The sequence below is a fragment of the Sminthopsis crassicaudata genome, chromosome 2, assembly GCF_048593235.1.
Source record: "Sminthopsis crassicaudata isolate SCR6 chromosome 2, ASM4859323v1, whole genome shotgun sequence".
Classification (NCBI taxonomy): Eukaryota; Metazoa; Chordata; class Mammalia; order Dasyuromorphia; family Dasyuridae; genus Sminthopsis; species Sminthopsis crassicaudata.
Window position 1 is genome coordinate 350,193,786 of NC_133618.1, and position 551,659 is coordinate 350,745,444.

The following is a 551,659-nucleotide window of genomic DNA, read 5'->3' on the forward strand; positions in this document are numbered from 1 at the left end:
CTCTGGGCTTCCCTGTGGGATTGGTTAGCTGTAACATTTTCCTTGGAATTTTGGCTCCAAAGTCATCATGGCTTGAACTACCAGTCAAATGGAGAGCCACACCTGTGTCTGTAACTGAGGACAAACAAAACCAAACAAACAATGCAAAATACTCTAGACATGGGATAAAGGAAGGAAGGAAGGAAGAAAGGAAGGGAGGGAAGGGGGGAGAAAGGGAGAGAAGGAATCAGGGAGGCAGGAAGTGAAAGAAAGGAAATAGGGAGAAAGGGAGGGAGTGAAGAAGGAAGAAAGAAAGGGAGAGAGGGAGGAAGTAAGAAAACAAAGAGGGAAGAAAGGGAGGTAGAGAGGAAGGGAAGAAGAAAGGAAAGAAGAAAGGGAGGGAGGGAGGAAGCTCTTTTTTCCCTTTCCCCTCACCAATCCAGTTCATGGCACCAATACTGTAAATGAACTGTGATCTTTACCCATTGTAAAGCATAGAGCCACAGGAAAGAAAGAAATTTTCCCAGTATGGCAGTTCTTGTTGTTGTTGTAGTTTTTTTTTCCTGAGGCTGGGGTTAAGTGACTTGCCCAGGGTCACACAGCTAGAAAGTGTTAAGTGTCTGAAACCAGATTTGAACTCAGGTCCTCCTGAAATTCAAGGCTGGTGCTCTATCCACTGCACCACCTAGCTGCCTCGTTGTTGTTGTTTTTAAAGAAAACTTGTAAACTTTGCATTCTAGAATATCCCTCTATAAGTTCTGCTCTGTCTCCCACTGGTGAGTTGGAGCATCTATTTTGTAGAGAAACCTGAGTTATACAGCCATTCAAAATACTGAGACTAGTCCTATCCACAAGTTGGAGGAGTACAAGATGGGAGGATAACTGTTCCCAGAAATAGTAGGACTATAACCATATTACATGTAGTTGAGGAAACTGAGGCAAACAAAGGATTTGTCCAGGATCACACAGCTAGTAAGTTTCTGTAGCCAGGTTTGACCTCAAGTCTTCTTGACTCCAGGCCCAGTACTTTATCTGTCTATTATGCCACTGAATTGCCTTGAGCCACTTAGTGCCTTGCCATAAGTAAGAGGGGAAATGTAAAATTTACATATACTTTAAAAAAATCCCATCAACTCAAACCTCAATAAATTGTATTTAGGAGATTGATAATCTTATAGGTAATATTATTTTCTGCCTTGCTTTGCATATAGAAATGGCCTTTTTCTTAATGATTGACAAGATAATAATTTAAAAGTGTTTAATAAAAACTTCCATTAATGTTAAGTTTAGGTGATAGCGAGCAATAGTTTTATCTGTTTTAATACTTTAGTTTCAGTACAGTTAATTTGTAAAATTCTCAAGATTATTTGGGGATAGAAGCTTCTTCTGTAGAATTCTGGCAACAGAAACAACTTTTCCAAAGTATTTGGTTGATTCTAAATTATTTCAACTTTTATAATACAGTTTCTACATATTTCCTTCCAAAATCCTCATCAATCCTTAAGTCCAGGCTCTTTAAGCTCCTTTTGCTCATTTTTTGGTAGCAATGATATGATCTTGAATTGTTGTTATAAATTCCTCCATTTCTATTAAAAAACAAAACAAAACAAAACAAAAAAACACAAACCAACAACCAACAACCCTTAGTCATTTATCCAACACATTTGTTGATTCATAAGTGTTCTTAAATTAATGTAGGAGTCACTCAGGAAAGGCCTTTTGATTCCATTCTTTGACTTTAGCTCCCTGAAAATAAAACATTTTTTTGTGACAATTGACAAATCCAGTGACATATACCTACTATTTGCTTTTAATATTACTCTATGTGGTGTTATTTCAAATATTTTTGGGAATTTTTAAGCTATTTATTATGTTCTTTGAAAAATATCTCTCAATTCTTTATTGATGATGTGACAATCCTTCCATTTGTACCTCAGGGTGATAGATTATGTTTCATTTGTTTGGATATTTTAAAAATCAGTTTAATCCATTTTATTATTCCAAAGTATAAATTGAGAATTGTATTACCTAGTTGTTAATTGCTCTAAATGTGTTCTTTCTATTGAACTATGACATTATAATGTAATAGATGAATAAAAAAAGAATTTACTAATGTGCCAGACTGTGCTGAGTGGAGGCTACAAATACAAGAAAACAAGAAGATTCCAACAATCAAGTAATTTACACTCAAATGGGGAAGACAACACATAAAAGTGAGCTAGAAACACTGGGGAGGGAACAGGGCAAAGAACAGGAACTGGGGAGGAACAGAAGCACTGGGCAGGGCTGCTGGCAAGGACTGACTCGGACTAAACACTTGGGCAGGTGGTAAATGAAACAAACAATTTCCTTTTGGTGAAGTTTTCAAGTCTTCATTCTGTAGTGACTGTCTCTCTGCATAATTATTCTTCTGATTTCACTTGGAGAGATTGGGTTATAAGACATGAAAGAATTAACCAACAGAATCATATATAATAAGGTCTTGATTGTATTGTCCTGATGATATATCTTTTAGCCATTATAGATGAAGGAGTTAACTGTGTGCATAATAGATGTGGTTAAAGGACTTAATGATATGAAAGTATAATTATTAAAGCAATGGTTGAAAGGTGAATGAAGTGTTCCCTTAATGATCTGGGGAAGAAACAAAACAGTTTTACAGAAGGAAGAGACACACTAGGAAATTTGGAAAATTGTGATGAGCTCTGTGATATCAGCAGCAAAAATCACAGTTTATTTATTTTGTTCCTTGTAGTTCAGCATGGTGGCTTGAATCAAAATAGTGATTCATCTAATCATTCTGTGAGTTTGCCTAACTCACACATCACAAATTACATTTTCAGTCTCCTTATCAGGCAAATAAGGAAATTAAACATAAACAGCTATGGTGCTGCTGAGTAACATGGCCAGGTACACAGCCACCCAAAGCCTTATTAACAGACCATTTCCCACTGTGCTTAATAAGGTTGAGCAGCTTCAAAGGAAACCAGCTTTACCATTTTAAGATCAGAAAATTGGGTAATGTAAATTATTAGCAGAGAGGATGTCTCTTTTAGATACTCAGTATGTGTGATTATGGTTAGAAATCAACTGCTCTTTTGTTGCAGAAAGTGGCAGGGGCAGGGAGAAGGAAAGAAGGAGGTTGCTTTTCAGCTATAGTAATTATTGATATGTAAGGATTATTGTATGGATTCAAATAATTTTTAATTAGAATTATTGTTATGTCTACAACTGTGTGGGTACCCAAGGAATTGATGGCATTCCTATTAATTTCTGTTACCTGGAATTTCCTCTCTCTCTTTTTTTTTTTAAAAATAAAATAGGGCCTCAAGTAGTACATAGTAGATCCCTGGTGGGGGGGAGATTGCCTTGGGCCACTAAAATATCTCCCTATATGACTTTATGAGAAATAATAAACAGTTATTTCCCATAGAGGATTAAAACTGGAAGTTTGGATCCAGAAGTAGTCCAGAGAAGGGGAGCAGGGTTGTTCCTGAAACCAAATGAAACAGGTATAACTGGACAAAATCAATTATAGTTTAAAAAAAAAAACTGAAAGTAGGGCAAAAGGTCATAAATTACCTAGAGTGTGCATGCTTAGTTGCTTCATAAATATTAACTTTTTTCCCCTAGAAGGAGCTAAGGTAAAACTCATTTTAATGGTCATACAATGTATGTAGTGGGAGGGGGGACTCCAGTCACTGGGGAAATGGGGGAGGGATAACAGTGGAGGTTAAGAATAAAAGATTATGCTCTTGCTCCTGAAAACTGTTAGCTCATTTTGAGTTTTCACATAGGACTATATTAAAAGTTTAAACTGTTTCACTCATCCTGAGGTTGTTCATTTACTTTTTCCAACAACTCTAGTTTTCTTATTTCTAGACTATGGAAATAGTCAAACTGTGCTCATATCTATGTCTAGTTGTAGGCTGAGTTCTGATTGAATTGAAAACTCAGGGTTTCATTTAATGCATGAATCCAAAGGGTAAGGTAAATAGCTAGAACACTCTTCATGTATGAACAATATTAGTCTAAGGTGAGAAATGGAGGGACATTTATTTGATTTTCATAGTTATGAAAATTAAATTGGAGAAATGAAACTAAAATTAAAAAACTGAAACCCACAAGAACATCAAAGAATAATCAAGATAAAGCTTATCTTCCACCCTAAAAGTATAAGAATGTAAGCATCTTGGGGGCAGGGACTGGGTTTTGTAATCAGGGGTGGTGACCTTGTTGTGCCACAGTTCCCTTTTAGTGTCTTGACTCAATTTCCCTAATTGTCCTGCCTCAGTTTCCCTAATTGTTCTACCTCACTTTCCCTGAATTATTCTGCCTTAATTTTCCTGGTTTACAACCCCCTTCCTGATCATTGGGGCTGATATAATTTAGGGCTAGTTACTCTAAGGTTATAAATTGTAAATGTGTAAACTCAAGATAAAGGGGGTTCAGACTTCCTGACTCCTAACTCCTTCTAAGTCATCAAGAATTTATGGTCCTACCTGTCACCCTGTCAGAACTGGATTGATGGTCCCTGCCTGGAGATTCCCAATCACCAGAGTTTGGACTCCAACTCCTCCTGCCTTTGTTTAGCTACCTGAGCTTAGAGCTATAAATATGTCATTGAGAACTCACATTAGCTGCTGGATGCTTTGGACATTAGCCCCTGGGTTAATGCCCCCAGCACAATCTCTCCCTCTTAGAAAACCAAATAAAATATTAAAAACTCTCTAATGTCTATCTTGCCTCAGTTTTCCAGTATTACAACTTGAGATTTGAAATCAATCTTTTATTGTTTGCTCCTAGCCCTCTACTATTATCTTCTCCTTTCTAGAATGTAAGTTTTTTGGGACAGGGACAGACCATGTAAGGGAGTGGAGATTCAGGTTGTATAACTTCTGTAACATTCAATTACTGGGGAACCAGGGGAGGGACTTGTACTCTTGTATTTTAGGATAAGAAATAAAAGGCTATCTTTTGGAGTTTCAAAGGTGATGAGAGTTAGGGAAGGGGGAACCCCTTTTGGATTGGCGCAAGGATAGTCCCCTGATGGAGTGCAGAGTCCCCTGTAAATGAATTTACAGGCCTGAAAACCTAGATTGATAAAAAAGGTTTATTGTAGGGGTTTAGAAGTAAAGTTTAGTTAGTAAAGTTGAGAGTAGAGATAAAAGGGCACGGATTAGGTTTGGTGGGCAGAAACCTGTGGCATGACCGACATAAGGATGCCATGTTTAGGACTTCTGCAAACGTGGACTTTTTTATAATGGGCCTCTTAGTAATCTTGAAGGTAGGTGGAGTCCCAGGCTCCTGGTGGGCTTTCAGCCAGGGTCAGCATTAAATGGAATTCAATGGGTGGGGGTTGGGAAAACTCAAGTTAGCTCAGATCTGGTGGGGGCTGGGGAAAGCCCAGTGACCAGGATTTGTAAATCAAAGGTCAGCTATGGGGGTTGGGGAATCAGAAAGGGATCTTAAAGGGACCTCAACCCCCATCAAAGGTATGTCTACTATTAACATAGCACCCATTTTTTCAAGAAGGCAAAATAAATTGTTCCTACATTCATCAGTGAGTCAGTGGAGTTCTTAGTAAGATATTTTGTATCTTACAGCAGGTAGTGACTTCTGTAGTTTATTGTAAACTGGCCCCCACTTCCTTGCCATTAAGACTGGAGCTATAACAAGGGGAGAGACACCATAAGGCAAGCAAAGTTCCTAGAGAACTTGCTTCCATAAGGCAGGCAATTCCCAATGAACTAGCCATTGTGACAATAAATGGGGCTCAGTTTCTAATGAAACTGAGGGGAAGGGAGGAGGAATTATGCCATTCATTGCCAGGCTAAATTCCTAAAAAAGGCTATCCATTGTAGTAGCTTAGTAAATGGGCTAATCTTAAAAGAATTTAGCAAAGAAGTGGGATACCAATAAGTTGTTTTTATAGGAGAAAAAGAATTGACATCATAGCTTAGCCTTCTGATTGGAGATAGTAACTATGGGGTCACTATAATGTTATTTATGCAAAGAATTTACAAAGAATTCAGCCTGGGCCTGATGTAATAAAGAATAACAAAAGGCCTACTTAAGAAGAAAAGGTTTGTCTTTTCTTAAACTTAAAAGACTTAATTTCTGCTTGAATTGCAAACTCAGGGTTTCTTTTAGTGCATGAATCCAAAGGGTAAGGTAAATAGCTAGATCACTATACATATATGAACAATATTAGTCTATTGTGAGAAATGGATGGGCATTTAAAAAATTTTCATAGTCATGAAAATTAAACATAGTTATGAAATGAAACTAAAATTAGAAAAGTGAACCCCACAAGGACATCAAAGAATAATAAAAAATGAAGGTTATCTTCCACTTAAGGACAGGATAATCCTGACAGTGTTCCTCCAGCTTGCATGAGAAAGTTGCTTGGCTTGCTGATAGTTTACAGTAAATTCAAGAAAGGTCCATTTTGATGAGGTCTAGATAAGGTATACTAAATAAAATTAGGATTAATTGAGGTCTAGTGGCAGGTTTTGGGTACAGGATGTCAAATGGAGCTCCCCTGCTCAAGAATCCTTTTGGATTCGGCGCAAGGATACAGATTTAAATGAGTTCTAATGGTGGGGCAAGAGTCCCCTGTAAAGGAATTTACAGGTCTGAAAACATAGATTGATAAAAAAAAAGGTTTATTGTGGGGTTTGGAAGTAAGGTTAAAGTCAGGTTAGTAAAAAGTATTAGATAGAGGAAGAAATACACAAAAAGTGGCAGACAGAGAGTCTGTGATGCAAAGCATGGTGCTTGCATGTTTCAACCCTTTGCCAAGAGATGATTCCAGCATGGCTCTTTTATTTGCTTGAAGGGGCCTATGGGTAGAGTCCCAGGCTGATTCCTCAAGGGCCAGAACTCACCAGGTGGGGATTGGGAAACCTGAGCAGATCATTGGAATGGGGGCTGGCTATAGCCCAAATTAGCTCAATCTGGATTTCTCCCCCTGGAATACAAAAGGGTAGTTTTGACCAGATCTTGTAAAATCAAAGGTCAGTCCCAAAGGGGGGTTGGAAATCAGAAAGGAATCTTAAAGGAGGCTACGCCTGCATCACATTTCAACTAGCCTCTACTTAGGGGAAAGAGATAATGCCCTTCCCTCTATCCCATCTAAATTCTGGGTTGTGAGCAGGGACATGATCTTTTGCTGGAGATCTTATTTACCTCATCATTAGGAAAGAAAAATAGATAACACTCTCATTTGACTCAACATTTGAAAAATCACTCTCCTTTGCCCCACTCTCAGCTATCTGGGAAGCAGAACTTCCAGAACCCCAGAAAAAATAATGAATTATAAGCACAAGGTAATTAAGACATAGGTATTATCTTAGAATAGTCTGACCCCAGCCCTTGGGCCCTGGTAACTCTAGTATAGTGTGTGTGCTTTTTTTTTTTTTTTTTTTGAAAACTCTGTTGGGGATTTTGCAGTTTAAAGACAAACCTGGAAAAATTGAGAGGTTCAGAGATTATTACTCTATTTGTCAGAATGGAATAGTAATAGGAGAATTTTTTGCCTCAGAGAGGATGATCAATCACAGAGAAGTGAAGCCCAACTCCCAGTCAGTAGATAAAGACAGATCTGGAGGAAATTGTTTGGAGTTGGGGAGAAATGGAATATACTGATTTAGTTAATTGATTCATGTCTTGAAGTTTTTAAGTATAAACTCAATGGGAAAGTATAACAGTATAAATTTTTATTTATTTATTTATTTATTTTTATTTTTTATTCATTTTTCCAAATTATCCCCTCCCTCCCTCCACTTCCTCCCCCCGATGGCAGGTAATCCCATACATTTTACATGTGTTACAATATAACCTAGATACAATATATGTGTGTAAATACCATTTTCTTGTTGCACATTAATTATTAGCTTCTGAAGGTATAAGTAACCTGGGTAGATAGACAGTAGTGCTAACAATTTACATTCGCTTCCCAGTGTTCCTTCTCTGGGTATAGTTATTTCTGTCCATCATTGATCAACTGGAAGTGAGTTGGATCTTCATTATGTTGAAGATTTCCACTTCCATCAGAATACATCCTCATACAGCATTGAAGTGTACAGCGATCTTCTGGTTCTGCTCATTTCACTCAGCATCAGTTGATGTAAGTCTCTCCAAGCCTCTCTGTATTCCTCCTGCTGGTCATTTCTTACAGAGCAATAATATTCCATAACCTTCATATACCATAATTTACCCAACCATTCTCCAATTGATGGACATCCATTCATCTTCCAGTTTCTAGCCACTACAAAATGGGCTGCCACAAACATTTTGGCACATACAGGTCCCTTTCCACTCTTTAGTATTTCTTTGGGATATAATCCCAATAACAGCAATGCTGGGTCAAAGGGTATGCACAGTTTGATAACTTTTTGGGCATAATTCCAGATTACTCTCCAGAATGGCTGGATTCTTTCACAACTCCACCAACAATGTATCAGTGTCCCAGTTTTCCCACATCCCCTCCAACATTCATCATTATTTGTTCCTGTCATCTTAGCCAATCTGACAGGTGTGTAGTGGTATCTCAGAGTTGTCTTAATTTGCATTTCTCTGATCAGTAGTGATTTGGAACACTCTTTCATATGAGTGGAAATAATTTCAATTTCATCATCTGAGAATTGTCTAACAGTACTTATAAATTAACTGCATATTTAAATTTTTCTGTCACTGTATGTTTCTGGGTAATATGTGTTTTGAGGACCATGTTCTGGTATAGAACAAATAGTCTATGTAACCTTATTCTACATTGTAGATTGCATAATATACTTCCCCATTTTTTTTTTGCGGGGGGGAAGCTCTAGACATGAATCAAGTCTAAACTTACTCTGGATTGGGGGTGGATATAAAAAACCGAGGAGTGGGAGAAAGAAGAGTCCAACAGGTTTCCAGCCTGAAATTTGTATATGATGGAGTAAGAATCATTAAGAAATTCAATGAGAAAATACAATAAGTGTAAGGGTTGGTCACATACAGTGCAAACAGGAAGTAAACAGGCATTGTTGCCTGAGACCTCCTGTGGTTTCTATGAATAAACAGGGACCACCTTGTGGGTGGGACCTTTGGTCACATTGAGATTACGTGATTAATGGGAGGCATTTCCTTCTCTGATTGGCTGTGCATGTGCTCTCATAGACCCTATTTAAGCTGTGGGGATGAGAAAGCAGACCTCTTTGACTGGGAGTTCATGGAGAGTTCATTAGAAGTCAGCAGGAGGTCAGCTAAGGCAGGATGTGAACATATGAATAAAGATCTTGAGCTTGCACTTGATTGTTCTTGAGCACTTTATTGTGCATCTAAACCATTGTTCTATGAAATGATGGCCGGAGATCTCTGAAGACTTCAGAGAGAGGTAAGCTTAGTAAAATTGGTTTAAGCACTGAAAAAGACCAGAGATTTCTCTGAGGGCCTGGAATTAGGAGGGACTGGCAATAGTGAATACAGAGTGGGCTTTAACAAGGGTATTCACAAAAGTAGTGAATGCCTTCTGGGCATTCACAAATAAGTAATTTCTGTCACTCTGAAACATTACAAAAAAAGGTAAACCAGTAGTTTATGGCCAACAGAAAAGGCAGCATCAATGAAGACAAATAAGCCTGCAATGTCTTGGCTTTACCAGAACTGCATATGTCAGAAATATAGCCTGTAAGACTCTCTGTTTAGTAAAGCAAAGGATAGAGGACTCTCTTGAGAAATGCCCAGGGTACTTGCAAACCCACAGAGGGAGGCCCTGGGAAAAAGTCACAAGAAATCTGTTATGGTGATGACTAGGACAAAGATGGTCTGGATCAATATTTATATATCTCAGGCCTAGCACCTCAACATAAGACATTTTTGAAAGCCCAAAATATCCAACATTCTCATCCTCAAAAATTCAGATGCCCTAATTCTGGCAAGTGGAGTCCAAGGGACCCATGGCAAGATTTTTTTTAAAATTAATTTTATAATTATAACATTTTTTGACAGTACATATGTATAGGTAATTTTTTTACATTATCCCTTGTACTCCTTCTGTTCCGAATTTTTCCTCTCCTTCCCTCCACCCCCTCCCCAGATGGTAGGCATTCCCACACATATTAAATGTTATAGTATATCCTAGATACAATATATATGTGCAGAACCGAATTTTGTTGTTGTTGTTGTTGTTGCAAAGGAAGAATTGGATTCAGAAGGTAAAAATAACCTGAGGAGTAAAACAAAAAAAATGCTGACAGTTTACACTCATTTCCCAGTGTTCCTTCTCTGGGTGTAGCTGATTCTGTCCATCATTGATCAATCACAATTGGATTAGCTCTTCTCTATGTTGAAGATATCCACTTCCATCAGAATACATCCTCATATAGTATTGTTGTTGAAGTGTATAATGATCTCCTAGTTCTGCTCACTTCACTCAGCATCAGTTCATGTAAGTCTCTCCAAGCCTCTCTGTATTCCTCCTGCTGGTCATTTCTTACAGAACAATAATATTCCATAACCTTCATATACCATAATTTACCCAACCATTCTCCAATTGATGGGCATCCATTCATCTTCCAGTTTCTAGCTACAACAAAAAGAGCTGCCACAAACATTTTGGCACATACAGGTCCCTTTCTCTTCTTTAGTATTTCCTTGGGATATAAGCCCAGTAGTAGCACTGATGGATCAAAGGGTATGCACAGTTTGATAACTTTTTGGGCATAATTCCAGATTGCTCTCCAGAATGGTTGGATTCTTTCACAACTCCACCAACAATGCATCAGTGTCCCAGTTTTCCCACAGCCCCTCCAACATTCATCATTATTTTTTCCTGTCATCTCAGCCAATCTGACAGGTGTGTAGTAGTATATCAGAGTTGTCTTAATTTGCATTTCTCTGATCAATAGTGATTTGGAACACTCTCATATGAGTGGAAATAGTTTCAATTTCATCATCTGAAAATTGTCTGTTCATATCCTTTGACCATTTATCAATTGGAGAATGGCTTGATTTCTTATAAATTAGAGTCAATTCTCTGTATATTTTGGAGATGAGACCTTTATCAGAACCTTTAACTGTAAAAATATTTTCCCAATTTGTTACTTCCCTTTTAATCTTCTTTGCATTAGTTTTGTTTGTACAAAAGCTTCTTAATTTGATATAATCAAAATTTTCTATTTTGTGACCAATAATGATCTCTAGTTCTCCTTTGGTCACAAATTCCTTCCTCCTCCACAAATCTGAGAGGTAAACTATCCTATGTTCTTCTAATTTATTTATGATCTTGTTCTTTATGCCTAAATCATGGACCCATTTTGATCTTATCTTAGTATGTAGTGTTAAGTGTTGGTCCATAGACCCATGGCAAGATTAAGCAGGATTAATCACTTCCATCCAAAAGTATAGTGGGGTAAGAGCTTGGTCCTAGGAAAAAAAGTCCCAATTTAGAATCTTAAAATGGAGAACTAAGTATAACAAATAACATTTACCAATATCAGGCAGCTAAGTGGTACAAAAGAATACTGGTCTTGAAGTCAGTAAAATTTGAATTTAAGTTCTACTTAAGACACTTACTAACTATATGAGTCCACACAAGTTACTTCACTTCTCTATGCCTGTTTCCTCATTTACAAAATGGTACTATTAATAGAACCATTCTTTCAGTGTTGTGAGTATCTGACATATGTAAAGCTCTTTACATAAGTGCTAGATATTATAATTAGAAGGAGTAACTCTATGGCAATTGCAGGCAGAGGCAAATTAAAAATATATCTAAAACAAATGAAGCAAGAAATTTTGAAAAATCGAATAAAAGCTATGGAGGAAAGAACTGGAAGAAAAATAAATAACTTAGAACACAAAATGATAAATCTTACCCAAAGTAAGTTATTCCTTATTTCCTAAGGGAAAGCAAAAATCAATGACTCACTAAGACAACAAGAAATGTTAGAAAATCAAAAGATTAAAAAAATAAAATGAAGAGATATGATACTACACTGCAAGAAGTCAGAAACAAAATTCCTAGATGAGAAAGTAAAAATAGGAAAAAATAAGCCATTGATTACTTCCTGAAAGAAACTCCAAAAAGAAAGGTCACAGAAATAGCTACAATCCAAATCTAGGGGTCCCATGTCAAAGTAAAAAATACTACAAACATCCAGGAAGCAGTTCAAAAACCAAGGAATCACTGGTAGGATCCCACAAGATACACTAAAATAAGAGGAAGTCTTGGAATATAATAAACCCCAAAAGAAAATAATAAAGGTTCATAACCCACAGTAACTTTTTTTTATGAGTAGAAATTTATTTCTCACACAAAAATGTTTATAATTCTTGGTATAATGAAAAACGTCACACAATAATTTATTGTAAAGGAACAATTGTGCAAAAAACCCAGAACACTTGTTCTTTGAACAGAAAACTTTTGAGAGAAAAGCATCACAATTTAATGAGAACACTGGAATTTTGCTATAGTCTAAATCACTTGATAGAGAACTACAGATTTTTCTCCTACCAGTAAAAACTTCACTAATAATGCAAAGTAGAAGAGAATTTGTGTTGAGAGAATATACATACATCCAATCCAAAATCGAAAAGTCAAGGCAAATATAACCCTTTTATTTCTCTTTGGTTGGAATGAGATGATTAAGACTTGAGTTCTCAATTCTTATGGATAACATAAACCTTGTAGGGTAGATTTAGGAATATGCCTACACTAGGAATATTGTATCTTTCTCTAAGGAAAAACTTGTATGAACCAATGGGAATAAAAATGAAATTATATTCATTGTGCTAAACAGCACTGGATAGTGTTGACAAAGATTTCTGATTTTGAATCCTAATGTACCTGTGTAAAATGGGGCAAATCATTCAGTGTCTCTGGAACTTGTTTCCTTACTGGTAAAATGATAAGATAGTATCTAAGATTCACTGGAGTCTTAGATTCTAGAGTCAGTTCTATTTCTTGCTCTGTAAACAAGAATAATTTAACCTGAAAAGCTAAGTATAATTCTACAAGGAAATGACTTTTAGTTAAATAATAGATATTTAATAAATGTTTTATCTATTTGAATGTAATAAAATTCTTGAACTGAAAAAATAGTGGTTAACTTGGTGTTAAAGTAGTATACCTGATCAGGAGCATACTAGTCAATATTTAACAACAGCTTCCGCCCCCCCAAATGTAAATGCAACACTTAAGTTGAGTCTACATTATTAATATTTGCTCAATAACTTTCTAAAGTCTAGACAATTAAAAAACCCCTAAAAAATCCAGTCCTGGTTTGTAATATTTGCTGTTTCTCAAGGTGTAAATGCTTACACTGAGAATTCAACAATTGGCCCTTGTGAATGATTAAAACTAGCTCTGGTATAAGCCTATATCTGATGCAGAGTAAAGCAAGCAGAATCAGGAATGCAATACCAACAGCATTGTAAAGAAAACTACATGCTTAAAGTATTATTCAAGCTCTTAAATTCTTTCTTATCTTTTCTGATCCATTGTTCTACCCTCCTCCAGCTTATGAAAGCGTTTATCCCATTTAGGATCACAGGTAATAATGTTAATTATATACTATGTTCAGTCATTTCAGAATTGTCTAACTCTTCCCTGTTTGGAGTTTTCTTGGCAAAGGTAATGGAGTATTTTATTATTTCCTTCACTAGTTCATTTTATAGATGAGAAAATAGAGGCAAAAAGGGTTAAGTGACTTGCCCAAGTCATGAAGAGAAGACTAAATTTGAACCTAATAAAATCAGTCTTCCTGACTTCAGGCCTAGCACCTTCTTGCTGCTCATTTCCATCTATTATATCTTCTTATATTTTTTCTTCCCTTTTTTACTTGCCCCCTCTTTGCAAAGAATAGAACAAAGAAATAGAAGGAATCAAAATGCCTTATTTCTCTTTACTTTTGTAAAAGTCCTAACTTCTTTTCCTTTCTTTTAAAATTCCTATATATCATTAAATTTCTTTCTTTTTAAAATTTAAAAGAAATAAATTTCTTTCTTTTTAAATTATTATATATTATTAATTAAATAATATAATGTGGGGCAGCTAGATGGCACAGTGGGTAGAGCACCAGCCTTGAATTCAGGAGGACCCAGTTCAAATCTGGTCTCAGACACTTAACACTTCCTAGTTGTGTGACCCTGGGTAAGTCACTTAACCCCAGCCTCAGAAAAAAAAATAATATAATGTAATAATATAATACATCATTATATCCTCCAAAATGTAATTTTTAAAAAACTATTTGCTCCTTTATTTTGTCCTTCATCTTAAACTCTACTCCTTTCTCCCTGACCTCTCTTATTTTCTGAGTTTAATGTAATTTGTGTGTGCATGTATATATACACATATATAGGCATATATTCAATTTTCCTTTATGTATTTCAGATAAGAGTTTGGTTCATGAGATGCCAATTCTCTAGAAGTCCCCTCTTCCATATTTGTATAATTCCTCTTACAAACTTCAATAATGAGAAATTTTAAATTCCTCCCTCTTTTTCCTCATTTCTTCCCAAGTATATTCCTACCTTCAATTCCCTTTTATTTCCTCTCTTAAAATCAACAAAGCAGAAAAATATTGTAGGCAGTTCCTGGGCTTTTGTTTTTGCTTTTGCTTTTGGTTTGTTACTCAGCTTCCTTCTGACAATGTAATTCTGAAGCGAAACTACTTTTAATCACCTAATGCAAGTATTTCATCATCATTTAGCTAGTTCCATTTGACTTCTGAATTTGCACTTCAAAGTTTCTATTAGTTTTGGTCTTAACATAAGGAATGCATTTTTAAAAAACCTTTTGAGGTTTATACTAAGTTTTGCAGGGTTGTTTTATAGAACTATTCTTTGAATATCAGATTTTAATTTATTATCCTATTTTATAGGATATTATCTTATTTTATTATCCTATTTTTATCTCCTGATAGGTCTTATGTGGTCTGACTGATTCCTTAAAAAGTTTTTTTTAATCTAGTATTTTATCAAATGCAATCTATTGGATTCTTTCTATTTCCATTTTGTCCTCTGGTTCTAATAGCAGTTTTCTTATTATTTTTTGAAATACAGTATCCAGGTTTTTTATTTTGTCATGGTTTTTAAGGAGTCCAATAATTGATAAATTTTCTTTCCTAAACTTTCTTTTCTAAGTCTTCTTTTTAATAAGATACATTTAACCCACATTTAATATTTAACCCAGCCTCCCAAATTTTGAGTTTGTACTCTATTGCTGGAGAAACTGAGCAAGATAGAGATTAAGAACAATTTAATAATTTATTTAAAAGGGAGAGATTTACTGGGACCAAATGGATCCATGGTTTGGTCCCAGGGCTGAATGAGACTATTGTCTCAAAGAATCCAGCAGTAAATATCTGAAACAAGATTCTTTTATAGGGTAACAAGAACAATAACATAATCCAGGAGGTACTTGGATGGGGATGACCTAATGGGGGGGAGGAATCTAGGATGAGGATAATATAATGGAGGCAGGCATAATGGAGGGAGGTACTGGAGAGGCTTCTGATATTCTAAAATGATGTCTAAAATGGATAAAGACCTTTAATCCATCAAACATTAAAAGGGAATGATTATAGCCTAAAGTCTAAGATAAAAGACCTTTATCCTAACATTAAGAGGGAATGGTAGAGTAACTGAATAGGACAATTAGGGAAACTGGGTCAGGACATTAAGAGAACTGTGGCACAACAGTACTAACATTTTTTGTTGTTTCTTGGACTCATGGAATTCTGTTTGCTCCATTGCATTTCCTTCTCAGGTATAAACTGGCCCATCTCCTATTGTGGGTCCCAGTGCTATGAGAAGTACATAAATATGCCCTGTCATGCTGAATGACCAACCAAGGTCAGTTCTGTGTATTGCTTCTGTACTGACAAACTAGTGCTGGGATGTGACTTCATACCCTTTTACCAGAACTCACTCTAGCTTTGTCCTTTGCCCTCCTGTAATGTCCTTGTTTGGAATGCCATTTGGTTTCAAAGATTTGTTTACTAATTTCTGACTTCCCTTTCCAATAGCCCACAAAACTTCAATGTCCTTGATTGAGCACATTGTCCTTGGTGCAAACCTGCAGGTTTCAGAGATTATGCTGATTTTCCTAGTGTTATGCCTCGTCTTGTCTCCACTGACTTTTTATTATTATCATTAATATTGTTATTATTTTTTGGAGTTCTTGAGTGGTTGGAGGAGTTTATTGCTGTTTCTCTTTCTTAATCATTGTTTTATCTGGGGTTCTTTTTTGACATTTGCTGGGAGAGGAGGGATATGTGTGAGAGACTTGAGCTCAGCTATAACCTTTCACATTGACATCTTGAGTAAATGTAGACTCTTTAACATTTTGGTTGGCCTCTAACTGAAACATGCTTTGAGTTTTGTTTACTTTAATATTTCTTTCTGTCATCCTCAAATGGGCAGTAGCCCCAAAAGATTCACAGAATTCTGAAATTAACCATATTGTTACTTCAGAAATAGGGAACTGAACACAAAATTTTAATATATTTTCTGTTCCTCAGAATTCAATAGATTTAAAGAAAGTAAAAATGCCATAGACAAGAGAATTAAATATAAATACTAGGAGGCTCTGGAATGTATTAGGAATTTTAAATTGCATTTTTACTGTAGCTTTTACTCTTAAATTAATTCTGTTAAAACTAATTTTCAGACTTCAATCAGATGACAAAAGAAAGTGTATAAGATAATGAATTGCATTGGTAATAAAGAAAACTACAGTGGCAAAAGTGGGTTTGGAAATGTGAATGTACTAAATTATTTGGAGATTACACTTGGCTTTCTATAGAAAATCTTTGAGAGCTATGTCCATAGTACTGTGAAGGGAATTTCCTCCAACTCACTTGTTACAAAGTGACCTTTTGGAACTGAGAGTATATAGTGGAGTGGAATTAAAGAAATTATCCAGGGAATGTTAGCTAGACAGCTTAAAAAGGACAATCAACTTTTGGGAAAATTCTGAGACAGCAGATTAACTATGGAAGTATATTACCATTTAGGAATCAACATTCTGTCCCTTTTCAGAGTTATAGTCTACCATGTGTATGTGGATTTTGTAGGTAAAATGAAAACTGTTTTGCTGCTTATGTTTCAATTTAAATCTTATATTTTCAATTTGCATTATACCTTAATGCAAAAAGTATACTTAACTTCTAAGATTAAGAACTCAGATTCATAGAATCCAAGAATTGGAAGGATCAGAGTCCATCTAATTCTATTAGGGTTGAACCTAAAAAATATATTGGGGTTTTGGGTCAGTGTTGTGAGATGTTTCAAAAGAATTTGTAGGTTTAGATCATCTCCAAATGAAAAGGAAAAGATTTTATTACTATGCTATTATTATGCTGGGCTAAGTTCCAAAAAGGAGTTTTTTCAATTAACCATGGGAAAGATGAGGGCTAAGTTTCCTAGGGGAGAGTTTAATTCACTATTAACAAGAAGGAAGATGCCACATCAAAATTTAAAAATATATATATTTTTTACTTTAACATGCTTTTTTTTTTTTTTTTTTAAATTTTGAGTTCCAAATTCTTTCCCTCCTTTAAGTACCTCCCTCTTCCCTTGACAAGGCAAGCTATATCATATAAATTATATATGGAAGTTGTGACCTCCCAGGTAATCATACCTGCCTGGGTGATGTAATCACACCTGCCTACTCTTTGCATAATTTACTTCTAAGCTGTATTTTCCCAGGCATTCTGGCCAGCTCAATCTGCACTTGGTTTGCAGTAATTTGTGTCATTCTGATCTGGCACAAATCAGGTCTGTTCATTGGCAGCAGAAACTGAGAAACTTTGGGAGTAATGAGATGTTATGATAATAGAATTTGCAGAAATGATAAGCCACCTGTCCAGATAGGAGGAGAGACAGTTTGTCTGAGAATGCTGAAGTTTCTTCTTGAACTTAACTTTCACATAGTCTCTTCATACACTAATTTATCTATTTTTTGTTTTCATTTGTGTTTTCTTAGCAACATTGTGGTTAGAAAGCATTTAAGGGTACAATTAATGATAATAAAGCTCTCTACTTTATTCTTTGTTACTACTTCACTTTGGAAGAACACTGGTGTCTGTCTTTCTCTCACTTTTCATGGTTTCTTGAGAGACAGAAAAACTGGTCTGATTTCTGGCATTTTCACGGGTTATGCATGCCACAGAAGTCAGTCAAAACATTTCCAAATTGGCCATGTTACAAAAAAAAAAAAAAAAAAAAAAAAAAAAAAAAAAGAAAAGAAAACTAGTGAAAAAAATCTGCACTTAAAAGTTCATTAATTCTGTTTCTGGAGATATATGACACTTTAAAAATTTTTTTTAAATTTTTTTATTTTATTTAGAATTTTTTTCCCACAGTATATATGCATGAGTAATTTTTTTTATAATATTATCCCTTGTATTCATTTTTCCAAATTATCCCCCCCTCCCCTCCACACCCTCCCCCCAATGACAGGCAATCCCATACATTTTACATGTTACAATATAACCCAGATACAATATATGTGTGTAAATACCATTTTCTTGTTGCACATTAAGTATTAGATTCCGAAGGTATAAGTAACCTGGGTAGATAGACAGTAGTGCTAACAATTTACATTCGCTTCCGGTGTTCCTTCTCTGGGTGTTATTTCTGTCCATCATTGATCAACTGGAAGTGAGTTGGCTCTTCTTTATGTTGAAGATTTCCACTTCCATCAGAATACATCCTCATACAGTATTGTTGTTGAAGTGTATAGTGATCTGCTCATTTCACTCAGCATCAGTTGATTTAAGTCTCTCCAGGCCTCTCTATATTCCTCCTGCTGGTCATTTCTTACAGAGCAATAATATTCCATAACCTTCATATACCACAATTTACCCAACCATTCTCCAATTGATGGACATCCATTCAACTTCCAGTTTCTAGCTACAACAAAAAGAGCTGCCACAAACATTTTGGCACATACAGGTCCCTTTTCACTCTTTAGTATTTTTTTGGAATATAATCCCAATAACAGCAATGCTAGGTCAAAAGGTACAGTTTGACAACTTTTTGGGCATAGTTCCAGATTGCTCTCCAGAATGACTGGATTCTTTCACAACTCCACCAACAATGTATCAGTGTCCCAGTTTTCCCACATCCCCTCCAACATTCATCATTATTTGTTCCTGTCATCTTAGCCAATCTGACAGGTGTGTAGTGGTATCTCAGAGTTGTCTTAATTTGCATTTCTCTGATCAGTAGTGATTTGGAACACTCTTTCATATGAGTGGAAATAGTTTCAATTTCATCATTTGAGAATTGTCTGTTCATATCCCTTGACCATTTATCAATTGGAGAATGGTTTGGTTTCCTATAAATCAGGGTCAGTTCTCTATATATTTTGGAAATGAGACCTTTGTCAGAACCTTTACTTTTAAAAATATTTTCCCAATTTGTTACTTCCCTTCTAATCTTGTTTGCATTAGTATTGTTTGTACGGAAACTTTTTAGTTTGATGTAATCAAAATCTTCTATTTTGTGATCAATAATGATCTCTAATTCTCCTCTGGTTATAAATTCCTTCCTCCTCCACAGATCTGAGAGGTAGACTATTCTCTGTTCCTCTAATCTATTTATGATCTCATTCTTTATGCCTAAATCATGGACCCATTTTGATCTTATCTTGGTATATGGTGTTAAGTGTGGATCCATATCTAATTTCTGCCATACTAATTTCCAGTTTTCCCAACAGTTTCTTCCGAATAATGAATTTTTGTCCCTAATGTTGGTATCTTTGGGTTTGTCAAAGATTAGATTGCTATAGATGTACCCTTTTTTGTCCTTTGTATCTAATCTGTTCCACTGATCTACCGTTCTATTTCTTAGCCAGTACCAAATGGTTTTGGTGACTGCTGCTATGTAATATAGCTTTAGATCAGGTACACTTAGACCACCTTCCTCTGTCTTTTTTTTCATTAGTTCCCTTGCAATTCTCGACCTTTTATTCTTCCATATGAATTTTGTTGTTATTTTTTCTAGGTCATTAAAATAGTTTCTTGGGAGTCTGATTGGTATAGCACTAAATAAATAGATTAGTTTGGGGAGTATTGTCATCTTTATTATATTCGCTCGGCCTGTCCAAGAGCACTGAATGTCTTTCCAATTATTTAAATCTGACTTTATTTTTCTGGCAAGTGTTTTGTAATTTTTCTCATATAATTCCTGACTATTCTTTGGTAGATGGATTCCCAAATACTTTATACTCTCAACATTTGTTTGGAATGGAATTTCTCTTTGTATCTCTTGCTGTTGCATTTTGTTGGTGATATATAAAAATGCTGAGGATTTATGTGGATTTATTTTGTATCCTGCCACTTTGCTAAAATTCTGAATTATTTCTAATAGCTTTTTAGCAGAGTCTTTGGGGTTCTCTAAGTATACCATCATGTCATCTGCAAAGAGTGATAGTTTGATTTCCTCATTTCCTACTCTAATTCCTTGAATCTCTTTCTCGGCTCTTATTGCCGAGGCTAGTGTTTAGTAAGCTATTGAATAGTAATGGTGATAGTGGGCAACCTTGTTTCACTCCTGATCTTACTTGGAAAGGTTGCAGTTTATTTCTATTGCATATTATGCTTACTGACGGTCGTAAATATATGCTCCTGATTATTCTAAGGAATAGTCCATTTATTCCTATACTCTCAAGAGTTTTTAGTAGGAATGGATGTTGGATTTTGTCAAATGCTTTTTCTGCATCTATTGAGATGATCATATGGTTTTTATTAATTTGATTATTAATATGGTCAATTATACTAATAGTTTTCCTAATATTAAACCAGCCCTGCATTCCTGGTATAAATCCTACTTGATCATAGTGTATTATCCTGGGGATGATTTTCTGAAGTCTTTTTGCTAATATCTTATTTAAGATTTTAGCATCAATATTCATTAAGGAAATTGGTCTATAATTTTCTTTCTCAGTTTTCGATCTACCTGGTTTAGGTATCAGTACCATGTCTGTGTCATAAAAGGAGTTTGGTAGGATTCCTTCATCCCCTATTTTTTCAAATAGTTTATATAGCATTGGGGCTAATTGTTCTTTAAATGTTTGGTAGAATTCACATGTAAATCCATCTGGTCCTGGGGACTTTTTCTTAGGAAGTTGGTTAATAGCTTGGTCTATTTCTTTTTCTGAAGTGGGACTATTTAAGCAATTTATCTCCTCTGTTAATCTAGGAAGCCTATATTTTTGGAGGAAGTCATCCATTTCACTTAAGTTATCAAATTTATTGGCATAAAGTTGGGCAAAGTAACTCATTATTTCTCTAATTTCCTCTTCATTGGTGGAAAGATCCCCCTTTTAATTTGTAAGACTAACAATTTGATTTTCTTCTTTCTTTTTTCTGATCAGATTTACCAAAGATTTATCTATTTTATTGGCTTTTTCATAAAACCAACTCTTGGTTTTATTTATTAATTCAATAGTTTTTTTACTTTCAATATTATTGATTTCTCCTTTTAATTTTTGTATTTCAAGTTTAATTTTTGGTTGGGGGTTTTTAATTTGGTCTTTTTCTAGCTTTTTAAGTTGCAGGCCCAATTCGTTAATCTTCTCTTTCTCTATTTTCTTCAAATAAGCCTCTAAAGATATAAAATTTCCCCTTATTACCGCTTTAGCTGCATCCCACAGATTTTGGTATGATGTCTCATCATTGTCATTATCTTGGGTGAAATTATTGTTTCTATAATTTGCTCTTTCACCCAGTCATTCTTTAAGATGAGATTATTCAGTTTCCAATTACTTTTTGGTCTATTTACCCCTAACTTCTTACTGAATGTAGCTTTTATTGCATTGTGATCTGAGAAGAAGGCATTTATTATTTCTGCCTTCCTACATTTAATTTTGAGATCTTTATGTCCTAATATATGGTCAATTTTTGTATAGGATCCATGAACCGCTGAGAAGAAAGTATATTCCTTTCTATTGCCATTCAGTTTTCTCCAAAGGTCTATCATACCTAGTTTTTCTAATGTTCTATTTACTTTTTAAATTTCTTTCTTATTTGTTTTGTGGTTTGATTTGTCTAAATCTGAGAGTGCAAGGTTGAGATCTCCCACTATTATAGTTTTACTATCTATTTCTTCTTGCAATTCTCTTTAACTTTTCTTTTAGAAAGTTAGATGCACTTGGTGCATATATATTTAGTATTGATATGGCTTCATTATTTATGCTACCTTTCAGCAGGATATAGTTTCCTTCCTTATCTCTTTTAATTAGATCAACTTCTGCTTTTGCTTGATCTGAGATAAGGATAGCTACCCTTGCTTTTTTGGCTTTACCTGAAGCATAATAGATTCTGCTCCAACCTTTTACCTTTACTCTGTATGTATCTCACTGCTTTAAGTGTGTTTCCTGTAAACAACATATTGTAGGGTTCTGACTTTTGATCCAGTCTGCAATCCGTCTCCATTTGATGGGAGCGTTCATCCCATTCACATTTACAGTTAAAATTACTAATTCCGTATTTCCTGCCATCATATTATCCCCATATTATGCTTTTTCCCTTGACCCCCCTGAACCCCTTCCCCGATATTTAATTTATAGACCCCACTTGTGACGCACAGCCCTCCCTTTTTTTTTAGTATCCCTCTCTCCTCCCTCCAAGTCCCTTCCCTTATTCTCCTTTTCCTTTTCCCTTTTCCTCTCCCCCCTTTTAATGAGGTGAGAGAGAATTCTCTGAAAAACAAATATGTCAATTATTTACTCTTTGAGCCTCTTCTGATGAGAGTAAGATTCACACAATGTTTTTCCCCCTCTCTAAATTCCCCCAAATATGATTTATTTTCTATGCTTCTTCCTGGGATGTAGTTTCCCTCTTTTTATCACTCCTTCCCCTTTTTCTGATACTACCCCCTTCCCTTTACTACACCCCCCCTTTTTTATATCAGTAAAATCAAATTATCCATGCATACTTTCTATATATCCACAACAGAGATACAGTTCTCAAGGGTTCTGTGTACCTTTTTCTGTTTCTCTTCAGTCTTGTGGATGTAGATCAAATTTTTTGTTTAAGTCTGTTTTTTTTTTTTTCTTAGAAACATATGGAATTCCTCTATTTCATTGAATGACCATCTTCTTCCATGGAAAAAAATGCTAAAGTTAGCTTGGTAGTTCATTCTTGGTTGCAGTCCTTGATCTTTTGCCTTTCGGAATATCAGGTTCCAGGCCCTTCGATCTTTTAATGTGGAGGAAGCCAGATCTCAAGTGACCCTTATTGTGGCACCTTGGTATTTAAATTGTTTTTTTCTAGCTGCTTGCAAGATTTTCTCCTTTGTGTGGTAATTCTGCAGCTTAGCCACAATATTCCGTGGTGTTCTTTTTTTAGGGTCTATTTCAGAAGGAGTTCGATGAATTCTTTCAACGCCTATTTTCCCTTCTGTTCTATTATCTCTGGACAGTTCTCTTTGATGATTTCCTGTAAAATAGAATCTAGGCTCTTTTTTTGGTCATAGTTTTCGGGAAGTCCAATGATCCTCAGATTATCTCTCCTAGATCTATTTTCCAGGTCTATAGATTTTCCCAGTAAATATTTGATGTTATTCTCCAGCTTTTCATTTTTTTTGTTTTGTTTGACTGATTCTTGGGTTCTCAATGAATCATTCATTTCTATTTGTTCCATCCTGAATTTTAAGGAGTTATTTTCTTCATTCACAGTTTTTAGTTCTTTTTGTATATGCCCAATTTCGTTTTTAAATGAATTATTTTGCTCTATTGAATTTTTTTCCATTTCCCTAAAATTTTTTTTAAGAGAATTATTTTCTTTTTCCAATTCAGAAATCCTACTTTCTTGAGATTTTTTTTATCTTTTCCAATTCAGAAATCCTACTTTCCTGTGATTTTTTAACCTTTTCTAATTCACAAATTTTGTTTCCCTGAATCTCCTGTGAATTCTTTATTTTTTCCAACTCCAATTTCATAGCTTCTCTTTCCTTTCCCCATTTTTCTTCAAACTCTCTTAATTTTTTAATAGTCTCTTCTAGGAGAGAGTTATGTGATGGGGGTCAGGAATCATTCCCCTTTAGGCTGTTATCTGCTGACTCTCTGCTGTTAACTTCCTTGGGGTTAGATACCTGCTCTTTCTCTGTGTAGAAGGAATCAATGGTTCTTCTTTGCTTTTTACTCATATTTAAAAAATCTTTTGGGGTCTGTCCCTGGGGTAGGAAATTATTTATTTATTTTTTTACCAACTTCCTCCCAGACTGGATGGATGCAGTGGCCCCTGCGCCTGAGCTAAGAGAGAGCTCTGGGAGAGAGTTCCCCACCCCCTCCCTGGAAGTGCCTCAGAGGTGATTAGCACTTCTGTGCCTTGAGGGCGCTGTGTGTCCTGGCAACTTCCCTGAGGTTTAAGACTGAACAGTAAAGGCGACACAAAGCCCAGCCAATGCGTTCTGTGGGGCGTGGATGTCAGCAGCTGATGTGAAAAGCTCCTGTGCTCAAAGTGGAAGTGTCTGCCCAGAAACCGCAGTCCCTATTTCAAAGATTCCGCTTCCCTGGGACTTCCAGAGCTGAGTTCCACAGCCTCCAGCCAAGCAAGGCACTATGTGTTACCTTGGGCAGTGTCCGCCTGCTTTTCAATCTCTTAACTACCCCCAGGTGAAAGCCCGGACAGCCTAAGTTGGCCACACCCACAGTGCTGAGATCTGTTGAGTCACTTCCAGATTGGGGTGATTCTAGTATCTGGCTTTATATTTTAAAGTGGCTCGATTTCTCCTCTGAACTGCTGTTTTATAAGCAGAGAAGAGCTAATAGCCTGTGCCAGATTCTTCTATCTCAGTGGCTTCTCTTATCCCAGAGCCCTCCCCAGCACCCAACCGTCTGTGCTGGCCTCTTTTTTTCCTCCCCTGGGAACCAACCTTTTCTGTTGAAACTCCAGATTCTCTTCAGCTGGTAAGTCGTGCTTCCAGTTCTTGTGGTTTCTCTCAGTCCAGCGCTATTTTTGAGGCTGATTTAACTAATTGGTAGTGAGGGAAGAAGGGAGAGCTCACAGGATCGCATGTATCTTCTCTGCCATCTTGGCTCCGCCCCCCTGTATATGACACTTTTTAAGGATTCTTCTGGAATTTCTGGATCTTTGTTTTGATCAGAATAAGCTAAGTCTTTCATAGTCGGTTATCCTTACAATATTACTGTTTCTGTGTGCAATGTTTTCCTGTTTCTGCTAATTCCACTTAGTGGCATATTAGGTGAGTCTTCTATTTATATGAACCATTCTTCTCATCATTTCTTGCAAAATAGCATTCCATCACAGTCATATAGCACAACTTGTTTAGCCATTCCCCAGTTGATTCTTATCTTTTTGATTTCCAATTCTTTGCCATCATATAAAGAACCATTATATATAAAGAGAATTATTTTGAGGGATATTATAATCCTACTCTACTCTAGTTTGGTTCAACCACATCTGAGACATGACAAATTATACAACATCTGGAACAGAGTTGGGGAACAGTTGGCCTGTGGACTTTTATCAATTGGTAAGACAACTGTAGGCTCTGATGAACTGAAAGCTAGTTATAACAACCTCCCCCTTCTTGAATTGTAATGTCTGGGCTAGCTTTCTGGAGGTCCTCCAGATGGGCCTTGGTCTCAGCAGTATAGTCATCCTAAGGATAGTCAGGAATAGAGTCTAAAGTCTTTATTCTCATAATCTGTCTTCTTCACAGTCTATGTCTATCACAGTCTAACCCAGTCTTGATCTTAGTGAAGGAGTGCAGGAGGCAGGAGAGCCACTAAGAGGATGGTCAAAGATGGAATGTCTCATTTCCAGTCCTCTCAGCCCTCATTACAGCATACTGAATATATGTGAACTGGAGAACCATCATCTCATCAATTCCACTGAGTTAACACCTTGTTGTAAGTATCCTTGTTCCAAGTATTCTTCTCCAGAGTTCCGGCCTTCTACATTCAACTATTTAAGTTGATAATTTTGTATGACCCATGAATGATGTTATAAATATCCAAGTGGCCTTGAGCAGAAAAAAAGGTTTCCCATTCCTGATCTAGAAGAAAGCAGCAAGGACAATGAGGAATAGAAAACCTGTGCCATGTGTTAGTCAAAGAAATTGAGAATTAGTAAGAAGCAATTAGTTTCTGGGAAAAAACTCTACACAAGCCAGTTGAATACCTAATTAGTTGACAACCCTAGGATTGTTTAGTGATGGCAGCTGAGGTTACACACAGAGAGGTTTTAGAAGTTCAATACTCTGATATGATCAATCAGCCAAAAAGCCCAATCCGATAGGAAAAAAGGATTACAATTGGGGAGAATACAGGTTTTTTAACCCAACAGAAAGGCAGTGTCCAGTGTGAACAGCTCCAATATAATCTCCAGGTGATGTGGAGAGATCTAGAAAGTGGTGAATGGAAGGGACCAGATAGGTTAACTGCTTTGGGGGAGAGGGTTTGCTTGTATCTGTACAGATGGAGAAGGAATCAGATGGATGCCAATGAACCCTATTCACCTTGTCTATTTCAGAGACAGAAAAAAAAGAAAAACCTTGAAACAAAGGAGAAAACTCAAAAACATTTTTTAAAAAAATATCCTTAGCACTTAATACTTAGCATCATGGTAGACACATAAAAGGCACTTAAATGGTTATTGACCCTAATTCTATTTGGCATAGTTGGAGTGTATTAGAAGAATGTGCAAAGTAATGGAGGGCTTGGGTTGTTGAGATGATTAATTGGACTCCTATTTTATTCTGATTAATTGGACTCCTATTTTATTCTAATCAGTATTAATCAATTTGATGTAATTCCATAGAGGTAGTGATTATAATTCTGTATATTAGGCCCCAGGGTTGTGAAGGTCAGATTGTAAATTCACTTGCTTAATCATAGAAAGCTAACTAGAATATTCTATCTCTCCTTTTTGGTTTTCTTGGTTATGGTGACCAAGCCTAGTGTGGCAGAGGTGATTTAATGCCATGAATGTACCCCAATTATTATTATTATTATTTTTTTTGCTCTTCCATATCTCATCATCCTTCTATTGCTTAACACATGGAAATGGCCATGAACACTTGACCAAAAGTGACTCTGTTTGCTAGCCTTTGGGCTGCCTTCCTACTAGCCATATACAAGCTTTGATATCTGTCTATCAGTCTAGTCTATGTATCTGCTCATCATCTTGGTAGAGTCTCCTGAAAGGTTAAAATAGATTTTTCAAGGTCTGCTCATTGTCAACCAGTGGGATTCTGTATTTTGTGTAATCTCTCCTGGAGGATTAGAGATAAAATCTATCAACTAATCAGACTCTATAGTTTACTGGGTCTCTTCTGTATCATTGCGACATAAAAATTTAAAAACTAAGGCCCCAAAAAGAATGGGGCATCTCAGATCATAAGGTGGTATTTCATTTCATTTAGAAGGGGCCATGGATCCTTTAATAGAGCTCTGCTTCACTTTCTTTAATTTTAAAAAAGATTTTCCTTATTTTTAATTTATGGAATAGTACAATAAAAAAGATGATTGTGCATGAAATTGCAAATCTTCTATGCACAACTTGTTATTCCTTTCAAATAAACAATTATAATGCCCACCCATTTCTTTTTTTTCCTTTTTATTCCTTCCCTCGCCTTCTCAGATGATCACTATCAGACACAAATATATATATAATTTTTCTATACAGATGGTATCTTTTTTCATATGTCTATTATAGTCAATTTGGATATTTATAATAACCATAGTAACTTAGTCACTCAAAGTAATTCTTAAAAAAATATTGTCTTTAATATATACACTATTCTCTTGGTTCTGCTCATTTCATTCTTCATTATTTTAGTCTTTCCATGCTTTTCTAAAATCATTGCACTCATGATTTAGAGCATTGTGCTATTTCATCACAATCATATTCCACTTTTTGTTCAGCTATTCCCCAATTGATGGGCATCCTTGTAATTTCCAATTCTTTGCTACCATAAAGAGAGCTATTTTAAACATTTTAGAACATATAGGTTCTTTTCCTTTTTTCTAATCACTTTTGGAAATTGTTTCTTATGTTGTAGGCTGGACAATTTTGGACCCCACAGTGCATTTCATGATCCTCACTTTTCTCTGAATTATAAAGGAAGGCTGAAAATGTATACACTAAGAATTTGGTATAGAATTATATTAAACTCAAAAAGGAAACAAGTAAAGATAGGAAAAGGGAAAAGGAAAGCTTAAGGGATAGGATAGATCCTGTAAGGAGGGGCTGGGTGATGATGTAATAATACTTACATTCCAAAGAGAGGGAAGAAGTGTCTCTTCAGAATCTTAATATCTTCAAAGGTTATTGAAGAAGTGACATAATAAAAACAGAAGATTTGAGAGGACATAGATTCTCTAATGGTTTGAAATGGGAAAAGAGAAGAGAGGATAAAAGGAATACATTATTGTAGAAAGGAAGAAGAAGAGGGTAGAACTTCTTATCGTCTCATAACTGGGGTATGTGAGAAAAAGAATATATAACAGAGAGAAAGGGGTAAGTAAGGAAAGAAAGCAGATGAGTCTTATTCTTCTGTAAGGAAGACTGAACATAGTTTTGGGGTTGAAATCCATCAAACTCAATAGGGAAATAAGAATATCAAGAGGGAGGAAAATATCAGGGAGTGGCTAGCCATAAGCAAAACAAACTTCTGAATACTAAAAGGGAATTAAGTGAGGAGGAAAGAAGAAAATTAGAATCTAAGAGTTATTTCTTTCAATAAAGAAAAGGCTAAGCAAATTATGACATAAAGATGTAATGGGATATTATTATACCATGAGAAATTGCCAAAGAGAATTTCAGAGACTATTGGATAATATGAACAGAGTAAAGTGAGCAGAATCAGGTAAGCAATTTACTAACAAGGACAACATTGTAGAGAAAAACAATTTTGAATAGCTTGTGAACTTTGATCAATGCAATGACTATCCATGTAGTCATTGTATCCATGTATCCAAAGTACCTGTGATGAATTCATTGTACAGAGAAATATATGTTTTTAGATATAGACATCTATGGATTTGTTTTAATTGACTATGCTTATTTGTTAAAAATAGATGTTTTTGGGGAGTGGGATAGGGTGAGAGTAAGAGTTTTGTTTTTAATTCAGTATAGGGCATTGGAGGAATATTGAACTGATGTACAACAGGGCATTGAAATGCTTTAAAATATGAACTCATTATTTCCCCCCAAAACTATTCCTTATTCCTAAATTCCTTATGAATATTAAGGATACCACCATCTTCCCAATCCCCTAGGCTTATGACTTTAAGTTGACTTTACTCTCACTATTACCCACCAATAGTCAACTTGTTGCTAAGGCCTATTGAAATTACTTTCATAACACCTCTCATATACACCCTTTTTCTCCTTTGACATTGATACTATTCTGTTATAGACCTTCATCCTATGGCTAGACTATTCCAGTTAGTCCTCTGCTATAAATCTATTCCTATTCCCATTTATTCTCTCCTCAGCTGTCAAAATGACCTTCTTAAATAAAAAGATCTGACCATGTAACCACCACCTCATCCCTATCCTCTCAACACACACACAATAAATTCCAATCATGCCTTCTCACCTCTAGGATCAAATACAAAGTCATTTGGCATTCAAAGCCCTTCATAACCTGCTGCTGCTACTTTCCAATCTTCTCACATACTTTCCCACAAATTCTATGTTTCAGTGACTCTGGTCTCCTTGTTATTACTCCAAAAATCCACTATGTCTTTTTTTTTTTTTTTTTAAATTTATAAAGCTTTTTGTTTTCAAAACTCATGCAAAGATCGTTTTCAACATTTAGCCTTGCAAAATCTTGTATTCCAAAATATTTTTTCTCCCTCCCTTTTCCTTACCTTTTCCCCTAGACAATAAATAATCCAATATATGTTAAACATGTGCCATTCTTCTATACATATTTCCCCATTTATCATGCTTCACAAGAGAAATCAGATCACAAAAGGAAAAAATGAGAAAGACAACAAAATGCAAGGGAACAACAAAAAAGTGAACTCAGTTCCTAGAGTTCTTTCTCTGGGTGCCAATGGCTCTCTTCATCACAAGACCATTGGAACTGGCCTGAATCACCTCACTGTTGAAAAAAACCACATCCAGTAGAACTGATCATCACATAATATTCTTGTTGCTGTGTGCAATGCTCTCTTGGTTCTACTCACTTCATTTAGCTTCAGTTCATGTAATCTCTCCAGGCCTTTCTGAAATTATCCTGCTGATCATTTCTGTTTTTTTTTTTTTCTTAGTGAATTTATTTTTATTTTTTATTTTTTTATTTTTGCTGAGGCAATTGGGGTTAAGTGACTTGCCTAGGATCACACAGCTAGGAAGTGTTAAGTGTCTGAGGCCACATTTGAACTCAGGTGCTCCTGACTTCAGGGCTGGTGCTCTATCCACTGTGCCACCTAGCTGCCTCCATCACTAGAGATTTTCAAGCCAAGACTGGATGATTATCAGTCTATTTTAGGGGAATACTTTCTCTTTTTAAAAGCTGAGCTTGGACTGGCTAGCCTCTGGATTATCTTATGTGTGGATCAGTGACTCTTACTGAAATTAAAATCAGTCTCTTAAAAAAAAAAAAAAAAAAGCAAAAAGGGATTTATTAAGATCTTGAGAGAAAGGACAACTCCTAAGAGACAAGGTGTCAGTAGAGGAGCAAAGCACAAACTGCAAAACACAAGATTATAAAGATCAGATGACTCCCCCTTTCCCCCCTTGCATCTTGACTTTTTCTCTGTGGGAGAGAGATTGTCTGGAGGGGAGTTCAGGCTCACACCCTAAACATAGAAATCTATCCCCAAAACAATAATTAATATTCTTATTTTAATAAACTCTTAAATTTTTCCTAGAGAATTGTTATACAAGCAGATATCAGTGGAAGAGAGAATCTGATACCTGAATTTCTAAAGCTATCATCACCTTTAAAAGAAGTATTTAAATGCTAATTAAGAGGTGATGGGAATCAGGAGGGGAAATGTTTGTCCAAGGCAATTGGACACCTGCAGCTTTTAGCTATAAAAACTTGTTACTGCAAAGTCTCAATTAGGGCATAGTTTCAAGGCCATATTCCCATTAGGGGTCTTCACTCAGTGTGTCCCTTACATCTTATAACTGAAAATTTCTGAAAATTAGATTCAATAATTTTGAAGGAACTGGCAAGGAGGGAGGGTCTGCTAAACTTCATTTTGATGTAAATTGTGTCCTTTGAGGAGGCCCTGAAACTATGTCCCCTTTAATCTGTGAAAGAAGGGTGATTCCAGGTCTCAAGCTATCCCCTGGGAAAAGCACATCTTTCCCAGACTACACCCTTTCCAAGTTAAGTGGTCTCATTCAATTGGAGACCTCGCCCAGGGACATAATCACTACCCTCTATTGGAATGCCTTAAACAGCTCCCAGTGGTTCAAACTCTCAGTTAAGTGATCTCATTCAATTGGAGATCTTGGTCTGATAGTCCTTTAATGAGTGGCTCAAACTGCCCCCCCCACCCCCTGCAACCTCCAGCCCAAAGTGTACCCAGTATAACCTATAACAATATAACCTATTTTTGCCCACTGCTGAAGATGTTTTCTCCTCAGTCTAACCCACCTTTACTATATAGACTCCCTGTCCACTAAGAAGACTGAGTTCCTAGTAAGTTGACTTCTTAGGGGAAATAAGATTCCTTTTGCCACAGATTTTGGGTTTGCGAATTCTTTTGCATAGGACCTGCCTCTCTGACCAGAAGGTATCTCCAACTCCAATTGTTGCACCTCATCATTTTCATGCTTTAAATAGTCTTTGTACAAAATAAAACAAAATTAAATAATTTCCAACTTAATCACAAACTTTTTTTCCTGTTTAGTTAAAAGCAGAAAATAATGCCATCAAATCAACCTAATGACCTAAAAATTTCATTTAGTTTAAAGGACAAAGAGATCTGCTAAATACTACATTGTCATGGCAATTTCTTTATTCACTTTATTTTTTTAAAAATTCTAACAACCTCTAATTTTGAGAATTTCTAGGTACAATAATTGGTTTATTTCACCAATTAATACATCTATTTATATTTTTTAAAGTTTTAAATAAATATTTTGTTTCAGGTTCATTTTAAGTATTCTCAAAATTTTAAAATCTTTTGAATTTAAATGTATACATTTTTAAAAGTTCTGGCTCATACACACCAGGTTCAATCCTGGGAACCTATCAAACAGAAGTTTTTATTTTGGGTTCATTTCTGCCAGCTGGATTTTACTCTGGAAATAATATTAGTCATGATTATGACTTAAGAGTATATAAGAAAAATCTACCAACATTTATTTAGTGGCTATTGTCAAGTACTCTGCTAGGTGCTAATGATAAAAATGTTGAGATAATAGGCATATGTTGTGGTATGTCTTCAAAAGTATTCAGGCTCAGACTATTTGCAACCTAAGCAAAGATATTTATTTGGACATTTGTTTGGAGTAACACAACCAGTGTACTCTCCTCTTTCAGAGAGGCAGCCATGTTGGAGGATGGCTCATTTATAAGACAGGAGGGCTTCTGATTGTCTGATGGAAAGATGGCAAGCCACAAGACAAAAAGACAATTCAATGCACATACAATTTCCCAGGGAGCATCTGGCAAGCCACTACTGCAGAAGAAAAAGGACTCTAGATGCATGGGTATGGAGTGAAAATTGGTTATGAGCACATATTTTGGGAAAGTTCCATCTTGGGTGCTATGGCCAACATTCTGTTTAAGCTGTATATCCATTGGTCAACTAACTTTTCTTTGGAGAGTGAATGTTTATCACTCTCAGCAGAAAGCTTCTGCTTATATCATTATTTTCCCCTTAAAAAATAGGAACCCAAATCCATTGGGGTAAGAAGGGAAGGTCATTTCTTCTGTAATTACTTAAGCTGATAAGGGTTGTAGAGATGTCCTGCTTCAGTGGGTCCTTCCCTTAGGAAGGGAGATGATTTAAATAAAGCTTATGCAGAGTCCAAGGGAAATTCCAATGGGCATAGACTATGGACCTAGAGAATATAAACCTAGCGAGCAGATCCAAGAACATGGACCAAATATCAACAGCAATAAGACAATGAGGAAAGGGGTTAGGAGTGGTGACAAGAGGGTTTAAAACCCAGGAACTCCAGCTCAGTGATCTAGAGGCTGCAAACTTCATCCAGCCATTGGTCCTTATCCAGGGTGTTAATGACATGGTATCTAGATTTTAGTCAGACATTGCTTCCATTGAGCTGCTGACTATTGACTCTGTTTCTCTGAAAGCATCCATGCAAGGATGGTCCAAAGACACAGTAAACCTAAGAATGAAACTTTACAAAGAATATTTAGGGTCCAAAGTCTCACTAATTGCAGTAGGTTTGGGCATAATTATTATCAATATAAAATTATTATTATAATAAATTGGTTTATAAATGAAAATTTAGTAGCCTTCTAAAACCACAGAAAAAGATTTTTGTAATTTTTTAAACAAATATTTCTTCCTAAAATATTTCCCCCTTTTAAAAAAACAAACAACTTTGAAAATTTATCCTAATTATAAAAGGAATACTTACTAAACATTTACAAAACAAATTAGTTGGGGATCTCGAAAATGACAGATATCTTTCTTTTTCAACCTTAAAGCAAAAATAAATCTTTAAAATTGGAATTTATCAAAACTAATTGGTATTTAATATCTTTAAATAACATAAATCCAAGTACTCTAACAAGACAAATTCCTATTCATTACAAAATTCCTAGTTACCACCTTCCTTTAGTTGAAAGTGTTTATCAAAAGTTTTTATAAGCCAAAAAAAAAAAAATGTAACCAATTAAATTAGCTTTATTACAATAACAAGGTTTAGAGATTTTGCAAGGGTGAATGTTGAAAACTATATGCATATGTTTTAAAAATAAAAAGCTTAAAAAAATTTTTAAAAAATGGAATAACACCCCTCCAAAAAAAAAATCCAATAATAAGATATGCTTTTTCTTCCCTTTCTCTTTAAACATATCACTAGAAATCAAGAAAAATATATTCTAGAATCCCACTTAGATAATGACTGTAATAGTTCACTTAAAGCTCTAGGAAAAAAAAAAAAAGCTCCAAATTAACATATATCCCTCTTTAAAGGTATTTTGTGCTCATCCCTTAAAACAAAATTAATCCTCAATAGTGAACTTTGTTAAGGGTTGCTTTTCAAGATGTATATCATACATATGCATATATAAATATACATATCCTCCACAATTGATGATACATAACCTTAAATGAAACCCACCCTACATTATAAATAGGTTTGAAAATTTCATTTCCATTTTGTGTTCTATTTATTCAGCAGGAATTCAATAACACAGAAAACTCTTGTTTAAGACTGATAGGAATTTATGACTGAATGGTTCTAAGAATCCTTATAGGTTTACAAAGGAGATTTTCTTTATGTGGTACTAGTTGTCCTTTTTAAATACCTATGTAAATACTTGATTAAAACAATTACTCCAAATAGTTAACCATCTCATACTCATAATTTTACCAAATTACACAATATAAAAATTTAGAAATATTTATAATTTAATTTCTTTAGTATTATATTTTACACAAAGGTTATTTATTCCAAGTATTATGGGATTCACTATTTTCAGTTAATCTATTGTTGAAGATTCTAAAATGACATTATATATTAGGAGAAGCTTGAAACACATGTTGTCTTCCATTTTGATTCCTTCTAACCCTCTATAACTATTGATTTTTAAATCAAGCCATACAGTTTTCATTCTCAATGTTTCTTTTTAAAACAAAGTCAAACTTCCTCACATCCCCTATTATGAGGGGAAGAAATGGCACAGCATGTCTCTGACTGATAGACACACCAAGGGGAAAAAATGGGACCAAAAGTGGCTCCATCCATCCCCTCCTGGAAGAACAGACAGGCTGGGAAACACTACTACCAGGATACAGAAAGAATCCAGATTTCTCAGTTAGGGTATCAGACACTTAGTCAGACCATTGTGACAGGCAAACCGTGAACCTTCAGGGACATTATACCAAACTACAACATCCGTTGAGGATGCCGAAATATTAATTAAGGAACTGGGATTACAGGACTGGAGGAGAGGGTCAGAAAGACTCATGGAAGCAGTCATAACACAGCTTCCTATGCCTTGGAGATTCCCGAGGGTGATTGTAAGTTGTTCCCAGGAATAGGTAGATTGAGAAGTGGTCCTGGGAACTGAGTCTGCCAAGGAAATTCCAACAAATAAGGGGATTCAGAGTTAAAGCAGAGCTAACAATCATGGTCCAGCTGGGGATTTGTGGAGTTCAAATATAGTGCATTACTGGCAGTAAATAGCGAATGGAGTGGGGACCAAAGGATTTAGGGGAGGCTATCAATTAGAACTGATGGGTCAAGAAGGGTAGGGGGATTTTGGACCAGGGCAAGGTCTGGTGCTGCCGAGGATGGCATTGGCTGAATAGGATCAAGCAGGACTGATGTGCTAGGAGAGACTAGTAGGGCAGTCAGAGGTTCCATGGGGCCCTTTTCGGGGGGGAGGGTGGATCTCTACATTGAATTAGGAGGTTGTGGCTGAATTGAAAACTGTTACCTGCCCAGGATCAAAGGGTTAACCTTCGGGACCTCTCCCACTTCTGGTGGGACAGTTGCTGGATAATTAGGATGATGTGGGGGGTTCTGCAGGTTGGTCTGGGTCTGCTGATCAAAGGTTTGAATGGTCAACTTAAAGGAGTTGTCCCCTGGGAGTGGGCACCACCTGGCATCAAGGCACTGGAGAATCTATGGGGGAATCTAAAGTAGAAGCAGGGAGTCAGGGTGGGATCTACTGTCATAGAGGTTCTAAACCTGAATAGTAGGTGGTAGAAAGAGACCTCTCTCCAGGTCATTTCCCATGTGGGCTTTGGGGTGTGTGGGTTTCCTGAAGCCTTTGAAAGCAGAGAGAGGAGGAGGAGAACTAAGGAAAGTCCCATGGTATGGCACTGAAATTACAGTTCTGGAGAAAGGGGGAAGAGCCCTTAGGGAATGATGTTGCCTCTATACAGACAAATAGGGCAATCGCAAACAATATAACAAAGCAGTGAATACAAGGATTAATCCTCCCAGGATTTTCCCACCCATGGTCTTTCAAAGATTTAGGGGAAATCAAGGACCAGAGGAGCTGATCAGTCTCAGTTTCAGGGGATCTTCACAAATTTTTGCTTTCCATTCAGTGGTAACTGCTGGCTTCAGTCTGCAGTAGTGAATCCAGGTGGGGATGGACTCAACCTTTACAGTGGTAGGCATGGTGAGGATCACAATATGAGGTCCTTTCCACCTGAATTCTAGGCTGGAGGTAGAAAATTTCTTTAGCAGAACTGCATCACCAGTCTGGAATGGATGAGCAGTCTCAGTAATAGGGACAGGAAGAACCTCTCAACTAGGTGTGATATGTCTTTCTGGGTTTTCTGCAGGGCCTATAGAAACTTGATAAGGGAAGAGTTAGAGACTTCAGCAATTAAGTCTTCTCTAACCAAGTATAGAATAGGTGGTGATCTCCCAAACAAAATTTCAAAGGGAGAAAAACCTAATCTGTTGGGGATGTATCTACTTCTAAGTAATGCTAATGGTAGCAGTGAGACCCAGGAGTCTTGGGTCTTTAAGATAAGCTTTGTAAGGAACTCCTTAAGTATTCTATTCATTCTTTCCACTTGCCCAGAGCTCTGCAATCTATATGCACAATGAAGTTTCCACTTTATTTCCAGTGCCTTGCTAATGCCTTATGATATTTTTGCAACAAAGACAGAGGCCATTATCAGACCCTATGGCTACTGGAAGATCAAAGCAGGGCATTAATTCATTTAATATCTTTTTGACCACTGTGAGAGCCATTTCATTTTGTGTGGGGAAAGCCTCTGTCCACTCTGAGAAGGTATCTACAAAAACTAACAGGTATTTGTACCCAGTTGTTGATGGCTGTATCTTAGTATAATCTACTTCCCTCCCTCCCCTGAGATATTTCCCTTAAGCCAGATTCCCATATGAGTCTCTTTAATTCTTTTTATATTTACTCTGGTGCATGTGTTACATCTATAAATATAACTTCTGATCAATTGGCTGACATCCTTTATGCAATTATCTGCTCAATAACTGATGCATTTTCTTTTCACCCAAATGAATGAAATCATGCAAGTCCTTCATCAGCATTCTGCTTAATGCTTTTGGAATAAAAAATTTTGTCCTGTATGTACCACCAGGGACCCTACCTCTTTCCTCTGTTCTGAGAAGCAAAGTAATCTTCTGAAGGTGTAATGTCCGGGCTAGCTCTCTGGAGCATCTCAGGATCAACCCAAATCCTTGGTCTTAGTGGAGGAGTGAAGGAGGCAGGATGGCCACCATGAGGCTAGTCAAAGATGGAGTCTGAAGTCTGGAATCTGGAGTCTGGCATCTTCTCTTGGTGCACAAGAGTCCTCTGAGAGAGTCCTCTGTGTCTGTAGCTGAGAGCAACTTCTGTGTCTGGGGCTAAGAGAATTTTTGATGTGCCTCAGTATGATTATGTCACTACAACACACTGAGCATGCTCCCATTACATCACTATCATATTAAGTATATGTTTAGAGAACCATTATTCACACTGAGTAGGTACTTAGCTATAAGCACCATGCTGTCCTTAATTCAAGTACACCTTTTCAGAGTTATGACCCTCTACATTTCCCCCTTTCTTTTGTTTTAGAATACAGGCGGTCACAACCTGCCTGGCTTCTCAGGAATGGAGATGAGAACACCAAAGGGAAATGGGGAATCAAATCAGATATTTTTAAGCAGTTTTCCCCTGGGCTGAAGGTATGCATAAATCCAGCAGCATGGGAGATATTACACAAGCACATAGTAATAATTTGGGAAGAAGAAGGATATATAAATAATAATCACACATACACCTCCTTCAGCAGCCAAGAGATAGTCCAAAACCAATCTATTGTCCATCACTTCACATGTCAGGGAATCCAATAATTCCTGCAGATTTTGAAGTCCTGTAATAGTAGTGGTAGCCAGATTTGAGAACAGAGCCCAAATAAGAGACCTTGAGAAGGCAGAGCTGAGCCTTCTTAGCAGATACCCTGTAATCTGTAACAATTTTACCAGTAGCACCTTGTGTAAGGATAGATTTTGGAGATAGTGGACCTAGAGGTTTTGTTAGAGCAGAGTGAGTGGCTCCAGTATCACCCAGAAACGTGACATGCTGATCCCCAATTTGTAAACATACCCTAGGTCCTCCAGGGTTTAGAGAAAGAGAAAGAGAACCAGGTCCTTCTCAGTCTGCCCCCTCAAGAGAAAGGACATTCTTGGGTCAATTCTGGACTGGACATTCTTTTTCCAATAGTCCATTTCCTTGCAATAGGTACACTGCTCTGAGCCTAATGACTGCTGTGTATGGGGGTGCCAGGCAGAACCTTTAGAGAAGTTGTTTGATTCTCTCATGGCTGCCATGACTGCTTTGGTGTACTGTTTACCTGCTTCCTTAGCTGGTATATCTTGGGTATTAAAAACTTTCAGAGCTATCTCAACTAGTTGAGATGTATTCATGTCCTCAAATCCTTCCTGCTTCTGTAGCTTCCTATGTATATCTGGGGCAAACTGATTAATAAATGCAATATTCACAGATTTATATGCATCAGGGGATTCTTCCAGACCTTGAACAATTTCAGAAAGCTTTGTCATGTTAATAGCCTTCCTGAGCCCACCATTTCCCTTAGAGGCAGAACAGGTTTTGGCTGGACAGATCCCAAAGCATTGTATGAAACTTGCCTGTGGTACAAGAAGGCAAGACAGACAGAGGAGATGAAGGGAAAAGCAGAGTGGGAAACAGTATGAGAAACAGGAGAGGCATGAGGCAATGGGGCAGGAGCCAGTACTTCCATGCTGCCTTTATGAAGTCCCTGTGTGCAGAGAGGAGGAGAAAAAGAGATTGGGAAGTGGAAGGGAGTGACATCTCCTGACAAAGGAGATGGTGCTTTCAGCATTTTTCAAATGAGACTCAAAAGGTTTGAGTCCTTCAGGTGACAATTGAAGTGGAGGTGTGGAGTTCCAGGCAATTAGTGGATACAGACTTGAACCCAGATACGTGGGCAGGGAGAGGGGGAGGATTATCTAAGGGATTTTCAGAAGAGTCCTGTAGGACTTTCTTCTCAGGTTTTGCTTGAGCAACCAGCAATCTACAACCTTTTTTGTCTGTCCTCCTGGACTGCATGACCAAAATGCAAATGCCATTTTTCATGGTCACAGCCCTCAGCTAGGAAGGGGTGGGAGTAGAACATAACTTGCAGCCAGATATCAATATAGGGATATTGATCTGGATGGCCAGGTTCATCAGTAACTATCTGGTGCAATGCTTGTGCTAGCTTTGTCTCTATCATATGTGCCTTCTGGTGGCCATCCCACCTCAAAGGAAGACCATTACTTTTGGCAAACAGTTTTAGTTTATCCTTTTTCCATATTATTCCATAATCATGATGTTTAAATGTTTCAGAGAAATGATTAAGAAGATAATCAAGTGGGGTTCCTGCCTTTGAAGCAGAATTTCCTATGATAAAGTGGCTGAGTTGACAGATAGCCTTATACCACTAGTGGAGAATTTCTAATATCTTTGAACACTGCTTTTTTTCTGACAGAATAGCCAAACCTTTTCTGTCCCTTAATGACCAATTGCCAAATTTCCCAATCACAATTCTTAAAATATAACAGAGCTCTTTAATCAACAAAACAGGTATACAAGTCACAAACATAGACTGTACAATTACAACATTTAGCAAGATATTTAACACATACATACTAGGGGTACTCGGGAAACCTCAGGTATGCCCCTGAGGGAAGTTTTACTCTTCCCTCCCAGAAATACAGACAGAACCTTTTAAACAGGCTTCCAAAATCCAGTTTGGTATGTTTTTCTCCCTTCACTGAGAATGCCCAGAGGTAACCAGATCCAGAACCAGATGATGCCAGAGCATCCAGCCAGATTTATTGTCCAAATAATATTCAAACCAGATATATCTTAAAAGATTCTCAAAACAGAGTATCATCCAGCGTCCTGTTTGTTAAGTCCAAGCTAGCTCCCTGGAGGCCTCAAGATCAGCTAGAGTCAGGATAAGTAAAAGTCCTTGGTCTTTAGGGGGAGAAGTTAAAGCAGCAGGCAAACTGCCAGGAGTTTTGCCAAAGATCTCTTCTTGATTCTAGAGTCCAGAACCTTCATCTTTCTCCTCCTCCTCCTGCCACCAAGTGAGTCTCTGGCCTCTGTCACCCCACCCTCTAATCCTTGCCAATCATTATCTTAACCCCAAACATTGAGCCGGCACCAATGGTGAGAAGGGCCATTTTTCTAAACGTATACTAATAGAGTCATTGTCTTATATTGCATAGATAATAAGCCTTAAATGTTTGGTTGTCTGATTCAAGCATACCTTTTAAGAGTTTCAGTCCTTTACACCTGTTGATACTCTACCCAGAAATTAATGCCCATTGGCATCTTATTTTTCTGAGAATCCAGATGCTAGCAAACAGACAGAACAAGTAAACAGATCAAATTGTGTCCTAAGACACCCAGACTTACTCTCTTGTAGCCAAAATGGAGGTATTCATGATGAGCCTTGTTGCAGCTGAAGACTGCTGTCCTTCGTGGGAATTCTGGAACAAATTAGGGCTAACCTCTCCAACAAAGAGCCTAGACCTCAGTCGCTCCAAGGCTCTAGGCAGAGACCCAAAGGTCTCTAATCTTTAATCCTGCTCTCAATTCTGATATCTTGTGGGGAGCCTCCAAAATATAATGCTGGAGAAACTGAGGCAAGATAGAGATTAGAAAGTTTTAATATCTTATTTATTGGAGAGATTAATTGACTGGATCAGACTCGCAAATCAAAGTATCCAGTATCAAATGTGAGATTCCAGAACTTCTTTATAGGACTTTAGTGGTAAGGGAGAACAAAGACAGAAAGGGGGGGGGGAGGCAGAATGAGCACTGGATATTCTGATAAGTTGGGAAGGTTTGGAGCCATGATGTCTAAAATAGAAGATCTTCTCCTTATCTGAGGTTAAACATTTATAATTTATAACCTTGAAGTAGGGTTAGCCCCAAGTTATAGCAGTCCTAATAGTCCGAGGTGGGCATGGGGTTTGCAACGAGGGGGACTAAGGCAGAACAATTCAAGGAAATTCAAGGAAAATTCTGGATGAGGTAGAACAATTAGGGAAACTGAGGTAGAACAATCAAAGGAAACTGACATTTACATTTACATTTAACATTACAAGACACAGAACTTTATTTTATGCAGTTTTAAATACCTGATGTCTGATATAATGGGGGGAGATTGGGTGGCCGAGACAGTTCTCAAGATTTAAACTTAATCTACAACTTTAACACTGAGATTTAATGAAAAATTAATCTAACTTTGGAGTAACAAAAAACCTGTTAGTATTCCCTCATGAACCTTTACTATCTTCAGGTCTAGATTTTTATCAGTTTAAAGCTGCAAGTTAAAGCCTTATCACAGAAAACAAAACAAAACAAAACTTCACTAATTCTACTAATTCCTTCCTGGGAGTTTCATGCAGTTTTTTTTTTTTTTTTTTTTTTTTAAGGTCCTGGAGGCCAGTTTTTTGTTTTTGTTTTGTTTTTTCCCCCTAATTCTGCAAAAGAAATCCTCATGCAAAATTCCATAGCATGGAAGGGGATTATTTCATTATGCCATAAACCCAGGAAAACCTTAAGCCACTCATCTTCCCACATAGCATCCTGTAGGGAGGAGAGGAGACACAAGATTTTCAAACTGAGTGTCCCCCATCTAGAGAGAACTTGTTGAGTGCTAGTGATGAGGTCCTGAGTAACTAGGTGGGCTTGGCAGAAAAAGCCTGAAGTACTGATAACATTACTCCCTGAGACAAGCACTAATGGGAATCAGTTGAACCTTGTAGTCTCACTCTCTTACCTTACCTTACCTTACCTTACCTTACCTTACCTTACCTTACCTTACCTTACCTTACCTTCCAGTCAGAAATTCAAGTTAGGTCAGGCCTTTAAGGTTAAATTTCTTCTATAAATCTGTCCATGGACTATGTCATCTTTGCCTTTTGGGTTAAGCCTCCTATGGCACTCTGCCTCATGGTGTCTTTCTTCTCCCCTTCCCCCTGCCTCATGGTATCTTTTTCCTTACTAAATTCCTCCATGAATTTAGCCTGTCAGTTAAGGGCATACTGTCACCTTATGAAATATACTCTTTCTCCTGGTTAATTGTGAATTCCACCGATGAAAATTGTCTTTTCTGTTACTTGTTAAAACCTCTTTGGTGTCTAACCATATGCTCAACTTTTATTTCATATTTACCATTCCTGATGTCTAGTGTATCTCTTCATTTTGTCTGTAACCGCTTCTCATAAGTAAGTCGACCTTTTGCCAAAGAGAATGGTCATTGAGAATTCTTCACATGACTGCACCCCAACAGCTGATGCCTGAATTTATCTCAATATTTGGTGCCATACCTCAAACTCATCATTTTGAACTAGGAATTGAACATATCATTTAGTGCTGAAATTGTTCTCCTAAAACACATCACTAGGATTCAGAAAACTTCTTGCTACCTTTTCCAATTGACTACTAAAGTGTGCCTGCTGCAAGGCTTATCTTGAGTTGGAGAGTATCAAAATCAAAAGAGTTTTCCTGTTTGGGTCAACAAAATGTTGAGGTAACTTGCATGTGTTTCAGTGTCATCTTCAAAATAATTCAGGCTCAGACAGTCTCTAATGCAAAGGTGTTTATTTGGGTATTTGGGATAAGGGACTCACTGGATCTCCTTCAGGGAGGCAGCAGCCCAGCCGGAATGGAGAATTGTTCTTCATAGGGTAGGAGGGCTTTTGATCAATTAGTGGAAAGGTGGCAAGTCACAAGCTTGAAAGACAAGAGAATTCAGTGAGAATGAGTATGAAGTGAAGATTGGTTATATGCAGATGTCATTTTGGGGAAAGTCCCTACTATCATTCTATGACCAATATCCTGTTTAAGTTACATACCTATTGGTCAGCTTGCTTCCCCGGAGAACTGTATGTTTATCACTAACAGCCAAAAACCTCTGCTTATCTCATCACAAAGATTTAAAAATAAAATAATTCCTGCCCTCATAGAGCTTACATTTTATTAGGTGGAGAGAAAAATGCCCAAAGACAATAAAGAAAATAATTACCAAGTAATTAAACTTATAACAGAGAAGCAGAGCACCAGCTATTGGAGGGATTATGGAAGGTTTTTTACAGAAATTAGTACTTAAATTTGGTGTCAAAGGAAATAAGAGATTCTATGAAGTGTAAATGAAGACAGAGTCCAAAGTGAAAAGGATGGAGAGAAAACCAGTTTGTCATTTTTGTGTTGTACAAAAAGGGGAATAGTGTGTAATGTGGCTAGAAGGATAGATTGGAGTCAAGTTTTGAAGACCTTCAAAAGCTAAACAATATAAACAAGTATACTTCACTGAAATATACACCAACAAAGTATGATACACTTTTAAGTTTAATTACTAACATTTCCCCATCACTTTAAGGCATCAACAAATCAATAAGCACATCTCTACATATCAAAGCATTTATTGACTTGCAGAAAATGTAGAAAATACAAAAGTCTCTTAGGAGCCCATAAATAGATATCCCCATTTTTCCTCCTTCCTCCCCCTCCAAAAAACCCCCAACAACACTGAAGGGATTCGTAGACCATAAGCAAATAAAGAAAACACATAAACCATTCAATAATTCTGTTTAAAAATAATTGACCTCAGAGTTGCCAGGGGGCAATGTCCTCACATTCCACAGAATACATAGCTTTTCTTTTGGATCCTACAAAGTCTTATCACAAACTCATAAAGTCACCTATCATTTGGATTCTCCTTATAGGCAAATATACTTTGGAATTGTAAAATAGACAAATCACCTTTCTATCAAATCTTTGTAAAAATAATTTAACTTGTGTGGATGGGAGGTATAGAGGGGAAAAGATTTTTTATTTCTACATTTCATGACTTCAGTGATTATTATTCTTCTACCTTCAGAGTCCTCATGGAAAAATCCTTTTCTTTCTCCAAAAAGCATGTTTGAGAATTTCCTTTCTCTAGAAAACCTGATCATTGAATTTTTAAACATGAAATCATTCTCAAAACAACTCCTAAGGCTAATGCAGCCAAAGAAATATATTTGCTCTGACATATAATAATATGGATAATATAATAATATAATATAATAATATATACATATTATTATATATACATATAATATATATAATATACATATACATACATACATAATACATATAATAATTGGAGGAGCTGAATCATACTAATCTTGAAAGTTTTTCTATAAATAAAACCATAAGAAGATACAACTAAGTAATGGCTCAGAAAATACTCTTTGGAGAGGCAATGAAAGGATTTGATTTGCAGTGATTTTGTATTATTTTATTTTACAGTATATATGGCCATGTACTAAAACCACCAGGAAATAATTGCTGTTTATATGCCAACATACATATATATATATGAAATGAGAAAAGCCAAGGACTTAAAGAATATAATCTATTTGCCTCTAAATCATGAATACAGAAGGAATATATTAAGTAGGTTCTAAACATGATGAACACACAATAACAGAATGAAAGATGAAGAGATTTTATTTTAAGAAACAGGGAAAACTTTTTTATTCAAGTGAGAGTTATCTCTGAATCTGATGTCTGTTTACAGTCAGACCATGGTCACATAGCTAGTAACTATCTGAATTTTTTTTTTTTACCTTATTTTTAAAATTAATTTTTTAATTATAACACTTTTTTTTTGACAGTACATATGCATGGGTATTTTTTACAATATTATCCCTTGCACTCACTTCTGTTCCAAATTTTCCCCTCCTTCCCTCCACCCCCTCCCCTAGATGGCAGGCAGTCCCATACATGTTAAATGTGTTATAGGATATCCTAGATACAATATATGTGTGCAGAACCAAATTTCTTGTTCCTCAGGAAGAATTGAATTCAGAAGTTAAAAATAACCTGGGAAGAAAAACAAAAATACAGTTTACACTCATTTCCCAGTGTTCCTTCTCTGGGTATAGTTGATTCTGTCCATCATTGATCAATTGGAACTGAACTGGTTCTTCTCTTTGTCAAGGATATCCACTTCCATCAGAATATATCCTCTTACAGTATTTTTATTGAAGTATATAATGATCTCCTGGTTCTGCTCATTTCACTCAGCATCAATTCATGTAAGTCTCTCCAAGCCTCTCTGTATTCATCCTGCTGGCCATTTCTTACAGAACATTCTTCCATAACCTTCATATACTATAATTTACCCAACCATTCTCCAATTGATGGGCATCCATTCATTTTCCAATTTCTAGCCTCTACAAAAAGGACTGCCAGAAACATTTTGGCACATACAGGTCCCTTTCCCTTCTTTAGTATTTCTTTGGGATATAAGCCCAGTAGCAGCACTGCTGGATCAAAGGGTATGCACAGTTTGATAACTTTTGGGGCATAATTCCGGATTGCTCTCCAGAATGGTTGGATTCTTTCACAACTCCACCAACAGTGCATCAGTGTCCCAGTTTTCCCACATTCCCTCCAACATTCATCATTATTTTTTCCTGTCATCTTGGCCAATCTGGAACTGCCTGAATTTTAAAAAGCAATTTTCAAGACTTGAGAACATTTTCAACAATGAGAAAAAGGTGTGAGAATTTTGATGCCCCTACTCAATTTAATCAGTGTATTTACTTAGTTTATTGTGATTTAATGTGATTATATTAGTAAGTTATGACAGAATTGTTAGATTTAGTTAAGACTGTTAAATTTGTATAGGTTGTTGTATAGTTAGAATTAATTATGTATTATTATATTATTCATATTTGGGTTAGGGTATAGATTTATACTTAGGTCTATATTAACTTGTATTAGAGGTAGGTTATGGGTATTAGTATCACCCATTCACTTCCAACTCCTTCTACAAGTGTCCTATGAGAGCTGTGCTTGAAATTTTACAATTTTGTCCTAGAATATTGCAAGCAGGTGGAAAACTCTTCTGAACTGGACTGTGGATGCCTGAGAATGCTGCTGACAAAGTAGTAATGATTGATACATTTTTCTTGATCAAATATGGGAGTTCCTTCTTTTAGTCAAATGTATGAGTTTCTCACTTTTAGACCTAACCAATCATAAATTATATTGTCTTATTCTATTTTTAGTGATCTTTCAATTTCTATAAAAAGAACCTGAGTTCAAGTAGAGTGATCCTTGACCATGAGGAAGTCTTGGATCCAATTGCTTAAGGAACGCTGGTTTCCTAATGGCCTATAATAAAGAGAGTAAATAAAGTGATTGAAACTTGAATTATTTAAAGTCTGTAAAAATCAGAATTAGGAAATAATAAAAGAACTGAATTTAACACCAACAATAAAGTTAAGCCATGTTAACTGCTACAATAAGGAGATTAAAAGAGCCTAGAAAGTATCTTATATTTGATGACTTTACCAAATGGAAATGCTAAATAGGGTAACACCAGAACAGAATGTAAACTCAAACATAAAAGAATAAAGATGGATGATTATGAGCAGTATCCTCTCAAAAGGCAAAGCATCTCAAAAGAATTAAAAAATCAAAATGAAAGGATGATTATCTTTTTTTTTATTATTATAGCTTTTTATTTACAAGACATATGCATGGGTAATTTTTCAGCATTGACAATAGCAAAACTTTTTGTTCTAACTTTTCCCCTCCTTCCTCCCACCCCTCCCCCCAGATGGCAAGTTGACCAATACATGTTAAATATGTTAAAATATAAATTAAATACAATATATGTATACATATGACTGCTATCTTAAGGTTCGAATACCAAAAGCTCAGTACAAGAAAACAGAATTCACAACAGGATGGTAATGCAAGCTGTCTTTATTGAAAGGAAGCCCTTTGACCCAGCAATACCATTACTAGGTCTATTTCTAAAGATGATTAGGGGGAAAAGCAAAAGAACCTTTATGTTCTAAAATGTTTGCATAGTTTTAATTGAAGTTGCAAAGAAGTGAAATTGTAGAGATGTCCATCAAATTGGGGAATGACTGAACAAGTTGTGAAATATGATTGTGATGGAATATAACTTGCTCTAAGAAATGATGAGCTCAATAATTTTAGAAAACCATGGAAAGAACTGTATAAAATTACAAAGAGAAAATGAGCAGAACTAAGAGAACATTGCATATGGTAATAGTAATACTTTAAGAATGACTTTGAATAAGTTATTTTGATTATTATCGATATCCAAATTAAGTATAAAGGACAGATGAAGAAAAAAACCTATTTGTATCCAAAGAAAGAACTGATAAATGTGTGTATAGAATAAATTTACATCTACATATGCCTATATGTGTGTATATATATATTGTATATAATTTATTTATACACACCCATTTATGTCTAATGGTGGCCATCTCTAGGGTAGGAAGGGGAAGGAAGACAAAAGGTAAAAAGAAATTTACATAACTGTTGAATATTTGAAAGTGATGAGGTAACATGATGAGGTAAATACCTAATAATGAGGTATATACCTCAATAGGATTAACTGAGGTCTAGTGGCAGGATTGGGGTACAGGGAGTCACATGGAGCTCCCCTGCAACCCCTTAGGATTTGGCGCAAGGATACAAAGTTAAATCAGGTCTAGTGGCGGGGAGAGTCCCCTGTAAATGAATTTACAGGCCGAAAACCTAGATGGGTAAAAAGATGTTTATTGCCAGGTTTGGAAGCAAGGTTAAGGACTGGTTAGTAAAAGGCATTAGATAGAGGAAGATATACGCCGAAAGCAGCGGGACAGAGAGTTTCTGATGCAAGCATCTTGGCTGGCATCTTTCAACTCTCTGACCAAAGATGATTCTAGCTTTGCTGCTTGAATCTGCTTGAAGAAGTAATGGGCAGAGCTCAGGTTGATTCCTGGAAGGCCAGATTTTTTGGTGGGCTTTTCAGATAAGGAAGAAACTGTTTTGGGGAAACCTGAGCAGATAGTTGGGGGTTGGGTTATCCAAACCAGCTCAGATCTGGTGGTGGGGCTGGGTACAAGCCCAAACTGGTTCAAATATGGATCTTTTCCCCTAGGAATACAAAAGGGTGCTTTTGACCAGATCTAGTCCCAAAGGTATATCAGACAAGGAATCTTAAAGGTGGCTACGCCCGCATCAAAAGGAATAGCAAATTGTACATAGTAGATTTAGTAGCATTGCAATGAAACTATGTGCAATTACCTTTTTATTATGTTATAGAAATGCTTTAGTCCATAAATTAAAAATTAAATTTAAAAATGTGATCATGAAATGAAGCTTTCAGGAAGAATGATGCAATTAAGTCAGGCCCTCTAAGCCCTTAGGTAGAATTGGGCATTCTGCTTAGCCCCAGAGAGATTAGAGCATGATTTCCCCAAATTGTAAAAATAGTAGAGTCAGACAGATTTTTATAAACAAGTTATCTAGATCTAGCAAGACTGAGGAGCCTGGACCTAGGGTACTGATTAATAAGGGAAGGAAAAATTCTTGGAGATTTGGCACCTAGTAGATATTTAAAATCATAATGGGCAAGAAAGGGAGTTTTGGGACCATTTACTACTGGTTTAATTTTGACAGTGACTCAGTTTGCCTGTCAGGGGCTTGAGAGCTTCTGGGGGCTTTTTCCTTTAGCAGATTAGGGAGGTTATTGTATTTTTTATAACTATGATCAGGAAAAATGGAAGAGGTTTTCAAAAGTCATTTTAATCAATAAAGATAATGAAACTACAACACTTGTCCAGTCCTCAGAGTTAATTCTTACCTGTAATGAATTAGTATCAATTCCTAGGTCTCTGTTTACCTTTGTATAGTAAAAGCTTCTATAGTATTCCTCTATATGCTAGTTCTTGATTTTAGATAAAATTTCAATAATTAAAGAAAGACCTATTTATTCCTATATTTGTTAATGATTTTAGCATTAACTCTACAATTTCTCAGTTTTGCCTGAGTTTTTTTTCTCCTCAGTTTTGACTCTTCTCTGATTAAATATCAAAGTGGTAGGATCCCTCCTTTGCCTTTTTTTCAAATAATTTTTTAATATTTTATTGTTTCTTTAAGAGAAATTCATCAAAATTCTTTGTAACTTGACCTCTTTCTACCTTTCAAGTCTCTCCAACATATTCTGTAATTCAATGACACTGGCCTCTTAGCTGTTTTTTGCACAAGGCACTCCATTTTCCTCAGCTGGGAATTTCAATAGCTACCCCTTATGCTTGGATTTCTCTCCCTATTCATTTCTATTTCTATTTTAGCGTTCTAGGTTTTCTCCAATCTCAGCTAAAATCCCACTACTTACAATAAATCTTTCCCCATTCCCCTTAATACTAGTACACTTCCTGAAATTATCTCCAATTTATTCTTTCTATAGACAAGGTTGCTTGCAAGTTGTTTTTCTTTGTATTCCCTGAGGTCCTTTATATTCCCAGTACTTAGCACACAATAGCTGCTTAATAGATATTACCAAACTTTACTTATAGTGGAGAGTTCAATGCTATATGTTCTGTCTTTGTTCTTGAGCTTCTTTGATTTGTTTTTTATGTTTTTTCTGTGGTGTGCATAGTGAGAGTTATGCTGTGTGTCTCATTGTTCCCACTTCTACTTGTAAATCATTATTGGGGAAGGTTCTTTTGAAGGATGCTTTCTGTTAATCTTTCTGCACTTTTTCTATATTACCTGCTACTTGTCATGTACCATGTATCAAATATCACATACAATCAAGGGGAAGAGCTGAGATGCAACACTCTAGTCCTTTTTGCTCATGTGGTCCTATCCAAATTGTCTTTATCTCATTTTGAAACTTGGCAACAAAATCTGGCTCCATTTTGAATCCCCTTGCTGATCTCTGAGTTCATCAATATATGGCTACCTTGAGGTGTTTCAATAAATTTAAATTTTTTTTCTCCTGAACAAAGAATTTTCCTTTTAATAGGTAAAATAAAGAATATTCCAATATATAAAAAAATACCTATATTGAGTGCCTCTGTAAGAATTGGGAACTCTGTTACATCATTTGGAGCTACCTGGATATGAATTTAATGCCTAAGCTCTCTCTATATGTAACCAAATATTTATATAAGTATATATAAATATTTGGTTACATATATAAATACAAATATACATATATTTATATATAACTTCAGAGTAAAATTCTAGGTTGAAGGTAGAATCAAAAAGAGAAATACCTATTGGGATTATGCTTTTAAAATTTAATCTGGTCTGGGTGAGTTGAGGGTAGTTGAGGGTACATGGTTTGTGGATTATAAGTGTCAGACTCAAACTATCCTATATTTCCTCTTTTTCACAGTCAAATTCCTAGAAAAAGTTTTCCTCTATTGTTGCTTCCACTTTCTTTTTAATCTCTGAATGCTAATCTCAATACTTAATTGAAACTGCTTTCTCCAAATCATCATTGGAGCCAAAGATCTTTATATATATATATATATAGGAGTGAAAGTGGCCAATGATAGGCATGATCTTCAGGACTTGGCAGGGTATTATCAGTGATATGATAAAAGGGGTAGGAATTCAAGAGAGGAGGATAGTGAAAAGTTGAATTGGTTCACCAAAGGCTCAAGAAGGGGAAAAAGAAAAAAGGTGCCAGTACAGAAGGAATTAAGGGGCAAAGGGATTAGAGGACACAATGTGGAATAATAGGATTTGGTTAGGAAAAGCATGAGAAGTCACTAAGTTATTGTCAGAGAAGGAGATCTTACTTCTTGAATGTAAAGGTGATACATTTGTGAGTGATGGTAAGATCAGGGGTAGATCATCATTGTAAGCAGCTCAGATGGGTAAAGAAATAGCTCATAGGAAGTGAGTTGATTTAAGAACTAAGTGGCTAAGATATTTTGGGGAAGAGTCAATATGTATGTTGAAGTCTCTTAGCTTGAAAGCAGTAATTGTGGAAGAGAAAAAAAATTGTTAGTGATGTACTATTATTAAGGAACAGGAATTACCAGGAGTGTTGTAGAAAACAGTTACCAGAATTTTAATTGGGGTGATAGAGATGAGTTATATGAAACTCAAAGGTGTTAGGATTACTAAGTGAGAACTCAGGTTTTCTGGACAATTACAAGGTGAGAACTCAGGTTGACTTGATAGAGGGGGCAAGCTCATTGGCTGGGGTGGTTCTTCCCAGAAGCCCTTGCATTATCCCACGCCCATTCTCTGGGAGGATAAAAAGAGACAGCACTGGGCGCAGAGAGAGATCGGCCTGGAGAAGGATAAGAGCTGGAGGAGATTCAGAGCCAGGATTCAAGAGAAGACTCTGAATTGCATCAGGCTTGACGGGGCTCTCTGCAGGAAGGGAAGTCACTTCTAAGGACAAGAGTTAACAGCAACTGCCTGGAGACAACGGTTCACTACAGGAAGAAGAATCTGTCTGAAAGATTTGAGTAGACACAGCAGATCTCTTCCCAGAGAGCGATCCGGCAGCTTCTGGAGACGACAGCTCGCTACATTTGGCGCCCAACGTGGGGCAAGGACTTTTGCTTATCCTGACAAGAGGAGCTAGACCAGACCTTAGCAATTTGGCGCCCGAACAGGGACAGACACAAAGGTGAAGAAATTACTGAATGATGGAGGTACAGAGGGAACCTGGAAGTGGAATGAGGAGCAAGTAGTATTCCAACTCCCTATTCTCAAACAATAAGCTAAGGAATTTTAGGATACAAATTGTTTCTCTTTTGGTTCTTCTCATACAACATGCAATCTTCCACTATTGTGTCTTTTCACAAGCTCTCACCTGGAATGCATTCCCTCCTCACTTTCATTTCTTAGAATTCCTAATTTCCTTCAGAGATTAGTTCATGTTGCTCTTCTAGGTAAAGTTATTCCTGATCCCCTGGGTACTAATACCTCCTATCCTTCAAACATTTTATCTTGTATTTACTTTGTACATATTTTATTTTGTATATTTTTGTGTATATCTGTTGCTTACTGCTAGAATGGTACAGTGGATAGAATGCTAAATGTGGAGTCAAGAAGACCTGAATTGAAGTTTAATCTAAAGACACTTGTGATATGACTGGGAAAATCTGTGTTTCATCTGAGACAGCTAGATGGCTCAATAAATAGAGTATCAGGTTTGGAGTAAGGAGGACTGATCAAAATCTGATGTTAGATAATAACTGGTTATGCAACTCTGGACAAGTAATTCTGTCTCTGTTCATCTTCCCTGAAAGAAAAAAATTCCATGTGCATAGCAGAACATGAGAGGACTCAAAATATAAAGCAATAAATTTCCATTTCAAGAGAGCCTATATAATCAAGATTGCATAGTATTTACAGCCATCTTTTCTTTGCTTCCTTGTAGATTTTTTGTTCTCTGCTATCCTTTTTTTTACATTATTCCTTCTTTTTCTGTACCCTTTAAGGCTACAAATTAAGCATGGATATACACACACATGAACATACATATGCATGTAAATACACATGTGTACGTGTAAATCTATAATCATACACATATTCATATGCTTAGATGTAACACTGTACTATGCTTATTTCTACCATCCTGTTTCTCTGAAGATTAGCATCTTCATAAATCCAAGTCTTTCCATATATTTCTAAATTCACCTCCTCTAAATCCAGCCTCATCATTCCTTATACCATGGGCAATACTCCAACTTTATGTTTAGTTATTATAGTCTAAAACAATATTAATATAGGTGACTGTAGTTTCTTTTCTTTTAGCATTATCTTTGTCTGAGATTATGATTTTTTCCCTGCTTTTTTTTTACACAATAAATTCTATTCCTGAACTTTGTGTGTATCTTTCATTTTTGTAACATTTTCTTAAAGCAACACATTATTAAATTCAAAATTAGAATTTATGTTTCTATTTTATGGGTGGATGCATCCAATTCACATTTTAAGCTATAACTTGTTTTTCTCTCCTTCCTGTTTTCCTTAATATTCCTATCTCTCCTGATTCTTCTACTTCTACCCCACAATTAACTACCCCACTTCCAAGAATCCATCCTTTTTCTCCTACACCCTATCCATTTGTTTCTATTTGAATTTAGAATTCAGAAGACTTATGCCCTTCTAAATATATGAACATCTCCTCTCTATTCCTTTCCTGTTTACTATACTTTTCTCTAATCCCTTCATCCTGTTCTGTCACCCTTCTTTCTTTATAAAATTTGAAGACTTTTTATTCCCTTCTAAATGTATATGTTTTTTTCTCTTTAACCCAAATCTGATGTGGGTGGGGTTTCCTCTAAAAAATACCTCCCTTATCCTTTCTCCCCTTCTCATTGCCTTACCCTCTTAATTTCTTTCTGAATTTAGAAAACTTTTATAATACATGCATACATATATGTATATATATGATATCTACATAAAATTAATATGTTGTCACCTTCTCTGATTCATTCCCAAATGAGAGCAGGATTACCAGCTTTCCTTCCCCATCTAATTCCTCTTGTAGCTCAGTTTTATAGCCTAATTACTTTTTATCATTCCCTATATGGTTTTACTTTTTAGAATCACATCCTACTCAGTAATATTGAAATCTTTCAAACTACCCAATTACTAATGACAATCTTAGACATGGTTTGCATGTCTACATATAAAAAGTAAGCAATTTGTTTATTAAATCTTTTGTAAGTAAATCTTTAATTTTTACCTTATATTTATCTTGCATCTTCTATATCAAAATTTCTATAAGTTCAGATCTTTTTGCAACAAAATCCTGAAATTCTAGTAATTCTTTGAATATCTTTTTTTTTTTTTTTTTGGTTCAAGCTGGGCATGAAATTTTTGGCCTCAACTCCACCTTTTTTGTTCTATGATATATAGTATTCCAAAATCCATGGTTATATAATATAGTCTTATGCTATAGCTGCTGCTAGATTTTATACGATTCTAACTGGCTCTGCCATATTTGAATTGTTTTTTTTCCTTGTTGCTTATACTATTTTCTCCTTAATCTGGAGGTTTCAGAATTTAGTTATGATATTCCTATAGGTTTTCCTCCTCGGTTCTCTTCCAGACGGTTATTGGTGGATTTTTTCCCCATTTTTTCCCTCTTATTCAAAAACTTCAGGATAATTTTATTTCTTGCATTTTTGTATTTTTTTAATTGTAGCTTTTAGTTCTATTATGTTTGCTCTTATAATTTCTTATGGGATACTTCACATTATCTTCTTTTTTTTTCTTCCTTATATTTTGTTATTACTTGGTCTCATAACTTTGCTGGTTTCCCCTTGCCCAATTTCCAATTTTTAAGAACTTGTAAATTCTGGATCTCCTTTCCCAGTTGGTTGATTTTTCATTGTTTTTCCTGGATTTAAAAAAATACTGTTTCCTCCTCCCCTCAATCTCTTATTTGGTTCTTTGTGACAATTTGACATTCTTTGGAGATAGGAAAAGCTTTTTAGAAATTTCAGTATCCTCCTCTGACAACAAATCGTAGTATCTCTTATTTTCAAAAGAAACTATGATTGGTTTCTTTCACCTTTTCCTGTTCATTTCTACTAGCTGTGTAACTCTGGGCAAGTTACTTAATGCTGTTTGTCTCAATTCCTCATCTTTAAAGTTGAGGAAGTAAATGGCAAACCATTCCAGTATCTTTGCCAAGAATGCAAAAAGGCTCACAAAGAGTCAGACATGACTAGTCAACTAAATAATTATGTCTTAACTGCCAAATTGGAATAATTGGACATCCCACAGGATTGCTGTGAAGATATGTGTAAAATGTTTTGCCAGCCTTAAAATGTTATATAAATGCTAATTATTGTTTTACCAGGCTATTGGTTTTTTTCTCTTTGTATCCAAATTAATGATTGTGTGCTTAATTATAAGTGTATGTTGAATAAACTTGGTCATGGTAGTAATAGAGTTTCAAGTAGACTATGAGCTTCTTGAAAGCAGGGTATATATTTTACTTTTCTTTGTATCACCTGTGCTTCAATATCTGACAGAATAGGTTAGTTCAATATCTGGCCTAGAGTGGTCCTTCAATAAATGTTTATTGACTCACTAGAGACAAAAAAGTTGTAGCAAGATCTTGAAAGATATTCTTAAAAGTTGGTTTTAAGACTGAGAAGGATGAAGAGAGTAGACTTTTTTTATTTAGAGAGTGGTTTCAAAGATCTTAGAGAGTGGTTTCAAAGATCTCAGGATATCTCTACCATTAAGCCTATCTTTTTTTTTTTTTTTAAATATCAATATCCTTTTGATGACTCTCTGAGTCAAAGAACAACATAATCAACAAATCAAGAGTTGTAGGTGACTAAAGAGGGATCATGGAGAGCTGCATGGTGTCCATATAGCAGGGATAGCTCATCCATACTCATACATCAAAAATGGCCATGGAAGCATCTGCAAGAAAATAATAATTGGCAACAGAACCATGTATAGAGGGACAATCTGTTCAAAGATACCCAAAGGAAAGTCATTAGCATCATATTCAGAGATATTATGGGCAAAAAAAGACAAGGATCTTGCAGGATGAGAAGTCATTGTGTTTAGCATTGATTGAAGGTACACTGACATCATAGATTTATAAAAATATCTGAAGCTAGGGCTTATAATGAGGTCATGGGAATTTTTGCCCTGGCCCAAATGCACATAACTAAGCACAACAAATGAACAAAGCTAAGATTAAAAATGGACACATTAAGCTGAACTCTCTTGGAAACTGAAAAACAACTCAGAAAAATATTAAAAAAATTTATTTCCTTACTTTGGTTTGGATTTTCTTAGCTTCTGAATTTAATTTTTAAAATCCACGGAGTATATTGAATTCAAATATGCATACTAAGTCAGATATAGACACAAATCTGCTTTTTAAAAGGTACAAGGCTTTGTAAGAGAGCCAAAAAAAATTCTCAGTTAAAAAACTAACAAACTATTCCAAATACATTTAAATGAAATAGATTCCATAGAGAAAACTCAAACACTGAAGCTCTGCTGTTTATACCACATAAAAACTAACACTTGTGACTAATAGTTCCATGAGCAAATGTGGTAAATGTGTTAGTACAGGTCTTAGTGGAGCTGAAAAACCACTTGCCCCAAAGAATCCTCAATAGTCAATTACTAATAGGTATAAATACAGAATCCTAATGAGTTTACTTCAGTATTCCCTGTGTCTTTTGGATTTGTGACACATGCATAAACTGAGACAGAAAGGAGGATAGGGAGTATGCTTTCTCTCTTTTCCACTAGGGCCATTATTAAAATCCACCCACACAATAAATCATGTCTTAAAAAACACTACCTTGGTAAAAAAAATTTATGATGTGGAATGGAAATCCAAGACCCTCTACAAGTCAGGAGTCAGGAAAGTATCTTCCTAAGTTTAAATCTGACCAAAAAATACTAGGTGTGTGATTCCAGAAAGTCACTTAACTCTTGTTTATCTGAGTTTCCAAATCTGTAAAATGAGCTGGAAGGCAGTATCTTTGCCAAGAAGATTCCAAATGGGGTCACGAAAAGTGATTAAAAAATGACTGAACAACAAAGGCATCAAAATGTGTTGAAAAAAGGGTTGTCTTGAAAGAAAACCTGTATTTAAGTCCCACTTTTCCACTAGGGTAGCTTTATAATCTAAGGTGTCTCTCTACTCTTCTTTCCTGATAAAAAGATGAGGGGTTTTGTAATAAGTGATTTTCTATAGTCTTTTCTATGACATTTTGATCTTGTATTGGGTTAGGAAACAAAGGCCCGAACTCTTAAGTCTCTTATTTAGTCATTTTATTACCTTCCATCCTCATCCTTTTCTTTCCTCTACATTGATATTTTTTTGGCTACATGAAGGTGACATTAGGGGAAATGTTTTGGACTGGTTTCCTAGCTTTTGGTATTTATATCATCTCTAATCATCCCTCAGATGTGTTATATGGTCACTACTGAGGATATGTATGGTCACTACTGAGAATATGCTGAAGTGACAGAGTTCCTGGAGGTGTCAAAGTATCCACTGAATTCTTGTCTCCCAAGAGAGTGCCCTTAAAGTGGGTCTGAAATAAAATGACAATGCATATTCACTCCATGGTTTTGTGAATTAAGGTTCTTTTTTGTATAAGAGTAGTTGCATGGTTTGACAATAGTAGGAATTGAACTTGGGAAGTGGCAGGGCTTAGGACTTAGGTCAGTTTTCTTGGAAACATGATGCTTGGGATGGGATGGAAATATCCAGAATGTCAGGTGAAAGCAGAAAAAACTTATGCTATTATACAGCTATTTAACTATCCATTTAGTGCCAGGATATGGGACTTGAGTTACATCACATTGGTTTAATGTGAAATCATGTTTATTACCATTGGGCATCCATGGGGAACATAAATTTGCAAGTCAGATATTCTCAGAGAACTCAGATTCCTAAATAATTAGGAAGGCTTTACAGATAACCTTTGCTGATTTACTTAGAAGACTCCAAACCAGAAATGGAATGGAGTGGGTATATAAATATAATCTGTGACCCAAGAGTATCTGTTTTCATTTATCCATTTTGTATTATCCCTGAGTCTTTCTTCCATACCATGGATAACTGAGAGTTTATTGAATCCAGCAGGCATGAGTGAACCCCACTGAAGAAATATGGCATAGTGGAAAGTGTGCTGCATTTGGAGTCAGGAGACAATTTCAAATTCTGGATTGGACACTTACTGTATGACTCCAAGTGAGACCTTGCATCCCCTTGAGTCTCAATATTCTCATCTGCAAAATAAGGATAATATTTGAGTTATCTATCTCAAAGGATTATTGCAAATGTATAAATTTTCAAGGGGTCTAAAAATGAAAACTTATTAAAAGCTTTTTTACTTTTACTTTTCTGCTTTCACTTTTTGGACTCAAACCCTCCTATACCAAATATAAATTAGCCATCATTCTCTAAAGAATAGTACTTAATCTCCCTTCTATTATATTTACAAACTTAACTTTAGGTATAATTTTGTCTCAGAAATTGAACCTTCCCCAAGCCAATGCTGTTACTGGTGGGTTATGGAAGGATCTGCAGTTTTGGCTTTTAAATTAAGCAAAGGTTTTCATTCCATTTATTCTACGATCAATAAAAGCCATCTTCCAGAAGCATGGAAAGTTCCTTAAGGAACAAGGTGGAAGTAACTTTTCAAAGATCATATTTTAGAAACTTGCCAATAAGCTGCAAATAGTCACTCAATCTCTTCATCTCTAAAATGGAGATAATGACCTATCTTCTAGAGCTGTTGTGAGGTCCAAATAAATATACACTTTAAAGGACTATAAAATATGCTATTATTAATAATTACATTTACATAGCATGTGTTAGGGCCTAAGTGTTTTTCTACCACCACCATCATTATTTCTCTTTCCCTCTAACAGGCAGCATTGAATAGTGGGACAATGAATTTGAAAGTTAGGAAGATCTGTGTTGGATCTAACATCTTTCCCAACCTGAAATCTGTGATCATGCGATTTCTAATTAATCATATTTTGAAAAAAAAAAGAAGAAAAAGTCAGACGCACTGCAGTGTTACCAAACCTTGTATTAATCATCTCCCTTCACTTTCAATATATGAAATATAGCCATGATTTCTTAATTACATGGGAGGAAATGAATAATACATTTTAGCAAGTTTAAACCACAAGGATGTTTTCACTGGTAACATTTGAAAATTGTATACTTGCAAAGTAGGGCATCTCCAAATATTAGTATTTCTGTATATCAGTAAAATTTTTACATGTAACAAACATGCTATTTCCATATATGACCAAAAATTAAAAATGTGCATTGTTGGCAACATAAACTAGACAAAAATATCCTTTTATGCACTAATTTTATACAGAAAAAGAGGACTAAATGCATGCAGGTCCAATATCGCTTGCTCACATGGGGCATGCAACAACAAAAAAGGCAAAGTTTTTTTAAGTCAGCTTATATAATGCATAAATACAAAAGGATTATATATTAATAAGGGAGGAAGTATTCTGTTTAACATTAATAACATTCCTAATTTCTTCCTATTCCTCCCAGAGGAATACACATTCACCTTTAAGTAAAGATAAAGGAATTACAAAAAATAAAACATTTTGCAAACTCTGATGATTTGTATAAAATCAACATTAGTGTTATTATAACTGTATGTGCAAATTATATTTCTGCAGGATCTATTATCAGGCACATTTAGAAAGTCTAAAGTTGTATCTTTCTGTACCCCAAACTAGGGCTGACTGCAGATATTTCTGAAGGAGAGACAAACTTGAGTTCTGCTCACTCTTGTGTTCTTTTCTCTCCTCTTTTCAGTTTTCCAACCCAGCCCAGCCTAGTCCAGCAGCAAGCATGTCATACTCCTAGGTTTGAATCTCTATATTTGTCTGGGCTAGAGGGGATGCTCTCAAGTTTGTAGTTCATAATGGAGAGGAGAAACAAATCCTGTAAGTGTAAGCCGACTGAGGGATAGAGAGGCTTGTGGTGGGTGGAAAGGGTTGCTGGATGGGCTTAGTAAAAGGTACAAAAGATTTTGAATGAAAAGCAAATTTTCTTCAATGTTTCTTCAAAAAGTGAGGGAGGTGGGAATGGGGATAGGGAAGGTGGGAAGTGGGAAACGGAGTGGTGGTTGTCAGTTGTAGCCCTATTTCTTGATACCAATCAGACACAAGGATTTGATGGCTTCTTTCTTGTCCCATAAGCCATCACTTTGTAGACCTCATAGGGTCTACTTAGCTTGCCAGCCATCATTTTAAGAAGTGGAACTCAAAGCATGTGAAAACATAATCAGCAGCAATGTTTCATGTTGTATATGTGTGTCTCTTCCTTTTAGTAATGGTAAGAAACCACTATGAATAAAAAGCACCAATAAAACATCATACATAAGAATAAGAATATTGTAGCAGTACACTACTGTATATGGAGTAGCGTGCAGAGATGCTAAGAATACATTGCTTAAATCAGAACAAGAACAAGAACAAATATATATGTGTATATATATATATATATATATATATATATACATATATATATATATATATATATATATATAGTGAAATAGTCATTATTCTGATTTTAAAAAATCATCTTATATTTGCTTATTATAAAACAGTTGCATTTGGAGTAAATGGGTAAATACAAAAAAAGGCACTGCCGCTTTATTACTAAATATCTGACTTCACAGCATTATGCATGCAACTGTTTTTTTTTTTTTTTTTTTTTTTTTTTTTTTTAATAAATAGATTTCTTTTGCTTTAGGATTTTTAAAAAAATTGAGTTCTATCTATACCTGCAGTCAATACAGGCCCCACATACAGCAGGGATAGTCTTCTAAAATTTAACAGAAACCCTGTTTTTTTTTTTTTTTTTTTTCTTAAATTAAAACACTAAAAAGCAAAACACAACTAAATTAACCTATACATAGTCAATGAAAAATAAGCTTTAAAAAATTACTGATGTAGTTATTAATGACAGAAATTATGGTTACCAGCCACAGCAAGGTAGCAAATAACACATTCAAAAGTATAAAGGAACAAATAGAAATTCCAATTAGCAAATACTTTTGTGTTATTTTTCTTTCAAAGACTTCATACTAACGCAATTGTGTTCACTATTTCTTTTCCAAGCTGCAAGTTTTATGTAGCTAGAATTCCTTAGGATGCAACTCGTTTTTTATGTAAAAATACTATAATTTCTTACGTTCCTTGCTATACTTTCTTAGCATTGAATAAACTTTCCCAAACTCTCCTTGCCTTTCTCATTATTTTCACTATATATCCAAATCACTTATCTAATGAATTAACTTTAATGCCATATCTCCTTGAACCTTCCTCTTTTTGGCTATGTATTCATACCAAGATTTATACAGTTCAGCTTCCTAGTACAGACCTAAACTTCTGTTTGGTTTCTTTTAATGCACTTTTCACAGCACCAAACTGTCTTTCTTTCCCTTAAGAAAAGGTACCATTCTTTATGATACCATCACTATGTAATGGCATCTTTGACCTCCTTCTTCTCTGTGTGTGGAAAGACTAACCAGAAAATCCCTGATTTAAACCTTGCTACAGGTATCCATATCCATTATAATCATAAGTTTTTCTCTCCTTTATTTATATCCTCCCTTCCTTGACCTCTCTGCGTCCACTCCTACTTTCAACAGCACCACAAAAACTGGGGACGTTGTGCTTGTTAAGTGTGGAAATGGGAAGCACAGGCAACTTTTCCCCTTAAGGCCTTTTTTGAATGTTGATGGACAGACTGTCCCCATTTGTACTCTTCATTCAGCAGTGAACTTATGCCATTCCCCAAAGACTCAGGGTCCTTTTCCCCCAGTGATTTGAGTGAAGGGATTACTATTTATAGGGTTCATGCCCCATAACTCAAACTATATTCTTTCATCCTAAAGCAATGCCCATTGCATCCTAAAGCAATGCCCCTTGTCATGTATACATGGCATATCCACAGGGAAAATACAAATTCCATCTTTTTTTACTTTCCTCCATAGATGAATATGTGTGCGAACACCTTTGAGTGTCAGATTTTTCTTCTTTAAGCTAATTGTCTTTAAAGAGAAGGTGGAGTGGTGATGATGGTGGTAAGGATAAGGAGTAAATGACAGAAGATAAGATTGATCAGATGGGGCTGAGTGAGTGGAGGAGGAAGATATTCTGGAGTAGAAGCAGATCCATGACAGTAAGCATACAGCATTTTTTAGAAATCACCTTGTGAAATGAGAGAGAAGCCATAACACTGATCACATGACATTCTCCTCTTTGCATCATCCACACTGTCACCCCTTCAAACAACATCCCCAGCCTTCTCATCAACCTGTGCTCCAAAGTTTAAAAAAATCAAAACCAAAAAATCCATCAGTTCTACATGCCAGTGTCCATCTTTCCTAGAAGCAGAGCTTGGCAGCCATTTATAAAAATGCAAACCTGCTGCTGTTTTAAAATGAACAGATCCCACATCATCACTTAAAACAAAAATCCTTTACAATACTATGAGAGGCCCTAACTGACATCTTAATTTGTTATTATGTAAACAATACACAAATTGAAGTTATCTAAAATTTAGTTGAAGCTGTGAGATGCCACCTTGCTTTGGTCACATGCATCTTGACTGATTTTTGAAGCCAGGCTCTCTTCTCTACTGGGGCTCACTGGGACCAAGGTTTTCTGTTTCCCGATAATGTATTTCTTTTATATCTTTCTTGCTGTTGGAACTATTTATTATTTCATCTGGGAAATCCCTCACCAGATCCATCTTTCCTCCCCTATGCTCCCTCCTCCTCCATGCTCCTCCCATCAACCCATTCTACTCTCTCTTCTACTCTTGATGTAATAAATGACAAAATAACCAATCCCGGGTCTAATGATATGTTTACAAGGACGACCTACGCTCTCACAAAATCAAAATGGGAGAGGGACCAGGAAAAAAAAAGGTTGCAAAGTATCTCAGAGGATCCTGTGCAAGTCTGAAGATGGCTGACACTGGACCCGCAGCAGTCGATTTCACGGCCAGCGCGGTCACTAACTCCTTCAGTTTCTAGATAGTGGAGGTTCGATCAACCCCATCTGAAAAAAAAAAAACACACAAAAAAACCACAACAGGAAAAAGTGAAGTAAGCACCAGGCACACACAGCCAAATATTTTATTGGCCACTATGTGATCTTGTGAATGGCAGCAATTGTTTTTAGGATACATCCTTTGACTTGGCATGTTATCCATGGAATTTTTAAAATTTCTAATTTCGGAGAAATATTATGGCTAGGATAACTTGAAACTATCTGGAATTTTATCTTTATATTTATTTTTTAAGAGGTAGAGGCAATAAGTACAAATGCCTTCTTCTCTCTGAGATTATCTTCAAATCATCCTGTACAGATCTTATTTTGTACACAGCTGTTTGCATCTTGTCTCCCCCATTAGAATGTGAGCTCCTTGAGGACACAGACTATTTTTAATTTTTGTGTCCCCTGAGCTTAGCCTTACCTTAGCACTATGCCTGTTAAAAAGTAAACATTTAATAAATTGTTTACTTGATTAGTCTATGAAGCCTTCTGCTCTCTATATAATAGAGGGGGTTCAGAGATAAAGTGAGGATGACACAAATTTTGGGGTGACTGCATATTCTGGACCATGAGGAAGAAAGGTAACAGGATCCTGAGTTTGCTCTGGAATATTTCTGACATGCTAATGTAAAAATTTTCAGATGAGGCATTTTGAGAAGGGAAAGCAGATGACCTATAAGATAATAGAAGTACCTTAGATACATAATATTTCTTTATTTCTTGAAGGAACTGCATCTTAAGACCTTACTCAATAGGCCAGTAGAAGATCAAAGGGATAAACTGCAATTGTCATTGAGTTCCTAGCATAGCATAAGATTGTAATGGAAATTAAAAAAATTTTCTTTTATTCAATTTCATTATACCATTCCTCCTGGAACATTTTGGTTAGCTGAAGCTTATTTCCTTTAAATATTAACCTCATCTAAAGTTTTTACCTCTATAACTTATGCATTGTAGTAATTTTTTAATGACAGCAGTGACCTATCACAAAAACTCAAAGAAAAGATATTTCTTCCATACTAAGATCTAGAGCTAGAAAGGATTCTCAAGGGTTATCTAGTCTAATTATCTCATTTTCTGGATGAGAAAATGGAAGTTTAGAAAGGTAAAGTGCCTAAAATCACACAGGTCCTCTGATTACAAATTGTTAGTCTTTCTACTCTTTAGTCTTATCTTTACCTTGAATCTGGTCAGGGGTATTGTGAAGCTCAAATGAGATAAATGCCAGATATTATTAGGTTACAGTCACTAGACCTCCAACCTTATGATGACTACATTCTTTGAACCTTCTTTCTACTGTACTCCTCCTTAGCTCTAGCAATGTTTATAGAGAAATAAAGGAATGTGCTGGTAAATATTTAACAATCAGTCTGCAGTGGAAGAAGGGGAATGTATGAACACATACTTCTAAGTTTAATTTGCATTATTAATACCTAAGTCTAGAAAATCAACAATAATATATATATATATATACTCTTGATTTGTAGTGATTATTGATTTTTGAGATGTAAATGCTCATATTGAATTATTTATCAAAATATCATTCACTCTCTTGAGTGAGCAAGTTAGAGGTGGTTTCTGACTTGAATTCCATTGTTATTGATAGACTTTATTAATTATATTTAGAGTAGAGTTTTTTAACTTTCTCATTCTTCATGGGGCAGAGCTTCAAGGTAATACTTACTGGCCTTATCTCTATAAGATATCTCTATAAGACCAAAGGTAGGAATAAACTCTTCCTCTTGCTTTCTGAATAATATCAAACAAGAGCAGCAGCTGTATATTAGAGACTTGAGTTTACAGTCATTCATTCACAAACCACTTCTTAGTCTGGTAAGAAAATCTTTTGTTTCTATTCTATAGGTAAGCCTAAATTCTGAAAGTAAAAGAAACTGTAGGTTTCCAGGAACCCTAGAAAATTCTCTACAAATGGTCCACAGCATTCATGGGACATTGGGAGAGTAGTAAAGGGAAAGCCCCAGAATAATTCCTGAATCCCAATTTTAACAATTTATATTTTCCATCTCCATAAACCACGAATAGAAATGCTCATCAGCAGGCAAATGGTCAAGAGATAACCAGCAGGAACAAGGGAGAATGGGAAGAATTGTAGCAAAAAGAGAAGGAAGGGACCTGGATTATCCACAAACTGGTTAATCAGCTCCAGAATAATCAAGAGTTGACTATAAGGGTCTTCATATATGATAAATGAACTTCAAATTTTCATAATGATAGTTTGTCTGGCCTTGGATAATGATACCCTAGCAATAGAGAAGCTGAATTTAGGTCTTTCTTTAACACTTAATAGAACACCTAATAATAACTGTTTCTTAATCACAAGGAACAATAACAGCATAGCCTATGAAATGTGTCGGGACTGCTTCTCCCCCCATAGCCTTCACTTCCCTTTCCTGATGACTCTTGACTTGGAAAAAGTGAAAAGGACGAGAAGGAGGAAGAGGAAGGAAACAAGAAAAGATAAGATAAATTGGGATTATAAAGTAAAGAGGAAATGGGTTTAAATTGGCAGCTGAAGGGTATTGTTAGCTACATGGAGGAACTTCCTAACAACCTTAGCAACTAGGATGAATTAATGGTTGTTGAGAACTCTAAAATGATACCATATCAATTTTTGGTATAGGTGAGGGAAATTCTTGGCTAAGTTAAATGAGCTGTTCCCATCTATTTTCTCTCCATCAAAACTGAAATCAGTCCTTCTGGAATAATCTCCAGCAAGGCAAGGGCATTATTACCTCAAAGGAGGGGGCATAGCCCAAAGAAAAACTGATCATGGTAAGAAGGTAAACAATTCTTCTTTCCTAAGGCTGTCCTCAATTGAATTTATCTGAGCTTAGACCATTTTTTCACATGACTTCTCATGAGGAGGGTTTACCAAGCAAAAGAAAAATTACTAACAATAACTAACATTTATTTAGCATGTTAAGATTTGTAAAATGGTTATCTCATTTGATCCTTACAAGAACCTGTAGTTATTATTTTTATCCCCATTATACAGATGAGGAAAGTGTGACTAAAAGAGGTTAAATGACTAATTTTAAAGAGTAGCAAAAATACTAGTTCAAAATAGTTTGCTCTAAGTGTTTAATCAAACATCTTTTTCTTCCTAAAGAAAATGACATAGCTAATGATGATAATGCTGACAAAAATGCAAACAAAATGCCAATTTTCCAAGCTATAAATATAATGTTGTAAGGAAAGATCACTCCTCCTTACTGACACTCAGATTCATATAGGAAATCATCAAAATCTGAATAAGAACTTAAGCCTTGCTTTTGGTTTAGGGAACTCCTGCCTTCAAGTGTTCCCCCTCCCATTAGCAAATGCTCCCCCACATGTTGAGCTTGAGACAGTATTAAGAAATTCAGCTTGCTTTAAACAACAATAATTTAAAGAAAAACCTACCAGGTTCTTAACCCATGTTGCCTCAATATGAACTAGGGACAAAGATGTTGTGGACCCAATTCTTGCCCTGCTCTTCAGAATCATGTTGTCCCCATTATTTCCCAAGGAAGCTCTTGGCTCAGAACCAGCTCTCTGGGGGACATGAAGTCAGGATGGAGAATGAGTGTCCTACTTTAGGCACCAAGGGAAAAACAGTGACTATTATTGTCTCCAAGTCTCAGTAGCTGAGATGTCTACAGAAAAGACTCCTTAGGTCAAGCTATGTGGTCCATGGGTCAAATCCAAGCTGCTACCTGTTTTTGCATAGCCTTGTAAGCTGAGTGATTTTTACATTTTAAAAGTCATTTTAATACAAACTTTATTTTAAAATATAAAAAAAAATATTTTTAGCGTATAGGCTATACAAAAACAGGCAATGAGTCTGATTTGGCCCATGGGTCAAAGTTGACTAATCTGGATTGTCTGGATATGTCTGCCATCTTCCTGCCAAGAATCGAGAACTAGAGTGAGTCTTTAATATTAGGGCCTCTTGGCAGCCAATTATTGGACATGATGGGGGGAAAAATGCACCCAATGATAGTGTATTAAAGTATAAGGAAAGATGATGGCAGAAAAGAACATCTGCTTTTGCTAGCTCCACCAACCTTCTCCTTGGGAAGAAGCTATTGAGTCTGTGCTCTTGATCCATGACAACACTGACACAGCTAATTCAACCCATTTATTAAGAGGAGGTGGATGGAGGAAATGTCTACTAAGGTAGCTGTAATAGTACAGCATATGAGGTCTGACAAGTAGATGTTGGAAAGACACAGTTCATTTTGTTAACTTTATTTATGGGCTAAAGTTCTGCATATCACTCCCACTACATTGCTGACTTCAGTTACTGAAAAATGTTAATGTGTTGCCCAAATAGAAATTTCCTTGTCAAGGATTAGAAAACCCAATTAGGCTGAAGCTTCCAGATCCACCTGAGTAATTTAGAATTTTTCAGATGTAAGACCAGTAAGTTTGTTAGGATGTTTCTTTCCATTATTCACCATTACTAGTGAAGGTCTGGCTATATTAGGCCAAATTAGGCCTGGAATAAAAGAATTTCACAATAATACCTCTCTCTTTTTTTCCTTCCCTTTCTGGCTACTCTAGACATTAGAATGATTTAAATTTAAAATGGATTTGGTGATCCTGATTTGAGCTGCTAGGGAGAAAGGCAATTTAGTTCTCTCAGCAATTAACTCATTTTCCAATAAAGAAAGAAGCTAAGGAACATTCCATTGGGGTGATATAATTCATTCAAACAAATTGAGTCCCTTCTTCCCTCCCAACACCCTCCTCTTCCCACCCTCCTTCAGGCAACTATAGCATATTTGTGACCAGAGGGTTGTCAAGTGCATTCATTCCCTAGGTTACCAGTGGATAAAGAAAGAAACTCACCCCCAAGGGCATGTTCAGTCATACTGAGGCACAAGGATTCTAGCCTGTTGTTGATGTCAGGTTCTGTCACTGGAACCTGGAACTCTGTAAAGGGCAAAGGGGTTATACATTGGTGATGAGTAATCTAATCGTCTAAACTTATATCATGAAAAATTTTGCTTAGCCACATGGGAGATTTTCCAGTGAAATCTTGGTGTGTATTCTCAGGGAAATGTCAACTGGGTGTTTTCAGCTAAGCAGAGAACTTATATTTCTTTGTCATTTAAGTATGCTCAAACACATTCTATTATGCACAGAAAGGTCACCTCAGGTCACCACATAATCTGCTCACAACAGACACAGTAACTGCTCCCTAGGACTTACCTCAAAAATGGCCTTTTTATAGGACAAGCAGGGAATGGGAATGAAGAAATTTCAATTTCAGAAAACTCCAAGGATACATATGAAGAGCTTCAGGCCAATTAGGTTGTCACAACACTCATTTCTATAGCATTGTAAAGTTCACAAAGTACTTTCTATTCAACAACCCTGAGAGGTAACTAATTAGCACAAGTATTATAGCCCCTGTTTTATAGTGAGAAAACTTAAGATCAGAGAAATAATCCAATTTTAGTCCTAGTATTTTGACTTAACTTCAGCATTCTTACCTTTTTCACCACAAGATCAAGGATAAATGTCTCACCTGTTATGGTAGGATGGTCCATTAAGATAAATGATAAAACACTGTCAATCTGAGTAAGATTAACTAAGAGTGTTTATTTTAGAAAATATAATATTCAGGAACTTTAACAACAAACCAACTGACCAGAAAGGGAAGGTTTGCTCAACAGAATGGGATTAAGACAAGGACTATATGCCCAAAGTACCTGCTTTTTAAAAAATTATAGCTTTTTATTTAAAAAACATATACATGGGTAATTTTTCAACACTGACCCTTGCAAAACCTTCTGTTCTAACTTTTCTCCCCTTTTCCCCCCCAACCCCTTCCCATAGATGGCAGGTAGTCCAATACATGTTAAATATGTTAAAAGTATATGTTAAATACAATATGTGTATACATATTTATATATGAAAGAAAAACTGGATTTAGAAAGAAGGTAAAAATAAACTGAGAAGGAAAAAAAAATGCCAGCAGACAATAACAGGAGGAGTGAAAATGCTATGTTGTGGTCCACACTCATATTCCATAGTTCTTTTGCTGGGTGTAGCTGGTTCTCTTCATTACCGAACGAATGGAACTGATTTGGATCATCTCATTGATGGAAAGAGCCACATCCATTAGAATTGATCATCATATATTATTGTTGTTGAAGTATATAATGATCTCCTGGTTCTGCTCATTTCACTCAGCATCAATTCATGTAAGTCTCTCCAGGACTCTTTGAAATCTCCTGCTAGTCATTTCTTACAGAACAATAATATTCCATAACATTTATATACCACAGTTTATTCAACCATTCTTCAATTGATGGGCATTCATCCATATTTTTGCACATATGAGTCCCTTTTCATTCTTTAAGATCTCTTTGGGATATAAGCCCAATAGTAACACTGCTGAATCAAAGGGTATGCACAGTTTGATAACTTTTTGAGCATAGTTCCAAATTGCTCTCCAATTGTTTGCAATTCCACTAACAATGTATTAGAGTCCCAGTCCTAAGTATCTGCTTTTGAGGCAGCTAGGTGGCGCAGTGGATAGAGCACCAGCCTTGAATTCAGGAGGACCCCAGTTCAAAGCTGGTCTCAGATACTTAACACTTCCTAGCTGTGTGACCCTGGGCAAGTCACTTAACCCCAGCCTCAGGGAAAAAAAAATAAAGTTAGCTTTAAAACCAGAATGTAAGGCCTACCCCAGACCTTGTTAGTTTTTCTTCCTTTTGAACTCTGTTACCCTTTTTCATTTAACTTAAGTCATGTTGCCTGTTATTGATAATTTTCTTTTCATGTCATTTCCCAATTTGATTGTAAATTTCAAAAGAAGAGGCATCAAACTTCATTGATACCATTGTCTATAGTTCCCATCCATAGTGCTCTGCAGGGGAAAAGCATCTTTTATTTTTTTGTTATGGGCCAGAACTCTGAAACAAGGATTCTTACATGGTGTTAAGTCAATGGAATTGATGAGACAATGGTTATCTAGTTTAGCATGGTGATTAATATTTCTCTAGGTTCAGTATGATTGATTTAATCTTACAACAAATAATTGGTGTCCTAGTGATATAATGATTGGTTTATACTCAGTGTAGAGCATATAACCTGCGACAAACTCAGCCTGAGTCAGAGCCAGAGACAGACCCAGAAGGACTCAGAGAAAGACTCAGAAGGGACCCAGAGAAACATTCATTCCATCTTCGATCAGGTTCTTGGTGGCTCTCCTGGAGGATCGAGAGGCTCAGAGACAGAGACAGAGAAGACAAGAGGATTGGAAGCAGGAGCTTAAGCTCTCAGAGCCAAGGAGAGCCAATTTCATTCATCCCATCTCACACCACCTTGGTGGCAGGGCTTTCCTCCTTAACTTCACTGAAACCAAGAGTCCGGAAGGCCTTTAAGAAAGCTAGCCGAGGCCCCAGGCAAGGAAACTAGACTGTGAAGGAGAAAATAAAGAATTTGGACTTTAACATCTGGTTATTCTTGTGGTGATTATTCAACTAAAACGAAGGCTGCTCCCAAAACCTCCAAAAAACCAAACAAGAACATTACAATTTTTCTTTCTATCCCTAGCACTTAACATCTGGAGCAGGTATCTAGTAAGTGTTAATAAAGGCTCAATGACAATATAAAGAATAATAATTTGGAAATAGTTAAGAATTAGGATCAATGCACGCGTGAATTATAACTCTAATGGACTTGATGAAAAGGTGACAGATTCAAGATGCAGAATGAGACATGGGATTTTTGGACATGACAAATATGTGCATTTGTTTTGCTTGACTAGACATATTTATTACAAGACGGAAAATAAATGCTTATTGATTGATAATAAGCATCATTAAGTCTTTGGGGCATGGTGATACACACCGGTAATTCCTATTACTAGGGAGACTGAGCCTAGTGAATTTCTTGAGTTTGGGAGTTTTTGAGCTGCAGTGGGATAAGTTGATTGGGTTTCTGGTATTAAAATTGAGAGATGGGGAGAGAAAAGGAGAACCTGTCTAAAGTAAGACATGTCCTACCCTGTGGCCTAATTTACTTCCTTGTTTTATTTTTCTTTCATTATCCATTGTAGGACTTCCTCTTCCATTTTTTTTTTTTTAAAGTAAGACATGTCCTATCCTGTGGCCTAATTTACTTCCTTGCTTTATTTTCCTTTCATTATCCATTGTAAGACTTCCTCTTCTGTGTTTTTTTTGTTTTTTGTTTTTTTTTTTAAGATGCCACCCTATCTTACCTAGGCTGAAAGAACAATGAGCCCAATCCCATTCTGATTGGCACAGGAGTTTTGACCTGTCCTAATTTCTGACTAGGACCAGTTCTCCCCTTCTTAGGCAACCTAGTTCTTCCTAGTACCTAGGATTACAGATGTGTAAAACCACATCCATTTACCCTAATTTCCCCTCCACCCCTGCATCCCTTTTAGATATTTCTACTACTACTTTGTACTGCCACCACAGACCACACAGGGACAGATCAATAAAGTAAAATACTGAGATGTAAAATGTTATTTCTTGTTAAAATTCAATTTTAAGATCTGTCTGGAAAGAAGGATTAAGTAGTATCTAAAATGAGGATTTAAAAATATATATATATGCCAGTCATTCATGCAATCTTTATCTTCAACTACCATAAATTAAAGAATCAAAGGTATCTAAACTGAGGTACTATAATTTAATAATAACTACTCTTTATGTAGTACTATGCAAATTTTACAAAGTGTTTCCATATGTTTTGTTGATTTGCTCCTTACAATAATTCTGCAATATAAATGCTATTTTTTTCCCATTTTTCAGATTAGGAAACTGAGGCAGACAGAGATTGAGCAGCTTGTCTAGAGTCACATAACTAGCAATCTGAGGTAAAATTTGAAACTCAAGTTTCCAGTCGGCACTCTATTCACTATTACCTCTATAGTTAAAGTTAGCTAAAGCAAAGTTCAACCACAGTAGGCATATTTTAAAAATTCTGAGGCCATTTTCTTAAACTGATTCCTAACATAAATGGAACTAGAAGAGAGTACTGTTGCTAATATCTATAACTAAATTATCAGAATGTTTCTGAGGAAGCCTTGGGGCCAAGACAAGATATAGTATATCAAAAAGTTTATTCAGAGATAAGCTTAGGAAGAGATACATTCTCTTTTGGCTATTAAGACCAGTAAAACCAAAGAGAGGGGATTTTCAAGGAAAAATTAGGGTGATAAAATGGAGATTTAGTTAACTGGAAAGGACTTTGGCTAAAGAGTCAAGGAGCTTGGACTTCAAGCCCTGACTTATACCATTTTGGGTATAGGTCTTTCAGTCTTTCATGTTTATCTTGACTCCTGCTTTTTAAGAAGAGCATTTTTGCATTGTGGTCCATCCATGTAAAAAATCATAAATTAGAAGTCCTACAGGGCATGAAATCTATGAAACAGAAACACACAATTTTATATATAGCTCTTTGACAAATATGAAAAAAACTAGCAATTATAGCCATCCATATGTAAAATTTAGTTTATTCTCCAGATACCTCCTTTAAACAAACATTATGGAGAGATTTGGATAAATAAAGATGTTTGACATTTGGAGAGAAATGTTTCAGCTGCAAGATTTCTTGCCAACACATTGTAAATGCCATTTTTCAAGCCTGGTGTTGTGTGTTCAAAAAAAGAAGACGGGAAATTGCAGAGCTGTGCTTTTTCCAAAACCAACCAAATCCTATTGTGTTGCTCTTTTAGGTTGTAAGATGGATCTATTCACCCCTTTCCTTCCCCCCTCCCCCTAGTATTTAAATGATCAGAAAGAGGTGATTAATCATAACAACCCCCTCTTCAACTCACTCTGAGAAGCATGAAGTTTCAGTAGAAGTCCATATGTCAAAGCTTCAGTTTCCTACTATTTTGGGCTTTTTAACTGTCTGTTTGATAAAAGCAAAGCCACAACCTCTCATTGCTTTATACAAAGCAGAAAGCAGAATATCACACAACATCCATAACAGGCTGGAAACTCTTGGCTGTGGTTTCTTTGATGTGTGGGGTTCTTAATGAATGAAAGTCATTAAGGAACAGGCCTGAACTACTCCATCCCTTCAATCTGACCATTGGGTTCAACACTGTAGGATGCTATATATAAATGATACCTCATTTAGACTGGGCCTTCACATTTGCTTACAGACTACAGAGGCTTATCAAGAAAATATGATGAGTGAGGGAAGCAATCAATCAATAAATACTTATTAAAACTGCTGTATACCAGATTGTAAGGAAGTGAATAGAAAGTTTATTTTTAAGTTAGGAAGACTAGAGTTCCAGCCCTGCCTCTGACACATTAGTTAGCTGTGTATTTACTAGCTATGCAACCCTGTCTCTGTTGATCTCAATTTCTTCATCTGTAAAATGAACTAGAGAAGGAAATGGCAAACTATTCCAGTACCTTTGCCAAGAAAATGCCAAATTGAGTCATGAAGACTCAAGACATGACTGAAAAATGAATGAACAAAAACAATAACCAATACTGTCCTGTTTTGCCTGTGCCTTCCCTATGAACTTTGCCTTTACTCTTTTGTGAATTTTAAAAACTTTTTAGGAAGGCTCTTTTCTTTTTTATGTTACTATCACTACCCCTTCATAACTCTCATTCCCTCAAAAGCAAAATCCCCCAGTTTGGCGCCCCACGTTGGGGCCAAATGCTGGAACTCTGTCTTCCCAGAAATCAGCCGGAGTCAGGATCACCAAAAGTCTTTATTCTTGGTCTCTTGAGGTCGCCATCAGGGGATTAGATCTAGTAATCTCCACACCACCTTCCTCTTTCAACCTTCTAGAGAGAATGCCTCAATTTCCTCCTCCTACTCCCCCCCACCCCTGTCACTTCCCCCTCTTTGTCCCACCAATCAAGTCAGCACAGAACAGCTGGGGAGGGTCAACCTTCAAATAAGTTAATAGAGAACCATCCAATTGGCAATTAGTCTTATGTGCTCCATTATCCAAGTGCATTTGCTCAGTTCTAGCCCTTTACACCCCAGTAGCAAATAATTTTATTTAAGCAAAACAAAGTAATTAATTTGGCTGTGCCTGAAAATGTATGTTTCATTTTGAACTTTCAGTCCACTTCTCTGCTAATAGATTACAAAAATAATAGATTACAAAAAGCAGGATTCAAGTTTCTGTAGTCATGATTCGTCTTCACATTGATCAGAATTCCTAAATCTTTCAAAGTTCTTTTTTCTTTACAATGCTATAGTTGTATAGATTGTTCTATTTGTTGTGCTTATATCACTCATTGTCTAACCCCAGGTTTGTTTCTGTCCCTGATTTCATTTCTACTCCAATTCTATTTCTAATCCTTACCCCAATTCCATTTTCTAATTCAGTTTTTAACCCTATTTCCATTTTTAGTCTTAATCTCTAATTCATAGAAGCAAGGGTATATGCTAGTAAATGTTTAACAACTGGCTCTCTAGAATAACGTGATACACTTTTTAAGCTTAATCTACATTATTTACATTTTCTCCATCACTTTTAAGCCTAGGACAATCACCCAAAAGAATAAAGCACACCACCTCCAATTATTATTTTCCTTATTCATCATTGTAATACCATGGGCCTCAAAGAGGTTTTAATTTGTATTTCTCTTATTATTACAGAGTTGGAACATTTTTTCCAATGCTTGTTTTCCAATAGCTTTTTTTTTTTTTCCATTAAGACATTATTATTCATAATATTGAACATTTATCTTTGGGGGAATGGCTATGGTTTTTTTATTTTTGTATACCTTGTACCTCTTGGCAATTTGACTTTATCAGAAAAAATTTTTCAGTTTTATTTCTCCTCTAGTCACAGCTGCATTAATTTTGTTTGTTCAAAATCTTTTTAACTTCATGCAATCAAAAATGCCCATTTTATGTCCTGTGATCCTTTCTGTTCCTTGTTTGATTGGTGACACTTCCCTTAACCACAGCTGTGAGAGGTATTTCCATCTCTTGCTTCTGTAATTAATAGATCCTTTAGAAGACCAAGCTTTGAATCAAGCTCTATCATTTACTCTTTGTAACCAGCCCCCCCCAATTATATTAGAAGTTCCCTGAGGTTCCTTCTAGCTCTTAATCCTGTGATTACTTCCTGTTCTTTTTAGTTTATAGTATCAGATTTACTAATATGAAGAATTAAGCTGAGAAGATTGGTGAATCTACTCTACTCTTAACCACAGATCTTGTTGTTTTATGAACTCTTTAGTTAAGTTCCCAAGGGCAGTTTAGATTGTATCAGCAGGAAAGTGCATTTTATAAAATAAATAACAATTCTTCAATTTTAAAGCTAATTTTCCAGAGGGGAGAACACATCTTGTATTTTTTAATGAATATAACTATTCTCTGTCTGGCACTAAACTTTTTTGGGCACAAGATATAGCCTTAGTTGTGGATTTATTAGACCTAATATGATTTGGTCCTTTGAGTAGGCCAAGTTTATATTCCATACTCATCTTAACATCTGGAGAGAAGCAAAATCCTAGGTTCCTCCTTTAGTTAGCTTGAGGAAAAGAAGCTTTCCATGCAGAACAAGCCTAAAAATAAGCCTCCAAATTGCCTCCAAGGGGTTAGTGAACTCAATGAAGGCTCAGGAAGGAACCTCGTTATGGTAACATATAAGAAAGGGGCAAGTTCTAGCCTGTTTTTTCTACAGTCCTTTGAGATGGCCAAACTCTTCTGTAATCTCATCTATATTTTTAGTTTGCAGGATCAAAATGTCCCAACCAAATCAATTACTCTTAGTCTGCTAGTAGTTCCCACATAGTTTTAAGATGGTTACATTAAAGAGATTTTTTTTAGGAGGTGAAAATCAATCCCCCAGTTCTGGAATTTTTGTTATTTCAACATTTAAAAACATTTCTATTTGAAAGTATGAACTCTATTTTTGGAGATATGGAATGCTAAAGCCAAAGAATAGTGAATCAAATGGAAAAATTAGAGCTATGGGGGAGAAAACAAGCCTGATCTCTAGATTATCCTTTTTTCTTGGCCATTCTTTGGTCAATCCCTAAGCTATTGTTATAGGCCCTAGTTTAATTATGGATTATTGTTGTCATAGTTACTAGGCTAAATTACAAGTAAGAAATAATATGACTCCCCATTAAGATGAAGATGTGAAAAATACTAGAATAGCCCACCTATCTCTCTACTCTGAAAATGTAAAGGCACAGAAAAATAATAAAGAAGACCAAAGAAAGGGCAGTGAGTTGCTCCAATAAATCCAAGATTGTAGAGGGAAAAAAAAAGAGGACTAGAAGCCTGAGAGTGCTCAGAAGGGAGGCAGAAGCCAGCAAAATCTCAAGTAAATAGGCCCAAAAGGCAACGGGACTTTGATCTTGACCTAATCCGAGAAGCAGAGACATCATTATGCAAGAAGACAGGACAGAAATTGTATCAGCATCTCAGTGAATTGTAGGAGGCTTGGGACCTACTATCTTTGCCACAATGTAACCTAGTATTTGAGCAGTCAGGTGGCCTGAGACTAACACATGGTGACTGATAACAAATGTTGCAGAAGTCAGTGAGGATTAGAATTGAAAAAAGGTAGTATTTTTTTTCATGCATTTTTAAATAGCTTTTTTATTGACAGAACATATGCATGAGTAATTTTTCAACATTGTGCCTTGCAATCACTTCTGTTCCAACTTTTCCCTTCCTTCCCTCTACTCTTTCCCCTAGATGGCAGGCAGTTTCATACTTGTTCAACATGTTAAAGTATATCTTAAATTCAACATATGTGTAATACAGTTCTCTTGTGGCACAAGAAAAATCGGATTTAGAAAGGTAAAAATAACCTGGGGGAAAAAACAAAAATGCAAGCAGTCCACATTCATTTCCCAGTGTTCTTTCTCTGGATGTAGCTGGTTCTGTTCATCACTGATCAATTGGAACTGAATTGGATCTTCTCATTGCTGAAGATATCTGGTAGTATTCTCTTTTCAAGGAATCTTCTGACATGGCAGGCAGTATTTTGTCCTACTGTACTTTTGAATGTACAAGTGTTCTTTGTCAGAAATCATGGATTAGTCATATCACTAAGACTCTTGATAATGTCATGAAACGCTGTGAATTATAGGTGATCATTCTAGACCAAATTCCATACCCTAATTTTATAATAGTATTTTCCCCCAATTTTACATGATTTTCAAAATTTATGAATTTACTAATATCTCCAACAAACTCAAAGAGGCAAAGGAAGAAGTTCATATAGTTAGTACCTTAAGATAGTTAATACCTTATCAAAAAACCCACAGCATCATAGGAATCAAGCTGTACTTGAAAAGTCTCTTCAATACACCTAACAAGGAATATATTCCCTCTACGATATTCCTGACAAGCTTCTGTCCTGCTGGTGGGGAATTGAGAGTATGAATCAGCTTTAAATAGATTATATCAGGGGTCCTCAAACTACAGCCTGTGGGCCAGATGCAGCCACTGAGGATGTTTATGCTGCCTGCTGGGTTATGGCAAAATCAGGCTGGAAGTGACATTGGACCTAAACTCGTGTTAGCAACGCACACTTCTGGCACTGTGCTGAGGCTGCGGAGACAGAGTGTAAGGCGATACTGAGGTGAGATGAGTTCCCAAGCCGGGGTGTATGGTGTGGGGAAGGGAGAGAGATGCAGAAGACAAAGAACTGACGGCCTGCAGCCTTGTAAAGTAACAGTAGCCACCACAATAGACAGGCGCAGGGATGTACAATGCATGCTGCACATGTCACAGCCGCTGCAGGGGGAATATATGGGTTGTGTCTGGTGCATGGATATAGTAACAGTTAGTACTACAAGTCCCAGCTTGATTCTATCATTGTCATTATGCTGTAATGACAATGTAATGGCTTCCTCTCTAGCACATGTTGCGGTACTGATTACTATTGTCGCCCAGAGTGAGGCTTCTGGTACCAGGCTGTAGCCCTGTATCCATAGTGCCCTCATGTCTGGCTGTTGTGGTCATCAGTTTTATCATTGTGTGTATGTTCTGTAGTTTCATAAAGAGATGGAATATTGCTAACATATGTCATCATCTTATAATCACTGGAGGTCTAACCTTAGTGCCTCCGCACTTATTCTGAGTATGAGGGGGTACAGAGTTGGTATACTGCTTCATGCCCCTCCAGATTCTTAAGGCCCCCATACACTTGTGCAGCTTCAAGTCACATGATGACCTCCCCCCCAGAAGCCCCAATATCCTATTTGTCACTGAAGCTCATTCTGCACATACAATATATCATGCAGTTATATACATATATGCAGTCTTGCCTGCAATTATGATAAATTACAAGGGCAGCACGTATGATCATGCAGCACTAGATCATGAGAATTGATCCCAGGATTCAGAGGAAGCCAGGGCATTTGGGAGGGCCGCCTAAGTGGTGACTTGTGTGCAGTGAAAGTTTGAAACGGGAGAGAGAGTGCAAGAAACTGAGGCATCACAGCGCAGAGGCAGCTTGGAGGATGTTGGGCATTGCAGTCTGTATGTCTCTGTGTGGGCAAAGTTATTGCTGGTATATTGTTTTTGTAGCACTATATATACATATATATATATATATATACATATATATATATGTATATGTATTTTACTAATAGAAATTTGGAATCCTTTAGAAATAATGATGTCAAGAAAAAGAAAAATTGGCTTGGTGTGTATTATTTTCAAAGAACAGTGGACTTATAATTACTTTTTCATACAGTACAAGGAAAGAGCTGTATGTCTGATATGCCAGAATATAGTGTCTGTGTTCAAAGAATATAATTTGTATCGACACTATGAAACTCAACCTAAATATAAATATGATTGTTGGTTGGAGAAGTGAGAAAAGATAAAATATGAAAACTGAAAAATACATTGACAACTCAGCAAAATATTTTTGTGAGGCAGAAACAGCTAAATATTTCATCACTGTGAGCAAGTTTTCAAGTTGCCAAGCTAATAGTATGCACTGGCAGACCATTCGTGAAGGGAGAATTTGTTAAAGAATGCCTTCTTTCTGTTGCCAAAGAGATGTGTCCAGAGAAGGCCAATTTATTTAGTACAGTGAGTCTTTCAACATCTACAATTACACGGAGGATTGAAGAAATGGGAGACAATCTGCATCAGCATTTGCAAAACTCCACAAAAAAAATTCATATTTTTCCTTGGCACTTGATGAAAGCAATGATATTTGTGAATCTGCAAAACTTCTAATTTTTATCCGTGGGACGAATGATTATTTTGAAGTCATAGAAGAGCTTGCTGTACTACAAAGCATCAAAAGAACAACTAGAGGAGAGGATATCTATGAAAAGATTTGCCAAACTATGAATGTTTGGAGCTAGACTAAGCTAAACTAGCCAGCGTAACAACTGATGGTGCCCCTAGCATGGTGGGGTCTAAGAAAGGAGTAATTGCTCGCATTAACCAAGAGATGGACAAACATAACCATTCTCATCCAATAGCCATACACTGCTGTGCTGTGTAGTAAATCACTGAAGTGGGACTCTGTTATGAAAATTGTGGTATCTTGTGTTAACTTCATTAGAGCTAATGCAATAAATCACAGACAATTTCAGGAATTTATGTCTGAGTTAAATGTTGAGTATGAAGATGTTTTGTATCACACAGAAGTCTGTTGGCTGAGTCGAGGGAGAGTTTTGAAACATTTCTATGACTTACTTCCACAGATTACAACTTTTCTGCTTTCAAAAAACAAAGAAGTACCAGAGTTCAATGATGCAGAATGGAAATGGCACCTTGCCTTATTGACAGGTGTAACAAAGCTACTCAACAATTTCAATATGCAACTTCAAGGAAAGGAGAAGCTCATTTGTGATATGCAATCACATGTCAAAGCATTTGAAGTAAAATTAGGCCTCATCAAACAAGTGAAGGAGGAAAACATCTGCCCTCTCCCCACAACTCAAACAAAACATGTGTGGATTCATTGGAAAAATTGCAAAAGGCGTCCCAATTTAGATTTAAAGAGCTTCATCTCCATGAACAGGACATACAGCTTTTCCGTAACCCATTTTCTATTGACATTGAAAATGTGGATACAATTTACCAAATGGAACTGGCTAAACTGCAAAATTGTGACTCTCTGAAAGACACATTCAAGTCAAGCAGCCTTCATAATTTCTATGCATCTCTTCCCCTCTGAGACATATCCTCATCTCAGGAACCATACACTCAAAATGGCAACCATCTTTGGCAGCACTTATGTCTATGAACAGACTTTTTCTAGAATGAAACATTTGAAATCTCCAACCAGATCAAGACTAATGGATGCACACTTGCATCAGTTGTTACAACTAGCAGTGACAAATATGGAACCAGACATTGACCATCTCATTAGCCAAAAGCAGGCCCATAGTTCCCATTGAAATACTGGTAAGTTTGTTGATTTAACTTTACTTCATTTAAAATATTGTATTTGTTCCAGTTTTGTTTCTTCACTTCAAAATAAGATATATGTGGTATGCATAGGAATTTGTTCATAGTTTTTCTTTTTACTATAATCCAGCCCTCCAACAGTCTGAGGGACAGTGAACTGGCAACCTATTTAAAAAGTTTGAGGACCACTGGATTATATCATGCTAACAGTGTTTGAAACTGTACAAAAGCTTTTGAGTATAATTTTTTATAAATAGAGACGCACTCTGGAGATCTATCCCTCATCCATTCTTCCTGATGTGTTTCTGAGAATGTTGTTTTGATGAAGGAGGGAGAAAGAAGTATAGTCTTCAGCACATAGCATAGGGTTTGTTGAAGGCAGCAAGGTGCTGTGGGTAGAGCAATAAACCTAGAGCTACAAAGCTGTGGGTTCAAATCTAGCCTCAGATTCTTATTATCTATATGGCCCTGGATATATCATTTAACCTCTGTGTCCCTCAGTCTCCACATTTCTAAAATAGGGATAATAATAATACCTACCTCCCAGGGTTGTTGAATGTAAAATGCCTATAGTAGGTGTCACATATATATTTTACATTTTACATTATTACATTTGATGGAAAGAAGATATGAATACTTCTCATTTTTGCCTGCCTCCTGAGTTCTTTTGAACATGGGTCTATGATTAAACAACACCTACTTACCTTCCTACCCAAAACATTAGTGGGATCATAGCTCTTTCCATATCAGATAATGTACCTTCCAAGTTCTATGTGAATAATCAATGCTGAAGAATATGAGAAGAAATCTTTAAATCTCTCCTACTAAGAAAGTGTACAAGAATGAATGTGTACAACAAAAGAATTCACTAATTAAAAAATATACTTAGAACTTCTAACTCTTAGTATCTGTTGATTAAACTGTGCTGCAGAGGCAACAATGATATTTTTCTCTCATCACCGGAATTTTCATTCATTTTAATAGCAGCCTTACAATAGTTCAATTAATGAAGATGAAAAAACAAAAAGAGAAGTCTGGTAAAGCTGGAAAAAATGGAAATAGGATTTTGATCAGAATACTGGTAAGCTGGGATGTATAACAACAGTTATACTGAAAATATTTTTCAAGGAATGATTAAGATTAGTCTAAGGGGGCAATTAGGAAGTGAAGTAGATATAGAGCACTACCCTTAGAGTCAGTAGGACCTGAGTTCAAATCCAGCTTCATACATTCAACATTTACTAATTGTATGATCCTGGGCAAGTCATTTAACTCTAATTACCTCATGGTATCTTCCAGACACACACTCCCACCCCACATCCCCCACCAAAAACAAAACAAAACAAAACAAACCCACAACAAAAAAACCAACCAACCCAACAAACAATAAAGATTAGACTCAGAAGGCATATAAATTATATTCCATTCATGCAGATAGGCAGCTTAGTACTTTTTAATATTTTCATCAATAATCTGAATAATAGAACATAACATATATTCAGCAAATCCTCAGGTTGACACCTGATAAACTTCAAGCTGAAAATTTGAGGAGAGTGTTGTTTATAGCGGAAAATGTTATTACCTTGAACATTCTACATGTTCCTGATACTACCTGCTACTCCTAACCCCATTCTCTTACATGGTTTTCAAAGCCTAGTACAAATACTCCTTCTTCCATGAAACCTTTCTGATTCTGCCAGACAGCAGCCATCTCTTATTAAATTGCACAGCATTTTGTAATTGCTTACTATATCTTTATTATAATTAATTGTATGATATCTTCAATACTAGATTGTAAACCACTTGGGAACAAAGATCATTTAGCTCTACTTAATATAGTAGGTATCATAGGTATGATGTAAGATAATGCTGGAATTGGGAGTCAAGAGGGATCTTAAAATCTATCTTGGACAATTGCCTGTGTAATCATGAGCAATGGCACTCTGAGGTTCAGTCTCCTCTACTGTAAAATAGAGTGATCTATGCAAAGATTAAATTTCTCTGTATTAAGTACTGAATGATCTATAAATGTCTTAATTTATTTGAGTTCTAGAACTAAACTATCAGGGGAATGGCTTGAGTCAGGTCCATTTCACCATTAACTGGTATCAGTGAAAAAATGAAAGAAAATGGCTTTATGGCTTTTTGGTTGAATTGTCCTTCCACAATTAGAGAAATTAGAAAGATACAAGGCTCCTCTAGTGGTATACGGAATATTTTCTCAATGGAACAAAGAAAAGGCCTCAATTGATACAAATAATTCCTCTATGAATGCTAGAGAAGGATTATAGGGAGGGTAATAGAATGTTCCAATTTCCTGGTTATTATTAATTGCCATAGAGAATCGGAGTTGCTAGCATAAGAAAGCTTCAAGTAAATTGGCTCAGCAATTCAATAGCCAGAGACAGAACTTTAAGAAATGAAAACAAGGGGAAAGTTCCTAGATTTGATGATGGAGGGTAGAGAGGAAGTATAGCTTGTGACCCAGAGATTTACCAGAAAATATCTTGAATTCCATGTTATTTAAGATCTAAAAGAACTGAGGATAAGATTTAAGCATTAGTGGCAATAATGGTAATAAAGTTTCTAATTTTTTCAATTACTACTCCTTATCATGATTTCTTCCATAAGAGGAGCAGAAGATGGATAGACTTTTGCCAGACTTTTCCATTAAGGATCCTGGAGGAGGTGGGTACTGGACAAACTGCAAGAAAAGTTTAAGTAGCAACCTAATGATTTTCTAGAGCAATTGAGTGCTTCATCTAATGGAGCTAATGCAAAATTCCTTTGCTCAGCAGAGTTTCATAGACTTTGGGAACTCTTGGAAGACTTACTTTTGCAGAACTAGTTAAATAGATATTCTTTGTCCCTTTTGAATTAGTTAAGCTAGAGACTTGTGTATACCTGACCCTATAAAAAATGAATTCCTTTTGCAGCTGGTTCCCTAATAGAAGGTCTGCAGGAGAGGGAATGACGTTTCTAAATTGGGTTTCACAGATTGGATTTATGTATCCTTTCTTACCACATACAACCTGACATACCCTCTGACTAACCTGTGTTTGAGACAATTAGATTCCACTTTCTGAGTAGAGCTTCATCCATATGGAATCAAGCTTTAGTTATTAGTTTCCCCTAGTGATAGCCACATAAATTAGTGCTTGTCAATTGCCAAATTTTGGGACATCTGGAAAGAGGTGACTTGGACAAATATTGCCATCATTATGAACAAGTCTTTATTCGAAATCACCTAGGAAGGAGGTCAGAATAAACTTTATTTAGCCTTTCTCCAGGGTTACTTTCAACCTCCCTCTCACTTAAACATATAGCCACATTTTGGGGGGCAGATACCCAAAAGAGTCTTCCTTTCCTAAAAGCATAGCACTACATAGAAAATAAGGGTGATTAAGATCTGATGCTAGACCATGAAGGACGAAGGACAAAGGACAAGAAATCAATTTTCAGGAAATCAAGGAGCTAGCCTTCTCAGTCAAGTTTTGGGGAATATAATGTAGGAAGAACCAAGATGATTCAAAACACCATCCAAGTAAGTCATATCTGACATTCACTTTCCCGCAGGGAAAAAAGGGGAGATTATCACAGGGATTTATTTGATGTTTGTGTTTTAGAGAATCTAGATTCCCCAAATGAATATATTGATGGGATTTACCAAAACTCTTGCAATTTCACTTCTAGAGAGTAAGCACTCTCCCCTCCTGGAACTATATGACTCTGTGGGGCTCATGTTTTTGGAGATTTCTGAATATAAATAGCAGGTTTTCTCAGGCACTAATGATGTAAACTGTGTCCCCTTTAATCTTTGGGGGGAATAGTCATAAAGGAATCTTTGGGGGGAAGGATGATCTTGGGGACTCAAGCCTTTCTGGCCATCCATAAGAGACTCCCAGATAAGTAATCTCTTTCAATTGGAAATCTCAGCCTGGGGCATGGTCAACTCCTCTATTGAGTTGAAGTCCATTAGGTCATTTCAGGGCCAGGGCAAACCCGATAAAACCCAAGGTCTGCCAATTCCTAATTGGTTCTTCTCAGTGTAAACTTCTAAAATCTTTGCAAAAAATCTTAACAGGAGTTTGCCTGCTAAGAAACCTGTCATCTTAGTGTATTAAAACCCACTTTTTCCACAAACTTTGAGCCTGTATTCATTGGGGTTTGTAAATTCTTTTGCAAAGCCTGCACAATTGGCCAGGGAATCCCATTGTTGTCAGAGGATCTTTGAACCCTCATTTCTCACACTTCAACACTTAACATCTAAATAACCATTAGACTTTGGGAACCTTATGACAAAGACTCCTCTTTTTGGAAAAGATTCTCAATCATCCATTTCCCACTTTTGAAAAGCAGATACTTAATTTTTGCTATTTTGTAAATTACTATTAGTAGTTACTGAAGGATATTGTAGAGTCATAAAACACTCTTTGCATAGTTGCCTATTATGACTGTTAGAGTAGAAGAGGTTTCTGTTAGAAGAGGTTTCTATTGTTAAACAGAAATGATATATTCAAAATTGTAATTCAAAATTGTTCCTTTAGGTGTTAAGTCTTCTTCACAAATAGATTATGCCTCTGCCAGACACTGTCTTCCAGCCTGAAACTCAACCTGTTCAGCTAGTCCAAAGGATACTACATTACTTGATTTAATGACAGTTTTACCCACTGAGACAAAGACAACTAAATTTTTAGCAATCACTACTCAAGGTGTAGTATAAGAATCTGTTCTTTTTATAATGTTGTAGGTTAGTGCTGAAAGAAGTAAAAAGTACCTTTGCATTAAGAAAAGATAATTAAATCAGGTTGTAAAGGATGTAAGATATTGCTTCTCTCATAGGTGAATAACTTGGTGCTTTAAAGAAAACAACTTTAGTTCAACAAAATCTGCTAAAATCTTCATATAAAAGAAAATTTTCATATAAGTTTTGAGTAGTTTTATTATAAAGGAGACAAAATGAACTATTGCATAAAAACAAAGGATTTTGTTACTAAAGTTGTATGGTGGTGGTCCTTTTTATTGGAACAGTGTGATGGTTTAAAGGGGCATGAAAAGAATTTTTTATTTATTAAAAAAATGACAAACATTATATTATAGAGAAACAATTGTGCAAACAAAGCTGGGGTCTATTGTAATCTCTCAGGATCACTTGTATTTAACTGCGTAAAAAGGTACAATTAACAAAACAAAAAACTAAAAAATCCCAAAAACCTGTTTGGATGTTAAGGTTTTGATGCGGGCTGTGGCCTCTTTAAGATTCCTTTCTGATTCCCAACCCCCATGGCTGACCTTTGATTTACAAGTACTGGTCAAAAGCACCCTTTTGAATTCCAAAGGGAGATATCCGGATCTGAGCTAACTTGGGTTGTACCAGTCCCCATTCTAATGATCTGCTCAGGTTTCCCAACCCCCACCCAGCAAATTCTAGCTCTCATTGAAACCGAGGAACCAATCTGGGACTCCACCCATCAGCCTTTTTAACCAAATAAAAGAGCCAAGCTGGAATCACCTTTTTGCAGAGGGTCAAAACATGCTAGCAACATGCTTTGCATCACAGACTCTCTGTCCACCGCAACTTCTGGTGTATTTCTCTCTTTATCTAACTCCTTTTACTAACCAGACTTTAACCTTACTTCCAAACCCTACAAAAAACCTTTTTTTTTTTATCAATCTAGGTTTTTGGGCCTATAAAATTCCTTTACAAGGGACTCTTGCGCCACTATTAGAACTCATTTAACTCTGTATCCTTGCACTGAAGCCATAGGGATTGCAGGGGAGCTCCATTTGACTTCCTGTACCTCGAACCTGCCACTAATTAACCCTAATTTCATTTAGGTATCCCTTATCTAGAGCTTATCAGTTTGATTAAATAAGAATGGTTAAATTTCACAGGGCTGATTCTCTAAAGTTTAATATCACAAGTAAATACCAGGATCTTCATTTCCCTGAGATTACAGTTGTTCAGTAAAGGTCCTAAAGCTGTATAAATAGTTGCAGGTCCTTTAGAACAATGATGTCAAACTCAAATTAAAAAGGAGTCACAAAATCACACATAAGGATTCCTGGAGCCTGCATATTAATTAGAAAACCATATATTAACATCATCTATGCACTTTTACTTATTTTATCAAACATTTCCCAATTATGTTTTAATCTAGTTTGACATGAAGGCAGCATGTTTGACACCATTGATCCAGAGCTTTTTTATCTAGAGATAGAATGTAGTAGGTTCAATATCTACCAGATTTTGAATCCTATACCCATCCCTATTTGCTAGCAATTCTCATTAGTTTTCTTCCTGGAAAGACAAACAAGACTTAATTGGCTCAGGCACTAAGATATATCCCATAGTTGCTTGTGACAGAATTTCTTGGTAGTTTCATATCATGCTGCATTTGTTTCCTGGTCACCTAAGCCCATGTGGAATTTGGGATCTTCAGATTTGGTGAATATCTGAAGTCTGGATGAGTAAATATATGCTACTGAACAAAGTCTTTTTTATTTGGGGAAGACTAGAGTCACATTTATCTAAGTAAGCACAAGTGCTTACATGCTATGCTAAGTAAACCTCCTTTTGTAACTGTTGAATAATCTACAAGTGTCTCATTTCATTCCAATATTAGATCTAAAATAGCACAGGAATAGGCTAAGTCAAGGCCCAAAACATGACAATCCTGATTGAATTTCAGTTTATTATGGTTGATTTTAATTTTGTTCAGTTTATTCTTCTCAATGCTCTAGACTGTCAAGGACCTTTTGGATCACTATATTGTTATTCAATGTGATAGTTATTCCTCCTAGCTTTGTGTAATCTGTACATTTTACAAGTGAGCCATATTTCCTTTGATCTGAGACATTGATAAAAATGTTAAACAGTACAGGGCCAACCACAGATCCCTGTAGGACACCACTACAAACCTCTTGCCACTTTGACATTTAACTATTAACAACTGTTCTTTGAGTCTAAACATCTGAATGACACTTTTGAATCTAATTATATTCACATCTAATCCATACTTCTCCATATTCTCTGCATGTATAGAATGAAATATTTTAATAAAACCTTGCTTAAATCTAGGCAAACTATATGTGAGACATTCCTCTCATCATCTAGTTTAGAAATCTTGTTTAAAAAATGACATTTGTCTAGTATGATCTATTCTTGATGAAGCCATAGTGGGTCTCTGTCATCACTCCTTCTCTTTTTATATGCTCACCAACCATTTTTTTCATTAGATAGGTGAATTTTAGCTTTTAACTAAATAGAATTTGAATATTTTTAAGCAGAGATAGTGAAATTATATAATGAAAAATGCAGATTTAGTAAGAGCTGTCTGGCAGTATTATACACAGTAAATTGGAGGACGTGATGGAGGCAGCAGTGAGTAGATTACTGCCATGATCCAGGGATGAGATAATAGAAGCCTAAGCAAGGCTGATATTAGTGGGAATGGAAAGGAAAACAAATGTGAAATCAAAATATCTAATCTACAATTCTCTTCTTCATCAAAGGCTAGTTTGGAAAATAATAAATAAATCTCTAAATGTCTATTTGAACCTTTTAGATATTTTCTTTATCGGGGAAAGGTTTTTAAAATTATAAGCTTGTAGGGTCTACTGGGGGTCACTCAGTCAATTTCTATGTCCAGAATTATGATTAAATCATACAAGACACTCAGTTTCCACAGCTGTCTCTCTGGGTGTATATGGATCTCTTCATTACTGAACAATTGGAACTGGTTTGAATCATTTCATTGTTGAAAAGATCCATGTCCCATGTCCATCAGAATTGGTCATTGTATAATTTTGTTGTTGCCATGTATCTCCTAGTTCTGCTTATTTCACTTAGGATCAGTTCATGTAAGTCTCCCCAGGTCTCTATGAAATCATCCTGTTAGTTGTTTCTTACAGAATAATATTCCATTACATTCATATATACCCAGAGAGAGGACTGTGGGAACTAAGTATGGACCACAAAATAGCATTTTCATTCTTTCTATTGATGTTTGCTTGCATTTTGTTTTCTTTCTCAGGTTTTTTTTCCCCCTCTTGATCCGTTTTTTCTTGTGCAGCAAGATAACTGTATAAATAAATAAACATATATATATATATATATATATATATATATATATATATATATATATATATACACATATATTGGATTTAACATACATTCTAACATATTTAACATGTATTGGACTATTACATGTATTGGACTATTTGCCATCTGGGGAAGGAGTGGGGAGGAGGGAAAAATTCGGAACAAAGTTTTGCAAGGGTCATTGTTGAAAAATTACTCATCTATATGTTTTGTAAATAAAAAGCTTTAATAAAATTTTAAAAAATCATACAAGACAGAAGAGAATCTGAACTATTTTAAAGGTATTCTGGGATAAGGAGACCTTAAATCTTTTTACCTACCTATTTTACAATTTAATACCATTCTTTTGGGAAATTCTCATGTGCATCTGTAAACTCTTGATAGTGGATTACTCTGATGGTGACCCCACTGGAAATCAAAAATAGCTTTTCACTGTCCTGACTGATAATCCTTAATATTCTCAAAGGCATTTTAACCCAGACTTCTTTTCTTCAGGTAACCCTTCAGTATTAATTAATCAAAATTAATTCAGTATTCAGTATTAATCAATTAATCAAAAACCCTTCAGTATTAATTAATCTTCAGTATTTTTTCCTAAAATTTTATCAAATTCTCCTCTTCTACTTATGAAGTTTAAATTCATTAAGAGAGATCGGTTTTGAATATAACAAAATGACTATTTCATAGTTTTATTATTTGATATTCGATTTCCCTCTCTGCTTCTATGTTCCATTGGATAAGGTTGTGGAAGATAAGAAAAGCCTTGAATTGAGTGAAAAGGAAATTGTGAAGGTGATTTGGAGACACTTGAACCAAGTTCAGTAGCTGAATTAGGGAGAACTTTGGAAAATTTAAATGAAAATAATCTCTAGTTCTATATATTAATTTAGATTCTACTTTTGGGTTGAAAGGGGAGTAGGAAACAGAACAATTAAGTAGATTAATGTTATTAGTAAGTAGAACCTAAAAAAGTGAGATTCAAGAAGGATAAGATAAAAGTAACAGGTAAGACAGACAAGGTTAAGTAAAAAAAAGGTAAGTGGACCAATCAATTATTGTTATTGTTCCATTGTGTCCAATGCTCTGGGGTTTCTTGGCAATAGTTTGTCATCTTCTCTAGCTCATTTTACAGATGAGGAAACTGGGACAAACAGGGTTAAGTAATTTGCCCAGGGTCAGACTGCTAATAAGTGTCTGAGGCTTGATTTAAATTCAGCAAGATGAGTTTTCTTGACATCAGGCCTAACATTCAATCCATTGCCAATTAGAGAGTTAAGGAAAATAAAAAGGTGAATTAACAAGGGAGTAGATTGGTTAAATAGATAGGTTGATGGAAGTCTGAAAGGGAGATCAATATTGGTTGATTTTGTTACTGATAATAGAAACAACAACAATAAGAACAACAACAATGACATTTATAGTCTGTAAAGGGCTTTTAAATAGCTTTTAAAATTTGTAATAGTTTGTTTAGTTTGTAAAGGGCTTTATAAATATCTTCCTTAATCCTCACAACCACCACCCAAGTGGTAGTTGCTATTATAACTCCTATTTTATACAGATGAGGAAAGGGTGGACAGAGGTTTAAGTGAATTAACCACAGTAACAATAAGTATCTGAACTAGCTCTGAATTCAAGATCATCTTGATCTCCATTATCCAGAGGTCTATTCACTATGTCACCTAGCTGTCTTGACTAAGAAAGTTGAGTTAAATTGCCAAGTTATTAAATGATACTCAAGAGTAAAAGAGATTAAAAAAAAACATGGCTGAAAAACTCAAACATTGTATATGGAGAGTACAATGACTTGTACTGAATGTGCAATATTTGTATTCCTGCCACAGCTACGTCACTGCTATATTCAAAGTATTGCCTCAGAGGCTTTAATTTATTATTATTATTTTTTAATGGGAGGGAGGATGAATCAAGATAGAAGAGATTTGACCCTTGTCAGTGTGTTGGAGAGTAGGAGAAGAGAAAGGGAAGAGAAAAGACAGCTATATAATTAGTGATAAAAATAGATTTGATGCTCTTCCTGAAAGGCAATAGGGGTTGGGATAAAGGGAAAGAGTCCTGGATGTTATGAGCAGAAGGAAGTTGATTATTTTTCCAAAGAATATTGTTTAGCTGCAGAAGTCATCAACTCATTAGAGGAATATGAAAAGAATAGTAGTAGCTGGGTCATTCTCACTCTGAAATAATGAGACTGCTATTTGTTGACCTGATAAATAAAGAGGTTTGTTTGTTTTCTTGAGACAAGTATCTAGTAAAGAGGTCTGTTTGTCATCTTGAGACAGTGTCTAAAATATAACGGAATATCTCCCAATACCATCAATACCATATAAAAATCAATGACAGCTATCCACTTCTAATGATTATCATGGATTAGAGAAAAAAGCTGAAGGCAATCTGTCTTTAAATATATTTAAGGATCTCAAATAGAGGGCAGTGGTGAGCTATTTTTTTCCAATGAGATAAAAATGAAAGGATTTGGTATAGGCCAAAGAATTTAGGGTTAAAAGCAGAACTTCCTAACAAAGGGGTGATGGAAATAGTGAAATGTGTAATCCAAGTAAGTTTAAAGAATCCTCATCCAGGGATATTTTTAATTACAGTTTCCGTTCTCTGATGAGATGATTTACTCACAAGTTTCCTTGAAAACATGATGGTGACTTCTGGTAGGCTCTATAAATCTATAATTTTAGAAACTTCCCAATAAAAGATATATTTAAAAGGATTCAAATAGAAGTTTGCAGTTTATTTTTTCAAATAAGTTCTTTGTGAAGGGGGAAGACCAAGAGGAGTTTAGAATCAATCAAGATTTTATATCTTAGTCAGCCCAGGAACAGGTGCTTGCTAAGGTTTAGGAATTGAAAGAATGACAAAAACAGTTTTTGCACTTGATAAATTTATATTTTAATAGGGAAAACTATATAAAGAAAAACATACTCATATAAGATATACACAGGAAAAGGCTGTTGAAGCTGGAGGGACCAGGAAAGGCCTGCAAAAAATAGCAGTTGAAATTAGTTTTGAAAGAAGCCAGAGTTTCTGAGAGAGAGATGAAGGAGGAAAGAATTCCAGGCATGGGAAACAGTCAATGCAAAGCAAAGTGTCTTGTGTGAGGAACAGCAAATTGGCAAGTGTGACTGGATCTTAAGAGTTTGTGAATGGAAAATCTACTATAAGAAGACTTGGAAAGATATAAAGGGGGAAAATTTTAAATGACAGCGTTTCTGTAGAAAGTGGCAAAACTGTGAAGGGCTTTAATTAAATAACAAATGGAGTTTCTATTTGATCCTACAAATCATAGGAAGTCAATGGAATTTAAGAAGAGGGAGGAGGCAGATGAAAGTTGGTGATATAGGACTGGATTTAAGGATCATGGCTGGATAAATAGATGTGGGTCTCTGTTTAGAGATAATAACTGAGTCAACAGGAGGATGATGAGATCATCAAGCAAGAAAGTATAGAAAAAAAAAAGATCAGGGATCAAAGATAGAATCTTAGGGGCATACCCAAGATTAGTGAACATAATATGGATACTGAGGCAAAGGATCCTGAGGAGAAATTAATCAGACATATTTGAATAAGGCTGAACTAAGAGGATTTAGAGTCACAAAAGCCTAGAAGAGAATATCTAGGAGATGATCAACAATGTCATATGCTTGAGATGTGAAAAGTGGAGAATTGGAACAACTATTAGACTTGGCATTGCAGAGATCATTGATAACATTGAAGAGAGCAGTTTTAATTGAATGACAAAGTTGCAGAAGGCTTGAAAAGATTGAGAAGAAAAGAAGTAGAAGAGAAGTAGAAACATCAAGTAGAGGTGGCTTTTTCAAGGTTAGCTGAGAAAAACAGGAGCAATTATGGGACAATAGACAAATAGAATCAAATCAGGATTTTTAAAGCATAGGACAGATCTGAGTGTATTTGTAGGCAGCAGTGAAGAAGCCAATAGAGAAAGAGATTGAAGATTAGAGAGAATGGAGATGACAATGGTGGCAATCTGTTAGAGAAGACAGGAGGGGAGGGTATCAGGGACACATATAAAGAAATTGGCTACTTTTCATTAAAGTCTGTAGGGAAGAAGGAGATAGTTGGAGAATATTCTGAGGGATCTGAGATGAGAAGAGGGAGCAGTTCAGGCCTATATCGTTACATGCTTGGACTACTATACTATAGCATACTATATATGTATACACACATACCACTGACAGATTTTCCTAAATCAGTATTTTCATTATGTAACTATCATATCCCTGTTCTGTTTGGCAAAATGATAAAGTTGAAGCAATTTATTAAATTTCTATACTATGCTAAACACTTTACAAATATTATCTCATTTGATCTTCACAACTCTATTATCATTATATATATTTCGCTGAGGCAATTGGGGTTAAGTGACTTGCCCAGGGTCACAAAACTAGGAAATGTTAAGTATCTGAGACCAGATTTGAACTCAGGTCCTCCTGACCAGAGCTGGTGCTCTATCCACTGTGCCACCTAGCTTGTCCCTATTATCACTATTTTACAGTTGAAGAAACCAAGACAGAGAGATATGAAATGACTTGACCAAGGTATTACATAGCTAGTGAGGCTGGACTTTTTTTTCCTGATTTCAGGGTGCAAAGCTTTTATTCACTGGGCCACCTTGTTGCCTCTAAGTATTCCACAATTTGACTGAAGATTTTTCTTCTGCTATTTTTTAAAATGGCTTTTTATTTATTAGATATATGCATGGGTAATTTTACAGCATTGACAATTGCCAAACCTTTTGTTCCAATTTTTCCCCTCCCTTCCCTCCACCCTCTCCCTCAGATGGCAGGTTGACCAATACATGTTAAATATGCTAAAGTATAAATTAAATATAATATATGTACAAAAAGAATCAGACTTTGAAATAGCATACAATTAGCCTGTGAAGGAAATAAAAAATGTAGGCGGATAAAAATAAAGGAATTGGGAATTTTATAGAGTGGTTCATAGTCATCAACCAGAGTTCTTTCACTGGGTGTAGCTGGTTCAAATCATTACTGCTTTATTCGAACTGGTTTGGTTCATCTCATTGTTGAAGATGGCCAAGTCCATCAGAATTGATTATCATATAGTATTGTTGTTGAAGAATATAATGATCTCCTACTCCTTCTGCTATGTTCTTACCAAAAAACTATATCCCAACCAGACTGATATATTCATTCTTTCTTTTGAATAAAAAAATCATTCTATCACTACTCACATTATCCTCTAAAATTGGAATTCTTCTCCTCTCTTGCCTATTGGAATTCTACCCATTCTTCAAAATCCAGATCCCTATTTTTTCACCTGCTTCTTAGAGACTTATCTGTCTATTTTAACACACATCTTCATCCAGAGTCCTGTAACATTGGCCATAACTATCTTATGTCTTTTTGGTAGTTAGTAATATGTTACTATCCATTACATTATCTTAGCACTGCTATCATATCATGATTGTGATATATACATTGTTTCCTCAGTGATGACTTTGGTTAAATCACTTCAGTAATCTAACTAGTATCAAAAACCATCTTGGTCAGATTTTAACAGATGCCAGCGTATGTATCTCCCTGGATCCTAGCTAGCCAGCCAGTCCTTATTCATGTTGACAATGTGGTTTAAATATGGAAAGGCTTTCATAAACACACAAGAATGTGTTTGATAGTCAAGGCTAAGCACTTTTAGGCCAGGGTTACCAAGGCAGCTATTTTAATTTACTGTACTCTGCATCAATTAGCATGAGGGAGAAAAATGTCTTACCTTGCTGTTGGAACATCAACATGGTCTGAGGGGATGAGTGAACAGGCAGGGAACGAGTCCTTTGGACAGAGCTGTGAGTTCGACTAGGCATGCTATTGCTGCCCCCAGGGTTGGCAAACCAAAGATTCTAGGAGGAAAAAGGGATATATACATGTGTGCATCTACCCTTACAACAAGCAGATTCTAGGCAGACAGAAACACACACACACACAAATGCTAGAGTTCAGGAAGGAAGCAAATGTTACTAAAATATCCATCTCTGCTAAATACTGGGATATATTTCTAGGTTTATCTATGGTATCTTCGAAGCCTGCTTATAGCCAGAGCTTGTCTTGGTACATGGAGGGGTTTATAACTTTCATTTGCTTCATTTTTGGCTTCTCTAAACTTCTCTGTGAGACATGGCTTTATTAGGGATTCTTTTTGACTCCTTTCTATTCTTTTTTGCTCTCCTGTTTTCTAAGCAATTCAGGAAATACAGAGAATTTGTGTGGCAGAGAATTATCTCTATTTCTGGGTTTGGTTTTGAAACATTTTGCCTTTTTTTTTTTTTTTAACTAAAGCAGCCAGAAAATCGAATCAGAGGGAAAAAAATAACTGTTCCACACACTAAGCTGGCATGTTTAAAATTACTTGGATTTCCTTAGCAATGGATTCTCTTTGAATGAAGAAAGTCTAGAAAGTGATGTTTGGTGCATCTACTGTCTCTTTTTTTTTGGTGATTCAACTTAGATTCACTGTCTTCAGTACATTCTGCTTATTTTAAATGCCTCCAATTGGACTTGACAAATGAAAACAGAGTATCTCTACCTAAGTTCCCTTTAGTATGCCTTTATTATCTCCGATGTATAGACAACCAATTGGACAAATTTTTTAAGTATTAATGCACCGTTCACTTCCCTCTCTGGTTCCATTTCTCTCTTTCCCCCAACAAATTGAAAGGATTAAGGAAAAATTGTGGATTTGTGGAGCAGTGGTAGAATAAAAGAGAGCCTCTGAGTACATACACACACATACACACACACACACACACACACACACACACACACACACACACACAACCCCTTTCTCCTATAACATGTGTGCTGAAAAGCTTTGAAATCTTCCCATGCATTATTCTGTTGATGCCAAGGGTACCTTTTTTTTTTTTTTGTTAAAAGGCCTACTTATTCAAAACGTACTCCATAGTGAGGAAAATATATTCAGTTCCACCTAAAAGATTAGAACATAACCTTTAGGCAGCAGTGTAACTGGTAAATGCTTAACAACTGGTTCTCCAGGGGGGAAAAATGTAAACATGATACACTTTTAAATTTAATTTGCATTACTGCTATTCTCTCAATAATTTCTTAAACTTGGGTAATCAATAAAATAAAAATTAAGCCCTAATTTCTGGGGTATAAATGCTTACACTGAAAATTCAAAGATGAGCTAGCTCTAGCATACCCAATACGAAAAGGCAAAAGAAGAGAGATGAGTTTTCACCTCTTCTTAAAGACTCTGCTCTCAAAAGTGGGAGTTCCCTAGGTAAGGCTATTTTTACAAAGCAATCTGGATAAATTCTCCAGATTTCTCCAGGGACAGGTCCATTGTTGTTCACACTTTCTGCAGAAATACAAAAAAAGGCAGGCTATTCCACAGGTCACCAGTAAAATATTCAGTTGCTCTTTGGACTTATGGGAACATCTAGAGCTTTATTAAGGGGCTCTGTAGCTTCTCTGTTTTTGAACTTGGTAAGCTCTCTCCCCGCCCCGCCCTACCCCCCAGAGAAAGGGTAAAACAGAAAAGCTGAGAAAGCCTGAAGGGAAACAAACCTGTCTTCCTTGTTTTAGGATGGTAGGGTTGGTTGCCGAACTACGCTGAGTAGAGCTGATGAACCCACTGGTACCTAAGAGGCCAAGTCGGGCTGAAGGGAGATTCCTTGAAGGGATCTGGTACTGGCGAGGGTTCCGCCTGCCCATGCCACCACCTACAGAGCCTGCTGTTGGTAGGGAGTTTGATTGTCCAAAACCTCGACTGTCACAAAATGGAAGGAAAACCAGAAGAACATGAGACATTTCAAGATCTCTTTTTTGCAGTTTCTATTTTTCCCTCTCCTTCCTATCTTCCCCCAGTGAAAACCAATATCAAGCAGTTGTTATATTCTCTTAATCTTGAGAACACTGGGAGGGTTTTCTGTGCAGAAATCAGTTTAACCTCTAGACATCCTGACAAACCAAATAATCCAGATTTATGTTAGTATGTAATTAGGGAGACTCTGGCCTTCTGGTTTTCATAATTTCTCTGCTTTTATAGTTTGAATAACTCATTCTCTTGCTGGTGAACATATATGGATTCTATGTGGTTACATAACAGTGAGCAGTATTTTAGGAATCAGCACATTCTTTCCAAGAAGTGTCAGCTTTTATATTCAATACTGTTTAAATCAAAATACTTTACCCCAGATAGCCACAAAATGGAACACATTTACTTTCTTTAGTTATCTATTCAAGAACATACCATTTCTGAAGAAACAACTTGAGTAAGCTTTGAGACAGTTTGTCGAGACAGTTTTTAACAAGTTGGAAGTGAAAGGGATTGCGACACTGTAATTTGCTAAGAATGGGTTGGAGAAGGAAGGGAAAAGGAGAATCTAAATTATCAATATAATATATGCCTTAGGATATTTCTCTAATCCCCAGAATTTATTTTTCCTCAGGGAGGGGCAGGAGAAGGAAGCATTAACAGTGTCCTGAAATTGATAAATCAAATTTGTTACCATTCATTTCTGGGCTTAGTTGTTTCCCTTTCTAAGGTGTTTGTGATCAAGAAAAAGGTTCAAAAACAACTCTTATATATGTTCTCTTCTTTTCACTTAAAATCACTATCCTGGTACAGGATTTCATCAGTTCACATCTAAACTATTGCAAAATATCTTCGTTGGTCTCTCTGATTCATGTCTTTTCCCCACACTCTAGTACATCTTCTACTTAATTGCCAAAGTGCTCTTTCTAAACTATACCACCATTCAATAAACCTCAGTGACTCCCCATTATATCCAGGATTAAATATAGATCCTTTGGGTTTTTAAAGCCATTGCTTTACTTTTGAAGTCTTTTTATATTATGCTCCTCTCTCTAAGAACTCTAAAACCCAACGACAGTGACTTCTGTGCTATTCCTCATAAATGAAAGAAATGCTCTTTGCTTCTTTACTATATTTGTATCTCCTGGGTTCCTCATGTTCCTTTTCTTTCAAGTTGAGTCTTCTGGTTGTGTGACCCTGGGCAAGTCACTTGACCCCAATTGCCTCAGCAAAAACAAAAAACAAAAAACAAAAAAAAACGACAGTTCAAATCCACGTACTGGAAGACATCTTTCCCATTTCCTCCCTCCTACTCTTCACTGGATGAGAACCCAGTGCTTTCCTTTTGAGATTTCCTTTAGTTTGTGATCTATATATATACATATACACACACATACAAATTATACTACATACAATATGTATGTATACGTGTGTGTGTGTGTGTGTGTGTGTGTGTGTGTGTGTGTGTGTGTGTATAAACTAATTTGGATGTTGTTCCTCTCTATTCTAATCCACCAATTAGAAAGTGAGTTCCCTGAACAGGGACTGATTTTGCCTTTTTCTGTATTTCCAGCACTGAGTATAGAATCTGGCACACAGTATATGCTTAAATCCTGATTGACTGACTCAAATCACACTCAGAAGCTCATGTAAGAGAGTGAGAAGGAAGAATCTTTCTAGTCTTTCTGGATTGCTTAGTTTTTCTCTTCCTTTTTATTTATGAAAATCCTGTCAGCTACAGACAGGTTGAATTAAAAATAATAAATTATATAAAATAGGGATGACAAGGTTTAGGTTGACACTCAACTTAGCAAATGTATGCATGCACTTCACCATTGTGATTACCTTCTTCATCTGAAGATGCTCTACAGTTTAGCAATACCCTTTATTTGTACAAACAGGAGCAAAAAGGCAGAGGATTTAAGATTTACTATCACTGACAATTGAGCTGATCATTATTATTATAGGACACTTGATTCCTAAAGAGAAAGGAAATGAGGGAAGAAAAAGAAACAGAAACAAGTTTCCTCCTCCGTTGTTCCTCTTTTGCATCTCTTATAACTCTAAAGATAGCTAATTGGTTTCATTGTCAAAATTAGTGAGATTAAATATCCTAAGATTATTAATAAGAAGCCATTAATATGAAATCTGGAGTACTCAGGGAGAGGCTGGAATAAAATTTACCTTTTCAGTATCTATAAAAAGAGTCATATTTTTAAAGAAAATTAATAGAGGGAGGAAAGATTTACAGGGGAAATGTTTGAGAAAAATTTCAATTATTTAGCAGCATTCTACTTATGAGAACTGGAAGAAACCTCTAAGACCATCTAGTCCAACTTGTATGTATAGGCTCCCCCAAAGCAGTCATTGACTTTCCCTTTCTGGTTAGAAAGCCTTCAGTAAGGGAAAAGCCATTATCTCCTGAGGCAGGTATTCCCTACATTGCGCCAGGTATATCTGAAACTTCCACCCTCTAATTCTGTCTTCTAAGGTTAAGCAGAAAAAGCCTAAGTATTCTTTCACTTTACAGCCTTTCAAATCTTCAGATATCCCAACTTTTTAAATCCGTTTTCGTATAGCATGAATTTAAGCCACTTCACCATTGTGATTACCTTCTTCATCTGAAGATGTTTAGCAATGCCCTTTATTTGTACAAACAGGAGCAGTTAATTTTTGATATTTATTTGATATTTATTAACACATATTTAATTTTTAAATTAAATTAAAATTTGATATTTATTAACACATTAATTTTAAAATTAAATTAAAATTTGATATTTATTAACACATATTTAATGTGTAAAATCAGGTTTGATGATCAGTATATGTTTTCTCCCCCCCCAAGTAGCACTTGATTCTCAATGATTCAAGAACATCACGAATAGTCTTACATTCATCATTTCTGAAGTTCCTATGAATGAGCTTCAAAAGGCAGTATTTATCAAATTGAACCAAATGCAATCAAAATTTGTTGAAGAAATTGTAATAAAATTTCTACATTTTTTAGTGTTTTATATGAAACTTTAAAAAATTAAACTACGGTAATACTTTTGAGTAAGATAATAGTTTTTGATAGGGAGGAGCAGAACCTATTAATAAAAGGGTCAATGGCTTGCCTCCTTTTATGCCAAAGACCCCAATTTGTTTTTATAAGCAAAAAACAAAGGACAGAACAAAAATCAGATGATTATTTATAGAATTGGCAACATCAAAGGGTTAGGGAATCATAACTGGCTGTGTTGAAGAAAGTGGGTATAGAAGATTTATGAGGTGGAGATCATTTCTCTCTATCTCCAAGGAATGCTATCTTCAATGAATGCTTTTGCGAATTTTATGGGTCCCAGCTGCACCCTGAGGTCACTAATAGAGAACCAAACTGGACAAATTGAACAGGTAGACAAACTGGAGCCCGGGGAATTAGATAAGATCAGATTTTAAACTACTAAAGATGGGAGAAGGTCAGATAGTCAGTTAGTTACATAACATACAAATCTTGCAGGAAATTCTGAGATAACATTTTATGACAGTATTGATAACATAGTATTTCTTTAACTAATAGTGATTATGAGAAAGTTTAAGTCTTCAGAGAGAGAAGAGACTGAACTTTTGTACATCTGGGTTTCTTCCCTCAGAGACAGAGAAGAGGCTTTAGGTTTGTTACATAGAATATAGATTGTGGCTATAGTTTAAAATCACTTACAATGTAAAATCAAATATAAAATATAAGATATTATTTACTTCTATTAAGTAATTACTTCTATTATTAGCTTAGTTCTGTTAAAATTACTATGAACTGAAAATAATAAGAAATTCTTTAATTAGCTAAGTTTTTCCCCCCTAATTCAGATTGCTATTTCTTCCCTCCAATTAATACAAAGTAGTTAGATTTTCACTATTGAAATAGATGTACTGTATATGTCAATGCAAAAGATTACACTATCATTAACAAGATATATCTGAATACATATATGCAAATATATAAAAAGTTTTAGACCTTTTAGATAGAAGTATTAATATTGATCTATATATGTTTTCTATATAAAGTAGGATTCTTATTGATCTTGATGCTTACATTATCTTTCTTGTTGTCCCACCAATTTATCTTCAACAAATGGAGAGGGGTGTTGACATATTGAAAGCTCAATAAGTCAAAAGCAAGACTTTTTTTGGCAAGCAAAAACTAATTTAATCTTGTGTCTGCATTAAGAAAGACATAGTGTCCAAAAAGAGGAAGATGACAGGACTCTAAAAATTGCTTTAACAACAATACTATATGATGATCAATTCTGATGGATGTGGCCATTTTCTTTTCTTTTTTTTAATATTTTATTTATAAATTTTTTGACAGTAATTTTTTAATAACATTATCCCTTGTATTCATTTTTCCAAATTATCCCCTCCCTCCCTCTACTCCCTTCCCTTGATGACAGGCAATCCCATACATTTTACATGTGTTACAATATAACCTAGATACAATATATGTGTGTAAATCCCATTTTCTTGTTGCACATTAAGTATTAGATTCCAAATGTATAAGTAACCTGGGTAGATAGACAGTAGTGCTAACAATTTACATTCACTTCCCAGTGTTCCTTCTCTGGGTGTAGTTGATTCTGTCCATCATTGATCAACTGGAAGTGAGTTGGATCTTCTTTATGTTGAAGATATGGATGTGGCCATTTTCAACAATGAAATGAACCAAATCAGTTCCAATAGAGCAGTAATGAACTGAACCAGCTACACCCAGCAAAAGAACTCTGGGAGATGACTATGAACCACTTAGAATTCTTAATCCCTCTATTTTTGTTCGCCTGCATTTTGGATTTCTTTCATAGGCTAATTGTACAGTATTTCAAAGTTTGATTCTTTTTGTACAGCAAAACAACTGTTTGGACATGTATACATATATTGTATTTAATTTATACTTTAACATATTTAACATATATTGGTAAACCTGCCATGGGGGGGGGGGAAGGAGGGCAAAAATTAGAACAAAAGGTTTGGCAATTGTCAATGTTGTAAAATTATCCATGCATATATCTGGTAAATAAAGACTATTATAAAAAAATTGCTTCCTTCATCATGAGACTTCTTTCTGGAAAAATAACAGGATTTAATTCCAATAAAATGGATCATATTGATGTTCCAAAAGTGCAAATGTCAACACTTCATTTTGGAAAAACCAGTCTAATCGTCATTTTTTTCTTTTACGAACTTAAAATAGTTTTATTCAAATCAGTAAAGCCTCAAATCTATGCTCTTTAAAAGTCAATAATAACTAGCATTTATATGCAGCATTTTAAGATCTGTAAAATCTTTTGATATGTTCTCTCACTTCATGAACAAGCATTTATTAAACACTTAATATGAGCCAAATAGTGTTCTAAGTGTTAGAGATACAAAGTAAAAATAATCCCTACTCTTAAGAAAAGTATCCAAGAATCAAGTAGAAATGTTCTCTTTGGAAACTTTCTTGCTGAATGTCAAAAAGCTAGTTCACCTTTTAGCATCTTGACAGAGATTCTTTTTCCCCATATTGATTCTAAACCTGTTGTTTATCACTTGTTTATCACCTTGGTCCCAAGCATGGTTCTAGTAATGTTGGCAATTTGGAATGTCACATTTTAGGAAGAAGAATGACAAACTTGGAAGTATCCAGGAGCATCCAAACAGGATAGTGAGAGTTCTGCAGTCCAAGCAACATGAGAATAAGTTGGAGGAAATGGGAAGGTTTAGTTTGAAGAAAAGAACACTAAGATAGGTCATAATAGACATCTTTGAATATCTGAAGTGCTGTCATGAAGAAGACAGATTAATCTTGACTTCAGACATCACAATTAGGAATGATGGGTAGAGATGACAATAAGTCAGATTTAGGCTTGATGTAATAGTTCAATTACAGAAGGATTTATTAACCAACTACTATTTGCCAAGCATAGTGCCAGGAATTAGGGATTCTAAACAATACTTTCCTTTGAGGAATTTATGTTCTACTAGAATATAAGGAACAAATGTTTAACACTTATAGCTGGCCAAATTGGAATAAACTCTGCCTTGGGATCTATTTGGTTTTTTCCAAATAGAAATCTTCAGATGAATGCTGAATAAATACTTGTTGAAAATATTATTGGAGGAATTTCTATTATTACAGGCAGAGGTTGGACTAAGGGAATTCTGAACAACTTTTTTTTTTCCTGTGACTTTAGTAATCGTAGAAAATTTCAAGTTAATTTCCTGATTTCCCCATAATTCATTTTCACAAAGCAATTGGATAGCAAATCCAAATCTCTATAAATCTAGAAGCTATAAAGCACAATGAGATTTATTCTCCACCTTTTCCCAATATGTAGACATATCAAGAATGATATGTCTACAGTTTTAGAATTCCGATTAGTCCAAAATAGAATAGTAATGTATGTTTAATTCAGGCATCTACTATAATTAGCTTGTCTGCAGCAAAAAGTAAAAAAAACAAAAACAAAAAAACCTCAAATCTTCAGGCTGTTGGCTGAACAGCAATACTTGCCTCTCACTCACCTGCACATATTTAAGTGTTTTTCAAATATTAATTAAATATAGAAAATCTTGTTCAGGATATGATTTTGAGCACAAAGGACCTAATTCGTATTTTCCTCAGGGAGTCCTCTCAATAATTTCCCCTCTACAACCCCACCCATTTAATGACTATTTTAGAACTGGCCACAAGGTACCTGCTATGAACAATATGTGATATTCAAACATATTACTGTATTCAGAGCCCAAAGTAGGTAAATGAATCACTAGGTAATTAACATGCATCATAATGAAATCCCAACATACTTTCTTTGCTGTCGATATCCTGATATGTCTAGAAGGGTTTTCCGAGGGAAAGACCGAAAGAGCTTCTGCACCTGCTGTTTCCATGACAACAATCTTTTTTTCTGTGTCTCTGTAAATGCCTGCAAAAGCAAATAGGACTTTTCATGGGTAATACAGCTTGGAAAGAGAGGGAAAAAAACAAGCAATTAAATCTAGAAAAACATTGAAGTCTGGTCAGCTTGGCTTAAAAAAAAAAAAAAAAAGCACCTCCCTCCAAAAAATCCCATGTTTTTAATTGAACATAAATATACTAATTAGACTATCTTATTTTGGCAACCACTTGTAACAAAATTCAGAAGATACTTGGTAGGCTATATTATTTGAAGCCTGATAAAAATTCATATTCTTTTAAAATCTTTTTAAAAATTACACCATCTGCTCCAAATCATTATTGATCAGAGAAATGCAAATTAAGACAACTCTGAGATACTACTCCACACCCCTCAGATTGGCTAAGATGACAGGAAAAGATAATGATGAATGTTGAAGGGGGTGTGGGAAAACTGGGATACTGATACATCGTTGGTGGAGTTGTGAACGGATCCAACCATTCTGGAGAGCAATTTGGAACTATGCTCAAAAAGTTATCAAACTGTGCATACCCTTTGACCCAGCAGTGTTGCTACTGGACTTATATCCCAAAGAGATCTTAAAGAAGGGAAAGGGACCTGTATGTGCAAGAGTGTTTGTGGCAGCCCTCTTTGTGGTGGCCAGAAACTGGAAACTACGTAGATGTCCATCAATTGGAGATTGGCTGAATAAATTGTGGCATGTGAATATTATGGAATATTATTATTCTGTAAGAAATGACCAGCAGGATGATTTCAGAGAGGCCTGGAGAGACTTACATCAACTGATGCTGAGTGAAATGAGCAGGACCAGGAGATCATTACACACTTCAATAACAATAATATATACTGATCAATGGTGACGGATGTGACTCTCTTCAACAATGAGATGGTTCAAACCAGTTCCAACTGTTCACTAATGCAGAGAATCAGCTACACCCAGAGAGAGAACTATGGGAAATGAGTGTGGAACACAACATAGTATTTTCCACTCTTTCTGTTGTTTACTTACATTTTTGTTTTCCCTCAAAAGGTTTTTTTTTTTTAACTTTCTTACTAAATCTGATTTTTCTTGTTCAGCAAGATAATTGTGTATCTATCTATCTATCTATATTGTATTTAACATATACTTTAACATATTTAACATGTATTGGACTACCTGCCTTCTAGGGAAGGGAGTGCAAGAAGGAGGGGAAAAGTTGGAATAGAAGGTTTTACAAGGGTCAATGTTGAAAAATTACCCATGCATATGTTTTGTAAATAAAAAGCTTTAATAATAAAAAAATTACACATCATCAATATTTGCCTTCCCCACCTGTATTCTAGTTATTAAATAGGAATGAATTGCAAAATTGATTTGTAATACTCAGGCTTTAGTGGATTTCCTGAATCTTCAGAATTGGTGGAAATTCTTTAACTTCTTCAAATATCAGTGTGCTACAATAATATGAATAACCTTCATATCATTTAACATATTCAATACATTTAAAGAATTTTTTACAAATATCTACCCAGGGGATATCTAGGTGGCATAGTGGATAGAGCACCAGTCTTGGAGTCAGGAGGACCTGAGTTCAAATTTGACCTCAGACAGTTAACACTTTCTAGCTATGTGATCCTGATCCTGCACAAGTCACTTAACCCTAATTGCCTTAGCAAAAAAAAAAAAAAAAAAAAAAAAAAAAAAGGCAAAAACAACAACAAAAATCTACCAGGATAGGAGACCTCTCTCTTCCTCTTTTTTCTCTCCCTTCCCCTTCTCTTTTTCCTTCTCTTTCTCCCTTTGCTCCCTCCCTCTCTCTCTTTCTCCCTTTCCCTCTTCCTCTGTCTCTCTTTATCCAGATATATACTTAATTTTTTTTTTTCTTTCCTTCCTCCTTTTCATTCACCTGAAATAAATGGTCCTACATAAAGGCAGGTCAATAGATTTGATTCTCTCTTTAAAAGGTTTTTTTTTTTCCTATTACATTCATTTAAAAAATTGAGTTCCAAATTGTCTTACTCCTCCCCCTTTCCCTCTTTCTCTGAGGAAGCATCCAATCTGATATAGCCTAAATATGCATGCAAATGCAAATGCAAAACATTTCCACATTAGCCATGTTGTGAAAGAACACACAACCCTCTCCCCCCAAAAAAACCCCAAATCTCAGAAAAGTAAATAAAGCATGTTTCAATCTGCATTTGATAGCATTTTTCATTATTAAATACTCTGGCAATGTCTCGGCTCATTGTGTTGAATAATCAAGTCATTCACATTATATAGTATTATCATATAGTATTGTTATTGCTATGTACATGTTTTCCTGGTTCTGTTTACTTCATTTTTAATCTGTTCACGTAAGTCTTTCCAGGTTCTTCTGAGACCATTCTGCTTGTCATTTCTTCTAGCACAATAGTATACTCTCAATCACAAGCCACAACTTGTTCTCCAATAGATGGACATTCCCTTGATTTTCAATTCTTTGCTCCCACAAAAAAAGAGCTGCTATAAATATTTTTCTAAATATAAGTCCTTTTCCCTTTTCTTTGATCTCTTTGGGATATTATTAGTATTAGTAGTAAAGCTGGGTCAAAGGATTTGCAGTTTTATAGCCCTTTGGTCATAGTTCCAGATTGCTCACCAGAATAATTGGATCAGTTTACAATTCCACCAATAGTGGATTGAAACAGCCAGAGTATCACATTTTTTCCCACATCCCCTTTAGCACTTATCATATTTCCCTTTTCTGTCAGAGTAGCAAATCTGATAGGTGTGAAATGGTACCTTAGAGTTATTTTAATTTGCATTTTTCTCATTGATAGTGATTAGAACATTTTTTACATGTAACTTTTTAGCTTTAATCCCTCCTTCTGAAAACTACCTGTTCATATCCTTTAACCATTTATTGGTTGGGGACAATTGGGGAACAGACTCATAGAAATTATAGGTTTTAATGAGTCTTTTCATTAGTGTATATTTTAGGCTACACAAATTTTAATGCTTTATAGGATTTCATATCCTGATACTTCTCTGTGACATCTATGTGACCCTGTGGTCTTAAGGGATATAACAGCAGAGCATAGGTACCTTTAAGTTTTCCTATTTTTAGAGGCTTCAAGCATAAACCTGATGTCAGACTGACTCTGTTGTCTAAGGACCAATAGTAAAAACGTCCATATCAACAATAGGTAAACCTTGAGATGACGAATTTTTTGATTATGACAAGCCATGAAACAAAGATATTTAAGTGAACCCCAATGCAATACATTTCTTCCTTTTTCCATATTGACAGGGACAGAAAGTCCTTTGACTTTTGTCTTTTTAATCCAGTGACCAAAGAATATACTCTGATAAAAAAAAAAAAAAAGAAAAATTGACATTGTTACAGTAAAACTAGACAATAAAAGGATATTGAATCTCTTTGGAAAAATAAACAAAGGAACAGATAGAGCTGGTTTAACCATTTAATCAAAGTCAAAAATATCATTTAATATTTCATTTTGTAGAGTTCAATGATCATTTAAAAAACTACTATGAAAATAATTATAGTTTATATGTTAACATCTGCTACAAAGGATAAAAAAGGAGAGAAATACTATGAACATCTTAATCAGCTCTTCCCAACCAAGTCAATATATATTTTGACATACAGTAACTTCAATCTGAAAATAGAAATGTAAAAAGATGGTGGTTTAAAAATGTCTTGGGCTTGAAAAACAGGAAGTCAAAGGTTTGTAGACTATTAGAAATCTCAATAGCTATATGTCATGAACACATTTTTCCTAAAAAGAATCTGAAGGCATTGAGCAATTATCACAGAAATGAAGTTGACTGTAATGGGAAGGGACAGGAAATAACTGGTTACTGATGTGAGAAACAGATCTCAATCAGTTGTCTGTGATCAAACAGGTTAGATCAAAAATTGACAACATTATGTTAAAAGATATGTTATGTTAAAATTTTTGATATTATGTTATGATAAAGATAAGGAGATACCATGGATAGCTGCAACAGATTCAATTTGTCTTACTTATTCAAACAAATTGTTAATGAGACTGGGAAATTAAAAAAAAAAAAAAAAGACAAAAGGTTCTCACCTTAATTAACACCATTCCTGCACAAGTTTAATACATATAAAAAAGTTCTCACAAGGAGGCCAACAGAGCATAGAAACTGACTTAGCTAGCAAAATTTAGCCTCTCTGCCAAGTAGAGAGAGATGGAAGCTAGAGGGCAATAACAGAATAGAATATTGTCAGTAAAATCAACTTTTAAAACAGTAAAACACAGTGGAAGCAAAAACAAATCTATAAACAGAGGTTGTGCCAAGAAGCCCAAATGATTCATATCCACCAAAGAATATTCATATATGAAACTGGCAGGAGCATTTGAAACATATAAAATTGAACAAATTTATCAATGTAATGATTTATTTCATTAACATTTCAATAACATAATGTTATTAACACTAACATTTATTTCATTTTTCCAGCAAAAAAGGAGTTGCCATATTTGGACCTAACAGCTTAGTTTTCAATATGCAATACAAAGAAATAGAAATGGATTTTATTAAGTTAGGAAAAATTACTGGATCAGACAATGTACACTGAGGAAATCTCTGCTTGTGAGGCAATATGGTCTTGAAAGCATTGATATCTTTAGATTAAAGTAAAATAGCAAAAGATGGGGAAAAAAACCAGGCAATATCAAGCTCCCAAAAGGTGTCTAGGAAAATATTAACAACTACTAAGATATGCCTACTTTATCTTTACAAAATCTTTATAAGAATTTTCTACATACATATTGAGGGTATCCTGGATGAAAATATATGATGATGAGCAAATTTTCACAAATAGTATCTGACAGCAAATTATATTTTTACAGCACCACAATTGACTAAAAAGTACAGAGAATTCAAGGTCCCAATTTGTTGCTTGTGGATTATTTTTAAAATATTTGACTATGTAGAACAAAATTGAACCTTAAAGGTTATCTTCCAATAAAAAGGTTATCATGCATATATTTAAGACCATAATAAATACCTTGATAAATGCTACCCCAGAGATAATTTTGTTCCATGATTATTACTATCAAGTGATGCATGAAACAAGATGTTTCTCTTTGCCAAAATATGCATGCTATCATAGAAGATGTCTTTTGCAGGATTTAAGAGAAAAATTCTCTGCACCTGATAAGGTGCTCCAGGTATTCTTCTTGCAAATGATATTATACTAGTAACAAGCTAGTATGTATCATCAAGCAACAAAAACATTACAGAAGCCTTGTTAATGACATCCATGATTATTCAAAAGAGATCAGCCTAATATGATGTCATACCAGAAAAACTAAATAGATGAAAAAAGCCAGCTATGAAGACTCAGATGTGAATTTAGATGGCTAATCCATTGAGTTAGTATATGAGCATAAATAAATGGAGTAGGCACCATTAAATAGACAAGAAATTAGACCCAGAATTGAATATGAAAAATAGAAGGGATTGATTGTATTTAGAAAACTTTGTGATGCTTTTAATTGCTTCCTGGTACAAGTAAGTCATCTTTTCAATATATAATAATATAATATAATAATTTGCATCCTTGGTCTTATTTGCATTAGTCTTCCTGGACTAATTCTAATTCTAAATTAGAAAACTTAATTTCAAAGAATGATATTGATTCCATGAAACTAAGAGCCCTATCTTGTTTATAGTGATTAAACTAAGAGTGACAATGACTTTGATTCAATTAAGAGAGGTATTTAGTCACTTCTGACCAGATTAAAATAAAGAAGAGAGTAATTGATTTTAGAAAGATAATTTCTCTAAAGAGGCAATAATTTAATATGACTATAATTCTCTCCCATTAAATTTTTTAAAAACCCTTTTGAGTTAAACTATGCATCTTTGTTTTTACTTTATTGTGGAATTTTGTCTCATTTTAGCATGACTATAAAAGGAAACTAGTAACCATTTGGTTTAGAGTGAGTATTTGGTTGAGCAGAGACATATCTGAACCTCTTTCCAAGTAGAAATGTTTATAATCTTAATTGTCTTTGACAGATTTAGAATAAAATGCATAGCGTAAATTTTTCTCTTGTGTTGTATGCACTTTCATCTATGTTTATCTTTTGATAAATCTTCATTTTTGAATCTCCACTTTGAATCACTAGTTAAGTGATTTACCCGGGATCTTGGAAGCAAGAATAATAACTAATTTTCTAGAGAGCAGGGGGGATCTATGTAAATAAGTGCTCAAATGGCTAGAGTTTTTTATCCCATTAACTTTAGAAAATTTCTCTATAGAAAACCTAAAATGAGAGAATTCAGAGAGACAAGACTTGAATCCAAGTTTTCCTGATTCAGGCCAGTTCTCTATCCATACTGCCATGGCTTCTTCAAATTGATTCATATGAATTTTTACTCTTAAAAAGTCAATATTATTACAAGCCACTTTTCATTTCTATATACATGATAATCAAATGTCACTGAAGATGATCACTAACCACAGAAAGTATCTAATGTATAATTGATAAGGCTGGGGTGGGGGGAGGTTTTAAAAGAAATTGCTTTTAAAGTTTTGGTGAACAATATAACTTCACAAGTACATTGAAAATATGTTCTCTTTTATGTTTTATCTTGGCCCTAATCATTTTGTTCAATTAGTAAGTATCCAACTAAAATGCCAACAGAAATGTGAGGCAGCAATTATTATCCATATTTAACTAGTAAAGAAAGTGAGTAGCACAGTCTTTCCTTCTCAAGATCTCCTTTATTTGTTCATTAATTGCTTCACTTATGCCCACAGGGTCATATTAGGAGATGTGCAAAATATTGAGAGCCATATCTTGCACATCTTCTAATTGAACATCTTCCTAAAGAGAACCGTAATTCCAAAATTCTTGCTCTCAGGGAAGTACAGTAGGGAATTAGAAATAGTATTCATTCATTCAAACATTTATTGAATATTTCTATGATTGGGCCACAGGATACAAAGATTAATAAGAAAGGGTTCCCTATCCTTAAAAAGATTATAATCGATATCTTTTATTGCCTTATTACTCTTTGGATTCCTAATAAATGTCAAGGAACAACTGATTCCTTTTAATGGTTATAAAGATGAATTCATTAGCATTATTTGTACATTATTATTTTTTTCCCCCTGTGGCAATTAGGTTAACCCAGGGTCACACAGCTAGGATGTGTTAAGTATCTGAGATAAGATTTGAACTCAAGTCCTCCTGAATTCAGGGCTGATGCTCTATTTACTGCACCAACTAGTTGCTCCTCGTTACTCCGTTTTCTAGTCATAGAAAAATCTGAGCCAAATAAATAACTTAGAGGGCTTACAAATGAGTATAATATAAAACAAGACTAATCCTAAGTATCTCAACTTTGCCTTTTTATATATTTTAATATTGCATTACATAAGACAATTCATTTAACTTTTTTCTGTTTTGAGTTTTTTCTATAAATTGAGGGAAGCTGGACTAGAAGAGTTCTAAGGTCCCTTTTAGCTGCAAATCTAGAGCAAAATATCTGATTTTCCTGATAATAAAGGAACTATTCACAATTTAAAGGAGCATTAAAAATAGCCCCAAAGATGTCATTTCAAACAAACATTTCCCAAGATAACAAGTAGTATTCAATAAAAAATAGTTATTTCTTCACAAAATGAATAATTGATTTATCTAACACCCATAACACATTAGATTTGCTATGTAACCAACCCAGGGGTACATATAGTGAGCTACTAAGGATGCATCTCCTCAATATTACAAGTCATATTACTATAAAATAGGAGCTAGAATCAGTGCTCTAGGGCATTGGCTTTCCATAGTTATTTTTATCTCCATATAGGCCTTTGCACTGACCTATAGAAGCAACTCAGCATTAGCTATCACTTTACTCTGGCTTCTAACAGCTTTGGGTTTGGAGGGGGCCATGATTATTTTCTTATATACTTAAAATGAGTCTCTAGACTCACAGTGAGGAAGGGACAACATTCATCATGTAAAGGTAATGACCTCAAATACACTGGCAATGTTTCATCACAGACATCTCCAGAAACCCACCCTTCTAAAGCTGTCACTAGAACTCAGGTCAGACCAACACTATTAATATCATATTTGGAGAAATAAGCATGTTTTCAAGACAGAAGAGTAAGATTGTTTCTGAAGTTGGTATAGTTGCATTAATGCTTAACAAGGGGAAAAAAGTCCCCATGGAATAAAAATCATGAGACAAGAAGCATTTAGTAGTTGGAGAATAATGTCCTAGAACAATGAGATATTTGGGCACCAGAGGCAATAGAAATAGAAACTTTTGTCTCACACTCCTTTCTCTCACACTATACCTTTTCATTGCTTTGTGGGATTCAGTACCCATAATCCCTAGGGAAGAAGGTAAAAGTTTCAACTTGGTCAACAACCTTCCTCTTCTCCAGTTAAAGTGAGAGTCCTGAAGGAATTCTGTTTAGCCTTCAGTTAAAATGATCAACATGGAGACTTCAAAAGAGAATGTGTGTTTGGTAGGTATGGAATAACTTGGGACTGTGGAAAATTATTCAAACACATTCCTCTTTCTTGAACTGAAATAATAATTAATAAACCTGTTAAAGAACATTTCCCTCTTTTTTTTTTTTTAATTTCCCTCTTTTTAAAGTGGAGACAGGGCTCCTCCTCAAGCTTCCTGTCCATGAGTTACCCCTCTGCAATCAGAATGTGTCCATTAGCATTAACACTTGACAAGTAAAAGCAAACTGAGAGAAACTTGATCTTTGTATTCCTGTCTTTTATATGCCACAAAAGTGGTCAATGAGAAAAATGAAAGAAAAGAAACAGAGAGAACACCCTGATACCATGAATGAGGCCAACATTTATGGGCTGGCATGTGAAACAAACATCATGAAGCCTGGATAACTTTTAAAAAATATAAGTGACTAGATTGATGTGCCATGTAAGCTCTGAGCACTTGAAAGTAGATGGAAAAGTTTTGTATATTCTAATTTGCTGTAGGCTCAATTTTTATGAGTAGATACAGTGGGGAAGGAAAGCTCTGCTTACTTTCCCCAATATCATATTCCATCTCCTCCATCCCTCTCTCATGACTGGAAAGCCCTTTTTTTTCTTTACTTCCATTTCACAGAAGCCTTAGCTTGCTTCAAAAGCTCAGCTCAACTCTTCCATAGGACAGTTCTCCCTGTTTCTACTGACCCTACACTCTGCCTGCCAACTTATTTTGTAGCCAATTTTCATTAAAATTTTTTTTTGTTTATACTATTCTCCCACAGTGGAATATAAATACCTTGAGGACAAATGTAATTTTACTTTTACCTTTCCATCCATCCTGCCTAACACAAAGTGCTTAACAAATACTTCTTGAATGAAGGATTGAATCTTCTTTTGGAGGCTTAAAAGATCTACCTACCATGTCTTAATCTTGAATTAACTTTCTCCACTTGTAAGCTTCTTGAGAGTACCCTTTTTAACTTCCTTTCTTTATAGACAAGAACATATTTACATATACGTGTATAAAATTTACACATACATGTATAAAAAACCCTCAAAATCGCAGTGTTCAAAAGGGCACACAAAGTTAAGAAAAGAAAAATCCAAAGGGAAGATGGAAACTATCATAAATGACTTTTTTTTTTCTCTCTTGCTCTCTTTAGTTGTATTGAAAGTACTTTTCTCTAAAGAGACCATTAAAGAAAAAAAGTTCATTATAAAAAATTTTCTTGGGGTAGTTTAATATTTTAAAAAGCCACAAATATAAGTTATTAATGTAATTAGTTGATCAGGTGTTTGACAAATTCTAGGTGAAATAATAATCTGGACAAATAACTAGTTTTTTAGGCTGTGAAGGGGAAAAAATAGGAAAAATGGAGAAGATGTCATGAATGAAGTTGAAATAAAAAAGCTAGAATTAAAAATCAAAACAATTATTTTTTTACTTTAAGGAAGAAAGCAATGGGGGCTTCAAGAGTGGCAAAAGATTCTCCCTGGGGATTTAGTAGGGAATTTAAATCTTTGACCATAAACCACAGCTGCAGTGCCTAATGGACAGCTGGTGAAAGCATGAAGGAGAAAAAGGGTGTGAGAGAGAGTAGGGAGAGAGCTGGAATTCTGCAATTTATATCTTCTTTCACATAACCCAAGGTTCTCAGCTGTCAAAGAGTTGACACATCCTACTGACATGCCATTTTATGGCTTTTCATTGTACATAGTCTTTTGGGACTTTATAATCTCACTTTATGCCTACATCATAGAAAAACCCTACAAATATGATTTATGGAAGGTAATTTTGAAAGCTCAGAATTTATACAGTAACCTTTATGGAAAGATTTTGAGAAGTTTTGGAAACCTCAATCTATCCTTGCACATATGGCCTTCTACCATTCTTCCATCTATATAGTCAGATATAAAACATCTATATTGTATATGTATTGCATAGATTTAGGACCTTTTTCTTCTCCATAAAGTACGATTCTTCATATATTGTGCTAATAGGCATATCCTCAATATATCCCAGTAAATTCTAAGTCGAAACACAGAAATACGCCATAATGTATAAGATCTGTTCACACATATGGATGAACACTCTTTCTTTCTGTCTATCTCTATGTCTTGATTCTTTCTCTCTCAGATTCCATGAGCCAAGAGATAAAATTATTGTATTCTAAAATAAAACAATATTGAAAATATTAAGGGCCAGCTTGGGTTCTATGTTAACCATCCTCTACTTCATTGCTTAGGGAATTTTTCACAGAGTCAAGCATTCATTCTTAAGTTTTTTGATTTTATATTAATCCTTGGATACTTCAAAAAACATGTTGAATTTTTAGTTGGTCATAGTCTTATTCTGAGGGAAAGAATATTAACTTTACACAATGTTGAATCATTTTAAAATCAATATATATGAGTGTCTCAAAATGCTTGCCACTACTTACCTCATGAATTAGACACTTGTCTATGAGTTGTAAATAGGAACTTATATTTTCCTCATCAGGTCTAGAGACCAGGAGCTGTGTACACACTGCAAAGGGAAGGAAGAATTTAGAAAACTAAACATTTTTCTGAAATATATATGTTTTGCCAACCAAAAGAGAAGATGAAGTGGGAGAGGTATATGTATGATTGTTATCTTTATGGAATTTTTATGTGAGCTTATTGAGACATAAAAAAAAGGACCTGCATTCTTCTATTCGGTCGAGTTCAAATGAACTGTCACTGGAGGAGTACTTGTTAAGAAAGCAACCCTTCTAAATTAATCCCAGTTATACTGCTCTATTTTAAGGCCTTTGCTTATTGACCAGGAGTTGAGAAACATGATAGCTGTCCGTAATGCACCTAATTTTTATCTTTGAAATGAACTAACAATCCTTTCCTACTGAAAGAAAAAATTCCTTTCTTTAGTTTAGTCATTTTTATGAATGAAGTACCTGAATTTTGCAAAATCTATTTAATAGAACTTTATTTTTCAAGTTATAGGGACTTGAACATGATATATATCTTTCTTAAAAATGAAATATGTGGACATATACATATCTATATTCCTATTAAATTAATACTTTCTATTTTATAGTGGACATTTTCACATTGACTAATATATTGGATGAACATTTATCTATTCACACAACTTAAAACTATTGCTCACTTACATAACAGTAGGTTAATAATGTATTCAGAATGCAAAGTCAGTAAAAGTAAAAATGAAGATTCCCCTTGTTTTACTAGTTTAACTTCTCTCTGTTCAACTCAATTCAATAATTCGATAATAATTAAGTATTTAGAATGTGCCAGACACTAGGAATACAAAGAAAAAATGAATGCCCCCTTAAGAATGCTTACATTGAATTTTAACTATTTCAAAGTCCGATTCTTTTTGTACAGCAAAATAACTGTTTGGACATGTATACGTATATTGTATTTAACTTATACTTTTAACTATTTAACATATATTGGTCAACCTGCCATCTGGGGGAGAGGGTGGGGAGAAGGAGGGAAAAAGTTGGAACAAAAGGTTTTGCAATTGTCAATGCTGAAAAATTACCCATACATATATCTTGTAAATAAAAAGCTATTAAAAAAAAAAAAAAAAAAAAAAAAAAAAGAATGGCTTACATTGGAACAGAAGTGATTGCAAGCGACAATGTTGAAAAATTACCCATGCATATGTTCTGTCAATAAAAGCTATATATAAAAAATAATGGCTTACACATTCTATTTGCAGAGGGAGAGGGGATATAAAAATTAAACATATAATTAAGTAGAATTTGAAGAGGATGAGATTACTAATAAAAAAGGGGATCAGATTGTAAAAGAAGGGGAAACTGAATTGAGCCTTGAAGGAAATATACACATATATACACATACATATATACATATGTGTGTATAAGGACATGCAACTCAGAGATCTAATGTTGGCATAGTTGGCAAAATAGTACCAAGAGAGATCATTCACTACCAAACAGTACTGTGAAGCTCTGCCTAACACTTCTAGATGTTCAAAGTTATTCCTCACTCCCTGGACAACTTCCATAGCTTTGTCTTGCCATGGCAGGCTTGCCTTTTCCTCTACCCTCTTTAGTTCTGGACTCATATTCAAATTATCTAAGCCATATTCCTGAGCATAGTGTGCCCTAATCTCTCTGGCTCTACTCACCATCTCTATTACTTTCTGGACTTAAGTGCCCTTCTCTGTCCCCTACTCTCCCATGTTAAGTAGTTTTCCTCTCACATTAGAATGTAAGTTCCTTGAGGGCAGATAGTCTTTACTTTTGGACTTTTATCATCAGTTCTTGATGCATTGATAAATGAACTTGATAAATGCTATTTTACTCACTCATTCATGCTTTCATTCATTCATTTATTCATTCACACTGTTCTCTATGTGCCTTTTAAAATAGCCAGAAACAAAAACTCCTTGTATTCCTAAAAAGACAAGGTCTGCTTTGAATTTACATAAAAAGTATTTGGCGTCCAAGTTGTAGGAAGACTTTGGGTTCAGTAAACATATAAGGTAATTTCCTCTAATGTGGGCTCATTATTAATGAAAATCCCTTCTAACTCAAACTCAACTAAGCCATTTTCCCTGCCTGGGCAGGATCACTTTTAAAATACACAGTGGGAAATTTGGGCATAGAATAAAAAAACAAAAACAAATCCATAAGTTGTGAGGAAATAGATAATTTTTCTTAATGATATCATCATGGGGCTGGTTTCATACACAGAGCTCTGTCTTTGAAATCATTCTATAAATGTCAAGTTTGTTTAAGAAACATTAAGGACCATTAGTAGGGGGTATAGCTATACTTTCTCTTGAACTGAATTCTTTGTCTACTCCAAGTTCTTGTTCTAGTCATCATATTTCATATTCTCTATCTGTCTCTCTCCTTCCTCCACATTTCTTTTTTCAGTATCTGTGTGTATTTTTCTCCTCTTCCCCAACTCTCTCCTCTGTTTCTATTGTTCTACACCTCCTTCCTCTTCCTCTCAGGGTTTTATCCATTCTTGCCTACAAAAATAATCCCTGTTTCCTTGACCCTAAAAGCAGATAGAAAAAAATAAACAGATCAACAACAATAACAAAAACTTCTATCCTTGATCCTCCTTAGACCTACCCTCCTCCTGTTCCAACTACCAAAAACAAAACAAAACAAAACAAAAAAAGGCAAAAAACCCAAACTTGTCTAAAGCTATCATCTGGTTAATCTTTCCTTTTGTCAAACTTCTAGAAAGAGTGTTGACTACCTCCGCTTTCTCACCACCAGTCATTTTTCAATTCTTTTCCATCTTGCTTTTGCCATATCATTCTACTTAAAGTTCTTTCTCTAAAGTCTCAAAACTTTAAAATTTAGAGATCTTTGTTAATTTGTTAATCCTCTGCTTCAATTAAAAGCAGGCGAAAAGGGGGAAAAAGAACAGAGAGGAGAAAAATGTGGAGCTTAGTGATTCAATTTTCCACCATCATAAAATAATTTCTTTTTAAAGAAGCGATTTTAAAGAAAAAATGCCTAGAGTAGTCTCTCAGCATTTAAGAGAGAAATCCAAACACTCAATTCCTCTCTTCTTCTTATCCCGCTAATACAAGACTCTTCTTTTACCAACTTCATGTAGCCAAAAGAACTGCCAGAATAAAGGAGCATACCTTTCTAGGGGAATGAAAGTGTATTTAGGCTATAAGCAGGAAGTGCCTAATATCCTTTCTATTTTTAACTAACTTCTGACCTTATGCTGACCATAGAGAGAAAGAAGATCCTAGAGGGATAGAGTCACCCACTGAGGATTTTGTTTGTTTCTTAAATTATCCCTCTCGGAATCTCACACCTGAACTTGTTCCATGTAAGGTACACAAAAGAATACACATCCTTTTTCTGAAGAAGTGAGCAATTATCTCTCTCTATGAAGATAGAGAAAGAGGGTGGTGCAGAAAGAGAGAGAAAGATAAAGAAGACATTGGAAGCAAAGAGATATCACATTTCACCTTTTCCCATGACTCTTGTGAACTGTCCGGGGAGATCACCTTCGGGCAGAGGTGCCCCTGCAGATTCTCCCTCACAGCCACTCATATGGTGCTGCTGAATTCCACCTCCTGCTGCAGAGTCCTTACACTCAAGGGCTTGGTTATCAGAACCAATCAGAGTAGGTTGATGATGAGGCTCTGACTCTTGGCTGTGTTCCTCTGTGTTAGAGCTCTGAGAGCAATATGCTTTTATTGGAGTAAGGATCATCTGGTGCAATTCTTGCAGAGGGACACGCAGGTTGCCCCCTTCTAAGATGTCCTGAAAATTTAAAGATAAAAGACAATAGTTAATAACATGAGTTATATAATCTCTATTTGACCCATTTCAGTTTTCTGGTAGAGAGGGAAACTGAAGGTATATGAATTGGAGCTATAATGAAGGAAAAGATACCCAAGAAGATGTTCATAGGAGAAAAAAATCCAAGAAATGGAGTCAATAATAAAACTTTTGGCCTCAGATGTCTCCTCCTAAATATCCAAATCTCAAGCTCTAAACTAGAGGAATTAAACAAAGGGAAACTAAAAATCTTGATGTGATTTGGTCCTATTTTGTTGGTCTTAAAGAGAGAGAAACAAAGAAAAAGAGAGGGGAAAAAGTGAGTATAGGAAAATGAGGTTGGGGAAAGAAAAACAAGAAAAAATTGGGAAGATGGGAAAAAAGTTTAGTATTTCCTAAAATTAGGATACATAAGAACAATGACATACAATATGGATGCTTACAGAGAGGGATCTTATGAAACTCACCCTTACTAGAATCAGGCAAAGCAGAGTTAAATATGTATTCAACTAAAGACAGAAATAGAGATTATGAAAATCAAAGAAAACTAAAAATAAAACCCCCTCAAAGAATAAGATTAGAAGGGATTTTTTGAGGGGAGATTAATAAAATAAACAAACCATTCACTAATTCCATTTTTAAAAGATTATAATAAATGAAAAAATAGAATCAAAGTAAACAAATAAAGAGAAAATTGTTAGAAACTATTTTTCCCAATCTATGCTAACAAACCTGGATTTAAGTGTATGAATATTTACAAAAATACAAAATATTCTGATTGGTAAAGCAAAAAATAATTTAATCTCAAAGAAATTGAGCAAGTCATAAATTATTTTCCAGAAGAAAAGCACTCAGAAGCAAATGGATTTACAGGTAAATTCTATCAAAGAATAATTAATGTCAATATTTTATAAAGTGTTTATAAAAATAATGAAGGTATTCTATCATCTAACTCTTATGAGATAATCATGATCCTAATGACCAAATCAGGGAGAAGTAAAGAAGTAAAACAGGAAAATAAAACTTTAAAGTAATATCTTTTGAATATTAAAAAAATACCAAATAAAATATTTACAAAAAGACTACAGCAACACATTGAAAAGATTATATCATAACCAGGTTGGATTATTATATATACATCATAACCAGGATGGATTTGTGCCAGGAATTGAAGGTTAGTTCAATTTTGAGAAAATTACTTTATATACCCCTATTTTTGTCTGCCTGAATTTTTTATTTCCTCCACAAGCTAATTGAACATTATTTCAAAGTCCGGTTCTTTTTGTACAGCAAAATAACTGTTTGCACATGTATACATATATTGTATTTAACTTATACTTTAACATATGTAACATGTATTGGTCAACCTGCCATCATCTGGGGGAGGGGGAGGGGGAAGAACGGGAAAAATTGGAACAAAAGGCTTGGCAATTGTCAATGCTGAAACCCATGCATATATCTTTTAAATAAAAAGTATAATAATAAAAAAAAAGAAAATTACTTTGTAGAACATAATATAGTACATAGTATGGACCATACTAATAAAAAAAATCAATAGATCTAGAAAAGACTTTTGGTAAAAAAAAAAAAAAAAGCCTACTTATGTGTTTTTACATTTGAAAGCATAGGCTAAATGGATCTTTATGTAATATAGTAAACAATATGTATTTAAAACAAAGAATGAGCATCATATATAATAGAAAAATGATGGAGGCTTTTCTAATAACATCATTGGTGAAACAAAGATGTTCATTATTGTTACTATTATTCAATATACTAATGTAATAAAAATACTGCCTAAATTAGTTTACTTAATGCCATAAAAATCAAACTAACAAAGTATTACTTTACAGAATTAGACAAAATAATAACAAAACTCACCTGGAGAAACAAAAAGTCAAGACTTTTAGGAAAAAAAAGAAAAAAGTACAAATGAAAGAGTTTAGCAGCATTTTATTTCAAACTATATGGCAAAGGAATAATCATTAAAACTCTTTCATATAGATTTAAAAAATGGAAACATTACTCAGATTAGATAAACAGGAGTTAAAGGTAACTTGCCATAGTAGTTGCCATAGGTTCAATAAACCAAGAAAATCTGGCATCATTGTAACAAATACTGAAGGAAAAGAAAAAGAACTATGTAAAGATTTAGGACACAGTGAGATCACTGATGATATTTTTTTGATGATATCCTTTTTAAAAAAGGATATGTACAAGATATGGAAACGTTGACAGATTAACAGGATAGTTATGTAAATTATATGACAGATTTGGGGAATTAAGGGATCTTATTCAGGGATGGAATACACCTTCATAAGAGGTAAAACTTAACAAATTTAAAAGGATTTTAAACTAAAAAGAAGGGGAAGGGGGTTAAATCTGCTTACATATATCAACCAAATTAGTAACTACTGACATTAAAGTAGGTATCACAGATATTTATGTAGGCAGAAACCTGCATACATATACCAAACAAGCTAGATATCACTGAGATAATTCTCCCTCATTGAGAATAACTACATTGGAGGAATAACATTAGTTGAATACAAAACTCAAAGAATCGTAGAAATAAAACCCGTGGCCTCCAATAAAGACTTTTTTTTTTCCCTCCTGAGGCTAGGGTTAAGTGACTTGCCCAGGGTCACACAGCTAGGAAGTATTAAGTGTTTGAGACCAGATATTTGAACTCGGGTCCTCCTGAATTCAAGGCTGGTGCTCTATCCACTGCGCCACCTAGCTGCCCCTCCAATAAAGACTTAATGTAAGGAAAAACTTCCTAATTTATATAAAAGTAGAAGGAATTCCTTACGGAGATAATTAAGGTCTTCAATCAATCTCTAGATGAATGATAACAGGTAGAACTTCATTAACAAATGGAAAAATGAAGCTCAAATCAAGCAAAAAAAAAACACATATGAATTCTTTTGTATACTATTTAGGATGACATTATTAATAATATCTAATATCTATTATCATACCTTGAGATTTTCCATTTCTATTACTTGAAATATTTCCTATTTCAACTAATAGGAGGATGAAGGGGAGAAGAAAAAAATATGTTTCAATTGTTCTCAAAGGAATCATTTTATTCCCTTAAGTATGATAGTAATTGTACACCTTTTTCAGCAAACTTCTTGGTCAAGGAATTAGAAAGCAACATGTTCAGTTTTTAGACTATTCATAATTTGTAATTCTCAAGTTTCTTTGTAGCAGCATTCATTATAACTACAATAAAATATGACTAATGTATAATAATGGCAATTTTTGAAGATAGATTAAAAAAATGTTTAGTTTTGAAGATAGATTTAAAAAAAAAAACTTTAGTTCTGTAAAAACTTGTGAATAATTCACAGATATTTTTCCCCTGGCCTAAACCTTCTGATTCCTTTGGAGATTCTTTCCATGACTGTAGACCAAGAGATAAACTATCAGTAAGCTATTTCTATTACAAATACTCATAGAGCCTCCCACTGCTTTTAATCTTTTCCCAAAAACACATTTCAATGAAATCTTAAACACATGAAGATAAAAATTATAAGAAACATAATAAGAAATGTTTATTAAATTGCTTTAAAACTACCTTTTTCCTTATGGAAACGTAATAACATTTTCTGAATTTACTCAATTAATCTATCAACATAAATTTATTAAGTGCTTATTACATGCTAAGTAGTTAGGTATCAGGTATATAAAGAAAAAACAATGAACCAAGCCCTACTCTTAAGAAACTTTATAGTCTCTTTTTCTTTTGTGAGGCAATTGGGGTTTAAATGAATTGCCCTTGGTGAAACATCTAATAAATGTTTAAGTGTCCGAGTCTGGATTTGAACTCTTGACTATCCACTGCTTCATCATGCCTGTAAGGAGTTTATGTTCTAACAGAGGAGATCATATGTATATGCATATGAGTATATTCAGAATAAATATAAATACAAGGAAGTAAAATTTAAAATAGGGAAGGCATTAGAAAGAAGGTTTCATTCTTATCAAAAATGGTTATTCTGCCTGGTCTTGAAGAAATTGAGGGATTTTAAGAAGTAAAGATGATAAAGGAGTACATTCTAGTCCTAAGGCACAAATGTACAAAAGGAAAACAGAGAAAAGGTACATTTGGCTAGACTAAAGAAAGTCAAAAGGGGACTAATGTTTTTGTTTGTTTTTTAAAACTTTTTATTTACAAAACATATGCATGGGTAATTTTTCCAACATTGACCTTTGCAAAATCTTTTGTTCTAATTTTTCCCTCCTTCCCCCCACCCCCTTCCCTAGCTGGCAGGTAGAGTCCAATACATGTTAAATGTTAAAATAGATGTTAGATACAATATATACATAAATATTTATACAATTTATCTTGCTGCACAAGAAAATTCAGATCAAGAAGGAAGAAAAAGAAAAACTGAGAAAAAACAAAATGCAAGCAAATAATAGAGTAAGAATGCTATATTATGTTCTACATTCTGCTTCCATAGTTCTCTCTCTGGGTGTAGATGGCTTTCTTCATCACTGAACAAGTAGAACTGGTTGAATCATTTCATTGTTGAAGAGAGCCATGTCCATCAGAATTGATCATCATATAGTTTTGTTGTTGCCATGTATTGTGATCTCCTGGTTCTGCTCATTTCACTTAACATTAGTTCATGTAGTTCTCTCCAGACCTCTCTGAAATCATCCTGCTGGTCATTTCTTATAGAAAAATAATATTCCACAGCATTCATATACCATAATTTATTCAGTCACTCTCCAATTGATGGGCATCCACTCAGTTTCCAGTTTCTTGCCACTACAAAGAGGGCTGCCACAAACATTTTTGCACATGTGCATCCCTTTCCCTCCTTTAAGATCTCTTTGGGATATAATCCCAAACACTGCTGGATCAAAAGGTATTGCAGTTTGATAACTTTTTGAGCCTAGTTCCAAACTGCTTTCCAGAATGGCTGGATCCAGGTTCACCAACAATGTATCAGTATCCCATTTTCCCACAATCCCCTCCAACATTGTTCATTATTGTTTCCTGTCATCTTAGCCAATCTGACAGATGTGTAGTGGTATCTCAGAGTTGATTTAATTTGCACTTCTCTGATCAATAGTGATTTGGAGTACCTTTTCATGTTACTGCAAATAGTTTCAGTTTCTTCACCTGAAAATTGTTTGTTTATATCCTTTATCAACTGGAGAATGGCTTGAACTATTATAAATGTGAGTCAATTCTCTATATATTTTAGAAATGAGGCCTTTATCAGATCCTTTGGATGTAAAAATGTTTTCCCAGTTTATTGTTTCCCTTCTAATCTTGTCTGCTTTAGTTTTGTTTGTACAAAACTTTTTTAACTTAATATATTCAAAATAATCTATTTTATGATCAATAATGATGTCTAATTCTTTTTTGGTCACAAATTTCTTCATCCTCCACAGGTCTAAGAGGTAAACGATCCTATGTTCTTCTAATTTGTTTATAATATCCTTCTTTATGTCTAGATCATGAACCCATTTCGACCTTATCTTGGTATATGGTGTTAGAGGTGTGGGTCTATGCCTACTTTCTGCCATATTAGTTTCCAATTTTCCCAGCAGTTTTTGTTAAATAATTCTTTTAGAATACTAGATTGCTATAGTCATTGACTATTTTGTTGTGTGAACTGATCAACTAGTCTATTTCTTAGCCAGTACCAAATGGTTTTGAGGACTGCTGCTTTATAATATAGTTTTAGATCCAGTACAGCTAGGCCACTTTCAAAATTCTTTTGAAATTCTTGACCTTTTGTTCTTCCAGATGAATTTTGTTATTTTTTCTAGCTCAGTAAAATAATTTCTTGGAAGTTTGATTGATATAACACTAAATAAGTAATTTAGTTTTAGGTAGTATTGTCATCGGGACTAATGTTTAGTAAGTTTGAAAAGATAGGCTGTGATCAAGTTGCAAAAAAGGATTTAAAATAACAAAAAGAAGAAATTATATTTTATTTTAAAATCAAAAGGGAGCTAAAGTTTATTTAGAGGGGGAATTATCTCATACATACTGAAGAAAAATCACTTTGAAAGCGGAATAGGAGGATGTAATGGAGAGCAAATATATGATACCCTCATACTCAAATTAGTGGCTTTGGTCCCCAAAGAGGCAGTTACTATTTTAAAGCTCTACTCTCAACACTATCACTCATAAGTCCTTACACCAAGGTGGTTTCCATTAATACTCAGATAAAAATTTAGTAAGGGCATTTGCCAAGCTGGTACACTAAAAGCAGTACCTAAAAAATATCCCTTCATTAATCTGAAGAACATTCTCCCACAAACACGCAAAAATAGAGCATATAAACATATAGAGTACAATGTTAGTGAGGCAAACATTTAAAGATTATACATAATTAGGACAACTAACAACTCCAGAATTACAAGATCTCTTTTCTCCTAGTCAAGTCCTTACTAGTCACCTAAGTTCCTACTTCTCTCTAGGTACAACTTCTCTCCTGGATAGGTGGTTCAACTGGATTCCCCAAGGGTCTGCTTCTCTCTGCAATTTAACTATTTATTTCCAGGGTTAACTCTCTTTATTCCATAGACAACTGTCTTCCCAGCTGCCAGAAATACACTTATGTAATGGAGGAAGCTGATTCTTTCTTCAAGTTACTATCTCTATGGTATTCGTGTCTGTTTGGTATGTATATGGATCTCCATTCTCTGGTAGATGCAGTGGTTGAGTTAAGCTATACCTTAAAATGATTTAGCTGATTTGGTTGAGGGAAGAAATGTTGTGCCACAGTTCTCTTTTAATATCCTGACCCAGTTTCCCTAATTGTCCTATTCAGTTACTCTGCCTCAGGTTATAACCATTCCCTCTTAATGTTAGGATAAAGGTCTTATATTTAGCCCTTAAGCTATAGTCATTCCTTCTTAATGTTTGATGGGATAAAGGTTTTTATCCATTTTAGACACATCATTAAAATATCAGGAGCCTCTCCAGTACCTCCTTCCATTATGCCTGCCCTCCATTATGTCATCCTCTTCCTAGGTTCCTCCCCCCCATTAGGTCATCCCCATCCAGGTACCTCCCCTATTATGTCATTATTCTTGTTATCCTATAAAATAATCTTTTTGTCGGACATTCAGGGCTAGATTCTCTGAGACTATAGTCTCCTTCAGCCCTGGGACCAAACCATGGATCCATGGGTCCCAGTAAATCTCTCCATTTTAAATAAATTATTAAATTGTTCTCTAATCTCTATTTTGCTCAGTTTCTCTGGCATTACATTTTGGAGCTTCCCAACTAGATATTAGAAAATGAGCAGGATTAGAGATAAGAGACTTTCTGGCCTCTGCCTTGGGCCTCAGGGTGGCTGTGGATCTGAATTCTTGGCCTTGAAAGGCTGGGCCACCCTGGATTTTTTTTTTTCCAGAGCTGCTAGGAAAGAGCAGTTTCCAGCCATAACAGCCTGATGGTAGACACCCCTATTTTGGCCACAGGAGAATAAGTCAGGCTGGGTACCTGTTGGGGTGCCATCTGGTTTAAGTCTTAAGACCTATTCTGTTCTGTATGCTAGCATCTGGATTCCCAGAATTATGAAATGCTGATAGGCATAAATTCTGGGATAGGGTTCTTTTGCACACAAGGGACCCTACCTAGATGTCTAAAACACACATCTGTGTGCCAGTTGGCACAACTCTGGGCATTCCAGAGTATAAATCCGGGTGTCTTTTTTAAGACACCATCTGGCAAAAAAAAAAAAAAAAAAAAAAAAAGGGCTCCATTTAGATTATGGGAGGGAAGACTCTGAGCCTACAACTTTCCTCAGGGCTATTCTTTCCAAATAGCTCCTGGTCTGTGTTAAATGTTTTGACCGTGTAGTCTATGTGTGTTCTGTGTTCTGTGTGATTTGTTTGTTTTGTTAATTTAAGAGCTCTGTTAAGTTTAAGAACAATGATCAATATTGCAACTGTACTTAGTATAATTCTGAACTCCAGCTGGAAAAAACATTTGATTAGGAATTTTAGGATGATTCTAAATTTGGGAAATAATTTTACTAGTTTGCCTTTGCATGCCAGATTAATTCTGAGTATCTTGGGCAGTTTTAAAATTGTGGGAAATAATGTTACTGTTGCCTATACTGGCTAGATTTAGTTATCTTTAAGGATAAGATCTTAAAAGAACAATAGCTTGTTAAAGAAGTTCTGTTAACTTTCCTGAAAGGGGTCATGTGCCTCTAATTAGGTAAAATATGTAGCAAAAAGGATCTGACTTTTCTGAAGATTCCAACTCTGGCCAAGTTGGAGCTTAGGAAAAGTCCGTTGGGAATAATGATCATGTGGGGCCAGAGGGAGAGAAAAGAAAAACTATGCTGTTTCATTATTTGAAATATGATAGGAAAAACAGTTTTATATTATTGGGAATTTAAAGCTGTATTTAGTTTGGTTCAGAGTTTGTTACCTATATTACAGCACTGTTTAGTTATGCTTTAAGTGCTGGACATGTGGGTTTTATGGATCTTCCCCCTCTCCCACCCTCTACCCCCCACCCCCATCCCAGTGCTTTCTGCTACTTTAAAGGTTGAGTGAAGCAGGGATTTTTTGTCTTCAAAGGTGAAGACTTAAACTCTACCTCTCCCCGCTCCCCCCCCCCCCACTACTTCAAGTAGGTATGGAGCATCTACTTAGCCTGGAGTGAAGTTTAATTCTAATTCCCTCCCCCCCTGCCTCTTTGGAGGTAGAATGGGGTAAAGGCAGCCACATAGAATCTTTTCCTCCCCCTTCCTTCTAAACTGTTTCAGAGGTTTTCTAATAAGTTGTAGCTACATGGTTCTTGGCTAAAAGTAGCAAACTGATAAATATAATATAATGTAATATATATGATATATATCATATAAATATAAGGTTATGGTAAATATCAGTTTAGAATTTATCTGAAACTTTGGTTAATGGGATTTTTTATTGGAGGTTAAATTTCTTGGGTTTGTAGTTAATATGTCACTGCATTTTTTTCCTCCTGTAACTGATTTCTCTAATCAGAGCAATGGTCAATAGGAAACTGTTAATGCAATTCAATTATGTCATACCTTGCTGTTTCCAATCTGGTTATATGTTATACCTGGTTATCTGTAATCATTATATCCTAAATACTTGAGCAAATAAGTATTTAGTCTGGTCATCTAACAGTTATTAGATATTGTGTCTGGATATTCAAGGTTTTTTTTTTTTTTTTTTAAGATTTATAACTAATGAGAGGCCACATCTTGTAGCAGTCCTTGTGGACTAGTCTTTCTATCTCAGACTGTTCCAACTTTTCTTTGTTAGATTTGTTTTTGCTTCTAAATTTGGTCAAATCATAGATGTATTGACTTGCTTCTGGGATCTCGGTTGAGCTTTGATTGTTGGCACTACACATTACACTCGTCCCTCCCTCCCTGGACTGAGCATCTCTGCCCATCTTCAGCAGATGAGTAAACCATTGTCCCTGATCCTGATGTAATTTGTAATGATATGAGGGACTGGGAAAATGGTTGAATTATTGTTAAAATTTTAATTGTATTACTGTGTTTGAGACTTGGGATGGAAATTGTTAAACTTGTGCAACTATTGCTGTTATGTTTGAGGGATCTGTAATCTGTTATGTATATGTATATGTATAGGAATTTTGATTCACTCTTAGGATTTATATGTGGAATGGTTATTTGATAACAACTTTCTGTAAGAAAAAAGGGAAGAAGACATAGGAAATTGGGGAAGCTGGTATATTTTCTTAGGCACTTCTGCCCTTTTTTTTTTTTTAACTCCTTGCTTAAATGCTGGACTGATTTGCTGGTTATTCTTTAACTTTGGAATTCTTTATTCTGTTGAATTGGCCTGGCAGACTCAGTTTTTGGGATTATTTTTTAGAAACAACCAGAAATCAGACACTTGTCCTGGGACTGGCAGTCTCTCTGGTTGATTTCTCCACTCCTGTTACGCCAAGTCCTTAATTAGAATTTCAGCATACTTAAAAGGACCTTGCAGTTTGGTGTCAGGCCTCTAAAAGTTTGGGATTTTCCTGCCTTGGTCTAACTGCATAATCTGCTCAGAAGTTAATCTGATCCTTTCTGCAGCCCTGCCTGTTCCTCTGGACAGGGACAGATGGAGCTACTCCAAGTCTCACTCTTCTCCCCTGGAGTGGGTTGCTCCTTTGAATGGGCAGCATGACTGTCTTGAGCCCTGTTGCTCTGTAACCAGAGTTATGCAGAAATTACCCTAGACCTAACTTACAGTGAGGGCTAAGACCTTCTAGAGGAAGGTAATCCAATGATTTGAATAGCTAGAAGAGAGAGTGGAATGTTGTGCCACAGTTCTCTTTTAATGTCCTGACCCAGTTTCCCTAATTGTCCTATTCAGTTACTCTGCCTCAGGTAATAACCATTCCATCTTTTTTTTTTTTTTTTTAATTAATTTTATAGTTATAAATTTTTTTTTGCCAGTATGTATGTGTAACGAGCTGTCGTCTCTAGAAGGTGCCGGATCGCTCTCTGGGAAGAGATATGCTGTGTCTACTCAAATCTTTCAGACAGATTCTTCTTCCTGTAGTGAACCGTTGTCTCCAGGCAGTTGCTGTTAACTCTTGTCCTTAGAAGTGACTTCCCTTCCTGCAGAGAGCCCCGTCAGGCCTGATGTAATGCAGAGACCCTCTTCTTGAATCCTGGCTCTGAATCTCCTCCAGCTCTTATCCTTCTCCAGGCCGATCTGCTCTCTGCGCCCAGTGCTGTCTCTTTTTATCCTCCCAGAGAATGGGCGTGGGATAATGCAAGGGCTTCTGGGAAGAACCACCCCAGCCAATGAGCTTGCCCCCTCTATCAAGTCAACCTGAGTTCTCACCTTGTAATTGTCCAGAAAACCTGAATTCTCACCTTGTCACCATCCAGACAACCTCAGTTCTCACCTAGTAATCCCAACATGTATGAATGAGTAATTTTTTTTTATAACATTATCCCTTGTATTCATTTTTCCAAAATTTCCCCTCCCTCCCTCTATTCCCTCCCCTAGATGACAGGCAATCCCATACATTTTACATGTGTTACAGTATAACCTAGATACAATATATGTGTGTAAATCCAATTTTCTTGTTGCACCTAACCATTCCCTCTTAATGTTAGGATAAAGGTCTTATATCTTAGACCTTAGGCTATAGTCATTCCCTCTTAATGTTTGATAGGATAAAGGTCTTTATCCATTTTGGACATCATTAGAATATCAGGAGCCTCTCCAGTACCTCCCATTATGTCATCCTAGATGCCTCCCCCATTAGGTCATCCCCATCCAGGTACTTCCCCCATTATGTCATAGCTCTTGTTACCCTATAAAAGAATCTTGTTATTGACATTTAGGGCTGGGTTCTTTGAGACTACAGTTCTCTTTCAGCCCTGGTACCAAACCATGGAACCATTTGGTCTCAATAAATCTCTCCCACTTAATAAATTATTAAATACTCTCTAATCTCTATCTTGCTCAATTTCTCTGGTATTATAGTAGAAACAACCAGTTATCACTTAGCTCAGGAACAGCACTAGACTGATGAATTTGAGAAAAAGACTTCAACTAAAACAAAGACCCAATCAGGCAGTCTCCTTTTTCTAACCCAGGTACCTCAAAGACTTCATCCTTGGGACCAAACCATGGATCCATTGGTCCCAATAAATCTCTTCATTTTAAATAAATTATTAAATTGTTCTCTAATCTCTATCTTGCTCAGTTTCTCTGGCATTACAGAAAAAATAAATCTCCTCTTTCCTAATCAAGAATGGTTCACTCACAGGGTTCCAGGTTCTTTCTTCACTTCTGACTACAGACTTGCATTAACCTAAAACTGATTCACAAGTTGTCTTTTAAGGTTCTTCAGAGGATGTGGCCATCTTCCAGGTGATTGTGGGGTTGTCCCTTTGGATTCACTCAGAGAAGATGCACTCTTTTAAAGGCATCACTATTGACAATCCACATAAAAAGTAATAAGCAACTTCTTTATGGAATTAGTAACAATAATAAGGCAAATTAAATAGAAACATAAGTAGATAAAAATATTAAGAAATACTCTAAACTTAAAGAGGTAGTTAGAATAATAAACCTGGAGTCAGGAAAACCTGAGTTCAAACGCAGCCTCAGTTTCCTCAATGTAGAAAATGATTTGGAAAAGGAAATGGCAAACTATTCTAGCCAAGAAGCCCCCCAGCCAATAGTCATGAAAAGTTGGACCAACTGAAAAAATGGCTAAACAATAAAACTGAAAGGAAAAGCTGGCAAAATAGTTACTATCAAAAGCTGTCGGGCACAGGATACAAAAGATCTGAAAATGATCAAAGAATAAAATAGATACACAAGAATTCCAACCAAATTTATGTGAATGGTTAGTGTTTGATCAGTCTTTAGAATCAGGAAAGTATTCACTATTTATATTCACTATTTAATAAATGTACTTGGTAAAATATTGTTGCTTCTGCACCTTCAGTTTCTTTTACAATGAATGGAGAAAGAAGCACTTCAATGCAATAAGCCATTGTAGATGATTTGTATAGAGGTTGAATTTGAGATTGGCAACATTTGAGAGGATAGCATTTTGTAGTATCAGATACAGGGATAGAATCTACTTTGGGGATGAAAGATAAGGATCAAAGATAACTAAGGAGGATTATAAAAAGATTAAGGAAGAAAATCTGAAGAGGCAGATTCAAAAAGAAAGTAGACTCTATTATGAGGTAAAGAAGAGAAGGCAAGTGGAATAATTAGAGGATTAAACAGGAAAAATTGTAAAGCAGATGAATACAAGAATAAAAGGGAAGTAGGTGTAGTGGTAGAGTGTAATGAAAAGAATATAAGTAGGATCCACAAGTTAATAATAGATGCAAGTATTTGTATAACCCTTTAAGATTTGCAAAGCACTTTTTACAACTTTTATTTTATCCTTATAATAAAATCATGCAGGCACTTATTATTACCCCCATTTTAAAACAGGAGGAAACTTAAGCTGAATGAGATTTAAGTGGCTTGCCCATAGTCACACAGTTAAGTGTCTGAGGCTGGATTTGAATTCAAGTCTTCTCACTCTAGGTCTTACAGTTTTCTCCATTGTACTACCTACCAGCTTTTATACCTATTTATAAGCTATTTAATTATCACTATTAATTCATATTTTTAACTAATTAAGTAATAACTTGTGAAAAAGTGACAATTGGCTGTAAATTTTAAACAAATAGTTAGATTTAAAGATTTAAAGAGAATAGAGAAAATTATGTATTTAAGTGAGAAAATTCTATGCAACTAAAAATAATATTAAAAGAAAAAAAATAGGGGCAGCTAGTGGCCCAGTGGATAGAGAACCAGCCTTGAATTCAGGAAGACCAGAGTTCAAATCTGGTCTCAGACACTTAATCCTAGCTGTGTGACCCTGGGCAAGTCACTTAAACCCCAGCCTCAGGAAAAAAAAAAAAAAAAAGAAAAAAGAAATATATGGGGGAAATATGGCAAATTTGACTAATGAAAACTTGACATCTAAAATATATACAGAACTTTAAAAAACTTTATTGTTAATCCCAGGTTTAATTTGAATAAATGGTAAACAAAACAAAACAAAACAAAACACAATTTGTTGCCATTCAGTTGTTCCAATTGTGCCTGACTCTTTGTGACCGCATTTGGGATTTTCTTGACAAAGATATGAAGTGGTATACCATTTCCTTCTCTAACTCATGGTCCAGATAAGAAACTGAGGCAGAGTTACTCCCTTGCCAAGGGTTACCCAGCTAATAAGTATTTGAGGCCTGATTTGAACTTAGAAAGATGAGTCTTCCTGACTCCAGGTTCATGTGCAAGTATTTGCTTCTTTACCTTTTGCTGGTGAATTGTTTTAATTTTGTCTTACTCTTTGTGACCCCCCCATTTGGGGTTTTCTTGGCAAATCAATATTGTAATGGCTTGCCATTTCCTTCTCCGGCTCATTTCACAGAAGGAGAATTGAGTCAAACAGGGTTAAGTGACTTGCTCAAGGTCACATAAGCTAAGAAATGTGTGCAGACATATTTGAACTCAGAGCAACCTATCTCCAGGGTCAGTGCTCTATTCGTTGCATCCCAGCTGTCAGAAATGGTAATATCACAAACATTTTTCAAAGGATTATAAAGGTAGAGCTGTAAAGGACTTATAGATATCATGTCCAGTGTCCCCCTCACTTTACAGATGAAGAAACTGAGGCATAGAGAGGTTTAAGGATTTACCGAGGATTGACTAGAATATCTAAAATGGGATTTGAATATAGTTCTGATTCCAATTGCCACAGCAAAAAAAAAAAAAAAAATTATCCCCGATGAAATTAATTTTCCTGTTTGGAAAGGAAGTGAAGATAGAAATCAAGTATATTTCATTTTCTAGATCTACCTGCCATTTGAATAATGATAAATTAACTTATAATTATTCTTTGATAAAATGACCTGTTTTGGAAGGATATGTGAATATCTCTCATGAGCAGAATATAAATTTCCCAGGAACATTAATAAATTATTTTTGAATAAAATAGTAAAAGATAAAGATAAGTATACAACTATCAATTTTCCAAAATCAAGAGCACATTTTCAAATATTCCATTAAATAGTGAACTTTTAGTTAATAAGGCATATTTTATATGTAGGAAGAAGAGAGAGCAAGAGGAAAAAATGAATTTGGGATACCTATGAAATAGAAGAACTGATTTTGCAATACTTTAATTTTCTGAATCTGGTTAAGATTAGAATTAGAACTGTCAATAATATTCTCAATAGTCTATCTAAGGATTTTTTCTTTGGTGACTTTTTCCTTTGTAAAGGTGGAAATACATCACTTACCCTTTCTAAAGACTTTAGCAGATTCTGTCTCTCCTTGAGCTTCTGGATGCTGATGACAATTTTGTGTCTTGCGCCTTTGGTAACATTCTAAAATCAAAAAGCACCAATATTTATCATTTTTTTTAAAAAAAATCATCTTGCAAAGAAATACATCAGAGTAGTCAGAAAAACCAGGAGAATCACTAATCTAGGAATCTCACAAATTATTTAAGTCCTTTCTTCTTTATACTTAAATGGTCATATGCCCATGATTTTTACTCCACTTTACTCAGTAATCCAATTCTAATGTTAGTCTCTTTATAGTAAGAAAACTTTTCTGTGTGCCTATCTTAAATCTTTCTGCTATAAAACCTCTCTCTCTCCTCATGCCCCTCTTTTAAATGAATCCTTTAATACAGATAAAAAATTAGCTAATCACCATTTTGTCGATAATAGTTTTTCACATACTTGAAATATTGCAAATCATAATATCTGCTTCTCCACAATATTTAATTGCATGTGTTCTAAACTTTCCTGACAGTTCTTAGCTAATCCATAAAAAAACACAGAATATGTTTCTGTGTATATTCCAAAAGGTTTTTTTTTTTTGTTTGTTTCTTTTATAATGGAAGTTGTAATTGAAAAGATTTTTAAAAATCTAAATTTTAGATATTAGTGTCAAGATATGCCCAATATTCAACAACCAAGTCAATTTGGTCCTATGTTTGAAGTTCAGTTTTCTCAATATCATAGCAATGGCTAACCAAAGAATCATTCAACATAGATTTGCTGAAAGCCCTTGCTATGTGTAAATCATTAGAAAGTTCATTTCCTAATCTCATCTCTAATATGAATTTCCTATGACTAACTAAATTCAATGCCAAAGAAGCCCATTTTGAAGAAGAAAAGGGCAGAGATATCTCTTTGACTTGGAAAAAGAAGACATTATCAAAAAATAAGTCTGCGTTCTGAGATAAATCATGGGATACCATGTTTTTGATCTATACCAAAGAGTGTTTTAGCAGAATTAAAATATTCTTAGAAGTTTTTACCAAGTTCTTGCCTTTCTTTCTGTGTTTAACAAGTTATAACCCGAGGCACCTCTCCTGCCCCAACCAATTTTGACCCAGACAAAATAAAATTGTTCTTAGAAATGGTCCTCTTGTCAATTCTAATATTCCATTGAGCAATCCAGCATTCAAAAAAAGGTGGATGAAATTAGTGTGAACTAGGGTTAGAGTTGGATTCATTATTCTGGCAGAATTTGACTGAGTTCAACATTTGTCTAAATTCAATCAAGCCTTAAGAAATCAGTTGAGGGCACTGAAAATAGAAGTTAAAGCTAGCAATTAAAATTGGCTGGGAGGTGCATCAGGAACATGAAATCAGGGACACTAAAAATATTTTTAATATCGCCTCCTCTTCCTGCAAGGAAAATATCATTAGCCCATTTTCTGCTCATTAGTTCATCAAAATCATTGTTCAGAAGAAACTGAAGTAAATTCACAACATGCAAACAGAATTTTAACCAAGGAGAAACAAAGACCACAGCCAAATCTATTTACACAAGCACAGCATGAAAGGAAATAAACATATTCTGATAGACTCTGTTGGCTTGCCTCTGGCAGGGTTATTTTGAAAAGATGATTTTTAAGGAAAAGGAAAGAAGTTGGTTCCTAAGAAAAATGTAGAAGGCTAATAAAAATGAGAAAAGAACAGTTAAAATATATGTTAAATCCAATATATGTATACATATTTAACAGTTATCTTGCTGCACAAGAAAAATCAGACCTAGAAAGAGAAAAAAAAATCTGAGAAGGAAAACAAAAATGCAAGCAAACAATAACAGAAAAGAGTGAAAATGCTGTGTGTTGTGGTCCACACTCAGTTCCCATAGTCCTTTCTCTGGGTGTAGATAGTTTTGTTCATTACTGGAGAATTGGAACTGATTTGAATCAACTCATTGTTGAAGAGAGCCCCAATCATCAGAATTGATCATCATATATAGTCTTCTTGTTGCTGTGTATAATGATCTTCTGGTTTTGCTCATTTTACTTAGCATCAATTCATGTTTAAGTCTCTCCAGGATTCTCTGAAATCATCCTGTTGGTCCTTTCTTATAGAACAATCATATTCCATAAAACATTCATAAACCATAATTTATTCAGCCATTCTCTAATTGATGGACATCCATTCAGTTTTCAGTTTCTAGCCACTACAAAAAGGGCTGCCACAAACATTTTTACACATGTGCATCCCTTTCCCTCCTTTTGCGATCTCTTTGGGATATAAGCTCAGTAGAAACACTGCTGGGTCAAAGGGTATTTATTGCACAGTTTGATAACTTTTTGAGCATAGTTCCAAATTGCTCTCCAGAATGGCTGGATGTATTTGCAGTTCCACCAACAATGTATCAGTGTCCTTGTTTTCCCACAACCCCTCCAACATTCTGCATTACCTTTCCCTGTCATTCTAGCCAATCTGACAGGTGTGTAGTGGTATCTCAGAATTGTCTTAATTTGCATTTCTCTGATTATTAATGATTTGGAGCATCTTTTCATATGACTAGAAATAGTTTCAGTTTTTTTCATCTGAAAATTGTCTATTCATGTCCTTTGACCATTTATCAACTGGAGAATGGCTTGAATTCTTATAAATTTGAGTCAATTCTTTACATATTTTAGAAATGAGGTCTTTATGGGATCCTTTGGATGTAAAAATGTTTTCCCAGTTTATTGTTTCCCTTCTAATCTTGTCTGCATTAGTGATGCTTGTACAAAAGCTTTTCAATGTGATATAATCAAAATTATCTATTTTGTGATCAATAATGATCTCTAGTTCTTCTTTGGTCACAAATTCCTTCCTCCTTTACAGATCTGAGAGATAAACTATCCCATGTTCTTCTAATTTGTTTATATCATTCTTTATGTCTAGATCATGAACCCATATGGTGGTAAGATACTTAGATGGTATATAGTGTTAGGTGTGGGTCTATACCTATATTAGTTTCCAATTTTACCAGCAGTTTTTGTCAAATACTAGATAGTTATACTTATTTATTTTGTCCTGTGAACCTAACCTATTCCACTGATTAACTAATCTATTTCTTAGCCAGTACCAAATGGTTTTGATGACTGCTGCTTTATAATATAGTTTTAGATCTGGTATAGCTAGTCCACCTTCATTTGATTTTTTTCATTATTTCCCTTGAAATTCTTGACCTTTTGTTCTTCCAAATGAATTTTGTTGTTATTTTTTCTAGGTCAATAAAATGAAAAACTGGTTTAATTAAAACACAGTAAACTCTACAAACCAAAAGACAAGGCCGGATGTGATTTTAGAAATGACTTGTGAGTAGGCCAGGCCTTTCATGTGGGAAATGAGTTGCTTCAAACAGGATTTACTCAGGATCACAATGCCATGCCCTAACTTGGTCCTCTGTCTTAGAGAAAGCTAAAAGGGATTTAGCTATAAGGTAGAAACCCACCTGAGCCTCTAGCTGACATTCTGTGAGAGCCATCATTTCTTCATAGGTCATCTGGGAGAAAAGTGCAGCATATTTGTGAAGGCGGAGACTTTTTAACCAGGCAGGAACATCTATAGGATCAGAGATAAGGGAGTAACAAAGGGGAGAAAAGAAGATTAAAAAAATGGGAAGAGAGATGTGAAGAAAAGAATGAAAGAAGAAAAAGGTAAGTAAGAAAGAAAAATTCCTGTTATTACATGTTTTATGTGCAATCTGAGATTCATTTCCTTTTTAGATTTCCTGGGGGTATTGCTCAGTAATACAACACAGATGTTTATCTCTAAGTCCATAGGTCCCAAGTTGGTATTAGGCTTATGATGGAAAAACACAATTTGTCATTCTCAAAAAGAAGGTTTCCCAATTCACATAGCTCTGGCTAGCTCAAACATACAATATGATATAATTTTACACCTGAAGAAAATAAAAGTAGACCCCATGAGGCCAAATAGTCAGCAGGTGACCTTTCTGGTTTAATACCATTTCTTGCATATTAACTCATGGCATAACTAATAGAATTATACTGCTTAGCTGTGAAGCCAGTTAAATGGTTCCTTAGCTAGTGTTTTAGAAAAAGAGCTATAGTCTACCAGAAATTTGGGGAGAATTATTCCTCTACAACCTAGTTGAAGAATAGACATTTTTGAACAGAGCACTATGGAACTACTACATACCCAAAGTTTAATGCTAGCACAGAGTAGGGGTTTAATATAAGTTTATTGATTGATAGATGGACATACAAAGACTGAAAACCTTAATGCTTCAGCTTTCTTGGATAGTTCTAATGTAGGCCTGAGACATGTATGTTCATTTTGACTGTAAAACTTCTTGAAAATGAAATTTCTACTGTGATAGAGATTGCTTCTAATTTGGAAGAGAGTTTAATAAATCCTTATTGACTAATTGATCCTTAATGTGATGCTACTGTTGTGCCACAGTTCTCTTTTAATGTCCTGACTCAGTTTCCCTAATTGTCCTAGTTACTTTGCCTCAGGTTATAACTATTCCCTCTTAATGTTAGGATAAAGGTCTTATATCTTAGATCTTAGGTTATAGTTATTCCTTCTTAATGTTTGATGGGATAAAGGTATTTATCCATTTTAGACATCATTAGAATATCAAGAGCCTCTCATGCTATTATAGGTGCCTCCCCCCATTAGGTCATCCCCATCCAGGTATCTCTTCCATTATTGTCATTGTTCTTGTTACCCTATAGAAAAAGTCTTGCATTTTGGCATTCAGGGCTGGATTCTTTGAGAAGATTCATTCGGCCTTGGGACCAATCATGGATCCATTTGGTCCCAGTAAATCACTCCATTTAATAAATTCTGTATTGAATACTCTCTATCTTTCTTAGTTTCTCTGACATTACACAACAAAAACAAGAACCACAATAATTACCCCCAGGAACTTCCTTTTAAAATCTGTTAAACTCTTTTGGAGAGAAAACCATACCAAAACAAAAAATCCCTATTTTCCTAGAGAAGTTGATCTTTTTTTGAAGGGGTATGTCTTTGATTGGGTGCCTGAACAATGTCTACTACACAATTGTGCAATTTTAACAGGGCTATTTTATATTAACTGAACCATGGGGCACTTAAAGGGTTTTAATTAACATAGTTGTTACAGTTCAAACTTGTTAAGTAACCCAAGAATTTCTTTATTCTGTGCGCAAGAGATAACTGTTATGCCACAGTTCTCTCTTATTGTCCTGACTCAAGTTGCCCTAAATTGTCCTGCCTCAGTTTCTAATTGTTCTGGTAAATCCTGCAACACCACCTCTCCCTCCCAATCATGATGACCCACATAAGGAGAAAGACCTTCTGTCTTAGGCATCAGGACCCCAGCTCTTTCCTACTTATCAGAATGCCTCTCCCCATTCTGTAATCCCAATTTATCAGATGTTCCTCATGACTCCCCTCATCCTGTCAGAACCAGATTGATAGTCTCTTTCTGCTCTCAGTGCTTTGACTCCACCCCATCTCTGTCTACCCCGGCATCTAAACCACTGGTATATATATGTCATTGAGAACTCACTTTGGTTGCTGGATTCTAAGAGAGGATAGTCTTATTCAGCCCTGGGACCAAACCAGGATCCATTTGGCCCCAGTAAATCTCTCCATTTAATAAATTCTGTATCGAATGATCTCTAATCTCTATCTTGCTCAGTTTCTCCTGCATTACATTTTGGAGCTCCCCAGCAAGAGATTAGAAAATGAGCAGGATTAGAGATAAGAGATTTTGGATCTCTGCCTTGGGCATCAAGGGTGGCTGTGGATCTGAATTTTTTGGCCTAGAGAGGCCCTCCTCTCCTCCAGGAAAGAGAGCAGTTTCCAGCTACAACAACCTGATGGTAGACACCCCCATTTTGACCACAGGAGAGTATGTCTGTTGGGGTACCTTTTGGGGTACCATCTGGTACCTGTTCTGTCTGTATAAGACCTGTTCTGTATGCTAGCATTTGGATTACCAGAATTACAAAATGCTGACAAGCATAAATTCTGAGAATAGGGTCTTCTGGACACAGGGTACCCTGCCCTAGTATCAAAGACACATCTGTGTGCCAGTGAGTTATTCTTTCCAGATAAGCCCCTGGTCTGTGTTAAATGCTTTGACTGCTGCTCAGTCTATGTGTGCTCTATGTTCTGTGTGATTCATTTCTTTTGTTAATTGTGTGCCCCTGATCTGTGTTAAATGTTTTGACTGCTGCACAGTCTATCTGTGCTCTGTGTTCTGTGTGATTTGTTTGTCTGTTTTGTTCATTTTAAGAGCTTTGTTAAATTTAAGAACAATGATCAAATTTGAGAATTGGTTATTTCAATACTGAACTCCAGTTAAGAGAAAACATTTGATTAGAAATTTTAGGATGATTCTAAATTTGGGAAATAATTTTATGATTGCCTTTGCATGCCGGATTTGTTCTGAGTATTTTGGGCAGTTTTAAATTGTGGGAAATAATATTATTGTCGCCTATGCTGGCTAGATTTAATTATCTTTAAGGATAAGATCTTAAAAGAACAATAGCCTGTTAAAGTGAAGTTCTGTTAACTTGCCTAAAAGGGGTTATATGCCTCTAATTAGGTAAAGTATGTAGCAAAAAGGATCTGACTTCTGAAGGCTCCAACTCTGGCCAAGTTGGAGCTTAGGAGAGTCCATTGGGAATAATGGCCACATGGGGCCAGAGGGAGAGAAAGAAAAACTATTCTGTTTCATTATTTGAAATATAATAGGAGAAGCAGTTTTATATTATTGGGAATTTAAAGCTGTATTTTGGTTCAGAGTTTACCTATATTATCACATTGTAAGTTATGCTTTAAGTGCTGGACATGTGGGTTTTATGGAATCTTCCCCTTCCTCCTCTCCCTTCCCCCCACTGCTTTCTGCTACTTTAAAGGTTAGGTAGGGTAGGGATTTTTTGTCTTCAAAGGTGAAGATTTAAACTCACCTCCCCCACCCCACCCCCACTGCTCTCTGCTACTTCAGGTATATAGATGCTCTATACCAAGAGTGAAGTTTAGTTCTAATTCCCTCCCCCTGCCTCTTTGGAGGTGGAATGGGGTAAGAGCAGCCACATAGAATCTTTTCCTCCCCCCTCCCTCTAAACTGTTCCAGAGGTTTTCTAACAAGTTGTAGTTACATGGTTCTTGGCTAAAAGTAGCAAACTGATAAATATAATATAATATAATATGATATATAATATCATATAAGTATAAGGTTATGGTAAATATCAGTTTAGGATTTAACTGAAATTTTGGTTAATGAGATTTGTTATTGGAGGTTAAATTTCTTGGGTTTGTAGTTAATATGTCACTGCATTTTTCCTCCTGTAACTGATTTCTATAAATGGTCAATAGGAAACTGTTAATGCAATTCAATTATGTCATACCTTGCTGTTTCCAATCTGGTTATATGTTATACCTGGTTATCTGTAATCATTATATCCTAAATACTTGAGCAAATAAGTATTTTGTCTGGTCATCTAACAGTTATTAGATATTGTGTCTGGATATTCAAGGTTTTTTTTTTAAGATTTATAACTAATGAGAGGCCACATCTTGTAGCAGTCCTTGTGGAATAGTCTTTCTATTTCAGACTGTTCTAACTTTTCTTTGTTAGATTTGTTTTTGCTTCTAGATTTGGTCAAATTACAGATGTATTGACTTGCTTCTGGGATCTCGGTTGAGCTTTGATTGTTGGCACTACACATTACACCCAACCCCGCCCGCCTCCCTGGACTGAGTATCTCTGCCAATCTTCAGCAGAAAACAGTTTTTGAGAAAACCATTATCCCTGCTCCTGATGGAATTTGGAATGATATGGGAGACTGGGAAAATGGTTGAATTATTAAAATTTTAATTGTATTACTGTGTTTGAGACTTGGGATGGAAATTGTTAAACCTGTGTAATCATTGCTGTTATGTTTGAGGGATTTGTAGTCTGTTATGTATATGTATAGGAATTTTGATTCACTCTTAGGATTTATATATGGAATGGTTATTTGATAACTTTCTGTAAGAAAAAAAGGGAAGACATAGGAAATTGGGGAAGCTGGCATATTTTCTTAGGCACTTCTGCCCTACCTCCTCTCTTAATAGTTCAGATTTAATTTGAAGTCCTTTAAACAGTCCTTTTCATTTTTTTACTCCTTGCTTAAATTTACTGGACTGATTTGCTGGTTATGCTTTAACTTTGGAATCCCTTATTGTGTTGGAATTGCCCTGGCAGACTCAGTTTTTGGGATTATTTTTTAGAAACAACCAGAAATCTCCTGGGACTGGCAGTCTCTCTGATCTGTTTCTCCACTCCTGTTACCCTAGGTCCTTAATTAGTATTTTCAGCATACTTAAAAGAACCTTACAGTTTTCTTGTCAGGCCTCTAAAAGTCTGGGGTTTTCCTGCCTTGGTCTAACTGCATAATCTGCTCAGAAGTTAATCTGATCCTTTCTGAGTCCTGTCTATTCCTCTAGGCAGAGACAGGTGGAGCTACTCCAAATCCTCACCCTTCTCCCCTGGAGTGGGTTGCCTCTCTGAATGGGCAGCATGACTATATCTTGAGCCCTGTTGCTCTGTAAGCAGAGGCTGAATCAAATGCACAAATGACCACAGACCTAACTCACAGTGAACTGTCCATATGCTCCCCATGACATGATTGCAATGAGGAGCTTTTGTATTGCTGATTAACTCTGGGGTTATCAGGTAGAGACTTGTCCTCGCCATAAGTACTTGCATTGTTCTACCTTTATTTTGGTTTTTATTTGATCTATTTACTTCATATAGGGTTGGTCAAAATTATGTGCTAAGACCTCTAGAGGAAGGTAATTCAAAGATTTGAATAGTTAGAAGAGAGAGAGTGTGGAATGTTGTGCCATAATTCTCTTTTAATGTCCTGACCCAGTTTCCCTAATTGTCCTATTCAGCTACTCTGCCTTAGGTTATAACCATTCCCACTTAATGTTTGATAGGACAAAGGTCTTATACCTTAGACCTTAGGCTATACTTATTTCCTCTTAATGTTTGATGGGATAAAGGTCTTTATCTATTTTAGACATCATTAGAATATCAGGAGCCTCTCTCCAGTACCTCCCCCCATTATGCCTGCCTTTATTATGTCATCCTCATACTGGGTTCTTCCCCCTATTAGGTCATCCCCATGCAGGTACCTCCCCCATTATGTCAATGTTCTTATTAACCTATAAAAAAAATCTTGTTATAGGACATTCAGTGCTGCATTCTTTGAGATGATAGTCTAGTTCAGCCCTGGGACCAACCATGGATCCATTTGGTCCCATTAAATCTCTCCATTTAATAAATTCTGTATTGAATGATCTCTAATTTCTATCAGTTTATAGGAGGATGATGTCAAGAAGTTTTGAGCTAAAGACCAAGACAAGGGAAGGAAAAAGTCAACCCATATAGGACCAAATTAATGGTAAATTAAAGGAAATTTAGACAAAATGAGGAGGAAAAAGATCTAGCAAGAAGCTAATAGGAATGGAATAACAATATCCTTAAGAATTCTATAATCTTTTTTTTCAGCTGCCCAAAAGAAAAATAACATGAAGTTCTTTCCAATTTCATTGGCTTGGGCTAAATCCCTCCCTTCCAAATTATTATTTGTTTATATTTATGCTATATATACACTTACATTGATACATACTATTTACTCCTGATTGAATGTAAGTTCATTGCAAATAAGAATTATATCCTTTTTTTTGGAGGGGTATCCTTACCATACTCCAAGGTTTAGTAGAGAGCCTGGCACATTGTAGGCATTTAATGAATGACTGATTGATTGAAATATATTTTGATTGAAAAAAATACTTTGACATTACCGTTAGTCTGTTATGCCTCAGAAATGTAGAGAGCTGCTTAGGAAATATAACTGAAAGTCTTCAGGGGCATATTCTATCACTTTGGAAAGAACTATGGATATGGAATTTTATCAGTATACAAGAAACTTTAGTGTAAAAAGTCCCTTCAGTATTGCAGATTGGCAAATAATTTGTAAGTTATAGCATAGTTCTAAACTAAGCATCCATGAACTTAAAAAAACTTTGATAATTGTAATTCAATATATTTGGGTTTCCATAGTAGCCTTAATAAGTAGTATCTTATTTTATGCATTTACTAACATTAGCTAAGTAGCAAAGCAGACAGAGTTCTAGGTCTTGACTCAGGAAGATATTAATTCAAATCCAATCTCAGATGCTTACTAGGTATGTGACTTTGGACAAGTCACCTAACCATGTTTGCCTCAGTTTTCTCATTTGTAAAATGCTGGAGAAGGCTTTGGCAAACCACTTTAATATCTTTGCAAAGAAAACCCTAAGGGTTAAGATTGAAACAACTGAACAAAACCAACAAAAGCCCTTGACTGACTGCTAGAGGTCCATGACAGAGAAAAGGTTAAGAACCCCCAATTTATAGTCATAGAGAGTTGTCCAGAGCACTAAGAAATTAAATAATCTTTCCATAGAAGATAAAAACTCAATTGGACAATTACAAAGAGATATAAAAAAAGTGAGTGAAGAAAATACATCATTGAAAATTAGACTGGAGCAAGTAGAAATGAATGACTCAAGGAGAAACCAAGAGGGAGTCAAGCAAAACCAGAGAAATGAAACAATTGAAAAGACAGTCAAGTACCTTACCAGAAAGACAACAGACCTGGAAAACAGATCCAGGAGAGACAATTTGAGAATAATCGGACTCCCTGAAAAATGGGAGGAAAAAAAGAGCTTGGACACCATTTTCGAGGAAATTATCAAAGAGAACTGCCCAGACATTCTGGAAACAGAGGGTAAAATAGACATTGAAAAAATTCATCGATCACCTATTGAAAGGGACCCTAAAATCAAAACGCCAAGAAATATAGTGGCCAAGTTCAAGAACCATCAGACAAAGGAAAAGATATTGGAAGCTGCTAGAAAAAAACAATTCAGATATGGAGGATCCACAATAAGGATAACCCAGGATCTAGCAGTGTCCACATTAAAAGAACGCAGGGCCTGGAACATGATATTCCGAAAGGCTAAGGAACTTGGTATGCAGCCAAGAATAACTTACCCAGCAAGAATGAGCATCGTTTTCCAGGGAAGAAGATGGACATTTAACGAAATAAATGAATTCCATCTATTTTTGATGAAAAAACCAGACCTACATAAAAGGTTTGATCTTCAAAAACAGAACTCAAGAGATTTCTAAAAAGGTAAAAAGAAATCTTGAGAACTATACTTCTGTCAAAAAAAATATGTAAAGAACATATGTACAATTTGTCTTAGAAACTAGAGGTGGAAAAGAGATTATATCATAAAAAAGTGTAAAGTGGTGGTGAAGAGGCAAAGGTAACCTATTATATCTGAGAGAAAGAAAGGAGGGAGATGAACATAGTGTGTATCAATAGACATATTCGATTTATGGTGAAACTTCTTCCACTTCACTGAAAAGTGAAAGGGAAGGAGTAAGCTAAGGGGAAGGGAATACAGAAATTGTGAAGAAAAGGGGTAAAATAAGGGGAGGACCTTTAAGGTGGGGGAGGGATACTAAAAAGGGAGGGCTGTGAAAAGCAAGTGGTGTTCACCAGTTTAATACTGGATAGGAGGGTAAAAGGGAAGGAAAGGGGAAAATCATAAGCAGGGGTTAATAGGATGGCAAGCAATATAGAATTAGTCCTTCTAACCATAAATGTGAATGGGGCAAACTGCCTCATAAAGAGGAAGCAGTTAGCAGACTGGATTAAAAGTCAGAATCCTACTATATGTTGTTTACAGGAAACACACCTGAAACAGGATGAGAAATTCAAACTAAAAGTAAAAGGGTGGAGCAGAATCTATTATGCTTCAGGCAAAACCAAAAAAGCAGGAGTAGCCATCCTCATCTCAGATCAAGCAAAAACAAAAAATGATCTAATTAAAAGAGATAAGGAAGGGCATTATATCCTGCTAAAGGGAAGCATCAATAGTGAAGCAGTATCAATATTAAACATGTATGCACCAAGTGGTGCAGCATCTAAATTCTTAAAAGAGAAATTAAGAGAGCTGCAAGAGGAAATAGATAGCAAAACTATAATAGCGGGAGATCTCAACCTTGCACTCTCAGAATTAGATAAATCAAACCACAAAATAAATAAGAAAGAAGTCAAAGAGGTAAATAGAATACTAGAAAAGTTTGATATGATAGATCTTTGGCGAAAGCTAAATGGAGACAGAAAGGAATATAATTTCTTCTCAGCAGTTCATGGAACCTATACAAAAATTGATCATATACTAGGGCATAAAAACCTCAAAATCAAATGCAGTAAGGCAGAAATAGTAAATGCATCCTTTTCAGACCATATCATCAATCAAAATAACATTTAATAAAAAGCCAGGGGAAAATAGACCAAAAAATAATTGGAAACTAAATAATCTTATACTAAAGAATGATTGGGTAAAACAGCAAATCATAGACATAATTAATAACTTCACCCAAGAAAATGACAATAATGAGACATCATACCAAAATGTGTGGGATACAGCCAAAGCAGTAATAAGGGGAAGTTTTATATCTCTACAGGCCTACTTGCATAAAATAGAGAAAGAGAGGGCCAACGAATTGGGCTTACAACTAAAATTGCTAGAAAAGGAACAAATTAAAAACCCCCAGACAAACACAAAACTTGAAATTCAAAAAATAAAAGGTGAGATTAATAAAATTGAAAGTAAAAAAACTATTGAATTAATTAATAAAACTAAGAGTTGGTTTTATGAAAAAACCAACAAAATAGACAAACCCTTAGTAAACCTGATTAAAAAAAGGAAAGAGAAAAAGCAAATTGATAGTCTTGAAAATGAAAAGGGTGAACTCACCACTAATGAAGAGGAAATTAGAACAATAGTTAGGAGCTACTTTGCTCAACTTTATTGCTTATAAATTCGATAACTTAAATGAAATGGAAGAATACCTTCAAAAATATAGCTTGCCCAGATTAACAGAGGAAGAAGTAAGTAGTCTAAATAGTCCCATCTCAGAAAAAGAAATAGACCAAGCTATTAACCAACTTCCTAAGAAAAAGTCCCCACGACCAGATGGATTTACAGGTGAATTCTACCAAACATTTAAAGAACAACTAACTCCAATGCTATGTAAACTGTTTGAAAAAATAGGGATTGAAGGAGTCCTACCAAATTCCTTCTATGACACAGACATGGTACTGATACCTAAACCAGGTAGATCGAAAACTGAGAAAGAAAACTATAGACCAATTTCCTTAATGAATATTGATGCTAAAATCTTAAATAAGATATTAGCAAATAGACTTCAGAAAATCATCCCCAGGATAATACACTATGACCAAGTGGGATTTATACCAGGAATGCAGGGCTGGTTTAATATTAGGAAAACTATTAGTATAATTGACCATATTAATAATCAAATTAATAAAAACCATATGATCATTTCAATAGATGCAGAAAAGGCATTTGATAAAATCCAACATCCATTCCTACTAAAAACGCTTGAGAGTATAGGAATAAATGGACTATTCCTTAAAATAATAAGGAGCATATATTTAAAACCTTCAGTAAACATCATATGTAATGGTGATAAACTAGAACCTTTTCCTGTAAGATCAGGAGTAAAACAAGGTTGCCCACTATCACCATTACTATTCAATATAGTACTAGAAACTCTAGCCTTGGCAATAAGAGCCGAGAAAGAGATCCAAGGAATTAGAGTAGGAAATGAAGAAATCAAATTGTCACTTTTCGCAGATGACATGATGGTATACTTAGAGAACCCCAAAGACTCTGCTAAAAAGCTATTAGAAATAATTCAGAATTTTAGCAAAGTCGCAGGATACAAAATAAATCCACATAAATCCTCAGGATTTTTATACATTACCAATACAATCCAACAGCAAGAGATACAAAGAGAAATTCCATTCAAAATAACAGTCGATAGTATCAAATATTTGGGAATATATCTACCAAAGGAGAGTCAGGAATTATATGATCAAAATTACAAAACACTTGCCACAAAAATAAAGTCAGATTTAAATAATTGGAAAGACATTCAGTGTTCTTGGATAGGCCGAGCGAATATAATAAAGATGACAATACTCCCCAAACTAATCTATTTATTTAGTGCTATACCAATCAGACTCCCAAGAAACTATTTTAATGACCTAGAAAAAATAACAACAAAATTCATATGGAAGAATAAAAGGTCGAGAATTGCAAGGGAACTAATGAAAAAAAAGTCAGAGGAAGGTGGTCTAAGTGTACCTGATTTAAAGCTATATTATAAAGCAACAGTCACCAAAACCATTTGGTATTGGCTAAGAAATAGACTAGTTGATCAGTGGCATAGGTTAGGTTCACAGGGCAAGATAGTGAATAAAAATAGCAATCTAATCTTTGACAAACCCAAAGATCCCAAATTTTGGGATAAGAATTCATTATTTGACAAAAACTGCTGGGAAAACTGGAAATTAGTATGGCAGAAACTAGGCATGGACCCACATTTAACACCACATACTAAGATTAGATCAAAATGGGTCCAAGATTTAGGCATAAAGAACGAAATCATAAATAAATTGGAGGAACTTGGGATGGTTTACCTCTCAGACTTGTGGAGGAGGAAGGAGTTTGTGTCCAAGGGAGAACTAGAGACCATTATTGATCACAAAATAGAACATTTTGATTACACCAAATTAAAAAGTTTCTGCACAAACAAAACTAATGCAAACAAGATTAGAAGGAAAGTAACAAATTGGGAAAAAATTTTTACAGTTAAAGGTTCTGATAAAGGCCTCATCTCCAAAATATACAGAGAATTGACTTTAATTTATAAGAAATCAAGCCATTCTCCAATTGATAAATGGTCAAAGGATATGAACAGACAATTTTCAGATGATGAAATTAAAACTATTTCCACTCATATGAAAGAGTGTTCCAAATCACTATTGATCAGAGAAATGCAAATTAAGACAACTCTGAGGTATCATTACACACCTGTCAGATTGGCTAAGATGACAGGAACAAATAACGATGAATGTTGGAGGGGCTGTGGGAAAACTGGGACACTGATGCATTGTTGGTGGAGTTGTGAAAGAATCCAACCATTCTGGAGAGCAATCTGGAATTATGCCCAAAAAGTTATCAAAATGTGCATACCCTTTGACCCAGCCATACTACTACTGGGCTTATACCCCAAGGAACTACTAAAGACTGCCAAAATGTTTGTGGCAGCCCTTTTCATAGTGGCTAGAAGCTGAAAGATGAATGGATGTCCATCAATTGGAGAATGGTTGGGTAAACTATGGTATATGAATGTTATGGAATATTATTGTTCTATAAGAAATGACCAACAGGAGAAATACAGAGAGGCTTGGAGAGACTTACATCAACTGATGCTGAGTGAAACGAGCAGAACCAGAAGATCATTATACACTTCAACAATGATACTGTATGAGGATGTATGCTGATGGAAGTGGATTTCTTCAACATAGAGAAGAGCTAATCCAATTCCAATTGATTAATGATGGACAGAACCAGCTACATCCAGAAAAGGAACACTGGGAAATGAATGTAAACTGTTATTTTTACCTTCTGAATCCAATTCTTCCTGTGCAACAAAAAATTCGGTTCTACACACATATATTGTATCTAGAATATACTGTAATATATTTAACATATATAAGACTGCTTGCCATCTGGGGGAGGGGGTTGGGGGGAGGAAGGGAAAAAATCTGAATAGAAGTAAGTGCAAGGGATAATGTTGTAAAACATTACCCATGCATATGTACTGTCAAAAAAAATGTTATAATTATAAAAGAAAATAAAAATTAAAAAAAAAAAAAAAAGAAAAAGAAAAAAAAAAAGAAATTAAATAATCTACCCAGTTACAACTTAGCTCACATATATTGGAGACAGTGCATAACTTCAAAGATGATTCTTTTTGAGCCACATTATGCTGCCTCCACAGTTTACCCTTTATAGAAAGAAATACAGGGTTGTCCTTTGGATAAGCAAAACTTGTTCAGTCTTGATGAAATGTTTATCTAGGAGGACTAAATGTGCACAGATAATTTAAATTCTTGCTTGCAGGTTTAGTGGGGTGTGATATTCTTTCACTTAATTCCATAAAGCAACGCTTTTATAAGCCATGAATAACCTCCATGTAACCTGTATTACTGTGCATTAAGCATTAAGGCACTTCAGCCTTATGAATAAAGGGTAAAAGTATCATGATCTTTTGGATTCTCTAGATTATCTAAGTTCAGAATTTTCAACTTGTTTTGGAATCCAACCCTGAGCACACCAGAATGTGTGTCTATAAGAAATATCTTGGTAATTGGTAAGAAAGAAAATTAAGCAAATTTACCAAATGCTTAGGTCTCTCTCCTCTTTTCTCCCCAATTGTAATCTCTTTCTTCCACCTGATTACTTTTTGCTGATTGATCACATCAGAGTCCTGAACTTCTAAAGGTGTAATCTCAGCTGTCTTTTGTTTGATATCTTGGAGCTGGGCTCCGCCTCTCATTTTTTTGGGTCAGTCTACATTCTGAGGCCCAGTGGAAACCTTGGTTGCATATTGGACATAGGGTTTTAAGTCTTCTCTCACCCTGTCCTCTCACTTTATCTCTATATCTACATTGGGCTTTCAGATGTCCAATTTTTCCACACTGAAAGCATTGACGAATCTCTCTAGAAGTCCCTTGTCTTCCCATGTTCATCATAGTCTGGGTATAAAAGCACTTGTGCCCACTGTGGCATAGCATCTTATGATCTCTTCTAAAGGAGTATCTTTGTGTAGTCCCCATATAATTCTTCTGCAAACCTCATTACCATTTTCCTTAGCCAGTTGTCTGATCATTATTCTTGTAGCTGCATTTTCTCCAATAGTTCTTGTGACAGCTGTTTGCAAATGTCCCCTCTCTATCTTTCCCTGGGAGGGAACCCCAAGCTTTTATAGCAGCAGCAGCAATTTACTCATATGCTGCTATGGGGTAATTAAGCTGTGCTAAATTGTCTGCATACTGACCTTCACCTGCTAGTTGGTCAAAGGTGATTTGTATGTTAACTCCAGTTTGCTTATTCCAAATATTCCTAAAGCCACAACAAGTTTTGTCCAGGTTCTAAACATGTCCTTGCTATGAATTTCCAGTCACTAGGCGTTTAAAATTTTATAAGCCAAATTCTCTAGTAACATCTTAACATAAGATGATGTAGCCCCATAAAGAATGCAACTCTTTTTTAAATCCTTAATTTTTTCAAGATTAAAAGAAGTGTTTCTTCTCCTTTATTGACCTAAAGAGTCAAGCTCTTTAATCACAGGGTATGCATTTATTAAATCAGATATATCCTGTCTTTTTTTTTTAGCCTTAACCAGTGCCTTTTGTAATCTTGTCATAGGCTGCTTCATAGGTGGTGCTGTGTGTTACTGCCTCTCCCACTCCTCTCCTCCCTCTACCCATGAAGGGTTAATTGAGGTAGGTCAGGGGATGGGGAGTGCCCTAATTTTTTCTGCTGTGAAGCACCACACTCAAAATTGTACTTAACTCCATTCTTATCTGATTCTTCATCCTTTTCACCTAGTTTATCTGGATCCTTCCCCTCTTGCTCTTTCTTCTTTTTTTCTTATTCTAATGCTTATATAATTTCTTAAAGCCAGTTGTATTAAGTTATATGAATAAAGTATTTCTTTGGAAATTGAGCCAGGTCTATCATCATTGTAGTATTCACATAGTTGCTCTCCTACTAATTTCCATTCATCTGGATCCAATTCTTTTTCCTTAGAGAACCAAGGAGATGTGTACTGTACTGTTTCTAAAAGTTCAATGATCTCTCCCAAGCTACAATTAAACCTTGATTTTTTATCAGTATGATCAAGCTTATCCTTTCGATGGAGAAATCTCCTTTCTAAACATTTGTCCCGTTTTAACTAGAATACTACTTTAGCCCTTTATAAAGTTTCCTTCTTGTATTCACCCTAATTTCTGGGTCAGAGATGAAGGTTCTTGGTCCCATATTCAGATGCCAAAACGTAATATTCTTCTTGGTTCTGTTTCCCTGGGGTTTCTGGGAGCAGCCTTCCTTTCAGTCAGAATAATCACCACAAGTACAGCCAGGTGTTAAAAGTCCAAATCCTTCATTATCTCTTTAAAAGTCTTGTTTCCTCCTGTCCTGGGGCCTGGTTAGCTTAGAGGCCTTTCTTTCTCCTTGGTTCCGACAGTTTGAGCTCCTGCAGCCAGTCCTTTATCTTCTCTGGTTTTGCCTCTAGCTTCCTGAATCTCTTCTTATCCAAAGGTTTGTGCTTCAGGCTCCAGCCACCACAAAGGTGGACAATGGAATGAATCTGTCTCAGCTTCTGAGAGCTTCTAGTACACTTGTCTTTTCTGGCCTTGAGAACTTTTTCCTTTCCTATACTCTACAGAGTATAAATCAATCATATCACTAGGAAACCATTATTTGTTGTAGAATTAAATAAATGCTAGATTTAACCGTTGTCTCAATTCTACTTAGTACCTTGTTTCAAGTTCTGGCCCATAACACTTGATTATATATTTTCTTCAATTAGTCTGCTAATGAAATTTTTCAAATACCCTAGTTCAAATCTTTCATGTAAGTTTGTAAGAGTATGAGAAACAGAGAGGCAGTCATTTATTCCATAATGTGTTAGTTTGTAAGACCATTTTCCCAATGTGGTAAAAACAAAACAAAACAAAAGCAAAAACAAGAAAAAAAAATTGAAGCACACACACACACACACACACACACACACACACAAAAAAAAGTGCCTGGATTTCCTAGGCTATTTAAGTCAATTATTGAATTAGGGGAAAAAAAAAAATTCTCCCTCCCTAATATGTACAAAAATAAAATTTAACAAACCGTATAGGGTGTTTGAGGACACTCAGTAGCTTTATACTTTGAACATTTATGTGTTGCTTTCATGTGCATTGTCCAAATAAAGTGCTATCCATAACATTCATTTAATTCTTATAGCAAAAGAATCAGTTGAATTTTGGTTATTGTCCTTCATTTTTGAAGAGGATTCAAAGGATCAAAGTATCAAGAGGATCATTATGTTAGAATCTAGTTTCAGTGTGTCCAACTGTGGCTGATCAGACCAATATGAGCTCAAAATAATAAAGTTTTTTGTCCATTTTTATAAGATCAGTAGTCCAGTGCAGGGTGATTAACTATCTCCTTACATAAAAATCAAATAGTGGCTTAATTAATTAATATTCCTTTATTACTTGGCATTCTATTACTTTAAATTACATTGTTATTGCCTATCTTCCTCAGGTAGGTCTGTGTTTTACAAGTTCAAAGTCGTTCTAAGTGCAGACTCATATTTTCTCAGATATGACTTCAAGATATGGAAGGCAATAGTTATTGTAATAGTCTGATTTTTCAAAACCACTTAATGCTTCACAAATAATCAAGCTGAGCTCATTAGCTCAGTACCTGGTACTCAAGTTATTCATGATTCAGTTGAAAAGATAATCATATCACTAATTAAGGCACTATGGTACCCAATGGTACTTTAGACTTACAGATATACCTGAGCTGCAGTAGAATGTAATAATCTCCTTAAAGACAGAAAATGTTTTTTGACTTGTATTAGCATTCTCAGTGCTATACACAGTTAACCCTTAATAAATGTTTGTAGTCTTAGATTGGAGTGGATTGCTAGTTTGCAGGAAAACGTGTTATGATTCCTTAAGATTATCTAATAGGAAAAGAAGCACTATTTCTCTACATGACATAATGATCCTTTAGCTTTTTATGCTTAATGTCCTTAAAAGGCCAACATCTCAAGACCATTTTCAAACAACAGAAAAAACTAAAAAGATCTTCCACATCATACAGGAAGTGTATGGTAGTGTTGTGCCACAGTTCTCTTTTAGTGTCCTAACCCAGTTTCCCTACTTGTCCTATTCAGTTACTCTGCCTCAGGTTATAACCATTCCCTCTTAATGTTTGATAGGATAAAGATCTTATATCTTAGACCTCAGGCTATAACCATTTCCTCTTAATGTTTGATAGGATAAAGGTCTTATATCTTAGACCTCAGGCTATAATCATTCCCTCTTAATGTTTGATGGGATGAAGGTCTTTATCCATTTTAGACATCATTAGAATATCAGGAGCTCTCCAGTACCCCCCATTATGTCATCCTAGGTGCCTTCCCCCATTAGGTCCTCCCCATCCAGGTACTTCCCCCATCAAGTCATTGTTCTTGTTACCCTATAAAAGAATCTTGTTATTGACATTTAGGGCTAGGTTCTTTGAGACTACAGTTCTCTTTCAGCCCTGGGACCAAACCATTTGGTCTCAGTAAATCTCTCCCACTTAATAAATTATTAAATACTCTCTAATCTCTATCTTGCTCAGTTTCTCTGTTATTATAGTAGAAACAACCAGCTATCACTTAGCTCAGGAACAGCACTAGACTGGATGACATTTGAGAAAAAGACTTCAGCTAAAACAAAGACCCAATCAGGATAATCTTACACATCATAGCTTCATGTCCTCTGCTTTCATAGCACCTCAATGCAGGGTTCACAGATATTATTTTCAATTGTAATTACAGAACTAGGAAAACTATCATTCCACTAAAATTTAGGGGAATAGTCTGAATAATTCTTATATGTGTTGCCTTATCTGATTTGATTGTGAGTTCCTCGAGAAGAGCATAACTGTCTCATTTATTTCTATGTTCAGTACTTTGCACAGTACTTGGCAGATGGGAAGCTCTCAATAACTGCTTTTTCACCCATCCACTCTTACTGGTACTTTTTATGAGCTCTGACTATTAATACATTGCTCCTCAAATTATTCTTTGCATCTGTTAAGCACTTTTCCCCAAGAATTTCTAGATATGTAAGCAGTTCCATAGCTATAGATGTAAGTTGCACATATTTCCTTTGAGGATATGAACAGACAATTTTCAGATGATGAAATTAAAACTATTTCCATTCATATGAAAGCATGTTCCAAATCACTATTGATCAGAGAAATGCAAATTAAGACAACTCTGAGATACCACCACCTACCTGTCAGATTGGCTAAGATGACAAAAACAAATAATGATGAATGTTGGAGGGGCTGTGGGAAAACTGGGACACTGATGCATTGTTGGTGGAGTTGTGAAAGAATCCAACCATTCTGGAGAGCAATCTGGAATTATGCCCAAAAAGTTATCAAAGTGTGCATACCCTTTGATCCAGCATTGGTGCTATTGGGCTTATATCCCAAGGAAATACTAAAGAAGGGAAAGGGACCTGTATGTGCCAAAATGTTTGTGGCAGTCCTTTTTGTAGTGGCTAGAAACTGGAAAATGAATGGATGTCCATCAATTGGAGAATGGTTGGGTAAATTATGGTATATGAATGTTATGGAATATTATTGTTTTGTAAGAAATGACCAACAGGATGAAAACAGAGAGGGTTGGAGAGACTTACATCAAACTGATGCTGAGTGAAATGAGCAGAACCAGGAGATCATTATACACTTCAACAATGATACTGTATGAGGATGTATTCTGATGGAAGTGGATATCTTCAACATAGAGAAGAGCTAATCCAATTCCAATTGATCAATGATGGACAGAATCAGCTACACCCAGAAAAAGGAACACTGGGAAATGAGTGTAAACTGTGAGCATTTTTTTTGTTTGTTTTTCTTCCAGATTATTTTTACCTTCCAAATAAAATTCTTCCTTTGCAACAACAACAACAACAAAAAATTCGGTTCTGCACATATATATTGTACCTAGGATATACTATAAGATATTTAATATGTATGGGAATGCCTGCCATCTAGGGGAGGGGTGGAGGAAAGGAGGGGAAAAATTCGGAACAGAAGGGAGTACAAGGGATAATGTTGTAAAAAAAAAAAAAATTACCTATGCATATGTACTGTCAAAAAAAATGTTATAATTATAAAATTAATAAAAAAAAATTTCCTTTGAACTGCTCATTTGAAATTTGGAAATCCTATTCTTTGCCTGTTCCTCTAACTTCACTTTTATTTCTAGCCATGCTACCCTCACTACCACAGAATCCCTTGTCTTCTTATTCTATTTCCACTTGTGCTACCACAGAATCCCTTGTCCTCTTATTCTATTTCCACTTGTCCTTTGCCAATCCAAATACTTGATTACTCCCTACCATCTGCCTCCTTCATGCTTACTACTCACATGTTACTGATTGGAGCTGCAGGAGGTCACACAGGGATCACTTCAAATTCATGTGATCAAGTATAAAAACATGAATGTAAAGGTAATGGTATTACTTCATAAAAAATAATAAAGGGACTAAGATTTAGAGAGCTCTGAAAAGACTTGTATAAACAGATACAAAGTGAAATGAATAAATTAGGAAACTTTTTATATAAGAACACAAAACTGAAAAGGAAAAGAACTTCAAACATTTAAAATCTAATCAATAAAAAAAAATCAATCAGATCTCTGAAAGACTGACAAAGAAACTTTTCTATCAGTCTTTTGTGAATAGGTGATACACTAAAATCAATCAGATCTCTGAAAGACTGACAAAGAAACTTTTCTATCAGTCTTTTGTGAATAGGTGATACAACAATATGCTTTAATTATACATAATTACTACTGGGGAAATTTTTTATCTGGGGGGGAGAATTTGAAGGGAATAATGGGGGTAGTGATAATGATGTAAATAAAAGAAAAGAAAGGAAAGTAGCATCACTGAGTAATTTAAATAACAGATGAAAGGAAGTTTAGAATAGAAAAGCCAGGGAAGATTGGTGGTAGCACTTTAAATTCACACATAAATAGCTATGTATAATGGAGTCATGATTTTTTTTCTGACCATTGTGTGGGGAACTGTTCCTGTTCATTGAAGATTTTCGAAATAGATTTATGCTTATGTAGCTTCAACTTTTCCTCATATTAGAGCAAGATAATTTTTTAATTTCCATCCTGAATTATTCATGCCCCACCCTCCCAGGAGCAGTTTGAAACTTCAAGTCATTCACACCTATCCTTTCTCCCACTACATCTCTCAATTGAAGATCGAATCTTTCACTTTAATGAGAAAATTGAGACCATTCTTTTAATCTTAAAATACTTGACATCCTCCTTCCTCTTTCTTCTCCTTTATTCCAATGTCTGATAATGAAGTGTGCTGTATTCCTGCCAAGATCTTGATCACATCTCTGTGTCCAGGCGACTACCCTCTCTCTCAATTATCCCTTCTTTCTCTCCAGACTCCAAATTCTACTGGTTTTTTCCTGATTGCCTTCAACTCCAATCTACCCCCCCTTAAATTAGCAAACAAACAATCACCACCAAAAAAAAAAAAAAAAAAATACCTCCTTGTCACTTCCTCGAGCTTTTAGCTTACCTTTCTTTTCTTAGCCAAATCCAGCTGTTTATAATCTTTGCAGCTATTTCCTCTACTCTCATTTAGTTCTCAATCCTTTGTTTTCTACCTTCTGACCTCATCAATCAACTGAGAATTCTTTTTTCAAGATTACCTGCAGTCTTTTAATTGACTGTTTCTTAGTCTCTCATCTTTCTGGGCCTCTTGCTGCTTTTTAAATTGATGCCCGCCATCTCCTCTTATTTGGTTTTGATGTTCTCACTTGGCTCTATTCATACTGTTCAGATTCCTTTGTTGGATGATCAATCACTTTTACATGTAAATGTATCCTAAAGCTCTGTCCTGGGCTCTTTTCCCTGCTTTCATTCTCTTTTTTGGTGACTTTAGCAACAAACATAGGTTTAATTACTATTTCTATGCAGATAACTCATAGATATATACATGTATATATCCCAAACCCAGTTAAGCCTCAGAGCTTACACTCCACCCACCACTCAAGGTGGTCCTCAGGATGGTCTTTTTGTTGTGCCACAGTTCTCTTTTAATGTCTTGACCCAGTTTCCCTAATTGTCCTACCTCAGTTACTCTGCCCCAAGACCTCAGGCTATAATCATTCCCTCTTAATGTATGATAGGATAAAGGTCTTTAACCATTTTAGACATCATTAGAATATCAGAAGCCTCTCCCATTAGGTACTTTCCCCCATTAGGTCATCCCCAACTAGGTGCCTCCCCCATGAGGTCATCTCCATCTCAGACTTTCCCCATTATGTCATCCTTCTTGTTACCCTATACAAGGATCTTGTATCCAACATTTGCTGCTGGATTCTTGGAGACAATAGTCTCATTCAGCCCTGGGACCAAACCATGGATCCATTTGGTCCCAGTAAATCTCTCCCTTTCAAATAAAATATTAAAAACTCTCTAATCTATATCTTGCCTCAGTTTCTCCTGAATTATAATATTTATATATGTGCATGTTGACTCCCTAATATAAAAGAATCTCCTGGGGTTTTTTTTGTCTTTGAAGTCACAGTGCTTAGCACACAGTAAAAGCTTAAATGATTTTTGACTGGTTGATTCTGCTAAATGTCTGTGAAAAAAGTGATTGATTAGTAAATGTTGGAATATTTGTATATGCTGCACAGAAGGCTATCAATTGTATCTTGAGAGCTATATCATACTTAATATTTTTGCCAAAGACACTTAATGATATGTTCATGTTCTAAAATAGATGCATACAGAAGAGTTTATAGGGTACTTTGGATAAAAGAGGACCATAGAGGGAAAAAGGAAGCACCAATGCAATGCAACTCATTATTATGAACAATAGAAGTAATTTTTTTTCTAACTTATCAACACTTAGCACACTATAATATTATAGTATCTTTCTAAAGCATATGTTCTGAAGAATGTGTTTATCTGGTAGGTCCTATCATGCCAACTATATACATAAGGCATGTGGTTAAGTCTGGAAGCCAATGATTGAAAGGATACATTAACCTGTCTCTCTTCTGGTTGCTGCTGCCTTGGCTGTAGCGGTCTATGCAGCCTTTGCAGAGAATACATGGCCACATTTCACAGTTCTTTAAGGATGGGATGGAAGCTTGTTGTCACTACTGAGACCTTGGGAGGCCCTCCTCTCTGACTAACTCTGCTCTCCTTTTAGACTTTTAACTATAAATAAAGTGAGGTAATCTCTTCAAGTGGGTTCTTATTTTTTCACTCACCTTTCATACCACTACCTTCTTCTTGGAATGTGTTACGAGCAGTAGTCTGATCTTCTAAGTGTTCACTCCCACCACTTCCTGAAGAGGCTACACTGCTTTGTGGAGACAGGGGGGCATGATCGGATGGGATGCACTGGGGTCCTCTAGCTCGTAAATCCTCATGAGACATCCATCCATGTCCTAGAGGCTGGTTTGGCACATTCATGGGTGGGGTAAGGGATACAGATCGTTTCAAAGGGCTGTGATGTGCCTGGCCTGAGAGAACTGGAAAAAAGAAATAAAATGAAACAGGTTATTCCCCCCCCTTTAGTCCTGGGTTGCAGAAGAACCCCCATAACAATTAACCATGGTGGACAAAACTAATTACAATGGTGTTGCTGCTGCAAATAGACAAAATCCTAGTCTGGCTATTTCTTTGGGGGGAAAAAGATTGAGTGCTTCCAGTAGCCTTTGATTTTTTATTTTAATGTATACCTATACCCATATGTGACATTCAATCTTAATCTTCAGATGTTTTGATTTTTAAGCCATCAAATTAAGATTCTTAGAACAGGGCCATAATAACTTGAAAAATAGCCATCTGCCCATAATGAGTAAGATGTGCCAGGAAATTCTAAAAGACAGTTGATATAATTTATAACATTAGTGTAATATATGTCTTAAAAGGAGGTCAGCTGTTAAACTGCTTTTTTTCTCTCTAAATCTAGACAGTATTAAAAGAAAATTGAACTTTTTGTTTGTTTGGTTGGTTTTTTTGGGAGCCACAGGGACCTGTCAATGGGCAGTGCAGACCGAATAGGTGTCTATATTGCTGAATTACTATAACTAGTATGAAATAAATGGATTAGAAACTGGTAGCTGTGAAAAAAACTGATTTTTGTCTTCTGTTCCAGCAAGTTAATGCCAAACAGACTGAAAACATTTCCAGATAACAAGAGTACTATTCAGAACCCAGGGGCAAACCTTTACTAAATCCAAATGATCCTTACCACCATATATTATTTATCCTATGTGCACTGTATGGCACCTGTTTATTCCTCCTTTTTTTTTTTTTTTTTGAGAAAACTAGTAAAAAAGCAATGAAACTCATGCATTTTTAGTTTATGTCACTAAAATCACTCTTTAAGAATTTGGTTTTGCTGGGGATACAGTTTTCAAATATAAGACTATTCACAAAATTCTTTTTAACACTTTTCTTAGAGGCAAAGTTTATTTTAATTGCTGTTATTATTTAATTTAATTTAAATGCCATATGCATTTTTTTCCACATGCATTTTAATACTTTTTTTTTTTCAGTGAAACCATTCAGTTCCATCTTACTCTTTCCCCATAAACTCTGATGCATTAAATCTATTTGTTTCTTTACTTATTACTTGAGGCAAATGGGATTAAATGACTCAGGGTCACACAGCTAAGAAGTGTTAAGTGTTTGAGGACACATTTGAACTCAGGTCTTCCTGACTTCAGTGCTGATGCTCTATCCACTGCACTACCTAGCTGCCCCTATTAAATTTATTTTTGACATTATTTCTTCTGCATTTGGAAAACAAAAAAGTGAAAATCTAAATTTATTTGACTCTTTTTATTAACTTGCTCTTACTAATATTGTAGCATTCATATGTCCATCCATTTACTCAAAAAAAAAAAAAAAAAAAAACCCCAATCCAAAACTATTTGGATATTTCTAAATGTCCAAGAAAAATGTTTATAGGATGTATTGGCAGCAGTGCGGTGGTTAATGTTAAAAATCAGTTGGCATTAATTAGGCTTCAATTCTCAGAACATATTGCATGTGATAGCAGGAATTAATATACTTCTTACTGTTATTGTTTCTATCCATATAGTTTCTGGCTGAAAGGCAGCATTGTACAGTCTATTGGTTACATAGGCACCTAAAAGAATAGGGTATTGAACTACAAGACACAAGTTTAAGTCCTGCCTCAGACATTTTACATGTCTGAGTGGATCACTGGCAAATCACTTAACTTTGTTCTCAGCCTCAGTTTTCTCATCTGCAAAATAGAAATATGCACCTACATTGTGGGTTGTTGTGGGAATCAAATGTGAAAATGAAATATAAATTAATTTGCAAACTTCAAAATGCTCTCTATAAGTCCCAGCTATAATCATTGGTATTATTATTATGTGTACTTCCAGAAGAATATACTTTCTTAAGGTGGAGAAAGTTAGGTGCCTTAGAATTTGAAACTGACAGAGAATTTTATGATTTTACAATTTCTTATTTTGGGCAAATACAATCAGAGACTAAAATTACATGGGTTTCAAGATAAAAGAGTATGTTAGAGATGGAAGTGGAGTGGGGATGAGAACACAGGAATAGGGAACTAACTATTTTACTGAAGTATACTCTTCAATTTCCACTAAATATCCTAGTTACAAGACTATCAGGAATGACTTTCCTAGAAATGGCATTATTGCCTGGTTCAATCAGAATTACCAAGAGAAAAATGGAAAAAAAAATGGTAGCAGAGGGAAAAAGAAAAAAAAGGATAGCAAAGTTAGAGAAGCAAGTACATCGAAAACCAAGAAACTTAAAAGATCTATTTCTTGTATATGGTAGGTAGAATTGGGCAATAAGCATTAAAATTCCAGAAATCCCAACTTTGTTTTTGTTTCTACTCTTTACCTATTGTTGCTATAAATATTTTTGATCATTTAAAAAATGTTCCTAATGGATATTAGTAGCGTATGACAACCATAATGTAGAAGTCAGTCTATTTGAGCAAGCTCCTTTATAAGCTACACCTCCTTGTGTAGCTTATAAAAGCAGAACATCAAATAAACAGTAATGAAGGCTCTGGGAAGAATGGCTGTGGAAGCTAACTAACCATCCTAGTCCATAATACCACATGGTGGTCATATTCTGCCATTTTTGAATGCCAAGGACATATTGAGTGTTTGGCTACAAACCAGGAGTAGAGAAAATTCAATTTTTCTTCTAGCTAAAACTGCCTCAATTCCCACCTGACCACATTAGTGCATTTTACATTAGTGCTATGTAACTCGGTAGATTATTTAATTTCTTAGTGCCTGGACAACACTCTATTACTATAAATTAGAGGTTCTTAACCTTTCACTTATGTGAAGTAACTAATGATGATGGATAAGTTACTTAATATAGAAGTAGGTATTACAGAGAGATAAATGAAAAGGAAACCACATTTTTTCTCAAATTAGAAAGTAGAAATAAAGAATTCCTAGCTATTTATAGCTAGTATTGAGGTTGGGTAATGGAGACCCCAAAAGTTTGGATCCCACACCAGTGTCATAAGATGTCTCAAAAGTCTTATTGTAATAATTGTAATGCAAAGTGAGCTTGAAGCTCTAAGTTCTAAGCAGAGTAACAGAAGCAAAGAAATAAATTTATCCAGCTTTCAATCATAGATATGCTAATTCTATGGCTCTTAGGTAGGAAGGAGTGTTCTCTAGAATTTGGTTCTCTTGACCAGATTATTACTGACAAGATTATCAGTCAGCAGTGAATTGAGGAGTGGTCTATTTACTATTATCTCAGAAGTTTGGTCTGTGGGAGTTTCCTGAGGCCAGAAGCTATCAGACTAAGAAGTAGTCAGAATCAAAATAGATTGGGTATGGGAGTTTCCTGAGGCAGAAAATCTAAAATCACTGACTTATTGTCGAAACAGGAGCCCCCATTAAAATCAGGGGACCACAAAGTCATATTATATAACCAGGACACCCACTAGCCTAAAAAGTCCTTTCCAACCTTTTCCTTAAATTTAAAATTTAGACTAAATCAAGAAAATGGAAAGAAATGTGAAGGTTTAGAGAGAGAATTTCAAAAAACAAAATCCAAATGCAGATATTCTAAAATTTTTTGAAAAATTATTCATTTTTGTCTACTTTGTTAGAGATATTTCAGCATAAACTATTATAATTATGAAATTATCCAACGTCAGAGAAACCTGCTAGTTCTGAAGTGGTGTGAGTTATATACTTGACTGCCAAGATTATTTTGAACCCTTATCTTGAGACCCCTAATGATGGGGGTTGAGGTCTCTTTGAGAAACCCCCACCCCATGGCTGACCTTTGATTTACAAATCCTGGTCATCGGGCCTATCCCAGCCCCCACCAGATCTGAGCCAACTTGGGACACCACTCACAAACCCCTTTAAGTATAAAAGAGCCAAACTGGAGCTCTCTCTTTGTAGGAGCCCTTCCCTCCCAAACATGGTATCCTTTCTGCCATGTAAGGGTTCCTTTTTGCCCAGCGACCACCTCTGGCCCTGGTGTCTTTCTACCTTTGCCCTTACTTCTGAACCCCTACAATCAACCTTTTTTTTTTTTTTTTTTTTTTTTTTATCAATCTAGGTTTTCAGGCCTGTAAATTCCTTTTACAGGGGACTCTGCACCGTTATGGGACTATCCTTGCGCTGACCCAAAAGGGGTTCCCCCTTCCCTAACTCTCAGCACTAATACTTGTTGAAACAAAATGTATACTTAACATATATTGATATTCTCCCTCTTAATATTTTCCCCTCATTTTTATCAAATTTATCCAGTAATATGATTTTTATAAAAAGTTCACTTGAATAAACATTCCCAACTGACATCTCCCAGTGGAATATAGATATATTTGGATTCTCTTTTTGAAACTAAAGAAAAGTTATTTCAACCTAAATCAATAAATAATTTAAAATTCAGGTTTGGTTTTCAAGAGCAATTTTAAGGCACTTTTTTGTTTTGGAAACTTGTGGGATGATTTCTCATTTGTAGTGCCCATCTTAAGAAATATTTTTCTCTCCTTCCTACTTTGAGGTCACAAACATACAAAATAAACACAAAACATAAATTTCCATGGTAGGAATTGCATATTTATGCTTTTCTTTCCAATGAGTGCTAAGATTTTTTTTTAAATGTATACTTCCTTCTATAGTAACTAATATTTTTAAACAGCTTGAAGTATTTTCTTGTTCTTTGTCATGTTGTACAACGGAACATTTAAAAGTTCTGTCTCTAGTACCTAACAACACCCCTGAAAAACTTTTCAGAAATCCATTTTCATGCCCTTGCTCCCTTCTCAACAAAAAGGAATTTGCATTCTTGTGAATGACAATACACTTTTGCAGTGGTCATTACTGGAATTGGTTCTTTTCTTTAAAAAAAAGAAAAAAAAAAAAGGCAGCTAAAAGTGATGAGGGTTGGGGTCCCTTTAAGATTCCTAATTGCCCAACCCATGACTGACCCTGATTCATAAATCCTAGTTAAAGGTACCCTTTGAATATCCGGGCCCAGCCCCCCCACTCTCAGCTCAGCTTCCCCCAGCCCTCACCTGATCTGGGCTAACTGAAAAGCCCGCCAGAACTGGGTACCGCCCATCATCTTCTAGGTATAAAAGAAACAAGCTGGAATGCCCTCATTGCAGGAGCCCTTCCAGCCAACACATGGTATCCTTCCTGCCATGTAGGGGTCCCTGCCTGCCAACGGCCACCTTTGGCCCTGGCGTCTTTCTAACTGAGCTTTACATCCAAATTCCTACAATAAACCTTTTATTTATCAATCTAGGTTTTCAGGCCTGTAAATTCATTTTACAGGGGACACTGAGCCTCATGGGATCTATGCACCAACAAATGGGGTTTTCCCCCTTTCCTTTCCCTCATTAAAAGTATGTTGTTAGCCCTATAAATATAGAGCTTTAATTGTCTCTTTCCATACTAACACTGTAATCAAGAGAAGGCAATCATTACCTCTTCTGGTAAGCCCTAAGTAGAGAGAACAATAGAGCTCCCTGACAAAATAAGTCTTACCAACATAAGCTATTGTCACCATTCTTTCCAGCTAAATCTACACCACAAAGTTGCAGTCTTTCTATGATGGGCTTCCTTAGATAGGTATTTTAATTTCCTATCATACATACTTAGGAAAAGTAATAATTTTATATCCTAGAGGACTGACATAAGGTCTCTTTTATAAAGTCTCTTATGAGAGAATTAAAACTTGGACTACTCTGTGTTTAAAACATCAGTAGTTTTTCATTACAAAACACCTTTCTTCAGCTGGATGCCATAGTTAATTACATCCTATGGAATTTTAATATTGGGTGCAACTTCTGAAATAATTTTCATTTCTAGGATGTAGAAGTGCTTAACTAGGGGATTGCTGATAAATCTTTAACAACTGACTTTTTGGAAGAAAGTCTAAAAATATCCATGGCAAACTCTTAAGTATAATTTACATTAATATTTTCTCCATCACTTTCTTAATTCTAGGCAACCCACAAAACAATGCTACATTTGTAGCATTTGCTAGTTTTTGAGGTATAGCTGTTTACACTGAAAATTTTAATAATCAGCTCTTGATATACAGTTTGAACTAGCTCCAGAATACCCCTGCATGACGACACATAAGTAGAAAGTTGACCTGACTCCTCAGATGAAATTAGGATTTCGAAAGTTGTCAAAGGTAAAATTTATCCTCCAAATCAAGACAATTTTAGGTTTCTATTTTTTTTTTTTTAATCCCTATGAGCTTTGGAAAGTGAATAAACTTTTAGTGCCATTAATTCCCTGTGTCAATACTGGAATTTGATACCTTCCCAGTGTTATATGAATGTAAAATGCACTAATTTATTGGTTATTTAGAGAAAAAAAAAATCATTCCTACAGAATAAAACTTAGATGTTTTAAAAAAAATCACAATCCCATTCATACATTAAGATCATCCAAGATTAGTTGGAAGATATAGTAATAAGAATAACCCAGACCCTGTGATAATAAACATTAGGCAAAGCATAAAACAGGGAAGTGTATTCCTTCGAAAGATTTTCACCATTGTGACAGATTGTAGATCCTGTTCAGAGTTGAGATGAAAGAGGGATTCTTTGTAAATGGTGAGGTCCTTAAGAAATTTCTATTTGCATATGACCTTGTGCTATTGATTTTACCCAACTCATCACAGAAGAGCCTCTTTGAAGAGACCAATCAAAAACCCTGTTTGTCCTTCCATAGAAGACAAAAGAAATGGAAGAATATACACTGATCAGATTTCAATACACATTTGGAAGAATGCCTGGTAGACCTTGTCCAACAGTTATACACACATATGCATATGAGTGTGTACAGAATAAGTGGGAGAGAGAGAGTGATTTGGTACAATTACAAAACTCCTTTGTTGATTTCAAGTTTCCAACAAAAAGTAAAGACTTACTTTTTTCAATACTAACTTTCTCTTAGAGAAATGCCACTGAATCATGTAATGCTAGTGCCTTCAAAAGATTCAATGAATAGCACATTCCTTAAAGGGCAAGGCAGAAGTGTATGCATGATAGACGTGAGCAGACTGCAACATATATCCAGTGAGGAGCTGTGAAGAACAGGTGTCATGTGGCCAAAAGTAGGAATGACAAGAATGTTCTACTTGGCACTCTTTATGAATGTCAACAACAAATGTGAAAGGTCCCCAAAATGGTGAACGTTCTCTGGGAAACTATTGGGAGGACATAAACAAAAATGAGTAGGCATGAAGAGGCTGTGACTTGCATTGTAGAGTTCCCAAATTGATAAGAAAACTTAATCATTTGAATATTTGAACTATAAAAACAGCGTGACCATGTTCTAAATGGTTTTATACAATTATGTCTTTAAAATTTTTGTCTCTTCCTGCCTATTTTTCATTGCTGCTACTGAGGTTTGGCACAATTCTCTAGTTTTGTATTCCTATTGGAATAAATTAAGATGGGCTTTAGGGAAAGTAAAGAAAAAGGGAATAAACTTTATCTAATGACAATTACATGGAATTCTTATGTCTTTTTAGGTTGCTTTCAATACTTGGTAAGAACTGGCACATAAAAGGAACCATATTAAGTACTGTAGGGAATACAAAGAGGATTAAAACAGATCTTGCTATCAAAAAATTTACAGTGAAGTAATTCAAATTTCTGGACTGTTTTATCTGACTTCCACTTATGTGAAGGAATTAGTTTTAATTTTTTTATTGTTATTGTTCAATCATATCTGAGTTTTTCTTGGCAAAGATACTGAAGGGGTTTTCCATTTCCTTATCTAGCTCATTTTACATATGCAGAAACTGAGGCAAACAGCATTAAGTGACTTGCTTAGGGTCATAGCTAATAGCTATCTGGGGCCAAATTTGAATTTAGGAAGAGGTGTTTTCTTGACTATGCCCAGTACTATATCCAGCAATGCATCTTCTTTTAAATTACTCCTAATTCCCACCTTTTATATCAATCAAGTTACAAATTTATCTTAAACTTGAGGGTTTTTGCCTTGTTTTTCTCTTCATTGATCACCACCTTCTTTTTACTAAAAATGATTAGCTTATCTAATATTTTTGTTGCTGTTGCCCTAAATGAGTGTCTTCCTTCTTAATTAAAATGTCATTTTATATATTTAATAACATTTCATCAGTTTATAAAATGTCTAGATCATCAGTTGTTGGGAATTGCTTAAAGTCCTTAATACAACTTAAGGGAGATCTAACAGTTTAACTGTCATTCTAGAGACTGTTAAGAGTTGATGGCTAAAGAGAGAAGTAAGACTTCCAAATAAAATTATTTTATCTCAACTTATGGAGAAGCATTCATTATATAGAATATTCCTTAAGAAATCAATCAATAAATTTATATAGTAATAATTACATGAAATTCTGTTATCTTTTTACATTGTTTTCAACATTAAGAATCTGGATATAAAAGGAACCATAATAATTACATGAAATTCTGATATCTTTTTCCATTGTTTTCAACATTAAGAACCTGGACATAAAAGGAATCATGCTAAACACTGTGGGGAATATAAAGAAATAAAACAAAGACTTTGCCATCAAGTAATTTGCATAAATTTATAAATCATACAAAATTTATGATCAATCCTAAATATTAATACACTGTTTCAGGACTTCAAGAACTCCTTGATTTTATTTGTAACCTCATTTTTACTTTCATATTGGTAATTGTGCACATTCATAGCTAAGTGAAAAAAAAAATGATGTGATACATGCAAGTTTGTGGAGTGGCTGATATCCTCCTAATAGACAGTTCACTGATCTTGTTCACCCTGTTCCCCTTGCAGTTGCTGCTTATTTTCATGACTTGCATTTTAAACCAAGTTTTATGTTGCATGTATGCCCCCCCAAAACATAGTACAAACCCTTAGAACTTTGAAGCTTTGTGCCAGAATGTGGCACAGAATTATGGGCCACAAATCAGAAAATTGAGGATTTATTATATTTGCAAAAGGACATAGAAGGTCACAGAATTGAGAAAAAATGTTTTGCAAGTTTCCAATTTTATTTTGTGTATTGAATTTTATGGGTTATTTCATGGTTACTGTTTTAAGAAAATTTCATATTATCAGAATTAATATTTTGTTATTAAAATTGCCTGCCAACAAGTGTATTTTCAGCAATTTTTATAAATAGGTTAGTTTTTGGTGGTTGTGAGAATCAAATCCTTCTATTTCTCATAGGTACAATATATAAATATTCACATTTTAAAATTTTTGTGCTAAGAACAATCTCCACCTATCAAATAACTTAAAGAATGGCTATATTAAGCACTTACTATGTGACAGGCATTATAAAAGTTAAGAGATTGGAAAGTTTTAACTGTTAACTTTGGAGACTTACATGCTATGGCTGTGGAGAAATGGAAAAGACAGAAGTAATTAATTTCCTATTAGGACTGAGTTTATATTGTAAATAAATAAATTGTAAAAAAATATAAGGGATTTCCAAGAGATTTTTGGCTGCTATCTAGAGATGCTTACTGGTGGGATTATGTTTTAGAAATGAAAAGTCAATGTAGAGGGAGTAAGATGTAGAAGTGATAGAAGTGACTATGGTCAGTGGAAGGTATTCAAGGTATGAAAAACAGTCCTACCATATGTCAATAGTATGCTGATAAAGCTTTTAGCAAGAAAAGGAAACATTACCCCAATGCGGTCATCCTCCATTACATGGATGATATTTTGGCTGGTCATCCACAACATGAGGATTTGGAGGAGATGTTACAAATGAGAGAAAGATAATTAAAACACTTAGGCACTTAGGTTTGATAATATCATCAGAAAAAATTCAAAGACAAGCCCTTTTAGTTATTTGGGTTTCAGCCAGAGGGTGTATATCAAAAACCACCTGAATTCTGGAGGTATACACATTAAATCAGGTCCAAAAATTGACTGGGGACATTCACCTGAGCTGATATACCAATACTCTAATATTTCCTTTACATAAAATGCTATAGGGCTATCCTTGGTTTAGATTCCAGCAGCATTTGGACTCCTGAAGCCTTTGACAACATAAAGCAGCTAACTCAAATAACAGCAAAAGCAAGCTTCAGTACACTTCAGAGAACTTCAGAAGAGTACTTCCAAAAAAAAAAAAAAAAAGATTACATGGCTCTGTTATTTTAGTGCCTGTACAACCCATAGAAGTTATACATCTAAACAGTGACATTTATGAAATTTATCTGCAAGACAAAAATGTTATTAGAACCATTAGAACCCAGACAGCTGAAATAGCAAGGAAAACACTGTTTAGAATTATCCAATTAACAGGAGAAATAGGAATTATATGGATTAACATAGACAAGAATAGGTTAGATTACTTAATAGATACTCAGGAAACCTGGACCATTTTGTTAGGGTTAGGAGAAGTAAGAACAGGAAAAATCCTCACCCAGTTGCCATTCTATGAACAGTAGCAATGGATATTTCCCACAAAAATAAAACCACATCTACTTAAAAACCCTAATGTGTTTACTGATGCCACCAAGCAAAATAAAGTGGCCATATATTCCTCACAATTGGGCATCTCTAATTCTAATTGGGCATCTAATAATCTCTAATCATAATACCTTATGCCTCTGCACAGCAAAATGAGTTGTTTGTCATTATACAAAAGCATTGAAAATAGACAAACCTGTCATTTCAGATAGCTGGGGTGATTCAGAGAATAGAGACAGCATATATAAAAGCTCAAACAGGACCTATCTTCTCATTGTTTTGGAAGGTCCAAGAGGTGATTTTAATGAGGGACCATCCTTTTTATATAATAATGCACAACTGCTCTCATATGGATGGGCTGGGATCTATATTTGAAGGGAACAAAATAGTAGATGGTCTACTTACACAATGTATTCTTCTCCGCCCTCTAGAACAAGCAATAAAAGCTTATGAACATTTGCATCTGTCTGTCAGATCTCTCCAAAGATTGTATGGGGTGTCCCGGCAAGAAGCAGCAAGCATAGTAAAAAGATATATAGCTTGTGTACCATATTCTCAAAGACCTGTAGGGCTGGGGACTAACCCCAGAGGTGACCAAATGATATATGGCAAATGGATGTTACACATATGGGAAAAACATGCATTCATGTTACGGTTCATATTTATTCAGGCTTTGTATCTGCATCTTCTCAACGAGGGGAAGCTGCTTCATATAAAATAAATCACTTATTTCACTGTTTTTGCCTCAATGGTATCCCACATACAATCAAAAACTAATAATGGACCCTCATATACCTCAAAAATATTAGAACAGTTCTTATACAAATTTTCTCTATACATCATATTTTGGGGATTTCTTACAACCCTACAGGACTAATCAGACCCTCAAGAGATTTATCAAAAAACAAAAAGAGGGAGATAGGGGTAGGTCACTCAGAAAGATATAGATAAAGCCATGTACACAATAAATTACTTAACATTTGAGTCAAATGAAGTCCAGCTATGAAATATTCTTTGGTGAACATAGAGAATCACTCAAAGATAATACCCCATCTTCATTAAGAAGGTCCCCAAGAATGAGACCATGGTAATGAAAAGGAGTCCTGAAGGATGAGAGGGACCCTATAGGGTTCTAATGTGGGGGCCAGGATATGCTTATATCTCTACAGGAGAAAACCTTCAGCAGTGGATTCCCACCAGACATCTCAAAATTGCCCATAAAGCGGAAGAGGAAAAGAAGGAAGAAGAGGTGACTATCTAAAAGGAAGAGAAGACGTGCCCCCAAGGCCACTAGTACATTATATCTATATCTATATCTATATGGATTTATATTACATACAATCAGGATTGGCAACAGAGGCCAAAAGGTGGGCTATCATGATAGACCCACCATGGCCTAGGATTGTCTCATGAGGGAATATATATGGATGTAGAAATGCATCCCAAATAAATCACCTTGAGAAATACAATGGAACTATGGCAAAAGTAAAGTACAACTTTGCAGGACTTGGGCTTCCTTTGTGCTAGTCATGAAGGAATAGTGCCTATTGTCCACAAGTGAAGAATATGTCTTTACAAATGCTAATTTTAGATATGGGGTTATCATGTGACACACAAACTGGGCATGCTAGGGACGCCCTGTCATAGCGGCATCCTCATTCATCCATACAGGAGGGTTGCAGTGGTGTGTCTACATAAAGGGGTCATCACATTGGCCCCTCGTATCTTTGTGCCCATATTTGTTTTATGATTGCCAAATTGTACATTACAATCATGGCATGAGGCTAAAAGGATGACTTATGACAATCTCCCAGTACCTGTTTGGGTACCTTAGAAAGGCAATGCCTGGAAAGGTTTATGGAAAGCACAAGCCTCCACTGGGACACATTCTTATTAATTTTTTTTAATTTAAAATTTTTTATTAATTTATAATTATAACATTTTTTGACAGTACATATGCATAGGTAATTTTTTACAACATTATCCCTTGTACTCCCTTCTGTTCCAAATTTTTCCCCTCCTTCCTTCTACCCCCTCCCCTAGATGGCAGGCATTGCCATACATATTAAATATGTTATAGTATATCCTAGGTACAATATATATGTGCAGAACCGATTTTTTTTTTTTTTTTTTTTTTTTTTTTTTTTTTTTTTTTTGTTGTTGTTGCAAAGGAAGAATTGGATTCAGAAAGTAAAAATAACCTGGGGAGAAAACAAAAAACGCTAACACTTTACACTCATTTCCATGGGACACATTCTTGTCACTCAAGAATTGGACCGCCAATTTGGCACATAGTAAAACATCTTGGACCCGGTTCTTGGACAAATGGCATGAGAATTGATTACCAGTTCTATACTAAAGCTTGTCTGAGAGAGAAATAAGCCTTCATGGGAGGAGACCTCTGTTACCAAACATACATTAGATTTTTACAATGTTACTTGTTGGAATTGTACAATCAGTAATTGCTTGGATACTGAATGGATACTGAAATTGAAAATCAGACTGTATTTGTGGTCACTGAAGCTCATGTATCAATATTTTCTGTTAAAAAGTGAAAAATGTTATCATATTAAGACTGATGTATGTTCAATACCATAATAGAAAAAGAGATGTATCAGCTATGTCATAGGTATCACTATGTTGGCTTCACTTATAGTTTCATCAGTTTCTCTTGCAATGTCCATATCTAATGTACATAATAGTATAGTACAAGCTAACTAGCTAGGAGTGTCTCAGTGGGTTTTGCCCTACAAGTTAAGATAGATGAACAATTGTATCAGATGATCTCAATTACAAAGTGACTACAGATATACAAAGGTTTGTGTAACCCTTTTGCTGTATAATCATACAGGACAAGATTATGATTGGGACAGTATTGAGAGGCATTTGAATGGTTTATTTCTCAATAATACAATTAAAGGTGGCATAGAAAGTTTATATAAATTAGCATCTGATACAGAGAAAGCTCATGAAGATTTGAATCCAGATAAAAGTGCTGAAAAAAATCATACATTGGTTTGTTAATATCTCTCCATGATGGTTAAAATTAGAATCATGGATTGCCCTGTGTGTTGTTATGTTGTTATTGCTTTGTTGTTGCCTGTAATAGTAGGATGCTTTTATAGATCTCTCTTCACCATCCTTTCAGAGATTACAACTCAAGAAAGGACTTTTTAGCTAAAAGATAAAAGGGAGCTATGGAACTCTACTGAGAGGGAGTACTGAGGCCACCTTGACCTTTGGTGCACAATAAGTTTTCTGCCACATTGCAGAAATGCCCTTGTTGAGCAAGGAGCCATGATTTGTGGTCATGGGAATGAGTGTGAGCTAACATATCTACCACAAAATATGGGAAATATATCTTGAAGGAAAACATTGTGAATATAATATTAGGATAGCAACCCCTAGAACAGCACCAAAAGAAAATCAAGACAAAAATGGCAATGGGCTAGTTGCTACATTCTCCGATTTATTTTCATTTTGCTGAAAGAGATGGTTTGTAATTTGTCAAATGAGAAAGGGAAAACCTTGATCAACAATTCTGCAAAGTATTTTTTTACATAAAAAAGCATTTATTATAAAGGAATCAGGGAATGTTTATAATTTACACTCTGTCTTAAGATTCACACTCTCATATATACTTCAGAAGTTCCATCCTGTTTATTTTGGACCTTTGGTTTAAGTTCATCTGTAGAAGGAATACTATAGGGAGGATGTTTTCAGGCTGATAATGCTACTTTTTAAAAATTACTGGCATTTACTCAAGATAAAGAGCATAGATTAGAGGTGAAAAGCCATTATATATATGTATCTTGAAAAACATTTTGCACATAGGCCTTCAAAAAAATATGTTGACTATTTACTGTTTTTTTTTTTCTTTTCCATTTTACAAATTTTGTTTTTTAGTGAATTAGTGTCTTTTTCATATCTCTTTTGTAGGGCATTACATGCTTTTTCCATTCTTTCTTGCAATGATCTCATTTCCCTATTTTCTACTCTCTAAAAATTTTTTTTAAAAGATAGTGACTTGCCCAGGGTCACACAGCTAGAAGTGTTGAAGTGTTAAATGTTTGAAACCAGATTTGAACTCAGATTCTCCCTGGCTTCAGGGATGGTGCTCTATCCACTGCACCACCTAGCTGCCCCTTCTAATCCTCTTTTAAGCTCCTTTATGGAATCTTCGAAAAAAACCTTGTGAAATGTCTTTCTTTGGGACTTCCTTTAGAGTTACTTTGCCTTTAGGAACCTCAGGATTTGAAGTCTGTTCTCCATAAAAGCTGTCTATGGTAAGAGTTCTTTTTGGTTTTTTTTATTCATTTTTAAAAATTTTATTCATTTTTTTTTAAAGGCTTGAGGTCTGTTCAATGCAAAGGAGAGACAGCTGCTTTAATTTGCCCTGGGGCAGTCCTGCTAATTGATTCCCAGTGCTGGGTAAAGGTGGCTAGGGTCCAGTGTTTTTCCGGGACTCATTGGTTTACAATTTGCTTTTTAAAAAAATGCAAATCTGCCAAACCATTTGGTTGCAACCAGGACAGAGTGGCCTAATAATAGGCTCACAGAAGATTCCCAGATGGTGGAAGCCACAAAGCTCCACACCTCTCTGCCCCAGCTTCCTGCCCCAGGCTCACTGTGCTGGGGTCTGGGCTTGGCAGACTGTCCCCCTGCCCATTTGAAACAGACCTGTTCTGAAGTTCTTCCAAAGTATCTTCTTCTAGAAATGTGTTGTACTCCAAATATTTGTGGATTCTTTGACTCCAAAACCACTTTCGAGGCTTAATCTGCTGTTGGTTTGAGAGAAGGTCAGAAGTAGTCACAGAGAGTTGTGTCTGTGGCTCTACCATCTTGGCTCCACCCCCAACTATTTACTGTTGACAAACCATTAACTCTAAACTTATTTTGGTACATGAGACTCTTTATAATCTGGCTCCAATCTTTCTTTTCAATCTTGTTTTAATGCTATTTTTGGTCTAGCAAAGTGGACTACTTACCATTCCCCATTCTTGTCCTGCCTTCTCTCAGCTATGAGCTTTTGTTTATGCAGTTTTCCATTCTTGGAAAAGATCCACCTCATACATCTCTTTCATGAAGGCTTTCCTGAAAGGAGGGATCTCTCAATTCACATTTCTCATATCTCCTCCTCTCCTGCATTTAAGTTACCTTTTGCTTTGTGCAACAGTTATTTGTGTGTCAAAATTCCCCTAATTAGACTCTAAATTTATTAAAAGGATGTTTTATCTCATTTAAAAAATAAACATGTTTAGCTTTTAGAAGGCACTTAACAAGTATTAAGCTGAAGCATCACAGATTCCTCTTCTTTCACGGATCCTATTAGCCAACAATCAGAAATTCCTTAATAGTTATCAGTAAACTGAGTCACTGATAATATATTGGGAGAAATGCTCAATAATACTAGAAAACATATATATATATATATATATATATATATATATATGTATGTATGTATGTATTTTTAAAGAAACCAAAGCAATTCAGCAATGCAACATAAAAGGAAAAATAGAAACATTCATATATTATGTGGAATTATGTAGAACTGTGGGAGCAATAGAAAGGCTAATAATTAAAATTAAAATTGACTCGCTCTCTTTTATTATTATTTCAGGGAAAATGTTAAGGACAAATCTGGAAGATCTAAGTAGTCCTGAAAGCTTAATGTCTCAATTCTAGATTTTTAGTCTCTATATCTTATCCAAAGACCTGGAAAACCATATTCATAACAGCTAGTTCCCAGAATATTATTATATATGGTTGTCATATTCCTTTCCATTCTAGATAAGGAAAATAGAACATGTTTCTGTGTGATAATATAAATAGTGATAGAGGGATTTATGGCAAAACCATGGGATAAAATCATATGTCTAAAAAGCTATAGATTAAATTTGAGAATATGGGGGTGGAGTGGAAGAGCTAAGAAGAAAAGCAAAGAAAGATTTATGGATATAACTTCATAAAAAATTTCCCCATTAAATATTAATTCCACAATGTACTGAAATAAAATAAAATTTATTGATGCAGGAGGAGCAGCACCTAAACTAAAATCTCTTATATTTTGACTTTTTGCAACTGGAGTTAACTCCAACTACAGGCACAACAGCCTTTAGTTCATATGACTTTCTTCACATTAACACTTAAAACATTTGAACTTAAAAAAATAAATTAGAATGGTTTTGACAGACTTTTTCATTGCTGTATTCATCTTTGGTTACATCTCGTTTATTTTCTCTTTTCAGTTTCATAATGCAAAACTAAGTGTTACATAGCAGGAAATTATTTTTATGTAACTCAACTTTTTTTATGGTCATTATTTATGTCATGTTAAACAAGATGACAATATACAGATATCAGTAAGATTTTACTCAAGGAAGATACAATAGTACTATAATACTATAGACATTTGATAACAGTTAAATATATGTTTGTGCCAAATCAGTAGAACTTGTGGGTTCCCCCCCCCCAATCCTATATGTTGGGTTAATTCTACCTTTATCTTCTCAAATTATACATTTTTGTTTCCTGGGAATAAAATGAATGGAAATTCTGCAAAACATAGAGTGAAGATAAGAAATGCTCACATGTTTGCATGAAAAGAAGAGACTTATGTTTTATGACTGAATAAAAAAAAAACAACTTAATCAAGAATTTGGGAGTAGCATTAAACTATTAAACTTTTAAAAAATCAAATTGTGTGTTTTCTCGGATGCAGTTATTCTATTTGATTGCTATAGGATAAAAGCAGTAGAATGGCCTAGGGAAAAAAAAAAAACAAAAAGAACAACTTTGCTTTGAGCCCCATTCTCCTATTGATTGAATGCCACCTCTGTCTACCCAGAACAGTATTTCGGGACAGCCCCCAATAATGTTTTATTTTACTTCCAACTTCATTATCTCTGTGTCTTTTCCTTCTTGCCAAGTATACTTGGCCTACTCCAACCAGACTTCTCTCATAAAAATGTAAATTTCCAAGCAAATTCAGGTATTATTGGTGGAGCTGTGAACTGGTCTAGCCATTCTGGGAAACAATTTGGAATTATGGTCCTCAAATTATTAAACATACCCTTTCGCCCAGGAACACTATAAGTAGGCTTATAGTAAAACAAGGTCAAAGAAAGAAGAAAATATCCATATGTATAAAAATATTGATAGCAGATTTTTTTGTCACTGTACCAAAAAAGTTGAAATTAAGGAGTTCCCTTCAACTGTGGAATGGCTATACAAAACTAAGAAACATGAATGAAATTGGATACTATTATGTTATAAAAATGATGAAAAGAATAATTTCAGAGAAACTTATAAGACTTCTGTGTACTAATGCAGAGTAAAGTAAGCTGTACCCAAATAACAACTTTGCAAAGACAAAAACTTTGAAAGAGTTAAAAAAAACTCATCATTGCAATGAAAAAACAATGATTTTAGGGAACTAATGCTGATATATGCTAGCTATTCCTAATAGAAAGATGATAAGACTCAAAGTGCAGGAGGAGACATATATTTTTGGATATGACCATTGTGGGAATTTGTTTTGCTGGATATTCTTATTTGGTATAAGGGTTTTTCCCCCATTGGGAAAAGTGGAACAGAAAAAAGATAAATGCTTAACAAAATAAAAATAAAAATTAATTTTAAAGGAAATTGTTAAATTTGAATATGCAGTTCTTGGAAATAAAATCAAAAACTGTCTTGCTTGCTTGCATTTCTATCCCAGAACTTAACACAGTGGTTTGCACATAGCAAATATACATTGTTGTTGACTAACCATTATAGCATTCAAAAAGTCATATATTTTTAAAAGATTAAGAGAAAGGCTGCAAATAATTTTATTATATGGTTCTGGCTATTCCATAACTTAGCTTCTTTTAAAAAAATTATTAAAGCTTTTTATTTACAAAACATATGCATGGGTAATTTTTCAGCACTGACCCCTGCAAAACTTTCTGTTCCAAATTTTTCCCTCCTTCCCTCTCCTTCCCTCCCCTAGACAGCAGGTAGTTTAATACATGTTAAATATGCTGAAATAAATGTTAAATCCATTATCTGTATATACATATTTATACAGTTATCTTGCGGCACAAGAAAAATCAGATCTAGAAAGAAAAAAAAAACCTGAGAAGGAAATAAAAATGCAAGCAAACAATAACAGGAAAGAGTGAAAATGCTATGTTGTGATCCACACTCAGTTCCCATAGTCTTCTCTCTGGATATACATGGCTCTCTTCATTACTGGAGAATTGGAACTGATTTGAATTAAGTCATTGTTGAAGAGAGCCCTATTCATCAGAATTGATCATCATATAATCTTGTTGAAGTGTATAATGATCTTGTGGTTCATTGATCATCATATAATCTTCTTGTTGAAGTGTATAATGATCTTGTGGTTCTGCTCATTTCACTTAGCATCAATTTATGTAAATTTCTCCAGATCTCTCTGAAATCATCCTGCTGGTCATTTCTTACAGAATAATAATATTCCAAGACATTAATATACCATAATTTATTCAGCTTTTCTGCAATTGATGGGCATTCATTTAGTTTCTAGTTTCTAGCCACTACAAAAAGGGCTGCCAGAAACATTTTTACACATGTGCATCCCTTTCTCTCCTTTAAGATCTCTTTGGGATATAAGCCTAGTAGAAACACTGCTGGGTCAAAGGGTATGCAGAGTTTGATAACTTTTTGACCATATTTCCAAATTGCTCTCCAGAATGGTTGGATCCATTCACAGTTCATCAACAATGTTATCAGTATTCCAGCTTTCCCACATCCTCTCCAACATTTGTCATTATCTTTTCCTGTTATCTTAGATAGTCTGTAAGTGTGTAGTAGTATGTCAGAATGATCTTAATTTGCATTTCTCTGATCAATAGTGATTTGAAGCACCTTTTCATATGACTAGAAATAATTTCAATTTTTTCATCTAAAAATTGTCTGTTCATATCCTTTGACCATTTATCAATTGGAGAATGGCTTGAATTCTTATAAATTTGAATCAATTCTCTATATATTTTAGAAATGAGGCCTTTATCAGATCCTTCAGATGTAAAAATGTTTTCCCAGTTTATTGCTTCCCTTTTAATCTTGTCTGCATTAGTTTTGTTTGTACAAAAACTTTTTAACTTAATCAAAATTATCTATTTTGTGATCAATAATGATCTATAGTTTTTCTTTGGTCACAAATTCCTTCCTCCTTCACAGATCTGAGAGGTAAACTTTCCTATGTTCTTCTAATTTGTTGATATCATTCTTTATATCTATATCACGAACCCATTACAACCTTATATGGTGTTAGTTGTGGGTTATTGCCTTGTTTCTGCCATACTAGTTTCCAATTTTCCCATCAGTTTTTGTCAAATAATGAATTCTTATCCCAAAAACTGGGGTCTTTGGGTTTGTCAAACACCAGATTACTATAGTTTTTGACTTTTCCACTGATCTATTTCTTAGTCTATTTAGTTTATTTCTTAGACAGTACCAAATGGTCTTGATGACTGCTACTTTATAATATAGTTTTAGATCTGGTACAGCTAGGCCACTTTCATTTGTTTTTTTGTGTTTGTTTGTTGTTTTCTTTAATTAATTCTCTTGAAATTCTTGACCTTTTGTTTTTCCAGATGAGTTTTGTTATTTTTTCTAGGTCAGTAAAATCGCATAACTTAGCTTCTTCATAAAAGAATAGATTCTTAGGATTATGGACACAAAAAAGTAGTTTGCTAATTAGAATTTTTTTCAGATTAATTAGAAGATTCAGATAAAAGATCAAATGCAATAATTCACATAAGATAACCACGATGACCATTTCAAAAAGACACAATCTGAGCATATGCTGCTAATTAGAGTTCTTTTGGGGTTTATATGAACACAATTTCTACATCATCTCTCTCTCCTAAAACACTTAAATTACCATAACTTGGCATAGAGGATCATGTGAAATGTGCATTGCAGATATAAAATGATAATAGATATTAGAATTTTTCATATTTTATCTTTCATTTAAACAGCAGTGCATTATAGTAGAATTAATGTATTGCTTGTCTTTTATTGATTATAGATTATAAATTCTATTAAAAAATTCCAAAACATATCATAAGTAAATGTTCCCAGAATATGCTGTTTCCTAGAGCAACTCCAATATAAGAAATATTGACAAAACAAAATTGGTTCTTTTTTTGATATTGCTTAAACATAGAAGCACCATTTTATCAATAGTAGTTCCTGTTTATATGGAAAGAGTTAGATTTCTTTTTTTCCCCCCAGATTAATTAGAAAATTCAGATAAAAGGTTTGAACAAGAGGAGGTGAGATCTCTCAAAATAGCTGTGAAAATCTAGTAAGGCTTCATCTACTCCTTCAGAGCTGGAGTAGGCCTGAAAGGCCTTGAGCACTGACTCAAGAGCATACCTAAGTTCCCTTCTTGCTATCCTCCCATGACATCATTTTCTCCTTACATCAAATATGGGTAATTATGTACTTACTGGCCAACTTCAATTTCTTGGGTAGTTCCCACATTTAGAATACAAGCCCCTCAGCCAATGAGGATGATGGTAGAGGATTATTTGCATTAAAAACTATTTAAAATGTAAAACCTGCAGAGACAGTCAAGATAGTGGAGAAGATATATGAGTCATTCTAAGCTCCTCTTCTACCCTCACTATGAATTACAAAATTCAGCCTCAGAAAAAGTGCTTGACTGGTAAAATCCATATGTAAAAAGTAGTTAAAAAACAAAAAAAACAAAAACAAAAAGAAAAGAAAAGAAAAGAAAAAAGCTAATGAAGAAAATAACTCACTAAAAATCAGAACTGAACAAATAGAAATGATTTGTCGAGACATTAAGAATCAAGTCAAGCAAAACAAAACAAAAAAAAAAGAAAAAAATGGAAAAAAATGTTAACTATCTACTTGGAAAAATAACAGACCTGGAAAATAGATCTAGGAAAGATAATCTGAGTATTATTGGACTTCCTGAAAATTATGATATAAAAAAATAGCCTAGGCACTATTTTACAGGAAATCATCAAAGAGAACTGCCAAGATGTATTAGAATCAGAAGGTAAAATAGGCATTGAAAGAATTCATCAAACACTACTGAAAGAAACCCTAAAATAAAAACTCCAAGGAATATTGTGGCTAAATTTCAGAACTATCAGACTAAAGAAAAAATATTACAAGCAACCAAAAAAAAAAAAAAAAAAAAAAAACAATTCAAATACTGAGGAGTCATAATAAGAATCATTAATGATCTAGCTGCTTCCACATTAAAGGACTGAAGGGCCTGGAATCTGATATTCCAAAAGGCAAAAGAACTTGGAATGCAGCCAAGTATAAACTACCCAGCTAAACTAAGCATTTTCTTCCAGGGAAGAAGATGGACATTTAATGAAACAGATGAATTCCATTTGTTTCTAAGGAAAAAACCAGAGTTAAACAAAAAAATTGACCTCCAACTATAGGACTCAAGAGAAGCAGAAAAAGTAAAAAGAATTCTTGAGAACTGTTATTTATGTTATGGACATACATAAAGAGTGCATATATAATTTGATTTTACTGATATAATATAAAAGAAATGAAGTAGAAGTGGAAAGGGGATAGTATCAGAAAAAGGGAAAAGGAGAGATAAAAATAGGGAAACTATATCCCATGAAGAAGCAAAGGAAGCCTATCATGTCTGAGGGAATTTAGGGATGGGGAGGAGCCCTATAATATGTTGTTTACAGGAAACACATTTAAAGCAGGGAGATACATACAGAGCAAAGCAAAGGTAAAAGGCTGGAGCAGAATCCATTATGCTTCAGGTGAAGTAAAAAAAGCAGGGATAGCCATCCTTATCTCAGATCAAGCAAAAGCAAAAATTGATCTAATTAAAAGAGATAAGGAAGGATACTATATCTTGCTAAAGAGTAGCATAGATAAGGAAGCAATATCAATATTAAACATATACGCACCAAGAAATGTAGCAACTAAATTCCTAAAGGAGAAAGCTAAGAGTTGCAAGAAGAAATAGACAGAAAAATTATAATAGTGGGAGATCTCAACCTTGCACTCTCAGAATTAGATAAATCAAACCACAAAACAAATAAGAAAGAAATTAAAGAGGTAAATAGAATATTAGAAAAGTTAGATATGATAGCTCTTTGGAGAAAACTGAATGGAGACAGAAAAGAGTAGACTTTCTTCTCAGCAGTTCATGGAACCTATACAAAAATTGACCATATAATAGGATATAAAGACCTCAAAATTAAATGCAGAAAGGCAGAACTAGTAAATATATTCTTTTGAAATCACGATGCAATAAAAACTACATTCAACAAAAAGCTAGGGGTAAATAGACCAAAAAGTAATTGGAAACTAAATAATCTCATCCTAAAGAATGAATGGGTAAAACATCAAATCATAGACATAATACTGTTATCCAAGAGAATGACAACAATGAGACAACATACCAAAATTTGTGGGATACAACCAAAGCGGTAATAAGGGGAAATTTTATATCATTAGAAGTTTACTTGAATAAAATAGATAAAGAGAAGATCAATGAATTGGGCTTGATACTTAAAAAGCTAGAAAAAGAGCAAATTAAACCCCCCCATTCAAATACTAAACTTGAAATTCTAAAATTAAAAGGAGAAATTGATAAAATTGAAAGTAAAAAAAACCTATTTAATTAATAAATGAAACTAAGAGTTGGTTTTATGAAAAAACCAATAAAATAGATAAACTCAAAGGTAAATCTTAGAAAAAGTTAAGAGGAAAATAAAATTGTTAGTCTTAAATATGAAAATGGAGAACTTTCCACTAATGGAGAGGAAATTAGAGCAATAATTAGGAGTTACTTTGCCCACCTTTATGCCAATAAATTTGATAACCTAAATGAAATGAGTGACTACCTTAAAAAATATAAGCTTACCAGATTAACAAAGGAGGAAGTAAATTGCTTAAATAGTCCCATTAAAAAAAAAAAAGAAAAAAAGAAATAGAACAAGCTATTAATCAACTCCCTAAGAAAAATTGTTAGTCTTAAAAATGAAATGGAGAACTTTCCACTAATGGAGAGGAAATTAGAGCAATAATTAGGAGTTACTTTGCCCAACTTTATGCCAATAAATTTGATAACCTAAATGAAATGAGTGACTACCTTAAAAAATATAAGCTTACCAGATTAACAAAGGAGGAAGTAAATTGCTTAAATAGTCCCATTAAAAAAGAAAAAAAGAAATAGAACAAGCTATTAATCAACTCCCTAAGAAAAAAATCCCCAGGACCAGATAAATTTACATGTGAATTCTACCAAACATTTAAAGAAAATTAACCCCAATTGTGCTATAAACTATTTGAAAAAATAGGAAATGAAGGACTCCTACCAAGTTCCTTTTATGACACAGATATGGTACAGATACCTAAATCAGGTAGGTTGAAAACAGAGAAAGAATATTATAGGCCAATCTCCCTAATGAATATTGATGCTAAAATCTTAAATAAAATATTAGCAAAAAGATTATAGATAATCATCCCTGGGATAATACACCATGACTAAGGAGGATTTATAACAAGAATGTAGGGCTAATTCAATATTAGGAAAACTATTAGCATAATTGACTATGTCAGTAACCAAATTAACAAAAACCATATGATCATCTCAATAGATACAGAAAAAATTGTTTGATAAAATCCAACATCCATTCCTATTAAAAATACTTGAGAGTATAGGAAAAAAATGGAATTTTCCTTAAAATAATCAGTAGCATCTATTTAAAACTGTCAATAAGCATCATATGTAATGGGGATAAATTGGAACCATTCCCAATAAAATCAGGAGAGAAAAAAGGTTGCCCACTATCACCATTACTATTTGATATTGTATTAGAAATGCTAGCTTAGGTAATAAGAGTTGAGAAAGAGATTAAAGGAATTAGAGTAGGTAATGAGGAAACCAAATTATCACTCTTTGCAGATGATATTATATACTTAGAGAACCCCAGAAATTCTACTAAAAAGCTATTAGAAATAATCCACAATAATCTTTAGCAAAGTTGCAAGATACAAAATAAACCCACATAAATCATCAGCATTCTTATATATCACTAACAGAATCCAACAGAGTTACAAAGAGAAATTCCATTGAAAGTAATTGCCGATAGTATAAAATATTTAGGAATCTATCTACCAAGGGAAAGTCAGGAACTATATGAGCAAAACTACAAAATACTTTCCACACAAAGTCAGATCTAACTAATTGGAAAAACTTTAATTGCTCTTGGATAGGTAGAGCAAATATAAAAAGACAATACTACTTATACTAATCTATGTATTTAATGCTATACCAATCAGACTCCTAAAAAACTATTTTAATGACCTAGAAAAAATAACAACAAAATTCATCTGGAAGAACAAAAGGTCAAGACTTTCAAGGGAACTAGTGAAAAAAAATCAAATGAAGGTGGTCTAGCTCTACCAGGTCTAAAAAAAGTATTATAAAACAGCAATCACCAAAACCATTTGATATTGACTAAGAAATAGACTAGTTGATCAGTGGAATAGGTTAGGGTCACAGAACAAAATAGTCAACAACTTTAATAATCATTGTCTCAGTTTTTGGGATAAGAATTCACTGTTTGACAAAAGCAGCTGGGAAAATTGGAAATTAGTATGGCAGAAACTAGGCATTGACCCACACTTAACACCATACACCAAGATAAGGTCAAAATGGGTTCATGATCTAGGTATAAAGAATGAGATTATAAATAAATTAGAAGAACATAGGATGGTTTACCTCTCAAACCTGTGGAGGAGGAAGGAATTTGTGACCAAAGAAGAACTAGAGATCATTATTGATCACAAAATAGACAATTTTGATTATATCAAATTGAAAAGCTTTTGTACAAACAGTACTAATGCAGACAAGATTAGAAGGGAAACAATAAACTTGGAAAACATTTTTATAGTCAAAGGTTCTGACAAAGGCCTCATTTCCAAATATATAGAGAACTGACTAAATTATAAGAAATCAAGTCATTCTCCAGTTGGTAAATGGTCAAAGGATATGAACAGACAATTTTCAGATGAAGAAATTGAAATTATTTCTAGCCATATGAAAAGATGCTCCAAGTCATTATTAATCAGAGTAATGCAAATTAAGACAACTCTGAGATGCCACTATATACCTCTCAGATTGGCTAGGATGACAGGAAAATATAATGCTGAAAGTTGGAAGGGATGTGGGAAAACTGTGACACTGATACATTAGTGGAATTGTGAATACATCCAGCAATTCTGGAGAGTAATTCGGAACTATGCTCAAAAAGTTATCAAACTGTGCATACCAATTGATCCAGCAGTGTTATTACTGGGCTTATATCCCAAAGAGATCTTAAAGAAGGGAAAGGGACTTGTATGTGCACAGATGTTTGTGGCAGCCCTCTTTATAGTGGCTAGAAACTGGAAATTGAATGGATACCCATCAATTGGAGAATGGCTGAATAAACTGTGGTAAATGAATGTTATGGAATATTATTATTCTGTAAGAAATGACCAGCAGGATGATTTCAGAAAGGCCTAGAGAGACTTATATGAACTGATGCTGAGTGAAATGAGCAGGACCAGGAGAGCGTTGTATACTTCAACAACAATACTATAAGATGATCAATTCTGATGGATGTGGCTCTCTTCAACAATGAGATGAACCAAATCAGTTTCCTTTGTTCAATAATGAATAGAACCAGCTACACCCACAAAAGAACTCTGAGAAATGAGTGTGAACCACTACATAGCATTTCCAATCCCTCTGTTTTTGTCTGGCTTGCATTTTTTATTTTCTTCACAGGTTAATTTTACATTATTTCAAAGTCTGATTCTTCTTTTGCAGCAAAATAACTGTATGGATATGTATACATATAATTTAACATATATTTAACATAATTTAACATTTTTAACATGGATTGGTGTTTCTGCCATCTGGGGGAGAGGGAAGGGAGAAGGAGGGAAAAAGTTGGAAAAGAAGGTTTTGCAAGGGTCAATACTGAAAAATTACTCATGTATATGTCTTGTAAATAAAAAGCTATAATAATTATAATAAAAAAGAAAATTAAAAAAAAAAAAAGTATAAAACCTGTCCCAAAAAGTGCCTCTTCCTTTTGATTGTGGGACACCTCTTCACAGGAACATACAATAAATTTTTTGTTTTGCTCCTAAAGATCTCTCCAGCTTTTTTTTTTTTTTTTTAAATTAAATGGTGTTACACTCACCATTCTGAGCCACATAGTTTAAAATAACATGCTCAGACTTCCTCTTCCTCCCTTCTCTCCTTCCCCCTTTTTTTTGCACTTCTGATTTCTTTCTTCATCTTGTCTATTAATATTACTTCTATCCTAATTAATGAACAAACAAGTATATATCGAGATGCTTATGCAGCAGGTTGTGGTCCCTTTAAGAAATTATTTCCTTTTGATCTGTGATCCCTTTCAGATTCTCAGCTCCCCCTGGGGAAGGCACATCTCTCTTTCCAGGATTTGATTCAATTAGAAATCCTGGTCAAAAAGCACTCCTTTGAAGTGTTGTTAATTCAAATAGGAGATCAGGGCTATCTCCACCTCCCGACTTGTTCTGCCCAGCTTGGGCTGTCCCCCAACCCCCACTAAAGGTACCCAATATAATATCTTCCCTCCACTAAAGTCTTTGCAGATGGACTTAGGTAGCTCACTTAGCTGCCAGAACTTTCACTGAGAATACCAGAAAGCATTCTCTCAGTGCAAAACTCCATTTTCCAATAGATCTGCTAGAGAAGCCAGTCTCTTGGTAAACTGATTTTGATCCTACAATAAACTTTCATTTTGAAACTAATAATTCAGGATTGAGTGAATTCTTTCACTCCTAAAATCTGCAGCCGATTTAAAGGGTACTTTTAGCAACTCTCATATTGCCACTAACCTCTAGACCATCAGGAATCTAGACCACTCAAACTGCATCACTTAGACAGACAATCTTTGAGTCAGAAAGGTTTTTTTAGCAAAAGTCCTATTTATGAGATATACTGACAATGTGTAAATCAACTAATTTCTCACGGATTTGCAAACTATATTTGTTTCTTCTTCAGGAGTATTTAGTGTTTTAAAAAAAAATTATTTTTGAGTCATATTCTACTCTTTGCAATCCCATTTGGAGTTTTCTTGGCAGAGACTAGAGAGGTTTGCCATTATCCAGATCATTTTATATTATCTGGAATTAGTAAGACTCATTGTCCTAAATATATATATCATTTTATAGATGAAGAAATTGAGGCAAACAAATAGGGTGAAGTGACTTGCTCAGGGTCACACAGCTAGTAAGTGTCTAAGGCCAGATTTGAATTTAGGACAATGACTCTTACTAATTCCAGATCCAGTGCTCTACCCATAGCTGCCCCTCATTAGGAGAACTCTATGCCAGTGAACTCACAGGTCCAGGACAACAACAGCAGCAACAACAACAACAAAGATCTTAGGGATACAAAAGTCCTTACCCTCAAGGACTTTATAATATTATCAAGGTAAACAACATATTTGCATAGAAATAAATGCAAAGCAATATGGGAAAAGAAGAGATAAATGGTGAGGGAACTGAGGAAAAGTATGAAGTAGTACTGAGGAAAATTAGGATGGAAGTGAAAACAGAATTAGTCATCTAATGTGAATGTAAATGGTATGAACTCTGGCATAAAATAGAAGTGGATTGGATTAAAAGCCAGAATGCTGAAAACAAACAAACAAACAAACAAACAAACACATTTGAAGCAGAGATGCACATTCAAATATAAAGGTAAAAGGCTAGAGCAGAATCTATTATGTTTCAGCTGAAGTTAAAAAAAAAACAACCAAAAACTAAAGGTAGTGATCCTGATCTGAGATTAAGCAAAAGCAAAAATAATTCTAATTAAAAGAGAGAAGGAAAAAGAAACAACATCTTGCTAAAGTGTATCATAGATAATAAATAAATATCAATATATGCAACAAGTGGTATAACATTCAAATTCTTAGAGGAGAAATAAACAAGTTACAAGAAGAAATAAACAGCAAAACTAAACTAGTGGGGGATCTCCCTCTCCCTCTCTCAGAACTTGATAAATCTAACTATAACATAAACAAGAAAGAAGTTAAGGAGGCAAATGGAATTTTAGAAAAGATAGGTGTGATAGATTTTAGGAGAAAATTGAATGGAGATAGAAAATGATATGCCTTTTTCTCAGTGGTACATGGCACCTACCCCCATGGCATAAAAACCTCACAATCATATGCAGAAAGGCAGAAATAGTAAATATATTCTTTTCAGATCATGATGTAATAGAAATTACATGTAATAAAGGATCAGGGAAAAACAGACTAAAAATTATTTGGAAATTAAATAATCTAATCCTAAAGAATGAGTGAGTCAAATAACAAATCATATAGAAACAATTGATAATTTTATCCAAGAGAATGACAATTATACCCAAACTCATAGGATGACAATTATACCCAAACTCATAGGATGCAGCGAAATTAATTCTTAGGGGAAATTTTATTTTATTAGGTGCTTATGAAATAAAATAAGAAAAAGAATGAATTGTACATGAAATTTAAAAAGCTAGAAAAATAAATCAACCCCCCCATTAAATAACAAATTAGAAAATCTGAAAAACAGAGACATTAGTAAAATTAAAGTAAGAAAACTATGAAACTACTAAACAAAACTGAGTTGATTTTATGAAAAAACCAACAAAATAAACTGATTAATTTGATTAGAAAAAGAAATTACCAGATCAAAAATGAAAAAAGTAAACTTAGCACCAATAAAGAGGAAATTAAAGCAATAATTAGGAGCTATTTTGCACAATTGTATGCCAATAATGAAATGAATGAATACTTACAGAAATGTAGTTTGCCCAGATTAACAGATGAAGAAAAAAATTACTTAAATAGTCCCATTTTAGAAAAAGAAATTGAACAAGCCCTTAATGAACTTTCTAAGAAAAAAATTTCCAGGACCAGATGGGTTTACAAATGAATTCTACTAAGATTGCACCCAAGGTATCTGATACAGGCCTCATTTCTAAAATACATAGAGAATTGATTCAAATGTGTAAATACAAGCCATCCCCCAATTGATGTATTTTAAAAAAAAAAGAAAAGAAAAGAAAAAGGAAACCACCCAGACCTATTGGAATCAAAAGGCAAAAGAAACCTAATAGAAAAAATTCCAAAGAATGTCATACCCAAATCCAGAGATTCCAACTCAAAGGGAAAAATGCTGTCCGGAATCAGGAAGAAGAATTTAAGTACTAAGGAACTGTCATGATCATAAAAGACTTGGCTGCTACTAATAAAAAAAAAAAGGAGAGAGCTTGAACAGGATACTCCCAAATAAAAATAACATATCTAGCAAAGCTTAGCATAACCCTACAAAGCTGGTGTGGGAAGGAATGAAATTTTAATGAAATAGTATTTATGATGAAAGTGTGAAGAAAAGATTTGAACTTGAATCAAGAATTAACTGAACTAAAACCCTTTTATAATGTTTGCTTGGATAAAATGTAACAATCACAAATTTCACACAGCCAGTGAATGATGCATAATAGAGATCTATTAAGAGGATAGAGCAAAGCATCTTAATTCATCTTTGGCTACATTTCAGAAATCATGATAGCATAAACAAGCTATTTCACAGCATGATTTTTCAAAATGTTTAGATTTGAAAAAAGATATTAGAAAACTCATCATGTCAATCCCAAATTTTACTGCTGAAATAACTTGCTTGTAGTAGGAAATTACATCATAGAATCAATTAATTCTAGAATTGAAAAGGACTCAGGAAACCATGTAAAGATATGACTAAAAATCAGCTCTACAATATTTCTAATGAGAGATCATCCAGTCTAATCCCATAAACACATCTCCCATTTTTTATAATCTTTCTTTTTAAATGAAATTTATTTATCTAACTTTCCAAATTAATCACAGCCCATGAAACTTTTCTCTTTTTAAAACATCTACTGATGTAATTTGTTCACCTTCATTTCCAAATACATTCCTTTCTCCCTCCCTTACCCAATGAATTATCCTTAAAAATATGACAAAAAGAAAAATTTTAAAAGCCTATTAGCAAAATCAATCAATAAATCATTCTAGTCTGGTAGTATATTCAATAATTCATACTCATTCTCTATGTGTACAAAGAAGGAAGATAAGAAATCAACTCCACATCAAATCTTACCTTCATCATTATAATTACATAAACATAGTTTTTTGTTATTTCAATTTTCTTTTAGTAATTTCATATATTTTCCTGTAATTTTGCTTATTTTGTTTCAGCTCATAAAACGTTTTCAAGATGCTTCTCTGAATTTTTCATTTCTCATAGTTTAGTAATAACTCATTACATTCATATACATTATGGTTTAGTTTACATTAGGCATCGATTTTGTTTTCAGTTCTCTGTCACCACAAAAAGTGCTTTAATAAATATTTTGATAGGTGATCTTTATTTCTTTCATTGTGACCTCCTTGGGATATATCCTGAGTTTTATGATTAAATAAAGATCATTAAATGGCTTAATAAAATGCCATCTCTTATAAATACTGTAGAGGTTGTATTTTCACTTCAGTTTGGTGATTTATATTCATCAAGGAAAGGCTTAATCTTTCCTTCCTATTATTATAGATTTCTGTCCTGTTTTTGACAAGTGAAAGAGCATTCTCCTTGATGAATGAAAAAAAAACCAAAATGAGTAGACCAGCCTTTGCCTTCTCATTTGTTCTCAACCATAATGCCTGATTGGCTTTTTGTATTTATCTTTTTTCACTGGCCTCAGATTTTACTCTTGATACATAATTTTTATAAGATGGTCCAAGATTTTTGTATTTCTGTCTTCTTAACTGCCCTTGTTTTCCACTTTCTCACATGTTTTCAGTTGAGAAATTCACTGTCCACCGTGTGGTTTCTTTATACAATTCCCTTTCTTCTTGGCTTAACTATTTCCTCTGTCAGGCCAGAATTTAGTTTTTAAGAGTTTACTTACTTTTTTTTTTTTTTTTTTCTTTTTTGCTGAGGCAATTTGGTTTAAGTGACTTGCCCAAGGTCACACAGTTAGGAAATGTTTAAGAGTCTGAGGCTAGATTTGAACTCAGGACCTCCTGACTTCAGGGCTGGTGCTCTATCCACTGTGCCTCCTAGCTGCCCCCTAGCTAACTAACTCTCCTGGATTCTCTTTGGTCTTCTGAATCCCTTAAATCAGGTCCCCCCCAAAAGATGATACAATATGAGATTATGGGCAACTTTTGTCTCTTCCTCTGCCTCAAAAATCTAAGAAGAACTTGTCCCTTCCTTCCTAAGATTCCCATCTATTTTAATTAATAGCAAATAGAATGCTATCTTTTGAAGGGTGAAATCATCATGAAGGAAAGCCAAGGAATTATGACTTGTTCTTTGGGTTAAAAAAGTTTCAGTAGGTGTCCATAAAATTGAAATCCTTTATCATTTTTTTATTTCTTCATCCAAGTTTGAGATTATAAACTGAGACTCCTAATCCATTATCTTCTTTAAATCCAGGTAGTATATATTATGACAATATAATTTCCCTGTCCTCAAAGATCTTTGTCCAAATGCTCCTTTTTATCATTCTTCCCACTAATTCTTGGAATTCCTAACTTGAGTATAACTTATTAATATATAATATTTATTATTACCCAATTTTTTTTTTTTTTTTTTTTTTACCTATTTGTTCATCTTCGATAAGGTACTTTTTAAGAACTATATTTCAGTCAAATGTCCTATCCCAAAATGTCAATGAGAGCTATGTTATAAAACTTACCATCTTATATCAGGATCTCTAATTCAATCTGTTGTTCTCTGTACTTTGTCATGTATAGGCATCTGAGTTAGTCATGATTAGCTTCTTTTTTTTTGATTTTGTCTTCTATAAATTTCTGTGCTATTCGCTATTCTTCCTGCATTATAACTATATGGTAACTAGCTTGATGAATGGATACAGGAAGTTTTCTACTTTTTCCCTTTCTTTTTTAGCTTAAAATCATTTTGGTTGGATTTTTTAACTTCAATTAAATATATTCTCACCATCACATCATCATTCACTATCACTCCTGTATTTAAAACCATAAACCATAAATCTAAAGTCTGTTCTTAGATACCATATTTTTAAATTAGCTATTCACTTGGTTACCTCTACTTTTCTCTTAATGAAGCCCTTTCCTTCCAACAGCACACTAAATTAAAAAACACCATCTCTGCTCCTTAACTCTTTAGGAGGTTATAACCCTTTACATAGGTATGAGTTTTATAGTACCATCTCATATTAAAAACTCTTATTATAGTGTCTGCACCACTGTTTGGGAAGACTCAGGAACAGAAGCAGAATTTCTTTAATGAATCATCTTCCATTTTTTCACCTCCTCCCCCCTCCCACTTTTGTCACTCTTAAACAGCGCCCAATGATCACCAAGATCACCCTTTTGGTGTAGTTTTTCTGGATGATGTTGTGTTTGTTCACCTGAAAGTTAGAAAATGTTGATCATCTTTTTTTTCTCCACTAAATTCAGATCTAAGACCCTTTTCTTCCTACATTATCATTATTTGTTATCTTTATGGGAATAAACTTCTAATTTTGGGATAACCAAGGACACAAGAAATATATATTCAACCATATAGAATATTATTGGACATTCTGACTGTTAAATATAGGAAGACAAATTGAGAACCATGAAACAAATATCATTTATCTATTTTCCCCTTTCTCTCCACCCTTCATTGTTCCCTTATTTTTGAGACTGTAATCATTTTTTCTCCCATATTTCTTTCCCACTGCTTTTTAAATTTACTTTAAAGCACATAATTTGCTTTTTTTTTCTGGACAGAATAACAAATAAATAAATTGTCACTTATTTCTCATGGATTGAGGTTAAGGCAAAGAAAAACTAATAAGCACTTATTTGCTCAGCTAGGTACTCTTTTTTCCCCTTGTTTCTTTCCTCTATTGTCTCTCTCTCTTACCTCACCTGCACTTAGGGTACACCAATGATTCACTTCACTATAAAGATTTTCAACTTTGTGGGGAGCTGGATGATCTTTCTTTCTCTATAATCAATGGTACTTATGTTGTGCCACAGTTCTCTTTTATTGACCTGAGTCAGTTTCCCAAATTGTCCTGACTCAGTTACCCTAAATTGTCTTGAATTGTTTTTCCCTGAATTGTTCTGCCTCAGTTCCTAATTGTTTTGGTCAATACTGCTACACCATTCCTCCTTATCATGATGAACCAGATAATGAGAAAGACCTTCTATCTTATTCATCATCATAATGTTGGGTGCCTCTCCCAGTTTATCAGATGTCCCTCATGTCTCCCCCATCTTTCTCCCCCCTCTCCTCTATCAGAACCCGATCCATAGTTGTGTTCCTGGCTCTCAGCACTCTGACTCCACCCTTGCTTCGGTCTACCCCTGTATCTAAACCACATGTATATATATATCATTGAGAACTCACATTGTTTGTTAGATTCTTGGAGACGATAGTCTCATTCAGCCCTGGGACCAAACCATGGATCCATTTGGTCCCAGTAAATCTCTCTCTTTCAAATAAAATATTAAAAACTCTCTAATCTCTAACTTGCCTCAGTTTCTCTGGCATTACACTTAAAACTAAAAAGTCTAAGAAAAAAGAAAACCCAAAATATAAACACCACCTTTCAATCATTTGAAAAATCATCTCTCTATGTTTGTGATTCATACAGGCAACCACATGAAGTTTGTTCATGAGTGTATGAATTTGCTAAAGGAAATAAAAAGATTTTAAGTCATTGAAATTCCAATTAATTTTTCGGTCTTATTTAACATCTCAAAGATGGTTAGATTATTAAGTAAAGTAATAATAGTATTTAAGGTTAACAAAGGTCTTTACATGTGTTAAATTCCTCTATTCTGGGGGAGTAGGTCTTATTTATTGTATCTAAAGATGAGAAAACAGCTACATATTAGTCACTTGCTCAGTGTCACACAGCTAGTAATGTCCAAAGTAGTATTATTTGAACTCAGATCTTCTTGACTCTAAGATTTGAATACACACTATCCACTTCATCAACAATTCTCTGTTCCTAATTTTGAGAAAATTAAATCAAAAGAAAAGAATGATAATCATCATCTTTTGCCTTTTATATTAATTTTATTTTCTTTCTTGGTTAAACTTCAGATAGTCAAATGCACCATTACTCTTGAAAGTCAGATGGAATAGGTACAGTCATTGAAACAGTGTTAAGAGCTATAAATAACAATAGATACCATTTAGTCCAATTCCTTAGTTTTAGAGATGAGGAAAATGGAGGCCCACAGGAAGTAAACAATTTGCCTATAGTCCTTATGAATGAAATTAGATGCCATAAATAAGAATAGTTCAATGAGAGCAAGGACTATTACATTTTTGCCTTTATATCCCAAGGAGCTCAAAGTATGCTTATGTAATAGGTGCTTAATAAGTGTATTAATAATGATAAGTTAACATTTATATAGCACTTAGTATGTGCCACTGATACCCTAACACCAGAATTGTGGCCCAGTTATAATTAATCTAAACTTGAAGAAGACAAGGAAGAACCAGGAAGCTTGGGAGTTATTAATGACATAAGACTACTCCACATTAGAGTATAAAAACATGGGCTTGATCCTCTTTGAGAGTAGAAACTATTTTCCTAAGCTTCTCTGACTAGATGGTTAGTGTTAGCCATTAACACAGTGCCTAGCACATAGTACTTAAATTTTTTGAGTTTTAGTTTCCTCATCTGTAAAGTGGTGATAATATTTGTATTGAATATCAATCAACAAATATTTTAAGTGTCTAGGAAAATAGTCTCTACTCTCAAAGATTCTATTGGGGGAAGTTACATGTATACATACAAACATACATACAAAATAAATTATGTCCTGTGCTAAGCACATTACAAATTATCTCATTTGGTCCTCATGACAATCTTGGGAAGTAGATGCTACTATTCACTCTATTTTACAGATGAGGAAACTGAGGTAGTAAGGGGTTAAATGACTTGCCACAGATCACATAGCTACTAAGTGTCTAAGGCTGAATTTGAACTCAGGTATTCCTAATTCCAAAACCAGCACTCTATCCAATGTACTACCTAAAATGTTCCAGATTAGATCAAAGGGAAAATCTGGTTTTGTTTACTTGTGTATTTCCCCTGCTAAAAACTTAAACATCAAGACCCTTGCCCACCTCAAAAGTCACATTTGGGGTCACCAGTCTGCCAGATGTTATAAGGAGAGAGTTGTTTATTTCAAGTCAAGCTTTCATCTGAATCTGTACTGAGTAAAAGAGTACCAGCATTTTATAATAAATGTTGTTGATGTTGTACATGTGCCCAGAGGAAATGATGCTGGTTTTTACATGAAAATGCCAGATTTTTGTCAGCTTTTCAAAGAGTGTTGTTTACTTTCTGAAGAATGGAATGCAAAGATAGCTTGGTTATCATCCATTGCTCTTTAGGATCACAAATTATTTGCTCATGCATTCTTTACATATTATTACTATATTTATATGTGTAACATATTGTTTCCCCCATTAGAATGCAAGTTCCTGGAGGGTAAGAACTGTTTCACTTTTTTCTCTTTTATCTCAGTATTTAATAGAAAGTTAAATTCTTAATAAATTCTTAATTGCTTGATGACATTCCTATGAGGTAGATATCAGCATTATTATTCCTATTTAAAACATGAGGAAATTAAAGTTCTGAGAGGATTAATGATTTTTAAATTCATTATATAAGACTTGTTTCTCTTCTTTTTTTTCTCTCTCCTATATTAACATTTGCTTCATAAACCTGCATTGTAATTTTGCTGATAAATAGAGTAAGAAGATACATGGAATAATTAACTACCATTGAATTTTGAATCAGAAAATCTCTAGTCCTTAGTGTGTTGACTGTATGACTGTGGGGAGGTAACTTAAATGGTTTCTTCATCTGTAAGGTGATGATAATAGTTACTATCAATCAATAAATATTTTAAGTATCTAGGAAAATAGTCCCTACTTTCAAAGAACTTACATTCTATTGGGGGAGATAATATGTACATATATATACATACAAAGTAAATATAAGGCAGTTTTTCAAAGGAGATATTGGCAGCTGATGGGATCAAGAAGTCCTTACATGGGACATATTGTTTGAGCTGAGCTTTGAAGGAAATAAAGAATTCAAAGAAGGTGAGATGAGGAGGGAAGGAATTTCAACTGTGGGAACATGACAGAGAAGGAAGAAGGAATACCATGTATGAGGATTTCAAGAAAGCCAAATTGGCAATATTATAGAAGGGGAAGTGAACAGGAGCAATGTGTGTCAAGACCAGAAATATAGGATGGAATCTGAAGAGGATTTTAAATGTCGATCAAAAGTTTGTAGTTGATTCTACATGCAATTGGAACAAACTAGGCCAGGCCTAAGGATCTATTACAATGAAGACTTAATGGCCACTTAAATCTTATATTAAAGGACACAAATGAAACATCTGGAAAGAATGCATAGTAATAGTGTATAGCTTCCCTTGGTGTACTTACTCTTTTAGCAAAGACACATTCTTTGCTTGGATATTGATAGCCTGTATAGAGCTAGAATTCCATCAAGTTATATCACAAAGCATTTATTAAGCACCTCTCATATGCCAGGTACTATGCTAATGGCTAATACTATCAAATCAGAGAAGTCACTGCCAGGAGGGATCAAACCCATATTTTTATACTTTAGTCTGGGGTGATCTCATATCATCAGCATCTTCCTAGCTTCCTTGTTGTTTCTTGTCTTCTTCAAACCCCAGCTTAATTATAGCTGAGCCACAATTCTGGAAAGGTATCAGTGGATCTGTAGTGGTATTCCTCACAGGAATACACACAGTTGCTAGAGTTTATTGAATAGGAGAGTGACATAAATTTATGCTGTAGGTGTATCACTTTGGCAGGCTTTTGGAAGATTGGAGAGGGGAAAGATTGGTGAGAAAGGGAGATCAATTAGGAGGAACAATATTCTAGGCAAGAGATACTAGAAACTTGAACTAAGATAGTGAATATGAGAATCTAAAAAAGAGGACGGATTTGAGATATGGCATATGTTGTGAAGGTGTAATTAATAAGACAGCAATTGATTAGGTTTTTAAGGTGAAGGAGGGTGAAAACTAGGTGACTAGAAGAATGGTGCTACTTGTGACAGAAATAGGAATCAATCTCATGTTTACCTTAAATAATTTGTGAGATATTTTCTTTTGCCATACAAAATGTGATGGTGATAGTTATTAATAACCCAAAGCTGAGGGTCTCCCTTCTTCATGGGTAGAATTACAAAAGAAAAATTCCTAAACTTAGGATGTGGTATCCAGCTGCACTAGAAACTAGGTCTCTGAGCTTAAATACATGAGTATATTTTGGGGAAACCAACACTGCACATGTGCATACACATACAGGTAAGACAGCACCCCTGTCCAGCTCAAATTAGACCCATGTCCATGTTTAGCCTTACTTTGCTGAAGGATTGGCCATGGGATCTTTTCACATTTGGCTTCCTAGTTTAACAGACTGCTGCTATAGAGTCTAGCATTTATATGTTCAAAAATTGAAATGCTTTCTCTAATTTAATACTAAACTATGACAATTAAGTCTTCCACAATACTTTTAGGTGGAAGAATTTTTCTTGATTATCCTTGATCCCTTTGTCTAGTTTGGCATACATTTACTTCTGTGGCTGTAATCGTTAATAAATTCTCCATAGCTTCAAAATAGGCTTGATTTCATTAACTAAATTAATAAAACAATACTTTATTTGAAAAGATTTGGCAAGTTTAAGTATCAACCATAGTCTGGACTATGTAATTGGCCATTTTCTATTTAATTGACATTTCAGGAAGCCGTCAAAAAGTAATTAACCTTGGTAGTTTCTAAATCAATAATTCTGTAAGCATCCCTCTCTCTCCAGCCCAAACCCAGACTCTTAACCATTTTAAGATTCAAAGGCTAGAATCATATGTCAAAGTGGCTTATATACTAACCTCCCTCCTGCCCCTGCCCAACTACTAATATTAACAAGCAGAGAGAAGTGACATCAAGTTAAAGTAACACCATGGATGACATTTACTATCATAGACTATAATCTTTTTGTTCCTACCTTGAAGTCCAGGTCTTAACCCTCCTTAGGTCCCTTTAAGTTCTAAACTGTAGAGCTTCTCCTTGAATACTATTAGTAATCAAGTTCTACTTGATCAACAGTAGACTATTCAAAAGCTATTTACATGCTGTGCCTCTTGGCATTCTCTATCCACTGTTCACAGTTCTGTACTCTGGAGTCAAGTGGAGCAAAATCTAATCTCTTTTCTATAAGAAAATCCTTAAATCTGTAAAATGATGGTGTTGGATTAGATAATCTCTCTAAAGTTCCTTCTAGTTGTTAAGTCTATGAATTTATGAATCATGTTTTATCTTGCTTATTGGGAAGTGGTAGCAGTCGAACTGATTTCAAAGAATTAGTAGCTAACACAATGGTTAGAGTGCTAGGCATGGGAGACTCATCTTCTTGAATTCAAATCTGGCCTCAGACATTTACTGGCTATGATATTTAACCCTGTTGATCTTAATTTCCTCACCTGTAAAATAAGCCAGAGAAGAAAATAGCAAACCTCTTCAGCATCTTTGCCAAGAAAACCCCAAATGGGGTAAACAAGGAGCCAGACACAAATAGAAAACTCACTGAACAATAATCAAATTTTTCTAGAGGCAAAGAAACAGGGAAGGCATTCCATGGTTAATGAAAAATATGAGTAAGGGTATTAGAATGCACAGCTGATGTAGCACATAATATAAAATAAAGTTTAAAATACTTCTAATATGGCCCTAGATTATGACAGACCTTACATTCCAGGCTAATGAGTTTGGGTAGAAACCCTACACTGTTTAGGATGATCTCTAAGGGTCCTTCCAACTCTAAAGTTGTAGAATTTTGCTTATTTTTAGACCCAGTAACCTTCCTATATGAAACTTTTTTTTTCTCATGTTCTATCTTATAGCTATTTGTGCATATAGTTCCTTCGACGTAAGTTTCTTAAGAGCAGAGGTGCCATCTCATTATATCTGTATTATCTCCTTCCTCCTTCTATCCCAATCCCATTCAAAAAGAGTGCCATGCACATAGTGACTTAACTAATCTTCATTGATTTATTTGTTAAGTTCATGACAGATGATCATTAAGCCTCTGCTTGACTATTTCTGGTGACTGGCAACATGTTAACCTCCCAAGCCCTCCCATTCTATTTGCGGAGGGTCTAATTATTCAAAGCTCTTTCAACTTCTCCCAATTTGAAACTAGTCCTGCCCTCCAGAGCCACAGACACTAAATCCCTCACTTCAACAGGACAGCACATTTCAAAAATTTTAAGATCTGCTCTCTCCCCACCCTAAAGATTTTTTATCCTACAAGTTAAACATGCATTAAAATATTTCTCATATTTTTATATGTTTTAGTTTTATCATCATGATAAAAATCAGTTTTAGTTCCTTTACTATTCTGGTCAGGGTATATAATTTGTCGCTATCCTTTGTCAAATCTAGAAATCACATCCTAGCATGGCATAACTAACTAGGGAAGACAGAGTATATTATTACTTCCCTTTTTTGGTGTGTAGCCTCAGTCTTACACTCTACTATCAATGTATTGTTGTTTGTATTTTGTTCTCAAAGATGACCATGACATTAGGGAGGTGAATTGGATTTCAGCAAGAGAGGGCTGCACTACTAGTTCATAATAAACTTGTATTATTGGATCATGGATTTAAGTATAGATGAAACTTCTTAAATCATCTAGTATCAAAAAAAAATTAAAAATATCTTCCCCATTTAATAGTATAAATTATTATATCATTATAATTATTTATTTTATTATGTATAAAATATTTTTAAACATTTAATTTTTTTTCTCCAATTTTTTCTCCCTCTCTCCTTCCTCTAACTCACTCAAGTTGATGAGCAATCTGATACAGGTTTTACATGTGCAAATCATATTAAACATTTCTATATTAGTCTTTTTGTGGAAGAAGAATCAGATCAAAAGGGAAAAACCATGAGAAAAACAAAACAAAAAAATGAAAATAGTATGCTTCAATCTGCATTCAGATACCATAGTTCTTTCTCTGGATGTGGATAGCATTTTCTACTAATGGGTCTCGTGGCATTGTCTTATATCGCTGAGAACTAAATCTACCAAATTTGGTAATTGCACAATGTTGCTGTTACCATGTACAGAGTTCTCCTGGTTCTGTTCACTTTACTCAGCATTAGTATATGTAAGTCTTTCCAGGGTTTTTTGTTTTGTTTTTTTGTTTTGCTCATCATTTCTTATAGAATTGTATTCCATTCATATACAAAATTTGTTTAGCCATTCTCTTATTTCCAATTCTTTGCCACCATAAAAAGAATTGCTGTAAATTTTTGTACATGTGATAATTCTCTTATTTTACAGATGAGGGAACTGAGGCCCGGAGGGCTAAGTGACTAAGCAGCAGAATCAAATTTGGTCTCACACACTTAGTTGGCTGTTTGACTTAGATTAACACAATCTAAAATTTAATCTAATCTTTATTTTAATCTGAAAATTAAGTCAAGTTACTCACTTTCCTCAAATGTAAAATGGGAATAACAACATCTATCTCTCAGGTTTATTGTAAGGATAAAATGACAAAGATATTTGTAAAACATGGAGCATAGCGTCTGTTACTAATTAAGTCAGGATTCAGAGCCAAATATTCTACCAAATACCTCAGACAGAATCAACAGGTCTTTTTAACTTTAACTTAACTTTAGTTAAGCTACTTCTATATTATTCTGTATGCTCTTTTCTACTGCCCCTCCTTAAGATATTCTCATTTGTACTTCACAAGAACTCTGAGATATATGGATAACATATATTTATATCCTCATTTTATAGATGAAGAAATGGGATTATAGAAAAGTAACTTTGTTATTGTTTAGTCAATCCCTAGTCTATGTGACCCTCATGGAAGTCTGTGGAATTTTCTTGGCAAAGATACTGAAATACTGTACTATTTCCTTTTCCAGTGTGATCCCATTTTACATATGAGGAAACGAGACAAATAAGAGTTAAGTGACTTGCCTGGGTCACATGACTTGAACTCAGACCTTTCTGACTTAAGGCATAGCGCTCTAACCACTTTACCACCTGGATGCCCATCAAAGGTCAAATAGGTAAAAAGTGGCAGAAGCAAGGTCTACTTAGCTCCAAGTCCAGAATTATATCACAAACATTTGTGGAATTTAAACTTAGAACCTTTGAGACAATTCAGTCCAAATCCTATCTGAACAGGAAACTCTTCTAGATCACAGCTGACAAATAGTTATCTAACTTTTGCCAAAAGATCTTCAGGTAGGAAAGACACCCATTACCACGCAAAGCAATCCCATTCAACTTTTGGATATCTGTGATATTTTTGTTTCTTTTCTTTTTTTTCTTTTGCTGAGGCAATTGAGGTTAAATGACTTGCCCAGGTCATACAGATAGGAAGTGTTAAGTGTCTGAGACCAAATTTGAATTCAGGTGCTCTTGACTTCAGGGCTTGCGCTCTATCCACTGCTTCACCACCTAGCTGCCCCCAGATATTACTTCTAGTCTGAATCTGCCTCTTTGCAACTCCCACTCATTGCTCCTAGCTTTGCCTTCTGGGGCCAAGCAGAACAAATCTAATTGCTTTTCCATATGAAAGGAGCTCTTCAAAGACTTGGAGGCAGCTATTATGTACCCAAAGGAAATCTCTTCTCTAAGCAGCTTTAGACTTTTGTGAAGGAGGTTGAGGTTCTGTGCTCTACAGAACATTGAATTTGGAAATCCAGAAGTCCTTTGACTCATGGAGCTCATTTACTCATGTGTAGAGGACTGAAACTCTGCAAAGATGTACTTGAATCTGAGAATGAAGAACACTTAAGGCTAATTGCCTATTTGATGTGAGACAATGGCTTTATTAGCATATATTTGGATCATGGCTCTTCTCACCTTTGGTACTGGCTGAATGTTTGGTAGTAAGATAATCACAGGATTATAAGGTGGAGAGAGAGAAGGGAGAGTGACTTGGTGGCAGGACAAGGAAGAGAGAGGCTGGTGACTCCAGGCTCCAGAATCCAGGGTACATTTTTGGCAAGCCTCGTGGGCAGCTTGCCTGCTTCCTTCACTTCTTCCCCTTAAGACCAAGGACTTTTTAAAAAAAATTCATCCTGACTCTGGCTGTTAGTCTGTACTTTATACTCATGGATATTCAATTGTCTACACTAATCTGCATAACTTCTTCAATTTCCATTTACTATTTGTTTGGATACATGTGTTTGTCCTCTTATCAGAGGTTGTCTATTATGTTACTAGTATTTGGTGGAAAGGAACTAAGTTTGCTGATAATTATAAGTTAACTACTGTCTTCCTCCTGGGAGTGACCAAGGAAATTGTTTTCTATTTTGAATAACATAATATGCCTAGACTACCAATATTTGATGTGTAGTAAACAGATTTAATTTTAGTTTTGGAAATACGAGTAATTGAACAAATGTTCAGAGTAAAACCTAACTTTCTTACTTCCAGAAAGGTGATAATAGTTTCCTTTGGGGGGTTGGTGGGCGAGTCACCCTTTGTTAAATTATGTACATGTATATGTATTTATATGTTCATATACATTCAGATTTCAGTAACCTTTAAGTGTAAAAGTTACTACTTTCTCAGAGGAAATGTGTATAGAAATACCCAGACCTCATCTTCAAAATTCTGTTGATGGTTCCACCATTCATTTGCTTTCCTAAGTGGTATTACATTGTACTTTTTTCAATATAGGAAATAGATGAGTAGATAAAAGAATATTTCTACTTCATTCCTCGTTAATGGATCTAATCAGTTAATACTAATTCACACTCTACTTTTGTACTTGTATAAATAAAGTTTAATCTAGTTCACTGAAAGATATTCAAGAAGAAATAAAATCAGACTCTAGAAGAGATTTAGAATTGTGTTCATATGTTGTTTAGTTGTTCAGTCATGTCCAACTCTTCATGACCTCATTTGAAGTTTCATTTGCAAAAATACTAAAGCACTTCCTTCTCCAGTTCATTTTTCAGATCAGGATACTGAGGCCAACAGGGTTTTAAGTCACTTGGCTCAGAGTCACTTGCCCAGAGTCAAGAGTTGTCTGAGGCCAGATTTGAACCCAGGAAGATGAGTCTTTCTGATTCCAAGCCCAGTATGCAACCTAGATTTGCCTTTAAAAATTATCTTGTCCAATTCATAAATGAAGCCAAGAATTTTCTTTTATATATAACATGCTGACAAATGGTGATCTCACCTTCACTTTGACACCTCTAAAGATAGGAAATTCATTACTTTACAAGTAATTTCCCAAGGCAATCCATTATATTCTGTAAATTACATTACAGAACTTCATCTAAAAGTATTATAGCTAAGTTCCAATGGATGTCTTTAATATGTATAGCTGCAAGTATTTATAGAAAAAAACACATATTGCACATCTCTTTAAAATATTGTTTTGTGTGTGGAGCATTATTACAATTGCAATCCAACATTATACATGTATAACTCAATTTAAAACCCCCCAACAAAAGTCATAACTAAAAATAAATAAACAAAACTAACTAAAGAACCAATTACTTGTATTAGAAAAGAATTCACCAGGATTACTAATTATATTACAGTTTTGCAAAATAATTAGATTGTTGATATAGTAATTTTGTAAGGGGTGGGAATTCCCAATCTCATCCCAATCAATACAATCACAGAAGACTGCTACTTCAGTTGAATCAGTTAGCTAATCAGTGGACTAAATTAGATGTGAAGATATTTTCTTACCTCAATAAAATATGTGAATGAGACTTTAATCAATTTGATCATTGAATAAAGGCAGATGACTTTCCATAGGAAACATCCTGTGATTGGCTGAAAGAATTGGGTATATCTCTGGGTTTACACATAAAAATAATCCTCAGTTCAGTAGTAAGTTGGGTAATCAATCACTGGATCAGTCCAAACATGAAGAATTCCAAATTTGAGAGTTGAAGATTTCAACACCAGTTGGAGACAACCCCCTGAGAAGGAACTGCTGTCAGATAGAAGAGAGTATAGGGCAGCTACGTTATGCAGTGGATAGAGTATCAGTCCTAGTGTCAGTAATACCTGAGGCCTCAGATACTTACTAGCTGTGTGACCCTGGATAAGTCACTTAACCTTGTTTGCTTAAGTTCCTCAGCTGTAAAATGAGCTAGAGAAGGAAATGGCAAGTCATTCCAGTATCTTTGCCAAGAAAACCCTAAATAGGATCCTAGAGAGGCAGACATGACTGAAAACAATAACAGAGGAGTGTCTAGTTTTCTCTCCCTCCTGTCCCATTCACCATGTTATAAAGAGGTAACTAGTAAGTGACAGTACATCCAGTGAGGGGTAGAGTGACACACTAAGATCAAATTGCTTTGAAATACAGTCACTGAAGGAAGGAAGCAGCCACAAAGAACATGACCCCTTATACTTCAGAGAATAATTATGAATCTAAGAGAGGATTTCTAGGCCATAAAGTATCAGAAGTTAAGTTCACCTTTGACACATATGCATATCCTGCACACATTCCTATTACTATTATACTCCACATTTGATTCTATGAACCTGTATCTGGTTTTTATGTTTATAGGAAAGTTCGAATGCTTAATACAAAATATTCTTTCCCAGGTTTTTAAGAAGAATATTTTGTATCAAGAATTTGAACTATATCATCTTTGTAAATATTCTTATTAAAATCTAATTGAGCTCTTGACTGTTAGTGGGAAGCACACCAGTGGGGGCTTATAAGCACTAGAAATGCAGCCTCCTAAAACTCATCAACTGACTTCCTGGAGTCCCATAGAGGTGTTACACATGACAGAAGGGATTTAAGTCAAAGAACATTGTAATGCTTTAGTGATAGGAGTATAAATCAGTTAATTATCAAACATTTATTATGTGCTTATTATGTATCAGGAATTTTGTGAATACAAAGAAAACAAAGTTCCTGCCCTCTAGGAAAGTACATTTTAATGGGAGATAAGGTATTCAAACAGCTATGTACAAACATCATATAGGATAAATTGCGTAAGTCACTGAAAGTATGACTTGACTAATCAAAAAATTCAGAAACGTATGTACTGTGCAAAATGAGATATACCATTTTCCCCCCTCTTTGTCCTAGACATCTTTTTAGAAATATATTAATATTTTTCATATAATCTTCACTAACAATACAGAGAGAGAAAAACTGGCTTTTTTTTCCTTACTATAGTCAAGTTAACTATTTCTATTGAAGACAGCCACCAAATGCAGGTGATAAACTAAATTTAACCTTAGTATAAATCCATATAAATCCATGACTGTACCTGTTAGAAAAGTGAAATTTTAATTCAGAGGTTCTTCATCTGGGATCTGCAAACTTAAAAAAATATTTTGATAATTGCATTTTAATATAATTGCTTTCCTTTGTAATCTAATGTCTTTTATTTTATGCATTTAAAAAACATTATTCTGAGAAGGAGCTTACAAAAGCTTCACCAGACCATGAAAGAGAACATGGCTGAGATCTGACTTTGCTGGGTTTGCTGCATTAAATTTAGATAGTAAGATGAGTAATGGATAAAGTGCTTGACATGGATTCAGGAAGACCTGAATTCAAATCCTATCTCATATACCTCATATACCTTGGATAAATCACTTAACCTCTATTTCCCAGTTTATTTTAAAATGGGGATAATGATAGCATCTACTTTATAGGACTGCTGTGAGGACCAAATAAGATAATCTACATAGGGGCATCTAGGTGGTGTGGTGGATAGAGTCAGGAGGACCTGAGTTCAAATCTAGTCTCAGTTACTTAACACTTCCTAGCTGTGTGAACCTGAGCAAGTCAACTGAACCCCAATTGTCTCAGTGAAAAAAACAAAAATCTACATAAAGTTCTTCACAAACCTTAAAGTATTAATGTCAGTGTTAGTTTTTAGGTCAAAAATATTTGCTGTGGGAATGTTGAATTCACAAAGATAAGGGAGATGGATAATTCACATGCAATGATCAGTCAGCCTCATTACATTGTTCTTTGGCATGAGTTTCTCTTGCTATTATTAAGGCTATTTCAACCGACTGTTAAGTACCAAAAGGTGAGTATGTTTTGTTTGTTTTTCTAAAGAAAATTAAAAATATAGTATCCAATTTTTCCTTAAAGAATATTACCTAATAAAATTTCACAATTGTGCTAGAAGAAACCTGAAGAAGCTCCCTTTCTCAAAGCAGTAAAAGCTAAAATGCCAAAGATAGGTAACTAAATGTTAAAGATCAACAGAGATGAAGAGTTTATATACTCTCTCATAGTCTGCCCCAGTGTAATCACTATAAAACAAATCAAACTTAAAACAAACCAAACAAAACCTCAAGAAGTTTGTCCTAAATTTTGAAAAATTCTTTCCTTTTCAATTTATACTCTGTGTTAATCTTATTTCAAAATCTGTAGAGATTTGCAAACAATTGAATCATGTCTTCAGTTTAATAAAACTTAATATTCCTAACAGTAATAGTACTTAGAATTGGAAAAAACTCTTGGGTTTCAAGGGTTGTCAAACAAGGATGAATTCAGGCTCACGATCAGATATTGCACTAATGCAAAATTCTTCAATTGGAAAAGACTACAAATCAAGACCAAAGTAGAGGTGAGTGTTGGTGCATTTTTTTGTTTGCAGATAATTGTGCACTCAACTCTGAAGCTGAGATGCAACAAATTATGGATTGATTTTCTGCTGCTTGTGCTAATTTAATTTGGCCTAACAATTAACACAAGAAAGCACAGATACTTCATCAGCTCCATTGGATGCATTGCCAAAGAGAGATCAGAGTTTGGGAGGCTCCAAAGGAAAAGAGGTATTAGAGGTATTAGACTGATTGCCAAAGGGAAGGTCTACAGAGCTGCTGTGCTGACTTTAATATTGTATGCCTGTGAGATTGTATTAAGAAGATTCTGACAGGATAAGATATCAGACATTGAGATCTTTCTCAAACTAAACTGCCAAGCATTCAAACTACTGTACAGAGGTCAATTCTGATGAGTTGGCCATGTGTTTGAATGCCAAACCTATGTTTGCCTAAATTATTTTATGAAGAACTCATACAGAAAAAGAGCTCATGTGGTGATGAGAAAGAATTGATTTACGCACTCTCAAGGTCTCAAGAACTTTAGAATTTATTTTATGATATGGGAGATGTTGGCTAAGAACTGCCCAGCATGGCATATCCTCATTAGAGAAGATCCTGGATTCTTTGGACAAAGCAGAATTGAAGTAACTCAGAAGAAATGTGAGATGCACCAATTTAGAGAATTTACCGTAAATGTTCATATGAACTATTTATTTGTGTTTGACTTCTGGTAGGGCCTTCCAAGATTGTATTGGTCTGATCAGCCACAATCAGATACATTATAACTTGATTATTACATAGTGATGTCATTTTGGTCCTCTTTGAGAATGAAGGCCAACTAATTACTAAATCACCCTTCTGCCTTTCAAGTTAGCAAATAACCCTTTGTCTACTTTTCTCCAGGTTAAATAACTGCAACTTCAATAATCTTTCTGTCTGGTATTTTTTTTCCCCTCTCCCTTTACTTATTTCAGTCATTATCTACAATTCCTCTCACGTCTTTTAAAAAATGCAGATACTAAAATTACAAGATATTTATACAGACTGTAATACTGAATGTGACAGGATCATTTCTTCTTGACTTTTATAATGTCATATTTCTCTTAGTTACTGCTAACATTTTATGAGAGCTTTTACACTCTTTGCCCATCTATATAGTATTTGCTGATTCCAACTTATTTTGTGATTCACAGTGATCTAAATCTTTTCATGTCATTGCAGAATCTATTCATTTATATTTTGTTCTAGTTGTGCAGTGCTTCTGGTTAAATTTTATTTTTTATTAAACATCTAATATGTATATTGCACTTGTCAGGCAGCATTACCTGAGATGTGCTGTTTGAGGCAATAAGGGGAACAAATGTTTATTTAGTACCTACTATGTGCCAGTTGCTGTGCTAAAAAACACTTTATAATTATTTTAGTTGTTATTCACAACAACACTGGGAGGAAAATGTTGAAAATTGAGTTAGTTAAGTTTATTGCCCAGGGCCATACAGATATTAAGTATCTGAGGCTAGATTTGAATTCATCCTTCCTCACTCTAATCCCAGAGCTCTATTTACTGTGCCACTTAAGACAAATTTGTCATACAGACATGAGTTTTAGACTAATAAGCTAATATAATAGATAAAGAAACTGAGAAGAAATGAAAATTCCTGAAGATCATACTAGTTAATTGGAAGAATACAAGTCTCCTGATTTTCAGTCCAGTCTATAATATCACAAAAGGAAAATTATCCCTAAACAGCCCAACTTTGCACTGATTTAGAGTCTTCATACTCCTAAGCTAGTAAATGAGAGGAATTTCATAATATAATTAAAGAAGGTACTAAATATTAAAATTACATACACACACAGATGTCCCATAGTTCCCTTTTATTGTCCTGCCTCAGTTTCCCTAATTTTCCTGCCTCAAGTTTCCCTAATTGTTCTGCTCAGTTCCTTGAATTGTTCTGCCCGGATCCCCCTAGCTGAAACCCCCCCCCTTCCTGACTATTAGAACTGAGATAATTAGGGCTATAGAAATCTGACATTCCAAAAGATAAGACTCCAGATGTCCTATCTCAGATACCTAATTAACATCCTCTACCTCTGTCTCTCTAGACTTCCTGGCTCTAGTTTGTCTATCTCTTTTACTCCCAATTTGTAAGAATTTACGGTCCTCATCCCCCACCTTGTCATAACTGGATTGATGGTCGGTTCCTGGAAATTCCTGCCATTTACCAATGTTCATATACCATCCCCTGCCTTGCTATCCTGATCTTGGAGCCACGTATATATATTTCATTGGAAATTCGCATTCCTTGTTGATGCTGAAGCTGCTGCTACTCCTGAATGCCTTGAGACATCAGCCCTGGGACCAAAATGGATTCTTTGGTCCCAGGAAATCTCTCCCTCTCAGAAATCCAAATAAAATATTAAAAACTCTTTAATCTCTATCTTGCCTCAGTTTCTCTGGAATTACAATATTGAAAATGGATAATACAACAAAATTTATAATTTGAAATGCTGAATGGTTGGGCCTAGAAGATTAATGAATATGAATTTGGAAAAAGCCTAAGGATCTCTTTCTTTGCTAATAATCTGATTTATATTTTTATCTATGACTAAGATAAAATAATAGCAACAACAACAACTGACATTTATATGGCATTTTAAAGTTAGCAAAGAGATAGTTTTAAAATAGATCATTTTATCCTTATGTCAGCCCTAAGAAATAGGAGTTATTACTGAGGCAGAGGTTGTCTTGCCCAGGATCATATAGCCAGTAAATAAATGATGCTGGAATTGAATACAATTCTTTCTGACTTCAGGTCAGCACATTATATATACTTTACTACCTAAAAAAAAAAAAAAAAAAAAAAAAAAAAAAGTAGATTTCAGATGACACAAAACTAGGACAGTTACTTAAAATGACTTGATATATATAGTCTTCAGAAAAAATTACCACATGGGATGAAGCTTATTACATGAAATTTAACAAGGATAAAATACAAAATCTTGCATGGTGTTTGAAAAAAATCATCTTCATAAATGTATAATGGCAAAAACATGGCTAGAAATCAGTGAATATGAAAATATAGCCAGGAATTCTAGTGAATGGCAAGGTCAATATGCATTAGTAGAAGATATAGTAGCCAAAACCATTATCTTATGACCGTATTGCAAGAATTCATAGTCCTTTGCTATTCATACCACAGCTAGAATATTGTATTCATTTTTTGATGACACATTGTATAAGCATCATTGTTCAAACTAGAATATGTCCATGATAGTTAACATGTTAAAAAGTATGCTGTCCAAAGGTCATTTGAAGGAAGTAGGGCTATTTAGCTTAGAAAAAAGAACACGTGGTGGTAGTTAATAGTTACAAGGGTTACTCTCACAGTAACTAGCTTCAAAAATCTAAAGGGAATTTAGAAAGAATATTATATTTTCCTAATTTCTTAATCCTATTTTCCTATTATTTTTCTAATAACTAAAGTCAAATGAAAATGAAACAGGCTATCTCAGAGGACATTGAGAATAAACTATCCCAAGCAGTGATAATACAAGTATCATTTTGGTGGATATAATAGGATTCATGATTACTATAATGTTATGGGCCAGAACTTGAAACAAGGTACTAAGTGTAATTGAGGAGACAATGGTTAAATCTAGTTTAGCATTGATTTAATCCTAAAATAAATAATGGTTTCCTAGTGATATAATGATTTGGTATATACTCAGGGTGAAGCATATAAGCAGGGACTGAGAGCCACAGAGAGGAAGCTCTCAGGGCCAGAGAAGACAAGCGCACTAGAAGCTCTCGGAGGCTGAGACAGATTCATTCCATCGTCCATGTTTGTGGTGGCTGGAGGCTGAAGCACAAACCTTTGGATTCAAAGAGATTCAGAGAGCAGAGAAGACAGGTGAGAGCTCAAGCTTTCAGAACCAAGGAGAGAGATAGGCTTCTAAGAAAGCTAACCAGGCCCCGGGAAAGGAGACAAGATTTTGAAGGAGACAATAAAGGATTTGGACTTTAACACCTGGCTGCACTCATGGTGATTACAAAACTGAAAGGAAGGCTGCCCCCAGAGATGTCAAGGAAACTGAACCAACTAGGTGGTGCAGTGGATAGAGCACCAGACTTGAATTCAGGAGGACCCGAGTTCAAATCTGGTCTCAGACACTTTTAACACTTCCTAGCTGTGTGACCCTGGGCAAGTCACTTAACCCCAGCCTCAGAAAAAAAAAAAAAAAAAAAGAAACTGAACCAAAAAGAACATTACACTATAAGAGCTAAGATGGATGATCTCTGACGTCCTTTCCAGTTCTATGATTCTGTAATTCTGATTCTAGGGGAAGTATCAAATAATCAAGGAAAGCTGCACCAAGGAGATTGCTTGTGAACTAGACCATGAAGTTTGAATAAGATTTTCAATGGTCAGAAATGGGAACAGAAGAATATTCTAGAAATAAGGACAGACATTGGCAAAAACATATAGATGAAAGGCACAAGATTTATTTAAGGGATGACAAGAAGAGCCAATTGATGTAATAGACATCCAGACCCTGAATCATGGAAGATCTGGGTTCATTCCTAACTTTGAGAGTTAGGGGAGTGACCCTTGCAAGTTTTTTCAAACCTCATCATCTTCAGGCAACTCTCTTAAGACTATAAAGTGCAAAGCAATTGCTAATCTGTATTAGTTGAGGGAGTTCTCCCTAGAAGAGTTCTCTACATCAATGAAATTATAGGTCTAAACCATAAAAAACAAAACAAAAATAGCAATAAAATAAGCAGTCTAGTCCATTTTAACTGGTACACAGATTAATTACATCAGGAGGAAAAATTAGATAAAAGCTGTAGAGGCTCATCTGATCATAAGACTTAGAACCAGAAGCAATTTTAGAGTTCCTCTATTCCAACATTTTTCATTTTTTAAATAGAAGTGAGAAGTGGCTAAATCACTTTATCCAAGGTCTTACAAGGAGTAAATAACAAGTCTAGGATTTAAAGTGAGGTCTTCTCTATCCCAGATCTAACGTTCTTTGCATTTCTCTATTTCGAATTGGAATCAAATTGTTTAGGATCATGAATACCAGGATAAATAGTATTTTAATTGGCATAGTGGAACTATCAGAAAAATGCAAGGACATTTAATGTTGCAGTGTTATCCATTCCCCCTCTACCTCCTAATTAGAATAAGGAGGAGGAGAAAATTGAAATTAGGGATATTAGGAAGCTATTGCAAAGACCAGGTAATGAAAGACCGGTAATGAGGTAGTGTTGTTCAATCATTTTAGTCATGTCTCACTCTTTGTGATCCCATTTGGAGTTTCCTTGGAAAAGATTCTGGAGTAGTTTTGCCATTTCCTTCTCTAGCTCATTTTATAGAAGAGGAAATCGAGGTAAACAGGATTAAGTGACTTGCCTGTGGTCCCACAATTTGAAAGTGTCTGGAACTAGATTTGAACTCAAAAAGGTGAGTTTTCAGGGGCAGCTAGTTGGCATAGTTGCATAGAGCACCAGCTTTGAAGTCAGGAGGACTTGAATTCAAATGTAATCTCAGACACTTAATACTTTCTGGCTGTGTGACCTTGGGCAAGTCACTTAATCCCAATTGCCTCAGCAAGGGGAAAAAAAAAAAAAGATTATTTTTCTGACTCTCGATCCAGAACTCTATTCATTGTGCCACCTAATTGCCCCCATTTAATAAGGTAAACACAGATTATGTGTCTTTAATTAGGTCCATGGTAGGAGAAAGATTAAGAGGGAAGTGTTGTAAGAGATGACAAATATTATAGCTTTCCAAGTCTTCAAGTGAGCAATTCCCTTGCCTAAATTGGGGACAATCAACAAATGTGACATTTTCATATTGTCTCCATGATCATATTCATCCAGGGCAAATTAAGTTCAACTCCACATACCCTCTCACATGAATTCCTTGCCATCTTGTCCTATCATCAATCATGCCTTGTCATATCCCAAGATTGAATTACTCCCACCATCTGCCTTCTTTGAAACAATTCATGTGCTTCTGAATAAAGTTAATAAAAGCATATAAACTGGGTCCACTATAAAATTATGTTTTAAAATCTAATTTCAACTAGATCCTCACTGCAGTAAGGCAATTTCTTTACATCTCCCAACTTGGCTTTCTATCTTCAGTCACCTTTTCATTCCACGCTCAATCCTCTCACATCTCCCTATTCCCCATTCTTAGCTGAGGACTCTGATTTACACACTCTTCCAAAAGTATCACCCTCAATAATGTTCCTAACACACAATTCTCAATTCCTTATTTTCTCATTGCCCCAAGCCTGTTCTCCTCCCCACCCCTATTTTCCACTGTATAGTGAAACAAACTATAATGTTTAACTCTAGCAATCTGGAGAAAAGGTATTTATATTATTATTGTTTAGCTTCCCTGGCTGCTTTTCAAGAGTCATCTCAAATGCCATCTTGTGTTTCTCTCCATTCATCTCCAAATGTATTTTCCCTCTAAGATTAAATTCCATTTACACTGTATGTAGCTTATATTTACAACTATTTGCATGGCTTGTTTTAAGTTTCAACTAAAATCCCATCTTTTACAGGTAGTCTTCTTCAACTACTCAATTCTAATACTTTTCCTCTAATAATTATATTTTGTTTATCTTGGATATGCTTTCTATATGTTTGCAATTGTCCTTCCATTAGAATGTGACCAGGGATCCCCCCCAGTAGTTTGTGGGAGTAGGAGTTATCTTTTGCCTCTTTTTGTATCCCCTGTGCATAGCATATTGCTTGGCACATAGGAGTAGATTTTAAAAAAAAATTTAATTATAGTTTTTATTTACCAGATATATGCATGGGCAATTTACAGCACTGGCAATTGCCAAACCTTTTGTTCCAATTTTTCCTCTCCTTCCCCACCTCCCCCCAGATGGCAGGTTGACCAATACATGTTAAATATGTTAAAGTATAAATTAAGTACAATATATGTATAGTTGTCCAAACAGTTGTTTTGCTGTACAAAAAGAATAGGACTTTGAGATAGTGTACAATTAGCCTGTGAAGGAAATAAAAAATGCAGGTGGACAAAAATAGAGGGATTGGGAATTCTGTGTAGCCATTCATAGTCATCTCCCAGAGTTCTTTTGCTGGGTGTAGCTGTTTCCAGTTTATTACTGCTCTATTGGAACTGATTTGGTTCATCTCATTGTTGAAGATGGCCACATCCATCAGAATTGATCTTCATATAATATTGTTGTTGAAGTATATAATGATCCCTTGGTCTTGCTCATTTCACTCTGCATCAGTTCATGTAAGTAGGAATAGATTCTTAATAAATATTTTTTGATTGATTGGTATTAATTGGTTAATGTCATCTTTCCCATTAGAATGTTTACTCCAAGAAAGAAGGAATCATATTTTTGCCTTTTATTGATACTCAGCACAGTGCTTGATATATAATCAAGTCAGTTACAAATGTTGATGGACTAATTTGAATTATGTCAAGTGGATATTTAGTATTTATAGAGCAAAATGATTATTTTCTTTGACCAAACAGGAAATTCTTTACCAAATGCATCATCTTGGAGCACCTATTCCTTTTCACTTCACATCCTCATCCAAGTTTTTATCCTAAGATCTGTGATGGTGGAAGGTACTCCAAATACCAACATAAATTATGGATAGACTCATCAAATACGAAACTTACAAAATATGACATCAATAAGAAATAAAACACATTTCTATGATAAAATACTGAAAAGGTTGATCAATAGCAGTGTGTAGTGAGGCAAAGTCCTATGCTAGCATTATGAAGGAAAAGAATTTGAAATATAGACTATTCAGCTATAGTAGAATGATAAATAATCGAGGAATGCAAAAAAGAAAAAGAAAAAAAAAGTGCTTTTCTTTTGCAAGTTTTCCTCATCTTGCTCTACTCCAAAACTACTTTCTTACTCTTTAAAACATTTTATATTGGTCAAATTGATGAAAGTTTTAAAACTCCATCATAAGCTGCTTTATTTGGGAAAGGGGTAGGAGTATTTGTTGTTTTTCAAAATAAGAGTCTTGCTGTCCAAAAAAATCAAAATAGCCAAATGGTTCACAGTTTTTTAGAATTCATACAGGTATTTCTTGTTTATACAGAATAGGTGAATTTTTACTTTTTATGGATAATCGTTCTTTATTTTTTCAAATGCCATCCCAAAGCTAAAGAGGTTTCAGTAGCAACAGAGATTATGTAAACTCATTGCTTTGGAAATGAGGCTTGATAAAACAAAATGGGAACACAATAAGAATTAATACTGAAACATGTTTACTTCATTCACCAATTTCTATAGGGAAACAGGATAGACAGAAAATAGACCAGAAGATGCAAAATAGTTTCAAATAGTTTTAGTTGGATGTCTAGATCAACAGTTAAGTGTCCAGTGAGATTCAGGAGCTGAAATGTTCAGTTTAGATTGCAAACTCCTTGAAGGTAGAGACTATTTTTGGACTCTTTTGGTATCCCCAGAGTTTAGCACAGTGCCTCACACATAGTAGTCAATGTTTACTGAATAGAATCAAAGTAACCATCACAGAGATGCCTGAAATGATTGCCAGTTCACATTGGAGGAGAAATTTCAGCACTATGAGGTTCATGTCTAATTTTTTATGGAGAACAGGAACTCAAAATTCTTCTCTTAGTAACTTATCTTAGTATTGAATTAATACCCACTGTCCTTAAAGCATTTTATTTTTAAAGTAAATTCTCTGCATCTGGAGACAGTATTGCACATTCAGGTAGTTGGGCTAAAGACCTGGTGAAAAAGTTCCATGATTTTTAAGGGTCACTAAAATGCAAACAGATTGGAGAACTGGGTTTGTCTTTTTTTTTTTTCAGTATTGGTCCTAAGACACTGTCCGAAAAACAACTAGTTTTACAAAATTGTAGCTTCTGGGAAAGAGGGTAGATAAGATTTCTGTGGAAATAACAAGTTGTCAAAGCTATTCTTTGCTATTTTAATTTTAAAGATGTGATATTAGGTAGGAATGTAACAAACTTTTCTTTTGTTAAATGTTTCCCCAAAAGGAGGAAACCAAAGCTAAAAATAACATTATGCCAGCTGTTAGTAATAATTCTTCAAAGGAAGCAAAATAACTATTTTGTATGCTATAACATTAAAAACCAAATTTAGGATTAGTGCAACAGAATTATTCAGTCACATGCAGCTCCTGCTGGATATTTGGGATGGAACAATTTTCCATGCCATAAAAAGTCTGTTGAGGAAACAGAAAATAATTGTGCTTGAAATTTAGAAAGGATCCCTAATCCAACTCTTAAAATGTCTAAAATTGCCAGAGAATTCTGAGATATAGATCACACACATCTTTTTTCCCTCACTGTTAAATGCTTCTCTATAAGGGCCATTTCTTTCTCCCCACCTTGAATAAGGGGATTACTGTAGGAGGAGGGGGTTTTCTGGAAACCAGTTAGGTTTTATCCAATAAATCCAATCAGTAGTGGTTTCCATCCTATTGACTAGAATGTGGCCAAGTAAGCTGTTATTTCAAGGAAAAAGGGAAGCATCACGTAAACTAAATTTATATCTTTGATTTATATATATATATATCATTATATATATATATAATATATATATCATCATATATATATAATATATATATATTATCATATATATATATTTATATATATGATAAATTTATATCTTATATCTATGTTGGAGGCCAAGGCTAGCTATTATCACTATCATCACCACCACCACTTCATCATCATCATCTCATTCCTCTCTTTTTTGATGGAGTTCATATAGAAATAATCCTGGTACAAGTCATTAACTTATTCTTGTGGACTGAATGTTCTAAGGATTACTCTCTTTCTCCCTCTTTCTCTCTCCCTCTCATTCTTTCTTCTCCTCTCTCTTTCTCTCTCCATATAGTTGAATAAAAGCATTGGAATATAAATTCATCTTGGCTTATTATCATGGACATCAGCCCAAGAAAGAGTGAGCTAGTTATATGTAATTCTAGTTCTAAGATCGTGTTATGTTAGATTTTTAGTAGGTGCCAAATTTTTATAGACTATTAGAAAGGATCTATCATTTCCTTGCATAAAATAAAATAATGGATCATTAAATCCATACTCCTAACCAATAACATTTCTATAATTTCTAGTGGCAAAGATCTAGCCATTAATTGTTATTTTAAAAAACCTCATTTTTCACAAATATATTTGTGTAACTCATCCATTTATTCAATTTTTCTTTGTCAACATATCATTGGTTGAGTTTTGGGGGGACTCCTGGATGTCCTTGTGGTTCTGTTCTTTGATCTTCACTATGGTCAACCAATTCCAAAGGTATGTTACCTGTTGAACTCAGTGACATGATGTCTAATTGCTCTAAAAGTATTGTAGTAATGGGATGGGCCTCAAGTACAGTACTACTAGAAATTAATAGTGAAGGCACTTAATAGCTCTATGATGTTAAGAAAATCATTTGACCTATCTGAGATTCTTTTCTTATTGATAAAATGGAGAGTGGTGGATTAGAAAATTTACAAACCAGAACAAGAATTCTTAAACTTTTTGGTTGTCATGGACTCATTGGACGGTTTGATGAATCTGAAGGACTCCTCAGAATTTGATGTTTTCAGGTGTGCCTGCCTTTTTATGATCCCATTTCTTTTTTCCTTTTTGGCAAAGATACTATAGTGATTTGTTATTTCCTTTCTAGTTTGTTTTATAGATGAGGAACTGAGGTAAACAGGGTTAAGTGACTTGCCCAGATTTATATAGTTAGCACATATCTGAGGCTGGATTTGAACTTGGGTCCTCCTGACTCTAGGCCATTGTTTCTATCCATTGTGTAGGCCTCCACCTGCCCCCCTCTTCAGCATTATTATTTTTAAATTCATAATTGAAAGAAATCTTAAATTTTAGTTAGAGGTTATTAAGTGAAAATCAAAATATACTTTTTTTTCCCCTACCCAATTTCACGGAGCATCTGAAATCTATCTCTAAACTCCAGATTAAGAGACTTGTCAAGTAGAGAATTTTAATGGGAGTTTTTATTATAGGAATATTTTGAGGCCTGGAAGGGGCATAGATTCTACAGTACTAGATACATAGATACTTTGTCTTGCCAACAAAACAAAAATATTATTGAAAAATTATAACTCCATAATAAAATGCAGTCTTGGATGCAGCCATTCACCTATGATAAAACCTAGGTAGACTAGTCCTCAAATAACAGATACTGAAAGCCTTTTTCCATTTAGGGAAGCCAGTATATATCATTGTGATAGCATCTTTTCTCAGAGGAGAAGCAGCAACAATATCAACTTGTGAAGATCAAATATATCAAAGATAGGAAAAATATAAAAGCAATGGACAGGAAAACAACTTGGAAATTCAAATGACTTGTAGACTAAGTTTTCAGTTTTTGCCAAAAGACTAGATTTTTTTTTATTACTTTATAATTTTTTATTTTTCACATGAGATCATAAGGGCAATTACCTGAATTCCTTTATCCTACAGTGAAATCAGTTACATTTGGTTTGGATTATATATATAGCTATATATCTATCTATATGTATATGTATAAAAGTACAAATGTAGTTTGGTCTTAATGTTGGATTCTCAGCTTCTGTTTGTTGCTAATGAGGAATTTTATTAAATGATCCCAATATAATAATATAGCAATTGCCAAAAATCAACCCCACTGCTTTTTGAAGGCAGTTATACAAAGATGAAAACTTCCTCATCCAAAAAAATGTTCCTGACATACATTATTTTTTAGTATATGTGATCATATATCTGATATATTTGATTCTCACAAGTATAATTATTTTAATTTTACAAATGAGGAAATTGAGGCATGGAAAGGTCCTTTTCAATAGAAAGGATTGCTCAAAGGCATAAAGCTGAGATTTGAACTTAGGTCTTCTGATGACAACTTTAATGCTCTTTCAATCTCCCTGCAGATATTCTAATTTAAGTCATGGAAATTGTAGACCTTGCTGAAAGTAAAATGAGCAATTTTCTGGCAGTTTATTTTTCATTTTAGAAATTGCTCAAGATAACATTTTGTACTTTGGTGTTGATCAAACCTGAATTTTTTCATGCCTTAGTTAAAATGGTTTCAAGAGAGATATTATATGAAGATATTATGAAAATTTTAAGATACTTTGTATGTTAATATACAGGGCACAATATTGTCATAAGGTATTACTTTTTTGTATTGTTTTATGCATATTTATAAACATGTCAATTATTATTAACTATTAATTCCCCCTCCCCCCCAGGCTGGGGTTAAGTGACTTGCCCAGGGTCACACAGCTAGGAAGTGTTAAGTGTGTGAGACCAGATTTGAACTCGGGTCCTCCTGAATTCAAGGCTGGTGCTCCATCCACTGCGCCACCTAGCTGCCCCATTAACTATTAATCTTTAAAGTAAGAATATATACATTAGCAAATAAAATACTGGATTTAAACAGAATCTAGAGCTAACTTCTTTGAGACTCTGTTTCCTCAAAGATCAAGTGAGAAATTGAATTAAATATAACCTTATAGGGGTCTGGCTCCATCCTGTTCTAAACACTATGATTATCTCAAGGAATCACTTATTTACTGATTCAGAAATGTCATTTAAGCTCCATTTGCTTCAGTTTCCTCATCTGTAAAATGAATGTAAGAATTGCCCCTACCTTGCAGGGCTATTTAAATGAGATAACTGCAAAGTGCTTAGTACAATATATAAATGTTAATTGTTATTGTTAAAATGTTTCCAACCCCAGGATCCTCAATATCAAGTAAGAAACTAGAACCAAAAGGAAGAACTGGATCTCTAATTGAAAAAGGTTGTGGTCCCTTTAAGAAACTATATTTCCTATTTATCTGTGGTCCCTTTCAGAGTCTTCAACCATTCCTGGGGAAGACATATCCTCCCCAGATAAATTATCTTTCCAGGATGCCAGGGCCTTTGATTCAATTAGAAATCCTGGTCAAAAAGCACCTCTTTGAAGTGTTGTTAATTCCAATAGGAGATCTGGGCTGTTCTAGTCCCAATTGGGTCTGAACTGCTTGGGCTGTCCCAGCCCTGACTAAGAGCCAATATAATAGCTGAGCCAGATAACTCACTCAGCTATTAGGACCCTTCTGCCACTGAGAACTGCATTCTCTCAGTACAAAACTCCATTTTCCAATAGATCTGCCACTATAGAAGTCAGTCTCTTGGTAAACTGATTTCTATCCAACAATAAACTTTAATTTTGCAACTAATAATTCGGGAATTAGTGAATTCTTTTATTCCTAAAACCAGTGGCCAATTTAAAGGGTATTCTTAGCAACTTTCGTATTGCCACTAACCTCTAGACCACCAGGAATCTAGACCACTCACATATCATAAATCCATTAAATCACTGGTACATGATTTTCTTGTAAAAGAAATTATGAAAATGGTCTTAGGAGAATGAAAATGAATGAAAATTGAAGAGTTTATTAAAGTTACTCTAAAAACTGGTTAATAGTAATCACAGATAAGAACAAAAAAAAGCAGGTTTGATAATTTATTTTTTACTTAAAAAAAAAAAAAGAATTTGGTTTGGGTTGTTTTGTCTGATCCTTCTAAATGATTACCAATCATCCATATAATCCTCTAGGCAAATAACTTTAATGTGAAAAGCAAAATAAAAGAACATAAGGAAGGAAGGGAGAGAGAGAAAGAGGGAGAGAGGAGCTGAAAGAAGGAGAGAGAGAGAGAGAGAGAGAGAGAGAGAGAGAGAGAGAGAGAGAGAGAGAGAGAGAGAGAGAGAGAGAGAGGAAGGAAAAGGGAAGGAAGAGGGAGGGAGGAGGAGGAGGGAGAGAGAGAAGGAAGAAAGGAAGGAGGGAGAAGGAGGAAAAGAGGAAGAGAAAGGGGAGGAAGGGAGAGAAGAAGAAAAATATGAGAAGGAGAAGATAGAAGGATAGAGAGAGAGAGAAGAGGAGGGAAGGAAAAAAGGGAGGGAGAGAGAGAAGAGAGGAAGGAAGGAAGAAAGAAAAGAAAAAGCAACTTTCCTAGAGTCTCCTCCAGCCCTCTAAATGAATGGGTGTTATGTTTCTCCTGACAGACATGTCTGCCTTACATATTTTATTGTATACTTCAAGATAGAAAAAACAAAACAAAAAAACAACTCCCCCCAAACAAGAACAACAACAACAAAATTGGGAATGGTTTGTAGATAACTATGAATGTAGTAGCATAGGTGTGGGATTCCACTTTTCCTAATAGAGTTCCTTTCTGGCACCAAATGCTCATATGTGCTCATATTAAGATGCATTTCTTTCAGAGAAAAAGAAGAAAAAGTATGAAAATGAGGAAGAAAAGAGGAGGAGGATGAGGAAAAAGAGAAAGAAGAAAAGGAAGAAGAGAATAAGAAAAGGAAAAGGAAGAAGATGAAGATTATAGTCAGTGAAAAATAAAAATTCTCAATTCAGAAAAAAAAAAAACTTAGCTGTCAAAAACACAAGAGACTTCAATTCTATTTTTGACCACTCTAGCCTAGAATTCAAATCTCAACTCATTCTTTTCTTGTTTAAAAGGAAAAGGAGTTTTCTAGATCCTCTGAGATTTCACATAATTCAAATATTTCTTCATACCTCCAAATAGGTATGAATGACCAGAAAAGGATCTGAATCTTAGATTAGAGTTCAATTCTTAGCAGCAATCTGCTTTTTCCCTTTCAGAGAAGTCATCTACTCAAATTTTACCTCCTTTCAGGTGGTTGTTCTGATTCTTATCCCTGGCTTCTTTTCTGAGGAGGTGCAGTTGCCTATTTCTAATGATTTATCTTAGTTTATTTCTATTTCACTACAACTTTAATTATCTCAAAACTTCAAATTCACAAAACAAAATTCATCATTTCTTTCCCCTGCAGCCAGCTTTCTTCTCTCAAACTTTTCTTCTTTGTCAATGACATCCTAGTCACCCAGATTTGAAATGATCATTCGTGATCTCTTGATGAGGAAAATATTTTTCATTTAGCCCCTCTACTTCATTCCCTATACCTAATTATCAACTTATATAAACCTTCATTTGAACCTCTTATGTACTTGATAAGATATGTGAATGAATGAATGAGCTTCTTTCTGCTGGAGAGCACTATCAGAAATAAAAGAATTTGGTAACCTCCAAAGGCTGTGGCAAAAAAGAGGAGGTTTTATTTTTACACTAAGAAGCTTTGCCCTTAGTGGGCCTATTTCTTTCTTTCTTTTCTTTTCTTTTTTTTTTTTTTCCTGAGGCTGAGATTAAGTGACTTGCCCAGGGTCACACAGCTAGGAAGTGTTAAGATGTTAAGTGGCTGAGATCACATTTGAACCCCGGGTCCTCCTGAATTCAGGGCTGGTGCTCTATTCACTGCGCCACCTAGCTGCCCCCGCGGGCCTATTTCTTAATGAAGAAATATTTTTGCATAGAATGACTGACAAAGATCCACTTTAAGAGCAAACCCACTTTAAGACCCACTAAAGCAAATTAAGGCACTTTGAATTGATAATCAGACCAGGATTTCTCAACTGAATGAAAATTTAGTATTTCCTGAATGAGGATGTGACTTCCCAAAAGATAAATGGGAGTTAATTTGCCCTTGAATAATGTTGCTTGTCTCATCCTGGGAGGATGGACCTCTCTGACCCTGGAGTCTGGGAAACCCTGATCTCTTCTTTGCAAATCAAAGGGGACATGGTTTCAGTGATTATTTTACACAATTTTTACAAAGTTCACTTGCATCATACTTATCATATATAATTTTGCAATCCAGATATATCAATATATGCCACATTACCCCACTACTAGACCAAAAAAACCTCCCCAAAACCAACCAACCAACCAACCAACCAACCAAAAAAAAAAAAAAAAAAAAAAACACAAAAAACCAAAAAAAACAATGCAGCTAGGTGATGCAGTGAATGGAGTGCTGCATCTGGAATAGAAGACATTTGCCTGAGTTCAAATCTGGCCTCCGACACTTCCTAGCTGTTACCTCAGTTTCCTCATCTATAAATGAGATGAATTGGAGATGAAAATAACAAGACACTCTACTATCTTTGCCGAGAAAACTCCAAATAAGGTCACAAGAATTCTGACATGACTGGGGAGAAAAAAAAAAGACTGAACAAGACAAAACTTTCAGCTCCATCTGAAATATTAGTAATGCTCCCAGTGATTAGTATAGTGAAGAGGCACACAGTAAGTACTTAAATAAAAGTTTGCTGAATTAAGCTGACTCATCAACTTTATCCATTCTTAAACGTTTTTTCATGAATCTTCCTTCTCTTAGACATCTGAGAGCTGTGAATACAGTGCTAACTAGACAAAGACTCTGAAATCTAGTTTCTAAACGTGATTCTTCTGTCTGACCTTAAGCAAGACATTTGATCTTGATGATCCTCAGGCTTCTTATCTGCATCAGGAATGACTGATTATTACCTCATTTAAATCTTACAACAACTGTTTAAATTCAGGGTGTGCAGGTATTATTATTCTCATCTACATGAAGTCTCATGCCTCACACTCTTAAGAGTCCATTTGCCATTCTAGAATATTACCTCTTGCCTGGATTATGCACAGTTTCCTAGCTGACTTCCCTAAATCTATTCTCTCTTTGCTGCAATTCATACTGCTAATATCCCTTAGAAACAGCTTTCATCATATGTCAGCTCTCAATTAAAAAAAAAAAAGTTAAATATTTTATTATTACTAATAATGGGGTAATACTAAACTCTTTAGCTTGGTATTCAAAGCTTTTTTGAATCAGGATTTAACCTATTTCCTATCCTTATTGCCTCTACTGTTCCATTATGCTTCATCTTATATTTTGACCTCATATTTCTTTAGAGGAAACTGTTTAGAGACAACCTTGGGTGTTACTTTAAAAATTTTTAAGAGAGCCCTAACTTGAAAAGGATACAATCCACAAATTGTTTTTGGAAGGGAGAATGTGCAGAAGAGAATTTCCTTATTTAGGATCATATGAGAGAATATTTGTAAAGCTCTTTTACAAAACTTAAAAGTTCTATATAAGTTCAAATTATTTAATGTTAACTAGCTCTTATAATATATTTGCATCTTTATATGTAATGGTGCTTTAGGAAGTTTGATAAGTACCTTTCAACAGCAAGAGTTTAGCAGTCTTAGAATAAAATAACTGACATGTAAAATTTATTAAATGCTAGACATGCAATATCTCATTTAAATCTTACAACAACTGTTTAAATTCAGGGTGTGCTCGTATTATTATTCTCATCTTTATTCAGGCTGTTATACACATTCAACCCCAATAAATCACATATGTTTTTAATGGCACGCCTACATTCTCTGCTAAGGTGAATCTTAAATATCAGCTCTGCTGAAATTCAGCCTTCACCAGTCTTCAATGAATTACTTAAGCCCACAGGTCTCTCTCTAGCCTCTGTTCTCACAACATTTACTTTGGCACTAAACCATTACAATGTCTTTTGACATCTGGTAGTATTGTTGCCTTATATTATATAACCCATTCCTTTATTTATGTACTTTATTTATGTATCTCCAAACTATTTTTAACTTCTCGGAGGGTAGGCAAAATGTGTTACACCACATCTTTTTATCACCACATATTAGGTGCTCACGAAATATTCAACTAATGAATGAATGAATGGAGAGCCAACACAGGGTAAAAAGGAAATATGGCAGAGTCCCAATGTCAGAGCATAACAACTAGAAAAATAAACTACTAGTAGAAAGAATTAATATAGTAAAAGGAAAATACTTTTAACCTAGTGTCAGTGCATCTAACATTGAAAAATATAGGATGAACATTTGGCCCTAAAGCTTTTTACTATAGTCATTTTGCTTTTTGTGCTGACAATATACTTTTACATTTGAAAAAGATGAGAACCAAAATGTAAATCTTCAATATCACATGAAAGATATTAGGGGCATTAATACATTATCTAGTGAATATCAACTAAATTATTACATTACTATAACATCCCTGGGGAAGATAATTTTACAAATAGCATCTTGGAATCAATTTTGACCATTAGAAGAATGTCTTCAGAGAATACACACACATAGATGCACTTTCTGTGTCACACTGTCCTATACATAATAAAATAACAAGATAACTAAAAAATAATTTTCTAACCTATTAATGTCACAATGATTTAAATTTTTAACTATCATTTATGCCTCTTTTCCTGTTTTCAGCCAAGTCTGCATGTTTGGATTATATACATTTGTGCAATGTTTATAATTATTGTAAGATATAGCTACCATAAATCTTTTTAGCAGATATAAGCAATACTATTTGCCCAAATCTAAATTCAGTTGTTACCCCTTCATATGGAGGTGATTCTCTGGGTCACAAACTGTGGCAAAAACAGTTTAGGAGAGTCATGATGGTGGATAAGTGGCAGTTTTGTCAGTAAAGGGGCCAGTCCATCCAATCTCTGGAGAATCTTAACTCTTGGTTCTGTTGGATTGGGAAAGAGGGACACCATAGCAACAGAACTTTAGGAATGACTGTATGGGTATAATTGTATAGTACATTTTCAGAGGGCTGGGTGGCCCAGCATTAAAGGAGATCTTGTTGGAAGGAAGTTTGTTTTCCATAAGAGGAAGTCTTCTCCTTCAGGGAGGAAACCTGCCTCCTCCATCTTCAGCACCCATGTTACATGCTATATAGTAAAACCGTCTTTGCTTTGCAGTTCTGCTTTAAGCTGAGTTCTTGAAGGGAATAGTGTGTCCAGAGCTCTGAAAAGTCTAATACCACTGGAAAGGCTAAACAAAAGCCCAGCACAATAGATTTTTCATCTGTCCTAAGAGAATCAAACTATTTATTTTTCTAAAAAACTCAACTAGAAGGTGAGTCAGCTGGTAATGATTTTTCTTCTCCACAAGTTATCTAAATTCTATAGAGAATGCAAAGAGCTTTTTCCTGGAGCAGCAAAATTAGAATTTCTGTATTATTATGTTGTGCCACAGTTCTCTTTTCTTGTCCTGACTCAGTTTCCCTGAATTGTTCTGCCTCAGTTCCTAATTATTCTGTTCAATCCTGCAACACCATCCCTTCCTCCTAATCATGATGATCCAAACAAGGAGAAAGACCTTCTATCTTAGGCATCATCAGAATGTTGGGTGCCTCTTCCCATTCTGTAATCTCAATTTATCAGAATGCCTCCCCCCACTCTTTCAGAACCGGATTGTTAGTCCCATGGTTCCTGCTCTCAGTACTCTGACTCTGCCCCTGCCTCGGTCTACCTCTATAGCTGAGCCACATATATATATGTCATTGAGAACTCACATTGTTTGCTGGATTCTTGGAGACAATAGTCTCATTCAGCTCTGGGACCAAACCATGAATCCATATGGTCCCAGTAAATTTCTCTCTTTCAAATAAAATATTAAAAAAACCTCTAATCTTTATTTTGCCTAGTTTCTCTGGCATTACTATTTGTCATTATTGTTGTCACAATGTCTATGAATGAAAGTCTTTGGAGAAGGTGATGATGGGAAGCTTTCTGGGGTGTGTGGGCTGCCCAAGGATAAGATTACAAGTTCTACTGCTAGTCTTTTTATTTTCTGAAAAGGCAAAATAATCATATTCTCTATTAAGGCTACTGAATACATATTAGCCCAACAACATATAAGCCCTCAAAAACATCTGGGGAATAATGTGAATTACCTCAAATTTCATTCCCTCAATGTGGTTGGGTGGTCATGACAAAACATCAATCTACTAAAATCTGATAAACCCTTCTCCTGTCAAATCATTCCTAGGTGTTTATTAATTGGAGACAGATATGTGGTGGTGGTTGGTCATCTTTTGTTCTCATGAGGTTCAGAGATGTAGTGACACAAGAAAACTTTGGTTTTGGTATGACTTGTAATACCGCCCCCTTGTCAAGAGAGGAAAGTAGCATAAAACCTTAAATCTTTCATAGCTTTTGATAATTGCTATAGGAATCACAAAATCTCATGGTATAATAAAGGAAGCTCTAATGGACTCTGTTCTCCATTTTGGATGTACCTGATCATATCCTGTTATGCCAGAGCCTCATGAAAACAATGTATGGCTAAATTATTATTGAGTTTGTGAAGAAAAAAGAATTCAATAAAATCTCTTTAGTAAAAGGCATTATAATAACCTAATTTTGACACTATATAATTTAAAAAATCAAAAGAAGCTACAAGAACTCCCAGATTATAGTTATATTGATATAGGACCTGAAAGGCAACCTTGATTATTCTGCTAAATTAGCTATGTCAATTTATATAGTAAAGTTACCATTCTATTGAATGCCAGAGGATTTTTAAAAGGCATTTTTAGAAGACACATTAGTTTAAGCAAACCTTTCAGAAGTTAAGAAGCCTTCAATAACAATTTTAATGCTTTCCTATCTTTTAAATGCTAGTTCTTGCATGTCAACAGGTACATATCATATTACTACAAAAAGCTTTCCTCTTTAAAAAGCTCTTTCTATACAATCAGTGCTATACACACATTCACAGATATTTGGCAACACAGACTGCATAAGGAAGGATAGGAATGGTTATATGTATATATATATATATATATATATATATATATATATATATATATATATATATATATATATATATATATATATATATATATATATATATATATATATATGAGATTTTGTAATACCCAACTCCCACTACTCATAAAATAGGTTAAGAACAAGAAGGGTTTCCACAGCATTCATACCAAGCCACAATAAAAGAAAAATATTTTGAGTTAACAAAATCTGTCTCTCCTACTTTCCAGTAAGGAGGGAAACAGCCTTAGTAACTGGAAATTAATGACAGGAAATTCAGAGGAGGACACAATCCAGGTGTGAAATAAAACAAGAAATGTACAAAGAGCCTGTAAGTCTGGCTGTGTTAATCCATAAGTTAGAAGTTAGGTTGAGATAATAACATGGGAATTCAGTGTCAAAAAAAGTCCAAAATCACCAGGGTGAAAAGTATCTTTCCAAGGTAACTCCTTGTCTGAAAGTTTTTTTTTTTCATTTTTTCATTTTAAAGCTAGTTCTCATCCACTAATCATTTCTAGCAGTTTGGTGTCTTCACACTACAAGAGAGTCAAGATAAGCAAGAGTTATGCAGGTCCCCAGGGCCATTTTTTACAACCAACTTAAAACCATCAGCCCTTTTCTTCTTTAGGTTACAGAATGCAGCTAGTAGATATTTTCAAAGGGAACATGCCACAGCAAATTGCCTAAACCAGACCATGAGAACCAAGATAACAGAATTAAGGGTACTACTCACTTGTGCTGCTGCTGGTAGTCCCAATAGTATTGATTGTGGTGGGGACTGAAGATGAAGAGTAGAGGGGTAGGTGGCCATTCTCACAGCCCAGGTTTTTGTCCTGCCAGTTGGAGGCACTGATGCATATCCCAGAATCCCGAGAGTTCTGCCATCCATTGAGCTTGTCATCAGAGTTTTGTCTTTGGTGATAGTAGTGTGTCTGCCCATAATCCACAGAATCAGACCGACCTCTGTTCTGATTGCTGAAGCTCCCTGATGTTCGGTCCTCTAAGTGATTCAACCACATGGCTAAAGCACTCCGGTCTTCTAGTGAAGTGGCCGGGTGGATCAAAGCATAAGATAGGAGTTGCCTGCTTTCTTCTAAGTGCTGGTTGTGTTCAATGGAGTGAGCCAGGATTTTAGGCAACAGTTTCATGTACTCCACTTTTGCTTCAATGTTTCCTGGCTTCAACAAAGGCAGGTGAGCTAATAAAAGGGAAATCACTTTATCCTTGGATTCCTGCTGCCATTGGTTAATGATTCCTGAAACAGAAAACACAGAAAAATTCCTGGAACAAATATGCCTTTCCTGAAGTATATCAATACTGTCAACACAAAGTTGAAAAGATAATTCCTTTGATTTGGATTCTTAGTCTATAGAACTCATCAATTTTCCCCAAATGAACAAACTACATTGGATTACTAGTCATGGGCTATCAGCTTGACTCTGTAGTGACTAGTAGCAAACATCAAAACACTGAGAAAACCCCCTACCTATCCATGGAGTTACGTGATCCCAACTCTCCACTCCTATAACCCACAGCTATCCAAAAAGAATATACCCAGTACTTGAGGATAATCTAGAAAAAAATTTCTGGTCTTATTTTCTTTTGAAAAGAAGACTAGATGTTCATATAGGTAGGGAGATTTGTGAGTGACAGAGAAGACTAGGAGACCCAGGTAGTACAACAACAGAGTTACTATATAATCAAGTGTTTGAATACAAGGGCACTAGAGCCCAGGTAATAAGTTTACTGTCTTCCACAACTCCCATTGCTACCCTGTTTTTGCCTATGAAACAAATGTGGTTTAAACCCTGACAAAGAAAGATTGAATTGTAAATGCTGATGGACATTCATATATGAAGATGTCATGGGGGAAGGTGGGTGTTTAAATGTTTTGATTAGCTAAATTGTATTTCTCTTTTTAAAAACATTCTTTTGTTATAAAAGATAGTTTCACAGGATAAAAGGATACATTCAGAATTGAAGATGATATAAAACCTATATATATATAATTAAAAATTAATATTAGCTTAAGAGCTTGGCTTTTGTTTAAAATTTGTATTTCACAGCTGGAGATGACTGTCAGAAAAAATAATTGTCCTCTCATATCTCTCCCCACCATTCCTGTGTATAACTAAATCAAAGAAGTGACCTTAAGCCACTAATTCAAGATCAGATTGATTGATGGTACAGTTATTCCAAAGCTACAATAACAAAAACACTTTTGATCAGAGAATCTAAGTAAGCTATTGCCTTCTACCCCAAATTGCAATTTTTTTTCCTTAAAGGAGATATTTTTTTAGCAGAGGGGTAGAACCCAATAGAAGGATACAGGCTTACACAGGCTGTCAGGCCAGTAAATTTTAACAGTCTTTTTACTTGATCTTAGTCTTAGTGCCTTCCCTCTACTTCCACTCCCCAAATTTATCATATATGTGCGTTTAAATACACACACTTATCTTGTATATTATTTCCCTCATAGATAGTAAGCTCTTTGAAAGGACTATTTTCTTTGCCTTTCTTTGTATCCTTATCATTTGGCATAATGCCTAATATATACTAGGTGCTTGATAACTATTGACTGGGCAAGGTAGAATTCAATGTGAAGGAAGGTTAAAAAAAATTGACATAAAAAGCAAAAGGCAACTCTAAATAATAAATATTAAAAACCATTTAAAAGTAGGATGACTGGCTATCCACAGAGATAGTAGTTAAAACTTGTCTTCTAGGGGGCAGTTACGTGGCGCAGTGGATAGAGCACCAGCCCTGAATTTAGGAGGATCCTAGTTCAAATCTGGTCTCAGACACTTAACTCTTCCTAGCTGTGTGACCCTTGGCAAGTCATTTAACCCCAGCCTCAGGGAAAACAAAACAAAATAAACAACAAAAAAAAAAAAACTTGTCTTCTAAAAATACTCAGTAACTTTTGGCAAAGATTCAGTGGCACTATATCAGTCCCACATTTCAGGAAACTGATTCACAAGAAGGGTAATTCTGAAAGATGAAAGAAGCCCATTTTAAGAAGCTAGACATAGATATTTATTTACTTTAAAAGGGGCCTAAAGATTCATAGTAGATCATAGGTTATTCACAAGCTCAATGAGTTAGCAATTATAAAGAAAACTTTACATGATATAGGAAAAAGTAGATCCTTTAACAATAATGAAAAGCCAAAAGAGAAATGTTTTTAAATTTAGGAAGAAGGTCGCTGAACAGAGTTTCTCTAAGGATATTAAAGACAGAAAACATTTGAGGTGTTGTATTTATATGGCATTTTACTTTTGCAAAGTACTTGATAGAACTTCTTTATATTGGACTTAGGAAATATCCAGTCTCTCAGGATTATAAACCATTGGATTGAAATTCCAAGAGAGGTAACAGAACCTTCATCCCCTGCAGGTCTCCAAAAAGAAAGTCAATAGTTATTTTATCATGGCATCCTTTTTGGCAATATGGACCACTTTTTGAAATATAATGCCTTTAAATTTATAAAATGCATAGAATTATAAAGGAAACCAAGTATATTGAAGTATATATCCTTTTCAGGATAAAAATTTCTGGTTTAAAATTTTATTTGTAGGAAAAAGACAAAGGAATGGATTATTTTTGAGATTTCAAACTTCTTTTAACTCTGTGCTTCTAATTTTATCTAGTTTTACTCTTCAGTTTCTTGACACAAGATTAATTGAAGCTAATTTCACTAAAGTATGAGTTTCTATTTGGTAACAAAAAGCAGACTACTTTTAATATAAAAGTGAAAACATACTATCTTGTATAATTATCTGATTTTTAGAACATACAATTTTTACTATTTTAAATGAGTATGCTATGTGATATTTTTTTTATTTTGATATTTTATTATATCCTTGCTTTTCAGTTTAATATTTAATATAAAAGGTTTTTTTAAATAAATTTAAAAAATTCCAACAGCTTTTCTTCAGTAAGTTCTGTAACAATTTGAAGAGTCACGAGGAAAGAAAGTAAGGAGAGAAAAAAGTCTGAATAAAAACCAACTTCCTAGTAAGTTGTCTATCTCCTCTCCAAAATATAAAATTAAAACAATGAAAATTGTAGTAAATAAAATTCAAGAGAAAGGTTTCTATGAATAATTTTTCTTTTTATGTCATTTTTCCTACAACGTGATCATCCTGTACAAGTTAAACATGACTTTTAAAGTCATCTTCTATAAAAAGTCACTCTTCTATAAATTCCCTGTATTATGTTGTGCTTGTTTTTAATTATGAGCTAAAAATAAATAAGAATAACAGATGCTACATACTAAATGCATGCAATCTCTACACAGGAATCAAACTGAGAATCAGAAGAGTAAGTACAATGAAGATGACAGGAAAACAAGAAGCCCCATGGCCTAGTCCTCCTATTTCCACAACTGATAGATGGGTACTGCTTTTTGCATAGAAGAATTCCAGAATGGGAAGGGGATGTCTTTATTGCTACCCTCTTTTTAGATGCAAACCTATCAATAAACCCCTTAAGTTTTTTCCCTTTTCATCCCCCCCTTTTTTCTCATACTATATATGATTTTAATTAATTCTATGATACTATAACCTATTATCTTAAGATCCTTAAGATATGACAAGGACACTTCACCCAACCCTATTCCATGTTTTTTTTTTCTCATCTTTTTCAACCTTAAACTCTGACAAATGAGAGATAAATTACTTCTACCATTCATATTAATAAAATTATTTCTAAAACAAAAGAAAAACTTGAGAAAGCCATTGGTGCACAGAGGATCTTAAATTGAGAAATCCATAATAATTGAGCCCCCAGCATCAGAATAAATGATACTTATCACTTTCACTATACTTATATACCTTTTCATCATAATTTAACACTTACTCCAATGCAATGTGCTGTGTCAAGTATGATTAAGTATCAGAGAATTTTATATTTGAGCCTAGAAGTAATAAAAAGCCAGTAAAATGTAGTTATTAAGTGGGAAAGGTAGAATGATCATATCTGAACTGTAGAAAGATCCTTTGAAAAGTGACAAGAGGATAGGTGGAATGAAGAAAGGCTTGAGGTAGGGTTTATTAAGCAGGTTATTGCATTAGCCCAGGAGTGAGGTAATTAGGTTCTGTATCAAGGTTGCATGAATGGAAAAAAAGGAGGCATGTAAAGGACCATGCCTAAGTGAAGGGGCAAGTCAGTTCTTTGAGAGCCTTCACAGCTGTGAATCCTAAAATCTGAAGGAGTTGCAAAGCAGCCTTTGCTGACATAGATATTCCTTGTGGATTGGGAATGAAATAAATTGAAGGGAAGAGGGAAGAGGTGGAAGAGGAGAGAGGTCAGACAACAGCAATTGCCTCTCAGTGGAGTGCCTCTTAGTCTACTTGCATCATCATCATCCTCTCACATGAAGAGATCCATTCTACAGGTCTGAGTTAGACCTCCAGCAGTTACTGACAGGTAGCTCCAGCATTGCAACAGAGATATATATGAGAGATCTCGCCATAAAGGTAGATAAAACTCAATAACAGATTGGATATGGGAGACAATGGTGGTAAAAATAAGGTTCCCAAAGTTATTACTACATAATTACTTGGGAGAATGGTGAGGCCTTAAAAATAGGGGAGATATTGAAGGGAGAGATAATGAGTTCTCATTTTGGACATGTTGAATTTGAGATGTCTAGGGGGCATCTAGTTTGATACTAAAAAGCCCAGAGTTAAAGAGAAAAGTTAGGATTAGGGCTAGATAAAGAGATGAGGTCATTAACTGATATAGTACTTCCTATACTGATAACTGATATAGTACGTGAGAGAGGAGGATAGTCTGTGGAGTAATACCCAAGGTTAGTGGGTGTGTCTTGGATAAAAAAAAATAAACAAAAGATATCTAGAACAAATAAATAGGAAGAGAATCAGCAAGAGAAACATCAGGAAAACCTACAGAAGAAAGTATCCACAGAACATATGTAGTGTTAATAGGATACCTGACACTGATACATACAGTAGAGCAGGTGCCAAAATCCTATACTAAATAGGACCCAGCACCAGATATGCTGCTATTCAGTCATTCAGTTATGTCCAACACTTTGTGACTCCGTGGATAATAGCACACCAATTCTGTCCATGAAGTTTTTTTCACAAAAGCACTGGAGTGGTTTGCCATTTCCTTTAAGGTACAAAGGACTTGCTTAGGGTTCAGATAAGTTATTAAGTATATGTTTCTCTCTATATATGTGTATATACATTTATGTATGTATCTATTCATCTTTCTATCTCTCTATTATGGGGTGAGAGAGATGGAGAGTATTATATAGACACAGAGAGAAAGAGACACACAGAAAGAAACTGAGAGCTTGTACCACTAGCCAGGTAGGGGAATGATTTGATTAAGTAGAAGACTCTTCTAACAGACAAGTAAGACACTCTTGGGTTATGCTTGTTGACTTTAGAAAGGACTTTAGATACCACATATATAGTCTGACTATTTAATACTTCATAGGTCCACTCAGATAAAGTAAATTGCCATGTAAATTAGTATGGAGGGAACACCAGATTCTCTGACTTTAAAAGCTCAAATGTTCTTCCCATCTTCTCACATTTACTCATGCCAAGATTCCACTCATGAAAAAAGAACTCATAGTCCCACATTTCTGTGAAGCACTTTAACAACATTCACCCAGGTCATGATTTTGGGAAAAAAAAGTAAGCCCTGGAATAGAAGAGCAGTTGACTGCTAACCCACCTCCATAGCAGCACTAAAGTTATGAAATTTAAACACTGTCAAATTCCGTGAGTAAAGAACCCACCAAACTAAAAGCTAATGAACTGTAATTTATAAAATAGACTGTAACAAAGAAGCAGTAAGAAGGACTATGTTTAAAGACTATGAGGATTTTAAAAACTACCCCAAGGATTCTTGGAGTAACAAGAGAGTGTATTTAAAAACAAAGTGTGGCGTTATTACAGCACAATGATGAGTGAGGGTTAAAAATGTGGCATTTTACAGCATAATGGTAAATGAGTGTTTAAGGGCTCCAGTTGTTAGGAAATTTCACTTAAATTGCTATTTTATTATACCCTTGTTTTTCAATTTAATAACATTTACCATAGAAGGTTTCTTAAAACTGCATTTAGACAATTTGTTCATGCAAGAAATGACTTAGAAATAAATACACACAACTATAAAAAGTATTGGTTAAACAAGAACCAAGATTGTTGGAAGAGAGAAATACCAAAGTTTCTAAATTGTCAATGGTGCTAAAGAAATTTATATTAAGAACTGAAAGAAAAAAATTTCCTAGAAAAAACATATTGTGAAATTTTCTAAACAAGTACAATTCTTTATAGCTACATGCCTCACAAACAACATGGCCAAGACTCATAGAGTGGACAAAGGCAGCTACAAACAAGCAAAAAAAAAAAAGCCTCCCAACAGATTCTGAGGCATTCTCAAATATTTTCAAGTTGGCACCTGGCCTTGGCCTCAGCAACCATGGTTTGGTGTCTGGATAACAAAGGAGAAATATCTAAGAGCAGTGTGAAGTCAAAACTGAAGTAGAAGCTGGGCCACTAAACCACCTATAACAATCCCTCTGGGCTATGTATTAACCTAGTTTTGAAATGAATTATCTTTGTGTTGGTGAACTTTTTATTTTGTTAAATATTTCCCAATTAATTATCTTTTTTCAGATTTAGGCTGCATTCAAAAGTGCTACAAGCTGCATATTTGAGACTTGTGCTGTAAAGGACACATGGTTTGGATGAACATTGGAAATATTCATTTTGGGACATGGGCATGTAAAACAGGAAATAGTCAATAATAATGATAATAATCATTATTATTATTATAACTACACTATGTACAGTGCCCTTCTATGTGGCAGGTACTCTGCTAAATGCTTTACAAATATCTAATTTTCTCACACCTCTGGGAAATAGGTGCTATTAACCCCATTTTACAGATGAAGAAAGTGAGGCAAACAGCAGTTCAGTCACTTGTCCCAGGTCACAAAGCTAATAAGTATCTAAAGCCACATGACCTTAGACAGGGACATGGCTTAGTGATGGATAGAGAGCTGGGCCTGGAGTTCAGGAAGACCTGAGTTCAAATTTGTCCTTAGACACCTACTATGTGCCTTACTTCATCTACTGGAGAAGGAAATGGCAAACCACTGCAGTTTCTTTGCCAAGAAAATCACATAGATGGCATTGGCGTGCTATGGTTTCAGGGTCAGGAAGAGTCAGGTGCAAATGAACAATAGTTTTCTGACTTTAGGTTCAGTATTATATCCCACTTCATTGCCTAGATGTCCAGGTGGTACATTGGTTTCTACTGATCACATGCTGTATTGTATATATAGAGAGAATACTAAGAGTTTTAAGGAGATGACAGAAAATAGAAGCCCCCTTTTTAAATATAAATTCTATTTCTGCTGCCATACCTACTGTCCTCAAAGTTCATTAAAAAGACAGAAATCAGTGTTGTAGGAACCAGAGTAAGATACCAACTTATTCCATTGTTCTTAACTTCTCATGAATGTTAACAACTATCAATAATTACTGTTAAAAGTGTATAAAAATCCCTTGTACACCTACTGACCTAATAGAAAAGATGCAGGTGATCCCTGATCTCAATGGGGCCCTCCATTCTTCTTGGTTACCTTTTAGACCTCAGAAAGTTCATCATTGAGGATTTCACTTAAATGATCATGGAAACTGAGGGAAATATGTTGACTCAGTGTTGGATGCCTCATACTGCTGTTATTGAGCATCCTTAGAAGAGTCTTCTTCTCACCCCCCTTCCCCCCCTCATTGTTTCTAGAGAACTTCTGTGAAGTGAAGTTCACCTGTGATCTAGAAGTTCACCTGTGATCCTCTTCTGGTAAGCAGCATAGAAAGGTCAGAGAACAAGAGTCCCCTTTCTTAGATCAGTGTTCACCATCCTTTATTGGTTCTGTTTAGCTAGGTGACTCTCAAACCTTCTGGAATTTTGGCTCTGCCTCAGACCATTTTTTAAAAATTATAGCCAGCCTTTTTTATTTGACCCCTTATTTTCCTATCCTTATGATACCTGTTTAGCTTCTGCTTAGCTTAATTTCCAGTACTAGATCATTCCAGGTTGAGACCCAGTTCTACCTAAGTAGAGACAATTGAAGAGAAAATGTCTCTGGGCTCCAGTGACCTACCTTCTTTTCCTGACTGTATTATTTTATTTACAGTTACCAAATGGAGTTTTGTGTCCTTAAGGTTTAACTTAACTCTTATGCTTGATATATCCCTAAAGTTAAGGTCCAGTAAATGATAGCTCCAAAAGGGCAAGGAACATCCCCTACCAGAAGGTTTCTAAGATGAAGGTAGAACTATTGTCTCAAAGATTATGATCATAGGAATCTAAGTCTCTATAGTTATTGACTTTAACTAGGAATCCATGATGAATTTTTGAAGTTATTAATCCCAAGGAGATTAAATGTTTCAATCCACATTTCTCATTCATTTTCAGTTAAGAAAAGGCAGTAGGAGGGCATAGTGAAGATAGGCCTACAAATCCTGCCTCTTACACATATTGGTTCCATGTGACCTTGAGCACACTACTGCCTTTTTTAGGGTCTTTGGCAACTCTCAAAGATCTACATTACAGAAGTTGGTCAACATTCAATGCAGTTCTCAACTAAAGAGTTCTCTATATCAATGAAATCACAAGCCCAGGCCCTACCCTCAATTAATGGCTAGTGTTTTTCACTGTCACAACTCTTATTTGTTTTTATTATCAGGTACCTCCTGCGTTTCAGACCAGAAATCTCTGTTTTACCATAATTTAGTCTGGTAAATGGACTGGATGGATGACCCAGAAATTTTATTCACCTGCAAACTATTTGTTGTTAATTCCACCAAAAAAAGGAGCAATAAGATATTTAGGATCACATCTCTGTTAAGCCTGCATTATGCTGATATACTTTAAGACCAAACAAAAACATTTCAGAGCTAAGAATAAAAAGATTAGCTCAATTTAAAATTGTTTTTACTCTGGGCTAGATTTTCTCAATACCATTTAAAATGGAAAATTTTCCCATGTGCTTGAAAACACCTACTGTGCATAAGTTAATGCACTTAATGAGTGCTTTCCTAATTGTAACTGATATTTATTAAAATAACCTTCATAATAAAAATCTTAGGGATTCTCTAGTCATATAATATTCAGAAGCAGAATTAGATTATAGTTCATATGACAACTTTCAAGAACTTCTATTGGAGAAGGAAAAAAAAAGTACATGAAAACTCAGGATAGAGAGATTCTGACTATAAATGACTAAGTTCTTAATAGAAACAAAAATTAGAGGTGAAAAGATGTATAATCATCCTTTTCTCTTGATTAATGCATTAATAAATCATTTAAAAAAATGGATATCCAGTTAAGTCCTTTAAGATGTAAAGGCCATCTAAACAGTAAAAGTTTAGATCTCATTGATTTTAAGGTTAATTTTCTTCTCTTTTTTGTTCCTAATGTTACCACAAACTCAAAAAGAATCTGCTTTACACTGCTATTTTATAGAAGTATACTATCTTTATACTAAACATGGGGGGAAGGGGGAGAAGAAACACCCTCTGTACAATTATGTCTGAGTAAGCCTTTCAATGTATAAATATACATAGGAACATAGTCTGAAAACTCCAAGAATAAATATAGTTTGGTTCATCTAATTGAAATATTATTATTATAGTCACCAATAGAAACTTTAGTCTCAACTCTGTCAGATCTGTGAATCAATAGAGGACAGTGTCTTGGAAGGAATTGAATAGATCAAGTCATGGCAGAAATGGAACTCTAATATCAAATATGTTAGTTTCACAAGTTACTCTCAAGAATGTGCTTTTAGGGGGCAGGTAGGTGGTGCAGTAAATAGAGCACCAGCCCTGAAGTCAGGAGGACCTGAATTCAAATCTGGTCTCAGACATTTAACATGTCCTACCTGTGTGTACCTGGATAAGTCAACCAACCATAATTGCCTCAGCATAAAATAAAATAAAAAGTGCTTTTAAAACTTTAAAAAAGATCCTTATTGGAGCTTCTCCCTACTCCATAAAAAAGTATTCATGTTGAATTTTATGATCTTGATACATTTCATAATGAAAAAGGTTTCAGTGTACTATGCAAGGTTTAGAAATCAAAAGGGAATATGTTTTACTTCTGAATTATCCTTTGCATATATAATCTCAAGCAAATTGCTTTAATTTCCCCCTGTTTCTACATCACTGAGGTTAAAATGAAATTTATGAAAAATATCATCAAGGTAATACTAAATGCTGTATCAATATTAAAATGTCTAGAAATAAAAATTCCCCGAACAAAGCATTTTTAATCTCCTGTAAAAGATAATGGCTTTCTCAAAGTCATTAGCAAAATGTCAGGTCACCCTATTCCTACACATTCAAAACAGGAGTTAACTGCTTAAATTAACTTAGAAATTAATCTTCAAAAATTCCTCCAAAATTCAAAAGTATGTGAATGCTGAGATTACATGCAGATGAATATGAAATTGCTATTCTTTCATTGGACAAGCATAAATACTTTCAAAATATAAGATCAATAGAAAATTGATGATAAAATTAGTTTATAAATATCTTCTTCCTCTGTGACCTGTGATTGATGTAGAAACATTTTTTTTTAAAACTCAGCATAATTTATTGTGATTGAAGGGTAAATGATTTAATGTCTTTTATTTCTTTTCTTTCTTTTCTTTTCTTTTCATTCATTTATTTATTTATTTTTATAATAGTTTTTATTTACCACATATATGCATGGATAATTTTACAACATTGACAATTGCCAAATCTTTTGTTCTAATTTTTCCCCTCCTCCTCCCCACCCCCGCCTCAGATGGCAGGTTGACCAATACATGTAAAATATGTTAAAGTATAAATTAAATACAATGTATGTATAGATGTCCAAATAGTTGTTTTGCTGTACAAAAAGAATCGGACTTTGAAATAGTGTACAATTAGCCTGGGAAGGAAATCCAAAATGCAGGCAGACAAAAATAGAGGGACTGGAATTCTATGTAGTGGTTTATAGTCATCTCCCAGCGTTCTTTCGCTGGGTATAGCTGGTTCAGTTTTTAATGATTTTTTCTTATTTTTCATTACAAATTAACAATGGTTTAATTTAGAATTAGAAAAGTTGGACAAGTAGACAAGTGCAATTCTTAGAACAAAATTAGGCAATCCCCATTGTCTAGACTTGTAAAGGGAGTCAGAGACACATATTCCTTTTTGTATTAATTTTAGAGGCTATTTAGCCAACACTGAAATCTCAAATAAATGCAGATGTAATCCTTTTTAATAGTCTACTTTTCCCCAAAGTAAAGCTTGGCGAGATTGGGCCTTTTCTCCTGATAAAGCACTTAAATGCTCTGTCACCCGGTCCCACTTTCCCAGTGCAACAGTTATTGTTTCAGAGCAGGGATTCCCCAGGGTCTGTGAAGTATGACTTTTAATTTCAAGTCTCATAGAATGATGGGAATGGGAGTGGGGAGGTAAAGTGAGGGAGGATTGATGGTAAAAGTCTCTTAATTGGGTATTATGGGGATAGGCATTCTTATGAATTTGGAGTGAGGACTAGAGATAGTCTTTAAGAAAGCCCCATTTTTAAACTTCAAGTGAAATGGGCCACAATCAACCACGTATATCTTCAGTGTCATTTGACCAGCTAGAGACCCTTACTATGTAGTGTAATAACTGACATTTATAGTATACACTAAAGTTGGAAATTTCATATATATGTGTGAACTTTATTCTTATTTGGTCTAGTTAAATGATTTGCTCAGGGGCAAAATTTATACTAACACTAAATTCCACATTCTATCTGCTATACAATGCAGTTTTCTCAGCATCTATTGAATAGCAAGATGACTCAGTCCAGAGTCCTACATTATTTCCTGGGCACTAAAGGGACCCTCTTTTGAATGTCTAAAACTTAAAAGTTCAGAATTCTACAATAATGAAGAGCACTTTCATATTGCCACCTTCTACTTTCTTTCTTGCAGGACACTCAGAGAAATAGTCTTAAGGATGAGCACAAAGTTCTTTCATTAGCCACAGTGAAAGACACTTAACTCAGAGCCTGGTATTTAAAAATACTCATTAATTTGACTAGTATCTGCATCTAAGTGGCAATGGATAGCAGACTGGGACTGGCCAGAGTCAGGATGACGTTCAAATAAGTTCCTCAGATACTAAACTGTGTGACTTTGAGCAAATAACTTTTGCCTGCCTCATTTTCCTCAACTGTAAAATGAGGATCATAATAGCACCTACCTCACAGAGTTGTTGTGAAGTTTGTTCTCTTTTGCATAGAAACAGTTGTGCCCTCTGGCTTTGTCTCCATGATTTATTACCTCACTAAGAAAAAAAAAATTTCCCCCACAGTCATTTATTCTCCTCCTTGCCATGATAAATTGTACTTTGACAATAAGATAAGATAATAAGAATTTCCAATATTCACAAAAATGTTTCAGGAAAAATGTTTATAAATTAATTTTGTCATTATTTTCTAATCATCTCATACTTGGAAACAAATTACCATTATTTCCAAAATTTCATCCATCTTACATGGGAAAATGAGAAAGGTTGGAGGCTAGAAAACTGGGGAAACCCCAAATAGACCCAAAGCAATTCGATAGTTGTTCAGCAAACAGCCCTTGGCAAAACTTACACTGTATCTTAAGAATTTAAAATCAGGTTTATGGAAACTCATTCATTCTTAGAGTGAAATATACTACACAGGTAAAAATAGAACTTTACTGTTTCAAAGGGGCTAAGGAGAATCAGCCTAGGAAAGAGGAAAGTGAAAATCTCTACAGAAATGAGAATTGGCTAGCGTCAGAGAGAAATTGCAGAAAGGAGATAGATCCATTTTCCACAGTGTAATGAGATTAAATCTATGAAAGAGATTAGAACCACTACCTCTGGGACACACAACCTGTCAAGAAGACTTAAATAGCTTTTAGCAAAGGCATTTACTAAGAAGAGTTGCTACAAAATATTCCCCAAATAAGTCTAGTAGGATATACATTCTTACAAATATAGCATCCATAGGAAGTATGGGCTCAAATTTCAGAGGATCTTTATTAACACTAGAAGAAACATGTGTGGCAAAAGGTTATATAATTCACAACTAGTACCACATGATCTAATATCTATTCTCTCTTGTAGAGTCCTAATGCAGCTCCCCTTAGAAAGGTGGGCTAAGTAGCTGGGTTCTCAGGCTGCTCAATTCTGGAGTCCATAGCTACCAATTCCTTTCTACCAAAAGGGAAATCCTTCCTCTTACCTTGAGTCCCTCTAGATCCCAAGTTTGTCTCTCTGCATCTAAGTGTCTCTCTGATACAGGCTGGTCATATTTTCTCCCACAGTTCAAACATGTCTCATGATAAGGATAATGGAAGAGAAAAATACCTTTTTTCCCTCCTACAGAGCCTTCCTCCACAAAGGCTTTGTAGCATGGTCTCAGTTGCTTCCAACAACTGAACTTCTGAAACCCAGCTATTTAAATCCCCAAGATGCATGGCTAGTTTGCTCATCCAACAGTGTTATGCCCTTTTTCCAACCAAAGAAATATATACCTCATAAAGGATTTACCTGTTATAGATATATCTCTTTTACACATTAAAATCTCATCTTGAATGGCTTCATTTTGTGGTTATATGCTGAACTACAGAGAGAACCTCCTTCCCCCCACCCCAATTTATAAAAGCAGTGGTGTAACTAAATAAAAAAATCAACATTTAGCACTTTGTAATTTGCAGAGTACTTTCTTCACATCCACTTTATGAAGTATGACAGTAAGTATTATTATCCCTTATTCTACAAATGAGGAGCTTAAGTGACTTGGCCATAATCACACCATTAGTACCAGAACTTTGTTGTATACCCCAGATTCAATTCACTCAGACCATATCTGGAGTATGTTCTAGCTGTTACATTTTAGGAATTTTTTTTGATAAACTAGAGAGAATCCAGAGAAGGGCAGACATGTTAGCTCTTGAGAGCAGGCCACAATGATGAATATTTGAAGGAACTGATTAAAGCCTCGAAAAAAAAAAAGAAGACTTAGAAGGCATAGGAGAGCATTATCAGAGGAGAGATAGTATACCCCCTTTTCTGCCTTAGATAGAGGGGAAAACTGGGAACAATGGGAGGAAATTATAAAAAAAGGCAAATTTGGGTTTAATGAGAGGGGACATTTTTCTTTGAAACAGAGATATCAGATGGTGGGATAGGTTAAGTGGGCTTTCCTTGCTGGAGTTATTAAAATAAAGATTATGAATATTTTGAGTTCTAGACTATATGAGAGATTGGCCTTTGAAGTCCTTCCAAAAACTGGCATTTTGTGATTCCATAACTCCAAGATCTCTTTCTATTTTCTGCCCCAGAAGTAGCTGCCAATAGAACAATATCGGCTTACTAGAAAAGTCTTGTTTCTTTGAGGCTTTTGATTTTCTTGGCAATTTTACATTCTAATAATTATTTGCCTTGCCTTTCCTCTCACTCATTAACTCTATAGTTTGGCTTCTGATCTTATACAATTGAAATGGTTACCATTAATCTCCTAATTGCTCAATCTAAAAACCCTTTTAAAATTTTTATCCATCTTCTCTTTGATACTCTCAAGGTTTTTGTGATATGATACTCTAGCCTCCTGTTCCTTCTACCTGACAGCTTTTGCTTAGTTTCTTTGCTAAATCTTCATCCACATCACACTTGCTAATGTGGGCATTCCACAGAGTTTTGTTCTGGACTCTCTTTTCTTTTCCCTCTATTTTTTCACTTAATGATCTCATCAGCTGTCATGAATTCAATTATCTTCTCTATGTTGATTATTCTCAAATCTATTTATTGGGCCCCAACTTCTCCCTTTATTGACTCCCAGTTGTGCATCTCCACCCTCAGTATTGAGGTGTCCAATATTAGACAGTTCAAGCTGGATTATCCCATAAGGGTATCTTAAAATAAGCATGTCAAAAACTAAACTCTCATTTACTCCCAATCCTCCCTCTTCCTAACTTCCTTTACTATCTTTTTTTTTTTAAACTTTACTTTTTACTTTAGAGGGTTATCACCATTTTCCCAATTACTCCTCATTTGACTCCTCATTATTATCTCCCCATATATCCAATCTTCGTCAAAAGATTTTTCATATTTGCTTCATCCTCACCCAAAATCTGCAGGTGACCCCAAAGCTCACTTCTATTCTACTTTAAGAGATTTTTCTAAAGCACAGGTCTGATCCTACCAATCCCCTATTCCACAAACTCTAGTGGCTCTCTATCACCTCCAGGATCAAATAAAAAATCCTCTGTGTTCAAAGTTCAAAGTTATACATTTCCTAACTCCCCCACCCTCAGCTCTAGTCTTGTCATATTTTACCACCCCTTACCATATATTCTTCAATCCTTGATGTTCCTCTAACAAAAGACATTCCATTCTCCCAACTCTGGGAATTAAATTAGCTATGCCTGCAATGTTTTCCTTCTTTATCTCTGCCTCCTGGCTTCTTCAGGTCCCACTTAAAACCCCAAATTTTGCAAGAAGTCTTTCCCAATCCCCATGAATTCTAACACATTCCCTCTGTTGATCATCTCCAGTTTATCCTGCATGTATCTTGCTTATACATAGTTGTTTGCAAGACTGTCTCTCTTTGTATTTATCCCAAACACTGAGCACAATGCCTGGCCCATAATACAGGGTGAGTGGCAGATAGCAGGCACTTAATGTTTACTGACTGGTACAAATATTTCATCTTTTGGAAAACCTGAAAAAGTTTTCCCTGTTTTGCACTTCAGTAAATAGTACTTAAAATAGCAAAAAAAATGTCTTTTATGACCTAGTTTATATTTTTGCTTTATATAATCTTTCAGCAAATAAAAAACAAATACAAAGTCCCACCTTCCCCTCCCAAAAAACAAAAACAAAATAAAACCCCATGGGAACAAAATTTTCTAAAAATCTCCAATCACACAGAAAGATGATCTATGATTATCTTAAGGAAGTCCCTTTACTTTTTGAAGACCAGATTCTTCACATGTAAAATTCCTCATGTGTAAAATTAAGTGGCTGGACCAGAATGATTTCTAAGATCACTTCCACCTCTAAGTCCCTATTTGGATAGCCAGAAAAGTCTTGAGCTAAGCTGCCAGAACATTACCTCTAATTGGTTGTTCCTGATGGCAGTTTGGTGAAGAAGTAGCTTCCAGCATCAATTCAGAGGTCTGAAGACACAGTGCTGTGAGATATTCAGCAACAGTATTGAAATTATCTCGGATTCTGGGACCATAATATTTTGCTGAATCTTTGAGGGAGGATACAGAAGCTGCACAGGTCATATGGAGCTGAACACATTACAGTTGAACCAGATGGTAAGTGAAAAATCGGTGGGTTGATGGAATTATAACATAAGGGATTACTCCATCTCCTCCCTCTCCACCTTGCCCTCCTCTTTTTCTTCCCTCCCCTGGTGTCCTCTGAGCATAGCTCCCCATTGTTGAGTGTGTGGGAAGGGGATTGTGATGTCAGAGGATGGTGGGTGACTCAAAGGAGAGCAATGACCAGCAGTGTTACAAAGACAGAGGCCTCAGCACTAGTTAATAATGATTTGGATTTACATGCCACCTTTATTCCTCTAATAGGTTGGAAACATCTTGCATCTGATTCATTAAAAAGATAGATATCTCTTGAAGCATTTGTATTTTACTGTAGTAGATTTCATAGAGTAAAATCATCAACACCATCTTTCTGCCAGATAAGGAAAACTGATAGACATAGAGAAACTGAATGACTTGCCCAAGATCATTAAGCAATTTAGTAGTGGAGCCAGGAATTAAACCCAAGAGTCTTGGCAGATAGCTAACTAGTCTTGAAGAGTCCAGTGGACCTCACTGCCTTTTTTTAGAAAGTTTCCAAACGCCTTCTATTCCTAACTTTGATAACAAGCATTACTTGTTCTCATGCCTTAGGCAACACCACATGAACTATCTATGTCACAGACCTATTAATTGTGACCCTTATAGAAGATGACCTCTCTTTTTAGGGCTGACCATGAGCACTAACTTGGCTAGGACTTAATTGAATTTACCAAATTTAACTGTTTCCTCCTTCTATATTCCCTTATTTAAGAAAATAGGGAAAGGGGGTGGGGTAAGGAAAGGAAAGGGAGAAAGGAAAGAGACAGGGTGGGGGGGGGGAAGAGACATGCACACACAAAGAGATGCAAAGAGAGACTGAGTAAACAGGAAATATCTGAGAGCATGATAGAAAAAAGAGCAAACAAGAAAACAAATACAGAAATAAAAAGAAAGAGAAGAAAGAGATGGGGTTAGAAGAAATAGTAAATAGAGAAAAAGAGGGAGCTGGAGGAGGGCGAAGAAAGGAAATGGGGGCACTATTACTTGGGACTTCATATAAATCAGAAACTTGATTCTTTCTTAAAGGAAAAAGCAGCTGCTTTCCACTGCCCTTCATAATCAGTCCTTAACATAGACAAGAAGGCCAGAAGTCTGCATGCAGTGTTTTCAGTAGGAACATTTTGTTCACAGCCTTTTGTGGTGTGGCAAGAAATGTTATTCTGTCTTGCTATTCTGCAGACAGAAGTTTTTAAAAAATAAATGCTCAACAAATAATCTAGAAGAATTGGAAGATAATCTAATAAATAGAATCATTACTTTATTTTTGTTTGTTTCTTTGTTTTTAAGGTATATGAATACCTGGACTAAATTGTTTACTATGGAAAAGTCTTTTGGGTGAGGAAATCCCTCTGAATGAAATAAGAAGAATATGTGAGGTATTGAATATATAGCATTTGGCACACAATTTAAACTACTTATCACTGAACAGATTCCAGTACCACAATAAAGCTATTGGAGTTACATATATTGGGAAAATCAGTATATGCATTAACTAGCTGCAAGAAATCCTAATGGACAGGAGTGAGAAATAATGTTTCCAATAAGCTGATAAAAGTATTTTCAGTGTAAAACCAAAAGTGTTTCAATTGCATAGTAAATAAAATAAGTCTTCATTCTACAAGATATCCTGGATTTACACCATGTGATCTGTCTTTGCTGCTTCTTCATGTGACTATGGCTCCGAATTTAGCTAGTAACTAACTCCCAATGACCTGTAATAACACCATTCCTAAATTAGAGCTCTCAATTTGACTTGGCCTTAGTCCCTCCCTCAAAGCAAAATAAAGCATCTGTTTTCTTTTTTTTTTTTCCCTTCACATTCATAACATTCTCCTTTTTTAGTTGCCAATTCAAACTCTTTTCTAGTCAGATTGAACTTTTCTTCAAAAAAATCTTTTTTTTTTTTCTTTTTCTTTTTTTTTTAATTTTATTTCTGGTTAGCCAAAGAACCCAATGGAAAAACCCAGGAGACAAAAATAAAAACAAAGTCAGACAAAAATTCCAAGTAAGTGAAATTTATCTGGAAAAGCTATGATTCATGCTTTACTGTTGTATGACGCAAGCCCCTGGCTTCAACATAAAAGGGGCAGAATGAAATCACCCACAATTAAAGTCACTCTATAATAATGCAAAAGGGACTCTTTTCTGGCCAGGCTATTCAAACTAATAAAACAGAAATCCAATGATACAGAATGAAATACAGAATGTATTGCCATACCCATATTCAGTATTCATATATACATTCACATAAATATGCATGTACCCATGCATGACCTACATATACACAAAATTCCCAAGAAAACCCACCTGTATTTAACTGAATTCAGTCATCTACACCTGGTGTTTGAATGAGAACCAGTGAATGTCACCCATTTTGCATAAGAGAAGCGAGCATGCACATGAGAATTTGGTGAGTAATCTCTGTGTAAAGGTTCTGGACCTCTCACTTCCCCAGAGTGAACATTACAATGAAGTTTTCTGCAAGTGAGACAAGAGATTCTTCTTAATACATACAATATATTTAATATGAATCTACACAATATACTCATGACTTTTATTCCCATTGTCTGAATACAGACAATGTATTCTACAGAAGAAAGCAAATATGTGGCTAACATGGAATTGTACAATATTTAACAATAAAAACACAATAAAATGTGAATAATGTTAATACATGTTTTATTAAGTCAATATGTGTTATGATTACTAGGTGAGAACTCAGGTTGTCTGGACAGTGACAAGGTGAGAATTCAGGTTGTCTGGACAATTATAAGGTGAGAACTCAGGTTGACTTGATAGAAGGAGCAAGCTCATTGGCTGAAGTGGTTCTTCCCAGAAGCCCTTGCATTATCCCACGCCCATTCTCTGGGAGGATAAAAGAGACAACAGTGGGAAAGTTAGTCGGCCTGGAGAAGGATAAGAGCTGGAGGAGATTCAGAGCCGGATTCAAGGAGAAGACTCTGCACTACATCTGGCTTGACGCAGCTCTCTGCAGGAAGGGAAGTCACTTCTCTGGACAAGAGTTAACAGCAACTGCCTGGAGACAACGGTTCACTACAAGAAGAAGAATCTGTCTGAAAGATTTGAGTAGACACAGCAGATCTCTTCCCAGAGAGCGATCCAGCAGCTTCTGGAGACGACCCAGCTCGCTACAAATATGCAGCATGCCCAGTTTCTATATGAGTTGATGTCACTACACTATACCATCAATTAAGAACAGTATGGAGTGCTAGAAAGAACACTGAGTTTGGAGTCAGGAGAGCTGAGTTCAGTTCTGGTTCTGACAATGTTGAGTCACCATAAAGTCTGAGCCTTAAACTCTTCATCAGCAAAATAAAGATAATCATGCTTTTATGACCTACCTCATAGGACTGTAGCAAGAAAAATGCTTTGTTAATCCTAAAATAGTATAGAAACGTGAACTATTATTATTTGTAAATTTTCAAGCAAATTAGTATTGCCTGATTAGGAGATGAATAATTTTAACTCTTGTTTCACATTCTCTTTCCTTCCTTCTTTCATGTAAGTGAGGAAAATCTAGATCCACCACTAAGCTATGATAACTTAGTCAAGTCACTCTGAGATTCACTTTTTTCAACTGTTAAACATGGATTATAAGACTTTCTACTTCAGAAAGTCTTTGTGTGGATTAATAATATATATAGCATGTCTACTGTGCTAGTTTGGGGGACAGGGGAGTTGGCCTTGACTTAAAACTTCATCCTGTTACCTAACTCTTGGTATGGAAAAACATTCCATTGATACATATTAATAATTCATTAATAATTTATAGTTCTAAGGGGCAGCTAGGTGACACAGTAGATAGAGCACCAGCCCTGAAGTTAGGAGGTCCTGAGTTCAAATCTGACCTTAGACATTTAACACTTCCTGGCTGTGTGACCATGGGCAAGTCACAACCCCAATTGCCTCAGCCAAAAAATAAAAATTGTACTTCTACATAGGATAAGTGACTTGCTCAGAGTCCTATAGTTAGCATATACCAAAAGCAGTATTTTGAACACAGTTCAAGGCCCAGTGTTTACCAACATAGGTATCATATACCTTAAATCCTGCTGACCCCCATCCATACCCTGAATACAGTTTGTAATCCAGTGACATGGGCCTCCTTGTTATTCTTCAAATAATATGCATCATCTACTACTCTGAGTATTTTCACTGTTAGGTTTGGAATGCTCTCCCTTCTCATCACTATCTTTTGGCTTACTTGACTTCTTTCGAGAAGTCCCAGATAAAATGTTATCATCTCTAGGAAGTCTTTCCCAATCCTCCTTAGCTCTGCTTCCTTCCTTCTGTTGATTATTTAAAATTTCTAGCTTATTTGTACATATTTTGCATGAAGTATCCCCCACTAGACTATGAGTTTATTCAGAACAGGAATTTCTTTTGCCTTCTTTTGTATCCCCAGCACTTAGCACAATCCCTGGCACATAGAAGCTGATTACTAATGTTTACTAACTGACTACCAGTAAACTTTGCTTCTCATATAGTGTTCTTTAAAGCAAATAACTTTTTATTTTTGTTTTTGTTCCAATGGCCTATCAATATTGAAATTCTTTTTTTCAGCTTCTGATACATGTACATTCAGCTTCTACTTAAAACAATTTTGTAAAGGAGTAGGGGAAGTAATAGAAAGAACACTAGATTGAATTAGAAGACCTGAGTCCTAGACTTGATTTAATACTAAATATCTTTTGAACTTAGAAACTCCATTTTTTCTTTTTTCCCACTTTTTTTTGAGTTGCAAATTTTTCTCTTCCTCTCTCTCTAAAATGGCAAGTGATTGTTTGCAACAATAATAATAATTAAAAAGGTACCTGTACCTGCACAGGTACAGGTACAGATACAATGATATTAAACATTTATTTCCATATTGGGACTCCATTTTCTTATCCTGAACTTAATCTTCTCCAAGGCTCCTTTCTAGATCTAAAATTCCATGAGGGTCATTGTTATAAAGTCCTTTCTTATCTCTTAGTTGGTCCCAGTTCTGCTCTGTGAAGAGTTGTGGAAAAAAAAAAAATCTAATGCCTCTCCAACATGACAGCCCTTTAAAATTTGAAGATAATGACCTTGTATTCCCTACCCAGGCTCTTCTCTTTTCCATGTTATAATGACTTTATTGCTTTCAACTATTCCTCTTATATCCTGGTTTTCCCATCCCTTGTCATTCTACCTGCCTATTCTGGATATATTCAATGGCACTCCAAAAATGTGGACCTGAACTGAAGACACTATTATTCTTGATGCAGTCTGTATGTCTTCTCCAAAATTATACTTTAAAATCTCATAGGAAGAAGGGTAACTTGAGAGAGATGAAATCCTCCTTCACGAAGGCATTTTTCCTCAAACAGATTCAGGAAGTGAGACTACTGCTTTATATAACTATTAGTGTAAGAGAAACAGAATAGAAAAGAAAAACAAATGGCATTTTACCCAATTTCTAATTCCACCAGCCCCGATACTAGCTAAACAACTGTGTATAGTTGCAGTTGAGAAATGCTTGAACTAACAAAGGTGACATCTGTGAAGCATCTTAACTGAGATCTTCCTCTTCCCCGCTTTTTTGTTTTCTGTGGCAAGATGGTTAATTGCAATGAATTTGACTAACTGCATGACAGGGCATGACAAGTAATCTCTCTTGGGGCACTTAGAATTACTTATAATCTGTAACATACTCATGTAGCAATCAGCAAGGAAGTCAGGAAGTATTTCAATTTCTATAACAATTAAAGCTAAACTAAATCTATGTTAAGTTTGTTCAATTCTTCATTTTAAAGTATAAATGTTTTAAGATAGGTGGTTTTGTTTTTTGTACTTCCCATGTGAATTTTGAATAAAACAAATACTTTGAGTTTGGTATGGCCTAGTTTCACCAGTACAAGATTCAATTGCTTCTTTCTGAAGGTAAACTGACTTCTCCAAGGTACCATTTTAGAAATCATTAACCAAGTACATATTGACACATGAACTGAACTTTTCTATTTGTTTACTAAGCCAGAAGTCCTGTAGGGGTACCATGAAAATAATTCATTCTTCTCTACTGAATAACTTATTCCCTAAGAATTCTTAATTTTAGTACTTTCCCTCATCTTCAATTGTTACATATATAGTAATACATAAATATAAATATGAGGTGTTATATATGTTGCATATAAAATTATATTCTATTTGTACATAGCTATTTACATGTTATCTCCCCTATTATACTATGAACTCCTTGAGAGAAAAGCCTGTTTTAAGTTTGTTTTTAAAACAAGCATTTATTAAATAGCTACCATGTGCCAGGCATGTGCTAAATGCTTTACAAACATTACCTCGTTTGAACCTCACATCTGTGGAAGGTTGGGCAGCTAGATGGCACGGTGGATAGAACATTGGAATCAGGAAGACTCATCTTCAACAAGAGTTTCATCTGGGGCACTCAGATATTTAGACAATATGTGACCCTGGGCCATTTTACACTATCTGCTTCAGTTTCTCATCTGAGAAATGGCAAAGTACTCCAGAATTTTGCCAAGAAAACTCCAAATGTGGTCACAGAGATGTTGAAAATGACTCAAAGACAACAATAATTTATGAAACATAGGTGCCATAATCATCCCTATTTATGGTTAAATAAATTGGGGCAAACACTTTTGGCTCTAGGGTCACAGGGTTAGTAAGTTTCTGAGACTGGATTTGAACTCGTTTTCCTAACTCCAGGCTCAGCAAGTTATCCACCTAACTAGTCTCTAGCTGGCTGTTTATTTATTTATTTTTTTAACTTTCTTTGTTTCTCAGCACTTAACACAGTGCCTGATACATAGCAGGCACTAAATACTTATTGACTGATTGATACAAAATTCTTTACTTAGAAAGAATAGAAATAGGTAGAAAGAAAAGCTCCCTTTAAAAATCAAAACCAGGAAAATCTTAAAGATAAAAAAAAAAATCTACTTTCTCCCCTTTCTCAGTCTCTCTGACTTTCTAATTTCTAATAGTATCTGAGACAGTGTCTAATAGATTTTGGAAAACCCTTTTTCCTATTTTAATGTTCCACTTGGAGTTGAAACACTGAAAAAACTCTTTATTCTGTGAGTTACTATATTCTATGAGGTGAGGCAAAAACATATAGGATATCCTAATATGCTTTATTCAATAAAATAATGGGCTCTTCAGTATGACACTTCCCACTCACTTTTTTTTTTTTGTCAGTCAGCAGGCTTGAAAAATTCTTTGGCCTGAAGCACAGTTTATCTATTGCAAAGTCCTTTATAAAAGCTCTCTTTCAGTCATGTATCCTTTCTTAGTCAAGCAGGCAAACATGAGGAAGTAGTCCTAATTATTTGACAGAAAAATAATGACATCTTTTAAAAATGCAAATAGATGAGAATTAAAAATGATTTTGAATTTGTGAACTCTATACTAGAAATGTGAAAACTATAAGTAGAGACATAGGTTGAGAGAAATCAAACTAGGAAACAATATATATAACAAAATTATCATTTTAAAAAATAAAAAGAAGAGCTTTCAAATATTATTTGAGCATAATATATTTCTGTTCATTTGCTTTTTTTCAGTTTCTCTCTGAAGCTTATTAAACTCTGGAAAGAATTTGGGACTAATTTGTGTTTGTGCAGCACTTAAAATATGGTTGCTGATCATAATATCATAGATCAGAAGGAGAATTTGAGGTCTCTGTCTGAATTCTGGACAAATGAAGACAAAGCTAACCCCAAAAAAGTACCTTCTCTTACTGGTCCTTATGCTGTATAAATCCCCAGGTAAAAGGTAGAGTGTATGGAGAGAACTTCAGAAAGTGAAGCCAGAAAGCCCAAATTTTATCTCAGGCTCAGTCACTTAGTAGCTGTGCATCTTTGAGGATGTCACTACTGTGGGTCAAAGACTACAATGAGATGATGTAGTTCTTATTAAATCTTCTAAGTACTATGTAAATACTGGTTATTAGAATACATTTTCAAGATTCAAGACACCAAGATGCAGAATTTGATTGATTTCCCAGGTCCCTGAGACATGCAAATGAGTTCACTAGGCCAATGTCCAACAATCCAAAGAATTGTTGATGAAAATAGAGCAACTCAATAGAAAGTGTTCAATAGAATATATCATATTAAGATGACTTTTTATTTCCTTGTTTGCATTTTTGTTTTTTTTGACATATATTTGCTGGATATCTACATTTAGAAACAGGGAGGCAGCTAGCTGGTATAGTAGATGGAGTACCAGGACTAAAGTAAGGAATATTCATTTTTTGGTTCCAACTCTGGTCTCAGACACTCACTAGGAGTATGACCCTAGGTAAATCATTTAACCCTGTTTGCCTCAGCCTTCTCATTTGTAAAATGATCTGGAGAACTACTCTAGTGTCTTTGCCAAGAAAATGTCCAAATGGAGTTGCAGAGAATATGACATGACTGGAAAAATGACTAAACAAATATACTTATAGAATCATCAGTTGTAGATTTAGAACTGCAAAATCATTTAGATCCAATCTTTTTATACTATAGATAAGGAAACTGAGGCCCAAAGAAATCAAATAACTTGTATATTAACAGTCAGGAAGAGACTACACAGACTTTGAACCTGGGTCTTGTGACTCCAAACCATTCCATCAGATAATATATAAGGCTTATTTTTTAAATGTATTTTGTTGAAAACCTTTTAAAACCTAGCTGACCTATTTCCTTAGTAGAGTAGTAGCATATATTTATGTTATTTATGTTTCAACAGCTTAGCACATGATTCTTCTCCTCTGAGAATAATCTCCTTGAATATTTCTCAACTGTTCAGCTATGGCTGACATTTAATTCTTTCATCCAGAACAGGTAATCTTGATACCTGATGACCAAGAAGAGTTAACATCAACAAATAGTCATATAATTTTTAGAATTTGGAGACTATCTAGTCTTCTTAAAGGAAAAAAGAAAATTGAGACAAAGTGACTTACCCAAAATCATTGTGGTAAAAAGTGTCTTAAATCCAAATCTCTTGATTTTCAGATTTTTCTGATTTTCTGTCTTTCCATTTGACTATGCCATGATATAAGTACCAATAAGAAGGAAATTTCAAATGGATTTTTCAGAGTGAATATTCAACTAAACAGTCTGGCAATGAAGTCATTATGCCTTATATGATGGGAATAATTGTGATTAACCCCCACCCTCATGTGCTCTGGCTATAGCAAGTCTTATGGGGGTATATGAGTTGATGAGATGAGTTCCCCTGGACACTTCCAGCAGACCATATATGTCCTGGATCAGAAATGATGGACTTGGCACTTTGGGGCAAAGCTGTAATCTCTTGCAACCAATAGAGGGATATATCAAATGAAGTTCTGTTCCTAAGCTAGAAAAAGCTTTATCAGAATCCTTTAAAAGGAGAGAGAACTTCTGCTCTACCTCTTTTTTTTTTTTTCCTGTTCATTTGCCAGTTAAGTGGGGACTCTCATGAAGATTTTCTATGAGGGAAATCCAACACCTATGGCAGCTGCTCCTATGTGTCAGCTAGAGTATGGGCTCATTCACATGAGCCTATGTAGGAGTCTTAAGGCTCTGTATGATGCTTCTGCTTTGTGTTCCTTTCCCTGAGCATCTGTGACTGAAAAGTGATGCTGAGGTGGACATTTTAAGTCTTGAGGCAATCTCATGAGTTTCAGAGGAATGTAGTTCAGGACTGGTTCAGGAGAAGTTTTTTTGTTTCTGTTTTTGTTTTCGGTTTTTTTTTGCAACTTCCCTTTCCTTAGAGATGAAGGCATACGCCATGATTTGTCAGAAGACATGAATATTGAGAGAGCAAGGAGAAGGCAAAATGTTTAGTGGCCTTAAAAAATATTTTATGCTTTGATGTTTTAGGTATCAATCTCTTAAAAGAGTATAAGACGTACCCAGCAAGAATGAGCATTGTTTTCCAGGGAAGAAGATGGACATTTAACGAAATAAATGAATTCCATCTATTTTTGATGAAAAAACCAGACCTACATAAAATGTTTGATCTTCAAATACAGAACTCAAGAGATTTCTAAAAAGGTAAAAAGAAATCTTGAGAACTATACTTCTGCCAAAAAAATATGTAAAGAACATATCTACAATTTGTCTTAGAAACTAGAGGTGGAAAGGAAATTATATCATAAAAAAGTGTAAAGTGGTGGTACTACATCTCATGAAGAGGCAAAGGTAACCTATTATATCTGAGAGAAAGAAAGGAGGGAGATGAACATAGCGTGTATCAATAGACATATTCGATTTATGGTGAAACTTCTTCCACTTCATTGAAAAGTGAAAGGGAAGGAGTAAGCTAAGGGGAAGGGAATACAGAAATTGTGAAGAAAAGGGGTAAAATAAGGGGAGGATCTTTAAGGTGGGGGAGGGATCCTAAAAAGGGAGAGCTGTGAAAAGCAAGTGGTGTTCACAAGTTTAATACTGGGTAGGGGGGTAAGAGGGAAGGAAAGGGGAAAAGCATAAGCAGGGGTTAATAGGATGGCAAGCAATATAGAATTAGTCCTTCTAACCATAAATGTGAATGGGGCAAACTGCCTCATAAAGAGGAAGCAGTTAGCAGACTGGATTAAAAGTCAGAATCCTACTATATGTTGTTTACAGGAAACACACCTGAAACCGGGTGATACATTCAACTAAAAGTAAAAGGGTGGAGCAGAATCTATTATGCTTCAGGCAAAACCAAAAAAGCAGGAGTAGCCATCTTCATCTCAGATCAAGCAAAAACAAAAATTGATCTAATTAAAAGAGATAAGGAAGGGCATTATATCCTGCTAAAGGGCAGCATCAATAATGAAGCAGTATCAATATTAAACATATATGCACCAATGGTGCAGCATCTAAATTCTTAAAAGAGAAATTAAGAGAGCTGCAAGAGGAAATAGATAGCAAAACTATAATAGTGGGAGATCTCAACCTTGTACTCTCAGAATTAGATAAATCAAACCTCAAAATAAATAAGAAAGAAGTCAAAGAGGTAAATAGAATACTAGAAAAGTTTGATATGATAGATCTTTGGCGAAAGCTAAATGGAGACAGAAAGGAGTATACTTTATTCTCAGCAGTTCATGGAACCTATACAAAAATTGATCATATACTAGGGCATAAAAACCTCAAAATCAAATGCAGTAAGGCAGAAATAGTAAATGCATCCTTTTCAGACCACAATGCAATTAAAATTACATTTAATAAAAAGCCAGGGGAAAATAGACCAAAAAATAATTGGAAACTAAATAATCTTATACTAAAGAATGATTGGGTAAAACAGCAAATCATAATTAATTAATAACTTCACCCAAGAAAATGACAATAATGAGACATCATACCAAAATATGTGGGACACAGCCAAAGCAGTAATAAGGGGAAGTTTTATATTTCTACAGGCCTACTTGCATAAAATAGAGAAAGAGAGGGCCAACGAATTGGGCTTACAACTAAAATTGCTAGAAAAGGAACAAATTAAAAACCCCCAGACAAACACAAAACTTGAAATTCAAAAAATAAAAGGTGAGATTAACAAAATTGAAAGTAAAAAAACTATTGAATTAATTAATAAAACTAAGAGTTGGTTCTATGAAAAAACCAACAAAATAGACAAACCCTTAGTAAACCTGATTAAAAAAAGGAAAGAGAAAAAGCAAATTGTTAGTCTTGAAAATGAAAAGGGTGAACTCACCACTAATGAAGAGGAAATTAGAACAATAGTTAGGAGCTACTTTGCTCAACTTTATTGCTTATAAATTCGATAACTTAAATGAAATGGAAGAATACCTTCAAAAATATAGCTTGCCCAGATTAACAGAGGAAGAAGTAAGTAGTCTAAATAGTCCCATCTCAGAAAAAGAAATAGACCAAGCTATTAACCAACTTCCTAAGAAAAAGTCCCCAGGACCAGATGGGTTTACATGTGAATTCTACCAAACATTTAAAGAACAACTAACTCCAATGCTATGTAAACTATTTGAAAAAATAGGGATTGAAGGAGTCCTACCAAATTCCTTCTATGACACAGACATGGTACTGATACCTAAACCAGGTAGATCGAAAACTGAGAAAGAAAACTATAGATCAATTTCGTTAATGAATATTGATGCTAAAATCTTAAATAAGATATTAGCAAATAGACTTCAGAAAATCATCCCCAGGATAATACACTATGACCAAGTGGGATTTATACCAGGAATGCAGGGCTGGTTTAATATTAGGAAAACTATTAGTATAATTGACCATATTAATAATCAAATTAATAAAAACCATATGATCATCTCAATAGATGCAGAAAAAGCATTTGATAAAATCCAACATCCATTCCTACTAAAAACGCTTGAGAGTACAGGAATAAATGGACTATTCCTTAAAATAATAAGGAGTATATATTTAAAACCTTCAGTAAACATCATATGTAATGACGATAAACTAGAACCTTTCCCTGTAAGATCAGGAGTGAAACAAGGTTGCCCACTATCACCATTACTTTTCAATATAGTACTAGACACCCTAGCCTCAGCAATAAGAGCAGAGAAAGAGATTCAAGGAATTAGAGTAGGAAATGAGGAAATCAAATTATCACTTTTCGCAGATGACATGATGGTATACTTAGAGAACCCCAAAGACTCTGCTAAAAAGCTATTAGAAATAGTTCAGAATTTTAGCAAAGTTGCAGGATACAAAATAAATCCACATAAATCCTCAGCATTCTTATATATCACCAACAAAATGCAACAGCAAGAGATACAAAGAGAAATTCCATTCCAAACAAATGTTGAGAGTATAAAGTATTTGGGAATCTATCTACCAAAGGAGAGTCAGCAATTATATGAGCAAAATTACAAAACACTTGCCACAAAAATAAAGTCAGATTTAAATAATTGGAAAGACATTCAGTGCTCTTGGATAGGCCGAGCAAATATAATTAAGATGACAATACTCCCTAAACTAATCTATTTTTTTAGTGCTATACCAGACTTCCAAGAAACTATTTTAATAACCTAGAAAAAAATAATAACAGAATTCATATGGAACAACAAAAGGTCGAGAATTTCAAGGGAAGTAATGAAAAAAAAATTAAGTGAAGGTGGCCTAGCTGTACCTGATCTAGAACTATATTATAAACCAACAGTCACCAAAACCATTTGGTATTGGCTAAGAAATAGACTAGTTGATCAGTGGCATAGGTTAGGTTCACAGGGCAATCTAGTGAATAAAAATAGCAATCTAGTGTTTGACAAACCCAAAGATCCCAAATTTTGGGATAAGAATTCATTATTTGACAAAAACTACTGGGAAAACTGGAAATTAGTATGGCAGAAACTAGGCATGGACCCACATTTAACACCACATACTAAGATTAGATCAAAATGGGTCCAAGATTTAGGCATAAAGAACGAAATCATAAATAAATTGGAGGAACATGGGATGGTTTACCTCTCAGACTTGTGGAGGAGGAAGGAGTTTGTGTCCAAGGGAGAACTAGAGACCATTGTTGATCACAAAATAGAAAATTTTGATTACATCAAATTAAAAAGTTTCTGCACAAACAAAACTAATGCAAACAAGATTAGAATGGAAGTAACAAATTGGAAAAACATTTTTACAGTTAAAGGTTCTGATAAAGGCCTCATCTCCAAAATATACAGAGAATTGACTTTAATTTATAAGAAATCAAGCCATTTTCCAATTGGTAAATGGTCAAAGGATATGAACAGACAATTTTCAGATGATGAAATTGAAACTATTTTCACTCATATGAAAGAGTGTTCCAAATCACTATTGATTAGAGAAATGCAAATTAAAACAACTCTGAGATATCATTACACACCTGTCAGATTGGCTAAGATGACAGGAACAAAAAACGATGAATGTTGGAGGGGCTGTGGGAAAACTGGGACACTGATGCATTGTTGGTGGAGTTGTGAAAGAATCCAACCATTCTGGAGAGCAATCTGGAATTATGCCCAAAAAGTTATCAAAATGTGCATACCCTTTGACCCAGCCATACTACTACTGGGCTTATATCCCAAGGAAATACTAAAGAAGGGAAAGTGACCTGTATGTGCCAAAATGTTTGTGGCAGCCCTTTTCATAGTGGCTAGAAGCTGAAAGATGAATGGATGTCCATCAATTGGAGAATGGTTGGATAAATTATGGTATATGAATGTTATGGAATATTATTGTTCTGTAAGAAATGACCAACAGGAGAAATACAGAGAGGCTTGGAGAGACTTACATCAACTGATGCTAAGTGAAACGAGCAGAACCAGAAGATCATTATACACTTCAACAAGTTTACTGTATGAGGATATATTCTGATGGAAGTGGATATCTTCAACATAGAGAAGAGCTAATCCAATTCCAATTGATCAATGATGGACTGAATCAGCTACATCCAGAAAAGGAACTCTGGGAAATGAGTGTAAACTGTTATTCTTACCTTCTGAATCCAATTCTTCCTGTGTAACAAGAAATTCGGTTCTACACACATATATTGTATCTAGAATATACTGTAATATATTTAACATGTATAAGACTGCCTGCCATCTGGGGGAGGGGTTTGGGGGAGGAAGGGAAAAAATCTGAACAGAAGTAAGTGCAAGGGATAATGTTGTAAAAAGTTACCCATGCATATGTACTGTTAAAAAAAAGTTATAATTATAAAATTTAAAAAAAAAAGAAATAAAACCTTTCTCAGAGGAAAAAAAAGAGTATAAGACGGTTACTTTGTCATTTTAAAATTAGTCTTATACATATATTTTGTATTTTAAACTTTTAAAAAATTTGGATTGAATAAATAACTGTTAAATAATGAACATTGTTCATTGAGTACCTTTTTACTTCCTTTTAGAAAACTTCTAGATGTGAAATAAGCTTAAACTTTAGGTCATTTCCCCTGCAATGCTAAGGTGCTAATATAATGTAGCAATATAATATAATATGTAATATTATAAATAAATGTAATATAATATAATATAACATAATAATATAATGCTAATATAAAGAATCAGAACAATGAGAAAAAGTTCAAATTTTCTCTTCAGGGGCCAGGTTCCCCCAAGCTAAGCCTAGTACCGACTTAAGCTAGAGCTCTGGGTGTACTCAGTGGGAGAGGCCAGTCAAGAAAACAAACGTATGAATAAATAGTGAATGATTTTCATCAGATGTTAATCATTTAAGTATGGAATGGCAAAGTAAGAGAAAATAAAGCAAGAAAATCATTCTCAGTCTCCCACACATTAATTCCCATGGTTTATTGAGTTGATGAGAGAAAAAGTATTTATTAAATACTTACTATGTGACAGGCAGGGTACCATTACGAGATATAAACATAGAAAAAAGAAGATAATTCTTGCAGTCAAGGAGCTTATATTCAAATATGGGAAAGCAATGATTTACATCAAATAGCTACTCATTTAAATATAGAATGGTAAAGTAGATATGAGAAAATAAAGCAAGAAAATCATTCTCATTCCCCCTTACATGAATAGTTATTATTTCTCATGGACTAGAGAGCTGACAAGTGAGTAAATGAAAAAAACATTAAGTGCTTCTAATGTGTTCAACACTTGCTAATTACTTGTATAAAAATAGAAAAAGAAAATCCCTGGGACAACTATGTGGCTCAATGTATAGAGTGTTGGGCCTGGAGTCAGGAAGAATTGAATTCATCTTTAGCCTCAGACACTTACTAGTGTGTAATCCTGGATTTCAGTTAACTCTATTTGCCTCAGTTTCCTTATCTATAAAATTAGCTGGAAAAGGAAATGGCAAATTACTTTGGTACCTTTGTAAAACAAAACCAAAAACAAACAAACATCCAAATGGGGTTATATAAAAAGTCAGGAATGCCTGAACAACAACAAAATATCAACTGGGCATTGAGGAGAAAGAAAAGATGAAATGTCTGATAATAGTAGTATGCTGTGAAGATGATTAGAGAACAATAGTTGGGATGGTAGGTCATGTTAGAAATGCAAAATCTTACCAATCAACAACAATTGGAATTCTGGGTTAGAGATGGTACAACTGGAGAATAGGAGCTTGGTGATTATGAGGAATAGAAAGAAGCTCAGGACTGGAGAAATTGAGATCTCACCAGTTAGCACTGATATGAAAGGGAACAATTCTGAAAAATTCATATTCAAAAGAGAGGAAATTTGCATCACAGTTGAAACACCTTTCCAAATAGTTCTCATAGCTCTATCTCTTGGCAATCACTAGAGAAATCTTGCCTCTGCTATCCTACTCTGCCTTCATTGGATTTCAACTACTGAAGCTCTTCCCTTCACTACTTCTTTCTTCCTCCAAAGCTGTGATTTTCTACTTGTCCAATATGCTTGTTGTTACCCTCTGCTACTAGAGCTGTTTCTTCTAGAGAAGCTCTTTCAATATTACACTGTCCTGATCCATCATGTTTCAAGATTAACCAGCAAATTTTCAGCTTGTTTTTTTAGTCAGGATTAAATCTCAGATGATATACCAAAGGGCCATTAGTTAAGACCTTGTTAGTTAACCCCATCCTCTGTCCCAACTATCAAGGAAAGTTAACCTCAATGCGGGAATTCACTGTAGTTAGGTGAATTCCATTTCTTCCTTTCCTCAAAGTGCCAACTTTACACCCTCTACAGTTTAGTATCTCCTGTAGTCTCCTATGGTCTTTCTGAAGCTGGAAAAAAAAAAAGCTCATACTTTCATCTGCCCTTTCACTTCTCACCATGTCCTGATCAGCTAGTACTTGAATCATGCAAACTGTCTTGAAACTTATATCAGTTTAAAGGAGACACTTAAAAACATTAGAGAGGGAGGAGTAGCACCAAAGAACTTTGTTCTGCATTGTTGTTGTTATGGCAAAAGTCCCCTTTTTCACTTGTAACTATCTGAACATTAATGAAGGCTACAGAGTAAGTCCCAAAATTTCTCCAAACCATTGAATATTCCAATCTTGAAATGGAAGTAAAATGAGACTTCATTCCTCTGACTCTGTCTTTTTTAACTTGAATGTGTGAGTGAATTTAGACATGTTGTATGAGGCTTAAGAGAATCCAGAACATACCATTACCATTACATAACAAAAGTTCAGAACTTTTGTTGGCAATTTCAATTTAAAAAATTAAAAACATGAGGTTTCTTTCTAGGCTAAAAAGCTACAAATTTTAAAAGAATGTTTCATTGCAGCCTCAAAATTGCAAACTGATTAAAAAATCAAAGTTTGTGGACCTTCAACAATCTAATGTTTTACTTTTGAGAAAAAATAATTCTTGTCATCAAGGCAAAATTATCTATGTGCAGAAATGATCTCATTTCATTCCATCCTATTCAGCTGATTGCCTCTTCTATCATCCTCTTCTTTTACTTATCTTCATGCTCTACCTGTCTCCTGGCTACTTCCCTACTTTCTGCAAACACACTCATGTCTCCTCATCCTCAAAAAATTCTCAGCACTTCCCTGTCCTCTAATTCTTTATCTTTTCTTACTTTCTTGACTAAACTCTTGAGAAGACTGTCAACAATAGAAACCTTCACTTCTTTTTCTCTCACTTTTTATAGGTCTGGCTTTCAAATTCAAGTAACCAAAGATCAGTTAATTGCCAAATTCAGTGGCCTTTTCTCAGTCTTCATGCTTTCTGACTTCTCTGCAGACTGATATTTTCTTATTTCTAGGTTTTCATAAGTTATGTCTTTGGGTTTTCTTCCAATATATCTTACTGCTTTTTTTTTTTTTTGGTCTCCTTTGTTAAATCTTCATCTAGATCACTCACTCTAGCTGTGGGTATCCCAAGTCCTCTTGCCTTCTCCTGATATGTAATTTCATTTGGTGATCTCATCAGCTATCGTAAAATCAATCATCTTTATGTTGAGGATTCTCAAATCTGTTTCTCCACTCCTATCTTCTTCACTGACCTATAGTCTCACATGTTAAATTGCCTTTTAGACATCTCAAGCTGTATATCCCACAGACATCCTAAACTCACCAAGTCCAGATAACTTGCACTGCTTCCTAACTTCTCCATTAATTTTGAGGGTATCATTATCCCCCCAGGCTTTCAACCTGTCAAACTTGTTGACTTTTATAGTATGTAATTTCTTTCAAATATACTTCCTTCCCTCCTCTGACATTGCTATGACCCTGGTGCAGGTCTCTCATCACCTCATGCCTGTAGCTTTTTTTTCTTTTTCTTTTTTGGCAAGTACGTTAATTTACTTACTTGTTTATTAGCTTTTTATTTTCAAAATACATGCAAAAATAGTTTTCAACATTCATCTTTGCAAAACCTTATGTTACAAATTTTTCTCCCTCTCCCCTCACCCCTCCTCTAGAAACAATCCAATATATATTGGATTTTGCGTTTGGTTTTGGTCTGATAAATGCACACATCCCTGGGGGCCCCCACCCCGGGGGGGGGGAGGAAGGGGGCCTGGGTCAGCGCTCATTGGCATGTATTAGCTCTAGAATTACCACAGTTATCCAAGTAGGAGGGAGCAAGCGACCAAAGGAACCATAACTGATTTAATGAGCCATTTGCAGTTTCACTGTACCGGCCGTGTGTACTTAGACATGCATGGCTTAATCTTTGAGACAAGCATATGCTACTGGCACATGTTAAACATGTGCAATTCTCCTATACATATTTCCACATTTATCATGCTGCACAAGAAAAATCAGATCAAAAAGGAAAAAAATGAGAAAGAAAAAAATCAAGCAAACAACAACAAAAAGATGAAAATACAATGTTGTGATCCACATTCAGTCTTCACAGTCCTGTTTCTGAATATAAATGGCTCTTTCCATGACACTGGCCTGAATCACCTCATTGTTGAAAAAAGTCATGTCCACCAGAGTTGATTATCATATAATCTTGTTGTTGTGGAATGTTCTCTTAGTTCTACTCACTTCACTCAGCATCAATCCATATAAGTCTCTCCAGGCCTTCTGAAATCATCCTGCTGATCATTTCTTATAGATGCTCATAATAATGCTCATAAATATTCATATACCATAACTTATTCAGCCATTCCCGCAGGGATGAGCATCCACTCAATTACCAGTTCCTTGCCACTATAAAAATCACAAACATTTTTGTACATGTAGGTCCTTTTCTAATTAATAATCTCTTTGGAATATAGGCCCAGTACATACACTGCTGGATCAAAGGGTATAAAGTTTTAAGGCTCTTAGATGCCTGTAGTATTATAATAGTCTGGTAATATGTTTGCCTCACATTTCTCCTCCCTTAAATCCATCCTTCACCCAAATGCCAAAGAAATCTTCCTGAAGTGTGTCTCACTATGTCATCCCCCTAAGTCTAGTTTTACATCCAAAATTCTTTATTATCTCCCTGTCCTCTACCTTTCTAGTATTCTCACACCCTCTTCCACTACCCCATACACCTACATATTCTTCAATCCAAAGGCCATTTTGCTGGCCTCCTTGCTATGTTCTTCACACCAGACACTCTATCTCCAGATTCTGGAAATTTTCACTGACTGTCCCTCATGCCTGGAATGCTCTCCATTTCATCCCCACTTATGGCTTTTTTTTTTTTTATTATCTTCAATTTATCTCGTCTATAGCTTATTTGTAAATAATTGTATGCATGTTATCTCTCTTATTAGACTGCTAAAGTTCCTTAAGGGAAACAGCTATTTTTTTCCTTTCTTTCTACCCGTAGTGTTTAGCACAGTGCCTGGCACACAGTAGGTGCTTACTAAATCTATATTTACTGACTTATCAATCTATCCTTTCCTGTCTTATACCTTCTTTTATCAATAAAAGAATAAAGCCTCATTCCACATGTTTATCTTGCTTTTGGCATAGAAAAATGGCATGTAAGTATAGTGTCCTTTTTTTCTTTAAGACAAATATAAGGCAGAGTGCTGCTGAAATGAACATCTACAAATTAAAAATTAAAAAGGAAGAAATTGAAGTTCTGAGGAATAAAATGATATTACCTCTCACAGCTAGTGCCATCTCTTTATCCCTCAATTAATTCATTTTTTTTTCACTCACATTTGACTCTTCATGATACTAGTTGGGTTTTTCTTTGCAAAGATACTGGAGTGGTTTATCATTTCCTTCTCCAGATGCTAATTTTATATTTACAGAGACTGAAGTCAAAAGAGTTAAGTGACTTGCCCAGGATCACATAGCTAGTAAGCATCTAAGCCAGATTTAAATTCAATAAAGTGAGTCTTCTTGACTTCAGGTCCAGCACTCTATCTACTGCATCCAACCAAAATTCCCTGTCCTTTAATTACCTCATATCAAAACTAAAAATAAGATACTTCTCCCTCTAAAAAATGTATGGGGATTACTGTTTTAAGAACCTGAAAAAAAAGGACAACAGAAAATATATTCACAGAAAGAAATTCATTTTAAGGTCTTATCTGAAGATTCTTAGCCTTATAAATGAAATTTGAGTGAAGACCCTAATTTCTTGTGATTCTAAAATTAAAATCTCCATCACCATCCTATTGTTTAGGAAGGAAATTGCAACAATTTTCTTTTTTGCAGGCTTGTATTTTATCACTCTTGGAAAAGATTAGGTTTATTTTAATTTAATTTATTTCTCATAATATTAGCTCTCTTGTTTTAAGAGCATGTACAGGTTCTAATATATAGCCAATAACCAAATCAATTTGCCTCTTGGCATTCTGCCCATGGGCCACAATGGATGGCAATACAGAAGATTATTGCCCAAAGCAAAATAAAATTATTTACTTCCTATACTACACCTAGCAGGGAAATTGGAACATTGATTTTTCTGAGTCCCTTTCAGGCTGTGATAGTCATTGAAAATCAAGATTCAAACTTGAGGCGCTCATGCATGTGTGCATGTGTGTGTGTGTGTGTGTGTGTGTGTGTGTGTGTGTGTGTGTGTGTATTATATTCTCTAGCTTATGGTTGATGGCTTTCCTACGACATATACTTATTTGCCCAAATTTAAAAACATACTTGCAAACTATGATACTCTGCATTTTACTCTTAAGGGAAATATTTATAACATTTATGTTGTGAAATTTCTCAATTTAGGGGTTATCTAGATTTTGAATCATCCAGATTTCCTTTCTTACTCTTCCTTCCTCCTTCCTGTTATCTATCTTTTATTCATTTCACTATTTTTTATCACTTCTCTCACAATGTATGCAGAGACTGAAAAAAGGAGATGAAACAAATCAATACTTTTGACAATGTATTAGAAGTTTAGGAACATGATGTAATCAAAGAGATTAATATTAATAGTTTCAATGAAAAGTTGGTATTTTTCATATTTCAATTATTGATACTTTCTTTCTCCCTCTTTCCTATTTTCCATAGAAAAATGAGAACTGGGCATTTAGCCTCAGACATTAGCCATATGACTGGCCAAGTGACTTATTACCTGTCTGCCTAAGTTTCCTCTGTAAAAATGGAGATTAATAGTATTACCTAATTCCCAAGGTCATTGTGAAGATATAGTGAGATAATGCTCATAAAGTATTTTGCAAAACTTAAAATCCTAATATAAATCCTAGTAGTTGTTGTTGTTGTCACTGCTATCTGTTAAATTCCACCTTTCCAGAATTTTTAAACAAAGTAAAGCTTTTACAAATACGATTTGAAAGAGAATGTTAATCCATTTTCTTTTTTCACCATCAGTTTTCATTGGAGGTTGTCCTTAAGCGGTACCCTTGCTTTGATCAATCTTAGCTTTGTGCTTGTATCCAACAACATATGTAAGAAATCAAAGTGTAATATTTTCATTCCTTTCAGAAGAAGAAATAAGTAGCAAGGGATTATGATGCCTACAGAATCATGGAAAAAACATTTAAATTACAAATATATGCAAGATAACAAAAACACTGCCAAGTACATTTATGTCTGTTAAAGAGAGAGGAAGGCAATAATTTTTCTGCTTCTTGAAATTTACTTTCCCTAGAAGCTTCTTCAGAGAGTACCACAAAACTTGATTATGCTTGTTATCTTCAGCTTTCCTAGGGGGAGATAGCATGGCATGGGGGGAAAATTATAATACCTGGAGTTCAAATAATAAATAATAGTCATAAAACTTAGGTTCAAATCTTGATTTTCTGACTACTTGTGTTTCCTTGAGTATATCCTGTCATCTTCCTCATTTGTAAAATGAGAGAGTGAGTCTAATTGATATCTAAAGTCACATTAACCTCTAAACTCCATGGTCATATGAATGGCGAAGGCTCTTTACAATGACTAAGAATTTTGGAAACAACATTTTAAAAGTTTTTAACTTGAAATTTTGTTGATTTTTTTTTCTGAGGTAATTGGGATAAAGTGACTTGCCCAGGAACACACAGCTAGGAAATATTAAGTGTCTGAGGTCATTTATGAACTCAGGTCCTCCTGACTTCAGGGCTAATGTTCTATCCATTGCACCACCTAACTGCCCCAAAATTTTGTGGATTTTGATTAAATTTACTTAATAATAGAGTTTACTGGCTCTCCTCTTGGTAGGAGTACACTGGATGTAGATGATTAATTGAAAAATAAGTTGTTAAATCCTTTACAAGAAATTACCTTTATATTCTTATTACAGTGATGAAAGGCAACACGGTCTAGTTGAGTGAAGAGCTAGCCTGTGTCGCAGAAAGACATGGATTCTAGTTACCCCTTTGACATGTACTGGCTATGTAATCTGAACAAGCACTTATCCTTACCCTAAGCAACCCTCTGACTGTCAATTATAAAGACTGTGCCAGCATCCATTGATAGAGGGAGTTTTCTTTTGTGATAGTTATCTATATCAATGAAATTACAGACCCAGTCCCTCTCTATTATTATTATGATCACATGGTAGGATACTTAGCACAAATAAAACAACTACTATTATACCTGAATCATGGATTCAGGGAAATCATGAAAGATGATGGATCTTTTATGGAGAATTATATGTCTTATGATTAGTAGAAGGAAGAGGACCCTTTCATTTTGAGAGTCTAGAATCTGAGTTTATGACACTAATTCTAAGCCATTTTATTTTTGTGCTATCAATCTTTGGGGGTTCAGAAAATTCCATAATATAAGAAGAAAAGGGAAAGCAACAGAATTCTGAAGCCAGAGATCAATTTTAACTGTCCATACTTTGCTGTACCTGCTAAAACCTTAAGTGTTCTGCGATAATTTGTAGTAATCTTTTGAAACATTTTGGACATTGTTTTCTACCCAAAACTTCGCCTTGTTTTGTTTAAAATGTGCTAGTGGCTGTTATTCAAAGATAAAAATTAATATGAGTTAAAATGCTTTCTGAAGATGGATTATATTTCTTCTCATGACAATGTTTTGTGATGTCAGAGAATTTCTTGGAATTCATGAATCCATTATTATTGCAACAGAGTTACTAGGATACCAGTTGTTTGGGAAACCAGTTTAAATATGCTACTAGAATCCTGTTAGAAAAATTAGAAGGAATTAATGGATTTTACTATCTTGAGGAGAAATGAGTTTCATGAATATTTCTATTTAAGGAAAATGACTCAAAAATACTGATCCCTATAACCGTCCACACACAAATAGTACTCTAATTGGTTTATTCCTGAGACTGACTCATTCATCTTTTCCCCTTGAAGTTGTCAATGTGTATGAGTACCTGGCAAAATGGAGGTAATTAGTTTTGTGCCCAGGCTGAACATTGCTATGACTCATTCATGGCATTTTCAAGAGTTTTGTCACAAACTACAGTTCTTACTGAGTGGATATATGAACATTAATATTGCAAAAAGAAAGTCTCAGAGGCTACATAACTCTTCCTATGGTTTCAATGTCTGCTTTATGAAGTGAACATTCCTCTAATCTCTGCATGCCAAGAGATCACAATATTGTTTTAATTAGTCTTTTGCAGCATAGCAATATTGAGCTTTTGGGAAAAGGAGGAAAACCTGGTGTATGTAGGAACTGTTTAGTTAAAAGGGCATTTCTCAATAGAGTCTCTCTTTTGGGTTTCCCTAGTGATATCTGGCTGCTTTTTAAACAGTTAGGTGGTGCAGTGGATAGAGCATTAGCCCTGAAGTCAGGAGGACCTGAGTTCATAAATGACCTCAGACACTTAATATTTCCTAGCTGTGTATTCCTGGGCAAGTCATTTTATCCCAATTACCTCAGAAAAAAAAATCAACAAAATTTCAAGTTAAAAACTTTTAAAATGTTGTTTCCAAAATTCTTAGTCATTGTAAAGAGCCTTCGCCATTCATATGACCATGGAGTTTAGAGGTTAATGTGACTTTAGATATCAATTAGACTCACTCTCTCATTTTACAAATGAGGAAGATGACAGGATATACTCAAGAAAACACAAGTAGTCAGAAAATCAAGATTTGAACCTAAGTTTTATGACTATTATTTATTATTTGAACCCCAGGTATTATAATTTTCCCCCCATGCCATGCTATCTCCCCCTAGGAAAGCTGAAGATAACAAGCATAATCAAGTTTTGTGGTACTCTCTGAAGAAGCTTCTAGGGAAAGTAAATTTCAAGAAGCAGAAAAATTATTGCCTTCCTCTCTCTTTAACAGACATAAATGTACTTGGCAGTGTTTTTGTTATCTTGCATATATTTGTAATTTAAATGTTTTTTCCATGATTCTGTAGGCATCATAATCCCTTGCTACTTATTTCTTCTTCTGAAAGGAATGAAAATATTACACTTTGATTTCTTACATATGTTGTTGGATACAAGCACAAAGCTAAGATTGATCAAAGCAAGGGTACCGCTTAAGGACAACCTCCAATGAAAACTGATGGTGAAAAAAGAAAATGGATTAACATTCTCTTTCAAATCGTATTTGTAAAAGCTTTACTTTGTTTAAAAATTCTGGAAAGGTGGAATTTAACAGATAGCAGTGACAACAACAACAACTACTAGGATTTATATTAGGATTTTAAGTTTTGCAAAATACTTTATGAGCATTATCTCACTATATCTTCACAATGACCTTGGGAATTAGGTAATACTATTAATCTCCATTTTTACAGAGGAAACTTAGGCAGACAGGTAATAAGTCACTTGGCCAGTCATATGGCTAATGTCTGAGACTAAATGCCCAGTGTTCGATCCACTATGCAACCTCAATAAATATGCATATATGTATATATAAATATTCACAAACTATTTTGGAATAGGGAAGGAACAGTTGAGAGAATTAGAAAAGATTTCTTGTAGAAGATGGTATTTGAGTTGAGCTTTGAAGGATGCAGAAATTCTAAGAGATGAGGGCATATCAGGATGGAAGGCCAACTTGTACAAAAGCACAGAGATGGAAGATATGACATATGCAAAGAACAGAGGGAAGCAGACTGTGAAAATCTTTAAATGACAAATATAGGAATTGATGTTTTATCATTACGGGGAAAGAGAACAGGGGCTGTAGTATTTTGGGAAGGGTGACATGGTTAGTCCTGACTTTTAGGCAGCTGTGTGGAGCAGTGGTTCTTAAACTTTTTGGCCTCAGGACAATTTTACACTCTTAAAACTATTGAAGAACCCTACTCTCTCTCCTTAAAGAGCTTTTATTGATGTCGGTTTTATCTTGATAATTTCCATATTAGAAATTTAAATGTATTTATATTATTATTAAAATAGCTTTAATGTTACAGACTAACTGAAAGGGTCTTGGGGACTTCTCACATTTTGAGAACTGCTGTTGAAATGCTTGGCTTGGAGCAGGGAGCCCAACTGAGAACCACTATAATAGTCCAGAAAACATAAGAAGAATATGAACAAAGATGGTGGCCATTTAAATGGAGAGATATAGATAAAAGATCCTATGGAGATCAAGCCAGGTTGGTAATTTTTATATTATTTTATATGAGAATGAAAGAAACTACAGAATCAAAGAATTTAAATGTTATGAACTTGAAAGAATAATGATGTATTTAACCAAAACAGAGGGACATGTTTCTAGATATCCAAGCTGAAGTTTAAAATTTCTTAAATTTTATAATGAATGATGCCAACTTTTTATTTATTTATTTATTTTTTTAGATAAAGGGGTAATGTCTTTTCATGCTTCAGCTTAGATAATATGCAACTGTGGGATTTCTCTGACAAAGGGCAATATACATCCCAGGAGAAGTGTGACTTTTGTGCCTGGGACTATTGTTTCTGAGACCGGCACATTTTTATCATTTGTGCTTTATGTCCTTGGTTTGGAATACTTTGGGAGAATAAGGCAGTAAGGATCTTGGCAACAGTCAGTCATGGATCAAATAGACTTTCTGAATGTTTTTCTAACTGAACCCTGGTGTACAGTATGGGGTTTTCTTTGTCAGCACTTCTCATAAAATACAGTATGAAGTTCAAGCAATCGTTTACTAGGAAGACTATTATTTCTAACTTTGGATGGATCACTTTGGGTATAAAGGATGTCATATAATCATTACTATATAATAATCATCAATACTATACAATAAAATCAAACTACATAATACTATATTATATAATAAAATGCTATGCTCTATAATGTTATCATAATCATTACTATTTTTACAATCTTCTAGTTCCATATCTTAAAAACAGCCAAATGCTGTCTCTGGATAAATATAAGCAACTCTGTTGAAGTCACTGAGGCTTCTGCTCAGGCAGTGGAGGGCAAACCTCGTCCCTAAGAGAGTATGTAAGAGATTCATAAATAGCTCCTGAGTTCTTAATATGGTGTGCTAATAATAAACACCAGCACAGACATAGGCAGTATGGAAAAGATGCTGCTTTAAATCAGAGGGTGAGATCTGCAAAAAGTTGAAATCATTTGCATATGTCCTTTTCTATTTCTATCCTTCAGGAAATCCTTGAAAAGAGAAACTGAGACCTTGTCTTTGTTGATCCTTCAAAATCTGTGGGAGAACCTTCCAATATGGAATTGAAATGAAGCTGGTACCTCTTAGCCACTTTGTAGGGAGAGACATAGCTGATCTTTTAGGACAACAAATGCAAACTAAGACTTTACTCTCATGATGTTATTGGTCCCCTTCAAGATAGAGGACAAACAATAACAAATAAAGTATTTCAGGGGCCTACTTTTTGTTTAATATTTTCTGTTATGAAATTTACCTGGGGCTGGAGCATGTATAAATAGTCACATTCATCTGAAATTCTTTGAAAAATAAAAACATTGCCTCATTTTTTTTACTTTAATGTTTTCTTCTTGCAGAACACTGCAAATGGTATGTAAATCATAAGAAGAATATTATGTGGAACAGTTGAATTATTGTTATTCAATTTTTCAAAAGAAAAATTTGAAAAAATATAAGGATTTTAAGATTTCTGTTACCTACTAATGCGGTAGCTAGATTGGCACAGTAGATAAAGCACGGGCCCTGAAGTGAGGAGAACTTGAGTTTAAATCCAACTTCAGGTACTATAATTGTGTGATCCTGGGCAAATAAATTAACCCCAATTGCCTTGCAAAAAAAATTCTTTTTAAGTGTGCAAAAAGTTCCTATTAATTAAAACAAAAGACTTTTCTAAATTTAATTGGCACCGAATAAGATTTTCCAAAAATATTATTTCAAAGAAGAGAATTATAGATGAAATTCGGATCTCCATCTAAAACTTTGCCTTTCCTTTCTAGTACATAATAAATTCAATATGTAACCTCCAAAACTGTCCTGATTCCCTCTGGCCTTCTTTCTAAATTTTAGGGGGGGGACAAGGGAAACTCCTATTTCTATCTTCCGTCTTTCTACTTCCCTCATATTGGAAGAAAAAAAGAAGGAAAAAATTCTGTAACAAACCTCTATAGTCAATCAAAACAAAAATCCTACATTGGCTATATTAAAAAATTGTATCACTCCTCCTGCATCCATCAGTTAATGGATAGCACATGCTTTCTCACTAGCACTCTTAAATCATGTTGATCTTTACATTGATCAGAGTTCTTAAGTCTTTCAAGTTGTTTTTCTTTATACTTTTATTTATGAATAAATTGTTCTTTTGATCAATTTACTGGTTTAGTTCATGTAAAGTCTTCCCAGGTTTCTCCTTTGTCATTTCTTACAGTGTAATAATATTCCATCACATTCAAATATGATCATTTGTTTAGTCATTCCCCAATTGATGAATGCTTCCTTAGTTTCCAGTTCTTTGCCACTACTGTAAATATTTCTTCACATATAATTCCTCTTCCTTTTCTGTTGATCCCCTTGAAGTATCACTGGGTCAAAGGCACAGTTATATGATTTTGAGGGGTGTTGTTCCAAATTGCTTTCAAGTATGTCTGAACTAATAATAATTTATCTTTAAAATGATTTATTGTAAATGATATTAAATAAATAATTTTATAATAAACTTATTAATAAAACTTATTTTATAATAAAGTATAATACAACTTCTTATGTGGAAATAATAATAAATAGTCTTTATATAGTGTTTTAAAGATTTTAAAGAGCTTTTTCATAGACAGAAAAATATTACCTCATTTTATCATCACACAATCCTGGGAGGTAGGTGCTATTATTATCCTCATTTTATATGTGTGGAAATTAAAGCAGACAAAGATATACTTTTTAACCAAGTGCTTTTTTTTCTGTTTACCTATTTCTGTTTTTTTCTAATTCAAATCTATTCAAAAAGCAACCATTAAGCTTTTACTTTATAAGAAACTCTGTGCTAGATGTTAAAAATATAAAGACAAAAATGAAACAGTTCCTGTCATGTTGTTTTGCTATTTGTTTTCAAAAAGGCTTATCCAAATTTCCCTGCATACTTCATTCTCATTGGTCTTAATTACATTATAGTTTTCCATTCCATTAACATGCATCAATTTATTACACTCTGATTTGGAAGAGACCTGAGGGACCATTTGGCTCAACCTGTATATGAGTAAAAATCCTTTCAACCTCAAAGTAGACAAATTATCATTAGGCAGCATGGTACAAATGAAAAATCCTTTGGTTGGAAGTCAAAAGACTCACTCTCCCCAGGTTTCAGTTTCCTCGTATGTTAAATGGGGACTTCTATGGAATCCTTTTTTTTGCCTCTGGATCTAGAATCCTAAGAATGAATATACATCTAGAGATTGCTTATAAACCTCTATTAAGGGGAACCTGTTATTTCCCAAGAAAGTTAATTTCACATCTAGACAGCTCTGCTTGCTAAAAAGTTTTTCATCATAATTTTCAGAAGTCCAATAATCCTCAGATTATCTCTCCTAGATCTATTTTCCAGGTCTGTTGTTTTTCCAAGTAAATATTTAACATTTTTTCTATTTTTTTCATTTTTTGATTTTGCTTGACTGATTTTTTAAAAATAGTTTTTATTTACCAGATATATGCATAGGTAATATTACAACATTGATAATTGTCAAACCTTTTGTTCTAATTTTTCCCCTCCTTCCCCCCTCCAGATGGCAGGTTGACCAATACATGTTAAATATGCTAGAGTATAAATTAAATACAATATATGTATACATGTCTAAACAGTTGTTTTGCTGCACAAAAAGAATCAAACTTTGAAATAGTGTACAATTAGCCTGTAAAGGAAATCCAAAATGCAGGTGGACAAAATTAGAGGGATTGGGAATTCTATATAGTGGTTCATAATCATCTCCTAAAGTTCTTTTGCTGGGTGTAGTTCATTACTGCTCTATTGGAACTGATTTGGTTCATCTCATTGTTGAAAATGGCCACATCCATCATAATTGATCATCATATAGTATTGTTGTTGAAGTATACAAAGATCTCCTGGTCCTGCTCATTTCACTCAGCATCAGTTCATGTAAGTCTCTCTAGGCCTTTCTGAAATCATGCTGTTAGTCATTTCTTAAAGAACAATAATATTCCATAATATTCATATATTACAATTTATTCATCCAATCTCCAATTGATAGGCATCCACATAGTTCCCAGTTTCTGGCAACCACAAAGAGGGCTGCCACAGACATTCTTGCACATACAGGTCCCTTTCCCTTCTTTAAGATCTCTTTGGGATACAAGCCCAATAGCAACACTGCTGGGTCAAAGGGTATGTACAGTTTGATAACTTTTTGAGCATAGTTCCAAATTGCTCTCCAGAATGGCTGTATGTATTCACAATTCCACCAACAATGTATCAGTGTCCCGGTTTTCCCACATCCCCTCCAACATTCTGCGTTACCTTTCCCTGTCATTGTAGTCAATCTGACAGGTGTGTAGTGGTATCTCAGAGTTGTCTAAATTTGCATTTCTCTGATTAATAATAACTTGGAGCATCTTTTCATATGACTAGAAATAGTTTCAATTTCTTCATCCAAGAATTGTCTGTTCATATCCTCTGACCATTTATCAATTGGAGATTGGCTTGAATTCTTATAAATTTGAGTCAATTCTCTATATATTTTAGAAATGAGGCCTTTATCAGAACCTTAGACTGAAAAATGTTTTCCCAGTTTATTGTTTCCCTTCTAATCTTATCTGCATTAGTTTTGTTTGTACAAAAACTTTTCAATTTGATATAATCAAAGTTTTATACTTTGTGATCAATAATGATCTCTAGTTCTTCTTTGGACATAAATTCATTCCTCTTCCACAGGTCTGAGAGGTAAACTATCCTATGTTCCTCTAATTTATTTATAAGCTCATTCTTTATTCCTAGGTCATGAACCCATTTTGACCTGACGTTGGTGTACAGTGTTAAGTGTGGGTCAATGTCTAGTTTCTGCCATATTAATTTCCAATTTTCCCAACAATTTTTCTCAAATATTGAGTTCTTATCCCAAAGGCTGGGATTTGGGTTTGTCAAACACTTGATTATTTTGTCCTTTGGACCTAACCTATGGTTTTGGTAACTGCTAACTTTATAATATAATTTTAGATCTGGTACAGGTAGGCCATCTTCATTTGATTTTTTTTTCCATTAATTCCCTTGAAATTCTTGACCTTTTGTTTTTCCATATGAACTTTGTTGTTATTTTTTCTAGGTCATTAAAATAGTTTTTTGGGAGTCTGATTGGTATAGCGCTAAATAAATAGATTAGTTTAGGTAGTATTGTCATCTTTATTATATTTGCTCGCCCTATCCAAGAGCACTTAATATTTTTTCCAATTGGTTAGATCAGACTTAATTTGTGTGGAAAGTGTTTTGTAGTTTTGCTCATATAGTTTCTGATTTTCCCTTGGCAGATAGATTCTTAAATATTTTATACTATCCATAGTTACTTTAAATGAAATTTCTCTTTGTAACTCTAACTGTTGGATTTTGTTAGTGACACATAAGAATGCTGATGATTTATGTGGGTTTATTTTGTTTTGTATCATGCAACTTTGCTAAAGGTGTGGATTATTTCTAATAGCTTTTTAGTAGAATTTTTGGGGTTCTCTTCATATACCATCATATTATCAGCAAAGAATGATAATTTGGTTTATTCATTACCTACTCTAATTCCTTTAATCTCCTTCTCCACTCATTGCCAAAGCTAGCATTTCTAATAAAATGTTGAATAGTAATGGTGATAGTGGGCAACCTTGTTTCATTCCTGATCTTAATGGGAATGGTTGCAGTTTATCCCCATTACATATGATGCAAATAGATGCTACTGATTATTTTAAGGAAAAGTGCACTTATTCCTATAATCTCAAGTGTTTTTAATAGGAATGGATGTTGGATTTTATCAAATGCTTTTTCTGCATCTATTGAGATGATCATATGGTTTTTGTTAATTTGGTTATTAATATGGCCAATTATACTGATAGTTTTCCTAATATTGAACCAGCCCTGCATTCTTGGTATAAATCCTACTTGATCATGATGTATTATCCTGGGGATGATTTTCTGAAGTCTTTTTGCTAATATCTTATTTAAGATTTTAGGATCAATATTCATTAGGGAGATTGGTCTATAATTTTCTTTCTCTGTTTTCAACCTACCTGGTTTGGGTATCAGTACCATGTCTGTGTCATAAAAGGAATTTGGTAGGACTCCTTCATTCTCTATTTTTTCAAATAGTTTATATAACATTGGAGCTAATTGTTCTTTAAATGTTTGGTAGAATTCACCTGTAAATCCTATCTGGTCCTGAAGATTTTTTCTTAGGGAGTGGATCAGTAGCTTGTTCTATTTCTTTTTCTGAAACGGGACTATTTAATCAGTTTACTTCCTCCTCTGTTATGCTTTTTTCCCTTGCCTCCCCAAACCTCTTCCCTAGTATTAAACTTATGAGCCCCACTTGTGTGATGCAGCCCTCCCTCTTTAGTATCATTCCCTCCTCCCTTTAAATCCCTTTCCCTTTCTTGTTCCCTTTCCTTATTACACTTTTCCTTTTCCTCTCCCTTTTTTTCCTCCTATATTTTTGGAGGTAGTCATCCATTGCACTTAGGTTATCAAATTTATTGGCATAAAGTTGGGCTAAGTAACTCCTTATTATTTCTCTAATTTCCTCTTCATTGGTGGACAGTTCCCCCTTTTCATTTTTAAGACTAACAATTTGATTTTCCTCTCTCCTTTTTCTAATCAGATTTACCAAAGGTTTATCTATTTTGTTGGTTTTTTCATAAAACCAACTCTTAGTTTTATTTATTAGTTCAATAGTATTTTTACTTTCAATATTATTAATTTTCCCTTTTAATTTTAGAATTTCAAGTTTAGTATTTGATTGGGGTTTTTTTATTTGGTCTTTTTCTAGCTTTTTAAGTTGCAAGCCCAATTCATTGATCTTCTTTTTCTCTATTTTCTTCAAGTAAGCCTCTAAAGATAAAAAATTTCTCCTTATTACTGCTTTAGCTGCATCCCACAAATTTTGGTATGATGTCTCATCATTGTCATTATCTTGAGTGAAATTATTAATTGTGTCTATAATTTGCTGTTTCACCCAATCTTTCTTTAAGATGAGATTATTTAGTTTCCAATTACTTTTTGATCTATTTACCCCAAACTTTTTGTTGAATGTAATTTTTATTGCATCGTGATCTGAAAAGAAAGCCTTTACTATTTCTGCCTTCCTGCATTTAATTTTGAGATCTTTATGTCCTAATATATGGTCAATTTTTGTATAGGTTCCATGAACTGCTGAGAAGAAAGTATATTCCTTTCTGTCACCATTCAGTTTTCTTGAAAGATCTATCATACCTAATTTTCCTAATATTCTATTTACCTCTTTAATTTCTTTCTTATTTGTTTTATGGCTTGATGTATCTAATTCTGAGAGTGCAAGGTTGAGCTCTCCCACTATTATAGTTTCTTCTTGCAACAATCTTAACTTCTCCTTTAGGAAGTTAGATGCTATACAACTTGGTGCATATATATTTAGTATTGAAATTGCTTCATTGTCTATGCTATATCTATGCAAGATATAGTTTCCTTCCTTATCTCTTTTAATTAGATCAATTTTTGCTTTTGCTTGATCTGAGATAAGGATGGCTATCCTTGCTTTTTTTACTTCACTTGAAGCATAATAGATTCTGCTCCAGTCTTTTACCTTTACTCTCTATGTATCTCCCTGCTTTAAATGTGTTTCCTGTAAACAACATATTGTAGGGTTCTGACTTTTGATCCATCTCCACTTAATGGGAGAGTTCATCCCATTCACATTTACAGTTAAAATTAATAATTCTGTATTTCCTACCATTATATTATCCCCAGATTATGCTTTTTCCCTTGCCTCCCCAAACCTCTTTCCCAGTATTAAACTTATGAGCCCCACTTGCGTGACACAGCCCTCCCTCTTTAGTATCATTCCTTCCTCCCTTTAAATCCCTTTCCCTTTCTTGTTCCTTTTCCTTATTACTCTTTTCCTTTTCTTCTCCCTTTTTTTTAATGAGGTGAGAGAAAATTTTCTCTAAAGCAATATGTCAATTATTTTCTCTTTGAACCAATTCTGATGAGAGTAAGGTTCACACAATGTTCCTCCCCTCTCTAACTCCCCTCAGATATGATAGGGTTTTTTTGCCTCTTTGTGGGATGTAGTTTCCCTCTTATTATCTCCCCTTTTCCTTTTTTCTGACACTATCCCTTTTCCATTTCTACTTCCCCCTTTGTTAGGTTCTTAATAGGTACTAAGTTGGTATTTAACAATTCCCTAGCTCAGGGTTCACACCTTTAGTTCACAGCTTTAATAGGAGCAACTTCATTGGTTGTAAGTAGTTCCCACAAGCCCCTGGAGTACCCACAAGCCCATTCTCTGGGAGGATAAAAGAGGAGGGCAGTCAGGAAGGAAGTATTCTGGATTGGGTTAAGGACAAGACTTCCCAGGAGAACTTCAGGGAAGCTGGAAGAGATTCAGAGCCAGGATTCAGGAAGAAGAGGATTCGAGATTCTATTTTTGCTCTGGCTGGAGGCTCCCAAAGTCTCCAAAGAAACCAGCTCACAGAGAAAAAGATTTACAGAAAAGAAACATCCTCCCAGAGAAGGATAATTGAGAGATCTCAGGTCATTATACCTTTTTTTTTTTTTTTTTTGGTTATATCATTAAAATCAAATTATACATGTAGTCTTAATGTATATCCACAACAGAAATACAGTTCTCAAGAGTTACCTTTTTCTGCTTCTCTTGAGAACTGGAGATCAACTTTGATTTGGATCTGGTTTTTTCCTTAGAAACATATGGAATTCACCTATCTCATTAAATGTCCATCTTCTTCCATGGAAGAAAATGCTAAACTTAGCTGGGTAGTTTATTCTTGGCTGCATTCCAAGTTCTTTTGCCTTTCAGAATATCAGATTCCAGGCCTTTAATATAGAGGCAGCCAGATCTTCAGTGACCCTTATTGTGGCACCTTGGTATTTGAATTGTTTTTTTTTCTGGCTGCTTGTAATATTTTTCCTTAGTCTGGTAGTTCTGAAATTTGGCCACAGTAATCCTTGGAGTTTTTATTTTAGGATCTTTTTCAGAAGGTGTTCAATCAATTCTTTCAATGCCTATTTTACCTTCTGATTCTATTACCTCTGGGAAGTTCTCTTTGATGATTTCCTGTAAAATAGTATCTAGGCTCTTTTTTTCATCATAATTTTCAGGAAGTCCAACAATCCTCAGATTATCTCTCCTAGATCTATTTTCCAGGTCTGTCATTTTGGCAAGTAGATAGTTGACATTTTTCTCCAGATTTTCATTTTTTTGGTTTTGCTTGACTGATTCTTGGTGTCTCAATAACTCATCCATTTCTATTTTATCAGTTTTGATTTTTAATGAGTTATTTTCTTCATTAGCTTTTTAAACTTCTTTTTGTATGTTTCCAATTGAGTTTTTAAATTCTGTTTTGCTGTTTTGCTCTGTAGCTGTTTTGCTCTATGAATTTTTTTCCATTTCACTAAATTTGTTTTTTAGTGAGTTATTTTCTTTTTCCAATTCACAAATCCTACTTTCTTGGGAATTCTTTATCTTTTCCAATTCACAGATCTACTTTCCTGTGATTTCTTTACCTTTTCCAATTCCCTAATTCTGTTTCCCTGCACTTCCTGTGAATTCTTTACCTTTTCCAATTCACATTTTAGGAAGTTGCTTACCTTTTCTAATTCACATTTCAAGACATTGTTATTCTTTTGCATAGCTTCTCTTTCCTTTCCCCATTTTTCTTCTAATTCTCTTTTTAGATTTTTAATAGTCTCTTCTAGGAGAGCGTTATTTGGGGTATTGTCTGGAGGCTGTCTGCTATTAGTCTCCTCAGGGTTGGAAACCTGCTCTTTTTCTGCATAGAAGCTATCAATCATTTTCTTCATTTTTTAAACTCATTTTAAAAAAAGCCTTCAGGGTCTGCCTTCAGAGGAAGGAGATTATCAGCTTCCTCTTCAGAGCAAGGATGGGTATATGGACTGTCCTCTCAATGAGGTTCAAGGAATGGCCAAGCTGTGGGAGGGCTCTGGGAAGAGCTCCACACAGAAGTGAGTATGCTTGGGTATCATGGACAGGCTGTGTAATTGTCCTTAGAGGAGCCCTGCTGTGAGGATTAGTGACTGCCTTGGGGCTAGAGGTTAAGGAGCAATGGCATCACTGCCCCCCCACAAATGCTTGCTTTGAATATTAACAGTTGTCCTATCCCTCACCACACAGGAAGTGTCTCTGCCTGGGGAGGGCAATCAAGCTGGGGAAATTCCACTATCCCAGGCCAACCTCCTCACTGTGCAGGTGAGAGGTTGACCCAGGCAGTGCCCCTGCTGTGTGTGACTGCCCCCCAACAAGAGCCCCTCGCTGCAGAATGCCACAAAGAGCTATGTTACGGTCTGTGCTGAGTCACTTCTGGTCCTAGGTGGGCACAGCCAGATCCTCTCAAGCTCTGGTGCCCCTCAGAGTACCCACTATGCTAGGCTCCAACTTCTCTGCTGGTCTACCACCGAAGCAAAGCAGTCAGGCAATGGCAGAGAGCTCTATGTAAATCTTCCAACCGCAGAGGTTGCCCCGCTCCCGATTCTATCCCTGTTCTGCGCTGGTCTACTCCCAATCCCTCAGGTCAAATCTTTTCTGGCGATATTCCAGATTCTCTTCCCCTGGTAAGTTGTTGTACTTCCAAATTTTGTGGGTTTTACGAGTCAAGCGCTGTTTTTGAGGCTGAATTAAATAGTTGGTAGAAAGGGAATGAGAGAGCTTAAAAAAGTCCGTGTGGCTTCTCTGCCATCTTGGCTCCTTGACTGATTCTTGATATCTCAATGAATCATTCATTTCTATTTGTTCAGTTCTGATTTTTAATGAGTTATTTTTGTCATTGGCTTTTTAAACTTCTTTTTGTATATGTTCAATTAAGTTTTTAATTGAGTTGTTTTGCTCTATGGAATTTTTTTCCATTTCACTATTTTGTTTTTTAACTGAGTTATTTTCTTTTTCCAATTTACAAATTCTACTTTCCTGGGAGTTCTTTATCTTTTCCAATTCACAAATTCTGTTTCTCTGGGAGTTATTATTTTTTTTTTGGTAGTAAATTTATATTTTTATTTATAATTTTTTGACAGTATATATGCATGAGTAATTTTTTTTTTATAACATTATCCCTTGTATTCATTTTTCCAAATTATCCCCTCCCTCCTTCTACTCCCTCCTCTAGATGACAGGCAATCCCATACATTTTACATGTGTTACAATATAACCTAGATACAATATATGTGTGTAAATGCCATTTTCTTGTTGCACATTAAGTATTAGATTCCAAAGGTATAAGTAACCTGGGTAGATAAACAGTAGTGCTAACAATTTACATTCACTTCCCAGTGTTCCTTCTCTGGGTGTAGTTGTTTCTGTCCATCATTGATCAACTGGAAGTGAGTTGGATCTTCTTTATGTTGAAGATATCCACTTCCATCAGAATACATCTTCATACAGCATTGAAGTGTACAGCGATCTTCTGGTTCTATTCATTTCACTCAGCATCAGTTGATGTAAGTCTCTCCAAGCCTCTCTGTATTCCTCCTGCTAGTCATTTCTTACAGAGCAATAATATTCCATAACCTTCATATACCATAATTTACCCAGCCATTCTCTAATTGATGGACATCCATTCATCTCCCAGTTTCTAGCCACTTTGAAAAGAGCTGCCACAGCTCTTTTTGTTGTAGCTAGAAACTGGAAGTTGAATGGATGTCCATCAATTGGGTAAATTGTGGTATATGAAGGTTATGGAATATTATTGCTCTGTAAGAAATGACCAGCAGGAGGAATACAGAGAGGCTTGGAGAGACTTAAATCAACTGTTGCTGAGTGAAATGAGCAGAACCAGAAGATCACTATACACTTCAACAACAATACTGTATGAGGATGTATTCTGATGGAAGTGGAAATCTTCAACATAAAGAAGATCCAACTCACTTCCAGTTGATCAATGATGGACAGAAATAACTATACCCAGAGAAGGAACACTGGGAGGCGAATGTAAATTGTTAGCACTACTGTCTATGTACCCAGGTTACTTATACCTTCGGAAGCTAATAATTAATGTGCAACAAGAAAATGGCATTTACACACATATATTGTATCTAGGTTATATTGTAACACATGTAAAATGTATGGGATTACCTGCCATCGGGGGGAGGGAGTGGAGGGAGGGAATAATTTGGAAAAATGAATAAAAAATTAAAAAAAAAAAAAAAAAAGAAAAGAGCTGCCACAAACATTTTGGCACACGCAGGTTCCTTTCCCCTCCTCAGTATTTCTTTGGGATATAAGCCCAATAGCAGCAATGCTGGATCAAAGGGTATGCACAGTTTGATAACTTTTTGGGCATAATTCCAAATTGCTCTCCAGAATGGCTGGATTCTTTCACAACTCCACCAACAATGTATTAATGTCCCAGTTTTCCCACATCCCCTCCAACATTTATCATTATTTGTTCCTGTCATCTTAGCCAATCTGACAGGTGTGTAGTGGTATCTACAAGAGTTGTCTTAATTTGCATTTCTCTGATCAGTAGTGATTTGGAACACTCTTTCATATGAGTGGATATAATTTCAATTTCATCATCTGAGAATTGTATGTTCATATCCTTTGACCATTTATCAATTGGAGAATGGTTTGATTTCTTATAAATTAGGGTCAGTTCTCTATATTTTGGAAATGAGACCTTTATCAGAACTTTTAACTTTAAAAATATTTTCTCTCTGGGAGGTCTTTATCTTTTCCAATTCACATTTCAGGAAGTTGTTTTCTTTTTCCACTCTATCAAATTTTTCTTTTAGTAAGTTATATGCCTTTTCCATACTCTCTTGCAGAACTTCTCTTTCCTTTCCCCATTTTTCTTCTAGCTCTCTTTTGAGATCTTTTATAATTTCTTCTAAGAGAGTCTTGTGTGATGGGGACCAGGTTACATCCCCTTTGGGGTTTTGTATGGAGACTGTCTGCTATTAGTTTCCTTGGGATTGGAAACTTGCCCTCTTTCTGTATAGAAGCTATTTATAGTTAGAGTTTGCTTGGATTTTTTAACTCATTTTTTAAAAGCCTTTTGGGTCTGCCTTCAGGTCAAGGAGGTTACCAGCTTCCTCTACAGAGCAGGAACAGATATATGGACAGTAGTTGTCCTGGAAACGGGCTGCAAAGAGCAGCTGAGCTGCAGAAGTACCCCAGGAAGAGCCCAGCAGAGGAAGTGTCTCTGCCCTGGGAAGCAATGTTACTGCGGAAGTTCCACTGCCCCATACAGGCCCTCTGCTGTGCAGAAGTGTGACTGCCCTGGGCAAAAATCCCATGCTGCAGAAGGCAGCACTGCACAGTTAGGCTGTGGTCTGTGCTGAGTCACCTCCGGTGCTAGGTTTGTGTAGCCAGGTCTTGTTAAATTCTGGTGTTTTGGGGGGTACACTCTACCTTTGGTGTTTGTGTAACTTCTCTGCTGATCTACTGCTTTTCAACCAAAGCAGAGCAGCCAACCTGTGGTAGAGTCCTCTGTGCAAATTGTCCACCTGCAGAGATTGCTCCCACCCCAGTTCGCTCTGTGTGCTAGCCTCTTTGCTCTGCCTTCTTGCTTACACTGGCCTGCTCCCACCAATCGGGACAAACCTTTTCTGTCAATCTTCTAGATTATCTTCAGCTGGTAATTTGTTGCACTCCCAATATTTGTGGATTTTACCAGTCAAGCACCATTTCTGAAGCGGAACTTGGTAATTAGTAGTGAGAGTAGAAGGGGAGCTTAGAATGACATGTGTCTTCTCCACCATCTTGGATCTAGCCCCCAAGAAGTTTTTCTTCACACTAAAGCTACATTTAACTCTTTGCAACCTTTACTCCTTGCTCCTAGTTCTGTCCCATGAGTTCAAGAAGGACAAATAACAGCTCTTTATATTCTCTTTCCCAGGATAAATATACTGAATTCTTTCAAAGGATCATTCTGTGCATAAACATGAAACTCTTCACTATTCTCAGCCACTTTATATCCAACTAATATCCTTCCTCAAATGTGGCACCCAGAAATGAATTCTAGAGATGCCTCTATCCCTATCATATCTTCTCTGAATGATGAGTTCCTGCCCAGGAAATCACCATTTAAGAAACTGCTCAGGCCATCCATGCTCACTGCTTACCTAGCTCTACTTCATATTCTTTGGACTTTCCTCTCTCACCCCCATTGCTGCTACTTTTCCTTCTCCATCCTTTTATATGTTGAATTACCCCATTAGAATGTTAGCTCTTTGAGGGCAGCAACTGTCTTTTTTTCCCTATTTCTTTTATTTATATTTCCAGTACTTAACTCTTATGTCTAGCAAATAGTAAATTCTTAATAAATGCTACCTGACACAGTGGATAGAGGCACCATGTCTACAATCACAAAGACTTGAGTTCAAATATGAGCTCAGGTACTTCCTAACTGTATAATAATTAAAATTGAGATAAAAATAGCACCTATATTCCACAGTTGTGAGTATAACATGAAATATTTGTAAAGTACCATGCACATAGTAGGGTACATGTAAATGTTAGCTAAATGCTCTATCTATCCAACTATTTATATATAATCAGGGCAATATACAGTGGCACTAGCACTTTATTATATTAGTTACTTTATACTTTATATTAGGCCTTTCTTTGATTTCCAGGTCAAACTGTTGACTCATGTACAGCTTGCAATTCATTAGAGCTTTAAAATCTTTTTTCAGACTATGTCCAAAGAGGCTCTGAAACTGTGTATATATAGCTTTTGATCCAGCAGTGCCTCTACTGAATCTGTATCCCAAAGAGATTAGGAAAGAGGAAAAAGCACCCTTATGTGCAAAAATGTTTGTAGCAACCCTTTTTGTTGTGACAAGGACCTGGAAATTGAGTGGATGCCCATCAGTTGGGGGATGACTAAATAAGTTATGTTATATGAATATAATAGAATATTATTGTTTTATAAGAAATGATGAGCAGGATGATTTTAGAAAAGTCTAGAAAGACTTACATGAACTAATGATGAGTAAAACGAGCAGAATAAGAGAACATGGTACACAGTAACAAGATTATATGATGATGAATTGTTCTGGAGTTGGCTCTTTTCAACAATGAGGTGATTGAAGGCAATTCCAATACATGGGATGGAAAATGTCAACTGTATACAGAGTGAGAACTATGGAAACTGAATGTGGATCAAAAAATAGTATTTTCATCTTTTTTTGTTGTTTGCTTTTTTTTTTTCTTATGCATTTTGATCTGATTTTTCAAGCACAATGTGACAAATATGGAAATATGTTTTAATAAATTGCACATATTTAACTTTTATCAAATTGTTTACTGTCTTGGGGAGGGGAAGTAAGGAGAGGAAGGGAGAAAATTTGCAACCCAAAGTTTTACAAAAATGAATGTTGAAAACTATCTTTACATGTATTTGGAAAAATAAATTACTAATGAAGAACTTTTCAAAGAAAGTGCTTTGTAGCTATGATGTCTTCAAATTACACTTGTCAAGTTTTTTTTTTTTTTGTAAACTCGTGTGTATTTATCCTTATTAAAATTTATCTTATTAAATTCAACCCAATGCTTCAAAGCTATTACCAAAGAGCTCTTTGAATCATAACTCTGTTATCCAGTGTGTCACCAGCCAATCATAAAAGTGTGCTATGTCTTCATCCAAATTATTGAAAAAAATTTAATAGCTAACATTTATATAGTGCTTATTTGTTGGAACTCTGTCTTCCCAGAAATCAGCCGGAATCAGGATCACTAAACTTCTTTATTCTTGATCTTTTACAGTCAAGGTCAGGGGGTTAGGTCTAGCAACCTCATACACACCTTCCTCCTTCAAACGCCACCAGAGCCTGACTCAGCATCAGAGTCTCAATTTCCTCTTCTTCCTCCTACTCGTCCCACACACGTCACTTCCCCCTCTTTGTCCCACCAATCAAGTCAGCACAGAACAGCTGGGGAGGGTCAACCTTCAAACAAGTTAATAGGGAACTGTCCAATTGGCAATTAGTCTCATGTACTTCATTATCCAAATGCATTTGCTCAGTTCTAGCCCTTTACACTTGTTATGTTTCAGGCACTGTGCTAAGTGCTTTATAATTATTATTTCATTTAGTCCTCATAATATCTCTGGGAGATGTGTTATTATCCTTATTTTACAGATGAAGAAACTGAGGCAAACAGAAGTTAAGTGACTTGTCTAGGGTTGTTCTTGTTGTTTGTCCTTCATTTTTCAAGAGAATCATGACATCTGGGAGGTGATGTCATGACTTGCAAGTAGATTTAAGTGAGGCAAGATCACTTGCCTTACTTTCTTCATCTGGAGTCATCTGGCTTCAGTGGCCAGATTCAGAGCAGCTAATCTGGGACTGTATTTGAACTCTGGTCCTCCTCTCTTCAGGTCCAGCACCACAAATTTTCCCTTAAACAGTATAATGGGAACATATCTTGTAGAGAGTCAAGGAGTCAAGGAGTCAAGCCAAGGGCCCTAGAGTTACTTTCAGGGAGATGTGTGCTCTACATTAAAGTACTTGGAGATGGCAGCAGGGGGAGTAGTTCTATATTAATTAACAGCTGAGCCTATGAAGAGCTGTCCATTCAGGAAAATTTAAAGGAAGAGGCAACTTCTTTTCTTCCTCTCTTCTCCTTTTTTCCAGGCATGTGGCTTGGGGTTGTCATGGCTTTCTTCTTTGGCCTCCCCAAGGTAGATTTCTCCATTTTCTCCTCTGTCTCCTCAGCAGCAACAGCTACTATTTATATATACCTCTTTTAGATTGGAATTTTTGTGTTTTTGACTTGGTAAAAGAGGCCTCTAGAGGCTCAAATGTTCAAGGGCAAAGGTTCCACCCTCACTTCAAGATCAGGAAAGAAATGCGAAATGCCCCTCTCTCCTCCTCTTTTCAAGGCAAGGAGAAATGTCTCAGTTCTATTAAGTTGGCCAAATTCAGGATAAAAAAACAAAAACAACTCCCCACCCCCCCCCAAAAAATCTTACACATACTGAAATCCCAGATGGTGGAGTGATCATTTATAATCTCTGGACTGCTTGATTGTATATCATTCTCAGCTGATGCCCAGAAAGTTTCCTCTCTGTTTCTCATGGATTACTTAAAGCCCTGTATGCTACTCCTCCAGGCACTGTCCTTATTTCTTCTCCCTTAATCCCATTTGAGTTTCTTTGTTGCTGCTCCAACTGCTTCTGGAAGAACTGCTGCCTATCCACTGACTGTAGGTGCCAGGAAATATCAATGAGCCACCAATAAAGCCTCCTATAGTGACTTTCAGAATCATCCTACTGATTCTTGGCAAAATCCAAATGAGCCAGTTGGATGGGCAATAAAATAAACCTAGGGACACAGGTAGTACATGTGGCTAACTACCAAGATACCTATTCCTTTTCTAGATGTTCATTAGTCATCCTTTTAATTACATGGTATAGAATTTTGCCAGAAAACAAAATCAAATTCACCAGCTTACAAAGTTTTTTTTTTGCTTTGTTTTGTTTTTATATTTGCACATCATTTACCATTTTTCAGTCTACCAGTGTGTCTCTTCTATTTTTCCACAATTTAAAAAAGATAATTGACAATGCCTTTGTCCTTATGTTATGGACATAAATGAGATTTTGCTTTCCTTCATCCAAGAAAAAGTGAAGAAAAGGAAAATTTATATATATATAAATATGTATATGTATATGTAAATATATATATATATATATATATATATATATATATATATATATATATATATATATATATATATATGTAAAATTCTAAAAGTGGAAGGAATCTTAAGGATTACTCATTTCATTGGATGGGTTTCATAGATGATGAGAAATAGTGATCTGCCCAAGAACATATAAGTGGATAAAAGTCTGATCCTCTGACTCTCAGTTAAGTATTATTTGAATATCATGCTTCACTGACAGAATAGTAATGGATCCAAGACCTTCTTAAAAGTCTCACACAGGTTGAAGAATATATGAAAGATCAGAGCTACGAAAAAAGAAAATATTTCTCTTATTGATTGAAAGATGGGAAGGCAATTCTAGGAAAGTCAAGTTCAAACTACAGACAAGACTAGGGTCAATAATCAAGGATAACTTCATTATTATAGGTTATCTATCACAATGAAAGAACATTATATTGCTATATGTATTGTACATGTGATAAACTCTACCATAACTAAATCTGTGGTGTTGTATGACATTTTATGTCTTTACTGGCAACCTAATTGATAAATATTGCTTTTGTTCTGACAGATCTATCAACTGGCTTGTTTCTCTTTTTCTTTTGCTCTACTCAAGCCTCCTTAATCCCTGAGAAATTTTGAAATATTGAAAAATGTTACATGAACTTAGTTGATAAAACAGTGGCAAGGTCTGAGAAGACTGATTCTAAAATTGAAGGGTAAAATATTATCAAACAGCATTACATGCTAGAGAAATCTTTCATGAAAGAGTCAATTGTTGCAGCAAACTTCATTATGATCTTATTTTAAGAAATTGACACAGACACTCAGATACAGATACTTTCAGCAACCACTACCCTGATCAGTCAGTAGCCATCAACTTCCAAGGTAAAAAAGATTATGATTCACTGAAAGTTCAGATAATGAATAGCATTATTTTTAGTAATAAAGTATTTTTTAAATTAATTTTTATACAGAGGCAGCTAGATGGTGTAATGGATAGAACAAATAGCCCTGAAGTTAGTAGGACTTGAGTTCAGATCTTATCTCAGACATTTAACACTTCTATCTGTATTCACTGACAGAATAGTTGTAGTATTCTCTTTTCTCTAAATTGTAATCGTTCTCTGTGATCAGGTTTCTTGGGGAGCTTCTGGAAGCAGCCTTGGCTTCAGTTCAGTTCAATAATCCCAAAATGCAGCCAGGAGTTAAAGTCCGAATCCTTTATTGTGTCCTTCAAAGTCTTGAATCTTTTCCTGGGGTCCAGATAGCTTTAATAGAGGATTATCTCTCTCCTTGGTTCCCAGATGAGCTCTTGTCAGAAAGTCTCCTGCCAGCACGAAGGTGGAATCTCGAATCACTCTTTACTCTGAATCTCCTAGAGTGTGGGAATCAGACTCCACCTCTGATAGTGGGCTTGTGGGAGCTCCTTAAAAATATGCTCTCTTAAAGGTGTGAATCTCATGGAATTCTAGTAAATACATTACTGAACTAGAGAATTGTTAAGTACCATGCTAAATTAGATAATTATATTCATTCCAGTGACTTAGCACCTTGTAAGAATCCTAACAAATAGAAATGATCCAAGACCTTCTTAAAAGTCTCACACAGGTTTACAGTCATTTAAAGTTATTTACATGCCATTTAACAACAATTTCCCCATCTTTCTTTTAAAAATTTTTTTTTTTTTGGAAGCTGGGATTAAGTGACTTGCCCAGGGTCACACAGCTAGGAAGTGTTAAGTGTCTGAGATCATATTTGAACTCAGGTCCTCCTGAATTCAGGGCTGGTGCTCTATCCACTGTGCCACCTAGCTGCCCCAATTTCCCCATCTTTCACTCCTCAAAAATTAAGGTCTGTAGAGTTTTACTATAGCATATTATAAACATAACTTTTAAATTTGCTGGGAAACCAAAAAAAATTCTGTAACTCACTTTATTTCCTTAATTGTGGTGATCTGGAACCAAATCTGCAATATCTTTGAAGTAAGCCTCTATTTCTTATTTCATTTCTATTTTCTTATAAATTGTTTTTCATTATTATGGTCACTTGAACAAGAAAATTGGTGATTTTTTTTAAGCTAGAAAGGATTCAATACTAAGAATAAGATTTCAACTATGTTTTCATGTCAGAATTCCATGAGTCTATGTCCTCTACTTATTGTTTTAGTTATGGATTCACTCACTGGTAACAGGAAGCACTTAATCCTTTGCTTTGGATAAATTAGTTCTTGTGGCAAATGTTCCCAGAAATGGGAACAATAAATTGAAATGGAAATAGCACAAGGTAGCCATTCTGGAAAGTCACACAATTTTGGAGAAGCTATCTAGATTTTCCTGTCCTCAAAACACTTATCAGCATTGATAAAACTATTATCAGACTATTATTTTCAGTCTTCTATCACTGCAGTTGGCCTACTTTATAAACTTAGAAAAAACATATATATACATGTGTATATGTATACATATATTATATATATTATGTATTATAAGTGAAACATATATTTTGCATTTATAAGAATTCTAGGGAAGAAAATCTTAAAGAGTAAAGCTACCTAAATTTCAAGAGTATCACAAGCCAGTTCAATTAAGCTCCTTTTCCCTCCCCAGTACATACTAAGATAGCATTTCCCAAATTGGATTCTATGCATATCTGCTATTCTATTTTGTATGATGTGAATGGAAGTCACATGAAAAAATTCTAAGGCTTTAAAAATATTAAAAATGAAATTTATATATATGTATAAAATATGAAGGTAGTTTTAATTTTCTCTATTTCACATAAAACAATCTCCTTTTTTTCTTAAGGGCATTACATATCTTTAGATTCCTACCTATGCCCCAGACTAGCTTTTATAATTTCTATCAATACATTTCAAGCCTTAAGTTCTTCTTGTCCAAAAAAGCTGGAATCACTATTCTATGATTTTAGAAAAATGAACTGCTTACAAGATTTAAGGTTAAATCTTGTTAAATCTCTTCAGTTCATTCATTTTTTTTTGTTTCTCTGATTCTCTCTAGCAAGAAGGAGGCCCAGTAGTTAAAACTAGTTTGGTTATTTTTGTTGAAGGAATATTTGCGTTTTCTTCTTCCAATAAATCAAATGAAATACCAATCTGATTTCTATGGACTTAAGCACTTTAAATATTAGATAACAAATGGAGTAACCACTATTCTAGAGTAGCTTATACAAAAATTATTTGAAACCCAAATGTGATTTATGATCATGACTTAGAAGATGGGGAATTCAAAGGAAGGCTTACTAGAAAGAGTTAAGTAACCAGAATCTTGTTTAGTTGGCAAGATTAAATTACTATTAATTTAAACTAGAAGTTGTGAGTGTCAAGTTACAGGAAATACAAATAGACCATTTTGACTAGAATCATAATGATAATAATTTTTCTATAAGATTTTAAAGTTTCCAAACACTTTACAAACTTTATCAGATATGATCCCCACAATAACCTTGTGAATATGGACATTAATTATTCCCATTTCAAAGCTTGTAGAAGACTTGTCTAGGGTCACTTAGCTAGTATGTTTCAGAGGCATAATTTGAACTCAAGTATTTTTTATTCTATTTCTAGTGCTGCATAAAAGACAGTTGTATGAAAAAAGTAGAAGCTAGGTTTTTGAAAACTTTGAATGGCAGGCTGAGGAGGCTATATTTTATCTTAGAGGCAATAGGGAGCTGCTGAAAGTTTTTGAGTAGCATCTGTGCGTTAGAAAGATTATTTTGACAACTATGTGGAGGGTATATGGGAAAGGGATTAGACTGGAAGCAAAGAGATTTATTGTGATAGTCTAGAACAGTGCCATTAGATCCAAGTAGGCTTCTCCACTGACTTAGAAAACCACAAACTAACATTACTTATGTTGAGACAGATTTCAAGGAGATATTATTGAGAATTGAGAGAAAGGACAAGATACAAGAGATGTTGAAAAGATGAAGTGAACAACAATGTTAGGTATGTTTCATTGATTAGAACTGATTGGAAATGATAGGATGAGAGAGGAAAGAGATGAGTATAACAAGGTTACAAATTTGGGTAACTAGGAGGGATGGATAGTTAATGATCTCAACATACATATGTAATTTTGGTTTATGAAGGAAGGCAATCAGCTTTATTTTGGCAATAGACAATTGGCAATGCAAATCTAGAGTACTGAAGAAAGATTAGGTATAAACCTAGAACATAGGATCATTGATATGGTTGTGAAGGGAACTTCTGGCTCAATCTCAATCAATTTTATAGTTGAGGAAGATGAAGTTAAATCAGTCAGTCAGTTAACAAGTATTTATGAAACAATTATTATATGCCAGACACTATGCAAAAATAGTGCCTGCCCTTCAAGAAGCTCACATTCTATTATTGGAGACAACATACAAATAACTACATACATACAAAATGTATGTGTATAAACTCATACATATACATCCATATACATATACATACATATGTCTGTATATGAACATGTAAATATAATCTCAGAAGGAAGGCATCAATAGTAAGGGGGATCAGGAGAAACTTCTTCCAGAAGGTGAGAGAAACTTTAGCTTTCACAGTAGCCTAGTAGTAGGCAGGAATGAAGAAGGAGAGGATTCCAAGAATCAGAGACAGCCATCTAGAGATGGAATTTCATGTACAGAAAATAGAGTCACTGGATCATAGGATATGTGTAAGAAAACTGGAAAGTTAGGAAAAGGGCAATTTATGAATGGTTTTAAAAAAATAAAGATTGTATGATCATGAAGGTAAGTCATTCTAATTTATTGAGTGGAAGAGTGGAGGAGCAAGGTAATATGATCAGACCTGTCCTTTAGATAGATCACTTTGGTAGCTGAATGGAGAATAAACTGGAAAAAGATTTAAGACAAGGGAAATAAAAAAAAAACCAGGCTATTGAAATAGTATAACTATGAGGTGATAAAGATTTGAACTAGAATAGTGACAATGTCAGAGGAAAGAAGAAAGATATGAAATATCTATATGAAAGATATAAATAAGACATCAGGACTTGGCAATTGATTGCACATGGGGTGTAGATAATGAGAAACGATGGAATTGAGAATGACACCTAGTCATTCATCTAGAAGAATCATGGTACCCTCCACAATAAGTGTCTGGAAAAAGGGAAGATTTAGAGGAAATGATAATGAGTTCAGTTTTGGAGTTTAATGTGTCTACAAGACATCTAGTGAGAGAAGGAAAACAGACAGAAAGTTAGAAGTCTTGTCCAAGTTTGCAGGAGAAAAACTAAGTAATTTGTCCAAGGTTGCCCAGATAATATGTATCAAAAGTAGTATGTGAACCCAGGTCCTCTTACTCCAGAGACAGATATTTACTTGTCTCCTCACTGGGACAATTAATGAGTTTTCAGGAATTTAGAATTCAGCTTCTTCTTCTTTTTTTTTTTTTTTTTTTTTTTTTTTAGTAATTTCATCAATACTGTTGCAAACACAGCTGCGTGTATGTAATATTCTCACAGTTCTCATATCACTTTGCAACAGTTCAAATAATCTTCCCATATTTCTCTAATTTGTCATATTCATTATTTATTATTGCCCAATCTCATTATGGATGTATGTATATACATGCATACAGATATATTATAGGTTTTTAAATAAATCATTTACCCATTGATGATTCTGTAGTTTGTCATCAGTATTAAAACATATTAGCTATGGGAGCAGATAGGAATTCAAGGGGGAGATTCCTAGGCTTCAGTGTGGATAGAATTTCAAAGGGGAAGTCCCCACCAGCAGAGCAGATTGGATTGCAAGCCAGTCAGATGCTGATCAAACCCTGTCATGTGGGCAGCTAAAGTACAGAGATTTCTTTGTTTCATCAAAACTTTGCAGGTGATTCAGGCAATTCTCCCTTACTTTCTGAGAGTTCAGAGTTAAAGAAGAGGAAATAGCTGCCTGAGTAATATTTGAGGAATTGTCCATTGCTTTTTAGGATCCCAAGCTACACGGTAGTGCAAAACCCAACATTTTAACACAAATTTTTAAAAAAATTATTAGGAGAACTATTGTTCTCCAGATGATGTTAATTCTACCTCAGCCTCTCATACCTCATCAAGATCATGCTCTTGATCTCATTATAGCCCACAAATGATTCATCTTCATGACCCAGGACTTTAAAATTTCCTCATCTGACCAAAATCATCTATACTTTATTTCTTTTCTTGTTCCTTACCCATCCTCTAAAAACTATTCTTTATCTCACTGTAATTTCTAGCTATTCCCAACATTTAACCCTTGCTGCAGTGTAACTTTGAAATGAAGTTATTACTCCATGTTTTTATTGTCCTTAACTCTATCTCTGAAGAAGTAGATCTTCTCTTCATTTAGCCCAACCCCTGTGCCTACGTCTTGCTCTTCTCTCTCTCTCTCTCTCTCTCTCTCTCTCTCTCTCTCTCTCTCTCTCTCTCTCTCTCTCTCTCTCATGCTCTCTCCTCTCTCTTCCTCCCCTTTCTCTCTTTCTCCTTCCCTGTCTATTGATGATCTATCCCTGTCACATATTAATATGTCCATTTCACCTATCCTTTAAAAAGATGAGATTTAACAAAAACAACTTTTCATGATCCCCTTTTATCCCTTCAAGCTTTTGTGCTATAATTCTCCTCCCTTTCTAAGTAAATGTCTGAAAAATTCTAGAAAAATCATTGCTTTCATATCTCAACCTTCAGCAATATGGCTTCTGTTTTCAGTTCTCAACTCAATTTTCCCTCTTTTCATTCCCCAAATCAATGACTTTTCTCAAGCTTCATCCTTTCTGACCTCCAAAGAGTAGAACATGACTGAATAGCTGAACACACTGCCAACAATGGCAAATATGATTACTTTCAGTACTACCACTAACATTTGTAACTATGTCTGTTTTCAATACCCCCTATTAAACTAATAAAAACATATGGCTCATGTTCTAAAACCAGCTTCCTTTTCTTCCATGATTAACTCTTCTATTATAAATTTGGTGAAATGAAGGAAAGATCTCTTTGCTGTTAGAGGCATGTAAATTCATACTTTCTCATAAATTTATATTCTGGTACTCCTATCTTGGGCATCTGCCCATGCTAGGTCAATATGAATTTAAGATTAATAACTTATTTTAAAATGTAATCACTGAGGTAGCGAATGGTAGAGTCAGAATCTGACCTTGTTCCTCTGATTTTGAAGCCAGTTTTCATTTCAGTATACCACAATGAGTTTAACCACCACATTCTCCTTCAAATATTTTCCCATGAGGTTAGACAATGGCAACAGCCATGTTGTACAAGATGGCTAACTAAATTAAATCTATAGATGCAGCTTGTGGAAAGGAGTAAAACTAGCTAACCAACACTGACGCCACAACTCATGTGGCTAAGTTCAAGAAGAATTCAGATAAACTTATAGAAAGTAGATCCAAATGTTTTATTAAGGGAAGTTAGGAAGTTAGGAATATATGGAAAGTAAATTGTTATTTGAACTTGACTTCATGGAGAAAAACCAGATCTCCCTCTCAGAAAAATCTCTTGGTCCTTCTTCCTGTCAAAGATAGAATATTAGAGTAAAAGAACAAGGGTCCAATTTAATATGATATTTTTATATTCATATGATTTCTGTTTCATCAGCATTTATCCTAAACAACTGGATACCCAGAAAAACAGATAAAAATTGTTTATCTAGTCTTCCTGACTGAGATGAGGAACCAGGTAGGATTTTATAAGAAATATAGCTTAAATTTCTAAAGTAATAATTGATTAAAGTTGGCAGATAAGTACAAGTTACTCTAGTCTATGAAACTAAATATTCTGACTCTAGATATAAGGAGGCCAAAAGAAAAATAGACAGTCCACTAGAAACAAGAGGGTTTTTTTTTTTTTGACATAATCAATAGAAAAAATTCTAATCTATTGTTTTAGGATAAGATGTTTTGCTTAACTGAACAGTACAGATTTTGTTTGAAAACAATTTGATTTTATAATTGTGGGGAACTGCACTTTGAAATTATCTTCAGAAATTTAGTAAGTTCTAGAATGTAGATTGGAATAAGAATAAACAGCCAGGTGGAAATTTTATCAGCATGAAACCAAACCATGACTAGTTAAGAACAAAGGTCAGAATCAATGCCAAATTAGAAAAAAAAAAAAAAAGAAGAAGATAGACAATGTCATGCAAATATGTCAGTCTACTTAAACAAGCTATCAATGAAAAATGGGAAACATATAACTAAAGAGAAGTTTAACTGACATAAAAAGGTCAGTGGAATAGGGAGGTCAAAAGAGCCCAGAAATTTACCTTGTCCAGTGGATATTTGATTTCCTCATACATATTAGCTAAGCACAACACTGGTTTAAAACATAAACTCAGGTTTACAATATAATTGGAGAGGATGAAAATGCAGTAGAGGATGAAATAAGTTTGAGCAAGAGATGGATAATCTAAATGAAGCACTGATACCCACCAATTACTTAAAAAAAAAAAAAAAAAAACTAGAGAAAAATCTTCAGCATGATGAAAAGATTGTTTCTGGAGAACTTGAGAGAAGATGGACATGAATGCCATCAGATAAGAAGCTCTGAATGGGTTTTGATATGCATCAGGAACACTCATGAATGGAACACTGATCAGTCAGTTAATTAACAAACATCTATGAGGGGCCAACTGCATGCACAGTACTGTGCTAGGTATTGGGGATACAATGACAAAAATTAAAGTCTACCCTTAAGGAGTTAACATAGTACTAGGGAAGACCATATAAACGAGTACATATAAAATAAATACAAGATAATTTAGGGAGGAAAAGCATTAGGAGTTGTAGGGATCCTTAAATTATGAAGGAAAAAAGGATTCTAAGAGTTGGGTATTTAGGAGGGGCTAATCCAGGCATCAGGGACAACCAGGAAAAAGGCACTAAAATGGTGATGAGGTCCTCAATATTGGGTGTAGTTAGCAGAGAGAAACTGAAGAATTGATAAAAATTAATCCTTAGGCTGGCAGGGAGAAAGAAGACTTTCTCCACACTTTCCCCTTATCTCTCCCCACGTAGTATTTCTCCTAATCCCTTCATGATTTGTGGTGTCTTTCCAAACCCTATCATGCCTTGTGATGTCCCTCTTAACCCCACTTCTCCTAGTTACTAGCCTCTTTCTGAGTTCAAATCTCACTTCAGACATTTACTAACTTGTGTGATGGTAGACAATCACAACACTGTTGGCCTCAGTTTCTTGATCTGTAACATGAGCAGGAGAAGAAAAAAAATACTCCAGTTGCCAAGAAAACTGTCTCATGAAGAGTTGAACGTGACTAAAAAATGACTGAATAACAAAAATAGTGGAAAGAACACAAGTTCTGGTGCCAAAAATCCTGTATTCAAATCTTTCCTATGGTACTTTGTGACTTTGGGCCTCAGTTCCTTCATTTGATTATATGGCCTTATATCTGCCCTGTGATCGTGTATATAATCTCCTGCTATCCTTCTTTGTAGTATTTTACCAATACACAAAATTGTAGTATTTTACAAATGAGCTTACATTCTAAAACAATCCTTGAATACTATTGTGCTAAAAGAAATGGCAAACAGGACAATTTCAGAAAAAACAATGAATTGATGTAGAATGAAGTGAGCAGAACCAAGAGAATTCTGTATATAGTAATAGTAATATTGTACAATGATCAACTGTGAATGACAGCTATTCTCAGTAATTCAGTATTTTAAGACAATCCCAAAGAACTCATGATGAAAAATACTATATGCTCCAGAGAAAGAATTAACCAAGTCTGACTACAGACTACACATAGTATTTTTCACTTCTCTCTCCCTTTTTTCCTGCTTTCTACAAAATGTCTAACATGAAAATATGTTTTACATGATTGCACATGTATAACCAGATTGCTTACTGCCTAAGGGAGAAAGGAGAAGGAAGAAGAGTATTTAGAATTTAAATTTTTTTAAATGAATATTAAAATTGTTTTTCATATAATTAGGGAAAAAATAAAATATTATTAAAAAAACAAAACAGTACTTGACTCTCTTATGTCCTCTATTTGTTAAGATCAAATATGTTCTGCTATAGATGTTGTTTCTGGATTTTTTTCAAATGAATGAAAAAGCATATATTAAGTGCTTATTGTATAAAATGCACTGTATAATATAAATAAAAAAAAAAGACAATACATTATTTTCAAAGAGTTCATAGTCCAATAGGGATAGCTGTCCTTATTGTAGAAACCATTTTATATTAAACTTCTTTTTAATCTTTATTTCCAACTTTCAACAATTTAAGTTGGTTGAGTTGCAAATGATTCTCAGTATAATAAAGTAAAAATATTTTTTAACATACCCACTTATATAAAATGTTGTTGAAAAATCTATTAACTATATATTGCAAGGAGTCATTTATTTCCCAGGAACAAATGAAGAGATGTGTAATGAAGAGATGATTGGACTTATAGTCAGGAAGATCTGGATTCAAGTTTCATCACTGACATACTAGCTGAGTATCCCTGAGCAGATCATCCAACATCCTGGATGTACATCCAAGCAACAAGAAGCTGATCTACATTAGTCAAGAGAGTTCTTCATGAAGAACTCCTCTATGAAATCATAGGTACTGTAAATAAACAAAGAAAATGGTTATATTGGATAGGAAAAGACTGAGTCAAGAGAATTGGATTCCTACATTAAACTGTGAGATCTGAAAACAAGGTCTATTTTTTTTTTTAATCTTTAAATACCCAGAATTTAGCACAGTACCTGGAATATAGTGGGCCCTCAAAAAAAATGTTTGTTGACTTGACTTCAATATAGTTCCAATTTTACTACAAATTATTACAAATTTACTACTATCTTACTTTTGGTGGGATAGAACAAGGTTTGAGCCTGGGTCTTTCTTACACACAGAAACAGTGGCCACTCATAGATATAAATTCACTACTGATCAGCACAAGAGGTTGACTTTCTCTGTTTTTTTCCAGTTTAGGCTTAAATTTACCCCTTCCACAGTAGTTTAGTGGCCACTTATCCCAAAATGAATCATCATATTGGTACATGATGTAGTTCTGATCTAAGCAGTTTATCTTACAGATTTGCTTGATCTTTTTCACCTAACTGAAATTCAATCCAACAAACATTTATTAAGGTACTTCATTAAAGTGGAGATAATGAAAAGAATGACAATGCCTGCTCTCAAGGATTTTATAATCTAAAGAAATTATATCCCATAGTACAAACCAACTACTATTTTAGTCCCCAATTCAAAACAGGTCTACTATGCTTATTCTAAGGGAAAGAGATATCTTTTTTTCTGCTTTAAACACACAAACAAACAAACAAAAACAAAAAAAAAACCCATTAAATCCTCATTAAATTAAAAACACTTTAAAACAAACCTATTTACCTTTGTCCTTAATCCTATTCCTATCTTTTAAAATTATCACAATATTTATTCCATTCCTTGCTGACAGCTTTAAATCCTCTATTTCTTCTCCTATGCTTTCAACCATTTTCCTCTTTTCCCTCTGTCCACATAGGGAATCTTACCCTTCCTTACCAGTACCTTGCCCAAAAGAATATAAATTTTGATTGCTGAAATCTTTCAAGATATTTTGCGGTTTACAGACTAGATCTCTTTTTTAAGGACTATACTTTAAACCTAAATCACTATCAATGAGAGCATTGATAGGCCAATAACAAGTCCCAGCCCAAGCCATACTTGATCATAGTTTGAGTTGAGATGACTCAGAGTAAGTGTAAATAGCAATTATTTCTGTTTTGTCCAGAAACTCTAAGGGTCTTCCCCTACCAGATTTATTTATTATTATTATTATGGTTTGTTTTTGTTTCTGACTAGGTAAAAGAAGGCATTTTTTTTTTTTAACCTAACTTTAATCACTGAATGGGCATTACCCAAGAATGACTTTAGCTTAAAAAGGCCAAGGTCTCCCACTGAATCTGAGGCCATCTTTAATCAAACTGATCTCTATCTTGCCACTGGACTCAGATGACTCTGGGGAGAAAGTGAGGCTAGTAATTTTTGCACCATCTTCCCTCACTCAAATCCAATTCATTTGCAAGTAATGACAATACATCCCTAATGTCATGGTCCTCTTGGAGATGGAATGACAATGAAAGAATAAAGTTTTCAATCATTCCAGTATTCCCTTTCTAGAAAACACTTTTATTTGACTCTTGGTACATTTGATATTCTCCCCTCTGAATTCCTTTTTCTCTTTCATTTTAAGTTACACATTTCCTCAATGAGTGGTATAAACTTCTTGTCTCCATTTCTTTTCCATCTACTAGTTAACTTTCTGTAAATTCTTTTTAAATTTTTTTCTCTTTACCATATCTAGCATTCTTTTCTCTCTTCAGTCACTATTGCATGTGACACTGCTGATCACCTCCCATTTTCTCCTTTAAGTTTTTTTCTTCTTCTGACTTCCCAAACATTGAACTATTATAACTTTCTATTTCCTCTTCTTCAATCTTTCTTTGTTTCCATTGATTGCTCTGGATTTTCTTTCTGTCCCCTAACTATAAGAATTTCCCCTAGTTAAGGCTGTGGTTTTCTGTTCCTCTATATGTATGCTCATTATCATAGCTTTTACTCTAATTTCTATGTAAAGACTCAATTTTTTTTTTTTTTTTAGATCTCTTGTCTTAAACTCTAGTTCCTAACCACTAGGCAGCTAGGTGACACAATGGAGAGAGTATTGGGCCTGAAGTTACCAAGTAGGTTCAAATAAGTGTGTAGACACTAATTTTGTATCCCTAGATGAGGACTTAACTTCTGCTTCAGTTTTCTCAACTGTAAAGTGGGAGTTACCTATTTCATTCGATTATTGTGATCAAATGAGATATGAAAATATGAAAAAACATTTAGCACAGTGTCTGGAATAAATGCTTCTTTTTTTCCTCCCATCTCCAAATGCCTTACAAATACTTCTACTTGAAGAGACATTGGTTCTTGCCCTTTCTCCTTCCTTTAGATTTTCTTTATTTCTATTTCCTTTTGATGGCTCTTTTCCTATTATTGTACAGTGCTGACTTAAAAGATACTTAGGAATCATGCTTGTGATCTTCAAGGAATTCAGATGAATCCCTGCTTCTTAAAACTCAATATATTTAAAGTAAAAATTATCATCTTCCCTTTGAAAGCAATTTCTCAATTTCTTTGCAGAACTCTATAAAGTGACCCTACCCCATTATTCTTCCAATTCCCCAAATTTCATGCTTTGGTGTCACTTTCTATTTCTATTTCCATTTCATTTCTCCTTATTTAATCAGTTTTCTAAAATTTTATCTGAAACATCTCTTACCATCTTTCATGTTGTCATCCTAATATAATCTCTTTTCGTTTTATCTTTAGGTAGCCATTTTTGCCAGCTATTTTTCTACATCCCATTGATGTATTATTAGTTTCATATGGTAGAAAGAGCATTGACCTGAGAGGATATATTCAGCTGATAAATGTTATATACTTTTATGGTTATTCAGTCCTTTTCAGCTAATCCAACTCTTTGTGACTCTATTTAGGGTTTTCTTGGCTTAGACTAAAGTGGTTTGCCATTTTCTTCTCCAGCTCATTTTACAGATAAGGAACTGAGGCAAACAGGATTAAAAAAAACTTGCCTGAAGTCACCCACCTAGTAAATATTTGAGACAAGATTTGAACTCAGGAAGATGAATCTCCAGAAACTCTATCTTTAGCTTTTGGACAAATCACTTAACCTCTCTTGGTCTCAGTCTCTACATAGTTAAAATGAAAGGATTAAAGCAGACGATAAGAGTTCTAACAGTCTATACTCTATGGCCTTGGCACTGAACTTATAAAGGAATATTACACTTTTGGCCTGATTAAAAAAAAAAATTAAGTTTCTCTATATCTTGATACTTTGGCAATGTCTTTGTTGACATTTTTTTGATGAGGAGAATCTATCTTTTTGTGACATTTAATTGATAGAACCTATTAGAAAACATATGTTTAAGAAGAATGACTATATTCAAAAGGGATAAATAAAAATGAGTCTTGTTTGAATAATATGAATGGACCTCATTTTGGTTTTCTGGAGTGATTTTTTTTTTTTAAATAGCTTAAACACATGACTGTATGATACACTTCTGGTCTCCAAATATCCCTGAACAAGGCAACTGCTAGAACATTCTAAATGCGATGCATTGCTGCAGTAGTAGTAAACAACCTTGGAATAGTTTGTGCAGAGAACTCAACTGCATACTCTCCCAATAGACAACAAACATCTTTCAGCAGGGAAACCTTAAAACAAGATTGGAACCTTTTCCTTGTCTACTAACTTTTCTAATGGTAATAAACAAGATAAGTAAACTCTTCTGAGAAATAAAATCACAGGGAGAAAATTTGAGGTTGAAAACGTTAAAACAACAGAACAGTTAGGAAAAGCAATTTTTACATGAAGCAGTAGAGCATGTTAAAAAAAAAAAAAAGCTGACTATGATTGTGACTTTTTCATTAAATTCCATATTACCAGTGGGTGGATTAATTTGCTTCTGTAACCAAGTATCTGAAATTTTTTATATAAAAATATTTTAATGATTGACATTAAGTGTAATTTATCACCACAAATTTAAAGAGAAAATGGAAAAATGATTAGATTAAAAGTATTTGAGATATCTGTAGATAGATAGGGAAGAGATGCATTTAATAAAAAAAAAATTCCTATGAAGTGAAGCCTAGTTTTGCCTTTTACTTTCACTGTAAAATAGTAACTCTTTTCATGTGGGGATATAAAATAAACAAAAAGAATGAGGCCTGCTGTTATCCTCAAAGGTTGGCAAAATAAGAGCTCATCACTGATTCTTGGCTATTATGTCACCAATCTTTCTTTTATAAAACACTTGGAATTATGTGGATATTTGACCATTCCAGAGTCTCTTGAAGATAGAAAATAGGTACACAAATAAAGGCAATGGGAGTGAGATCATATTAAAATTTTTGGATAACGATCACTACATGAAACTTAAAATCTATAGAAAAATTATAAAATCTATGAATAAGTTCAGATAAGTACTACTTTCCAAAATAGCAATCTGCCTACCATGGATGGTTATTGTTTTCTATGGGAAGCCTTCCCAGAAGTAATTCATCTTTTATTGTGACTTGGAAAAAAACAGACTGATAAGATTAAGATTTTCCCCTATGCATTAGGAAAAAGTTTGCATATATATAAATATATCATCATAATCAATCTATATAATTAATGAAAAACAAATGTGTAAACTCTTAGCAGTTCTCTAAGATCGATTTTTTTTCTTTTCTTCATGAAGTTATTATTATTTATTCAGACTATCCATTATCCAATCCACTGTCCAAGGAAGAATGATAGTGAATGAATGTTCACGTGACAAAAAAGTTGTACTTTGTTGCACAGCAACAAAAGGATCTACTACAGAGCAGATTAAATATAATAAACTTTGCTCTGATTCCATGCTCAAGAAGACATTTTCTGATTATTCATTTCATTTCCCAAGTATCTCAATAGTGGAAATGAATATACTTATAAAATGAGTGTTTCAATGACCAGAAAGCAAGATGAGGACATTGATCCCAAGATAAGATTAAGTCAGAAGAACCAGGTTGAGGTTCTGGCTCTTTCACTAAACTTTCACTAGCTGCAAGGTATAAGTTTCTCTATCTGTCAGATCTCTAAGTTCCCTTTGAACTCAAATTATTGGTCACCCAATAATAAATCCATGTATCCCATTATGTAAATAAAATGGCATTTTTATAAAATATTATTATTGCTTTAAGGTTTGCAAAACATTATGTATATGTAATCTTATTTGATCCTCATTATAAAGTGCTGTTACTAATCCTATTTTAACAGATGACAAAACCAAGATTAAGAGAAGTTAAATGAATTGCTCAGGTTCATGAAGCCAATAAATATTTGAGATAGAATTTGAACTGAAGCCTTCTTAACTTGTAACTTAGTTTCTTATTAGTTCTGGTGACCCACCCAGAACTTTAGCTTTGTATTTACATATGCTGGATTCCGTCTTGATGTCTTAGAAAAAAATCTTTGGCTCATTTCCTCAACTCAAGTTTTCCCCAGAGAACATAAGAATTTAGCTCATAATTAAATTTCTACAATAAAAAGAAAAGGACCATAACTCTCAAGAAAACACTCAGACTAGCATCATTGGATATAAGGTAGATTTTATTTTACCCAACCAAATAGACTTATCCCAAGCCTTTAAGTTAAAAAGACAATTCACCTTCCCATTCCAGCTTCACCTTCCAGACACACATGCAATTTTTCAAACTTGTACTTGTTATCTCCCATGGCTATCATGGTTCCTGGAACAGAGTAGGTGCTTAATAAATGCTTAATAATTTGTTGATTCTTATATTGGGAAAACATTCAAGATTGCTAGAAAATAAAATCGTCTACTCTTTTGGTAATCTCTAGACTCCCAGAGACTGGTAAATTTCCATTCTTATAGTATTACCTTAGTGTACTTCCCCTACCACAAGGAGAAAGTATTAAATGTGCAGGGAGTCAATCCTCTTCCTCAGAACTGGAGAGACCCCACAACTCATTGTGCCAATGAAAGCTAAAGTTTAGGTTTGCTCTTCCACATTGTGGTTCTATCGCTTACTAACTGTCCTCAGTTACAGTTCCTACTGAGTCCAAGAACTTGGCTTGATCTAGGAAGGTTTCTCCCAAGTTCAGGCAGCTTTGTCCAAGAACTCTTCTAATGATCCATCATCACTACTCACAGTTTGCATTTCTGAACTTTTCAGCTTATCCCAGGAACTCCTTACTATTCTACCATTATCTTCCTCTGCCATCATTTATGAGTCAGGGTGGTTCCCTGACATAATTGATTTCAAAGAATATGATACCTTGGAAGGACTATGGCTGTGCAGGCTCACTTCCAAGCAACAAAACTCTTGGTTCTTTTTCTTAGTTCTCCAGTCTTCTTTAATTTCTTGTTTATTTTATTTTCTTTTTATTATATTCATTATTTATTTATTATTATATTTATTTATTATTTATTATATTTGCTTTTTATTTTCAACATACATGTAAAAATAGTCTTCAACACTCACTTCTGCAAAACCCCAAACTTTTCTTCCTCCTTTCCCCTTACTCTCCTTCCCCAGACATCAAGTAATTCAAGTTGTAATCCACAGTTCCATGGTCCTCCCTCTGGATTCAGATGGTTCTCTCTATCACAAGTTTATCCACTCTCCTTTTTTAAAACCAAAGTTACATAGCCAAGAGTATAAAATAATTATGAATCATATGATCATCCTAAATGTAGTGGCTATGAGGATGCCCAGGACATGGGCAAATTTTCTATTTTGGTTATTAGAAAGGCATCATAAAATTTCCCATTAGTAGAACAAAATGGACCTACTTGGATGCCTGAGTGTACTGCCCACTATATAACTTTAGTTAGTATGAATCATTCTCTCAGAATACAATCACAGTTAGTGAATTGAAAAAAAAATCAATATTCTCCACTTGCAAAGCTGAGGACCAAACAAACCCTTGACCATGATGAATGAATCAAGGTAGAGAAATAAGTACATGAGATTCATCCTGAAACAGTCTTTCTTTAATACAGAAGCTACTTTCAAAAGAAGTAGTTAACATTTTTAAAAGAGTTTTTTGCATAGTTGTACTTTTCCTAAAGGGAAAAGATTACTCCTTGTGAATAATAGCTGTTATCTTTCTTTGTATCCTTAATACTTAGTGTAGTGTCTGGCACATAGTTAAGTACTTAATGACTCATGAGCAGGACTCACAATGGATTTTGCAAGGTTTTATATAACAACTAAGTGCTGTTGTAGAGAATGCTCGATTTGGACTTAGAAAAACCTGAGTTTAAATCCTGTCCTAGTGGTGGAAAGGATTTTAGCCTTAATCTCTTAGCCTTAATTTCCTCATCTATAAAATGAGGACAATTGTAGCACCTTATCTCATAGTTTGCTTTAAGGATCAAATAGAAAACAATTTCAAATACAAACCTTAAAATACTACTTGCATGCTAACTATTATTTTAAGTGGTCTATACCTGATTGAGGAGGTTCAAAAGAAGAAACTTTTTTTTTTTCAAGTAGTTGAAATTTACCCTGTACTCTGAAGATCTACTATATTAGGATTTTTTTTTTGACTTATTTCAATTCTAAGATAGCTGCCACAAGTAGGAATTTCTTTTGTTTCCTAATTAAACTGCTATTGCAGCAGAGTATAGGGTACATCTTTTTAATGTGGTTGATTTCGTGAGTACTAGCAAGATTCCAACTAGACAGGAAGAAGCTGCTAGCTGGAATGTTACAATATATTTCCTAGTAGCTAATAGGAATGATAAAATCTATGGGGGAAACCCTGGAAGGAATGCTATGCTTAGGACAATATCCAGAAAATAAATCAACTTTTAGATCTTGTTGCATCAATTTAATTATTTTATGGCCTCTCCTCAAGAAAGTCATCATATGCCTCAAACTTATTGATGGTAAAAAAAACCAAACCAAAACAAACCAAAACAAAAAAAACCCTCTGAGAAGCTTAGATAATGGCTGAAATAAATAGAACAGGCAGATGAGTCAGAAACATTTTTTCTCTATAGGGTTTCCTGTATAAGAATCAATATAGTGTAGTGGAAAGAACCTGCAATAAGAATCAGGAGGCCCTAGTTCTGGTCTCATCAATTCAATCTAATAGCCATTTAAATATTATGTGTCCACTATTACTAGAGATTCAAAGACAAAAATGAAATAGTCCCTGCCTTCAATGACTACATTCAGGGAGGTGGGAGTGGAGAGGTATAAAGTATGGAGAGAGGTAAATAAATACAAGGTAATTTGAGGAAGGAGAAGTCATGAATAACTAGAGAGGAACAGGAAAGGCTCATTGGAGAGATTGGTACGTGGAGGAAGGATTTGAAGAAATCAAGAAGAAAGGGAATAGCCTGTGTGACAACTTGGAGATGACAGATATAACATTGAATCTGAGGAGTACTTTGGCTAGAATGAAGCATATGTAAAAGAAAATAAATCTTTTATGTTTTTAACCTTTTGTTTCATGTCTTCCATCTATTCCAAGAGCTGGGGTTTTTTGGGGGAGGTTCTTTTTTTGGGTGTAGTTTACCAAATGGGCTCTCTTATTACAGAGTATTTTCTTGATTATATTAGGCATTTTCTTCTGTTTATTCTTACCTAGAGACAGTTCCTAGATAGGGACTTTTTTGGTAGGGTCTTGCTCAATCCATCTTGGTTAAGGTAACTTAGATCTTATTATTTGGATGGGGCATGAAGCTTTAATTCTTTGTTCCTACCTCTCCAGTTTGATGGTACAAGAAGCCACAGAAGCACTGTTCTAAGCCCCATCTTCCATCTCCTTTCACAGTTATCAACCAACCTTTCTCTATGACCCTGACTTTCCTTGATAGCACATCAAAGATTGGAGATCTTTTGGTTCAGGTTACCTGAGATCTGTACCTTATTTCTTTCTCCTAGGCAATCACAAGATAGAGGCTGCCTTTGTGTCTTGGAGTGGCTCTAACAGACTATGGAATAGTCTCAATAGTGATCAAGCTTCGAACCCTTTGAAAAATCTTGTAGCATCAAGATACCTGCTCTGATTTCTCCCTTGCTAGTTTTGTCTCCTACTGTCACTCTAATAACCAGGGGCCAATATCCCACTGATTTCAGGACCCATTTATTAGAGATTGAACTGTTAAACTGACTTCAGTCCCGCTAGGACATTTCCAAACAGAATATCTAAAGTCTTTGGGCTATCTTTTTTTCATGTGTCTTGAACTACATATAAGAGGTTAGTGATGTTTCTCTTTTATTTCATTGATTTTTTTGCTGGGATATTTCTCAAGAGATCTGAGCTTAACTGACAATTTTCATGTTGCAGTTTTTGATTCTTATTGAAAAAGTCTTGAAAGGTAAACTGAAGTCAGATTATAGAGGGTTGTCAATGCAAGAATGAGAAGTATGCTTTTTATCTCCATTTCAGTTGAGAACTACTGAAGATTTTCAAATAGTGGGTTACACAGTCAGGCCTGTGATTTAGAAAGATTATTTTGGCAAGTCTATGAAGGATAGCTTGGAAAGGAGAAAGCCTAGAAGCAAAGAGGCTAATTAGAAGATTAATGCAATAGTTCAGACAAAAGGTGATGAAATTTTGTATTATAGTAATAACCATTGAGAAAAGAAAAAGGGGATGGTTATAAGAGATGTGAAGATGAATCAACAAGATTGAACCACTAATTGGATCTGGAGAACAAGAGAGAGGAGAGAATCAAGAATAACTCCCAAACTGTGAATATATTGATGCTCTCAAGAAAAATGAGGGAAGTAGAGGAAGAACCAGCTTGCTATTAGTTTGTTGACTCTCAGATAAAGGAAGTTTATTATGGTTCCTAGCCTTCAAGATTCTGTGATTAACTGTGTTTATTATTCTGTTGTTCACTTTACAAATATCAAGAAAGGAGAGACTGAGTCAGCAAGGAGATCAGGTCACAGGGGATTGGGGGTGGGTTGGTAAATACCTGGTGACTGAGTCACCAGAGGCCTGAGTGAACTCATATTCAAGATTGCTGCCTTTGTCTTGTCCCAACATAGTAAGAGTTGATGCATATTTAAAAGATACTCCATATGCAGAACATATATTAGGCTTCTTGGTCAGACCTAATGTCTTTGGTCCTGGTAGGTCTTGTTTGGCAAGAAGCCTGGTGATGTTTATATTATTTTCCTCAGACGATTCAGAAGAGCAAATCAGAGAAAGTAATACCTCCACATATGGTGGTAGGTTTTGTAGTGATAAAGCCTCAAAATCTAGTCCCTGAGAGTAACTAGGTTTGAAGTGAACAATTAACTCTAGAGCAGAAACCTTGATATCAGCAGCAGCACATATCTCCCGGGCATAAGATAAGTAAGGAGAACTGTTGTTTTCTCAGTCGGCAAAAATAGGCACAGGAGAGAATAGGTTCCATCTTTATGCTTGGCAGTCTATTATCACTTATCTGGCCCTCCCCTACCATCATATTAGGGAATGAGTTGAGATGTTTTTCCAGACAGTTTAGAAATTTGGAAAAATGATTGTATCTCCTCTATACATGTCAGTAGGTTCCAGGGTGAAGAGAATCAGAAGAACCTCACTTTCATTAGTAAAAGGATGGCACCTTTGCTCCAAACCTCACTCTCTAGAATTAGTGGTCAATTTTCATAGCCCTGGCTGTGTATCTTATGTAAATCTCTTAACATTTATGGGTTTCAGGTTTTTTTTTTTCCATCTGTAAAATAAATGAGTTAGATTTTGTAATCTGAGGTTTCTAAGGTCTTTTTGAGCTCTATCAAAGGGAGAAGAAATGTGATTATTGTCTCTAGTCCCTCTCCTCCATATATATATATATATATATATATATACACATACATATATATATACATATACATATATAGTATATGTATACTTACATATAGTTATATATAGCTTATATAATCACAGACTATAGTTATGCATAGTATACATATATGTATAGCTATGTAAGTCCTTGGAGGAATAAGAAGTACTTCAGATTTTAGGATTACTCCTATTATTACTGGTCATGAGAAAACTGAGGCAAACAAAGTTAAATGACATGCCCAGGGTCACACAATCAGTAAATGTCTGAGGCTGGATTTGAAGTAGCAAATGATAGGCTTCCTGTTCAATACTCTATCCACTATGCTTCAGAGAATTCTGAAACTAGAAAAGATTATTAGAATTTAGGTAGTCCAATTCACTTTTTATTTATAACTTAAACTTGTAGTTTTTCATGGTAACTTTTTCTGTGATCTTTAGCAAGTCTCTTAACTTTTCAGAACCTCAGTTTCTTTATTTGTAAAGTGAGGGGTTGTACTAGATCATCTCCAAAGTCTAATATTTCCAAGATTTAAAAATCCTACTATTTTAGATAGTGACTCTTAGAGAGATGAGAAGGCTTCCTTGGAATGTCATCCATCAGATTTAAAGGATGCATGGTGAGAAAAGGGATGAAAAATCTTGCAGGGAAATATTTACAGCTTCTTAATGACCAGACACTGATGAAAGAAAACCTTTTAAGAATTGGACACCAGTATATAATCACTAGTGGGTAAATGTAAAAGCTGCCAGTCAAGAGTAGAGGAAGAAAGAAAAAAAATCATTTTAACAGTGAAAAGAGAAAGGGAAGAAAATTAATGGTAGACAGAAAATAAGAAAGGAGGAGTCATCTTGCCATCACATTTCTATAGATATGGAAACCAAGGCCTAGAAAAGTTAAATAGTATGCTCAAGGTCACATAGATAGTAAATGGCAAACATGGGATTAGAATAGGTCTCATTATTCTAAATTTGGCACACCTTCCATTACAGTTTTTTTTATTTTCAAAATATATACAAGGATAATTTTTGACATCCACCCCAACAAAACCCTGTGTTCTAATTTCTTTCCTCCTCTCTTCCTCTCCCCTACTCCCAATGGCAAGTTAAACATGTGCAATTCTTCTATACATATTTTCACAAATATCATGTCACACAAGAAAAATCAAATCCAAAGGGAAAAAATGAGAAAGAAAACAAAATGCAAGCAAACAACAACAAAAAGAGTAAAATTACTATGTTGAAGTTCACATTCAGTTTCCATTGTCCAGAGCAATAATTCCTTAATCCTTTTACCATTTATTCATGAAAAAAATCACCAAATCTAAGGCGTTTGTTATTCAGTCATTTACATAATTTATCAAAAACTTTCTACTTTGAATATGAGTCCAGATGTATTTCTTCCATAAATGGATACTTAAGAAAAACTCAGCAAAAGGTCTATAACCTTTTAAATATATCCACAAATAGTACATTTTGATTCTAAAACAAAAACTAAGTCAATAAGATAATGAGCCTGATTTAAATGAAAATCACAATATTTGTAACTAGCTGAAAATGAAATCAATGTTACTTCAGAGAAGGAATATAATTAAAATGTATTTTTAAACAGCAGCTTCCCACCCCAGTCACAGAAATCACAGCATACTCTCTCAGTAATCCTTACACCTCATCATTTTGGAATGCGCTGGCAGGCCACCAGTAAGTCTGAAGAATGTGGAGTTTCCCTAGTACTTTAGAAGATCCCAAATAACACTGGTTAGTCACATTCCTTCACTTTGAGATCATTGTTATCCACTTATAAAGTAGAGAAAGGGAATGAGGTTAGGTGCCTGACATTTCAATTTCTTTACCATTTGATAAAATTGCTAAATGACTACAAATGCAGGTACAGAATACTGCTCTCTATTCATTTGAAGTCAGTCTCTAGATAACTTGGATACATTATGCAAAGGACAGCACAGTTTGTCAACTAGGGCAAAAAGTGAGAAGTCAAGAATTTTCATTTTCTTTCCTTTGTGTATATTAAGAGCTCAATTGTTTTGTGTCATTCAATAATCTTTAATCACCCTCTAATCTCTAAACTATATAAGGATACTATGTGTATAGATAATGTATATGTATAAAAGTGTTTGTTTATATATGTGTGTGTATACACACATACACATAAATACATACAAACATATCTGTGTGTATATATAGCAAATAATACTCTTAATTTTGAGGATACAGTTTACATTTAAGCAAAAACTTTCTATAAGGTATGTATTGTACTAGAACGAGTAACTGAGACATGCTACAGAACTTCCACTCTTAGGTGAAATAGGCTCAAGATAATTTGAGATAGCTTTAGAAGGCAAAATATTGAGCTTTTCTAAAGATAGTCAGATATTATAATTTCCCTAAATCAGTCAGTCAGCAAGTATTATTATGTGGGAAGCATTATGGTAAATTCTGGGAATAAAGAGAGACAAAATAAAGTCCCTGCCCTTAATGAACTTACAGTCCAATAGAGACAACATGCAAATAACTATGTTCAAACAAGATATATACAGGGTAAATTGGAGATAATCAATAGCAGAAAGATACAAGTATTAAGGAGGATCAGGAAAAACTTCTTGCAGAAGGTGAGACTAAAGTCTGACTTGATAAAAACCAGGAAAGTTAGAAGGCAGAGATGGAGAAGTAAGAAATTACAGGCATGAGGGACAGCAAGTGAAAATTCTGGGAGTCAAGAGATGAAATTCTTGTTTGAGCAATAAGGCCAATGTACTGAATTACAGAGTACTTAGGAAGGGGGAATGAAAGAGGTGTATTTTTTTTTAACCAGGTTATACTACACATATACACATGTGTGTGTACATGTATGCATATGTACATTTACACATACTTGTTTCTAATATCTCTCAGCTCCAACAATCTATTTGTTAGCCTTACTATCTTTGTCCTTGACAGCATGATGATTGCCTTCCTATCAAAATATGATAAGTGGAAATTCCAATTTACAAAACAAATAAATTATGGAATGATTTTTTTGTATACTAATATTATCTAGCATATGTAGAATTTTGAGATTTGCAAAGTGCTTTACAAATATTATCTAATTTTATCCTCACAACAACCTAGGTGGTAGCTGTTATTATTATCCCCATTTATAAGTGAGGAAGCTGTGCTAAAATCATAAGTGCCTTGCTACCAGAATCCAACAGCTAGGAACTATTTGAAGTCATATTTGAATTCAGATCTTTCTCACTCTGGATAGACCTTTCTAACTAATGGTTGTTGCCTCAAAGAGACAAGACAAAAAACATTTCATTAAGTCTCACTTGAGAAGTGATTAAATGACTTATTTCTTTAAGTAGTGACTTTCTTTCCCACATTCAGTATTTACTTGTAAACTATGATCTATTTAATACATATCTTCAAAAAATAAAGATAAAATATAAGTAGTCAGTTCAATTACAGAGATTAAAGATAAAGTTTTCCTGAAATTATAATAGGTCTATATTTAGACTCAGGCAATGTAAGAATTTGTTTGGCTTGACTATATTTATTGGTTACAATAGTAGGCTTCTATTTGGGGATGGGAAGGAAAGTTAATATTGATAATGATTTAGAAAAATTAAAGAAAGAAATGAACATTAATAGAACATAAAATATGCAAAACTGGAATAGAAGGAGAGACCAACAAGCATTAGATTTAATACATGCTTTTTTTTTTTTTCTTTTGCAAGGCAACTGGGGTAAGTGACTTGCCCAAGGTCATACAATTAAAAAAATGTAAAGTTTTTGAAGTTAGATTTGAATTCAGGTCTTCCTGACTGTAGGACTAATGCTCTATCCACTGTATCACTGCATTGTCTGTTATATACTTTTTAAAAAGAAAATTCCAAAATAATACAAGTTTGTAGCTTCATTATAAAATCTGCTTTTTCGATTGGTTGTATGTTGAAAAGTTCATGTTAAGTTCATAATAACAGAATTTTTAGAAAATGTGTCCATGGGAAAACATAATTCTATTTATACATATCTCTATAAAGGCTGTTCCAAAAAGTCTTAATGTAGTCTAAAACTATTAAAGTTTGTCTGCTTTGCATATAAGTTTTTAGATATTATACATTCTACATAATCTCATACAAGAGACATCCCTTTATGGTTAGTTCCCTTATCTTTATCCTTATTTTCCCTGCTCTCAATCTAGTAATTTTGTGATCTTAATTAATAAAATGAGACATATTTATATTATCCCTAACCCATAGCTTAGTCTGCTTTAAATGTTTAAATTAAATTTAAACTACACTTGTCACCAGTGATTAATAATTTTAGACAATAAATGCATTAAGAAAGCTGCCCAATTAGATGAAAACTGCAGTGAACCTTTTTATAAAGAGAATTTTTAAAAATCATATTCATTTCCAAGTTTTTTACCATGGTTTTTCTTTTCTCCTCCTCCTTTGCTCTGAGCATTATAATAAAAGATAATTCTTAAAAAGCAAGTTATTACCTGGATAATACAAGTTACTGTTGTATACTGCTACCTTTCCTAGCTATAAAATATACTAGGAGAACCTGAACACCTGCTAGTCTAGAAGAAGATGAAGAGAGTAAGAAAAGTAGAGACTATTTAAAGTTACAATTCAGGTTAGTTTGATTTATCTTGAAATGCTCAAATTTACAAATTTGCTATTCTTTAGCACTTGACAAAGAATATTGTGTGCCTCAAAATAATATGAGCTGACATTTAGGTGGCACTTTAAAGATTTACAAAACATTTTAAATCCCAAGTGTCCCAAATGTCTAAGTATAGTGTCATGTTTGCTTTAAGGAACATCCCTGTAGTTTATCTTAATTATTACCATGATGCTGTGAAATTAGTTCTGAAGATATTATTGCTCTTCATTTATTTAGTTGTGTCCAACTCTTTGTGACCCTATGGACAAGCCAAGCATGCACGTATTTTATTATTCTTCACTGTCTTCCAAAGTCTGTCTAAGCTCATGTTCATTGCTTCCATGACACTATCCTTCTCATTCTTTGTCATCCCCCTTTCCTTTTGCCTTCAATATTTATTAATATCAAAGTCTTTTCCAATGATTCTGGCTTCTTTTGTAATTAAAGTGTTTAAACTTCAGTTTCAGTATTTGTTTTTCCATTGAGTTCTTAAGTATTGGACTTATTGGATATCTCCTTCCTGTCCAAAGGAAGTCCCATGGTACAAATAAGGAAACTGAGATCCAGAGAAGCTGAGTAGACAGACTTAGTGACAGTGACTTGATTAAAATCCTGGTGTCTCTTGACACCAACTCTATCAGTGTTCTGCCCTCATAGATTATTAGCAAACACTGTTTTTTCTCTGAGGAAGAGGATGTAGTAATTTTCTTTTACCTCTGACCTTCTATTAGGTCAGTTCAAGGGGTGTAAGGAAACAATATAAAACAAACAGGGAAGAAAAAATAGCAAGCAATTGTCAAGCACTGGGAAAAAAGACTCAGAGCAAGTGCATAGATATCAGCTACTTTCTTCTGCAAGTTTGGTGACTAATGAAAAAATATTTTTTACAGGAGAAAACAAGATGACAAAAATAAGCTTTTGACAAAGTGGATAAAAGCTAATGTTAGAACAGGCTTGGTGGGGGAAAAAAGGCATCAAAACCATTAGCTCTGTTACATGATGTATCTGGTCTGCAAATGACATAATAGCAATGTTTTGCCTTTTTAGCCACCAGAATCCACCAGAGTAAACTGATGATTTTAGAGAAAAAGAAAAATCCCTTTGTATCACAAGCATTAGAACCTCCCCCCCAACTAATGTTAACCCACTCACATAATTATAATTTGCTATACTAGCTATCCCAGTGATGAATTTTCTGTCAGAGTATTTGGGTTTCTCTTCTGAGTGTTAATTATTGCTTCAGGTATCCTATCTTCAAAATTAGGAAGATGACTAGATGACTATAATTTCTCATTCAGTTCCAAATACATGATACTAAAATCCAATTCAACAAGTGGTCCTGAAGATATCTATAGCCTACCCACCTAACCATTAAAAAAATACATACATACATATATATATAGTTTAAAATACATATACATATATACATAAAATACATATACACATATACATATACATATATGTACCTTGAGGGAGTCACCATGTCAGCATCAAAACTTAGTCAGATCAAATATTATGTGGCTATTATGGGCTAGGCTTTTTCAAGCATTGGAGATATAAAAGCAAAAGACTTTGCTTTCAATGAACTTATAATCAGATTTTATCGAAGACAATATGAAAAAAACTGTGAACAAATAAGATATGTACAGGATTAACTGGAAATCATGACAAAAGAAATACAGTGGCATAAATGAACCAGAGGAAAGTTTCTTGCATAAAGTGGGGTTTTAGCTAATACTTAAAGAAAGCAAGGAAAACCAGGAGATACACATAAGAAAAGAGTGATATTTAAGGATGGGGACAGAAACAAAAGATGCTATGTAAGAAATAGCAGTGTCATTGCATCACAAAGTATCTGAAGGGCATAAAAGCAGAAAACTACAAAGGAAAGAAGGGGTAAAGTTGTATAGGACCTTGAAAGTCAAATAGAGAATTTTATATTTAATCCTCCAAATAATAGGAAATCAGTAGAGTTCATTGGATGGGAGGAAAGACAATCACAGAAATGGTATGAATTTATTAGGTTAAGTTGGTTTTAAAAGAGGAAAAAAAAGGAAAGGGAAAAAGAAACCACTGGAAGAAATGGTAAAGATCTCAAAAAAATCATTGACGAATGGATTTAAATCAAGAATGCTAGTATGGTTCAACAATATAAATATAATTAGCATAATCATAACAAAAACAAAAACATCAAAACCCACCTTTCACTAGATATAGAAAGTCTTTAACAAAGCACAACTCTCATTTATGCTAAAAAATAAAACAAAACAATACCAAAACCTATAAAGTGTAAACATAGAAACTTTTTAATGTATTGTAAAAACATCTATCTAAAATCAAAAGTAAGCCGCATATGCAATGAATAAACACTATTAGCTTTCCCAATTAATAAAGGACCAAGACAAGAACATCCCTTTTCTCTACTATTGTTTGTTAAAATCTAGAAATGCTCTAGAAATATCAATAAAAAGAAATAGTAACTAAAGATATAGAGAAAACAAAACTATCTCTGTTTGTTGAAAATATGATGGTTTATTTAGAAAATCAAACAATAAATTAATTGAAACAATAGCTACACCAAGGTTGCAGGCTACAAGATAAACCTGAAGTATTTCTTTATTACAATGGCCAAATACGGAAGGCAATTAAGAGAAATCTCATTCAAAATAAGAAAATACATAAAATATTTGTGATTTAATATACCAAATCAGATTAAATAGTTATACAAAATTCACTAACAAATAATTAATTACTCAAATAATTAAAAAGAAGTAAATTTAAAGAACTGGAGGTCCACTCACTGGTCATGAATGAGTCGTGTCAATATAATGAAAATGGTAATGCTATCTAAAGTTAATTTACCTACCAATCAAATTTAACCTCTACCAATCAGTCTTTCAAAGGACTAAACATAATAATAATAAACTTCATTTGAAGATAAAAATATATAAACTATCACAGAAAATAATGAAAAAAGAGTAATAATGAAAGGCCAATAGCTTTTTCAGGCCTCAAACTATAATATAAAGCTTTAATCATCAAATATCTTTGGCGTTCATTAAAATTTAAATAAATAAAATATTAAAAGAACTAGATAAGAAATAATCAGAATATTTGTATTTAACAAACCAATTATGAATAGACCTAAGGAAAAACTCACTATTTTTTCAAAACTGCTATAAAAATTAGAAATCAGTCTAGAAGAAATCAAATTTTTAGCCAGCATCTTACGCCATATTCCACAATAAATTTAAAATGGGTATATGGGTATATACAATATCATAAAAATATTAAAAGTAGATAATGTACCTTACAGAGATGAGTAAGAAATTCAGAGATGAATTGGAATTTTTAACCAAAATACCCTTTGTTTGACAAAGACAATTACAAAAGATAAAATAGATGATTTTGATTAAATGAAATTGAAAAATTTTTACATAAAATGAATTCATTTATTTCAGATATGAAAGAAAGAAAGTACTGGGAAAAACTTTCTATCATATATGTCTGATAAATATTTACTATCTAAGATATATAATCAAGTAATAAAAATATAAAACTATAATCCATTTCCCAAGTCAACAAGAATTTTTAAGTGCTTACTGTAAGATAAGACCAGTGCTAAGTGCTGAAAATATAAAGACAAATTAGATTTCCACTCTCAAGAGCTATTATTCTGTTGGGAGAGACAACACATAGACAATTAGATAGAAAAAATATATATATACAGAGTAGATGGACTCAGGCAATCAGCCCATTGTCAAATAAACTTTCATCAAGTACTTACTATGTAGCCAAACCTGTTTGAAGGACAGGGAAAACAAGGAAAGGTAAAAGATAATCCAAGATCTCAAAGAGATCACAGTCTAATAGTGAAGATATAAAGAATAAATTGGAAATAATCAGCAAAGAGAGGTCACTGGAAATAAAGAGGGATCAGGAAAGGTTTTCTATAGAAGGCAGGAATTTGGTGGATTCTGGAAAGAAGTTAGGTAGAGTAAGAGGTAGAGATGAAGAGTGAGGGCATTCTAGGTATGGAGAACAGGAAATAATAATTCCCAAAGTCAGAGATGGAAGGCATTCTAAGAATAGAAGGCATTAACAGCTTGGCAGGGAAGTCATGGGGGAAGAGCTAGGGAGAGGTGTCTTACTACTGCTGGAGGTGGGATTCTGAGCTAAATCTTGAAGGAAGTCAGGGAAACTTGAAAAGTGGAAGTGAGGGAATAGAGCTTTCCAGATTAGGCTATAGTTAATTTAAAAGACAGAAATAGGAAGTGGAATTACATATTTGAGGAACTATAATATAAATACATGAGTATTGCTGGAATGTAGAGGGTACTGAGGCAAATAAATCATATGACTGAGAAGGCAGGAAGGGGTTAGGTTATAAAATGCTTTAAACGTCAAATAAAGGAGGCAACAAAGTGTTATAATGGCTAAAGTGATGAACTTGGGAGTTAAGGATGTCTGAATTAAAATGTTATCTCAGACTTCAGTTGTGTGCACCTGGACAAATTCCTTAAGAATTAGTATTTATATAGCAAAAGATTTACATGCTTTTATTTGATTTTTAGATACTCTGTAGTTATATTATTATCCTTATTTTACAGATGAAAAAACAGAATTGTAGAGAGACTGACTTGTCATATAGCTGGAAACTAAAGCAGACTTCAAACTCGGGTCTTCTTGAGTCCTGCAATTTATCCATTGCACCACCTAGCTGCCTCAAACTTAAACTTTTTCATTCTCAGTTTCTATATCTGTAAAAAAGGAATAATAAAAGTACCTACCTCACAGGATTGTTGTGATGATTAGTCAAGTCACTAAATAAGCATTTATTTAGTGCATGCTATGTCTCAAGCACTGTGATAAGTGTTAAGGATAAAAGAAATTAGTCAATCAACAAACATTTATTAATTGCCTACTCTGTGCTAGGTATTCTGCTAAACTCAAGGGAAAGCCTCTCAAGGGATTCACAGTCTAATGGGGGAAACAATATGCAAACAATTTAACATAAACAAGTTCTATACAAGATAAGTTTGACATTGTAAATAGAGGAAATTAAGAATTAAGGAGGATACAGAAAAGCTTCTCATAGAAGGGACTGTAGCTGGAACTTAAAAGCAACTAGTGAAGAAGCCAGGTGGAGGAGCATTTTAGACATGAGACAGTCAATGAATACACTTGGAATCAGGATATGGAATGGTCCCATGAGAGGAATAATAAAGAGGCCTTTTATCAGTCCTACTAGAGTCAAGAGAGGGAAGGAGAGAGGAGGTATAAGATGTAAGAAGAGTAGAAAGATAGGGGAAGGGAGGCAGGTTGTAAAAGGCTGTGAATGCCAAACAGTAGATTTTCTATTTGATCTTGGAGACAATAGGAAACTATTGAAGTTTATTGAGTAGGGAGTATAACATGATCAGACCAGTGCTTTAGAAAGATCACTTTGGCAGCTGATAGATAGGAGTCTGGAGGTAGGAGGCAGGTAAACCCATCAGCATGCTATTGATTCCCTCAGGATCATGTTTGTACAGGAACCAGCAGTCCTAAGGACCCTCAGGAATGTCCAATTCAGAGTGCTGGTACACTGCTACATCCTGGTCTGAGCACTGGTGGGTAGACATACCATTCTTATATCTGCAGTCAGAACAGCTATGTGGGTTTCCAACTACCTACAAGCATTTCTCATCTGAGCATTCTGGCCTTTTTGTTCCTAAGGACCAAATGCTCTAGGCTTCTGGCTTTGTTTAACTAAGTTCGAATAGCTTTTTTGGTAGTACCTCTGGCTAATTATTGATGTAGTCTTATGTTGGATGAATACATTTACTGTATTTCGCTTTGTTCTTCTTGATCATAATTGAGTCTGGTCCTGTTTTTAGATTGTTGCTGAAATATGTGTAAGACCTGAGCTTCTCTTCTAGCATTCATGCAGTTATCTTAACCAGATCCACTTGTTTCCCTCAAATATACCTTTCTCCTTCTAAAATTCTCTTATTTCTGTCAAGGAAAATATTCATATTCTAATGACTCAGTTTTGTAACCTTAGTGTCACATTTGGATCCTCTTGTTCCCTCCTCACCTCCTACAGATCAAATCAGTTATTAAGTAAAATCTTTTCCTTTGAACCTCTACAATGTCCCTCATATCCAAGTCCATTATGTCTACCTACACAGCCACCAATCTAGTTCAGCCCGTTATCATTTCTCATGTTGTCTATTGCAAGATTTTGAATTAGTCTTTCAGTCTTGAGCCTCTTGCATCCTCCATTTATCTGCCAAGTGATTCTCCTAAAACTGACCATATCACATCCCTACCTAAGAATAATTATAACATGAGGCAGCTAGGTGGTACAGTGGATGGAAAACCAGCTCTGAAGTCAGGAGGACCTGAGTTCAAATCTGGTCTTAAACACTAACACTTCTTAGCTGTGTGACCCTGGGCAAGTCACTTAACCCAATTGCCTCAGCAATAAAACAAAACAGAATTAATAGCACTTGTATAATGCTTAAAGGTTTGTAAAATGTTTTTATAAATATCTCATTTTATCAGCACAGCGATCCTGGGAGGTAGATGCTATTATTATCTCCATTTTATAGATGAGTAAACTAAGGCTGAGAGAGGGCTTAGTGACTTGCCCAGAGTCACAGAACTGAGAAGTATATGAGGCTAGATTAAAAAAAAATTCCATATTTTTCATATTGTGAAAAAATCAGAACAAAAGGGGGAGAATGAGAAAGAAAAAACAAAACAACCAAAAAAGGTGAAAATAGTATGGCTTCAATCTGCATTCAGTATCCATAGCAGATGACATTTTACTTCCCAAGTTATTGGATCACTACATTGATAAGAAGTGCTGAGACTATCATCATTGATCATCACATAATTTTGTTGTTACTGTATACAATGTATTCCTCACTTCACTCAGCATTATTCATGTAAATTTCTTCTGGCTTTTCTGCAGTTAGCCTGCTCATTATTTCTTGTAGAATCATAATATTCCATTATATTTATATACCACAACTTATTCAGCCATTTCCCAACTGATGGGCATCTATTCAATTTCTAATTCCACCTTTCCCCTTTCTACCTTTCTCTCCAAGCCTGTTCTTCTTTATGAGATTGATGTTAGATAACTTGTGTCTAGTAGGAAAAGATCTTCTAGGACAATGCTAATGGAACTCTGAAAAAATTTTGCAACTTCAGTACATTGAGTCTCTGCCCTTCTCTCTTTCTTGCTGATTGCCTATCACTGCAATTTTAAAATGCAATTCTACCAGTATAATACTAAACAGTATAGCCATAACTGAACCTTGTCTCTCCATAAGTTTTTCTCCCAGACTTAAAATTCCTCCAAACCCCATCCCTTTTTCTTGCTAGAGACCTAAGGCTGGTCTACTTCACAGGCCTTATACTGTTCTGGCAGCAAAGATTCCTTCTTCAGATACTGACAAAGTTGGTTAACTTTAAAAGATTATATCTAAGTACAGTCACTCAGAAGGAAAAATGTAGAATTGCAACTCATGAATGAAAGGCCATGAGAGGCAGGGGATAAGGAAAGGAAGCAGAAGCTGGGGGCAAGAGAAAATGATTGGGTACAAGCAGTAAGAGATACCCAATTGAGTATGCTTTAAAGGAAGAGTCAATTTTCATTCTCATTTTCTTCTTTTTTTTTTCTTCTGAAATGTGACTTGCTTGCTTAACAACTTGTTTCTTGGTCTCCCATATACTTCTTGTCTCTCCCTGAATATAGGTGACCAAAAACCAGTCCTGAAATGGATGTTTCTAGGTTTACAGACAACTGTGAAATTGGGAGCTCTGAGTCTGAGGGATAATTTTCTATGAGGAGGTAACCTCCAAAACAACTTCTTGGAAGACATAACCAATTTTTAGAGTAATAGGACCTTAAGGAATAAGTGCGAATAAGTGAAGATGAAGTTACCATTCAGTAGTTTGAAAAAGTCTTTCATTTTTTTCCCCTAGTCTTTCATTTTTAATCTTTTTAAGTATCAAGCTCCCAGAAGAGTATAATAGGAGTTATAGGTTACTGAATTTTATATTTTAAGTATTTGTCAATGAAGGCTTATGAGTCATTTGTGTTTTAATAATATTTTATGCTGGAGAAAATAAGTAATTGTCTTATGCCTTACCTACTTTGTACATTGATTACTTTTCTAAAAATGCCCTTGCTAATCCCTTTTAGGGATATCCTAGATATGAGTCATTACTGAACTTTGCTTGACTGTCTCAGAAATTCCTGGGGTTGGGGCAACATGAGTCAGAAAAGTTAAAATCCTGACTTCTTTCTTTGGGTTCAAGCTCTCCCAGACAATGAATCTGGTATGCTTGGGCTCAAAGCCAAGGCCTCTTAGTGGTATAAAGCTGACCATTCTGCCTGAGTACACACTACTTAATGCTATTTCCTCCTGTATGTTTTTCTCTAGGTTATGTAGTTTGTTTCACACCTTGCAAACTCTTCACTTGACCAACAATTCACTTCTTCCTACTTATAAAAATAATCTACTAAGGCATCTGGTTGGTATAGAGGATAGAGTACCAGGGCCTGGAGTCAGGAGGATTCCTCTTCTTGAGATCAAAACTGGCCTTAGACACTTATCTGTGTGACCCTGGACAAGTCATTTAATCTTGAGACAAAAGTCTCAGTTTTCTCATCAGTAAAATGAGCTAGAGAAGGAAATGGCCAAGTTTCTTTGCCAAGAAAACTTCAAAAAGGGTCCATGAAGAGTCAGACTTGACTGAAAAACAACTAAAATTTTTTCCATAATTCAAAAATCACTCCTTGGCACAAAGCCACTCAAATGGCTATTTGTTGTCTAGTAAATAAGGTTGGAAGTCTTTTGTTTGGTATTTGAGGTCCTATACAATCCAGTACCAGTCTACTTCACTCTTCACATCCCTCAAAGTCAAACCAACCAGATCATTCCAATTTGAAAAAAAGCTGATCAAAAGTCAGTACAGTACTTTATACACAATAATGGAATAAATACTGCTTGGAGTTGAAGCTAAAACTAGAGAAACAAAAATCAACTTAAAGGTAAAAACAAACAAAAAACCCAAACCAAAAAACCCAAACCAAAGACATATTTACATTTTAAAGTTTTTAAGATCTTAATATCTTTTGATTTTTATCTTGACCAACTTTGGAATAGATAACCTTGACTTGTAATGAGAATCTGTGACTACATGTATATATAGTCATCTGTGTTATGACCTTAAAGTCTCTGTACTTCTATTCAAAGTCACCAATTTACAATGGGAGAGCCACTATAAATTACAAAAATTTGGTATCACTCACCATATGAATCAGATCATTCAGGAATCAATTTTTCCAAAAGAGTAAGGCAGGGCAGCTAGATGGCTCAGTGGATGGAGCAATAACCCTGGAATCAGAGGGATCTGAGTTCAAATTCTTAACTATGTGATCTGTGGAAATATTGCTGGATCAAAGGGTATGCATAGTTTGATAACTTTTTGAGTATAGTTCCAAATTGCTCTCTATAATGGCTGGATCCATTCATAATTCCACCAACAATGTATTAGTGTCCCAGTTTTCCCACATACCCTCCCACATTCATCATTATCTTTTCCTGTCATGTTAGTCAATCTGACAGGTATGTAGTGGTATCTCAGTGATTTAGAGCACCTTTTTCATATGATAGAAACGGTTTTAATTTTTTTATTTGAAAATTATTCATATCTTTTTGATCATTTATCAATTGAAGAATGGCTTTAATTCTTATAAATTTGAGTCAATTCTCTATATTTTTTAGAAATGAAGCCTTTGTCAGAACCTGACAAATGTAAATGTAAATGTAAAATGTTTTCCCAATTTATTGCTTCCTGAAGGATTATTTTTCTTAGAAAAGTACAGTTGATTAAAAATCCATAAAAGACCTAGTGAGCTATAAGAAAACTGATTTTTTTCATTATTTCATATATAGGACATAACATTGTCAACACTATCACATCATCAATTAGCTTTGTCACTAGATATTGAGTCATTTGAAGGTTAAGACATGACAGACCTCAGTGTATAAATACTTACTTTGATAAAGTATTAAAATAATAATACTTCTGATTTTAACTATATTACATAGCAATGTTGCCATGTAATAATATGCCATGTATACAATATGTAAAGTCTACTTGTACTTATCACATATTTCTCCATTTCCCTGTTGGGTCACATACATCTTTGATTCAAAAAAAAAAGATTATGTTTCAAGATTGGCACTGATACATCACAAGGAGAATATCTTTGTTTAAAAAGTAGGATCTTTGTGCCAGAGAGAAGTCTGGAATTGTTAAAAGCAGTACAATTTTCCCAAATGTAATTCTATATTTGTTTGCATGTGTATACCTACATATATGCATATATACAAATACATATATGTGTGTATATATAATGGGTGTGGTATGTCACATGCACATATCATGTATACATATAATGCCAGGTGTGTATATCTGTAATATATGTGTGTATGAGCATATATGCATACATATAAAATGTATCTGTTATATGTGTGCATATGTATGTGTCTAAGTGTGTATACATATGCACCAGAAATTTGATCTATTTTTATTTCTGGCTTGTTTTCCTGCAGCTTCCAATATGGCACAGTTACTCTTTACTACTCCAGTGCTACCTCCATTCTTGGTCACCACCACAACAAGATTCCCTGGAGCACATAATTCCTTGATGCAATAATTCTCTGGAGGGGTTGCAGATTAATCTGGCTATATAAACTGTCTTCATATTACCAGAATCCATATTTATGCAGTTGGTTTCTCATTTTTGTTAAGTCCAGGCTAGTTCCTGAAGGGCTCAGAATCAGCCAGAGTCAGGATAAGCAAAAGTCCTTGCCCCCACATTGGGGGCCAAAATGTAATGTTCTGTTGTCTCTCAATTATAATCCTTCTCTAGGAGGAGGTTTCTTTTCTGTAAATCCTTTTCTCTGGGAGCAGGTTTCTTGGGGGGCTTCTGGAGCCTCCAGCCAGAGCAAAGGTAGACGTGGGAGTGAATCAGACTGCCTCCAAGAGTGTGGGATTGTGGGTTTCCCAGAATTTAATCTTACTCGTGAATCTCCATGAGCAGGCTTTTCCTTTAGTTCTTGTGAATCTGCTCTTGTCCAAGTGTCCCCAGTCAGCACCACAGTAGAATCTCGAAATCCCCTCCTTCTTGAATCCTGGTTCCTTTTATCCTCCCACAGAATGGGCTTGTGGGTACTCCCAGGGGCTTGTGGGAACTCCTTTACAACCAATGAGGTAGTTCCTTTTAAAGGTGTAAATTCCTTTAAAGATTTGAACTAACGGTGTGAACTCTGAGCTAGAGAATTGTTAAGTATCGACTTAGTACCTAGTAAGGATTCTAACACACTTTGGTTCTCTTTCAAAGACTGAGTTCAAGGGTATAGCTCAAGTATGTGAACTCTCTCTGAATCAACATGTCATCCAAGTTTTAATCCAAATATGTATGTATGTATGTATATGCACACACACACACACACACACACACACACACACATATATATATATATATATATATATATATATATATATATATATATATATATATATATATATATATATATATATATATACATGTACATCTATGCTATGTTGGAAACTGCAGGAATACAAGCCAGCAGGAGAGATAGAGTAAGTTCCTGGATCAGTCCTAAACTTTCAAGAGTTTAAGAATGCCTGTATTTGGTAGAGGAAAGGCTCCATTTGGTTCAGGAACTCAGTGTCATTCAGAAATTTAGATCTTTCTGTATCTGGGAGATCTGGTCCAAGGATATACACATGTATACAAATACACACACACATATATGCACACATACATATATTTATATATGAAGAGAGAGAAATGGAGGGAGCATTAAATGAGAAGAATAAAAAAGCAAAAAGGTAATAAATGGGATTTGCCTATGAATAAATTTTTAGGCAGTGAAGACTACAAGAATTCTTATCTTAGGGACAAATTATTCCATATAACAAAATGGCACCTATCTGCAAAGAAAAGGCAGGTAGGAAGCAGCAAGAACTAAAAAATAAATCAACAATGAGTACCAACATTTTTCATGTGAATTATCCAGTATTTATGTGAACGTACAAAATAATAAGACTAACTTAAAAAGGTGAAATTCCATCTATAAGTGAGTGAAAAGAGGATGATGGCCAAGAAAAGAACAAAAGATTTGGCATATTATAATAATATTAACAATAGCTAGGACATATAGTTTTAAAAAATACTTGTAAATGCATATATTATCTCATTTGATTCTCACAAAAACTCTAGGAGGTAGGGTGCTATTATTATAACCATTCTAGACAAAGAGAAAATACAGTTTAGAGAAGTTATGTGACTATAAATTCAGTAATTATCTGAGGCAGGTTTTAAATCTAAATCTTCCTTATTCCAAGTGCAGTGTTCTATGCACTGTAGCACATAGCTATCTCTATATGCAGTATAACTTAATGGTATGTCAGAGGGATTGTACTGGTAAAGGGGAACCAAGCAAAGGCTTCTTATAGAAAGTGGGATTGAGTATTGAAGGAAGATAGAGGTGCCAAGAGACATCATTGAGGATATAGAATACTTAGACATAAGGAATAACTTATGAAAAGGTATTGAGTTAAGAGAGAGCATGTACAGGGTCAAAGACACATACTCACACACACACATACGCACACAAAAACAAATCCCAAAACCATGCTATGCATACTCTTATTTATCAGTTTTTTCTCTGAAGATAGATGGCATCTTCCTTCATAAGTCCTTTGTAATTGATTTAAATATTTGTAATACTCAAAGAACTTAGTTGTTTAGAGTTATTCTTTAAGCACTGCTTAATTCTGCTCATTTCACTTTTTATATTTCATACAAGTCTTTCTTTGTTTTTCTGAATTATTATTCCAGTTCATTTTTATAAAGGAGGAACTAAGAGAAACAGGATTAAATCCTGAGTCACAAGAAGGTAGAAAGGGCTCAAGTTGTGACAGAAGTTAAGTAACAAACACAACATATTATATTTGGTCCTGAAGATATTAAGGAGCTACTAGTGTTTCTTGGTATGCTGTAGGAAAATTACTTTTGCAGCTGAATTTGAGAATAGATTAAAGAGGGGAGAGATTTGAAGCAGAGATGCCTATCAGCAGGATATTTTAATAATCCAGGTGTCAGGTAATGATGGTCTGTACCAGGGTTGTAGTTGTATACAAGGAAAGAAGGGAACCTATATAGGAGATAGTATGAAGATAGAAATGAAAAATAATAAGATTTCCAAGAGATGGGATAATGGAATGTGTACATATGAGGGATGACAATAAGATTATAAAATTGGGTGACTGACTAACTCTTAGTTAAAGCTAAGCGCCTAAATATTTGGCTTCAATTTATTAGTAAAAAGAGATGTAGTCTCTGTCTTTGAATTTACAGTTCAATGTTTACACTCAGCCATTTTACCTATGTTCATTACCCGATGATTGTTTTCTACTAACCAAAAAAGACATCGGCACTCTTTATTTATTATTTGGTGCTTAAGCATCTTGAGAAGGATGATACTGTCCTTGACAGGAAAATCTCTAATTACATGCCAGGCATTGTGCTAGGTGCCTGGGATATAAATACAAACAAGCCCTATTTCTCAAAGAGCTTATATTATAATGGAGAAGACAAATATATAAATCAGTATACATAGAACAAGTATAAAGTGAATAAATACAAAGTTATTAACATTATTTGGGAGGGGAAACAAAAATTTGTGGAAACCCAAAAAGGTTTGATGACCTTGAAGGAGAAGAAAAATGCCTTTCAGACATGGGAGATATAATATTCTCTTGTTGTGAAACCCTTGTTGGGGTTTTCTTGGGATTCTCTGGGAGCAGCCTTCATTTCAGTTTAGTAATCACCACAAGTGCAACCAGGGATTAAGGTCTAAATCCTTTATTGTCTCTTTCCAAGTCTTGTCTCCTTTCCTGCAACCCTGTTAGCTTTCTTAGAGGCATATCTCTCTCCTTGGTTCTGAGAGCTTAAGCTCCCACCTGCCTTCTCTGGCTTTTGAATCTCCCCAACTGAATCCTCTTTGTATCTCTTGCTGTTGGATTGTATTGGTAATGTATAAAAATGCTGAGGATTTATGTGGATTTATTTTGTATCCTGCAACTTTGCTAAAATTCTGAATTATTTCTAATAGCTTTTTAGCAGAGTCTTTGGGGTTTTCTAAGTATACCATCATGTCATCTGCAAAGAGTGATAGTTTGATTTCCTCATTTCCTACTCTAATTCCTTGAAGCTCTTTCTCGGCTCTTATTGCTAAGGCTAGAGTTTCTAGTACTATATTGAATAGTAATGGTGATAGTGGGCAACCTTGTTTCACTCCTGATCTGACAGGGAAAGGTTCTAGTTTATCGTCATTACATATGTTTACTGAAGGTTTTAAATATATGCTCATTATTATTTTAAGGAATAGTCCATTTATTCCTATACTCTCAAGTGTTTTTAGTAGGAATGGATGTTGGATTTTATCAGATGGTTTTTCTGCATCTATTGAGATGATCATATGGTTTTTATTAATTTGATTATTAATATGGCCAATTATACTAATAGTTTTCCTAATATTAAACCAGCCCTGCATTCCTGGTATAAATCCCACTTGGTCATAGTGTATTATCCTGGGGATGATTTTCTGAAGTCTTTTTGCTAATATCTTATTTAAGATTTTAGCATCAATAATCATTAAGGAAATTGGTCTATAGTTTTTTTCCTCAGTTTTCGATCTACCTGGTTTAGGTGTCAGTACCATGTCTGTGTCATAAAAGGAATTTGGTAGGACTCCTTCAATCCCTATTTTTTCAAATAGTTTACATAGCATTGGAGTTAGTTGTTCTTTAAATGTTTGGTAGAATTCACATATAAATCCATCTGTCCTGGGGATTTTTTCTTAGGAAGTTGCTTAATAGCTTTTTCTATTTCTTTTTTTGAGATGGAACTATTTAGACTACTTCTTCCTCTGTTAATCTGGGCAAGCTATATTTTTGAAGGTATTCTTCCATTTCATTTAAGTTATTGAATTTATTGGCATAAAGTTGAGCAAAGTAATTCCTAACTATTGTTCTAATTTCCTCTTCATTCGTGGTGAATTCTCCCTTTTCATTTTCAAGACTAAAAATTTGCTTTTTCTCTTTCCTTTTTTTAATCAGGTTTACTAAGGGTTTGTCTATTTTGTTGGTTTTTTCATAGAACCAACTCTTAGTTTTATTAATTAATTCAATGTTTTTTTACTTTCAATTTTATTAATCTCACCTTTTATTTTTTGAATTTCAAGTTTTGTGTTTGTCTGGGGGTTCTTAATTTGTTCCTTTTCTAGTAATTTTAGTTGTAAGCCCGATTCGTTGGCCCTCTCTCTATTTTATGCAAGTAGGCCTGTAGAGATATAAAACTTCCCCTTATTACTGCTTTGGCTGTATCCCACACATTTTGGTATGATTGTCATTTTCCTGGGTGAAGTTATTAATTATGTCTATGATTTGCTGTTTTACCCAATCATTCTTTAGTATAAGATTATTTAGTTTCCAATTATTTTTTGGTCTATTTTCCCCTGGCTTTTTATTAAATGTAATTTTGATTGCATTGTGGTCTGAAAAGGATGCATTTACTATTTCTGCCTTACTGCATTTGATTTTGAGGTTTTTATGCCCTAGTATATGATCAATTTTTGTATAGGTTCCATGAACTGCTGAGAAGAAAGTATACTCCTTTGTGTCTCCATTTAGCTTTCGCCAAAGATCTATCATATCAAACTTTTCTAGTATTCTATTTACCTCTTTGACTTCTTTCTGATTTATTTTGTGGTTTGATTCCCCAACTGAATCCTGGCTGAGGCTCCTAGCTTATCTCTCTTATCAAAGTTGTGAATATTTTAGAACTATAGTAAGTACATGTACTGAACTAGAGAACTGTTAAGCACCATGCTAAATAACCATTGTCTCTATCAATTCCACTGACTTAGCACCTTGTTTCAGTTCTGGCCCATAACAGAAGATAGACAGTACAAACTAAGGCTCATATTTTATAGATTTTTCACCATTCTGGTTACCATCTTCTGGATATGTTCCTGCTTATCAATGTCCTTCTCAAATTGTGGTTCCCAGAACTGAACAAAATGGTTTATATAAGGCCTGACAAAGTCAAGAGTACAGTGAAACTGTTATTTCTCTATTCCTGGAAACTGTACGTCTCTTCATTTAACCCAAGATCACATCAGCTTTTTCAGCTGCCATACCACACTGCTGATTCGTATTTTGTTTGTAGCCCACTAAAACCCTCTAGATTTTATTCCCTTCAGAACAACTGCTGTCCCTAAAAAGAATGTTGGGAAGACAAGTATTTATTAAGTTCTTGCTAAGAAACAAATTCTGTTCTTGAGTAGCTTGTTACTTATTAAATTTAGCTAGCTCAGTGCTCTAGATAATGAAGAGTAACTATCACCTGTATTCAGTCATCTGCTACATCTCTTGATACACCTCTACTCTCTTGTCTAAACTCTAGCCCCACATTTGATATTATTGTTCAGTTGTGCCTGACTCTTCATGTCCCCATTTGGGCTTTCTTGGTAAAGATATTGAAGTGGTTTGCCATTTACTTTTCAATTCATTTTTTTAAAAATATTTTTTTTTTGTTTACAATTTTAAATTTCAAATGATCTACTTCCCTCCCTCCCCACTTCATCACTAGATAAAGCCACCATTTAACACACAGACACACACACGCACAAACAAATTTCCAAACCATGCTGTGTATATTCCTATTTATTAGTTTTTTCTCTGAAGGTGGATGGCATCTTCCTTCATAGGTCCTTTGTAATTGATTTGAATATTTGTAATATTCAGAAGAACATGGTTGTTCAAAGTTACTCTTCAAGCAATATATTGCTCTTATTGTACACAATGTTCTTTTGATTCTGCTCATTTCAACTTTTCATTATTTAATACAAGTCTTTCCTTATTTTTCTGAAATCAACCTTCCAGTTCATTTTACAAATGAGGAATTAAGACAAACAGGATTAAGTGAATTGTCCAGGGTCACAAACCTAATAAGGCTATATTTGAATTCATGAAGATAAGTCTATTCTTCTTTAGGTTCTATCCACTGTGTCACTTAGAAGCCCTCATTAACAATTACCTATTGGACATTTCCAACTGGATGCCCCAAGAGCATCTCAAACTCATCATGTGTAAAACAAAATCCCTCTCCCAAACCCACATCTCTTTCAAACTTCTAAGTTTCATTTGAGAACACAAACCTTTTCAGTCACTTGGATTCCAAATTGAGTCACCTTTAATTTTCCTTAAGCATATCTGAAAAAGTGACTCTTCCTACTCAACTAGTTAAATTGACTTCTTAGTGATAAAAAGTAAAATTACTTTGTTTAGCCTTTAAAACTCTATAAAACCTGTCCTTTACCTATCTTTTCAGGCTCTTTGAACATTAATCCCCCTTCATAGGCTCTATGATTCAGGCAAACTGACTTTGTCTGTGTTTTTCACATAAAAAAATCTAACTTCAGTCTAAGTATCTTGTAATTAGATAGTTCTCATGCACATTTCTAATGACACTTATTCATGGCCCTTAAATTGAAATCATCCATGTGGAGATGAATTTGCTCTTTTAATATAGAAATTGAGGCCTAGAATAACTTTTTCAAATCTTCTACTCAGGATAAAAAACAATCCTTCAAATTTAGAGAAGTGGCACTAGTGCAAAGGGTGAAGAGAGTCAACTTTCTAGTTACTCTAATTTCCCTATAATAGAGGAGAAACCCTTAATTTTAGGGTAACATATGTTGAGGATGTTGCTTAGCAATCTGGACACCTGCAAGTTATCTCACTTGGGAGAGAAGTTTTATAATTCAAAAGAGATTTTATAAGTCCCTGAAGGAGGTGAGGGCCCATTGGATGTTTGGTAGAGTGTCTTTGGCTATCAATGGATCTCAGACACAGGTGCTTTCTGTATTTTTTATCATGACAAATAAAGCCAAAACCAAGTTTAATGCATTTGTTTACAGAATCAATGAGGGATCTTTGTGGAGAATAAAATGAAACAGTTACAAATATCTCAGGATATCCTTTAGATACAAGAACCAAGAAACATTTTGTGAAAGTCTCCCTAGTTGAAAGAAAGCCCTTGAAGTAAAAAAGATCCTCTAATATGTCTATAATTTTCCTATGTCTAAGGCCAACCCTTTTTAACACCAGGGTTTTAACAAGATTCCCATGGGGAACCAACAGAATGAAAAAGTAAAGCTAATTTCACCACCAGAATTCAAATGAAAACCAGAAAGGATAGCAACAAATTATACAATTAAACTATCATTAAATAGCATTAAAAATAATGCAAAGCCATGTTATTTATAAACATTAGTCCATTTGATCCTTACAGCTGCCAATATGAGGCATTTAATTAAACAAATCTTTATTAAATACACATAATGTATATAGAGCATTGTGCTATATTCTAGAGGTCAATATCTAGTTATTATAAGATATTATAAGATTAGGTTACTGCCTCCAGAACTGATAGTCTAGTAAGGGACTATGACATTTGCAAATTACTATAAAATAAGATAGCACAATGAATACTTAAGGGAAATGGAAGCAAAGTGCTCTGTGAAATCCAAAGAAAAAAAAGGCCATTAGACACTGGATAAAAAGACTGCTTCATATCACAAGATATTATTTAAGTTGGAAAATAAGCATAAGCATAGGAGAAAAGGCATTCCAGACCAAAGAGCAGAATAATAAATGTACTTCCATGGGTTATTGTAGTAAGTGTTCAAGGATGTGAGAATCTAGCTTGGATTGAGTTTTGGCAGAGGATTGTAGAGGACCTGGGCTCAGCAAACTAGGACTCATGTACTGATTTGGCAACTTTCTGATTGTATGATCCAAAGCAAATTATTTTGTCTTTCTGGGCCTTTCATTTCAGTTGTAAAAATAAGAGAATTGGACCAGATGATCTGTAACATCCCTTTCAAGAACAACATTTCATGATTTTGAGATAAGGTATATGAATGAGAGTAGTATATATGAGTCAAGACTAGAAAGAAAGAGTGGTGTTTAGGAGGCAAAATATGTTGAAAGCTACACTAAAAAGTTTGAACTTGACTGCATCTGTAACAAGGAATCTCTGTGGAGCTGAAGTGAACATTATTAACTATTTTATAGATATAAAATAGAGAGATAAATTGATTTGTCTAAGTGACAAAGCTAAGATTTGAACTGACACCCAGCTCCAATAGCTTTGTTATTTTCATTTCATATTTAAATAGCACTTTGTAGATCTTAAAGCACAATAAAGATGTGAGTTGTTATTATTTAAAAGTGCTTGTCCTGGAAAATGATTCTACTAGGAATGTTTTTTCTTCTGATTAAATAATTTTAACATGTGTGAAAACAAAAAGCTTACCAGATAAGATGTATTCACTTTGATAATCAATTTTTTCTCCTTCCATATCATTTGACAATTAGTTCTAAAGATTAATTAAACAAAAAGATTTAACAGATTACTCAAGGAAGTTTTTTGTAATCATGAAAAAATATAGTAATACCAAAGTGAATCACATTGAAAATCTATGGTATAAAAATTCAAATTGATTATGACAAAAACTAGGAAAGAAAGAAAAGGGAAAAAAGAAAGAAAAGGAAACATCAAGTTTGTTTCACACTTAGGATACCAAAGACAATGTCTATAAATCATTTTTATCAGTGCAAGTCCAACAGAAGTTATTTATTTCCTTGAATTTCTGGAAGTAACAGGACCCATTTGACAATAATGTGAAGATACTTTGTAAATAAATTTCAAGGTTATTCAATATCAAACAAAAATATTGTGCTAAAAATAGTAATGTTCAGACTTCCTGATCAAAACAAAACTTCAAAGATATAATGTTAAAAAGAGGATTTAGTTTTAATGTAAAATAGTAGAATTTTTTGTTATAATATCATCAATGAGCCAAGCCTCCTCAAGACAGTGATATTTTGAAAACATTTTTGCCAATATAGAATTGACCTTCAAAACTGTAACATAGAGAAGATAGAGACTTTCCCTCAGGCTATAAATCAAAATAATAAGTCTCAGAGAATAGGCAACTATCTATAAACTCTGATGATTAAAATTCTGATTCAGTTTCTAGTTATAAATTTCCTGGGTGATTCTACCAGGCAAGACAGGTACATCTTTTTTGTCTCAGTTTCCTCATTTATTCATTTAATTGAAACGTCCATCACACTGCTTAATTGGCAACTTTCAGTCTCACTGTCTTATGTGATTCTTCTAGAGACATTACTGAATGTAACTTGCTCATGTCATCATCCTCCCTCTCTTAAGCCCTTGTTGAAAGGAGAAAGAAAAAGGACAGTACCTCAGAAGTTGGAAACATGTAGCCATTTCTTTCATGAAATTCTGACTAAGGAGGACTAAAGCAAACCAACAAGAAGCAGAGGAACTCATTTACATTCCTCTTGGTTCCTTCATGAGGAACAAAAAAACCCTTGGATGTTATGACAAAGGCAGCCTAACTCTTATCCTTGCCGAGCTTGGAAGATTTGAGATTAAAGACATCCTGTTTCCAGAATGGCAGGTGAAAATATCTAGTAATTTTTCTCTGTCTTTTGCTTCACAGGTCACAATAGGTCAAAGTCATCTGTAACTTTCAAAAATAGGGAAGGGAGAAAATAACTATTTCTTTCACAAAAAAAAAAAATCCTTTTGCTAGGGCTTGCTAGTAAAGACTAAAAGCAAGACTAAAATTTCCAAATACTTATGCATTCTCATTATGACCAGTAGGTAGGCAATGAATCCAAATGGTAAAAATTAATTTTTCCAATTCAGCATGAAATTATTGTAAATAACTGTTCATAAGACTAGAAGTTAAACGAGGGAGATTCTAATACAACAAAAAGAAACCTATACTGAAATTAAAAAAAAAACCCAACAACTTTAAATTAATATTTAATGAATATGCCTGAGTAAAATCTCATAGAAATCTTTGTTCTAAGCACAGTTAATGTGATGGCATTTTATAGAGATTAATATTTAGATAGATAGATATGTTTGCATATATGTTTAGGATACTTGATAGCTAGATTTTAGCATAAAAGGATTCAAAAAGGTATCTTGATATTTTGTAACTAATCTTTCAAAAAGTTTCATTCTAAGTGAAATATTGCTACAAGTTTTGTTTTGTTTTTGCTGAGACAATTGGGGTTAAATGACTTGCGCAGGGTCACATAGTTAGGAAGTGTTGAGTGTCCGAGATCACATTTGAACTCAGGTCCTCCTGACTTCAGAGCTGGCGCTCTATCTACTGTACCACCTAGCTGCCCCGAAATACTGCTACAATGTTAAAAAAAAAAAAAAAAAAAGTGTTCAATAGGAATTCTCATTAAAATAAATGCCCCCCCCCCCCCCAATTCCCAAATGTACTAACTATTCCAGAATTCCAGTGAACTGTATAGAAGGAGAACACTGATGGACACAACTTTTTGTATAGCATTAGCTGAGCTAAGTCAAGAAACAAATTGGGGTGGGGGCCAAATGCCAAGTAAAACATTTATAGGGAATGTCATTTAAGTGCTCAGATGAAACTAGTTGGCTCATAGAAATATTCTTTTTTATTCAACCCACAAGTTTAAGCCCACAACTGCACTAATTCTGTGGCACTGGCCAAACAGTTTGATTAAGTGAAGATGGAAATTTCTTCTGTTCATGGAGAGTCATGGACAGTTAATATTACTTAAACTGAAATAGTAGCTCTTTGCGGAAAAGAAACTTTGTAGTTCTATAATGATCTCTCTCCTGGAAGGGAGGTACAAATCACATACTGTCTGGAAATAAATGACAAGGATAGTTTGGAGGGATTGCAAAAACTGACCTATTTTAACATGAGATCTTAAAAAAAGATAAGAAATCAAAACAAAATATTAGTAAAAGCCATGATGGCTGGAAATTATTGGGGTATGTGGAATTCTTAGTAAAAAAAAAAAAAAATCCAGGAATCTATATAATTTCTTAGCAGGGGAAAGGGGTGTGTGTGTGTGTGTGTGTGTGTGTGTGTGTGTGTGTGTGTGTGTGTATGTATGTGTATTACATGGGGAATAAGGAACTATGGGAACTGACACCCTATAATAAGTTGTCAGAAAGTTAAGCAGTTGTTGCTCACACCCTATTTTTTCCTAATCTAATTTTAATCCTTTTCAGGTACTAGAACTGTTTGGGTAAAGAAGGAAGATTATTGTGCAGAGTTTCACTTTCCACTCAACCTCTTTTGGATTCTGTCCATTTTTTGGGACCATACAAATTATGTGACCCCTCTCTTACTATTTTATCATTTAGATAACTGGGACGAGGCTATAGTTTATTGGATTGCTGATGCTTCTAAACCCTAAAATTTGTATAGCTAAAATTACCTTTTGTTGGATAGTTCTTCAGACTGTTTTTGATCTTGTATATATACTGTTCTTACTCATTTTTAAATAAGGCTTCTTTTTTCAATTTTGTCCAGCAAATTTTAGCCTGGATCACTTCTGTTTGGATAGTAAGCTACCTGATTCTGCTAACTTGAAAGCAGACTCCTGATTCTCAGCTGAATGAAGACTCCCAACATAATTTTTCTACCTAAAGGGCCAAAATACAGAGAAGCAATAATGTTAACTATGATAACAACTATGGTAGCAATAGTGACACAGTCATACATTTACAGGGTCGATAGGCCTTACCAGCACCAAATATTTTTACTATAGCAAACTGAATGGGAGGATTGTTAGTCCCTACCTTCCTTTTGGCCAAAAGTGAAATGAATGACCTAAAATAGCGTTAGTTTAATCTGACTATGCAGACTAACATCATGGGGGAAGAAATCTCAAGTATGTAGTTGTTAAATATATCAATTACCAAGTTAGGTGATATATGAATTCTAAATAAATGAATAAAAAAAAATTACCTGGAAAATTATACCATAGCCATTTCATCTACTTCCCCATAGTCAGTTGAAGTGAAAGTTCCATATACAATTTTACATTTAAAATAATATATATTAAGAAATGATATCTCCAAAAATATTCTATCATTTGGGACAATGCTGCTAATATTCTATGACTACCAAGCACTGCAAGTGTTAGTCTTATCATGTCCCAGTTAGAAAATTATAAAATAGTTAACTTTTGCATAGCACTTTGAGTTTTGCAAACACTTTATATATATATATATATATATATATATATATATATATATATATATATATATATATATATATACACACATACTATCATATATTATCTCATTTGATGCTCACAACAGCCTTATGAAATGTGCTGTTATTTCCTCCATTTTACACATGATAAAATTGAAACAAAGAGGTTAAGTGACTTAGACTAAGAGAGCTTTCATTCAACTGTGAACTCTGTGAGGGCAAATGACTGGCTTTTTGTTTTTCTAGTACTTCACAGTGCCTGGCCCATGACTGTTGCTTAATAATGCTAGTTACCTGATGGGGCTTGGCCTGCCCATAATCATACAGCTAATAAGTGTCTGAGGCATGATTCAACTATAGTCTTCCTGACTCAAAATGAAAGTCAATTATCAGAAGAAGATTTGAAGCCATGATGGCCCTTTAAAGCTTGTAAATAAACAGATACTACCGAGTGGAAGGAACCAGTTACTCTGAGTGGAATATGCTTTCTTAGAACTGAGGCCAATTTCAGGCCCAATTAACACTTTTGTTTATTCAAGCATAAACCTAATCCAGCATGATTTTCCATGCAACAATGGATAGAGTTGGAGAGACAAACAGACGGATAGACCATCAGAGACAGAGAAAGAAAGAGAAACTGAGACAGAGACAAAAACAGAAAGAGACAGAAAGACAAAGAGAGAGACAGACAGGCAGAGAGACAGAGAGACAGAGACAGAGACAGACTGAGAAATTCTTAGAAATGCTTAAAAAAACATGATAGATTATTTTGTTATGTATTCTATTGAAACTTAGGAACTCTCTTTCCTTGGCATGTTGTTTATTACTTTCATAAAATTTAAGTCCTATTCGCTCTCAGAAAGGTCAGCTATTCAAATTTTTTCATGAGTGAAGGGGACTATTTTCAGCATGCTACAAATGGTCTGGGGTAACTGGTGGAGTTTCACAGAACTGTTATAACTAGACAGGTGCAAACAGAGCAGCTGAGCCAAGGGTAAAACTGAAAGCAGGAAAAAGCTAACTTCAGCTCAGTTCAGTCCATCTGTTAGGAATAATCTCCTCACCTGAGTAACAAAATCATGTCCCTTGTTTGTCTAGTAAATTTTTATTTATTTTTTGATTAGGGACCTGCTTTATGCTCTGGTTTCCTAAATCTTGTTGTGGTAAAGGTTACATAAAAGTAGCCATAACTTCTAGAATTCCCAAAGGACACTGAAATTACTACTTGTGTCTCTGTTGATCTCCTTGTGCCTTAGTTTCCTCATTTATAAAAAGAGAAATTTTGATTAGATGGTCCCTGAGATCTTTTTCAGTTCTGGATCTATGATCCTATACTTTGGTAAACTGAACTCAATAAATCTCACTTTTATAATTTTGGATCATTTCAATAAAATTAATAAACATATAATTATTTTGTGCTGTACTCTTATAATAACATATAACATTTAGCACTTTAAGGATTACAAAATGCTTTACACAAATTTCCTCGTCTGATCCGCATAACAATCCTATGATTTGGAAACTTTATAGATGGGAAAACTGAGATACAGAATAGTCAAGTGACTTGGCTATTGTCACACAATTCATACACATCTGAGGCAAGATTCAAACTCAGATCTTCCTGACTTTAAGTTCTACAATCTATACACTAGCTAGCTGTCTCATTTAAGATTTCCTATCAATCTGTGCTTTATGCCATGATGTTTCTAAAAACTCACATGTTATTTTCTAACAGGATAATCACTTAAGTTCATAATTCATTCAGCAAAAGTGCAAAAGACAGCTGTTTCCTTTCAAAACATTTCTCTTTGCCTGAAACAAAACACTGTAAATTCTGCATTGCATATATCTAAATTATAGACGATGTGAAATATAAATGCAAAGGTTAAGTAAAACTGGAGAACTAAATTATACTAACAGTATACAGTAGGTCTCAGTTATCTGTATTACTAACTAATGTAAAGGGAGTGTGTGGATATAATATGCACAGATAATCCCCAAACCTCAAATTACAAAAATGTGATCAGTGCTGCTGACAAATGTCAAAGTTGACTAAGATTTTACTTACTTTTCCTTCCCTCAGACTTCTGGGAAATTTGCTAATGAGAAATGATAGTCCTGTACAAGGGACCAAAGACCAAGTTTAAGTTTTAGTTTTGCTAGTAAGATCCTGGGCAAAAATCCATTGGCCTCAGTTTCTTTTTATGCAAAACAAAGCATTTGGATTCATGGTCTTAAAAGTCCCTCCAAGATCTATCAATATGTGAATCCAAGAGTAAAATGCTTAGGAGATGAGCAACTAAAAGAAAAAAGGGAAGAAAACAAGGTTTCATATAATTTCTAAATTATAAAAACTGAAAATTCAAAAACATCAAAAACTGAATAATTCAAAGTTTGCTAAAGTAGACTGAAAAATTATATGTGGGCTGAAGAGGATAAAAGTGACAGAAACAATGAGGGAAGGAAGTATTCAGTGAAAGGTCTAGATCTTTGAAATACTACAATTTCAGAAGGAAATTACTTCCAAATGAGACATATAAATATATCAACCAATTTTAAACCAATACATTTAATAGCTATACTACAATGGGCAAATCACTTAACTTCTTTGTGCCTCCATCTCATCTGTGAAATAAGAAGATTGGACCTTGTGACCTTTAAAGTCTCTTTCAATTGCAAAACAGTAATCCTCTCAAATCTAATTATCGTTTCCTCTTTTAATTAATAAGGACACTTAAAATTAGGAAACATGGAACAAATATAATAGCATATGAAAAGTGACACCCCAAAGGAAGATTATTATCATCTAATACTTACTGTATATGTATTGTATTCAAGACATTATATATAGATAGATGTTAGGATATTGATGTTAAAACCATGCCCAAACCTTAGGAAGCTTATAATGCTCATAAAATATAGTCATACAACAAGTCAACAGTGAAAATAAAAGTGGGCACAAATATTATTTATCATTACTGTTTTTGTTGTTATTACCAGCAGCAAATTAGTTTTTTTTTAAAGTAGACATACAGAGGACATAACATCTTTGTGAAATGTTAAAACAAACTTTGTCTAAATTTTTTTTCTCCTTTAAATTTTATTTGTTTGGGATAAAATATAATATTTTCATTAGTGAAAAAAGGAGACTAAAAAAATTTGGGATCAGGGAGGTATTGAAGAGCAGACTGACAACACAAAAAGAACTATAACATGAATGGAAGCAAAGGCCAAATTTTAAAAAGGGGAGATAGAACAAGATACTCTCCAAATGAGCAAAGATAGACAGAAGAATTCATAGTATTAATAACTTTATTAAATAATTTATTAAATCCCATCAAATTTGAATTTTTCTCTCTATGTGATTTTTTTTTTTTAACAAATCAAGCTTCTAGACACTTGCTCCATTGCCAGTTTAAAGAGGCTTAGGTTTTTTAGTGCTATAAAGGACTTTAAAAATCATCTTCCCCATATACTGCAACATAAAAATAGGGAGAAAATGATCAAGGGGCACATTTTTAAACAAGTGCAAAATAAATTTATTCTCAAAGAAGTTCTTTGTGTTAAAAAATACCATTGAGAGTCAGAAGACTTTGGATGTAGTCAATGCTATAACCAAGAATTATTTATACCCAGAACAAGCAATAAAAAGTATAGTTGAAAAGATATAGCATAAATTTATCAGGGGAGGGAAGAGTTTATCCAATTTGTCAAATAATTGCTCCCATATTTTTGCTAACTAGGTGCTAAACTCCATTGTATCTAAGTTGCTGAAAACTGTAAGTGTTGTCAAGTACCATCTAGATTTGGTAGCTTGGGCAAAGTCCTGACTGCCCAGCTCTAGTATTAATTTTGGGTCTTATAGCATAATTAGCTTTGTGACCCTGAGAAAATCAATTAATTTCTCTGTCTGCTTTTGGCCATAAAATCAGAAAGTCCCTAAAATCATTTTGTCCTTTAAAAATTCACTGAAAAAGGAAAGAGCATTGAGTTCAAATGCTGCCTTTTATGACTAATGGTCTTGCTAATAATTTAGCCTCCCTGAATCTTACCTATAAAATAAGTAACATATTATCTCCTGGGTTCTTGATTTATGATCCTAACACTGACTCTTTGATTTCTAAGACTTCAAACAGACTGCTAACCAAACAATGAATCTGTTAAATAACAGTTCACAGGCAAATCAAAAAGCTTTGGTAGATTCAAGAAGGAAACATTTGTCTGGGTAAAAGAAAGATGTCAGGTTCCTTATCGTGTTCACTACTAAACTTATTGGCTATGATTTCTGTGGCCTTTCAGAAAGGAAGTATTTATGTAAAGTTCATTACATTCTTACATCTAGTATAAAGAAGAGGAGAGAGAGCTGAGAAAAACCTGTGGAAGTAATTATTAGGCAAGACAGAGTATATACAATCTGTATGAATGCAACAACAGGCAAGCCCATTTCTCAAATTGCTGTAAACTATTTCTAGTTTGGGTCAAATTTACAAAAATATTTATAGAATTAGCAATTTCTTTGAGTTGCTTAATTTCCTGAAAGTTTGATTCATCTTTTTTTTTTCTTGAAAGAGAAATCACTTCTACAAATGTTGAGAAAAGGTGATTCCCTCTCCTCCCCCAGTAGTTATGCAGTACATTAGAAAAATCTTCATTAAGACAGATCGTATAAAAAAAATTAATGTTGGAGGACAAACAACAGGGACAAAGAAGTAACGATGTCTAGATGAAGAGTGTCAAAGATTCTGTTTGCCTCTTCAAGGACTTAGGGAAGTTTTAAAAGATAGATTTTTTTTTTTTTCAACTTCCTCTTCTCATGACTGTCCAGTAACAAACACTATTAAAATCATTTCTCATTTCTTTTTATCTAAACTGTTTCCTATATCCTGTCTTTGCTCCATATAAACTTTTTAATGCTTGGTAAAAAAATTTTATATTGCATGTCTATATACTACATCTTGTAGCAAGCTGTCGTCTCCAGAAGCTGCTAGATCGCTCTCTGGGAAGAGATCTGCTGTGTCTATTCAAATCTTTAAGACAGATTCTTCCTGTAGTGAACCGTTGTCTCCAGGCAGTTGCTGTTAACTCTTGTCCAGAGAAGTGACTTCCCTTCCTGCAGAGAGCCGACTTCCCTTCCTGCAGAGAGCTGCGTCAAGCCAGACGTAGTGCAGAGTCTTCTCTTCTTTAACTCTTGTCCTTCTCCAGTCCAATCTGCTCTCTGGGCCCAATGTTGTCTCTTTTATCCTCCCAGAGAATGGGCGTGGGATAATGCAAGGGCTTCTGGGAAGAACCACTTCAGCCAATGAGCTTGCTCCTTCTATCAAGTCAACCTAAGTTCTCACCTTGTAATTGTCCAGACAACCTGAATTCTCACCTTGTCACTGTCCAGACAACCTGAGTTCTCACCTAGTAATCCTAACATCTCCCCCTTTCTTTTGATTTAGAACATAGGACAGTCATGACCTTGAAACACAAATCCATCAATATGGGAAGTATTACAGATAATTACATAAATAACCTTGAAACATAAATCCATCAATATGGGAAGTATTACAGATAATTACATAAATTACATAAGCACATAGTAACATAGTAACATAACACATGCTAGAAGTATATAACAATCAAATAATCATAAATTGAAAATTTATAAATGTCCATAAGTCCATTGTCCATTAGTCTCATCTTGTGTGAGGAAGTCCAATAATTCCTGCTGGTTTTAAAGTTCTTTAACAGTCTTTTTATTATCCATGCTCTTTCGGTGTAAGATGTTTCTTAGATCTTCTCCTTTATTTTGAGGTCTTTCTCTTTTTCTGTTTCTCTCTGATGGACAAGGCGAATATGACTCGTTGGCACCCATCTGATTCCTTCTCCTGCTGAAGAAATACAAGCAAACCCTCTCTCCCAGGCAGTTAACCTATCTAATTACCTTCTATTTACCACTTTCTAAATCTCTTCTCATCATCTGGCAATTACATTGGAATTGTTTGCACTGGACACAGCCCTGTTGGTTTAAAAGGCCTGTATTCTCCCCATGTGTAATCCATTTTTGCAATCTGATTGCCTTTTGACTGACTTATCAGGTAATCCCTTTCTGCCATGTGATTGCTTTTCTGCTGGTTGATCAAATCAGAGTCCTGACCTTCTAAAGGCTCTTTAGGTGTAACATCAGCTGCCATCATGCCCCAAGTCTTTTTTGCCTGGGGCCCTGGACCTGGGCCCCTCATCCTGTTTCCCTGAATTAGTTTACACTCTGATGCCCAATGGAGTCCTCTGTTGCATTTTGGACATGGGGTTTTAGGTCTTCTCTCACCCTGTCTTCTCACTGTATCTCCATATCTACACTGAGCTCTTAGATGCCCAATTTTTCCACATTGAAAATATCACTGAGTTTCTCTAGAAGGCCCTTGCCAGGAGGGACCCTGTCTTTCCACGTTCATCATTGTCCGGGTGTAAAAAGCATTTGTTCCCACTGTAGCACAGCGTCTTATGATCTCCTCTAAAGGAGCATCTTTGTCTAATCCCCATATAATTCTTTTGCAAATCTCATTGGCATTCTCCTTAGCCAGATGTCTGGTCATTATTTCTGTAGCTGTATTTTCTCCAATAGTTGTTTTGAAAGCAGTTTGCAAACGTCCCACAAAATCTGCAAAAGGTTCATTGGGACCTTGCTGTATTTTAGTGAAAGCCTCTCCCCGATCTTTCTGTCCAGGGAGGACACCCCAAGCTTTTATTGCAGCCTTAGCAATTTGTTCATATATTGTCATGGTATAATTAGTCTGTTCTGAATTCTCTCCATACCGACCTTCACCAGCCAAGTGCTCAAAAGTGAATTGTGTGTTAACTCCTATTTCCAAATTGCATCTGACTTGAATTTTACATAATTCATGAAATTCCGCAAGCCATAATAAGTTTTCTCCAGGTTCCAGACATGTCCTTGCTATGGATTTCCAATCATTCGGGGTTAGGACTTCATAAGACAAACCATCTAGTAACATTTTGACATAAGCTGATGTAACCCCATAAAGGGTACAACCTTTTTTCAAATCCTTAATTTTATTCAAATCTAAAGGTGCATATCTTCTCCTTTTTTTACCTACAGAGTCAATCTCTTCAATCACAGGATATGCATGTATAAAATCACTTATATCCTGTCCTTCTCTCTTAGCTTTAACCAATGCTTTTTCTAATCTTGTCATAGGCTTAGGCTGCTTCACAGGCAATTCTGTTTGTGTTTCTGCCTCTTCCCCTCCTTCTTCCTCCACCTCTGAAGGTGGGGTTGATGTGGACCTGTCAATAATCTGTTCTCTAGGCAGAGTTGAAGCTTCTTCAAGAGAATCATACCATAATTCCTCATTTAAATCCTCTTGCTCTAGGGAAAGATCTTGATCTTTCCTTTTTTCCTCACACTTCCTCCTCTGTTCATTTTTAGAACTTTTCCTTCTCCTACAACTTGCTTGATAGTTTAAGGCTAATTGAACTATGTTGTAGATATAAAATACTTCTGCAGAAATTGAACGAGGCCCATTTTTTGCATGAAATTTTTTCATTTCAAATCCCACTAGCTTCCATTTATCTACATCTATCTTTTCTTCCTCTAAGAACCAAGGGGATGTGCGTCTTAATGCAGCCAAGAGTTTAGCAATCTGTACCCAGGTTACAAGTAAACTCTGCTCCTCAATTATCTTGATTATACTCTCTATAGTACCACTCCTGAATGGGGGTGGAGCTGAGGTTGCTTCTGGGGATGGGGTTGAGTCGGCTGAGGTCCAGGGATTGAATTTAGCTAACATGTGCCACATTTCAGCTATAAGAGATTCCTGGTTTAGCCCTTAACAAGTTAAGTTCCTTATTTATCTATTAGCACTCTCACTTAATCTTTAACAAAGTTTCCTCGTTACTCACGGTTCTGGGTCAGAGAGACTGAGATCTGGATGGGAGGCTTTTCCACTGGAATCAGGACCGTGTCTGTTCCTATTCGGGTGCCAAATTGCGAAGGTCTGGTCTAGCTCCTCTTGTCAGGATAAGCAAAAGTCCTTGCCCCACGTGTGGACGCCAAATGTAGCGAGCTGTCGTCTCCAGAAGCTGCTGGATCGCTCTCTGGGAAGAGATCTGCTGTGTCTACTCAAATCTCTCAGACAGATTCTTCTTCCTGTAGTGAACAGTTGTCTCCAGGCAGTTGCTGTTAACTCTTGTCCAGAGAAGTGACTTCCCTTCCTGCAGAGAGCCGACTTCCCTTCCTGCAGAGAGCTGCGTCAAGCCAGACGTAGTGCAGAGTCTTCTCTTCTTTAACTCTTGTCCTTCTCCAGTCCAATCTGCTCTCTGGGCCCAATGTTGTCTCTTTCATCCTCCCAGAGAATGGGCATGGGATAATGCAAGGGCTTCTGGGAAGAACCACTTCAGCCAATGAGCTTGCTCCTTCTATCAAGTCAACCTGAGTTCTCACCTTGTAATTGTCCAGACAACCTGAATTCTCACCTTGTCACTGTCCAGACAACCTGAGTTCTCACTTAGTAATCCTAACAACATCTATTTTGCAAAAAAGGAAATAGAGGAAGTTAGAGATTAGCTGAAAATACACACTATTTAATTTAGGACAGAGTGAATATTCTCTATGAAAGTTAGGAATTTTCCTAATTAGTAGCTCTGAGCTATTATGTTATTAATAACTTTCTATCTGATATAGATTCCATAAAATAGCAACTAAAGGGCACTTGATGATGAGTGGAGCTGGAAGTCCTTATATTGCCTTTAGGCTAAAAGCAAACTAACTGTAATTGGAACAAGGTAGGTTAAATATCTAGTCTCTCTCCTTCAAAGAGGATTGGGACATGGAGAAAAGGGCAATGACCAAAGAAAAAGTCACACCCTGAACTAACATTGTGGAGGAAATAGGCATTAATTCATATCTATACCTTCCAGAAAGGAGGAGACAATAAAAAGGACATACCAAACAGCCAGTCCTCCATAGTGAAGCCCACCTAAAATGTCTTTGAATTTGAAAGGAATCTTATTATAACATGTGTTCTTTTTGATATGTCTTAGTATAAACTGTTCAATGATTTATGGTCACTCCCCACTCCTACCAGAATTTAACATTTATCTATACAAGGGAAATTGATGACCTTGGTCAATTAACCTTGCCATCTAATAAGAAATCTTCCAGTATCAAATTTGTGAACTATGAAATTCTTTTATCTAATTGTAATCTTTTATCATTTTTTTTCCAATTTTTGCTCTCAATTGTCATTGAGACTTCTAATCCCTTTACTCCTCATTATATTACCTATATATTACACTATCCCTACACTTGTACTCCTTTCCTCCTAAATCTTGACCAGTTCAACTTTCAATTCTCTTTTTTCCTTGTCCTATTGTCCATATGTAACCCACAATTATTTGAACCATCTTACCACTCTAATCCTAGTCAGAGGAAGCCATGAGCTAAACTGATTAAATCTACTATAAATTTATATTATGTAACCTTAAATGGATCCTAACTACAATAAAGCAATTCTTAGGCTCCTCTCTAATTAATATTCTGTCCCCCTTAGCAGGGTGGCTGTCTTGAATCTTTTCATCTTTCTTTGTGCTTTCCATGACTAGCCCTACCCCTGTCCAATTCTACTAAGGATTTTGCCTCAAACATCACTGAAAAAATTGAATCCATTTGCCATTTTTCTTCTTGTCTTCATGTCTCATTTTCCTGTAATATAATTCCCTACTCTTTCTTCCCTCATTTTGTTTTCTGATGAAAAGTGGTCCTTCTCCTAGCCAAAGCCAACCCATCAACATATAACCTTGATCCTATACATCCAATCTTCCCCATCAGATTTAATTTACTATCATTCCTATTCTGTCTCTAATCTTCAATCTATCCCTATATACTAGCTCCTTTCCTGATAATGTAGATCATTATCCCACTCATTCTTAAAAAAAAAATAATAATCCTACTTGACCCAATCATCCATGCTAGCTATCCCTCCTATACTTTTTTTTTTTTAACAAATTCCTTGAAAATGCTATTCCATATTCATAGCCTTCACTTTCTCTCCTCTCTTCTTATTTTTTTATATACTTATCACTTAACATGGTGCATGGAAATAAGTTGGCACTTAAATGCTTATTTACTGACTTGTTATCATGTGTTTTAAAAGGCACACTCTAAAAAGTCTCTTCCCATTTCCCTTCAGAAGTGATTTCTTAGTTGCCAGAGTGGCAAGCACTAAATATTCTTTTCCAAGTTACATGGTACTTTTTAGGCCTTCTATTATTTGTCCTCAGAAGTTCTATACACAGATGACCTAGAACCAATTGAGTAAGTATTTACTATCTCTGAGGTAAAAACTGACCCTTGCCACAGCCTATTTTGAACTAGGTGGTAGTCAGAGAATCTTAGGTTTCAAGCCAAGGTTGGAATATTTTGTGAGAGGCTCTTCTAAATGTTGGGGAAAATGCTGACACAACTTGTGTGACAATATAAAAGGAGTAGCTGATATGGGAGCTTTGGAAAGTTGAAATTTATTTTCTTTAAGAGAACATATTTGGTAGCAGACTCTTTTCAGAGAGACACATGGGAGCACGTGTAGAGGAATCCAGTTCCTCAACATGTCCCTGATTTATATCTTTCCTCTCTAGAAATCTTGAGGAATTTTCTCTCAGGTGAGATAAGGACCTTTTTTTTTTTTTTTTTGAGGTGAGAGATTTCACTTTCCATGGGAGAGCTTGTTCACTCTATGTATTTTTTGGTGTATTCTAATCTCTTTTTTATTCTAATTCCAATTTTTGTTTGCAATTTGCTGAATAAGTAGATTTCCTTGCTATTCACTATAATAGTCTTCTGTAAAACTAGTAGTGTGTGTGTGTGTGTGTGTGTGTGTGTGTGTGTGTGTGTGTGTATGTCTGTGGTCAACTCTTAAGTAAGCTAAGATCTATTCTCCATCCTTTAAAGGCCAGGAATCGACTTTGTTCTAAAGTTATTGTGCCCTTTAAACTAGTAATGTTTTGTTGTTCTATCATTCAGTTGTGAACAACTCTTTATGACCCCATGGACCATAGCATACCAGGCCTTTCTATCTTTCACTATCTCTTGATGTCTGTCCAAGTTCATGTTCATTGTTTCCATGATGTTTTTAAATCCATCTCATGTTCTGTCATCTCATTTTTCTTTTGCCATCAATCTTTCCCCACATTTTCTCCCTCCAATACATCCCCATCTTCTTTTTATGTGAAGTATTTAAGCTTCAGTTTTAGTATTTGAACTTCCAGTGAATAGCATGAATTAATTTCTTTTAAGTATTGACTAGTTTGACCTCTGTGCAAGTCCCTGTGCAAGGGACTTTTAAACAGTCTTCTACAGCACCACAATTCAAAAGCATTAATAATTCTAGATTGGTACTCCACTCCAAGTACTCACAGTTACCTGACTTCAAACTGAAGGGAGGTCTCTCTCCTCTTTGCAAAAGTAAAGTAACTCTTTTTTATTCCTGGCTTAATGAGAAATTATTTAGGTGGAATTAGAGTAGATAAATTAGTAGTTTATCAAAGAGTACATTATTTATTTTGGTATTTTTGTTTCCAGTACACATTGTTGCACACTTTCAAACTATGTTGTAAACTCTGTATCTATTTCAGATTTCAAACATATGCTAATTGTAGAGCTATTGAGATCTCCTTTATTAAAGGTGCTGAAGCCAAACCTGTTATGTGGTTAGTAGTAGGACTTCTTGTTCAGATTGTACAAGAAGGCAATTGAGGTTCTGTCTGACTTTGAAAATGTGCATTTCTGTGATAAAGGTGAAAAGTTGGATTCTTCACTCTTGAGGGATTCACTATACTATCAATTTATTTAAAAATCAGAAATTTATAATACTTCTGATATAACTAATTGGTGGTGGTTCATAATAATAAATCCTTTGGTAGCCTGGTGGAAATGACAGATCACTTCTCAAAATATTGTTTTTTCAAGGCATGAATTCATCATATTGCAAAGGAACCCAATTATATTGAAATATAGTCATCATAATTTTTCTATATATTCATAGATACCAGGTTTAGAATCCTTGGTCAAGAAAATAATAATGGTAGGAGTACACCTGGACACAGAGATCACATTCAATGAATAGTTTTCAACAACAAATTTAAGAACGATCTTGGAAGAACAAGAATTATCATTCCTTCATCCTATAGTATTTAAATTTTTTATCAATAATATGCAATAATAGAATAACTTTGTGAGTTCCTACTCATTAAATTTGTAGATGAAATCAACAAAGGAATGAAAGGAGCAAGGACTCTGGCAAAGGCATTGACTCAATGTTATCTTCCCATCTCTAACATCCAATGACTTCATAATGAATTTATAGAGCACCAAATAATCAGGTGGACTTTCTTACATTCATTGCCCTTCTACTTCAAGAAGAAAAAAGTCATTAAGGAGTAAGCTATTTTGGTATAAAGGTTCCAAAATCTAAATCACTTTCTTACAGGTTTTCATGTTTCCTCGAGTACTTTTAATAAACTAAATATAAATTTCACTTTTTAATTAGGAAAATTGCTTTGTGTTTCCATTATTTTCTTGACTAATGCTGCAATACAGCTCAAGGTATCCTTGTAAGGCCACCATTTAGTGATTTCGGTACTTTAATACAGAACACCATTTCTTTCAATGTCTGGAAAGCATTCATCATTTTCAAATGTAACACTTCATTCTTTAGCTAGGCAAACAATTCTGATAAATTTATGTGGGGAAGGGAACAAAGAAAAGGGAAGAGAGGGAAAAAAAAGAAAAGGGGAAAGAAAGGGAAACAGAAGCTGAGAGGAAAGAAGTGAGAATGACCTTTTTTCCCTTCTCATTACCCTCATGATTAATAGCAGTGAGTAATATTACATTAAAAATCTCAACATAATCATTAACTAATTAATTCTTTAAAAAGATCATAGCTTTTAAATATACTTTATCTTTGTCATCAATTTTAGAGTAAATTAATTCTTTGATAAGAAAGAACAATACGATTTTTCTAAAATTTCTATTTGAGCAGATTTTTCCATGAATACCTTATTCCAATGCTTCTTTGTGAATACTTCAGTTTCTTTAATACTGAAAAGATATAAGGGGGATAGTTTATAAAGGTCTTTGAATTCCAAACTGAGTTTTCCAAATTGTTACCTGATCATCAAAGTGCCTGGGAGCCTTTAGAGTTTACTGAATGGGTGTGTGTGTGAGACGTGGTCATTGAAATAAAATTTCTATTACCTACCTTACTAGATTATTGGGTAAAAAGTGCTTTTGTCAACTTTAAAGCTAAAGAAATAGTCTTTGTTTAAAACTCATCCTAACTAATTGATGTCTAGCAGCAACCAGCAAATCAGTAGATTATTTCTTTGTTAACCATTCTGATCTCAGCCTACTGATTTATTTAATGATGGCTAGGTTCCTCTCCAGAGGCTATTAATACAACTCTGTGTTGAATCTTGTCATTCAACCTTCAACAGCTGCTAGAATACTCTGTGACTAACTTAGAAAGGAAAGTGTGAACCAATATGCATTCACTAAGAACACTTCACATCAAAAATTTTAATGAAGTCATGAGAGGCATAGATTAGCAAGATTCAGTTGCTCTAATGTATCTAGATTTAAACAAGACATTCAAAAATTCTTTCATGATATCTTTTTGGACAAAATTAATAAATGTGAATGAAATGATAATATAATAGGTATTTGTGCCTGGCTGAAAGAACTAAAGAATGTGGATTAGTGGCCAATATCAACCTCCTGGAGCGAATACTCTATTCATATGTTGAATTACTTTTTTTCAGCATGAAATTATTGAGTTAGATGGGAGCAAGAAGTACAAATTTATGAAGTTTATGCTAAAGTCCTAGTCCAGTGCTCTACTGTAAAATGCAGGTGATCTTAGGGTGAGAGGTATTCTAGAAAATAGAAAGCTCTATAGCATTAGCAATCTACAGGGTGAAAAAGAAATACTATTGTGCTTGTATATTAGAGTTTTCATTTCATACATTGATTAAAGAGAAAAATCTTTGTGTTATAATGGTTCAAAGCTCATACAATGCCATCAAATTGACCAACATTGAGATATAATTGCTTGAGTAACATGTCGGAAAGTATGGGAGCAAATAGTTAGCAAAGTCTCCAAGAAACAGCACATCAGATTGATTTCAATGTTATAGTTGATGGTTCTTTGAGTTTACTCTCTATGTTCTGTGTAGTCCTGGATGCCTAATCTCTGAAAGAAACAGTCCTTACCTCAAATGGCATTTCATTGTTCCCCACTTACATTTGTGTGTAGTTGGGTGCCATGATCCCTAAAGTCTGGACACAAAGTACATTATGAAGAGGTATTTAAATGATGTTGGTAACATGCTTCATAGATCCAGTCTAGAGAGAATACCTGATCCTCACTTCTTAATCTCCTTCAGTGAAGGAGGAGAGTTTATCAGTATGTATCATTGCATGACAGGTAAGATATACTATACTGAAAAAGCTTCAAGTATGAGCCCAAAACAAGATTCTATATCTTTTTTGTCCAAGGATCAGTCAAGCTAAGTATAGTCCATCACCTGTAGGTTGGTCACAGAAGCTCATAAAATGGATAATTTCTTATGATTGCTACCCTTGAAGTAAAGTAATTTTATTTGACTATTAAATAACTTTAAATGAAGAACTTCTGTTTTATCCAAAGCAAATATCTTCCTCAAAGACACTAAATTATCTCATTGTCTGCAAATGGAAGAAAAAGGAAGACCCTGTGTAAAGTACAATTGAAATCATTTTGTAAAAGAGATCTTGGTACTTCTACATCAGTCATATCAGCCATAGTACTTCTATATGTCTAATTATAATTTACTGAAGTATTGAAATATCAAGATATTACAAATATCTGTTGTGATAACTATCATTAATATATTACATAGTTTGTGTTTTATATGTTCAACAAATATGATAAATATAGATGTAGTAAATATAATAAATTATATATATATATATATATATATATATATATAAAATTTATGACATTATATAGTTATTATGGTATCATGATATCCAGTGCCTCTTCCTTCCATTTGCAATTTGGGGAGCAATAAGAAAGTGACAACAAAAAGAGAGTTAGAAGGATAGCTCTCATATTTATGAGCATAACATGGAATGATTGGGGGTAATGCTTGAATAAAAGAATTGCATCGTGTACCAAAAATGGCTGGGAAATGTCATATAGAATAAAAACCACTTTTGTTAACTTGCCAAATTAGCAGTTGAAATAGTAGACTATTTACTAATAAAATTATATCATTGGGTTAACTGGTTGCATATTTTTCAGTCTTCTCATGTCATTTTTCCTTTTTACCTATCACTTTGAATAACATAAAGAAAAGAGAAATATTTATTTTTAGACTACAAAACATTTAGTATGTGCTAAAGCCAGCTAGACAGCACCATAAACAAAATGCTAGGCCTATAGTCAGAAAGACCTGAATCCAAATCTTGCATCAGATACTTACTAGTTGTATCATTGGAAGGCCACTTTAATTAATTTCTGCCTCAGTTTCCACATTTGTAAAATAGGGATGATAATAATAGCACCTACCTTCCCTAGTTGTTTTGAGGATCAGAAATGAGAGAACACTTGTAAAGTACTTTGCAAGCCTTAAAATGCTAGCTATTATTATTATCATATTCACGTGTACACAGTAACTATATCTAATGAAGATGACTCTAGATCAGAGAAATAGGAATTAAGATCAACAGGTATTCACTCATTTTTTGATGATGTACAACTCTCAATGACCACATTTGGGGTTTTCTTGGCAAGGATAGTGGGGTGATTTCCATTTCCTTCTCTAGATCATTTTACAGTTGAGGAAACTGAGGCAACCAGAGTTAAGTGTCCAAAATAACACAGCTAGTAAGTATCTGAGGCCATATTTGAATTAAGACGAGCTTTATAGTAAACTATCCACTGTACCACATAGTTATCCTAAGATCAATAAGACTAGCTATTAAAGAAAAACATATTGCAAGGAAAAAGAGATATTAATAGATACATTAAATGTAAAAATACATCTAAGGAAGACTCAGAGAAATTAAGATTCTCATAGTGTGTTCAAGTGGTAACGAAAAAGGGGAATAATCCTTACAGAAAAATATACTCAATAATAAACTCAGACAAAAATAAAAATTAGAGTTGGCTGACTTAGAACTTACAAACAAAACTAGTGCAAACAAAATTAGAAGGGAAACAACAAACTGGGGAAACATTTTTACAGTTAAAGGTTCTGAAAAAGGCTTCATTTCCAAAATATATAGAGAATTGACTCTAATTTATAAGAAATTAAGCCATTCTCCAATTGATAAATGGTCAAAGGATATGAACAGACAATTTTCAGAGGATGAAATTGAAACTATTTCCACTCACTATTGATCAGAAAAATGCAAATTAAGACAACTCTGAGATACCACTACACACCTGTCAGATTGGCTAAGATGACAGGAAAAAATAATGACTGTTGGAGGGAACGTGGGAAAACTGTGACATTGATAAATATTGCTGGTGGAGTTGTGAAAGAATCCAACCATTCTGGAGAGCAATCTGGAATTATGCCTAAAAAGTTTCAAACTGTGCATACCCTTTGATCCATCAGTGCTACTACTGGGCTTATATCCCAAGGAAATACTAAAGAAGGGAAAGGGACCTGTATGTGCCAAAATGTTTGTGGCAGCCCTTTTTGTAGTGGCTAGAAACTGGAAAATGAATGGATGCCCATCAATTGGAGAATGGTTGGGTAAATTGTGGTATATGAATGTTATGGAATATTATTGTTCTGTGAGAAATGACCAACAGGAGGAATACAGAGAGGATTGGAGAGACTTACATGAACTGATGCTAAGTAAAATGAGCAGAACCAGGAGATCATTATACACTTCAGCAACGATACTATATGAAGATGTATTCTTGATGGAAGTGGATATCTTTGACAAAGAGAAGATTTAATTCAGTTCCAATTGATCAATGATGGACAGGATCAGCTACACCCAGAAAAGGAACACTGGGAAATGAGTGTAAACTGTTTGCATTTTTGTTTTTCTTCCCAGATTATTGTTACCTTCTGAATCCAATTCTCCCTGTACAACAAGAGAACTGTTCAGTTCTGCACACATATATTGTACCTAGGATATACTATAACATATTTAACTGCTTGCCATCTAGGAGAGGGGGTGGAGGGATATAAGGGAAAAGTCGGAATAGTAGTGAGTGTAAGGAATAATGTAAAAAATTAACCAGGCATATGTTCTGTCAATAAAAAGTTATAATTAAAAAAACTTATTTTTTCAAATATCTGGACTACTGTTATTTCTGCTGCCACTATTATTCTTATTGGAACTTTTGTAGAGCACAAATAATCCAAATTTCTAAGTAAAAAGTAAAATGCTAGAATTAGATCTTTACAGACTCTTTGTATCATAGCTATTCACTTTAACCAACACAAAGTAGCCATTATCCTTCTCCTTTTCACTTGCCTCAGCAATCATCACCCAAGTTACGCTATCATTCAAAGGCAAAACAGCATTTTAGTGCCTCTATTTCTTAGAAATAGTGACAATAAGACTATGTCATATGATTTATTTCTCATCAACATGAATGTGTCAAAAGAATCAAGTATAGTAGGGTTTTGTTTTGTTTTATAAATAAATGACACAAAGAGGCAAAACTGGAGAAAAATCAACTTTGTAAAAAATATTTTCTTAAAATGTTTTTTAGATTGTGATTATTTTCTCCCTAAAGACTCCTAAGCAACTGGCTTACCCCTAGTAATTAATAATACAAAGGGAATTCACCAGTTGTAGGAGGCAATCAACATTTTAAAAACTACTTATTACAAAAGAGGATTTGTGAAGCCACTTGACTAAAGAAGAATACACCAATTATTACTATTGCTGCAATGTATTGCTTCAGTTTCAATTGTCCCTTTCACAGAGACTATGAATAGTAACTGTAATTTTTTCAGTGGAAAGAAGATCTGGGGAAGATGAAATTTATTTATTACTTAGAAAATTAATTGTCATGAGTGAGAGAATGTGACAGGTGCAGAGGTTCTATTAGTACTTTTTACTGAAAAAACTGAATGAATTAATTGTCAAGGAGAAAGAATCTGAGGGGACTGAAGAGAATGGAAATTAACTCTTTTCTGTAGAAGATATCCTATGAAGAGACTTTTAATTGCCATCCTGATGGAACTAAAGGAAAGAACAGGTTGCTTATTGATATGTGACCAGGTATTTACATTTAGCTCAGCTTTCTCTGTGGTGAAATTAATTTATCTCATGTGTTTATTTTTTTATTTTGAGATAAAGTTCAAGTTAAAATTAAAATAATATAGCCTTATTTCCAAGATCATTCTTATTGTTGTTCTATTTATTTTTTAATTAACTAATCTTTAGTACAAAAACTTAAATTTGGAAGCCTCTGATGATACTTTAGGTATAATACATTGGGGAATGGGAAGGATGGAAGAGAACTTGACTGAACAGAACAATATATGAAAAGTATTCGTGAACACAGAAAAGTCTAATTTCCTGTTATTTATCATTAAGCTATTCCATACTTTTCTTTAATACTTTGTCACTTTAATGGACCCATGAGCTCGCTGATGAGGGTACTTCTTCCAGCTTATAACCTATCCATGCTTAGTTATTCTGTCGGCTCTTTGTCTATATACTTTAATATGTCCTATGCAGAGGAGTGTAACATTATGTTTTTAGGTCTATTATCTGGGTACCAATATGGATATAACAAAATAGTCATACTAGTATGATTAATAAGGGAGGGGGGGCTACTGTTATATATAGTAATTAAAGCAAGAAGCAGAATTTGATGTTTTAAATTACTTCTAAAACCATTGTAAGACTTTTGTTATCAAATAATACTCATTAATATAAGTAGGATTTATATTACTTGAAACTTGCAAATCAAAATTTATATTATGGCACTTAAGATAATGCATTACTAACATAAAAAGGAAGGAATTAAATTTATGAAATCAAGTCTCTGAATTACCCTAACCCTCTTCTTTTGCCACTTAATACCAATGTATATGATGAATTTCAATGCAACTCACTCCATGTGCTTGTAACACACTGTAAAGATGTGTTTATTTTGTTAATTATAGATGAAGATTTTTAGATTCTTAAACTTTCTATTTTTAATAAAATTCTAAGGGATAAAATTTTTTAAATTCTCCGTTTGTTTTTTATTTGTTTTAGATAATAAAGAAAACATACACGATACCACCAATATTATTTTTATGAAACACTTGGGCAGTATTTTACTATCAACATTTAACTTGGGAAGTATTTTACTATCAATATTTAACTTGTTTGTAGGTTAGTGCAGATCACTACTATAAACTTCTCCATATCTTTTCAGTTAATATTTTATATTTAAATAACTTTCCTACACTAAAATGATTGTCTGTTCATAGGAATATATTATTCTACTTAAAAAAAAAAGAAAATTAGAGCATTTTGTAGGTTGCCGTAAATTTAGCTCATTTATAATGGTTCAGGTGTATATAGAATGAGAGAGAGGGAGAAGGAAAAAGAAATTATACAGGTTAAAATGGACAGAACATGATAACTAATTGGCACTGAAGGACTTGGGAAGGGAAAGAAACAGATCACAACCAGCTTTCAAGTCTAGGTGAAAAACGTAGTTGGTAGTATAGGCAAGAAGGGCATTATGATGTTTGAGTGACAGAAATGGGGTTTGGGAAGTATGTTAGAGCTATTTGGTTATGGCTTTAGGCTTTGGCTTATAGTTTAAGTATTAGAAATTAATTATCAGCAAGTAACCTTTTTTATTGATTAATGTTCTCCAGGTTTGGCCAGATCTCTTTCATGACCTTGTTTTGACAAATACATTAAGAAAGGGCAGTCAAACACTAAAATGAGTTAGGGAATAATAATAATAAACAGGTTATCATATTTGAAACATTTTCAAAAGAGTTAATGCCATCTTAAAGAAAATATTTTTAATCAAAATTCAAGTACAAACAATGATTACAGTAATAGTGTTATAAGTTCTTTCTTTGTTCATAACAACCTATTGCTAGTATAACAGACTTCAAGAATGATATCCTCATATGTATAGCCTAGCTATAGAGTCGTCATCATTTTCTAACATCTACTAGATCATTTCCTTATTAATCCTCTATTGTATTCTAAAACAATCAAAAGATATATTTTGATGTGTTCATAAATTAATAATTTTATATTAATTTAGCTAGTTTTTACCTCATTCCATGCCAGTTTATGAAGTCTTTTTTCAAAAACTTGTGTATGTTCTTTCCTTTTCCTCTTTCATACCTACTTGTTTCATAGAAAAAATTATGGTTCCAGTTCCATTTGATGGTTGGAGATGACACTGATCTTTCTCATAGTTCATATATTGTTGAAACATTAAAATATGTCTTAAGTAGCCATAATTAATATAAATTTTGATCTGCAAGTTTCAAGTACTATAAATTCTACTTATATTAATGAGTATTACCTGATTTAAAAAGGCCTTACAATGGCTTTAGAAGTTATTTAAAACATCAAATTCTGCTTCTTGCTTTAATTACTGTATATAATAGTAACTGTATACATAAGTATTTATATATACTTTGTATATATAAAGTGTATTTCAACAGAATCACCATTTCTAAATTTTTACATCATAATCCCCAATGTGTTGCATGAGGAAATACAAAAGATAATAAAGAAAATAAAGACTTAGATATCACCTGGACCAGTCCAAATAAATATATTAGTTCTGTGATAGGATTAATACCATTTTGAGGTCATTAAGGGATGGGTTTGCAATATTACAAAAGAGTAGGATAAAATGTGGATTTTAATACAACTGAAAAAAAGACTTTAATAACTACTAAGCTATATATTGATAAAATAGATCAAAATATACACATTGTTTAGACTGCTGTGCATTTCTCCCACTCACCTCCCATCCCCCTACCCCATCCCATTTGGTCTATCAATAGTTATATCCATTCAGGTGGATGATGAAGTGGATTCAAAAAGAGCAGGGTGAGTTTCCTTTAAAAAACTTATGAAGCATTTTCAACAACCCTGAGCTTCTTCCTGAAATAAAATTCTATCTTTTCAATGATAATACTCTTCCAGTTGTGATTTATAGATAAGGACCATGAAATCTGTGAGAAATCAAAATTATAGATTACCAAAAGGGCAATGGAGAGCCATAAAGTTGGTGTATGAGATCTAGTTATTCATACCTGCAAAAAGGACTAAGGCAGTATGCAGACTAGCCATCTAATATTCTCATTCTTTCTACATATCAGCCTCCCTCCTTTACTACTCATACTAGTATGACTATTTTATTATACGCCATATTGGTACCCAAATAATAGGTCCAAAAAACATAATGTTACACTCCTCTGCATAGGACATATTAAAGTATATAGACAAAGAGCCAACAGAATAACTAAGCTTGGATAGGTTATAAGCTGGAAGAAGTACCCTCATCAGCGAGCTCATGGGTCCATTAAAGTGACAAAGTATTAAAGAAAAGTATGGAATAGCTTAATGATAAATAACAGGAAACTAGACTTTTCTGTGTTCACGAATACTTTTCATATATTGTTCTGTTCAGTCAAGTTCTCTTCCATTCTTCCCATTCCCCAATGTATTATACCTAAAGTATCATCAGAGGCTTCCAAATTTAAGTTTTTGTACTAAAGATTAGTTAATTAAAAAATAAATAGAACAACAATAAGAATGATCTTGGAAATAAGGCTATATTATTTTAATTTTACTTGAACTTTATCTCAAAATAAAAAATAAACACATACAATAAATTAATTTCACCACAGAGAAAGCTGAGCTAAATGTAAATACCTGGTCACATATTCTAGTTTAAAACTGAACATCACAAAATGTTCCCCAATATGAGTACTTTTAAAATTATGAGAGAATAGAAATAAGGATTTGTGCCAGGCTGAATTATCTGATAAAAATTGTATCTTAAACAATAACAACACTTAGTTGGCATGCTTGTAATAGAGAATCTGTGAATATTAGGCCACAGATATGATTTTATCCTCATGTTTTTATTCCTATTTTATTTCATAAAATATTTTCTTTAAATTCTAGTACCAACTCAGGGGAAAAGTGTTTGAATCAACTTTGATAGACTTGGTAACACTGATCAACACAATAAACAGCCGGTAAGATTCATGATGAAACATGCTATCTACATCTAGATAGAGAGCTGGTGGAATCAGAGTACAGATTGAAACATATTTCCTTCTCTTTCTTTCATTTTTAAACATGGCTAATGTAGTTATTTATTGTGCATGACAATACACCTTTCTAAAGGGTTTTGTTATTCTTTCTTTCTCAATTGGTAGGAGAAATGAAGTGGGAGGTAGATCATTTGGAAGTGAAAATAAAATAAGATTGAATTTTTAAAAAGAATATAGAAAAAATATCATAGAACTGGAACTATTAGCTATAAAAAAGGTAAACTTTTACCTTCTAATTGTGGAAGACAATCCATAAAGGAGGGTTTATTTTCATATTCTGTTCATAGAAAATGGAAAGAAAAGGCAACAGAAGGGGAAGTAGCAGGGTAGATGGCAAAGGCCCTGAAGACTATAGGAAATTATTTTAGGCAGATGATCTTCAATCAAGAGAACAGAGAGTCCAAAGGTTAGTGTAATGGGGCTCTGGAATATTGGAATTAGAAAGTAGCTAATAGTTCCAGTTCTTTTTCTGGTGGAAATTAAATAATGAAGGCACATGAGGATTAATTAGAGAAGGAAAAGGAAAATAATTCTTGTTTCTTTTCAGTGGCACCAATTGGTTCTGGCTTCATCAGGTTAGAGTAAGAGAAAGAACAACTCTAACATATGATAGAAGTGATTGGCCTCAGTTATCACTTGGGCCATATCAAAAATCACCATTCTTTATAGATTTTTAATGGAAAAATTAGATTATAGCCCCCTTTAATAAAAATACGCTGTCTAAAGTATGTAAGCATCATTAATTTTCATTTGAGAATTTAAATGCAAAGCTTTTCTGAATCAGTGATAAAGGAATTTGGCAACTTCTACCATGCCATTTAACAATCATCTCCTTACCATGTCACCAGCAATTCCTGCTTCTATCACCTACCAAAACTTAACTCCCACTTTAAGGATCTTAGACTCTGACAAATCTTAGGTCCTAGTAGCATGCTTACTCTCCTGATCTCCACTACCAACACTTTCCTATTCTAGCTCTGAGAAGACTAAATAAGCATGTCCTGGAAGGGACATGTTAATAATTTGTCTTATGTTTTTAATCAATTTTCCCTCTGACAGTCTTGTACAAAATACTCCTTCTTGGTCACTACTTTTTATGTATTGTCTAGTCCTTTTAAAATCCCTTGAGTGTAGATCTGGCTTATTTGGATTTGCATTCTTATAATTATTCAGTAACTGCTTTTCTATTCATTCAATCATAATTATTTAAAACAAATCTTACAATCTAACAAATGTTATAATAGCTCACTTTAGAAAACACTTTGCACCAATCTTATGAAGTAAGTACATAATATTATCTTCATTTCACAGATAAGGAAACAGAATCTGTAAAGGTTAAAAGATTTGCCCATATTCAAATAGAGAAGTAGGGAATAGATATTTATTAAACATCTACTACAAGCTACCTACTACATCAAGTACTTTACAAATATTGTATTTTATGTGTTCTTATACAGACAGGAAAGATCTGAGACAGGATCTCAACCCAGAGTTCCTATTTCCAAATCTCGATATTGTCTCTCAATAGTTAATAACTTAAGAGCAAGGAAGATAAAAAGCAACTAAAACTCACAACTATCATTCAGTTCAATAAATTCAATTAATATTCATAATGAGTGACATTTATATGGGGGCTTTATAGTTTTCAGAGCATTTTACATATATCATCTAATTTGATCCTCATAACAACCCTAAGAGGCAAATACCAAGAGGCAGAACATTCTCTTCATTACTGGGGGAGATGCTAAATTTAGGTAACATAGGATTTTTGCTTTCAAATGATTTAAGATACAGTGAGCTTCCTAATAACATTCGAGTTATTTGATAGATAATTTAGGGGCAGCTTAGTTGTACAGTGGATAAAGCTCTGGGACTGGAGTCAGGAAGAATCATCTTCTTGTGTTCAATTCTGGCCTCTGAAATTTATTAGTTGTGTGACTCTGGGCAAGTCACTTAACTCTATTTGTCTCACTTTTCTCATTGTAAAATGAGTTGAAGAAGGAAATGGCAAATTACTCCAGTATCTTTGCCAAGAAAATGCTATAAGGGGTCACAAAGAGTTAAACACAACAAAAAATGACAACAGCAACAATGACATCTAACCTAAGAAGGGAACAGTGTTTGAATAGCACTAGTGGTGATAATAATAGATGATATTTAACATAGTGGTTAACATTTACTTGAGTCTCACAACAACTTTGTGAGGTTACTCATATTACCCATATCATCCCCATTTTCCAGATGAGAAAATTGGGCCACAGAGCAGTAAAATGTTTTGCCTATGGTCATACAGCAGATTTAAATCAAGATTTTCCTAACTACTATTTCACCACATTTGTTTCTAATAGCAGAAAATCATACTAGTGTCTTAGATTGCTGGATCTGGATGACTTTAAGTACTCATTAACTTGTATTTATAAAACCCAAGGTTTACAGAGTACTTCCTTTACAACTGAACTTGGAAATATGTACTACCAATTTTACAAAAGAAAAATAAATTGTGACCAGAAAGAGAAAGTGAAAATTTATTCTTTGATCAAGTAAAAATTCTGTCTTGTTGCATTTGTTGAGGATTCTTGGTAATTCCTCAGTGCCTTTAGAATCAAATCCCATCCTCTTCCTAGCATTCAAAGCCTTCTATAATTGGACCCTATTTTACTTATCCAGTCTTGTTTCCCAAATGTTCTCTATGCTTCTACTAAAATATTCTCTTTCCTCACTTCTGCCTGTAGGAATTCCCAACTTCTTTCAAAGTTAAGCTCCAGTGTCACCTTCCTAAAAGGCCTTTGTTAGGTTCTTACTAAGTGCTAATGAGATATTAGGTTCTTACTAAGTGCTAAGTCAGTACTTAACAATTGTCTAGTTCCGGCCTTTAAGGGGAGTTTTACCCCTTTGAAATTCTGGGGAGGAGCTTAATGTTTAAAAGGAGCAAGTTCATTGGTAGAAGTTAATTTTCCCACAAGCCCTTGTGTTATCCCACGCCCATTCTCTGGGAGGATAAAAGAGGGAAGCTCTGGAGGAAAGAGAGATTTTTTTCTGGACAAGACTTGAGGCAGCTCTCTGCAGGAAGAAGAATCTGTCCGAGAGATTTGAGGTGACACAGCAAATCTCCTCCCAGAGAGTGATCAGCAGCTTCTAGAGACAACAGCACCTTACATATTGGCGCCCAACGTGGGGCAAGGACTTTTGCTTATCCTGACAAGGACTTATTCTGAGCCCTTCAGAGGAGCTAGACTGGACCATCTCAAGTTGGCGCCTGAACAGGGACAGACACAATCCTGATTCCAGTGGAAAAGCCTCCAATCCAGATCTCAGTCTCTCTGACCCAGGACCGTGAATAACAAGGAAACTTTGTTAAAGATTAAGTGAGCGTTTTAATAGACAAATAAGGAACTTGCCTTGTTAAGGGCTAAACCAGCAATCTCTTATAGTGAAATGGAGCAAACGCCTTCTGTTCAAGGAAAATGTTTAGAGAGCATCATCAAGGTTATGAAAAGCCAAGGATTGATTATAATTTTGGAGGAGATTACTGAACTTTTAAAAACTGTGAAGGTCATATGTTCTTGTTTTTCTCTGGAAAAAGAATTGGATATAGGTGAATGGGAATTAGTAGGAAAGCAATTAGGTGAACACTACAATTGCCCTTGTGACATTTTGCTCTTTGGTTCCAGACAAAACTCTATTTCCAAAGATACACTTCATATCTACAATTTAATCCAAATGGCTTTAAAAAATGTTATTCTAAAGGAAAAGAAAAAGGAGGAAAATGGGGAAGTGTCAACTAAACTAGGTGAAAAGGATGAATCAGATAACAATGAAGTTAAGTACAATTCTGAGCAACAGGAGCATTTCCCATCTCCTCCCTCAATTAACCCTTCAGGGGTGGAGCAAGAAGGAGGAGGGGAAGAGGCAGAAACACAAACAGAATTGCCTGTGAAGCAGCCTAAGCCTATGACAAGATTAAAAAAAAAACATTGGTTAAAGCTAAGAGAGAAGGACAGGACATAAGTGATTTTATACATGCATATCCTGTGATTGAAGAGATTGACTCTGTAGGCCATAAAAGGAGAAAATATACACCTTTAGATTTGAATAAAATTAAAGATTTGAAAAAAGGTTGTACCCTTTATGGGGTTACATCAGCTTATGTTAAAATGTTACTAGATGGTTTTGTCTTGTGAAGTCCTAACCCCAAGTGATTGGAAATCCATAGCAAGGACATGCCTAGAACCTGGAGAAAACTTATTATGGCTTGCGGAATTTCATGAATTATGTAAAATCCAAGTCAGATGCAATTTGGAAATAGGAGTTAACACACAATTCACTTTTGATCACTTAGATGGTGAAGGTCGATATGGAGAGAATTCAGAACAGATTAATTATACCATGACAATATATGAGCAAATTGCTAAGGCTGCAATAAAAACTTGGGGTGTCCTCCCTGGACAGAAAGATCGGGGAGAGGCTTTCACTAAAATAGAGCAAGGTCCCAGTGAACCTTTTGCAGATTTTGTGGGACGTTTGCAAACTGCTGTCAAAAGAACTATTGGAGAAAATGCAGCTACAGAAATAATGACCAGACATCTGGCTAAGGAAAATACCAATGAGATTTGCAAAAGAATTATATGGGGATTAGACAAAGATGCTCCTTTAGAGGAGATCATAAGATGCTGTGCTACAGTGGGAACAAAGGCTTTTTACACCCGGACGATAATGAATGTGGAAAGACAGGGTCCCTCCTGGCAAGGGACTTCTAGAGAAACTCAGTGATATTTTCAATGTGGAAAAATTAGACATCTAAGAGCTCAGTGTAGGTATGGAGATACAGTGAGAAGATAGGGTGAGAGAAGACCTAAAACTCCATGTCCAAAATGCCACAAGGGTCTCAACTGGGCCTCCGAATGTAGATTGACCCAGGGAAATGAGAGGCAGGGCCCAGCTTCAGCCCCCCAAGTGGGGCATGATGGCAGCTGAGGTTACATCCAGAGAATTTTAAGACATGATAAATCAGCCAAAAGGCAATCAGATGGAAGAAAGGGATTGAAATTAGGAAAAATAGAGTTGTGTGCAGTAGAGACTACTGAGATACTCCCTGGAGAAGTGAAATCTATTCCTGTTGAGCCTATGGATCCTTTGCCTTCAGGCACAGTAGGCTTGACCATTTCACCTTCTGAGAGGGCTTACAAAACAGTGTCCATCCATACACTGATGTGGGAAACTGGAGAACATGTAGCTAATATCCCAGTCACTAACACAGGTAGACGTGTGATTTATCAACCAGGAGAAGCATCAGGCTTATTGTTACGTACCCCTAATAAGCAACCTGGTGACAGTCACCCATGTTCAGACTCCAAGCAGAAAAACCCAGGAATATACTGGACAGCAGCTGTGACAGCTGACCGACCTATGCTTACTATTTATATAAATGGAATACCATTTGAAGGATTGGTAGACACGGGTGCAGATCGTACAGTTATTAGAGATGCCAATTGGCCCAGTCACTGGACAAAGATTAAGGCAGACACCTACATGTCTGGGGTAGGAGGATCAGGAGCAACAGAAGTTAGTGCTAGGCCTTTGAGATGGATATTTGAAGGTGAAACAGGAGTTTTTACTCCTTTTGTGGTTGAAAAAATCCCCATCAATCTGTGGGGAAGAGACATTTTACATCAGATAGGATTACAAATAAGCACTTTGGCTTTTTAGGCAAGGCTGCTGTTGAAGGCCTACCTGCACTCTCACCAGTTCCTATTCAGTGGAAGACTGATTCACCAGTGTGGGTAGAACAGTGGCCCTTAAGAAGTGATAAAATTCAGGCCTTATTAGACATAGTGAACGAACAACTTGACCAAGGTCACTTGCGGCCTTCTCTAAGTTCTTGGAATTCCTCAGTACTTGTGGTGAAAAAGAAATCTAGAAAATGGAGGATGTTAACTGATCTAAGAAGAGTAAATGAACAGATGGAAACTATGGAACTCTTCAACCTGGACTTCCATCTCCTACTCAGTTGCCAAGAGAATGGCCTCTTTGGGTTATAGATATTAAGGATTGTTTCTATTCTATCCCTCTAGATAAGGAGGATATGAAAAGATTTACTTTTTCAGTGCCTAGTGTTAATTTGGCTGAGCCTTATAAAAGATATGAATGGACAGTTTTGCCACAGGGAATGAAAAACAGCCCTACTATGTGCCAAATGTATATTGCTGCTGCTCTTGCTCCAGTAAGAAAAGCCTTTCCAAAAGATATTTTGGGATGTGCACCTGAGGAACAAATGTTAGAAGCATGTCTACAAAAGACCATGGAAACACTAAAGTACTACAAACTGCATATAGCTACAGAAAAAATTCAAAGACATGCTCCTTTTCAATATTTAGGATATGAAGTATATCCTAAGACACTCACAGTACAAAAGCTTTCTTTAAGAATACAAAAGTTGAACACCTTAAATGATTTCCAAAAATTAATAGGAGATATCCAATGGATATGTTAGGCTTAACTACCAATCAACTGCAACCTGTCTATGACATTTTAAGGGGAGACAGTGCTTTAAATTCACCACACCAGCTTACAAAAGAAGCACAAGAGTCTTTGAAAGACGTTGAACTGGCTTTATCCAATGTGATTGAAAGAGTCACTGAAAAACCTTTGGAAATATCAGTTTTTGCTACAAAAGAGGCACCCACAGTAGTCCTTCATAAAGGAGACAGTATGATTGAATGAGTGAACCTCCCAGCACAACCAGAACAAAGCTTTACTCCTTACCCAGTGCTTGTGGCTAGAATTTTATTAAAGGCTATTAAGAGAGTAGTACAATTATCTGGAATAAGTCCTGAAAAAATATACAGTTTCTATACTAATGCACAAATTAATGTATGCTATGAGACCATCCCAAAATGGCAAATTTTATTGGCCACCGCTCCAAATTTTGCACATGGGTCTCCATTAAAGATAATGCGGCTACTACATAATTGGCAATGGATTTTTGAAGAAAAGGTTTCTAAGATTCCTCTTAAAGGACCAACAATCTTTACAGACACCTACAAAGAAAATATTTGTGCTGTGTACTGTCATGATTTAACCATAAAGAAAGTAGTCAGGACTCCTTTTCAGTCCATTTAATAGAATGAATTATTTGCTATCATGCTAGCTCTTACTTATTACCCAGGAGACATAAATATAATTACTGATTCAGCTTATTCAGTTAGTGTAGTACAAAGAATTGCCACAGCCCAAATAAAATTTGCAGCCTCTAATATTTATCAGCTCTTTAAGGAACTTCAAGAGCAAGTGAGAAAACATCCAGGCAAGATTTATATCTTGCATGTCCTCTCACATAGTGGATTTCCAGGTCCTATTTTTGATGGAAATTCAAAGGCAGATAGCCTTCTAACCATGTTATCCACTAGTCCTTTATTTCAGGAAGCACAAGAATCTCATTCTAAATATCATCAGGCTGCCTGAGCGTTACCTTTACAATTTGGAATCACAAGAGAGGAAGCTAGGAGCATAGTAAAAAGCTGTACAGCTTGCCTTCTTTTCCACCCTCCTACACTCCCTCCAGGGAAGAATCCTCGTGGTTTGAGGCCCAAGGAAATCTGGCAAATGTGACCCATTATAAATCTTTCGGTCGTCTATCTTTCATCCACGTGGAAGTAGATACCTTTTCAGGATTCACTTTTGCAGTGTCAACAGCAAAAGAGACAACCCAAGTGGTCACTGAATTCCTTATCCAAGCATTTGAATTTATGGTTGTGCCACAAGAAATAAAAACAGATAATGGACCTGCATATTCCTCTAAATATTTTGCACACGGCATTCACAAGTTTAATACTGGGTAGGGGGGTAAGAAGGAAGGAAAGGGGAAAAGCATAAGCAGGGGTTAATAGGATGGCAAGCAATATAGAATTAGTCCTTCTAACCATAAATGTGAATGGGGCAAACTGCCTCATAAAGAGGAAGCAGTTAGCAGACTGGATTAAAAGTCAGAATCCTACTATATGTTGTTTACAGGAAACACACCTGAAACAGGGTGAGACATTCAAACTAAAAGTAAAAGGGTGGAGCAGAATCTATTATGCTTCAGGCAAAATCAAAAAAGCAGGAGTAGCCATCCTCATCTCAGATCAAGCAAAAACAAAAATTGATCTAATTAAAAGAGATAAGGAAGAGCATTATATCCTGCTAAAGGGTAGCATCAATAATGAAGCAGTATCAATATTAAACATATATGCACCAAGTGGTGCAGCATCTAAATTCTTAAAAGAGAAATTAAGAGAGCTGCAAGAAGAAATAGATAGCAAAACTATAATAGTGGGAGATCTCAACCTTGCACTCTCAGAATTAGATAAATCAAACCACAAAACAAATAAGAAAGAAGTCAAAGAGGTAAATAGAATACTAGAAAAGTTTGATATGATAGATCTTTGGCAAAAGCTAAATGGAGACAGAAAGGAGTATACTTTCTTCTCAGCAGTTCATGGAACCTATACAAAAATTGATCATATACTAGGGCATAAAAACCTCAAAATCAAATGCAGTAAGGCAGAAATAGTAAATGCATCCTTTTCAGACCATAATGCAATCAAAATTACATTTAATAAAAAGCCAGGGGAAAATAGACCAAAAAATAATTGGAAACTAAATAATCTTATGCTAAAGAATGATTGGGTAAAACAGCAAATCATAGACATAATTAATAACTTCACCCAAGAAAATGACAATAATGAGACATCGTACCAAAATGTGTGGGATACAGCCAAAAAAAAAAAAGGGGAAGTTTTATATCTCTACAGGCCTACTTGCATAAAATAGAGAAAGAGAGGGCCAACAAATTGGACTTACAACTAAAATTGCTAGAAAAGGAACAAATTAAAAACCCCCAGACAAACACAAAACTTGAAATTCAAAAAATAAAAAGTGAGATTAATAAAATTGAATTTTATTGAATAAAATTGAATAAAATTGAAACTATTGAATTAATTAATAAAACTAAGAATTGGTTCTATGAAAAAACCAACAAAATAGACAAACCCTTAGTAAACCTGATTAAAAAAAGGAAAGAGAAAAAGCAAATTGTTAGTCTTGAAAATGAAAAGGGTGAACTCACCACTAATGAAGAGGAAATTAGAACAATAGTTAGGAGCTACTTTGCTCAACTTTATGCCGATAAATTCGATAACTTAAATGAAATGGAAGAATACCTTCAAAAATATAGCTTGCACAGATTAACAGAGGAAGAAGTAGTCTAAATAGTCCCATCTCAGAAAAAGAAATAGATCAAGCTATTAACCAACTTCCTAAGAAAAAGTCCCCAGGACCAGATGGATTTACATGTGAATTCTACCAAACATTTAAAGAACAACTAACTCCAATGCTATGTAAACTGTTTGAAAAAATAGGGATTGAAGGAGTCCTACCAAATTCCTTCTATGACACAGACATGGTACTAATACCTAAACCAGGTAGATCGAAAACTGAGAAAGAAAACTATAGACCAATTTCCTTAATGAATATTGATGCTAAAATCTTAAATAAGATATTAGCAAATAGACTTCAGAAAATCATCCCCAGGATAATACACTATGACCAAGTGGGATTTATACCAGGAATGCAGGGCTGGTTTAATATTAGGAAAACTATTAGTATAATTGACCATATTAATAATCAAATTAATGAAAACCATATGATCATCTCAATAGATGCAGAAAAAGCATTTGATAAAATCCAACATCCATTCCTACTAAAAACACTTGAGAGTATAGGAATAAACGGACTATTCCTTAAAATAATAAGGAGCATTTATTTAAAACCTTCAGTAAACATCATATGTAATGGTGATAAACTAGAACCTTTCCCTGTCAGATCAGGAGTGAAACAAGGTTGCCCACTATCACCATTACTTTTCAATATAGTACTAGAAATTCTAGCCTCAGCAATAAGAGCAGAGAAAGAGATTCAAGGAATTAGAGTAGGAAATGAGGAAATCAAATTATCACTTTTCGCAGATGACATGATGGTATACTTAGAGAACCCCAAAGACTCTGCTAAAAAGCTATTAGAAATAATTCAGAATTTTAGCAAAGTGGCAGGATACAAAATAAATCCACATAAATCCTCAGCATTCTTATATATCACCAACAAAATGCAACAGCAAAAGATACAAAGAGAAATTCCATTCCAAACAAATGTTGAGAGTATAAAGTATTTGGGAATCCATCTACCAAAGAATAATCAGGAATTATATGAGAAAAATTACAAAACACTTGCCACAAAAATAAAGTCAGATTTAAATAATTGGAAAGACATTCAGTGCTCTTGGATAGGCCGAGCAAATATAATTAAGATGACAATACTCCCTAAACTAATCTATTTATTTAGTGCTATACCAATCAGACTTCCAAGAAACTATTTTAATAACCTAGAAAAAATAACAACAGAATTCATATGGAACAACAAAAAGTCGAGAATTTCAAGGGAAGTAATGAAAAAAAAATTAAGTGAATGTGGTCTATCTGTACCTGATCTAGAACTGTATTATAAAGCAACAGTCACCAAAACCATTTGGTATTGGCTAAGAAATAGACTAGTTGATCAGTGGCATAGGTTAGGTTCACAGGGCAATCTAGTGAATAAAAATAGCAATCTAGTGTTTGACAAACCCAAAGATCCCAAATTTTGGGATAAGAATTCATTATTTGACAAAAACTGCTGGGAAAACTGGAAATTAGTATGGCAGAAACTAGGCATGGACCCACATTTAACACCACATACTAAGATTAGATCAAAATGGGTCCAAGATTTAGGCATAAAGAACGAAATCATAAATAAATTGGAGGAACATGGGATGGTTTACCTCTCAGACTTGTGGAGGAGGAAGGAGTTTGTGTCCAAGGGAGAACTAGAGACCACTGTTGATCACAAAATAGAAAATTTTGATTACATCAAATTAAAAAGTTTCTGCACAAACAAAACTAATGCAAACAAGATTAGAAGGGAAGTAACAAATTGGAAAAACATTTTTACAGTTAAAGGTTCTGATAAAGGCCTCATCTCCAAAATATACAGAGAATTGACTTTAATTTATAAGAAATCAAGCCATTCTCCAATTGGTAAATGGTCAAAGGATATGAACAGACAATTTTCAGATGATGAAATTGAAACTATTTCCACTCATATGAAAGAGTGTTCCAAATCACTATTGATTAGAGAAATGCAAATTAAAACAACTCTGAGATATCATTACACACCTGTCAGATTGGCTAAGATGACAGGAACAAAAAACGATGAATGTTGGAGGGGCTGTGGGAAAACTGGGACACTGATGCATTGTTGGTGGAGTTGTGAAAGAATCCAACCATTCTGGAGAGCAATCTGGAATTATGCCCAAAAAGTTATCAAAATGTGCATACCCTTTGACCCAGCCATACTACTACTGGGCTTATATCTCAAGGAAATACTAAAGAAGGGAAAGGGACCTGTATGTGCCAAAATGTTTGTGGCAGCCCTCTTTGTAGTGGCTAGAAATTGGAAGATGAATGGATGTCCATCAATTGGAGAATGGTTGGGTAAATTATGGTATATGAATGTTATGAAATATTATTCTGTAAGAAATGACCAACAGGAGAAATACAGAGAGGCTTGGAGAGACTTACATGAACTAATGCTGAGTGAAATGAGCAGAACCAGAAGATCATTATACACTTCAACAATGATACTGTACGAGGATGTATTCTGATGGAAGTGGATATCTTCAACATAGAGAAGAGCTAATCCAATTCCAATTGATTAATGATGGACAGAATCAGCTACATCCAGAAAAGGAACACTGGGAAATGAGTGTAAACTGTTATTTTTAGCTTCTGAATCCAATTCTTCCTGTGCAACAAGAAATTCGGTTCTACACACATATATTGTATCTAGAATATATTGTAATATATTTAACACGTATAAGACTGCCTGCCATCTGGGGGAGGGGGTTGGGGAGGAAGGGAAAAAATCTGAACAGAAGTAAGTGCAAGGGATAATGTTATAAAAAATTACCCATGCAAATGTACTGTCAAAAAAAAAGTTATAATTATAAAATAAAATAAAAATTAAATTAAAAAAAAAGGAACATATTAATACAAAAAGAATTTAATTTTGTGGTTAAAAAATATTTTGCACACTTTTGTGAGCAGTATAAGATTTTACACACTACTGGAATACCTTTTAATCTGGAAGGTCAGGCAATAGTAGAGAGAAGAAACAGAGACATTAAGGCACTCCTCCAAAAACAAAAGAAAGGGGGAGCCACAGGTAACCCTAGAGAACTCCTAAATTTAGTTCTTTATACCATTAATTTTCTAATTTTTGACAAAGATGCACTGGCTCCACCAGAAGGGCAGTGTCCAGTGTGAGCAGCTCCACTGTCCTTAGATAATCGCCAGGTGATGTGGAGAGACCCAGAAAGTGGTGAATGGAAGGGACCAGATAGGTTAACTGCTTGGGGGAGTGGGTTTGCTTGTATTTCTTCAGATGGAGAAGGAATCAGATGGGTGCCAACGAGTTGTATTTGCCTTGTCCATTGGAGAGTGACAGAAAAAGAGAAAGACCTCAAAACAAAGGAGAAAATCTCAGAAACATCTGACACTGAAAGAGCATAGCTAATAAGAAGACTGTTTAAGAACTTTAAAAACCAGCAGGAATCATTGGATTTCCTAACACAAGATGAGACTAATGGACTTATGGACATTTATACATTCTCAATTTATGATTATTTGATCATGCTATTTGTTACATACTTCTAGCATGTGTTTATGTAATCTATGTAATTATGTGTAATGCCTCCCATATTGATGGGTTTTTGTTTCAAGGTCATGACCATACTAAATCAAAAGAAAGGGGGAGATGTTAGCTTCTTACTAAGTACTAATGAGATAATGAGATATTAGGTTCTTACTAAGTGCTAAGTTGGTACTTAACAATTCTCTAGTTACGGCCTTTAAGGGGAGTTTTACCCCTTTGAAATTCTGGGGAGGAGCTTAATGTTTAAAAGGAGCAAGTTCATTGGTAGAAGTAATTTTCCCACAAGCCCTTGTGTTATCCCATACCCATTCTCTGAGAGGATAAAAGAGGGTGGAACTATGGAGGAGCAGGAATCTATTCTAGGTCAGAGTCTGGCTGGGAGATTGAGGTGAGACAGCAGATCTCCTCCTAGAGAGCAATCAGCAGTCTCTGGAGACAACAGAATATTACATTTCCCTTCAACTCTGAGCTCTCAGGTTGCAGTTTTCAGGGATGAGAAATGGGAAAAGCATGACTAAGTTCCAGGTTTAAAATACCCAGTGGATCTACATTCCAAAAACTGTACCTCATAAGCACCTATTAGTCATCCATTAGACATGAATAACGCAAAGTAAAAGCCTTTTCTGAGTTGAAATTATAGACTCACACCAGTAGAACTCAAGAGAACCTCTAGTCCAAAATCATCATTTTACTACGAAGGAAACTGAAGCGAAGAGAAAAAAAGTAACATAGCTAGCTAGAAGCAGAACTGGAACTAGAAACTACATATTTTGTCCAATCTGAGTATATTGTCATAATGATAAACATTTGGGGGGGGCATAAAACTTTGGAGTCTCTTAACCTTAACAGGACTTAAGATCCTGACTGAGCATATCTTAATTTGACACATCAATATCTACTAAAAGGATGAGATTTTTTTTTTCAGTGAGAGAATTCTCTCTATTAATATAGATGTCAACCACCTCTGATTTAGAAAATAAATTCTAGGGAGTTGTTTCAGTATAAAGGTGAAGTGAATTGCTTAGGGTCACCAAATTCTGTGTGACAGGAAGTAAAAGAGGTAGGATTTGAATCCAGTATTACTCCTTCTTTGTACCCTTTCTCTCTAACAACCATGATGCCTCTCTCTTCCCAATATTTTGTCATTTAAAAAATTTTTTTTAACATATGTTAACAGAATTTTAACAGAATTGGTAAATGTTCCACACTGGCTTGGCACATTGCTCTTACAGTTCCCCAAAATCAATGACATTCCTACTTTAAAAAAAAAAAAAAAAACAAAAAAAAAACCTTCAACCTATTTTTTTTATTCTTAAACTTAACTTAAACACCAAGTAGAATGAATAAATCCAGATGCATAGCAAAATATAAGATAGTAGAGACTTTACATTTTCTCTATTTTTCAATTATTTGACTGTTTTAATATTAATGAATGTTGAAAATCATGTTTGCATGTATTTGGAAAAATAAAATAATATAAAATGTCCTAATTTCTTCTAGATATTTTCATCATCCTTATGGTCAAGTTTCTTGGTGTTTTTTTTTTTTTTTTTTTTAATTTCTGAACTTTTACTTTATAGTTGTTATGGAATTGTTTTGTTTTGATTTGATCCTTTGATCTTCTTTTAAACCATAGTATTTCTTGTGTTTATTTGTATTTTCATCTTTGACATGTGGTTTGGAATTTTGTACTTAGGCAGCCCAGTTAACCTCTCACACTCCCAAAACTCTTGACTTGGTTGGGTAGATCTTGTTTTTTCATGTCTCTTCAGTTTGGATGCTTCTTTCAGTGCTGATCTGGACGAGGTAAAACATTAGTCAATGTTTCAACATGGATTTTGAGCATGATTGAAATCTATGCTCTTTTCTGCAAATATCTGCATAATCTCCTGTTGTAGTTCTGATGGGTTCCTGTTAGAAATAGAAGGTCATGCTATTAGCAGGCCTTCTGAAAAGTCTCCTAGAGTAAATTCTCAGACACTGAGTTGTTCATGTCCTCTTGTGTGGTCTTCACTTCCCAAGAAGTATTTAGCTAGACCTTGTCTCTCTGTACAGTTACCAATGGGGATTGTTTCTGTTTTGGTGCTCCTTTCCCCAGTCCTTTTAACTTCAGGGCTCATTAAAAGACTTTACACTTGCTTCCTTGGTACAATCCTTCTGTCTTCCTTTACCAATTTCTATCCATCTTTAAGTGTAGTTCTGGACTACCTAGAGGCACTTACTACATTGAATTGTGATCTGATCAGAACAATGGAGAAAATTATTGTTTTCCCAGGGTATATATCCAAGATATAATAGGAAACCTTTCAAGACTTGTCAAAATAAATGATTATTGTTCACTATTTGTGATTCATATGGGCACAAATAATACTATGAGAAGGAACCTAAAATATGCTGCCAAGAATTATGAGTTTGGAACAAGAAACTGAAGAGTATAGGGGAAAAATTTGTCTTTTTCTGACCATTGAGGACAAACAAAAAAGAGGTGAAGTAGGAGTACAATTCTGGACTAGATGAAGGTGAAATGAGAGTGTGTTCCATTTATGGAAGAACAAACAGCTGGTGCAAAAGTGGAGAAATGAGAAATGTAGAATAATTGGTAAATGTGGATAAAGAGTAAAGGAGGGACATTTTGGCTGGATCATAGTGTGGAAAGTAGTGAAAATTAAAAAGGTAAATTGGATTTAAAAGTTAAACAGGGTGAGGCAGCTAGATGGCACAGTGGATAAAGCACCAGCCCTGAATTCAGAAGGACCTGAGTTAAAATCTGACCTCAGATACTTAACACTTCCTAGCTCTGTGACCCTGGACAACCAAATGCCTCAGGAAAAAAAAAAAGTTAAACAAAGTTATATGTGATCCTAGAAATCACTGAAATTTGTTTTGAGGGGAGTGATCGAGTCAGGCTTGTACAGTGGAAAGATTATTTGGTAGTTTAATGGAAGATGAATTGGAGAGGGGAAAGATTTGAGACAAGAAAACTAATTAGGAGACTAAATAGGAGTAGTTCAAGGTTAGACAAAGAGAAGCAATGAGTGCCTAATTAGGTTGGTGGTCAAGTGAATAGAAAAAGGGACAGATTTGAGAGATATTTTAGTGGTAGAAATAAGATTTAGCAACTGATAGGCTACATAGAGTAAGGGACATAGATGAATTTCTTTGGGAACCTAGATTTAAAAGCCCCATGGATAGAAAATATGCTGTATATTAGTCCCAGAAACTCAGAATAAATATAAAGGCAAATATCACACAACTTCCTAAATTTAATTGAACAAAAAAAGCATTTATTAACACTATTGACAATGTGCCAAATATTGTGCTAAGAGCTGAGAAGACAAAGGAAGAAGCAGGATAGTCTCTACCCTCAGTGAGTTCATATCATAATTGGGTGAGACAACACATAAAGGTTCTATTCAGTGAAATGGAAGGGCAGATGGGCAAGGCCTCAGGATCTTGAAGTGAAACAGCAAATCATGTGATTCCCAACTAGTAGCTATTGGGAAGAGAAGGAAGCTTCTAAGAATCAAAAGAGAATATGGTTCTGGAATATCTCTAGCAGAGGTGGAGATTGACAAGGAAGGAGAATCCATATCCTCTCTGTGCTCTTTGTCTCTGTCTCTCCCTCTCTGTCTCTCTGTCTCTGTCTCTCTCACAAATACACACACACACACACACACACACACACACATCACACACACACACACACACACACACACACACACACACAAACTGCTTATCTAATTGGTCTGTGATGAAAAGAATTCCATTTTAAGTCAGTTACTGGAAGAAATAAGACAGTAAAACTATTCTAGTGGGAGACCTCAACTTCCCTCTCAGAATCAAACAAATCTAACCACAAAACAAACAAGAAAGAAACTAGGGAGGTTAATAGGATCCTAGAAAACCTAGATATGATAGACTCTGAAGAAAATTGAATAGGGACAGAAAGACTACACCTTTTTCTCGGAAGTACATGACACCTACACAAAAATAGACCATGTATTAGGAAATAAAAACTTCACAATCAAGTGCAATAAGGCAGAAATAGTAAATGCTTCCTTTTCAGACCACAATACAATAAAAATTATATTCAATAAAAGACCAGGGAAAGATAGACTAAAAACTAATTGGGAATTAAATAATCTAATTCTAAAGAATGAGTGGGTCAAACAACAAATCACAAAAACAATCCATAATTTCATCCAAGAAAATGACAATAATGAGACAACATATCAAAACTTATAGGATACAGCCAAAGAAGTTCTTAGGGGAAATTTTATAGCTCTAAATAGCTACATATATAAATTAGAGAAAGAGGAGATCAATGAATTAGGTATGCAACTAAAAAAGCTAGAAAAAGAACAAATTAAAAAACCCCAATTAAATACCAAATTAGAAATTTTGAAACCCAAAGGAGAGATTAATAAAATAGAGACTAAGAAAACTATTGAACTAATATACAAAACTAAAGTTGGTTTTATGAAAAAATAACAAAATAAGTAAACCTTTGCTTAATTTGATCAGAAAAAAGGAAAGCAAAAAACAAATCAACAGCATCAAAAATGAAAGGGGTGAACTCACCACCAGTGAAAAAGAAATTAAAAATAATTAGAGGCTATTTTGCTCAACTCTATAGCAGCAAGTATGACAATCTAACAGAAATAGATGAATATTTACAAAATTGTAAATTGCTCAGGTTAACTAAAGAGGACATAAAATTCTTAAATAGTCCCATTTTAGAAAAAGAAGTTAAATAAGTCATTAATGAACTCCCTAAGAAAAAATCTCCAGATCTATATGGATTCACAAGTGAATTCTACCAAACAATTAATTCCAATACTATGTAAGCTATTTGCAAAAATTGGCAAAGAAGGAGTACTGCCAAATTCCTTCTATTACTCAAATATGGCACTGATACCCTAAACCAGCAAGGGCCAAAATAAAGAGAAAAAAAATACATTCACCCTAATGAACATAGATACAATCCCACCCTCCCCCTGAGGCTGGAGTTAAGTGACTTGCCCAGGGTCACACAGTTAGGAAGTGTTAAATGTCTGAGATCACATTTGAACTTGGGTCCTCCTGAATTCAAGGCTGGTGCTCTATCCACTGCGCCACCTAGCTGCCCCGATACAAAAATTTTAAATAAAATATTAGCAAAGGCATTATGGCAATTTATCAGTAGGATAATATATTATGACCTAGTATGACCAGGAATGTAGGGCTGGCTCAATATCAGGAAACCTATTACCATAATCGACCATATCAATAATAAAACCAACAGAAATCATATGGTAATCTCAATAAATGCAGAAAAGGCTTTTGACAAAATGTAGCACCCATTCCTATCAAATATACTAGAGAGCATAGGGATAAAGAGAGCTTTCCTTAAAATTATAAGCAGTATCTATCTAAAACCTACAACAAGCATTTTTTGTAATGGAGACAAGCTGAATGCATTCCTAGTAAGATCAGGGGTGCAACAAAGATGCCCATTATCACCATTATTCGGCATTGTATTAGAAATATTGGCATTAGCAATAAAAAAAGAAAAACAAATCAAAGGAATTAGAATAGGCAATGAGGAAATAAAACTATCACTCTTTGCAGACTATATGATGATACACGTAGAGAATCCTAGAAAATCATCCAAAAAACTACTGGAAACAATTCACAGCTTTAGCCTAGTTGCAGGATATAAAATAAACCCACACAAATCATCAGCCTTTCTACATATTACTGACAAAGCCCATCAGTAAGAGATAGAAAGGGAAATTCCATTTTAAATTACTGTAGTCAAAATAAAGTACTTGAGGGTCTACCTGCCAAGACAAACTCAAGAACTATATGAACACAATTACAAAACACTTCTTACACAAATAAAATCAGATCTCAAATGGGAAAATATGAATTATTCATGGCTAGGCCGAGCTAATTTAACTAAAAATGACAATTCTGCCTAATTCTGTCTACTTGTTCAGTGCCATACCTATCAAACTGCCAAAACATTATTTTATGTAATTTTATATACTATTAATATATAATATATTATATAAATATATATAATATAAAATTTTATATTAAATTAAATAATATTTTATATAAAATATAATGTTATTATATTTTATAGAACTAGAAAAAAAATAATAAAATTCATCTGGAAGAACAAAAGATCAAGAATATCAAGGGAATTAATGAAAAAAAAAGGATGGTGGCTTAGCAACATCAAGCCTAAAATTATATTATATAGCTGCAGTAATCAAGACTAAGAAATAGAGTAGTGGATCAGTGGAATAGAGTAGATACACATAACACAATAATCAAGGCCTATAAGCAATCTACTATTTATACATTTCTGAACTCCAGCTTCTGGAATAAGAACTCACTATTTGACAAAAATTGTTGGGAAAACTGGAAAATAATGTCAGGAAATCAACATAGACCTATATCTCACAGCCCTTACCAAAATAAGGTAAAAATGGACACATGATTTGGGCATAAAGGATGATACCATAAACAAGTTATATGACTGATACCATAAACAAGTTATATACAAGGGATATTTTACCTATTAAATTTTTGGAGAAGGGAAGAATTTATGACCAAAGAAGAACAGAAGAACATTATGAAAGACAAAATGGACAACTTTGATTACACTAAATTAAAAAAGTTTTACACTTACAAAACAAACAGAAATAAGATTTAAAAGGTAAATACAAAGCTAGGAAAAAATGTTTATAGTCAGTATTTCTGATAAAGGTCTCATTTCTAAAATGGTAAAGATCTATGCCAAATTTATAAGAATACAAGTCAAGGGGCAGCTAGGTGGCGCAGTGGATAAAGCACCAGCTTTGAATTCAGGAGGACCCAAGTTCAAATGTGATCTCAGACACTTAACACTTTCTAGCTGTGTGACCCTGGGCAAGTCACTTAACCCCAGCCTCAGAAAAAAAGAAAAAAAAAAAAGAATATAAGTCATTCCCCAATTGACAAATGGTTAAAAGATATAAATAGACAATTTTCAGATGATGAAATTAAAGCCATTTATAGTTACATAAAAAAATGCTCTAAATCACTATTGATTAGAGAAATGCAAATTAAAATAACTCTGAGGTACCACCTCACACCTCTCAGATTGGTTAATCTGAGACAAAAGGAAAAGATAATGATAAATGTTGAAGGGAATGTGGGAAAATTGGTATACTAATGCATTGTTGGTGGAGTTGTGAAATGATCTAACCATTCTGGAGAGCAATTTGGAACTATGCCCAAAGGGCTAAAAAATTGTGCATACCCTTTGACACAGCAGTGCCATTGCTGGGTCTGTATCCTAAGGAAATCATAAAAGGAGGGAAAAGGACCCACATGTGCAAAAAATGTTTGTAGCAGTTCTTTCTGTTGTAACAAAGAATTGGAAAAGGAGTGGATGTCCATCAATTGGAGAATAGCTGAACAAGCTGTGGTATATGAAGGTAATGGAATATTATTATTCTATAAAAAATGATGAACAAGCTGATTATAGAAAAGTGTGGAAAGATTTACATAAACGGATGCTAAGTGAAACAAGCAGAACTAGGAATACATTTTACACAATAACAGCAAGAATGATTATCAACTATGAAAGGCTTAGTTCCAGTGGTTACTTGATCTGAAGCAATCCCAATTGACTTTAGACAGAAAATGTCATTTGTATCCATAAAAAGATCTAAGGAGACCAAATGTAAAACACAGCTATGTTCACTTCTTTTTTCTCTTTTTTTTTTTTTTAATCTCTCTTATGGTTTTTTCCTTTTGTTCTAATTTTTCTCTCCCAACATACTTCATAAAGCAATGTCTATTAAAAATAAATTTACAACAACAACAACAAAAAAGAATTCCATAGGGGACTTGCTCTGTTCCTTGATAAAGCAAACACATCTGCTTTTTCTGATGAATGAATGTACAATATATAGCTATTCATTCCTTCTCTATTCTAATGAATATATAGTTCAACAAAAATAGTTCCCACTTTTTCCCTTTCTAGTAAATACACACTAGATCTTTCAAAAGCAAGTTATATGAGAAGATCTTGTTTCCTAATTGCCTGGGGTCTAAGCATCTTTGTACTATATATGCACACAAGCTGTGCCTTCAATTACACATGAGTCAAACCTAATCTTACTGTTCATTATCGCAGTACTCTAACCATGCTCATATACTCTCCAAAACTAGGAAAATTCTCCAAATATGCTGATTTAATTTGTTCTGCAAGAGAAGACAAATAATGGAGAAAGAATTTTTGTAATGACCACCTCCTTTTCAATTACTAAGAGGTTAAAAAAAATAAGAAAAACTCAAAATTTCCATTGAATGGATTTAAGTTAGTGATTTCCCTACCTCCATGGGTTGCATTTCTTAAAAACCTAAGTTATCTTGCATAATTCAAATGTCACAATCTTGAAACATCATTTTTAAGAATCATATGTCATACTTTAAATGACTGTATGAAAATACAGATAGAATTAGGAGTATGGTCAATTTAATAGGATCCTGCACAGTGACTCTGTGACCTCTCAGAAGTTATTTAATCATACAGGGCTCCAAGCAACTTAAAGATTATAAGTTTCAAGGGTATATAGGTCATTTTCTCATTTAGAAGTCCCCAAATCAGTAAAATCACAGGTTCAGTCCTTGTTCTAAATCCTCATTCTTTCAGATAAAAAACATTCCTCACACCTAAATTTATCTATTTGGTTACAGAATTGCCTTGGATATAAGCAGTTAAAGAAATAAAAGTAATCAAAACAAAAGCCTTCCTCAAAAAAATGGCAACCTAGTCAGTGGGTTTGCTTAGACCTTTCATCCAAAGAGAGTGTTGTCAATTGTCATACTAAAGGTTTGTCATTCTGAGTCAGGGGGAAGTTAGGTCTCTTCCATCTTTTTTTTTTTTTTTTTTTTTTTTTAACATGGACTAATAGCCTCTTACAAAGGCTCCTTTCCTACATCCTTAAAAAAAAGGTAATCAAGAAAAAAAGTATTTTGCCCATAATATCCTAGGTAGACTCTTTGGGAATAAAAAGATGTTCATTCCCAGATAAGAACAGCAATCAATATGATGTAGGCTTTTCTCCTGGAATTGGTCTATTTGAGCCTAAGGTAATGTCCCCCTTTCTCTTGACTTTAAATGATGGGGTGACCCTGAAACTATTCCCCTTGACTTTTGGGGGGAAGTAACGGGGGTGAATTCTGAAACTGTGTCCCCTTTGATCTGTAAAAAAAAGGAGATTCAAGTCCAAAAAGTTTGGGAAATGTTCTCAAACAAGTTAAATGGCTTCATTCAATTGGAGATCTTGGTCAAATCACCTCCCATTGAGCTTTTGGAGGTAGCCCAATCCTCTTCAGATCCAGGCTCTGGAAAAAAAAGCCTTCAAAATGATATTATTCAGTTGGAGATCCGGGCTGTTGTGTGCCTTGAAACCCCAAGATAAGTATCTAGGCCCGGGGGCATTGACTGTTTTTTCAATTGGAAAGAAGCCTCAGACTGCCAATAAAAAGACAATTTTGAACTCAAAATCTCTGCAGAAGTTGGAAGCAGGATTATGCTTTGCCAAGGGATCTCTCTTCTTGGCACAGATGCCTACCAAGCCTCTTGCCTGCTGGGCTCTTCTCACTGATAACCTTTGTAATTTCTTTGACAGGATCTCTTGTCACTGAGGAGTCTTTTCCTAGAAAAGCTGGCTTCTCAGTGCCAATAAAAATCCCTTTTGCCATTTAGATTTTTCAGGTTCATGAATTCTTTCATGTTGGACCTGCATCTTGGATCAGAGGGGATTCTCACATCAATCCTCTACTACTAGAGCCGCATCAAAAGGTCATGATTATATATATTGGGTTTGTAATAAATCCTCAGTAGACAAAAAACAGGAGCCAACTTGTTAGGAGTAAGTAGCATCTCATCTTTTCCACTCTTCAGTCTAATTCTCTTTCATCACTTCTGATTCACTGGGCTCCTACAGAATGCTAAATGCTGTATAGAACAAGAAAAGCAACTTGTCACTGCTCTATACAATCTTAATCTCTAATTCAAATCTAAGGCATACAAAAGGAGGCTTAAAAAAGGACTTATTGCACCAGCCCTGAATTCAGGAGGACCCTCTCAAGTTCAAATCTGGTCTCAAACACTTAACATTTCCTAGCTGTGTGACCCTGGGCAAGTCACTTAACCCCAGCCTTAAAAAAAAAAAAAAGAAAAAAGAAAAAAGAAAAGAAAAGAAAAGGACTTATTAGATCCCATTCACAATGCTATAAACAAAAGTACTAGGAAGAGTTATGCTCTCCGATGTACCCTAAACAATAACTTACACAGATTACTTTGTAACATACTATGGAAACTTAGGAAGTACAGAGTTGCTGTCTTTTGAAAGAATTAGTTATTATAGTATTATCTAAAAACTTTCTAGGTTTTCCCATACCTAATTGTAACAGTCTGTTTCTCTCCATTCTTATTTTTTCTTCCTTTCCTTAGCAAATAATATGATAAAAAGTCTCTTCTTGAAATTCTTCCTCAGACTCTGACACCATAATCTTTTGAGTCTCCTACTTCTTTGACTATTCCTTCAAGACTTAATTCAAATGTCACTTCTTTCATGAACTTTTCCTTATCCCTCCTGGTTACAAATACTTTTTCCATCCTTCAACATCATAGATCAATTCTATATTATCTGTGCATGTATATCAACTAAATTGTAAGATCCATGAGCACAGAAACTATGTTTTATTCTCCCCCAAAGTTTAATACAATACTCAGCCCATAGAGATAAAAAATAGGGACCAGAACTATGATTCCATTGGTTTAAGGAAGCTCTAGGTGAGGAAATTCCCTCTATTAATGCAGGTTTGCGTGTTTGGAGAGATTCTAAGACCACTGAGCAGTTTTGACTTGCTCAGGTCACACAGCCAATATGTATTAGAAGCAAGACTTGAATTTAGATCTTTCTGTATTAAAAACCAATTCTTTATCCTTTTCTTGCTCAGCATATCTCACATGTTTTTTATACTAAATATTTTTAAATATGTATGAAAATAAATCTGAACTTGACTTATTATCCTGCCAACAAATAGGCTTCTATTAATTCCACTTCATCATCCACACACAAAGATAATAACAAATTTTGTCAATTTTCCTTTCAAAAAGGCTTGCTTCTGTTTTTTCACTTTTCTCTTCCCACCATTAAGCATCTAATCAACACCCTCATTACTTCATACTTGGTTTATAGCAGTTGGTTCCTAAATGATTGCTTTGCTTCCAGGCTCTTTCTCCTTCAATTTTATTCTGCCCACTAGCTACCATATTAATCCTTTCCATTGAACAGTGTGAAGTCTAAACACTTCTTTGGCATTCAAGGCCCTCCATAACCTTATTGGTTTCAACCACTTCCCTTCATAAATTTTCTGTGCTCTCTTAACATTCTTTATTTTCTACCTTTGTTCATAGGGAAAATCCTACTCACTTCATTTGGCCTATTGAAATTTTACACTTTGCTCAGAGCCTGTCTTAATTGCTTCCTCTTCCACTTTGACCATGTATTGTTAAGTCCATAGTGAAATTCATATTCCTCTGAATTGACAAAATTTAGTGTCCTTCTCACTCATCTAATCTCCTTCTGACATCTCTATTATTTCCGTAAGTTATCTCTTCATATTTCTCTCTACATACTCATATTTATATCTTATTTTTTATAAACTACATTATGAGTTCCTTAAGGTGGGGACTACATGTTATTAAAGATCTTAGAAATTATTTAGTTGAATTTTACAGATGTAGAAAGTGAGGTCCAGAGAGAGAAAGGGACTAAAACAAAGTCCAAAGATTGCTTTTCTCTTTTCCCTCTAGTCCTATTCACATAGAGCTATGCACATAGTAAGTGCTCAATAACTTTTTTTTTTTAATAAAAGCAATGAACTACACTGTTGCTTAGCTAGTGTCTAAGACAGCCTCTCACACTTCCTTACATTATTATGTGTCACAGAGAACATGTTATAGTGAGGCTTCAATAGCAATGTCAGGTTCCAGAAAGAAAGTGGGATCTTTATTATTTTTAAATCAAAATTAAACATCTTCAAGGCAATCCTGCTAGTCTATTACTTAAAGTCTATTATTTTAAATATGTATTTATTTTAAAATCACCTTCTAGCAGAAAGAAACCCATGAATTAAATGGACAGCATGAAGTTAAAAAGAAAATTCCAGAAATGGTATGAAGATTGAAAGCAATTAAGGCATGTCTTTGAGATATTTGAGTAAAACACACATATCCATAATATAATATGTTTGGTGACTAACATAGCTAGTTTGCCAGTAGGCATTTAGTGAATTGAATTCACCAATATTCAAGTTCCATCATTCTTTTACTAAAGCTAATGTTCAATCATTTACAAGCACACAAATCAAGAACTTGTTTTAATTTATGGTGACTTAGGATGGCTTTTTCCTAACTTAGTTCTGAGGAGTTCCTGACTCATTCCATCAATTTGTAGTCTAAGTTAAAGATGTCACAAGCTATTAAGTAACACATTTTGTAGCTTTCTTATCTACATCTTAAAGAAATTATTTCCCAGTTGTTCATGCAGAGAAAGCAAAAGATTGGTAAGAAAACTATTAGGTACAAAGTCTTTTACTTCCTTTCAAAGTAAAAGAAAAACTTTAAAAAAGCCCATCCAATTGAAAAAGCCAAGTTGAAACATATGTATAATATTTAGAGTATCCTACCACTTGACTACCTCCCAAATTAGTTACCTCAGGTTCAAAATATTCTATGTATCCCTATCAAGTCAAAACTTGTTCAGATGTTTTACTTTTTTTTTTTTTTAATTAGTCAGAGGACAAAATTAGTTTGAAATAAAAGCATTTCAAGAGGAATTTAAGTTGTACTAAAAGGTTCATTCAATAAGCCTGAGGCAATCCTCTCACAAGTACTAGGATCATTAGTAGGGGGAGCAAAGAAGTTTATATAAGAGAAAAACATAGAGGGAATATACATGGAAAGGCAATTTATGTTTATAACAAAGCAAGATCATCAGTGTCATCTAAGTGATGCCATTAAGTTGTTCCACTGGTCTTTGTATGGTCTCAGTTGAATATTGCTTTACTAGTTTCATTCTCATATCATAGTGACTGTTCGGAATGTAGTCTCAGTTTAGGATTACTTTACTAAACTCTTGGTGGTTTGTGCTGTTATAGTTTTTGCTGTGGGCTCCTCTTTGCAGGAATGTCTGTTAAGATATAGCTGCTAAATTCCTTTCCTAAATATATGCTCAAATCTCCATTGCCATAATATCCAGCTAGCAAATGCTAGGTAGCTTTATCCCAAGCTAAAATTAAATCTTTTCTTTTCAAACTACTATGTGTAGATGGGAGTAAGAGCCTGTATCTATAAATAACTACCTAATGTATGATTAGATCATTCTTAGTTTTTTTGGATGAATTAAAACTCTCATATAGGAAAAGATGTAAAATGATGGGACTGCTGCTGGTTTCTTTTACGAGAACATTTAATCCTGGAGGAATGGTTTATCAGTAAAAATAATTTATAATTATTTTCTAAGACTGAGTCTTTACTACTTCTGTGGGCCTCTCTGAGTGAATACAATGATAAGAGATAAGTGAGAATCCCTCCTCACCAAGGACATTACATTCTAATAAAAAAAGACATCACAGCTGGGGAAGTAATGGCTAGGGTAAAATTGTTTGGGTAGTGATGATTTGATTATTGTCTCAAAGCTCAAGTAAGAAAGGTGGGGAAGGAATGGCATGAAAATGACCATAGAATAGTAATAAATTGAGTCTGGAGCCAAATTACTTGTGATGAATACTAATTAGTAAGAAGCTCAGAGCCCCAAAGCAGTACTTCAAAGGGCCAGGTCAGAAGTTGAGACTGCAGCACAAGGAGGAACACAACAGCATAAAGATTAGGGGAAAGGAGGGAGGGGTGTTTGTGGGGAGTGGGGGAACAGAACAAAAAACTTGGTCATTGTTCTTAAATCACCTAACCAACATTCTTACTTTATTATTCAAATCTGTTAGCATGAAAGTCAGGTCAATTTCTTTTGACCATTGAAAGACCAAAATATTAAAACATGATGCCTTAGTCATTTAAACAAATAAGCTTAGGAAGCTTGTCTTCTTAATCCAAAATCCTAAAATATTGGAGAAACATACATTCAGTTTTCTGATTACTTTACAAATTAAACTTCTATACTTCATTTAATATAGATTTAGAGTTAGTTAGATAATGACCTCAAAATGACACTTCTATCTTCAGGAAATTAGGATATTATATTATTGTCCTCACATTAAAGATGAGACAACTAAGACACCACAAACTACTCCAGTCAAGTTTTCACAGCTTTTTAACAGTAGAACAGACCTAGAATTTTAGACTCCTAATGTATGACTCTTTCTATAAATCTAAGTTGTCAGAATATCAAATACAAACATTATCCACTTCAGAATCTACAAATATTTTTCTAATACTATTAAGACCAAGTTTTACTCTAATAAAAGAGAAAAAAAAATATTACTATATAAGAAGGATTTTGTTCACCTCTAGAATTGCACTACTTCTTCTATTAGAAAATGGCAATAGCTTATAACATTCCATAAAAGTTTACATGATAATAGAATACTCAAGTCCTAGTAGAATAACTTAATTCATATATGTGTTTTATGCACAAATACATATTGTATATACATATGTGTGTTTATATAGACATATAAACAAATATATACATGTATGTATGTTTGTATGTATCCCTCAAAAGAGCCAGAGAAAGGGCAAAGATTCATACGTTTAGAAAAAAAATTATCTGTGTTGATAAACCATACCTCAAGGTTTGACAGATCTCCCTTTTCTCCCCCTCAATATATTTTTCCAAATACATGTAAAATAGTTTTCAATATTCATTTTTGTAAGACCTTGTATCCCAAATTTTTCTCCCTCCTTCCCTTAACTCTCCACTCTCTTCAAGATGGCAAGCAATCTGATATAAAGTAAACATGTGCAGTCCTTAACAGATCTCTTGAAGGAAACATTAAATAGCCCAAAGTGACAGGCCCTTCATTTTATGTATTTCCTTAAATAATAGAGGTTGTAATTTAACAAGGTGATCTAAACCTTTGTCAGTCAGCTACCTCACTATTTACTGACTTTGGAAGTTCTGGTTTCAAATGTGGAGGACATGAAGTAACAACTTTAAGATTATTATCACTAAAGCTATTTCACAATGGCCTAGCAGATACGATCTTTATATATTCTGATACTAACAGTATTGTTTTCTGGCTCTCCTCATTTTGGGTCTCTGGTTAAAGATTGAAAAGTTGATCAATGGAATATAGACACAAAGGAAAACTGGCATGGTGCTTGATAAAACAAAAACAAAGAATCCAGTTATTGGGATAAGGATTCACATTCTTTGACAAAAATTTTTGGGAAAACTGAAAACTTAAAAGTGGTATATATTAAGAGTAATATATCTTATACCACAATAAATCCCAAATAGATACAAGACTTAAGACAAATTAAAGAAACAAAGAAGGTGTGTATTTAGGAAAAGAGTACATAACCAAACATTAAGATAAAGTGAACAATCTTGATTCCATAAAATTTGAAAGGTTCTATACAAATAATGTCGATGGAAATGAGAAGAGAAATAACTGTGAGAGAAAATTTTACAGAAAGTTTCTCTGATAAAAGTCTCATTTCCAAGACATGTAAAGAACTGATTCATATGTGACATGATAAAACAACTTTTAAGGACTAAATTCTGATCAATATAATACGTCTTAGAATTAGAGTTGGAAGAGACCTTAGAAGCCATCATTTATACAGATAAAGAAAATGATATCCAAAGAGATGAAATTATTTATTCAGGATTACACAAGCAGTAAATAGCAAGGCTAGGATTTTAACTCACATCATTTGGTCTTCAAATTCATCTCTTTTCCTATTGTGGCACATTGCTTCATTTCAGATAACTGATGAATTATACTACCCATCTCTTGACCTCTGACAGGCAAAAATTCAGAAGGAGACATATATCTTCAGACTTGGCCAAAGAGGGAATTTGTTTTGCTTGATAATATTTATTTCAAAGACTTTGTTTTTCATTTCCCCCCTCAGTTTGTTGGGAAAAAGCTAGAGGGAAGAAGTGATAGAGTTGTTGAAAAGAAAAAAGAAAAGAAAAAAAAAGATGATTGTATTATTTTTAAATCTCATAGAAGAAAACATTTTTTAAAATCAGAAGAAATAACAGACAAGCAGGACAGCTTTTAAAAGTTAAATATTAAATTTATTTTATACTTAAAAGGAAAATGTAGCTATTTGGATCACAGATTTGGGGTTTTCTAACACCCTCTTTTCTATCCTGCTTTGTATATAAAATTATCCATGTTATTTGGGTGCTTGAGTTAAGAATAAAAATAATTTTTTAAAGAGAGGAAAAAAAATCTCAGCAGATATTTTTTAAAATTTTCTTAAGATATTTAACTTATTGATTATCCTTTAAAATAGAACTTTCCTTTACTTGGCAGTCCTTTGGTAAAAAAAAAAATAACCCCCCAAAATGGGATTTTTGCTATTTCAACAGATCTATGCTCTCACTGATGTGTATACCATCTCCAACAATTGCAAGTTACAAACATTCCATGTCCTTTTATGTTATGTCAATATCTTGTTCTTGTCCTCTCAAAATCTCCTCATAAACTCTCTCATTAAGAGTCTACCCAATATGCCAGATTGGGCTCTGGATCTCTTGGCATTATTATATATCAATGGAACATATGAGCTAGTCATCAACATCAATAGAATGAATATAAATTTGAATAAAAAGAATTTAAAGAAACCTGAGGGGACTTGTAGGACATAATGCAGGAGGAAGCAAGAAGCACCAAGAGAACAGTTTTACATAATTACCACAAAATCTCATTGTATATGTGTGAGTGTGTGTGTGTGTGTGTGTGTGTGTGTGTGTGTGTGTGTGCGCGTATGTGTGTAAGCTGTATATGGGACAGCTGACTGGTACAATAAATAGAATGCCAAATTTGGAATCAGGAAGAACTAAGTTCAAATCTAGCCTCAGATAAAAAATTTATTACTTGTATGTCCATAGACTAGTCATTTAACCCTGTTGTCTGTTTTCTCATCTATAAAATGAGATGAAAAAGGCAAACTACTCCAGGATCTTTCCCAAGATAAATAGGGATTCAGACATGACCGAAAAACGATTGAACTGAATATTGTATATATTTATAATATGTATACACATGTATGTATTACTAAGACAGTGACCATAGTAAAGCAGTGACCATTCTTAATTTCAGAAAACTAACAACAGAATTTCTTTTCCCTAGGCAATTGTAAAATAAGGCATATATCAGTCATGCCAAAGTATAATTTTAGTTTTTTTTTATCTATACTTATGTGTCAAAAGAGAAAGGCTCATTTGGAAGAGAGGAAAGTGAATCATTGGGAAATAAGAAAAAAAAATTTCAATAAAACATTTTCAAAAGGCATTTAAACTTTTTGGGACTCCTCTAAACTTTCTCCCAGGTCTTGAAATTCTGATTATATTAAGTCTACTTTTCCCTATAAATAGTCAGTTTAGTTAGTCAACAAGCATTCAAAGGAAAGACTCAAGCATGTTGGATAGATCCCCAACTAAAAGAATTGTGGGAAGACAGATACATATGTTCCATAGGATAAGAGAATATCAATTGTTATGATCTATGTAGTTGAAGGTAGTAGTACCCATATTGATGGTATCGTAGATTAAAGTATCTAAATTCCCATGTTTTGTTTTGTTGTTTTTTATTAAACCAAATGGGTGTCAGATAGTGGAAACAACTATTTTATGTGATAGTTTGAGAGAAGATTATATTTTTTCATTACTTAAAAAAAACCTCTTTATTTTGAATGTAAACACCAAAATTTGATATAATTATTACTTGCAATCAGTTTCATGTAATAATAGTGATACTGTCTTTCTAAAGAAAATGAAAACTAGGGGGCAGCTAGATGTTGCACTGAATAAAGCACCAGCCCTGAAGTCAGGAGGACCTGGGTTCAAATCAGACCTTAGTCACTTACCACTTCCTAGCTGTGTGACCTTAAGCAAGTCACTTAACCCTATTGCCTCAGCAAAGAAAAGAAAAGAAAAGGAAAACTATTTTGAAGAGAAATGAGACATAGAAGTTAGATCCTCAAGATTTAGAGCTGCAAGGGAACTTACAGACACTGAGTCACCTAACTCCAATTGCCCCAGACCAAAAAAAAAAAAAAAAAAAAAAAAAGTTGTGATAAAGTCAAAAAACAGTCCTTACTCTGGAAAAGCTCACAGTCTAATGGAATTTTAATGGTATTCTTGAGATTGAAAATACCCAAATTAGTTATTTCAGCCAAATTTTAAGCTAATTGTTAAACTCTTTATATAAATTTTATTTATGATAAAAACTACATTAGCCAATAGAATATAGAAAATAACTATATTTTATACATAAAAAACAAGGTGTAAATGGGACAACTAGGTGATAGTTGATAATGTTCTCTGTCAGGAAGACTCTTTATGAGATTTCACGTGACTTTGGGCTTAACCTCCTTTGCCTTGGTTTTTTCATCAGTATAAAGAGCTTAACAACTTATTAACAAGAATATAGTCAGGGGGGCAGCTAGGTGGTGAAGTGCATATAGAGCACCAGCCCTGAAGTCAGGATGACCTGAGTTCAAATCTGGTCGCATACACTTAATACTTGCCTGGCTGTGTGACCTTGGGCAAGTCACCTAACTCCAATTGCCTCAGACCAAAAAAAAAAAAAAAAAAAAGAGTATGGTCAGAGATCACCCAATCAATCCCTGTAGACAAAAAACAGTGATTATTATGAGCTAAAAAATTCAGCTTGATAATTGCTAAGGAAGATAAAAATGAGGACTATAATGTGTGCACTACCAAGGGCTGCCTGATATTTATTAATCAGGCAACAATAGGAGACAGGCATCCAAAAATTATTTCTTTTCCATTGGGTCTCAATTAGTTTCTATTTCTAATGTGTGTAGTGACTCAAGTCTGTTTTAAAATAATCATTTTGAAGAAATCAAGGATAATTTTGTACCATTATTGATGTTCATCAAACTTTAGCAGTGAGAGTCATAAAAGAAAAAAAAAAAACCTATCACAAAAAAAAATTAAAATGCTGCTTTACAGCTACAGTTCTAATAACTATATAGAGGAAAATGTATGGGGAAATCTCTACTATTCAAAAATCTTAGGGAAGTAATCATTATAGGTCTTTACATTAAGCATTAAAACTATTGTCTTTTCTATTTTAACCATTTAGAAGATGTATTACATACTTCCTTGATTTTTAAATATTGGATTCAGTGGCCGAATCAGAGTCAATCTGATTCTAGGGGAATTGATTCACACTAAGAGAAAAAGATTTAGGAACCATAATGTCAATGTTATAACAATTGTGAACCATAATTCAGGGGAATTACATACACTTAGCAAAGTTGTGGTTTTGTGCACTAAGTACTTTCCTCCAGGAAAAGTTGCTTCTTAGGGAGATAATCTGAACCAAGGTAGACTAGGGAGCTCTTAAGGGAAACATTCTTTGTTCTGATTTTTCTTTTCCAACATGATTCATGAAAAAATGTGTATTTAAAAAGTTAATATACATGTACAACTAAAAAAAAACACAATTAATTTTTAAAAAAAAGGGAAATGTTCACCAAATTAGGAAATTTTAATTAATTGTTCTTTACTTCTTTAGGAATATTTCCTTCTCAATAATGAGTATTGATCCTCTAGATCAAAACTTCTTAAACTGTGGTTCATGATCCCAATGGGGTCATGTAAAAATTCTTAGGCAAGAAAATAGCACAAGTGGAAAAAATTTAAGAAGCCCTGCTTAAAACAGTATAGGAGTTGAAACAAATAGCTACTCAGGTTTCTTCCAATTCTTAAAATCTGTGATTTAGTCTAAGATAAATTTACTCAAAGTACCTTGGCTTGCAGACAGTACTACATTTCTATATCATGCAAATTAGCATTTGACAGAGATATTATCTAAGGCAAACTTTTTAGTCTCAGAAGTCTCTTTAAACTCAGAAATTCTTTGGATCCCAAAGAGCTCTGGATGATGATGTGTTATTTCTATTGATATTTACCATATTAGAAATTTTAACATCTTAATATTATTATGAAAAGAATTTTTACCTCATGGATACCCTAAAAAGAATCCCAAGAACTCCTAGAGGTTCCTGGACTGCAATTTGAAAACTACTTAAATTTTAAGCAATTGCAAGAGGTGCTTATTTGTACCTATATTTATTTAATACCCATGTACTGAGGATACAGAAATGAAAAGTGGTACACATATTTGACCTCAAGGATTTGCTAAATGTAACTGTTGAATGATCAGGGTACCCCTGGATATATTAAGATGTGTGCCCTAAAGCAAAATGGCAATAATTTGAATTGCTTTTTGAATTTTTGTTACTTCATAAGTTTTTTCCATTTCTTGCTTTTTCATCAGGTTTATTTATTGGTTTACATGTGTATACATGAGAATGATAGCTTTTCAGTTCTCTAATAACATTTTTGCTTCTATTCAGTGATGGGTTTGGAGATCAGCTAAAGAAGTTTGTTTAAACTAAGTGTTAAGCAAGACTGAAAATGTTTTTATAAGGGCTTAAGGCACTCTCCTATGAATAAAGTGCACAAATTTACACAGGAGCTTGGTGTCTGCTACTCAAAAGCCTTGTTTTCTCTGCATCTTGGTTCTAAATTATGATTTATAACATAAATACATATAAGTTTTATATGGACTGTGTTGTTGATAGCTGAGTACTATATAGCTGAAATATTACTCTAAATCTTATTAACCTCAAAATTCCAAAAGGAAATTAAATATCACCTACAAAAGTAAAATGATTCATTCAGCCAGAACTTCCTTAATGAAAAAAACATAATAGAGGAATAGGTCAAACATGCTTATTTATGCCACTAACGTGTAAATCCAGAAACAGAAAGATGCTAAATTTATTAATTTATAACTGGAAATTTATCAAGAAAGGCTTATTTTTCTTAACTGGTTTTCTACTATCACTAGCCATTTTTATTTTTATGTTAGTAGCTTTATGACCAGGTATTAAACTTGAATCATTATTTAAAATTTGAGTAACAAAAGAGAAAGAAACAGCTGTGTCATTCTGAAAAATGAGGTGCTTCGACATTTTAGTTTACTAACTTATAATACTTCTGAATTTTTTTTTCAAAATGAGAAATTCCTATCACAAAGTTAAGTAATTGAGTTCCAAATCTGACATGGAAGTTTCAGTCACTATACTAAAATTCCTTTAAGTTAAAGGATTTTTAAAAATTACCTTGGGTGCCATATTTTCTTATAATTTAAAAGCTGTTCTCCAATTATTGAAAAGTTTAATAATATTACATAAGAATCACTGTACTTTCAGCTTTTATTAACAATAAAATTTAAATGTTTTATATAATAGTATTTATTAAACCTAGAGAAGCAAAAGTAAATTTGCATGCCAGGCAACTAGCTCTGTTCTGTTAGAGAACAATTTAAAGATAACAAATAATTATTTTGGTTTTATATAAATGTGGTAGAATCATTTTCTTGGATACAACATTTTTCATGAGCATATACATAAGCAATACTGAGTGTTATTAAACTATGGGTTTCTCAAAGGGAAGCTGTGGAATCTCCTTTTATATAGTTATCTTAAAAAGGGATATATTCTAGAATCATCATAGAGACAACTAAAAATCTCTTCTAGATTGAAGACTCTACATAAGGACATTTCCCATTCTAAATTTTTCATCATTCTGATTACAGAACTGTAAAACAGGACAACTCTTTTCTTTCTTTTCTAAAGACATACTTAAATGAATCCTAGGTCTAACTTTATTATACTGGATAATATCATTAAATGGCAGCATAGACATCTGCCAAATCTTGCAGGCTCAATGCTCTAATATGGAACAGCTGGAGAAGGACCGTGCATTCTTTTCTCTTGAGTAAACACTGGGGACTCTGTTCAGTATCCTGCCGCAATAAGGCCTAAAGAATTTCACCTATTCAAAAACTCATTCTACAGACTTTTTTCCTCTACCAGAACACAACTTATTTTAAAACCTCTCTCCACAAAGCTAGCAAAAAAGGCATTGAATTTTCTAGCTGTATTAGCAATCTACAATACTTGAATAAGTGCAAAAACAAAAAAAATCTGAAAATGCAGTTTTCAATAATTTCTTTATTAAAAACACAAATATAAATGAATTGTATATCTGCATAAATTCCAAATAGGTTACCTAAAGGTAACTCAGGTGAGTCTGGGTAACAAAAGGCTCATTTACATGGAGTGGGGCTAATAAGGCTCCAGAAATAGTTATGAAATGCTTAAAAATGTAAGTAGGGTGGAGGAGGTAAAAGGTGAAACTTCCAGTTGCTCTGGATGTCCCCAAGTGAGGGAATATCTCCAGGTACTTCATTGTGGTTAAGGTCACTTACAACACTATAAAGTGCATTCACTATCTTTTTAATAGTATAATGTATCAAGTCCCGAGAACAAATTACTCTAAAACAAAATTCTGAGAAAGAACTGAGGGGAGGAAAGAGGGAGGAAATAAGTGAAGGAATGAAAATATTAATTTTATTTTTATTATCTGTTCTTTACAAATCATACTGAAGCAACATAATGAGTTCCTAGAGGCCATACTGGGCTTATTCCTATGTTGTTTAAATCAAGCAAGCCACATTATCCAAAAGAAACCCAGAAAACCCAGACTCTACGTGATCTGACTTACTTATTTCATAGGAAACTGCATGAAAGAAAAAAATCAATCATTCATGCTACCAGTTAGCATATTTGTAACTCCAATTACAAAACCAAATGGACTGAAGTAGTTCACTTGTGCAAAAAAAGAAAAAAATCAAGTTCAGGTAAGTCCCCCGAATTAAGGGGAAAACGGTGGGGATGGGAAAACTTATATATAAAGAAATTATCAGCTAGTACATTCTAGTCCCCTTGCTTCTGTTGTCACAGGGGAGGGAACAGAGGCTAGAAGGAGGAGAGGTCTAAGAGCACAAGTTAGTAGTCAAAATGTATTGGTTGCACCAAACTTACCGGGGTTATTGGCTTCTCCTTCAAGAATGTGAAGCTCAGTGCAGTCCGCCAGGGAATGCTCCAGGCAGATCTGAAGAAATCGAGCCTGAGTCCTGCTCACCCGCTTTAAAAGGGACAGCAAAGCAACAGTCTGTTCACATTCATTCCAGCCTTTAAACCAACCTGCCAGCACTCCGACTTGATCTCGAAACATCATGATTAGAGGGGAAGCTTCAGTGGGAGAGAGGTGAAAAACAAATATAAATCCCCCTCCCGCCCTGCCCCCACCTCAAAGTTTACTGGAGTTGCAACTTCAATGATCACCAGAATAACGTCCTTTTAGGGAGATTAAAAAAAAAAAAAAAAAAAAAGGCCTCTGGTGCATGGGTATGTTCACTTCTTTCTTCAGTTATGCGTCAGTAATTCTTGCTGATTTCTTCAACGAAGATGACGGTAGCAAGGGATTTTTTTTTTTTTTAATATGGAAAAAAAATCTCCACAAGGCACACAACTGTACAGCTCTTCCCTCCCCTTCCCCACTCCCCCCTCTCTCACAGCCAGGGATTTCAGACGTTTTCAGCTCTCTTTTCCCCTGGGCAACAGGTCAGACCCTCTTCACACTCAAATTCCCAAGGTTCACAACTGGAAAGAAAGAAATTGGCTGCTCTTAGACTCCCGCGGAGATAAGGAGAATGGCATGATTCAATGGGATAGTCTCCCGCTTCACAATGTATTTTAGGAGATTTCAGATCAATAATTTGAGTAGTGTATGGGGGAGGAGGGGACGGGGGAAGATGTGTAGGGCAGTAAAAATTAAAAATAACACCCCTCTCCTCCGCCCCCCGCCCCCTCCCCTCCGCATGCAATCCTGACAGAGATAACGAGATTTCCACAGGAGAGATTTAAAGAAACCTCCCTACTAAGGTACAGAATAGCCCAGCAGCTTCCTGTTGCTGCTGCTGCTGCTGCTGCTACTGCGGCTATTGCCTCTTCCTGCTGCATACGGGTTTCTCTTCCCTGAGGAGTTTAGGGATTATACCTGATACCGCTAACTGCAACAGATCATTCGAGCAATGAAAACTAACAATACGCCGGGGGGGAGGAGATCCCCTCAAGAATCCAGGTCCCTTTCTTCCTTCTTTTCCCTCCTCCTCCTCCCGGAGAAGCAGCCTAGAGACTGCCACTCCATCTACACCAACCAGCATCTCCAACCACCAGACTCCTCTTTGAATCTAGGCCTTGAGCAGCAGCAGCAAAAGACAAAAATAAACTCTTCCCACCCAAGCCTTAAGACACAACCTGCAGGAGCAATGAGCTTCCAGACTTCCCTCCCTCCTTCTATTACCCTACCTCTTCCATCATCCGTTTAGAAAAAAATCCTGACATGATACTAAAATAAAAATAAAAGCATTTTAACACCCCTTTTTTCTCTTCCTCCCGGCAGGGTGGGTGGGTCTGGCACAGAGCCTCTCCACATTTCCCCTCCCCACAGGCATCTCCAAAAAGACTTTCCGGCGAAACACCCTGGCGGCTTCTGGGCCGCCCGAGCCCGGAATGGTTTCATTAGAAGAATAGGGAGCTTCGGGGAGAATGCGGTTCCGCGCTGCCAGCACACGCCCCCAAACGTTGATAGCAGAGAAAAAAAGTTAGGTTCCTAAGGCTTTTCCGTGCTACCCTCATCTTTTCTCCCTCATCTTCTTAAAGTCTTAAGGATTGGATCTGGAAGTGGGAAGAGAGGTGCCCAGACTCTAGACCAACTCTCAGAGCAATTCGGGCTTCAAGCATCCCCTACCTCACCCACACTGCCTTCCTGGTTATCCAAACTTCACAAGCAGAAGAGGAAGCCCTGGGCTGGGTCGAGGCCCAATGGATCTCGCCGTAGTTCCCCAGAAGTATGTGAGGTGAAGGGGAAGGGTCACTCACCTCGGCCGAGTTCATAGCTGCGGGCTAGCGCCCCCGCATCGCTGGTTCCAGGGCAGGGAGCAGTTCTCAGAGGAGTAGGGAACTCAGAGGCTCGTGGATGTGGGTCATCCCGGAGGCCAGTTCCCCGAAGGCTGGGGGACTGGCGACTGGGGGCGGGGGGCGGTGGTGGTTGCGGCAGTGTCTCGGCTGCCGCCGCTGCAGCCACTGATGCCTCCTCTTGTGTCAGCTCAGTGAGGACTGGGGCCGACCGAGATGGAGTCGAGCTCCACATGCTACTGATTAACATACACCATTACATCATGGCTTTGGCAGCAACAGCCAAAGAGCAACCCCGGGGAAAGAGAAAGGGAGGAGGAGGTGAGGGGGGGGGGAGTTCCAGCTGAAGGAGGGTGTAGTGGAAGAGGAGGATCCCTAAATGTGACTAGGGGAGGAGCTCGATGGAAAAGAGGGGCTCAGGTTGAAGGAACTGAGGAGCAAAGGAAAAGAAGTTTGGAGTAGAGGGGAGAGGAGGTGGAGCTCAGCGAATTTCTCTCTCCGGCCTCCGAAATTCTGCATGAGGGATTACAGAGACCGCAGAGCCAAGGAAAGAGGCTAGAGAGGCAAAGACGGAGAGAAAATGTGTGTATGTGAGTGATGTGTGGGTGATGTGTGGTATGCTGTATGTGGTGCGTGCGTGTATATGTGAGAGAGAAGCAGACAGAGAAACAGAGAAAGAGAATCCGGGGTCTCACTTCTGCCGCCCATTATACATTGCACCACACCGGCAAGATCAGAATTTCATTCTCCAAGGTGTGATTTTTAAAAACGTGTAGCCAAGAGGATGCTTTTTCTTAAACTCTTCAGTCTGAGAAAAGAGAAAAGAGGAAGGAAAGAAAATGGGGGAAAGGAAGAAAAGGGTATATATGAGAAAGACACTTGTGGGAGCAAGAGGAAGCACCTGAGGTTGGGGAGGTGCTGAGTGAGAGCGGAGAGAAAAGTAAACTTGGGGTTGTGTTGTATAGAGAATACATGTTTTCCCTGAGGGCTATAAGCTGTGAAGTTTAATTAGACGTGAAACACTGAATAGGTTATTTTTATACTTATCCAGTATGTGTACTTATTCAACAAAAGTTGAGAGCAAGGACTGATTTTTCTCCAGGTCTTGTTATATAAACAGACAGGGAATTGGGGCTTTTCAAAAGTCCTTTTACACTTCAGGGAGAAACTTTTCTGCAGCAGTTGCAGAGACTTATTCCTGGACATTGCCAGAATGTAGTTTGTATTTTTAGGCCTTCTACTGTCAAGAGTCCCACAGTTGCTTAGTTAACACATGCTAACTGGGGAGTTTGTCCAGGGGTTAAACTTCACCTATTTCTACTGTCCCTCCTCATTAATGAGGTTGGTCGTGGAGGGTTAGTGTTCATGCCTATGGAGAGAAATAGGAAGGATAACACAGAGATAAGGGCATGAAACCATAGCCTATCTTCCCCATCTCTCATTTCACCGGAGATTTGTTTATTTTGTTTTATTTTGTTCTGTTGTGACCTATTGGGGAGAAAGAACACAGGCAAAGTAAGCACTAGACAACTGCCTGAAGTGGATACAGAATGTAGTGGTGCAAAATTTTTGTTTTGCTTGGGTCTTCTCTGCTAAGGATTTTGCACTGAAAGTGTGTGGGGGGCAAGGAGGGAGAAAATGTATAACAGAGAATTGGTTCACAAAGAGAATGTTTACTCACTGTTCATAAATTCAAGTGACCTGGCCCAAATGAACTATTGTCACTGAACTATATACTATTAGTAATATTAGAAAGGTCACAAAAAATGAGAAAGAAGAAAATGTAGGGTTGAACTGCTGATCAGCAGAGCTTGATTTGAGACTCTAGAATTAAAGGATCATTAAAGAGATAGTGAATATCTCCCCAAATAGTGGGTACACAACACAACACAACAAAAACAGAGCTTCTTAAGAGCAGTCAAGTCAGGCAACCTTATTTCCTTTTATGAGGAAGTTAATAGGATAGAGTTTACCTGGACTTCAACAAGACATAACCAGACTTTAATTCCATTAGATGGATTCAGAACAGGTCAACAGTCAGATCCAAAAAAGTCATTGGTGGCTAAATGTCAATGTGGTAGGAAGTCTCCATTGAAGCTTTTCATGGATCTGTACTTAGTTCTCCTCGACTTTTTTTTTAAATCAGTGACTTAAAGAGATAAATGACATGCTCATTAAGTTGATCAATGACACCAAACTATAAAGGGATAGCTATTGATGACAGAATCACAAAAGTTCTTGACAGAACAGCAGTGAGCTGAATCTAAGAATATAAAATTCAGTGAAGATAAACTTAATTAAAAAACAAAAAACAAAAAAACGGTTTCATAAGTACAAGATGGGAACAGTAATTGGGAGAATGCAATTTATCTGAAAAAAAATCTGATGGCCTAAATGGAAAATATTTGATGGCATAAAAGGAAACAAACAATCTTCTTTATTAAGAGACATTTACTTCCAGGAATTAGGAAATGATAGTCCCACTATACTCTTTCTTGGTCAGACATTAAAGTTAAAGGATGTTCATAAGTGTTCATTCAAGAGGAGAATCCAAGAATAATAGAGGGTCTCTCTTAGTGAATTTTGGTCAAAGGAACTGGATATGTTTAATTTGTTTCTTAAAGGAATATATAAGTTTCAATCAAAGGAACTGCAGGTATTTAATTTGGAGAAGAAAAGACTTGGGAAAGATATCATCATTTTGTCAAACAAGTATTGGAAAGTATTAGATTTGTTTTGTTTGTCCCCACAGGGTGGAAACTAAAAGTAACAAGTAGAAGGTGAAAAAAAATTTAATTCAGGCTTGGTGTCATGAAAACTTTTCTAATCATTAGAACCATTCCAAAGTGGAATGGGATATCTTGGTAATGGGTTCCCCTGATTGAAGATATAGGCCTACACTACAGCAGAGAAACCTGATGGCGTGGGGTGGGTAGGTAGGGGAGAAAGAAAGAGTGAGACACAAGAGACAAAAAAACACACAAGAGACAGATTAGAAACTGACCTTGATTCCCAGAACTACATATAGATAGCAGATGGCTCTAATAAGACATGTAGGAGCCAGTAGGGGTTATGGGTTAATGGTGACAGGTGTCTCCTTTTCAGGACAGGTTAGGAGAAGCTAGACTTTATATGGCTTTCCTTTTAAACCGAGTTTAGTAAGAACTACAGTCAGAAATATGAAAATGAAAATGAAGTTATTCATGTTTTGCTCCTCTTAGCAATCAGCTCTCATGGATCATTATTTGTTTCTAGTAGTTGAATTCTAAATTTATGTGCCAGGTCTGTATAGTCTCATCTCACTCTTCTATCTTTTCCCCATTAATCAAGCCTTTTCCCCCTCTGGAATAAGAAATACTTTCTCCCTACTGTTTGTATTTGTAAACCCAAACAACATCAACATGCTGTTTTGCATTTGTGCTGGCCAACAGGATTTTATAGTGGATAAGTTATATAAAGTTAAAGATAACATATAAAGAACATTTAAGTTAAAGTACCTGGCTAACTAGAAGAGGACCATATAACTCTGCTAGGAAGTAGCAAAGAGATACCTTATTGGTATTGGTCACTTCTTACCATCCTGAAACTGCAGATCTCTGGTTTGGTTGCTCCTCTTGTGTCCTGACAATCTAGATCATCTGATAAGTTATCAGTGCTTCTTTCTTTTCTTTTTTTTTTTTTAATAATAAAGGTTTTAATTTTCAAAACACATGCACAGATAATTTGACAACACTGACCCTTGCATAGCCTTGTGTTTCAGATTTTCTCCTCCTTCCTCCCACCCCTCCCCTAGATGGCCAACAATCCAATATATATGTTAAACATGTTAAAATATATGTTATTTATTTATGAACATTTATGAATATTTATGGACATTTATACAATTCTCTTGCTGCACAAGAAAATCAGATCAAAAAAAGAAAGCAAATGAGTAAGAAAACAAAATGCAAGTGAACAACAACAAAAACAGTGAGAATGTTATGTTATGATCCATATTCAGTTTCTACAATCCTCTCTCTGGGTGCAGATGTCTTTCTTCATCACAAGATCATTGGAATCAATCATCTCATTGTTGTAAAGCTCATCAGAACTGATTATCATATAATATTGATGTTGCTATGTACAATAATCTTCTGGTTCTGCTCATTTCACTTAGCATCAGTTCATGCAAGTCTCTCCAGCTTCTCTAAAATCATCTTCCTGATCATTTCTTATAGAGCAATAATATTGTATAACATTTATATATCATAACTTATTAACCCAGTCTCCAACTTATGGGCAACCACTACAGTTTCTTGCCATTATAAAAATGGCTGTCACAAACATTTTTGCACATGTGGGTCCCTTTCCTTCCTTTAATATCTCTTTGGGATATAGGCCCAATAAAACACTCTCAATGCTTATTTCTCAGCATATTGCTCACTTCTCTGCTTAGCTCCTTCTACTATTCCTTTTCAAAAGCAAGCATGGAACAAGCCTGAGAATTAAGGTCAGTCTCTCATCCAATCTCTCTATCCCAAAGGCAGAGTGCAGTAGAAGTCTTCAAGAAGAAGGTGGATGATCATGGGTTATAATGGGGATTCCTTTCGGATTTGGGTTGTACGGAATGACATGTGAGACCCCTTCTAACCCTGTAATTCTAAAGTCATCTACAATAGATGAATAGCCTATCTGTAACAGTATTAGTACAAAAAATAAAGAAATGAAAAATGAATCCTTTTTTTTGGTTTGTTTTTGTTTGGTATTTTAGTGCAGGTAAAAGGAGGTGAAATGGAAGGGTCTTCTGAGAGGAACTAATCCTATCTTAACCCTACATTTAAGACATTCAAAATTATTTATCTTATTAGTAATGAAAAATTGGGATTTTCATTCAATAAACCAAAGTTCATGTATATAACTAGCTAGTCAAAAGTTTACTTAATATAGTCACTTTAGCACCAAAATTCTAAACTCTATGGAAACTCTATGAGAAAAATCATTGATCTCTCTTCCCACTTCTTCTAGAAGCTTCTTAGTTTATCAAAGGGGAAAAAACTAAAATAATCATTCTTTTTTTCTATCTAACCTAGTGAAATTCTTTTTTTCTAAGATATTTCTCCTCAAGTACATGTTCTACCTTCAAGGAATTAGAACTTAAAATATTATTTTCTAACCTGGAGTATTTCCCAGTTTTATTGCTTGTAAAAGACTTCAAGGCTTGAGACTGGTATTTATGATTACCAAAGGAATCAACATATCTATGTGATAATTCAGATAACAATATTTTACACTTGTGTGTTAGTTTTTAATTTTGTGAATTTCTTTCACATTTATTTAATAATGCCTCCCCTAATCAGAAACTCTATAAATGCAGCAATAAATTGGCAGTGATTTGGGAGATTACAGGATGGCAAAGAAGCAGTCAAAGGTTTCCTTGTTCATTTTAAGATGTCAGAAGTTTCCAAAAGAAAAAAAAATGTAAATAATAGAAATAGCTATCTCCTGAAACTTACTTGGAAACCCTCTCACCCCAAAACATAATTAAGAAAGCAATTGTTCTAAGTTCTAACATTGTAATTATAAAACAATAGGTCTAAGTTCTAAATAATAGTTAGAAAAAGTCACCATCTACTGGACAAAATTAGTAATCACAATGATTTTTAACCAAATGATTTTGAAAATTTAGAAGGGGTGTTAATTTTCATCATTCTGAGATTGGTTAATTATTTTCTAGATTGACCATAACTTTTGTTTTCCATTTCAGTTCTCAATTAATAGAAGTATAATGTATAGATCAAGAAAAAAATGAAATATTCTCTGACTTCATGAAGCTCACATTCTATTGGAAATGAGAGGTGAGAGGAATTATATTATCTATATGTATATACATGCACATATATACATATATATACATATATGTATATATATATATATAAAAAGCAACTACAACAAAATAATTGAAGGGGAAGTACAAATTATTGGGGGGGTAGAGGATAAAAGAAAGCAAAAAATAAGAGATGATGGTACTTCATCTAAACCTTAATAGAAAATAAGGATTTCAAGAGACAACGATAAGGAATTTGTTAATTAGAGGCATAGGGATTTGCCCAGATTGCAAAAAAAAGAGCTTATAGTATTTAAATATTTGAAATATTTTTTGCTTCTAGGAATAGATATTAAATTAGAAGAGGCTATAGTAAAGGCTATTTGATAAACATTTCTTCTGCCATTTTAATTTTTAATATATTTATGAGGCCTTGGAACAACATTAGGCTCAGTCTACAGAGAATACTGCACTCCTCCTTCTCCTATACTCAGCAACATTTCATTTGGCCCAACTGGGTTCAGTACTAGGCAACCTGGCTCAAGTAAGAGAGATTTCTTTTTTCTTATATTCAATGAGTCCAGATTATGCTAATTATAGTATATGAGATTATATAGTGAACTAGTCTCAGATTCCCCCAAAGAGGAAGAGTAACAAAGGTACTCAATGAATAAGGCACTTTACTTCTTTATATGCATAGAATAAATAAGAACAAAAATTATAACAAACTTTATTTATAGAATGATAAAAACAAAATTCAGAACTTATATAAGGTTCAATTGCCTTTAAGGCAGATTTCTAATACTCATTGCTAATATAAAATAAATTTTACAGGACTAATAATTAGGCACCTCACATTTCACCTCAACAATGTACTATCCATCCGAACAGTTAATTTTGGGTCAATCTTCATTTCAATGGTCCCCCTTTGCTATGCAGAAGGTTCCTTTAGTGCTAGTATATTTATATTCATAAAAAACCTCTTGTGGTATTGTTGCTGCTGCCACTGCACTCTTTGACATCTAGACTTTCTCAAGGAAGGTAGCTGACTGTCAAAGACCTGTCAGGGACCTTGAGCAGTATACTGACGAGGTATATATATCCTTGAACCCAGGTACTGGCTACCATGTGGACAAATGCCAAATGGAATAGAGAAAAAAAAACCCTTTCCTTTCTTGCCCATCACTAAAGTTCATCTTGCCAACTGGAAAGTTACAGTCAAAAAGGCCCAAGTTGGAAGCCATTTTTTCTTTTAATAGAAACAGCACCTTACCCACCTGCAGCTGTACTGGAATGACAGGAGATTCAAGGCACCATTCAAAGTTCTTCACATCTAAAACATCAAGTCTTTAGCAATAGGTCACCATATGGGCAGAAGCAGATTCAAATGGTCTGTTGGAAGTAGGCAGAGAATATCCATGCATGTTCAGTATAAACCACATTATATTTACTTAATGTGATTTTGGAAAATTATCAAAACCACAGAATTGCAGAATGTTAGTTGGAAGAATACCAGAGGCCATCTAGTTCAACCTATATCTGTCAGGAATCCCTTCCACAACAAAGAGTTTTTGACTGAAGATGTCAGGTGAGAGAGAACATTCTACTTCCTGACGTTGCCCATTCCACTTTGGGACATCTCTAATCATTAGAAAGTTTTTCTCACATCAAGTCCAAATTAGCAACTTGCTGTTATCATTTCTTGGGACAAGTAGAAAAAGTCTAATCTCTCTTCTGTATGAGAGGCCTCCATATATTTAAAAACAGGTATTATATAGTCTGGCAGCTAGGTGGTACAGTGAATAGAAGATTAGACCTGGACTCAAAAAGATCTGAGTTCAAATCTAACCTCATTTACTTGTTGTGTGACACTGGACATGTCATCTAATTCTGTTTGCTTCTGTTTTCTTATCTGTAAAATAAGCTAGAGAAGGAACCGGCACACCACTCTAGTATCTTTACCAATAAAAACCCAAATGGGGTCATAAAGAGTTGGATATAACTGAAAATGACTGAAAAACCACAAAACATCACATTGTCCCTGAATCTTTTCTTTTTCAGGAAAAACACTGTCAACCAATCTTCAGCCAATCTTCATATCATGTGATTTTGAGATCATTCAACATTCTGATTGCTCTTCTCTGGGTAATTTCCAATTTAGCAATGTTTTCTAAAATGTGTCAACTAGAACTGAACTATATATTCCAGATCTGATCAAGGTCAGAATGCAATGAAACTTTCTAATCCTGTACTTCTTGAATATAGCCTAGAATTCTATTATCCATTTTGGCTTCCATTAACACAGTATTGACTCATATAAAGCCTGGAGTCCACGACAACTCCCAGATCTTTTTCAGATAAATTCTTTAGACATACTTTCCTGTCTTTGTGGAGCTTATTTTTTTAAACCTATGTGTAAGACTATATTTATCCCAATTAAATTTCATCTTACTAGATATTGTCCATTATTCTAATATTATCATATCCTTTTTGGAATCTGAATAACATAAATACTCAAGGTTCAGAGATTTGTGTTTACCTGAATCATAGTAGAAGGGAGAACAAGGACAATATTTATTCCAGACTTAGTGTGAACCCCCAATTGGCTTTGCTACCTCTTCCTCAAAATACCAAAACTCAAGATATATTCCAGGTTTAGCTGCCCTAGTAGCTGGAATTACACCATGCTCATTTGCAATTTTGACAGTCATGCTTTTATCCAAATCATTTTGGATAAAAGGTATTGAAGTGGGAAAGCACCCCAGATGGGACCGTGAGAAATATAATCTTGAATCTTTGCAATTAGAAGTTTATTATTAGTTCTTCACTCCCTACTGCAAATAGTATTCTTACACCCCCAGATGTGATGTCCTGAGACCTGAGTCCTTGACTTGATAAGCTTAAAGAAATACTCCTTGCAGTTGTGAAAGAATCCAGCCATTCTGGAGAGCAATTTGGAACTATGCCCAAAAAGTTGTCAAACTGTGCATACCCTTTGACCCAGCATTGCTGTTATTGGGATTATATCCCAAAGAAATACTAAAGAGCAGAAAGGGACCTGTATGTGCCAAAATGTTTGTGGCAGCTCTTTTTGTTGTAGCTAGAAACTGGAAGTTGAATGGATGTCCATCAATTGGAGAATGGTTGGGTAAATTGTTATTATTGCTCTGTAAGAAATGACCAGCAGGAGGAATACAGAGAGGCTTGGAGAGACTTAAATCAACTGTTGCTGAGTGAAATGAACAGAACCAGAAGATCACTATACACTTCAACAACAATACTGTATGAGGATGTATTCTGATGGAAGTGGAAATCTTCAACATAAAGAAGATCCAACTCACTTGTTGATCAATGATGGACAGAAATAACTATACCCAGAGAAGGAACACTGGGAGGCGAATGTAAATTGTTAGCACTACTGTCTATCTACCCAGGTTACTTATACCTTCGGAAGCTAATAATTAATGTGCAACAAGAAAATGGTATTTACACACATATATTGTATCTAGGTTATATTGTAACACATGTAAAATGTATGGGATTACCTGCCATCGGGGGGAGGGAGTGGAGGGAGGGAGGGGATAATTTGGAAAAATGAATAAAAAAAAAAAAAAAAAAAGAAATACTCCTTGCTGCTGCCTGAGAATGGCCCCCTTAGAGTGATAACTTTTTTTTTCCTCCTGTTTAGAATAGAAATTCTTTTATTATGACAAATGTATCAAGAAACATTTTGATGTCTCTCTCTTCTTCCTATAAATATGTGGCCCTGAGACCACTAATTTGTTTACCCTGTGTTCTGGTGGGATGCAGTTGCTAGCTAGCAATAAACGCTCTCAAATTTTCATTATTTTGCCTGCCCTGTTTTTCTCTTGCCTGGGTATTTCATTTGGAGGCTCCCCAGTGAGATAGCCTTTGGCTCTGTTTCAATAGCCAGTCCCTTTCCCTGGAGAGCAAGGGGGGGTTACCATCTTTTGAGGGTGGCCAGCGAGAGACGTTCCTTGGCCTCAGACTTCGGCCATCCACCCTTGCATACCAGGAAAGAAGACATAAATTTGACTCAATTGGCTTTGAGCGTTGTGGGAACCGGTTTGTTTCTGGGTGAGTACTCAAGGATTGTAGGTCATTAAGCTGGACACAGCATTGAGTAAAGCCTACCAGCCTCCCCAGGACGCTGGCGGAATGCCCTGCTGGTTTGGTTGTCTGTTGTGTTCCGGAATTGTTTGTCTACTGTTTCTTTGTGTTTAAGTGTACTTGTGTCTATCTGGTTCTGAGTGCCTTTTGGCACTATCTGGTTCTCTGGGCATTCTCTGTAAAGACAGAGACGTGCACCAAAGTGAGGCTCGGAAGCCTAAAAAGCTCTGCTTGGATTCTGGGAGGGAAGACTCTCTAGCTGTAACAACTTCCCTCAAAGCTATTCTATGGTTTTTGAATAGCCCCTAGTCTGTATATGTTAAATGTTTGTTTAATGTTGTAATTGTGCCCCTATGTCTGTGTGATTTTTGTACTGTGTCTGTGACTTGTCTGTCTGTTGTGTTGATTTAAAGAGCGCTGTTAAGTTTTAAGAACACTGGTTAAGAAATTTAGCAATTATGTTTGGTTGCAACTATGTTTGGCATAAAAGAAAAAATTTATTTTGTGATTTTAAACTGTTTAACCTGTTGTACTAATTTGTAAGTAAAAGAACAGAAAACTTGACTATTTTAAATTGGTGGGGAAGTTTTCCCTGAAAAGCAGGTTTTCAAAGTCTGCTAGAGAGGAGTAATAGCAATAAAACCTTATCGGCTTAATGCCACCTGGGAAAAAAGAAGTTTGTGCTAGTGACCTTGAAAGACTCAGGCAGAAAGAAGAAAAACTTAAAAAAAAAGAAAAAAAACTATTTGGGTTGCTTCTGAAACGTGGGGTAAATTAACATTATGGGTTATGTTTGCTGGACATGTGGGTTTTGTAGAGTTATTTACTGTATTGTGAATCTTAAAACTTCTGAAGGGAAAAGGAAAGGAGAATTATGGTGATTTATGGAAGACTGATTTATAGGAACAGCTGTAGTTTTGAAAGGTTTTAGGAGTAAGGAAAGAGAAGAGTTAAGTAGGAAGAGAAAAAGGAAGCGCTTTAATGGAAGGATTTCTATGTGGGGAAGCTTGAGTGGGAACAGGAGAGAATCTTTGTGCAGATTTAACTCACTTTTCTTTCCCTCTCCCCCCCACTAAGTGTGTCCCAGCCTTTTTTTTTTTTTTTTTTTTTTAAATCAAGTTGCATCCGGCTGACAGGAGAAACTGTGATTTTAAAGAGATAGCCTACATTTGTTGTTTTTTTTTTGTTTTTTTTGGATACATAATGATTTCCTTGGAATATAGTCATAAATGTGATAATTTGGTAAAGTTATTTTTAAAAGTTTTAATTGATGTTTTAAAGGATCTGAGATTCTTTTATGTGGTATTAGGGTATTCTGTATAGGATATTCTGTATAAGTTTTAATTGATTGCATTGATTGTATGCCTATCATTTAAAGGATTTCTAAAAATAATAGTTTTTTGTCCTTTTGAAAATGTTTCTGTTATAGGCAATATGTAATTTGGAATTTTTCTATGTATTAGGTATTTTAAAGCAAAATGATTTGTGTAATGTTCAATTCATAACATTGCCTATTTAGATATGAATGATGAGTTGCGAATTTACTGGGACAAATTTCTTACTGTTATCATTATAAGGTCATGGTAAATACCTGTTTGGGATCTATCTGAACTTTGTTCATTGGAATTTGTTGTTGGAGGTAAAATTTGTTGGGCTTGTAATTAATATTTGTAGGGAGTTTTTAAGCTCCACCCTCTGATGGTTAGTGGGAAATTACCTGGATTATAACTGGGTTAAGGCTACTTTATCCTGTGTCCTGTATGTGCTGAAGGATCAGTTTTTATATTATGTATAGTCATATTTCTGCATTTTTTTCTCCTCCTGTGCCTAATAGGAGCCAATGGCCAGTAGAATTTGTTAATGCAATTCAATTATGTCATACCTTGCTGTTTCCAATCTGGTTATATGTAATCATTATATCTTGAATGCTTAGGCAAATGAGTGTTTAGTCTGGTCATCTACACATTCCTGTCCAAGGATATTCAGGTTTTTAAGGTTTCTAAATGATGAGAGGATGGTCTGTGAAACCTAACTGCTGTTTTTATTGGAACTACAGCTACAGCTATTTGGCTGTCCTGTGAGACAAGCATGCTTCTTTCCATGGGCAGCTGCTGGCCGGTCTATTTTGGCCTCCCCACATCTTGCAGCAGTCCTTGTGTACTAGACTTTTTATCTCAGATAATCTTTGCCCCTAATCAGCTTGAAGAATTTTTTTTGGAGGAGATACTTCGCTCCCTGCCCCTAATAGACTGATGTGGGGAATTGGAAAATGTTTGATGAATGACTGTTAAACCCTAAATGGGTCATTTATTACTGTGTGTTGAGATTGGGATGGAAAGTGTTAAAATTGTGTAAATCCTGCTGTTATGTTTGAATGATTTTTAGGAAACCCTACTGTGATGTGTATAGGGATTCACTCTTGGGATTTATATGTGGGATGGTTATTTAACAATTTATTTTATTTTATTTTGGATGATTCCATTTGCCTGAAAGAAAAGGGAGGGAAGAAGAGATAGGAAATTGAGGAAAGAGGAAGAATGGGACCCCCTAGTTTCCTCTTCACTTTGCCCTAGATACTTCTGCCCACCCCCCTATCTCACTAGTTCAGATTGAATTAGAAGTTCTTTAAGCAGTCCTTTTTCATTTGTACCCCTTGCTTAAACCTACTGGAATGTGACTGCTGGTTATGCTTTAAGATTTGAAACCCCTTATTTTGTTGGAGTTGCTCTGGCAGACTCAGTATTTGGCATTTTTTTTTTTTTTTTAACAACCAGAAATCAGACACCTTGGGACTTGGCAGTCTTCAGTCCTGTAACTCCAGATTCTTAACAAGTACCTCAGCCTTCTCAAAGCACATTTCAGGCCTCTAAAGTCTGGAGTTTGCCTGCCTTAATGGTATAGTTGTGCATACTCTCATACCTCTGCTCAGAAATCTGTATCCTAGGTGGGGACAGGTGGAGCTACTCCAAGCCTCACCCTTCTCCCCTGGAGTGGGCTGCCCCTCTGAATGGGACAACTATCTTGAGCACTGCTGCTCTATAAGCAGAGGCTGAGTAAAATGCACAAATGATTGCAGACCACCTAACACAGTGAACTGTCCATCTCAAACTGGATTCTCTGGCTGAGATGGTGCTCCATCTGTCATGCTGCAACAGGGAGCCTTTGGGGTTGTCAGGGAGAGACTTACCCTTGCCATATAAGTCCTTGCATTTTTCTATTTCTATTTTGATTTATTGCTTCAAATAAGATTGGTCAACATTATGGTTCTGGGACTTTCCAGGTATCTAGGGGAAGATAATTCAATGATTTGAACTGTTGTGCCACAGTTCCCTGAATGGCCCTACCTCTCTTTCCCTGAATTGTTCTGCCTCAGTTCCCCTGTTTGCAAACCCCCCTCCTGTTAATTAGGACTGATATAACTTAGGGCTAGTTACTTGTACATGTGCCAACTCCAGATAAGGGGAGTTCAACGAAGCCTATGGGCAACCGACCCTCCTACGGGCCTCAAGATCTTCCTGGCCCCTCTGATGGCCAGGAATGGCAGCGCCCTACAGAAGGAAGTATAAATCTTCCAAAAGCCTTGTGCTATTCTTTGTTTCAAAACTGCACTCTCTAACTCACTTAGGGACCCTTATGATGATCTGCTTTGCCGTTTCTTTTTTTCTCACCTGGAATGGAATCCCTCACTGAGATTGCTGTCCACTAATGCCTGACCTGTGTCACAGCAGACCCCGCCTATCCCCCCCACAGTGCCTGCCCTGCGCCCCTGAGGGCTCAAACCCGGGGAACACTGGGAAATTGATTTCACAGACATGGAAGTTTGGGTTCAAGGACATCATTTTCTTTTAGTTGATACCCTTCTGGGATGGCCTGAAGCCTTTCCTGTGAAGTCTGAATCTGCTTTGGTCATGGCCAAGAAACTTGTGACTGAGATTATTCCCCAGTTCAGACTCCCTTTCGTCCTCTAGTATGACAATGGCCCGGCTTTTGTTTCTGATGTTGTGTAGTCCCTGGCACAGGCCCTCAGTTTCAGGGGTACCTGCACTGTGCCTGGACCACAGAGTTCGGGTCAGGTAGAAGCCATGAACAGGACCCTTAAAGAGTACATTTCTAAGCCCTGGTTGGGAACTGGTGAGACCTGGGTAGGAGCCATTTAGTGTTCCACCCCCATTCTTCCCCGCATGGGGATGTTGCTAGTAATTCCCTTTTCAAGTTGCTATAGGCTCTCCAGGACACCCAGGCAGCGGTCAGGGCTCTCTATTGCGCCTCTGCCCAGCCTCCCCAGCCCCAGCCTTCTGGACTGGACCTCCCTCTGGGGGATTGGATCCTGAGCAGAAAATTTCCTCATGGCTCTGCATTGGAACCCCGCTGGACCAGCCCTCACCAGGTCATCCTCTTTAATCCCTCAGCAGTGAAGGTGGCCCACCAGAAGGCTTGGATCTATTGTTCACATGTGAGGCCTTGCCCTCTCTTGACTTCCCCGACTTATCTTATCCCCTTTTATGGCCTGATCCTCCCTCTTGCTTTCTCCACCCTATTAGGAAGGCTAGCCACTATTCTCCCCATAGATATGTGTGGGCATTAATAAGAACTACTGGGGGAGGTGGAGGCCCGAAATGAGACTTACAGGCCAGCCATTGTTCTATCTGGACCTATGCCAGCTCTTGGGAAGGACCTGGGGTATCAGGTTTTATGAGGCAGGAAGAGATTTAGGATCCCTGCTCACAATCCAAAGGAGGACCCTCCAGAGGGAAAACATCCTCATAGGCCCTAATGCAGGTATTAATCCCCCTCATTTATCCCTGAGACCCCCCCCCGGTGGGGGAGGTCCCCCTGGAGGGGGAACCACGACAACATTCCCTCAGCCTCTGGTCCAACAGGGAGTCCTTGATGGAATACACCAACTGAAAAACCTGACCAGCCCCACCCTAGCCACAAGCTACTGTCTCTGCCAGGACCACCCCCACCCCCACCCTGTGGGCATAGGCGCCAACTGGGGGACAGAGGCCCACTCCATCCTGAATCTGTCTCTCTCTTGGCTAAGGATCTGTCCCCAGAGTGTACCACCACTAACTTTGGGAGGTGGGGAGGGTGAGGCAGGTGCATCAAAGTGGAAGGTTATAATCTGGAGTGCTCCCCATACAAAAAGCACTGTGTAGTGGTTACTGAGGTATCTCGCCACATGAGAATACTGTAAACTCCCTAATACGGCAGGACAGGGTCCTATCTTTGCATGCAAATGGGATTAACTCCTTGTTTTGGTGAATTCGCTTTGATCTTGGAAGAATCCCCGGACCTTTGCCTGCTTGTGTATGTGCTCCCTCAGGTCTCCCTGTATTCTGAGGAAGGAGCTGAAGAACATTTTGGTCTATTAGATAGGGCAAGATAGTTCCCCTTCTGGTGGGGTTGGGGATGGCAGGCTCTGCGGCTGTGGGGACCGCTGCCCTGATCCATGGTGACAGCTGTAAGCCCTGGGTTCCCAGGTGGACCAGGATTTAAAGGAGCTAGAAAATCACATATCCTTTTTGGAGAACTCCCTAAACTCCTTGGCAGAGGTGGTCCTACAGAATTATCAGGGCCTAGATTTACTTTATCTTAAGCAAAGAGGGGTATGTATGGCCCTTGGGGAAGCTTGCTGTTTCTGTGCTAACAACTAGGGTGATAAGAGAGTCCCTCTCTGCAGTTAGACAGCAGATTTAGGACCGGGAGATATCTCAACGCCAATCAATGTCTTGGTCCCAGTCACTTTTCAATTGCTCCCCCTAGGTAACTTCTCTTATAACCTCTCTGATAGGTCCCCTTACACTGCTGGATCTACTTATTGTCCCTTGCCTATTATTTAACCACATACATCAGGAAGAGGATCCAGGCTGTTAAGTTGTTTGTTGCCAGGGTCACTTACTCTCCCCTGGCCTCTGATGAGCCCAGTCTCTGATGGTCTCAAGAAAAGGGGAGAATGAAGTGGAAAAGCACTCCAGATGGGACCATGAGAAATATAATCTTGAATCTTTGTAGTTAGAAGTTTATTATTAGTTCTTCACTCCCTACTGCAGATGGTATTCTTACATCCCCAGATGTGCTGTCCTGAGAGACCTGAGTCCTTGACTCGATAAGCTTAAAAAAAAAATACTCCTTGCTGCTGCCTGAGAATGACCCCCTTAGAGTGATAACTTTTTTCCCCTCCTGTTTAGAATAGAAATTCCTTTATTATGACAATTGTATCAAGAAAAATTTTGATGTCTCTCTTCTTCCTATAAATATGTGGCCCTGAGACCACTCATTTGCTGACCCCTCTGTTCTGGTGGAGTGAAGTCGCTAGCTAGCAATAAACGCTCTCAAATTTTCATTATTTTGCCTGCCCTGTTTTTCTCTTGCCTGGGTACTTCAGTATTTTTGGATAATTTTGACAGTCATACCTTCATTCAAAGCTATGTCTTTATCCAAATCATTGATAAAAAATGTTTAAGAAAAGGTCAAGTAGAGATCCCTGACATTCTTCACATACTTTACTTCTTCTAAATTGACATTGAATCATATATGTTCTTTGGGTGTGACCACTAAACCAGTTTCAAATCCACTGAACTAGACTACTTTCTTATTCCCATCTCTCATTTGTCCACAGGAAAGGTTTTGGGTTAATACTCTGAAATTTAACATGATCTTAAAATGAGCTAATTCTCCACAAGGAAAAGGAGAATCCAGGGATTTTCTATGTACTTTGGAGTTTGTAATCCAACTCACAAGGAGGATTCAACACAGATGCTAAATGACAATATAAGAGATTTTTTAAAAGATGGAGAAATACTGGAGATGATAAAAGAAGGAAGACAGTCATGGAAACAGTGATTTTTGATCTCTTTGGAATACAAACTTTGCTAAGGCAAAGGAAATGTACAGTTTCCTAGTATGTTAGGCATAATTCCAAATTGTTCTCCAGAATGGTTGACCAACTCATAACTCCATCAAAAATGCATTATTAATGTATTCCTATTTTTCTATATACCTTTCTGCATTCATCATTTTTCGTTTCTGTCATATAAGCTAAACTGAAAGGTATGAGGCACCTTCAGAGTTGTTTGAATTTGCATTTCTTTAGTCAGCAATGAGTTAGAACTTTCTTTAAGCAACTATTGATAGTTTTGATTTTTTCTTCTGAATACTTACTGAATATGAATATATTCATATCCTTTAACCACTTATCAATTGGGAAATGGCTTTTTTTACTTTACAAATTTGGCTCTACATTAGAAAAGTCTGTATGGTAGAAATCAAAAACACTTAGGCATAATATTTAAAAATATAGAAATTGATCAAAAAATTATCTCCATTTCTTTGTTCTCCTCCCCTAATATGGATATATTTGACAGCCACTTTTAACCTTTTTTTGCCATTTTAAATTTGTTTTCTATTCTTATAGCTTTCCTTCACATAAAATTTTGATTGATAATGAAATGTTGTTTATAACTGTTTGTATGTGGGGTGGAATACTTGGGTGGAATGAGAAAAACTATAATGGTTACTCCAGAATGTAAGAATAGGACAGAGAGGAGAGTTTCTACCCAATGGTCAGAGAAAAAAATTCTTATCTATCATGGGAGATCACTATGTTTGTTTAATAACCTTCACTAAGAATTTGTACCATTTTAAATGCTTTAAGTTACTAGAAAAACTGTTACTGTGGATTTAAGATCTTGTCCTTGATAAAAACAAAACAAAACAAAAATCCCTAGTTTATCTCTGATATCTCTAATGACACTTAGGAGTATCACTGAAATCTATCTAAACTGTTCCATTTATCTTCTGAGTTATGGGACCCTGCTGAGAGGGAGTACCAAGGTCACTTTGATCTTTGGTGCACAATAAGTTTCCTGCCATGTTGCAGAAATACCTTTGTTGAGCAAGGAGCAATGATTTGTGATCATGGGAACAAGTAAACCAAGGGTCACAGCTAATTGCTCATGAGCAGGGATGCCTCACAGGGCCTCTTGCCTGTGAGAGAGATGCTGAATTGCTGGATTGGCTCTCCAAAGCCCATGAGCTGCTTCTTTGAATGGTGATTGGGGATTGTCTATTGTTCACCTGCTGATCATGCTTGCAAAAATGTACAAGAATGTACAGCATAATAAACTGGAGCTCTTTTCACATTCTATGGGTCTCCTGTTTCAATCATCTCCCCTCTGAGATCAAAAAGCTAATATGCTATGAACTCCTAAAAGACAGCTACAACACTTATTTAACCAGAAATATTTGTATCTTCTCCACCATCTTGGCTCCGCCCCCTGTAAAAAAGAAAATTAATTTAATCTTGCATGATCTGTTGTTCATGGAGTCATACTGGTTCTTTGTGATCACCACTTCCTCTACTAGATATATTTAAAAATTCATTTTAGAATTTTGCTAAAAACTGAAATTAAATCCATTGACCTATAATTTTCAGTTTTGAAAACTAGGAAATTTGCTTTTATTCACTACTGTAGCACTGCTGTTCTCCATGATCTTGCAAAGATTTTAAGTAGTGACTCAGAAATTATATCCACTAGTTCTTTCAAGAAATAATACTTTGCAGGTTGTACCTTTAATCTCATAATCCAAAATCATACATTATGCCCATTTGGATATATTGTCTTTGTATATACAAATGTATAAAACTGGACAAACATTGATTTAATATACTATATGTCAAATATTTCACAAATTACTTATTGTGGCACAAAAGTTATATTACATTTTTTTCTTTCTTTGTCCAGAGAACATCAGAGAAGATTCAAAATATATAACAGGAGCAGCTAGGTGGCGCAGTGGATAGAGCACCAGCCTTGAATTCAGAAGGACCCGAGTTCAAATGTGATCTCAGACACTTAACACTTCCTAGCTGTGTGACCCTGGGCAAGTCACTTAACCTCAGCCTCAGGGGGGGGGGGAATATATATATATATATATATATATATATATATATACACACCTACATGTATACATACCCACACATATTCAGACATACATGCACACACATATATAAACATGCATTTATCCATATGTAAACATTCATCTAAAACAATATTAATATGACTGTCATATAAGTACATTTCTCTGTTGATTGAATCCTTAAGTTTGACTTTGTCTAAAATCATTGATTACTAGCTCTATTTTTTCCTAATAAATTCTCCTAATTCTTATTAAATTTATTAAAAATTAATAAATTTATTAATAAATAAAATTAATAAATTAATAAACTACTTGTTATAGTGTTTGTGTATATTTCTTATTTCCTATCTCAAGTAACTCTATTAAAATTTTCTCCTTAACTCATCTTGCTATTAATTAATCTCCTCCCTTATCTTTTCTCCCCACCCTTTCCTTCCCTCTTTATTCCATTCCTATTAATCTACACATCTTGTCTCATTGTCATAAATCTACACATCCTTCTATACCTCACCTTATGCTATCCCCCGTACCCCTTATTTCTTTATAGATTTTGGAAAGTGCTGTGTCTGCCTCTATGTTAGTCCCTCTTTGTTAGTTCTTCCTCTGTACTTCATTTTTATAAAATAATTACCATTTTCAAATCATACTCAACTCTGCCCCAATCTTTTTTTTTTGAACTACACAATTACTGATGTCCATCCATGTTGAGTTCCTTGAAAATAGTCTTGATATTGATTCTTACATGTTAAAATTTCTATTCTATTCTATTCTATTCTATTCTATTCTATTCTATTCTATTCTATTCTATTCTATTCTATTTTATTCTATTCTATGCTATGCTATGCTATGCTATTCGATTCTGTTCTGTTCTGTTCTGTTCTATTCTATTCTATTCTATTTAGTTCAGGTTTAGTTGAAACAAAAATCCAAATCAATCAAAAAACCAAAAAAATCCAATCAAAAAAAATTGAATGTCCATTTTTTTTTTCATTCAATATTATGATAATTTTGCTAGATATATATTTTGAGCCACAGGCCTAGTTTATTTTGATTGCTGATCTGTAGTCTTTTACTGTAGCTCCTGATAAATACTTTACAATTTAAATTGTTGCTCCAGAATATCTGAATTGATTTTTGCTTGTTAATTTGTTTGTTTCTTGCAAAATTTTCTCTTTGATCTGGTTTTTGAAATTTGGCAATAATATTCCTGTGATTTCCACAAAGGATCTCTTTGAGATCAGTAGATTTTTTTTTTTTTTTCTGTTTCTACTTTCATGTTCAATCCAGAACCTTTTTTTTTAAATAAATAGCTTTTTGTTTTTCCAAAAATATGCAAAAAATAATTTTCAACATTCATCTTTGTAAAATCTTGTGTTTCAAACTTTTCTCCCTCCCTACTCTCTGTACCCTTCCTTAGACAGCAAGTAATCAAATATAGGTTATACATGTACAATTCTTCTAAACATAATTTCCATAGTCACAGAACAATTTTCTTTAATTATTTCTGGCATTATTGTGTGAAGGTTTTTTTGTTTTGTTTGGTTTGGTTTGGTGATAGCTTTCAGATAGTTTCAATTATTCTTATATTTGCTCTTTTTGATCTCTTCTCTAGCTCAGTTGTTTATTTTATGTTTCACATTCTGTTCTATTTTTTTTTTCTTTTTTTTTTTCTTTTTGTTTTGTTATTTCTTGGTCTCTTATAGCTTCACTGGATTCCCCTTGCCCAGTTCTACTTTTCAAAAAATTATTCTCTTTTTTAAGATTCGGTATCCCCTTTTGTAGTTGGCTAACTCTTTTTTCATAATCTTCTAATTATTCTTGGATGGTTCTTATTTATTTATTTATTTGTTTAGTTTTTCCTCAGTCTCTCTCACTTCATTTTAAAAGTTTTTTGTGAGTTCTTCCATAAATTCTTTCTGGGCAAGTAACCGTTTAACGTTTCCCTTTGAAGCAGAAGAAGCTTTTAAAATTTCCACTATTTTCTAAAGATGAACTCTGGTCTTCCCTATTGCCATAATAAGTTTTTATGACAATGAGACAAGATTTGTAGATTAATAGGAATGGAATAAAGAGCAAAGGAAAGGGTGGGGAGAAATAAGTTTATCTACATATATGTATGTTTTTATGAGAACTATTAGTGTAAGCACTTCTAATCCTGGCTATAAGGGGATAGCTAGAAAGCTTCACTTCAGCTCTCTAGTATGACCAAACCATGCTTTTCCTCCTGCAAGCTCCCCTAGTCAGCAGTATTCCTGCCCCACTGTTTCTGCATTCAGTGGGTAAGCTGGTTCCTTCTTACCTAAGGCCTAGTGTTCCTAATCAGCAGAGGTTCTCTCAGTCTATCTGGACTCAGATTCCCATTCCCCATACTTTCCAGGAAGTGAAACTTCCTTTGGTTCTGCCTGAGATTCCAGCCCAACTCAGCCAGGGTTCTCTACTTATTTCCATGGAGCTACCTTGTAGGTGTTTGTACTTCACAATGGTTAAGCCCCATCCTAGGGTCTTTTTCAGGTCTTCTTGGGTTGTCCCAGGAGAACGCCTATTCTGCCTTTGTATTTCACCTGTTCACCCTGAGGTGCAAATTTTTTCTGTTTGTGGGGTAAATTTGGAGAGCTTGCAATTTTCTGACTTACTTAACCACTTTCTAGAATCCTCCCTCATTACATTTTCAAGGACTGTATGAATAGAATATGAATTCCAATAGATTCACCCAGAATAGAACATTCTCAAAGACTGGTCCAGTAACAAACTATCATCTGAGAATGATCCTATGTATTGAAAGCAATCATTTGATTTATTTATAATAAAGATCTATAAAAGCTGAATGAAAAAAATCTAACTTTCAAGTTCAGGATTCAAAAAAAGCATAAAAGGGAAATCAGGAAAAAATAAAATTAAGGGGTGATAGAAGTATTGGGAAAAAAGGAAAGGGACGATGGAATGGTGTAAATTATCTGCTACAAAGAGGCAAGACATAGCTTTTACAGTGGTGGGGAGAAGAGGAGGAGGTGAGGGAATTGAGTGAATTGACTCATCAGAATTGGTTCAAAGAAGAAATAACAAACATACTCAATTGGTATAGAAATCTATCTTATCCTATAGGAAAATGTGAGGAGAAGGGGATTCACAAATAGGGGAGGGAGAAAGGGAAGACAAACTGGGGGAAGAGGAAGGGGGGAAAGGGGTCAGAAGCAAAATACTTTCTTGGAGAAATAGGATGGAAGGAGAGAGAGAATAGGATAAATGGGGGAAATAGAGTTATAAATAATAATTTTAAAAAAATAATAGCCTTTTATATCAAACTATGCCTATGCTTTGATCCAGCAATATTTCTACTGGGCTTATATCCTAAAGAGATCAAAAAGTAGGCAAAAGGAGCCACATGTACAAAAATGTTTGTGGAAATCCTTTTTGTAGTGACAAGAAACTGGAAACTGAGTGGATACCCATCAGTTGGAGAATGACTGAATAAATTACAGTATATGAATGTTATGGAATATTTATTGTTCTATAAGAAATGATCAGCAGGATGGTTTCAGAGAGGCCTGGATAGACTTACATGAGGAGATCATTATACATGGCAACAAAAAAATTATACAATGATCAATTCTGATGAATATTGTCTCTTTAACAGTGAGATAATTCAGACCATTTCCAATGGTTTTGTGTTGAAGAAAGCCATCTGCATCCAGAGAGAGGACAGTGGGAACTGAATGTGGACCACAACAGAATATTTTCACTTTTTTGTTGTTTGTTTGCTTGCATTTTATTTTCTTTCTAATTTTTATTTTCCTTTTTGATCTGATTTTCTTGTGCAGCATGATATTTGTGGAAATATGTGTAGATGAATTACACATGTGTAACAAATATGGGATCACTTGCTACCTGGGGGAGGGGATGTGAGGAAAGAAGGGAAAAAATTGGAACACAGGGTTTTGTAGGGGTGAATGTTGAAAATTATCCATGTATATATTTTGAAAATAAAAAGCTTTCATTAAAAAAAGTCATTAATTTTCAAAATTTTCAGTAATTGTTTTCAAAATTTTTCTCCCTCTCCTCCTCCTTTCCCCAGACAAAATGAGAAAGAAAAAAAAAGCAAGCAAATAACAACAAAAAAGGTGAAAATACTATGTTATGTGACTTTTATTATATTACCTTGGCCTGTCCATGAGCAGTTGATATTTTGCCAGTTTGCTTAGATCTAACTTCATTTGTGTGGAAAGTGATTTGTAATTGTGTTCATATAATTCCTGGCTTTGTCTTGGCAGGTAAACTCCAAATATTTCATGTTATTTACAAGTATATTAAATGGAATTTCTCTTTCTATTATCCTGGTGATAAGTTGCTATAATCTCTTTGCTAATATTTTATTCAAAATTTTTGCATCAATATTCATTAGAGAAATTGATCTATATTTTCTTTCTCTGTTTTGACTCTACCTGGTTTAGGTATCAGCACCATATCTGTGTCATAAAAGGAATTTTGTAGGATTCATTTTCCTATTTTTCCAAATAGTTTGTATAGTAATAGAATTAATTGTTCTTTAAATATTTGATAGACATCTCAATAGATGCAGAAAAAGCATTTGATAAAATTCAACATCCATTCCTACTAAAAACGCTTGAGAGTATAGGAATAAATGGACTATTCCTTAGAATAATCAGGAGCATATATTTACAACCGTCAGTAAGCATAATATGCAATGGAGATAAACTGGTACCTTTCCCAGTAAGATCAGGAGTGAAACAAGGTTGCCCACTATCACCATTACTATTCAATATAGTACTAGAAACACTAGCCTCGGCAATAAGAGCTGAAAAAGAGATTCAAGGAATTAGTGTAGGAAATGAGGAAATCAATCTATCACTCTTTGCAGATGACATGATGGTATACTTAGAGAACCCCAAAGACTCTGCTAAAAAGCTATTAGAAATAATTCAGAATTTTAGCAAAGTTGCAGGATACAAAATAAATCCACATAAATCCTCAGCATTTTTATATATCACCAACAAAATGCAACAGCAAGAGATACAAAGAGAAATTCCATTCCAAACAAATGTTGAGAGTATAAAGTATTTGGGAATCCATCTACCAAAGAATAGTCAGGAATTATAGGAGCAAAATTACGAAACACTTGCCACAAAAATAAAGTCAGATTTAAATAATTGGAAAGACATTCAGTGCTCTTGGATAGGCCGAGCGAATATAATAAAGATGACAATACTCCCCAAACTAATCTATTTATTTAATCAGACTCATTATTGATCACAAAATAGAAGATTTTGATTACATCAAACTAAAAAGTTTCTGTGCAAACAATACTAATACAAACAAGATTAGAAGGGAAGTAACAAATTGGGAAAATATTTTACAGTTAAAGGTAATTTTCAAAATATATAGAGAACTGACCCTAATTTATAAGAAATTAAACCATTCTCCAATTGATAAATGGTCAAAGGATATGAACAGACAATTCTCAGATGATGAAATTGAAATTATATCCACTCATATGAAAGAGTATTCCAAATCACTATTGATCAGAGAAATGCAAATTAAGACAACTCTGAGATACCACTACACACCTGTCAGATTGGCTAAGATGACAGGAACAAATAATGATGAATGTTGGAAGGGATGTGGGAAAACTGGGACACTAATACATTGTTGGTGGAGTTGTGAAAGAATCCAACCATTCTGGAGAGCAATTTGGAACTATGCCCAAAAAAGTTATCAAACTGTGCATACCCTTTGATTCAGCATTGCTGCTATTGGGCTTATATCCCAAAGAAATACTAAAGAGGGGAAAGGGACCTGTATGTGCCAAAATGTTTGTGGCAGCTCTTTTTGTAGTGGCTAGAAACTGGAAGACGAATGTATGTCCATCAATTGGAGAATGGTTGGGTAAATTATGGTATATGAAGGTTATGGAATATTATTGCTCTGTAAGAAATGACCAGCAGGACGAATACAGGGAGGTTTGGAGAGACTTACATCAACTGATGTTGAGTGAAATGAATAGAACCAGAAGATCGCTGTACACTTCAATGCTGTATGAAGATGTGTTCTGATGGAAGTGGATATCTTCAACATAAAGAAGATCCAACTCACTTCCAGCTGATCAATGATGGACAGAAATAACTACACCCAGAGAAGGAACACTGGGAAGTGAATGTAAATTGTTAGCAGTACTGTCTATCTACCCAGGTTAGTTATGCCTTCGGAATCTAATACTTAATGTGCAACAAGAAAATTGGATTTACACACATATATTGTATCTAGGTTATACTGTAACACATGTCAAATGTATGGGATTGCCTGTCTCCTAGGGGAGGGAGTAGAGGGAGGGAAGTGATAATTTGGAAAAATGAATACAAGGGATAATGTTATTAAAAAATTACTCATGCATATATACTGTCAAAATTTTTTTTTATAATTTTAAAATTAAAAAAATTTGAAAAAATATTTTCTTAGGGAGTTCATGAATAGCTTGTTCAATTTCTTTTTTCTAAAATGGAACTATGTAAGTAATTTATTTCCTTCTCTGTTAATCTGGGCAATCTATACTGAAAAGAGCTATAAAACTATGCATATCCTCTGACCTAACAATACCACTACTAGGCATGTATCTCAAAAGATATTAAAAATATTTGCAGTTATATCTGATTTTGGGCTTTCTCTCCATTAGAAGATATTTTTAAAATTATTAATAAAATTATAACCATAAAGTCATCAAAATATAAATATTTATTAAGTATTTACTATGTGACAATTATATGCTAAACACTGGGGTGATCATGACCAAAAAATTAGCCACTACATGACTATTACCAGATTTCTTATTAGGAGTCTGTATCAGTAAACCTGATGCTGCTACTTCTCCTGGTTTATAAGTCACACATTGTCTACCTGTATTAGTGACTGGGATATTATCTACACATTCCCCAGTTTCCCACATCAGTGTATGAATCAACACTGGTTTGTAAGTACTCTCAGGAGGTGAAATGGTCAAGCCTACTGTGCCTGGAGGCAAGGGATCCATAGGCTGGAGAGGAACAGGTTTTACCTCCCCAGGGGGTATGTCAATTGTCCCAGCTGCATACAACTCTATTCTCCCCAATTGTAATCCCTTTCTCCCATCAGATTGTTTTGTGACTGATTGGTCATGTTTGGGTATTGAACTTCTAAAGGCTCTCCGGGTGTAGTACCAGCTGCCATTATGCCCCAAGTATTTTTTGCCTTGGGCTCTGGGGCTGGGCCCTCCTTCCCCATCACCTACATTCTGATACCCAATGGAAGCCTCTGTTGCATTTTGGACATGGATTTTGGGTCTTGTTCTCCCACCCTGTTTTCTCACTCTGTCTCTATGCCAACATTGAGCTTTCAGATGCCCTACTTTACCACATTGAAAGCATTGACGAGTATCTCTGAAAGTCCCTTGCAAAAGGGACCCTGTTTTCCCATGTTTGGATCTTGGGAAGTCTGCATCATAGCCTGGCTATAAAAGATACTTGTGCCCACTGTGGCACAGCATCTTATGATCTCCTCTAAATCCTTGTGTATTCCTAGTACAATGCTTCTACAAACCTCATCAACATTTTCTTTAGCAAGTAGCCTTATCATAATTTCTGTTACTGCATTTTCACCAATAATTCATATGACAGCTGTCTGCAAAATCCCACAAAATCAGCAAAGGGTTCATTTGGACCTTGTGGTATTTTTTGTGAAGACCTCTCCCTTGTCATTTTTACCTGGGAGAAAATCCCAGGCTTTGATAGCAGTAGCAGCAGAAATTTGCTCATATGCTGCTATGGGGTAATTAATCTGTACTGAAATGTCTGCATAAGAACCTATACCTGTTAGTTGGTCATAGGTGATTGGAGGATTAACTCCACTACGACTATTTTGTTGGGCTTGTATCCTACAGAGCTCACTATATTCAGAAAGCCACAAGAAGTTTTGTCCAGGTTCTAAGCCATGTGTTTGCTATAGATTTTCAGTCACTAGGGGTTGCCAAATTCTGTAATAACATCTTAACATAAGATGATGTAGCCCCATAAAGAATGCAAGCCTTTTTCAAGTTTGTGAGGATTTCTAGATCAAAAGGAGTTTATCTTCTACTTTCTTTACTTGAAGAATTAAACTGTTGAATCACAGGATAATTTCTATTCTCAAATCAGCTATATACTGCCCTTTTTCTGTGACTTTAAGTAGTGCCTTTTGTAATCTAGTCATAGGAGGGGATGATTGCTGGGAGGGAGGTGTTGGTGGTATCACTTGCCCTCCCACTGCTTTTCCTCCCTCCATCCCAGAAGATGAAGTTGATGGGAGTGTGTCAAGGACCTACTCCATGGGTGGAGTTGAAGCCTTGTGAGATGGAGAATCACCATGCCCTTCAACTTCACTTAAATACTCATGCCCTCTGGTGATATTGCCATTAATCTGTCCTTTGTTTTCCTCTTTTTCCTTACACTTCCTCATCTGGCTGTTCTTAAAACTTTTATTTTATTTTATTTTATTTATTTTTTTTTTTTTATAACTTGCAGGATTCTTTAAGGCCAATTGGTATATGAATGTTATGGAATATTATTGTTCTGTAAGAAATGACCAGCATACAAAGAGGATTGGAGAGACTTACATGAACTGATGCTGAGTGAAATGAGCAGAACCAGGAGATCATTATACACTTCAACAATGATACTGTATGAGGATGTATTCTGATGGAAGTGGATATCTTTAACAAAGAGAAGATCTAATTCAGTTCCAATTGATGGACAAGAATCAGCTATACCCAGAGAAGGAACACTGGGAAATGAGTGTAAACTGTTTGCATTTTTGTTTTTCTTCCCAGGTTATTTTTACCTTCTGAATCCAATTCTTCCTGTGCAACAAGAAATTTGGTTCTGCACACATATAATGTATCTAGGATATACTAAAACACATTTAACATGTATGGGACTGCCTGACATCTAAGGGAGGGGGTTGGAGGGAAGGAGGGAAAATTCAGAATAGAAGTGAGTACAAGGGATAATGTTGTAAAAAATTACCCATGCATATGTACTGTCAAAAAAATTATAATTATAAAATTAATTTAAAAATGTTAAAAAAAAAAAAAAAAAAGGCCAATTGCATTATGTTGTATATACAGAATGTTTCCTTGGAAATTTTTGTCCTGTGAATCTAACCTATTCCACTGATCAAGTGGTCTATTTCTTAGCCAATACCTAATGGTTTTGATAACCGCTGCTTTATAATATAGTTTTAGATCAGGTACAGCTAGGCCACCTTCATTTGATTTTTTTTCCCATTGGTTTCCTTGAAATTCTTGATCTTTTGTTCTTCCATATGAATTTTGGTATTATTTTTTCCTGGGTCATTAAAAAGGTTTCTTGCGAGTCTGATTGATATAGCACTAAATAAATTGATTAATTTAGGTAGTATTGTCATCTTTATTATATTCGCTTGGCCTATCCAAGAGTACTTAATATTTTTCCAGTTACTTAGATCTGGCTTTATTTGTGTGGAAAGTGTTTGTAGTTTTGCTCATGTAGTTCCTGACTTTTCTTTGGTAGATAGATTCCCAAATATTTTATACTATCAACAATTATTTTATTTTATTTTTATAGTTTTTATTTACCAGATATATGCATGGGTAATTTTACAGCATTGACAATTGCCAAACCTTTTGTTCTAAATTTTCCCCTCCTCCACTCCCCCCAGATGGCAGGTTGACCAATACATGTTAAATATGTTAAAGTATGAATTAAATACAATATATGGATATACATATCCAAACAGTTGTTTTGCAGTACAAAAAGAATCAGACTTTGAAATAGTGCACAATTAGCCTGTGAAGGAAATAAAAAATGCAGGTGGACAAAAATAGAGGGATTGGGAATTCCATGTAGTGGTTCATAGTCATCTCCCAGAGTTCTTTCGCTGGATGTATCTGGTTCAGTTATTACTGCTCTATTGGAATTGATTTGGTTCATCTCATTGTTGAAGATGGACACATCCATCAGGATTGATCATCGTATAGTATTGTTGTTGAAGTATATGATGATATCATAGTCCTGCTCATTTCAGTCAGCATCAGTTCATGTAAGTCTCTCCAGGCCTTTCTGAAATCATCCTCAACAGTTATTTTAAATGGAATTTTTCTTTGTATCTCTTGCTGTTGGATTTTGTTAGTGATGTATAAAAATGCTGAGGATTTATGTGGATTTATTTTGTATCCTACAACTTTGCTAAAGTTATGGATTATTTCTAATAGCAGAGTCTTTGGGGTTCTCTAAGTATACCATCATGTAATCTGCAAAGAGTGATAGTTTGATTTCCTCATCACCTACTCTAATTCCTTGAATCTCTTTTTCGGCTCTTATTGCCGAGGCTAGCATTTCTAGTACAATATTGAATAGTAATGTTGATAGTGGTCACCTTGTTTCACTCCTGATTTCATTGGGAATGGTTCCAGTTTATCACCATTACATATGATGCTTACTGATGGTTTTAAATAGATGCAACTGACTCTTTTAAAGGAAAAATCCATTTACTCCTATAATGTCTAGTGTTTTTAATAGGAATGGGTGTTGGATTTTATCAAATGCTTTTTCTGCATCTATTGAGATGTTCATATGATTTTTGTTAATATGGTTATTGATATAGTCAATTATGTTAATAGTTTCCCTAATACTGAATCAGCCTTGCATTCCTGTATAAATTCTACTTGGTCATGGTCCTGGAGATAATTTCCTGAAATCTTTTTGCTAGTATTTTATTTAAGATTTTTGCATCAATGTTCATTAGGGAGATTGGTCTATAAATCTTCTTTCTCTGTTTTTGTCTGGTTTAGGTATCAGTACCATGTCTGTTGTCATAAAAGGAATTTGATAGGACTCCTTCAAATCCCTATACTTTTCAAATAGTTTATATACCACTGGAGTTCATTCTTCTTTAAATGTTTGGTAGAATTCACATGTAAATCCATCTGGTCCTGGGGATTTTTTCTTAGGGAGTTGATTAATAGCTTGTTATATTTCTTTTTCTAAAATGAGACTGTTTAACCAATTTACTTCTTCCTCTATTAATCTAGGCAAGCTATATTTTTGAAGGTATTAATTTCATTTAAATTATCAAATATATTGGCATAAAGTTGGGCATTGCCTTTTTGCATTTGATTTTGAGGTCTTTATGCCCTAATATATGGTCTATTTTTGTATAGAGTCCATGAACCACCAAGAAAAAAAGTGTATGCCTTTCTCCAAAGATTTATCATACTGGACTTTTCTAAAATTCTATTTGCCTCCTTAGCTTCTTTCATATTTATTTTGTGGTTCTATTTATCTAGCTCTGAGACAGCAAGGTTGAGATACTCCACTATTACAGTTTTGCTGTATATTCTTGCAGATTTTTTAACCTCTCCTTTAGCAATTTAGATGTTATACCACTTGTTGCATATATGTTTAGTATTGATATTACTTCTTTATCTATGGTATGTTTTAGCTGATATAGTTTCCTTCCTTATCTCTTTTTAATTAGATCTATTTTTGCTTTTGCTTGATCTGAGATTAGGATTACTACTCTTGCTTTTTTTACTTCACCTGAAGCATAATAGATTCTGCTCCAGCCTTTTTTACCTATACTCTGTATCACTGCTTCAAATGTGTTTCTTGAACACAACATTCTGTAGAATTCTGGCTTTTAATCCAGTCTGCTATCCATTTCCATTTTATGAGAGAGTTCACCCCATTCACATTCACAGTTAAAATAACTGGTTCTGTATTTATTGCTATCTTATTTACCTCCAATTATATTTTTCTTTTTCCTTTACCCCTTTCCCTCCTCCCCAGTCTTTTGATTCTGACCATCACTTCCCTCAAGGAGCCCTCTCCTTATAGCCCCCCTCCTTTCTTATACCTTTCCTCTATTACTTCTGTTTTTCCTTCTATTAGCTTCCCTCCTTCCTTTAGCCTTTCCCTTTCAATTTCCCTATAAGGTGAAACAAGTTGCTCTGTGAAAACAGATATGTCTAATATTACCTCTTTGATCCAAATCTAAGGAGAGTAAGATTCACACAATGTTCATTTCCCTCCTTTCTGTCCTCTTTATCTCTTCATGAGATGTAATTTTCCTCATTTTACCTCAATTTTCCTCTTTTTCCAGTACAATCCCCATCTCCAAGCTGTAGGTATTTTATCTAGTTGTTCCCCATGTCTGGAGTGCTCTATCTCTGATTCCTAATTTTCTTGGCTTCCTTCAAATCCCAACTAAAATACCATTTTCAAAAGAAAGTCTTTTTCAATTCCCCTTAATTCTATTGACTTCCTTCTCTTGGATATTTCAAATATATAGTTTATTTGTTCATATTTGTTTGCATGCTGTATCCTTGTCTATACTGTGAACTATCCACAGCAGGAACTGTTGTTTGCCTGCCTTTCCCTCCCAGCATTTATTATGGTGTCTGTCACATGATAGGTGTTTAATAAATGCTTATTGACTGACTGATAGAATAAAATAGCTTGAAATAGAAAACTGTACACCATATCCATGTAAGAGACCTGCCGAAAACTAGACTAGACCAAACTGAAATCAATAGCTTCTTGAATCAATAAAAAATATTAGAACAAAATTAAAAGGCTGAAAACAATAATTTTCAAAAGTGAACTAGGGGCAGCTAGATGGTGCAGTAGATAGAGACTTGCTTTGAAATCAGGAGGGCTTGAGTTCAAATCCAGCCTCAAACTGTCCAGACGTCAGGGTTAAGTGTGTGCATGACCTTGGGCAAGTCATTTAACCTCAATTGCTTCATCCAAAAAAAAAAAAAGTAATCTAGAACACAGGCCAAAAGGATAAGAATGATTGTTATTGTTCAGTCATTTATTCATATATTACTCTTCAGAATCCCATGGAACACAGCATTCCACGCCATTTTTATCTTCCATTATATTTTAAAGTCTAAGTTTATGTTTATTGTTTCCATGGCATACTCTGTCCATCTCATCCTCTGCCAACCCTTTTTCCTTTTGCCTTCAATCTTTTCCAACATCTGTGTTTTTTGCAATGAATCTTATCTTCTCATTAAGTCACCAAAGTATTTAAGCTTCAGCTTCAATATTTATGACTTTGAAGTGAAATGCCTGAATTAAATATTGACTCATTTGATCTTGCTGTCCAATGGACCCTCAAAGGCTTCTCTAGAAAAAAAAATAAAGAGCAGCTACATGGTCCAGTGGTTAGAGCCCTGGAGCCAGAAGACTTGAGTTCAAATGTGATTTTTAAGACATTTATTAGTTGCATGATCTTGGGAAAGTCACTTAAACCCTACATGTTTCAAAAAAAAACAATGTTCTCCAGCACAATAGTTCAAAAGTATTGCCTTCCTTATATTCTAATTCTCAAAGCCATGCATTGCTACTGGAAAAATTATAATTTTGATAATAGACTTTTGTTGACAAGGTGATGTGTCTGTTTTTGCCATAGTTTTCTGCCCAAGCAGCAAGCATATTTTAATTTCATGGCTATAGTTGCCATCTACAATAATATTTGAGCACAATAATATTAAATATGACATTGCTTTCATTTATTTCCACTCTATTTGCCAGGAAATAATGTGACCAGTTGCCAAGGTCAATTTTTTTTTTTTTTATGTTCAGCTTCAAGACACTTTTATACTCTTCTCTTTCACCCTTATCAAGAAACTTCTTAATTATTCTTCACTCTCTTCCATCAGTGATATCATTCATCTCCCTGAGATTATTAATATTTCTCTTAGAAAGCTTGATTCTGAGTTTTGATTCATTAAGCTTGGTATTTTGCATGATGTGCTCTGTACATAAATTAAGTAAAATGACAATATACAGTTATGTCATACTGTTTTTTTCCAATCTTAAACCAATCAGTTATTCCATGTTTAGTTCTAACTCTTGCTTGTTCACTTGCAAAAAGGTTCCTCAAGAGACAAGCAAGTTGGCAGGCAATCCCTTCTCTTTGAGAACTTGCCATATTTTGTTGTGTTCCACATAGTCAAAGGCTTTAATGTAATTAATGAAGCAGAAGTAGATGATTTTCTGGAACTCCTTTACTTTCTCCATGATTCCAGTATTGGCAATTTGGTATCTAGTTCCTCTGCCTCTTCAAAAACCAGTTTGCTCTTCTGGTTAATTCTTGGTTCATATATTGTTGAAGTCTAGCTTGCAAGAATCTTAAGTAATCTTAAGTACCTTAGTAATGTTGAAATGAGCACAATTGTTCGGTAATTTGAATGTTCCTTGGTATTGGTTTTTTTTTAGGATTGGGATATAAACCCATTTTTTCCAGATTAGTGGCTCTTGTTTGGTTTTCAAAATTTACTGGCATATTGATTTTAACAGCATCATTTTTTAGGATTTTAAATAGCTTAGCTGAAGTTCTATCACTTCCACTAACTATATTGTGAGCAATGCTTTCTAAGTCTCATTTGATTTCATTCTCCAATATATCTGGCTCTAGATCAGCAATCACATCATCACAGTATCCATGTAATAATCTTTCTTGTATAGTTCTTGTGTATATTCTTGCTACCTCTTTTTAATCTTTTCTGTTTCTATTAAATCCCTATTCTTTCTTTCTTCTATCATGTCTCTTTTTGTATGAAGTATTCCCTTGATAATCTCTAATTTTCTTGAATAGATCAATTATTTTTCTTATTCTATTATTTTCTTCTATTTCTTTGCATTGTTATTTAAGAAAACCTTCATATCTCTCCTCCTTATTCTCTGGGATTTTGTATTCAGTTGATTTTATCTTTCCCTTTCTTCTTTACTTTTTTCTTTCCTCTTGCCTGAGCTATTTACAAAGCCTCGTCATATTTTGCTTTCTTGCTCTTCTTTTTCTTTGGGATTTTTGTTGTTGTTGTTGTTGCATTCTTCAAGATATCATGAATCTTTGTCCATTGTTCTGCCACTATTAGACTTCCCAATAACCATAATTTTAAAAAATCTGGACATAAAAATTTTGAATGTCAGTTATGCTGCTGATATGGGGCTCTGGATGAGACAGAACTAATAACCCACAGTGCAGAAGCAGTGGGGCAAGGACATTACTGGCTGTGGGTACTTGCAGAAGGGTAGAGCTCTTTGTTTGAGGTTTCTGGTCAGAGGGAAGGGTATCCCCCAGCCCTATAATTAAAGGTGCTTGCACTAATAACTCTTATTAAAAAATAAATGAATTGGCAAAGAAGAAAGAACCACATCATTGAAACATATGGGAACAGGAAAGACCAGGGTTCATCTCTAGAGGAGGACACTCTAGTTTAAAAATAAAATAAAATAAAATAAAAGCTTCTAACCCAAAGAGTAATGTGAAATTGCTCCCTGCCCAGAGAAAATTCAAAAAATAATTTAAAAATCAAATGAGAGACATTGAAGAAAAACCAACCAAGAAAAACAAGATTATGTAAAAAAACGTTAATTAGAAAAGTAGATACAGAGTCCGAAGACGAAAAAATTCTGTGAAAATTAGAATTGGGCAAGGGAGAGGCAGCTAGATGGCACAGTGGATAAAGCACTGGCCCTGAAGTCAGAAGGACCTGAGTTCAAATTCAGGCTCAGACATTTAATACTTCCTGACTGTGTGATCCCAGGCAAATCATTTAAACCCAAATCTTCAGGAGAGAAAAAAAAAGGATTGGGAAAGGGGAAGCCAGTGAAGCTATGAGAGACCAAGAAATAACAAAACAGATGAGAAAATAAAACAGAATGTGAAACATCTTATTAGAAAAATGACAGATCTAGAGAACAAATCAAGAAGAGAAAATATTAGAATAATTGGTCTGCCAGAAAGTTATAGCCAAAAAAGAGAACTTTGACACAATAATGTAAGAAATAATCCAAGAAAATTGTCCTGGTGTGAGAGAATATGAGGGGAAATAAAAATAGAGAGAATCCACTGATAACCATCTTCAAAGAGATCCTTGGTGGAAAACACACAGGAATATTATTTCCAAATTTCAAAATTCCCCAAATCAAAGAAAAATTTTGCAAGAAGGAAGAAAAAAAACCCTCTATATGCTGGAGCTACAATTAGAATTGAATAAGACTTAGCAACAGCTACAATAAAAGCCTGCAGGTCCTAGAATTATATCTAGTGACAATTTAAAGATCTGGGCCTGTGTATAATTTTAAATGAGAAAAAATGGACTTTCACCAAACTTGAAGATTTTCAGGACTTTCTATCAATGAAACCTGAACTTAACAAAAAATTCAACCTATAAGAGCCAATATGAAAGATAAATGTTTAAGGAACTTACCATGGACAAACTGTTTAAATATGGGCAAATTATTTATGTATTTATATTTTATGTTTATTGTGTTTAAGATTCACATCAAAAATAGTGTCATTCAAAAAAAAAGATTGGCAGAGTTAAGGTAAAAATAGTAATTACGTTATACAAATGAGGTGCAGAAGAAGAAGAAACACAGAGGCATTAGAGGACGGAGGAGGACTCATAATTTTGAAAACCTATCCACATTGGGAATGAGTTCAATAGGCAACATTACATATATATCATGAAGGATATAGTACTCTCCAAAATCTATAAAGAAATAATGGGAGAACAGATGGGAAGCTAGGGAAGGAACGGGTTAGAGTAGAAGACAATGGAGGAATCCTTGGGTGAGGGGGAGTGTATGGGTGTAAGTGCATATATTTATGTATATATCTACATATGTATACATAAATATATTTTTTCTTAAATGTAGCTTGCTTGGGGATGGTGAAGTATAGGGATAAAAGGAGGAAAAAAGAATAAAGTACATAAGGTGTGTAGCAGAGAACCAGAAAACAACTTACAAGGAAATAAAGGAAAAAAATGGACATTCATGAATATATTTCTTCCACTTATATATATACTTTCTTCTTATGGTAATTTGTTTTATATTTTGAATCTTCCCTGGGCACTTGACAATGTTCTCTTTTGTTTTGCTTTATTGTGTTTTGTATTTCTTTTCTGTTTTTAGTTTTTCTTATAGTTTTTTCAAATAAAATAATTTTTTTTAAAAAGGGGGGGAAAAAAGAGTCATAAGCTCACACAAAGTGAAATGTATTTATACAAAGTACTAGCAATGTTGTAGGGTCATCAGCTGTTATTGACTTTGATAGTCTCAGTAATACAATGATCCAAGACTACTGTGAAGGACTTATGATGAAAAATGTGATTAATTCCCAATCTGAATATAGATTGAAACACATTTTTTAAAACTTTATTTTGATTGAGAGCTTTTTCTTCTTTTTGGAGGGGGGAGAATTTAGCTTTTCTTTTGAAACATGACTTTTAAGGAAATGTTTTATATGGCTTTACATGTGCCTTCTCAATGAGAGGGGGATTGAGGAGGGAATGTAAGGTTTTAAAAACAAATGTTTAAAAATGTAGAAAAAATGTGCCACAAAAAAAGAAATCATAAATAAAAAGTTGTACACATTTATTAGTACCAGGAAGCAAACTAAGATAGAAGACTTGATACATTGATAGAAAGATATCCATACACAGATCACTTCCTGAAAGAAGACCTAAAATAAAAGACCCAGGAATGTCTAGTGCTCCCAAATAAAAAGAATACTCCTAAAATCTAAAACGAATTCAAGTACCAAATAAACAAAGGATTACACAAGAACTAATAACTATTATTACAAATGAGAGACCTTAAAATATCATATTACAAAAGGTGAAAATCAGGAATAATTTATTTGTCCTACACTTATCCCTGGGACAACAGAGTAAGTGTTTAATGAGCCCAAGAATATGTGAATGAGCCTATCCCCCTATCATTAAAGTCCATCTTAAGACAATGTATTCCAACTGACTGCTTGGGTAAAGAACAAGGAGTAAGAGCAATACCTCAGACACTAGAGATTTATGAGGTGGTGTAATGTTGTCAGTTTGGTTTTCTGGAGGTCTTGGAGGCAGCCTTCTTTTCAGTTAAGTAATCACCACAAGAATAGCCAGGCATTAAAGTCCAAAAGTCTTTGTCTCCTTCGCCTGGTGCTCAGCTAGTTTTCTCTTGGCCTTCAGAGTAGCCTTGGTCTCAGTGGGGGAAGTTTAGGAGGCCAGGCCAGCCACCAGGAGCCTGACCGAAGATGGAATGGAATCTCTCTCCTTGGCTCCATAGCTTGAGCTTCTCTGTCCTGAATCGATCTGGCTGAGGCTCCTAGCTTATATGTTCTACTTTGAGTATAAACCAATTATTATATCATTAGGAAACCATTATTTGTTGTAAGATTGAATCAATCATGCTGAACTTAGAGAACTATTAATCACCATGCTAAACTAGATAGCCATTGTCTCATCAATTCCACTGACTTAACATCTTGTAAGGATCCTTGTTTCACAGTTCTGGACCATAACATTCTTCAATGTTAGAAATTAGACAAGGAAGATCACTGTTTTTTTATTTGATACTGACCCACAAGTCTGAACTGATTCCTGATGTAAAAATCACTATCAGGAAAAGTTATAAGAACTTTAGGAGAAAATTAATCGATTTAATAATAGCTAAAAGAGGGAAAGTTCAGTATCGTCGGAATTTAGGAACTACTGAGTTTGAAAATTTAATATTTTTTGTTTTTCCAACACCTTCATTTTTCAATATATTTCTACCATTTCTTTCTTTTTTTTTTTTTAAAGTTACATGTAAAACAAAAATTATTTTTGGTTATATATGTATATTTTATTTTATTTTTTGTTTTTCTTTTATTTTATTATAGCCTTTTATTTACAAAACATATGCATAGGAAATTTTTCAACACTGACCCATGCAAAACTTTTTCCAAGTTTTCTCCTCCTTTCCCCTACCTCCCTCTCCTAGATGGCAGGTAGTCCAATCAATACATGTTAAATATGTTAAAATATATGTTTAAAAATATACATACACACATACATATATATATATATGTACATTTTTAACATGTTTTAATATGAATCATGTTGGGAGAGAAAAATTAGAACAAAAGGGAAAAACACCAAAAAAAAAAAAAAAAAGAAAAAAAAAGTGAACATAGCATGTGTTAATTAACATTTCAGTTTCCAAGTAATAGCGTTTTCCATTCAATTTACAGGAATTGTCTTAGATCACTAAATTACTGAGCAGAACCAAGTCTATCATAGTTGATCATTATAGTCCTTTGGGCATAGTTCCAAATTGCTCTCCAGAATGGAATGGTTGGATCATTTCACAATTTCACCAACAATGTATTAGTGTTCCAGTTTTCATACATTCCCTCCAACATTTGTCATATTTTCCTGTCATTTTAGTCAATCTGAGATATGTGAGATGGTACCTTAGAGTTGTTTTAATTCACATTTCTCTAATCAAGTGATTTAGAGCATTTTTTCATATGACTATAGATGGCTTTAATTTCTTCATCTGAGGGGCAGCTAGGTGGCGCAATGGATAGAGCACCAGCCTTGAATTCAGGAGGACCCGAGTTCAAATCTGGTCTCACACCAGACACTTAACACTTCCTAGCTGTGTGACCCTGGGCAAGTCACTTAACCCCAGCCTCAGGGGAGAAAAAAAAATTTCTTCATCTGAAAATTGTCAGCTCATATTCTTTGACCATTTATCAATTGGGGAATGACTCATATTCTTATAAATTTGATTACATTAAATTTTTTCTCTAGCTTTCTGCAAAATTTTTTCTCTAGCTTTCTGCTTCCTTTCTAATCTTGGCTGCATTGGTTTTGTTTGTGCAAAGCCTTTTTAATTTAATGTAATCAAAGTTCATAATGTTCTCTATTTCTTCTTTGGTCATAAATTTATCCCTTCTCCAAAGATCTGATAGGTAAAACTATTCCTTATTCTCTTAATTTGATTAATAGTATCACCCTTTATGCCTAAATTATGTATCCATTTTGACCTTATTTTGTTATGAGGTATGAGATGTAGGTCTATGCCAAGGTTCTGACATAAATTTTTCAGTGTTCCCTGACATTTTTGTCAAATGGCGAGTTCTCATCCCAGAAACTGGAATCTTTGGATTTATCAAGCAGTAGCTTACTACAGTCATTGATTATTGTGCCATGCGTATCTAACCTACTGATTCACCATTTTATTTCTTAGTCAGTACCTGATGGTTTTGATGACTTTTGCTTTATAATAGAATTTTAGGCCTGGTATGCTAGGCAACTATATTTTGCACTTTTTTCATTAATTCCCTTCATATTCTTGACTTTTTCTTTTTCCAGATAAATTTTGTCATTTTTTTTCTAATTCTTCAAAGTAATTTCTTGGCAGTTTGATAGGAATGGAATTGAATAAATGGATTAAGTTAGGTAGAATTGTCATTTTTATTATAATATTATATTCAGGGTACCCATGAGCAACTGATGTTTTCACTTGTTTAGGTCTGACTTTAGTTGTGTGTTGATACAACACAATATTTATTGTATATAAAGCATATATTCTTTTTTGTTGCAATTTTTAATCTTATACACGTTATTCTATTTTATTATTGCTAATAATATTGCCATTTTCCTCCCTTATTTAAAATTATTTGTCAAATGGGGCTTTGAATTATATTATTTTTAATAATAACAATAGCATTTAACTTTTAAGTTTTGTAAAGCACTTTATATCTTTATATATGTTAATTCATTTATTTGATCAACAAAACAATTCTAAGAGGTAGGTACTATTATTATTTCTATTTTAGAGATGAGGAAATTGAGGAACAGAAAAGTTAAGTGTCTTACCCACTCACGCAGTAAAATATCCAATGCAACATTTTACCTCTTGTCTTTACTATTTATTTAAAAGATATTTACTATCTTTTCTATTGTTTGCTTAGAAACTTAAGAAGATCAGATTTGAGGAAATATATATAAAATTCTATGGCCAAAAATTCTACAGAAGAACACAATACAAAAGGAATTAGGGAGCTTTCAAGAATAAAATCCTGAAAACACAAAACAGATAAAGTTTTAATAAGGAAGAGAAACAGAGCTGTCTAAACAGAATGATATAAAAACCTATTAACATTTAAAATAAAAATCTTTTTAGCTTCCAGAGGGACAAGAGTAAGATCACAGAATAACTAGGAACATTGCTCAGCATAAAAGGGGCAATCATATGGACAGGGAGAAAAAAAAACAAAAAAAAACGACTTATGTGTTTCTTCTTCCATGGAAGATGAGCTTTAGACTGAGAACAAAATAAAACCCAATTACTAGGGAGTTGTAAAACAGGTCAACCTCATTTCATTTTCTCTTCTTTTTGATAATTATTTGTTAAAATCATAAGAAAAAGAAATGCTGTAGGAATAGCATATTCATGTTAACAAAGCACTAATGCTATAGTTATGGAAAAGATGGAGGTACAAGGGTTATATGATTATATATTCAGGAATAGTTGCATCTACTTGAATAATCATTTCTAATAGTAGTCATTAATAACTTTATGTCAATGAGAGGTGGTTGCAACTTAGGAATCTAGACTTTGTTTCTGGTGCCTTGACATGTTTAACAATGACTTAGTAGAAGATATGCTTATCAAGAGTGTTCATATGACAGAAAGTTGAAATGGTTAGCTAACATATCAGATGACAAAATTGAAAATTTAATAGAAATAAATATAAAGCCCTATAGCTGGATTGCAAAACCAACTTTAAGTATACAATAAGGGTAACATTGCTAGACAACAGTTCATATAAAAAAGTCCTGGATATAGTTAGCTACAAACTCAAAATAAGTCAAGAGTGTAAAATGGGGACTTCTGGCCAAGATGGCAGCGTGGAGGCAGACAGCTGCTTGAGCTCCATGTTTTCTCTCAGGACTTACTTCATGACAAGCCTCAGAGTTAATGCTTGACCGGAAAAGAAACTCACAAATAATCACCAACAGAAGACATCCTTGAAATTTGCCAGAAAAGGTCTGTGTTTGCTCTGGGGAGGGGACGAACAGACTGGGTACAGACTGAGAGCAGGCAGCCAGAGCAAGACAGGCAGCTCACACAGTTCAGACCAGAGGGTGGAGGGGTACGATTTCTTCCATTTCTGGGAAAAGACTTTTACCCCAGTGTGGATACTCCGTCTTGGCAGCAAGCCAGGAGCAGCAGAGAAGGTGTAATTATCGGAGATGAAGAATAAAATCCCGGAAAGCTAGCATCTCTCTGGACCCGGCCACCTCACCCCCACCTGGAGTGACTCAGCGCATTCTCAGAGCCTTAGAGCTCAGACCCAGCACAGCCATCACTGTTCTGTTAGTGGCTCGCTGCTGTTTCCCTCAGTCTGTAGAGGAAGCTCAGTAAAACAATCCAGCCCCATCCCCCCCAGAAACAGACCAATTGTTTCTCTTGTCAATTTGTTTTCTTTGATTTGCACTCTGAAGAAATGAACAAAAAATTCAAAAGGGCTCTAACCATTGACAGCTTCTGTATGGAGAGAGAGCAGACTTCAAATACTGAGAGCACTAAAAGCAGATTGTCTGCAGAGAAATCCCCTAAGGGGGATATGAGCTGCTCCTCAATACAAAAGAATCTCATAGAGGAAATCAAAAAGGCTCTCACAAGAGAGCTAGAAGAGAAATAGGAAAAGGAAAGGGAAGCTTGGCAAAAGAGCCTGGAGAAGTCATCCCACCCATTTAAAGACAGAGTGGATAAAGAAAACAAATCACTGAGAAGTAAAATTAGTGAATTAGAAAAGGTAAACAACTCCAAGGAAAACAGGATTAGTGAGCTGGAAAAAGAAAACAGCTCTCTAAAAAATAAAATGGATGAAATGAAAAAAAAATTCCATAAAAGAAAAAACTCACTTACAAACTCAATTGGACAGTTACAAAAAGATATAAAAAAAGTGAGTGAAGAAAATACATCATTGAAAATTAGACTCAAACAAGTAGAAATGAATGACTCAAGGAGAAACCAAGAAGAAGTCAAGCAAAACCAGAAAAACAAAACAATTGAAAAGAATGTCAAGCACCTTATTGGATAGACAACAGACCTGGAAAACAGATCCAGGACAGACAATTTGAGAATAATCGGATTCCCTGAAAAATGTGAGGAAAAAAAGAGTCTGGACACTATTTTCCGGGAAATTATCCAGAAGAACTGCCCAGACATTTTGGAAACAGAGGGTAAAATACACATTGAAAAAATTCATCGATCAACTACTGAAAGGGACCCTAAAATCAAAACAAAAAATATATTGGCCAAGTTCAAGAACCATCAGACGAAGGACAAAATACTGGAAGCTGCTAGAAAAAAGCAATTCAGATATGGAGGATACACAATAAGGATAACTCAGGATGTAGCAGGGTCCACATTAAAAGTACGAAGGGCTTGGAACATGATATTCCAAAAGGCTAAGGAACTTGGTATGCAGCCAAGAATAACTTACCCAGCAAAAATGAGCATCATTTTCCAGGGAAGAAGATGGACATTTAACGAAATAAATGAATTCCATCTATTCTTGATGAAAAAACCAGACCTACACAAAATGTTTGATATTCACATACAGAACTCAAGAGATTTCTAAAAAAGTAAAAAGAAATCTTGAGAACTATATTTCTGCCATAAAGATATGCAAAGAACACATGTATAATTTGTCCTAGAAACTAGAGGGGAAAGGAAATTATATCATAAAAAAGGGTAAAGTGGTGGTACTACACCTTATGAAGAGACAAAGGTAACCTATTATATCTGAGAGAAAGGAGGGAGATGAACATAGTGTGTATTAATAGACATATTTGATTTATGGTGAAACTTCTTCCACTTCATTGAAAAGTGAGAGGGAAGGAGTAAGCTAAGGGGAAGGCAATACAGAAATTGTGAGAAAAGGGGGTAAAATCGGAAGAGGAACTTTAAGGTGGGGGAGGGATCCTAAAAAGGGAGGGCTGTGAAAAGCAAGTGGTGTTCACAAGTTGAATACTGGGTAGGGGGGTAAGAGGGAAGGAAAGGAGAAAAGCATAAGCAGGGGTTAACAGGATGGCAAGCAATATAGAATTAGTCCTTCTAACCATAAATGTGAATGGGGCAAACTGCCTCATAAAGAGGAAGCAGTTAGCAGACTGGATTAAAAGTCAGAATCCTACTATATGTTGTTTACAGGAAACACACCTGAAACAGGGTGAGACATTCAAACTAAAAGTAAAAAGGTGGAGCAGAATCTATTATGCTTCAAGTGAAGCCAAAAAAAGCAGGGGTAGCTATCCTCATCTCAGATCAAGCAAAAACAAAAATTGATCTAATTAAAAGAGATAAGGAAGAGCATTATTATATCCTGCTAAAGGGTAGCATAGATAAGGAAGCAGTATCAATATTAAACAGATATGCACCAAGTGGTGCAGCATCTAAATTCTTAAAAGACAAATTAAGAGAGCTGAAAAAAGAAATAGACAATAAAACTATAATAGTGGGAGATCTAAACCTTGCACTCTCAAAATTAGATAAATCAAACCACAAAATAAATAAGAAAGAAGTCAAAGAGGTAAATAGAATACTAGAAAAGTCTGATATGATAGATCTTTGGCGAAAGCTAAATGGAGACACCAAGGAGTATACTTTCTTCTCAGCAGTTCATGGAACCTATACAAAAATTGATCATATACTAGGACAGAAAAAACCTCAAAACCAAATGCAGTAAGGCAGAAAAAGGCATCCTTTTCAGACCACCATGCAATTAAAATTACATTTAATAAAAAGCCAGGGGAAAATAGACCAAAAAATAATTGGAAACTAAATAATCTTATACTAATGAATGATTGGGTAAAACAGCAAATCATAGACATAATTAATAACTTCACCCAAGAAAATGACAATAATGAGACATCATACCAAAATATGTGGGACACAGCCAAAGCAGTAATAAGGGGAAGCTTTATATCTCTACAAGCCTACTTGCATAGAATAGAGAAAGGGAGGGTAAACGAATTGGGCTTACGACTAAAATTGGTAGAAAAGAAACAAATTAAAAACCCCCAGACAAACATGAGACTTGAAATTCTAAAAATAAAAGGTGACATTAATAAAATTGAAAGTAAAAAAACTATTGAATTAATTAATAAAACTAAGAGGTTGTTCTATGAAAAAACCAACAAAATAGACAAACCCTTAGTAAATCTGATTAAAAAAAGGAAAGAGAAAAAGCAAATTGATAAGTCTTGAAAATGAAAAGGGAGAACTCACCACTAATGGAGAGGAAATTAGAACAATAGTTAGGAGTTACTTTGCTCAACTTTATGCCAATAAATTCGATAACTTAAATGAAAAGGAAGAATGCCTTCAAAAATATAGCTTGCCCAGATTAACAGAGGAAGAAGTAAGTAGTCTAAATAGTCCCATCTCAGAAAAATAAATAGAACAATCTATTAAGCAGCTCCCTAAGAAAAAATCCCCAGGACCAGGTAGATTTACATGTGAATTCTACCAAACATTTAAAGAACAACTAACTCCAATGCTATATAAACTATTTGAAAAAATAGGGCTTGAAGGAGTCCTACCAAATTCCTTTTATGACACAGACATGGTACTGATACATAAACCAGGTAGATTGAAAACTGAGAAAGAAAATTATAGACCAATCTCCTTAATGAATATTGATGCTAAAATCTTTTTTTTAAATTTCAAAGCCAATGTTCTTTTCTTTTCTTTTTTTTTGTTTGTTTGTTTTTTTATTTTATTTTATAATTATAACTTTTTTTTGACAGTACATATGCATGGGTAATTTTTTACAACATTATCCCTTGCACTTACTTCTGTTTAGATTTTTTCCCTTCCTCCCCCAACCCCCTCCCCCAGATGGCAGGCAATCTTATACATGTTAAATATAATATATTCTAGATACAATATATGTGTGTAGAACCGAATTTCTTGTTGCACAGGAAGAATTGGATTCACAAGGCAAAAATAACAGTTTACACTCATTTCCCAGTGTTCCTTTTCTGGATGTAGCTGATTCTGTCTGATGCTAAAATCTTAAATAAGATATTAGCAAAAAGCCTTCAGAAAATCATCCCCAGGATAATACACTACAAACAAGTAGGATTTATACCAGGAATGCAGGGCTGGTTTAATATTAGGAAAACTATTAATATAATTGACCATATTAATAATCAAATTAATAAAAACCATATGATCATCTCAATAGATTCAGAAAAAGCATTTGATAAAATCCAACATCCATTCCTACTAAAAACGCTTGAGAGTATAGGAATAAATGGACTATTCCTTAAAATAATAATGAGCATATATTTAAAACCGTCAGTAAACATCATATGTAATGGCAATAAACTAGAACCTTTCCCTGTAAGATCAGGAGTGAAACAAGGTTGCCCACTATCATCATTACTATTCAATATAGCACTAGAAACGCTAGCCTCGGCAATAAGAGTCGAGAAAGAGATTCAAGGAATTAGAGGAGGTAATGAGGAAATCAAACTTCACTCTTTGCAGATGATATGATGGTATACTTAGAGAACCCCTAAAACTCTGCTAAAAAGCTATTAGAAATAATTCAGAATTTTAGCAAAGTTGCAGGATACAAAATAAATCCACATAAATCCTCAGCATTTTTATATATCACCAACAAAATGCAACAGCAAGAGATACAAAGAGAAATTCCATTCCAAACAAATGTTGAGAGTATAAAGTATTTGGGAATCCATCTACCAAAGAATAGTCAGGAATTATAGGAGCAAAATTACGAAACACTTGCCACAAAAATAAAGTCAGATTTAAATAATTGGAAAGACATTGAGTGCTCTTGGATAGGCTGAGTGAATATAATTAAGATGACAATATTCCCTAAACTAATCTATTTATTTCGTGCTATACCAATGAGACTCCCAAGAAACTATTTTAATGACCTAGAAAAAATAACAACAGAATTCATATGGAACAAGAAAAGGTCGAGAATTTCAAGGGAAGTAATGAAAAAAAAAAATAAATGAAAGTGTAGACCACTGTATCTGATCTAGAACTATATTATAAAGCAACAGTCACCAAAACCATTTGGTATTGGCTAAGAAATAGACTAGTTGATCAGTGGAATAGGTTAGGTTCACAGGGCAAGATAGTGAATAAAAATAGCAATCTAGTGTTTGACAAACCCAAAGATCCCAACTTTTGGGATAAGAATTCATTATTTGACAAAAACTGCTGGGAAAACTGGAAATTAGCATGGCAGAAACTAGGCATGGACCCACATTTAACACCACATACTAAGATAAGATCAAAATGGGTCCAAGATTTAGGCATAAAGAACGAGATCACAAATAAATTATAGGAATATAGGATAGTTTACCTCTCAGACCTGTGGAGAAAGGAATTTGTGTCCAAAGGAGAACTAGAGATCATTATTGATCACAAAATAGAAAATTTTGATTACATCAAATTAAAAAGGTTTTGCACAAACAAAACAAATGCAAACAATATTAGAAGGGAAGTAGCAAATTGGGAAAACATTTTTACAGTTAAAGGTTCTGATAAAGCCCTCATCTCCAAAATGTACCTAGAATTGACTTTAATTTATAAGAAATCAAGCCATTCTCCAATTGATAAATGGTCAAAGGATATGAACAGATAATTTTCAGATGATGAAACTGAAACCATTTTCACTCATATGAAAGAGTGTTCCAAATCACTATTGATCAGAGAAATGCAAATTAAGACAACTCTGAGATACCACCACACACCTGTTAGATTGGCTAAGATGACAGGAACAAATAATGATGAATGTTGAAGGGGCTGTGGGAAAACTGGGACACTGATGCATTGTTGGTGGAGTTGTGAAAGAATCCAACCATTCTGGAGAGCAATCTGGAATTATGCCCAAAAAGTTATCAAAATGTGCATACCCTTTGACCCAGCCATACTACTACTGGGCTTATATTCCAAAGAAATACTAAAGAAGGGAAAGGGACCTATATGTGCCAAAATGTTTGTGACAGCCCTCTTTGTAGTGGCTAGAAATTGGAAAATAAATGGATGTTCATCAACTGGAGAATGGTTGGATAAATTGTGGTATATGAATGTTGTGGAATATTATTATTGTTCTGTAAGAACAGGAGGAATACAGAGAGGCTTGGAGAGACTTACATCAACTCATGCTGAGTGAAACGAGCAGAACTGGGAGATCATTATACACTTCAACAATAATACTGTATTAGGATATATTCTGATGGAAGTGGTTATCTCCAACATAGAGAAGAGCTACTCCAGTTCCAATTGATAAATGATGAACAGAATCAGCTACACCCAGAAAAGGATCACTGGGAAATGAGTGTAAACTGTGAGCATTTTTTTTGTTTGTTTGTTTTCTTCCCAGATTATTTTTACCTTCTGAATCTCATTCTTCTTTTGCAACAACAACAATATTCGATTCTGCACGTATATATTGTACCTAGGATATACTATAAGATATTTAATATGTATGGGAATGCCTGCCATCTAGGGGAGGGGGTGGAGGGAAGGAGGGGAAAAATTTGGAACAGAAGGGAATACAAGGGATAATGTTGTAAAAAAAAAAATACCTATGCATATGTACTGTCAAAAAAAAAGTTATAATAGGCTAAGTAAGTTTAAAACAAGGGAAAGAGAAGAATTGATATATTCTATATCCTGGTTAGAATCTATATTGTGATTAGTTTAGGGAAATACATGATAAAAGGACTGGAAATTATGTTATATGAGTACTGGATGAAGGAACTGAGAATATTTATCTGGAAGAGAATGCATAGGATAGACATAATAGTTGTTTTTATGTATCTGAAGACTTCTAGTAAGTAGACTTGTTCTATTTGTCCCCATAAGATAGAACTATGTCTAATGGTACATTACTAGATGGGCATCTTTTGACTAGATTTTAGGAAAAATTTTCTAATAATGAAAAACTTAAGTGGAAGTAAATTCTCCTTCACTAAAAAATTTTAAGCAAAAATGTAAGACCACTTATCAATAATGATTTTTATTTAGATATAGGTTGTCACATGACCCTTGAATTTCCTTCCAACTCTGAGATTCTGCAATTCTGTCAGGCAGAGTACTAGGTCATAAGAGAGTAGACAATGATAAAGATATGATCCTTATATTTAAGATTCTTAAATTCTTGTAAGAGACAAGACCATACACAAATAATTATAATATTAGATACATATTCTTGACTGTACTTGACTCACATTAAGGTTCATTGTTCTTCAACCTCATAAAGGAACTAAAATCCAATCAAACAAAAGTGTTTTCTATGTACAATATCATATGCTGAGTAAAGAGGCTGCAAAGATTTCCCTGAGGAGTTTACTATAGGAATAAACCATTTATAAATACTGTGTTTTGTTTATATTTAGCCTGTATTTTTTTTTCTCATTTAAATGTAAGGGCCTTATCAAAAGGAATTGCAGTGAGGAGTTTTTATTAAAGACTCAGGAAGTTCTGCTTTATCTTTATCTTTTTAGTAATAATGAAACTAGCCCACTTAATTTCATTACCTTAGAAAAGTCAATAAATAAACCAAGATACTTATCTTTCAGAAGGGTTTGGGATTTATTAATGAATTAAAACCACACAATATTAATTTTTATTTCTTCTTTAGGTGCATTTTGGTGGCTCCAAAATCTATTCTGTGGTAGACAGACAATAGAGGAAAAACAGTGAAGTAATGCATCTCAACTCTTATAGAAAAAAAAAAGTTTTACATTTACACTGTTATTTTATAAAATGTGTCATTCTGATGGCTCTGATTTTTTCTTACAGGAATTATTTCATTGCTCAAATTTCTTATCTGGTTCAAAATGTTAATAGCTGATACAATGAAAACATTTTAAATACAGAATACTGTATTTCTGATATTACTGATTTATGTATATAATTATGCTCATATGAATATCAGTTACATTATAAGTACAAATGTAATGGTATATTTAAAAGCTAACCAATTTTTAGGAAAAGGATTTGGCAAGATTTAGAACACCCTCTATTCCTCTTTCATATAATATAAGTATACAATTATTTTGTAACTAAATTTTCTCCTAATTGCACATTAAAGAGAAAAAAACTGTGTAATTGAGAGAAAATTTAATGTTCTCTATTGTCTCTCTAAATTTTAGATGTCTCTTTAAAGAATGATTTAACACTGCATGAAGTTATCAAACATATTTTTCAAAAAGGCTGAAATTTTTTTATGTAATACTGTGAGTGACTGCTATCCTGATAGATTACTGAGCAGAACACAATTTCTATTGCAAACATACTGTGCAAATAAGAAGTTAGAAGATAATTTTTATCACTTACCAGCAACACTGCATAGACTTTAAATTATGATTGATTTAAAGCAAAAAAAAAAAAAAAAAAAAAAAAAAAAGATGCCTCCATCTTCATCTACATTTTTAAGAAATAACATTCCCTTCACTTTTTGGTGTTTCTTTATCTTGTTCTTTTTGACTGCAGAGTGCAAAATACTCATGGACAAATTGTCTACACATAGGGCACTGCTGAAAATACTTAACACAGCCATCACATAAGCATGTGTGTCTACATGGTAAGAGTACCCAATTCACCTTCCCATTCTGGCAAACAACACAGTCTTTGCTATTTTCTTCATATTGTTCCACTTCGCTTTCAGCCAATCCAGTTTTTTCCAACAAATGTCTGTCAGTACTTTGTTCTCCTGGAGAAGAATTACTCAAGGATGGTGTATTATTATTTGCAGACATGAAAAGTTGCTGAAAAGCAAATAAATAAATTTAAATATGATTAAAAATTCAATTCAGTATTTATAGTCAAAGATTATAAAAGATAGCCAAAACCAACTATGACTTAGGAAATAGATGATTCTTCAAGGTAGGAAGAAATGAAATGTGAGAGATTATTTCTTCTTCAGAGTAAATCTCAATAGTTTAATCCCTATATTTTTGTTGAGTGGATCTTTTCCCTTTAAAATTTCAATTTATTATTTCAATCTAGGAACACAGGTAATAGTGCTGATAAGATTAACATTGGGCATACCATATGAAAATAAACTTCATATTAAAAATTTGACTCACAAAATCTATCAAGCAATTTCTACTAAAATAATATAATTACTGTAAAACCAAATTATTTTAAATCATTATTCTGCTATTCTTGAAGACCAAAAAAAAAAAAAAAAAAAAAGATTACATATAAGACACAGCTTACCTTAAGGTCATGGAATTGGCCTTGAGCCAGTAGTACATACTGATATAATATTCTGCAGGAAAGTTTGTATTTGTTATCAGGAATATGAATCACAGTCACCATTGAAATCTAAAAGCAAAATTAGTATTTTACTTTCTACTTGCATTATTCTACATATGCAGGGAAACAAATAGGTCAAAAATAAAATTAAAATGAAGATATATCAGAAATACTCTTACTTAATTGTTTCTTTGGACATTAATTAACTCTGACTATATTTTTGACTGTATTTAAACATTTTAAATAAATATTTTATTATAAATTAGTTTAAAGGGTCTGGTTAATATTAGAGTTTTTGGTACAGTGCATAGATTGATGGATTTAAAGTAAATAAATTTGAAATTTGGCTTCAGACAATTTACTAGCTATATGACCCTGGGCTAGTTTCCTCATTCTGTAAAATGGGGACAATAGTACCTACTTCCCAGGGTTATTGGGGGACAAAATGACAAGGATTGAAAAGCACTTCACAAACCTTAAAGAATTATAGAAATGCTAACTATTATTAATATTTTACAAATATTTAAAAAAGTTATGTCCCCTAAAATTAAATATAAAATGCATGAACTGAAAACATGACCTTTTTGAACACAAATAACATTTTAAAAGAAAAAAAAAAGGAATAGATTTCACAGATAAGGAATCAAATCACAAAATTCCAGAGAATATGATTCCACAAACACATTTGAGAATTTATAATCAATCCTAATGAAAGAAATTTCTCTCTATAACTAAAATAACTTTTGTGTTTTGTTCTCACAAGAATAGTCAACAAAGATTAAGGAAATTACAAAGTAAAATATATAGAGTAGGCTTCTGTTATTTAAAAAAAAAATACATTGATACCCCTGAAAAATAAACCATTAAAATTTTAGTATTTTGCACTTCTATTTTATAATAGTTTTTGAAGGAATTCACCAATTTGGCCAAATTTATTATACTGTGAATTATGTGCAATGCCTCAATGTTTCAAGGAATTGTGAATTTAGTGGCATCAATACTCCTTTCCAGTAGTGCATATCACAAGTCTTTCATGTTTTCTCATTCTATTCTAGTCTTATTCATGTCCTTCGATAGTCTTCATGAGGGATTTGTCCAATGTGCTAGGGGCTTTCATTTGATTTGTTTAGTATTTTGAATCTTACATGAATGGAAGATAATGTGAAAGTCTATTATGTTGCTATTTTAATAACTCCTAATAATACATGAGAGACTTCACCTTTTATTTCTGAACTGTGATAGATTTGTAAATAATTATACTGGTCACTATAATTATTTTAGGCAATTTATGATGAGACAAAATAGTCAAGTCAATAAGAAACCAACAAGCACTATCTATTACACACTTTGCTGAACACTGGGAATACAAAGAAAAACAACAGAACAAAAATAGTCCTGGTCCTCAAGGAGCTTACAGTCTTGTAGGGAGACAACAACCAAACATATAAAAGGTAAATTGGAAATAATCTTATAAAAATATTTTTCCTCCATTTATTTTCTCTCTCTCTCTCTGTGTCCCTCAAAAGTGTTATGGTACTAGCCACTGTCTCCCCCAACATGCCCTCTCTTTTATCACCTTCTCCACCTTCCCCATTTTTCTCCTATTTTCTGGCAGAATAAGATTTCTATAACCATATTGAGTATGTATGTAATTTCCTCTTTCAGCCAATTCTGATGAGAGTAAGGTTCACTCAGTCACGTTCTCTTCCCCTTCTTTCCCCTCCACCACAAAAGCTTTTTCTTGCCTCTTTTTTTTAATGGCAGATAATTTGTACCATTCTGCTTCTCTCTTTTCCTTTCTCCTAGTACATTTCTCTCTCACCCCTTAATAGTATAATTTTAAAAAAGGTGTTATCCCTTCATATTTTACTTACACCTGTGCCCTCTATCTATATATACTTCTAACTGCCATAATAATGAGAAAGTTCTATTGCGTTACAAGTATCATTTTCCCATGTAGAATTGTAAACAGATAAACTTTATTAAATCCCTTATGATATCACTTTGTTGATTACCTCTTTATGTTTCTCATTGACCTGTATTTGAAAATCAAATCTTTCTCTGGTCTTTTCATCATGAATTCTTGAAAATCCTCTATTTCATTGAATGACTACTTTTTCCTTTGAAGGATTATATTCAGTTTCATTGGGCAGGTGATTCTTGGTTGTAATCCTACTCCATTGCTCTCTGAAATATCAGATTCCAAGCCCTCAGATCCTTTCATGTAGAAGCTGCTAAATTTTGTTTTTATCCTGACTGTGGCTCACTATACTTGTTTATTTCTGGATGCTTAGAATAGTTTCTCCTTGACCTGGGAGTTCCAGAATTTGGCTGTAATATTTCTGGGAGTTTTCATTTTGGGATCTTTTTCAGGAGGTAATTGGTGGATTCTTTCAATTTCTATTTTGCCCTCTGGCTCTAGAATATCAGGACAGTTTTCCTTGATAATTTCTTGAAAGATGATATCTTTTTTTGATCATGACTTTCAGGCAGACTAGTAATTTTAAAATTATCTGTTATGGATCTATTTTCCAAGTCAGTTCCTTTTCCAATGAGATATTTCACATTTTTTGCCCTGTTTTTTCATTTATTTGGTTTTGCTTTATTGTATCTTGACTTCTCATAAAGTCATTAATGAGTTTCCATTTGCTAAATTCTATTTTTTAAGGAATTATTTTCCTCAGTGATCTTTTATATCTCCTTTTCCAACTGGCTGATTTTGCTTTTTTTTTTTTTTTTTTAAGGCCTTCTTCTCATTAGCTTTTTAAATTTTCTTTTGTACCACTCTCAATTCTTTCCCCAATTTTTACCTCTCTTACTTGATTTTCAGAATCTCTTTTGAATTCTTCCATAGCTTGAGACCAATTATTATTTTTGCCAGAGGCTTTGGATATAAGAGCTTTGACTTTGCTTTTGGTCTTCCTTTTTACTATAATAACTATACTATACTATACTATACTATACTATACTATACTATACTATACTATACTATACTATACTATACTATACTATACTATACTATGCTATACTATAATAACTTTCAATGGTCAGAAACCTTTTTTGCTCATTTTCCTAACCTATTACTCAGCTTTTAACTCTTTGTTAAAGTGGGACTCTGTTTCCAGGGTGGAAAGTGCACTGTCCCAAGCTTCAGGGGTTTTATGTAGCTGTTTTCAGAGATACCTCTAGGAACCTGACCATAAGCACTCTTTTCTTTCTTCTGTTAGAAGTGTCCCTTTTGGGGGAGAAGCTGGATGAGGCCTTTATTCTACCATTTTGGTTCCACCTCTTATGAAAATATTTTAAAGGCAAATTCTTTTTTGCCTTTATTTCCAAGTTACATTTCCAACACATAACACACACAGAGCTGATGTGCAGAACTATGTAGTACATGTGCTATAGTTACTGAAAATGTTGATTAGGGTAAATATGTTACATGAGAAATATTTGAGGTCATTTATAGTTCTCAATCTCCAAAGAGTTACTGGATTCAGACAGTTGTGAAGGATGAGATATCGTCTTCTTTGAAAATAAGGCAAGACTAAGGAAACAAGGTACTGTAGAAATTTCTGTATATAACCAATATTAATCCTATTAAATCTTTTTAGGAAGTTCATACTGAGCAAGTATGATTAAAATGTATATGCCTGGTGAAATATGACTCTTAAAAATAATGAATATGCATTTACTGAGTATCTCTGAGGAACAGTTTGTTAAAAAGCAATATGTGTTAAATACTGGGCAGGGTATGATGGGGGAGAGACATACATGGAAGGAGGTTATAAAAAAAATTGGCTCTCAAAGAACTTATGATATTTCAGATAGAAGACAAGTACATAAATATAAAAAGCTCCATAAAGGTAATACAAAGAGTGTTACACATATTCCCATTATTCTGAATTACTTGTATGTATGTAGACATGCATGGTTTTTTTTTCCCCGAATACAATGCTTTAATTTTTATCTTTAAATATCCTAGGATTAGCAGTGCCTGAATATAGTAAACAACAAATGCTTGTTAATTGAGATATCATATACAGTTTTGATTTGGCTGGTAGGCATAAAGAGGTTATCAAGGAAGACAGAGGAAGTCGTATTGGAAGGCATTTTGATTAAACCAAATTTTGGTTTGCTGATTTTATGAGTCTCCTGGACTCCTGAGTCAGGAGAATCAAAGGTCAATTATAACCAAAGGGCAATGTAGGCTGCCCTGATTTCTAATATATTTTGCAACTCAATTCTCAAAATGTCTTGACAGACACTATATAATTAATACTGATTATACCTCTTGAGACATAGGCAGGCATAATTAACTTAAAGATATCCAATAGTATCTGAATTAAAATCTTAGGTCTCTTGACTAGTTCAGTGTTTTAAAATAGTAGTTTATCAAATGGGGACATGACTAGGAACTGTGTGATCAACCAAGAGAAAGCAGGAAGATGGGTCATTATTCTCCATTCCTCTCAATAATCAATCATATTATGCATAACACAACTTCATCTACCCTAATCTTTCACACTATTCTACCACTCTAATAATTTCCTATTTGCTCCTAATTTGAGCCTTGCCTTAGCCCTTAAGTAAGTTATAATAAATCTGCAGCAGCTGTGCAGCTACCATTGTGCTCTTCCCTTTTCATTAATGTAAAGATAGCATTACCTTAGCCCCCATTACTTTATCACCTTGTGGCTGTGGTAATTCCTAGGACATAACTAGGAAGAGCCTGCCTCTTCTCTCTTGCTTTTTTGGGGGGGAGTGGGGTGGAACAAAAAGTGGCACAGGATAAGCAGGCATGGATGAATTATCATCAATCTCATTAACTTTTATTTTTCTTCAAACCTATCTATATTCCAAACCTCCCAATTACTAAGAAGCATCATTCTTGCAAGCCACCTTGACTCACAACCACTATCAACCTTTCTTCCTCTTCCTGACCCTATATATCTAATTAGTTGCTAAATCTTTGTAGACAGGTTTCCATTGAATGATTCAGATTGAAGGCCAGATTGCCAAAGGTTTAGAAGAGGCAAAGTGGAGGAATTAAATATTACTTTCTTAAGAAGTTTAGCCAAGGAAGAAGGGAGATATAGGACAATAGCTAGCAGGAACATTAGGAATAAATTATTTATTTTTAGGGATAGAAGAACATGGACATGTTTATAGGCAACAGAGAAGAAATCAGTAGATGAAGAGAAATGAAACATTGGAGAGAGAGAGAGTGGGGATAATAGTAGGGACAATGTGCTGGAGAAAAAGGGAATGGATTTGAGAAAGGACTTATGTAAGGAGTTGGCCTTGGCAAGGAGAACTTCTTCATTAGATACTACGGTTTTTGCCCCAGTTAATCAGAATTGCTAGTTACACAATTCACCAGGATCTTTTGGGCTCCATGATTTTAAATGGCAATTATAGAAGAGAAGGTTTAGACTGATGAGTAGGTTCAAGCTAATCAAAGGCTGATACAAAGCAGGGACTAATAGTAGGAAACCTAACTTTCCATACCAAAGTCTCCCGATGGGTTGCAAGTGGGTCATTGCTGATTGGATTCATTGGAAGCAGATTCTATGGTTTTTATAACTATATATAAAATATATATTTATTTATATAAATTTATAAAATTTTTGGTGATATCCAGAAGTTACCATCAGAGCATTCTTATATATATATATATATATATATATATATATATATATATATATATACAACCCAAAACATATATTTTAATGCAATGTAAATAATGATAAAATTATAGAAATTATTGATACACAGTGAAACTGTGCTTATCTCAGATTAAAAATAACAGCTATGAAGAAGGATACAACTTGATACAGAAGGAAACATGTAGAAATATATTTTAATAAGGGTTTTAAATACCTACATTTTAATAGTAATGCTAAAATTTCAATTAAAGTTTACTTTCAAGTAAAATAAGAGAAAAAGCAAGCTACACCAAGAATAGTTGCAAACATATATGTCACAAAGATATTTTATTTTAACAAATCCAAACTCAAATAAGTTCAAGTTTCAAAAGGGAATGGAACTAGCCAAATCTAAGAGCGAAAATAAGAATTTCTTTATTTAACAAGATAAAAATTAAAAACTATCACTGTAACATTAACATTCCATGGGAATTTAAAAAATTACTTACAATATCATATAATCCTTGGGAATCTTCATCAGCTAAAGTCAGTAGTGCCACCAGTGGATATTGAGATCTAGGAACAATGCCAAAATCTTCAATTTTAGCATTACCTGGTAATTGACAGTATTTTTCTTCTTTGCTATTCTTTTTAACACTTTTTTTTTGGTACATGTAAAGGGAAATTAACCACTGACATTGCAGATAAAGATATGTAATAATTTAAAAATAAAAAAAATTCATTTAGCAAAGCCTCATCTTACCCACAAATTTCAAAGTTTAAAATATTCACAGTATTTATTATATATAAAGTCAAAAGGATACAAATGTTGTTCTCTATAGACATATTTGCTATATATAGCATCTTCTAGTGCTTGTGGAGTATTTATTCTGGAAACATAAACATGTTTCTGCAGTGCTTCATACAATTCTTGAACATCACAACCCCAGTAGCAAGTAAGGATGCTTTCTTCTATACAATCAGTTGTTAATGCTATGCCATCTATTAAAAAAAATAGAACAAGAAAAAAAATCCCATTGCCTAATATATCCTTAGATGGAATTACACATTGTGAATGAGAATAATTCTTGACTTTTCTTGGTCAGGCTAGTATCAGCTCTCCCAGCAATTAATTAGTACAGAGGTTTGTGTTTCCTGAGTTAAATGTAGCAAAGCCAACAAATTCTTGTTTCTGTCCTAGTTTATTCACCACAGCTAAAACATTGTTACAGAGACCTAAAGAAGAATTCCATTAATTTCATTTCAGGTGATAATCTCTAACTGTAAACTCTAGTTGATAATTTGCATGTAATGAGCCTAAAAATTACCAATTTTTTTTCTCCTTGTGGAAAGTCCCACTAATCATCACAATTGTTTTTCAAAAGACTAGATTTTTTTTAAAGCACTGCAATATTAACAATTGTTGTTTATGTATACCAATGGTATGTATAATCCAAAACAGTGTATGATATAAAAATCATTTATACTTGTTTTTAAAATAATTTTTCTTATATTTTTATTCCTGGCTCTGAATACCTAGAGGCTAGTTGTAACTATAGATAACTTACTTAATTTCTGAGCTTCAATTTAGTTGTTTGTCAAAAAAAAATAGAATATTTAAACTATCTATCTCATGGAGTTATTTTAAAGAAAAGACCTTCAAGTGCTATATAAGTGAGAACTATAACACAAGTGTGCATTATGATCATTTAATTTTGCACTTAAATCATATTAAAGAAAACAGTGACATAACACATTCATTCAAGCAATATTTACAGAGGGCCTATAACCATGCTATGCTTTGAGAGCCATTAAAAAATCTACAGAAGACAAATCTATTTCTTACAGTTTGCAGTATTCTGAAGGGAAAGACATGTGTATTATGTATCTTATAGAGTTATAAACCTGAAGTCCTATATAAGGCTTAAAGGAGAAAGGAGGAAGGAATAGATCAGTCAGGGAAAGCTTGATGGAGGAGGTGGCATCTGAATTCTGTTTTTTAAAAAAGCAGGAATTGGAAGGTTAAAAAAAAAAAAAAGAAGAAGGGAGGGCATTCCAGGAATAGAGAACAGCATAAAAGAAAAAGAGGGAGTATAACAAGTGTTGTAGGGTAGGAAGGGCAGAGAAATTGGCTGGAAAATAAGAGTGCATGAATGTTTAGTTAACATGACAATGTAAAGGTTGGATGTAACCAGAATTGATCTTGAATTTAAAGAGTAAAGGAGATCCTAGAATTTGTAAGTAGAGGAATTATAGGATTTGACATGTAAAGAATATTCTGGTAAGAAGATATGATGTGTGTAATGCACAGAGAAAAGAATGGAGGTCAAAAGACATGTTAGGAGATTGTTGAAAAAAATCAAGTCAGGTGACAATGGAGGGCTCTGAGCGTGGTAGCATTACAAACAGTGGAAAAGTTAACAATAATAGGAGATTCTGAAGTGAAACAGACAGGACTTGGTAACCATATGATAGGCTATGAGAAGCTAAGGAAAGGGAAAAATCCAAGACTTACAAAATGGTTTCAAAAACAAGAGACATAACAAACAGAGGTACCACAAACAATTATGAGAAATCAGAATTAGATTAACTGGAGGAAAAGTTGGCCATCAGAATGTTGATTTAGAGATATCAAGGGGTATCTTGGATACAGATCTCCTGTAAGCAATTTGAGGTGTGAGTCAGGAGATCAGAAAAGGTCCAGCTTGGGATTTAAGCCTCAGTTGTATACGATAGATTTGAAATAAATGAGATTGCTAAAGGAAGGAGTTAGAAGAAAAAGATCAAGGTCAGACTACTGAAAAATATCCACATAAAAGAGTTCTAAAAAAGGAGAAACATAAATTAGTAAAAAATAAGTAAGAGTTAGAAGAAGTTCAGAATCTGTTCATTTTTCCCCTCTTGAAAACTTTCTATTATGAGAACTTTTAAAGGTTGTTCCTTCCCTACAAGAAAAATACTGGTTAGTGGAAAGAATGTTCTTGTGGAAAAGCAAAGAATGCAGTTAACTAAGTCATGTCTGTCTGTGTGTATATATATATCTATATCTCCATTCAAGAAAGTATATAATTAAGCAGAGCATAAAGTATACTTTAGTAATATTAACTTGAAAATCACTGTAGTTAGCAAGTCATCAATGCAAAAATTATCTTTGCTTAAGATTTTAATTTTTTAAGTATATGGTTAAAGGATACAATACTTTTCAATACTTCATGAAATCGCTGGCTTATCAATAGTTACTCTCTCACCCAATGCAGATCTATCTATCCATCCACAATTTATCCATCTATTCTTATCCTATATAATTCCTCCAAAGAAGATACAACAAATATACTTGGGACCTTTCCTCTTATCTTCAAATTTTATGGTTAACAGTTCTGAAGACATGATCAGCCTTTTCTGTTCACATATGTATGTCTTTTATGCCACTTTGGCCATGAAAGCATGGTACATCAAAACAGAAACTTTTTTTTTTTTTTTTTTGCTGAGGCAATTGGGGTTAAGTGACTTGCCCAGGTTCACAGTCAGGAAATATTAAGTCTGAAGCCAGATTTGAACTTAGGTCCTCCTGATTTCAGGGCTGGTGCTCTAGCTACTATACCACCTAGCTGCCCCTGTACTTTTTCTTTAAAAATACACTGAAAACTGTAGAGGGAAAAAGATGAATGACAAAAACTAGGATAAATAGATGAATGAAAAAAAGTAAATCAAAACAGCATGAATTTTCAAGGAGTTCACATTCCAATTGGGAAAAGCATTACATAAAGGAGAGTTCAATTGTAGTAGGGTGGGGAAGGCCCAGTGATGCAGCTAAAATCCCACTAGAAGGTTCTTAGAGTACACTGGAAGTTCAGATGGTAATACCCAAGAATCTAGAGGGCATAGCGCCAAGGAGGATTGGTACAAGGCCTTCAAATCCGTACTTAAGGCTGCATATATTTCACATGCTGAGAGAGACACAACAAAGGTAGTATTAGCACTTTTTTTTTTTTTTTTTTTTTTTTTTGGCCAAAATCCTTTTTTTAATTTTAATTAAAGCTTTTTATTTACAAAGCACTTGCATGGAACATTTTTCCAATATTGATCCTTGCAAACCTTTTGTTCCAAATTTTCCCCTCCTTCCTCTTATCCCCTCCCCTACCTAGCAGGTAGTCCAATACATGTTAAATATGTTGAAATACATGTTAAATCCAATAAATGTATACATATTTATACAGTTATCTTGCTGCACAAGAAAAATCAGATTAAGAAGAAAAAAAAAGAAAAATTGAGAAAGAAGAAAAAATTAACAACAGAGGAGTGAGAATGTGTTCCATACACTGTTCCTATGGCTCTCTCTCTGGGTGTAGATGACTCTCTTTATCACTGAACAAGTGGAACTAGTTTGAATCATCTCAATATTGAAGAGAGTTACGTCCATCAGAATTGATTATTATATAGTCTTGTTGCCGTGTATAATGATCTCCTGGTTCTGCTCATTTCACTTAGCATCAGTTCATGCAGGTCCCTTCAAGCCTCTCTGAAATCATCCTGCTGGTCATTTCTTACGGAACAATAGTATTCCATAGCATTCATATATCATAATTTATTCAGTCATTCTCCAATTGATGGGCATCCATTCAGTCTCCAGTTTCTAGACACAAAAGGACTGCCACAAACATTTCAGTTTCTTGCCACTACAAAAATGGCTGCCACAAACATTTTTGCACATGTGGGTCCCTTTCCCTCCTTTAAGATCTCTTTGGGATACAATCACACTAAAAACACTTCTGGGTCAAAAGATATGCACAGTTTGATAACTTTTTGAGCATAGTTAAAAATTGCTCTCCAGAATGGCTGGATCCATTCACAATTCCATCAACAATGTATCAGTGTCCCAGTTCTTCCATATTCCCTCCAACATTTGTCATTTTTTCCTGTCATCTCAGCCAATCTGACAGGTGTATAATATATCTCAGAGTTGCCTTAATTTGCATTTCTCTGATCAACAGTGATTTGGAGCACCTGTTCATGTGGCTACAAATAATTTCAATTTCTTTATCTGAAAATTGACTGTTCATATCCTTTGGCCATTTATCAATTGGAGAATGGCTTGATTTCTTATAAATTTGAGTCGATTCTCTATATATTTTGGAAATGAGACCTTTATCAGATCCTTTGGATGTAAAAATGTTTTTCCAGTTTATTGCTTCCCTTCTAATCTTGTCTGTATTAATTTTGTTTATACAAAAACTTTTAAACTTAATATAATCAAAATTTTCTATTTTGTGATCAATAATGATCCCTAGTTCTTCTTTGGTCACAAATTCCTTCCCCCCCCCCCCCACAAATCTGAGAGGTAAACTATCCTATGTTTTTCTAATTTGTTTATAATATAATTCTTTATGGCTAGATCATAAACCCATTTCGACCTTATCTTGGTATATGGTGTTAGATATGAGTCTATGCCTACTTTCTGCCATACTAATTTCCAGACAATAGTACTTTTTTAAGTGTATACTTTATAAATCATATTTTAGATTCTTTAAACCTTAATGTCATTTTGGCTATTCTGAAATTTTAAAAAGATTAAAATTTTAAAAATTGCCAAAAATCTGTATTTATCTATTTGGTTTAGAGATATGAATGCCAATCAAAACATTTTTGTCATCTTGCATTGGAAATGGTGGGGATTTTTATTTGTGACTTTTTTTTTACATTTGACCTATGTAACAGCACTTACAAAATAGATAAATTAAGTACTATTATTTATTTTACATTTCTTCTTAAAGGTTAGCAAGTGAATGAAAAGAAGAAAGTTAAGATCTTCGGAAATAAAATAATTTGTGAAAGTATCACAATGAAAGAGTTGAGCCTATACAATTCTATTGTCAATCAAATATCCAAGAATATATATATAATCAAGGGAAAGGTTTGTAGTGGAAACTGGAACTTCTTGCTTTGAGCCACACTGATTCCTTCAGTAGGAAGGGATTTCAGAGCTCAATGATTAACAGACTTTACATAGCAACAATTCCTCTCTTAACAATAGCAACAACAACAAACTTATTACCTCTCCTTCAACTTTTCATAAAACAACCTATGTGAACAATTTTATTAACTAACAGTTTATGCAAATGAAGTTAAAAATTTATTACAAATTTATGTAACATGAATCTTAAATACATAATAAAATAACAAAATCATTATTGATAAAATCCCTTATAATTTTTATAGTCATAACTTATAAAACAATAATCATAGCATGATTGTGATAGATAGGATAGTTTTGGTTCAAGGTTTCTAAATAATTAAAGGAAAGTGCTGATATTATTATTCATAATTCTTTTCAAGCATTAATATGAAAATTATTTTGCCTTATAACAATTATAGCAGAAAACCATGTTTCACACAAATAAAGTGCTATAATATAAAGTAGTAAATTTCTACTGCTTTGTTTGATGAACCAGAAAACTGCTTATTCATGTACAGCCAAAGCTAATAAGATTTTCAGGTTCAAACATTTGTTTCAACGTAATATCAATATAAGTCTAATGTTCTTATTCATAGTATAATACCAAATGTTTTATATATCTGAGACAAATATAGTTCTTTATCCATATCTATGTTTTTTAAATAAAATGAAAATTATTTGTTCCAACTGGATAAGTGACCAATAAACTGGCCATGCATGACTTTTACAATTTCACTTGCAGAGCAAATATTTTGTAAATTGGTAAACATAAAAAATATATTTGATAAATCCCACAATTCTATCTTTTTCATAAATGCATCATTTTATCTCTCTGGATGACAATATAAATTTGAAGACTGTGCAATGATTTGTGTACTAATTTCTTTTAAAAATACCAAATATGCAGATTTTAGGAAGAAAACTTTACAATAAATGAATTTATTTTCATCAAGAAAAAGTGGCATTTCTTTTTAAATTCAAATGTTCCCCAAAGTAGAAAAAAAAACCATCATGTTTCACAATAATACCCTTAGTACCTAAATGCTCCCACAATTTTGCAAAGAGTCTTCCTTTTAAAAAATATCCATTTGCTACTTTAAAAAAATAAAATTGACAATCATGAATTTGAAAAACAATATATAGTTTCTCGTTAATATATCTCTGACCTTTTAAACATTTCCAAATGATTCTTCTGTAGTTATCTCAAATTCAATAAATTCAAACAATGTTATCTTTTCTTCTAAAGCAAACTTTTCTTATTTCTTTTGAGGGTACCACCATCCTACTAGTTGTCTAGGTCTACCAGTTTGGGATCATATTTAACTCTTCATTTTCTTTAACTCACTTATTTAAGTAACTAACAAGTCTTACCAGTTCTGCTTCCACACCTCTCCAAACCACTTCTTTCTCTCTACTTACTTGGTCATTCCCTTTTTCAGGCCCTTCTTATTTCTCTCCTGGACTACTATAACAGTTTGCTAACTAGTATCCCTTCCTCCAGCCCTATCATCACCAAAGCATTCTCCATATACCTTCAAAAACAATATTCATAAAGCACAAGACTGACTATATCATTCAGCCTTTTCAAAAGGTTCCAGTGATTTCCTATTTCCTCTAAAATAAATAAAAACTATTCTATTTGGAATTCAAAGCTCTTCACAATCCAGCATTACCTTTGCAGACTTACTAATCAATCAATCAAGCAATCCACATTTGTTAAGCACCTATTATGTGTCCACTGTGCTAAAGCGCTGAGGATGCAAAGAGACAGAAGATGGTCCCTGCCCCTCAAAAAGCTTGTAATCTAATAGGGGAGACAACATGTAAATAAATATTTACAAAGTGAGCTATATAAAGGATAAATAGGAAATAATTATCTGAGAGATGAATTAAGAGAGTTTGGGGAAGGCTTCCAGTTGAAGATGATATTTTAGTTGGGACTTAATGGAAGCCACGGAGATTAGTCAGAGCAGAGGAGGGAGAGTATGCCTGGCATAGAACAAGCCAGAGAAAATCCCAGAAGCTGAAAGATCAAGTGTCTTATTCATGTAACAAATAGCAGGCTGGTGTCACTGGATGGGAGAATAAATGCGGGGAGTAAGGTCTAAGAATCTTGTTAAGGTAGGAAGGGCTAGGTTACAAAGGGTTTTGAAGTATGAAACAGAGCATTTTGCATTTAATCTCTGAGACAACAGGGAACCACTGGAGTTTATTGATTAGAGGGGTACCATGATTATATCTGATTTAGAAAAATCACTTTAACGGATAGAGGATGGATTGTACACACATTATTTCATTTCATTAGTCTACTAGCTGTTCTCCAGATACAGCTTGGAATGCACTCCCTTCTCATTTCTTCCTGTTAGAATCTCTTAAAATTTGTTCACATCTTCAAAATGAGTCTTTCCTAATCTCCCTTGCTTCTTGGTACATCAATCCCCTCCCCAATTATTTTGCATTTACTCTGTATATACTTTGCATCTACGTGTGTGTATACATATATATGTAAAAATACATATATATGTATATATACATATATACATATATATAATATAAGTAATTAAATGCTCATATCCAAATCTATATGTTATATGCAAAAAACAAACATTTTAATTTCTCAAATAGCTGCTCCTGGATATCCTCAGACATAAAGGCAACTCTCCTTCCTATCCTATTATCTATGAATATAATAAAAGTTGCCTTGTGATCTGGCAAGCATAATTTCAACCATATCGATACGTTTAGATTGCATCAAATCAATGCTTCTTCTGGCTAATAAATCCTTTTTACATTTAGCAATTATATTGTGAAGGGCACTTAATCCTGTTTGCCTCAGTTTCCTCATCTGTACAATGATCCACAGAAGAAAATGGCAAATCATTCTAGTATCTGCCAAGAAAGCCCCAAACAGTGTCAGGAAGAGCCAGACACAATTGAAAATGAATTCACAACAACAAATTATAAGTTTCTAGATCTATATGTATTATTATACAAGTCTGTGATTCTTGGTAGTCTTTCATCCAATTGCCTAGGAGATATTTCCATATGGTCCAAAGGCACTTTAGATGTAATGGGTCCAAAACTGAACTATCTTCTCCCACAAAACACTTCACAAGTTTTAATTTGAATGAAAGGAAAAGGTGTTTTGTATACTTATTGTACACTAGGCACTGGTAAAAGCAGACATTAAAAAAATTCTCTTCTTGTTTTTCCCTATTCTAACAAGGGAAGATAACATATCTAAGGTGGCCCAGGACTGATGCTTTGATATAGGAAATCATAGTGGAATTATAAAATGGAAAGATGGGTGGATTGATACATCTTTTTCAAAAGTGGTAGTTTCTAGATTAATTAATGTTCTTAGAGCTAAAAATGGAAAATACAAGAAAAGTGGTTTGGAGGAAACATAACCCCCAGGTGGGGGGAAAGTTTGTATCAAATTTTTCTGAAAAAGATTTTAAAATCCATGATATACATATATCTATATATATATATATATATATATATATATATATATATATATATATATATATATATATATAACTAAGAGAAACAAGATTCACACCTTGATAATTAAGCGATCTAAGGATATGAACAAGTAGTTCTCAAAAGAAGAAATACAAGATAAATCAATGGGAAAAAATGCTCTCAATCATTAATAACTAGAGAAATGCAAATTCAAACAACCTTGGGATTCTAATTCACTTCCACAGGATTGACAAAGGTGATAAAAAAGGAAAATAGTTGTTGTAGTAGGGGAAAGACAAGCACACTAATGCAGTGTTAGTGTACAATTAAAAAGCAACTTTGAAGTATATGCAAAAAGTCATTAAACTCTGACTCTGACCCAGTGATAGCCCTACTAAAACAGATACTCTTGGGAGTATATATGTTTGGTGAACCCGCTTTTAGAAGTTATTGATGATGTGGGATGGAACACTAACTGCTTAGTGAAGAAAAATCTTCTAGGGGCTGACCTGAAACTGAAATGGTTCCAATTTAATATGAAGTGAATACAAAAAGACTCCCACAGGAACAATTTCATAACTCTCATTCCTAGAGATGCATGAAGCAAAAACTGCCATAAGACTTCAGGTGGACAAAGGAGATAGTGCTTGCAACTTGTAACACAGACTATTTTTTACCATCCAAATTGGCATGAAGGTATGAGTACATGGTTCTTTTATTGCTGCTTTTCCTATGGTGTCTGTTCTTTTCTGCCCTCATTGAAGAAGTAATGGAAACAAAACTGACAAGGGTAGGAACCCTGTGAGCTTCAAAAAGTTGAGAGAGCTCCAACAGTCCAGAAAGTGTTTACACCAGAGTTCCTGGGTAGTTGAGCTTGATAAGGAGGCACCCTGATTGATTCAGTCCAGCAGTGGATTAAAGGCAACCAAAAAGGAATGATATCTACTGGTCATATCACATTCAAAAGTGAACTTGATGGAAGACCAAATGTTTTACAACTGATTTAATTTTTAAACCCACTTTCCTCAGGAATAAAATCATGTAGGAAATAGTATGCCTCCAAGTATTGGGGGAAAAGATTTATACTCCTTACTATTTCTCCTAGTGTAAAAATTATTTTGTAAAAATTTACTGATTAAATGTCAATACTGAGGCACTAATGACTGAGGCCATCAATGATATAAGAGAGATATTAACACTCATGATTGGCATTGGGGAGAAAAATACCTGAATATCAGCTCAAACCAAAAGTAGTGAAAGTAATCTCACAGTCAAGTTATTCCAGTATGTTTCCTTAAAAGTCAGACCATTCTTTTTGTGATAACGTGTTTTCTGAATGTACTCATATGTATTCATTATACACTCATATTTGTTTTATTGTACTCAGATTCCTTGCCTTCCTATGGAAACATAATATACCCACCTGAAAGTCCAAAAGATAATATTTGCCAGTGGTCTAGAAAAACTGAGTAATAAAAACATAAGTGTTTACTTCTCTTTTGGGATCTCCCTATCTCTTTAAGGATTTTGCTTTCCTTTTAAGTTAACTTGCTGGTTTTAGAGAGAAGTGAAGTCCAGAATTTTGTTTAGAAAGGGACATCAAGAAATTTTGTCTGGAATTTTAGATGGATTCCTTATATGGCAGAGTAAATGTAGGTTTTCTTTTATGCAGCTTACAGATGTAGAAGAGTTTTACTACACTAAACCTATTATACTGTGAGTCTAGGTGGGAGTGCAATAGAGTAGAGAATGAGGATCCTTATTACAAGAGGAAGAGCAAGATGCTCCATCCCTCTATACTCTCTTGAGTACCAGAGTTAGTTTTCAAACTCCAAACCAAATCAATTTAATTTCACTAAAGGTGAAGATGACTGCTAGCCAACTTTTAAATCCTAAGAGAACTCTACAATCTCCCAGAAATGCCCTCTAGAATCTTAAGTAGGAGATTTCTGGGAATCCAATTTGCTACTGAAAGACGGTTTGGATTAGCACCTCCCAGAATTTATATGACTATAGAAGTGCCTAAAAATATGCCTAAATGGTCTGTGATCTTGTGGACTTGGAAGCTCCCTCCAATAATGAAGACTACAATCGATCCATGCCTTACCATCCTGCATAAATCTTGTTCAGTCATCCCATAAATTCACCAAAGGGAGATGACTCAATATGTTGGGACCCTTTATCATTTTCTACTGATATCAAGGGAATACCAGCAGAACAATCTGGCTATCTCCACTATCATCATCCATTACTGCTATGTGACCAGTCCATCCTCTGTTCCTGTGGCACAATGTTATGATAATGTCTTTTATTCCTATTCTAGGGAATTCCTCACTGATCTTATGCTGCAACTTGATCACCCCTAATGAGCTTTTCCACTGTCCTCTATGTAGGATTACTTTTTAATTCATTAGAGGCCATTTTATTTTATATCTTATCTCCATAAAGCCATATCTATAGAATTTGCCATTACATATTAAATGCAAAGTAATTTTCAAGAGGAATTGGCAGCAATAGAAAGACTATAATGAAAGGCCTCATCTAGGAGATGATGTGCGAGATGAGCTTTGAAGGAAATTCGGAATTCTAAGAAGCAGAGGTGAGGAGGAAGGAATTGGGCATGAGGGCAAGAAGAAAAAAAAAAAGGAATATCATATGTGAAGAATAGAAAAAAAAAGCCAATTTAACAGGACTATGGACTGTGTGAAGGGTAGTATATAAGGACTGGAAAAGTGCATTAGAACCAAGGTTATAAAGGGATTTGAATGCAAAACAGAGGAGCTTGTAATAAGAACAATTTTTTATTAAGAAGGGAAGTGACATGGCCATGTAGCTTCTGCTGTATACTATTAGTATAGTATACTAACAGTATACTAACTTCTTCTCAACTTCCTTTGCTGGATTCTTATCTAGCATTAACTTCAGGGGATGGTAGGGTCAAGTGAAGATTTTTTCAAGTTAGAATGAAACCTTGGTATATTTATAGGCACCAGGGCATGAGCCAGAAGATAGAAAAATAGAATATTAAAGAGAGGGAATTAATGTAGACTAAGGTTGCATTAGTCTTTTTGGAGGCTCCTCCATATTGAGCTTTTCAGTGGTACCTAAGACAAACCTTGATTCATACTCAGCTTATCTCCTTAAAGGACTAAGTGTTAAATGACTATAATCTAGTGGTAATACTCACCCTCTTCCCTTCATCTGCCTTTGATGTTTCATCCAATATGACAGAAATTTCATAACCAAAAGGGAGATATCTTTGGATAGGTAGAATAAAAAAAGACAGTTGGTTCTCTGTTCTGAAAGTATGTTTATATTTAAAATCATATTTTCTTAAATGGATAGAATTATGTAGGCATCCAGTAGATACTTCAAAAAGAGCCTGCTTACCCTTTATTATTCACAAAATAAATAGATCTTCAGTCTTTTGCAATGAAAAAGATAACTATATTGAATTACCTGGTAAGATGAAAGATTAATTACTAAATTAAATTACTTGTGAGAAAAATACTAAAGTCTCCTTGCAAAGTATAGCTATATGAGTCACTAACATTAAAAAGTTGAGGAAATTCAATTCAGGAAGTAGTTATTTATCTCCTTTGGGTTTAAAAGATTCTGATAAAGTGACATTCTGTGTAAATACAGTACATCAATTGTATAAAGTCTTTATGCAAAAACATCTGTAATCTTTATCTATTAACAAGTTCCCAGCAACAAGGCAGATTACAATTCATTTATGCTTATTTGTCCAGTGCAATTTTTTTTCCTTCCATTAGTTTACCACAGAAGATCTCATCCTATGTGACAAAAGTCTTTTTTCACTTTTTCCTGATGTTGCCAAGATAACAGTGGAGAAATCTAGCTGTCCATGCATACTATTGCTAGCCCTCAATATGTGATTAGCGTAACTTCTTTTTCAATGTTACATTTTCCTTATCTCATTCATTTTCTTAGAGGGTCTTTTTTTGTTACATGTTTATAGTCTGATAAACCTGTTATCCTCTCTATTCTCCCCTATTTGAAGCTAATATTAGGTTCTTGAGAAACAATGGTAAAATGTTGGTATTATTTTTTAATATGGGCTTTTATTTCTGGGAGAAGGTTTAAATTTCCTGAAAGTAATCTAGCCTTCCTTTAAGACTGGGTAAAACACATTGCTTACTTGCACTGTTTGGAATGAATGAATGAAAAAGAATGCATCAAGTACTTACTATATGTAAAGTACTAAAGAATGGGGATATAAATATAAAAGGAAAGATACTTTCTGCCCTCAAGAAGCTTACCTTCTGAAAAGGGAAACAACATCCACAAGAGAGTAGTGGGTAGGGAATTTTTGGTTACAGAAGTGACCATAGGGGAGTAATTTGACATACTCCATGAAAACAATGGAGGAGTTGACTTGATCTTGGTTTGTAATTTTAGAACTGGAAGAATAGGAGTTAAGTAGGTAAGGAAAGGGTATATTCTGTGGCAAAGTAGCCATCAAAGCTGTTTTTATAAATGATAGAGAAGAAGAGAGGAAAGTCAAAGTATGGCTGCAACCTTTCCTGAAATGAATGTTCTGGGAGAAGGAAAGTTTAGGACAGATATTTTTCCAGTACATGGTGTCCAGTGTAGGGTTCTGAAAGCTGTGTGAGATGTGGGAATAGATGACCCTAGGAAAGAGTTTGTCAGAGACAGATACATAATAAATAGGAAGAAAGGAAAAAAAAACAAAATAAATGAAAGGGAAAGAAAGGAAGAAAAGAAATAAAAGAAGGAAGAAAGAAAGGAAGACATAAAGAGCTGTACTGATGTTCTATGTCTGTCTCAGTACACGCCATAAACTGAACAATAGCTATTATTAATCTAGGCTTTTTTCTTCCTGATAACAGTTTAAAAAAATTAAACATCCTCCCAGAATTAGTGGGAATTTCCAATTTGTAGAAAGTAGGACTAAGGATAGAATCAGTTATAAACTCCAAATAAATCTCCAGAATGTCCACTTGGGGGGTTGTTAACTAGTTGACCTCATTTTTTAGGGATTTCTTAGAAAGTAGTTAAAAACACCAAGGTTAAAATCTCATCAATATTAGTCTAATAAAAAAACATTAAGATCAAGTTTTTAGTTACCTATTTTTGATGTTAAATGTAGGTCATGTGTAGGGAATCCTAATTTAGAAGACTACTTCATTTGTTCAAATGTTTTAATGAAGAAAGAGTAAATATCTTCCTTTATTTTGTATACATAAACTCTGAAATGATTGTTTTAATGAGCCTTTCCCCAAATAGTGGAAATGTTTTTTTAATACTATCTTCCAAAACTATTATATCCTTAAGAATGGCTGAATAAAATAAGAAAAGTATGACTCATATTTCCTGCCATCAACAGATAATACAACAAAAATTTCACAACTTAACAGATTATTTCAAGAGTATAAAAATAGTTGCATTTCTCCTATGAAAAATGAAGTCTATGGTCTGTGGTCTAAAGCCAAACTGGGCTTCTTGAGGTACAATTGTCATGGAGCCAAAAGTTCAAAATTCCAGATAAGATCTTTTTGACTTGAAGAATAATTGTCATAGCTAAGATTCCTTGTTAATTCGGCTTTAGCAAAACGATGATGGAAGCATTCACAAAGTTTCATAACTCTCTATGCCAATAATTTCTTTTTAAAAAATTAATATTTTTACATTTGAAAAAATATATTTTCTATCCCTCCCATCTCTTTTTGGCTTGAAAAAGGGGAAAAAAATCTTTGTAACAAATATTCAATCAAGCAAAACAAATTGCGATAGATTTATACAAAATAAAATATGTCTCAATCTCTCGGGAGCTGTACCAATGAGGTATATTTAACTGCCAAAGTGAAGGTCTCTTCTCAGTCCTCAGACTTTTTCTGACTGCTCTCTCTTTGCTTTCTTTATACTCTCAGGAACCTTATTAATCTACCTGGATTTACCTAGTATATGTCCATACCCATCCCTACTCTCTCCCCTGAGTTTCATAGATCCCACATAATATATTGAACATTTCAAATTAGATGTCCTAGAGATATCTCAAACTGAACACTTTCAAAACTAAACTTATTTTTCTCCTTAAACTCACCTCTTTTAAACTTCCTTATTTATTTTAAATATATGATATCTTTTCAAGATTCCAGATTATCCTTAGTGCCTCACTCTCCCTCAATTCACGTATTAACAAGTCTTGCTATTTCTACTCCATAAAATCTCTTGAATCCAAACCCCACAATCCCTTCTTTCCACTCAAATTAGGATCAGGGGCTTGTTTCTTCTCACCTAAATAATTAACAACTTCCAAATTGTCTCTCTACTTCAAGTATCTCATCACTTCATTCCACTGCTGCCAAAATAAATTTCCTTAAGCATAGATCTCATTATATGAGTCCTCTATTCACCTAACTCCAGTCTTTCACTGGCCTTCAGGACAGAAGTTCTTAATCTTTTCGGCAGAATAATGTTTTTAATGCATAAAATACATTGGATTCTAAAGAAAATAAGTTACCCTTAAATACAGTTATCAAAATATTTTTAAAAAGCAACTTCATCAACCTTAGGTTAAAACTTGTTCCCTCATCACTGCTTTAGAATTAAATGTAAATTCTGTCTTCAACTAATCTTTCCAGCTTTAATGGACATTTCTTCCCCTTCCATAGGACATTCTTCCTTTCACCTCTGTGGAAGATTTGTATTGGTCACCTCCTCACCTTTGCCTTAAACTACCTCTCTTTATTTAAGATGCAGTTCAAGTATCATCATCTCCATGAAGATTTTCTTGATTCCTTCAATTACTAATGTTTTTCCTCTCAAAAGTTTATATATGTTCTTGTAATTTTTCTTCACATGACAATTTTTTGTTAATTGTACCAAGTCCTATAATATTATAGAACTTCCTCAATGAGATCTATAATCCTTGAAAATGGATTTGTTTTGCCAATACATGTTGGAAAAATTTAAATGAATACCTGTGTTCCAGAATGACATGCATGCAGTAAATGGGTAAACCTTTGAATAGGAGGAAGTAAGCAGTCTAGATTGGATTTGGGAAACCATTTGGTACTTTCAACAATCCTAAGCAGCTGCTCCTTGACACATGTACAAAATTTTTAAACAAATATTAATTCTATAATAGATAACTGTAGATTACAGAACACCATGAGTTCCAAACTCACATCACTAAGAACATGATTCCACTGAAGTGCTAAAATATACTATCAGTTAATACTAGAGTTCTTTTTCCAGGACTTTGTCAAAAGATTGCTTTCTTAAGAAAATATTAATATTAATAGATGGCAATAGTTTTAATTTCATCATCTGAAAATTGTCTGCTCATATCCTTTGACCATTTATCAATTGGAGAATGGCTTGATTTCTCATATGAAAGAGTGTTCCAAATCACTATTGATCAGAGAAATGCAAATTAAGACAACTCTGAGGTATCATTACACACCTGTCAGATTGGCTAAGATGACAGGAACAAATAACGATGAATGTTGGAGGGGCTGTGGGAAAACTGGGACACTGATGCATTGTTGGTGGAGTTGTGAAAGAATCCAACCATTCTGGAGAGCAATCTGGAATTATGCCCAAAAAGTTATCAAAATGTGCATACCCTTTGACCCAGCCATACTACTACTGGGCTTATATCCCAAGGAACTACTAAAGAAGGGAAAGGGTCCTGTATGTGCCAAAATGTTTGTGGCAGCCCTTTTCATAGTGGCTAGAAGCTGGAAGATGAATGGATGTCCATCAATTGGAGAATGGTTGGGTAAACTATGGTATATGAATGTTATGGAATATTATTGTTCTATAAGAAATGACCAACAGGAGAAATACAGAGAGGCTTGGAGAGACTTACATCAACTGATGCTGAGTGAAACGAGCAGAATCAGAAGATCATTATACACTTCAACAATGATACTGTATGAGGATGTATGCTGATGGAAGTGGATTTCTTCAACATAGAGAAGAGCTAATCCAATTCCAATTGATTAATGATGGACAGAACCAGCTACATCCAGAAAAGGAACATTGGGAAATGTATGTAAACTGTTATTTTTACCTTCTGAATCCAATTCTTCCTGTGCAACAAAAAATTCGGTTCTACACACATATATTGTATCTAGAATATACTGTAATCTATTTAACATATATAAGACTGCTTGCCATCTGGGGGAGGGGGTTGGGGGAGGAAGGGAAAAAAATCTGAATAGAAGTAAGTGCAAGGGATAATGTTGTAAAAAATTACCCATGGATATGTACTGTCAAAAAATGTTATAATTATAAAATAAAATAAAAATTAAAAAAAAAAAAAGACTTAACATGGTGGTAGAATAGAGAGTTAGGAGATGTAATATATGTGAATAAATAATATATAATATAAAAAAAATATATTAATAGATGGCATGAAGACCATATTTCAACCTTGGTAAATATCTGAATTTTGCAGAGTTTCAATTATAAATGAATAGTATCAGGAGCAAGAAGGTTGAGTCATCAAAATATAGTTACGATTTCAAGATTTTCTCCCTATAAAAACTCATATGTAAATATGCATTTTATATATATGTTGTATGACCTCAACTAGGCTATGTAAGGTATATAAGAACAAAGGCCAAGTCTTGGACATGTTTCTCTTCCCCATCCCTGCCCAATATACTATGTGCAATAGGCATTCAAAAACATTTGTTAATCATTATATTAAAATGACGTAAAAAAGAAATTACATTATGCTTTGCCACTATACTTTACTGACCATGGAGCTTTTCCATCTAGTTTGCAGTTGAAACTTCCTAAATATATTATCTTGATGATTAAAATGTAATTTCTGTGAGCACTGGGCTACCTCCTTTTCTTTTTTTTTTTTTTTTTTTTTAATTTTTTATTTTATTTTATAATTATAACATTTTTTGACAGTACATATGCATGGGTAATTTTTAACAACATTATCCCTTGCACTTACTTCTATTCAGATTTTTTCCCTTCCTCCCCCAACCCCCTCCCCCTGATGGCAAGCAGTCTTATATATGTTAAATATATTACAGTATAATTTAGATACAATATATGTGTGTAGAACCGAATTTTTTGTTGCACAGGAAGAATTGGATTCAGAAGGTAAAAATAACAGTTTACATTCATTTCCCAGTCCTTTTCTGGATGTAGCTGGTTCTGTCCATCATTAATCATGGAATTGGATTAGCTCTTCGCTACCTCCTTTTCTAAATGAATTCCCAGCATTTGTCTCAGTGCTTTGCATATAAATGCTTTCTTATTCATTCATATTGACTAGATGGAAGAAAAAACTAGATTGTGACTAAGATCTGAAATAACTATTGCAGGAAGTCAAATGAAATAGTATGAACAAGAAGATTTAAAACTGTTAAACATGATATAAATTTAAACTGGTTTAAATTTTTATTGTTTTTACTGTATTTGTGTTAGGAAATATCCATTATAATAAACTTTTCATATTTGTACTCTTCAATATTTATTAATTTCTATGGAATAAACTGCATTCTTGATTTTATTCTTTAAGCCAGGCAAGAGAATATCAGAAAGTTCTTGACATGTGAGGAAATATGCTAATTTTAATGCTATATGGTCCCGATATTGATTTCATGTTGTTCCCTTTGCTTTAGCATACTTGATCATACCTGTTCACTCTCATATCACAGAGTCATATCATCTTAAGAGTTAGACATGATCTCTGAGTTTATCTAATGCAATTCTTTACCTGAAACAAGTACATAAAGGAGAAAATAGACTTATCATTCTCAATTTGGCATTATATGGATTCTCAAATAAATTTTCACAAAAGTCTAGACTATCTTATAAATGTTATAGGAAAGTTGTTTTTAAAAATTTTATCCTATAATAGTACATGATTTTATAACAATTTATAATAGTACATGATAGAATCAGAGCTGGAAAAGACCTTAAATATCACCTAGTTTCAACTCTTCATTTTATAATTAATGACTTGACCAAGATCACAAAAACATAAGTAGACTCTAAAACTCAAGTCCTCTGATTCCTTATCTAGCACACATTATACTGTACCACACTATTAATTTAGTCACTGAAATATTAATTTAATTATATTGACTTTTATGAACTATCACAATAATACAAGAAGTACTGCTAGTGAAAACATCTTTCTATCTCTTGAATGAAATATTCCTTTCCTGCTACGCGAAGTTTCTAGTCTTTTCTTCATCTGAAGACAACACTATTCCCCATCCACTCATTTTACAGAGAATAAAACTGATAGATAAGGATTTCCCAAATGACTCAAGAGACAGAATCACATGCTCCATTTATAAAATCACAATTCAAAATTGGGGGGAACCTCTACTCTGTTTAGAATTCTTTTAAAACTTTTTTATGATGTATTATACTTAGCAACATGAAATAAAATTAATTTTGATTAGCCCTCATTCTCAAATATTATAAAGTTGTACAATTTTAAGAATAACCAATAAATACTTCTAATTGAAAGTAAGCCACTGTTTAATTAAATCTTTGTATTTAGCACAATCCTATATTAAACAAGTACTGGCATTAATACGTTAATATGCTATTAATAGCGTTAATATGCTATTAATGAAACCATCTCCCTCTTAAATTATCTTGATTCCTCACTGCTCTAATCTAAATTTATCAGGATATATGATTTCAACCATGTGAATACTACTTCCATTGAGTCAAAATGCAATCATTCCATGATTCAGTTAAAACTTTCATAAGTTACTCTGACAGGAAAAAAAAATATCAATCACTCTGAAAGCCAACCTTTTCTGAATATCACTTGTCTGGTTTTCTACTGACAAACACAACCTGTGTGGCCATACCTGAAGAAGCCTTTTCTTTTTGTTGTTGTTAAGTTGCTTCAGTCATTCAATTCCTTTCGACACCATTTTGAGTTTTTCTTGGTAAAGAACTGGAGTGGTGTGCCATTTCCTTCTGCAGTTCATTTTATAGATGAGGAAACTGAGGCAAACAGTTTTAAGCTTTTTCAGTTTTGTTAAAATTGCTAGAGCTTGTGCTCCATTAATATAACCTTTGAGAACCGAGAGTCTTATCTATTCCATGATGATGCAGAAGAACAGGACATTATTGAAGGAATTCCTATTTATTTATTTATTTATTCTATCATGTTTATTCAAATACTGCCACATCTCACACCTCTCACTTTTAAAGAGATACTTTTAGTATGAGATATCTAATTCTTCCCTCTCAATAGCAAGATTATCTTTGATGTTATCTTATGTTATCATGTTATCATTTTATGTTCTTTTCATTTTTAGTAAAAGTCAATGAACTATTCTTATCTAACATTCAGATCTAGTATTTTATAATATCTAATACAACATTTGATATATACTCAATCTGTATCTGTTGATTTGATTTTGCTCATTTCTAAGAGAATAACAATTTACAATGGAAGAAATAATACATGGGGAAGCTATTCCTCTTAGCTTTATGCCATCTCTAAATTCATAATTTGATTTTATCCAAGTCATTGATATGTTGATTGACAGAGTGTCTATGGTGGGAGGAGCTAGTAGGCCAATTTGACATCTATGTGGAAGATGGACTAAAGAAAAGAAAGAATATATGCAGAGAGAGCAATTAAACCACTGAAAAATATGAGGTTCTGAGTTAGTGTGATGGCTGTGGGAATGGAAAGAAAGAGAATGAAGAAATGTCATAGAAGTAGAATCTACAAGATTTTTTAACTAATGGGAAGGAAGAGTCAAGGACAGTATAAGATTACAAACTTAGGAGGATAGGGATGGTTGGAGGACAAGCAAGTCTAAGGCAGAAAATAATTGCTTCGGTTTTAGATATATTGAGATTGAGGTGCCTGTGAGGCAATAAGGCAGCAGAGAAGTCCAAAAAGCAGCTGATAATGTAATACTGTAGTTTAAAAAAAGAGATTAATTTTATTAATATGTTGGGAATTATCTATATAGAGATGATAATGAATCCATAAAGGCAGATGAAATCATCAAGGAAAAGAGAGAAAACAAAGTTCTGGAGGATACCTCACACTCAGGAGAGAGAAAATGGACCATATAGCAAAGACAACTAAAAAAGAGCAGGCAGGCAAAAGAGGAAACAAGATAAAACAGTCACAGAAATAAAGGGAAATATGTTCAGGAGATAAAAGTGATTAACAATATTTAAAATATTAGAAAGGTCAAAAAACAAAAAAAGATAGGAACTGAGAAAGATAGCATGGACTTGGGAGTCAGTGTATTTGAAAATTGACCCTGTCACTTTTCTGTGTGACCTCTAGGTCTCAATTTCCTAACCTATAACATGACTGATTTGAACTAGATAATTTCCCTAAGATTTCTCACAGTTCTAAATATAAATTCTAGATCTAAATCCAATGAATTTTGGAAAAGACAACCAGACATTGCATTCTGACAGTAGCACAATAAATAAATAAATACATTTAAATTTTTCATTGATATTGGAACTTGTTCATCAATATAGATCATAGTGTTCTATAATTTAGTTGATCAGGGTTGACTAAAGCTCAAAAAGTCAAGTGGCTTGTCCATGGATACATAGTTAATAAGTATCAATGGCAGGAATAAGTTCAATCTTACTACTTTCATTTCTAGGAGTCTATTTACTATCATACTTCTTTAATAAATTAAAAGCACCAAGAATCTTAAATATGAATTAAAATTTAGGAATCCTATATAACATATGATAGAGTAAAAAGGGTAAGGAAAAGGGATTGGAGACAAGGGAAGCTATGAGAAATAAACACTAACTTGTGATTGAGGCTGAAGTTGGATTAGTGATCACTAAACCAAAAGGATTCTTGACTTGTTTCATCTCCTTTTTGGATACTCTTGTGTTGAATTCTATCTCTTCTGAATTTCTCAGGATTACTGGAACCTCCAAACCAAACCTAAAGAAAAATAAGGAAAATTAAAAGTAAAAACAGTTTAAATTCTAAAAAAAATTTTATGCTACGTTTTCAAAGTGTTTTAGAATAATTTTTATTAAATTCTGCATTTAACACTGCAGAAAAGCAGCAATTTCCACTGTTAGATTGTATATTCAGGTGTTTAGGTGGATCTGTTCTCTAATCATTGTAGGTATTCATTCCAAAAATGCAGATCACAATTAATATATGCTTACCCATTTTGTGTATTCTTGTCCATGTCCTTCTATAAGTTTACAACAGTGAGTTACTTATCATTCTGGATACCTCCTCCCAAGACTGCCAAGAAAACTTGCAGTCTGTTCATCAGTTATGTCTCATTTTTGCCATATGACTATTGCCTCTCCCTTTTTTCAATCTTATATTTCTTTGATGAAATTCTTTACATAGACTCCTTTGTAATTCCTTGTTTTTATCATTTTTCAGCTCCCTCATGGCACATATTACATGGAAGTATCTTAGTAATTTTTTAAAATAGTCCTTTGGTTGAGGAAGAAGCTTGAGAATCATTAAAAGAATCTAAAGGCAATCTACCCTACACTTATATTTTTATTCATCTCTAGATCTAACTTACTGTCTCTTTGCAAATTCATTTAAAAAATACTGCAAGACAAATACTGTGTGTATTACTTATTATTATTTTTTTTACTTTCTATTTATTATGTTCTGAACTTAAGGCATTCATAATGCTGTTTTTGTAATGTTAGATCAGACTCTTTAAATGATTACAATCTAACTGAAAGAGCTTTGTAAGGTTTCAGGGTTTGACACAATTGGATCAAAGACAACCACAAACCAAAGTTTTATGAGAATTTTACCATTCGTGGGAATTTCTTTCTTTTTTTTTTTTTTAACTTGAAAGTTGCATTAGTAATGCTTCCATGATAGTGGTGAGCAAGCACATATCTCCCTAGATATTAATAGTAAGAAAACAGAAAATGGTTATCTGTGTTATATCTTTCAAGGAATCTTGAATAATTTTTACCTATATGTGGGAGATATTTTGTTAAAAAACAATCTTTTAAGGCAATATTTTGCTCTACCAAGAAAGATGTTTTTCATAATCAAAAACTAGTTCTGTGGCATAGTGTATTCTTTATGATTGTCAGTTAATGATGTGATAGTATGTAATATTGCTTGCTAAGGCTTTTTTTTTAACCTTCTAATGATCTCATTAGATGAGATTCTCTCAGTATATATGTAAATTATTTTAATAAAAAATTTGTATATATGAAACATTACATACATAAAATTTTAAGTTATGTTTTCTCAGTAGCCTTTAGGGAAAGAGTTAAGGAAAGGGAGAGTTAGTGAAAGGACTTATATTTTCTCCATCTTTTTCATAATTTTTTTCTTTTAGATATTCTTGAGAATTAAACCACTATAAAGCCCTAATAATTATGTCATCTCATGCTTAGATTCTTCTATGCACACTTGGTCTAATGTATCTACTTTTACCACATTAGTTTTCTTCTTTATCATATATGCTTCCTCTAAAAGCACACCCAGAATTCTAATGTTAAAGTCCAAATGTAATAGCGTCATTATACCTTCAAACAAATTGTTCTAAAAAGTGCTGCTTAGGGAGGATTCTGGGAAGATGTAGAATTAAGTCAGTAAATTTCTAGGTTTTTCCCACAAACAGAACAAATTTGTGCTTCAGGGCAAACATAGACTGATGAAAAAGTTAAGGAGACTTGAAGCAGAACAGGGGCCCCAAGAAACAACCCAAGAAGATTCAAAGAAAGATCCCAGGCCAAGATTAATCCTTGCGAAATGCAAACCCCTCCAGACTAGCTCCACAGAAACACTGAGTGGGAAGCCCTGGGATTTGCTGGGTTTGGTTGGAGCCTCAGCAGGAGTCATAGAAACTTTCACCTGCTAGGTGAATCTGGGAAGACAAAGGGAACCTTGGCTGATTAGAAATGTCAGGCCCAGCTAGGTTGAAGAGACAGGGTCCTAAGCACTTACCAGTATACTGGTAAGTGTAAAAGCAGTGGGGCAAGGATGTTGCTGGCTGGTGGCACTTGTAGGAGGGTGGAACTTTTGGTTTAGGGTTCCAGTCAGAGGGGAAAGCTGAAGTGGAGCTAGAGGTACTATACCCCCACTCCACCATTAGAGGTCCTTAAACTAATATTTATCACTTAAAAAAAAAACCAGCATAGAAGAATCAAACCATAGAAACTTTATATGGGAGGATAATGAAATAAAAAAGGCTTTCTCTAACCCCAAAAGTAATGTTAAATGGCTCCCTGCCCAGAATTTATAGAATAATTCAAAAAAGAATTTTAAAATCAAATGAGAAACACATTGAGGAAAAACTAGCACCCATCCAAGAAAAATAAGATTATGAAAAAAAAGTTATCCAATTAGAAAGTCTTAAAGATGAAAATAACTCAATGAAAATTAGAATTTGGCAAGGAGAAACCTGTCAAGCTATAAGAGACCAGGAAATAACAAAACAATAAAGAATGAAAAAATAGAATAGAATGTGAAACATCTGATAAGAAAAACAATAGATCTAGAAAACAGATTGAAAAAAGAAACTATAATAATAATTGGACTATGTGAAAACTGTAACCAAAAAGCGGCTCTTGACAAGATAATACAAAAAAATAATTCAACAACATTGTCCTGGACTGATAGAACATGTGGAGAAAATAGAAATATAAAAAAATGCACTGATCACCACTTCAAAGAGCATGTTTGTGAAAACCACATAAGAATATTATTGCAAAATTTCAAAACCCTCAGACCAGAGAGAAAATTTTGCTAGAAACAAAAAAAGAACAATTCAAATATCCAGGAGCTACAATTAGAATTGTATAAGACTTATCAGCACCCACAGTAAAAGACCTCAGGTCCTGGAATCATGTCTACCAAAAATCAAAAGAAATAGGTTTGTGGCCAAAAATATTATATCCAGTAAAATTATCTATGATAATGAATAAGAAAAAAATGGACATTTAATGAGCTTGCAGATTTTCAGGACTTTCTATCAACCAAACTCTAACTTAATAGAAAATAGGAGCCAATATCAAAGATCAATTTCAAGGAACTCAACACAGATAAATTGTTTATTGTTTTTACTAGAAATATTTACCACATATTTAAGACTGACATCAGTAATAGGGTGGCTCAAAAGAACTATTTATAGGAATGATATGCAGAGGAAGAATAGAGACAGAGGTCTTAGAGGGGGAGGAAGGCTTATAGTTTTGAAAACCTATTCAACTTGGGAATGAGTTAAATAGGCAACACTACATATATCATGAAGGGCATAGCACTCTTCAAAATTTATAAAGAACTAATGGGGGAGGGAACCAAAGGATGGGAAGAAGACAAGGAAGGGATCTATGGAGGTTAAGTAATATAAATAATAGCAAGGCAAGTTAAGGAGCAGAATTAAAGTACATGAGTTAACAGGGATAGGAAAGAGATATACACAAACACTATAACAGGGAGCAGGAGTGAATATAGACACATATTTCATATATATACACATGCGTATCTATGGATGAATATGAATGTATATGTGTGTATATATATTTATATGTGTGTGGGCACATGTTTGTATATATCTATTAAATATATCTATGTTTAACCATAGCCGGCTTGGGGGAAGTAAAGGGAATGAAAAGGGAAAAAAAACAACAAAGTAAAAAAAAATGCACAGCACAGAACAAAAGAATAACCCATAAGGAAACAAAGATGGAAATCCGTGAATAATATTTCTTCTACTATTATATATCCTTGAACTGGAAATTTATTGTTATATATTTTGAATCCTCCTCGATGTTCTGCTGGCACATGGAAATGTTCTTTGCTTTGTTTTCCTTTTCTGCCTTTCTAACTGCTGCAGGTCTTTTCCATCTTTTGTTTTTGTGTCTTCCAGTTTTATACTTAGCTGTCATCAATGACTTTTCTTAACTGGATCTCTCACAAGCCTTCTTGAAAACTAGTTTTTCTATCCACTGTTTCATGCTAAGGTTGATCTGTTGCTACAGATGTGAGTAGGATTCCAGAACTACCAACCCTCCTCCTCCATCTAATTCCTGTGTCAGTCCCTGTTCTCATACCTTATTCATTTAAGGGATTCTGTCTAACAACTAAATCCTTTGTGTAATGGGCAAGAACTCTGAAACAAGGATTCTTACAAGGTGTTAAGTCAGTGGAATTGATAATACAATGGTTATCTAGTTTACCATGGTGATTAATAGTTCTCTAGTTCAGTACATGTATTTAGTACTTAATATACTTCTACAAGATTGACATCTATTCTACAAGATTCACTTCTATGATGATGTAATTATAATAGTATATATAAGCTGGGACAAACTGAGCCAGATTCATTCATTCCATCCACACCACCATGGTGGCAAGCCTGTCCTCCATTTCTCTACTGAGACCAAGGCCTGTCTGAGGCAGAGACAGACTCAGAAGGGCTCAGGGACAGACTCAGAGAGGGCTCGGAGAAGCCAGAGAAGACAGTGGCTGGAGGCTGGAGCACGAGCCCTCGGACTGAGACAGACTTCAAGACAGAGACCATCATGGTGGTCCTCCTGCCTCCCCCACAGAAACCAACACACATTCTGGAGGACTTCAAGAAAGATAGCCCGGGCCCCAGGCAAGAAAACTAGACTGTTAAGGAGTTAATTAAGAATTTGGACTTTAGCACCTGGCTATTCTCGTGGTGATTTTTCTGCTGAAATGAAGGCTGCCCTAAAGACCTCCAAAAAACCAACCAAAATACTACATTTTGGCTCCAACATAGGTCTAAGGACCTACCTATATCTATGACCCAGAAATTAGGGTGAGCACAAAAACAGACAAGAAGGAAACTTTATTAAGGGCTAAACTAGTGTTTCAGCTGAAGTGGGACAAATGTTTAAAAAGGAGCCTTCACCACCACAAGGAATATGTGTAGAATGCATAGTTAGACTGATAAAAAACCAAGGTTTGATTGTAACTTGGAAGCAGATCATTGAACTATTTGAAACATTAAAATACATATCTCCTTGGTTCTCTAAGGAAGAAGAATTAGATCCAGACAAGTGGAAACTAGTGGGAGAGGAACTAATAGAATATTACAATAATAATGTCCTAATTCAATTCCTTAAGAAACATTCTATACGTATAACTTAATACAATTGGCTTTAGGAAATTACCTAAGTTATAGAATAAGGAAAAAGAAGAAAGTGCAGGAGGGGGAGGATACAAACTAGGTGAAAAGCATAAAGAATTAGACAAGAATGGAGTTAAGTACAAGGCTGATGAAATTAAGGAGTGTGGTACTTCACAACAGGAACCATTAGGGCATTCCCCATCCTAGATCGACCTCTCTCAATTAACTCTTCATGGGTGGAGGGGAAAGGAGGGGGGAGGGGCAGTGACACAATCAGCACCACCTATGAAGTAGCCTATGACATCATTACAAAAGGCACTAGTTAAAGCTAAAAAAGGACAGATTATATCTGATTTAAAAATAAATGCATACCCTGTTATTTAAGAATTTGAATCTTTAGGTCAACAAAGGAGAAGATACATTCCTTTTGATCTGGAAAAAATCAAGGATTTGGAAAAGGGTTGCACTCTTTATGGGGCTACATCACCTTATGTTAACATGTTATTAGAGAATTTGGTTTATGAAATTTTAACCCCTAATGATTGGATATCTATAGCAAGGACATGTTTAGAACTGGACAAAACTTATTGTGGCTTTTGGAGTATACAAGCACAATAAAATAGGCAAACTGGCTGGGTTGTATTCTGCATTACTGAAAGAACTTTTTTTCCCCAATTGATAAATGATGTAAGGATAAGAACAAGTAGTTCCTCAGAAGAAGAAAAAACCCATATAATAAATAAGCAATAAGAAAACAATACTCCAAATCACTAATAGAGAAGTACAAATTAAAGCACTTCTGAAGTTCCACCTCTCAACCATCAGATTTGCAAAGATAACAAAAAAGGAAAATAATAAACACTGCAGGGATATTGGGAAAACAGGTCTAATGATGCATTGCTGATGGACCTGTGGAACCATTATTCTGGAAATCAGTTTGGAATCACACACAAAAAGTTTCTTTCATTTAGTTATACCACTTGTTGGCCTATACTTAAAAGACATTAAAAAAAGAAGAAAGTTCTATATATACAAAAATATTTATAACACTTCTTTTTGTGGTGGCAAACTCATCACAAGTTTGAGAATGACAACAAATTGTGGTATAATGTGATGGAATATTATTGTACTATGATAAATAAATAAATCCAAGAAATAAAATAAATTCAAAATTCAAAAATGGAAAGATATCCCTGCATGCTTTAGGAAAAAAACGGAGCAAAAGGGTCAAGTTGGTGTTGCTGAAATCCAGCATTGGTTAGTAAGCTATTCTCCTTTAATATTCTAATATAGCCATTCTAGAACTTGTTGATCTCAGGTTTCCTTCATACTCTTTATTGAAGAACCAAAGAGCTTTATGTTTTTGTGGATTATATCTATCTATATTTACCATATTAGAAATTAAAATATTTTAATATTATTATGAAAATAATTTTGTCCTCATGGTAGACCCTGTTAAAGGACCATAGATCAAAGAGGTCTCAAAGTCTGGTCTCTTAAGAATGCTATCTAAAAGTAATATTACTGCATTTGCCTCAGCTGCCAGGTATCTAAAATTGAGAAGCAAGACCAAGAAAGCAACCTATAGAATAATTCCTTCTATTAACATTCAAGTACATTTTACTTAAATAGCTAATTATTGTAAATGTAAATATATTCTCATTTTTATACTTATGTTTTCAGAATGGGTTAAAGTAGACTCTAAGACAGTTACAAAAAGACAGCTGAAAGGTTTTATACTGTTTGGTATATCACATTTATTAATAGTGACTAAGAGCCTCATTTTGGAGGCCAAGTAACAAAAGAAGCCTATAAAGTTCTAAAAATGTATGATTACTTTCTTCCTATCAGTTTGTGTCTGACTCTTTATAACCTCATTTGGGGTTTTCTTGGCAAAGATATTGGAATGATTTGCCTTTTCCTCATTTTTACAGATATTTGGTTAAGTTACCAATCAGCAGGAACAGCTGAAAGCCCTCCTCCAAACATAATTGTATGTTGAAAATTAAGATGGCCTGGCTTTATGGTCTCTGATCTTTTCATCATATGCAAGCTTCCTCTAGTGGAGAGATTTTGAAAAAAATGCCCTTAAACACTTTTAAAATTCCTTCCAACAAGGATTTCTTCAATTTATCCTTCAGGTCCAGGCACTTACTCCAACTTCATCTTAAACGCCACCATAGCTACCTTACATACATTAAGTATCAAAATTGCCCTCTCCAAAATTACCAACAATTTTATCACCAAGCCCAATGTCCTTTTCTCAGTGTTCTTTTGCCTTGATTTCCTTGTAGCCTCTGTCGGTGTCTATCATTCTTTTTTCTTTAATGCTCTGTTCTAAGATCACTCCTCTCACCTGCCTGAACACTTCTTTGTTTCCTTTGTAGGGTCTTGAGTTAGGGAATGCCCACTAGTGGTGAGCATCCCAATATGCTCTGTCCTAGGCCTTCTTTCTCTTCTTCATTATTTTGGTTGATGAACTCATCAACTCGGATGGATTGAATTATGTGAATAACTTTCAGATCTACTTGTTCATCTCTAACCTCTCTCCCAACCTTCAGATTTGCATCTCCAGCTTTTATATTTAATATCTTGAACTGAAAGTCTCATAGACAACTTAAATTCAACATACCCCAAGCAGAATATTAGTTTTTTTTTTTAACTCGAAACTCCCCTCCCCCCCTTTTTTACTCTCAAGAATAAAACCACCCCATCAGTGACCTTTAAGCATGCAACCTTGGAGTTATTCTGTGAGGCTAAGTCCCACTATTTTTACCTTCTTAGAATCTCTCATATGTATCCCTTTTTCTCCTGATACTACCAACATATTGTAGATCCTCATCAACTCATACTTTACTACAAAAGCCTGCTGGTTTGTCTTCTTGCTCCAATTTATTTTCTAATCAGTTGTCAAATGATCTCCCTAGAGGTCTGTGACCTAGAGCTCATACTACCCTTCTCCTTTCCCTTTGAACAAACTGTAGTGGCATCTTAATAACTCTAGAATTAAATATAAACTTCTCCATTTACCATTCAAAGCCCTTTGTAATCTGGACCTATCCTATCTCTCTAGTCTTTTTAAACAGTACTCACCTATACAGACAGATTTGGTAACACTACAATATCTATGTCCCTACTCTATGAATATTCACTAGCTGTACCCCATGCCTGGAACTTTTTCTATCCTTCCTCATCTTCACCTCCTAGCTTCCTTGGCCTTCTTCAAGACTCGGGTAAAATCCTACCTTCTACAAAGAACCATTCTCTATCCCCCCTATTAATAAATTCCTTAATGTCAGGGTCTCTCCTTTGTCCATTATCTCTCATTTCCCCTGGCTATATCTTGTTTGTACCCAATGTCATTTTCATGACAATCTTTTCCATGACAAATTCTTTTGTCTGTTTATCTTCAGGGTTTAACAGAGTGCCTGACTGATTGGTTTTTTATGTAACCAATTAAAATACACTAGTAAAGAAATGTCAGCCAGGACTTGTTCCACTTCCTATCTATGTTGTTCTTTAACATGAAAATATTCCTCATGTGCTCTTAATTTCCTAGAACTCTTAGCAAGCCCCGTTTCTATTTCAGTACTTTAAATTTTTTGTTTCCTCTATTGTTCAAAGAATTTCAGTAAAGCTTATTTAGGGAGGAAAAAAAAAAGAACCTTGCAAATATACAAGTGGCAAAAAGAAAATTCAATATTTAGCCTAAAAGATAGCTTATGAAGCACTCAATTTTTGCTTTACATTCCTGGGAATTTTACGTTCCTATGGCTCATGACGCTTGTGAGGTGTGTTTACCTGTAACCGAGATGCAGGCCGAGCAGCGTCCGGCCGGTCAGGCCCCTTTAGCGTAAATCCCTCGCCCCTGGTAACCACGGTGTCCCGGGTACCCTTTCTAGTCTCATCTAGATGCCGTCGTCTCCCCACTTTCCTCCCTCCAACCCCCCGCCGCCGATCCTAGACCCCTTACCATCCCAACACCAGTCCTGCAGTCACGACAAAGCAAGTGAAGACCAAGGCGATATAGAAGAGTGGTGAATACTCGTAGAGCATCACCAGAAACACTGCAGCCATCGGGTGAGCGAAGCGAGAATCCCAGCCCCGCCAGGCCCGGTCTAACCCCGATCTGACTGAAACTCACTCAGGGAATACTGCTATGGTAAGCCAGGGTGGACAAACTTGCTGCCTTCGCGCTTTCACGGTATCTGTGTACACTGAAATCAGCTAACTCGAGTACTAGAAGCTGAGAACCAATCAAGATCATGTATTACCGCCCCCCTCCCGATATGGATACGTGAGGTTTTGAACATGGTTGCGGTGTGAATTCATTTTGTTTGAAAACAATACTAATATTTATAAGGTTATTCTTCCACTCCCTTCCCTTCTCCTTCTTCTAGCTTTTGAGGATGAGGAGGGTGAGAGGAGGGGTTAGCAATAGTTAGGGGGGAAAAGGTTGCTGAAAGTTTTTTTGTTTTGTTTTGTTTTTTAAATTCACAGAAGAGAATAGGAAATTCAGAAAGAACCACAATCAAGACAGTATTGCATTTAAATTCAAGAAAAATTTATTATGCTTTTTTTTTTTTAAGTAAGCAGAATGGAGATTCACAGTATCACAGATTGTATTCTGCTATGTGTACAAGAACTTTTTTTAAGCATTTAAGTTAAAAATAAAATAAAACAAAAAATTTAAAAGAATATATCCCTTTAAGAAATTATGGCTGCATTTTATGGGCAAGGTGACAGTGCTGGTAACTTTAACTCTGTCCAAGAAGAAAATCTGTCATTTTAGACAGCTATTTAATCTATAATCTAAGAGATAAAATAAATGATAGTATAGGGAGCCATTTTGTTAGTGTAACTAATGTCTTTCTGATTTGGGCCCAACTCTCCCGACTCTTAGAAATAAAATCATCAGTATTAACTCTTCTCTCTTCTCCCTGAACCCTTCCCCCACCATTACCACCACACATTCCACCTTCTCCATGAGAAAATTTGAGACAAAGAGAGCAATCTAGACAGAGATGAAGAGAAAAGAGGTGTAGGGTAAGAACTATAGAATTAAAAGGGGGGGGGGAAGGAAATATACTTCTCCATATGAATTATATTAAAAACATCAGTATAGATTCAGAATATCAGTTTTTAATAACTATGTCTGAAGGAATCAGACTGACCAACTAGCCAAAGAATATTTTAAAATTCCAATTGTTCTTTTACCCAAGACCATCTTGATTCTGGAGAGCTTTCTTAATTTTAATAAGTTTCTGGCTATTGTTCAAAAAATTGAAAACCTAAAGAATCAAAATATGTTTGAACACTAGGTTTTTATTTCCATCTACTGCATACTTCCAGTTTTGCTGTAAGGAGTTTTTAAATCCTGTAGAAAACAAAGATATTAGGTTATATTGTAACACATTTAATATGTATGGGATTGCCTGTCATCTAGGTGAGGGAGTACAGAGAGGGAGGGAGGGGAAAATTTGGAAAAATGAATACAAAGGATAATGTTGTAAAAAAAAATTACTCATGCATATATACTGTCAAAAATTATAATTATAAAATTAATTTTAAAAAAAGAAAACAAAGAATGAGAGATTTGATTAGGATGAATTTTTATCTTGCTTCTATTTTCTCTACTACAGAAAACATTCTTCAGATTAAGAGAGAAAAAAATGGCTAATAAGAAATTGAAACTCAAAATAAATGACAGGATAAGCTACCTGTCTTCTATCATTTCATGTGACAAGATTGGAATGAATTGCATACCAGGATTTCAAATAGTTCTCATTGTTCTCTGAAAAATCAAGAATTGAAATTACTTTAGGATGGTTGATGGTGAATACAGTTTTTGATGTTCAAATAAGGAAGACTGATTCTTCTAACTCTACACTACCGAATTTAACTTTGATTATTTTTAAATTTTAAATTATTTTTAAATTTTAAAACATATTGTTAGTTACAGTTTGTGAGCCCTTGGAAAGTCAAATGATAAAAACTAAGCCAGCATAGGTTTGTTAAAAATAGGAAACAGGAAAATAGGTCACACCAAAGCACTTTCATTCCTTTTTTCTTTATGATTACTAGACTGGTATTTTGGTGGAAATCAGTAGCTAGGATTCAGCTGGATTTGAGAAATCTTTATGGGCAACAGGAAAAGACATGACATGATACAATCAGGCAATTTTAGAATATATTGAATGGAAAGACTCGAGTAATCATTAATGGGTCAATGACAAAGAGGTTTGAGGTTTCATTATAGTTTTCTCAATATGTTTCTTTAGCATTTTTGTTCAACATTTTTGTCAGTAACTTGAAGGCAGTGGTAGAAAGAATCTCTGTCAAGGTCCCTCATCATGTGAGTTAGGCTATTTTCCCTCTAAAAGCAAAGAAAACTGTCCTTGAATCTTGATTGGTCTAGGGCAGTGGTCCTCAAACTTTTTAAATAGGGGGCCAGTTCACTGTCCCTCAGACTGTGGGAGGGCCGGACTATAGTAAAAACAAAAACTCACACTCTGTCTCCAACCCTCAGCCCATTTGCCATAACCCAGCAGGCCACATAAACATCCTCAGCCATCTGGCCCACAGACCTTAACATGAGAATCCCTGGTCTAGGGGCTAAAATTTCAACCTAACAGCATAAGAAAGCAGCTCATAAAGAGTTAAGCACACCTCAGGCTTGACTTGATGAACATTCTATACTCCTGGAAGGTCATTATATCCTGCCTTACTAGTTTGTATGGAGTTGAGGGCCAAGTCTACCTAAATTAATGCTATATCTTTGCTAAATATCCTCTCCATTCCAGAATTAAGTATCCTTTTATTATCTATTAAATGTGCTGCCACTTCTATATAATCAGAGAAGATGAGTGAGTTGTGCCCATTAGGCACAATTAGGGACTAATTACCCCTAACGGAATGGTTACCCCAGCAGAGTGATATAGATCCAGTCCATCAAACCCATCTCTCAAAAATTTTACCCCTTACATAAGGGAGGCATTATTAGTAATTATCCATCTTAATCACTTAAAAAAGAAGACTAGGCCTCATTCTGTACCACCAAGTGATTTAACTGGCTTTACAAGTGAGTCCTCTAAGATCTTCCTAAGCCATGAAACTGGAGTGAAAAAGAATTTTCATCAGCCAGTGTTCCAGTGACATCAAATTGCTGTTTAAATTTTTCCTGCAATTTCCTCAGGTTCTTCGAAGTCAGAGTTCACTCATCCTTTAATTTCTCTGAAGGAATAAGGATTGGCACTAAGTATAAAGGATAGGCCAGAAGTTTTCTTAACATTAATAAGTTTCCAATTTTCACTCTAATTCCAATCTTTCATTCTATTGCCTCACATCTTTGTTTTCAACAAGATTTAAGTCCTTCCAGAAAAACTTTGGGCAGCAAGGTGGCAGTGTAGATAAAAACACCAGGCCTGAAGTCAGGAAAATTCATCTTACTGAGTTAAAATATAGCCTTACACGCTTAGTAACTATGTGATCCTGGTCAAGTCATTTAATCCTATTTGCCTTATCTGTAAAAATAGGTTAAAGAAGGAAGTAGCAAACCATGTAGTATCTTTGCCAAGAAAATCCCAAAAGAGGATCATGAAGATTTGGACATGACTGAAATGATTGAATAACAAAGCTTGCTTGGAGACTCTCTCTCTCTCTCTCTTTATTTTTATATATATATATATATGTATATATACATATATATATATATATGTATATATATATATATATATACATATATATATATATACACATATATATATATACACATATATATATATACATATATATATATATATATATATATATATATATATATATATATATATATATATATATATATATATATATATATATATATATATATATATATATATATATGTATGTTTCTTTGCCCTCGGCCTATAGGTTCCTATCTGAAGCATGTAAATCTTGGCCCACATCACTATCACTCCTTTTAATTTTGCTGTTACCAGTTTCAACAACTGTTCTGCCTTCGTGGCATTCTTTTTTAAAAATAAGAACTTTTTTTGTAGTTGCTGAATATGCCAGGTTTGTTCACCTTCATTTCCCTTATGCTTCTATAGAAATACTAGGGAATTCTGGACCGATGCTTTCTTTAGCCTTTCTATTAGCCTCCTTTTATCATCCATCCACTGAGCTAATTGCTTTGTAGCATTGGGAGGGCTGCCTTTCTTTTTCATTGAGACGATTTCTATATGCCACTAAAAGAGTCCTTTCCACAGAGTGCCACACTGCTATCTGACTAACATCTTACAATATCCTATGTATTTACATTGCCTTTCTCCCACTTAAACTAAGTGAGTCATCATACCATTTTGACCCAATCCTGCTTTTGACTCTGTTAAAATACTGTAAGCTTTTACTCAGTCTGGTCTGGTACTTTAGATTCAAGATTGGAATGAAATGAGGTACTGTTGATATTTAAGCAAATAATCATAGTGATCTTGTGGACAACTAGTTGCTAATGCCAATAGGATTCTGCAGGTGGAAAAAGAAATGCTTTCTTTGTGATTGCTGAATGAAACAAAGGGTTAAAAAAGCAACTGAGGACTAGAGTATGTTGATACTATTTAACTATATAATGATATTCAGTAATGGAACCCACAAAGGTCCTTTGTCTCTAGCTAACACTAACACATCTAAGGAAAGAAGCCTCATAAGCTCTTGAGATTAATACTTGTACAGCCCTTTTTGGTAACCTCTATAGCAATTACTGTGACTAGAATCAAACTGAAGTCCCTTAGCTATTCTAGGAATTAATATCAAATAACAGGAAGAGGTGTGTATGAAAAAGATATTTCTTCACTGGTAATAAAGACAAAGGCTGAAGCACTTCACTATACTAATTCTCTGTATGTCCGGCTGAGGCAGGCAGGTAGCACACAACAGATTACAGGGAGATGAATCAAAGTAGCTGCTTTTGACCTGGTCAATGTGACAGATTGGGTATCTCAAACAGAAGGTAAATGGTTTGTTTTTAGTCTCATCAGGGCTTTGCTTTTCTTCCTCTAACTATGTGTCTCAGACTAGTCAGGAACAAGTCACTTTCACTGTTACCTTGCTGACCTGAAAACTTTCCTATATAATGCCACATTCTGGAGAGCAGAGACCCTAAAAAAAAAAAAAAAAAGATTCCATTTTTGGAAAGCACGGGTGTTCATAACTATGTTGTTGACACGATATTAATTAAGCAGGATGTGACTGAAGAGCTTAAAGTTGCATGACTGGTGTATAAGAAAGCCTTGAGGGGACAGGTCAAATAAAATCTTCATCTATATTAATTATTGGGTGATAGCTGTAAGTCTTGCCAAGCAGTCTGGGATTTAGAAAAGACTGGAATGGATAATCCTTTTCCAGTCAAGATCTATGGATACTGATAATGTCTTCTCCAATGTCTATGGGGCATATCAGTATTTGAGTTATATTATATTCCTTCTTGAAATGAAATAGGATGATGTCCTTAGGAGATTGCCAGAAGTTTGGGAGTGGCCCATGCCCTGTTGTGCTAGGCAGAGATAATACAATCCCAAGAATGAGATACTTCTGCCCAATGAGGTTCTTTATGCCAGAATATCCACTTCTCTTAAATATTCCAACTGGAAAACTAGTACTCTTTCTTATCTCAGATAAGAGATTTGTCCCTGATTGTTAGGATTACTAGGTGAGAACTCAGGTTGTCTGGACAATTACAAGGTGAGAACTCAGGTTGACTTGACCGTTCTCTGGCTCAGACCTTTGGTTTGGGCCTTTTAAGGGAGTTTACACCTTAGGAATTCTAGGAGGAGCAAGCTCATTAGTTGAAGTGGTTTTTCCCAGAAGTCCTTGTATGATCCCACGCCCATACTCTGGGAGGATAAAAGAGGCAACATTGGGCCTGGACAAGCAGTCTGGAGGAGATTCAGAGCCAGGTTTCAGGAAGAAGAAGAGGCTGGCTGGAGGCTCCAGAAGCCTCCCAAGAAACCTGCTCATAGAAGAAAAGATTATACAGAAAAGAAACCTCCTCCCAGAGAAGGATTACAACTGAAAGACGACCAGACCCTCACAATTCAGAACATTACACCTGATAACAGCTTTTTTTTCATGCCTCTAAGAATTGGAGTGCCTCCCAGAAGCCATGTTCATATCAAATAAAAACAACTCTGGGCAAGGGAGGACTCTGGTCTAACTATTTCTCAGGTACAGCCTTCGGGAAGACTCACCTAGCTAGGATGGATTCTTCTTAGACAGAATTCTAGTTGATTCTCTCTGATGTTTCTTAATTTATATTTTAAATAGTTTTTATTTACCAGATATTTGCATGGATAATTTTACAACATTGACAATTGCCAAACCATTCCCCTCCTTCCCCTCCCCCCACCCAGATGGCAGGTCGACCAATACATGTTAAATATGTTAGAGTATAAATTAAATGCAATATATGTATACATGACCAAACAGTTGTTTTGCTGAGATGTTTCTTAATTCTGTCCCCAGGCCTTGAGATCTCTACCCACCCAAAGAATCTCATATACCCTGGGGAAATAGCTCAGATTACCTGCATTCACCTTATGAATACAAATCTTCTTTCAGCAGGAATGGTTCCCAAAAACTCTTCCCAAAACAGTTCTGGGGGACCAAGAGGTGGTATTATTGTAAGGTGCTTTGCTTTCTAATAGCTTCCATTCACCTAACAGGTCAGCCCCCCAAAATCAGTGCCTCTTAAAAGTTGACAGATATGACTGGAGGATATCTGTCAACTCTTAAGAGGCACTGACTTCTTCGAAGTCAGTCACCACACTTGCCCAGATACATTTCTGTACAAAGATATTATCTATTGACCTTATCAATGTATCTGTACAAAACCAATTATCTATTACCCTTATCCCTAGTGGACATCTTTTTCACACTACCACTAAGTAAAATTGAGTTTACTTTTGTTTATTAACTATTAAATGAACACGTTTTATTTAATTACAATTTCAAATCCAAACTACCACATTGGCCTGAGCCAAGCAGGCCTGACATACAATAAAGGGATAAGAGGGTATGCTTGTCAACTTTGAAAATGACAGAAAACTAAGAGGGATAGCTAATATGTGAGGCAACAAACTCAGGTCCCAAAATGATCACAGCAGGCCAAAAGGATGGGCTAAATCTAGTAACAATAATAACTGACATTTACATAGCACTTTATTTGTAAAGCACTTTAAATATATGACCTCATTTGATTCTCCAAACAAACCTAAGTACTATAGTTTCCTATTTTACAGATGAGGAAAGTGAAGCCTAAAAAAGTTGAATGAATCTGACCATGATCATGCAGTTATGTTTCATGGGTAAGATTTGCAATCAGGCTTTTCTAACGTTAGTCCCACAATCTAGCCAATCTATCCAGTTATCTCTATAGCATGATAAAAGTCAACGACTCAAAAACTTAATTGCACCAGTGATATGTGACTAGACAATTCATCTTGAAGAGACTCAGCATTTTTGAACTCAAGGTGACATGTGTGACATGGCAGTCAAAAAAGCTAATGTGATATTAAGTTACATCAGAAGAACTCCAGTGTCTAGAATGATGGCAGTAACAGCTCTGAGTAACAGCTCTATTCAAGTCAGATCACAATCAGAATAATGTGTACAGTTCTAGGTGTCACACTTTATAAAGAACATTAATAAACTGAGTATACAAAGAAGGACTGACTGTACATGAAAATTCTGGCGTTCATGATATATGAAGATCAAATGAACTAAGAACTTTAGCCTAGAAAAACAAAGAGAATCAAATTCAAATATATAAAAGGATGTCATAGAAAGATAAGATTTATTTTGCTTGCACCCAGAGAGCAGAAGGTGGAAGAAAAGGGATTAATTTGCAGAGAGCCAGATTTCATTAGAAAAATTAACATCCTAAAAATGAGAAAAAAAATTAAAAGTAAAAGGAGCTGTTATAGAGGACAATGGGTTTCCTGCAAGAGAAGTGAGGAATGGTGAAGAGCTTCAACTGGAAGATAAATGATTACTTGGTTGGCTGTTTTTTAAAAAGTAATTTTATTTGAAATCATTCTTGAATTTCTTTTTGTTATCCCATTATTTCTGGAGAGTCCATAGGACTCTTTAATCAGGCACTACTGGTTCATTTTTCTTTTTTCATTTTTTTTAAATTTATATTTAAGTGTACATTTTTTGAGTTTTATTCATTTTTTCTTCTTTTTAGAATCATTTTTATTGGCTAATTTACATGTTCACTGAGCTTTTATATTGAGGCTTTTTTCTTTTTAAGGCATTTTAGTCTTTTCCTTGTTTTCCCTTTCATTTTTTGGCTTTCTTCCTTTTCCCACTTCTCCAACAACATGGTATACAATGGAAAGACACAGACTATGATATCAAAGGACCTAACTTAAAATTCTACCTTTGAAAACTACAAGAGTGACCTTAAGCAAATGTTTCCTTATCTGTAAAATTAGAGGGTTGGGAACTTTCAGCTCTAGTGCCAGAATGGTAAGGTGAGTGGGAAATTGGCTTATAAAGTAGGCACAGATCCTATTTCCAGGATGGGTTCCAGGCGAGATCTGGAGTAAGGAGCTGAGTGGGGTGAGTGTGTGTGTGTGTGTGTGTGTGTGTGTGTGTGTGTGTGAGAGAGAGAGAGAGAGAGAGAGAGAGAGAGAGAGAGAGAGAGAGAGAGAGAGAGAGAGAGAGAGAGAGGAGAGAGATATGATGGGGTGGGTGGATAAGGGAGGGAACACAATCAGTCCTGGTGTTTCTAGTTCCATTTGTTAAGTCCAATAGGCTATTCATCTCTTTTCTATAGGTCTTAGGGTCAGAAACCTAGCATGTTTTTGAGTTTGCCCATTCCTTCTTATACTCTCCTTCCTATAGCTGGATGGAATTATCAGCTATCACTTGTTGTAGGATGAGCAGGTCCCAGCAACAGGGAAACATTTTTAGGTCACTAATTCCTTTAATTCCTTCTTCCCCCTCCTCCTTTCTTTCACTTGACTGGGCAAAATCAGTGTCTCATGTTTCTGTATAGTGGTGGGAGGGTAATAGAAGCATTTAAGGAATCATTACAATTACAAAGCATTCTAAGCCCTGAGTCAGAAACTTGTGCTCACAATGGCAAGTAGAGAGTCATGGTGCTTTGAGAACTTAGGTATTAAAGTTCTCCATTGTTAATTCATGAGTTCTTTATATTGTTTTGGATTGGGGATAGCCGATGGGATCATCATATGAAATCAGCTGTAATTAGTCTACTTTTGTCAAGTAATTCCTTTGTTTTGGGGTTGGCAAAGAGAAGTAATATAATAACCTCTCCCATCCTCCCATTCTTGACCTATTAAACTATTTAACTAGATGATTATCTATAAATGATATTATATGATAATATATTATCTCATAATTGGAAAGGACATTTTGATATTATATGATAATATAAAATCTCATAATTGGAAAGGACATTAGGGGTATAGCCTGGACTACATGATATCTGGATTCTCTTTTGAGTATGAAATTCTATTTTTAAAATCATTTAGAGGATCAGATCAGTAATAAAGAATCTTTCTTTTGTTTGGATTCTAAACAGGGTATTTTTTCCACAGTGGACAATTTCTCGGATAAATATGTTTCCTGGTTTTGTGAATCTATAGTCACAGCTATGTGCATTTTACTCAAATTCTTTTTAAACATCAATAAATAAGTTAAAGTGATATTTCATATTCCATATATCTTTCAGATCAACTGTGAATCTATAGAAATGGGGTTAGTCATGAAAGATGACATTTCTTCAAATTATCAAGGATACCTTAACATAAGGGCAGAATGCTCTCAAAGATTTTTAAAAGACTATAAAAGTAGGCATATGAAAAACAAGTGTCCGATGTCTTTTATTACTTTATAATCTCTGATCTTTTTCATATTTGCCTTTAAAATTTTTAGCTTGGATTTCTTTTCTCTATCCTAGTCATCAGATCCAGTAACCCTTTTCAACTTCATCTCTAGTGTCACTGCAACTCCCTCACATGGTACATCAAGAAGTAAAATTCAAACATGCATCATCCTTTTGTGTAATCAGTTAGAAGACATTGTAAAGAAATGTCAGTTGGGGTTTGTTCCATTGGTATCTCTGTTATCTTTTCAGTCTCAACATAAAAATGTTCTTCACATGATCTGACTTCCCCTAAACTGACAACAAACTCTTTTCTACTTTCAAGGGTTTTAATTTTCATTTACACTTTGCATTCTCTCTCCAACTAGACCGCACTGATATTTGAAAAAAGGTCAAAAAAAGGACCTTCCAAATGAATAAAGAACAATCAAAATGTTATTTAGCCTAAAGAATGAAGCACTTAGAGATACTAATTATTGTTTCACATTCCTGAGAAAGTACGTGGGACCCTACGGGCCAAGACGCCTGTAGGGTGTTCTTATAGGGCCGGGTGCAGTACAGGATAGGCTCCCCACGGATTTCGGGGCCGCGTCCCTCTTCTCCTCCCGCAGTCATTCCCTCCCCGTAGAACTCGACGTCCCACCGCGCTCCGCCTAGAAACCGGCTTCCCCTTTATCCCAGGCCCCTTACCATCCCAGCACCAGGCCGGTGGTCACAATAAAGCAGGTGAAGACCACGGCGATGTAAAAGAGTGGTGAATACTCGTAGAGCATCACCAGAAACACTGCAGCCATCGGGTAAAATCGGCCAGCACTGACCCGAATGAAGTGTCCCGGAAATCCTTTTGACTATAGGAAGCCAGCATGGACAAACTTCTTGGCTTCGCGATCTTTCAGTGTTGTTGGTTACTGTGAAACCCCAGAATCTGAATGCCTTGAGTCTGAGAACCAATCAGAACATTAATTGCCTGAGAGTCTCGTCTCTTTTGCCCTGGTAAGTGGTAGGATAGTAGTAATAAGGAATTTAAGTACAGGAGGGACTTCGAGCTAACATAATGAATTCTGTTTTACATATGTTGAGTTAAAAATTGTCTAGACATCAGTTTCAAATGGGAGATTGGAAGTTAGCAGATAGATTAGGGATTAGAAAATAGATTTGAGAATCATCAGCATAGAAATAATCATTGAAATCATGGAGGATCCTGGACAGAACCACGAGGGTTACATAGAAGGCAACCTAGATGAAAATACCAGGGAGACTAAAAGTAGTTAGAATTAGGAGAGAGTAGTGCCAGAAAGAAACAAACCAAAAACAAACAAACAAACAAACCTTAAAGAATAGAGGATAATGGACAATATTGAAGATTTCAGAGAAGTTGAAAAGAATGAGAATTGAGAAAACACCAATTAGATTGGGCAATTAAGAGATCATTAATAACTTTGGAGAGAGCAGCTTTTGTTGAATAATAGGTTAGAAGCTAGCAGGTAGTGAGTTAAAAAGAAAGAAAAAAGAAAGGAAATAGTGGCACTTATTATTATAAGTGACCTTAAGGACTTTAGCCACAAAATGGAGGAGAGATATAGGATGAAAACTATTGGGGAAGGATGACTCAAATGAGAGTTTGTGGGGAGGTAGAGAGACATGGACATGACTATGGGCTGTAGGAAAAAAGACAGCAGACAAGGGAAGATTGAAGATAGATAAGCAAATGATAGGGAAGCTGATGAATTTAAATGAGGGTTTTGTTTTGTCCAGGAGAAGGGATGAAGGAGGAAATAGTGGGAGAAGGTATATGAGTGATGTGAAATGAGGAAGAGGGGATGAGGGAGGTTTTGTTAATGTTTTGCAAATGGTCCTAATTAATTTTTTTTTCAGTAAAATATGAAGCAAGATTCTTACCTAAGAGGGTAAGGGAAAGGGTAGCTTTTGGGGGGGGGAGTTTTAAGGAGGAATGGAAAAATTTAGAAGAGCTGCTGTAGTAAGTGGGATAAATAGTTGTTAAGGACATGTTGGCAGAGCAAGATCAATCATAGGATGATGGGACAAGAGACTCATCAGAAGAAAGTAGAGTTGAACTGGTTCACCACAGTTCAGAATGAGGAAGGGAAAACAGTGTAATTAAGGGTTATCTGGCAAAGAACTAAGAGATCAGGAATTGGAGGTCATAGTGTGGATGAGGAACAAGGTTTGGAGTTACAAGGAGAAAGGGGACAGTATGACAATAGCATGATTAAACAAAGGAATTTTAGAGTTGATGAACAGGGAAATACTGCATTTGTAGTTGACAGCAAGATAAAAAATATAGTCATCTTTGTGTGGGGCTGAGATGAGGTGAAGGAGTACATTATGGACAATAAATAAATTGAAGAACTGTGGAATTAGGGTGTTTGAGAGAGTATCAGTATGCATATTTAAAGTCCCTAGAATAAGGACAAGAGTTAAGAAGAAAAACTAAGAAAAGAAAGGGAGTTTCCTGGATGTTAGGAAACAACTGCCAGAATTTTAATAGAGTGGTTTATATGGAATGAGTGAATCTCAAAAGAGAATAGGTTTCTAAGTGATGGTGATAGATCAAGAACTTGGAAGACAAATGTATTTCCATTGGATGAGTGCAATATAAAATATGTACATGAATCGACCCACCATATCCAGATTACATTCAAGTGGTATATATGAATCTCATTTCATTGAACCAACTTTTATTGATTTAGTTGCCTGTGGATCATCTAAAGGAAACAGAAAACTATGTGAAATAATACAAGCCAAGAAGATAGTATTGTTAATAATTCAAGTGCCAGTCTTTTAATAGTACTGTATCTTTGAGACAATGGCAGAAGTTGGAGCTGTGCAATAAAGTACTGTTATTATCTTACTCATGGTACCAGGAAGTAGCTGGTATTTCCCAAGGCATATAACTATATTCATGAAGGTTCTGTGGACATAAAGAGTCAAGAAAAGATTCTAGAACTAGAAAGAAAAGTATTTTATTGATCCAAGATGGATATCACTGAGAGATGTGAAACTTTTGTTCAGTTTGCAAAATTCTACCAATGCATATGGCTTTTATTTGGATGATATAAGTACTAGAAAACTCATTTGCATTGATTTCCTGTTTCTAGAAAGAGATAAGAACATAAGTCATATATTGATTATGACATACTGCTTTCCTAGGCATATTCAAGCATATCCAATAAGAAATTATAGACCCTTGACAGTTGTGAAAGTATTGTGAGAGAAGTATTTTCTCAATGCAGGACTTGCTGCAAGGATCTATTCTGACCAGGATAGTTACTTTAAAAGCATAATACTCAAATGTTGGTTCTGCTTGATAAATAAATTAGGGATGCTAAGACCAGAATAAAAATCTCCATGGAACCACCATATAGCTTTTCTGTACATATGTACAGTTCTGTCAGGAACAATATTAATGGCATTATGCTATACCTATTGTTTGAGTGTAAGCCACATCCACTTTTTGAGGAGATTGAGAGAAATAAAAAAAAATACACCTTGCTACATCATCAGAAAAAAAAAGAATTTTAAAGGAAATAAAGGGGAATATGATGATCTTGTTTACTGTCAAGATTTTTGACAAGGTGACAATGTCTTGTTAAGAAATCTTAACATTCACGGATCATACAAATTAGTAGAAGAGCCAGTTCAAATGAGCAAAAGAGTCAATTATTAAATTTCTGTTGTGAGCATTTATATTTCAGAATTCAGCAACATTACAAATAAAGACTTCATTTATTGTTTTCTTGATTTTCTAGATGTAGGAAAATGAAGGAGAAAATGTTAATATGCAACTTAAATTTAAAAGTTTTTTGTGTGTTTTCAGAGAACCAGAAAAATTTACTATGATGGAATAGAATGTTTCCATTCCTAATTAGTTGGAGAGGCCAGTTTTATAAACTTACCTGTTTACAAAATAGCTCCTGAGACTAGTGGAGGGATCACACAAAAAACTTTTTACCAGTGGAATCGGTAAAGAGAACTCATCACATTTATTTATTACAAACTGGGAAGACTTGAGGCTGAGAGATATTCAACTACAGCCTACTTAAGTAAGAATTTACCTGACAAGTCATTCATAGATTGTCCATCCAGACAAGGAATCAGACAGATGTTTCAAAGAAGACCCTATACGATATATCCCAATAATCTATCCAAATGAGGAGAGACAGCTGAATCCAGTGGCAACACCTTTTTTTGCCTAATACTTTAGCAATAAGAATTCCTTGGGGACAGATAATTCCTTCAGAACACATTATTACCTAGCCTGGCCCTCTTATATTTAGGTAGACAAGACTAATTCAGATGAAGATTTTGATCCGTGCATATATACCTAGAATTAGGTATAGTAGCAGGTAGATCAGCTACTAGGAAATGGTTACATATTTAGTCAGACAAAACTGCTAACTTTATGATACACTATATACCTTGAATGTAATTTCAAATGTGCACAGATTTATGTTTGTTCAAGTATGATTTTGCTTATTAGATTTTCATGTTATGATTTTTGCTTTACATTAGTAATATGCCTGTTTGTAACTCCATTTATTTATTCATCTTGCTTGGTTTTCTATTGGAAGTAACATACTTGTTAGGAACTCTGCATTATTATTTCTATGCTCATTTGCTTTTGCTTTATGCATATGTATATGTATATGAAATATACACGTGATCATAGAAATAATTACATGCATGTTAATTTAAACTGGTAGTCATGGAAGCAATCTGTCAAGTGTTTCTTTGTGCTATGTCTGTTGTGAGTGGGGAGTGGGTGTTCTGGCATGATTTTTGGTTTTTGCTGTGCATGAATATTCTAAGGGGATTTTCTGGGATATTAATAACTTTTACCCCATATTTTGATATTATTTTATATGAGTACAGAGATCAGGCTTGTTGAAGCTTGTTTTGCAAAGGTATGCAAAACTGCATCCCCCAGGGAAGAATATAAAATGTCAGTTAATAATTTGCTTGGTTACAAAGATCCTGGGAGTTACAGTTCTTCCCATCCTGGGAAGAATAGCATCTAATGAATGATAATTTTCCTCAGAGAGGAGAGTAACATTTTTTTTTGAATTTTTATGTTTTACCTTTAAAGGAAGTTTTGAGGAACTCTTGAAAGAGGATGAGGAAAAGAAAAGGAGAGTGGTAATTGTTTCAGGTTATAAAAAGAACTATGGCAAGTGGTTCTGTAACAATAACTGCATTTCCCTTCTTCAAGAACATGAGAGATGACCTCTAAATGGAAAAGCAGAGAAGTGAATGACGATGATTTCTGACTTTTTCCTGAGAGGCTTAGTTTTCCAATTCTCTCCTATCTATTAATCCATACTGACTATATAACCATGGGCACATTTAACCTCTCAGAGTTCTAGGCAAATTTCTAAGATTTTAAGGTGCAGAGAAAGTATTAATCTGAATTGGTAGACAAACTTTTCTCAACCAGAAGATAATTATTAAAATATAATTTTAAATCATTAATATTTATTTATATGATTAATTAATTAATATTTAATATAAAATTAAATTAAAATTTTAAAAATACAAAAACAAACATTACTTGCCTTGAAAGTGCTTACAATCTACTTTTGGACATTCATTCTAAAGTCATATAATGGATGGAGAACATGTTTTAGAAGATTCCAAGTCCAGATCCATCCTCTGAAACTTATTTAACCTCAGTTAATTATATAACTTTAGGCAAATCATTTAACCCCTCTTAAATCTCAGTTTTCTCAGTTATAAAGAAGGGATAAGAACAGAACTTTCCTCCCAGAGTTTTTGTGAGAATAAAATAAAATGAGATAACGTATGTGAAACACTTTGCAAATTTTGAAGTGCTGTATAAATGTTTACTTATTATTTTTTGGGGAAATAACATGTATGCAAAATTAAATATATAATATTTAATTAATAGTAAATAATTACTTAGCAGAGTGCTTGGCACATAGTCAATGTTTTAAAATTAGTTATCATTATAATCTTATGATGGCCAAAACTTGAGTTGAACTCTGTGCAATGTTATATGTTTGTTGTCATTCATTCTTAAAGAAGACCAAATTGACATTACTAAGTTGGAGCCAATGTACATTGTGTCCAACTACAGCTGATCAGACCAATAAAGCTCTGAAGATTTGTCTATCACAGGTAGACAAATATAGACAAATAGTCTATATGAACATCTGGAGTGGGGATGTCTCTAAATTTGCACATCTCACATTTTTTTTTGAATTACTGCAATTCTGCTTAACAAAGCATAGAGCACAGCACTTTTTTTGGATATAAGTACACCATTCTGGGTGGTCCAGTGCCAGTGTCTCCCATATCTACCAAAGATCTTTAGAGAAACCTTAGAAAATTCTTGTATTTCTACTTCTGACCTCTGTAGGAGCACTTGCCTTGTGTGAGGTCTTTATAAAATAGTCTTCTAGACAAATGTATGTATGATATGATGCTGGTTTTCTTGGTTTTAATTTTTAGGCCAAAATTAGAAGAAGCATCTGTAAATTAATCCATACTTATTTTTACCTCTCAGCCTTTTGGCCGCATTGAATGTACAATCATCTGCAAACATGGTCAGCCCTTTTGCCCTTTGCATTAGAATTTGAATACTTGATAGTTCAGCTCAGGAAATGACCTCAATATCCCATATCTTATCCTGCCAAGTAATCTTCAGAATCTTCCTAAAACAATTCAGATGGAAGTGATTCAGTTTCCTGCCATGGTAATGATATATTATCCAGATTTCACAGGCATACAACAATGAGGTCAGCATGATGGCTTCAGTTTGGCAACCTAATACCATTTCTTTTTCATGCTTTCATTTGAAGCCTTCCAAACACTGAAGTAGCTCTGGCAATGTATGTATTAACATTATCATCTATGTGTACATTCCTGGAAAATATACTGCCAAGGTAAATGAATTTGTCCACAGCTTTCAAAATTTCTTCTTTTGATATGATGCTGGTTGATATAGAACCTCTGTTTTCTTGGTTTTAATTTTTAGGCCAAAATTAGAAGCATCAGTGAATTAATCCATACTTATTTTTACCTCTCAGCCTTTTGGCCGCATTGAATGTACAATCATATGCAAATACCTGTCATCTCTCCCTTCATTCTAGTCTTAGTTTGTAGCTTTTTCAAGTTAAATAATTTATCAGCTGTGCAGTAGTTGACCTTGGTGCCATTTTTATCTTTGTTGAAGGCATCTGACAACATTGCTGAAAATTTCATACTAAAAAACACACAATCCTATTTCATTTTATTGATGATTGGAAAAGTGCTAGACCATCATCCAGAATTCATGCAAGTATAATATCATGAATCTGATATAAATACTGATGAACTTCTCTGGGCAATGAAATTTTGCCATGATTTTCCACAAGCCCTCTCATTTGACAATATCAAAGAATTTGGTCAGATTGAGGTACACTGTATATAGAGCTCTGGAGAAATACTTCTGGCATTTCTCCTGGAGTTATAGGGCAGTAACCACATACCAACCATTCCTTGGCCCCTTTTGAAGTGACATTGGCTTTCAGGGTGATAATCATTTCCCAGGTGTAGAATCAATTTATTAAGGAGGACTCTGGCAAGAATGTTGCCTATAAAACTAGAAACAATTAATAATTTCACCCAAGATAATGACAATGATGAGACATCATACCAAAATCTGTGGGATGCAGCTAAAGCAGTAATAAGGGGAAATTTTATATCTTTAGAGGCTTATTTGAAGAAAATAGAGAAAGAGAAGATTAACGAATTGGGCTTGCAACTTAAAAGGCTAGAAAAAGACCAAATTAAAAACCCCCAACCAAAAATTAAACTTGAAATACAAAAATTAAAAGGAGAAATCAATAATATTGAAAGTAAAAAAACTATTGAATTAATAAATAAAACCAAGAGTTGGTTTTATGAAAAAACCAATAAAATAGATAAACCTTTGGTAAATCTGATCAGAAAAAAGAAAGAGGAAAATCAAATTGTTAGTCTTACAAATGAAAAGGGGGATCTTTCCACCAATGAAGAGGAAATTAGAGAAATAATAAGGAGTTACTTTGCCCAACTTTATGCCAATAAATTTCATAACTTAAGTGAAATGGATGACTTCCTCCAAAAATATAGGCTTCCTAGATTAACAGAGGAGGAAATAAATTGCTTAAATAGTCCCATTTCAGAAAAAGAAATAGAACAAGATATTAATCAACTACCCAGGAAAAAATCCCCTGGACCAGATGGATTTACATGTGAATTCTACCAAACATTTAAAGAACAATTAGCCCCAATGCTATATAAACTATTTGAAAAAATAGGGAATGAAGGAGTCCTACCAAACTCCTTTTATGACACAGACATGGTACTGATACCTAAACCAGGCGATCGAAAACTGAGAAAGAAAATTATAGACCAATTTCCTTAATGAATATTGATGCTAAAATCTTAAATAAGATATTAGCAAAAAGACTTCAGAAAATCATCCCCAGGATAATACACTATGATCAAGTAGGATTCATACCAGGAATGCAGGGCTGGTTTAATATTAGGAAAACTATTAGTATAATTGACCATATTAATAATCAAATTAATAAAAACCATATGATCATCTCAATAGATGCAGAAACAGCATTTGACAAAATCCAACATCCATTCCTACTAAAAACGCTTGAGAGTATAGGAATAAATGGACTATTCCTTAGAATAATCAGGAGCATATATTTAAGACCTTCAGTAAGCATAATATGCAATAGAAATAAACTGCAACCTTTCCCAGTAAGCTCAGGAGTGAAACAAGGTTGCCCACTATCACCATTCCTATTCAATATAGTACTAGAAACGCTAGCCTCGGCAATAAGAGCTGAGAAAGAGATTCAAGGAATTAGAGTAGGAAATGAGGAAATCAAACTATCACTCTTTGCAGATGACATGATGGTATACTTAGAGAACCCCAAAGACTCTGCTAAAAAGCTACTAGAAATAATTCAGAATTTTAGCAAAGTGGCAGGATACAAAATAAATTCACATAAATCCTCAGCATTCTTATATATCACCAACAAAATGCAACAGCAAGAGATACAAAGAGAAATTCCATTCCAAACAAATGTTGAGAGTATAAAGTATTTGGGAATCCATCTACCAAAGAATAGTCAGGAATTATATGAGAAAAATTACAAAATACTTGCCACAAAAATAAAGTCAGATTTAAATAATTGGAAAGACATTCAGTGCTCTTGGATAGGCCGAGCGAATATAATCAAGATGACAATACTCCCCAAACTAATCTATTTATTTAGTGCTATACCAATCAGACTCCCAAGAAACTATTTTAATGACCTAGAAAAAATAACAACAAAATTCATATGGAAGAATAAAAGGTCGAGAATTGCAAGGGAACTAATGAAAAAAAAGTCAGAGGAAGGTGATCTAAGTGTACCTGATCTAAAGCTATATTATATAGCAGCAGTCACCAAAACCATTTGGTACTGGCTAAGAAATAGAACGGTAGATAAGTGGAACAGATTAGATACAAAGGACAAAAAAGGGTACATCTATAGCAATCTAATCTTTGACAAACCCAAAGATACCAACATTAGGGACAAAAATTCATTATTCGGAAGAAACTGTTGGGAAAACTGGAAATTAATATGGCAGAAATTAGATATGGACCCACACTTAACACCATATACCAAGATAAGATCAAAATGGGTCCATGATTTAGGCATAAAGAATGAGATCATAAATAGATTAGAGGAACAGAGAATAGTCTACCTCTCAGACCTGTGGAGGAGGAAGGAATTTATGACCAGAGGAGAATTAGAGATCATTATTGATCACAAAATAGAAGAGTTTGATTACATCAAACTAAAAAGTTTCTGTACAAACAATACTAATGCAAACAAGATTAGAAGGGAAGTAACAAATTGGGAAAATATTTTTAAAAGCAAAGGTTCTGACAAAGGTCTCATTTCCAAAATATATAGAGAACTGACCCTGATTTATAGGAAACCAAACCATTCTCCAATTGATAAATGGTCAAGGGATATGAACAGACAATTCTCAGATGATGAAATTGAAACTATTTCCACTCATATGAAAGAGTGTTCCAAATCACTACTGATCAGAGAAATGCAAATTAAGACAACTCTGAGATACCACTATACACCTGTCAGATTGGCTAAGATGACAGGAACAAATAATGATGAATGTTGGAGGGGATGTGGGAAAACTGGGACACTGATACATTGTTGGTGGAGTTGTGAAAGAATCCAGCCATTCTGGAGAGCAATATGGAACTATGCCCCAAAAGTTGTCAAACTATGACCCTTAGACCCAGCATTGCTGTTATTGGGATTATATCCCAAAGAAATACTAAAGAGTGGAAAGGGACCTGTATGTGCCAAAATGTTTGTGGCAGCTCTTTTTGTTGTAGCTAGAAACTGGAAGTTGAATGGATGTCCATCAATTGGAGAATGGTTGGGTAAATTGTGGTATATGAAGGTTATGGAATATTATTGCTTGGTAAGAAATGACCAGCAGGAGGAATACAGAGAGGCTTGGAGAGACTTAAATCAACTGTTGCTGAGTGAAATGAGCAGAACCAGAAGATCACTATACACTTCAACAACAATACTGTATGAGGATGTATTCTGATGGAAGTGGAAATCTTCAACATAAAGAAGATCCAACTCACTTCCAGTTGATCAATGATGGACAGAAATAACTATACCCAGAGAAGGAACACTGGGAAGCGAATGTAAATTGTTAGCACTACTGTCTATGTACCCAGGTTACTTATACCTTCGGAAGCTAATAATTAATGTGCAACAAGAAAATGGTATTTACACACATATATTGTATCTAGGTTATATTGTAACACATGTAAAATGTATGGGATTACCTGCCTTCGGGGGGAGGGAGTGGAGGGAGGGAGGGGATAATTTGGAAAAATGAATAAAAAAAAAAAAAGAATATTGTCTATAATGACTAAGAAAAGGACATCTCTGTTCCTACCATAGGATAACCTATTTCCTTTTCCTTTATAAAGGAATAATGAAGACTTCCTTGAGCTCCTGGGTGATAGCCTCCTTTTGCCATATAACCTGGAAAATTTCAGTCAGCTTTAGTATGAACATTGGAATCCCTGCCTTGTAAATCTCAGCTGTCGTAGAATCAACACCAGATGCTTTGCCACAGGAGAGGAACCTAATGGTATCCAAAACCTCTTCTTCAATTGGAAATTTGGCTAGAGAGGGATTGATTTCAACCCGAGATATATGATCAGTGGTTTCAGCCTTGATTGAGAATGGTTTATTGAAAACACTATGGAAGTATTCAGTCCATCTATTCAGAATCATGTCCTTATCACTAATTAATGTAGCACTATTAGCCCTCGGTCATTGTTTTACCATAAGAGCAATTTGCAACTATGCTCAAAAAATTATCAAACTGTACATACTCTTTGATCCAGCAGTGTTACTACTGGGCATATATCCAAAGAGCTCTTAAAGAAGGGAAAGACACCTGTATGTGCAAAAATGTTTGTGGCAGCCCTTTTTGTAGTGGCTAGAAACTGAAAATTGAATGGATGCCCATCAACTGGAGAATGGCTGAATAAGTTGTGGTATATGAATGTTATGGAATATTACTGTTCTGTAAGAAATGACCAGCAGGATGATTTCAGAAAAGCCTGGAGAGACTTACATGAACTGATGCTAAGTGAAATGAGCAAAACCAGGAGATCATGATACACTTCAGCAACAATATTATATGATCAATTCTGATGGATGTGGCTCTCTTCAACAATGAGATGAACCAAATCAGTTCCAATTGTTCAATAATGAAGAGAATCAGATACATCCAGTGAAAGGACTATGGGAAATGAGTGTGAACCACAACATAGCATTTCCACTCCTTCTGTTTTTGTTCACTTGCATTTTTGTTTTCCTTCTCAGGTTATTTTTACCTTATTTCAAAGTCCGATTTTTCTGGTGCAGCAAAATAACTGTATGGATATGTATACAAATATTGTGTTTAACATATAATTTAGTATATTTAACATATATTGGTCTACCTGCCATCTAAGGGGGAGGGTGGGGGGGAAGGAGGGGAAAAGTTGGAACAGAAAGTTTTGCAAGGGTCAATGCTGAAAAATTACCCATGCATATATCTTGTAAATAAAAAGCTATAATAATAATAAAAAAGTTTCACCATAGATTTTTTTGTCCAAAAATAAATTTTTGTTACTATATCATAAAACTGAATTCCATTTGCCTTCTTACTGTGCCAAAAATCCACTTACTAATGACAGTCTTAGACGTATGCTTTACATCTGCACATATAAAGCACAATTTTTCCTTATTAATAAATGTCATGATTGCATGACATTTTTTCTTGGACCCTATATGTCAATTTTTAAATTTATTTCATGACTTTTTTGGCAACAAAATCCTGAAAATCTGACAATTCATTGAATATCTTCCCTTCTCCCCTCCCCTTCAGGATTATGCTTAATTTTGCTGGGTATGATATTTTGAGCCACAATCCTACTTCTTTTGCTCTTCAGTACATAATGTTCCAAGACCTGTATTCTTTTACTGTATCTACTATATGATGTCTTAATATGTCTTTAATGTCTTGTATGATTCTAATTGTGATGGTAATATTTGAATTATATTTTTGTAATTTGTAATATTTTCTTTTTGATCTTGGGGTTTCTTATTGAATTTTCTCATAGAATCTCTGGTAATCATTAATTTTTTTTATTTCTACTTTCTTGTTCTAACATTTCAGAACAATTTAATTCTTGTATTTTTATGTCAAAGATTCTTTTTTTTGGTTGTAGCTTTTGGGTAGTCCAATTGTTCTTAGGTCGTCTTTTGATCTGTTCTCCAAATCTGATGTTTTTCTTATGAGATTTCTCATCATTTTTCATTATTTATATTTTATTTTATTATTTCTTGGTCTCTTATAAGTTTGCTTGCCCCTTGCCCAATTTTAGTTTTCAAGGAGTTATTCTCGAGGATTCTGCATTTCTTTTTCTAGTTGGTTGATTTTCTTTACACAGTTTTTCTTGGATTGTTCTTATTTTTTCCCTTAGTTTTCTTAGTTCTTTCTTAATCTTTCTTACTTGATTTTTAAAGTTTTTCTATGAATTCTTTTTGGGTAAGTGACCATTTGATGTTATGCTTTGGGGTAGGAGAGGCTTTTAAATTTCAGGATTCACTGCTAAAGATAAATCCGAGTCTTCCTTATTCACATAGTAACTTTCAGTGGTTGGTTTTTTGTTTTTTTTTTTTTTTTTGTTTTGTTTTTTGCCTTTGCCTGCTCCTTTTATAGTATATTGTTGGTGCAATTACCTCTGGAACTGGGGTATGGTAGATGGTGTTTCTGGCCTTCAGTTCTCCCTTCTGGTCTGGAACACCCAAACCATCAACTCCATCCTCCTGTAAGTGTCCACAGCCAGCATTGTTTCTGTAATCACTGGGTTTGTGCAGGTTCCTTCTCACGAAGAGCTATCTCAGCAGCATAGCTGTGTCTGACATTCCTTATCATCAGATGTTCGTTCAATCTTCTGACTTAGATGCCAGACTCCCCATACAGTCTGGGAAGTGAAAATTCTTATGGCTTTGGTGGAAGCTACCTCCCAACCCAGCTAGGCTCAGGACTTAACATTTACTGTTTCAACTGAGCTAGCCTGGATGTGTTTACATTTCATATGGCCCAAACCTCCATCCTGGTATCTTTCATCAGATTTTCTTTTCTTGTCACAGAAGACCCACTGTTTGGACCCAATTCTTATTTGTTTTTAATTGTTCTATTTTTGCCCTGAAGCACAATTTTGTTGTTTTTGTGGGGGAAATATGGAGAGCTTGGAATTTCTGATTTACTCCTCCATCTTCTTAAAATTCTCTCAAAACTTATTTCTAAATGTACACAAGGATTCAGGAATGAAGAGGGAATTCAGGTGGAAGTAACAATGAAGAGGCAGACTATTTTGGACAAAACCCTGCAGCACCATGTAGAATTTTGAATTGATGTTTGAAGAGGCACTATATTACAAAATCAGATGGTACATGAAAGAGGACCAGAGAGTAAGTGGATTGAGGGGACTATCTGATGTACCTGAGTCAAGCTGAAAGCTAACAAAGAATGGAAGATGATTCTTATAGTGTCTCAGGAAGAGAAGAACCTATAGGAGAGTGTAGTAATAGAAATTAATAAACATAGCTTGAGGTACAAAATTCTAAGCACTATCAGTTTATTAACAAATCATTGATTTATTAATAAAAAGGATCAATGAATATCTCTAATAGGACAGAGGCAAAAAAGTTAGCAGAAGCAGCTCCCCCCTCCCCCTTAATACAAAACAAAAAACAAGATTGGGAAGAACATGATTATTGGTACAGCTGAAATCATCATGGGGCCAAGATCATTATGACAGGATTTTTTGAGGAATGTCATCCAGTGCTCATATGAGACTAGTGATCATTAACCTCTGTCATTAAGGAATGGTGATTGATTTATGGGATCTAATTGTATCCTATAATCTTTGTTAGTGTACCAGAATTAGCAGACTCTTTGGCACCTAGAAGTTTTGTTTAGGATATAATAACTTTCCTTAATAGTACAAGGACAGTTCAGGGACAATATATCTCTTAGAACTAGCTTCAGGATTTAAATACTTAAAATACCAAATGTCCTGGTATTTACTTAGGAGATAATGGTATGGAAGATGACAATTCTTTCTTTTTAATTACAGTGTCATGTCAGGCTGATCTTTAAACCAGGTCAGGAGGGAAAGCTAAATTCCTGAACTTAACTAAAGGACATAGGAGCAGGACTTAAACAGATACAAAATCTAATTACAATATGAAACAAATATAATATGGAATCACTTGCAAAGTAGAAATAATTTTAATTTCTCAAGAGTAAGTGAGGAAGGCAGAAGAACTGAAAAGGGTAGAAAAAGATTGAGGCTTTGCTTTAGTGATGGAAAATGATTTTACTGTTGAATATTGTAGGCTGAGAAATTTTCTGTGAAGAGAAATGGAAATCTTGTGCTACATGTTATCTGGGATATTTAGTGTTTCAGAGGACTATTTATTCTATCTCAGAAGGCAAGTGAAAGTTGTAATTTCTCAAACAACTGACATCTGGCAAAGTGGACCTGCAGGGGCATAGGAAGGAGATTTGGAGGCAAATGGGGGAAAGAAGGCAACTGGAGGGTATAGATTAGAGGTAGACTGCATAATCAGGAATGTGGTAGTGGGGAGGTAAGCATGGGGCAATGCCCTCTCTGTCATCTTTTTTGCAGTTTTCTGCAAATGAGACCAGGGGAAAAAGCCATTTTGAGGGGAGACTCTAGAAGGTAGTGCCTAAAGGGAAAAGCTAGATATCCTAGAAGTTTAGATTGCATAAGAAATACAAAGAATAGAAAGGCTAAATAATTTTAGTGGTCTTTCACCAGATTAAACTAGAAGAGGACAGATAATTGAATGAAAGAAGTCCTTTATAAAAAGAGGCAAAAAATAATAAAATTTTAAAAATTAATGAACAGGACTAGTTGAAGAGGGAAATAGGATATATTTGACTGAGAGGGGAACAAAAGGAGGAGAAATTTAAGATAAATATAGGAAAGAAAAAGGAAATAATATAACTTCAAATGAAAAGTGGTGACAATTGGGCAAGGAAAAGGGAGCCATTGGGAACAGAAGTTTAAAAAACGATTAAGATAAAGTTTCTAATTGAACATAGTACTGTGTTTAGAAAGAGAGGAAAAATTATAACTCCCCAAACCCTCAATATTAGAGCCAAATGGAGGAAAATGCAAATGTAACTTTAATATCTTTAAATATGAATGGATTAAATAATCCAATAAAATGAAAAGTGATCATTTGACTAAAAATTATCAAGCTAAAAAATCAAATAACCAAATTAAAATGGGAAATACTAAAATTAGAGAAGAAATATACTTATTGGAAACAAAAATAGAATAAAAATCTGATTCTTTGGACATAATAATAAGATGGATAAATCTGTAGCTATTCTTATTAAATATAATAGAGCTGAAAAATCAAATCAATAAAATAGCAAATGAGCAAGGCAAAATCATAGTAAAACCAGAAGAAATAAAAAAATAATCAAAATACATTGTAGAGTTGTATGCTAACAAAACAAAACACAAAAGAAACAGAATACCTTTAAAAATATAAAATATTCAAAGTATTAGAACATCAGGTAGAGATCACAAATGACTCAATTTCAGAAAAGTCAACACATCTAATGTAAAGAAACTACCAAAGGCAGGTGGTAAGGAAACTTGGTCCTGATGAATTCACAGGAGAATTCTATAAAACTTATAAGGAATAATTAGCAACTTTTCTTCACAAATTATTATAAAAACCAAGAAAGACATTACCATACCAGAATGCTTTTATGAAACAAATATAATCCAATAATTAAACTAGAGAAAGATAAAAAGAAAACTAGATATCCATATTGTTAATGAATGTTGGCAAATATATACAGGCTGCAGAGATTTTTATCCAAGAAGTCATTATGGTCAAGTGGGATTTATTCCAGGGATATAAGGACAGTTCAATATTAGTAAAGCATTTAACACAATCATATTAAAACCCAAAACATCCAAAACCACATGCCCATCTTAATAGATGCAGAAAAAGTTTTGACAAATGACAGCATTCTTTTATGCTAAAAGTTTTATAATATACAGTCATAGAGGGGTCTTTTAAAAACAAGTGTATAATGATCTGCTAGTTCTGTTCATTTCATTCAGCATCAGTTGATGTAAGTCTCTCCAAGCCTCTCTGTATTCCTCCTGTTGGTCATTTCTTACATAATAATAATATTCCATAAAATTTATATACCATAATTTACCCAACCATTCTCCAATTGATGGGCATCCATTCATTTTCCAATTTCTAGCCACTACAAAAAGAGCTACCACAAACATTTTGGCACATACAGGTCCCTTTCCCTTCCTTAGTATTTCTTTGGAATATAAGCCCAGTAGTAGCACTGCTGGATCAAAGAGTGTGCACAGTTTGATAACTTTTTGAGCATAGTTCCAAATTACTCTCCAGAATGGCTGGATTCTTCCACAACTCCACCAACAATGCATCAGTGTCCCAGTTTTCCCACATCCCCTCCAACATTCATCATTGTTTTTTCCTGTCATCTTAGCCAATCTGATAGGAGTGAAGTGGTATCTCAGAGTTGTCTTAATTTGCATTTCTTTGATCAGTAGTTATTTGGAACACTCTTTTATATGAGTGAAAAGAGTTCCAATTTCATCATCTGAAAATTGTTTGTTCATATCCTTTGACCATTTATAAATTGGAGAATGGTTTGATTTCGTAGAAATTAGAGTCCGTTCTCTAATATATTTTGGAAATGAGCCCTTTATCAGAACCTTTAACTGTAAAAATGTTTTCCCAATTTGTTACTTCCCTTCTAATCTTGTTTGCATTAGTTTTGTTTATATAAAAGCTTTTAAATTTGATGTAATCAAAATGCTCAATTTTGTGATCAATAATGATCTCTAGTTCTCCTTTGGTCATAAATTTCTTCCTCCTCCACAAGTCTTAGGGTAAACTATCCTGTGTTCCTCTAATCTATTTATTATTTCATTATTTATGCCTAAATCATGGACCCATCTTGAGCATGGTGTTAAGTGTGGGTCCATATCTAATTTCTGCCATACTAATTTTCAGTTTCCCCAATAGTTTTTTTCAAATAATGAATTCTTATCCCAAAAGTTGGTATATTTGGGTTTGTCAAACACTAGATTGCTATACTTGTACCCCAATTTGTCCTGTTCCACTGATCAACTGGTCTATTTCTTAGCCACTACCAAATGGTTTTGGTGACTGCTGCTTTATAATATAGCTTTAGATCAGGTACAGTTAGACCACCTTCATCTCATTTTTTTTTTCATTAATTCCTTTGAAATTCTTGACCTTTTGCTATTCCATATGAATTTTGTTGTTATTTTTTCTAGGTAATTAGTTTCTTGGGATTTTGATTGGCATAGCACTAAAAATTAGATTAGTTTCGGGAGTATTGTCATCTTTATTATATTTGCTCAGCCTATCCAAGAGCACTCAATGTCTTTCCAATTATTTAAATCTGACTTTATTTTTGTGGCAAGTGTTTCGTAATTTTGCTCATATAATTCCTGACTTTTCTTTGGTAGATGGATTCCCAAATATTTTATACTCTCGACAGTTGTTTTGAATGGAATTTGTCTTTGTATCTCTTGCTGTTGCGTTTTGTTAGTGATATAAAAATTCTGAGGATTTATGTGGATTTGTTTTGTATCCAGCAACTTTGCTAAAGTTGTGAATTATTTCTAATAACTTCTTATTAGAATCTCTGAGGTTCTCTAAGTATACCATCATATCATCTGCAGAGAGTGATAGTTTGATTTCCTCATTACCTACTCTTATTCCTTTAATCTCTTTCTCTACTCTTATTGCTGAGGCTAGCATTTCTAATACAATATTGAATAGTAATGGTGATAGTGGGCAACCTTGTTTCATTCCTGGTTTTACTGGGAAAGGTTCCAGTTTATTGCCATTACATATGATGTTTACTGACGATTTTAAATATATGCTCCTGACTATTTTAAGGAATAGTCCATTTATTCCTTTACTCTCAAGTGTTTTTAGTAGGAATGGATGCTGGATTTTATCAAATGCTTTTTCTGCATCTGTTGAGATGATCATATGGTTTTTGTTAATTTGATTATTAATATGGCCAATTATACTAATAGTTTTCCTAATGTTAAACCAGCCCTGCATTCCTGGTATAAATCCTACTTGATCATAGTGTATTATCCTGGGTATGATTTTCTGAAGTCCTTTTGCTAATATCTTCTTTAAGACTTTAGCATCAATATTCATTAAGGAGATTGTTCTATAGTTTTCTTTCTCTGTTTTCAACTTACCTGGTTTAGATATCAGTACCATGTCTGTGTCAAAAAAGGAATTTGGGAGGGCTCCTTTATCTCCTATTTTTTCCAACAGTTTATATAACATTGGGGCTAATTGTTCTTTAAATGTTTGGTAGAATTCACATGTAAATCCATCTGGTCCTGGGGATTTTTTCTTGGGGAGTTGATTAATAGCTTGTTCTATTTCTTTTTTCTGAAATGAGACTATTTAGGCAATTTACTTCTCTTAATCTAAGAAGCCTATATTTTTGGAGGTAGTCATCTATTTCACTTAAGTTATCAAATTTATTGGCATAAAGTTGGGCAAAGTAACTCATTATTTCTCTAATTTCCTCTTCATTGGTGAAAAGATCCCCCTTTTCATTTTGAAGACTAACAATTTGATTTTCCTCTTTCCTTTTTCTGATCAGATTTACCAAAGGTTTATCTATTTTATTTCTTTCAATATTATTGATTTCTCCTTTTAATTTTAGAATTTCAAGTTTAGTATTTGGTTGGGGGTTTTTAATTTAGTGTTTTTCTAGATTTTTAAGTTGCAGGCCCAATTCATTGATCTTCTCTTTTTCTATTTTATTCAAGTAAGCCTCTAAAGATATAAAATTTCCCCTTGTTACCGCTTTAGCTGCATCCCACAAATTTTGGTATGATGTCTCATCGTTGTCATTATCTTGAGTGAAATTATTAATTGTTTCTATAATTTGCTGTTTCACTCAATCATTCTTTTTTAAAATTAATTTTATAATTATAATTTTTTTTACAGTACATATGCATGGGTAATTTTGTTTTTTTAACCACATTATCCCTTGTATTCATTTTTCCAAATTTTCCCTTCCCTCCCTCTACTCCCTCCCCTAGATGACAGGCAATCCCATACATATTAAATGTGTTACGTTATAACCTAGATACAATGTGTGTAAAACCAAATTTCTTGTTGCACGGTAAGACCAATCATTCTTTAAGATGAGATTATTTACTTTCCAATTACTTTTTGGTCTATTTACCCCTAACTTCTCGTTGAATGTAGTTTTTATTGCATTGTGATCTGAGAAGAAAGCATTTACTATTTCTGCCTTCCTGCATTTAATTTTGAGATCTTTATGTCCTAATATATGGTCAATTTTTGTATAGGTTCCATGAACTGCTGAGAAGAAAGTATACTTCTTTCTGTCACCATTCAGTTTTCTCCAAAGATCCCTAATTTTTCTAATCTTCTATTTACCTCCTTAATTTCTTTCTTATTTGTTTTGTTGTTTGATTTATCTACTTCTGAGAGTACAAGGTTGAGATCTTCCACTATTATAGTTTTCTTGTCTATTTCTTCTTGCAACTCTCTTAACTTCTTCTTTAGGAAGTTAGATGTTATACCACTTGGTGCATATATGTTTAATATTGATATGGCTTCATTGTCTATGCTATAGTTTTGCAGGATATAGTTTCCTTCCTTATCTCTTTTAATTAGGTCAATTTCTGCTTTTGCTTGATCTGAGATAAGGTTGGCCACCCCTGCTTTTTTGACTTCACTTGAAGCATAATAGATTCTGCTCCAGCCTTTTACCTTTACTCTGTATGTATCTCCCTGCTTTAAATATGTTTCCTTTAAGCAACATATTGTAGGCATCCAGTCTGCTATCCGCCTCTGCTTAATGGGAGAGTTCATCCCATAAACATTTACAGTTAAAATTACTAATTCTGTATTTCCTGCCATCATATTATCCCCAGCTTATGCTTTTTTTCCCCTTTTCCCCCCAACCCACTTCCCCCATATTAAGCTTATGGGCCTCACTTGTATCACACAGCCCTCCCTTTTTAGTATCCCTCCCCCCTCCTTTTAAATCCTTCCCCTTTCTTGTACCCTTCCTTTATTACTCTTTTCCTTTTCCCTTTTCCTCTCCCCCCTTTTTATGAGGTGAGAGAGAATTCTCTGAAAGACAAATATGTCAATTATTAACTCTTTGAGCCTACTCTGATGAAAGTAAGATTCACAAAATGTTCCTCCCCCTCTCTAAATTCCCTGAACTATGGTAAATTTTCTTTACCTCTTCCTGGGATGTATTTTCCCTCTTTTTATCTCCCCTTTTCCCGTTTTCTGATACTATCCCTTTTCCCTTTCTACTTCCCCTTTTTTTAAAATGTTATATCAGTAAAATCAAATTATACATGTGGACTTTCTGTATATCCACAAGAGAAATACAGTTCTCTAGTGTTCCTTTTACATTTTTCTGCTTCTCTTGAGTCTTGTGGTTGGAGATCAAATTTTTTGTTAAGATCTGTTTTTTTTTCCTTAGAAACAAATGGAATTCCTCTGTTTCATTAAATGTCCATCTTCTTCCATGGAAGAAAATGCTAAACTTAGCTGGGTAGTTTATTCTTGGCTGCATTCCAAGTTCTTTTGCCTTTTGGAATATCAGATTACAGGCCCTTTGATTCTTTAATGTGGATGCAGCCAGGTCTTGAGTGACCTTTATTGTGACACCTCGATATTTGAATTGTTTTTTCCTGGCTGCTTGCAATATTTTTTTCTTAGTCTGATAGTTCTGCAGCTTAGCCACAATTTTCCGTGGATTTTTTTTTTTTTAGGGTCTTTTTCAGCAGGTGTTTGACGAATTCTTTCAATGCCTATTTTCCCTTCTGTTTCTATTATCTTTGCACAGTTCTGTTTGATGATTTCCTGTAAAATAGAATCTAGGCTCTTTTTTTCATCATAATTTTCGGGAAGTCCAATGATCCTCAGATTATCTTTCTTAGATCTATTTTCCAGGTCTATAGATTTTCCCAGTAAATATTTGACGTTATTCTCCAGCTTTTCATTTTTTTTTTGATTTTGTTTGACTGATTATTGGTGTCCCAATGAATCATTCATTTCTATTTGTTCAGTCCTGATTTTTAATGAGTTATTTTCTTCATTCACATTTTTTAGTTCTTTTTGTATATGTCCAATTGAGTTTTTAAATGAATTATTTTGCTCTGTGGAATTTTTTTCCATTTCATTAATTTTTTTTAGTGAGTTATTTTCTTTTTCCAATTCACATATCCTACTTTCTTGAGAATTCTTTATCTTTTGCAATTCAGAAATCCTACTTTCCTGTGATTTTTTTTAACCTTTTCCAATTCACAAATTTTGTTTCCCTGCATTTCCTGTGAATTCTTTATCTTTTCCAATTCAAATTTCAGGACGTTGTTACTCTCTTGCATAGCTTCTCTTTCCTTTGCCCATTTATCTTCTAACTCTCTTTTCAGGTCTTTAATAGTCTCTTCTAGGAGAGAGTTATGTGATGTGGGCCAGGTAACATTCCCCTTCAGAGTATTATCTGGATACTGTCTGCTGTCAGCCTCCTCAGGGTTAGAGATCCACTCTTTTTCTATACAGATGCTGTCAATCGTTCTCTTCAATTTCTTACTCATTTTTAATAACCTGTGGGGTCTGCTTTCTTGGTAGGGAGTTCCCAACTTCCTCTACAGAATAGAGATATGGAAGGCAGCTGTCTTGTGAATGGGGTGGAAAAGGTATGAGGTTGTTCTGGGAGAGAGTTCCCTCCCCCTCCCCCCCACCAGAAGTGATTCAGAGCTGGGCTGCGGGTGTGCCCAGTGAAGGACTCCCTCCCCCCTTTGTAGCCTAGCGACTGCCCTAAGGCTAGAAGCTGAACTGTGAAAGCATCACAACCTCAGGCACCCCCCACCCCATCCCTGTGGGACCTTAGATATTAGCCACTGACCAGCAAATAGCCCCGGCGTACAGACTGGAAGTATCTCTGCCTGGGAAGCACAGTCACTGTTGTGGGGGTTTCACTGCTGTGGAAGTTCCACTGCCTTGGGCTGAGCCCCCCACTGTGAGATTGGAGGCTGCCCCTGGCTGTGACTCCCTCCCCCCACTGCTTTGCAGGCTCTTAATTGCCCCAAGGAAAAGCCCGGACAGCAGAAGGCTTGCCACAATTTGTGCTGTCTTACTTCCCGTTTGGGGTAGCTATAGGCAGTTTCTGGCAGGTTTTTTTTTTTTATTTTTTTATTTTTTTTTTTTTAAGTGGCTTGACTTCTCTGCTGGTCTGTTCTTTTGCAAGCAGAGTAGAGCTATCAGCCTATGCCAGAATCCTCTGTCTCAGCAGCTTTTCTAACCTCAAAGGCCTCTCCAGCCCGATGGGCACAGTAAGCTAGCCTTTAATCTATCTCTGACTGTGCTGGTCCTTTTCCCCCACCCTTCATTATAGACTTTTTTGACGAAGTTCCAGATTCTTTTCAACTGGTAAGTTGTGTTTCTAATCTTCATGATTTTTACCAGTCCAGCGTTATTTTTGAGGCTGAATTAAATAGTTGGTATTGAGGGTAAGGGAAAGCTTAGAAGTTCATCTTGGCTCCGCCTCCCAGAAAGAATATTAAGAAAATTCTGTACAGAGAACAATTTTAGCTTTTATCCTATAAAGAGAATTAAAAGAATTCTTGAGAAGAGACTTTTAACTGGTATTCTTTGCAAACTGAATGTCGAAACTCTGGATTTTGAAGCTAACTGCAGTTAGAGATGGCTTGAGTTGTCTAACTATAATCTTTTCCACAGCTTTGTAAATAATACATTGTAAATAACATTTTATGTGTCATAAAGAAGTTATGTAATCATAGATATTTAATTCATAGGCCATTAAGTGTTTCTATATATGAATATAGAGACACAATTACTTCTGAGGAAAAAGATTTCTCTAGTTGATTAAATATTAAATGAACTGCAGTGAAGAATCAAGATAATCAGAAATGTCATAATTTTAATAATTGATAAGGAAATATTTAAACACACACTGAGATTATTCTAGAACTAGGGAATAAAAGATGTCAAGTGATATGCTGAGGGATAGACAGACAGTCCATTTAGGCTACAAGCAATAAGTTTCCAAGCCATCCAAAATTGGAAAGGACTGGTTTATGAAGATCTGAATTATCATAGGAAGTATTGAAGCAATGGCTAGGCTAGCTCATAGAATTTTAGACCAGCATCAGGTGATCTTTAATCAACTCCACCATGTGCTTCTCTTATCTGTGCAATAAAATTTGAACTTCAAAACATGTGAGGTAGGGAATGATGATTTCTAAAGTTGTTTTTATCTTTCACATTTTTTGATTGTATTCCATCAACTTTGATAGATGCAAAAAAGAATTTCTACCCTTTGTTTAAAGGTCTGTGCTAAGAATTAGAGCAAATACTGGTACAGGTTCAATGTAGTTTTAAAATACACATAAAATTAACTTCATCTTAATCTCACCTACAAGGGGCAAAGGAATTTGGGGAAAATGATTAAAATGGGGTTTGATTTGAAAGAAAAACAAGATAAGAAAAACAAAATAAGCAAAAGGGAGAAGGAAACCATTGTAGATAGAGAGACTTCTTGAGATATCCAAAGTGCCTGTTAATAGATTGAGGACTTACTGGAAGGTCGGTAGAGGAATAACAATGATCTATAGTATAAGTCAATAATTATCAAAACTATCTGCTATTGGCTAAGACATCGAATTCATTATTTGGTTAAAAAAAGGAGATATGCAGATCAGGAACTTTTGTAACTAGAACTCTGTTAGTAATCCACAACTCTGGAAGTGATAATACAGATATTAGCTTGGCTCTTTCCTCCAGAAAAACCAAAGGGAGTAGGGGGAGAGGGAAGGTGAATTAGTCCTTTTACAATTCCTGAAAATTAACTGCTTAATTTTTTTCCTTTCCATTACTTTCACTAAAATCACTGCAAACAAAAACATACAGTCCAATCATTTCCACCCTGTTTCATTATTATTTGTATTATCCTTCTAGAGAAAGATTATAGAGAGATGTTACTCTCAGTGAAGGTTGGAAGACTTGTTTACTACGTGAAAACTGAATTGGGAGTTTGAGAATTACAAGTATATTAGATAGCTCTAATAAATGTCCTGATGAAAAAGAGAGCCCCCATATCCCTGAAAAAATAGTCTTAGTAAACAGACCAGTATAGTCCATGAAGAAAGAAGACCGTGAAGCTATATTCTTCAATCCCTCTGGAGGTAGGTTTTAGAAACAAAACCACTTCTATATGGAGAGTAAGCTGCTAGAGAACTTTTTTTCCAGAAAGAGGAGATAGGATGTAAGTGTCCTTAACATATTTCCCAAACTAAATATTTGTCTTTCTCAGCAGTGACACCTGGTGGCTATATAGGGGAGGATTAATTGTTCATTCAAAAAATATTTTCAAGGTGCAGAAGGTAAATACTGAAAAAATAATTGGATTGTACAGAATGCAGAATATATAGCAAAGTTCTCACTCAATATGAATATGTTTAATGACCGGTATTAGCTTATTTCACTTCTCTGACACAACCTGTCCCATAATCTTTGTCTCATGATTTTTAAAACAAAAGGAAAGAGTATTGTTATAGAATTCTTTTAGTAGAAATAATAGCTGTGGTTGATTAAATTAAGCATGGAAATGTAGCCCTAGTTTTATCTAAAAGCAAAACAAGGATTGTTGTTATAAACAAAGATCCTCTTGTTAGTCTCAGAATGCAGGGTTGTCCTGGCTGTTGGTAGTATTTTTTGGCATATGAGGAATGAGCTCTCTCATTTTAAGGTTGTAGAATGATAAATAAAGTCTTTGTTTAATATCTCTTTCTGAACAGGCTATTCAAAGAGCAGAGACCTAATCTTTTGTTGCTTAGCTTATCTACATTTCACTGCCTTAAATTTGGGTTGAGGATTTTTTTGAGAGACTATGTTTGAAGAATCTTCTAGCTGTAGTGAAAGCAAAAACTAGTTGTTGGCCCAAGATTTTCCTTTGGAGATGAACTATTTTCCGAGAAACTGGAAAGACATACTTTTAAAGAGGCAGGGATGAAATATAAATCTCTTTGGGAGAAAAAGGGAGTGTCACTGTGTTTCTTTCACTAAAAATAAATTCTCAGAAACATTTTTGTTTTAATACTATTCCATACTCCATTCCATAATATCTTTACTGTCTTATGTGAATGGAAAATCTTAGCTTCTTTCCTTGGATTTTTAATTTTGATCACCAAAAAAGACATTTCTAAGCTTTAAGACTATAAATTGTACCCAAGTGAATTAAAAATAAGAATTATAATGAAATCAAAAGTTATTTGAAGAAACAAGAAATTAAACTTTTAATGGGGAGAGAAAATACACAGAAATAAGTAAACCAATATGACTGAATTTGAAAGGAAAAAACCCACTTTATTTTTACTTCAGTCTTGGCTTAAAATATTTTTAGAGATATTTCCTAAAAAATGCTAAAATTTATTATTAATGTTTGGCTCTTTGGTACACTGGCACCACTATATTTTTGTTGTTGTTTTATACACATATAAAAGAACCTGTGAAAATGTCTTTGCAAAAAAAGTTATAAAACCAAAATACTATTTTTTGCTTATTTTCTGTTACAGTGCTCTGGGTAAGCTTTTTATTCCAATAAGAAATCATTTCATTTTTGTTCATTATACCATTTCTATAGGGATAAATTTAATCTTGAAAGACACTGGTTATGTTTATAGTAAAGATGTGAGTCATGTAGGTCTGTTACTGATGCCCTGTTGGAAACATGACTTTTCACTAATAATTATGATATTTCATTTCTTCTTCTTTTTTTAACTTTTAAAATGATTATTATAGCTTTTTATTTACAAAACATATACAGAGATAATTTTGTCAAATTTGACCCTTATAAAATCTTCTGTTCCATATTTTCTCTTCCTTCTCCCTGCCCCCTCCCCTAGATGGTAGGTAGTCCAAAACATGTTAAATGTTAAAATATATGCTAAATGCAATATATATATATGTATATATGTGCATATACATACATACATATATATACATACATACATATATATATATACATACATACATATATATATACATATATATATGTATATATATATATGCATATTTATACAGTGTTCTTGCTGCACAAGAAAAATCAGATCTAGAAAGAAAAAAAAAACCTGAGAAGGAAAACAAAAATGCAAGTAAACAATAACAGAAAGAGTGAAAATGCTATGTTGTGGTCTACACTCTTTTCCCATAGTCCTTTCTCTAGGTGTAGATGGCTCTCTTCATCATTGAACAAGTGGAACTGGTTTGAATCATCTCATTGTTGAAGAGAACCACATCCTTTAGAATTGATCATCGTATAGTCTTGTTGTTGCCATGTATAATGATCTCCTGATTCTGCTCATTTCACTTAGCATCAATTCATCTAAGTCCCTTCAGGCCTCTCTGATATCATCCTGTTGGTCATTTCTTACAGAACAATAACATTCCATAATATTCATATACCTTAATTTATTCAGCCATTCTTCAATTCATGGGCATCCATTCAGTCTCCAGTTTCTAGACACAAAAGGACTGCCACAAACATTTTTGCACATGTGGATCCCTTTTCCTCCTTTAAGATCTCTTTGGGATATAGGCCCAGTAGAAACACTGCTGGGTCAAAGGCTATGCACAGTTTCATAACTTTTTGAGCATAGTTCCAAATTGCTCTCCAGAATGGTTGGATCTGTTCACATTTCCATCAACAATGTATCAGTGTCCCAGTTTTCCCACACTGCCTCCAACATTCATCTTTTCTGTCATCTTAGCCAATCTGAGAGATGTGTACTGGTATCTCAGAGTTGTCTTAATTTGCATTTCTCTGATCAATAGTGATTTGGAGCACCTTTTCATGTGACTAGAAATAGCTTCAATTTTTTCATCTGAAAATTGTCTGTTCATATCCTTTGATCATTTATCAATTGGAAAATGGCTTGATTTCTTACAAATTTGAATCGATTATATGTTGTGGAAATGAGGCCTTTATCAAAACCTTTGAATGTAAAAATGTTTTCCCCGTTTATTGTTTCCCTTCTAATCTTGTCTGCATTAGTTTTGTTACAACAAAATTTTTTAACTTAATATAATCAAAATGATCTGTTTTGTGATCACAATAATTTTGTGATCTAGTTCTTTGATCACACATTCCTTCTTCCTCCACAGGTCTGAGAGGTAAACTATCCTATGTTCTTCTAATTTATTTATAATGATATGTTTCATTTCAATATTATTTTAGTATCAATTAAATTTTTAGTCAGATAAATAGTAATTTTCAACAAGAATCTGTGGCATGAGGATAACACCTAAATATTAATTTTTTATGCATCACTAACATTTAAGCTTTGAAATAACATTGAACTAACTTTGAACCTAAGATTTCCATAGTGGCTTTTAAAAGGACTTTCATCATTTACCAAGTAAGTTCAATGCATAATAACATGTTCCTGAACAAATATCCTGTACCCTTTGTCCTTTATCATAGATATTACTTTGCTCCAGTAAATTGTGTACTGGTTTTGTAAAGTTCTTAGTGATAGTTAATTGCTATAACCCTTTTGTATCTTTTCAAAGTAGGAGTTTCTAAATTGCAAATTTGTTTTTCTGTATTCTTACTGTACCTTGTTAGTATAAACAGTCTGCAAAAAGCAAGCCCACATGTAGCACAAGAAGAGCTTTCATTGAGTGACTTCATGGAAAGTAGAATGTACATTTCTATCCCTTTCTCTTTCTATTCTTCTCCAAGGGAAACTTTAATTCTTCCCAGTACAGGAAGCAGGAAGTTTGAGCTAGAAACCAGCACTACCCTCTCCTCAGGGAGAGGGACGACTATGGTAGAAGTATATCTATCTACTCTCTTAAATATAGTTCATCTGGGAACACATGACTGCTTTCTATTTAACTTTTGGTCATTTTCATTTTGGGGAAAAGCAACCTTAAGCTTTATGTCAAAAATTTGACTCCATTCTCTACCCAATACCAATTCCACAAAACAAAATCAAAGAAACCCATTTATTTAAATCATAGCAAAACCTTAATTAAAGAAAGCATGCATAGGAGAATATTCCAGACAATACAGAGTAAAGCTTTCCTTTGGGAGCAAGATAACTAAGTTCAACCAAGAGAGAGTATTTTTGATTTCACCCAAGGGGAAATTTTCCAATATCTCCAGGATAGCAAACTGGACATGGTGGAGAATCACAGTTTCTCACATGTATTCCAAAAGTCTTTTCCTTCAGCAATCTGAAGTGAGGTTGACCTTTTCTATCGTTTCTTTTAAAGCTGGAAGCCAGAAGGGCCTAAAGTGTAATAAAGTGTAATAAATAAGACTGTCTTGGAGAATCTCAGAGGAAACTTTGAGTACTAAAGCTTTTAACTCTCACAAACTCAGCCCCACCTCTTATGCAGGGCAGGGCCTTTATCTCCATAAATAAGGAGAGTTTCCTTGAATGGGCTTCAGGAGTGAAGTTACAAATATAATTACATCACATCTAAATTATCTCTGTGCATTTTCTTTGCTTTCAAGTTGAAAATCTGTTGAAAACTTGTGTCAACTCTAAAACAATTGTGTCTTAGTTTCTCTTTTGGGTACCACAGCAACACCTAAGAATAATTCCTGTGTTTAGAGTGTTGGGAAGATTAAAAATCTCTCATTGGTCTTTAGTGAGCATATGAATCCCTGCATTCTGTTCCCCTACAATATGTGTATTGATAAAATATAAATTCATAAATGTTATTCATCCATGGAACTTGTTTGAATTTTTACTTTTTTCTTTCTTTTTTTTTATTATTATATATATATTTTTTATAATATTATCCCTTGTATTCATTTTTCCAAATTATCCCCCGTCCCTCTATTCCCTCCCCCCGATGACAGGCAATCCCATACATTTTACATGTGTTACAATATAGTCTAGGTACCATACATGTGTGTAAATATCATTTTCTTGTTGCACAATAAACATTAGAATCCGAAGGTACATGCAACCTGGGCAGACAGATATTAGTGCTAACAATTTACATTCACTTCCCAGTGTTTCTTCTCTGGATGTAGCTACCTCTGTCCATCATTGATCAACTGGAAGTGAGTTGGATCTTCTTTATGTTGAAGATTTCCACTTCCATCAGAATACATCCTCATACAGTATTGTTGTTGAAGTGTACAGTGATCTTCTGGTTCTGCTCATTTCACTCAGCATCAGTTGATTTAAGTCTCTCCAGGCCTCTCTGTATTCTTCCTGCTGGTCATTTCTTACAGAGCAATAATATTCCATAACCTTCATATACCACAATTTACCCAACCATTCTCCAACTGATGGACATCCATTCATCTTCCAGTTTCTAGCTACAACAAAAAGAGCTGCCACAAACATTTTGGCACATATATGTCTCTTTCCGCTCTTTAGTATTTCTTTGGGATATAATCCCAGTAGTAGCACTGCTGGGTCAAAGGGTATGCACAGTTTGATAACTTTTTGGGCATAATTCCATATTGCTCTCCAGAATGGCTGGATTCTTTCGCAACTCCACCAGCAATGTATTAGTGTCCCAGTTTCCCCACATCCCCTCCAACATTCATCATTATTTGTTCCTGTCATCTTAGCCAATCTGACAGGTGTGTAGTGGTATCTCAGAGTGGTCTTAATTTGCATTTCTCTGATCAGTAGTGATTTGGAACACTCTTTCATGTGAGTGGATATAGTTTCAATTTCTTCCTCTGAGAATTGTCTGTTCATATATCCTTTGACCATTTATCAATTGGAGAATGGTTCGGTTTCTTATAAATTAGGGTCAGTTCTCTATATATTTTGGAAATGAGACCTTTGTCAGAACCTTTGTTTTTAAAAATATTTTCCCAATTTGTTACTTCCCTTCTAATCTTGTTTGAATTAGTATTATTTGTACAGAAACTTTTTAGTTTGATGTAATCAAAATCTTCTATTTTGTGATCAATAATGATCTCTAGTTCTCCTCTGGTCATAAATTCCTTCCTCCTCCACAAGTCTGAGAGGTAGATTATCCTCTGTTCCTCTAATCTATTTATTATCTCCCTCTTTATGCCTAAATCATGGACCCATTTTGATCTTATCTTGGTATATGGTGTTAAGTGTGGATCCATATCTAATTTCTGCCATACTAATTTCCAGTTTTCCCAACAGTTTTTTCCGAATAATGAATTTTTGTCCCTAATGTTGGTATCTTTGGGTTTGTCAAAGATTAGATTGCTATAGATGTACCCTTTTTTGTCCTTTGTATCTAATCTGTTCCACTTATCTACCGTTCTATTTCTTAGCCAGTACCAAATGGTTTTGGTGACTGCTGCTATATAATATAGCTTTAGATCAGGTACACTTAGACCACCTTCCTCTAAGTTTTTTTTCATTAGTTCCCTTGCAATTCTCGACCTTTTATTCTTCCATATGAATTTTGTTGTTTTTTTTTTTCTAGGTCATTGAAATAGTTTCTTGGGAGTCTGATTGGTATAGCACTAAATAAATAGATTAGTTTGGGGAGTATTGTCATCTTTATTATATTCGCTCGGCCTATCCAAGAGCACTGAATGTCTTTCCAATTATTTAAATCTGATTTTATTTTTGTGGCAAGTGTTTTGTAATTTTTCTCATATAATTCCTGACTTTTCTTTGGTAGATGGATTCCCAAATACTTTATACTCTCAACATTTGTTTGGAATGGAATTTCTCTTTGTATCTCTTGCTGTTGCATTTTGTTAGTGATATATAAAAATGCCAAGGATTTATGTGGATTTATTTTGTATCCTGCCACTTTGCTGAAATTTTGAATTATTTCTAGTAGCTTTTTAGCAGAGTCTTTGGGGTTCTCTAAGTATACCATCATGTCATCTGCAAAAAGTGATAGTTTAATTTCCTCATTTCCTACTCTAATTCCTTGAATCTCTTTCTCGGCTCTTATTGCCGAGGCTAGCGTTTCTAGTACTATATTGAATAGTAATGGTGATAGTGGGCAACCTTGTTTCACTCCTGATCTTACTGGGAAAGGTTGCAGTTTATTTCTATTGCATATTATGCTTACTGAAGGTCTTAAATATATGCTCCTGATTATTCTAAGGAATAGTCCATTTATTCCTATACTCTCAAGAGTTTTTAGTAGGAATGGATGTTGGATTTTGTCAAATGCTTTTTCTGCATCTATTGAGATGATCATATGGTTCTTATTAATTTGATTATTAATATGGTCAATTATATTAATAGTTTTCCTAATATTGAACCAGCCCTGCATTCCTGGAATAAATCCTACCTGATCATAGTGTATTATCCTGGAGATGATTTTCTGAAGTCTTTTTGCTAATATCTTATTTAAGATTTTAGCATCAATATTCATTAAGGAGATTGGTCTATAATTTTCTTTCTCAGTTTTCGATCTACCTGGTTTAGGTATCAGTACCATGTCTGTGTCATAAAAGGAGTTTGGTAGGACTCCTTCATCCCCTATTTTTTCAAATAATTTATATAACATTGGGGCTAATTGTTCTTTAAATGTTTGGTGGAATTCACATGTGAATCCATCTGGCCCTGGGGATTTTTTCCTGGGGAGTTGATTAATAGCTTGTTCTATTTCTTTTTCTGAAATGGGACTATTTAAGCAATTTATCTCCTCCTCTGTTAATCTAGGGAGCCTATATTTTTGGAGGAAGTCATCCATTTCACTTAAGTTATCAAATTTATTGGCATAAAGTTGGGCAAAGTAACTCCTTATTATTTCTCTAATTTCCTCTTCATTGGTGGAAAGATCCCCCTTTTCATTTGTAAGACTATCAATTTGATTTTCCTCTTTCTTTTTTTTGATCAAATTTACCAAAGGTTTATCTATTTTATTGGCTTTTTCATAAAACCAACTCTTGGTTTTATTTATTAATTCAATAGTTTTTTTACTTTCAATATTATTGATTTCTCCTTTTAATTTTTGTATTTCAAGTTTAATTTTTGGTTGGGGGGTTTATAATTTGGTCTTTTTCTAGCCTTTTAAGTTGTAAGCCCAATTCGTTAATCTTCTCTTTCTCTATTTTCTTCAAATAAGCCTCTAAAGATATAAAATTTCCCCTTATTACTGCTTTAGCTGCATCCCAAAGATTTTGATATGATGTCTCATCATTGTCATTATCTTGGGTGAAATTGTTAATTGTTTCTATAATTTGCTCTTTCACCCAGTCATTCTTTAAGATGAGATTATTCAGTTTCCAATTACTTTTTGTTCCATTTACCCCTAACTTTTTACTGAATGTAGCTTTTATTGCATTGTGATCTGAGAAGAAAGCATTTATTATTTCTGCCTTCCTACATTTAATTTTGAGATCTTTATGTCCTAATATATGGTCTATTTTTGTATAGGATCCATGAACTGCTGAGAAGAAAGTATATTCCTTTCTATTGCCATTCAGTTTTCTCCAAAGGTCTATCATACCTAGTTTTTCTAATGTTCTATTTATGTTTTTAATTTCTTTCTTGTTTGTTTTGTGGTTTGATTTGTCTAAATCTGAGAGTGCAAGGTTGAGATCTCCCACTATTATAGTTTTACTGTCTACTTCTTCTTGCAGTTCTCTTAACTTTTCCTTTAGAAAGTTAGATGCTATACCACTTGGTGCATATATGTTTAGTATTGATATGGCTTCATTATTTATGCTACCTTTCAGCAGGATATAGTTTCCTTCCTTATCTTTTTTAACTAGATCAACTTCTGCTTTTGCTTGATCTGAGATAAGGATAGCTACCCCTGCTTTTTTGGCTTTACCTGAAGCATAATAGGCTCTGTTCCAACCTTTTACCTTTACTCTGTATGTATCTCCCTGCTTTAAGTGTGTTTCCTGTAGGCAACATATTGTAGGGTTCTGCTTTTTGATCCAATCTACTATCCGTCTCCGTTTGATGGGATCGTTCATCCCATTTACATTTACAGTTAAAATTACTAATTCTGTATTTCCTGCCATCGTATTATCCCCAGATTATGCTTTTTTCCCTTGACCCCCCTGATCCCCCTCCCCGATATTTAATTTACAGACCCCCCTTGTGACGCGCAACCCTCCCTCTTTTTTTTTTTTTTTTTTTTTTTTTTTTTTTTTTTAGGATCCCTCCCCCCTCCCTCCAAGTCCCTTCACTTATTCTCCTTTTCCTTTTCCCTTTTCCTCTCCCCCCTTTTAATGAGGTGAGAGAAAATTCTCTGAAAAACAAATATGTTAATTATTTACTCTTTGAGCCTCTCCTGATGAGAGTAAGATTCACACAATGATTCTCCCCCTCACTAAGTTCCCTCAGATATGGTGTATTTTCTATGCCTCTTCCTGGGATGTAGTTTCCCTCTTTTTATCATTCCTTCCCCTTTTTCTGAACCGACCTCCTTCCGTTTACTACACCCCCCTTTTTTTCTTTTATATCAGTAAAATCAAATTATCCTTGAGTACTTTTTATATAACCACAACAGAGTTACAGTTCTCAAGGGTTCTGTGTACCTTTTTCTGTTTCTCTTCAGTCTTGTGGATGTAGATCAAATTTTTTGTTTAAGTCTGGTTTTTTTCTTAGAAACATATAGAATTCCTCTGTTTCATTGAATGACCATCTTCTTCCATTGAAAAAGATGCTAAACTTAGCTGGGTAGTTCATTCTTGGTTGCAGTCCTTGATCTTTTGCCTTACGGAATATCAGGTTCCAGGCCCTTCTATCTTTTAATGTGGAGGCAGCCAGATCTTGGGTGACCCTTATTGTGGCACCTTGGTATTTAAATTGTTTTTTTCTAGCTGCTTGCAGGATTTTCTCCTTTGTGTGGTAATTCTGCAGCTTAGCCACTATATTCCGTGGTGTTCTTTTTTTAGGGTCTATTTCAGAAGGAGTTCGATGAATTCTTTCCACATCTACTTTCCCTTCTGTTTCTATTATCTCTGGACAGTTCTCTTTGATAATTTCCTGTAAAATAGAATCTAGGCTCTTTTTTTGGTCATAGTTTTCTGGAAGTCCAATAATCCGCAGATTATCTCTCCTAGATCTATTTTCCAGGTCTATAGATTTTCCCAGTAAGTATTTGACGTTGTTCTCCAGCTTCTCATTTTTTTTGTTTTGTTTGACTGATTCTTGGGTTCTCTGTGAATCATTCATTTCTATTTGTTCCATCCTGACTTTTAAGGAGTTATTTTCTTCTTTCACAGTTTTTAGTTCTTTTTGTAAATGCCCAATTTCGTTTTAAAATGAATTATTTTGCTCTATTGAATTTTTTTCCATTTCCCTAATTTTTTTTTTGAGAATTATTTTCTTTTTCCAATTCAGAAATTCTATTTTCTTGAGACTTTTTTATCTTTTCCAATTCAGAAATCCTACTTTCCTGTGTTTTTTTAACCTTTTCTAATTCATAAATTTTGTTTCCCTGCATCTCCTGTGAATTCTTTATTTTTTCCAACTCCAATTTCAGGACGTTGTTATTCTCTATCATAGCTTCCCTTTCCTTTCCCCATTTTTCTTCAATCTCCCTCAATTTTTTAAGAGTTTCTTCTAGGAGAGAGTTATGTGATGGGGGGCAGGAATCGTTCCCCTTTGGGTTGTTATCTGCTGTCTCTCTGCTGTTAACTTCCTCGGGGTTGGATACCCGCTCTTTCTCTGTGTAGAAGGAATCTATGGTTTTTCTAGCTTTTTTGCTCATATTTAAAAAAATCTTTTGGGGTCTGTCCCTGGGGTAGGAAATAATTTATTTACTTCTTTACCAGCTTCCTCCCAGACTGGATGGATGCAGCGGCTCCTGCGCCTGAGCTAAGATAGAGCTCTGGGAGAGAGTTCCCCACCCCCTCCCTGGAAGTGCTTCAGAGGTGATTAGCACTGTTGTGCCCGAGGGCGTTGAATAGTAAAGACAGCACAAAGCCCAGCCTATGTGTCCGGGTGGGGCGTGGATGTCTGCAACAGGTGACGTGAAAAGCCCCTGTGCTCAAACTGGAAGTGTCTGCCAGAAACCGCGGTCCCTAGTTCAAAGGTTCCGCTTCTCTGGGACTTCCTGGAGCTGAGTTCCACTCCCTCCAGCTAAGCTAGGCAGTGTGTGTTGCCTTGGGCCGTATCCACCCACTTGTCAATCTCTTAACTATTCTTAGGTGGTAGCTGAGGCCACGCCCCCTGGTGCCGAGATCTGCTGAATCACCTCCAGGGTCCGGGGAAAATCTAATCTGAGTTTTAAAATATTTTGGCTTTCTCTTCTAAACTGCTAAATAATTAGCAGAGAAGAGCTAACAGCCTGTGCCAGATTCCTTTACCTCAGTGGCTTCTCTGATCCCAGAGCCCTTCCCAGCGCAATGGGCGCAGTATGGAGCACCCAGCCGTCCACACTGGCCTCTCCTCTTCCTCCCCTGGGGACCGACCCCGTCTGCCGAAACTCCAGATTCTCCTCAGCTGGTAAGTCGTGCTTCCAGTCCTTGTGGTATCTATCAGTCCTGGGCTTATTCTGAGGCTGATTTATCTAATTGGTTGTGAGGGAGTGAGGACCTTTACAGAGTTGTGTGTTTCTTCTCCGCCATCTTGGGGAATTTTTACTTTTTTCAATGAAATTAGGTATCATTAACAATCATCCTTTCTTGATGGACACCTGGACAACCCATTCCTTTCTGATTTTAATTCAAGGCTTCCTCTTTAAGAAGTGTCTTATTGTTGTTATTTATTTCATGGAAGTCAAATGAGGAAAAGGCTAAGCCCTTAGCTCCCTCAACTCTTTTGTTGGGGTTTCATATGTTCTAGGAGTTCATTTAGGGTTAGATTTTCTTTCCAAAAAAGGTATACTTGTTATGCCATAGTCTCCTTGAGCTGTTCTACCTCAGTTTCCCTGCACTAGTTTCCCTTATTGTCCTGCCTGAGTTTCCCTGAATTGTTCTATCTCAGTTTCCTTAACTATTCTGCCTCAGTCCCCTAAGTTGTAAAACCCCCCTGGTTCATTAAGACTGAGGACCATTTGCTCTAAGGTTATAAATTGTTAATGGGAGATGAGGAGCAGATCAGACATCCTGGCTCCTAGCTCCCTCTGCCTTCAAAGAATTTTTAACACTGTCCCTCTAAGAGATAAGATCATCCTGAATACTTCAACTGACATCCTTACTCACATGCTGACTTTGGTTTTCAGTAACAGTTTATTGCTTTCCTCATCCTGACAAAAAAACCAAACAAGTTCTGTAAGAACTTTTCCTGCTCTTGTTCTTTTGTTTGTTTGAAAGCTATAAAAGGGCTTGTCATTCTCCCATTCATCTCTGGATACTTTGAGACGAGAGTCCTGTCCAGTCAATTAAACTCTCCAATTAATAAAATATTAAAAACTCTCTAATCTCTATCTTGCCTCAGTTTCTCCAGCATTACATTTTGGAGGCCCCAGCGAGATAATAGAGACTGAGGATGGGATTAGAGATTAGAGACCTCTTGGTCATCAAGGCCTGGGGCGGCTCAGGATCTGAGTCTATTTCTAGACAAATCAGCCCTCTGGATTTCTCCAGAATCTCCGGGAAAAGAAGCAGCTCTTCAGCCGTGGACACGCCTTCAGATCGATTGATTCGGCTCTTGGGAGAGTAAGTTTTGTGTAAGTTAGACACCTGGCCTGCCTGTTCTGTCTGGTTATGCTATAGCATCTGTAAGCTCAGAATAATAATATGCAACGGGCATCAAAATTCTGAGTAGGGTATCATTCTGGGACGCTGGAAGATATCCTCTGGGTTGTTTTCTGTCTTACATGTTGTTAATTTTGTGACTGCAGTCTCTGTGAGTTTTGTTCTGTGTTCAGTGTGATGTTTGTTCTATGTTCTATGTGATTTGTCTGTTTTGTTAATGTAAGAGCTCTTTTAAGTTTTAGGAACTGTTAATCTTTTAACTTGTAAGTTTTAAGAACTGTGATTGAGAAATTTGGTAATTGGATATAAGGGACAGAAAGGTTAGACTATTCTGTCAGAAACAGCAGTGTTTAAAGAGAGTAGGAATTTTCCTCTGGTGATATAAGGATATCTGTTAACTCAGCCACATTATCATGAGAAACTCTGCTTCAAAAACAATAACTCCACTTGAATGTCTTCTTAGTCATTTTTCTGAGACATTTAAACATCATGATTATGGAATATCATGGAAAAAGACTAAACTAAAACTGTTTTGCCAGAAGGAGTGGCCTTCTTTTGGGGTAGGATGGCCCCCTGAAGGCTCCTTTGATAGGGAAATAGCATGGGCTGTGCACCGAGTAGTCACAGGTGAACTTGGACATCCAGATCAGTATCCCTATATTGATGTTTGACTGCAAGTTGTCTCTTACCCCCCTTCCTGGCTAAGGGCTGTGGCCATGACAAATGGTATTCGAGTTTTGGTCGCACAGTCCCTGAGGACAGACAAGGAAAGTTGCAAACTGCCAGCAGCTCAAACAAAAACAGAGAAAAAAGTCCTACAGGATTCTCTGAAAGATCACTTAGATAATCCCTTCCCCCATCTTATTTGGGTTCAGGTCTTTATCCTCCTTTGTCTGGAAATCCTGACCCTGGCCTTTCACTATCTGGGCCTTTATCCCCTTATCTTTCTCTGCCACCGTCTTCCCCTGCCTCTGTTTCTTCCCCTTCCTCCTTTTCTTCTCCCACTTCTGTTTCTTCTCCTGCTGGCATACTGGGGCTTGGTATGGCCAGTACAGAAGTGCTGACTCCTGCCCTTTTGCCTACTCCCTCCCCCATCTCCCTCTCCTCTCTCTCTCTCTCTCTCTCTCTCTCTCTCTCTCTCTCTCTCTCTCTCTCTCTCTCTCCTCTCTCTCTCTCTCTCTCTCTCTCTCTCTCTCTCTCTCTCTCTCTCCTTCCTGCCCTAGAGGTGGAGTAGAATACAATGCTTCGGGATCTGTCCAGTCAACTCCAGTTCTCCTCAGAACTGTTCTGCCTCTAAGGGAGATGAAGGAGACAGAAGGAGTTCCATTCTTAAAAGCATTTCTTTTCTCTCTTAAACTCTGGGACTGATTTAAAAAAAAAAAGAAAAGAAAAAAGAAAAGAAAAGAGAGAGAATTTTTTTGAATGAGGGAAGGGTGACCACATGGAATACTTTCCTATCTTCTCCTCCTCCACCCCCAAAAGGTGTTTCCTGCTGGGTTGTTTTTTTTTCAGTGATTTAAAGAGAAAGACTCAAGTTTAGATTAATTGATTGAATATTTGTTTCTTGATACAAAATGGGCTTTATTGTTTGAGGAATATGGTCATAAATGTGATCCATACTAAACGTTTAATTGCTATTTTAAGAACTTCTTGAATTCTTGTATGTGGTATTTGGACATTCTATATAAGTTTAAAAAGATTATATTGGGTCATCCTGAGATTATTTAAAGAGCCTCAAGAATAATAGTTTTTTTCTTTGTCCTTTTGAAAAGGTTTCTGTTAAGGACAATATGCAATTTGGGATATTTTTCTATGTATTGGGTATTTTAAAAGCAAACTGATAATTGTTTAAGTTGTGAACTTACTGAGACAAAATTAAAAGGGAGGCCAGCAAAGCTGTATTGGGACCTGGAGGAGGATCTGTGGAAGAGCATCGTGCTCAGATTGAAGCCAGTTTTCCCTCTGAAAGACCTTCTTGGGACCCCAACTCCCAGCAGGTTTGTACTGGGCTCTCTGCTTATCACAGATACCTTCTCCAGGGTCTTAAAGCCTATTAACATGACCAAGATTTCTGAAGTTACTCAGGGTTCAGAAGAATCCCCCGGAGCATTTTTAGAAAGGTTGTATGAAGCTTACTGAACTTATACCACAATTGACCCAGAAGCTCCCCAGAACTATGGATCTGTGAATATTGCATTTGTTAGTCAATCTGCTCCAGACATATACAGAAAATTACAGAAGCAGGAAGGATTTGAGGGCATGAACTAGTAGCAATGGCTCTCTTGGAGTGTCTATTTGGGGTATGTTCTCAAGTCTGGTCACCAGTCCCTGTCTTCTGAATGTATTCAGGCTATCCTATCTATTCCAGTCCCCGCTACTAAGAAACAGATTCGGGAATTTTTGGGAACAGCTGGATATTGTCACCTATGGATTTCTTCTTTTGCTGAGATAGCAAAAGCTCTTTATTCTGTCACAGCTGGACAGGGTCCCCTTGTGTGGGGCTCTGTGGAATAAGCTGCCTTTGATTGTCTCAGGACCGCCCTTATCAAGGCCCCTGCCCTAGCTCTTCCTGATATCACACATATCACAAAGCCCTTTCATCTTTTTTGTGGCAGAAGCTAGAGGTGTTGTGAAGGGTGTTTGGACTCAAACTCTTGGGCCCCGGTGACGGCCTGTTGCATAAATCTCTAAGTGTTTGAATTCTGTAGCAGCTGGGTGGCCTCCCTGTCTTAGGGCCATAGCAGCGACTGCCCTCCTGGTAAAGGAAGCTGACAAGCTTTCCTTGGGCCAGTCTCTCTCTATCTTCACCCCTCACTCTATTGAGGCTCTGCTCAGGTCTGCCCCTGACAGGTGGCTCTCTAATGCTCATTACCCACTTGCTTCTCAATTACCCTAGTCTCACTTTCTCTAAATCGTCTGCCCTGAACCCTGACACCTTGCTCCCAGATCCTAGTTCTGACTCAGTCCCCGTGCATGACTGCTTCCAGCTCCTTGAGGAGTCTCAGTCAGCAAGGCCTGACCTTTCTGACGTCCTGCTGAAAAACCCTGACCTGATTCTTTTTACTGATGGGAGCAGTTTTGTTGTGGGGGACACCCGTGTTTCTGGGGCAGCAGTGGTGCATTATCCTTCTTCTCTCTCTACCCTTTGGTCTTCTTCCCTCCCCTCCGCATCATCTTCCCAGAAAGCAGAAATCGTGGCTTTAACCTTTTTTTTTTTTTTTTTTTTTTTTTTATTGCCCTGTGCATAGCAAAAAGAAAATCAGCTAATATCTACACTGACAGCCACTATGCAACAGTTCATGTCCACGCCTCTCTTTACAAAGAAAGGGGCCTGTTGACATCCGCTGGGAGGGAAATTAAAAATAAGGCAGAGATACTTTCCCTGCTGGATTCTATCTGGTTACCCTTCTCTGTTTCTATTATTCATTGCTCAGCTCACCAATCTGGTGAGACAATGGAAGCAGTGGGGAATCAGGCTGGCGATGCATCAGATCGCCCAGCCGCCATCTCCTCCCCCACCTATTCCTTGCCTTTGGCAATCACTCCCCTTCAGAGGATTCTTTCCCTTCTCAGAGGGGAGGTCAGAGGGAGGGAGCTTGGTGGTACATAGAGGACAAGATTTTTATTCCACAAGCTTTAAGTAGAATGCTAGTGAAGGACTTGCATGATTTCACTCATTTGTGTGAAAAGAAAATGCATCAGTTATTGAGCAGATATTATATAAAGGATGTTAGCCAATTGATCAGAAGTTACATTCATAGATGTAACACTTATGCTAGAGTAAATATGCAAAGAATTAAGGAAGCCCTTGTGGTAATCAGGCTTAAGGGACACATCCCTGGGGAAAGATGGGAAGTAGATTATACTGAGGTACAGACGTCAACAACTGGGTACAAATACCTATTAGTTTTTGTCGATACTTTTTCAGGTTGGACAGAAGCCTCCCCCACCTGAAATGAAACAGCTCTCACAGTGGTCAAAAAGATACTAAATGAGTTACTGCCCAGCTTTGGTCTTCCAGTAACCATAGGGCCTGATAACAGACCTGCCTTTGTTGCCAAAATATCACAAGGCATAAGCAAGGCCCTGGGCATCGATTGGAAGCTCCACTGTGCTTACCAACCTCAGAGCTCTGGGCAAGTAGAGAGAATGAATAGAACACTTAAGGAGTTCCTTACAAAGCTCTTCTTAGAGACTCAGAGCTCTTGCGTCTCACTCCTGCCATTTGCACTACTGAGGAGTAGATGCACTCCCAACAGACTGGGTTTAACTCCGTTTGAAATTCTGTTTGGGAGGCCACCTCCAATTTTACCCGTGGTCATTATATGTTCATATAATGGCTGAAGTATCTAACTCCTACCTTATCAAATTTCTACAGGCCCTGCAGAAAACCGTGAAGGACATCTCACACCTCCTACGAGAAGCCCTTCCAGTTCCCTTCTCTGAACCAGCACATCCATTTCAGCGTAGCGATGCAGTCCTGATAAAGAAATTTTCTTTTCTTTCCTTTTGTAAATTTTTTAAATTAATTTTTATAATTATAACATTTTCTTTGACAGTATATATTCATAGGTAATTATTTTTTTTTTTACAACATTATCCATTGTACTCCCTTCTGTTCCTAATTTTTCCCCTCTTTCCCTCCACCCCCTAGATGGCAGGCATTCCCATACGTATTAAATATTTTATAGTATATCCTAGGTACAATATATATGTGCAGAACCGAATTTTGTTGTTGTTGTTATTGCAAAGGAAGAATTGTATTCGGAAGCTAAAAATAATCTGGGAAGAAAAACAAAACAAAACAAAACAAAACAGTGCTCACAGTTTATACTCATTTCCCAGTGTTCCTGTTCTGGATGTAGATGATTCTGTCCATCATTATCAATTGGAATTGAATTAGCTCTTCTCTATGTTTAAGATATCCACTTCCATCAGAATACATCTTCATACAGTATCATTGTTGAAATGTATAATGATCTTCTGGTTGTGCTCGTTTCACTCAGCATCAGTTGATGTAAGTCTCTCCAAGACTCTCTATATTCCTCCTGTTGGTCATTTCTTACAGAACAATAATATTCCATAACATTCATATACCATAATTTATCCAACCATTCTCCAATTGATGGACATCCATTCATCTTCCAGCTTCTAGCCACTATGAAAAGGGCTGCCACAAACATTTTGGCACATACAGGTCCCTTTCCCTTCTTTAGTATTTCCTTGGGATATAAGACCAGTAGAAGCACTGCTGGGTCAAAGGGTATGCAGATTTTGATAACTTTTTGGGCATAATTCCAGATTGCTCTCCAGAATGGTTGGATTCTTTCACAACTCCACCAACAATGTATTACTGTCCCAGTTTTCCCACATCCCCTCCAACATTCATCATTATTTGTTCCTGTCATCTTAGCCAATCTGACAGGTGTGTAATGATATCTCAGAGTTGTCTTAATTTGCATTTCTCTGATTCATAGTGATTTGGAACACTTTCATATGAGTGGAAATAGTTTTAATTTCATCATCTGAAAATTGTCTGTTCATATCCTTTGACCATTTATCAATTGGAGAATGGCTTGATTTCTTATAAATTAAAGTCAATTCTCTGTATATTTTGGAGATGAGGCCTTTATCAGAACCTTTAACTGTAAAAATGTTTTCCCAATTTGTTACTTCCCTTCTAATCTTGTTTGCATTAGTTTTGTTTGTGCAGAAACTTTTTAATTTGGTGTAATCAAAATGTTCTATTTTGTGATCAATAAAGGTCTCTAGTTCTCCCTTGGACACAAACTCCTTCCTCCTCCACAGGTTTGAGAGGTAAACTATCCCATGTTCGTCCAATTTATTTATGATTTCATTCTTTATGCCTAAATCTTGGACCCATTTTGATCTTATCTTAGTATGTGGTGTTAAATGTGGGTCCATGCCTAGTTTCTGCCATACTAATTTCCAGTTTTCCCAGCAGTTTTTGTCAAATAATGAATTCTTATCCCAAAAGTTGGGATCTTTGGGTTTGTCAAACACTAGATTGCTATTTTTATTCACTATCTTGCCCTGTGAACCTAACTTATTCCACTGATCAACTAGTCTATTTCTTAGCCAATACCAAATGGTTTTGGTGACTGTTGCTTTATAATATAGTTCTAGATCAGGTACAGCTATACCTCCTTCACTTAATTTTTTTTTCATTGCTTCCCTTGAAATTCTTGACCTTTTGTTGTTCCATATGAATTCTGTTGTTATTTTTTCTAGGTCATTAAAATAGTTTCTTGGGAGTCTGAATGGTATAGCACTAAATAAATAGATAAGTTTAGGGAGTATTGTCATTTTAATTATATTTGCTCGGACTATCCAAGAGCACTGAATGTCTTTCCAATTATTTAAATCTGACTTTATTTTTGTGGCAAGTGTTTTGTAATTTTGCTCATATAATTCCTGACTCTCCTTTGGTAGATATATTCCCAAATATTTTATACTATTGACCTTTATTTTGAATGGAATTTCTCTTTGTATCTCTTCTGTTGGATTGTGTTGGTATTGTATAAAAATGCTGAGGATTTATGTGGATTTATTTTGTATCCTGCAACTTTGCTAAAATTCTGAACTATTTCTAATAGCTTTTTAGCAGAGTTTTAGGGGTTCTCTAAGTATACCATCATGTCATCTGCGAAAAGTGATACTTTGATTTCCTCATTTCCTACACTAATTCCTTGAATCTCTTTCTCGGCTCTTATTGCCGAGGCTAGAGTTTCTAGTACTATATTGAAAAGTAATGGGGATAGTGGGCAACCTTGTTTCACTCCTGATCTTATAGGGAAAGGTTCTAGTTTATCGCCATTACATATGATGTTTACTGAAGGTTTTAAATATATGTTTGTTATTATTTTAAGGAATAGTCCATTTATTCCTATATTCTCAAGCATTTTTAGTAGGAATGGATGTTGGATTTTATCAAATGCTTTTTCTGCATCTATTGAGATGATCATATTGTTTTTATTAATTTGATTATTAATATGGTCAATTATACTAATAGTTTTCCTAATATTAAACCAGCCCTGCATTCCTGGTATAAATCCCACTTGGTCATAGTGTATTATCCTGGGGATGATTTTCTGAAGTCCATTTGCTAATATCTTATTTAAGATTTTAGCATCGATATTCATTAAGGAAATTGGTCTATAGTTTTCTTTCTTAGTTTTCGATTTACCTGGTTTAGGTATCAGTACCATGTCTGTGTCATAGAAGGAATTTGGTAGGACTCCTTCAATCCCTATTTTTTCAAATAATTTACATAGCATTGGAGTTAGTTGTTCTTTAAATGTTTGGTAGAATTCACATGTAAATCCATCTGGTCCTGGGGACTTTTTCTTAGGGAGTTGCTTAATAGCTTTTTCTATTTCTTTTTTCTGAGATGGGACTATGTAGACTACTTACTTCTTCCTCTGTTAATCTGGGCAAGCTATATTTTTGAAAGTATTCTTCCATTTCATTTAAGTTATCGAATTTATCAGCATAAAGTTGAGCAAAGTAGCTCCTAACTATTGTTCTAATTTCCTCTTCATTAGGGGTGAGTTCTCCCTTTTCATTTTCAAGACTAACAATTTGCTTTTTCTCTTTCCTTTTTAAAATCAGGTTTACTAAGGGTTTGTCTATTTTGTTGGTTTTTTCATAGAACCAACTCTTAGTTTTATTAATTAATTCAATAGTTTTTTTACTTTCAATTTTATTAATCTCACCTTTTAATTTTAGAATTTCAAGTTTTGTGTTTGTCTGGGGGTTTTTAATTTGTTCCTTTTCTAGCAATTTTAGTTGTGAGCCCAATTCGTTGTCCCTCTCTTTCTCTATTTTATGCAAGTAGGCCTATAGAGATATAAAACTTCCCCTTATTACTGCTTTGGCTGTGTCCCACATATTTTGGTATGATGTCTCACTATTGTCATTTTCTTGGGTGAAGTTATTATGTCTATGATTTGCTGTTTTACCCAATCATTCTTTAGTATAAAATTATTTAATTTCCAATTATTTTTTGGTCTATTTTCCCCTGGCTTTTTATTAAATGTAATTTTGCTTGCATTGTGGTCTGAAAAGGATGCATTTACTATTTTTGCCTTATTGCATTTGATTTTGAGGTTTTTATGCCCTAGTATATGATCAATTTTTGTATAGGTTCCATGAACTGCTGAGAAGAAAGTATACTCCTTTGTGTCTCCATTTAGCTTTCACCAAAGATCTATCATATCAAACTTTTCTAGTATTCTATTTACCTCTTTGACTTTTTTCTTATTTATTTTGTGGTTTAATTTATCTAATTCTGAGAGTGCAAAGTTGAGATCTCCCACTATTATAGTTTTGCTATCTATTTCCTCTTGCAGCTCTCTTAATTTCTCTTTTAAGAATTTAGATGCTGCACCACTTGGTGCATACATGTTTAATATAGATACTGCTTCATTATTGATGCTGCCCTTTAGCAGGATATAATGCCCTTCCTTATCTCTTTTAATTAGATCAATTTTTGTTTTTGCTTGATCTGAGATGAGGATGGCTACTCCTGCTTTTTTGGTTTTTCCTGAAGCATAATAGATTCTGCTCCACCCTTTTACTTTTAGTTTGAATGTCTCACCCTGTTTCAGGTGTGTTTCCTGTAAACAACATATAGTAGGATTCTGACTTTTAATCCAGTCTGCTAACTGCTTCCTCTTTATGAGGCAGTTTGCCCCATTCACATTTATGGTTAGAAGGACTAATTCTATATTGCTTGCCATCCTATTAACCCCTGCTTATGCTTTTCCCCTTTCCTTCACTCTTACCCCCCTACCCAGTATTAAAATTGTGAACACCACTTGCTTTTCACAGCCCTCCCTTTTTAGGATCCCTCCCCCACCTTAAAGTTCCTCCCCTTATTTTACCCCTTTTCCTTGAAATTTCGGTATTGCCTTCCCCTTAGCTTACTCCTTCCCTTTCACTTTTCAATGAAGTGGAAGAAGTTTCACCATAAATCGAATATGTCTATTGATACACACTATGTTCATCTCCCTCTCTTTCTCTCAGATATAACAGGTTACCTTTGCCTCTTCATGAGATGTAGTACCACCACTTTACACTTTTTTATGATATAATTTCCTTTCCACCTCTAGTTTCTAAGACAAATTGTACATATGTTCTTTACATATTTTTTTGGCAGAAGTATAGTTCTCAAGATTTCTTTTTACCGTTTTAGAAATCTCTTGAGTTCTGTATTTGAAGATCAAACCTTTTATGTAAGTCTGGTTTTTTCATCAAAAATAGATGGAATTCATTTATTTTGTTAAATGTCCATCTGCTTCCCTGGAAAACGATGCTCATTCTTGCTGGGTAAGTTATTCTTGGCTGCATACCAAGTTCCTTAGCCTTTTGGAATATCATGTTCCAGGCCCTTCGTTCTTTTAATGTGGATGCTGCTAGATCCTGGGTTATCCTTATTGTGTATCCTCCATATCTGAATTGCTTTTTTCTAGCAGCTTCCAATATCTTTTCCTTTGTCTGATGGTTCTTGAACTTGGCCACTATATTTCTTGCCATTTTGATTTTAGGGTCCCTTTCAGTAGGTGGTCGATGAATTTTTTCAATGTCTATTTTACCCTCTGTTTCCAGAATGTCTGGGCAGTTCTCTTTGATAATTTCCTCGAAAATGGTGTCCAAGCTCTTTTTTTCCTCACATTTTTCAGGGAGTCTGATTATTCTCAAATTGTCTGTGCTGGATCTGTTTTCCAGGTCTGTTGTATTTCTAATAAGGTACTTGACATTCTTTTCAATTGTTTCATTTCTCTGGTTTTGCTTGACTACCTCTTGGTTTCTCCTTCAGTCATTCATTTCTACTTTTTCGAGTCTAATTTTCAATGATATATTTTCTTCACTCACTTTTTAAATATCTTTTTGTAATTGTCCAATTGAGTTTTTATCTTCTATGGAATTTTTTTCCATTTTATCCATTTTATTTTTTAGAGAGCTCTTTTCTTTTTCCAGCTCACTAATCCTGTTTTCCTTGGAGTTGTTTACCTTTTCCAGCTCACTAATCTTGTTTCTCAATGATTTGCTTTCTTTATCCACTCTGTCTTTAAATACATGGGATGACTTCTCCAGGCTCTCTTGCCAAGCTTCCCACTTCTCTTCTAGCTCTCTTGTGAGAGCCTTTTGATTTCCTCTATGAGATTCTTTTGTATTGAGAAGCAGCTCATATACCCCTTAGGGGATTCCTCTGGGGACAGTCTGTTTTTAGTCTCCTCAGTGTTTGAAGTCTGCTCTCTCTCCATACAAAAGCTGTCAATGGTTAGAGCCCTTTTGAATTTTTTGTTCATTTTGTCAGAAGGGGAATCAAAGAAAACAAATTGACAAGAGAAACAATTGGTCTGTTTTGCGGGGGATGGGGCTGGATGGTATTAATGGGCTTCCTGTTCAGACTCGGGGGGAGAGCAGCAGCAAGGCACTAACTGGACAGCGATGGCTGTGCTGTGTCTGGGCTCTGAGGCTCTGAGAACGCGCTGAGTCCAGGTGGGGGTTGGGGGTAGCCGGGTTCTGAGAGACACTAGCTTTTCGGGGTTTTAATCTTCACTTCTGGTGTTTACACCCTCTCTGCTGCTCCTGGCTTGCTGCCAAGATGGAGTATCTACAGTGAGATAAAAGCCTTTGCACAGAAACGGCAGAGAATGTACCCCTCCCCCTCTGGTCTGAGCTGTGTGAGCTGCCTGTCTCGCTCTGGCTGCCTGCTCTCAGTCTGTACCCAGTCTGTTCGTCCCCTCCCCAGAGCAAACACAGACCTTTTCTGGCGACTTTCAAGGATGTCTTCTCTTGGTGATTATTTGTGGGTTTCTTTCTGGGTCAAGCATTAACTCTGAGGCTTGTCATGAAGTAAGTCCTGAGAGAAAACACGGAGCTCAAGTCTGCCTCCACGCTGCCATCTTGGCCGGAAGTCCTAATCTCCTGGTCACCAGAGGACTTTAGTGGAGGTAGGATGCCTGGCCCACATTGGACGCCAAATGCTGGAACTCTGTCTTCCCAGAAATCAGCTGGAGTCAGGATCACCAAAAGTCTTTATTCTTGGTCTTTTGAGGTCACCCTCAGGGATTAGATCTAGTAATCTCCACACCACCTTCCTCTCTATCCACCCCAAGGAGAATCAAAATTTTTAAAGAAAAAAATTAAGTGCCTTAAGGTTAGATTTAAATTCAAGTTTTTTTAATTCCAAGTTCAAATACTGATCCACTGCACTCATCCTACTTTCCTTCCAAGACTGTGATGCAAAAAAATAATAAAAGAAACAATTTCAGAAGAAAAAAATCTGAAATTTGTATAAACAAATGCAGATCAAAGTGAGTACAACCAGAACAATTTATACTATAAAAAGATTAGAAAAACAGAGAAATTTGAGACACTTAAGAATTCTGATTAATCATAGTTCCAGAGAATCATTGATAGAAAATGCATCAGAAAAGAGATGGATTAAATATCCAGAATAAGACATGATTGGGGTAAAGCCTTTATTAGTCAGTCAGTTAATAAACTGGTATTAAGTACAGCTGGCAATTTGTTGTACTTAACAATACAAGTTTGTTGCAGGAATTTTCTTTTTCTTTTCAGAATGGACCTAAGAGAAATAACAATGTATGCTAGATAATTGAAAAAATAAAATTTAACTTTTATATATATATATATATATAAATATAAATATATATATATACATATATATATAAATATAAATATATATATACATATATATATATATATAAATATAAATATAAATATAAATATATATATATATATATATATATATATATATATATATATATATATATATATATATATATGATGATAGAAGCTACAATCTGCTGGAGAAGACAGAAGGATATGCAATCAAGGGTCCAGGTAGACTTTGGCGAGAAGAAGGGCACCTCTTTGTCAGGAATTGGAGAAAAAGAGAAGAAATTTGGGCTTGATTTCAAGGAGCTTAAAGATAAAAAGGAGAAAAGGAACATCATATCAAATGGCTTCAATTTTATCAGCAAATTGAGTGGTAAGGTTTTCAGATAAGACACAAAAGGAGAGGAATGGAGGCTTGAGAAGGAAAGAAGTTTTGGAATAGGATACAAAGTAAATCCACATAAATCCTCAGCATTTTTATACAATACCAACACAATCCAACAGCAAGAGATACAAAGAGAAATTCCATTCAACATAACTGTTGATTGTATAAAATATTTAGGAATATATCTACCAAAGGAAAGTCAGGAATTATATAAGCAAAATTACAAAACACTTTCCACAAAAATTAAGTGAGAATTAAATAATTGGAAAGACATTAAGTGCTCTTGGATAGGCTGAGCGAATATAATTAAGATGACAATACTCCCTAAACTAATCTATTTATTTAGTGCTATACCATTCAGACTCCCAAGAAACTATTTTAATGACCTAGAAAAAATAACAAAATTCATATGGAACAAGAAAAGGTCGAGAATTTCAAGGGAAGTAATGAAAAAAAATTAAATGAAGGTGGTCTAGCTGTACCTGATCTAGAACTATATTATAAAGCAACAGTCACCAAAACCATTTTGTATTGGCTAAGAAATAGACTAGTTGATCAATGGAATAGGTTAGGTTCACAGGGCAAGGTAGTGAATAAAAATAGCAATCTAGTATTTGAGAAACCCAAAGATCCCTACTTTTGGGATAAGAATTCATTATTTGACAAAAACTGCTGGGAAAACTGGAAATTAATGTGGCAGAAACTAGGCATGGACCCACATTTAACACCACATACTAAGAAAAGATCAAAATGGGTCCAAGATTTAGGCATAAAGAATTAAATCATATATAAATTAGAGGAACATAGGATAGGTTACCTGTCAGACTTGTGGTGGAGGAAGGAATTTGTGTCCAAAGGAGAACTAGAGACCATCATTGATCACAAAATAGAACATTTTGATTACACCAAATTAAAAATTTTCTGCACAAACAAAACTAATGCAAACAAGATTAGAAGGGAAGTAACAAATTGGGAAAACATTTTTACAGTTAAAAGTTCTGATAAAGGCCTCATCTCCAAAATATACAGAGAATTGACTTTAATTTATAAGAAATCAAGCCTTTCTCCAATTGATAAATGGTCAAAGGATATGAACAGACAATTTTCAGATGATGAAATTAAAACTATTTCCACTCATATGAATGAGTGTTCCAAATCACTATAGATCAGAGAAATGCAAATTAAGACAACAATTAACAATGAATGTTGGAGGGGCTGTGGGAAAACTGGGACACTAATGCATTGTTGGTGGAGTTGTGAAAGAATCCAACCATTCTGGAGAGCAATCTGGAATTATGCCCAAAAAGTTATCAAAATGTGCATACCCTTTGACCCAACAGTGCTACTACTGGGCTTATATCCCAAGGAAATACTAAAGAAGGGAAAGGGACCTGAATGTGCCAAAATGTTTGTGTCAGCCCTCTTTGTAATGTCTAGAAACTGGAAAATGAATGGATGTCCATCAATTGGAGAATGGTTGGGTAAATTAAGGTATATTAATATTATGGAATATTATTGTTATGTTAGAAATGATCAACAGGAGGAATACAGAGACTTGGAGAGACTTACATTAACTGATGCTGAGTAAAACGAGCAGAACTAGGAAAACATTATACACTTCAACAATGATACTGTATGAGGATGTATTCTGATGGAAGTGGATATCTTCAACATAGAGAAGAGCTAATCCAATTCCAATTGATCAATGATAGACAGAATCAACTACATCCAGAAAAGGAACACTGGGAAATGAGTGTAGACTGTGAGCAACTTTTTTTTTGTTTTTCTTCCCAGATTATTTTTACCTTCAGAATACAATTCTTCCTTTGCAATAACAACAACAAGAAAATTCGGTTCTGCACATATATATTGTACCTAGGATATACTATAAAATATTTAATATGTATGGGAATGCCTGCCATCTAGGGGAGGGGGTGGAGGGAAGGAGGGGAAAAATTAGGAACAGAAGGGAGTACAAGCGAGTACAAAAAATTACCTATGCATATGTACTGTCAAAATATGTTATAATTATAAAAATTAATAAAAAAATAGTCCCATTTCAGAAAAAATAAATAAAATTAAATTAAATTAAAAAATTTTAATTGTAATTAATTATTTTTATTTTTTTTCTTTTGAGTTCAAAATTGTCTTTCCCTTCCCTTTCTTTCTCCATCTCTTCCCTCTACTCACTAAGAAGGCAAGCAATATGTAATTGTTACACATGTGAAATTAAGCAAAACATTTTCCATACAAAAAAAGCAAGACAAATAAAATGAGATAATTATATTTCAATTTAAATTTCTCTCAGAGGTCATCAATTCTCTTTGGAGGTGGATAGCAATTTTTATTAAGTTCTTCCAAATTGTCTTTATATTGATCAGAGTAGTTAAATCTTTCATGATTAATCATAATTAAATTATTGCTAATATTGTGCCCAATGATCTTCTGGTTCTGCTCAATTCATTTTGCATTCATGTTCGGGGTCTCAGGTTTTTCTGAAACCATCCTTTTTATCTTTTTATAATACACTGGTTGCATCATAATCATATACTTATTCAGCCATTTCTGAACTGATGGAAATCCCTTCAATTTCCAATTTATTGACACCAAAAAAAAAGAGAACTATTTTTGTACATATAGGTCCTTTTAAGTTTCTTTTTAAAGTCTTTTTGGGATACAGACCTAGCTAGTGGTATCGCTGGGTAAAAGGGGGATATTCACATTTTTAAAGCCCTTTTGGTGTAGTTCTAAATTGTTCCAAATGGTTGGAACAGTTCCCAGTTATGCCAATAATTTATTAGTGTACTTGTTTTCCCTAATCCTCCATAGCATTTCTCATTTCTGACAGATCAAAGTTTAAATTTTCATTTTCCTAATCAAAATTTTTTTATTTGACTATAGTTTCAATTTATTCTGAAAACTATTTGTTAAATATTCCTTGACCATTTATAATTTGGGGAATAGCTCTTATTTTTATAGATTTGACTCAATTCCTTGCATGTTTGAAAAATGAGGGCTTTATCAGAGAAATCTGGTACAAAAAATTTTGCTATTATCTGTAATATCTTTTTCTTTCTTCAGATAAGACATAACAGATTCTGATCCTTAGCTATTTATTTTAACTCCTTGTGTATATCTTTCCTGTTTCAAGCATGTGTCTCATAATGTTGAATTTTGTTTTCTAATCTATTTTGCTATCTGTGTCTGATTGGTAGGTTGATTCATCTTATTTCCATTCACAGTTGTGAATTGTGCATTTTTCCCTATTCTATTTTCTTTGGATTATCCTTCTTTTTATGCGGTTCCTTTTCAAGAGACCATTCTACTTCTGACTACTGCCTTCTTTAATCTGCCTATCCTTTTATCATGCTTCTCTGATTTCTCTTGTCCCTTTCCCTCCTGATTTCCTCCTTGAGTAAGATAGATTTCTATACCAAACTGTACATATGTATACATGTATATATAGTCTTCTCTTATTAAAACAACTGTGATGAGAGTGATGTTCAAGCACTGCCCATGACCTTCATCCTGCTTCTCCCCTCCATTGTAAAAACTCTTCCTTGTGAGCTTCTTGTGTGTGAAGTAATTTCTTCCCTTTTTTTTTTTAATCCTTCCCTCATTCTTCTAGTGTACATTCCTCTTTCTCACCTTTTTACTTATTTTGAGATTATCCCAATATAATTTCCTCAAACCCATTTCCTTTGTCTATGTGGACTTCTAGCTGCTCTAAAAATGATAAAGGCTTAAAAGTTACATGTATCATCTTCTTATGTAGGAATGTAAAGTTAAACTTTACTGAGCCCATTATGATTTTTCTTTCATGTTTATACTTTTTTTGAATGTCAAATTTCCTATTCAACTCAGATCTTTTTTGGAATCTTTTAGAGTTCTCTGTTTCATTAAATATCATTTTTTCTCCTGAAGAAGATGGTTGTAATTCTGGCTCTTTTGCCTTCCAGAATATCATATTTCAAACCCTCCTCCTTTAATGTAGTAGCAGCTCACTCTTGTGTGATCCTGACTGTGGCTCTATGGTATTTGAATGGTTTCTTTCTGGCTACTTGAAAGATTTTCTCTTGACCTGGGAGCTCTGCAATTTGGCTATAATAATTCTGGTGGTTTTCATTTTGGAATTATCTTTCAGGAGGTGATCAGCCAGTTTCTCTTTTACTCTCAAATTCTGAGATAGTGTTTCAGTTTTTCTTTATAATTTCATAAATATGATTTTTAGGCCCTTTAAAAAAAGTCATGAATTTCAATCCAATAATTTTTTAATTATTCATCTTCCATCTATTTTCCAAGCCTAATGTTTTCCCTTTTTATCTTCAGGTTATTATTATAACTTTTGGTTTATTTTTCTAGTATGTTTCTTGATTTTGAATTTAATGTTAAGTGTTAGACTCTACTCACCTGCATTATCCCAACTTAAGGTTTTTTTTTATTTTATTTTTTTTAATTCATTTTTCCAAATTATCCCATCCTTCCCTCCACTCCCTCCCCCCGATGACAGGTAATCCCATACATTTTACATGTGTTACAATATAACCTAGATACAACATATGTGTGTAAATACCATTTTCTTGTTGCACATTAATTATTAGCTTCCGAAGGTATAAGTAACCTGGGTAGATATACAGTAGTGCTAACAATTTACATTCACTTCCCAGTGTTCCTTCTCTGGGTGCAGTTATTTCTGTCCATCATTGATCAACTGGAAGTGCCAACTTAAGCTTTTTTCATCTTGCTTTCATAGTTCTGTAGTCCTGTAATTTTTTGTTTTTTTGGTGTTTCCAAGATGGTATGATCCTGGAAGAGGATTACTTTTCTGGTTTGGGCCCCTGCTTCCTTAAAACCATATGCATTAGTGCTTCTCAATGCCCTGAAACTCTGACCAGGGTCTTGGTGCTTTTCTTCACTTTGGAACTGAGAATAAAGATTGAGTAAAGTCCACTGGCCTTAGCAACTAAGAAATCATTATTAACTTTGAAGGAAGCCATTTCAGTGGAATGACAAGGTCAAGAGTTAGATTAGAAGAGTGAGAAGAGAAAGAAAGTGGAAGCACCTAAAGGAGATAGCTTTTTCAAGAAGTTTTAGCTACAAGGGCAGAAGAAATATAGGATGACCCTTAGTTGTGACTGAATAATCAAGTGAGGGTTCTTTGCATGATGAAGAAGTCATGGGAATGTTTGTAAGCAATAGGGAATTAACTAACATACAGAGAGAAATTAAAAATAAGTTTAAAAAAGTAGGGATGACAGAGAGGGCACTCTATTGAAAAAGATAGGATGGAATGGGATTAATTGAAAAAGTGGAAAGATTTGCCTTGGTAAGAAGAATGCTTCATCATATGAAACGGGATTAAAGAAGGAGATAAATGATAGAAGCATCACTGTGATAGGAGAAGAGGAAGAAGGGAGAAGAGGGACCTCATGGAAGATGGCCTCAATTTTTTCAGCAAAATGTTAGGAAAAGTTTTCAGCTGAGAGAATGAGGAAGGGAGACTCATGGGAAATTTGAGAATGGATAAAATTTAGAAAAATGATTGTGGAGAGAGGGATAGTAAGATAGGAAGGTAAAGTAAAATTGTCTAGAATTAGTGAGAACACATTTGAAATTATATGAGACTTGTAATGGATCTAGTCAGAACAGTTGTGATTTTCTCCAATTCTATTCTTGTAACGTGTCTAAGAATAAAAGTGATGGATTTTTATTTTAAAAAGTCCTTCAAGGTTAAGGGTTGTCATGGTATTTTGAGACACTCTGTTTTCTAGAGCTATACCCAGCAAGCAAACTGTGCTGTGAGCTTGGCATAACAATTCTTTGAGCTCAGCCTTTGGATGATCTAACCCTCTGGCAAAATCACATAATTATTTTTATTGCTTTGATCAGCACCAGGTGTTTTCTGAGCTTAGACAAGCAATAGACAAGCACAGACAAGTTCCAGTTATGAAGCTCTGCCATGAATCAAACATGCCACATTGTTGCTGTTCATTCCCATTGATCCCTCTTTGTCAGGGCCACAGCTCACTCAGTAGCCATGTGTATAAATACTGAGATTGGCCTATACTTAAGTAGGTCCCACCACCAGGGATGGGCTCCTAGCTTGCAAATCGTGACTCTCTTCTAGAGATAGAGATAGACTGTTCTGGTTGGCTTCAGCTGCCCATTTTAGAGGCCAGTTTATCCAAGTTGACAAGGTGACTGGGTATAGTATATATGTATATATATATATATATATGTATATACGTGTGTATATATACATATATATATATATATACATATATATATACATATATATATATATATGTATATATATATATATGGTGTATTACATGACAATATAGAATTGAATTGGTTTTGAGAAAGGACCAAGATAAAGATGATAGAATGGCTAGTGGAGGGAAGATGGCTTGGAAGAGAACTGATGGGTAAAAGAATTGGAAGTCACAATGCAGATGAAAAATAGGGTTTCGTAAAGGAAGGCAGAGAGAGGTGAAAAGTGGTTTATATTTGAAAAAATGGATATTTCAGAATTCTTGAGCAAAGAGGTAATGCATCAGTTGGTGATGACCAGATAAAAATTATAAACATCCTTGTCTGTAGTTGAAGAGACTAGAGGAATAGTTAATGCGAAGTTAATAGGTTAAGCAGGAGATAAATGGTTAAAGCATTTGAGGGAGAATTAATATATTTGTTGAAGTTCCTAGTGCAAATCTTAAAGGAAAAGAGGTGATGAGTGATGAAAGCAGAGGGAGAACATGGAATTGGCAATGGGATTATTACAGGGAGTATTACAACTCCCCTGCCTCAAACCAATGAGCTGAATCAAATGAGAAAAAGTGAAGTTAGTACTCAAAAAGTTGACCAGAAAGGATGGAAAGCCAGGTTTCAATAACTGCCATTTATCCCTCATTTTCATCTATTGAGATTATCTTATGATTTCTTTTAGTTTTGTTACTGATATGGTCAATTATGCTAAGAGTTTTCCTTATATTGAATCAACCCTGCCTTCCTGGTATAGATTCTACTTGGTCATAGTGTATTATCTTGCTGATAAATTGTTGTAATCTCTGCTAATATTTTATTTAAAATTTTTGTATCAATATTTTTTAGGGAGATAGGTCTGTAATTTTCTTTCTCTATTTTGGTTCTTCTTACTTTAGGTATCAGTACCATATTTGTCATTCTTCATTACAAGGATGCTATCTTGACTTGTGAGTGAATTGGATTTAAGTGAGGCACCCTCACTCTCTCTACCAAAGTCATAAGAGTTCAGTGACTAGTAATGGCCCAGGATGTTTCTTGATTAATTACTAGTCTTTGAAGTGATGAGAAGTTACAAAACTGAGCCTCCCATGTGTCTCCCATGTCATAATTCATTTGCCTCATCCCTATAACACTCATTGGTACTGAGAGTAGTATTTGTCCAAGTTCTCTCAAACTCCTTCTTAAATTTCACTAATGGATCAGCCTATTTTGGCAGCCTAAATCCAACCATGATATTGTTTGGAATGCAGCGTCTAATTATTCCCCATATAGGTAGGTCATGAAGTCTTGCAGGCAGTGGGAAGAATTAACATAGATATAATCTATAAAATATCTTTCTTTTAAGAATTTCACCCCTCCCTTGCTTCCCCAGTTTCCCCAATGAGGAGCTGACTATAGTGGGAATTCATGATTATTATTCCTGTGTAACTTTCTATTTTAGTCAAATGAACGTGACCAAAAAAATGATATCTGTGTGGAGAACATAAATGGCTCATATTTTTTATTTCCTGTATATTTTTATTTCATAAAAAATTCTCCAGGCTTTGGTATTCTGATGTACAAAGAGGTTTCCTATTGGCTTCAGAGTCATCAGAAACTATTTTTCTAGTGCATTAGTCTTCTAGGTGAACTTCTCTTGAATTTTCCCATTCCTCAGTACAGTGGCCCTTTCTTGCTCTTTGTGGAAGAAATTATATTCCCAGGGGAAGTAACAGAATAAATCTGAGGCTTTCTTATAATCAGTTTCAACATTTTCTCTGCACTCTTCTCAGTCTTTGATGTGATGCAAGAAAACCTTTGGGTTGGAGATTGTATTTCAGAACACTGAAGATCTGTTAGGCGTTACTGGCAATTTTATGTTGCAAAGTTCTTAAAAGCCAAGAGTTCTATTTCTTATTTCTGAGTGGGCTGGTCAATTTACTTTTAGAAATCCTATTATGCTGACACTCCAAAATCTGCAAAATTGCCATCAACTGCCTTCTCCAGCACCTGCCTTGGACTAATTGATCTGCATGAATGGGAGATTATTCTAATTCTACCTATCAAATTTCTATTGCTTTCAGGTTCACAAAGAGCTTTACAAATATTTCATTTTATCCTTATGCCCATTCTGGGAGATTGGTGCAATTTTGATCCCAGTGACTTTCCATAACTAGTAAGTATCTGAGGCCATATTTGAATTCAAGTCTTTCTGATTCCACATATTAGTTGTTTCACTGAGTAGATTCTTCACATTCCATCAGAAATCCTGCCTTAGTGTAATATGTTACCCTCCAATCTCTCCACATTATTTATTTGCATTGCCTTTCTACCTTTTCAACCACAATCTTGTCTCAGTTACCACACCAAAACTCAACTAATACCATTCTGGCCTTAATCAAGTTGAGGTTTGGTGGTGTTTCAAAATGTAACACTCATAGGTGTTTAGCAGTTAACAAAAAAAAAGTTTATTTACCTATCACTTAGAAAGGATAGTAATTAAACAAAGATACTGAATCATGTAGCTTGGGTTGATGTGCTCCCTTTCCTTCCATATGGAAACCTGTCAGGTCAACAAAGCAAGTCTGAAGGCCCTTGATTTCACTTAAGTGGATTTAATCCATGATAGGAACATGGAAACTTGGTACATAGTGGTTTTATAACATGAAATGACAGACCACAAGGCCCTGAAAGCCTCAGACATTTCTGGAGCAGCTAAGTGGTATGGTGGATAGAATGCTCAGCCTGGAGTCAGAAATCCAGCGTCACACACTTACTTGCCAAGATGGGGATCTATAAAATAAATATCAAATGGTGATAATAATGGTGCCAATACCTTCTAGAGTTGCTATGAGGATCAAATAAGATAAAACATGTAAAGTCATGGTATCACTTTCCCTGTTGTTATGGTGGTTT

The 551,659-nt window shown here is 34.8% G+C and overlaps 2 protein-coding genes and 1 long non-coding RNA gene across 41 annotated transcripts; 1 reads left to right on the forward strand and 2 right to left on the reverse strand.

Annotated features, from left to right (window-relative positions):
* Window positions 1-42,721: 42,721 nt before the first annotated feature.
* Window positions 42,722-396,247, reverse strand: SAMD4A (sterile alpha motif domain containing 4A). Of its 37 annotated transcripts, XR_012486553.1 has the most exons (15): window positions 395,935-396,230; window positions 394,033-394,242; window positions 226,247-226,768; window positions 157,466-157,729; window positions 135,852-135,961; window positions 132,386-132,472; window positions 117,248-117,545; window positions 113,712-113,797; window positions 102,680-102,798; window positions 95,611-95,812; window positions 93,797-93,923; window positions 67,387-67,470; window positions 62,359-62,535; window positions 57,658-57,708; window positions 44,615-45,006 (listed from the first exon to the last, which is right to left on the reverse strand). XR_012486553.1 is itself a non-coding variant. In XM_074290766.1 (14 exons), the coding sequence occupies exons 1-14, from the start codon at window positions 396,218-396,220 to the stop codon at window positions 44,996-44,998; spliced, it is 2,457 nt and encodes an 818-aa protein (XP_074146867.1). In that variant the 5' UTR covers window positions 396,221-396,233; the 3' UTR covers window positions 44,615-44,995. The 37 variants fall into 37 exon arrangements, 24 of the variants coding, with proteins under 24 accessions (XP_074146876.1, XP_074146867.1, XP_074146866.1 ...); XR_012486558.1 differs by lacking the exons at window positions 44,615-45,006; window positions 394,033-394,242; window positions 395,935-396,230 and adding exons at window positions 42,722-42,870; window positions 242,686-243,421 and having other exon boundaries at window positions 62,367-62,535; XR_012486556.1 differs by lacking the exons at window positions 44,615-45,006; window positions 394,033-394,242; window positions 395,935-396,230 and adding exons at window positions 42,722-42,870; window positions 242,686-243,421.
* Window positions 396,248-444,308: 48,061 nt separating this feature from the next.
* CGRRF1 (cell growth regulator with ring finger domain 1) lies at window positions 444,309-493,907 on the reverse strand. Of its 3 annotated transcripts, none has more exons than XM_074290796.1 (6): window positions 493,738-493,907; window positions 473,856-473,995; window positions 452,465-452,642; window positions 452,150-452,297; window positions 445,960-446,067; window positions 444,309-445,505 (listed from the first exon to the last, which is right to left on the reverse strand). In XM_074290796.1, exons 1-6 carry the CDS (start codon window positions 493,839-493,841, stop codon window positions 445,170-445,172), a joined length of 1,014 nt encoding a protein of 337 aa, XP_074146897.1. In that variant the 5' UTR covers window positions 493,842-493,907; the 3' UTR covers window positions 444,309-445,169. The 3 variants fall into 3 exon arrangements, with proteins under 3 accessions (XP_074146897.1, XP_074146898.1, XP_074146896.1); XM_074290797.1 differs by lacking the exons at window positions 452,465-452,642; window positions 493,738-493,907 and adding exons at window positions 464,249-464,318; window positions 483,130-483,328 and having other exon boundaries at window positions 452,150-452,216; XM_074290795.1 differs by lacking the exon at window positions 493,738-493,907 and adding an exon at window positions 483,130-483,317.
* A 35,026-nt stretch (window positions 493,908-528,933) lies between these two features.
* On the forward strand, window positions 528,934-535,078 carry LOC141553497 (uncharacterized). The gene is made up of 3 exons (XR_012485479.1): window positions 528,934-529,246; window positions 530,329-530,411; window positions 534,818-535,078. It is a non-coding gene; the product is annotated as an uncharacterized LOC141553497 (long non-coding RNA).
* The last annotated feature ends 16,581 nt before the right edge of the window (window positions 535,079-551,659 follow it).

Excerpts from the sequence above, each read along its gene's own strand:
- SAMD4A (XM_074290762.1), bottom strand. The coding sequence starts at position 396,220 with ATGTTAATCAGTAGCATGTGGAGCTCGACTCCATCTCGGTCGGCCCCA. Across the intron at positions 226,769-394,032 it reads AGGAGAAGCCAATAACCCCG|GAATCATTAACCAATGGCAG; the intron begins GTAAGTTTGGTG and ends TTTCTGTTTCAG. Across the intron at positions 157,730-226,246 it reads GACTACCAGCAGCAGCACAA|TTCTCTCAGGCCAGGCACAT; the intron begins GTGAGTAGTACC and ends TCTTTTTTCCAG.
- CGRRF1 (XM_074290796.1), bottom strand. The coding sequence starts at position 493,841 with ATGGCTGCAGTGTTTCTGGTGATGCTCTACGAGTATTCACCACTCTTT. Across the intron at positions 473,996-493,737 it reads ACCGGCCTGGTGCTGGGATG|GTTTGGTTTGGAGGTTCCAG; the intron begins GTAAGGGGCCTG and ends ATTTTTCTTTAG. Across the intron at positions 445,506-445,959 it reads GCCAATTCCATGACCTTAAG|CAACTTTTCATGTCTGCAAA; the intron begins GTAAGCTGTGTC and ends TTTGCTTTTCAG.